This window comes from Macaca mulatta, chromosome 3, assembly GCF_049350105.2.
Source record: "Macaca mulatta isolate MMU2019108-1 chromosome 3, T2T-MMU8v2.0, whole genome shotgun sequence".
Taxonomy (NCBI): Eukaryota; Metazoa; Chordata; class Mammalia; order Primates; family Cercopithecidae; genus Macaca; species Macaca mulatta.
The window spans coordinates 190,846,473-191,385,781 of record NC_133408.1 but is presented as its reverse complement, the minus strand read 5'-3'; the positions used below and the strand labels follow the sequence as shown (position 1 = coordinate 191,385,781).

General features: G+C 48.0%; 3 protein-coding genes, 1 long non-coding RNA gene, 1 other non-coding gene and 1 pseudogene across 18 annotated transcripts; 3 read left to right on the top strand and 3 right to left on the bottom strand.

The window, feature by feature from the left end:
• Window positions 1-53,561: 53,561 nt before the first annotated feature.
• LOC114677175 (U6 spliceosomal RNA) lies at window positions 53,562-53,668 on the bottom strand. The gene has a single exon (XR_003728479.1). It is a non-coding gene; the product is annotated as a U6 spliceosomal RNA (small nuclear RNA).
• Window positions 53,669-78,547: 24,879 nt separating this feature from the next.
• On the top strand, window positions 78,548-404,877 carry PRKAG2 (protein kinase AMP-activated non-catalytic subunit gamma 2). Of its 13 annotated transcripts, none has more exons than XM_015135316.3 (16): window positions 78,548-79,406; window positions 169,571-169,642; window positions 174,663-174,942; window positions 281,301-281,518; window positions 326,303-326,372; window positions 363,080-363,183; window positions 381,746-381,827; window positions 383,263-383,321; window positions 386,168-386,213; window positions 391,053-391,107; window positions 392,428-392,554; window positions 395,396-395,561; window positions 395,892-395,929; window positions 397,036-397,182; window positions 400,353-400,446; window positions 403,777-404,877. In XM_015135316.3, exons 1-16 carry the CDS (start codon window positions 79,293-79,295, stop codon window positions 403,806-403,808), a joined length of 1,704 nt encoding a protein of 567 aa, XP_014990802.1. In that variant the 5' UTR covers window positions 78,548-79,292; the 3' UTR covers window positions 403,809-404,877. The 13 variants fall into 13 exon arrangements, with proteins under 13 accessions (XP_014990802.1, XP_014990801.1, XP_077853882.1 ...); XM_015135315.3 differs by having other exon boundaries at window positions 363,077-363,183; XM_028846491.2 differs by lacking the exon at window positions 78,548-79,406 and adding an exon at window positions 142,869-143,319.
• A 35,418-nt stretch (window positions 404,878-440,295) lies between these two features.
• Window positions 440,296-492,453, top strand: RHEB (Ras homolog, mTORC1 binding). 2 transcript variants are annotated; one of them, XM_077995186.1, is made up of 8 exons: window positions 440,296-440,446; window positions 469,469-469,540; window positions 475,731-475,798; window positions 482,751-482,833; window positions 487,506-487,562; window positions 487,680-487,727; window positions 488,485-488,566; window positions 491,952-492,453. In XM_077995186.1, exons 5-8 carry the CDS (start codon window positions 487,546-487,548, stop codon window positions 492,042-492,044), a joined length of 240 nt encoding a protein of 79 aa, XP_077851312.1. In that variant the 5' UTR covers window positions 440,296-440,446; window positions 469,469-469,540; window positions 475,731-475,798; window positions 482,751-482,833; window positions 487,506-487,545; the 3' UTR covers window positions 492,045-492,453. The 2 variants fall into 2 exon arrangements, with proteins under 2 accessions (XP_077851312.1, NP_001248111.1); NM_001261182.1 differs by lacking the exon at window positions 440,296-440,446 and adding an exon at window positions 440,610-440,712.
• On the bottom strand, window positions 457,025-458,417 carry LOC715424 (eukaryotic peptide chain release factor subunit 1 pseudogene; annotated as a pseudogene).
• A 24,669-nt stretch (window positions 492,454-517,122) lies between the features above and the next one.
• On the top strand, window positions 517,123-527,274 carry CRYGN (crystallin gamma N). Its single transcript, XM_001105093.5, is given in 5 exon segments — window positions 517,123-517,437; window positions 519,067-519,315; window positions 520,992-521,137; window positions 527,144-527,212; window positions 527,214-527,274. Coding segments are annotated over 5 exon segments (546 nt in total). The 5' UTR covers window positions 517,123-517,416.
• LOC114677069 (uncharacterized) lies at window positions 524,682-529,574 on the bottom strand. The gene is made up of 2 exons (XR_003728400.2): window positions 529,356-529,574; window positions 524,682-525,689 (listed from the first exon to the last, which is right to left on the bottom strand). It is a non-coding gene; the product is annotated as an uncharacterized LOC114677069 (long non-coding RNA).
• Window positions 529,575-539,309: the final 9,735 nt, after the last annotated feature.

Sequence of the window (539,309 nt, the reverse complement as noted above, 5' to 3'; positions counted from 1 at the left end):
GTGGTGTGATCGTGGCTCACTGCAGCCTTGACCTAGCTCACTGGCTCAAGCGATCCTCCCACCTCAGCCTCCCAAGTAATTGGGACTACAGGCGCCCACCACCACACCCAACTAGTTTTTGTATTTTTTTTTTTTTTTGTAGAGATGGCATTTTGCCATGTTACCCAGGCTGGTTTCGAACTCCCAAACTCAAGCAATTTGCCTGCCTTGGCCTCTCAAGGGATTAATCCCAAAGTGCTGGAATTACAGGCATGAGCCACTGTGCATGGCCTTGTTTTGTTTGTGAGTTGGTATCTCACTCTGTCACCCAGGCTTGAGTGCAGCTGGCATGATCATTGCTCACTGCAGCCTTGAACTCCTGGCTTCAAGTGATCCTCTGTCTTTGACCTCCCAAAGTGCTGGAGCTGTAGGCACATGCCTGCCCCCATGCTTGGCTTTGGCTTCTACAGTTTTGACCTTAGGCATGTCCCAGGAACTGGCTTGCATATACATTGTAGCTTCAGTAGGAAACCCACGCTGCTTGACAGAACCTGGTATCCAGAACAATTCCATGGCATCAAACCACCAGAACAGGACATTGTCCCCTCAAAGAGACTTGAACACACCTGCACAAAATGTCTTATGCATGGGATGCTGTGCTGCGCCACCCAGACACCGCCTTCAGGGCAGAGACACTCCTTCCAGCTGCCACGAGAAGTAGCTGCCATAGGCTCACAGCTCATGACCTAGTCAAGCCGCTTTGTCCAAGCGTCCCCCGCCCTGGGGATCTCACATTCAACGACTGGTCAATGGGTACAGCTCCCTTGTCTATCTGGGGGGACTCTGGAGAGCCCTCAGTGCGAGCTGCCTGTGGGGTGGGCAGAGTCTCTTCTGGAAATTGCATCACCATCTAGCCTCTTCCTCTGATTGAACCTACTTGTCTCCCTGCCTTGCAGTGTTTGTCCCCAGATCCGCTCCTGATAAACTTTTCCATGCAAATGTTCGTCTGAGAGTCTTTTTCCTGGGGAACTTGACCTAGTATGACGGTTGCTAATGGTCCAGGAAAATGGGCTGTAAAGAGGATTTTAGGGCTAGACCACCCTCCAGGTGGCTGGCCCTGAGCATCCCATCGCTGGTGGAAAGGTGGTGTTCTGAAAGCCCCTGGCATGCTATGGCTGATATGTGCTTGTTAAAATCTCACTGGCTGTGAATCAGGATGAAATACAGGTGGAAAGGAATGTTCTGGTTCATGCACTTGACTGAGGAACAGGGAGGAGTAATTATAAATATTACAGGATAGACGGCTATTGTCGGATGCTATGGTTGCATTTGAAAAAGGCAAGGAAGGCTGAGGGTGGTAATCACCAATTGAAAGCAAAGTATCAGAGTCAGAGGCCCTTGTTAGCATATGAAGGATCTCATTTCCTACAACCTAAGGGCGGGTAGAGCTGAGGGTCATGTTCAGGGCCTGATTATCAGGGCAGCAGAGCTCCAGGGCAGGTTGAATTCTCAAGCCTGCCTGGTCTGCTATCCAGGGAAGGAGGCAGGCTCTGACATTTGGGATGGGGATATCTGGGTAGAGACACGCCGGAGACCAGGAAGGCCCAGGTCCACAGGAATCCTCTGAACCTACAGAAATGGCCCGCTGCTCCCCAAGAAGACTAGCTCTCCTTCTCTGCTTTGCAAGGCAACACATGCCCTCCCTCAGGACCTTCCCCCCAGTACCCTCCTGGCCACCAGATCAATAAGTAGGGTCACATTACAACTTAGCCTGTGTGGGAAAGTCCTACCCTGCTAAGAGAAGAAGGAGAGTGTTCCCAAAGGAGCTGCAGAATTAGCCATCTTGAACCAGCAGGCACCCAGGGCACACATATGGGACTGAGTCCAGAGGATACGGAATAAGGGAGGGGGAATGTAAAGTTGGATTTGGGAGCATTTATTACAACAGAAATACTCCCCCAGGACACTCTGGCCAAGATCCTGGGTGCAAAATAGAGATTCATTGACTGAATAAGTAGCACTTTAGGAATGAAATATTTGATTATGCCAATTAAAAGTATCAAATATATGAAGAGAAGAAGGCAAAGTAGGGAAAATGGTGGATTAGGACACCTGAAAAGGGAATAAAACTGTTTTAATTTACTTTACCACAACTGAGTTGCCAGAGTCCACAACCGGAGTGAGAACTTTCTCAATGCCTTTTAGCCAATCAAATGGTGTTATTTCCAGGCCCACCTGGAAGGACTGGTGCTCTTTCCAGCACACACTTCCCCATTCTGAGCCCATGAAAACCCCAGACTCAGCCACATGTTGGGACTACCCACCTTTGAGCCCCCTCTCACACAGAGGGCTACCCACTTCAGATCCCTTCTTATGTCAAGAGCTGTTCTGTTGCTCGATAAAACCCTCCTCTGCCTTGCTCACTCTCCAGTGTCTGTGTAACCTCATTCTTCTTGGACACAGGACAAGGACCTGGGACCCACCAAATGGCAGGTGCAAAAGGAGCTGGAACACTATAGCCTTCCCACCTTCCATCAGTGCCAGGTGGCCACCCCACATGATGGGAAGTGGTGGTGGGGCTGGGACAGCCCAGGAGCAGTGGACTGGAGCAGGTGGGACAGAATGAGCTGTAGCACAGATGAACTGCAACACACCCCTTGCACTGTTCACCACAACAAAACGAGCCATAACACACCCCCCTCCCTGACCCCATTCACCATGCTGCAGGTGGCAGGAAGGAGAGAGAGAGCTGTAACAGTCCTTGGGGGCTCAGACCTTGGGACTCCCCAAGTGAGAGCCATAACACCCCTTGGGGCTCTGTGGTTGTTGGCATCTCTGAGTTTTCAGGCACCACCACGTTCCGCCTCATCCAGATGCTGGTGCCCAAGGTGGAAGACGGTTGTGGCACACCCAGACCAGCCATTGACTAAGCACAGAGCAGTTGCGTGTGCGGAATCTCGGTCGGTAGTGCCAGCCGAGCACAGCCTGCTGGGTCGAGTGGGCAGAGTGAGCCCAGAGGTGAGCCCAGAGCCAAGCAAGGCCCAGGAGGGGTGCTGCCAGCTGGGAAATTTCCGGCAGGCAAAGTGGCACTGAAAGAATCCTGTGTCAATAGGATTATTACTGAAAAATAAATTATTCTCTAGAAAGATTCTAATATATCAGGAAAACTTGGGGGGAATTCTATTTAGATGTGAACACTTATGAACATATCCCCAACCTCCTTAATTTTCTTATTTTACTAATATGAGTTCTTATATTATATTTTCTCTGGGACAAGCACCTCACCTCCCAACCTACCCCCTACACTCCCACAAAACACAGAAAACCCCTCCTACCGAGAGATCGATGTAAGAAGTGTGTGATTGGCCTTTGGACTTTGTGTCTTCAGAAGACAACCATGTTTAGTTATCTTCTTCAGTAAAAGATGCTGAATTCAATGCTAGAAAAGCACAGAATTTGTAAAATATATTTCAATGAGGATTCATATGTACAGCAAATAAAATTTTAAGTGCATTAAAGAGACTTAGCAGATGATTTAAAAAATCCTGTAGAGAAAAGGATGCAGCTAGTAGTCACCAACATGCCCCTGCCACACCCCAAAACCCTAGCCTAAATATGCATTTACAATCATTGAGTTTCTTTATTTTTTTCTCTTTTTTTTTTGAGACAGCGTTTTGCTCAGTTGCCCAGGTTGGAGTGCAGTGGCTCAATTACAGCTCACTGTAGCCTCAACCTCCCAGGCTCAAATGATCCTCATTTCAGCCTCCAACTGGTACTAGAGGTGAGTGCCACCATGCCTAATTTGTTTTTTTTTTTTTTTAATAGAGATGAGGTCTTGCTATGTTGCCCAGGCTGGTCTCAAACTCTTGAGCTCAAGTGATCGTTCTGCCATGGCCCCCAAAGTGCTGGGATTACAGGCGTGAGCCGCCGTGCCTGGCCAAGTTTTAAAAAAAATATGAATCTGTTGAGTCAGGAAAACATGAAAATGCTTTAGATAATATCACAACTTATTTTTCTGTAAACAATCAACACTTTTTTTCTTTTTTTTTTTTTTTCCCTCGAGACAGAGTCTCACTCTTTCCTCCAAGCTGATCTTGGACTCTTGGATTTACACAGTCCTCCCACCTTAGCCTCCCAGGAGCTGGGATTACAGATGCCAGCCGCCGTGCCCAGTTTATAATCAGCATTTTTAAACCCCTGGTTTTCCTAGGACCATCTTAATACTGATCTCCATATAAGATCTAGGACTTTATGACACTGCTAAGAGCCTTTTCTCCCTTTTTTTTTTTTCCAAATAAGTAATACGTTCACTGTATAAACATTAACAGCATAAAGACGCATATAATGAAAACTTTCCCTATTTTTCATGAACTAAAGCCATTACAACACCCAGTCCACGTTTAGGGTGGTGTAACCAGCTTGGAGGCTACTCCTCCTTTAAAAAATAAATCTTCTTAATCCTAATCCCCAGAGCTATGATCTCCTTCAAGACGCAGGGATTTGATGTACTGCTTCCGCTGATTCAAAGTGAAAGACATTCCCCCCATCTTTGTTCCCACTTCTAGCACATGGAGCTCACTTCACCTACCCTTGAGAGAATTGCATTGACTGCTTTGCAACTGATGTATTTTCCAAGCAGAGTCATAGGTGAATGAGGCAGAGGTCTGTGCTGAATGAACTGAGAGACGTAAAATTTTTTTTAGTTAGCAGGCTTTATGGTGGCTGGGTTCCAAGCAGATGCCTGGTTGTGCTGGGTTGCTGGGTCACACATTAGTACTCAAAGGGCAGTACAGCCACCTCACAAAGCCTGATGACATCACACAGGGCGTCACAGCCCCCCAGGGGCCCCTGCCTGTCAGCTCCAACCAGCAGGTGGAATCCAGGAGTTCCAAGGGCCAAGGTCCAAGGTCCTTACCCCTTAGCTGAGAATATAGGGAAAGCCTCATATTAGGTGAGGTTAGAATCCAGGGTGACTCTTTTCTTTAGGCAAGGCCTAATTTTTAGCTTTTTTGTTGTTGTTGTTGTTGTTTTGAGATGGAGTCTCACTCTGTCACCCAGGTTGGAGTGCAGTGGCACAATCTCTGCTCATTGCAAACTTCGCCTCCCGGGTTCATGCCATTCTCCTGCCTCAGCCTCCCGAGTAGCTGGGACTACAGGCGCCCGCCACCACGCCCAGCCAATTTTTTGTATTTTTAGTAGAGATGGGGTTTCACCGTGTTAGCCAGGATGATCTCGATCTCCCGACCTCGTGATTGGCCCGCCTTGGCCTCCCAAAGTGCTGGGATTACAGGCGTGAGCCACCACGCCTGGCGAATTTTTTAGCATTTTTGAAACAAACTTAAGAAAAAGAACAAGTTTTCAGAAAACATGAAGAAACTTACAGATGAGCCAAAGGGTTATTAAATTGCCTTTTAATTCTTTACATTACTCAGCATTTAGATGTCAGTACATTAATACATTTAGAACACAAATATTTCTAAAGTTTTTTACAGTACGTAACATTTAGAACACAAGTTCAGCCAAACGCTTGTGAAATTTCTTCTGAACAAATCCCAGGGGACTTGACCCTCCCGGCTTGAGGATGCTGACTCTGTTTTGCCTGAAACCAGACAAGCTCTGCTTCGGGGTCTGTGAGTGGAAGGGGGATGGGTGGGGACCTCTTGCAACCTCTCCTGGGGCAGACACAATGGGTAATAGTGACCTCCTGGGGTAGATACTGAAACTACGTCAAGTGATAACAAAACTGGCAGAAATCAGTTGGACCCAAAATGGCCAACTGGAGTTTCTGTAGAAAGAGCTTGCTGATATCACAGCCTGAATTTCCACACATGTTTCTTATTAACTGCCCCAGAATTTAATTTGCATACAGCACCCACGAGGAGGCAGGAAGAGATAACTGCACATGTCTGAGGACTTGCCAGACCTCCTCTTTCCTTCCACCAATCTCTTGCTAGTCCCAGCAACTCCTGACCTTGTTATCCACTCCGCTCAGCCTCAGTACTGAGATTACAGGCATGAGCCACCTCACCCAGCCTGGAACTTCGTTTTTTAATTGAGATACTACATATCATACAATTCAGCTTTCATCCATGTTGTGGCATTTGTCAGTATTTCATTCCCTTTTATGGCTGAATAACAAGCCATTGCTTGAAAATATCACATGTTATTTATCTGTTCATCAACTGGTGAACATTTAGCTGGTTTCCACTTTGGGGCTGTTATAAATAGTACTGCTATGAATATTCCTGTACGCGTTTTTGTGTGGACATAATCCCTCTAACCATTTTCTAACAAAATTATTTCCTTAAAGACAGCACAGCGAGACAGATTTGAGCGGGACTCCGGTCTCCTTGTTGGTCAACTTGCAGTGAAAAGCTTTTCTTTTCTCTAAAACCCAGTGTCTTAGTATTGGCTTCTAGCGCACAGGTCAGTGACCTCTTTTGCTCAGTAACAACATGATGGGCCATAATGACCTCCTGGGGCAGACAGATGGGCATCAGTGACTTCCCAGCCAAACTCATGAGCCTCCTTTCTGCAGGCTCAATGGGAAGGTCCTTCTTGCCCATTAATAATATTAATATTAAAGTAAGCTTTTATTCATAATAGCCCCAAACTGGAAACAACCCAAATATCCATCTGCAGTAGAATGGACCCACTGTGGCATATTCACAGAATGCAACGCAAACCAGCAGTGCAAAAGACCAGACTGCAGCTGCATACAACATGGATGCCTCTCACAGACATGGCGTGAGACCGAAGCAGCCCATGGGAGAGCACGATTCTATTTCTGTGAAGTTTCTGCAGAACGAGAGCTTGCTGATGTCACAGCCCAAATTCTCACAGCATGTGGAAGGGAGCAAGAAAAGGCAAAGCCACTCTAAAGTGATAGAGCAGTTTATCTGTCTCTCAGTAACCAGTAGCTCTGTTTAGGGGCCAGAACAGGGTTGCTGGTTACTGAGAGGGGGCAAGAGAGAGGCTTTTAGAGTGCCAGAATGTTCTGTGTCTTCTTGATCTGGGGGAGTGAAGGCTTCATGGAGCCTACTTGTACAAACGTGCATTGGGCTGGTCACTGAAAGTGTATATACTTCACTGTATGTATGTCATATCCTTAAAACACAAAGGAAAAAAAGTGAGTCAACACAACTTTTGGACAAATATTTTATTGCGGGAATTTTGCAACCATTAACATGGTTTGGTTGCTGTAATAAAGTAAAATCTTCCTTTCTGAGAAAGGTGCACATCTACCATGTTCAAGGACAATAGTTCAAATTGCGTTTATTTATATTCGTATTTATTTATTTGAGACAGAGGCTTGCTTTGGCCTCCCAATGTGTTGCAATTACAGGCATGATCCACTGCGCCTGAACATTTTTTTTTGAGACGGAGTCTCGCTCTGTTGCCCAGGCTGGAGTGCAATGGCAAGATCTCGGCTCACTGCAAACCCCACCTCTGGGTTCAAGCAATTCTCCTGCCTCAGCCTCCTGAGTAGCTGGGACTACAGGTGCACGCCACTGTGCTCAGCTAATTTTTGTATATTTAGTAGAGATGGTGTTTCACTATGTTGGCCAGGCTGGTCTCGAACTCCTGACCTTGTGATCCACTCCCCTCAGCCTCAGTGCTAAGATTACAGGCATAAGCCACCTCACCCGGCCTGGAACTTTATTTTTTAATTGAGATATTACATATCGCTCAATTCATCTTTCATCCATGTTGTGGCATTTGTTAGTATTTCATTCCCTTTTATGGCGGAATAACGAGCCATTGCTTGAAAATACCACATTTTATATATCTGTTCATCAACTGGTGAACATTTAGCTGGTTTCCACTTCGGGGGTGTTATAAATAGTACTGCTATGAATATTCCTGTACACGTTTTTGTGTGGACATAAGTTTTCAGTTCTCTTGAGTAGACACATAGGAGTAGAATTGCATGTGGTAACTCTATGTTTAATTTTTTGAGTAATTGCCAGGCTGTTTTATAAAGCAGCTGCACCATAGAATTTTTATTTCCAAGAGGAAAACGAGTCACAAACAGCCCTTCCTTAGGGCTTGCCCTACCGATTTCAGACTTGCCTTGCCAGCCTCTACTGTTGTGTACCAACCAACTCCTGGCAATACATTTCTTCATATGTATCTCTTGCTGGTTCTGTTTCTCAGGTTAACAAGCCCATACTCCTGCGTAACTGAACCCTTTTTAAAAATCCAGTACCTGGAAAGTTCCTGCACGCTGCTTCCCTGTCAGTGCTCATTACAATCTGGCCCCAGAAGCAAACACTATTCTAATTTTATTTACCATACATTAGTTTTACCTGCTGTAGAATTTCATGTAACCGAAAGGATATGAAATGTGGTAGGAAACCTTGCGTAAGGTTGCTTTCATTCAGCGTAATATTTTTGAGACTTACTGTTTCATGTATCAGTAGTTTACTTTTTATTGATGAGTAGATTTTTATCATTAAAATCATACCATTTGTTTCTTCATTATTTTGTTCATGAATACCTGGGTATTTTAGTTTGCTCAGGCTGCCATAACAAAGTACTACAGGCTTGGTGGTTTAACAACCAAAATTAATTTCTTTTCTTTTCTTTTCTTTTCTTTTTTTTTTTGAGACAGTCTCTCGTTCTGTCACCCAGACTGGAGTGCAATGGCGCGATCTCAGCTCACTGCACTCTGCCTTCTGGGTTCAGGCAATTCTCCTGCTTCAGCCTCCCGAGCAGCTTGGATTATAGACGTGGGCAATCTTTGTATTTTTAGTAGAGATGGGGTTTCCCCATGTTGACCAGGCTGGTCTTGAACTCTTGACCTTATGATCCGCCCACCTTGGCCTCCCAAAGTGCTGGGATTACAGGCGTGAGCCATCGCACCTGGCCTGAAATTAATTTCTCATAGTTCTGGAAGCTGTAAGTCCAAGATTAAGCTGCCAGTGGGGTTGGATTCCTCTGAGGACTCTCTCCTTGGTTGCAGTTGGCCACCTTCTTGCTGTGTCCTCACATGCTCTTTATTAGGTGTGCACACACCCATGAGGTTCTCTCTCTGGGTGTTTGTAATTTCCTCTTCTTAAAAGGGCACCAATCAGATTGCATTTAAGGCTCACTCTAACAACCTCATTTTAACTTAATTGCCTCTTTAAAGGCCCTATCTTCAAACACAGTCAGTACCATTCTAAGGTACCAAGGGTCAGGATTTCAATATATGAATTTGGGGGGATGCAGTTCAGTTGATAGCACCACACTGTTTCCAGTTTGGAGCTTTTACGAATCAAGCTGTTCTGAAATTCCCGTTCACCTTTTTATGGACCGATGTTTTTGGTTCTCTGAGTAAACACCCAGGAGTGTTAAGTCTTTTGAGAAGTGGTCAGACCTTCTACTAAAGTGGTAGTGCCATGTGTGCTCCCATTTGGCGTTGTCAGTCTTTTTAATTTTAGCTATAGACAGGCTGGATATCCGGCAGCGATAGTAACCGAATTGGCCTTGGTGAGAGGGAGACCATGTTGTTGAGTTCATGAATGGTCTCTACTTGTGTCATTTGTTGCAGGAGCATTGCACCAGCACTGGTGACCAAGGAGAGGCTCAGGTGTACATTCTCTGATGAGCATTAACTCGAGGCACTATGGTGTGCTCCATTTGTGCCACCAGCATGGGTCCATCCTCAGACTTCTTTGCCTCCGGCCTTTCCATCATACTCTTTCCAATCCCAAGACATTTCTTACTACGGCTCCAGGTGTCCTTGTACTTCAGGCCAACTCTCCCTCTCAGGTGTATAACATTTCCTATCATTTGGTGGATTGTTGCTCTGCCCACCTGACCTTAACACTCAGTGACTCTGGTAAAACCCACCTTGCAGTGGGCAGCTCTAGTCACATAGCCACTTGATATCTAATGGTCAGAAGCTCAGTCTCTATCAGGGTTCAAGCCAGGAGCTGTTTTTAGAGAGGCATATCCATGCTCTCAAACTCTAGTAAGTCTGCAGAATAGCTCTCCTATGGGTCTTGCCAGGAACCACCCGCCACCCCGCAACAGTGTCCTTATTCATCACAGGTCCCTCCAGCACCATCCCATTTGCTGGGTCATGTAGCCGGAGTGGGAGGGCAACCTGTAGCCTGGACCTGTTGTGGAGCTTTCTCCTTCTCTGAGCCTACCTGAAATTGGCAGCTTTTCAAGTTACCCCCAGAATGGGTTGGATTTGTACTCCTATGTGAAGTCTGTGCTACCTACAAAATCCACAGAGGTTCACTCTACACTGTGTCTTTTTCTTGGTAGGAGCCGCAAAGGGCAACAACTTGTCCTTTATCTTAGAATCGATATCTTGGCATGCCACAGACTATAGGACCTCTAAAAGCTTCAGTGTCAAAGCTCCTGAATCTTCATAGGGTGTATCTCCCAACTGGTGCACATGTGTCTTCCTGAGTGTCTTGCTGTGGCACCAGCTCTAATTGACGTGACATCATCAATATGGAGGAACAGCATGATTGGTGTCCTTATAAGCAGAGATCAGGACACAGACGCACACAGAGGGATGACCCTGTGAGGACACAGGGAGAAGATGGCGTCTACCAGCCATGGAGACAGGCATCAGAAGAAGCTGAACCCACGGAGGCCTTGATGTTGGATCTGCAGCCTCCAGAGCTGTGAGAGGCTAAGTTTCTGCTGTTTAAGCCCCCGTCTGAGGTCTTTATTACGGCAGCCGGGGCTGCCTGATGCACCTCTCTGTTGCAGAAACATGTCTTCTCACATGCGGCTGCTCAACAGAGCTGCATTCAAGAATGATCCTTTTGTAGAATACAAGGAACAACATGATGAGATGGGGAGGATCAGGGCTGTGGAAGAGAACGCTGGTTGTTCCTCCTACCCTAGTCTCCTCTTCTCTCCTACAAGCTGGGCATAGGTCCCCTGTTTCAGCTGGTGGTGACCATGACTGCTATCTGTTCCATGGCAGGCAGGCAGAAGCGCCCTGCACCACTGCCAGGCCTGACCCGAAAGCCTCCCCGGAGCTTCCACCCATGCTCTGCCTGGGACGATGACAATCAACACAGCATCAGAAACCACGTGTTCCAGATGGCAGAGCCACCATCGGCCTGGTTCCTGAATGACCATGTGGAGCAACCTGGAATATCCACCCTGGATAGCTAAATGAGCCAAAAATAGAGTCTTATCTAGTTGCTTCACCATATTTCAGATACTCTTGAAAAGGGCTTCAGCCTACCCCAAATACAAGAGACATGAAAGAAAAGGATAAAAATGAAAAAGAAGTGAATGGTGTAAAGTGAAATAAACAATTCAACACCGAGAACAAGCTAGATGGTCAATATTTTTCTGTGATATGAAGGACGTATGAGATGTGGATGCTGCCCAGGAATTGCTTAAGGGTTACTGGGAAGCTAGAATAACCATGTGAAGGAATTAGGGGAAGACACAAGATTAAAAGTGCTGAATTACATGGTACAGACTTGAGTTGCTGCAGCCTGGTGTCAAGGAAAGAAAACTGGGCCAATGTCAGGGGATGTAGTTGCCAGAATCAATTCATAAGCGGAAAGGATAATGTTAAAAAAAGGCATAGCATAAAGTCATGACCCAAAGCAGGTAGCTGGCGGGAGCTGAAGGGAGGAAGTTGGGAAGAGAAAGATAAAAGTTATGGAGGGCAGGGAAGGTGGGAGAGAGTAGGTGCAAGTGAACCATGGAGGTCAGTTCGGCAGTAGTGACCACAAAGCCTGGAAATTTCCTTGTAGCTAAAAGAGGATTAGGAAGAGGACACTGTACATTTTCTCTCCAATTAGTAGGCAAGCTCCATCCTAGCCAGTTCTAACTTAACAATGATGGAGAGAAACAAAGCACCCAGGAGCTTCTTTTCAGATTGAGAAGGAAAAGGAAACAGATCAAACTTCAACCTGTGAGCCAGGAAAGCTGTCTCTGGTCTTGTGTCTCCTGAGGAAGAAAAGCAACACTTTTAACAAAGGGCAGAGAAGCGGAAAAGGGGATGCAAGCTAACAGAAAGCAGGCAAAGTTCCAGGCCAATCTGGGCAACATAGCGAGATCCTGTCCCTACACAAAATAAAAACAATTAGCCAGGCATGGTGGTGTGCACCTGTAGTCTCAGCTACTCAGGAGGCTGAGATGGGAGGATGGCTTGAACCTGGGAGATCCAGGCTGCAGTGAGCTGTGTGATTGCACCTCTGCGCTCCTGCCTGGGCGACAGAGCGAGACCCTGTCAAAAAAAAAAAAAAAAAAAAAAAAAAAAAAAAAAAAAAAGAGGAAAGGAAGGAAGGGACGGAGAAAGAGAAAGCAAGCAGGAAAAAACACTTAGGAATAAAATTTGCCAGTTTTTGCAAACCATTCCACCCATTTTTGAGAGTTGTTAGCTCTTGGAGGGCAGAACCCCAGGCTTGTCTGTCTCTTGTCTTCCCACGTGAAGTGAGGCGCACAAGGAGAACCCCCATGGTGATGAGCAGAGGCTGGAGCAGTGCGCCTACAAGCCTCAGAGCACCACGCGCAGCTGGCAACACCAGGAGCTGGAAGCGGTGAGAAAGGATTTTCCACCCAGAGTCTCAGAGAAGCATAGCCCTGCTGACACCTTGGTCTCAACTCCTGGCTTCTGCAACTGAGAGAGGATACATTTCTGTTGTTTTAAGACATGTTCTATGACACGCTCCTGGCATATGACAGGTGCTAACAGGCACTCGCTAGACACATTCTCAAATAATTATAATGCTTAGAACAAGACAATAGAATTGGTAAACAATGCCAAATATGACTATCTATAGGGGAAAAAGGAAAAATCAAAGTGGGGAAGAGGGAAAAAAGGGAATTAAAAGTTACTAAAGTGGCCTTACTCTTAGTTCTGACTCCCTCCAACCACTATGGGCGCATCTATGCAAAGATTCCAGTGCATTCTGTCTGATTCTGCTCTAGCGGGAAAGGCCTGCAGACCTTCTTCTGTTCCCAAAACACTCTTCTGACTTCCAAGTTCCTTCTGACCTCCAAGTTCCTCTGTAGTCGTCAACCTTCCCAACCCATGTTCTTTTTTGTCTTAAAAACCATTCGGAAGAATCCAGTTCTCACCCACTCTGGGTACGCAGCCATTCCAGTAATCCATTGCCATCCATCATGTGGGATCTGATCATCTCAGGGTACAAGCAATATTTTCCCCAATAACTGTGTAGTAAACTTTCTCCATGGAGGTGGGCCGTTATCTCAGGAAACTCACCAACTGGGCTGTAATTGCAGAGGCTTTCGTTAGAAATTAAGGGCTTACCATCTCAAAGTGTGGGCCCGGGGCTGGGGATGTGGGACTGGGGAGGAGGGGGATCTATCCTAAGTGTCAGGCAGAGGACTTCCCTTGGCTAATATCCAGGGAAGATCATCTTATTTGATAGACCGCATGCTGATTGCTTCTATTCCAAACCAGAAAAAGCATAATGCAAATCTTTTGAGGAAGGCGGAAGATGCTGTTTTCATCTTTAAGTACCTCCTGTGTGATACCTGGTTGCACTAGCTAATGGCTCTATGTACCGAGCCCTGTGCTAGGCTATGCCAGGGACACGGGAAGAGAGTCCACAGTCCTCTTCTAGAGCTGCCTACATCTTCAAAAGGGCAAGAGACATTTTTTCAAGGCAAATTCTTTGGTTCAGTTCCCATGGATGGATTTGATCAAAAGAGGTTGGTTTCCCTAGATAATTCATACAAAAATTGTGGGGCTTTTCTTGGTAGATGTTAATCAGTGGCCTCTTGAGTGAATGGTCAGTTTTGTCTGCAGTTAATTAAAAACTAGCAAACTCTGGTTATGGGATGGAAAGAACATCTGCTGAATGAAGATACTCTAAAGATGAAAGTTAGAAAAACCCTAGGACCCCAGGTAAGTTATTGAAAATATGAAGAATTTAACGAGAAGTAGTCCATTTGGAAACTTTTGATGTTGATAGCTTTGTTCATGTGCCAAATAATCATCTTTTCAGGCAACACTGTGAGAAATCAGACAAATGAAGTAAAGTGGATGAAAGCGATATGTACATTCTTGAGGACCGTTCTCAAAATGAAATGTATTTAAAGCAAACAGGATCTCAGTTACTGGGAGCTGGTCTGGTGGGATGTGGCCAAACAGAATTCCAATGAACCCAAGAGGTCTTCTTTATGTTTGACTATTGTGTTGCTTTTGTCTGCTTTAATGAAATCTCCATGGAAGCTGGGATGACTCTCCATCCTCCACGGACATTCTTCTAAAAGAATCACATTGTCATATTTTCTTGAATCTTCTCTAGCTTTCCCTTAAAGTAATAAAACATCCAAGCTGGAAGATTCGTTGGGGACCGTGATCAGTAATTGAATCCCCCTGGTCAGTAATTCAGATATTCCTAATTATCGAATTATCAAATCTTAAAAATTAACTACATTGCCAGCGAGAATATCTCAGAACAACACTGACTGTCTTCCCAGGCCCAACCAATCCCTTTGACAAACTGATTGCCTCCGGGAAAGTCATGCCTTGAGTTAAATGAACAAAACAGGTTAAGAACAGGCCGAGCCTGGTGGCTCACACCTGTAATCCCAGCACTTTGGGAGGCCGAGGCGGGTGGATCATGAGGTCAGGAGTTCGAGATCAGCCTGGCCAACATGGTGAAACCCCATTTCTACTAAAAACACAAAAATTAGCTGGGCATGGTGGTGCACACCTGTAATCCCAGTTACTTGGGAGGCTGAGGCAGGAGAATCGTTTGAACCTGGGAGGTGGAGGTTGCAGTGAGCTGAGATTGTGCCATTGCACTCCAGCCTGGGTGACAACAGCGAAACTCTGTCTCAAAAAAAAAAAAAAAATTAATAGAAGCAGCCAGCACAGGGGCTATCGAATAACATGATCCTCTTTTTTCCCTCCTCCTCTCCTTCTTCCCCCTTTCTCCTTTTCTTTCTCTCCCTTCCTTTTTCTCTTTTCATAAACATTCCATCTAGAACCCAGTCTAGACAGGTTGCCCCGGTGTCACTACAGAATCTTCCTTCTCCATCGCCCCCTTGCCTTGCTCCTGTGTTGTACTTCCTTTTGCACGTGTGCGTGTGTGTGTGTGCGTGTGTGCATTGTACTTTCTATTCCCTGTATCTTGACTTCTACCTTTTAAGTTTACTCATTTGTTTCAGTGCAGCATCTACTCCAGAATTTTTCTAAGAAACGGGGATGGGAGGTATGGGTGCAAGAGTGACCTTATTTTACCACCTGGCAAACCCCAAATCTGAGAATGGCTACAAAATGTCGAGTTGACGTGTTATTTTTTATTTTTTATTTTTTTTTCCTGAGACAGAGTCTGGCTCTGCCACCCAGGCTGGAGTGCCGTGGCGCGATCTCGGCTCACTGCAACATCCGCCTGCCAGATTCAAGCAATTCTCCTGCCTCAGCCTCCCAAGTAGCTAGGATTACAGGTGTGTACCACCACACCTGGCTAATTTTTGTGTTTTTAGTAGAGACGGGGTTTCACTATGTTGGCCAAGCTGGTCTCGAACTCCTGACTTCAGGTGATGTGCCCACCTCAGCCTCCCAAAGTGCTGGAATTACAGGTGTGAGATAATACGTTTGGCTGTTGTGTTACTCTTTATGTAAGAACATCCATTCATTGTTAAGTTTCCTTCAAAACAACTCTTGGTTTTGTTGTAGAAATCATACACTGTGATGCCCGAAGCACCTACATTTCCCCCGAGGTCTACTTTTGCCCTGGCTCTGGGGGGTTGCAATGCGGAGATCTACCCGTTTTGCACTGCCCATGACCAGGCTTCTGTCTGTTAGTTCCCCTAATAAATCACCCCAAACTGACAAACTGGATTTGTCTGCCCGCTCCTTTGGTTTCTTGGCTCCTTCTGCATTTTAGGGATGCTTTGCACTTACGGCCCTCCCTATGGAACAGGAGGTAAGATATTTTAGATATTATAAGTCCTAAAACATCACTGACTGCCTAGGTGTAAAAGTCTTTGACTGATTTTTATTCAGTATTTGAGGGCCTTGCTCCAATAACTGCAAGTTCTTCCCTCCACTGCTTCAGACCCAGTCCTGTGTTCTGGGATCCCTGGCCCTTTGATTCTTATCTCTTTTGGGGTGCAAGGAAAAGGTACCCACTAAGCTAATTCAAATAAAGGGGCATATCTGCATGGGATGGGGAGGTAGGAGGGTTCCTGAAGATAGCCAGGAAAATTGAGGCAGGAGAATAGGGTCTAGAGGCAGGGAACCTAGGCCATTTCACGCTGACTTCTTGGAACTAGACTGAAAGGAAAACCCTAACTTTCCATGCCTAAGTAACAAAAGGACCAGGGGCTACTCCCTTTGCAAACCCCCACCTTTTTTGTGCCCCACAGATGGGAAATTGAAAGTACTTCTGATTAGTTGCTTTTTGCAACCAATCAGATGTTTGAAGGAGAGCAACTTTGTAACTTCACTTCAGCCTCCGATTGGTTGCGGGCCACCTCTTCATTGACATGGGGTGAGCATGAATGTGGCCAATGGGAAAGCTCTAAGGGGTATTTAGACCTGAGTAGTTTCTGTATCCAGAGCCCTTGAGCCACTGCTCCGACCCACTCCCCTCCTGTGGAGTGTACTTTCCTTTTCAATAAATCTCTGCTTTTGTTGATTCATTCTTTCCTTGCTTTGTTTGTACGTTTTGTCCAATTCTTTGTTCAAAATGCCAAGAACCTGGACACCCTCCACCAGTAACAAAATTGTATTAAAAATCCAAGAGCAGAGCTGAGAAACACTGAAGTGGCCCAGGACTGGTGGCCACTCTCCCAGCATCTCTGACTGTCCTCTCTGGGCCCCTGGCTTTCACCTCCCGCAGCCCCCACTGGATGCTCCAGCATGTGCCCATGCCCAGCCACCCCACACACTGCCCTGCACCCTCCTGGGCCCTCTTGCTCTGGCTCTACCTCTTATCTTTCTTCCCTTCAAACTCACTAATCTAATTTTCAATTTGTCAAACAGATTCCCAATAAAAAAGTCTTTCTGAGTCAGACGAGACAACTCCTCTGTTGCTGGCAGCCTCATCCATGGGCTGTCCTGAGCCCAGCTCCAGTATTTGGTCCAGGCTGCTCTGGCAGGGACCCAGCCATGAATGGATGCAAAGGAACGTGGTTTTCACCTGCATTCTCTGATTTCAGATGAAGCTAAGCTTCTCTTCTTGTTTGGTGGTCTCTGGCGTGTCTTCTTCTATGAATTACGTATCTAAATACCCCTTAGAGCTTTCCCATTGGCCACATTCATGCTCACCCCATGTCAACGAAGAGGTGGCCCGCAACCAATCAGAGGCTGAAGTGAAGTTACAAAGTTGCTCTCTTCTTCAAACATCTGATTGGTTGCAAAAAGCAACTAATCAGAAGTACTTTATCTTATCCCTTTTTCCAATTTCTGTCTTTTTCTTCTTGATTTGCAGGAGTTCCTTGAATTTTCTAGGCACTCATCCCTTGTCAGCTTTGGATATTCCAAGTGTGTTCTACCATTCTGTCCTCTGTCTACAGGGATACGCCAGACACACTGTGGTTCAGCCCAGACTACTGCAGTAAGGCAAATATTGCAATAAAGTGAGTCACACGGACAATTAATAACCCTGCAATGGCCTGTAAGTGTTCAAGTGAAAAGGAGAGTCGCAGGCCTCTGACTTTAAATCAAAAGGTAGAAGTAATTAAGCTAAGTGAGGGAGGCATGCTGAAAGCTGAGATAGGCCCCAAGCTAGGCGACTTGAGCCAAACAGTTACCAAATTGTGAGTGCAAAGAAAACGTTCTTGGCCAGGCACGGTGGCTCGCGCCTGTAATCCCAGCACTTTGAGAGGCCGAGGCGGGCGGATCACTTGAGGTCAGGAGTTCAAGACCAGCCTGGCCAGCATGGTGAAACTCCATCTCTACTAACAACACAAAAATTAGCCAGGCATGGTGGTGTGCACCTCTAATCCCAGCTGCTTGGGAGGCTGAGGCAGGAGAATCGCTTGAACCTGGGAGGCAGAGGTTGCAGTGAGCCGAGATCATACCACTGCCCTCCAGCCTGGGTGACAGAATGAGACTGTCTCAAAAACAAAAACAAAAACAAACAATTGAGTCAAGTTTTCAAAGTCCTTAACAGGATGGTTGAAATTCTGATGGGAAATGTGAATAGCATAAAAGCATTCTAGGCGGGGAAATGATAGGCGTAGAGGTCGGAAAAATGAGTAAGTCAGGGTCAAGGCACGTGACCCATTTTTGCTGAAGCTAAAGGTATCGAGGTATCTTAACATTACCAATGTCCTTCTCTTTTCACAGTTTAACAAAGTTAAGATCAAGGCATCAGTTATACTTTTCTTGTGTAAGAGCACATAAGACAACCTATATCCTTTACTCATGCCAAGAAAACTACCCGCTTTGCCCACTCTGCTCTTGATGCGCTGTTTAAAAAGCAGTTTCCCTTTCATAGCAACACACTTGCTTCCTCTCGACTTCCTGTAATACTTGCTAACTTTCACTTCTGGTTTGCTTTGACTCCCTATTTTGGAAGCCGTTTCGTTTTCAAGTAAAGTAGACATGAACAACTCTAAAATACAACTTATACCTCTGTATCTTAGTCAAAACAATACAAACACCCTAGCACTTTTCTTCTCTAATTCAACTAGATGTTCACTACTAGATGGCAGACTAGGCCCATTGATTTTTGCATTACTTAGCTCCCTCTCTTAAGAATAAAAGGAGAGAGAGAAGCTGGGGCCAGTGGCTCACACCTATAATCCCAGCACTTTGGGAGGCTAAGGTGGGTGGATCACTTGAGGTCAGGAGTTCGAGATCAGACTGGCCGACATGGTAAAACCCCATCTCTGCTAAAAATACAAAAATTAGCTGCACATGGTGGCACATGCCTGTAATCCAGCTACTTGGGATGCTGAGGCATGAGAATTGCTTGAACCTGGGAAGCGGAAGTTGCAGTGAGCCGAGATCATGTCACTGAACTCCAGCCTGGTAGACAGAGCAAGACTCCATCTCAAAAACAAACACACACACACACACACACACACACACACACACACACACACACACACAACAGGGAGAAATAAAAGCCAAGTGCCCAGGTCAAGTCAGGCTCTGGTCAAACCAGGGCAAGACAGACAGCTGCCCAGGGAGCTCAGGGGAAATCCCCAGCTCCTGCAGGGCTGAGCAGAGAGACCAGCTGGAGAATCCACTTCCTTTTCCCTCTTCTTGTCTTCCACCCAGCCCTTATTTCCATTTCTGCTTTGTTTCCAGGCAGGTGCACACTCCACCTTTTCTCGTTGATGTGATGGTCCCCACTCCTCTGTCATGCCAGATTTAGGTCAGCTGTTCTGAGCACACGGCAAAGCAGCTTTAGACTCCTGCACTGTCGAAAAACACTCGCTGAGCCTTAGTAATTGCAAGGAAAATGAATGAACGCTATCAAATCCTCCACTGCTATTTTCTCACACTGAAGTCTATTTTTCTTAGGTATCTAGATACCTTGAATTTCCATTTCTCTCACTCCCTTCATTTTATTATTTTTCCTTATTTATACATTAACATTAAATATACTCTTGAATAATGACTTTCATAATTAAAAACTTTAAATGGCTTATTCCTTCTTTCTTGGAATTATTTTTATTTATTTATTTATTTTGAGATGGAGTCTTGCTCTGTTGCCCAGGCTGGAGTGCAGGGGTACGATCTTTGCTCCCCACAACCTCTGCATCCCAGGTTCAAGCGATTCTCGTGCCTCAGCGTCCCAAGTAGCTGGATTACAGGCATGTGCCACCGTGTCCAGCTAATTTTTGTATTTTTAGTAGAGATGGGGTTTTGCCATGTTGGCCAGGCTGGTCTCGAACTCCTGACCTCAGGTGATCTGCCTGCCTCGGCTCCCAAAGTGCTGGGATTACAGGCATGAGCCACCGCACCCAGCCTCTTCCTTCTAATTTTCGTTCTCAGCTCTCAGCAACCTGGCTTAGAGGCTTCACTAGGAAGATGTGTCCTCCTCCATCCCAGCATTCTGCAGGTGAGTCTTTCACCATCTTTATAGCCCAGTGGTCAAATAGCAGCTCTGGGGGCAGACAGGGGAGGCTGCGTCAGTTTCACTTCTGCTCTGCAGTTCGTCATCTGTGTGGCCTTGGTTAGAGTCCAGGACCTCTCTGATTTCCTGTAAACCGGGCTTGCTAATGCTGCCCCCATAAGATTGTTGTCATTTTAAAACAGGAAAATTCATGCAATTCATGTAACCTGCTGCTTGGCACATGGCGACGTCTCAATTGATGGCGGCTACTGCTCCTTCCACCTGGCTGCCCACTAGGAGGACACAAGACAGGAAAGGAAAGAGCTCTGCTGATGGTCGGAAGGTAACACGGTACCATCCTCTGTGAGCAGTAAAGCCGAAGAAGCCAAACGTAATGAGCTCGCACTCCACTTTCAGGATATTTAGAAAAGTTCCCATGGAGAGACAAGGAGGCAAGACCAAGCATGTTCATTACAGCATTGTTTGTTACGAGGAAAAATGGAAATAACCTAAATGTCCCAGAATAAGAGAACTGGTAAATATACTGTGATATTTATACAGCCAATAGCATACAGAAGAGGAAAATGAATGAAACAGAAACACAAGGAAAAACTTCAGAAGTATAATATTGAGGGAAAGAAACCGATTGCAGAATAACACATGCAGGGTGATAGTAACCTCTTATTAAGTTTCAAACACATAAAACAGCAGTGTGGATTGTATCGGCACACATACACGTAGAGAAGTATAAACATATATATGGGAGTAATACAGATACATTCAGAACCATGATTACTTTAGGGAGAGGATATATTTAGGGACCCTCGACTGTATCTATTTTACTTTTTTAAAGGATCTGAAGTAAACGTGGGACAAAATGTTAAGATCTGATAAAGCTGGTTTGTGGGTGCATGGGTATTTTTACATTATTCTCCATATACATTTAAAAAGTCTGTAATATTCCATAATAAAAACAACTAACTAAAGGTCTTACACATTGAAACTCATAGTACTCACATAAATTAATTCCTTATAACCTGTAATATTCTTCATTGTAGCTATTAAAAATGATTGGTTTTGGCGGGGGGGCCGTGGCTCACACCTGTAATCCCAGCACTTTGGGAGGCCAAGGCAAGTGGGATGACCTTAAGTCAGGAGTTTGAGACCAGCCTGACCAACATGGTAAAACCCTGTCTCTACTGAAAATACAAAAATTAGCAGGGCGTGATGGCGGGCACCTGTAATCCCAGCTACTCAGGAGGCTGAGGAGGGAGAATCACTTGAAACCAGGAGGCAGAGATTGCAGTGAGCCGAGATCATACCACTGCACTCCAACCTGGGCAACAGAGCAAGACTCTGTTTAAAAAAAAAAAAAAAAAAAAAAAAAGATTGGTGTATTTTATTTCATAGATGATCCACAAGAGGGAGATGTAGAATAATTATGTGTAACGAGAACAGCCTCCTAGGGCTTGGCAGGAGTGCTACGGAAACCAGGTGTCATCGGACACTCCCACGGCCCTCTGGCACCAGAGGCAATGCTCCTACCCCATGTTCCCAAACCTACAGAACGACTCCTTATGGTAAAGAGGACACATCACAGGGCACAGTGACAATCTGAACCGTGTTGTTTTTTCTTGTTTTGTTTTGTTTGAGACAGAGTCTCGCTCTGTCGCCAGGCTGGAGTGCAGTGGCGCAATCTGGCCTCAGTGCAACCTCCGCCTCCCGGGTTCAAGAGATTCTCCTGCCTCAGCCTCCTGAGTAGCTGGGATTACAGGAGTGCGCCACCACACCTGGATATTTTTTGCATTTTTAGTAGAGAAGGGGTTTCACCATGTTAGCCAGGACAGTGTCGATTTCTTGAACTTGTGATCCGCCCGCCTGAGCCTCCCAAAGTCCTGGAATTACAGGTGTGAGCCACCCCACCCTGCCTGAACAGTGTTTTAAAATACACAATGTAACAAATTGTTGGCAGAGTAAGTAACACCCAGCAGCTAGAGGAAGGGAGTTGAGAGTGCAGGCAAACAGGCGCGACCCCCGGGTGTCCCTGGCACCTATGGCGGGTGCTCCCCCCACTCCTTTGGGACACTTCCTAACGCACTGTTTTTCTTGCTATTCTGTACATTTGATTCTCTAGAATTCTCAGAAAAAGGCTGCCAGCGGCCAATTCACCAGTAAAGAGCTTTTATTGCACAATCATATAATAAACATGACCTCAGAGCTGGCTTTTATCCGGGCTAATGCCCAAAGAGAGGGGACTGTGTTCTGGCCACCTTTGGAGGCTGGGCTTCCTATTGAGGATTGGGAGCCTTCTCCTAAAGACCTAATCAACCAGAAACCAGAAGTGAGTCTTAGAAAATAGCAGGCACCACCCCTGTAATGTCATCTTTGAAAGAACCAAGAAAATCTTGCCTTTCAAGGATGGAGCTCTCTCCAATGTAGCTCACAGGAAACTAAGCACTGCGTTTCAACGAAGACAGGGGTGTGTGTAAATTCTGGTTTCACCACCTACTAATTGCATGCCCTTGGGGAAGCGAATTAGCCTCATTAAGTTTATTTCCTTTCTTTGTAAAACTGGGAAAATATTACTTACACCATGTGCAAGTTGCTCTAAGAGTGAAATGGGCACTAGTAGAGTGGCACATTCCCGGATTCATTTTTAAGAAATGACGGCATACCAGATCAAGAATTTGCTCCCCTCACGCCTAGACTGCCAGCACTTCGGGAGGCCAAGGCGGGCGGATCACGAGGTCAGGAGATCGAGACCATCCTGGCTAACATGGTGAAACCCCGTCTCTACTAAAAAAAAAAAATACAAAAAATTAGCCGGGCATGGTGGCGGGCACCTGTAGTCCCAGCCACTCGGGAGACTGAGGCAGGAGAATGGCATGAACCCGGGAGGCAGAGCTTGCAGTGAACTGAGATCGCACCGCTGCACTCCAGCCTGGGTGACAGAGCGAGACTCCGTCTCAAAAAAAAAAAAAAGAATTTGCTCCATAAATGTTAGTTTGTTTTTCCTTTCCCCTAAACAAGGGAGAAAGGAATTCGTTTCGTGATTACTGTCCTGTAGAAGAGATGGTGATTCATATTGGTGCCCCAGTCACTACAATTATTTGGAGAAAGATATTTCTATGTATATATGTGTATACAAATATACAAACATATATTGTATACAAATAACACATGTATAAATACATGTTAGGTGTGTGTATGTTTATTATACTATATTCCAGTTTGTAAAAGGGATTTGCATAAGTTTAAGAAAAAAACAACAAGACAGTTAAAAATCATGCAGTCATTTAAATACTTTTATTCTCTGCTGGTGGGAGTGCCAATCAGCATAACATTTCTGAAATGCATTTTGTTATATCAAGAGTCTTAAAATGTTTATTTTGGCCACTTCTAGAAATCTATTCTAAGTAAATATTAAAAGTCAAATGAAACTATGTTTTAAAATAGTTTATTACAAACATCATTTTAACAACAAAATATGGAAACTGCCCATATGCTCAACAGTGAAGAGAAAAGGTAAATAAATAATTGGAAATGCTATAATATCCAGTGAAAAATCAGGACACAAATTGTGTATATAGTATGACTGCAACTATGTATAGCTATAGAGACACACACAAAACAGACTGGACATTATCACCTATAATTTCACCGTTTCTTTGTGTGATTCAGTACTTTCAAATTTTAGAAGGTTACTTTCATAAAAGAAAATATAAACATAATATTAAAACAACAACAAAAAATAGTTTCTGTGAGAGAGGTAAGAAAAGATCAATGCCTTCCCAGATGTTGACCCCCCCAGCCTGTTTCAGACGTCATCCTGTTTGAGCTAACTGCGGCATCTGATGCTGCGGACCATTCCTGCTTCCAGCAATCCTTTTCCTGTGATGTCTGCAGCCCTTGGCTGTGCGAGAAGAGTGCTGTGATCGATTGACAATGCCTGCCATGGGCATGGAGAGCAGGAGTGGGGCCACGTGCACTATACACTTGCCATCTTTGTTCTACGTTTCCCTTGATAATTGCCCTCATTCCCATGACATCACTTTTCATGTTCATGCCAATGATTCAAGCCTACATCCCAGCATCTTTCCCTCTCTCACCTCCTTACCCATCTATTCCACTCCATCTAGTCTTGCTATTAGGCGTCTTGAACTTCACAGGTACAAACTGAACTTTCTTCCCTTTCTCTTCCTATGCAGAACCTTCCCCCTTTTCTCTCTTCCCCCATTATGCCAGCACTCACCTGGTTTTTAAAGGTCAAAACCTTTAAAGGTAAAACTTTACATCATTCTTATCTTTTTCCATCTTTTCCTCCCAACCCACTGAGTCATGGAGCCCTAGGTGTGACCTCAGAAATGGGCTCGTATGGAGCCACCCTGGTCCAGCCTGCATCACTTCTGCATCCACCTATTCCAGCAGCTGCCAAACTGCCTTCTCCCTGTTTCTTCCCTCCTCTACTTTTGTTGCCAGGGTTATGATCTCATCATCGAAGTAGAGACTCATTTGCCTGCCTGAAGTCCTCTGTTGCCACCCTCGGCCCGCTGCTGGGTCACTTACTGTACTTCTCCCATGGCCCCTGTGCCACCTGCTCCCTTGTCCCACATTGTGGTGGCTCGCGTCCCCGGCTGGGTGCCTTTCTGCCTGCAGTGCCTCTTGTCCTCCTATCCCAGATTTAGTTCGGAGGCCTCTTCTTGGAAACACCGCCCCAGTGTCCACAGTTGGACGTCCTCTGTGTCCTGCCGGGTGTTCCCCGCAGTCCCCCGTTACCTGGGCTGGTGTCCGTGTTCCGTGTCTGGGCCCTAGTGGACTGTGGCTCCTCCAGGAGGCACCTGTGTCCCCACACCTCGGGAGCACACGGGGCTGACAGCGTGCTCCTAAAACAAAATGTTGCTGAGGTTGGGCGCATTGGCTCATGCCTGTAATCCCAGCACTTTGGGAGGCCAAGGCAGGCAGATCATGAGGTCAGGAGTTCGAGATCAGCCTGGCCAAGATGGTGAAACCCAGTCTATACTAAAAACACAAACATTAGCCAGGCGTGGTGGCACACGCCTATCATTCCAGCTAGTTGGGAGGCTGAGGCAGGAGAATCACTTGAACCTGGGAGGCGGAGGTTGCAGTGAGCCGAGATCGCGCCACTGCCCTCCAGCCTGGGTGACAGAGCAAGACTCCATCTCAAAAAACAAAAAACAAAACAACAACGACAAATGTTGCTGAGTGAATGAATGAGAACAGGGCGGGTATTTTCACCAGAACCTGAGAAAACAGTGCCTTTGTATTTGAGTATTCCATGTGTGCGATATTCCTGGTAGTTCGGAAAGACGGGAAGTAGAAGGGATGACACGGTTCCCGTTGTCTAGTCCCGTATTAGATCTTCGGGAGGAAGAACTGTTTTGGGCCTAGGGCCAGTGGTGTTTCCTCATTTGAATCCCCTCGTCCAACACCCTCGCCCCAACCTCCAGGGCCAGCCCAAGGAAGGTCACTCCGGGAAGTGTGGGTGATGATGACAGGGATAAAAACACCAGTCCTGGCTGAGTGTGGTGGCTCCTGCCTGTAATCCCTGCACTTTGGGAGACTGAGGTAGGCGGATCACTTGAGGTCAGGAGTTTGAGATCAGCCTGGCCAACACGGTGAAACCCCGCCTCCGCTAAAAATACAAAAATCAACCAGCTGTGGTGGTTCGAGCCTGTGATCCCAACTACTCTGGAGGCTGAGGCGGGAGAATCGCTTGAACCCAGGAGGCGGAAGTTGCAGTGAGCCGAGATGGTACCACTGCACTCCAGCCTGGGTGACAGAGTGAGACTCCGTCTTAAAAAACAAAACCAAAAACTAAACACTGTTCCTTGTGTTTTAGTCCCTGTCCAGAAGATCCCTGAGATCCCAGCGTCCAAACACCTCCCTCCACCTGATGGGGCCCCCGGGTAGCACAAACGCTCTCCCTGGCAGTCCTTGAAGCTTCCTGGGAGCTGCAAGGAGGTGTGGGGTGGCAGGTGGCAGGTGGCGATATCATCCCTCCCCTCTGCTATTTCCCTCCATGCCCCACCCCTCCTATAGATGACCACATTGCCCCAGCTCAGAAATGCACCTCTGGTGTAGATTTACTTATTTTTATGGCAATAGTACTTTAAATACGCAAATGCAAAGTACTTTAAGTATGTGAAAGGTTGAACTCCTTGTAGTTAACCAGGGAAACATATGTACAAACAAAACCTCAAATCCTGTAGAGCGGAATAATTTAATGTGGGGGATGATCCTCTTTGGCTGAAACACAATCTCTAAAGTTTGTTTTAATAGGGAAAAAATAATGCAGTCATAGGTCTGGTTTAATATTTAATCTGCTTTAGTATTTTTAGCTTTAGTAATAATATAGATAATGTCTTTTCATATCAGTATATTGTGCAAAATGTCATGATTAACGTAAGGGCTTTGTTAGCTGGTTTAGATTCATCACACCTTGCATTTAACCAGATTCTGCTACCAGGCAACCTGAAATGTCAATTTAAGTGAGATATCATTACACACTGTAAAACCATTGCTCACATAAAGTTAGCAATAGGGTGATGTTGTTGTCTACACTAAAAAATATCTAGTTTAATACTGCCAGGCTCAGGAATAGAAATTAAAATTGGTCATTAATCCTGGCAGAAAGAAAAAAAAAGTCTCAGTTCAGCATAGGCTGTGGAAGGAAAGCAACGAATGCTGGAAATGATGCATTTGTTCAATTCCAAGCATGGTCTGACCATAACTTGGGCTTTCTTACTGTCGTTTTCACTTTGTCTTCACGTTAAAGTATCCAAACTGCTGGGAAACCTGCGTTTGCTCAGTGACGTTAATATCATTGGACTTTACTTGCTGCAAACCTTTATGTACATGTTACGCTGCTCTTCTCTCGTTAGCTCGTGAAAGGTAAAACAGACCGTCAGTCCAACACAGTGCGTCAAAGTCTCAGCATGTGTTAATCATTTAAGAAAGTGATTTTAACTATGAAAATAGCTGTGAATTGCAAACTATGACTGCAAAAGAAGAGTTTTATCTTTATAATTATCAAATAATTTAACATGACTACAGTATGGTTTATCGTGACTCATGCATGTCAGGGGACAGTTCCACGGGCTCAGAATCAAATCTTATCCAGTGTCACTGGATGGACAGCAGTGCCCCAGCACCTTCCTGGGTGAGCCTCTGTGCCTGCCACTACTTCTGGAGGAGCCCTGGCCAAACCAGACTGGGGTCCCAGCTCCAGCTTCTCCTTATGCAGACCTTAGGTGATGGAGCAGTGGACTTCACGAATACAGGTGGAAGTGCTCTGTGAAGCAAAGGGGCAGGTGGAGCCTGTAGACCCTCTGCCTCATTCCTTCTTGCACAGGCAAGGCAAGTAGTGGGGAAGGAAGCTGGTCTCACCAAAGAGGGTCATCTTCCTAGGGGCTCACAGCTAACAAGAAACTCCCTGTTATAGGTCATGGAGCTGTGGAAACCCTAGCACTGATTTAGAAAGCAACAGAGATGTCAAAAGAAAGACACTGTTAGGTCAGTGGGTTCAGGCCTTGATCTACCTTGTACCTCCCTGACTGCCAGTGTAATATCTTAAAGTGGAGAATGAATGGAGAGCAATTCCCCTCTGGCCATGGTGCCAAGCGGAGATACAGTGATGATTCTGAGATTACTCAAGACTTTCCTGTTCAAAGTGTGTGTTCAAGGGCCAGGCACGGTGGCTCTCGCCTGTAATCCCAGCATTTTGGGAGGCCAAGGCGGGCGGATCACATGAGGTCGAGGGTTCAAGGCCAGCCTGGCCAACACGGTGAAACCCCATCTCATCTCTACTAAAAATATAAAAATTAACCAGGCGCTGTGGCAGGTACCTGTAATCCCAGCTACTCAGCTACTTGGGAGGCTGAGGCAGGAGAATCGCTTGAACCGGGGAGGTGGAGGTTGCAGTGAGTCAAGATCGCGCCACTGCACTCCAGCCTGGGTGACAGAGTGAGCCACCATCTCAAAAAAAAACCAAACCAAACCAAAACAAAACAAAACAACTCAAAAAACAAAGTACGTGTTCAAGGAATTAGTCTCAAAGGAGCATTCAACCCAGCACAGTTTTGACAAAGTCAAATAAGAGTAACTCCCATCTTGTCGTGTGCCAGGCACCACGCTGAGCACTGTAAGTCTTGGTTTATCCTCCCATTTAACAGTGTTTGGGTACCTATTGCTGTGTACACACCATCCCAAATCTCAGTGGCTGAAAAGAGCCATTCAGTTCGCCCCAGGATTCTGAAGGTTGACTAGATTCAGTGGGACATTCTTCTGTCCCACGTGGTGTCCACTGAGGCTGCGGCCACCTGGGGACTGTCCTGCACTGCTCACTTGGGTCTGGGGCCCTGGCAGGGACAGGTGGAAGGCCAGGCTGTGCTGGGATTTGGGGATGGCTGGGCCTCTCCCTCTTCTACACACCTCTCCATGTAGCGTTTTTACCTGGAGGTGGAGAAGCAGGGCAGACAGGCTTCTTCCTCAATGGTGCAGAGCTTCCCAAAGTACAAAAATAGAGGCCACCAGGTTTTCTTATGGCCTAGACTGGGAGTGGCACGGCATCATTCTGCCACTTTGTGTTGGCAAAGTGAGGCACAGGGCCAGCCCAGCTGCAGAGTGGGAAGAGCCGCACAGGGACGTGGAGCACAGCAGGGGTGGTGGTCACCCAAGGAGGCAGAGGCTCAGGAAGATGGAGTCACTTGAGTTCACGTAGCTGCTGACTGGTCTATTGCCAAGATTCACGATTCAAATTCAGGTCAGCCAAACTTCAAAACCAGATTGTTCCCTGCTGCTAAACTGATCATAACCCAGGACACACAGAAAAGAGGGGCAGAGGCTAAACCGCGTCACAAAAGCTAAGAGCCATCCTGAACCAGGGCTTGCGAGTCACGCTGAGTCAACACTTAAAATAGATTTTAGTTATGCTCAGAAAAACAGGGACAAGAAAGGAGAGGCTCCCTGCTTGGGACAGATGGTGAAATTTAACAGATGAAAAAACAGAGCTGCCGAACTCTTATTTGGCTTCTATTCTATCAAGGATCATTATCTTCAAACCATGAAGGGCAGAGCAAACATCAGTCCGAGGGAGGCTGTGTTATGCATAGACTCTGAGTCAGAAGTCCTGGGGTTTGCTCAGCTCTGCCTGGCCAGCTGCTTTAATGCAGGAAGCCCACACTCGTCCTCCAAGATGGTGTCCGGCGCTAACAGGAGAAAATAAAAACAAGCACACAGGCCATCTGAAGGTTAAACAAGACGATGTTGTGACAGTTAATGAGATAGCTCAGACCCAGCACAGAGCTACACTCAACCAATGTTCATTTTTATTGAGGAGGTCATGTGACCATCTGATTTGAACAAATTTGATTTCAGAGGGTGAAGGAAGTAATATATACAGAAGACATTGATGGATGTATGATGTGCTTTAAAGAATGCAGGAGGCTGGGTGTGGTGGCTCATGCCTGTAATCCCAGCACTTTGGGAGGCCAAGGCAGGTGGATCACTTGAAGTCAGGAGTTTGAGACTAGCCTGGCCAACATGGTGAAACCTGTCTCTACTGAAAATACAATAATTAGCTGAGCATGGTGGTGCACACCTTATAGTCCCAGCTACTTGGGAGGCTGAGGCATGAGAACTGCTTGAACCCTGGAGGTAGGCGGAGGTTGTGTTGAGCCAAGATTGTGCCACTGCGCTTCCAGCCTGGGCAACAGAGCAAGACTCTGTCTCAAAATAAAATAAAATAAAATAAAATAAAATAAAATAAAATAAAGAATGCTGGAAAACAGCAAAAGTGCAGGAAAACTAAAGACAAGCAACTGTGGTCCTGAGCTCCAAAAGAGGCAGGTGTTTCAACAAAATATAGACCAATACAATTGATTTTAATCCTGGACAAGTTTCTAGATATAAATCATGATAATAACCATACAATAAAAATCTCGCAGTCATTAAAAATCACGTTGAAAAAGCCTATTTCATGATAAGACTGTTCTCACTATAACAAGTTGTAAAATTGATGGCAGAACAATATGTATGCTATTATCTTAATTTGGATTAGAAAAACTTGTAAATGTGCCTCTCACAAAACAACGGTCCAAAGGTCCAAGGCCATCCCTTTAATCCCTCTGCAGACCGGCTTTTCCTCTTTCTTTGTTCACAGGACGTCCATCCACCGAGACTGGCTGGGCTTTCTCCAGTCTTGACCGGGCCCCTAGGAGAGGGCAGCTGGCTGGCCTCGTTGACCTTTGATCTCTACTCCAGCCCAATCGGTTATAGGCAGTTGGTGCAAACATGCGTGCTGGGCCCACCCTTGTGATTTGGGGGACAGTTCTCAGAGAAGATGAGGGGTCATGAGTTGGCCACATACCCCCAAAGGTGACCGTTATACAAAGCTGGCCACACACATGAGGGAACAACAAAAATTACCCACAATCGCACAAACCAGGTGTCTGTTCACCAGGGGTCCAGGAGGAAATAGTTGGCACCCATAATTTAGTAATTTGAGGAGAGATTAATAAAGGGATTGTTTACGAGTGTAGGGAGCCCCAGAGGATGGTGCAGAGTCCTGGAGCTGGTGACAGCAAGGCACTTCGTCTCCCCCGGCCTGAAGAGGTGAAGGGAGCAGCTCCCAGAGCCTGTAGGACCCGCCAGCAGCGGCCAGGGGACCCAGCAGCACTGAGGCCACCGCAGGGAGGGAACGGGGAGAACACATTCCCAACTTCCGTCTTCCTCCTCCCTCGGGTCAGTGGCCCAGGGGTGCCGTCCACCCATCCAAGCCCACCAGAACCCAGAGGTCAAGGTGCCCGTTGAGGCAGCTCATGCATCTGCAGACAGAAGGTATTTAGCACATCTAACGACCTTCAGCAGAATTTTGGTTTATAAAAAACCTAAGGGGTCTCAGATTTAGATTCTGTTTCCCAGCCAGCCATGTTCACAGAGCATCATATTGGGAACACCTTTTTCATGTCTCCAGAAATTAAATGGCTGATTAACATTCTTCCATGGGGTCGTGACAATGAGCCGTTCTCTTATTTAGCAGTTGGGTCATTTCCAAGTTTCACCCTGACGTCTTCAGGTTTGGTAATGGTCTGCTGTAGAACACCACGTCCTCCCTTTCCCCACAGACTTGCCACTTGGCATTGTAATTGTCTGCTGTCTGTCTGCCTCCTTCTAGACTGTCTTGCCCTTGAGTTCCTTTGTCTCTGTAGCCCAGCTCCTAACAATGCCTGGCACAGAATAGGCACTTAAGAAATATTTGCGGAACATAAGAAAATGAACGAATAACAAGACAGCAGGTGAAGGCTGGATCCTGGCCCAGGGGTGTGAATTTCTCTCATCTTTGATGTACACCCCAGGGTGCCAATGAAAGTGCCAGAATGTGCCACCCCAGCTTGGTGTTGAGGCAACAGGCTGCAAGGGAAAGAGGTCGGGCTTTGCTCCTATACTTCCCAGGTTTTCAGAGCATGTTCCCTGATATCTCAGTTCCCTCTTTGCATACCAGGGGCACGGGTTCTTACAGGTTAAGCCCCGTGTTTCTAATCCTCACAGCTCTGTCGCTATTATTCTCTTCCCTTTTTCAGTAGCATTATTACCCAAGAATATGTTGGGCAATTGTGTTGAGATAGAAAAGGGAAAAATACCAGAAAAGAAGGTCAAGCTAAGTGCTCTATTAAGAAAAGTGCAAGATTACAATGGAGAGAGACCAAAGGGCAGAGGCACCAGCAGGAGACAGGGAGCTGGAACTGTGACCAAAGACTTCCAGAACCAAGACAAATGCACGTGTCAGATTCACCTCGAATTCCTGCAGATTCTTTTTTTTTTTTTTTTTTCTGAGACCGAGTCTTGCATTGTTGCCCAGGCTGGAGTGCAGTGGCATGATCTCTGCTCACTGCAGCCTCTGCCTCCTTGGTTCAAGCGATTCTCCGGCCTCAGCCTTTTGAGTAGCTGGGACTATAGGCACCTGCCACCACGCCCGGCTAAGTTTTGTATTTTTATTAGAAACAAGGTTTCACCATGTTGGCCAGGCTGATCTCGCATTCCTGACCTCATGATCTGCCCACCTCTGCCTCCCAAATTGTTGGGATTACAGGGATTACATTACAGGTGTGAGCCACTGCGCCTGGCCGAATTCCTACAGATTTTTGATTGTTCAATATTTAACAAATCCGCTTCTTGGAGAAGTCTTGATGCACCTGAGGAAATCTTATCCAGTGACAGGATTTTCTATTTCAAGCTGAATAATCATAATAAAACAAGTGAAACTGCTTAAGAGGAAGAGTTGGCGGGGCCTCACCAATTTTCACTGCTTCTGTGATAACAATTAGTAAATTATTGGAACCTCTGTTTCTTTTATTTTTATTTATTTTTTATTTTTGGAGACAGGGCGTCACTCCAGTTGCCCAGACTAGAGTGCAGTGGCGCAATCTCGGCTCACTGCAGCCTTGACCTCCCGGACTCAGATGATTCTCCCACCTCAGTCCCTATTTCTGTTAAACTCTTCTTTCTGTTAGTGTCTAGCTCCTTCATTCCCATTTCAAGTTGAATTTCAGACTCTCTGAGGGATGGTCTATTTCCAGTCGGCCCTTCCTGAAAGTAAGTTTAGGTGTTTCCTGGGCGCCTCCTCCCAGGCAGGTCCAGAATTCCAGGCTCTGGTCCTCCTGGCTCTACGAGGCTGCCGGAAGCTCTGTGTGGCCTCTTTGCAGCTTCCCTCTTCTTGGTTTCTTGGCCTCTCACCATTGTGTGCAGGAAGGACTTAGCCAATGCCTGGGAGCCTGGACGGTGGACAGACAACAGGCCAGCTTCCCTTGCCTCAGGGATCTTGGCCCTGAAGTCCTGGCAATGAAAGTTGACTTTCTTTCCTTTGCCTTTTATTTCCTCCCATTTGGAGCTGGGGGTGGAAGTCAAGTAAGCCACATGTTTTCTTGCAGGAGAGCAGTTTCCCCCCGGAGTTCTGTGTGCCGCCTCAGCCTTACAATTCCTATTCTTCAGCTCCACCAGCCTCAGCCACCTGTTCACACCGCTGACACTAGATTTTGTTACAACCAAGCCCTGTACCACCTCTGAAACCTCAACTCCCAGCATCCGCTGCCATCGCCTTCTGTCCTCCCAACTCACTGGCTCTGCACTCCCACGTCAACCATCCCCCCAACCCAGATGAGGCTCCCCTCCCCAGCCCATGTCTTCCCACTCCTCAGCATTCCCGCTATCACCTCCTGCCTCGTCAAGCCCCAGTTTCACTCTGACTGCTGCTTCACGAATCCCCTAACCTCCCTTGCTCGTTTCTCCCCCTGACATATAGCCTCAATGATGATCAAGCCCAGCCATTTCTCACGCTACATTAGTTGCTGGACGTGGCTGGAGAAACTTCCAAATCAGTTTCGAATGGGTGCTTGACCCAGCTGCACTTCCCAGCTCTCAGTTGATGACCTCACCAAAGCTGACAGATAAAATATGTGCTATCAGGCTGGGCGCAGTGGCTCACATCTGTAGTCTCAACACTTTGGGAGGCTGAGGGGGGCGGGTCACTGGAGGTCAGAGTTCAAGACCAGCCTGGCCAACATGGTGAAACCCCATCTCTACAAAAAATACAAAAATTAGCTGGGTGTGGTGGCTTGCATCAGTAGTCCCAGCTGCTTGGCAGACTGAGGCAGCAGAATTGCTTGAACCTGGGTGGCGGAGGCTTCAGTGAGCGGAGATTGCGCCACTGCACTCCAGCCTGGGTAACAAAGCCAGACTCCATCTCAAAAAAAAAAAAAAAAGGGCTTGCCATCTTCTGGACCTCAGTCCCACCGACATCCTGCCTATGTCACCAGGGAGCTCCTTCTCTCTCTGTCCTCTACACATTGGGACCTCAACGTCCTGTACTTGGGTTTCATCTCTGTCTACACATTGGGACCTCAGCGTCCTGTACTTGGGTTTCATCTCTGTCTATACCCCATCCCTAGCTAACTGTTCAGAAATGAAGAGTGTCCTTCCAGCATTCCTGTCCACCAGAACCTGATTTGAAAATAGGGTCTTTGCACATGTAAGCAGGTTAAGATGAGGTCATTCTAGAGCTGGGTGGACCCTCATCCAGTGACTGGGTCTTTATACAGGAGGGAGATTTGGACATACATAGAGGGGAAAAGGCCATCTGATGACAGAGGCAGAGAGGAGGGACGGAACTGCAGGCTGAGAACTTCCAATGATGTAAAAGATGGACCAGAAGTTGGAAGAGGCCGGGAAAGATTCTCTTCTAGAGCTTTTGGAGAGGGCGTGCGCCTGCTGAGACCCAATCCTGGACTTCCAGCCTCCAGGATTTTGACAGCATAAGCAGTTTGTGCATCCCCCAGTTTGTGCACTCTGTTATGACAGTCACAAGAAACCAACACAGTAATCCTTTGACTTCTACCATCTCTGCACTGATGATACTGAAAATACATAACTTCACCGCTTTCCTTGTATCTGAGTTCCAGACAGGACTACAAACCATTTGCTCAGCATCATCCTTTGGATATCAAAAGGTGCCTCAAACTTACCATGGCCCAAGGAGAACTCCTGAATGCCCCTAAATCTGCCCCCTGCAAGCCTTCTCCCTGCTCAGTAAATAAAACCTATGCAATTTCTCAGGCAAAACTCATCATGTTCTCTTGTACTTTACCTCTATCATCTTTCTTTTCTTTTTTCTTTTCTTTCGTTCTTTGAGATAGGGTCTAGCTGTGTCGCCCAGGCTGGAGTATAGTCCCCCAATCACAGCTCACTGAAGTCTTGACCTCCCAGGCTCAAGGGATCCTTCCCCCCAGCTTTTCAAGTAGCTGGAACTACAGATGCATGCCATCACCGCCAGCTAATTTAGTTGTTTTTTGTAGTGACAGGGTTTCACCATGTTGTCCAGGCTGGTCTTGAACTCCTGGACTCGAATGGTTCACTTGCCTTGGCCTCCCAAAGTGCTGGGATTACAGGGGTGAGTCACCGTGCCCAGCCACTTAGAACCTCAGTGCAGGTCCCCATCAGCCCTGGCCTGGACCATCATCTCTCACCTGGACAACTTCCTGTGTCCCAGCTTCTGCTTGGACTCCTCACATACAGGGCGTCCCACATGCAGCTGCTGGGGCGGCTGTTCTGTGGAGGAAATTGGAGTGTGCCTCTCCTGACCCAGAGGTGAAAGGTACTTGCCAAAGGGCAGCGGCCCTGTGCTGCTACTTCCTGCTCTCCCCACTACCAGCCTGGCCTTCCCGCTGACTCTTGCCCGGGGTTAAGCTGGTTCTGAGGGCCCGTGTGGGAGACCACACTCCTGTCCCATTGCGGGATGAGAGACAAAGTGCAGCTCTCCTATTTAAATAAACTTCTGAGGCCGGGCGCTGTGGCTCATGCCTGTAATCCCAGCACTTTGGGAGGCTGAGGCAGACAGATTGCCTGAGGTCAGGAGTTCAAGACCAGCATGGTCAACATAGTGAAACCTCATCTCTACTAAAAATACAAAAATTAGCCAGCCATGGTGGTGCGTGCCTATAATCTCAGCTACTTTGGAGGCTAAGGCAGGAGAATCGCTTGAATCCAGGAGGCAGAGCTTGCGGTGAGCCGAGATCATGCCACTGTACTCCAGCCTGGGTGACAGAGCAAGGCTCTGTCTCAAAAAAAAAAAAAAAAAAAAGGTCCTGAAGAAGTGCTGCCAATGCGTCCCGGTGGCGAACATTCATCCAGCACCTCTTTGGACAGTAACCGCTATTCTCTTCACACTTTTATTTATTTATTTTTTAATTTTAGAGACAGCATCTCGCTCTGTCACCCAGGCTGGAGTGGCCCCAGCATAGCTCAATGCAGCCTCAACCTTTGGGGTCAAGTAATCCTCCTTCCTCAGCTTCCTGAGTAGCTGGGACCGTAGGTGCACGCGGCTATGCCCGGCTTTATCGTACTTTACAATTTACAGGTTATTTTCACATCTATTGTTTTCTTTTGAACCCACAAGCAGCATTTTATGGTATGACTCTGTTATCTCCATTGGACAGATTAGGAAACTGAGGCTCAGAGGGCGGGAAGAGCCGAAGGCAGCTGTGGTTCACTAAACCCTTGCCATGCCGGCACATCAGACGTCTCATTTCATGTTTTCACAGGAAGCCCTGTGGGTGTTTGTTCTGCTTCCAATGCTTCCCCAGGCGGTTGCTGGCTCTGTTCTTGTCTCTTCGGTCTTTTCTGAGAGGCTCTTCCAGTCGGCCACAGCTAGAGCAGCCCCTCTGCTCCACGCTTCCACACATCACCTCTGTAGCCCTATCCCTGTCTGACGGGCTCTGCATGTGTTTGCTTAAGTGAGTCTCACTCCTGCTTCTGGAATGCTTCTTGAAGACAGAGGCTCAGCTGTGTTCCCTGCAGCATGTGCACCCGCTAGTCCAGGGCCCGGGCTCTGTTAGACAGAAGGTCCTCAATTATTTATTTATTCACCAGTGAACAAGCCTCAGAGCCTGTTGTGAACAGAGGCTGTGGATCTGGGTTTACCCCTTGAATATGCAGTTCCATTTGAGGAAAAGGACAAAAACTATTTCCTTACACTGCGCTTTCCCCGGAACTTGACTTCAAGAAGTAGTGCTTTGTCTAAGAGTCTCCCAAACAAATGCAATAAAACCCCAGCAGCTGTGCACAGCCAAGGGCGTTCCTGCCATGCCTGGGGCTAGCTGTGCCCAAGCAGTGCAGCCACACCTTCTCCACCAGCACTGGGAATGGGTGTAGAACCCCAAAAGGAGAATACTTCCGTTGTGAACAGACCATCTCTTCTAGGCTGAGCAGGGTCATTATCTAGAATTTACAAGGTGCTGGCTGTTTACACAGTACTTTGTTCTATTTTACTAAGGTAGCAAGGTCTAGAGCAAACATTCACACGCAGATACAAAAGTTGAATCAGAAAACCCTGGATTTATTCCCAGGTTTGCTGCTGACTTAGGGGATTTTTCTAAAGGTCGTCTGACTTCTTGATGCCTGTAGAGTGCAACTTGCCCTTGCTTTACTACACAGAGATGCTGCAAAACGAAACGAGATGTTGGTGAAATGTCTCAGACACGTGGAATAATAGGGTGGACTTCATTCCCCAGTGCATTGTCACCTAAGATATCTGTTTCACTAAATCCACTGTGAGAAGAGGAAGCTAAAGCAACCATAATGGGCCTTCAGCCCTGGGGGGGCCCTTGTCCCCTGGTAAGTCCAGGGCTTACCTGGGTATTCCTCAAGCCTTGCGGCAGAAAAATAGGCCTTCGGGACTGTCAGGATCTTGCAACCCACCCTAGCCATGCTGTGGGGGATTTTTCAAATCTGGAGGGAAGCCCCTGTGTGTTCTCTGCTTCTGGCCAAGGCGCTAGTCCCCGTCCCAATTGTCCTTAGGTTTCTAGAAAACACAAAAGCCACAGGGGCTTACTGGCTCTCCCATCCCTCCCTGAAGCAAAAAGTGAAAAGAGAGATTGGCCAGGTGCGGTGGCTCAAGCCTGTAATCCCAGCACTTTGGGAGGCTGAGGCGGGCGGATCACAAGGTCAGGAGATTGAGACCATCCTGGCCAACATGGTGAAACCCCATCTCTACTAAAAATACAAAAATTAGCTGGGCATGGTGGCACGTGCCTGTAATCCCAGCTACTTGGGAGGCTGAGGCAGGGAGTCGGAGGTTGCGGTGAGCTGAGATTGTACCCCTGCACTCTAGCCTGGTGACAAAGTGAGACTCCATCTCAAAAAAAAAAAAAAAAAAAAAAAAAGAGATTTCCTGCTTAAGTGGGAGAAAGGAAAGTGGGAACAAGTGCTGTGGGTCCTCCCCAAAAGATACTAATATACTGCAGTCTGAATCCCCAGGACCTCAGAATGTGACCTTATTTGGAAGCAGGACCATTGCAGGTGCAATTAGTTAAGATGAGGTCAACCTGGAGTAGGTGAGCCCCTGATGCATTGGGACCAGTGTCCTTATAAGAAGATGGCCTGGCTGAGCACAGTGACTCACGCCTGCAATCCCAGTGCTTTGAGAGGCCGAGGCAGGAAGATCTCTTTCTTTTAGGAGTTTGAGACCAGCCTGAACAACATCATCAGACTCATCTCTACTGAAAACAAAAAATTGGCTGGGCATGGTGGCGCACACCTGTAGTCCCAGCTACGGGGGAGGCTGAGGCAGGATCCCTTAAGCCCTGGAGATTGAGGCTGCAGTGAGCCGTGATCAGACACACGGGGGATCCCCATGTGAAGATGGAGGATTGGAGCGATGCATCTAAGGCTGAGGAACACCAGGGGTTGCAGCAACCACCAGGAGCCAGGAAGAATTTCCTGCAGGCTTCAGAGGGAGCACGGCCCTGCAGGGAAACTAATGTAGACAGGTATTGAAAAGCACAGATTACGCCTCAAAATATTTCCCCTCACTCCACAAATCATGAAGAAAAAACCAAAAATTACTGAAGTTACTAGTTAGTTGGTTAGCAGAGAGACAGTAGATTTGGGCTTTGTTTTTTAAGGCCAAATTTAGCAGTGGGGGGCTGTATACCAATTTTAGTGACACTAATGTTAACAAGTTCCAATAACACCATTGGACCAGCTGATTCCAACTTTGAAGAAGAGGTAAAACATGAGTACAGGCCATCAGGGAATAAATGAGGATGGCTTTTCGGGACCACAGCAGGGGTATGTTTGAGGGAGTAGCAGAAATGAGGCTCGACAGGCAGCGTGAAGTGTTGAATGCTGAAGATCTTTAAAATGATTGATTGGTTTTATTCATGGGAAACTGATTTAAGTTTTAAAGCTGGGAATTGCTATAGCAAATGCAGTTATTTAACAAAATGTAGTTTAAAAAAAACAACAACAAAACAAAACCAAGGGCTCTGAAATTAGAACCAGGTCCAAATGCTGATTTCCCCACTCACTAGCTGTGTGACTGACATTAGTTCACCTCTCTGGGAATTAAGCTTTCTCAAGGCCTAAAAAGAGGCGCCGGGGGGATTCTGGGAGATGCACAGAGGTGGTAGCAGCACAGTCTTCGGATTTACTCAAATCTCCAATTAAAAACATACAGAACAACTAAATAGGAAAAAGCAAACACCCATGCACAGCATTTACAAAATAATTAGATGTCAAGTGTCCTCATCAACCCCCAAATACATGCGGGTGGGACCAATCACTAAAGCCATAAGACCTGAACAACGTTAGCACCTGCGTGGGAGAATGCAGGGGAGTAATGGGGCATCTAACCGAACAATAGGCAGCACCTGGCTGAGCTGGGCTGGTTGGTTTGAAGACTTAGGAGGGTGACTGAAACTGGGAGGTGCTTTGTCTATTCCAATAGAGAATATGAGGGTTCTGCTGCAAAACCTTCGAGGGCAGGATTGGTCCAACCTTCTAAACTCTTGAAACTGTCCCACAAGGGCCCCTGCCTGGATAGGGCCCCACACTAAGGAGAAATGTCTTGGAGTAAAATCAAGATTGAGCGGAAGAGGGAGAACAGAAGTGAAGAGAAGAGAACGTCCAGATAAAAGCAGGGAAACCACGCCAGTAAACCCAGGCAAGCAAGCTGCTACATGAAAACCACAGAAGGATCTCTGTTAAGTTAAAAAGAAAGAAGAAGCTATTCAAACCAAGCCTTCTTATAAAAGTCAGGAAAACCAACTTCATATAAAAAGTAGCAGCAGAAAAATATCAAGATTAAATCCCATATAAAGGTACTATTTAGAAAAAGAACAAGAGTAGAATAACATCCTTACAAACCGTGAGGGTGCACTGGAGTGACATGCTCACTGGGCCGATCAAAGGTGTAATGCTGCATCTCCACTGCTGCATAACAAATTGCCACAAATTTAAAACACACATTTATTATTGCGCAGTTTCTGTGGGTCAGGAGCCCAGGCACAGTTTAGCTGGGTCCTCTGCTCAGGGTCTCACAAGGCTGAGGCTGCAATTTCACTGGGGCTCAGGGCGTTTTCCAAGCTCACTGGTTATTGGAAGGATTCAGTTTGTTGTGATTATAGAACTAAGACTTTTAGCTTCTGGAGGCTGCCCACTAGTCCCTGCCACATAGCCCCTTCATGGCCCGGCAGTTTACTTCTTCAAGGCCAACAGGAGAGTGTCTCTGCTGCTTTGAATCTCTCTGACTTCTCTGTCTCTGACCGATAGGCTCTCATTAAAAGGAGTCATATGATTAGGTCAGGCTCCCTCTGACTATCTTGATTAACTTAAAGTCAGCTGATTAAGAGTCTTAATTACATCTGCAAAGTCCCCTCATTTTTGCCATATAATGTAACCTAATTCTGACAGTAATACCCCTTCATAGTCAATAGGTCCTGCCCATGCTCAAGGGAAAGGAATTATGCATGGCATGTACACAGGTGGGGGCTTATTAGAATGTACTGAAAAAGGCTAAAAGCATTAAGAAAATGACATAGATGCAAAAGAACAACATAAATTACAATTAGAAAGTGAGTTGACACATACAAAAAAGAACTAGAAAGAACCATCTTAGAAATGAAGATTAAACTAGGAGAAACACAAGAAAAATGCAACCAATAATAAGGACAATAGAAGGGAAATTTAAAAATCCAAAAAGGACAAATAGTAAGAAGATTCAAGAGTGTGACAAATAGTGAAGATAGACAAAGAAGACCCAACTCATGAATAACAAGAGTCCCTGAAGAAGAAAACCAAACCGAGAGGTCTGAACAAATACTAAAAACTGTAATTCAAAAAACTAAAGAAAACTAAAGAAAGCATTTCTGAAATAACAAAGATTGAAAACTGTATATTGAAAGAGAACACCTGAAAATATTGACCCACACAAATCAACACCAAAATATATTCTAGGAAAATTACAGGACTTTAAAGAAAAAGAAAAAATAAACTTTGAGTATCTAGATCAAAGAGAGAAACTGACTTCCAAAGAATACTAGGTTACCGTAAGGCTTTTCAACAGCAATACTTTATGCTGCAAAAGTAACAAATTTGAGTTATTCAAAGAAAGAAGATGGGAACCTGATATAGTTTGGCTCTGTGTCCCCACCCAAATCTCATCTTGAGTTGTAATCCCCATAATCCTCATGTGATGAGGGAGGAACCAGGTGGGAGGTGATTGGATCGTGGGGGCAGTTTCCCCCATGCTGTTCTCGTGATAGTGAGTGAGTTCTCACGAGATCTGAGGGTTTTATAAGGCAGTTTTCCCTGCTCTTGCTTACTCTCTCTCACCTGCCACCATATAAGATGTGCCTCTTTCCCTTCCACCAGGATTGTAAGTTTCCTGAGGCCTTTCAGCCATGTGGAACTGTGAGTTCATTAAACCTCTTTTCTTTATTAATTTATAGGAGTTTTCACGCTGCTATAAAGACACACCCAAGACTGAGTAAATGGACTAATACAGAACCTAAGATTTTATATCAAGCCAAAACCTTTTTAAGTATCATTATCAGCATGGAAGAACTCAGAAAATATTGTTCCTTTGACTTCTTTTGAAGGAATCTACTAAAGAATAAGTTTCAGACAACTAAATTTCTGCAAATATCAATAGAAGGACTGGTGATGAGAAGTATGTAGTTACTTGTAAAACCAACATGAGTGAGGATTTAAAAGAAGAGATTGTAAAATGTGATACCTGTATAATCTGATAATTATGACAAAGAATGGAGATAACATATATAAACAACATTTTAAGTGTTTTAATAATGATAATGTGGTAGTATTAGTATTGTTCTGAGAATACAGTATGTGGCATAAAGCAAATGTATAATTATGGGATATTTTAATTCTATTATCCCACATATTTTTGAGAAGTAGGATTCTCAGTGTGGGGGAAAGAAGATACAAGTGGAATATAGAAATGATTAAGTAAAAACTTTGTTTTTTCTCAATCTGAAAATAAAAATCTTCTATTAACTCGAGATATACAGATTGAGTAGATAGATATCACATCTATCTATCTATCTATCTATCTATCTATCTATCTATCTATCTCTAGGTCCTATTGGGTCTGTCTCTCAAGAGAACCCTGATGGATACAGGCATACTGATTTTTATTAACCTAATTAATTCCACTTTATTCTATTAACTTAGAGGGGTGGGTAAAGGCATCTATAAAGCACAATCAGTGCTGGGTTTCACCCTGCCTTGTGATGACTTTCCAGATATTATGGGGATTAGTTGGCCCAGTATAAGGTTAAACTTGAATTTTTCTGCATCGGAGTTTAGGTTTTGACATCGATTTGCTGATGTCAGTCTTCATGCCCATGTGACTCTTACTGGCTGAATTTGAGACAAGAAAATAAGAGAGTGGAGGTTTCCAGTAGCCCAATCCTTGCATACAATGTCTAGGTTGAGGGATAGGGCCCTAACTGCCTATGTGATTAATTTTTAAGAACTTGGAGAATACCTAGCTTTAAAAAGAACAACAACATCCTCACCTACTTATGTGGCTAGTGCCTAACTCCAGCTTAGAATTCTTCAAAGGTTTGATTCTTTTTAACAGTTTTACTCATCATTTTAGTAAGTAAATACAGTTTCCTTTCTGACCTCAGAATAGCCAACACACAGTCTTCCATCCTGGGCTAAACAGCCTGGTGCTCTTCCTTCAACCTGCAGTCCCTACAACACTGTGATTAGAAGGCAATTCAGGACAGCAGAGCAAAGGGCCAGGAACTGCTGTCTGTTGGTGAGTGTGACCACAAGGCAACTGAAAACTGGGAGGTAGAAGGCCAGAAGTGGGAAAATGATGCACTGTGGGTTTTTTGTTTTATTTAGTTAATTAACTAATTTATTTATTTATTTATTTTGAGACAGGGTGTCACTCTGTCACCCAGACTGGAGTGCAGTGACACAATCTCAGCTCACTGCAACCTCTGCCTCCCAGGGATAAGCGATTCTCCTGCCTCAGCCTCCCGAGTAGCTGGGATTACTGGTGCATGCCACTACTGCACAGCTAATTTTTGTATGTTTAGGAGATACAGGGTTTCACCATGTTGGCCAGGCTGGTCTTGAACTCCTGACCTCAAAGGATCCACCTGCCTTGGCCTCCCAAAGTGTTGGGATTATAGGCATGAGCCACTGTGCCTGGCCTAGTTTTTATTTTTTATCATAATTGCACAAAATAGTCAAGTTGGTTGAAAAGTCAAATTGAAGAGACGAACATTGGACAGAGACTTCTTATTAAGACAAATAAACAAAAAGCTGTTTGCTCCTAACGCCTTCTAAGAGCACCTACTTTAAAAACATTTTTCAAATGGGTTCTTTAGATATATACCTCCATATCACATATCTCTATGGGCTTTTCAAGGTTAAGTGGCTCTACATTTTATTACTGATCCAATTTCCAATGCTTGATATTCGATGATTTTTGAAAGAGGAAAGAACCCAGTGCCATAGTTTTGAAAGTTCTAAATATTGAGCCAAGAAATCTCCTATTGGCAAGGTACTCAACAAATATCCAGATGATGGCAGTTCATTACTCAGAGTTGTCATGGCAGGTATATTTGTTCATTTTCTGTTGCTGTAACAGAATACCTGAGGTTAGGTAATTTATTTTTAAGAAGAGATTTATTTGGCCCACGATTCTGGAGGCTGGGAAGTCCAAGACGCATGCTGCTGCTGTCTGCTCAGCTTCTGGTACTGCTCCACCTCATGGCAGAAAAGCAGAAAGGCAAATGGATGTGTGCAAAAGCAATGAAACATGAGGACAAGCCTCACTTCATAAAAATCCCATGCCCAGAGTAACTCATCCAGTCCTGTGAGAGCAAGAATTCACTCCACAAAGACACTAGACACAGCATTAATCTATTCATGACGAACATGCCCTCTTAAAGGTCCTGCTAGCTGTCAATACCAGCAACTACATGAATTTTAGGCAGGGACAAACCATAGACAAACCACAGCAGCAGGTTTGAAGGGCAGAGCTGAAATACTAGAGTCAATGTCCAGGAAATGTGTATTTTATTTTATTTTATTTTTGAGACAGAGTCTTCCTCTGTCACCCAGGCTGGAGTGCAATGGCATGATCTCCGCTCACTGCAACCTCCGTCTCCCAAGTTCAAGCGATTCTTGTGCCTCAGCCTCCTGAGTAACTGGGATTACAGGTGTGTACCACCACACCTGGCTAAATTTTTTGTGTTTTTAAGTACAGAAAGGGTTTCTCTATGTTGGCCAGGCTGGTCTCAAACCCCTGACCTCAGGTGATCTGCCTATCTTGGCCTCTCAAAGTGCTGGGATTACAGGTGTGAGCCACTGCACCTGGCCAGAAAAGTGTATTTTAAATTATTTCTTAAAATGTTGCCTTTTGCAGACTTAAAATACTCTCTGTTGGAGCATTTGTAGTGTTTGGCATGAGAATACCCCCGTAAGACAGTCTTTGAACTACTACTGCTGAGCAAAAAGGACGGCATGGAGCAAAGGGCAAAGGGCCCACCCCAAAGGTGTCTTTTATTCCTTTGACACCAATTCTTCACCTTGAAGGTTAAGACTTATGAAAAGTCAAACCCTTCTAGGACGGAGTATGGTGGTTCCCGCAGAGCTGATAATGACCCCCCAGGATCCTTTCTGCAGATCCATTTTAATGGAAGAGAAGAGCCTGAATTCCTGCCAGGAAGTCCATTTCATCTCTTTGGGCCCCCAAGATTTCCTAGTCTCTCCTTCCCTCCCAGTCCCACTTTGGAAGGGATTGGGGACACAGTGTTAGCCTATGAAAGCTGTTTAATGACAGCAGCCAGTGTTACCTTCTCAACCACAGTATTTTATATATAGAGAGAGTACTATTTATTTATTTATTTATTTATTTATTTATTTAGAGAAAGGGTCTCACTCTGACACCCAGGCTGGAGTGCAGTGGCACAGTCTCAGCTCACTGCAGCCTCCACCTCCCGGGTTCAAGCGATTCTCTTGACTCAGTCTCCCAAGTAGTTGGGATTACAGACATGTGCCACCATGCCTGGCTAATTTTTGTATTTTTAGTAGAGACAGGGTTTTGCCATGGTGGCCAGGCTGGTCTCAAACTTCTGACCTCAAGTAATTTGCCTGCCTCGGCCTCCCAAGGTACAAGGATTACAGGCATAAGCCAACATGCCTGGCCTAAATTATACATCTAATTTTAAATTGTAAGGACACTATTAGATAGTTCTATAAATTATACAGAACATCGTCATGATTTCAAATGTCACAGTGAAGCCCCGGCTGCACAGTTCTTTAGGGTTTTCTTGGCCCAATGCTTCCCACTCCCCACTTCACATCTTTTCGTGGCCCCACTGTGTAATTTGGTTGCCCCACTAAAGAAAGTCTCCTCTCCTTACACACTCTTCCTCCAAGCCATAATGCCTTTTCTCTTATATTTAGCATTCTGGAGAAACTTTAAAGGTACACATTCAAAAGTTTAGGAGTCCTCTGGGAGTGATATCGTTCACTTCTGTTCACTTTAGACAGTACTTTGGGAAGAATGGAGACTTTACACCCTTAAGTCTCCTCGCCCGAGAATGTGACTGCCCCTCCATTTATTCCAGTTTTCTTCGAGTCTCAAGCTGAAGTTTTTGTTATTTTCCACATCTAGGAGCTGCATGTTGCTCACTTATGCCTTGATTTCGTGAATCACGTATTTCTTCCCTTTAACTTTCTGGCTGATTATTGTTATTACAGTTTTAAAAAGCAAAAGTTTTGTGTATTTATTTTCCAGCCAGTCACTGTATAGAATTACCTTACTGGTTATAAGAGTTTTTCAGTAGATTTTAATTTGTTTACCGGGTAGGTGATTATATTACCAAATAGAAAATCTTGACTCCTTTTTAATATTTATGATTATTGATTTATCCAGAAATTAATGAGAATATCTCTCTTGCTTCAATGACTCTGTTGGGTATGTTTTTGATCACGTTATGGAAATAACATTTGATTACTATTTTACCATGGATTTGCTTAATTCAGGGAAGGATGCTGGTTTGGTTCGGATGAAGGCTCTGTATGAAGCCAGGTTGCACCAAGCATGCAGAACATGGAATGCTGTGCCTTAGGAAGACAAATCTGATATCCGTGTGTGAGGGGCCTGGAGGCTGAGATCAGAGATGGAGAAACCAGGCAAGTGGAGTCTCAGAGGAGAAGTTAATAGACAGCTACACAATAAGAATTCTAAGGAAAAAAAGGCTGGGCTTGGTAGCTCACACCTGTAATCCCAGCACTTTGGGAGGCTGAAGCAGGTGGATCACCTGAGGTTAGGAGTTCAAGACCAGCCTGGCCATCATGGCGAAATATTGTCTCTACTAAAAATACAAAAATTGGCTGGGCATGATGATGGACACCTGTAGTCGCAGCTACTTGGGAGGCTGAGGCAAGAGAATTGCTTGAACCTGGGAGGTGGAGGTTGCAGTGAGCCAAGGTCCAGCCTGGGTGACAGAGTCAGATTCCGTCTCAAAAAAAAAAAAAAAAAAGCAACAGAGGAGAAGGAAGAGACACCAGATGAGAGAAGGAAATAGAAGGAATATTTCCTAAACTGGAGGAAGACTTTATCTTCAACTAGAAAGGAACCACTAAGTGCTGATTTAAAAAAAAATAGTAAAGGATATCTCATCTAGACTTATCCTGGTGAAAGTTTTTAATGTTAAGGATAAAGGAAACAAAATACATGTATAATGAAAAAAAATGTGTCTACAAAGGGAAAAAGTTAGATATACGTTAGACTTTTCTACAACATGAAATGCCAAGTGGAGCAACAGCTACAGAATTTTAGGTCAACAGATTGTGATTTCCGTAATCTACGTCCAACCAAGTTACTCAGTTGCAAGTGCAGCCGAAAGACACTCTCAGATCGACGAGGACTCATAAATATCTACTCTGGAAAAGTGCTCTGCCAAAAACTCCAGGTATCACTGTGTTTATAACTGAACATTTATATAATTTTAATGTATTTTATATAAGTAATTATGTGCATGTAATAGAAGTTTTGACTGTACGTAAAGTATAAAATGAAAAGTAAAAATCTTTCTCCCTATAATACATTGATAGTCTCCCTCTCTCAGAGTTAGCCCATTTTAACAACTTTTGTTTCTCTTCTTCCAGTGATTACTTAAAAAAATTTTTTTTTCTTTCTTTCATTTATTTTTCCTACTTGTATTTTAAGTTCACGGGTACACATGTAGGCTGCGCGGGTTTGTTACATGGGTAAAAGTGTGCCATGGTGGTTTGCTGCACAAACCATCCCGTCACCTAGGTATTCAGCCCAACATTCGTTAGCTATTCTTCTCGATGATCTTCTTCCTCTCAGCCCCCGCCCTCCAACAGGCCCCAGTGTGTGTCATTCCCCCTCCACCGTGTGTCCACGTGTTCTCATCATTCAGCTCCCACTTACAAGTAAGAACATGTGATATTTGGTTTTCTCTTCCTGTGTTAGGTTGCTCAGGATAATGGCTTCTAGCTCCATCCATGTCCCTGCAAAGGACATGATCTCATTCCTTTTTATGGCTGCATAGTACTCCATGGTGTATATGTACCACATTTTCTTTATCCAGTCTATCACTGAAGGGCATTCAGGTTGGTTCCATGCCTTTGCTATTGTAAATAGTGCTGCAATGCACATACATATGCATGTATCTTTATAACAGAATGACTTATATTCCTTTGAACATACACCCAGTAATGGGATTGCTGTGTTTGTTAGCATTCCTATACACCAACAACAGGCAAACAGAGAGCCAAATCGTGAATGAACTCCCATCCACAATTACCACAAATAGAATAAAACACCTAGGAATACAGCTAACAAGGAAAGTGAAGGATCTCTTCAAAAGAAATTACAAGCCACTGCTGAAAGAAATCAGAGATGACACAAACAAATGGAAAAACATTCCATGCTCATGGATAAGAAGAATTTATATTGTGAAAATGGCCATACTGCCCAAAGCAATTTATAGATTCAATGCTGTTCCCATTAAACCACAATTGTCGTTCTTCACAGAATTAGAAAAAAACTATTTTAAAATTCATATGGAACCAAAAAAGAGCCCAAATAGCCAAGATAATTCTAAGCAAAAAGAACAAAGCTGGAGGCATCATACTACCCAACTTCAAACTATACTACAAGGCTACAGTAACCAAAACAACATGGTACTGGCACAAGAACAGACACATAGACCAATGGAACAGAACAGAGAACCCAGAAATAAGACCACACACTTAAAACCAGCAAATCTTCAACAAACCAGTGGTTACATTCTAACTATAAGTGTGTGCTAACCCTGTTTTTCTATTAATTAACTTTAGACAGTATTATTGCCAGAAATGAGGTTTCATCTATCTTCCCTCCTCTTTCTCATCCTCTGCCAAGTTTTTTAAATTATATTTTTGCTTTTGGCTCATCCATTAATTGCATCTATAATTTAAAAAATATAAAAGAAACCAAAACATCTATTCTTCATCCATGAACTAGATAGTTAAGTTGCAGGACTGAGCACTTCCCACTTCTCTCTACCTCTTCTCACCTTCCTGAGTCCCTCAGCCTCACTAATTCTCTTACAGTTAAGATTTATAGCTTCTATATCCTGTTCTGTAACTTTAAAATATTTTTATACAGTTTAATTCTAAAATATTGAAAACTAATTTTACTGGTCAGTTGCAGTTAATAGGAGCCATGGTGGCTATTTTAAACCAAAAGAGATTTACTAGAAGGAACTAGATGCTTTAAAATGTTTTCAAAGGGCTGGCAGGAAAGGCTCTAGATAGGACTTTAAGGGACAACTCCCACAGTGTCCAGCCAGGGCAGCTACCATCTCTGCCCCAACAGGAAAGTGGGGAAGTGAGGCATGCTCTGGGTTCCAGGAAGCCAGTTCAAGTGTGACACAAGAGTCAAGAAGCTGCCCCTCATGCTTCTATAGGCTCCTGAACCATGCTGCAAGAGCAACGTCCACCTCAGAAAGAAAACAGAAGCCTGATGCCCTGTCTCTAGGCATCATGGTGCTGTTAACCCTGCCACAGAAAAAACAGCAGACAACCCAGTACCTTGGTGACCACACTTGTTAGCAAAAGGAGCAGACAAAAAGAGAGTAGACAAGCACACATCCACCCCACTTCTGCCTTCCATGAAGCGCATCTGGTGGCCAAACATAAATCACAAATGCAACTCCACTGGGAGGGAGTCTGAAACTGTAGGTTTTGCTTTTTAGTCTCTGCAAAACTGGGAGACACAGTAAGAAGACAGTGGACCCCCACTGAGGGCCATTCCATCCATCCCATCCCCCATGCCAGGTATCTGCAATAAAGCCAGGGTGCACCACTGGACCCACCAGCGAGAGAACAGACACGCCTGCTGCTGCTATGCCCAGAGCTGACGCCAGTGGATTCTCTCTTCTTATGCCTTTAATTGCTCCAAATCATTCTACATTTAAGTTTGCTTCTCATTAGATCACAAGTTTCTCATAGATTTTTATTCTGGAGTTCCAGTTGACCTTTTGCATGTGTGTGTTTGACGAAATAATACTCTGCTCCTGATCATTAGGTCATTTGACTTCGTAATCATCTGTCATCTGCCTACCCAATGCATTCGTCTTGAAGTGCTCTGAATTTCTGCTCTAACTGGCATCATTGAAGCAATATTTTTTATTTATTTATTTATTTATTTTATTTTATTTTATTTTATTTTGAGACAAGTCTCACTCTGTCGCCCAGGCTGGAGTGCAATGGCACGATCTCGGCTCACTGCAACCTCCACCTCCTGGGTTCAAGTGATTCTCCTGCCTCAGCCTCCCAAGTAGCTGGGATTACAGGTGTGTGCCAGCATGCCGGCGTAGTTTCTGTATTTTTAGTAGAGACGGGGTTTCACCATATTGGCCTGGCTGGTCTTGAACTCCTGACCTTTGGTGATCCGCCCACCTCGGCCTCCCAAAGTGCTGGGATTACAGGCGTGAGCCACCGAGGACTGGGCTTGTGTATCCCTGTGTCCACCAGCCGTGCCCTAGGTGGAGGAGTATAATTTCTCAGCAGGGCAGCTCTCGCAGGCTGAGCACATGACTCTGGAGAAGATCTCGGGCATACGGCTTTTGGCTACACACTCCAAGCAGCACAAGTGAGGAAAAGGGCAGTCTCCTCTCCGGAACTCCTACCGCAGTGCTCATTCTACCTGCTCTGTCTCTAAGCTCTCTTTTCTGTTTGATCTCTTTTTATTTTTCTAGGCATTCTAAGTTCTTCAGCTGACAATCCCATATGTGTGCGTGGGAGGGGATGTGTGTGTGGGAGGGGGTGTGTGTGTGTGAATGTGTGTGTGTGTGAGTGTGTGTGGGGTGAGAGTGAGTGTGAGCCCCATGCCCGGCCAATATTTAAACATTTTAAGACTCTTGATATAATAAGATGAATTTCAGAAACATTATACTAATTGGCACTCCCATCAGCAGAAAATAAAAGTATTTAAATGACTGCACAATTTTTTAACCGTCCTGTTATTTTTTCTTAAACTGATGCAAATCTGTTTTAGAAACCAGATAACATAATAGAATATAAGTGTATGTATACAAACATACATAGACCTATACATCTATTTGTAAATATGCATATGCGTATACACATGTATGGATAAATATCTTTCTCCAAATAATCTTAATGATCTGGGCACCAACACAAATGCAAAAGGCCTTTATTGCCTCTTCTACAGAATAGGGATAAGGAAATTAACTACAAAGGACAGAAGAGTGAAGTCTGGATACCACTCTCATCACGTCATCAACGTGAACATCAGAAACGCGACACATCACGGTTGTGCCCCAGCTGTTAAGATGCAATGGAAAAAACCACCGCATCAAACAGACTCTTCTATTGTCCCCCTAAATTACTGAGGTTTCCTGGAAAGTCAGATGTCTCAGCCTCAAATCTACTATCAAACAGTTCAGTAAGAAAAAAGTGTTATTTGCATAGTACTTGAAACGTTTCTATAAGCTTGACATTGTTTCAAAATAAAACAAAAAATACAGGGTCAGAGGCACAGTGCGGGAGGAAGGGAGGGCGTCATCACCCCTGAACATCGTCAAAGGCCCTGCTCTTGGTTCCAGGCTCTGCTGTCGTCTTCGACTGTTAATAATTTTCAAAGGGACGCTGCATGTTCGTTTTGCAGGGGCCCCACCGATTATGTAACCAGTGATGGTGGCAGCTCCCCTGTCGCAAATCTCTGGCTTTCCTTTCCTTGGCACACATTTCTTTGTTGTATACGTGCAGGTGAGCATTTCTGAATCCTGACACCGGGACATCTTCCTTCCAGAGTCTGCTATGCTGGAGGATGGGCGACGGCTGCTGACTCAGATTCTTCTCCAAGCTCAACAAGCCCTCGTGGTTGGCCTAGGGAATAAGCAGAGCTTAGATAGGCCCATGTGTGAAATGTTTGGCCAGGGGTTGATCTGCCACTGGCTCCACGGATCTATCTTGGTTCAAGATGCTCCATTGATGAATATGCAGATTATGTAAATTCTTCTTGTTTTTCCAGCAGCTTAACCACTAGGTTGGAACCACGGCCAAGTTCAGTTTTTTCCTCTGGATATCAATCAGTTCTTCTACCTCAATGCCTGACATTTCTTTAGTCTTCAAGTCCTTCCTCTTCCTCTCTGTTCAGCTGAAGGAAGAATAACCATGATGGTGGTTAGGAGCTGGGGTTAAATCCAGCTCTGCCACCCACGAGCAAGTTACTTAACCTCTCTGTGCCTCAGTGTTGTCATCTGTAAAATGGGATTAATAATAACAATAGCCATTCCCCAGCTTTAACTCTTTCCCTGACTCCCCACCACTCACCTGACAAAACCCAGATCTTCGATGAGGAGTGACAGGACTTCCCTCCTCACCCCCCTGAAGCATCCAGAGCCCCTCCTGTCTCCTTCTGTGCTAGACGCTTTCTCACACTTGGCCTCATTTAGTTCTGGCCACGTATTTGCAAGGAGGTATTATCTTCTCTATTTTACAGGTGAGGAACTCGAGCTTAGGTGGCTGAGGAACTTGCTTCACACGCCACTGGCCAGTGGGAGAGCTGGAGTCAACCCAGGACCCCAATGTCCTTCCTCTTCAGCACGTGCCCTGACGTCCCCATGTGCTCCAACCCAAGCCAGATTTGCTGCGATTTCCAGAACATTCTGTGCTGTTTCGTTCCTCAGTTTGTCTATCTACTGCTCTCCTTCCCAGTGCATTCAGAAAGGGATGAGCACATACATTTGGCAAAAGCGAGGTGGGTGTGGGCGCGAGGGAACCTACGATCCATCCCCAACAAACTGGGAGGCGTACTAGCACTCTTCTTATCAATCTTCATCCTAGCAGCCATCCCCATACTCCACAAATCCAAACAACAAAGCATAATATTCCGCCCACTCAGCCAATTCCTGTTCTGACTCCTAATAACAATCTTACTAACCCTTACCTGAATTGGAAGCGAACCAGTAACTCAACCCCTTACCACTATCGGCCAAGTAGCATCCATAATATACTTCATCACAATTCTAATCCTAATACCACTGGCCTCCCTAATCGAAAACAACCTACTAACCCTAATCCCTAACCTACTCCCTAATCGAAAACAACCTACTAACTGGATTGGAAGCAGGCAGGAGGGTGGGAGCGCTGGAGTCACGGAAGCAGTGTTCTGAAGAGGGTTTTTGAGCAGGGTGGGAATGTGCCCCCGAGCCCTCCCTTTCCTGAAGGTGGAGTTCTGGCTTTCTACGTGGGATCCTGAGACCGAAGCTTGTGGTTTCAGCATTTCAGACTGAGGTTGAAAAGTGCACAGAGTGCGTCTGCCTCTGATGGAGTTAAAAGCAGCTTCGTCTGGAGTGCAGCAGTTGTCATGGCAATGCCTAATTCCCAGGGCTTGACTGGAATTGAGAGTCACTGCCCAATCATTGACGATTGGTCCGCACACTTTTCCTTTCTTCCCCTGCAAGAGATTTCCCTGGAAGACAGGCATAGCCACGAGAAGGCACTTCAGGCCGACATGATTCCTATCGCTCAATGTGAATCACTTTCTTTTCTTGACTGGGGCCAAGGGAAGTTATTTTGTTGCTAAAGGCAGCTTATGACAGGGACCTAATGATTTGCGGTATTCCCTGGACATCCCCGGAGCTCCATTTCAAACCCTAGTGCACCAAGAGTCCTGTTTCACCTGCCGACTTCCTGACCCCACCTTGCACTTGGCTTCTCCAGGGCTTGCCCCTTCCTCTCCCTGAGAGAGGAGACCTGAGGAAGCAGTGCCTAAGATTTCACAAGTCTCACCCTAGTAGTTATCCCAACCGTTATTATGATTTCACTGAACCTTACCCGTCCTTCAAGGCTCAGCTCAAGTCTCCTTGGTGAAGCACTCTCAATGGGGAATACATGCCTTCCGGCTTTCTCCATGATGCCCCACAGCTCTTGGCCTGCGCCATATTCATTCATTCATTCATTCATTCATTCATTCATTCATTCACTCACTCAACATCAATTGACCACCCACTAAGTGCCAGGCAACTGTACTGGGTTCTGGAGCCTGAACAAAACAGACGAACGTCTCTGTCCTCATGGGGCTTAAGACCTTGTATGGAGCAGACGGTAGACATGGTATATAGGTAAGGTAGGTAGTGCGTTAGAAGGTGACACATGCCAAGGAGAAAAATAAGCAAAGGCTAGGTAGGGAGTGTCAGGAAAGGGGGTTTCCATTATTTACGCATCTATTTTTTGAACACCACGAATCCGTGTGTCATCCTTGCACAGAGGCTGTGCTCATCTTCTCCGTATTGTTCCAATTGTAGTGTATGTGCGGCCACAGGGAGCACTGGGATTTCCATTTTAAAGAGGGGTCCAGGAAGGGTTCACAGAGAAGAGACCTGTGAGTGGAGAACTGCAGGGAAGGAGAAGGTGAGTCATCTGAGTGTCTAGAAAAAAGGACGTTCCAGGCAGAGAGGCCATCCAGCGCAAAGTCCCCGAGGTAGGAGGGAGCCTGGCATGTTGGAGTGACAGCTTCTGGAGTGGAGGGAAGGAGGGGCTGATTTGGGGGAGACAAGCTCAGAGAGGAGAGGAGGGCAGATCCTTAAGGCCTTGTGGGGCATTGCGGGGACACCGGCTTTTACGTGAGCAAGAAGCCTTCAGAGGGTTTCTGACAGAAGATCACTCTGTTGCTTTGAGAATAGATCACAGCAGGGGTGGGGGTGGAAGTAGAAACCTGTTGCCACCTGACAGATGATCCAGTTTGGACCAGGCTGGCACAGGTGTGGTGGTGACAAGTGGCCTCTGGCTGTGCTTTGATGGTAGGACCACCTGTTTGGTGATGGATTGGAAGTGGGCATGAAGAAGGAATGAAGTGGGTATGAGGAAAGAATGTACCGGGGCAACTCCGCCACAGCCTGAGTCCCCGAAAGGCTGGCAAGGTCATGAGAGAGGGGAAGTGGAGGGTAGGACCTGCTGGGGGTGTGGTGGGAGACCCGGCTTCCAGTCCGGATTTATGAGTCACCCAAGGGGAGAGGTCAAGGAGGTATTTGGAGATTCGGGTCTGGAGTTCATGGAGGGATCTAGTCCATGGACCTCTTGGGAGTCATCACTGACAAGGTGATCTATGAAACCACAAGATGGGATGAGTGCACCAAGCGAGTGACAAGAGGTCCCAGGATGGACCCTGGAGCCACCATCACTGGTCTGTCAGGAGGAACAAGCAGGCGAGCCAGGGATGGAGAAGGAAAAGCACAGCGCGGCGTCAGGAAGTGAGGGCAGAAAGGGCTTCAGGGAAGAGGGAGACACTACACCACTGGCACTGCTGGGAGGTGCTGGGAGGCGTGTAGGATGAGGGTCAAGGACCAGCCAGCAGATTTAGTGATAAGATGATCAGAGCCTTCCAATGGAGCATTGATAAGAAAGTCCTATTGGAGGAGGGCTAGAGAAAAATCAGGAGGCTGGGCGTGGTGGCTCACGCCTGTAATACCAGAGAGGCCACAGCAGGCAGCTCACTTGAGGCCATTAGTTCGAGACCAGCCTGGCAGACTGGCCAACATGATGAAACCCTGTCTCTCCTAAAAATACAAAAAAATTAGCCAGGCATGGTGGTGGGCACCTATAATCCCAGCTACTCTGGAGGCTGAGGCAGGAGAATCACTTGAACCCAGGCAGTGGAGGTTGCAGTGAGCTGAGATTGCGCCACTGCACTACTACCTGGGTGACAGAGCAAGACTCCATTAAAAAAAAATCAGGAAAAAAACCCCCAAGAGACTGTAAGGCTAGAGAGCACTTTGTAAGAGTGTTGTTGTAAAGGGAACAGAGAAAGGGGGCAGTACCTGGAGGGGGATGGGGGCCAGGACGGAATTTTGGGGGGTGAGAGAGGAAAGCATGTAGGGCATCACGGCTGCTGAGAAGTATCTAGGAGGGGTCCTCCCGCCTGGGGCTGCCCACCAGAACCACCTGGGAAGTCTGAAGTCTCCCAAAGCCTGGGTGAACTCCAGGCTAATGAAATAAGCATCTTTGTAGACAGGGCCTCCATCTGTATTGTTAAAAGCTCCCCTGACACAACCTGCCATGGTTGTGACATGTAGCCAAGATGAAGAACCACTGCCTTAGGGAAAAAAAGGATGGTTGGAGCAGGCAAGCACAGGAATAATTTCATGAATGGGGGAGAGGGGGTGGCGTCCAGTGAAAAGAAAAGGGCGTCTTTCAAAGGAGCTTGGATGGTTTGCCTCTGTCAGTGGGAGAGAAGCAGAGCCTGTATGTGTTGCTGCTTGGCAGGGGACATGTGCCATGGGGCCTGGAGAATGGTCCCTTCTGGTTGTCCCTTTTGTCAGAGACATAGGACCAAAGGTTACCAGCTGGCAGTGAGGGAAGGGAGGAGTTGGAGGTTGTTAGGGAAACAGGAGCATCAGAGAGCCAGGATGACATCACTCCACAAATCAACTGCATCTTAAAACTGGTAAGGCACGTTCCTTGTCAGTCGTGACCCGTGGTTGTGAAGTGTTTATAGTTAAGGAAGCAGCTTAATAATGCCTGCAAGGACAGACTCCTGTCACAACAAAATGCCCAGATGCACAGATAAAACATAACAATACATGCTTTTTTTTTTTTTTCCCTGAGATGGAGTCTCGCTCTGTCGCCCAGGCTAGAGTGCAGTTGTACGATTTCAGCTCACTGCAAGCTCCGCCTCCCGGGTTCAAGCGATTCTCATGCCTCAGCCTCCTGAGTACCTGGGATTGCAGGTGCCCGCCATCACACCTGGCTAATTTTTGTATTTTAGTAGAGACGAGATTTTGCCATGTTGGCCAGGCTGGTCTCGAACTCTTGGCCTCAAGTGATCTGCCTGCCTCGCCCTCCCAAAGTGCTGGGCATAAGCCACCACGCCCAGACCAACAATATATGTTTTTGAGATAGTTATAGTCATGCTTTGATGGACTTATGCGCTAAAATGCCAAGGATAACTTTATCTAAATCAACAAAGTAATAAACTTTTTCACGCTGTCCGCCCACCCGCACATGGACATAACTTAGCTTTTTCATAGATAAGACCCCTGTGTAAGAAGAGTTTTAAACCAAGATGGCACATTCCTCCTTGTGCTTTCTGAGGACCCCTTACTCTGTATCTGAGCAGCTTTCAATAAATTCTCTCTTCTCACCGCACGCTGAATTCTCACCTTGAATTCTTTCCTGCCCAAGACCCAGGATCCCTTTCTTGCGGTCTGGATCAGGATTCCTTTTTCAGGCAGCAAGATGGCCATCTGGGAGAGCGGGTCCTGGAGAGTCTACTGTGTCCTGGGCAACCTAGGGGCCACTTAGGCTTGGGATTAGTCATCTAAAGTGGGACGACTCTGCCTGGCTCCCCTGCGGCTCCCCTCCTGGGCAGCTGCTTTGGGGTCCACAGAGCGCTGAGGTCTCGGCGCTGCCTTTTACTGCTGTGGGATCTCTAGCACGCTGTTTCATCTCCCTGAGTCTCCATTTCTTCGTCTGTGAAGTAGCGACAACACCTGCCACCAAAAATGCATTAAAGATCAGAGGTGGATTTTTTGTTGTTACTATTTTTTCAGAGACAGGGTCTCACTATGTTCTCCAGGCTGGTCTCAAATTCCTGGGCTCAAGAGATCTGCCTGCTTTGGCCTCTCAAAGTGCTGGGATTACAGCTATAAGGACTAATGAGTTAGGGCCGGAGTGTTTGTGTTTGATGGAAAGGAGCCGTGTTCTCCCCTCTGTGAGCATTTGGGACCGGTATTTTCTATTTGTGTCCTCCAAAAAAACATGCCACTTATGTGCTGGCCACATGGAGATTACAGTCGATAAACGCCTCTCGGCTGAATAATGAACTACATAATGAGCATCTGTCTTTGTGTGAGTGATGAGACTATCAAAACCCAGACGAGGGCAAAAGCAAGGTGAACACATCAGCCTGCTTCACCAGCAATGTTTTTTCTCTAGAATCCTCGGCCATTTTGAACTGATTCTGATCTTAACTGCACAGTTATAAATAAAATGTATGATTTGTATCTCTCCTACTTAGAAGAAAAATATGTGAGATCACATACAATGCAAGGCACAGATATAATAGAGTCATTCAAACAAGGGTGAGAAACACGATTAGACAACCGAGCTGGAGGCGGCAGGAGAGACGCCCTGTGCATGCACATCGGACTTGCTGAGGTGGAGGGCGTGCATTGATCCGCCTGAAGACGGCACGCTACATCTGCAGTATCTTTGTCTAGATCAACCATGATTTGTTTTTCTGTGTTTTAGAATATGGCAGGTTTCAGGTACCGTCTAGAGCACAGCTTCATCTGGGTGGGAGGCGGTGACACTGTTTGGATATTTGTCCCCTCCAAATCTCCTGTTGGAATGTGATCCCCAGGGTTGGAGGTGGAGTCTGGTGGGAGGTGTCTGGACGGTGGGGGCGGATCCCTCCTGGGTGGCTCAGTGCCCTTTGCAAGGGAGTGAGTGTATGCTCACTCTTAGCTCCCGTGAGAACTGACTGTGAAAAGGAGCCCGCACCACCTCCCGGCTCCCTCGCTCCCTCTCCAGCCCCACCTCCCCACTCCCTCGCTCTCACTGTCGCCCTGTGAGCTCTGCACACACTAGCCTCCTTTCGCCTTTCTCCATGAGAGCAAGCAGCCTGAGGCCTCACCAGAAGCCGATGCTGGCTCCATGCTTTGGGTACAGCCTGTGGAACCGTGAGCCACATAAGCCTCTTTTCTCTCTAAGTCACTCAGCCTCAGGTGTTCTTTTATAGCAACACAGACACACTAAGACACTCCTTCCAGGTGGCCCTGGGAACAGCCCCTGAGCGTCTGGGTGTCTTCACTCTGCCACTGAAGCCCACTCATGGGGAAGTAAAGAGGGGTGCGGGCCCTTCCTACCTCTGGGCTAGTAATGAGCAGCCTCCTGGAAAAGGGGCACCCCAGCACCCCATTACCAACAGACGGGAGGAACACAGAGGCCTGCCTTCAGGGTTCCCCCAGCAAACTCAGTGGTGGGTGTGCCTGAAGTTGGGGACTGTCCCTTCCTAAGGAGTCCCAAGGACCCCTTTGCTGCATAAGGAGGCAAAGGAACCATCCAGGGAGAAGCTGCCTTGGGGCCCCCTGACTGGAGTCGTGACATCTGCTGTAGCTTCTGTGACCATAAGGATCACATGGGACCCAGACACCTGGGGCTGAGCCTCCTCACTGCTCCCCCCTCACCTCCCTCTGCCCCGGCCGGACTTTCCTCCTGCCCTGCGGCGCTCTGAAATGCCCGTCCCAGCAGGCATGACACAGCCAAGCTGATATCCTCATGAAGGAACTTGGTTCCTTCCTTCTGAGGGCTCCTGTGATTTGTGGGATATGACAGTGATCATAAGGATGCTGCCTCATGGGCCTCCTCCTTCAAGGCTTAAAATAAAGGACTGAAGCCGGGCGCAGTGGCTCATGCCTGTAATCCCGGCACTTTGGGAGGCTGAGGTGGGTGGATCACAAGGTCAGGAGTTTGAGACCGGCCTGACCAACATGGTGAGAAACCCCATTTCTACTGAAAATACAAAAATTAGCTGGGTGTGGTGATGCACACCTGTAATCCCAGCTACTTGGGAGGCTGAGGCAGGAGAATCACTTGAACCCAGGAGGCAGAGGTTGCAGTGAGCCAAGATTGTGCCACTGCACTCCATCCTGGGTGACAGAGCAAAACTCCGTCTCAAAAAAAAAGATAAAAAAATTAATAAATAAAGGACTGTGTGCCCTGGGTGCTGACTGTGTGGTTGAGGAAGCCAAGGCAGGCGCACAGTCTTGCTGGGGCTGGTGGGTGACTGGAGCCCAGAACCCGCCTGGCTTCGGGGAGAGGCTTCATGCAGAGTGTCTGTCTAGCAGAAGCCGGCTGTGTTGTGAGTAGTGGCTCGGCGTGGCTCTCTGTGGCCCTCTGACCTTGAATGAGTCATTCTTCATCTCTGGACTCAGTATCTTCCTCAATGAAAAGTGAGGGTTGGGGGGTGGGGGTGGGGATGACAGCAGAGGGTCCCCAAGGCTCCTCTGGGATCCTGTAGCAAGGAGAGTGATGCTGCACCCTCAGTTTCTAAGTCACAGGTCAGAAGGAGCCCTCCGGAGCCCTCCCAGAGGCCGGGCACACAGACACGTGGCGCCGGGAGAGCACAGCTGGGCCCGGGCAGGCTCATCACATCCCACAGCTCCCTCTAAAGCCGTTCTGCCAGCTTACACGGTGTGTCATGAGAGCCTGGTGATGCACTGGCCGTGATTGGAGATGAGCTGCTGTCTGCCTTAATTGAGCTTACGGGGACTAAATGTAGTTGCTGAAATGCTGAATGCAAATTACCTCTGATTCACATTTGGAATGGGTCCTCATGTCCCCTTTCTGTGCATAACTGTAATGTGGCAAGATCTGGAATTCTTTTTCTGGAGTTTGACGCTTTAGGGGGTTTAACTCTGGGGCTCTGCCCAGATCCCACCACTCATAGCTTTTGCTTTAGTCTGCGTGAGACCATGACTGGTCAAATGAGGTAGTCAGTCCTAAAAGACCAAATGTCCTCTGGGACCGGGAGTGAGTGTTGCACAGGTGTGGTCTGACCTGTGTCAGAACATGGACAGAGGCTGCTCTCAGATAGCTGGGTTTCTGTAGGACCTGCCCCCCTGAGGCCTGGGCGCTTCTCCGGCAGGCCCTCCAAACATGTTGAGGCCTGTTGTGTGTGCTGAGGTCTGAGGTCTGAGACTAGTTGGCTCCAAAAATAAACAATCGAGTCAGTCTTGAAAAGTTATAACAGAAACAAACCTCTCGGCAAAGAATAGGAGGAGTCGTTGCCTAAAAGCCTCTTACAGAGCAAGGCGAGAGAGGAAAATAAATGGGGCAAGGCAGTGTATAATTAAGCGTAACCTGAAGGGTGTGGCACAGCCCATGAAAGTGTTGGGCACACAGCAAGGCAAAGGAGCGGGGAGGGCAGAGGAGTGGGGAGGGCAGAGGAGCGGGGAGGACGGAGGATCAGAGAGGGTGGAGGAGTGGGGAAGACAAAGGAGCAGGAGGACGGAGGAGTGGGGAGGACAGAGGAGCAGGAGGGAGAATGAGTGGGGAGGATGGAGGAGCAGGGAGGGCAGAGGAGTGGTGAGGAGAGAGGAGCGGGGAGGAGAGAGGAGTGGGGAGGGCAGAGGAATAGGGATGATGGAGGAGCAGGGAGGGCAGAGGAGCGGGGAGAGCAGAGGAGCCAGGAGGGCAGAGGAATGGGGAGGACGGAGGAGCAGAGACGGCAGGGGATCAGGGAGGGCTTGAGCCCTTGTGGGGGCTTCCAGGTGGGGCCTGGAAGGAGACAGATGCCAGGGTGATGCGGGAGAGAAAAGAGGGTGTTCCAGGCAGGAGGGGGCCCAGACAAAGGCAGAGAGGGCAGCTAAGAAAGGCCTGGGTAACGAAGCACTACAAACCAGGTGGCTTAAAACAACAGAACTTTTTCTCATAGTTCTGGAGGCCGAAGTCTGCAGTCAATGTGTGGGCTGGGCCGCACTCCCTCCGAAGGCTCCATGGGAGGGTTCTCTCCACCTCCTCCAGCTCCTAGTGCTGCAGGCAGCCCCTGGCGTCCCTTGGCTTACAGAGCATCACTTCAATCTCCACCTCTGTCATCACACAAGCTTCTCCCCGTGGATTTCTGTCTGTGTCTGTTTTTCCTTCTTCTAAGGACTATTGGATTCGAGTTCACCCTCATTAAGTGTGACCTCCTCTTACATGATCACATCTCCAAGACCTTATTCTAAATAAGGTCGCATTCACAGGTACTGGGGGTAGGGCTTCCACATGCTTTTTTAGGGAACACAATTTAACCTATACATCAATAGAGGCCAGAGAGGCCAGCCTGCCTGACCTTCGGGGGAAGTACTGCTGAGGAGCATTGGGGAATGAGGTTGGAGGAGGATGTGAGGCATGCAGAGTTCTGGGTGGTCATCTCGAAGATGCCACCACAGCCATGGCGGTGGCCACCAGGGTCTCCTCCCTGAGAACCTGCCGCGGCGTTGGTGGGGTAGAGGTGGTGGGTGATGTAGCGTGGGGGTCACGGCTAGCCCAGGGGAGAATCACAATGCAGGCACCCGGGGATCTGGCATCCTTGACTGATGGCCCAGAACCTCCCTTGGGTCCTTCACACTCTCCCCAGCTGTCCCCAGGTGAGGACAGGGCAGGGGGGCAGCCCAGAGCCGGCCCACTCCTCCCTTTCCCAGCATCCTCTAACTGAAGAGTGTGCTTGGTGACCCCCCTGGTCTGGCCAAGACTTGCTCAGAACTGAGCTGCAGGCCAGAGTCCCTTCCTACCCAATCCTTCATTCCTACGCCTTTCCCAGGTGCCCGGCTCCCCAGAGGTCTGAATGTACTCCTGCTCTTTCTCCCTTTACCCTTCACAGGCATTACTTCCATTAAATCTCTTGCACATCTAATCCCATCTTGGCATGGCCTCGTGACTGTGCAAATAGAGTAGAAAACAGGGAGGCAAGCTGTTTGTTTGTATTAAGAGAGAGCTGAACGGAGCAATCCCTGTGATGCTAGGATTTCAGTCTGAAGCAGATCCGGTTTTTCACTGATAAGGGTCAGTCAGAGTAAAATCCACAACCAGAGAGACGGGGACAGAGACTGGAATAAAGGGAGTTCACTTTGACCTGCTGCAGGAATTTCAACAGGATTATTTACGTGCCTCTTCTATACTGGTGATTTTGCTAAACTTCTTTGCAAATATTCCACCACAAGTTTATTGAAATGGACATATTTGCTATTATTCATTTTACAAACTGGTGCTACATTTTTTTTAAAAGAAGTTCTAGGCCAGGCGCGGTGGCTCACACCTGTAATCCCAGCACTTTGGGAAGCCAAGGCGGGCAGATCACGAGGTCAGGAGGTCGAGACCATCCCGGCTAACATGGTGAAACCCCATCTCTACTAAAAATACAAAAAATTAGCTGGGCATGGTTGTGGGCACCTGTAGTCCCAGCTACTCGGGAGGCTGAGGCAGGAGAATGGCGTGAATCCAGGAGGCAGAACTTGCAGTGAGCCGAGATCGCGCCACTGCACTCCAGCCTGGGCGACAGAGCGAGACTCCATCTCAAAAAAAAAAAAAAAAGAAGTTCTAAAATATTTTGAACATTGGGAAAATCGTTCGAGTACACATGGATCTTCCCAATGGAAGATTATAATGCTGGTGTTTGTATTCTGTGACATTCTCCCCCTCACTCTCAATAAAAGTAAAATGGTAGAAGTGAACACAAGATAGGATACTTTGCAATTTCATGTAGTCCTAGGATCGACCATTCTGCTAATCTGTTTTGTCTGTTTGTTTTTAAGACGGAGTCTTGCTCTGTCCCCCAGGCTGGAGTACAGCAATGCCATCTCAGCTCACTGAAGCTTCTGCCCCTCGGGTTCAAGCGATTCTCCTCCCTCACCCTCCTGAGTAGCTGGGATCACAGGCACTCGCCACCACACCCGGCTAATTATTGTATTTTTAGTAGAGATGGGCTTTCCCCCATGTTGGCCAGGCTGATCTCGAACTCCTGACCTCAAGTGATCTGCCCATCTCATCCTCCCAAAGTGCTGGAATTACAGTCGTGAGCCACTGCACCCGGCCCATTTTGTGAACCTGAATTTTAAAATGGAAAGAGATACCAGGGTCAAAACAATGAGGAAGAGGTAAGAGCACACCAAAAGGAAAGTAGGTTTTTTTTTTCCTTACTCCTCAGCCCATACCCTCAGCCCAGAGTTATCTGGTTACAGTGCTGTGGGAATTTAACCATAAATAAATTGAATCTGAATTATGCCTGTCAAAGTAAGTGACTAACATCAGCTGATGGTTCTGAGTCTTGGCTTCTGCAGTCACTATTTTTTTTCTTGCTCAAGTAACTTGAAAAATTACTAATGGACATTGCTAATCCCAGTCATTAGTAAGCTTTAGTCAGGCTCTCTTCAACTACAAAGGGAAAAGTTCTTTTCCGATAGAGGAAGATTAATGCACTCAGGTTCCACCAGTTATTCATCTAAATCCCCAGAGTAACAAGAAGATCCAATGCCTCTGCTTTACTTGAGCCCGGAAATGACCCTGGCATCCCACAAGCACCAATTGGAGTCAGAAGGCCACCCACCCAAAGACTCGGGGTTTTATGAACCACCAAGTTTGCCATCCCCACAGACACCTAGCATGGAGGCTTTGTGATAAACCAAAGTCGTTCTCTGTTCGACACTGCTCCCATCCTGATGCTGCCCGGGGGGATCGCCCGTCAGGAGGGCAGGGCTACCTGACCTCAGTGAAGTCTGTGGGGGCTGTGGGGCAGAGGAGAGGCTGTGGCAGCTCAATAACAGGCACTCATGTTCGTTACAACTCTGCTGACACAATGTGTCTTTCCTTCTTTGCTTCTCTCCTCCCTGCCACGCTTCTTTACCTCCTCCACTTGTTCTAGAAAGAATAACCTACAAATGGATAAAAATGACAACGTGATTAAGTTAACTAAAGGTGAGAAGTTTATTCGTTAGGACTCTTGCATTGCAGGAGACAGGAATCTCATGCTGTCTTAAGGAATATACGGGAATGTTCTTGACTCACAGGGAGAAGCAGAGGAGGGACCGGTCTTAAGGACAACAGGAACCCAGGCTTTGCTGTTCCTCCCATCTCTGAGTATTGTACCCTGGCTCCCAGTCTGGCCGTCCCTGGAGCCGGGGTAGTGCCAGGCTGAAGTCTTACCGCCTTGAGATAAGAAGGGAAAGGGCTCTGTCAGTGCCAGAGTCCCAAGGAAGGCTCTGATTGGCCACCAAGGACCAAGTCTCCCGACTGGGGGTGATTATGATAGGCTGAGCCAGGGACCAGGGAGGCAGAATACTGGCGTCCCCTACGAGACCTAAATATTGTGCTGGGAGAGGTAATTTCCCCCAAAAGGAAGATACATCAATTAGTGTACGCCAGATGTGTGCATGCGTCAAGCCAGGAGCACGCACGTGCTGTGGGTGGGCCATGGCTTGGATGACCTATGTTCCAGTCAGCTCTAGGACTCACAAGATACAAACACACCAAGAGTTCAGGAGAAAGACAACTATTCTTGTTTTAAGACCAAACAGGAATTTCTCTCTAGAGATCTTAGCGTATGTCTTTTTTTTTGTTTCAAACTATCAAATCCCCAAGTTGGCTTAGCAACCATGGAGCCCTGGCCGCTGTCACAAAACGGAGTCCTCTCCAAGAGTTCCAGGTGGAAACAGCACTCTCCGTGGTGGTCTTATGTCCCTCTTCTAGGAGCCCTGACCCAAACAGCCCTGTGTCCCCTCTTCTCAGAGCCCTGACCCAAACAGCCCCGTGTCCCCTCTTCTCGGAGCCCTGACCCAAGCAGCCCCGTGTCCCCTCTTCTCGGAGCCCTGACCCAAACAGCCCCTGTGTCCCCTCTCGGAGCCCTGACCCAAACAGCCCCTGGGTCCCCTCTCCCTCCAGAGTCCCCAGTGCAAAGCCCAGCTGTGCTAAGGATCGCGCTCCTCAAATTCCATGTGATCCCTCGTCTGACTGAATAAAAGTCCCTTCTTTCTGCCTGGCCCTGAACTAGATCACATCTACGGGCCTTGAGCTCATTCTGTCACTCAGTTATCGAAAAGTCACTGGAGAAAGACTTGTATAAAATCAACAATTCCTATAACAACCAACACCCCCACCGTTACACCTCACATGGCGTAGTCTCTCTTTAGCAAAGATCTGAAGATGTTTGCAAACATGTCAATAATAGTCCAAATAACAACAAATATCACCCGCATAAAATGGAAAGGGGAAGTAGGCTGGCGTCCCCTCTCCACATTCCCCTCTTTGGGAGAAGGAGCTCGGCCCACGCAGTGTGGTGGGAGGCAGCCCTGCTCTGCTGCCCAGAGCCCCTGTGGGGCAGGGTGTTCTCCACGGCATCCCTGACAGCCGCACTCCTGTCAGGTGACAGCAGGGTGGCTCCACACGGCACCTGCAATTCTCTAGCAGGAAAGACAGATGCGAAGTGTGCGACTGCTTTTTTTCTGGTTCCCAAAATTCTTTCCAGGAGAAGGATCAGAGAAAGGGCCAGGGCAGTGGATCTCAAATGATATGCACACACGTGTGCATACACATATGCTTACGCATGCACACACGTGCTTACATACGCATGCACATGCACATACATACACACATGTGCACACACGAACACACACACGCATACATGTACACACAAGCTTGCACATGCACACACAAGCACACACACATGCACACACATGCCCTACCCCAAATTCCCCAACCACAGCCTGGGGAAGGAGCCCAGGCACCTCCCCCGGCCCTCTGAAGCAGGGCCTGAGGGCCACTCTGAGAAACTCTGCTCCTAACTCCAAGGTGCCAGGCCCCCGGCTGCCCTGGACCCGTGGGAACAGCCTTCTAGGAAACACAGTGTCCTCTGTGGTGAGGGTGGCCTCTGGGGGCCAGGTGTATTAGCTTCAGAGGGCAACAGGGCACGTGCCCAGGACATTGTGGACTTTTTGCAATTTTCCAGAAGATTCTGGAAAGCAAACCACATTGACGGTGCTACTGCTGTGTGTCTGGTATTTGCACTGACATCAAGGAAGAGACAGGAACGAATGTGCATGGAGCCTCTGCCAGCCCTGCTGCCTGCAAACACCTAGGCATCCTTCTCTACTTTGTGCTCAGTGGCTATGGGCTTGTCTGCAGTCACACCAGCAGCAAGCAGCCAGGCGGGTCTGATTCCGGAGCCCAGGCTCCTTCCTGTGCGCCTCTTTAAAGTCTCAAGGCCAGCTTACACAGAGGCAGAGCCCTGGGTGGTGTCATTAGGGAAGCAACCAAAAGGAACCGCAGCCCCGGCCCCTACTTCTTCTGCAGAGGCGGAAATTCCACCATTAGTAATTACTTTCCTGGGAGGAAAAGTATATTAGGGTTCTCCAGAAAAACAGAAGCAATAGTGTGTGTATATACGTGTGTATGTATAATGTATATACATATACTTATATATGAGTATATCGCAGCCATTCCTTAAATTTACCCACCTCCCCCCACCACACACACACACACACACACACACACACACACACACACACAGAGAGAGAGACAGAGGAGAGAGAAATTGATAAGATTGATTCACTTTAAGGAATTAGCTTGTGATTATGGGGGCTGCCAAGCCTGAAATCTGCAGGACAGGCCAGCAGGCTGGAAATTCAGGTGTCAGCTGAGGTTGTGGCTTTGAGTCAGAAGGCTGTCTGGAGGCAGAATTCCTTTTTCCCTGGGGCGTCCGAGTCTTTTCTCCCACGGCCTCCAATTGATTGGATGTGACCCACCCTGCTATAGACGATGGAGGGTGATCTGTTTTCAGTTCACTGATTTAGTTGTTCATCTCATCTAAAAAAGACCTTCACAGAAACATGTAACTGGCATTTGACCAAACAGCTGAGCGCCGCAGCCTGGCCACGCTGACATTTAACGTTAGCCATGACAGAGCCCCTAAAATCAGCATGAGGCTCCATGCTGAGCCACAACACCCTGGCTCCGACCTGCCGCTGATGGCTGCTAGCCTGGTGATCTCCAACAGGACCCCTGTGTAAGTCACTCAGCCTTTTCAAACCTTGTATTTGTGTGTGGTGGGGTAAGGATGGGGCATATAATTCTTACCGTAAGAATGAAGTGAGCTGACATCCGTGAACACACCGTGAAATGGAAAATCCTGCCCGCCTGTGTTTCTCACTCTGTGGTGGGAGTGGGTTCAGCCGGTATTTTCCTGTCTGCATGTCCATGGGGTCCTCATTCCCAGGCTCCTGTAGAGGAAGGCCCTATTGATCTGCCATCAGTAGGATGGGCATTTGACGGCTCAATCAGTGCAGATGGATTTCTGGTGACTCATCGCACAGCATATGCGCTCAATAAATATTTATTGCCGGAGTGCGGGAAGAAGAGGCAGCCACTTCTTGTACTTACCACACAAATTGGTTTACAACTCAGTTCTCCGAGTCCAGAGAGAAAGGGAGAGAGCGTCCTCAACAGACTCCTCGATGGTCTGAGGGCAAGGACCTTGGCAATCACCCCGCCTGGCAGTCTCACTTCACAGATGAAGACAGTGGAGCTCAGAGAGGCACGTGCCTGCCAAGTCTGGCATGGGATGGTCACCGGTCCAGGACCAGGGCCCAGGCCTGCCTGCTCAGCATCAATAAATAGGACAGAAATTACTGTGAAAGTCAATCTCCTCCTCCACTGCTTCACATCTTTTCCAGAATAAATGCCATATAGAAAAAAAAAAAAAAAAACGATTTAAATGTAACATGATTTTTATGTTAAAAAAAAGAGAAACCATATAAATGCAGAAGTAAATATGGGAGAGATTTAAAAAATAATTTTGAAGTAGGAAGGGCTTCTCTAAATACGACAGAAAACCCCAAATAGACTTAACAAATAAAATAATAAAATAAAACCTATAAAAAGAAAAAAATCCTGCACGGAAAAAAGGCATAATAAACAAACTCAGAAGACAAATAACTGGGAAGAAATATTTGCCACCCACTGATGAGGAGCTAATTTCTTTATATATAAAAAGTGCCCGTAAGTAGATAAGAAAATGACCCGCCACCCAATAGGAGAATAGGCAAAACTCACAAATAGACAAGGATGGAAAGGGAACTCGAAAAAGACACGCGAACGTGTAAAAAGATGTGCATTCTTACTTGTCACAAGAAAAATGCACAGTAAAAGTGCGAAATACTGTTTTCACCTAAGAGATGGGCAAATATCAAAAAGTTAGAAATAGATTTGTGTCGATGAAGGTGTAGAGAGACAAGCACGTTCATACACTGTGGGTGAGACTGCAAACGGATGAACGTCCCAAGGAGAACAAATCGCTTGTCTCTGAAACTGAATCATGTCTTCACACCTTGTTATAGCAAGTCCCTATCTAAGCATTTGTCCTTCAGCACACTTCAAAACGCGTGAAATGACATATGCATGGCATTCCAGCATTGGAAACAGCCCACATTTTCTTCAGTAGAGGACTGCACACATAAATACAATAAATACATAAACAACGATAATAAATTATGCAGTGCTGTACCTTGGGATACTAGGCAGCCATTCTCAGGAATGAAGCAGCTCTCTATAAACAGATATATACAGTCTTCAAGACTTACCGCTGAGTTGGAAGAAAAGATAGAGAACATCATCAACAGCAGGTCTCCTCTGTCGGGGGAGAGCGTCTGCATGGACCTCACCCTCCCACGCCCCTCCAGAGTCCATCTCACCTTTTCTCTCCCTTCAAACCTCCCCTCCACTGGTGGTACTGCCTCTTATTCACGGGGAAAACAGAAATTCTCAGGAAAGAGCCTCGCAAGCTGTGTCTCCCAGGCTGCATTCGACGGGGTCCCTTCCGGTCACCTGGGTGAGCTGTCCCACTTCCCACCTATTGGCGGCTGGCCACGCCACCGGTTCAGCTCCTCTCTCTTGTCTGTGAGGTTTCCCCTTCCTTTCCTGCCCCATCAACACGACTCCCTCCCCTGAATGTTACAGGGTTGTTAGCACACGAACATGTTGTAATATCCCCCATCTTTTTTTTTTTTTTTTTTTTTTTTTTTTGAGACAGGGTCTCACTCTGTCACCCAGGCTAGAGTGCAGTAGCTGGATCTTGGCTCACTGCAGCCTTGACCTCCTGAGCTCAAATGATCCGAACCTCAGCCTCCTGAGTAGCTGGGACCACATGCCTGTGCCACTACACCTGGCTAATTTTTGAATTTTTTTGTAGAGATGGGGTTTTGCCATATTGCCCAGGCTGGTCTTGAACTCCTGACCTGAGGTGATCTACCAGCCTTGGCCTCCCAAAGTGCTGGGATTGCAAGCGTGCACCATCATGCCTGGCCATATCCCCATCTTAAAAAAAAAAAAAAGCCCTCTCTTGACCCACATTTTTCCCTGCTCACCACCTCATTTCTCTGCTCCCCCATACAGCAAAGTTCCTAGAAGTAGTTCTCACTATTCACCACGTCCTTTCCTCTGGACGTCCTGAGCCAGTCCCAGCAGGCTACTGCTGTCACGCTCCTCTGCTCCTGCAAGCTAACCAGCGGCCTCCAGGCCTCCTCTTCTAACTCACTGCTTCTTCTCTCCCTTGCTCTCTGCGGGACACTTTCTCCCAATTCCCTGATGACCCCCTGACTGCTCTTTCCTGGTCCCTTCATTGGCTCTTTCTTATCTCCCCAGCCTCCAGCTATTGGAGGCTGTGAGGTACAGTCCCGACCTCTTTGCTATCTACACTCTCATCTGAGACCTTCTCTTCCCATGTCACATCTTCAAATTCCATCCCTAGGTGGGCGACTTCCACACGAGCATCTCCTGTCACCCTGACCCCTATCTCTCTGGACTCTTCACTTGGGTATTCGATGTATGTCTGAAGTTTACAGTATCCAAAAGCAAACTATTTCCCCAGCCCCTCCCTGCCCCTCCTGTCCCAGTAAGTGGGATCATTCCAGGTGCTCCCATGCTGCCCTTTCCTCCTCTCAGACACCACATCCAATCTATCAGCAAATTCTGAGCTGTCTTCAAAACATATTCAGAAACAGCAACGCCTTCTCGCCACTGCTCCTCTCCTACCCTGGCCTGAGCACTGTCACCTCCTGCCTGATGACACAATGGCCTTCTCACTGTGCTCCCTGTTCTTTCCCTGTCACTTGCACAGCCTTTTCTCTCCATGCAGCCAGGCTGCTAAGATCCTTTAAAAGCCTGAACCAGATCGTGTCATTCTTCTAGTTGATGCTCTCCAACATGATCTCATCTCACTCAGATAAAAGCCAAGGCCCTTACCGTCCAATATGTTAAGTCCTACCACTCTTTCTCTCACCAGCTTCAAACACCCCGATCTCACCCTTCTATTATGGAATCCTCTCCCCAGCGGCCCACATGGCTCACCCCACCATGTCCCTCAGAGTTCTACTCAAATATTCCGTGACTCTAGGGTCACAGTCAAGGCTGCCGGCAGATGCTGAGCCCACTGAGGGAGGGTCAGGCTAGTGGGGCGACAGCCACAGAGGCAGGAAATGCTTCCCATGATGCTGCTCAAGGCAAAATAACAGCAGAAGAAACCCGTGGCTTCTGTTGTCCTCCTACCCCTCCACCCCACTCTCCCACTCTCTTCTATTGGCCAAAGCTCGCCGGACTAGAGCTTTCACCAGTTGGTGAAAGATCCTGGGACTAGAGGCCCTGGCAGTCCATAGCCGGGCAGGTCAGGGAATGGATCTAAGAGGAGAGGCAATGGGCCACACAAAAATAGACCCCCCATGCAAATGAGCACAGCCCCATATTGGCCCATAAGTCAGTCTTTGGGGAAATGGTTACCATGACACAATTCTAGAGATGTGTCAGGAACATCTTGGTGAACAATTTGCACCAGCTTCTTAAACCTGCAAAGATAAACAATAGGGTTGAAACCAATGGTCCTACTGAGGCGGACTCTCCTTGAAGCTCCGTGAGAAACAGCTGCTCTCCTTGCATCCTAACTACAAGAATCACAGACAAATTTGCCGGCCTCAGTGTTGACCACAGTGAGCACCGGGGGCCTTTGGCAAATGCTGTGCTTTGGCAATGAACCCCACCCACTCCTTCACTGCACACAGTTATCTTTTGGATACCCAAAGAAATGTCTGCATCCATCCCTGTAAGATATTGGCAACTCCTTCAGGTCATGGGTGCATAAGCTCTACAGTGTCAGGAAAATGTTCTCTCATGCAGGTCAAAGAACAACGAACTTTGTTTTGTAATTATGCTTTATTTTTTGACCTAAAGGGTAAAAAGCTACAATGACTGGAGCTAGAAAAAGACAAGGCAAGACCTTTCGTACAATGGTGCTATCAGGAGCACGTGTTGCAATGATTTCAAAGAACCTTATGCAAGCCCATGGTACAGAGTTCTACTTGGAAACTTTCTCACTGTCCCAAGATCTTAGGCAATTCTTAGGAGTTAGATTTAGGAACATTTTACAAATTACCTTTTGTCCCACATGGCACAGGAAGTGTTGTCATAAACCACTATGTCCTTGAGAACCACCTGCATGCCTCGAGTTTTTGAACTAACCATCTTTGAGGGCTTTGGCGTGCACCAAATGGGCATTTACTGATTATGGCATAAAGTGCTAGTGAACAGGGACAGAGATAAATTCTGGAAAGGTCATGCATGAGTCTAACTCAGGGTTTGTCAGGGGCTTCTGGGAGGAACACAGCTTCTGCAGAGAGTCAGGATGATGCTGTGCCTCTCTAGCAGGGCTTGGAGGTCAGTGGGTCTCCGCCTCTGTGCACTTCTGTGCAGCTGGCGCTCTGCTCTACAAATGCTACCAAGTCCGAAGGCATAGCATGCAAATCTGTTTTTTCTGGAGTCTTGTTGAAAAGCCATGACTGGCATTCTAGAGAACAGGTCTGGCTTTCAGCTGCATATCACTGGAATGGATGGTATCAATGGTGCAGGCAAACCACAGCTTCAGACAGACCCTCACATGTAAGTGAACAGTCAGATTTGCATTGCAATATAGGACCTTTCAGGCCAATATCGTCACCAAAGTAATTTTATTTGCTTGGGAAATTATTACAATTAATTTACATGACTTAATCATGTGCCCATAGATGGGTGAGAGGTCAGAAACCAGTCAAGAGCCATATTCAGGTAATAGTAGTATTCAGATTTCCCAAGGTTAATCAGGATGTTTATTGCATGTTGAGAGCTAATAACAAAGTCAAGAACCAACACACACAGACCTTGAGTCAAATTCTGCAGCCCAGGGAGACCAAGCCTTCCACCCCAATGGGAGGTAATGCTGGATCACTAGGATAAAAGTCACATGGGACACTCTGCAAAACAATTATAAAGGCAGCTGTTGGCAGAACCAAGGACTTTATTCCCAACTAACGCGGTTTACATGACTACTACCCTTAGTCAGGAAGGGGGCATCATTGCTGGGGATTCCCTATTCTGTTATTTGTCAAACAGGCACCTCCTCACTGCACAGCACTTGTGGATACACGTGCCCTTCTTGGGGAATCTGTCATTCTGTAGAACTGCTGAGTGTGTGCTTAGATACAGAGCTGGCCAAGACACGAAGCTATTCTCTAGAGAGAAGATATGCACAGCAAATCTGTCTTTTGGGAGAACATTGCTACAGCGTTCACCTTTACCTTCATCCAAAGTACTTCTTGGATTTCACGATGAGGACTGCCTTGTGGTTGACTGGCACCATGGATGAAGAGCTACCTGGAGCACAGTCCAAGGAGGTGGCTGGCACAGGTGCCCGGAAAAATAAAAACGGACCCAGAAAGGGGCAGTCAGGAGATGTGTTGTCCCAAAGCAGTGTTCCCACTGGTCCTGGGCCCTGCCTCCACTTCTCTGCGTGGATCGATACTGATGACTCCATTTGTACCAGGGAGCAAAAGCCATCACAAGGTTACACAATCATTGCCCAAGCTTAAAGGAAATAAAAACTGGAATGTGACTCTTTGCCCTGTTTTTCACGATTAGATAACACCCCCTTAGCTTGGTATTCAATAAGTTATCAAAGTATTTACAGAGTCCTGAGCCCAGACTTTGCTGTTTAGTTTTTCTAAGAGTTGTAAAATTGAGCCGCCGTCTTCCTGCATATACAGACCATTGTTCTCTCCATTTGTGTCACAGGCAAATAGACCAAGGCAGCTAAGATGTTCTCAGTTGGTTGGTCCTTCTTAGTCGGTCCAAGGTTACCCCAAAGGCATTTCCTAAAGAGTCTTCAGTAAAGTTCTTAAAAGCGGAGGGAGCCACATTTTTTATGTTTTCCTTGAGGGCACAGCCAATTCATACTCATGGGCAGAAGTGAAATGAATGTCAGTGCAGATTCCAGTAACTAGGTTTCTGTTCCCTTCATCTGTAAAATGGATGTGATCATTCTCTTGGGGGATTTTAGTGGAAATTAGGTGAGATAGTTGATATGAAGTACCTAACATGGTGCCTGCATGTCATTGATGATCAAAAAGTTCCTTTCTTCTTTGCAATGTGGAATCCACTGTCACTCAGGTTGGGAACTCATCAGACACAGACATCCATCTCACGATCACAGAGCTTCCTTCTAACTGCAACATTCTAAGCACCCAGGGTAAACGTGGACTTCAAACCCCTGAGGACACCCCCAATTCCAAGACTTTCTAAATTGTCAATACTATATAAAGATGACTCACGGTTTCCAAAGTCATTTTCATTTATATGGAATAACAGACAAAAAAAATTTTTTTTTTTTAAAAAGCATGGGTGGGTATAAGGGAACAAGTAAGTTTGGAAAACTAGGTTAAGTGAAATTAAACAGCCAGTGTCCCCTTCATAAGCTCTAATCGAGGATTTCCTTTATGTTAACTCTCCTACTCTGGGTATTTCACTTCTCAGCGGGTTATAGGCCCTGGCCCTGGGTGCAGCATTTTAAACGATCACCTCTGAACGAAATGTTGCCTGGCTGGGGAAGAGGTGGCTCACCCTGGCGGGCCAGTGTGTTGAGCTAGAGCCCTGGGAGGTGACAGCATTCAGAAATGGGTACCCCAAGTATTTGCAAGTGATGTTGGTCTGGGATACTAGTATAGTGGGACAGCAATGACACAAACACATGTGTGGTATAAAACGTGCCAATCATATCTTTCCCCCGCATTCAATGTGCTAACATGATGTTTAAGAGCCCTTAGCACTGTCACCTAATAGAAGCTGCATGTTATTAACTCTCATGCTCACCAGTCTGGGCCAATGATGCCCCCAAAAGGAAGCCGCCTCGATGATACGCTTTGGCTGTGTCCCCACCCAAATCTCATCTCAAATCGTAGCTCCCATAATTCTCATGTGTTGTGGGAGAAATCATGGGGGCGGGTCTTTCCCAGGCTGTTCTCGTGATAGTGAATAGGTCTCGTGAGATCTGATGGTTTTATAAATGGGAGTCCCCCTGCACATGCTCTGTTTCCTGCTGTCATGTAAGATGTGACTTTGCTCCTTGCTTTTGTGAGGCCTCCCCAGCCATGTGAAACTATGAGTCAATTAAACCTCTTTCCTTTATAAATTACCCAATCTCAGGTATGTCTTTATCAGCAGCATGGGAACAGACTAATATACTAAACATGCCCCTTTCTGCAACAAGCTATCCCAAACCATCGGTAGGAAGGGCCTTGGGTGATTTTCTTTTCTTTTTTTTTTTTTTTTTTTGAGGCGGAGTCTTCACTCTGTTGCCCAGGCTGGAGTGCAGTGGCACCATCTCGGCTCACTGCAAGCTCCGCCTCCTGGGTTCGCACCATTCTCCTGCCTCAGCCTCCCGAGTAGCTGGGACTACAGGCGCCCGCCACCACGCCCGGCTAATTTTTTGTATTTTAGTAGAGACGGGGTTTCACCGTGTTAGCCAGGATGGTCTCGATTTCCTGACCTCGTGATCCGCCCGCCTCGGCCTCCCAAAGTGTAGGGATTACAGGTGTGAGCCACCGCGCCCGGCCCTTGGGTGATTTTTTATTTGTTTCTGTTTGTTTTTAATTTCCAACTTACTGTGGAATGATACCTTGTAAAATTCAATAAAAAATAAATTACTAGAGCAATACATTTAACAAAGACATACCAAATACAATCAGGACAAAAATACACGCTTCCTTAAAGAGGCCACAGAAATATTCTGAAGACCACCTCTCTTACAGATGGGGAACTAAGGGGCCTGCCCCCATGGCATAGCTGATCAGAGGCGGCTCCTCTGGCTGAAGCAAGCTAGGTGCTTTGGCCCAAGCCCTAGCCCTGACCCCAGCCCCAGATCCAGCCCCAGCCCCAGCTCCAGGCCTGGCCAAGTTCTCCTCATCCTTCCCGGAAGACGAGGGAGAGGTGAATGAGGCACTGGCCTCAGGCGCAAATTTTAAAAACTCACTCACCAAGATAAAGAATATTTAATGCAATATCTTTCTAAACATCAGAATTCTACATAAAGACAGAATCAGTAACGGTGCTGAGCCGAGCAATATCGGCACCTGAGGCAAAAGGCAGAATCAGTGACATTGTCAGAGCCTTACTTAAAGTATTGGCCTTTTGTTCAGCACAGATTTTACTGCGTTAATTTTGAGAAGGAGGTCATAGGTAGGGCATACAGAAACAGTGAATGTCAGGGGTCACTAGATGGACAACGTCGCATGGGCCCGCCACATAACACATATAACTGTGTGCACACCAACGGGAGGGGAAGGTGGGGGTTTTCAGAAAACACCTCAAATCAAAACAATTACTGTGTTTCTTCCACTCTGAGACTCCACCAGTCAGATTTGTGATCAATTTGTTAATATATCTTTAGGAGGAAAAAAATGGCAGGTAAGCTTCTTCTGACATCATTTATAAGCAACCCCCATAATTCAGAAATATTCACATATAGAACCCTGAAGGGAAAAATCCCAAATTGTTTTTTCCTCTGCTTTCACATTACGACAATCATCAACGCGGAAGGTTCATGTCACCAAATGTGTGTGCTGGGGGGTTCTCCCCACTACCAAGCAAGCAACCAGTTCTGCAGGAAACACCAGGGTGTCCTCCAACTCATTTCTGACAGTCTACCTGGAGATAGCGGCAGATCCCACAGGTTGAGGGCTCAGTCCCCAAGGCACGCCCCCCATCCCACTTCACATACCAGTTGCAAGTCCAGGCATCTGGAGCTTCTGACCGACAGGCTGGGCTCTCAACTGGGGTTCCCACAACCCCCTCTCAGGTTCATTAATTTGCTAGAGTGGTACACAGAACTCAGGGAAATGTACATTTAAAGGTTTATTATAATGCATATTACCAAGAACCCAGATGACGGGATGTACAGGGAGAACAGGCAGGGAGCTTCCAACCCCTCCCCAGGCACGCTGTTTTCCAGCAGCCTCCACGTGTCCAGGGATCCAGAAGCTCCCAAACCCAGACCTCTTGGGCTTCTTATGGAGACTTCATTGGACAGGCACAATTGACAACCATGCAGAAATGTGATCAAACAAAAAGGTATGATCTAATACTGACACAGTAAGTGTGGACACCCAACAAGGCCTGCCTATTCCGATCGTTACTGGCCTTTCCGTGCAGGATTTCTTCCTCTCAGGAATGGGGCAGGGCTCCTTCGGAACAGAGGGTCTTAAGTCCCACAGTCAGACAGATGAGGGAGGATTAGAGTCCGGCCTTGGGCTGGTGAGGTGGTGAAGAGGGGGCATGGGAAGTTCAGAGGAGAGATTGTTTCCTGGGGCCTGCTTCTGAGGCCTAAAGCACCCCAACATTATCACAATGACTGTGATGAGGACGACAGGAGTGCTGAGCCAGGAACCCCGGACAAAACCCAGTATTTATACCTTGTAATATCAGAAGCACCAAAAAAGAAAAAAAAAAAAAAAAGAAAGGCTCTTAAAATACAGTAAAATGTTTTAATTTAGGAAGCACTAAAGTCTTTGTTCCAACAAAATTAACTCAGAGAACAAATTATTTTACATATTTACACAGATCAATCAACAAAAGTACACATTATAACAATTGCTCAACACTGTCCGTCAAGAAAACATTTCGAATGAGAAGCGCCATGGCGGTTTTCTCCTTCCAGGTCACCCAGTGGAATGAGGGCCCCCGCCAGGGGCTCTTCCCAGATGTCTCTTCACTCCAGCCAGCTTCCTTCTGATGGCCCCATTTTCCTTTCAAACCAGTTCTCATCAAACCTGCATCAGGTTTACGCACCCTGGCAAATGATCATTTTGACAAGGATTAAAACTGTAAGCTAAAGAGACGACACAAATGACAATTGGGAATACTTTTGAGCGGGGACAGAGGCTAAATACTAGCCCCTCCCCTTTTCTACTTCTAACCAATATCTTGAGCATTCAGTGGGACAATACAGTCTTGCTGGGTCTCTTGAAATCCTCCAGCAAGAAGCCAGCCAGGAGAAGACCCAGGCGTCCCACACCTGTGGGGCCAGAATGGCTGCCTGGTGCTGAACCCAGACACGGTCCTCCCAGAGCATCTGCCCCTGTCAGGCTCTGTCTGGAGATTGGGGATCTTCCAGGCTGGCTTCATTCTGGACCAGAGAGCAGAGGAGAAGGAGAAAGAATATAAACCCACCCCTGTGAGCCAGGGAACCACCCAAGCTGTAAGGATTTTGTGCAAGCTGCTGGAATTGGGTTGGAAAAGCGACCCGGCAAGCAGCTGAAAGGAAGGGTGTGCACGCCTGCTTCCTAAGGGGTGATCCTTCGGGTGGGCTGATAATGCCTCCTCCCCTGAGGAGGGAGTCCTGCGAAAGCACGCACCTCAACACGAGTAAAGGCCCTATGGTGTCCCCAAAGCGACCCCTGTCGCGTTCACTCTGCGGGTAGCCTCCCTGCATTACTGATTACTCCGAGCGGCTGAGCTGACGTCAGCATTCTGGGAGCGCCAATGACCTTTGGGGTCATCACATCCTCAGAAACTAGAGCAGGAGGGGAAGCGACCCCAAGCCAGCGCTCCCCCTACTTTCCACCCAGGAGCCGAGGTTGCGCCATCCTGGGGCGCATCTGGGGACAGGGACCCACCAGCCCCCTCCCCTAACCCCTCTAGGGCCCTCGGCAGCAGGCGGTACCGGATGCCCACCAGGGGCTCTAAAGGACCTGGGCAGCACGGGGAACCCTCGCCCGGATCTTCCAGCCCTTTCCTTCTCCTTCTCCCAATTCTTTCCGCAGTCTCAGAAGCCCCACGTTTCCCGCGGCGGGGAGACACGCACTTACCGCGGATCCACTATGCAAACCTTAATGAACCTGAAAAAAGCCGGGCGGGATGGGGTGGGGTGGGGTGGGGTGGGGTGGGGTGGGGTGGGGGTGGGGGTGGGGATGGGGAGACCCTGCTCGCACCCAGCGCCGCGCACAGCTCTCTGGGCGGGTTCGAGTGCGCGCGCGGGGCGGGGCAGGACCTGCGGCTGCGGTGTTTAGCGAAGCACGTGCTGCTCCGCGCGCAGCCCCCCGAGGCCGTGGGCTTCCTGGCTGCCCGGTCTGCGGCGGGGCGGCGGCGGGGGCGTGTTTCAAGGGGTCGAGCACACACTGAGACGCCGGGAGGCGGGATGGGTCCGAAACCAGCTCGGAGCGAGTCTCGAGCGGCAGCGGCCGCAGGGGACGGGGCGCGGAGACTAGGGCGGCGTGGGGCGGCGGGGAGAGGGACGGTGGCGCTGCACGCCGCGCACTTCCTGTTCAACACGCGCCGCCTCCCACCGCCCGCGCTCCCCGAGCTTGCGTCGGTGCCAGGCCCGGCCCCTCACTGTCCCCTCGCGGTCCCCTGGGGCCGCCGCGCGGCGGGGGGCGAGAAGCGGGCGCCCTGCCCTTCTCGGCCCGCAGGGCTCCGGGCGCCCCCTCCGGCGCGCAGGGCCGCGAGCGCCGCCGCCAGAACTTCTGCCAGCGGCCGCCCGTAGCCCAATTGCGCAGAGGGCTCGCCTTGCACCTCCTCTTCCCCCGTCGCCCTCCCTTTCGCCCAGAAAGGAGGACGGACCCAGCTGCAGGCTCCGAGCTGGTTTATTCTGCGGCCGAGGATTACATTTATGCACGAACGGTCTCGCTGGCTCCAGATTCCCCACTTGGGCACAGGCTAGGAGGGTTGTTTTCCAAATTGCTGGTTTTAATTGCACCTGCCTTTCAGATTACCTCTGGGAATCTGTGGGAGGAGCCGAGAGGGTGGAAAATGTTTCTTCTCTTTGCAAAAGGAAGAAAACTTTGTCACCCAGCGGGAGACCTCAGCCACGCGTAACCCGCGAGACACCAGAACCGGGACGGGCTTTGACTGATTCTGCCTGCGAGAGTTCCGTAGGAAAGGACGCTTGAACTCGGCGCTCCGGCGGCGGCGGCGGCACGAGTGCCCTGCTCACTCTCCCTCCCCGCGGAAGTCCCCACGAGGTGGCTTCAGGGTGTAACAGAGCGCGCGGCTCCAGTCCGACGGCAGCGGCCGGGGCAGGGAAGGAGGGGACCGAACCCCCGAGGAGTTACCCAGAATCAACTTCTGGTTAGAGTTATGGGAAGCGCGGTTATGGACACCAAGAAGAAAAAAGATGTTTCCAGCCCCGGCGGGAGCGGCGGCAAGAAAAATGCCAGCCAGAAGAGGCGTTCTCTGCGCGTGCACATTCCGGTGAGTCCCAGCTCTCGGTCCCCTGCTCCCCAGCCCTCCTGTCGCTCCGGTCCCCGGCGCCGAAGCGGTTAACGCTGGACGCCCCGCGCGCGCCGTGCGTGCCCCTCCTGTCACTTCGGGCGGCTCGGGGAAAGGGTAGAGGGACAGGGCCCGAGCTGGGCTGGCGGAGCCGGGGCTCGATCTCTCTCTCTGCCCGCGTGCAGCCCGGGCTGGGGCTCCGCCTGGGGCGGGGACTAGGCGGCTGCAGACTAGAGGGGGCGCCGGGCGCGGCTGGTGGGCGGCTGGGCGTAGCCCGGTATCCAGCCGGGTGCTGGTGCGGGGGGCGGTGCGTTGTGTTGTTTTGCTGAAAAGGGACGGTGTGGACTGCGCTCCGGGGAGGTGGAGCCCGCGCTCGGCTGCCGGAGAAGGAGGGAGGGGAGGGCAGAGGAGGGGAGGGACGGTGGGTGGGGAAAGCAGCGGGGCGGGAGGTGGGGGGAGCTGTGTAGCTGCGCCTTCCAAAGCACCCCCTCCACCCCAGTCTCCCTCGGGGTGTTTCTGGGCCTGGAGCGGGGGTGTCCTCTGCAGCCGTTCCCTTCCCCCGCCCCGGGAGTGTACTTTGGGTCTCTGTGGTATCTGGGGACTCGCAGCTCCCTAACCCATGCAGGCTGCATTGAACTTCAGCCCCGGCCGCGACGGCCGCCCGGGAGGACATTGGCGACTCGGATCTATCTGAGGCTTCACTTTGTCCAGCCAGAGGGGCGGCGGGCCGGGTGGTGCTTCCTCCCTTCGGGACGGCGCCCAGGTAGCCCGCGGCCACTGTTCCTCTCCGCCGCGTAGGGGGGTCGGGTGGTGGGAGGTGTGGCGGCCCACTGGGTCACACCCTCCGCCTCAGCCAACCAAGTAAATGTTTGTGTTTGTGTACACACACACACACACACACACACACACACACACACACAGCAGAGTGCTCTGTGGAGAAAGTTATTTTGCTATCCCGGGGCAGGGTGGGAGTGCACAGTGAATGGGCTGTCTGGACCCCTCATTAAAGCTAAGCCTTCCCGACAGCGTCAGGCGCAGCTGGCATGGCCGAGGCAGGCCACTCACTTCCCACTGTGAATTCCAGGGGGGCACTGCCCCGTGTTTGCTGAACCACCCTTCTTTTGGACGCCCCGCTAAGGTCCTCCTGTGTAAATTTCGGCCCACACGTGTCTAACGCTTGGATGAAGAAGGTGGAGTCCAGGGGCGGGGTTCCAGACACCTGATGCCAAATACCCCACACGGCCCCTGGGCCAGCCCTCCCCGGCTGGGAAGCTCTGGGGCAGGAAACCTGGACCCCCGGCTGCTGTGTGGCCCCCACGGTGGTGACCCGATTATGCGGGAATAAGTGCTCTATTTGAAAATGAAACATTCTTGTTTACATCTCTCATGTAAGACATTTAAAACCGTGTTTGAATTACACGTTAGATGTTGCTGCCACAGACCTCTTAAACAGTGATCACTGGAGCTAACCGTGTAACTACCGTTTCTCCCATTTGTGAAATGCAGGAAATAATACCCGTTTTTCCTGCTTTATAGGGATATTGAAATAAAATGACTCATGGGAAACTCTTCTTTGTTGTTTTTTGTTTTTTTTGTTTTGTTTTGTTTTGAGTCAGGGTCTCACTCTGTTCCCCAGGTGGGAATGCAGTAGTGCAGTCATGGCTCCCTGCAGCCTCAGCCTCCCCAGGCTCAAGTGGTCCTCCCATCTCAGCCTCCTGAGTAACCGGGACTACAGGCATGTGCCACCACAGCCAGCTAATTTATTTAGTTTTTTTGTAAAGATGAGGTTTTACCATGTTGCCCAAAGCTGGTACACATGGGCTGGGCTGAAGCGATCCGCCCACCTTGGCCTCCCAAAGTGTTGGGATTACAGGCGTGAGCCATCACACCCGTCCCGGAAAAACTCCTGACAAATGTAAAGTGTCCTATAAATGTATGGGGAATACATATACATATACATATCCATCAGACACCTAGTTTTTAAAAAAATGTATAGAGAGTAACAAGAACATGCCATTGTCCAGTGGTTGGGCCATTTTGTGTGGCAGCCACATGGTGAGGCTGGTTCCAAATGCAGGATGTGAGTGATGTGTGGGTGTGCCCATGGGGTGGTGCCAGCGGTAATGTGAGACAAAATCCAGAAATGTGAGACAAAGGACCAGAAAAAGGATTGTGAGGCCAGGCTGTGAATGTTGAAAAACCATGTTATAGTTAGGGTCCTTAGACCACCCTTCTTCCTGCTATTGGTGACTTTGGCAGTTTTTCATAACGTTCTTGGCATGAGCCAGCCCGCCGCAAAAGTAGTATTCATTCAGTTATTCCACAGTGGCTGAGGGTGACCACGTGCCCAGGCTCTGGTTAGGGTGAGATCTGGGGAAGATCGGCCCAAGTCCTCACAGGGCTTGCAGTTGCTGGGGGCACCAGGGAGGTCCCCTCATCTGCCAAATGGTCATTACCTATTGATCGTTGTGCCAGGCTAGGTGGCAGTTATAACCTTGCTGGGAAAATGAGGCTTTCAGACAAAGGCTAGCAAATGATCCAGGGGCATACGATGACCAGTGCAGACCACACCTGCTTCTAGAGGCAGGAGTGATGACAGTGCCTGATGTGTTCAGAGAGACTGTACACCCAGAGATGGCAGGCAGGAGTCATGTAGGAGAAGTGGGGGTGATACTCTCACTAAGGAACCAGTGGGAGCACCCCACAGAATCAGGCAGGAGGGATGGCTGCTTCCGGCTGAAGAGCCACACCTCCTGGAGAAAGGATTTGAGAGCCAGGGTCATAGAAAATGGTTTGAGACCGGATCAGGCAACACCTGGACATAGGGTTGCCAGCTGTAGTAACTAAAAGTACAAAATGCCTAGTTAAATCTAGATTTCAGATACAGGATGAATCATTTTTTAGCATAGGTATGTGCCATGCAATATTTGGGATATACTAAAAACTATCCATTGTTGATGTGAAATCCCAGATTAATGGGGGTGTCCTGTATTTGATCTGGCAATGTTGCCTTGAAGGCCAGGCCCAAGGAGTGAGGACCCCCTCCTTAAGGCATGAAGAAGCTTCGGTGGACGCTGTGGATAGCCTCCTTCTGGTGCCCGGGGCCCAGCCCACCTGCAGCCTCGGTGGACAGCGTCTTACTCATGTCTCCCTCCTCACCTGAAGGAATCCTCTCAGACCCTGGCAGCTTGCTCAGCCTAGTGCGGGAACCCCTGGAAGTGCTGGGATTATGCCCTGAGGGGCAACCCCCAACCCAGGAGAGGTCTAGTTGGTGGCCAATGGCCCAGCCACCCTGCTTCTCAGTGGGAAGTTCTGACCTGGGTTCTGCAGGGTGCCTCAGGGGGATCCCTAGCAGGGTGGGGATCCACAGTGTAACTCACTCAATAATGTACCTTACTGGTCCTTGTGGCCAGTTCCTGCCTCAGCTTCCCCATTCCCTTGCCCGCACTTCCTGGGATAAACTCCTGAACCTACGTTCCTGTCTGAGTGTCTCTGTTGGGGGACTGAACTAAGAAGCCATTAAAGGTAAAGAAAACAACGCTCCGGTGCAGAGTGGAGTGATGGGAAAGGGGCTGGTGTCAAGGGAACCAACCCAAGTCCTTTGGCAAAAGCCCAGGGTAAGGGTCCGAAAGCCTGAACTGCAGTTGCAATGAGAGAATGCAGAAGGGCAGACGTGGGACGTGAGAAGGCCAACCTAGTGGACGGCAGGGGGTTGAGTTAGCAGGCGCTGATGTGGAGGTATTTGGGATAACGGGCCGGTTCTTGGGGAAATGGTGAGTCTGGTCATAGCCCAGGTGTATCTCAGCAGAGGGCAGCACGTCCATGGGGAATCATGTCTACTTCCTCACCCCAGCCTCAGAGGATTGTGGTGTCCAGGGACTGCCATTGCCAAGGACATCTTGGATTCTGAGGAGTAACTCTCATTGAAAGACACTGCGGCGCTGGCTGTCCTGTGACTGGGGTCATTTGGTGGCCTCCAGGGACCCCTGGTGCCCAAGCAGCTTGTCTCTTCATTGAATTCGAGTGAGTCGTTTTGGGGACCACAGCCTCCAGCCCATATCATAAACAGAACCGTGGCCTAGGGTGTTGGAGGCAATTACTGCGAACCTCCTCTCTCGGGCTCTGATGATCTTGAATGTCCCCACTACCCTCTTCCTGTCAACAGCCCGTCTAGGCTTTGGGACACCAGGAAGGAAGAATCCATTTTAGGGGACAGCCTAGGGCCAGTGGGTAGTGGCTGGTAGTGGAGACCTAGAACTACTAAGTAATTTATCAATTGAATTCAGTTGATGGCTGCGTACTGGGGAAGGGAACATGGCCCTTGGACCATGAAGATGTTGCCTTGCTTGGTTTCAGTCTTAGGCATTTTGTGTCACCTTTATGGGCGCAGCTACAGGGTCTTGGAGGAGGAGGGAGGAGGATGCAAAGGAGAGGAAAGGGAAGGACTGAAGGCAGATTCTATCCTGAGGCCATGCTGACCTTTAAAAGTAACAAAGGGCCGTAAAGGTCAGAGTCCTGGCCTGTTGGCACCCTGACTCGGCTCCCTGCTCTGAGCCTCCATGCCTCTTGTAAGGCATGGCTGATCATGAAGGCGATGGAATGGTTTTCGGAAATCACTCGCTGGGAGCATAGCTGTGCGTGGTATTCTGCCGAGACTTTAGTAGCAAGCATGTTCTTTCTTCTTTATGTCACTCTAAGAAAAAGCAGCTTCCCTATTAATGCTAAAGTTCATAGATCCCATAGACATGCTTTAATCAAGGCTGGCTGGCATGTTGTGCATCTCTCGAACTGTTTCAAGCCAATGACAGAGCAGGAGGCCGGTGGGGAGGGAAGACGTCAGACAGATGGACCCAAGGCAGAAGCCTTTGGGGACACTGAGGCAGGCTGGAGGAGTTCAGACGGTTGCTACTGAGTGGGGCATTTCTGTCAGAATGCACATGTCGCTGGCCCTCTGGGGAGAGGTGCTCCAGAAAGCCTGCATAGTCACTGGAGACAAACTAAAAATAGAGCCAGGGCAGCTGGGCAGTCACAACGTTTGCAGAGATGGGACTGGGCTTGGGCGGGCCTGTTGCCAGTCATGCCTCCCCCTGCTGCATGGCCTCGAGGAAAGCCACGTGCAGTGAGGAGGCCACGCACCCTCCGTGCTGGTGATGGCCTAGGACCTTTGCACCCAGCTCCTGCCCTGTAGCCTCTATCTGGCTGGATGAGCCGCTGGGAACTCTAGGATGAGGGTGGGAAGAGGAGCTGTGTCCTGCCCCGGAGCTGGAGGATGCAACCATGACTGCTTTGTGCCCCTCACACCACTGACATGCTCCAGATGGAAGCCTCGGCAAAGGGAAGGGGGATGCTGTGGGGCACAGTGGAGGCGTCAGCTTTGACCTTGGCCAGTTTGCACCATCCTGAGCAAGATTTGCTGGATTAGGGTTTAGGGCAATGTTTTGCAAAGTGTGGTTCCTGGACTAGCTTAAGTAGAAGCACCCAGTGTTTGTTTAGAATATAAAATCCTGCTTCTCAGCCCAGACTCGCTGAATCAGAATGTCTGAGGGTGGGATCCATGAGTTTGCATTTTTCTTAAGTTCTCCAGTGATTCTTGTACCTACTGGGGCTTAAAAACAATTGGGTACTATTAATAGCTTCCCTGGTGTAATACTGTTCCATTTCTTCTGCCCCCATGAGTTATTCCTCTGTCTGTCTGCCTGTCTGTCTATCTATCTATCTATCATCTGTACCTTTTCAGCCATCATTGAGAAGAGATATCCTTGACTTCTGACTATTCAACAAAGCAATTCAACATTTGGTTTCCAAATAAAGATGAATGCCCAAACCAGCCTGTAGCCAGAGCTGCCCATGTGGGCCAGCCCGTTAGGCCACACTGCAAGCTTTCTTGACTCAGCCCTTCAGTGGCTTGATGCATCTTAGATGCTCTGCCATAAGCTCCAGTAGGGCCCAGAGTATGCTATGGGGACCTTCAGTAGTCAAACTTCTCAGTGATGGGGACCTCAGACTGGCCTGTGGCTCCAGGGTTTTTGACGAAGCTTGGTTGCCGCTCTGCAGCACGCGGGGTGTGAGAGGGCTGATCAGCGAGAGGACGTCCTCAGTGGGGCACAGCACATTGGCTCAATGCCGCTTGAGCACAGCCCAGTGCTGGTCCTAGAGGGAACGGGCAGCTAAACAGTGACGCGTGATCACTTCCTCGAAGACTCTGGCACACAGAGGGCACAGGGACGCCCATGGAGCAGCTTACATGGGGGAGTAGTGCGGAACCTGCACAAACCCATGGGCCTGCAGAGTCGCATGCTCAGTGACTTGCGGGAGTCATCCTGGAGCTGCCTCATCCTCTTATCCCTACTTCACAAATGCCCAGCTCAGAAAAAGCCTGTTCATCATGACATGGTAGATGACAGGGTTAATTACATGGAGGTGAAATGTGCATCTCTGCCCTCATCTAGCCCCTGCTGCCCTATTCACGCTAGAACCTCTTTGTGGAGGGTTCCAAGATTCTTGTATAAACAAGGTTCTGCATACCGCAGAGGAGCAGCCTGCTGATGAATGCAAAGAGTTAAATCCCGGATCGTGATTTCCTACCTTGAGTACTGAATTGACATAAACAGAAGCAGCAGCCCAACCGAGTTCGTGAGTTCAATCAATATTGCATCTTTTCACACATCACCAACTTGTTAGGGTTCTCAGTGCATTACTAGTGTCTTTTCCTGCCTCTTTGAACTACCCGCCCCCGCCCCGCCCGCCAATAAACCCTAGCAGAACAATATTGCTAGTTTGCACTCAGGGTTTGCAATTTTTACTGTGCTAAACACTAGACTGGCTGAAGAAATCATTTGGAACCACTTTTTATTGGCCAACGCCTCTTCATCTACTCAGACTTCACTTATATAATTTGTAAATCCGTTTGTCTCTTCTAAAACCTTCAGGCAAATATATGTGCTCTTAAATATTCCTGTTTCTTGGCTGTTTATTTTCTTTTGCTTTCCCTGTTTTCCTATAAGAGCTGATTTTGGTGTATTCAGCTCATGGCCAGTGTCTTTCTGTTTCTAGGCACCTTTTTACATTTATGGGGGCCACTAAGGTTACCGAGTAGAGCTACAGACACTGACAGAGGAGCGGAGTGAGAATCTGGTTCACCCGTTCTCCTCCCTCCGCTCTCCCTTCAGCCAAAATGGGGCCAGTGAGCGCGATTACTGATGAAGCACCAGCTGTCTCTCGTTCCTTTCAAGACGGTGAACCAGCCCATCCTGATAACCCCACAGTTCCGTCAACGTCATTTAAAATGTGGAACGAACAAAGGCCGATGGACAGCTGAGCTGTGATGTTGAAACAGAGTCGTGACTTTGCTTGGTTCATTAACTGTGACTCGCTGTGAGATGAGCAGAGGGGCCACCTGAGAGTTAAGCTGTGTCCTTCGGGCGTAACCACAGGGAGTTCTTAGAAGCCCGCACTGTTTCTCATTGCACGGCTCGTGCGCCCAGACCGGAGGAAGGGGTTAGCTATTCACTGGCTGAGCTTCCCCGGTAGAAGAAGGTGCTTTGGTGGAACTGTATTTTAGCCTGGCCTTGGAATGGTTAATTGGAATCTCACTCATCTCTTTCTTCCACTACCTACTTTGAAAATAATTTAATCCCTGTCCTTTACTTCCTGTTGACAGGAAGCCCTCTCTGCCAACCCATGGCTGGTCACGGACCAATCGGATATCACCAGGCTTTGGGGCGTCTGCCAGGGCCTCTGTGTTTTGATATACTCTGACCTGGCAGTGAAGTTGCTGATGAATGTACGACAAAGACCAGTTTGCTCTGTAACCCCAGGCTCCCAGCGTCTTTTCCATGAGCCAGAGGCCTGGTCCTGGAGGGGGGTGCCCTGCAGCTCTGCTGGCCTTCTTCTGGGGAGCTCTTTGTAGGGGGTAACTCTGCAGTGACCTCCATTGTGCTGGGGAGGGGAAGAGGAAGGATGCAACAGCGTGAGGGGAGAATTTGAGAAAATAGGACGCAAATTCTCAACTTGTGAATAAAGAAACAGAGAGCCATGGCTAAGAACCATGTTTCCACAGGGTTAGTGCTGGGACCAGAAAGCAGTCAACTCGTTTCTGTGTACTTTCCAGGGACTGGGCTGGGTGTCAAGGACACAAAGATGAACAGTGCGATGGAATTGGATTCTCCAAAAAAATGGTCGAAGTTCCACACTCCCTACACTTCTTACCTGTGAATGAGACCTTATTTGAAAGGGGGTTTTTGCAGGTGATTAACATATAAATTAGGATGAGGCCATTAGAACGGGCCCTCGTTCACGTTCACTATGCCTGGAGTCCTTCTAAGAAGAGGGAAATTGCATCCAGAGGCACAGGCAAGAAGGCTTGTGAGGGCGGAGGCAGAAGATTGCAGAGCTGCTGCCACGAGCCGTGGAATACGGGCCGCTGAAGGGTGGAAGAGGCGAGGAAGGATCCTCCTGGAGGTTTCAGAGGGAGTGTGGCTCTCACAGCACCTTCATTTCAGACCTCTGGCCTCTAGAGCAACGAGAGAATCCGTTCCATTTTAAAGCCCCCAGTATGTGGTGCCACACTACCACAGCCCCGCAACCTCATCCAACAGCGCCCTGCCCTCGAAGCACAGCATGGCTGCAGCCTCCGCCTGATAGAGCTGTAGGGCAGGGCTTGTGCTGCGGGGCCCCACAGCATGTCCTGGAGAGGGGGCCAAGGCCCCAGGATGGGGTCCCAGCGTCCCACTGCCCACAGCGCTTGCACGGCCTGGAGAGGGGGCCAAGGCCCCAGGATGGGGTCCCAGCGTCCCACTGCCCACAGTGCTTTGATGCTCCCTTCCAAGGTCTGGGTTTTTCCTTGCGTCCCCTCCTCCCACTGCTGGAAGTTCTAGTGTGGCGGGGCTGTGAGAAAACCAACGTGACATGTCGGAGGCTGGTGTGGCAGCTCCGGGACCCGGGCCTGCTCCCTCTGTCCAGAGCACCTCCTCTTTGCCTGCTCTCCCCTCCTGGGTGGCCACCAAGACTCAGCCTCCTGGGGCCAGGGGCGAAGAGGTGTGCACGAGGGGTGGGGGTGGGAGGACAGCTCTGTCACCTGCTCAACTTCCAGAAGACAGGCAGGCAGGCTCCGTGCAGCCGTTTGTCTATTGGGCTAACGTGGAAACCATTTACCCAGCTCCACCCTGCTCACCACCTCAGCCGTGCCAGCAGCCATGGGGTGGTGGGCTTGAAGCAAACATCACCTGGTTCCCATCCTCATCTGTAGCATATGTTGTAATAAGCACCCTAGAGAGCCTTCTTCCTCCATGCAACCTGGATATGCTTGATGGGGAGTTGCATTCACGGTGCTGATGACCGATTCATATTCTTGATTGTATCAGATACCATCTGGGGTGGCACGGTTGTCATCAGATTGAGCTAATATTGCTGAAGCACTTGTTATATGCCAGATGTGTGCTTTTATATAAGCCGTCTCTCTTTATCTCTAAAGTAATATGTGAAATATTAGTATTGCTATTAGTCTTATTATCCTTACTGTAGAAATGACAGTTTGAGGTTCACAACCATTCTAGCCCAACCTGCTGAGAAAATATCTGTTGCATCTTGTTGGTTTTTTATATCTCTGCTTGGCTATGGCCCAGATGCCCAAGCAGCCAGTGCCTCCTTGGGTTAGGGGATGAGGCTGGACGGTCAGGCTGAGGCTGGGCTGTGGGCCCGAGAGGACGGTGTCTGCTGCCTCCCTGCAGTTTGTCCTGCGTGGGTCAGGTCTCCATATGCTTTACTCCGCCCCTTTCTAGATGAAGGTCATTGAAAGATATTCTTTACCCTTCTTATTTCAAAAATAAATAACCTGCCTTCTCCACTTGCATAGGTTCCATTCTCTGGTTCTTCTTTTTCAGTTTGTTGTTTTTGCTTCTTAAATAATGGATATTAGAATGAACACTACACTCGGAAGCAGGAGGCCCTGCCTGCTGCCTCTGTCACCTGTCTAGGGGCTTCTTCCCACCAAGTCATCCGGTACTGACCGCAGCCTGTTGTGTGCCAGGGTCAGGGGTCTCACTGTGACCCACATGGGCCCCTCTCTCCCCTCACAAGGCTTAACCTGGGGCACGCCGTCACCCTATCGGTTCACGTCTGCCGCTACCAAAACACCAAAATCATAGGGACTGAAAGCCACAGAATTTCTTCTTTGTCACTCTTCTCTCTGTCGGCTGGGAAGTTCTCACGGTTGGCGCTGGCTTGGCCAATATCTGGGCTCAGCTGGCAGCTGGGGCCCAGGACAGACTTGCCCGCATGCCTGTCCATCGCCCAGTCAGCTCCATGCCAGCCGAGCCACGGGGACGACTGGGCCGTGTGTCCAGCAGGCTGTCCAGGCAGCAGCAAGAGGGCCAGCCTGAAGCTCAGGGGCTCCTCAGGCCCCTTGGCCATGGCAAGTCACATGGCTGAGACTCGAGGGATGGAAAGCAAGGTCACGTGGCAAGGTCACGCTCAGGGGCCGGAAGGATTTGAGCGGAACCAGTCACTTAACCTGTCTAGATCTGTTTACATATATAATACATTCGTATATTATATAATTAATATTATATAAAATTGTTATCTAATCATATGCTACTTAAAGTATATCCTATATGTGATATGTATAATATGTAATGTACATATATACACTTTGAAAAAGAGAGCTGGAGCCTAAGTCTCCATTTGGCTCAAGCACCACGGCTGTATGGAAACTGCTTTGTCCTGGGGACAAGTGGCCTTTAAGGGGCTGTGAGTGAGGGGCATGCAGAGCAGTGATGGGGCCTGGGTCCTTCCAAAGCTGGGCTTTTGAGAGTGTTACCTGAGCCCTCCCGTTTGCGCCACTGAAGATGAGTGAGTGTCTGAGGAGATATTTCGCCCCTGGGGAGCTGCCAGCACCAGGAGAACAGACAAGCCACTCGTCTCCTCACCACCCTGCTTTGCATGTTACATGTATTTTGAGATTTCTGACATGACCTTGGGGCACAGGTAATAGAATAGTTTCAAAGACAGAGGGAAATGCTGGGCAGTGATAACAACCAGGTCTAGGGAAAGAACTGGGCCAGGTGACCTCCCCCGTAGAGTTGCAGGGTGCCTGCCAGGTGTGGAAGTGGCGCAGAGGACGCATGGTAGCCCCTGGGAGAAGAGAAACAGGAAGCTGCACCCTGGACCTCCGTATAATGAGGAAATAGCCCCAGGAGGTTAAGCGACCTGCCAAGTTGCATGGCTGGTCAGTGGCAAAGCAAGGATTGAACCCGGGCTTTTGCACTGGAGGTGTGTTAGAAGGAGAGGAATCCCATCCTGGCCGGCCAACAGCTGTGGCTATGGTCAGGGAAGGGCTTCTGGGAGCCAGCAGTGCCGTCTGCCGGCCTCGTGGCTTTCTGCCTGAGATGCCTGCTCTTCAGGCTGGAGGTCAGGAAGCCGGTTCACAGCAGTGCTTGTTTCGTGCTGTTTCAAGACAAGGGCTGTGGGCTCCAGACTCCATTCTCTATCACCTCCCTCCTCTCTCCTCTCCTCTAGATGTGGCAACATCAGTTCTCAGGAAAGGCTCAAAGCGATGTTCTGTAGGCTCCGCATGCAGGCATGGAGTTTACTACTGTGATAAAATACAGCATGAAGGCAGGTGGACATATTTGGTTCTTGGTTCCTTTTTTTTTTTTGAGACAGGGTCTTGCTCTGTAGCCCAGGCTGGAGTGCGGTGGTTCGAACACTGCTGCCTGGAACTCCTGAGCTCAAGCGATCCCCTTACCTCAGCCTGCTGAGTAGCCGGGACCACAGGTGCCACCATGCCCAGCTAATGTTTTGATTTTTCATAGAGAAGGGGCTTCATCATCTTGCCCAGGTTGCTCTTAAACTCCTGGGCTTAAGCAATTCTCCTGCTGTGGCCTTCCAAAGTGCTGAGGTTGCAGGCGTGAGCCACCGTGCTGGCCTCATATTTGGTTCTATTCCTTGTTAAATGATGGTCTACCCTCCAGTAGCCTTTGTCACCTTCACCTGAAGGTTATGCTCAGCTGGTGAGTCTGTGCCTCTAGCTTTGGCCGCTCAGTGGTGAAAGAGGGAAGCGAGCTGGACTGAGCAGAGGGGAAGGGCTGTGAAGCATTCACACCAAAGGCCTCACCTGACCCCTTGGAACATTCTGGAACTGGGATGGCCCTTCAGAGTTGTCCCAGATTGAGGCAAAGGGCTCCCACACTGTCCCTGGGAAGAGGATGTAAACTTGGTTGAGGCGGATCCCATCTGGTGAGGGCAAGTTCTCAGCCAGGCACTCAGCTGAGTACCAGCGGCTACCAGTGCTCCCTGTACCTGGGGACCTACCAGCACCCCCTGCACCCGGGAATCTAACAGTGCCCCCTGTACCCGGGGTTCTACCAGCGCCCCCTGTAGCTGGGGATCTACCAGTGCTGCCTGTACCTGGGGACCTACCAGCACCCCCTGTACCCGGGACTCTAACAGTGCCCCCTGTACCCACTTTCTACCAGCACCCCCTGTGCCCGGGGACCTACCAGTCTCCCTGCACCCGGGGACCTATCAGTGCCCCCTGCACCTGGGAACCTACTAGCGCTCCCTGCACGTGGGGGTCTACCAGTGCCCCCTGCACCCTGGGACCTACCAGCGCCCCCTGCACCCGGAGATCTACCAGTGCTCCCTGCATTCAGGGACCTACCAGTGCCACCTGCACCCAGGAGTCTATCAGTGTCCCTGCACCCAGGAGTCTATCAGTGTCCCTGCACCCAGGAGTCTATCAGTGTCCCTGCACCCAGGGACCTACCAGTGCTCCCAGTACCCAGGGACCTACCAGTGCTTCCTGCACCTGGGGATCCAGGAGCCACACCACGGCATCCACAGCATTGCGTCCCTTTCTCATAATAAAATCTCACGATTTTTCTTTCGAAGTGTCCAGCCCGTCTCCTTAATTAAACCATAAGCTCCTTTAAGGATGGCATGCATCTACACTTTGTCATGTCCCAGCCCTGAGGAAGCCACCTCTCACACAGCCGACCTGAATGTTGACAATGATGATGATGATGATGGTGAGGAAATGCAGAAGCTGAACTGACAGACGGGGAAAGGAACACAATACGGGCCATCTTTGAGAATGGAAATGCTTAGTTAACTCTACAACCCAATTTAGAAAAGTCTGAGTAGACCCGCTACTTACAAATCTTAGGGGAGCCACATATCTCAAAGAGAAAATTTTCAGACAAATCATGTCTTGTTGGTTTCAAAAAGAGGCATTGTTTTTCCATCCAATCTACTGGCCAGAATAAAAAGGGCGGATTTTAGGCACATTATTGTGCTATTTGTTTTTTTCCTTCACCTCCCACTTGGGAAAGTTACTTGGGCTTTGGCTCAGGCTGATTGACTAGTAACAGCATCCTGTGTCTGGCAGGAGGCATCTGCCGTGGCGGATGGTCCTCTACCTGGAGACCGGCCGGGCGCCTAGACCTTCATGCAATGCAGAGCCCGGGGGCCAGATGCCAGTGCCTCGGGCCTCATGTCCTTCAGGGACCTCTGTATTTCCTGGTGCCATTGGAGGAGGGAGCATCCGTCCACCGAAGGGATGGGCATGGACCTAGCTGTCCCTCATAACTAGATTCTCAGGAACAGAGTCCTGTGTGCGAGCAGGAAAATGGGATGGTTTTCATCTTGCCAACGGAAGAGTGGCTGCAGGGGAGGGAGCATGAGTTCGGGCGCCATAGGCCAAGGTCGCAACCCCAGTGCCACTGATTGCCCCCTGTGTCCTATTGGGCAGTTTACTGGCACAATCTAAGCCTCAGTTTCCTCACAGGTAAAATACAGAATATAATCCCCACCTCGCAGGATGTGGGGGAGCATGACTGAGATGGCCCCAGCTTAATATAATTTTATTCTTTTCAATTGAGGTATTTTTTTTTTTTTTGAGACAGAGTCTTATTCTGTCACCCAGGCTGGAATGCAGTGGCACCATCTTGGCTCACTGCAACCTTGGCCACCCGGGTTCAAGCAATTCTTATGTCTCAGCCTCTGCAGTAGCTGGGATTACAAGCGCGCACCACCGTGACCGGCCAATTTTTGTAGTTTTGGTAGAGATGGGGTTTTGCCATGTTGCCCAGGCTGGTCTTGAACTCCTGGCCTCAAGTACCCGCCTCAACCTCCCAAAGTGCTGGGATTACAGGCGTGAGCCACTATGCCCATCCTGCAGGTGATTCTTTAATCATAATTTGAACGAGATTTCCTTTTTAATCCCTCATAAGGCTTTGGCTGAATAACTTGCAAATTTGTTCAACAGGTCTCCTTATTCACACTGAGACAGGCCAAGGTCCTGACCCCAGAGTGAAGTCAGCTTGAGCCTCCAGGGCTGAAGGTACTGAGCCCTTAACTGAGAGTGCTTAGAAATGGCCTTGGCCTTGGGTCCACGTGCCAGGAACTTGAAGGCAAAGTCTTGGGGTGGGGCTGCTGAGAGTTGAGGTGGTGGGCAGAAATCTAACCTGGCAAGCTCTACCTGGAAGCAGAATACTGGGACTTCAGGGTCCCTGCAGTCTTGTCTGCCTCCACCTGCCTCTACCACAAGCCTATCGTGACCCCATTAGGGTCATGGCACAGAAGACAGGTGGGCAGACAAGGGGAGACAGTGTTCCCTGGGCTAGAACAGTACCCTCTAGGAGAGGCAGGGCACAGCAGGTATCCTTGGGCATCAGTTCATCAGGTTAATATGCTTTTTGTCCTCTTCTCCTTGGGGCATTTGCCGTCTAATAGGGAACTCATGGAGATTTTACACCTTGACTCCAGAAAATAAATATTATAAGGCTTTTAGAGAACACTCAGGCCCCCAAGTCATCTCCTTCTAGTCTGCAGTGGGCCTCAGGTGGGGTGGGGTGGGCTGGGGGCCATACTCTCCCTCGTGTCTTGTGGATGGTTCATTCCCAGTGAGAGATGAAACCCACACCCCATTCCACAGTTGAGGCCTTGGGCACCACAGGTGGCACCCATCAGTGCTTGTCTCTGATTGTCCATGGGTACAGGCGTGGACGCCAGGGAGGAGAGGGGATGGGGAAGGACGAGCAGTGTAGAGATGCAGGTGGCCGTGTGTGGTGTTGGAGGAGTGAGGTGTTTGCAAGAAGTTCTGGTTCTCTCTGCTGCAAAGCATGCCCAGCCTGTGGTCTTGCCTCTCTGTGGGCCTGTCCTGGTGCCCCCTTTCTGCCCTGCCTCTGGCAGGAGGGGCTCCACGGAGGCTGGAGAAGGGGCACTGGCTGGGCATATCGCAGTGGCTGGGCACATCACAGCTGCCAGTTAATGTGCTTAATGGAAGGTGGATGAAAGCGTCCGACAGGCAGATGGAGCCCCGTTAGTGACTGGAAAGGCCCCTCCAGGTCCAGCATTCCCGGCTTCTGTGATATCTGCTACAACTCCAGGTGCCCGGCCACCTCCGTCAGCTCAGCCCACAGTCCCCCCTGCAGGTGGCAGACAGGGAATCTTGGACTACCTCAGAAGATGGGCTCTCCCGTCCTACAACCCTGCGTCCCTCCAGCGGCATGGACTCAAGGGAGTCCCATGGCCTTGGATTTCCAGCTCATACCGACATGACTACTGTCTAGATGGGAGTGGGAGATGGCTGTTTATCAGATCATTCAACTGCTTGGCTCTGGACAGAGATGGAGATACATCCTCGGTGCCTTAACCTGCAGCTCTCACCTGGGACAGAAGAGGTTGGCTGGCAAGTGACTGATGAGAGCAGAAGGGGAGCTGAAGGTATCCAAGTCCACTCCGCTTCTGATAGCGCCAAGGGACAGCTCTGGCACTGTGAACTGTGGCTGGCAGCAGAGCCAGCTGGGCCTGGGCACACAGCTTCAGGCAGGTGCCGCCGGATCCCTCACCTCCACTTTCACAGCCCTCGCCACCGGGAAGTCCTTCCCTGTTCGGTCATCCCATGGCCCTTCAAGCGTGTGTCCTTAGCTGTGTCTCAGCGAACATGGAGAGATGTGCTGGGCACTGCCCTCCCTCTGAAGACCATGATTCCTGGCCAGCACCTCTGTCTTCTTTAGAGAATCACACCTTTCCACGGGGCTGGCAGTCGCGTCCCACCCTCTCCACCCACAGGCCTCATGGAGATGGTGGGAAGGTCTTGCCGCAGCTTTCCGCCTTCACCACCGTGTGCAGCAGGGGCTGGCTTGCGGGTCTCACCTCGCCCCGCCCCGTCTGACACCGTTCCCCACAGAGCGTTCTCTGGTGCCACCGCTGTGCAGCGCCCTCGAAGCACATTCACTGGGCACCACAGGATGATGTGTACAGATGTGGTGTCGGCTCTTTGCTGGAGGCCCCAGCGACCTGTTTTTCCTGAGTCTGTTCTGTGACAGACTCGAGAGACACCTGGCCAGGGTCTGGCTCCTCCTCAGGAGACACTGGACTTTCTGAGCTTTCCTTGATCTGAGAAGTTTCTGAAAACTCCCCTTGAGTCACTGAGGCCAGGGATGGGGTTGGAGCTGCTGTCGATGCCAGCCTTGCAGAGGAGCAGGAAGAGGGGTCACCGAGGGGCGAGGCAAGGCCTGGGCACCCGTCAGCTCCATCAAGACTCCTGGGGGCAGAATTTGTGTTCGTTCGTCTTTATGGTCCCTCCCAGTGCTCCACACTGTGCATTCTGCATAGTAGGTGCTTGCTGAATACCTCCTAGCTACCAGCAAAGCACCTTTGGATTGGGGGCTCAAACCAAACCCATCTCAGCACTGGAAAACGTTCAAATCACAGGAAGCCGAGAAATGGCCGAAGTGAACGATGGTGTCAACGCTTTTTCCAGCAGCGATGGCGTCAGGCATGGCCATGGTCCAGGACCATTGAGGAGGCAGGACTTCCCTTTCCCTGTGAATCTCTCTCTTCCTGTAGAGCAGGGGTGGTGTGTGTCGGGGGGCAGGTGAATAGGGGAGGGGAATAATGGGGTGTGGGAGATAGGGGTATTTAAATATCCACTGAGGCTTACCTAGTCCAATCCCTGACACGTATTTTTATGCCACCTGGATACCGAAAGTGGCACAAGGTATACACAAACAAAAATAAAAATAATCTCCATACTGCATAAAGCTCCAAGCAGCCAGTAGCTTCAGTCACCTTCCCACCAAGTGGCACAGATGGGGCTCTTGAATGAGCTGGCTGGGGACAGCGGTGGCCGGGGCTGGCAGGGTGCTGATGAGTACTGGGGAGCTCAGGATCAGCCCCTGGGGAGGGGAAGGGAGGGAAGCAGAGGGGTAGGCGTGGTGCAGGAGAGGCTGGGCTGCCCCGCAGTCTCAGCCAGGGCCTCGGCCCACCCTTCCGAGCTTTGCTGGATGGCAGCAGGGGCTGGGGACAATCATCGGTGGATGCAGCTGTCTGTGGAAGAGGCCGGGGCCTTGGGAAGGTGGCTCCTCCAGCCTGGGCTGTCCCCACAAGGGGCTGGCAGCCAAGGGGCCACAGCACCACCAGCAGTAGGGAAAGGAGTGCTTCATTCCCAAAGAGAGATGGGCGAGGCAAGTCCCAGTACCCTGTACCCCTTAGGGAGCAGCCAAAGGAGTAAAACCCACAACTCTTTGTCTGCTATGTCCCATTCTTTCCTAGGGACAGAAAATCACCATTCAGGGTTGTATTGAAGGTGTTAGAAATTGTATGCCTGCCTTCCGATGCTCTAGCGAGGTGGCACCTGGTTCAGATGACTTTCCAGGTCAGATCTGAAGGGAAAAGGAGAGCATCAGTGGCCACAGAGAGAGGGAGCGTTCTCAAGCCAGCAGGTCCTCAGCACGCGTGGGTCGCAGCTGACTTCACCCCCACACAGCCATGTGCTGGTGCTGCTGTTGTCCCCATTCTACAGATGGGAAAATCTGCACAGCAGAGGCTGTTGGCAGGAGGTGGCACGGCCGGGCATCAAGCCGGAGCCGTCTGGCGCCTGAGCCCACATGAAACCACTGTGCTGAACAGACAGATGGTGCCGGAAGGCAGCGTGCAACCCGAGAAAATGCGTGGAGAGGAGCGTGCTGTTGATTTCCAGCCATTTTTCTAGGCTGACTAGAGATGCATTTATTTATATGAAGTCTTTTTTTTTTTTTTTGGTACTTCCAGTTGCTGATGGGTCCACCTTGGGCACAGCCACCTCTCACAGGCAGACCTGGGCATCGGCCTCATTCCTCATTTGTGCAGAGCTCTGTAGGGCTCAGTGGCCTGGGAGCTGGGAGCTGGCAGGAGCAGAAAGGTCCTGAATGTCACCCAGCAAAAAGCACTGACCTTTTCCGGCTCTCATCTCCCACCCGTCTTCCGCGGGATGCTGTGCGTTCTGTGCCTGCCTCTTACACACCCTGCTGACTTTTTGTTTTGTTTTGTTTTGTTTTCAGCAGTGATGAGCTCTTGACTCATTGAAAATAGGTGGGTCTTAGGATTGTTTTTTGTTTTAATGTTGCCTGCAAAAATGACACTGGTTTATGTCTCTGGAGCCATAAAAGATACCACCTTTTACACAAAGCTGAAAGCAGGAGATTTTGGGCTGCCGTCCAGTAGTTTCTTTTGTCACTGTTTTCTGTTTCTTTCCTCCTCTGCTCCGTTTTCTCTCCGCCCTTCTTGTTGTCTTCTGCCTTCTGTCCTGTGGCTTCTCCGCCTTTATCTTGTCTCCTTAGAGCTGAGTTTCACCAGGCTTGAAACACCTGCCTTGTGATCCAGTTCTGTTCCCTGTGGCGGCCACGGTGGCTGACGAGGCGCAGGCCACCGTGCTCCGGTGGGGACGCTGTGACCGTATCCATGGGTGGTCTTGTTTTTGGATGCGGGCATTCACTGAGTTCTATTCGGTGTGGGTGCCACACTCACGTCTTTCACATGTTTTGCCATTTAACTCATCAGCAACTCTGCCTGTTCCTAGTATTCACCCGGGTTTTACAGTTGGAGAAACGGAGGCTCAGATAGAATGAGTCATTTGCCTGAGGGCCATGGCAAGGCCAATGTGTGAACCCGGTGTGGCTGCCTCCAAAATCCGTGCCCTTCCCTGCTGGACGTCTTTTTGTCTCCCTCCACATCCTAATTTGGGGCAACGAAGAAGGCAGAATACCTTCCCTAGAGCTGCTAGCCTCCCCTGGGGCCCGCCTCGGGGCCGCCCCGGCGTGCTCATGGCACCTGTGCTTGCGTCCTCGTCAGGGCGGGCCTTGGAAAGATCACCACGGGGAGCCAGGACTTTGGGGACCTGGTTTCCCTCCTGCCACACCTCTCACTGGCTGTGTGACCTTGGACAGGCTCCCTGATGTCCCTGAACCTAAGCTGCTTTGTTAGTGAAACAGCAATAAGAATACCTGCCTGCAGGTGGCCATGAGAATTAAATGATGTCCTATAAAGCGCTTGCCATGGAGCAAACTTGAGTGTGCTGTAATTTTTAAGAAATCGTCTTTCTTCATTTGTTGGAGAAACCCAAGGGCAGAATGTGTGGCTGTGTCTGGGGAGTGTGTAGGACTACGGGTTTTTGTGTCTTAACCTCGCTCCGGAGACCGCCTTACTTTATCTTCCTGTGGTTACTGTTTTCCCCCCTTTTAAGGTATTTTATCTCACTGCACTGCAAGCATCCTTTTGGAAATGGAGACAGGGTGCACATAGCATCATGGAGCTCAGCTTTCACCTAAGCCAGGACACAGACTCATCTGTGAGGTCCATATGGTCGGGAGCAGGTGTGGCTCTACCCGTCCCTGTGGTTCCTGCCGCCCAACCCCTCTGCCCGCCCCCACCCACCCACTTTTCCGCTGTGGCACAGCCCATGCCTGTCTGCCTGCAGCTTCTCTGCTTGGCAAAAACATCCCAGTGTCTGCAGTGGTGTGTGTGGAAGGTGGTGTGTGTGGAGGGTGGTGTGTGTGGAGGGTGGTGTGTGTGTAAGGTGGTGTGTGTGTAGGGTGGTGTGTGTGGAGGGTGGTGTGTGTGGAGGGTGGTGTGTGTGTAAGGTGGTGTGTGTGGAGGGTGGTGTGTGTGGAGGGTGGTGTGTGTGGAGGGTGGTGTGTGGGTAAGGTGGTGTGTGTGGAGGGTGGTGTGTGTGTAAGGTGGTGTGTGTGGAGGGTGGTGTGTTTGTAAGGTGGTGTGTGTGGAAGGTGGTGTGTGTGTAAGGTGGTGTGTGTGGAGGGTGGTGTGTGTGTAAGGTGGTGTGTGTGGAGGGTGGTGTGTGTGTAAGGTGGTGCGTGTAGAGGGCGGTGTGTGTGTAAGGTGGTGCGTGTGGAGGGTGGTGTGTGTGTAGGGTGGTGTGTGTGGAGGGTGGTGTGTATGTAAGGTGGTGTGTGTGGAGGGTGGTGTGTATGTAAGTGGTGTGTGTGTAAGGTGGTGTGTGTGGAGGGTGGTGTGTGTGGAGGGTGGTGTGTGTGGAGGGTGGTGTGTGTGTAAGGTGATGTGTGCAGAGGGTGGTGTGTGTGTAGGGTGGTGTGTGTGGAGGGTGGTGTGTGGGTAAGGTGGTGTGTGTGGAGGGTGGTGTGTGTGTAAGCTGGTGTGTGTGGAGGGTGGTGTGTTTGTAAGGTGGTGTGTGTGGAAGGTGGTGTGTGTGTAAGGTGGTGTGTGTGGAGGGTGGTGTGTGTGTAAGGTGGTGTGTGTGGAGGGTGGTGTGTGTGGAGGGTGGTGTGTGTGTAAGGTGGTGTGTGTGGAGGGTGGTGTGTGTGGAGGGTGGTGTGTGTGGAGGGTGGTGTGTGTGTAAGGTGGTGTGTGCGGAGGGTGGTGTGTGTGTAGGGTGGTGTGTGTGGAGGGTGGTGTGTGGGTAAGGTGGTGTGTGTGGAGGGTGGTGTGTGTGTAAGGTGGTGTGTGTGGAGGGTGGTGTGTTTGTAAGGTGGTGTGTGTGGAAGGTGGTGTGTGTGGAAGGTGGTGTGTGTGGAGGGTGGTGTGTGTGGAGGGTGGTGTGTGTGTAAGGAGGTGTGTGTGGAGGGTGGTGTGTGTGGAGGGTGGTGTGTGTGTAAGGTGGTGTGTGTGGAGGGTGGTGTGTGTGGAGGGTGGTGTGTGTGTAAGGTGGTGTGTGTGTAGGGTGGTGTGTGTGGAGGTTGGTGTGTGTGTAAGGTGGTGTGTGTGGAGGGTGGTGTGTGTGTAAGGTGGTGTGTGTGGAGGGTGGTGTGTGTGTAAGGTGGTGTGTGTGGAGGGTGGTGTGTGTGGAGGGTGGTGTGTGTGGAGGGTGGTGTGTGTGGAGGGCGGTGTTGTGGAGGGTGGTGCATGTAGAGGGCGGTGTGTGTGTAAGGTGGTGCGTGTGGAGGGTGGTGTGTGTGTAAGGTGGTGCGTGTGGAGGGTGGTGTGTGTGTAAGGTGGTGTGTGTGGAGGGTGGTGTGTATGTAAGGTGGTGTGTGTGGAGGGTGGTGTGTATGTAAGTGGTGTGTGTGTAAGGTGGTGTGTGTGGAGGGTGGTGTTGTGGAGGGTGGTGTGTGTGGAGGGTAGTGTGTGTGTAAGGTGGTGTGTGTGGAGGGTGGTGTGTGTGTAAGGTGGTGTGTGTGGAGGGTGGTGTGTGTGTAAGGTGGTGTGTGTGGAGGGTGGTGTGTGTGTAAGGTGGTGTGTGTGGAGGGTGGTGTGTGTGGAGGGTGGTGTGTGTGGAGGGTGGTGTTGTGGAGGGTGGTGTGTGTGGAGGGCAGTGTGTGTGTAAGGTGCGTGTGGAGGGCGGTGTGTGTGTAAGGTGGTGTGTGTGGAGGGTGGTGTGTGTGTAAGGTGGTGTGTGTGGAGGGTGGTGTGTGTGTAAGGTGGTGTGTGTGGAGGGTGGTGTGTGTGTAAGGTGGTGTGTGTGGAGGGTGGTGTGTATGTAAGGTGGTGTGTGTGGAGGGTGGTGTGTATGTAAGTGGTGTGTGTGTAAGGTGGTGTGTGTGGAGGGTGGTGTTGTGGAGGGTGGTGTGTGTGGAGGGTGGTGTGTGTGGAGGGTGGTGTGTGTGTAAGGTGGTGTGTGTGGAGGGTGGTGTGTCTGTAAGGTGGTGTGTGTGGAGGGTGGTGTGTATGTAAGTGGTGTGTGTGTAAGGTGGTGTGTGTGGAGGGTGGTGTGTGTGGAGGGTGGTGTGTGTGGAGGGTGGTGTTGTGGAGGGTGGTGTGTGTGGAGGGCGGTGTGTGTGTAAGGTGGTGCGTGTGGAGGGCGGTGTGTGTGTAAGGTGGTGTGTGGAGGGTGGTGTGTGTGTAAGGTGGTGTGTGTGGAGGGTGGTATGTAAGGTGGTGTGTGTGGAGGGTGGTGTGTATGTAAGTGGTGTGTGTGTAAGGTGGTGTGTGTGGAGGGTGGTGTTGTGGAGGGTGGTGTGTGTGGAGGGTGGTGTGTGTGGAGGTTAGTTTATGTGTAAGGTGGTGTGTGTGGAGGTTGGTGTGTGTAAGGTGGTGTGTGTGTAAGGTGGTGTGTGTGGAGGTTGGTGTGTGTGTAAGGTGGTGTGTGTGTAAGGTGGTGTGTGTGGAGGTTGGTGTGTGTGTAAGGTGGTGTGTGTGTAAGGTGGTGTGTGTGGAGGTTGGTGTGTGTGTAAGGTGGTGTGTGTGGAGGGTGGTGTGTGTGGCGGTTGGTGTGTGTGTAAGGTGGTGTGTGTGGAGGGTGGTGTGTGTGGCGGTTGGTGTGTGTGTAAGGTGGTGTGTGTAAGGTGGTGTGTGTGTAAGGTGGTGTGTGTGTAAGGTGGTGTGTGTGGAGGGTGGTGTGTGTGGAGGGTGGTGTGTGTGGAGGGTGGTGTTGTGGAGGGTGGTGTGTGTGGAGGGCGGTGTGTGTGTAAAGTGTTGCGTGTTGAGGGTGGTGTGTGTGTAAGGTGGTGTGTGGAGGGTGGTGTGTGTGTAAGGTGGTGTGTGTGGAGGGTGGTATGTAAGGTGGTGTGTGTGGAGGGTGGTGTGTATGTAAGTGGTGTGTGTGTAAGGTGGTATGTGTGGAGGGTGGTGTTGTGGAGGGTGGTGTGTGTGGAGGGTGGTGTGTGTGGAGGTTAGTTTATGTGTAAGGTGGTGTGTGTGGAGGTTGGTGTGTGTAAGGTGGTGTGTGTGTAAGGTGGTGTGTGTGGAGGTTGGTGTGTGTGTAAGGTGGTATGTGTGTAAGGTGGTGTGTGTGGAGGTTGGTGTGTGTGTAAGGTGGTGTGTGTGTAAGGTGGTGTGTGTGTAAGGTGGTGTGTGTGGAGGTTGGTGTGTGTGTAAGGTGGTGTGTGTGGAGGGTGGTGTGTGTGGCGGTTGGTGTGTGTGTAAGGTGGTGTGTGTGTAAGGTGGTGTGTGTGGAGGGTGGTGTGTGTGGCGGTTGGTGTGTGTGTAAGGTGGTGTGTGTAAGGTGGTGTGTGTGTAAGGTGGTGTGTGTGGAAGGTGGTGTGTGTGGAAGGTGGTGTGTGTGGAGGGTGGTGTGTGTGAAAGGTGGTGTGTGTGGAGGGTGGTGTGTGTGGAGGGTGGTGTGTGTGTGTAAGATGGTGTGTGTGGAGGGTGGTGTGTGTGTAAGGTGGTGTGTGTGGAGGTTAGTGTATGTGTAAGGTGGTGTGTGTGGAGGGTGGTGTGTGTGGAGGGTGGTGTGTGTGGAGGGTGGTGTGTGTGTAAGGTGGTGTGTGTGGAGGTTGGTGTGTGTGTAAGGTGGTGTGTGTGGAGGGTGGTGTGTGTGGCGGTTGGTGTGTGTGTAAGGTGGTGTGTGTGGAGGGTGGTGTGTGTGTAAGGTGGTGTGTGTGGAGGGTGGTGTGTGTGTAAGGCGGTGTGTGTGGAGGGTGGTGTGTGTGGAAGGTGGTGTGTGTGGAGGGTGGTGTGTGTGTAAGATGGTGTGTGTGGAGGGTGGTGTGTGTGGAGGGTGGTGTGTGTGGAGGGTGGTGTGTGTGTAAGGTGGTGTGTGTGGAGGTTGGTGTGTGTGTAAGGTGGTGTGTGTGTAAGGTGGTGTGTGTGGAGGTTGGTGTGTGTTTAAGGTGGTGTGTGTGTAGGGTGGTGTGTGTGTAAGGTGGTGTGTGTGGAGGGTGGTGTGTGTGTAAGGTGGTGTGTGTGGAGGGTGGTGTGTGTGGAGGGTGGTGTGTGTGGAAGGTGGTGTGTGTGGAGGGTGGTGTGTGTGGAGGGTGGTGTGTGTGTAAGGTGGTGTGTGTGGAGGGTGGTGTGTGTGGAGGGTGGTGTGTGTGGAAGGTGGTGTGTGTGGAGGGTGGTGTGTGTGGAGGGTGGTGTGTGTAAGATGGTGTGTGTGGAGGGTGGTGTGTGTGGAGGGTGGTGTGTGTGTAAGGTGGTGTGTGTGGAGGGTGGTGTGTGTGGAGGGTGGTGTGTGTGGAAGATGGTGTGTGTAAGATGGTGTGTGTAAGGTGGTGTTTGTGGAGGGTGGTGTGTGTGGAGGGTGGTGTGTGTGGAAGATGGTGGTGGAAGATGGTGTGTGTAAGGTGGTGTGTGTGGAGGTTGGTGTGTGTGGAAGGTGGTGTGTGTGTAAGGTGGTGTGTGTGGAGGGTGGTGTGTGTGGAAGGTGGTGTGTGTGGAGGGTGGTGTGTGTGTAAGGTGGTGTGTGTGGAGGGTGGTGTGTGTGGAGGGTGGTGTGTGTGGAAGGTGGTGTGTGTGTAAGGTGGTGTGTGTGGAGGGTGGTGTGTGTGGAGGGTGGTGTGTGTAAGATGGTGTGTGTGGAGGGTGGTGTGTGTGGAAGGTGGTGTGTGTGGAGGGTGGTGTGTGTGGAGGGTGGTGTGTGTGGAAGATGGTGGTGGAAGATGGTGTGTGTAAGGTGGTGTGTGTGGAGGTTGGTGTGTGTGGAAGGTGGTGTGTGTGTAAGGTGGTGTGTGTGGAGGGTGGTGTGTGTGGAAGGTGGTGTGTGTGGAGGGTGGTGTGTGTGTAAGGTGGTGTGTGTGGAGGGTGGTGTGTGTGGAGGGTGGTGTGTGTGGAAGGTGGTGTGTGTGTAAGGTGGTGTGTGTGGAGGGTGGTGTGTGTGGAGGGTGGTGTGTGTAAGATGGTGTGTGTGGAGGGTGGTGTGTGTGGAGGGTGGTGTGTGTGGAGGGTGGTGTGTGTAAGGTGGTGTGTGTAAGGTGGTGTGTGTGGAGGGTGGTGTGTGTGGAGGGTGGTGTGTGTGGAGGGTGGTGTGTGTGGAAGATGGTGTGTGTAAGATGGTGTGTGTTAGGTGGTGTGTGTGGAGGTTGGTGTGTGTGGAAGGTGGTGTGTGTGGAAGGTGGTGTGTGTGGAGGGTGGTGTGTGTGGAGGGTGGTGTGTGTGGAAGATGGTGTGTGTAAGATGGTGTGTGTAAGGTGGTGTGTGTGGAGGGTGGTGTGTGTGGAAGGTGGTGTGTGTGTAAGGTGGTGTGTGTGGAGGGTGGTGTGTGTGGAGGGTGGTGTGTGTGGAAGGTGGTGTGTGTGGAGGGTGGTGTGTGTGGAGGGTGGTGTGTGTGTGTGTAAGATGGTGTGTGTTCTTCCCCCAGCTCCAGCCCTGGAGTATGGCGCCTGCAGCCATCCTGGAGCTGGGCTCTGAGGCCATCCCTCTGCTCAGAGATGTCCTTTCTTTCGCTGAGCCCTCCTCCTGTGACTCCTCCACTGCCTCCCTCTCTTGAGGCCATTGTGTTTGAACCACAAGAGGTGCACCTAAGGACTGGGCACCCTGATTCTGTGGCCATATCATGCCCTGAGCTCAAGGACTGGGATCCAGGAAGGCTGAGCTCCAGTCCCAGCCCAATTGTACAAACTGAGGTGACGTCACTCAAGTCTGTGGCAGCGCTGTCCATAGCCATTAGCATTCCATGAGGCCCTCGAGTTTGGCGGCTGGATTCCCATTGCCTGGGCCTTGCCAGGGATGTCACAGAGCCCTATCCCCAGGCGCTCCAGATGCCTCCTTGTGCCATGATGTGTCGGGGAAAGCTGTGTCCTGGCCAGAGGCTCTCGGGGGCCAGCCTCCCACAGCAGCCCCGATGGGATGGAGGAGCCGTCCACCCTCAGGTCCCACAAGCATCCAGCTGGTCCATGTGCTGCTAAGTCCAGAAGGGTTATGTGTGCATACGTGTGTGTGCATGTGCACGTGTGTTTGTGTGTGTGTGTGTGCATGTGTGTGTGGGGAAGGGAGGTATGCATGTAGATAGAGATACACAGATACTCTGCATTTTAGAAAGTTCCAGGTTCAAGTCAAGCTCCTTGGAGGCTCATTTCTAATGTGATTTTTAGAGAAATAAACAGCCGCAGACAGGGGTGGAGACCTCTTCTCTCTGCCCGTGTTGGGCACTGCATGGTGGCACTGCAGAGCAGGGGCTGGGTGAGGTGACACGAGTGGGCTTTGCCTTTGGGCTGACGGTGAATGACCCAACCGGCCCCCATGGGTGGCCAGGCCTGACCTCAACACCCAGGTTATCCTTGCCTCTAAAATAAAGCGGGCCTGGATTCTATTCGTTGTTGGTTTTTTGGTGGGAAGCAGCATGATTTGGTAGGAGGAGCCTGGGTTTGGGGTCAGAAGGTCTTATTCTGAGCCCAAATCATCCTTTCTCAGCCCAGGTTCCTCAGCAGTGAAGAGCGGGTGATAATTTTAGGTTAAACTGTGTGGAACAGCCAATATTTGACTTTTTTTTTTTTTTTTTTGAGACGGGGTCTCACTGTGTCGCCCAGGCTGGAATGCAGTGGTGTAATCTCAGCTCACTGCGACCTCCACCTCCCGGGTTCACACATTCTCCTGCCTCAGTCTCCCGAGTAGCTGGGACTACAGGCACCTGCCACCATGCCCGGCTAATTTTTTTGTATTTTTTTTGTAGAGCTGGGGTTTCACTGTGTTAGCCAGGTTGGTCTCAATCTCCTGACCCTCATGATCCGCCCGCCTCGGCCTCCCAAAGTGCTGGGATTACAGGCGTGAGCCACATTTGACTATTTTCTAACCTCAAAAATGATAATCTTACAGAGTTCAACCTAATATCTGACCCATCAACCATATAAAATTGTCAGAATTGTCATCTGAAAAATATATACATAAATTATTTTTAAGAAACTAAGGTTTTAGAATGTAAATTATTTTTCTGACAAACCTGTCATTTTGACTTTTTTACCCTTTTCTGAAACTGACTTTCTCTTCTCTTTTCTGGAATCTTGCTGTGTCGACCCAGCTGTAGCCCCCTTCTCCTCCTCCAGGGTGCCATGCCTATGGGACAGCACACTTGTGCATCCAGTCCTTGTCGGCCTTGTCACAGTCATCGCCTACTTTTAAAAAGTTTCAGAGCAAATGTTGTAGCCTCAGCGTCTCCTGGGTCCCAAGCTCTCCGAGGGACACAGGAAAAAGTGACTTAGGGCTGAGTCCAGAGACACAAGGTTTACCCTTGAAATTCTTGGAATCCATTCAAGGCAGCCACCCCCACCTTTGGAGGGTGAAATTAAATTTAGTCCAAGCTGGAAGCGCCAGTCCTGGGGTTGCCCGCTGAGCTGCGGCCATGCCGGGTGGGTCACGTATGAAAGAGCACGTGTCCCTCCCGGGGCTGTGCAGGCTGTGAGATGGGAGAGAGGTGGGGCCCTGGGGAAGGAGGAGGAGGTCAAGATCTAAGCTGATTCTTGTGGAGTGCAGGGCTCCAGGCGGAAGCTCCGTGCACACCCCTGGCCTCCCCGGTCTCTCTGTAGGATGGGAGCACTTCCAGGTTGTTGTGTTCCTATACGACCCTCAGGCATCTGGGGTTGGGATCTCTGTGCTCCTGGGGCGGTTCTTCGTATGGTCTCAGCCTGTCCTGTGGCTTCTCAGGGCCCCACTAACGACGGGGTGCTTACCACATGCCCCTCTACAAGTCCCTGGTGCACATGAGGCTGCTGCCCTCGTAGGGTTTACATTCTTTTTTTTTTTTTTTTGAGATGGAGTCTCACTCCGTCGCCCAGGCTGGAATGCAGTGGTGCGATGTTGACTCACTGCAACCTCCACCCCCTGGGTTCAAGCAATTCTCCTGCCTCAGCCTCCCGAGTAGCTAGGATTACATGCGTGTGCTACCATGCCTGGCTAATTTTTGTATTTTCAGTAAAGACAGGGTTTTGCCATGTTGGCCAGGCTGGTCTCAAACTCCTGACCTCAGGTGATCTGCCCACCTCCCAAAGTGCTGGGATTACAGGCGTGAGTTGCTGTGCCTGGCCAGGGCTTACATTTTTGAGGATTCTGTCCCCCCTAGCCCCAGGGACCCCCGACCAATGCCTCTGTCTGAGCTGGCACCTCACACAGGGCACAGGCTTGTGTAGGAACCTGGGTTCCTGTGCGTCCGTCCTGTCACTCAGTAAGCAGCACTGTTGAGGGTTTGCTTTGAGGCAGGCATTCTTTCAGACATGGATGGAGCAGGCACAGGGCACAGGCAAGAGCTTGCCACCTGTTTTCAGTCTTGCCTCTCCCCTCACTGCCCCCTGCCCTCCAGCTGAGAGGGAGTGGAGGGAAGCCCCTCACCAGAGCAGGAAGGCCCGGCTCCCTCTCCTGTGAACTCCCCTGGAGAAGTTGAATCTGAGGAGTGTTTTAGCAGTGATGGGAGTGAGGATGTGCACATTTCATAGACGATGATGATACAGAATAAGGCGTTTTGGACGTGAGCTGTGGAGGGGGACCCATGGGGAGGGAGGCTTCCCATCCTTCCTTCCAGAAGCATCCACTTCTAAGACATTCAAGCTCACCAGCATGCAGAGTGGGGCCCCAGGAGTGCTCTCCCCTGGGTGTCAAGGGTTAGTGGTTAATGGTTTGACAGTGATAACGAAACCAAAAGCCTGTGATTTTGGCTGAACAGAGGCATATGGAAATTTCCATCTGCAGCCGACTCTGGAGAGACGAGCGTGGCCAACTTCACAAGAGCCACTCGCCCACACTGGCCATTGCGACTCCATGTCTCAGATCCCCGCACCAGCCTGGGCTGGCCAGGAGCAGCTGTTGCTGGCAGAGGTGCCCACAGCGAGGCGGGGATCGGGCAGTTTCCAGAAAAAGGGAAGCTGCTTGGCAAAAGCAGAAGTAATTTTTTTTTTTTTTTTTTGCCAGAGGCCCTAAACTGGCTGGTCTCAAACCGGGAAAACCCGTTCTTAGCAAAATGCTCAAGTGTGCTCTGATGGCAGGAAGGCTCACTCCAGTTCCGGAAAGTTGTGGTTTTGGCCTCTCCCAGCCAGAGGCACCAATGTAATGTCAGAGCCACGCTGAACTCTGGCATGGGCGCCGTTTCTTTTTTCTTTGCTTTGTATGTGTTTGTTTTGTGATATTTCCCTAACAGGTCATTAAGAAAAGTGAGATGACACTAAGGGTGTGAGTGGCTCCATCCCAGATAAAGAGGGCCAGGCACACAGACGGCGGGATCGCTGGAGGAACTTGAGAGTCCCTCAGGTCTCACCACCCATTTGCGGGTTGGGGAGCAGGGGTGCCCCTGCGGGCTGTGCTTTGGAGCTCAAGTGACGGGCCTAAGGTCACATCACGGCGGCTCATCGAGGACTTCTTATTCCGTATTGTCAGACTCGGCTTTCAGTGACACCGTCAGTGACTGTGGGGGGAGGGACTAGATCTTCAGCATCAAAGTAGACACTTAATTAAAACTCACTGAGCTAAACTGATCTGCACAACTGCAAGGCAGCGCTCAGAGCACCAGACTCTCACCTCTGACTCTTCCCTCTGGTGGAAGCCAGTGGGGCGGGTGGACCCTGGTGGGGCTCAGGGGCCATGTTCCTGGACACAGGATGATGGAGGTGGGGCAGGCGGAAGGAGTGTAGAACTTGAGGATTTTGGAATTGGTCCACCAGGGTTCTAATCCAGGCTTGGGGCTCCTTGGCTGAGTATGAACTTGGGCTGCTTTGATGAGCATGGCCAATGCCATCTCTGAACCCGGGTTTGCCCACCTCCACGATGGCAGGGCTGCTCACCAGATTAGGTGTGCTTCGAGGCAGAGCATGGGACAAGTTGCCCTTCTGCCTCCTGTTCATTTCTTCCTTTCTAAGATGAGGAAATAGCCCATTAGCTGAGCAGGGTTACTTTGGAGCTTCAACAGGCAGATTTGATCCCTCTTTCCAGAATAAACCTTCTGGACAGGCGTCTTTCCATTAAACACTCAAGCAGCGTTCTAGGTGAGGGGACTGTACCTCCCGGTTTCTTCTGGGCCCACCTGATTCACACCCACTGTCCCTATGTAATCATTTGATGTGCCCACTACGGGCAGTTGGTGCTGCATTCCCCCGCGCCCTCCTCCTGCCTCGTTCTGCAGACACTGAGCCACCTGTGTGCACGGCCCCTCGTTTTAGGGGGTGTGGGTTCTCAGCCTCCCTGGTGTGTCTCGCCGCCGTCCCCACAGCCCAGCGAAACCTCTCTGTGGCTGGCTACAGCATGCTCTGGGAAATGGCAGAAGTGCTGCAGGCTGAGCAGGGAGCAGCTTCCCCAGGTGTGAACAAGCCCAGTGTGCACAAGTGGCGTGGATTGAATTGTGTCCCTCAAAATATATATAGAGGTCCTAACCCCTAGCACCTGTAAATGTGACCTTGCGTGGATATAGCGTCTCTGGCAGATGCACTTAGTGAAGATGAGGTCATCCTAGAACAGGGTGGGCCCTAATCCAGCACAACTGCATCCTCCCAAGAAGACGGAAGACACAGGCCCGTGGGGAGCAGGCCTTTGGTCTCCTGTCCATCTAGACACAGAGACTAACAGGGACATGGAGAAACGGAGGCACAGAGATTCTTGACTATGAACTTCCCCACCATCATCCTGGTATCGCTTGGATTCCTGCAGAAGGGAAGGGCCACGTTCCAGAAAACAGAGCCTAGCTGGCTTGGCCAGACTGCCCCGCGTGGAAGGGAGCATGGGCCTGCCAGAAACTATCTCCAAAGCACGTGCATCGGACACCCCTTTCCCCAGGCAGCCTGCTTCTCAGGGCCTGCGGCCTGCCAGGCAGAGGGCGCTGCCTCTGTGTCTTCCTTTCCCCAACACAGTTAGAATTCTCGAAGTCTCCACCACGCCCCTGTATTCCAGGATCACAAAGAACTTCCTAAACAGGAACTGATTTTCGTTCAGAACACCCTGCAGGAGCCGTTGGGAGAGGAACCGTGGAGCAGTACCCAGGCCCTGGGCCTGCCTGGGCCAGCCCGTACGGCTCGGTGGCTGGCCTCCCCAACTCCCCTCACCTGCGGGCTGTGAAGATCAAATGAGATGATGTCTGCTGACGGAAGTCCAATTTAATTTTTAAAGTTATTTGTTATCCCTATTATAGTTTTCTTGTTTTTAGATAGATCAAAAGACACGCAGTAAGCTGGGCCCAGTGGCTCACACCTGTAATCCCAGCACTTTGGGAGGCCGAGGCGGGAGGATCACCTGAGGTCAGGAGTTTGAGACCAGCCTGGCCAACATGGTGAAACTCTGTCTCTACTAAGAATATAAAAATTTGCCAAGGGTGGGGGCGGGAGCCTGTGATCCCAGCTACTCAGGAGGCTGAGGCAGGAGAATCGCTTGAACACGGGAAGTGGAGGTTGCAGTGAGCCAAGATTGCGCCACTGCACTGCAGCCTGGGCAACAAGAGCAAAGCTCAGTCTCAAAAAGAAAAGAAAACAAACAACAAAAAAAGACATGCAGTATTTTCTTCATCTGTTTGTACTGCTGTAACAAAATACCTGAGACTGGGTGATTTCTAAAGAATAGAAATTTATTTCCCACAGTTCTGGAGGTTGGAAAGTCCAAGACAAGGGTGGTGCCAGCAGGTTCAGTGTCGGGCAAGGGCCTGGTCTCCGCTTCCAAGGTGGCACCTTGCACACTGTGACTTCACATGGACCAAAGGAGGCCTCACTGGTTCCTTCCAGCTCTTTTCTAGGAGTAGTAACCCATTTCTGAGGGCCCCGTCCTCATGACCTAACAACCCCCAAGCACACGTCTTAATACTGTGGCATGAAGGACTGAGTTTCAACACGAATTTTGTAGGAGGCACAAACATTCAAACCATAGCAGTATTTATCCAAGGTTTCATCTGCTCCCTTCCTGAAGGCTGAGTTCCTCAGCCTCGTCTCTGCAATCTGACTTCACAGCGCAGGAGGAAGGGGGTGGCGTGGTTTAAAAGTTGCTGGACCGTGGGCAGTGGGGTGCTGGTAAAGGTTTAACAACTGGCTCTCTAGAAGAGCAGCTCTGATTCATAGTGTTTCCTGACTGCTGTGGTGTAAATGTTCCCGCCATGGACGATTTCCACATGGCCTCAGTTAATGGAGCTGAGGAAAGACAGCCCCAATCCGCTCCGGGGAGCCCGTGTGAGCTGCCAGCTTCACCTGCCTAAATGGATGCTTCCGGGCGCCAGCCTCAGAGGTGGCCTCCTTTTCTCTAGACCTGAAACCCCAGAGGACACAAGCATTGTGTCTGGAAGAAAGAGCCGGTTAGAAGGACTCAGGTGCCCAGGCTGGGAGCAAGGGCGGGAGCAGCCCCAGCGGAGCTTGTCGGTGCTTTGCTGCATGGGTATACCAGGTGAGCTCATTGTCATGTTGGAAGGAAAAGGGCTCTGAGCCTTCAGAAGATGAGCAGCACCCCAGGACGAGTGATAGGGCTGGGAAGGCCGGGGGTACAGCCTCAGTGGGGTGCTTCACAGGGTCTCAGGCATCGAGGGCCCATGGGAAAGACAAGTTCCTAGAGAGAGGCTCGGGGACAAGAGCTCAAGGCCAGCGTCCCGTGAGGATGTGGCTTGAGAAATGGAACAGAGCTGATCATGGGAGGAAAAGTCAGCTAACGGCCACCTGCGTAATTTACTCCCAGCAGGTCCCTGTCACCCCAGCCTGCTAACCCTTGGCCAGAGGAAAATTACCGGCAGCTCAGGGACTCTCTTTGGATGCTTGGCCAAGAGGAATATTCTTAACTGTACCATCTCAACCACACGGTTAAGCTGGTATCTGCTGTGTGGACACTGCTGTGTACCCAGAATAACACTAGATTTCAGGGACCCCAGCCTAGGGCTGCAGTCTTCCCACAAAGTCTGGGTGGTTTCACTGGGAGACTCCAGAACCATTTCCCTCCCAGGCATCCTCTGTCAAGCGCGGGCTTTGCACAGGTACAAGGCTGAGAGCATTTACCTAGCAGTCCCTCACCCAGCCGCTTACCCCCATACACACTTGCATTAGTAACCGCCTTGGTGATCTTGCTGACAGCTTAAGAAGCAGATGAGGACTCAACATTTGTGTCACTAAAACACAAATCCCTTTGCAAAACTGGATCTCATTCCCATCTATGGGTGTTAGCGAACTGTCCTCCTCTTCATATATGACCAAGCTTTTTAGAACAGTCATGCAAATGTCCTAGAATTCAACTACAGAAGAATACTGTAGGACATGGCATTTATGAAGCCCTATGGCGATTATAAGAGAGGATTCATTTTACAAAGGTAACTGGAAGAATACTCACTTATCTACACATCCAAACACTCATCCACATGCACATGCATACATACCTACACATACAGACACACATGCACAAAGGGTCTTAGATGCCACCTCCCGCCAGCGTCCTAAGTTACGGTGTCCCTCAGAAACAGAGGTGGCATTGTGGGATAGGGTAGTCCCAAATTGCAGTCATTCATACCTGCACAGTTTTTATATCCAAGTGCAATTTGTAAGCTTATATTTATTTATTTTTTATTTTTAAATTTTTTTGAGAGAGTTTCTGTCACCCAGGCTGGAGTGCAGTGGGTGCAAAGCTGGCTCAGCACAAACTCTGCCTACCGGTTTCAAGATTCTCCTGCCTCAGCCTCCTGAGTAGCTGGGATTACAGGCGTGCGCCACCACACCCAGCTAATTTTTGTATTTTTAGTAGAGATGGGATTTCACTATGTTGGCCAGACTGGTCTTGAACTCCTGACCTCAAGTGATCTGCCCACCACCCAAAGTGCTGGGATTACAACCGTGAGCCATCGCGTCCGGTCTTACATTTATTTTTAAAAGAAACTTTATAAGACTAGCAGAAATGGAAAACCTCTAACATGGTTCACCATAAACTGTAAAAATAAACAGCTGGCCATCAGGGTAAATTGTGTCAGCTCACACACCGCAAGTGGGGGTGGGCACTGATCAGGCCGGGAGGTCCAGCTTCTGGAAAGTCATGTCACAGGGACTCATCTGTTGAGGAGGGCTCCCTCCAGAACCTGGTAGCCCTCACTCTGAGGACAGCACCTGTCTGTGCTCCGGGACCATCCACATGGTGTGTGTGAGAATCCAGCCCCCGGATGCAGGGAGAGGGGCTCTGAGGGAGCGGCAGACTCTGGGGCTAATAACGAGAATTATTCCTGGTGGCTGTGATGAGCTAGGGTTTGCTGTTGGTATTCGGGAAGAGCTCTGGAGCTCTGATCTCCGCGGTGGGGCCTTTCCTGCCCACCCCCCCACCAGTGTTTTGGGAAATGTGCCTCCCACTATCTGCCGCCCTCAGTATTTAGGTGACTTAGCAGCCACCTCCCCCTGTGAGGATGAGGCGTTGGGAAGAGGGGCAGGCATCTGAAAACGGCAGCCGCCACCTTTCCCTTCCCAGCGCCTCCCCCACGAGTCAGTCCTGATGCTGCCAGGGCCCAGACTTCCAAGTGGGGCCACCACCGCTTCCTCCCTCCTCAACAATAGTTAGGCCGGCGGTTCTCAAACCTGAGCAAGCTCTGGCTTCACATGGACGGCTGGGCCCCACCGCTGAGTTTTCCATTCAGTAGGTCTCAGGCGGGTTCATGAATGTGCTTTTCTAGCAAGTTCCTAGGTTGACCAGGACGCTACTCGTCCGGGAACCACTCTCTGAGGACCTCTGGGCCAGGAGTTGAAGAGAGCTGGAGCCCTCTTGCAGCTCAAGGTTCTGATCAGCTCATTAGCCCAAGATCCATTTTCTCCATTAACAACGTCTTCACCTGAGAAGGAAGTGAGTCCCATCCTGGCTAAAGCAGGCCACGACGAGGAGAAGAGGTTGTCGGGGTGAAGAGGGCCATTTTTGTCCCTGCCAGGAGAGGGATGCTGAGCAGTGATCCTGCCAGGAAAGGGAACTGTGGGGTTGAGATGTGGGGACAGCTGGGAACAGGGGCAGGTGGGGAGGGGACAGATGTCTCCCAGCACCCTTGTGTGGGACGGAGGCTGCCTGCTGCCATCCCTAGAGCTCCTCATACACTCTTTTCAGCAGCACCAAGAAGAGGAGCTGTGACGTCCCCAGGTCCCAGGGAGGCTTGCAGGGCTGGGGAGCACAGAGTTCATCTGCCAGACTCAGACCCAGGCAGTCTAGCCCAAGAGGGAATATATATATATGACAACAATTGCATGGAATGATACCAATTTATTCATCTAATAAATACTGAGCCTTTACTTTATGCTGGGCACTGTTTTAGACATGGGGCTTTAAGAGTCAACAGAACTGTCAAAAATCCCTCGCTTACGGAGGTTACATGCTGGTGACAAAATAGAGACAACAGAAAGTTAGTGTATTTCAAACTTTTGGACCATGACGCACAATAGAAATAATAGTAACTCGTGCTTGCATAGTGCTCACTGTATGCCAGGCACTGAGCTATGGTCTGTTCTCTATTTCATATCTGTTTCTATTTCATATCACCCACCTAAAATAATTTTGTGTTTCACTCATGGGGGAGGGCCTCACATTTGAGAACCACTGCTCCGATGGACACCCTCACCCAGGTAGGAAGGTTTTTACCCCATTCCTCCCCACCTCTGCCTTGCCAAACCAGCCCCTTCTTCACATCATGGGTACTCTTGCACCTCTTTGAGGGAGCCGCTCTGACTTCCAGCCCACACAGCTTCGCAGAGTGGTAGAAGCTGAGAGCTAGAGACGAGGTGTTAGGGATGAAGTCACCCAGTATGATCTTCCCATTTCACAGAAGAGTACACTGAGGCCCAGAGGGAGCACCGGCCTGCCTGGGGGCCCTAGTAGTAAGTGACCAGTCTCTGAGGGGCACTGCCACAACTTCCGAGCCACGCTCTTTCTCCATCCCTGCAGCAAAAGAGGAGAGCTTCCCAAGGTCTTCCCCAACCCTTGGGAAAGGCCTGGAGGGTGGGAGGGAACTGACTCGTGCCTTCTTCTCCACCTCCTTCTACCTGTTCCTTCTACCTCCTTCTGCCTCTCCAAACCCTGGCCAGGAGTCAGGAGGCCCAGGCTGAGGCCTTAGAATCTGAATTTTTAAAAAGCTTCTGTTCCTTGGAATTCTACAGAGTGGGGCGGCTGTGTGGCTTCCTGCCTCCTCCTCACCTTCCCTGGCTGGGTTCTGAGGACGATGGAGCCTTCTGCCATGACGTATCCATGGATGGGAGATGTGAAGAGGAAGAATTTCCATCCGATCTTAACCAAAGAGAGTGTAGGTTTTGGTCTAGATGTTTGAATTGGGTGCAGGTCTTCCTGATTTGAGTCAGCTGATTCCAAATGAATCTATTTTGTTAATTTGGTAATAAGTGGTCTCAAGTTCCAGTCTAAACTTCCTTGGGAGGCCTCACCCCAGTGGGGATAGAGATAAGGCTGTGTGATACCAGATCCCAGAACAAATACTCAAATACTCAGCTCTGGGAATAGGAATGCAAGCAGAAATCCATTTATTCCCTCCGAAAACACACCAACTAGATATTGCTTCACCTTTACTCCATAAATTAGTGGGTTTTTTGGTGATGTAATTCATGAAACTTTTGGGAAAACAACAACGAAGCCACCAGATTTGAAATTCAGAACAACAGCTGTAGCCGTGTGATGGCGCAGCCTGTCTTCAGCTTTTCAACACCACATTCCTTCGGAATGGTTGGCCCACCAGTTCCTTGCAGAAACCACAGAACTAGAATGAGGTGTCTCGTGTATATCAGCTTCAGAAAACGACAACGTGAAACATAGCCCTGCTGCTGTGTTCCGTCTGCTTTTACATGCAGCTTTGTTCCAGGTTCTAGACATGTGGACTCTTAAGTATTATCTGTGCACGCTGCATGTCTGTGTATAGTTCATATAAAAACTTGTAGGTACACTGGGGCTTGGAACACATATATTCACGCCCAGAAATCTGTGCACATAGATATATAGACACTGTGTGTTTGCATGACTAAACGTGTGGCCTGCTTGTACGTGTGTCTTTCAAATGCCTGGTATATTGGCTTGTTGGCCTGCACAGGTGTACCCAGATTCTTGAATTCAGATGGAGCCTGTTCAGCAGCATCCAAAAGTAGGGACAAGGAAGAAATGGACCTTGAAGGGAATCCTACAGTTTTCTTGTTTTCTGTCCTAAAGACACGTTCCACCTGAATTGTGAAGATCAGAGTTGCTTAACAGGGAAATTTGCAGGCAAGGTGCTTATCAATGAGCTCCATGCATTTTTCAGCAGCACATGTCACATGACTTCTGTGCTTTTTTCCTTCCCTGCCTCCACCACTGTACTCCTCAGCCTCCTCTGCTTCTCGGCAGCATCCCCATGCTACCATCGCTACTTACTATCACTACCTACCATCACTACCATCCCTACCTACCACCACTACCATCACTACCTACCATCACTACCATCACCACCTACCATCACTACCATTACTACCTACCATCACTACTCATCACTACCTACCATCGCTACCATGACTACCTACCATCACTACCCATCACTACCTACCATTGCTACTATCACTACTTACCATCACTACTATCACTACCATCCCTACCTACCGTCACTACCATCACCACCTACTATCACTACCATGACTACCTACCATCACTACCCATCACTACCTACCATCACTGCTATCACTACCTACCATCACTACCATCACTACCTACCATCACTACCATTACTACCTACCATCACTACCCATCACTTCCTACCATCACTACCATCACTACCATCACTACCTACCATCACTACCATCACTAGCTACCATCACTACCCATCACTACCTACCGTCACTACCATCCCTACCTACCATCACTACCATTACTACCTACCATCACTACCTACCACTACTAACATCACTACCATCACTACCTACCATTACTACCACCACTACTACCATCACTACGGTGGCTCATGCCTGTAATCCCAGAAGTTTGGGAGGCTGAGATGGGAGGATCGCTTAAGCCCAGCAGTCCAAGACCAGCCATGGCAACATAGGGAGACCCTGTCTCTACAAAAAATAAAAATATTAGCTTGGTGTGGTGGCAAGCACCTGTAGTCCCAGCTACTCAGGAGGCTAAGGTGGGAGAATCGCTTGAATCCAGGAAGCCAAGGGTGCAGTGAGCTGAGATCGCGCTACTGCACTCCAGGCTGGGTAACAGAGTGAGACCCTGTCTCAACCAATCAATCAATCAATTAACCGATCAATCAGTCAATCAGATGGGGTCTCACTCTGTCTCACAGGCTGGACTTGAACGCCTGGGCTCCAGTGATCCTCCTGCCACAGCCTTGCAAGTAGCTGGGACTGTAGGTGCCACTGTGCCCGGCAGCACTTTATATTCTTGAACTACCTTAACGTCCACAGTTAATGAATGAGGAACCTGACGCTCGGGTGGGCAGCTCCTCGCTCAGGTGTACACCCCTCCATCAGAAGCAGGCCGGCTTGGGGCCGGAGCCCTTGTGCACGCTGCTGGACCACTCTGGCGACTGAGGTCCGGGGGGTTCACGGTTCAGAGAACACTAAACTTCAGTCTTGGGAGGACCTCCCATTCCTACTCTTGCTCCTGAGGCAGTGAACTGACAGAAGCCACATCCGCACAGTGCGGGTCTGGGGGCCAGATGCATCTGTAGTCTCAGGACTGCAGGTTGGGGCCTCAGAACGGGTGCACAGAGGCAGGAGGCTGAGATGGGAGGATCACCTGAGGCCAGGAAGTTGAGGCTGCAGTGAGCTATGATTGCACCACCCAGCTATGAATGAGCCTGGATGACGCAGCGAGACCTCATCCAAATGAATGAATGAGTAACTAACTGGTGCATGTGAGGGCCCTTTGCAGTTGGGCTGCTGGACCCGCTGCTGCTTTCTCCACACAGGCGGCCTGGGGAAGCTCAAAGGCACCTTGGCCAGCCAGTTGCATTCTGGGCATGGAGGACCTGTCCTCCCTCAGGGCCTGTGCTGTCCAGGCACCTTTTCAAATGCCTCCCTACTGCCACCAGCTCCGGGGAGATGAATCTGTGACTCCTAACAAGTAACTTAGATGATGTCTTCTTTTGAAAGTCTACTTTTCTGATTACAAATGTAATGTAAAATGTAATGTCCTCAAGGACTGGCGCACACACTCAGGGTACAAATACAGTCACTCCTCTTTCAGTGTCCACATTCATGACTCCAGCCCCTGCTGTCTTTGTTAGGGGGATATCTGGCCTCCCTCTTGAGCCATGTCCCCAATTGTCCAAGAACCCCTGGGGCACAGGTGCGACCTCCCAGGGAGCCACCCTGCTCAGCTTCCTCTGCTGTGGCTCCTGAGCCACACGATGTCCCTGGGGAAGGCAGGCCCTGGATGGACCACTCCCCAAGCTCAGTGACATTGCAGGTGTGACCAGTTGGAGCTCAGCACCCTTGGGCTATGGACAGAGCTAGAGCCTGGAGCACCAGATCCCAAGTCAGGACCAGGTGTCCCTGGCATTCCTTCCCTAGTGGTTACCAAGGCCCGAGGCAGCGTCTCTCTGACACCCTCGTTCCCTGCTGAAGGAATTCTCGTGGGTGAAGCATTATGTAAATCATCAGACCGGATTTAAATACATGAGTAAGGTGTGGAGAAAGCGTTGGAACTGTAGACACTACTATTCTCATTCTAAACAGGCATTGAGTACAAGGTTGCTGATTGAAAAAATAACAGACTCATGTACAATCATCCTTCTCCAGGTGGGGAAACTGAGGCCCAAAGAGGTCAGGGTTAGGGCTGCACGGCAAGGGCTGCGGACGGCTTCTGAGCTGCAAACCAGCACGAGAGTTCCGACCACAGTGCCTGGCCACGCTGCCCGGCCCCAGTATCACTTGGCTTCCTCCTTCTACTTTCCTTCCTTCTGCAGGCCAGTCTGCAGTTGGCTGATGTCTGAGAATATCACGACTTTCCTGATTCTTAACAGAAACGAACTGGTTTTCTAGGTAGCTTCTGGTGCAGCGAGCCCTGGTTGGGGTGGGGCTGGGGGCAGTTAAAGCCCAATGTGCTCCTGCCAAGCAGTTCAGGAAATGGCCCAGCTGAGATGTCGTGCAGCTGCCAGTCTGCAGAGCTGGCTTCAGAGGAAGCTGTCCCTTTTTTCTTTTCTTTTTTTTTTTTTTTCTGAGATGGAGTCTCACTCTGTTGCCCAGCCTGGAGTGCAATGGCTCAATCTCTGCTAACTACAGCCTCTACCTTCCGGGTTCAAGCGATTCTTCTGTGTAAGCCTCTTGAGTAGCTGGGATTATAGGCATGAGCCAACACACCCAGCTAATTTTTGTATTTTTAGTAGAGATGGGGTTTCGCCATGTTGGCCAGGCTGGTTTCTAACTCCTGACCTCAAGTGATCTGCCTGTCTCAGCCGCCCAAAGTGTTGGGATTAGCGGTGTGAGCCACTGTGCCTGGCCTTCTTTACGTGCTTTCTTTTTTTTTTTTTTGAAACAGGGTCTTGCTTTATCACCCCAGCTGGAGTGCAGTGGAGCAAACACAGCTCACTGCAGCCTCGACTTCCCCGGCTCCAGCGATCCTCCCACCTCAGCCTCCTGAGTAGCTGAGACCACAGGCATGCACCATCACACCTGGCTAATTGTTGTGTTTTTTGTAGAGACAGGTTTTACCATGTTGCCCAGGGTGATCTCCAACTCCTGGGCTCAAGCAATCTTCCTGCTTCAGCCTCCCAAAGTGCTGGGATTACAGACGTGAGCCACTGCACTCGGCCTGCCCCTTGTCTTGGTGGTCTTGTATCCAGTAAGTCAGGTGAGATGTGTCCGGGATACCCATCTGCTGGAGACCAGGATGCTGAGGGGACTGAGCAAGGCTGTGGGGCCGAGCCTGGCAGGGTCAAGGGTGTCCAAGTCCAGGGACACCAGGCCCTTGATGGAGTCACGCAGCGCCACGGCCCGGCTGACCTCGGCTGAGTGTTGCGGCAGTGGGAGCCGGCCTCCTCTTCCTCTTCTGGCTCTGAGGCTACTGTGTTTCCTTCGTTGCTTCTAGAAATAAAGGCACCACTGTGGAGGGAGAGGGAACAGAGATTAAATGTGGGCCCAGCCTCTCCTGTCCTTTCCAGCCCTGCCTCTGCTGGTGCCTGTTCCTAAGGCCCAGGCGTGGCCTCCTCCGGGGTCCTGTGCGCGTTCCCAAGGCCCAGGTGTGGCCTGCTCCAGTGTCCTGTCTGGCCAGCACTGCCCGCAGGAGTGGCTGTCTGCTCAGATCCCGGCTTTACCCGAGGAGAAGCTGAAGCTGCTGTGGGTTTTGTTCCAGGGGGCGGGAACTCTGGATTAGCTGTGGGAAGTAATTCCTCCCTAAGACAGGCCCACTTGGTAGGGGAGCTTCTGAAGGTGCTGGTATAAAGGGAAGTCAGCCAGAAACAGTGATTAATAGATCACTAGCATCTTAAGGGGGAAATTATAACGGTGTTAGGGCTTAAGAGCCCCTGAGAAAAGCGCCTCATGTGTGGCATTCAGAAATCTCTAAGCCGCTCCCCTGCTCCCTGCAGTCCCCCTTGCGGCTGCCTGATTGCCCCTTTCCCAGCTCAGCTTCTAATCTTTAAAAAGGTATTTAAGGTTTATATCAACTATGACTATACCAATATCAACCATTTCTCTACGTCTGTGTGAAGCACTCCCTGGGAGCGCTGAGGGTTGGATGGAGGGAGGGTTGCCTGGGTTCACCCCCAGCCGCCATCCCTGTAGACCAGCACTGCCTCTTTCTTTCCCTCTTCTTTCCCCTTTATATCTTCCTGCCCACTTTCCCCCTTTCCCTCCCTCATAATTGACCCCAATGTGGAATTGAGGGCCATTTCAAAATATTTCTGATATTCTTTGAAGAAAATAAACTTTATCTGTTTAATGAAAAATACCAGATCTCACCAATTTGCCTTCTCCTGTAATGATCGGGGTGGGGGGGGGGGGCTGTGGAGCCCCGAAGGGCACTCTGCCCTGGCTGTGATTGGCAGTGGCAGGAGGCCACACTTTCTGGGATCCAGTCCGTCTCCCCACTGCTCCCGCATGGTGATGTCTTCCAGAGATGTGAGGACAGCCGTGCACGGCGTGGTGTAGCTTTGTTTTCCCCACAGCGCCCAGGGCAGGGCTGAGCTGGAGGTAACCAGGGTTCAAACTGAATTTAAACAAATAGCCTCAAATAAACATTGGCAGTCAGGCAGGGACCGTGCCTGGCGGGTCCCCACAAGCTGGCTGGGCCGGGCCCTTTTGTGTCTGGAGTGCCCACTCTGTTCTGTTTCTGCTGTTGTGGGCGATCCAAGAACTGAATATTCTGAGCAGCTTCTTAGTCCTAAGTGAATTTGTCACAGGACCTTACTACCTAAAGCCAGAGAACCTGCCAGGAGGAGAGGGCAGGGGACCCTAGGGGCTAGGTCCTACCTCACGGTTCTCCAGCCCAGGAGCTGTGGCCTGAGGACCCTGGAGGACCCGCTTACACGCCCTCCTGCTCCCCGCCAGGGCTGCACCCAGACAGGAGGCCAGAGGCACAGCTGGGACAGCCTGGAGACTGCTCCAGCCTCCACCCCCGTCGGAGGGGATTCACAGTGGGAAGGGGGCCAAGTTCTGATCCCCTGGAGGCAGAGGAGCCAGTGATGGGTCCGGCTTCCATTTTCTTTTGTCGTTGTTGTTGTTTTGTTTCTTGTTTTGGTGACTGAGTGAAGGGATTTGACCCTGGTTCTCCCAGCTTGAGCAGGAGCATCACTGCAGAGGTCAGGAAGCTGCCTGGACCAGCTGGCCTGGGGGAGCCACCACCCCATTCTCTCGCCCCTCTTGAGAATCCAGCCTGTGGCCCCAGATGTGTCAGCCTGCAGTCAGTCTCAGGCTGGTGCTGGGGGCGGCAGAAAGGGGGTCCCGACCCAGCCCCTGCTCCCCCGAGTCTCTCAGGTTCGTGGGGAAGAGATGAGAGACACAACATAAAAGAGAAATCATGCTATAGGGGAAGGAATGATCCAAAGACACAGCCGAAGACAAAACTCAGGATATGGGAAGTGGTCGTGGATGTTCATTTTAACCAGATCTCACTGGTTTAAAACCAAAAAATGTCGGGGTGAGTTAGACCCAGCATGTGCACTGGGTCCTGCAAGTCCCCTAAATTAGATGCATTCACAGGGAGCTCAGACAGACGCGCTGGTCCATGGAGCAATCAATGCCTGTGGCTCGGCCTCGTCACAGTCCCCACCTCAGATACCTCCCTAAGCTGCACCCCACTCTTGAATATGGAAAGGCTGCCCTTTGTGGGACAGATGCACTTTCATCATGGTGAGCAGCCAGAAATCTGCCATCACAGTGGGCCCTTCCTCCTGGCATCACCAGGCCACCCACGAGAGCCCCCAGGGTGTCCAGCCCAGACCAATGGAAGCCCAGGGTGGGGCTGGGGCGCTGGGCAGCTCTGTCCTGCAACAGGACCTGGGTCAGTCTTCTTGTGTATCTGTCCATACAGCAACCTCTCCTTATCTGGCAAGTGATGACAACTTAAAACCACAACGAGAGTGGTTCCTAAGGGCAAGCTTACACCTTTAGAAAGGCTCCCAGGCTTAGGCCAGGGAGGATGCTGTTAGATGCCTCGGAAGGGTAAGCAGGCAGACAGAGAAGAGCAATTTTCGAAAACTTTCTAAGGGCGTCGAGTGTGGTGGTTAATGCCTGTAATCCCAGGACTTTGGAAGGCCGAGGTGGGAGGATCACTTGAGCCAAGGAATTCGAGACCAGCCTGGGCAACATAGGGAGACCTATCTCTACAAAAAACAAAAAACAAAAAAAACCTGGAGGATCGCTGGAGCCCGGGAGGTCGAGGCTGCAGTGAGCCAAGAGCATGGCACTCCAGCCTGGAAAACAGAGCAAGACCCTGACCCTGAAAACAAACGAACATAAAGCCTTTCTAAGGGCACACTGTTCGGAGTTGAATTGTATGTCTCCCAAAAGATGTGTCCAAATCCGAGCCCTCTGTACCTGTGAATGTGACCTCATTTGGAAACAGGGTCGTTTCTGATGTGATGAGTTTTGATGAGGCCACACTGGAGCAGGCTGGCCCATTTCCATATGATTGGTGTCCGCCTATGAGGGGGATTCTGCACACACGTGCCTAGGGAAACCTCCGGTGAGGATGAAGGTGGAGATTGGGGTGATGCTTCTACAAGCCAGGAAACCTCAAAGATGGCCGGCAGCCACCCGTAGCTGGGAGAGAGGCCTGGACAGATTCTCCCTGTCAGCCTCAGAGAGACCCAGTCCTGCCGAGATCTTGATCTCGGACTTCCGGGCTCCGGAACCGGGAGATGGTGCGTTTCTGTTGTTTGAAGCCTCCCAGGAGACTCACCCACAGCGATGGAGAGGGGCCGCACTGCGCCATAGCCCTCCACGCTGTTCCTGGGCTGGGAGCTTCAACCTCTCTGCACCTCATCAGATGCTTTCTGGGGTCCCTTCCGACCCCAGATGGTCCACATTCCAGCAAGTAGGGGTAGTGCTGGTGCTTCTCCTCCCACCATGTCGAGATGGGATGTTCAGCCCGGAAGACTCTCACCTGAGGGTGTGCTGTGCCTGCAACAGGGACGCCCATGCCTTTCTTTTAAGCAGAAACACACATCAAACACGGTGATGTACTGATTGGTTGACAAAAACGTGGCTAGAGGCTCCCAGGAAGCCAACCGTGCACCTCCCCTGAAAACAATGGCTCAGCATTTGCCAACTCAGTGTGCCCGACGACTTTGTGGAGCAGAACCGCCTGGGATAACGGGAATCGCCTGTACCTGGTTACAGGACTTAATTTACCAAAAATTGTGGCTCAGGTCATCTTGGGTGTACTTTCTCATTGTCCTAGAAGTGGGAGTCAGTTTAAGACAAATCATGATCATGAGATTCTGTGACTTGAGCTGACACCTTGTTTGAATTTGACCTTAAGTTTTCAGGGTCAGCCCTGTTGGGGGCTGCTGGGCAGAAACATTGCTCTTTCCAAGGTGCATTTAACTGCTGTCGGGGAATGATCCACCTGCTGCCATTTTCTCTCTCTGTTTTTTTTTTCCTCCAGAAACTGGCAGTAAGGTGAGTATTTGGCAAAGGTAACTTTTTAAGTAGATTTGCTATTCTCTTATCCCTGCCTGGCCCCCACCGTGGGCGAGGCCTTCTCCTGGAGGAAGGAGAGATGGACGGTGAGGTGGAAACGCTGGCTGTGGCCTCGGGCTCCCAGCAGGGGCCGTGTGCTTGTGTGCCAGTGCACTGGCACCCCACAGAACGCACTCCCCGCCATCTGGGGAAGGCACAGCAGGGAGGCTGTGAACCTTTTCCTCATTAAGGACTTTTTATGCCAGCTGGATTCTGGGCTTGCCTCGTGCCAACCTCCCCTTTGCCCCTTTCTGAATGTGTCAATCACAGGGGAAGTGTTATTTCTCCAAACTATCCCCCACCCCCACAACAACTGAAAAGCCCACAGGAGTTAGAAGGACCCTGGCTGGTGCTGGGGGCGGAGCGGGGTGGGGACCAGAGGGGTTTCCGGAGCGTCCATCAGCTTAGGAGCTGAGACGGACACTCCCGCCACCCTGCCGTGGCTCCCCTCTCCACAGCAGAGCACAGGTGAGGGCAGCAGCCACAGGGCTCTCACCCGCACCATCCCTGCAGACTTCCCAGGGCCTTCCCTGCCGCTTCCACCCTCTCCTCTCCAGGCCCTCCTCCCCTCAGCAGCTGAAACGGCCTTTGAGCATCATTCGTCACACCCTGTCCTGCCCCTGGGATGAGAACCCTTCTTGCTGCACACCCCCAAGCCCTGCCTCAGGGCCTCTGCACTGACTACCCTCTTGCCCGGGGTGCTCTGTCCCAGCTTCCAAGTGGTCAATTCCCCTTTTCAGGTCCACCCCACAGATCTCCGTGAGGCCCTCCCTGACCATCTAATCAAAAGACTCACATGCGCTCTGTTGCACCGATCACACCTGATTCTCTTAACAGTTCTTACCGGAATGAAATTAGCTTTTTATTTTGACACGCGCCTCTCCACTGGAATGCCAGCTTCGTGACGGACACTCTGTCTTTCTGTTCCTGAATCTTCCAGGGCTGATGTGCCATAAACGAGTGAGTGCCAGCGACCTCAGACACCTGATCTGCCCACCTCCTCCAAGATGCCCCCCACTTTTCAGGAGACGGCGTGGGTGTCCTGGGAGAAATACCAGGCTAGTCCGGAGCGGGTCCTGCAATGTGGGGTCAGGGCATGGGGCCTCCCTGGAAACGGCCACCGTCCTAACTGCTCGCCTGGGATAGGGGTCTCTGGGAGGCTGCCCATTTATTATCTAGAGACGAGGGAGGGAAGGTCTGAGGACTGGCCTCAGAGATGGGCTCTGAGGTTTTGTCCGCTCAGTCCCAGGTAGCACCTGAGAGCGGGCCCTTCAGGAGTGGACGAGATTTCTGCGTACCCTTGCAGGCACGGGGGGCTCACGCTGTGGAAGGGACCTAGGGTGGGCTGTGCTGGGAGCCCCCCAGAGATGTGTCAGTGCCCTGCGGACCAGCCCCAAGGGAAGGGTGGAGCACCCCTAGGCTCCTTCCTCTGAGGGCGTGTTCAGCCATCCTGACCCTCCTCCCTTTCTCACAGACCTAACCTCTGACAGCCCCTGCTCCAAGCCTCCCACAGTGGGCAGGTGTCTATGGAGGGTCTGCTGGCTGCCTGGGAAGGTACTGTGAACACTGTCGAGAACTCAGAGCTTCTGCTTCGCCCCCAAGAAGCAGGTCTCCTTGGTGTGGACTGGTGTCCACAAACTCAGTGGGGAAAGGAGTGTCAGATTTATTCCCTTCCTCCTCCCTTCCTTCCCTCCTCTTCCTCCCTCTAATCGGTCACTAACGTCCACCTTATTGGGTTGAGGGGAAATTCACTTCCAAGCATTCTGAGAGGGACCTTCCTCCCCTTCCCCCAGGCCTCAGGAGAGTCTGGGTTCCAGCCATCTGGTGGCCCCTGTACTCTTCTAGTCCAGACTCCTGAGATTCCTCCATCTTGGAGGTTTCCGGCGGCAGCCAGGCCTGAGTTTGAGATTCTTTGCCGAGTGGAGGCCCCAGTGTGTGAGTTTGTTCTGGTGGATGCAGCAGCCAGCCCGCTCTGAGATCTGGCCCCTCTCTCCCATCTCGGTTCTGGGGAAGTGTCCTCTGCTCCCCACTCCCTCACCTCCCTAGCGGCCTCTGATCCTGCCAGGATGCCCCAACCTTGGTGCAAGCAGGCCAGTGACACAGCACCTGCCTGGGACACAGCACCTGTTGGGCACACAGAACTCCCTCCAGGGGGCAAGGCCAGGACCCGAGACCAGCTTGGAGGAGGGGCAGGGCATGCAGGGGGGCAAAATACAAATGAATATCACAACACGTTTTCCTGCCACATCAGTGAAACGAGGGCACGTGTTTGCCTAAACCTGCTATAAGGATCGGCCCAGAACTCCACTGACCATAGTCATTAACTCTAAGGTGTGATGACCAGAAACCACTTTAATGGACCACCTCTTGGGAGAATTAAGTGAGGGAAACTCCTTCACCTAAAAGAAAGGATTTTTAGTGACACTGGATGACTCCAAGTCACTCCAAGTGAGAGAGCACAACACGTGTAGAATAAATAGTGGAAGAAGGGACCATGCTCCTCCCTCTCATCACAACCACCCCGCCCCCCATTCCTAAGAAGCATAAAAGAGGGAAGTTCGGCCAGAGGGAGTGTTCCAGAACAGCCCCAGCTGCGCACCATCCCGCAGGAGGCCTCAGGCCAGGCCCTGGTTCCTCTTCCTCTCCACCCCGGGGCTCTGTGCTGCCCCTGATGAGTCCCATCGAGGAAGGGCTGGGAAGGCCCAGATTTCTGGAAGCTTCTCTGAGAGATCTTCTCAGATGACACTGTAGGGGCCTTTCAGGGCTCAGAGTTTCCGTCCCCCGGTCCTTCCAGCTCCGTGTGTTACCTCAAAGTTGAGTGAGATGCTGACGGATGCCAGGTGCAGCCTGCTTAGACTCAGGGCTCGGCTCACTTCTCTCCTTGGCCTCCCTCTTTTCGGCCTTCTCCCTGCACCTCAGGGCGCCCTGGAGAGGAGAGAGGTGCACCCTGGGTCACTTGGCCTTTCCGTGGCCCACACAGCACAGTGCGGGTGGCGGAACATGGCTCTGGCCCGTGCAGGTGGCGGGAATGGTGGCTCCCGGTCAGCCTGTGGACAGATGGGGTCCTCTCAGCCTGGGCCGGGTACAGGGTTTCAAGCCTGAGAATGGCGAATGGCAAACTGCTGAACTTCTATCAGTGACCTCAAGTGTCCCCTCGTGAGCATGGTTAAAAAAAAACCAGGCGGAACAGTCTTCAACATTTGAACAGAAGGCATTCCGTTCGATTTATCCGTCTAGAATGAAATCCTCAATAACCTTGGATTCTGTAACTCAGCGTGGTTCTGTCCAGGCCCCTCACCAGCTGACATCACTAATGACCAATGGAGGCAGGCTCATTGTCAGATGGCCTCAGGGGGGGTGTCTGCGCCTGGGTCTCCCCAGGAACGCTGGGAGCTGCACAGGCTGTGCATGGGGCCACCGTCCCCCTCCAGGACTCTCCTGCCTGGCTTCCTCCCGTCAACCCTGTCCTCTCATGCCCTCCCCACCTGCAGTGTCCCCAGGAAGGAATGACATGATATTCAGTCTTTTATGACTTATTTCACATAACGAAATGTTTTTAAGGTTCATCCATGTTGTACCATGTATCAGTCCTTTTTATGGGCTGGATAATATTCCATTGTATGTATATGCCATGTTGTGTTCATTCATCAGTTAAAGGAAATCTGGGTTGTTTCCACCTTTTGGCTGTTATGAATAATGCTGCTATAAACATTTGTGTACAAATTTCTGTAAGGAAATATGTTTTTGTTTCTCTTGAGAATATACCTAGGAGTGGAGTTGCTGGGTTGTATCGTGGCTTTATGTTTAACTTTTGAGGCACTGCCAGGCAGTTTTCCAAACTGGCAGCACTGTTTTACATTCCCACCAGCAATTCCCAGGATTATGAGGACTGCAATTTCTTAGTATCCTTGTCAACACTTGTAATTGTCTCTCTTATGTTCTAGCTGTCCTAGTGGGTGTGAACTGGTTTCTCATTGTGGTTTTGATGTTCATTTCCCTGATAACTAATGTTGAGCTTATCTTCATATACGTATGAGTCATTTGTGAATCTTTCTTGGAGAAATGACTTTCAGATCCTTTTCCTGTTTTTAAATTGGGTTGTCTTTTTACTATTGAGTTGAACGGTTCTTTATGTATTGTGAATACAAGTTCCTATCAGATATATGATTTGAAAATATTTTCTCCCATTCTTTGGGTTGTCTTTCCATCTTCTTGATGGTATGCTTTGAAGCGTAAAAGTTTTTATTTTGATGAGGTCCAGTTGCTTTTGTTTTTTCTTTTGTTACCTGTGCTTTCGGTATTCCATTTAAGAATCCTTCTAACACATTGAGAACACATCAAATAAACACAAGTATCAGCAATTATTTCTTATTATTCTGTTTTGGTTTTTAGAGACAAGGTCTTTCTTTGTTGCCCCATCTGGAGTACATTGGTGTGAATGTAGCTCACTGCAGCCTCAAACTCCTGAGCTTAAGTGACCCTTCCACCTCAGCCTCCTGGGTAGCCACCATGCTCCACTGACTTTTAAAGTTTTTTTTTTTGTAAAGACAGGGTCTCTCTGTGTTGTCCAGGCTGGTCTCAAACTCCTGAGCTCAAGCAATCCTCCCGCCTTGGCCTCCCAAAGTGCTGAGAGTTACAGGCATGAGCCACCATGCCAGGCCCAAGTATTGGCAGTTTTATATTGATATCGTGGTGAGTCAAAGGCCCTTAAAAGAAGGGAAGAAGAGATGAGGCAAGGCCACGGTCAGTTTGTAGGCTTCTAAGACTATGAAAATTCCTTCCTTTCTCTCCTAAGTTTGCCTTGCTAGCCTTTATAGCAGTGTCACCTCTGTGAGATGGCTTTTAGGGTCATTCTTTTTCTTCATGCATTAAACTATTCATTCTCTTTCAACAAATATTTGCTGAGCATGCACTGTTTGTCAGGAACTGTGCAGAGACGAATACAACATCGACCTGAATTCGAGGAGAGTCCTCCCCTCACCCCTTGGTGGGCTAGGATTTGATATACATCACAGGACTCTCTCAAAACCCCCAGAATGCCACTCTGTCCAGGGACCCATCTCCAGGCTCTGTGGGAAGGAGAGGTAGCTCTTCCTCACAAAAGCGTGGAGACCCCTGGACAAGGAGCTGCACTCATTCCAGGGCCAGCCTGGGGTCGGGGCTGCCCTGGGTAGCAGGTGTTTGCTATGTGCTTGCTGAATGAATGGGTGACCCGGCACACCTGTATCCACTTGGGACTCCTCCTTTGTTCCAAGGGGAGCTCACACCCCAGCCTCACGTTGACCTGAGTAATCACCCTGGGAGTTTTCCTGGACTGGGTGGAAAGGGAAAGAAAGCATCGTGATGGGGAACCCGTGGCATCTGCTGCAAAGCTGGAACCCAGGGAAGCCCCCACATCCATTGTTACAATCTCAGGAAGAACAGCACCAAGACGGAGGCCACATGGTCCTCCTGGGGCTGTCCTTGGAGGTACACAGGCTCTGGCATTGGAAGTCATGCCACGACAGGCTATAGCAAGGCAGTTTTTTGTTTGTTTGTTTGTTTTACCTAAGGCCACCTCAAGAAATTCTTACTGGAATATGTGTTTGGAAAAGCTGTGCCTCTACCCAGGACCTTTTCCTGGTAAAAAGCATATTTTCTCTTTATGTAAAATAAACATCCTGCAACCCATTGTGTTTTCCTTTCTCTAGGTCTACCTACCTATTTTGGCTGCACGTTAGAATCACCTGAGGGGCATTTAACAAACCCCAGTTCCAGCTGGGTGCAGTGGCCCACGCCTGTAATCTCAGCATTTTGGGATGCCGAGGTGGGCGGATCCCTTGAGGTCAGGAGTTTGAGACCAGCCTGGCCAACATGGTGAAACCCCGTCTCTACTAAAAATACAAAAATTAGCTGGGTGTGGTGGCAGGCACCTGTAATCCTGGCTACTCGGGAGGCTGAGGCAGGAGAATCACTTGAGCCTGGGAGGCAGAGGTTGCAGTGAGCTGAGATCGCACCACTGCACTCCAGCCTGGGCAACAGAGTGAGACCCTGTCTCAAAAATAAAGGAATGAATAAATAAATAAAAATAAATAAAAATCCCAGTTCCCACTGGACCCCAGATGGATTAAATGAGAAACTCCAAGACCAGGCATTGGAGTTTTTGTGGTGGTTGTTTTGAACTCCAGGGGTGGTTTCCGTGTGCATCCAAGGGTTGAGAGCCAGTGGTCTGCAGGAAGTCTGGACCCAAATATATGACTTAGCTGTAGTGTTCCCTCCTACACAGCTGTGTTCTCTGGTTCCAGCCTTCCATGTTGAATTTTTTCCAAACCTGATTTCCACTGGCCTATGGAAAGGTGGCCTTTTTTTTTTCAATACAGCCTTTCCTGACCACAGCCTCTGCTGTGATGTGTGTGTGCAACACAGAAACACATTCTGTTGGGTGGATAAATAAGTGAATAGAGCAATTAGGAAGCAGGAGAGAAAATGGAATTGCAATGGTGTTTTATTTAACTCAAAAGTGGTATTTTGTGAAAAACAAGTTTGATCAGTGGAAGGGAAAAAATAGAGAATGTTGGAAGAGGGTTCCGAATATTTGAGGATGTATCACCTCTAATATTTGTTTAATCTCCCGTTAGAACATTTATTTTCACTTATAGTCATTACTTCTCCTTGATAGCATACAAATCCCTAGCTCTTTTCTTATTAATGATTAGGGTACATTTTCACCTCATAAAGGAAAGAGGGAGGAAGGGAAGGTGAGAGGGAATTTCCTCCTTATGAAGAGCTGGAAATGGAAAGAGGAAATGGGTGAAATTAATGGAACTGAGCCAGGTGCGGTGGCTCACATCTGTAATCCCAGCACTTTGGAGGCCAAGGCGGGTGGATCACCTAAGGTCAGGAGTTCGAGACCAGCCTGGCCAACATGGTGAAACCCTGTCTCTACTAAAAATACAAAAAAATTAGCCGGGCCTGGTGGTCAGTGCCTGTAATCCCAGCTACTCAGGAGGCTGAGGTGGGAGAATCACTTGAACCTAGGAGGTGGAGCTTGCAGTGGGCGCAGATCACACCACTGCACTCCAGCCTGGGTGACAGAGCAAGACTCAGTCAAAAAAAAAACGTGGAACTGGGTGGAAGTCAGGAGAGACAGAGAAAGAAGGAATGGATGGGTGGGGTGTTTAGGGCAGGGCGGTGGTAGGTGCACCGCTGTGCACACCAACTGGGGGAAAGGTACTCTACCTGTTAGGGTGAGCTGCTCCAGTTCTCTGGGATGGAGGGGCTTCTTCGGATGTGGGACTTCCTGTTTTAAACTCCCACGGTCCTGGGCAAACCGAGACTAGTTGGTCACCCTGACTCTGGCCAAGGACCTACTGGCTGCTTGCTTGCTGATGTTTGTTTGGAGGCGTCTGGGGCCAGGAAAGGGAGTGAAGGAGCCTTAGGCTGGGATGGGAAGCTTGACCTGGCTCTGAGCCACACAACTTTATGCTCTGGTGTCTGTAATGTGGACATTTGTGCTCAGGAAAGGGCTTGCTGAACAAACGCCCAGCTCAGGGGGTGGGACATGAAAGGAGACGTGGGCCTGAGGAGCGTCCCAGAGACAAACAGGGCAGGAAGTTCTCTGTTCTAACATGAAAGGGGAAAAAACAGACTTCAAATGTATTCTTCCCACTGTGCTGGGAGTTACCTGGAGGGCGGAGACCCTGTGCTTCATCTGGTACCCCTGTCACCTAGGGTGCCCGGTGCATGGGGAGCGGCCAGTGCGTGTTAAATCTGGGCCAGAGGAAGCACGCGTTTGGTGTCTGGCTCTGTGTCAGGGTCGGGAGTATTTATTATACAAAAAGACTGCCATCCTCACATTATTTTAAGGTATCGTTGAGGGTACGAATCATACATTTGAAGTCTTTATAATCAGAGAATAATATAAAGTGAATTTGATGAAGAAAAACAAAGCATCACGTCCTATTTGGATTTAGGACTTCACTCTCAAAGGCCCTAATTCGAATTTGATTCAAATAGCAATGCCAGGGCAAAGAAGCCAAGTAGATGACCTTCTGTGTTTTTTGAGACAGAGTCTGGCTCTGTCACCCGGGTTGGAGTGGCAGTGGCACAATCTTGGCTCACTGCAACCTCCACCTCCTGGATTCAAGTCATTCTCCTGCCTCAGCCTCCTGAGTAGCTGAGATTACAAGTATATGCCACCACACCTGGCTAATTTTTTTGTATTTTTAGTAGAGATGGAGTTTCACCACGTTGGCCAGGCTGGTCTTGGACTCCTGACCTCAAGTGATCCGCCCGCCTCAGCCTCCCGAAGTACTGGGATTACAGGCATGAGCCACCACGCCCCGCCTAGATGACCTTCTTAAGCGCTGTAAGTTACACTGAGTTTATTTAGGATTAGGGAATAGACTCAGAAGAAAGAGAGAAAAGGAGGTGGGAGAAAGATCACACACGAGTGTCGGCTGAGTTCCTCTAGGGTAGTGGGTGGCCCCACATCCTCAGCAGCAAGCCGGGACCGAAGTGCATTTCTCGCTACTGCTGTACATGCATTGCCAACAGCTGTGGCTCTGCTTTGTGTCCTGTTAATTTTGGGAACCCAGGCTGAAGGAGCGGTTCCTGTCTGGGTCCTTGCTGTGAGAGGGACAGAGGAGAGGTGTCAGACACGGGACAGCTCCAAAAGCTTCCACTGGGAAGTGGCACACATCACTTCTGGGAAACGCAAGGCACACGGCCAAGTGTGATGGGGGTAGTGGGGGTAATAACCCTCCTAGAGGGAGGGACTCCACACAGAGGCTACTAAGATCTCATTACAGTCTCATCACGATTTAAAGGATCTGTCCATACCATTCACCACGGCTTAGGAGTTCCAGCAACTATCTGCACTACCTTCCACCAACCTTGATGTTAATACAAGCAGCATAATCCAATCACTCGTGTATCTTCTTAGAATGGGGATGTCTGGAACCAGGCAGGATGACAGGAAGTGGGGAAAAGCCAAGGGGAGCAAAACGCAGGCTGAATCGGGATCTTTGACCTGAACCAGTTACGAAGCTTCTAGCTAAGAAGCTTTCCAAGTCATAGAATATTATGAATATTCCGGACCAAGGGCAGTTTACAGCATGCCCTTGGGTCCCCGAAGTCCAAGGGATTGCTTCCCGATTTACTTGAAATCAAAAGCTGATTCCTTCTTAAAGGGAAAGCTCAGATTTCCGACTTCACAGTTCCCTTCTCAGAGGCTCCTTGGGTTCTGCCTCCGTAAGTTATACCAAGAATAACTGGGGGCCTCCCACGTGCCATTTTCCCTCTGTGCCTGTTTCCCCATCTTTACAGCGAGGTGGGTGGGTGCTATCAGTGGTTCTTACTTAGCAGAATATTTCAATCACCCAGTTCTCAGCCCCAGACATTTTGACTCAGTAGTTCTTAATTGGGATCTAGTTTTTGAAAACGCTCCAGAGATTCTAATGTTCTCTCTAGGTAGATGAATTATTTAGCCAGGTATGGACTTTACCACCTTTCCAGCCCCCATCCACCAGGAATGACTCTGGGCCCCACGTCCCTGGGCACAGCCCTGGTAAAGGATCATAGGATCAGGCTATGGAGGGCTCCAGAAACAGATGGAGGGTGTCATCTCTTCCCACCTCCCTCCCTAGCCTCTGATGTGGAGTTTGACGTTTTAATCAGAGATGAGGCCCCCAGATGGCCCAGTAGGCCAGGGCTGGTTAGGCAGAGGGTGAGCGAGGTTCCATCTCCTTGGGGTCTACTTTCTTGTCCCTGGACTGACTTGGGAGAGGGGTCTGCACCCACCACGGTGTCTGGCCCATGTGACCACTCACAAATGGGGCCAAATTCAACAGCCCCTATTTCCAAATAAGGTCACATTCTGAGCTTCTGGGGGTGAAGACTCCAATGTCTTTTTTGCGGGTGCAAGCACTTTAACCCGTAACAGCAGAGCACAATGCATACTGAGATGTTTCTTTTAAAATCATTAAAACGTTTAAGAAGTTTCAGCTTAAGTTTTAGTGTTTATTCAAGTTTTGGGGAAAAAAAATGTTGATACAAAATCCCTGTAGCCAACAAAACTGGATACACATTTTTCCTGTTCTTCCTGAGTTTCACAGAGAGTGTCCCCAGGCGGCTGTGGGGAGAGGGGCCACGCCTGGCAGAGTCCGGCTGCGGCCTGGCCCGTGCTGCTGTGACAAGCCAGGGGTCAGGGAGCAGGTTCTGCAGCTGAGCTTGAGTTTTCCACTGTGGGGTGGGGTGGGATAGGGTGGGGTCTGAAAACCAGGTCGCTGGGAGGAATTCTAGGAGCCCTAGATTTTCAAGTGATAGAGCCGGGCTTGGCGGCCACTCAGCTTCCCCAAGCTGATTAGTTAGTTGCTGGAGGTTGTTTTCTTGTTTGTTTCAGTTTTGAATCAGGGCTGAACATTCTGTGTTGTGGACTCATTGGGCACCCATTCCCCAGTAGCCTTTTGTGGGGAAGGGGGGAGTGAGACGTGGGGTTGTGGAGGCGGGTCCCTGTCACCTGACCCAGGGTGCAGGTGGCATCCACATGGGTCTACGCCCCTGATCCTGACCCCACACAGCCAAGGCTATTGCACTGAGTGTGTCTGTCGGAGCTTGGGAAGATGCTGTCCATCTTCCACCACCGGAAGCAGCACCATCTCACAGGCCAGCTGCCCCAGGTGCCCAAGCCTGGGCAGCGGGGCCGGCTCACCCTTCCTCTCAGCCTTCCCCTTGCCCCCTGGCCCTCAGCTTTTCACAGTCTCAGCTGTACAGCCCAGCCCCAAGGGAGCCCCTGGACCTGGGCCACCCGTGTGCTCTGAGCCTTGTCCCGAGACTGGCTCAGCGCCTCCTCAGGGCCGCGGCTGCCTTTTGCTCCTTTTCACTCCCACAGCGCCTTCACCCAGGCAGCGCTGGGTACGTGGTGCTCAGTCAGTTGATTAAAGCAGGCCTTGGGGACAGTAAAGTCACCCCCGGCCTTCACCCTGGCCTGCTGTCCTCCTGACGCCACCTCATTCCTGGGCTTGAGGCTTCCTGGGGTGGTGGCAGCTGCGCTCTGGCCCCAGTCTTGGCCAGAACATCATCCCACCCCGGGGGGGCTACAGGTGTCTGTTTCTGGAACATTCTATTATTTACTTTCTGCCGTTTCCTACCTTGCCTTAAGGTTCAGAGTCTCTGTATCTCTCCCCAGTGGCAGTTGTCATGGGTGAGTTCCTTAAATGGGCTTCTCTGACACCTGAGTCACATGGCACTGGAACGCACTGAGGTGCCTCCCAGATCCTTGGCTCCCAACAGCTCCCAGGCCCTGTTTGCCTCCATAAAACTCAGCATACAGATGTGCACATGTGTGCGTGTGTGTATGTGTATGCATGTGCATACATACGGATTTAATCCTCAGTAACTGTGGGGTGGGCATAATTATTAACCCCACTTTACAGGTGGGGAAACTGAGGCATAGAGAGGCTAAATAACTTAGCCAAGGTCCCAGCACTGGCAAAGCAAAGCTGGAATTTGAACCTGTAGAGAAAGAGCATCCACTTCAAAGGGCGAGTGGAGGCATTTTCTCCTTCATGGCATGCTCGGGACAAGGAATCCAATGTGTCTTAGGGAGGACTTCTTAGGGGCATCGTTATAAAGGGCAACTTGTGGAAAAAAATTGGTTTTGTGCACCAGTGTGGTTTCTGTTGATTTCAATTAAATTGGGGAGCCTTGTGCATGCTAAACGACAGCTTGGCCTTCTACCACCTGGGCAGCCCGGGGCCTTCTGCTCAGCAGTGCCATTGAAGCTGTTTTAGGTCACAGACGTTCAGCCTCGGAGCACCTGCCTGAGACTAGCCGGGCTTGTGCTACAGCCTGTCGGCCTTCTGCCAGTGCCAAGCCTGGGCCCATTCCTGGTTCCCAGCTTAAAAGAAAGATCGAGTTGCCATGAGCCTTCCAGAACCTTCTAGAGCTTTCCAGAGCCTTGGCAGTGTGTCTAGGGAACAAAGGAGGAGGAGGCTCTAGGACCTTACAAAATGCAAGGACCCTTCAGTGCCTCTGATTTTTACCTGATCTTGCTTATCTTAGCCTCAGTCTTACTCCTTTCATGAAGTTCTTTTTTAAGACTTTCTTCCAAAGTAGCTCCTTCCTTCTGGAAACTTCTATGGTGGTGGCTGCTGTCCATGCCACACACGATGCTGTGTGGACTCTCAGCCTGCTTGTTCCCTGTCTCCACAGCTTTCCTTCTGGCCAGGACTGAGGTCCGTGAGGTTGGAGGCTCTTCCACTTTTCTTGGGTCCTAGCAATGCAGCATGAGGCAGGTACCTGGCTTGGGGGGGGGTCCTCAAAATATCCATTGACCTGGAGAGGGGGTGCCTAGAGACAGAGTGGGAGTGGCGATAGGTCACTGAGAGCTGTTAGGGCAGGGTGGGCCTCAGGGTTAGGAGAGAAGCCCGGCTTATTGTTGTTTAAAAAATGGAAGAGGAGGCCAGGCGCGGTGGCTCATGCCTGTAATCCCAGCACTTTGGGAGGCCGAGGTGGGTGGATCACGAGGTCAGAAGATCGAGACCATCCTGGCTAACATGGTGGAACCCCATCTCTACAAAAAATACAAAAAATTAGCCGGGCGTGGTGGCAGGTGCCTGTGGTCCCAGTTACTCGGGAAGCCGAGGCGGGAGAATGGTGTGAACCTGGGAGGTGGAGCTTGCAGTGAGCCAAGATGGCGCCACTGCAGCCACTGCACTCCAGCCTGGGTGACAGAGTGAGACTCTGTCTCAGGAAAAAAAAAAAAAAAAAATGGAAGAAGAAAGAAAATGGGGCTTCCCAAGTGCCAAGTGCTTTCTGTTGAAGGTGGTGGTTGTCTCCAGACAGTGGCTCCTGCTTATCAGGTCTGAGGAGCTCTTCCCTTGACTGGCTGTTGACCCTGTGGGAGATGCGAAGTTGGAGACCACAGAGTGGTGTTCCGAGTAGAGTGTCTCCTGCAGGAGCCACAGGGGCCAGGCCCCAAGCATCAAAATGATGGAAGTCAAAGGAGCCCACGGCAGTGGGTGTGGGGGAGTCATCGTGATGGGGGTAGGAGCGAGGTCAGAGAAGTCCTTGGAAGGAGTGAAGCTCTGACAGCTGCTTAAGCCTGTCCCTGTTGAATTTACGCTAAGCTCATCAGCACTCCTTTTGGCATGCACCATTTTTTAGAAAAAGGTTCCAGCTGCCAGCATGGACGGCGAGTCCTTCCTCCTCTCACTTCTGCTCCCTGCACACATCGGGCTTGTTCAGACTGGAGTTAGACAAGTCACTGTGGGGTCACGGGACAAAGTCTCAGCTGGTTTCCCAGTGGATAGGCCTATCTCTTCCTTATCACGTGCTGGCATAAAATCAGGAGCACCTGGTCTTAGCCTTGGCCCTCTAAGGACACAGCCGTGTAACCTTGGGCACATCACTTAAACTGATTGGTCACATATGACTTAGCATTTATAGACCTGCTGGCTTATTGGGTACAGGTGGGTCCCTGATTGGGCAGGTGACACGCTCCGAACCCAAGTCAGCCACCCCAGGAGCTGTGTGCACACTCAGTACACATGGCTCTTCTTTGGACAGAGGGCTCTGGGGCCCCGTCCCACATTTGAGGCTCAGGGGACCCTGTGACCTGGGAGCAGTTTTCACCCATAAGGCTCCAGGCAGTAGCCCAAGTATCTCAAGACCTTCAGGTGGTCAGAACTTGGCCTTGAAAGATAGAGAAACTGTTATCCTTTGCGGGGGCTGGTTTGTTTTTGTTTCCACTCCATTAAAATCAGGACACAAGGTCTTAATGACTCCAAATGTCTTTGCAATCCTGCAGTTTTAGAACTACTAGTTCTACCTGGATGGAGGTACTCAGGGAGGGGCAGGGTGGCGAACTATTCTCAGCTAATCTAATCTCAGCTCAGCCGCTCAGCAAACATCTGGTTACTTTGGTAAATATTGGCGGTCTCTAGCAACTGGAGGTGGGTGAGGCTGTGTGTCCCCCTGACAGCCTTGGGACTGGTGGTCAATGACAACAAAAGGAAATCCTAGAGCAGGGTTTGCCAAATCCCTACAGGCGATTTTAGGCGGCAGGTCCAACCTGTTCTTGTAGCTCAGAGGAAGTCCCAATGCTGCCCTCTGGCAGCTGCACCCTAAGCAGGGCCCAGAGGTGTTAGGATGGGCAGGACGAGTCGAGCTAATAGCAGATGCAGCAGCTGGGTCCTTGGAGGTGGAGGATGCAAACCAACAGCGTCCAGGTCACCAGGGCTGCAGCTGGGTGGGCTGTGGGCCGGCCAGATTCTCTGTCTCTTCATCCAAGGGGGCTGCAGCCTGTGCCGTCCTCCTGACTCACTCTGCACACCCCTCATTTTGCCAGGGAGCTGATTAGCAAGCCCTCTGCTGTGGATTTCAACAAGGATGTTCACGGTGCAGAGCGGCCCTCTTTGGCACGTTGGTTCCCAGTCGGGGTATTTCAGAAGCAACCACAGGACCTGGCATATTGTAGAGTTCATGAGTGCAGGGCACTGGCCTCAAGCTGTCGTAGGAATGGGGTTCCGAAGTAAAATGCCACACTGTCTACATCCCACCAGGCCCAGTCAATCTCAAATGCTGGCCCCAGCCAGTGCCATTTCATGCCCCGAATCCCCAGCTGCTGGTCCTAAGTGAAATAAAAGTGTGGTCAATGAGGCTGGGCCTTGAGCCCAGGGTGTTCCCTCTTCTTTCAACTGCCCGGGCCTCTGGCTTTCCCCTGCACAGATCTTGCAGGACGGTGAGGGCAGGGACAACATTGGCACGTAAAAGGGGGGTAGAATATGGGCTTTATTGGTCAGTGTCTCTGCCCAGGGCAGTTGCCATCCATCCTTTTACAGATACTCCCTCTGCAAGTTACCCTGCTGGCGTGGTGCCGAGATTGGCTGTGGACACAGGGTTCTGGGGTCCTGTTGCCACTAGGCCTGCAGCAGTATAGTCCTGCACAGCAGTGCCTCGTCTCAGGGACGTGAGCTTGGCATGCAGCATTTGACTTTTAGGTGAAGGGCTAAGGGCGGCATGGGATTTGGCAAGGATTTGTGCTAGATTTCTGGGATGCTGAGAAATCTAACCCAGGACTGTTATTTGGGGGTTCGGGGGTGGGGCTGGGAGACACGCCTTTTACACATGTGTGCTCACGTATGTCTAGTTTTTTAGGCCACTTACACAGCTCAGGCAGTACCATGCGTCGTTTGAGATTTTCCTGTCACATTTGCCATTTGTAATTCTTTGAAGTCATGGTTTTGACTTGTTATATAATATCATAAGGCCCCAGTGTCCGGCTCTATCAGAACATACTTGACAATATCCCATTTCTGCACACTCAGAGGGTACCTGATCCTTTCCGTGTTGCTGCAGACTTTGTTCATTTCGGATGTTATAGGCTGGACCTATAAAGGGGGACTTTCAGCTTGCGATGTGTGAGCGTCTTCCTCTTATTTTTCATTATGCAAGTAATAAACAAGCATGGGCCACAGAAAAACTAGATGATAAACATAAACAAAAATGAATAAAGGGACAGTGGCCCTGTAGGACGTGCTGTACAGAGCCAGGCTGGGGAGGGGAACATAACTGTGATCGAATCCTGGCTTTGCAACTTGTATGTTCTGTAACCTTTGTGACTTCACTTCTCTGGGCCTCAGTAGACAGCATTTTGTGCAGGTTGAGATAGGATATGTAAAATACTCAGCACTCAGAATACACTCAAAGAATGAGTTCCGGGAGAGGGGCCTGGTAACAACCTACAGGTGCCAGGGAGGGGCTTTTAGGGGTAGGGCTGGGCTTTCTAGGGATGCCAAGCTCTAGGGTCAGGAGGGTGCCCCCATGGGGAGCCTAGGGACCATGAGGCCTGATAGCCTTGGGAAGCTTGGGGGCGTGGAAGGATGACCGTGGGCCAGGCTCCTGTGGGCCTGGCAGCCCATGCTGAAGAAGTGGGGTTTGCTCTGTAGATGGCTTGGAGCCGGTGAAGGTTTTCTGGCTCTGTTTTGTTATTGCTTTGTCTGGTGAGGGTGTGAAGAGTAATGCCTGAAAAATGGAGTTTAGGAGGATGAATTAGAGCGGTGAGTCAGAGGGGATGTGCCTCAGGAAGGCATTTCCTTTCCACTTCTGGTTCTTACACCAGCCCGGTGCACCAAAATGGTCTTCAGGCTTTGCTAAGTATCTGTGATCTACTGGGCTCTGTTGTACAAGACAGCTGACTCTGCCCTCCAGGGAGAGTAGGTGGAAAGCTCAGAGCCACCTGCATGCAGAGTGCAGTGGAGGTTCTGGAAGCAAGGAGAAATGCAGGTGAAGACAGTGGCCGTGTTTGCGGAGGGCAGCTTGCAAGCGGCAACGGAGTTGTTTATGTTCCTTAATCTCTAATGGATGATCCCAGTCCCTGAGACGTGGAATTGCTGCTGTGAGAACTGCAGCGTCATCACACCCCATAAGTCACTCTCAGATGCTTGTCTCCAAGTGCAGCAAACCTCTGAATCCTTTGGATGACAGTGCCCATTTCCCTGACATTTCCAGCTTTTCCAAGCAAAACCAATTAGGCTTTTTTTCCTCAGGCTTGTATGTATGCTTTGGAATAAAGCACACAGAAAATAAAACGCCCAGCTCACCCAGCAAGGCTAGTTCCAGAACCAGCAGGAGAAAATACTGAGATTGGCCGGATCTCTGGTCAACCACTTGCATGGGTGCCCAGGGTGCCCATGGGGCTGGCTGCAGGCTGCAGGCTGCAGGCGGTTTGGCCCTTCAGTCTTCGCCAAATGGCGCCAGCTTTCTGCTAAACCTCAGGTTTATGCTAGCACTGCCCTCTGGTTCCAGAATAATCCCGCACATCCCAAGTTGATGCTTTTTTCTGTCCTGATGCTTGTTCATCCATGATCCCAACAGCAGCCCTGGGAGGTGTGCGGAATAAGCGTTTCCACTCAGCTTGGTTTTTCAGAGGAAGAACTGAGGTTCAGAGAAATGACTGAGCCAGGACTTGGACTTGGTTTGTTGACAGAGTATCAGCGCCCTGGTCTAAAAGAGACCTGAGGAACATCACATAACACATGGCTCATTCTACAGACAAATAAAGAGTTTCTGCTTAAAATGGCCTGCTCAGGTAGGTGAGGCCAGAGCTCAGGCTTGTGAGTTCCTGGAGCTATCTGGCCATGGCGCTCCAGGTCTGTGATTTGTCAGGTCTCCGCGTGGACAGCTGGATGGACCATGACTGCCTGGTACCCTCCTGGGCTGAAAGTGACCTTAAGAAAGCTTCAGACTTCCAACCCTTAGAGAAGCCCCCCAAGTCCCAGCTCACTGAGCTGCCTTTTTGTCCATGAGTCTTAGTGGATGGCCATGCAACGTCCTTCTGTCCCCTCTCGGAAGCCTTCCTGCGTATATCATCCACATTAATCTTTTTCCACCTTGTGCTGCCATCACCCTTACCTGAATAACACATTTGCCTTTGAGTCATAGGCTCGTGGAAGAAACCTCCTTGTCTTGAATACCTGCAGGAACAGGTCACTCGATATCTTTGGAAGCAATTCCTCCACTGCTGAGAAGTTCAAGTCTTGAGCAAGTTTTATTTAATGAGGGACATGGTGGGGTTCTGAAATGGGGACCCTCATTTTCTCCTAACAATTCAAGTTCATTTTCTGCCCCACCAGCTTGTACATCCTTAGAGCCTGTTTTCAGGTCACCTGGGATTTGTTGTAATCAGGTACAGGAAGACATGCAGACTCAGGAATGAGTGTCACAAAGGAAGGAACTGATGATACTCACAGATCCCTGGAAGCAGGAGGCTTGGCACACCACTGCCGCGTGGGGAAGCACAGGGGTTGGGCAGGAGGCAGAGGGCGCAAGAGGGAGATGCGGGCAAGAGCCTTTATTGTGGTTTCTGTGAAGAATTTTAGGGGACTGTGGGTACAGGGGCTGTCCCTAGCTGTCTGGTACCTGCCCTGGGGTGATTAGGGTAGTGGGTGGTGGCCCAGGGTGTGAGAGCCCCCAGGAGGAGGCGAGGAGGGGGTCTGTGTGGTTTGGCTTGCATAGCAAAAGCAAGCTCACAGGTGAGTTTCTTACTATCTCCCGGAATTGCCCAGCCGTGGGAGGGCAGTTCCTCCAGGATCAGCAAGGTGCCAGGTATCAAAGCATCAGAATACAGAAAATCAGAGACATGGCTGATACAGGCAGAAACCATGTTGTCTCCTGGATGATGTTTGTAGGCCGTCTGGTTGGAGTTGGAGGAATGAATTGTACATGGGGACTTCACTGGCAGGGCCTTTTGGAAAGCCTCACCCATCCTTCTGGCCAGAGGGGAAAAAAAACCCTCATTCTTTATACTCCGAGGACAGGAATCCCCAGGGAGTTCAGATTTCTGAAGCCTTTGCCTGAAGTTAGATGGGAACAGTGCAGGGGTTGTGCTGGCCAGAGGACCTGGAGCCCAGAGCTGTCCACTGCTGCATCATTGGCCTCTGTTCCTGCCTCCCTCCATCCTGCTGCCTGTCTTTTTAAAAGCTCTGGTCCAGCCCTCCCTCCTGCTGGCTTGCCGTGTGGTAAGGAGTTTCCTCCCCAGCAGCCCCTGACACAGGTGGGAATGACAGTCTGCTGCAGTCCCATCAATGAGGGAATCAGCCCGAGCTCTGCCTGCATTTTGAGCAGCAAACCAGCTCCAGCCACCAAGACCGTTGCCTGTGCTGTCTTAGGCCAGCCCATGCTGTCTGCCAGCCGCTTGTTGCGCTGCCTTGGGGACTGGGAACACACCCAGCCCCAGTCCCCATCTGTTGCAGACATGCAGTGGCAGCAGCTCGGAGCACAGCCGAACCCTAGAAATTGCCTGTGCTGAAGGGGCTGGGAAACCCCTTCTCTGATGGGCCTTTCGAGTGAAGCAGCAGGATTTGTCAGAGCTGGGAGTGCCGCTCGTCCCTGCCACTCGCATCCTGCCATCCAGCAGCTTACAAGCCTGCACTGCTTATTAGCATCTGGAAGAGACGACCTCCAGGACCCCTTGGGGCTGAGTAAGCAGACCTTCGGGAGCTGGCTTTCTAAATGTGTGGTGATTGTGCATCCCTGGGTGTGTGGTTTTCCCCTCACGATGCTTTGTCTCCTTGGTGTGCAAGACTGATGCTGAATTGTCGCTTTGTTCTCCAGGAGCCTCTTATTAAATCAGATACCACAAGGCTGAACAAAATGTTCCTTCTCTCCACGGGAGCTGTATGTTTTCTCCTTACGTAACTTTTTCTGGGTGATTTAAAGAGCATCACTAGTGAAGGTGGCGCGTGTGTGGGCGTGTTCAGCTCCATTCCTCTCTGAGTCTGTCTCTCCTCCCCTGCCAGGCTGCCAGGCTGAGCAGAGCTGCTGCACACACTGGGTCCTGGGCACGGGGTCTCCTCCCTGCCTTCCCACCCTGGCTTGAATTCCCCTTACTGGAGCTGAAATCTTAGCGAAGTTGTCATTCTTTGCCAGGCCTTGCCTTTCCTGAGTCATCACTTATTACATTTGGCCCAAACGGAAAAGACTGGGGATGATGTGGGGGCTTTGGGGATGGCCCACCGTTTTCTGGGGACTCTCTTGACCCCATGCACATTGAAGGGTATCTTGGCCTCCTGCAGATCGTGGAGCCCAACAGCTTACTTGTTGCTTGCTGAAGTTGTGAGGAATCCAATGAAAAAGCAGATGGGAGGGGAGTGGGGGAGAGAGGAAGGGAAGGAAGAGAAGATGGTAGATGGCCTCCTCAATGACTGAACCGTGGGCTGTCTGCACTGTCTGGTGGAGAGGAGGAGGGAGAGGCTGGGAACCAGAAACCCTAACTGTTGAGTGAATTTGCAGCAACAAGTAGAGCTGCAGGCTGGAAAGTGCTAGATTTGGAGCTCACCCAGTGTCCCTCTTCTCGCCCTCCACTGACATTGATGCATGGCACTTTGAGTAAGCCATGTCCTCTTTTTTTTTTTCATTCCTTACAATCGCCTTCCATAAGCCAGAGGCTGGCTGTCTGCTTCAAGTCTGTGATTCAGGGTCCTTGAGTCCTGGTGATTGGGAGTGACCTAGGGGTCACTCGACCCTCCTCCTGGGGGGAGGCTTGATTCTGTGCATCTGAATTTTCAACCCAGGTGGAGAGCAAAGGTGATAGTAAACAATTGAAGAAGCCTGGGCTAGCAGGGAATCCAGCGTTGACAGCGTTACGGATTGTAGGTGCTGGAAGATGGGGAGAGGCCTAGGGATACAACCAGGATGCAGGCAGGAGGCCCCAAAACATAAATTGAGAATTCGGGGACTGCTAGGTGTGATAGGTGAGAATAAATGAGAGGGGGAAGCTCCCTGGGATGCAGTCAGAGTGAGCCGGCACCTTGGGGCTCCACACACACCCTGGGCAGGCTCCAGTTCACCAGAGAGGCCTCACAGTAGGCCTCTTAGGTCTGGGGGCTTCTCACCTTCCAACTGCTTCCCCAACTTGCATGGAAACTTCCAAGGACTAGAGAAATCTCAGGTGGTTTTTTTTTTTTTTTTTTTTTTTCCAGCCCAGCAGTAGTAGACCTTGAGAGGCACACACTTATAAAGAGGAAACTGAGGGTTCAATGGTTAAATTCAGTGAACATAATTGAAAATCTAAAATATTTAATCTTTGCCTAAAGTCACAAAGGGATTCAGCTGGAAAGAGAAGCCAGGTGTCCTGCGGTCCAGCCTGGTCTTTTGAAGTGGGGTGGGTGGTGGAGGGGAATGGAGGCTGGTGGACTGAGGTTGGGTGGACCCAGTCCCTAAGCCTGGTCTTTGTGTTTGTTATCCCAGCTCTGGCTTCTCTTCAGGTCTTGTCCCAGGGTGAAATAAAACATCAACACTCTAGCAAAACAAACTCTTGAGTCCTGTGTCCGAGGCATTGGCCTTTCCAACAAGAGGAAGATGCTTGACCTCCTCACTTGATAGTGTTGGATAACCAGGGGTCACTGGGACTACGGGTTCTAATTTTGTGTTATTCTTTCAGCTCAGCTGGTAACTAATGGAATCCATCTTGGATTTATCCAACTCCCTCACAGTGCTCTTTCAAACTATTGATCTTTTTCTTCCTTTAAAAGTATTCAGGTCCTGGCCAGGCACGGTGGCTCACGCCTATAATTCCAGCACTTTGGGAGGACGAGGCAGGTGGATCACAAGGTCAGGAGATCAAGACCATCCTGGCTAACACAGTGAAACCCTGTCTCTACTACAAATACAAAAAAATTATCCGGGCGTGGTGGCAGGCACCTGTAGTCCCAGCTACTCGGGAGGCTAGGCAGGAGAATGGCGTGAACCCGGGAAGCGGAGCTTGTAGTGAGCCAAGATTGCGCCACTGCACTCCAGCCTGGGCAACCGAGCGAGACTCCGTCTCAAAAAAAAAAAGAAAAAGTATTCAGGTCCCTCCTCCCACGAGATGCCCCAGAGACCAGTCTCACCACACCCCCTTCTAACAAACCCCCTTACCTCCTCTCAGACTCAGCCTGGGCCTAACAAAGGTGAATACCTGTACTTTTATGCATTACTTTGTATTAAGTTGTGTTCAGTTCTTGTCGGTAGATTGAAATGATGAATCCTAATGCAGTCAGGTAGGGGTCTTATTTTCTTAGAAGGATCTGTCTCCACGTTACCTCTTGCACTGCTGTTAGCTGTCTGTATTGCGTATTTTGGTAAATATTTATTGATTGATTAGCCATCTGGCACCATGTGTGGCAATTTCATGAATGTTAATTATTATAATTTTCATGATGATCCTGGGAAATTTCCCTTTTATACAAGGAAATTGAGACTCCATGAATTTGAATAATGTACTGACATTGCATAACCAGTAAATGGCAAACTGGAGCTCAAACTCAGGCCCTCAGACAACTCCAGAGTTGTCCCTCCGACTGCACTTATGAGCCACATGGTACATTGTCTGGTAGTGAAAACTTGCCTTTAGCTCTTGTTGGGGGCTGGTGACTTAGCAGGAAACCTAGGTTGGACCCGCAGGCAAATGGCTCGTTCAAGGCTCGATACCTTCCGTCCCTTCCTAGTGGGCAGACTTGTCCTGAGGCCTTAGCAGCCCAGCACCAGTGGGACAGGGCACTGACCTGTCATCAGCCCTGCACACCTGTCAGCTCTGCACACCTGTCAGCTCTCTGCACTTTCCAGCCAAGCCTTTCATCAGCCTGAACCAAACATCCTTCCCACGAGTGTGAGTTAAGACCCTGGAGTCCTAAAAGGGTTTAATGTGAGACTGCAAAGCTCTAGCCTCAATTACTGAAATTTGAGTTAAGAGAAAAATAGAATGGAATCAAAAGCACCTGATGCCCAAGAACTGGGGGTGTTCCTTCTTCACTCCAGAGTCCTTGGCCCCAAGAACTGGGGGGTGTTCCTTCTTCACCCCAGAGGCCTCGTGGCGTGGGCCTGGCAGAGCATTCTGCTGTTCATCCCCTGGCTACCATGGGCAAATCATTTCCTTCTCCTGAGCCTGATTTTTCTTCTAAAAATGGAGACAGTACCTGCCTCACAGGACTAGGGGGCAGCTGCCAGCACATAATAGATGCTTAATAAATAGGAGGTCCTATTTATTCAGGTGAGCCTTCAGCTGTGGCCTGTCCTGGCAGGACCCAGCAGAACACCTTCCAAAGCAGTGGGAGCAACTGAGTTTTTGGTGGAATTCTCCAGGTCTTAGCACTTTGATTATTCATCAGGTGACCGGGGCCAGAGGGCTCTGGGTTCCGCAGGGTCCCTGTAGTTCCCTTGCTGCTCCAATCCCATCTGTCCTAGCTGGTGGTTCTGCCCCACCTGTCACACATGGACAGGGTCTGCCCTCTCCGCCGCCTGGGGTCCCATGGTGGTTCTGCTACTGCCACCTTCTGCAGGTCACTGGGCATGTCCGTATGGTCTTCCTCGATCATACATCTCCTCCTCGGTACCCCATGCACCTCTGCCTCTGTGTTCTGACACAGGGGAGGTAGGGAGAGAGCAGAAGAAAAGCAAAGCCAGACTTAGGTGTTTGTTTTGGTTTTATTTTGTGGGTAAGGTATGTGGTGGCATTTTATTGTTTAATGTCTGCTTTTAGGGAGTCTGCCATCTGCCTGGTGATAATGGCTGCAGCTCCTGAGTCACCAGTGAGCTAGAGCCTGGCTGTGCAGATTCCAGTAAATAAGATAACAGACGCTCGGCGGGGCTGCGGGGACAGAGCCAGCCCATGGGCTACAGGCGCTGCCAGGAATTGCCCCACTACTGTGTTGTGGGGGTGGCAACTTTAGGGGGTTCCAGGCAGCCCAGGGTGGGCCCTCTGGGCGGAGTGGAGGGCTGTGGAGTTGGGGGCCCCGGTTCTTCCCAACTTGGCTTTCCTTTCCTTTTTGGTCATGGGCTCTTAGAGTCTGGGGGCTCCTAGGACAGGATGTTGCTGGTGCTCAGAGACAGAACCAGCTGCAGAATCAGGAGCTGAGGACAACGAGACGCAGCACCAAGCCTCTGAAACTGTGTGGGCTTTTCTTTTCTCACAACCCAAACAGCTGATGTTTTCGACCTTAAATGAAGACGTTCTTGCTTTGCAAGCTGCATTGGCCAAGTCACATTCAGAATCATGTTTTAACTGGGGATGGAATTGCAGCTGACAAATGTGAGCATTTGGGGGTGCTCTAAGGCTTTTCTAGAAGGTCTAGGGTCCACTTGCGTGTTGTCAGAAGGGAGAACTGGGGTGGCTTGTGTTAGAGAAAAAGTGGGAAAGAAACAAAATATTATCTTCGCTTGGTGTAAAGAGAGTGCACAAGACTCCAGGTAACCTGGGGCCAGTGAGCAGCATCTTCCGTGGACCGTGGTAGGTGTGGGGCTCTTTCTCGGGGCCCGTTGCTGTGGCTCGTACTCTGCCTGTGGCTCCGGGATGGCTGACCTGGAGGCTGTGGCACTCTCCCGAAACCGTAGCCATCAGATGGTTAGATCCTGCCCTCCCGTTCCATTCATCAAAGCAGGGAAATGTGCAGAGACACTTAGAAATATTTTCACCAATAAGCATCCGAAGGGTGATTACTACTTATCCAAACAAATAGGTAAGAACGATAACCTTTAACTGCTATTCCCCAAATTCCCCAAGGTTTTCTAGCACCTAAGGCCTTCCCTCCACAACTCTGGCAGGAAATAGGTAGCTCTTCAAAGGTGAGCTTTCTGGATAACGGAGCTTCCCCCTAATAAACGGTGCTTGATTTGGGTTCAGCCCGGTGAGCGCTGCCACGTCAGAGTCGAGTGAGCTGGCGGGGAACCTGGAGTATCCTTGGAGTGGGTGTTTGTGTCTGAAGAGCAAGCAGGAATGACATGTTTTTAACAGAAGACCAATGTGAAGGCAACGTTCCTGTGCTGAGAAGACCGGTGGGAGGACCCTGCAGCGAGGGCCTGCCAGAGCCCCTCGAAGCTCGCCAGGTGGAATGGCCACCACGACCCTGGAATGAGGCCCGTTCTGACACCTGCTGTGGAATGCGAGAGTTTCTGGATGATCCCTGCTGCTGATGCTGCACCCATCTCGGGGTAGGGGTGTGAGGGAAGGGGCTAGGCTGGCCTAGGGATTCACCTGTTTTGAAAGCAGAATTGTTCAGATTCAAGAAGCCCACTCGCCCCTCTTGGGATTTGCCCTTAATGTTAGGCCAAGACCCAAGCCAGGCATTTATGCAGGATGGCCAATCCTGGCTGGGAGCCAGCTGCAGGCATCTGCCACCACCCCCTTCCTCTGAGTCACCCCACACTCATATGCGCAAGGCGTAGAGCCCCGAGACGTGCTCGCTGGCATCTTCCAATACAAACTCCACGGGGAAGACTGGAAGGAAGGGTGGCCCTGGAGTGGAGGAGGGGGAGCACGGGAGAGAGTTGTGCTCCCAGCAGGCCTGGGTCTGGGCCTGGGCGTGAGGAGCTTTATGTGCCCCACTGGGGCGTTAGGATAGCCAAGGCTTAGGATAGCCTTGGATGCTGGCCCAGGCCCCTCGGGGGTCTCACAGGCTGCAGGACTTGCAGCTGCTCCTCCCTGACTGCCTGGAGGCCGAGCCTCAGGCCGCGCGGCCATCTGTCGTGGTTCGCCTCCGAGGAGAGTCTTGGGAAGGGGGCGCTTTCTGAGGCTTCTTTTTTTTTTTTTTTCCTGTTCACCTTCCTTCTCGAAGCCCGACTTGATCTATGAAAACCATCTCCCCTACTTTCTCCTGCGTGGGGAGAAAAGATGCCCAGGGCCCCTCGTGTTTCTCCAAATTCCCCGCAACCTGCACTAGACTCCCTTGTTACAGTACACATTCCTGGGTCTTGCCCACCTGCTGCATGCGCGTCACCAGGCACTCAGCCGTGCCTTGTGTGCACTTCAGACCGGCTTTGCAGGAGGGAGGCCTCCTGTTTCCCTGCTGTTCTTTTATCTGAAGAGCAAGATCATGGGCCTTCTTGCCTACAGTCCAATTGGTCATTGAGTCTAGCAGTTTCCCACCAAATCAGTTTCACCCATGAAGAGAGATAAGTAAATCCTTGTGCAATTAAAAAAAAAAAAAAAAAAAAAGACTCTAAAGAGCATGATGATCCCAACGATCCCAAATGCCGGGGCACTGCGGTTCAGCCAGCTACGCCTTGTCTGGAATACTGTCAACAAACTAGAGTCCTGCCAGATGCACTTGACAATGAAATCAACCTGAGCATCATCCAATCTCTGGTGCTGGACTCAGTTGCCACCACTTTGACAAAGTCTGGAGTGCAGTGAGTGAGGACACTAGGTGATGGATGGGGAGTCCAGCCCACTGTGGCCAGGGTTCCTCACATTTAAATATCCGCTGTCTTCTTGCTGCAGGGCGGTCCCTGTACTTACTTGGGCAGAGGGAAGGGCATAGTTTGTAGGGAGGGGTTAGGAAATTATGGCTTCAGCCCCTTCCCTCCTCCAGGCCCTTCCCTCATGTCCTGGGTCCCCACTACAGGCTTCCGCCGACTTTTCTTCGCCAAGTGATTTTTCTGTTTGGCCATCGTCTCCGCCGCATCCAGATTTATCTCTTCTCTCCCCTAGGCCTTTTGGGTCTTCTTCGGAGAGTAGCTAATCCAATAACCCGCCAAGTCAGAGAAGGGTTTGGATGCACAAGTCTCTCTCTTAGCTTCCTTTGAAATGCTGCCTTGACCCAAGTGAGGGGCCCAGGAATAGGCAGTGGAAACGGTTGTGTAGGTTTGGGACATCACACCCTGCTAGGACTTACCTGTTGGAGAAACTGGGCTTTTGGTGGCGAACAAATCATTCTTCCTACCTCTGTGGCAACTGTGCATCTAAGCTGGGTTCTGGAAGGCGCAGTGCTGGCCATTTCAGATCACAGGTTGGGAAGAAGGGGCACTGTGCCCGATCTGATAGGTGTAACACGCCATGGTGCTTTGGCACCAAGAAGCCAATTGAAACTGGAGAGTTTTAGAGAATAAAGTATGACTATCACCCACAGCACAGCTGCTTCCTGAAAATTCCGCTCCCACTGCATGAAAAAGCACATGGAGTATTCCAGGATTCTTAATATAGGCATTTTCCCACATTCTGTAGATTGCCTGTTTTTCTTTCCCTACCCCATGGGTCTGCTGGTAGTTGACTGGCCACTTTTTGGTCAGCTTTATTGAGGTATAATTTACATATAATGCCCCTCGATTGACAGTATACAATTAGGTGCATTGTCGTAAATGTGCACAGTCATGTGACCACTGCCTGCCACAGTGTGATCTGGAACATTTCCGCCGCTCCAGAAGGTCCCTCTGACCCTTTACAGCCTCTGCCCTCCCCCACCTCCACCTTAAGACTTGAGGGTGGGTCCATGTCTTACGTTTGTATATCCCATGTCCAGCACAATTCCAAACCCAGTGTGGATACAAGTGATGTTTAAATGAGTACATTAGGAGCCCTGGCTTTTTGTTTTGTTTTTTCCAAGGCTGGAGTGCAAGGGTGCGATCTCAGCTCACTTCAACCTCCATCTCCCAGGTTCAAGCGATTCTCGGGCTTCAACCTCCTGAGTAGCTGGGACTACAGCATGCACCACCATGCCCGGCTTACTTTTTGTAGTTTTAGTAGAGATGGGGTTTCACCATGTTGCCCAGGCTGGTCTCGAACTCCTGAGCTCAGGTGATCCACCTGCCTCAGACTCAAAGTCCTCGGGTTACAGGTGTGAGCCACTGTCCCCAGCCAGCTCTGGCATATTTTAGAAATCCTCCCAAGACTCCTTCTGTCTCCTTCCATTGATCCTAAGTTTTGAAAGATTGTCCACCCAGGCATTTGTTAATTAGTAATTTCTTCATTTAGTCACTCACTCCTGCCTTCCTGATCAGCATGAGATAATCAGCGTGACCGAAGTTGATAACATTCCAGCTGAAAGCAGAGGCTTGCTGTTCTCGATTGCCTATGCAGTCACGGGTGAAGTGTGCAATTTCCTTTCCACTCCTTGAGTGCCTCTGAGCGCTGCGAGAGCCTCCATTGTTGCTTTCGGTTATCTCTCACCCTAGACCAGAAATCGCCAGCCTTCATCACTGGCCTCTGCCTTTTTCTTTTTTTCTTTTAATAATAAATGAGGAAGTTAGCCCTTGAGCAATTTAGGAGCTCACCCGAGAGCACCCCAAAAGGCCTGAAGTTTACAGGGATTTTTCTCTGTCCCGAACTGTTTCTTGTTGTTGTAGTTGTTGAGATGGAGTCTCGCTCTGTCGCCAGGGCTGGAGTGCAGTGGCGCGATCTCGGCTCACTGCAACCTCCACCCCCTGGATTCAAGCGATTCTCCTGCCTCAGACTCCCGAGTAACTGGGACTACAGGCGGCCACCACCACGCCCAGCTAATTTTTGTATTTTTAGTAGAGACAGGGTTGGCCAGGCGGGTCTAGAACTCCTGACCTCAGGTGATCAGCCCGCCTCGGCCTCCCAAAGTGCTTGGACTACAGGCAAGAGCCACTGTGCCCGGCCTGTCCCAAACTGTCACCAAGGATTTGATGTGTCCCTTCATTCTGCCTTCCTGAGCTTCCTTTCACTTGTACATTGGGGAAGGATCTTGGCAAACTAGTAAGGTGGAACCTGCCTCTTTCCTCTCATGAAATCTCTGAGAAGGAAGACGCTGGTATCCCTGGGTTCAGTCATTATAGCATATTGCCCCTAAACTCAGCGAAGTATTTTAAAGTGATCACTCATGTTTTCCAGATGAGTCCCAGGCATCACAGCCGTGTCTTTGTTAACTCATATGTGTTTCTATACTTCTATATGTTAACTCATTTTCCAGTAGGAACACTCCCATGATTCCCAGTTTTTAGATTAAAAAACAGAGAAATGAAGTAACTTTCCTAGGGTTACATAGTCACAAGATTACCTGTTGCTACATAGCAAACCACCCCAAAACTTAAAAATATGATTTGAAATCATCTTTCATGGATTTAGGGGTCATCTGGCTCAGCTGAGTTCTCACTGGGGGTTTCTCCTATTTGAAAAGTCAGGTGGCGGCTGAGCCCGGCTCATCCTAGAGGCTCCTTCACTCTCACATTGGGCCCCTGGGCTGGCTGCGCAGCTCTTCCTCCATCCGTGCGGCCTCTCCACGTGGCTGGCTTGAGCTTCCTGATAACATGGTGGTCTTGGTGCAGATTCCTAACGTGGCAGCTGGTTTTACCCATGGCAGACATTACAAGAGATCCAGGAGGAACTGCGAGGTTCCTTCTCACCTAACCCAGAAGTCAGGTGGTGTGGTTTCTGCTGCATTTCTGTTGAGCACAGCTGCCCAAACTCAAGGATGGAAGAACAGATTTACCCACTCAACAGGAGACAGCATATGTATGCAGGGAGGGAGCACATTCCTAGTGGCTGTCCTGAGGACCACTCACGCCATGGAGCCCCTGTGCCCGCCATGCCTTGAGCCGCTTCCGCAACGGCTTTCAGACTTTGACAGAGAGCCACGCGAGGAACTTCACATCATGACCTGTTGGATATTCACATCCCAGAAAACTCCTGGAGCTCTAGTTTTGTTCCATGAACAGCAGCCGCAGCAAAACCTGTGTGTCCTCAGTGGATTTTATGACCTATGTCCTACTTGCAGTTTGAGAAGCAGTTCACATGATGCTACCTCAAGTGCCAACTCTGTGCTGCGATGGAACACCACAGACTAAAGAAAACAAATGTAGGGCCGGGCGCGGTGGCTCAAGCCTGTAATCCCAGCACTTTGGGAGGCCGAGACGGGCGGATCATGAGGTCAGGAGATCGAGACCATCCTGGTTAATACGGTGAAACCCCGTCTCTACTAAAAAGTACAAAAAACTAGCCGGGCGAGGTGGCGGGCGCCTGTAGTCCCAGCTACTTGGGAGGCTGGGGCAGGAGAATGGTGTGAACCCGGGAGGCGGAGCTTGCAGTGAGCTGAGATCTGGCCACTGCACTCCAGCCTGGGTGACAGAGCGAGAATCCGTCTCAAAAAAATAAAAACAAACAAAAAAAAAGAAAACAAATGTCAATTTGGGTTACACAGATGCCACTTCTCACCAACCCAGCAAAAGCCCAGCCCAGTGTTCAATGTTCATTCCTTTCTCTAGGCTGGGCACGCAGATAGCCTGGGGAGAACTGCCCTACTGTGATCTCTTGACTCTGCCCTTTCAGCCTTGAAAATAGGGCAGTGCAGAGTAAGAGGGGGCCAGGTGGGCCGTGGGGAGTATCCCCCAGGTAGCTTCGGTTTCCCTCCACCTGTGGAGTTCCCCTTTCTTCTTCATGGATCTTTCCAAAGGCTGTCTCCCATATTTGTTTGAAAACAGGTCTTTGGGAAATGTTGGCACCCTTGGCCATCTGGAAGGTCAGAGTCCACTCACTTTGGGTACAAAGACCTGGGACGTGGCAGCCTCGTGTTGCACAAGCAGGGGGAGGTGTCCCTGGGCCTCATGAGTGCAAAGGGCAGAGGTTCACGATCCAGGGGGCTTCCGGGATCCGCTGGTGAGAACCAAGAGTGAAACCAGAAGCTCTGGCAATGCCGGGGATAAACTACACAAAGGGGATGGTCCTCTGCCTCTAGGGATGTCCTACAGGACCTGACCCAGAATCTTCTGCACTTTCTCCATGAGAAAGAAAGGTCCCAAACCCTTCTGACAGATGTAGGTGACACACGCGGAGGCCACACTCAGGGAGGGGTTTCTTCCTGCCTCTCAGCAGCCACCAGGCCCTGCAGAGGGGCCTGGGCTGCACGGGGACTGCATCCTGCACACAGGACACGAGTCAGGGGCACCTCAGTGACCAGGCCCTGCTCACGGAGGGGTCCAAACTCTGTCCTAAGAGATGATGACTTTTAACCCCATTCCTAGGACATGAGATGCAGGCTTTTTGCTTTTTCTTTTTTGGAAGAACAAAGCCGCAAACAACCCCCTGTTTTTTGTACCTGACTCCCCGCTGGCGCCGCAGCTGATCTGGAAGTCTCTCCTCTGGTGACTTTGGCCTCACATCTCAGCAGTTTTCTTCCCTCGCCTCCTTATGTAACAAGCCCCTCTAAAACAGAATGAGTTTCTTGGCAACAAAACACCAAAAATAAGAAAACCTAGCAAATTCCCTTGTTTAGGTTCATTAGCGCCATGGTTTGCAGCCTCGAGTCCCCAACCAAGAAACTCAAGCTTTTCTGCACCACGTGGTCTCCCCAAAGAACCAGCTGCCCAGCGAGCCCTGTGAGGGGTCCTCTAGCCCCACACATTCTGAGGCCACCTGGTACCTGCAGCTGGTCCCTGGCCTCCATCTGGAGACCTCTGTACTTGGTCGTCATTGTCCCAGCCTGCGGGGCCAAGGGCCTGGGCCTGAGAGATGGGGACCTGGGTTCTCAGACCCTTCTCCCAGCTTCCTTGCTGCCCAGCCCCAGCAAGGCGTTTCATCTCTGAGTGTCTCTAATCTCATTTATCTTCTTGGTCTGAGCGCTGAGCCTCAGACCGGATCCCACCGATCTTCTGACCCTGAGCCTGGGAGCATGGCGTGCACCTTCCTCTGTGTTCTGGAAGGACCTGAAGCCATGGACACGGGAGGAATTGACCTCTCCAGCTCCCGTTTCCTGGTGAACCTATGACCTTCAGCATCTCCGAGGAGCGGGGTGGGCGGTCCAGGCCTGGCGTGATGGGCAGTTGTTTGGCAGATGAAATTGAGGCCATCTCTGGCCATTTGCTGCTATTGCTTTTTAAAAATTTAGTGGATTTTACTTCTGAGCAGTTTTAGGTTTACAGAACAATGGAGCAGAAAGTACAGAGGGTGCCCATCTGCCCCTCCCTGACCCTGCAGCCCCCATGCCAATTTACCCTGTTGTTCGTGTCTTGCATTACGGTGGCATGTCTGTTACCATTGAGCTTCTATTGACACCTTCCTGTTAATCGAAGTCCATAGTCGACCTTAGGGCTCACTCTTGGTGTTGTACGTTCTGTGGGTTTTGACAAACGTGTGATGTTGTGTGTGTGATGTTGTGTGTCCACTATTACACTCTCATGCAGAGCAGTTTCATCGCCCTAGAAATCCCCTGTGCGCCACCTGCCCATCCCTCCCTCCCTCACCCAAGCCCCGGCTGCCATCACTTCCTTCGGCATTCGTCCTGCGCTGTCCTGGAACTGCTCATGCCCTGGAGTCTGAACACAGGCTGTACCCACCAGGTGGCAGTGACCAGCGCAGCCCTGGCGCCCACCTGGATGTGTTCGAAGGAGTGTCGTTGCAGTGCCAGAAGGAGGGACAGCCTGGAACAGAATCTGTGTTGGGAAGGCCTTGGAGGAGCTGGAGGGGTAGGGTCTAGACACCTCCTGTCTCAGAGGAGGAAACTGATGACCAGAGATGGGAGGTGACTTTCAAATGACACAGCTGGTTAGGCAGAAATCTATATCCAGGCCTGCCTCGCTGAGAGGGTAGAGGTTCAATTTATCTTTTTAAACAAGAGTTAAACTTACAAAAAGACCAAAAAGCAAAATTGTTAAAGAGTTAGCAGCATGGCTGGTTCTAGTGTCGTCAGCCCGTCTGTGAGGGATTCTGGCTGGTGTGAGGTTCTGGAGGGCCAGCGTACCTGCCAGGCATCTTCACATCCCACCTGGGAGCTGCCTGCAGAGTGGCCCTGGTGGTGTGGCCTGGAATGGGGAGTGGCAGACACCTTCTCCCGGCCTGGCTGGTCTCCACGCATCTGCTGCTGGCTAGATGCTGGCCAGCGGCACCTGGAGCCCCTGTGTGCAGAGTGTCCGCGCCCGTCAGGCTGGAGGACATGACAGGTTCCATGGCTCCTGGGGAGTTCCTGGAGCAGCTGCTGCCTGCATGGCTGAGATCACAGGCTGAAGGGCTCTGGGGAAGTAACAGATTCACACACAGTGAATGACACCAGAAAGGGATTTGGAGCATGGGCTTTGTCCTGTCGCTGGAGACAAGATGCAAAAGTGCCCACAGAACCCAAGTCAGAGCATGGCTTTGTAGAATTATAACATTTGCTATGTGCCCAGTATAGCCAGGCCCATGTGAGGGATGGCAAGCCCGTCGCAATCTTGTAAGAGTTGCTGTTACCGGCTTATGTAGTGGAAACATAAACTAGAAAGAAGCAGCTAGAAGAGCATGACGTAATCAAAAGAGACCTTGGTTAGAAGTTGCAAGACCAGGATTTGGTTCTGGCTGAGTCACAGCTCTACCATGTGGTTTTGAGTAACTTGCTTGAATCTCTGGACATCTGTTGCCCCACCTGTAACACAAGGGCCTTGGAGAATTTCTGAGACCACTTCCATCCTAACACCCCGTGACTGCCCAGTTCTCTGGGTTTAGGTGCTAGAGGTGAGGGCATCCGCAGCAGGCCTGGGCCAGTGGGGAACAGAAGCTGACAGGCACTGCTCGGCAGGCGGCTGGGGCGGGTGGTTGTCCCCAAAGGTATAATTGCTTTTCTGGGTCTGAGGTGGCCTGGGGACAAGGCCAAGCTGCCCTGCAGGTCACAGGGCCAGGGGAGGTACAGATGCGGGGGGGGTGAGAGGTGAGGAGGGAGGGAATCACCACATCCTTGTGGTAATAAAGAGATGTCATGTTCTGTGTTCTTAACTCCATGAATATTTCTGGGCACAAAGTATGGAGAGGGGCCAGAGGGCTTCAGCCAGGAGAGGAGGACAGATGGTACCCATTGTTCCACACTTCTGGTGACACCTTGGGGACAGAAGGTCAGCTCCTCTCTGTTCCCTGAAATCTACCTGCACAATTTCAAAGCTCATCTAACGCAGAATTTTTCAGACTTTTTCACCCACAACACAATAGGAAGTACATTTTATTCCGGCCCTGTACAGCGGCTCATGCCTGTAATCCCAGCACTCTGGTAGGCCAAGGCGGGTCTATCCCTTGAGCCCAGGAGTTCAAGACCAGCCTGGACAACATGGGAAAACTCCATCTCTACTAAAAATAGAAAAATGAGCCGGGCATGGTAGTGCACACCCGTAATCCCAGCTACTTGGGAGGTTGAGGCATGAGAATCGCTTGAATCTGGGAGGCGGAGGTTGAAGTGAGCCAAGATTGCACTACTACACACCAGCCTGGGTGACAGAGTGAGACTCTGTCTCAACAAAAAAACAAACAAACAGGCCAGGTGTGGTGGCTCACGCCTCTAATCCCAACACTTTGGGAGGCCAAAGTAGGTGGATCATGAGGTCAGGAATTTGAGACCAGCCTGGCCAACATGGTGAAACCCCATCTCTACTAAAAAATACAAAAATTAGCCAGGCATGGTGGTGCACACCTGTAATCTCAGCTACTCAGGAGGCTGAGGCAGGAGAATCACTTGAACCCAGGAGATGGAGGTTGCAGCGAGCCGAGATCGCGCCACTGCACTCCAGCCTGGGTGACAGAGTAAGACTCTGTCTCGGGGAAAAAAAAACAAACAAAAGGTACATTTTATTCTATGTGTGTGTGGATCATTGAGACACAGGCTTCATGCAACCACAAGATGCATTCTTATTGTAATTCAGTTTTTGGTGGTTGTGCAATCCACTAAATTGATTTCATAATCCACTAACAAGTTGGGACTGTCAGTGTGAAGAGCCGTGGCCAGATGCTTCGGGAGTGGCCAGCTCACCCCGGGATGGAAGTGAGGAGACACATGAAAGCTCCTCTATTCACCACGCTCAGCGTGGGAAGCCCTGGCTTGCTTTTTAAGTCCGTGGTATTTCCTCCTTCCTCTGAACTCCCTGTACCTTTTGATCTATAATGTGCCTGGCACGGAGCAGGTGGGTGAAACAAGACAGAGTGGAAGGAATCCTTGGGTCCCCGTAGAAAGTGTTGGGGAAGAATCTTTTGATATATGGCTCTGTAAATATGGACAGTTGAGATTCTGAAAGCACTGACGTGGAAGCCTTTGCAGGCCTCAGCTCTGGGCCGAATCCCAAAGCCACATCTTGGGTAGCTATTTGGGAGCAGAAATGAGGTCCCTGAGCCCTCGTTCAGAGGTGTCCTCTCTCACACAAGGTCCTCCTACGTGGAGGAGGGTGTGTCTCCAAGCCAGCCAGCAGCTCTGTGACCTTACAAAAATGTCCCCGGGGTGCCCAATTTTACTGTAGTTCACGGTGTCCCTCCTGCAGTTTGTCTTCAAGCATTAACCAAAACTGCTGGATGTGTACCCAGCGGGCAGCACCAGGCGGCAGTGGAGGGTAGGGGGTGGCAGGAAGCTGACTGTGGGGGAAGCCTCAGATCTGACCAGGGCCATTGGGCCTATGCGGCAGAGGTCAGGCCGGGGCCAGCTCACTTTCACCTCGTGGCTGGTTTTTTTCCTCTCTGAAGTCTGGGCGGCCGACGACTGGAGGGTGTGGCTGCAGCTGGCGGCCGGACAGGGTGTGGGGCCTCGGGGCCTCTCCCTTGGGTCGTTAGTGCCCATGGAGGACTCTATGCTGGTATTAGCTGGTGGTTTGGCATTTTATCTGTAAGCCAATAAAACCTCCCCAGAACCCCAGAGCTGGCCTCTTCACACCCTGTCTTAATAGCATCATAATGTCAGAGCTGAAGACAGCCCTAGAAGTGAAGGGCTGTCCCTCCGTACAGGGGCTGGAGGTGGCGCATGAGGACATCATTCCCTTATCCCGAGGTCTTGGTGTTTACTGGCCCCTGGGCCATCCTCAGTCATTTACGCCCCAGCTTATGACCACTCTCCCAGTGTCAGCTCTGCAAGGGGGAAGGACAGAGGCTCATGGAATCCAGCCCTGGGAGGAGCTGGTGACTCAGGGGTGAATGAGACACGGTCCTTGCCGAACTCCAACTGGGTGTGGAAGGAGACAGGCCCTCAGTGACAGGGTGACAAGATGCCGTGACAGATACTTGTGTGACCGTTACCCAGCTTGCAAAGGCAAGAGGATTGCCCCACTCTGCTGCCAAGGCTCAGAGATGAGGCTAGAAGGCGATCGTGGTGCTTTTCTAAACCTGTGATTGCCCTTCACGTACTGCGAATGTTCTCTGACAGTCAAAGCAGGGCATTTGGCTATTTCCTCTGGTTCTCCAAGCACTGCCAGGATGATGGCCCTTCACATCGGTCTTTGTCCTCTCATCCAGCTGGGGCCATTGGGTGTCTCACTGGGGCCTGGGCAAAGTGAAGGCTTCATAGTGTGGACAGAGAGCCATAGTGTGGACGGAGAGACCACCTAATGACTGAGTGGACCCCATCCATCTATGCAGGGAAGGCTAAGAGCTTCCAAACAGTGGCCTGCTTTTACCCTGGACTCTCCCCATGTCTGTCCCCACCAGCTGGGGTGAGGAGGCCTGGGGCTCTGTGTTAGGCAGGGTCTCCAGAGAAAGAGAACCAAGAGGAGAGATCCAAGCATATAGATCTCCTATTTTTCTTAATATACATATATATTATATATATATATAATTACATATATATAATTACATATATTATATATATTAAGAAAAATATGTATATTAAGGAGGTATAATCACATATTAACTATATCTAATGTATATAACATGATTAATATATACATAGTATTGTTTTTTATATATATATGTATATATGTGAGATTTGTTGGAAGGAATTGGCTCATGCGTTGATTGGAACTGAAAAGTCCCGAATCCACTGGGCAGATGGTCTAGAAGCTCAGGCGGTCGATGCTGCAGTCATGAAGCAGAATTTCCCGTTCCGGAACCCTCTGTTTTCCCTCTTCAGGCCTGCTGCGGATTGGGGGAGGCCCACCCACATCATTCAGCATGATCTGCTTCACTTCAAGTCACTGATTGTAGATATTAACCACGTCTGCAAATACGCCCACGGCAGCCACCTGACTGGTGTTTGATTGAATCAGTGGGTGCTATGGCCTCACCAGGCTGACACGTCAAATTAGCCGTTACCAACTCCACAATGGGATGTGGTCAGTAGAGCCCAGCGCTCCCTGTCCCATAACATCCCCTCCCCTGTGCCCTGGCTGAGGCGTAGGGTGCCACCTGTGGAGACCACAGCTACTCCGGATGGAGGCGGCAACCTGCAGCCCAGGCCACAGCCTTGGAAGGGAGCTGGGAGGCTGCCTGCTGCTGGTCCCCAGGGAGGCGGCTGCATGGACCATGCAAACACGCCCCACACCTGCATGTCCTGGGGCCTCCTGGGTACTTGCCTCCTTCCTCATGAACTGTGAGCTGACCCAGACTCCTGTAGCCTCCACCCAACCTGCGCCTCTAGGTAGTGCCCCTGCCCCCCACTCTCCCTCCTTCTGGGGGATCTCAGACAGGCTGGAAGAAGACAAGCGTGTGTGGTTAGCAGAGGCTGGACTCAACCTGGCCTGGGAGCAGCTGCCTGTAAGAGCCTGCCCTGGGGCCCTGAACTAGGAAGGGGCTCTCAGGAATCCCACAGCACAAGCCCTGAGGTCAGGACGTTTAGGATGGCCACCCCCAGCTGGTCAGAAGAGGCACTGCTGGCCGCTGCAGAGCATCCTCCACCACAACGTGAGGAGGCCATTGGGGTCCCTCCAAGCTTCCGTGGAGCTCTGGTCAAGTAAAGGCTGCCCTGGGTGGGCAGGGAAAACCTCGGCGGCCCTTTGCACAAGGAGAGAGCCGGAGACTCCGGCAGCAGCCACGCTGTGATCCTCTTTAGAACTGCCGTGCACAAGTGATGAATCATCTTGGCTTTCACCTTGGGAAAGGGATAAAGACAGCTCTCTAATTATAAGGGGGCAGCCAGTGTCTTTGCAGAAGCCTCTGAAACCCGATCTCAGGCCTTGGGTGAGTGTGAGCAACTGCCCTGGCTTCCGCGGGGAGCCACACGAGGGGCCTGGCTGCCCCGGTGATGATGCCTTTGTCGCTCCCCACGGCCTTCATCATCAGGCCCCAGTGTGCCCTCGGCCAGCGGCCCTTGCCATCCCCAGTGCCATGGGGGCTCACACTGCGGGAACGGCCTTTGATCACATCCTCTGGTCTGGTTTCCCACCAGCCCATGATAAGAAGGATGATGGCCTCATTTTACACACTGGAAAGTGGAGGCTCCTGGATTTTCAAGGGCGCACTCCATATAGGACGTGAATGCAGAACTGTGGGGAGGATCGAGGTCTCCTGGGCACTCCGGGCCAGGGATTCTGCAGCTATTTGGTTTTGAGCAAAAGGAGTTTCATGTCTGGTGCTGATATGGAGCTAGGGAAGCCCCAGGTGGCCTCGGGCCAGATGAGGAACTGGGAATACGGTGGAGCAGGGGACTTACTCAAAGCCAGGGAAGGCTCAGGTTGCCAGACCGGGGTCCTTGGCCTTGGGGGGCGGGGAGGGGGAGCCCCGAGGTGGCTGTGGGAACTAGGACCACCAGGTGAAGGAGCCGGGGAGGAAGGGTGGCCGCGGGAGTGAAAAACAGTTGGATTTTTCTTTTGACATCAGGAAGTTGCTTAGGCTGCAGTGAGAAACTCTGTGTCCTCTGTGGAAAGTAAATGGCTCTGGAACTTCTCGGAGAGTGGAGCTTAGGCCTTCCCGGATTTGGCCACTGTCCCTCCCCTGCTGCCTGGTTCCAGTGATTCAATATTTGTTCCTTATTTTTCTGAGAGTGGTTATATAACACGAATGTTTTTCAAAGGCTCCAATTGACCTGGCTCTGGTCACCTCCTGCCACCCATCAGTACCAAGAATTGCCCGTTTGGTTTTGGGGATTGCGCAAGGCCGGCCTGTCCGGAGACGCCTCCCCTGTGCCTCCCAGCAGAGGGGCCTGCCAAGGCCATCACCACTTGTGGCGAGCTCCAGGCCACAGTCACCACTCAGCCATGGTCAGCCTATGGGCCACTCCCCGGGCAGTGACTGAGGGCAGGCAAGGTGGGCAGGACAGGGTCCAGGTGGGAACTACGGGCCTCGGGCCTGTAGCTGGAGATGCCACATGCAGTTGTCCCAGGGTCACTAAGCATCTGATAGAACCCACCTAGCACTCGATCCCACAGCCCAGGCCCTTAGGATTGAGGGAGCTGAACAATCAGTTGAGAAACCTTAAGGGTTAGAACCTAAGAGGCATATCAAGACACATGTGAAGATGGAAAGGCAGAAATGCCGCTGGGTCCTGGCCATTCACCTAGATAGCGTTGTGAAGGCAGCAGAGGAAGTTCCTTCCTTCCCTCGCAGTGCAGGCCCCAAGACTCCACCCAAAGGCCCTGTGGCTCTGAGAGCAGTGGACAGTCTTTCTTTGGTCGTTTGAGAGTAGGAGGAAATTATTTTAATGATGAAGATAGGAGATGAGAATGTGCATCTTATTCTGAATCTAGTGGGGTTCCTTTACAATGTTCCCGATCTCACCTATTGTTGCCCAGTTCGGCGGGTAAAAACAGAGAACGTGTGAGCTAAAAGGCGTCTTCACAGGTTCTCTAGTTCAACCCTCTCATTTGACAGATGAAAAGCTGAAGTCCAGACATGCCCAAGATGCCCCAGATCGCAGATCACAGAGCTGGGGCTCCGGCTCAGCCCCCGGCTCCCTCCCCGCTGCAGGCTGTGTTCTCGCGGGCCTGAGGGACACGGGGGCTTGAATATGCTCAGGGAGGGGCCCTGGCCTCGGCGGACGCACGGCCCAGCAGCTCCAGATGGTGCTCTCTGTGCTGGGGTTCACTCAGCGGGAGCGGAGAATGCAAACCATCCTCAATGTGTTGCTTCCTCGGTCGGAATCAAACAGGAATGTTGTATCATGATCCTGATATTTTAAACCTCAAGTTGACCCTGAGGTGGGGGCCATTGTGGGCCCCTGCCACTGGCAGCCTTTCTATTTGTCCTGTATTTGCACTCTTGTCTGTCTTCTTTCTGGGGTATCCCAGCTGCTTCAACAAAGGAGTTCTGTAAGACAAAACATCAGAAACGCTGGAAGGTCGGAACTGCATCTGATCGATACACACTTAGCACCTGCTGTCAGGGCTAAGATGTGAGTAAAACCATCCCCATCCTTCAAGAATACACAAATTAGTTGATTGCAAACATAGAAAGTCTATTATCCTATGGGGAAATATTGGGATAAGTAGGGGACCGGGGGCAGGAAGAGCTGTATATGACTCCAAAATGTGGATAGTGCAAGAACGCGAGTGATTGCATTTGGTGGTGGGATTTTTTAGACTTTCCTGTTCCTTGCAACACCAGCATGAGTTACTTTTAGTTAAGAAGAACTTGGAAGAGAAAGTTAGTATGGTAAGCTGTCTGGGGAATGAATCACAGGACTATACAAATCCTTATGTATCCTTCCTTCCTTCCCCTGAGGTCGCACTGTGCCAAGGATACTTGTTTTAGGAAGAAAAGCTCTCTTTTTATAGCCTCTGATACCAAATTGTTTTTCTGTTACTGGAACCGAGCCACTCCAGGGAGGTGGTGGAGTTTCATAGAAAGAGTTCTGAGCTGGGAGTAGGTGGACCTGGTTACAGGACATGCCTTCTACTGTCTGATTCTCTGGCACTGGGCAAATGACTTAACCTCTCTGACCCTCAGTATCTTCATCTGTAGTCGGGGATGATACCACTTTTCTTTCCCACTTGTATGGGTTGCTGTAAGGACCAAATGAGGCAACAGTTCGGAGATTTCAGAAGGACATACTAATGTCAGATTAATGATGGCTCTGTTGTTAATACCTCACTTTTTTTGTGATAGACTTTTGGTTTTTGCCTGGATTTCTAAGGTGGTGAGATGGATAAATGAGTTGCTTTTAAGGTCAGCTTACATCTCAGGAATTCTCTAGATTTGGGGCTTTTCTCTTTGGTCCTGATGCTTTCCTGACAGGTGACTTTATCAGTCCAAATCCTGAAAATTCACTTTTTTATCTCCAACACATGTGGTCAAAGTCTAACTGACATTTTGTGCAGCAGATGAAAATCAGAGTGCTAAAGCTGTCTCTTGGCAGAAATCAGGACTTCAGCATCTCTTGGTACCTCAGCGTTGTCCCCTAAATATCCTCCCAGTCCTGTGAGGGCCTGAGTGGCTGGCGGACAGGAAGAGGAAGTGAAGGACTGGAATGGGAGTGGAGACCGGTAGTGGGGAAGGCCCAAAGCTCTGGCAGGAGTTTTAAATTTAGAAATCACGGGAATGGGGCAAATCCAGGAGCTTGGGCCTCTGGCGTGTCACCTAAGAGGCCAGGTCCTAAGTATTCTACACGCCAAGACTCTAGTTGCCGTAGTTGCAGTTAGAGATTTTCCCACACCGGCCCCAAGGTGCGTGATGTTTCCTGGTGAGCTCTGGAGATGAGAGCCAAGATTAGAATACTGGGACTTGCTGGGAGGTGGGATTGGGGGTGGGGAGCCTTCCAGCAAACCCCGCCATCTGTGCCAGGGGACTTCCCTGTCGGGCTGCATGACCAGGCAGGCACACACACCTGAGTCCAGCAGCCTCACAGCAGGCCACAATGTTGGACCTGACTTGATGCTTTCATACTCACTCCGGCCCGAGACACCTGCCTGGGACCTGCCTCCGCCACTCCGGGCAGCCGCCTGGGGCCCGTGGGCAGCTTGAGCTAGCAGCAAGCCCTGCATCCTGCCCTCAGCTCTTTTAAACCATCTTGACGTGAGTCCCTTTGAACCTCCTCAGCCTCAGTTGTTAGAGAAGGATGCTGCTTAGGGTTGCATGAGGAGCAAGCGAGGATTTGTGAAAAAGCTTCTGCATGTGGAAACTGCTGTTGCTGAACGAATGTTAGAGGGTAATGAGAATTTGAAACCAGAGAGGAATGTGCTCATTAAAATGGGCGATAAGAGACCCACCCTGGTCCCTCGTCACTTCCTAGTGAATTGCAACTGCGTGTGGCCTGATCGTTCACTGGCCCGGCGGCACAGACTCTGTGGCCCCCATGCTTGCTGCAGGCGCAAGAGGGTGCTTAGTCGAGGAATTAATTCAAACACGTCTGGAACCTGCTGCTTGAATAGAGAGGTGGGTAGATTTCCTCTTGCCAGTGATGGATTCAAAGTCTAGTTAGAGAAATAAACTGATAGATGAGGATAATACGGGGTTATGAGTCCGGTAATAAAGGTGTGTCTGAAGTACTGTGGGACACAGTCTAGAATAATAAGAGATAATTAATTCTGTCTGAGGGTGACTCTCAGCAAGAGAGTGTATTTGAATTGGGCTTTGCAGGACACATAGGAGTTTACTTTGTGAGCCAGGATTTGGGGGCACGGGGCAGGAAGAGCAAGAGAAAGGAAAGACAGCTCGGAGGAAGGAAAGGGTTAGGGGTGTTTGGTGAATGGCACCAGGGTGGTTCCTGCATTGCTATGGGCTGGGCTCCATGCTGGGGGCTGGGGATGGGACCCTGGAGCTATCCCTGAATGGCTGAAGTGAAGCGGGAGCGGTTCACAGGACGGGTGGATGGTAGTCATGAACAGAAGTGTCTGAGGAGTTAAGACAGCATTCCAGGTGGGATGTCCATGGATACATAGCTGTGTTTGGAAAATGACAAACCCTCTGCCTGGGCTGTTGCTGAAAGGAGGAGACAGGAACAGAGAACATCAGAAATAAGGCTGCAGAGGTCAGCTCATCTGTGGGGCTTGGGTTGCAGTCTGCAGGGCTGGCTGGGAGCTCCTGACTGTGTTTGAGACTCCCGAGACTCCTTCATGGGAGGCACACGGCTCTTCATCTGGGCTATGGTGGAATTTCCAAATGCCCTCGCTGTACCGAGGCCAGTGCATGCTCCCCATGCTCCCCAGGTGATCTCAATGTGCAGCCAGGGCTGAGAACTTTGGAGATAAACACCACCAGAAAGGCTGAGTCTGGAATCTGCACACCTGAGATCTCACCAGCATGTCTCAGTCAGCCAGGCCTGGAAGCCATTGCCGAGGTGACAGTAGAGTCTAAGGCTGGGGCCTTAGCAGGGGACTGACGTGATGGGGCTCACCCTTTCAGGGGTCGCTCTTTAAGCAGAGATTTGGAGCACAGATCCGAACGAGTAAGGCTGAACAATTTGTACAATAATTAGGTGGCCCAAGAGGGAACTGGGTGAGAGTGGGTATAGGCCTGGACCCCCGCCGGGGCAAGGACATGGAGAGAAGGGAATGGGTTAAAAAAAAAAAAAAAAAAAAAAAAAAGGTTAAGTACAGCGAACACTACAGAAGGAAATGAAAGATGGAAATGAACACAAATAGATGAAAACACATCCTATGTTCATGGATTGGGAGGCAATATTGTTAAGAGGTCAAGACTCCCCAAAGTGGTCTATAGATTCAGTGCAATCCCTATCAATTTTCCCAAAAATAGAATAATTAGTCTATCCTAAAATTCACGTGGAATCTTAAGGGACCCTATCTAGGCAAAATAATCTTGAAAAAAAGAAGAACAAAGTTGGAGGTCTCACATTTCCCAATTTTAAACTTACTGTAAGGCCACAATAATCAAAACAGTGTGATACTACCAAAAAAACAGGCACGTAGACCAATGGAAGGGAACAGAGAGCCCAGAAATAAACCCTCAGAGATATAGTCAAATGACTTTCCATAGTCACGCCAAGACTATTCAATGGGGAAAGGACCATCTTTTCAACAAGTAGTGCCAAGAAAACTGGATATCTACATGCAAAAGAATGAAATTGGACCCTTATGTTTATACCATATACAAAAATTTGCATAGATCAAAGACCTAAATATAAGAGCTAAAACCATAAAATATAAAACTCTTAGAAGAAAACATAGGAGAAAACCTTCATGACACTTAATTTGGCAGTGATTTCTTGAATACAACACCAAAAGCACAGGCAACAAAAGGAAAATTAGATAAATCAAAGACTTCTGTACATCAAAGGACACAGCAGAGTAAAACAGCGACCCACAGAATGGGGGAAAATATTTGTAAGTCATGTGTCTGACAAGGGGTTAATAACCAGAATATATAAAGAATTCCTACAAGTCAACCATAATCAACCCAATTAAAAAATGGGCAAAGAAGTTAAATAGACATTTCTCCAAACAAGACAGACAAATAGCCTGAATAGACATTTCTCCAAAGATGATAGACAAATGGCCTGAATAGACATTTCTCCAAAGATGATAGACAAATGGCCTGAATAGACATTTCTCCAAAGATGATATACAAATGGCCAATAAGCAGATGAAAAGATGTTCAACTTCACTAGTTATCCAAGAAATGCAAATCAAAACCATAATGAGATATGAACTCACACCCACTTAAGATGGCTATCAGAAAACAAAGACCAAAGATAACAAGTGTTGGTGAGGGTGTGGAGAAATTGAAACCCTGTGTACTGTGGGTGGGAAAGTAAAATGGGGTAGCTCTTGCAGAAAACAGTTGAATGGCTCCTCAAAAAATTAACAGTAGGATGACCTGATGTCCAGCAGTTTCACTTCTGGGGATAAATGAAAACAATTGAAAGCAAGGTCCTGAAGAGATATTTTTACACCTGTTATATTGGTTTGCTAGGCTGCCATAGCAAAGCACTACAGATTAGGTGGGGTGGCTTAAACAACAGACATGTGTTTTCTCATGATTCTGGAGGCTAGAAGTCTAAGATCAAAGTGTCAGCAGGGTTGGTTTTTCTGGGGCCCCTCTCTTTGGGTTGGTGGCTGTCTTCTCCCTGTGTTTCCATGTGTGGTTTCTGTCTTGTAGGTGCCTGTGTCCTAATCTCTTACTGGAAGGACACCAGTCATATTGGACTAGGACCCACCTTAATGACCTCATTTTAAATTAATTGCCTCTTTAAAGACCTTATCCCCAAATACAGTCACATTCTGAGGTCCTGGGGATCAGGACTTCAACATATGGAGTTTTTTGGTGGGAAGGGAGACACTAATTCATACCATAACACTCATACTCATAGCAGTGTCATTCACAATAGACAAAAGGTAGAAGCAACCCAAATGTCCATCAACTGATGAATGCATAAGCAGAATGTAGTCTACTCATACAATGGAACATTATTCAGCCTTCGAAAGGAAGGGAACTGTGGCACACACTACCACATGGAGGAGCCTTGAAGACATTATGCTAAGTGGAATCAGACAGTCACAAAAGGACATATACTGTCTGATTCTACTTATATGAGGTACCTAGAGTGGTCGGATTCAAAGACATAGGAATTATCTCTTTGCACTGGGGGGAGGAGGATGGGGAGTTAGTGTTTGATGGGGACAGCGTTTTGGTTTGGGAAGGTGGAAAGGTTCTAGAGATGATGGTGGTGACGACTACGCAGCAATGTGAATGTTCTTCCTGCCACCAAACCGCACACTTAAAATGACTGAGACGGCAAATATTATGTTATGTGTATTTTACCACAACTAAAAACTTTAAAATAAAAAAGAAAGGTTAGGGATGCAGCTCTGCTCGATTTGAGGATGGCTGGGCGGGTTTCTGCCTGGTGTGGAGGCGTTCACAAGGCAAGATTCAAGAGGAAGAAGGGGCAGGGCTGTTTCAGACGCAATGAGTGTGTGGGGAGCTACTTTCCCCCAATCTGTTTTAGACTCTGTTTTGGCCACGATGTCATTAGACTCTGCAGATAGTTTTGCCTCAGCCGCCACCCCAGTGTCACCCTCCCCATCCCTGTCCCATCATCTTCCCAGGCAGACACATGGCCCTGGACCCATGTTCCGTGCTGTGGGGTAAAATCATGTCCGTCAGCAGAACAGTCTGAGATGGGGCTCTCCTCCCTCCACCCTTTCTGCCTGCCTGTCTCCTTTAGTCCCAGCCATTTCTTCTTTCTTCCTCCCTGGGGTGATAGGAGGTCATGGCTGCTACTGGAAGTTTGACTGCACATTCTGGAAGCAAATGTGCATGGTGGTGAGGGGCTTTGGGGGCTGGGTGTGGCTAACACATCCACGTCCCTTTATGGTGGATTTGGAGGATAAGGACTCGGGAAGGTAGAGGTGACACCCACAGAGTTCCGTGCAGCCCCTGGGTCCGAGGGCCACTGTCACTGACCACGTGCTCTCTGTCCACCCTAGGACCTGAGCTCCTTTGCCATGCCGCTCCTGGACGGAGACCTGGAGGGTTCCGGAAAGCATTCCTCTCGAAAGGTAAGGCCTCCTTTCCGGAAGTTGCTCACAGCTCACTTGAGGTGCCACGGAGGCAGGCAGAGCCTGAGACCACGTCCACCTGTGTGTTCACCCACACGCCCACCTGCCTGCCCGCTTGCATGCCTGGCCGTAGCCGAGCCCATCCTGGGACAGCTCACCTACCATGGCCAAGCCTGGCATATTAGCCAGGCTGTCCAACTGGAGAGCCTCCTGGGCTTCACTCCTTTTTCTTCTCCTCGCATGGCACTGACTGTGGCCCACTAGACCCCCCTAATGTGGGCAGAGGCAGTGGAGGAAGATGAGCAATGAGCTAAGCCCAGTGGAAGGTATCGGTCCCTGCAGACCATCTGTGGTCTTTGGGCTGAACTCGACTGGCAGGACTTTGCCCTGCTGTCCACCAGCACCCACCCCCAGTGCTGGGCTCTCTCCTTCCACCTCGTGTTGCACCCTCTCTACACGCCTTTTTCTCTCCTTCCACGTTTCCTTTCCTCTCTTTAGCTCCTCGCTGTCCCTCCCCTACTGGTGAATTTCCCTCCCATTAGGAAACCAGTGTCTCAAGGAGGTTGTTGACTGTGTAGGGTCAGGTGGCCAAGAAAGAGTGTGGGGTGGGGTGGGGGCTCCGGAGAGGGAGGCACAGCATCAGGTGAAGGTCGAGGTGGCCATGGCAGGACACAGAGGTCCGGGCTTCTTGCAGGTTTCTCCTGCAGCCAGGAAGTAAGGGTGGGCGGGGGCCTGGTAGGGGACACGCTTCCTGGCATTCTGCCACCCACAGACCCCTCCGGCAGGTGACAGCGGACAGAGCTAGTGATCTGGGGGCTGCGTGCAGGGTCTAGGCATGGGTTCTGGGTGCCGGCCAGCCTGGGATGAGGGCAGGAGTTCCCATGCTGGAAAAAGCAAATCTCCTCTTTAATCATTTGAATTACACACAACTGAATCAAATTGGTGTTGGCCTGTAGGGCTGCCCTGCCCTGTCCTCAACAAGCAACCTTATTAGCAGCTCTTATGACCCATCCAGCAAAGACTGTCAGGGAATGGCCTTGAGCTTCTGGGCCAGCAGAGAGTGGAGTGGCAGGAAGGGGCCACCAAGCCCAAGCCCTGTGCAAGGCTGCAGGACCGGCCCCACAGGCGCCGGGTCATCTTCCTCCTGTTTGACTCTGCAAAACCCTGCTTTCCAGTGAAAACCTTGCATGGAAGATCTGAGACTGCGGAAGAGACATACAGGCCACAGCCTGGCCCTGGCCCCAGCTTCCTCTCCAGCAGCTACATGACAAATGGCCCCATAGGCAGAGCTCTGCTCCACAGACGCCTGAGTGCCTGCTCTCCATTAGCTCTGTGGAGCCAGGCACACACTTGGGAGTCTCGTCAATACCCGAGGAATCATCCGGTTGCATTCACCAACATATCATTTAGCTATAGCTTGCCCAAGAGCAAGGGCTGAGGCCCTGTCCCTGGTGGCTTCAGCCGGCGCCTGTTATCTGCACCGCCACACAGCCCACCCCAGCAGGCCTGTCCCTCCGCCTGGCTTTCCCACCGTCCGGGAGTGTGAGCTGGCCCCCGAGGCTCCTGGTGAGAGGGGTCAGGCAGGGCCCAGCATCCACCATGCTTCGGCTATTTTCCAGGGACAGGACTAGCAGGGCTGCTTCCTAGGGCTCCCTCCTCAGCCCTGATCACTGGGCACCTGACTCCACTGGCCTGGATTCAGAATACAGAATGGAACCCCATTGAGGATAATCCTGGGATCCCCCTTGCCCATCATACATGGTTAAACTGGCCTTTCGTGACTGGTTCTCCAGGAGCCCATGGCTCAACTTCCCCCATGACCCCCACCCTCATGGTGGCCCAAGTGAATGGCCCTCTGTCTCTGTGCTTCACACCCCTTCTCCTCTGTCTCTGCGCTTCACACCCCTTCTCCTCTGTCTCTGGGCTTCACACCCCTTCTCCTCTGTCTCTGGGCTTCACACCCCTTCTCCTCTGTCTCTGGGCTTCACACCCCTTCTCCTCTGTCTCTGGGCACTGGACGCCTCCCCGGCCCTGTCATCGCCTCTCTGAAGCCCAGCTAGCTGTCAGGGCCTCCTCTGCGTTGGGGCCTCTGTTGAGGGGCAGGTTTCAGCTCTGGGTCCTTTATCCATCTGCATGGTGCTTATGGTGCTTCGGCCTTGCAGGCACTCTGCAGGCTCTCCTGGGGCCCCACTCCCCTGTGTGTCTCTGTTTCCCTGTAGGAGTGGACGTTTGCATTGTCTCGGCCCTCTGCCCCAGCCCCCCAGCAAGCTCGCTCTGCGGTACACAGAGCACATCCATGCACCGAGTCCGGGCTCACCTTTCCAGCAGCTCCAAAATCCCGCCCCTCCCTCCGGTCCTCCCATGTGACCTCGGCTCCTCTTCTGGTTCGTACCCTCCAGGCTGCTGTCATGATTGTCACAGCCCTGGGAACGAAGCTTAGAGAACCAAGTTGTTGTCCACATTGCGGGAAACTGAGCTGTGACCAAACCCGGGCCTCTGCCCAGGACCAGCTTGTTGTATCACCCTGTGATAGGACCACCCTGGTCCCTGTGTGTGTTGTTCCTACTGGCTTCTCTCAGCCCCCACCCCACCCTAGACCTGCACACACAGCACCCACCTCTTGAAGAAGAACCTCTTTTTTTTTTTTTTTGAGACAAGGTCTTGCTGTGTACCCAGGCTGGCTGGAGTGCAGTGGTGTCACCTTGCTCACTGCAGCCTCCACCTCCACCTCCTGGGCTCAAGTGATCCTCCCACCTCAGCCGCCTGAGTAGCTGGGACTACAGGCCACCACACCTGGCTAATTTTTGTAGCGACAGGGTTTTGCCATGTTGCCCAGGCTGGTCTCGAACTCCTGAGTTGAGGTGATCCACCCACCTTGGCCTCCGAAAGTGCTGGGATTACAGGTGTGAGCCACCACCCCCCACCTGAAGAATCTCTTGTTTGTAAATTTATTCTCAGGATTTGTCCTGATTCCCATAGTTAGGTGGAATGATGGCTAAATGGAATACTCTATAAACAGAGAATCTAAATGCTTTTCATAGTAAATGGTCACAAAAAAAATCAGCTGGGCGTGGTGGTGACACTTGTAATTCCAGCTACTCAGGAGGCTGAGGCAGGAGGATTGCTTGAGCCCGGGAGGTGGAGGTTGCAGTGAGCTGAGATTGCGCCACTGCACTGCAGCCTGAGCAACAGAGGGACACCCTCTCTCAAAAACAAAAACAAAAAAAAAAGAACTACACAAAAAAATTTAAATTCAAATTTCTTTATAGCCAGGAGAGTTTGAGTTACAAGGTCCTACAGAACCACACTCTTCCTGCCAGGCCCACTCACGAAGGTGTCCGCCCCAGACCGAGCCCTGCACCTCCACGTGGCGGCGCTGGCTCTTTCGGCTGGAGAGGCCACGCAGCGAGGCTGTGCTGCGCAGGTCCACGCCACGGGCATCCTGTCCTCCCGGGGCCGCGGGCTCGGGGCTTGGGCCGCCCTCTAGTGGCGGAAGAACGTCCCCAGGCTGCGGTCCGGACAGCGCACCGCGAGGTGGGACAGAGAGACCCTGAAGTGGCACCGAGGCTGCCTGTGGGGTGTCCTGTGCTCCGTTTTCAGCGCGGCCGCCGGAATGCAGCATTTCCCACATCTGCCCTGGTCCTGGCACCCCGTGAGCCCTGCGGACGAGTTACTCGCCCTTCTTGCTTCTGAACTGGGTCATCTCTGAGGTCCTTTCCACTCCGTGTAGCTTGCAAGTTTCCCAAGTGGTAGGGCAAGAGCTGTTTACCACGCCCGTGTGCTTCCCGGCCTCACGTGGCTTCATCTGACGTTCAAGCAGCCCTCGAGGTGAAGGCATGACCGTCCTCATTTTATAGTTGAGGGAGCTGAGGCTTCGTGAGACCAAGTAACATGCCCAGGTTGGCTCAGCAGGTGGCAGAGCTGGGGCCAAATACAGGCACCCAGAGGGAGGGCACGAGCTCCTCCACGCACCCAGCAAGAACATGGCTGCCGGCACGTGGGATGTTTCTCAAAGTCTACTGTGAGCTGTGTGCCTTGGCTTAAAGTTATGGAGTCTGATAATTTTTTAAGCCATGACTAGAATTTTAAATCCTCGGTGAAGTGAGTCTCAGAGGTGTTGGGCTTTGTTAACTTTCTTTCTTTCTTTCTTTCTTTTTTTTGAATGGAGTCTCGCTTTGTTGCCCAGGCTGGAGTGCAATGGTACCATCTTGGCTCACTGCAAACTCTGCCTCTCGGGTTCAAGAGATTCTCCTGCCTCAGCCTCCCAAGTAGCTGGGATTACAGGCGCCCACCACCAAACCCAGCTAATTTTTTTTTTTTTTTTTTTTTTTGTATTTTTAGTAGAGACGAGGTTTCACCATGTTGGCCAGACTGGTTTCAAACTCCTGACCTCAGGTGATCCACCGCCTCGGCCTCCCAAAATGCTGGGATTACAGGCGTGAGCCACCGTACCTGGCCAGCTTTGTTAACTTTTCTCCTGACTTCTGTCAGCAACCTCAGTCTTTCAAATGCTGAAGCAGCTTAGAGGTGAAAAAGTCGTCTTCTCCTAGGACTGAGGTCTCAGGATGGAGTTCTAGGCCCGCTCTGTTCTGGAACATAGGGATCTCATAGGCAGGGAAGAGAACTGCGGTCCTCTGTGGTCAGACCTTGGACGGACGTGAGGTCTTGAGAGGTGAAGGCAGGCAGGCCCGTAATAAAGGAGGGAGATGTTCATTTTGAGCTCTGCTTCTCTTCCTCCCCTCGACCTCCTGGAAGCCCCTTCTAAGGAGTGGGACAGGATGGTTAGTGGACCTCCAGGATGTGGTGCTGCCAGCCTGTGAGGGGTTGTCCTTGGGGCAGGTGCTACCTGCAGACCGTTCAGTGGCCGCCTCTGTGGAAGAGCTTAGGGCTGTTTCTCGGGGAGGGTACTATGGGGGGCCTGCGTGGTGAGAGGGGACAATGATGAGAAGTTCCATACAGGGCAGGAGGCAGTGTGTCCGGAGCGTGGAGTGACTGCATCCATTCGTCTGTTTTTCTGCAGGTGGACAGCCCCTTCGGCCCGGGCAGCCCCTCCAAAGGGTTCTTCTCCAGAGGCCCCCAGCCCCGGCCCTCCAGCCCCATGTCTGCACCCGTGAGGCCCAAGACCAGCCCCGGCTCTCCGAAAACCGTGTTCCCGTTCTCCTACCAGGAGTCCCCGCCGCGCTCCCCTCGACGCATGAGCTTCAGCGGGATCTTCCGCTCCTCCTCCAAAGAGTCTTCCCCCAACTCCAACCCTGCTACCTCGCCCGGGGGCATCAGGTTTTTCTCCCGCTCCAGAAAAAGTAAGACCTTGATGCTATTGTTTCAGGTGGGTGCTGGGATGCTGGGGGCCTGTTCTGCAGCCAAACATCCATGGTGGCTCCGAAGCTGCCGGGTGGCTGTGAGCGGCTTGGTGCTGAGTACCTGTGTCTCTTTCTCCCCACCGGCTCCCCACTAAACAAATCTCTCTCCAGAACATCAGTTTCCACCTGTCACTTTCTTCCTATGCCAGTCTATCAAAGCATAATCCTTCTGGTCCGGCGTGGTTGTTGGGTTAACTGTAAATACCCCGATACTCACAGTACGGCTTGTATGGACAATCAGATGGCACTCTTGCCTCCAGCCTTCTCTGGAGACTGCAGGCATGGAGCCAAGCTTAGGCCCTCACCCGGGGCCATGAGACCAGACTGTTTTGGTCAGCCCAGTATGGCTCCCGTTCTCTGTGGTTTGGCATTTGGGGGTTTGACTACACCTGTTTCTGGCAAATCCTGACTTTTTCTGTTTGGGGCTCTGGGCAGCAGGGAATGGAAGCTAGGAGGGATTTGCTGGAGAAACGGAAGAAGGAAATGTGAGTGTTTAAGAAATAGTTCCGTAGGCTCATGAGTATTTGTGATCTAAGGATAAGGTATTTTCACTCGAGCGCCGTCGATGATAATGTGAAATATACCACGAACTGTAAAGTTTATGGCGTTTACTTTCTCCTTTCCTTTGTCTGTTCTTTCCAATTCTTTCTACTGACTTAGAACATTTGTATTGGGGAAGATAGTGATGTGGAAAACAAATTTGCCTTTGGGCAGCAAGAGGGGAATTTCAGTGTTTCTGACTTCAAACTCTTTGGTCAGGCAGTGTTGGCCGTAGGACGAGAAGCCAGGTCTCTGTCTGCCTCGCTTCTTCATCCACCACCTCGGAGGCGGAGGGGTTTGCGCGTCGTATTGTGTGTGAGTGGAGCAGATCTATCTCTTGGACAGATTTTGTACTTTGTCTTTCTACGTAAAACAAAGGAAGGTGCTCCTGCCTGTGGACTGTGTGTGTGTTCTGGGGGGCAGGTCCTGACCGTTCTCTGCACACACCCCTCAAGGCTGTGGGGTTGTCACAATTTCCTTTAAGTTTGTGCACTTTAGCCCTAGGATGCCCCTTTCTTCCCCCATCTCCCTGTATAAACATCATCTAGGGATGAGGCCTCAAATGCTGCACGGAGGAAGGAGATCAGGCCTGGCCTGATGGGAAAGCTGGGTGAGAGTTCCACGTCACACAGGCGGGACTTGTCGAAGAGGAGGAGGATGGGTCCACAGTTTGCCTTGTTGGGGAACTTGAGATGTTGTGTAGATTGAAAGTGCTGGAATTGGTGGATGAAAAGACAGAATTCCTGCCTTCAAGGGCTCCTAGTCAGGGGCAAGCAGGCTTTAGAAGAAAGGATGAGATCGTCTCCCTGGTGAGGCCTGTGCTGAGTTAGGACAGGGCAGGCTCGCTGAGCAGGGCAGACAGCAGCACAGGGAACCTGATGATTGGAAGGGTGCCCAGAGGAGTGTCGGAGCTGTGAGCTGGCTCCCATGGGAAGGGCCATCACCCTCTGCCTCTCTCTACATTGTTCTCCTGCACAGAGCCCTCCACGGGGGTGGGAGGAGAGGGCGAGAGGGAGGAGTGGGGAGAGAAGGAGGAGGGGCCCCTGCAGGCGGAGGGTCCGTTTTGGGAGCCCAGCAGTGGCACCAGGAGGTGCAGGAGAAGTTATCTGGTCCCCAGGGCCTAGGCTGCAGCTCAGTACAGCATTCAGTGGGAGGTTTGGTGCTGCCCACTGTCCAGCCTGGGAAATGGCCTGTTCTTTTAGAAACTGAGTCCAGAAAGATCTCCTCTTGAAACCATATCAATTTCTTAAAGTATTCCTCCTTTTCACTATCTTTCATTGTTATTTATGTTTAGATTTTCATCCTCTTTCAAATGTTTTCTTCCAGTAACTGACAGAATTGCAGACAGATAGGTAATCAAAGCTAGAAGGGACTGTAAGGAAACCATTTATGGGGAAAGCAAGCATATGCATATAATAATTTGAACACAGCATATATGGGGTATATGTGTGTTTGTATGTGTATGTGTTGGATTTGTATAGATGTATGTGTGTATGTATGTGCATATATGTATGTAGGTACACACACATACCTTTTTATTTTTTTAAAGGACATGCATTGGACTGCTAGCAGCAGCTTCTTTTTTTTTTTTTTTTTTTTTTTTTTGAGAGGGAGTCTCGCTCTGTCGCCCAGGCTGGAGTGTAGTGGCCGGATCTCAGCTCACTGCAAGCTCCGCCTCCCGGGTTTACGCCATTCTCCTGCCTCAGCCTCCCGAGTAGCTGGGACTACAGGCGCCCGCCACCTCGCCCGGCTAGTTTTTTGTATTTTTTAGTAGAGACGGGGTTTCACCGTGTTAGCCAGGATGGTCTCGATCTCCTGACCTCGTGATCCGCCCGTCTCGGCCTCCCAAAGTGCTGGGATTACAGGCTTGAGCCACTGCGCCCGGCCTACCTTTTTATTTTTTTAAAGGACGTGCATTGGACTGCTAGCAGCAGCTTCTTTTTTTTTTTTTTTTTTTTTTTTTTTTTGAGACGGAGTCTCGCTCTGTCGCCCAGGCTGGAGTGTAGTGGCCGGATCTCAGCTCACTGCAAGCTCCGCCTCCCGGGTTTACGCCATTCTCCTGCCTCAGCCTCCCGAGTAGCTGGGACTACAGGCGCCCGCCACCTCGCCTGGCTAGTTTTTTGTATTTTTTAGTAGAGACGGGGTTTCACCGTGTTAGCCAGGATGGTCTCGATCTCCTGACCTCGTGATCCGCCTGTCTCGGCCTCCCAAAGTGCTGGGATTACAGGCTTGAGCCACCGCGCCCGGCCTAGCAGCAGCTTCTAAGTGAAGAATTAAGAGTGGATGGGTGGAAGGAAAATGTTGCTTTATCTGACATTCCAATTTTTTGAGACTATCTTCACTTATTGGTAGTAAAAATGAATACATCCTGAAAAAAAAAAGTCAAGCTCCTAGACCTAAGCTTTGGGCCAGTGGCAAGATGTGGAACAGAAGTTGTGGGTGTTGGTAGCAGCAGGAGAAAGAGAGCCACCGGGAATGCCTGGGGACAGCCAAGGCCCCGTGCTCAGGCTGAAGGGCTGGCTAGGGAAAGCTGAGATGTAGCAGGGCTTGGAGAAGGCATGGGGAGAACCTGCAGATGGCTGAGTGTGGAGGTTCGGGGTGGGAGGTGATGTTGCTGCATTTTGCATTGCTGTAAAGGAATACCTGAGGCTGGGTCATTTATAAAGAGAAGAGGTTTATTTGGCTCATGGTTCTGCAGGCTGCACAGAAGCATGGTGCCAACATCTGCCTCTGGGGAGGGCGCAGCCATCCGATGGGAGCCTCATGCCCACTGCACAGATAAAACCAATTCACTGAGACCATGGTGTTGTAGTAAAGTGTTTAATTAACATGAGGCCAGCCACATGGGAAATGGAGCCATCACTCAGGTCAGTCTCCCCAAAGGCTCAGAGCTTACGGTTTTTTTGGGCAATGTGATGGGCAGGGGGCTAGGGAGTGGGTGCTGCTGATTGGTGGGGGACGAGATCATAGTGGTGTAGAAACAGTCCTTCGGCACTGAGTCAGCCTCTAGGTGAGGGCCACAGGGTCAGTTGAGTCATGAGTCATGGGTCTGGGTGGGGTCCATTGGTTGCCAGAATTCAAGTCTAAAAAATTATCTCAAAAGACTAATCTTAAGTTTTAAATAGTGATGTTATCAACAGGAGCAACTAGGGATGTCACAAGTCTTGTGACCTCTGGCCCCATGACCCCAGAGCAGTAAGAGATCATAGAAACTGCACCTGCATGTCCGCAGAGTTCAGGCCCCTCCCATAATCCTAATCTGTGGTCTTTCATTCATCTCACGAAGCTGGTTTTTGGTCCCTGAGCAAGGAGGGAGTTGGTTTCAGGCAGGTACTATTATCATCCTTGCTTTCAAATTAAACTATCAACTAAATTATCCCTGGGTTAGCTTGGCCTCCGCCCAGGTAATGAGCAAAGCCAGCCAGCCTATGAGGCTGGATGCAGGATGAAGTGAGCCAGGCTGGACCTTCTCCTGCTGTCATGGTCTCTGCAAAGGTGTTTGCAAGGGCTTCAGGCTGCTTCCACTCATGGAGGAAGGCAAAGGAAAGCCGGGGTGTACAGAGCTCACACGCGAGAGAGGGAGCAAGAGAGAGGGGAGAGGTACTGGAGTCTTTAAAACACCCAGCTAAGAGAGCAGGACTCACTGCTGCAGGGAGGCAACCCAGCCATTCATGAGGCATCTGCCCCCAAGACCCAAACACCACCCACCAGGCCCCACCTCCAACACGGGGGATCCAATTTCAACCTGAGATGAGGGGACAAACACTCAACCTCTATCAGAGGTGATCCGAGACTCCCAGCACCTCTGGATCTGAGCGGGTCCCAGCAGACCCTGTGCTCACAGCGAGGGAATGCAGGCATGGGCCTGGGGCGGACTCTGCCGATGTCCGCATGGGGTGCTGCAGCAGTGAAGAGCTAGACCTTGGGGCCCAAGCTGAACCTGGCCATGGCCCCTTCCATCGGGGCCTGTGGTCTGCACAGGAGGATGTTCCCCAGACTCCCCTCCACACTTTCCTTAAAGTCAGGGGCCGAGACAGGCAGGTGGAGTCAGAGAGTGAGCCCCCAAACCCATCTCCCATACTGCAGGAGCTCCAGCTGCAGGCTGAGGAATGTGGGGGTTGTACCTTCAAGAGGCCTCACCCCGGCAGTGTCCAGCAGCCAAGGGGTCCTGGGGATGAGGGTGAGGCTCAGAAGCAGAGACGGTGAGGCCCCTGATCCTCCTCAGCCATGCACATGAAGGCCTCACTGCTGGGTGGGGGCCCACAGTCCACTCATAGCTTCACACCCCTGTGCCCCCAATCCACGTGCTGGGGTATATGAGCCCCTCAGCTACCTCTCATTCCAGAAACCTAAAACTGCTGCTTCCTCACCGAGGGGGCCTGCACTGCCATTTGCACCTCCCTCCAGGCCTGAGTGCAGTCTATGAGCTCAGTGAGCCTGCGAATTGCTTTTTCCGATGGCAGAAGTGCAGACAGCTGCAAAGGGAGCGGGACCTGGGGCTGCCTGCTGGGGCCCGTATGCACCCAGGGCCTGGGCCCTCCCTTGGGATGCAGGGAGTCAGGCACTGCAGCTCTTTCTTGTTGGTGGACGTGGTGGGACGTTGGGCATGGAAGATGGGCCTTACTCTTAACTCCCTTCAGCTGCCTTTTTCTGTTGAATATTTCCAAGGCCCTTCAGTGTCCTTGGCTAGAAAATCCCAGGTTCACCGTTCTCCAGGTGCACCGTGGAGAAGGTAGAGCCTGTTACAGCCCAGTTTTGCTGTCGGGATAGACAGCCAAGGGCTGGGCTCAGGAAGGCTATGGCATGGCTCTGAGCCGCTCACAAGGGCAAGGATTGATTAGGTTGGGGTGAGGGCATGCTTCTTCAGAGAAGACCCGTGGGATGGGGAGTTCAGAACAGAGCAAGCCTGGCCCCAGGGCATTGCTCACGTTAGTGCCCTTGAGAATCATCGAACCCAGCTCCTTGGCTTTCCCCGAAAGAAGCCATCCCTCCCCCAGTCCTATGGCTGATGAGGCACGAAGCTCCAGGTCTCTGTGCTGTGGTGGTACGTGACTGGGAGGTCACCCTGAGCTCCTTCCAGATGGCCCTTCAGTTGTGCTTGGCATGAGGCTGGCCTGGAGGAGGCAAAATCTGTCTGCTTTCCTCCGTACTTGAAAATCCATTCCTGGATCAAGGTTCCCAGACTATAGATTGCTCCCCCACTGCCCCAGAACTAACTTCATGAAATTGAGCCTGAGAGTAATGCCATCCACCCATCTGGAGGGTCTCAGGAAGAAACAGCCCCATGAAAGCCACTGTGTCCACTGGGGGATGTCGTGAAGACTTCGTTCGTTACACAGGGCCCCTGGGAGGAACTTACTGTCTGGTCTTGGTACCAAGAATAGCTGAACTTCTGATCAACGGGACTGCTTTTGTCTCTAGCAGACATTAATCGTGTAATAGCACAGTTTCCTCTGTCTGCACTGGTTGCTAGAAGCCTTTGAACCAAATCTGGGCAAAAGGCATTAGGAATGCATTTCCAGCCTTTCTGAATCCAGTTTCGGTCCCTTTTCTTTTATATTCACACGACTACTTTTTAATAAGCAGACAATGTATTGGAAGGATTTGGAGTCATTTATGGAATTCATAAAAGAGCTGAACCCTCAGGACTCAGAAACGGAAGGAACCAGACTGGCCCTGAGGCCTCAGCAGCAAGAATTCATGGATCTTTACAAGAGATCTAGAGAAGTCCTAGTCTGTGTGTCTCTCCATTTACTGTCCTAAGTGCCTTGTCACAGGATATCTGATTAGCCCAGTTAGGATCCCGGAATCAATCAGGGTCAGGTGGGGGTTAGGGGGTAGGATTACACAGGAGAAACAGAATGACCAGGAACCGGGAGGCAGGGCAGGAAGTTCCAGGATAAGAGTTCCAGCTGGCAACCGAAAGGGGACTGTGGCACTCTGCCCTCCTTGGCCAGCATGTGTGCATGCATGCAAGGATGCCCTCATCACACGTGGCCCAGTGAGCCTACATACAATTGTGTGAACTGTTTCCCCAATGGAGGGCGATGCAGCCTCACATCCAGCCTTGACATTAAGGAGGATGTGGTTATGACCCCCTGTTTTCTGAGTCTTCAGTCTCAAGGTAATGCCCACTTCTCCTCAAGTTCTGTTTGCATCTCATCTTTCTGTCCTATAATTTATGGCCTACAGGACAAACGTAGAATCTAAAGTTTTGACAGGCTCCTTAGGTGATACTGATATACACCAGAGCTTGATCAACACTGTTTTCTTTCTTTCTTTTTCTTTCTTTTTTTTTTTTTTTTTGAGATGGAGTCTCACTCTGTCACCCAGGCTGGAGTGCAATGGCGAGATCTCGGCTCACTGCAACCTCCGCCTCCAAGGTTCAAGCGATTTCTCATGCCTCAGCCTCCTGAGTAGCTGGGATGACAGGCTCCCACCACCACGCCTGGCTAATTTTTGTATTTTTAGTAGAGACAGGGTTTTGCCATGTTAGCCAGGCTGGTCTCAAACTCCTCACATCAAGTGATCTGTCGGCCTCAGCCTCCCAAAGTGCTGGGATTACAGGCATGAACCGCTGTGCCTGGCCGATAAACACTGTTTTCTATTATTAAGGGGAAAGAAAGCAGGAAGATGGAAATTATGATCACTATCATTTCAGAAGGAAAAATGAAAAAGGAAAAAGAGATAATTCAATCTTCAGATACTATAAGACAGGAGGGAGGGGGAACACAGATGGAGACCACAGTTCTGGATTCCACAGCTAGTCTTGGGACCAGCAAGTACCTAGGTTGGCTGGTGTTTTTTGACCAGGGAAGAGAACCAGACCTTTCTTCTGGAAGGATCTTACCTCTTGGAGGCGCCTGTATGGAGTTGCCATAGTCTTTCACTAACATTTGCCTCTGGACAGAGGAACAGTAGCGTGAGAATTCGTGGTGTGGCTGGCATTCTCATCATACTCCTTCTAGCACCGTGGAGTATCAAACCTACTTCGCTTTGATGATCAAACACCCCAACCAAAACAATGCCCCACTTTTCCATCTCTCCCTCTAATGCAGCGCTCAGCAAATGACAGCCCCAGGACAAAATCTGGCCTGCCACCTCTTTTTGTAAACAAAGCTGTCATGGAGACACAGTCATGCCCATCTGTGTGTTCCTCTCCTGCCGCTTCCACACTTCAACAGCAGAACCGAGCAGGTGCAACAGAGACCCCATGGCCTGCAAAGCCTGAAATGTTTACCTGGCTGACCTTGTGCCACAAGAATTCTTAAGTGGCTGGGTGGCTGCAGGAGCTTCCAAAACAGTGAATCTTTAGCTTCAAAAGATTTTGCAAGTTGGTTTAGGGTGCTCTTGCCTTTGAAGATGAGGGAAGGAAAGTGCATGTCTGTGTGTTCATGAACTGCAAATAATAAGATTAAAGTCTTTTAAAAAGCAAAAAGAATCTCACATAGTCAGCATGGCATGACCTCCAGAATGGTTTAATTTCACATGTTGCTAAATTTTGCTCCTTATAAAAATCTGTGTGTGTTCTAAGTGCATTGTATATAATTCTTTCAATCTTCGTAGCAACTCTTGTGTTTGTACAATGTTTCCCAAACTAGAAACTGAGGCACGGAGGGCTTAAGTTGTTGAACAAAGGCCTCACAGCTACCAAGTGGTAAAGCCAAAATGTGAAGTCAGGTGGTTGAACTCCCAAGTCCGCTTTTAGTCCAGGGGCTGAGACTCTGCTTTAATGGAATAGATCTTAGGGATCTATAAACCACTAATGGGATAACCAGCTAGCCATTTATGAAAAAAATAGATAAAAGTGGCTCCTTGGTCATTTCCCTAACCTTCCCTCCCTCCCTTCCTTCCTTTCTCTCTCTCTCTCTCTCTTTCTGTCTCTTTCTCTCTCTCTTTCTCTCTCTTTCTTTCTCTTTCTCTCTTTCTTTCTCTCTCTCTCTTTCTTTCTTTCTCTCCCTTTCTTTCTTTCTTTCTCTTTCTCTCTTTCTCTCTTTCTCTCTTTCTCTCTCTCTTTCTCTCTTTCTCTCTTTCTCTCTTTCTCTCTTTCTCTCTTTCTCTCTTTCTCTCTTTCTTTCTTTCTTTCTTTCTTTCTTTCATTTAGAGACAGGGTCTCCGTCATCCAGGCCAGAGCACAGTGGCAGAATCACTGCAGAGCCTCAACTTCCCAGGCTCAAGCGATCCTCCCACCCTTCGCCCACAATAGGTGGGACCGCAGATGCACACCACCATGCCTGGTTAATTTTTTAACTTTTTGTAGAAATTGAGTCTTAGTGTATTGCCCAGGCTAGTGTCGAGCTCCTGTACTCAAGCGGCCCTCCCACCTCAGCCTCCCAAAGTGCTGGAATTACAGGTGTGAGCCACCACACCTGGCTCTTGGTCACACCAAGATAATTTCCGTGTGGAACTAAACTTTAAATGTTTTAAGTAATGTACCTCCAAAACGTTTGAATATCTAAATCTTGAGATGTCAGACCTTTCTAGAAGGGGCAAAAAATATGTTTACGTTTGTGATATAAATATCCACAGCCTTTCTTGCCTTCTCTCGAAGTTTGCAGGCTTGATTCTCAGAGCTTTGCTATATTGATGAGGTAGAGGAGAACTGGATGCATTCCTGTTAGAAAAAATGAAGAACTGTCTAAGAGAGAAATGCATAACTGGGGTCCAGGTGAGTGAAGGGAAGATTCTAGAAGGTGAGTTTTGGTTGGAGAAGATTTTGGAGAGTTTTAGAGCATCATACCAGAGATTGAAGCCCAGTTCTTGTGCTGTGTAGGATGGTGGAAGAGGGATAGAAGAGATGACCCACTGAAAGGGGCATTATGTGTGTTGGGAATATAAGCCCACTGCTGGCTCCCAGGCAGCCTCTCCAGACACCTCTTCAGATTTCCTGAAAGGACTCATCTTAGTAGAAAGGCCTTCCTTTGACACCCTGGATAAAGTAGTAGCAATCTCCTTGCAGGCATCTACACTACTGATTCCCCATAGGATATACTGTCTATTTACTGGTTCACTTGCCTGTCTCTCCCCATCAGAGTGTAAACTGTCTGAGGACAGAGATTCTGTTTTATTCAAAGCTTTCTTAGGGTCTAGAATGGCGCCCGAAGGCACTGAGCAAGTTGTTTGAAATTAATTCACCAATAACTGAATTTGTTTTTCAATGCTTTCTAAAATGTGGGCTGATGCTTCTGAATACAAGATGATGGCTATACTGACCAGGGATTTCAGTGGGTCATGTGTAAGCCTGACCAGGTTCAGAAACTGTGAAGGGACAGAAGTAATATCATTGATAACATCAAGATGACCACTTCCATACAGCCTCCCACTCCAAATGGAAAATGAAACAAAACAACAATATAAATGTGAAAAACACGTGCTAGACCAGAAGTAAATGATGAATTGACGCAGGACTAACATCCCTAATGTACAAGGATATTTACATACCAGTGAAACAAATGACTCAATGTCCTGAGTCTTAGAATCAAAAGTTTTAACAGGCTCCTCAGGTGATACTGATATACACCCTGGAGCTTGAGACTTCTAGGAAAGATGGCATTGTATGTATTGCGTGCGTATGAAATGATTCCTCCCACAGTTGTTCAGGTACAGCAAAAGAACATGGAGCTCTCTGGCTTTGCAACACAGTGCAGGAGGGAGGGAGGAAGTGGAATAATCCCTAAGCACCCACCTCCCATTCCACCACCAGCTTCACTCCAATTTAATGGCGCTGAGTTTGGGACGTGGGGATTTTGAAAGCATCAGCAGACTTGGGAAAGACAAGAAATGTGGTGCTGGTAGAAGTGATATAATGTTTTCTTTTAAAATGCCAAAAATGTAAAGCGGACATTGAAATTTTACCTAAAGGAAAAGCGTAAAGAATAACATAGCTGCAATGAAGATAGGGTAAAAATCATGCATGTAAAGAGATTATTCTGTGTTCTTACAGTGGTAGAAATCAGGCAGATCTTAGAGCCTGAATTAAGGAACAGAGGAGGGCTGGTTATTTTTGTAAACAACCTATACATTTTGGGCAGGTAGTTCGATCATGCTTTGGCATAATTTCCACGTGCAGCATGGTCAATGTGTGACGTCTTAAGCCCACAGTGCTGCTTGAATCTTAGGGAGCCTGTGGTTGATTTAGAAAATGGTCAACACAAGACTCAACTGTGGCTGGAACCCCTACTTCTCAGCCTCTGCAGCACTTAGTGCTCAAGTTGGGGACGGGGCGTGGGGCATGGTGATTTGTTCACTGGGTTCTCCAGGAGGGAGGCTACTTTCTATCTCACCCCCCTACAGCTCCAGGTAGAACTCTTGAAACCCAAGAGACAGGGCTGCTCTGAGACTGGTTGATGTGTTTTCAATACGTGTGCTATTTGTAGGTCACTCCCCAAGAATCAAGCTCCCCAGAAAACCTGCGAGACCTCAGAGCCCTCACTCCTCCCAGCACACCTTGCTCAGTGACCAGCAAAGTGTCAATTGAAGAATGGTGAGGTTCCTACATTTGAAAAGGATCGCTTCTTAAAAAAGGCTGCAGCCAGCAGGTGGCCATTCTGACAGGCTGGGAAGCATAGCCTCCAGCCAAACACTGGAAACAGGCACTTCGAGAGTGGAAGACAGAGATTGATGCTGAACAGGGTGGCCAAATATACATATTCAACAGGTTATAGGAGGAGCTATGAATATTCAGAAAGAGGAAGCATAGACATGCATAACTGGCTAATGGGTGTGCAGCACCCACTCCACTCTGGGGTGGAGACTTAACCTTTAAATGTATTACAGTAGGCCCTATATGTCAGAGGGTAAAGCCGAGGATGCGAAGACCGTCTGTGTGCAGGCTCCATCAACTGGTCAGAGCCACCCCATGGTCAGGGGTCTCTTATCAGGAAGGAATGCTGGTTGGTTGTGTCGAGCCTGCAAAAGGAAGGGGCAGCATTAGACAGCTGGCTGATCTTAGGAATGGAGCAAATCTTTCCAAAGGGCTGGTTTCCATTTAACCCTTGGGGAAGGAAGGCTAATGGTGGTTAGCAAGGGAGGGGGTATAATGAGGCACATCTGACCTCTCATCCCATTATGGCCGGGAATTCAGTTTTAAGGTTTCTCTGGGGTCCCCGTGGCCAAGAGGGGGTTCTTTCAGTTGGTTGGGGGCTTAGGATTTTAGCTTTATTTCTCAAAAGGTACTGAACTTGGCCTCTGTGGTCCCTAGCAGTGGACACACGCACTCTGGGGCCAGCAGGTTAGGTGCCCACTCTGTGGGGTGGGCATGTGCCCTCTGCTGTGTCAGCCCAGCACCCCAGCCCCGCAAGCAGTGCCACCTGCCCACCTTGTATTTCCACCACACCTCCCCAGATGCAGCTGCAGCATCCTTGCCTTCATGGCCCACAGGTTAGTTTCAGGGGCTGCCATACAGGCACCACAGGCTACATGGCCTAAGCTACCCGGATTCCTATTCCCACAATTCTGGAGGCTGGAAGTTGGAATCCAGGGTGTCGGCAAGGCCATGCTCCCTCTGAAGGCTCTGGGAGGACTCTGTTCCAGGCCTCCCTCCTAGCTTCTGGCAGTTGCCCACAAACCCTGGGGTTCCTTGGCTCGTAGATGCATAACTTCAGCTTCTACCTTTATCATCCCGTGGCCTTCCCTGTGTGTCTGTCTCTTCTCCTTTTCTTAAAGTGACAGCAGTCAAAGGAGATTAAGAGCCCACCCTACTCCACTGCGACCTCAACTTAAGTGACTGCATCTGCAATGACTCTGTTTCCAAATAAGGTCACCTTCTGAGGTTCTGGAAAGGAAATGAATTGGTGGGGGCACTATCTAACCTGGCGCAATCCACAACCATGGTGTCAACTGCATCCAAAGTTCCTGGGCCATTTTCTTTGATGTTTACTTTCACTTGTCTTCTCTTCTTTGCTTGACCGAGGCTTGTTCTCAGCTTTTCTGCCTGAGTTAGTTTCTTCTTGTGACTCTTAAATGCAGCAAAACACTGTGGAAAGCTGCCTGCCCAGCACAGCTGACACAGCCCTTTGGTAAAACCAGATAGGGTTATTGCTCCCTGCACTGGGGGAATACCCTCCATGGAGTTTGGAGCATCTCAGGGGGACAGGAAGACCACAGTGCATTAGAACTCCAAGTCTGTTGAGGTCTTTCAAGTGGGGATTGGATTGGGAGTGGGTAAGAATCATGACAGAGTGGCCCAGGATGGGAGGAAGGAGCAAGGCTGTTTCTTCTGGCACAGGCTGTCCTTTTCCAATTGACTCCTGGCACCACCTGCAGCCTTCTTGGTCTGTTTGGAAAAAAATCTTGAAAACTGGCCAGGTGCAGTGGCTCACGCCTATTATCTCAGCATTTTAGGAGGCTGAGGTGGGCAGATCACTTGAGCCCAGGAGTTCAAGACCAGCCTGGCCAACATGGCGAAACTCTGTCTCTACTAAAAATATAAAAATTAGCCAGGTATGGTGGCATGTGCCTGTAATCCCAGCTACGAAGGGACGCTGAGGTGGGAGGATCACTTGAATTCAGGAGACAGAGGCTGCAGTGATACTGCAGTCCAGCCTGGGCAATAGAGAGACTCTATCAAAAAAAAAAGAGAGAGAGAGAGAAAGAGAGAGAGAAAGAGAGGAAAGAAAGGAAAGAAAGAAAAGAAAGAAAGAAAGAAGAAAAGAAAAGAAAAGAAAAGAAAAGAGGAAAGGAAAAGGAAAGAAAAGAAAAGAAAAGAAAGAAAGGGAAGAGAGATCTTGAAGACCAAGGGTTCTAAGCTTTATTGATGAAGACTTACTTCTGATTTATTTAAGCTTTGCCATTGCTAATGGGGTTTTGGTGGGGTCATTGTAGGCCGTATTCTCCTTACCTCAAGAATATCCTAAAATATGGGCAGGAAGCTTGGCCTCTTGAATGATGACAAGGGGCTGGATGACACAGCCTAGAAGTATGGGGGAGTTTAGCTCTCCACAGAGTAATACTTGACCAGTAGGAACTATGGCTTTAAGGAAGCTGGGCAGAAACCTCCTTCTCCTTGATGATGGCTGTGGATCCCCCCAGATATAGTTCCTTTCTTGAGCCCTCCTGGAGTAGTCCCATGGGACAAGTGAACACACTTTCTGAGCTCCCCTGCTCTTTATTCTGATTGTTTTATTATTTGCAGCTTATCATGCATCAGCAGCCAGCATGACAACTCATTTCATTGCTGCTTCTCCTGCCCTACCTCACCCTGATCTTAATCCTTGCCTCAGGCTCTGCTTCTAGAGGAAAATGGCTGAGAGAAAAAGGAGGCTGTGGAGAAATGAGAATCTCTGGGCAGCAACACTTAATTGTGGGTCCATAATCAGAATAAGAAGGAACCAGAGCTTCAGCCAGTTCTTCCTTTGAGCAGATCTAAGAAACATTTGGTTTCAAAAAAGTCAGTGAGTAATGACTCACGTCACAAAGTGACTTGCCACAGGATTTAACAATTAGCTGGTACTCTTTGAGCCTCACTCATATGCACTGATATCTAAGTGAATGTGGATGACTACAAATCATGACACGTGTATTCATTTGCCAGGGCCACTATAACAGCACCACAAACCGCATGCATTAAACAACAGAAGTTGGCCGGGCATGGTGGCTCATGCCTGTAATCCCAAAACTTTGGGAGGCCAAGGCAGGCAAATCACTTGAGGTCAGGAGTTTGAGGCCAGCCTGGCCAACATGGTGAAACCCCATCTCTACTAACAATACAAAAACTAGCTGCACGTGGTGGCAGGTGCCTGTAGTCCCAGCTACTCGGGAGGCTGAGGCAGGAGAATCGCTTGAACACAGGAAGCAGAGATTGCAGCAAGCTGAGATCAGGCCACTGCACTCCAGCCTGGGTGACAGAGTGAGACTCCATCTTTAAAAAACAAAACAAAACAAAACGGAAGTTTATATCTCAAGAGGCTGGAAGCCTGGAATCAGGGTGTGGGGAGGGCTGGCTCCTTCTGAGGCTGTGAGGGGGTCTGTTCCACGCCTCTGTTCTTTCTCCTGGTCTGTGCTGGTCATCATTGCCATTCCTTGGCTTGGAGGCACAGCATCCAGTCTCTGCCTTCATCTCCACAGAGGTTTTTCCGTGCACATATCTCTGTGTTCAAATTTCCCCTTTTTCTAAGGAGACTATCCCTGTTGGACTACGGGACCCTCTGACTCCAGTATAACCCTCATCTCAACTAACTACATCTTCAATGACCCTACTTTCACATAAGGTCACATTTGGAGGTGCTATGAGTTAGGATTTCAACATGTGACTTTTGGAGGGACACGATTCAACCCATGACAAGGAATGGATATGTCCTGCCTGCTCCACGATCGATGTGCTGAATGGAACATGGAACAACACAGGCGGTAGGTATGGACAGAGTTGGAGAAAGATGAGTTTGTGGTAGGCCAGACTGGCTAGGAAAGGTGTTGTGATAAATAAAGACACTTTAGCTGGGCCTTGAAGGATAAATGAGAGGGAGCCTTCCACACAGTACCAGACCCCACTGTCTTCAGGTGTCCGTGGACTTGGAATCCTCTGATGTCTTTAAACATACTAGTGCCTGGGAATAGGTCATCGCTAGTTCCTCTTTCTAAAGTGGCCCGAGCCAGTGTTCCGAATCAGAGTGATAGCTGGTCTCAGCACTCTGCTTTTACTCTCTCCTGGGACTTATCCACGATCCGGGCTCCTCGCCTTTGGTTTCCTCCTTTTCAGTGAGATGAACATGTCTCTTGTTACCGAGTACAAGTTGTTAAGTGAACTGTGTTTGAGCCTCACTTCCCACTAACCTCCCACCTACCATTGTTAACTCCAAAATGTCCCCTTTTGACAAGACTCTTCCTGTAAGTTTCTCCCCCACCTCACTTCTTCCCCCTCCCCACCATCATGTAAAGGAAATGGATTTTGATAAATGGGCTTAATTGCTGTAAGAGAAGTTGGAAGAACAGAGGTTTCAGATCTGCAGCCCAGCTAAGTCCTTGTGCAGCGCATATGTGAGAAGTTACAGTGACACTTCTGTGTCCTTTGGGAGACTTTGGCATGGGTTGAGTGTGCTTTTTGGTCCGTTGTGTTCCTGTTCACACAGTGTCACAGATGAAGGAGATGAATTGAGTCTGAAATTGCTGTTTATTACAGTTCCTGGAGATGCTATAATACCTGAGTAGGATCTGCATACAATAGCTACTCGAAACCATTATCAAATGAATCGTCTGTCAATGTTAGGGAGGTCCCCAGTCCAGACACATGATGCCATCGTCAGCATCAAGTTAGTGGGTCAGGAGTGCCAGGGGTCACACAGGAATGAAAATCAAGTTATCAGGCCAGGGCTAATTGGGGAATTAGGCAAGATGAAGAATTTATTTTAGGTGCAATTAGGTAGAGTTTTAAAATACACTGTAGGATTTCATTTAACCCTACAGTAACTGTTATGGGTTGTACTATGTTCCCGGCAAAAATGGTTGGTTTGTGGAAGTCCTGACCTCCAGGACCTCAGAATGTGACCTGACTTGGAAATAGGGTCATGGCAGGTGTAATTATTTAAGATGAGGTCATTCATGTGGGCCCCCAGTCCAGAATGACTGGTGTCAAATGAAGACGGACACCCAGGGAGCTGGTGGAGCTGAGATGGGGATGCCGTGGTGCCTGTGATCCCTGGAGCTGCAGGGCAGGAAGGGCTCCACCAGGTTTCAGATGGTGATATGGTTTGGCTTCTTGTTACTACCCAAATCTCCTGTTGAATTGTAATCCCCACATGTTGGAGGAGAGGCCTGGTGGGAGGTGATTGAATCATAGGGGCAGACTTCCCCCTTGCTATTCTTGTGATAGTGAATGAGTTCTCACAAGATCTGGTTGTTGAAAAGTGTGTAGCACTTCCCCTTCACTCTCTCCTTCCTGACGCCATGTAAGACGTGCCTGCTTCCTCTTCGCCTTCTGCCATGATTGTAAGTTTCCTGAGGCCTCCCCAGCCATGCTTCCTGTACAGCCTGCAGAACCGTGAGTCAATTAAACCTCTTTTCTTCACAAATTACCCAGTTTCAGGTAGTTCCTTCTAGCAGTGTGAGAACGGACTAATACAGATGGACTGCGGGCCCACACACACCTTGACTTAGGCTCCCAGCCTCCAGAGCTGTGAAGGGATAAATCCCATTGCTTAAGCCCCCCCGGCCGTAGACAGCAGTCAGAGAACAGACACAGCAAATGTCTGGGAAAGCATAGCAGACAGGATGCTCGGCCTTTCAGCCATGATCTTCTCTTGTTTTCAGTGAAGCAGAAGGCAGGTGTGTTACCTTGGTGTCCCCACTCCAGCCTCCCCATGCTTCACAGATGGGGAAGGAGTCCCTGTCTGTCCCCAACCTTGAGGCCTTGCCTCTACCTGCTGGCCCTGCCCCCACATCCTGGGGCTAAGCCCTGACCATCCTGGCACCGCCTCCACCTCCTGGCTCTGCCCCTGACCCACTTGCTCCTGGGAGCATGGTTGGGTGAGAGGGAGGGCAGTGTCAATGGGTCATGAGGTCTCCGGACTGCTGGTGGGACTCATGAACTAAGGAGTTGACAGCACCCATGTAGCCATCGCAGTCCTGGGATGTCTCTAGGCACCTCCCTGCTCTCCCTGGGTCATCTGACAGGTGGAGAGCTCTTGGCACTGGGGGGTGAATGGTCAGAAAGTACTGGGTGGTGGTAACAGGTCCTTAGGCCCTCAGCCCAGGTGTCAGCAAATCGGAGCTGGAGTTGAGTGCTCGTTAGCTTAAAGGACAAAGCAAAATGAAAAAGCACCCAGGGAAGGGCGCCACTCTGGGTCTCTGGACAGCTTTTCTCCCTCCTAGAGTGCTGGTCTTTCCATCACTCTCCTGGGCTGGGCCGTGCTCTAGCTTTGGCCCAGGGCAGTGGCCTGAAGTGTCCTCTGTGGCCATTAAAGCTGTGATTGCAGATTTGTCAAGCGGCTGCTGCACAGATGTTTCCATCACCACTTTTACTATGTCATTCCCTTGCTGGAGACGTTAGAAAACTCGAACTGCTTGCCAGATCAGAGCCAGCCTCACCCCCCAATTCAGACCCCGTCCACCTGCGCAGACACTGCCTCCCTCCTCTGCCAGGCTCTCTGCCCGTCCCAGCCCTGTCTAACTTGGTTTTAACTTTATTTGTGCCCCTCTCCACCTGGAGTGTGCCTTTGTCCCTTTTAGACACCAACTCCTGTAGAGACGCACAAGGAGGAAAGCAATGAGGCTGCATGTTCTGTCCAGAGCTTGTGGGTTTCCAGCCTGCAAGCCCCAAAGGGAGCGTGGGCTCAGAGCACTGTCAGCTGCAGATGGGTGTTAGAGCTCATCAGGTGACACAGGCAGCAGCTATAGCCCTGGACGGCATCAGCCAGACCGGGCACGGCAGCTGGAGACAGACAGCTGGGTATGGCTGGCACAAGAGGGAGGGCAGAGGCCCAGGTCCATGAAAGAGGCCAAGGAGGCATGTGGGTCACAGAGGCCCAGAAGAGTCCCTCAAGAGAGGGGATGATCAGCCCTGGAGGTTCGACCAGGCTTTGGACTTGGCAGGTCATTGGTGATTTCCAAGAGAGCAGCTTCAGCAGCCAGGAAGGGAAAGAAAGCGCGTGGGGCAGTGGCTGAGGAGCCAGCAAACTTCTTTCAAGACCCTGGGGTCAGACGTGCAGGTGGATGCATCTGTGCCAGGAGCTTGGTGCTTGTACAAGAGCCAGGAGCTCCTCTGCCTCTCCCAGCCCACCCCTGCGGTCAGGGTGGGACCACATGATGGAGTTTCACCAAAGGGAGAGGACAGTTGTCACTTCCCACCCAAGACATCAAGAGCAACCTGTGCCCTCGACTCTGTGACTCTGTGCCAGGATGGCTGGAGGTGGAGACACAGGTGAGGAGGGAGCGGGACAGCGGGAGACCTGCCTTGGCTGCGTCTGACTGTGCATGGCCTTTTTAGGTCAAACAGCCAAGATTCCGGGGCTTAGTTCTTACTGTGGCACTTCCAAGCCCATCTGACAATTAAGGCGAGCTGGTAGCGAGGGGATGGATTCACGTTAATGGACGTTTTCAGTTGGTTCATTGTAAGATGGGAGAACCACATGCAAACTGAGAGGGGAGGAGCCGGTAGAGGGAGCAGGGACAGAGCTGTCACGACTCGGGAGCCCTGCCCATCTCTAGTGCTGGCTTTTGTCCCGCTCAGGCTGCTGGCTCATTTGCTTTAGGGGATGCCTCCCGTTTGTCTCCATGGTACTGATGAGGCTGCTTGTCCTCCCAGACCTGCCCTTACCCCAGCCAGCCATCAGTCAGGGAGCCGCGCTTTGGGCATGCGTCTGAATGTGCCGTCTGCTCTGTAAAGGATGCTTCTTAGGGTTACAGATGGACCTCTCTTGTGTCCCCCACCCCTCAGTGTTTAGCAGTGAGCTTCAGTGGGGTTTGAGTCCAATTCTGAACACATGGCAATCCTGCAAGGCAGCTGCTCGTCCTGGCAGAAGGCAAGTGGCTTGTTCTACAGCACACAGCTCAGGGGTGCTGGTCGATGTGTGTGGGCTAGTCTGCCCCAACAGGATGCTTGGCATAGTTTGCCTCTTTTCCACCAAACCCCTGTATTTTGCTCCCATGAATAGCTGACCTGCCCATGCCAGCCTCCCTAGCCCCTGTCCTCACTGAACTGACACTGTCTCTCAGTGGTGGCTCCCTTAGAGGCTCCCAGTGGGCCACAGCTGGGCTTCTTGTGCCTGCTCCTTAAGCTTACATATACATTGTATATGTAAGAATTGACAACAATGTGTGAGCACGTGTGTCAATGCTGTGAGATAGCCAAGGCTCCTTCCTTCATTGGGCGCATTCTTGCAACATTTGCCTGCCTACTGCAGAAAGTCACTCTCCACCCTGGAGATGCGTGTGGGGGAAGCTGCTGCCCTCGGCTACCACACGGGGCCTTCCTCTCGTCTTCTCCCCACCTGTCCTGGACCCTTTCTACCCCTAAGTCTATCACATTTGTCCGTGTGCACAGTTTCTTCCTCTCTGAGGTGCGCAGCAGACTGTGCTAACCCGTCGGACAGTGGCTGCCTCTTGTTTCTTCATAGCAGAACCTGGTTTTACTCAGGGCCTGGCCCCAGGCCATGAGCTGTAGTTGGTCTAGTTCAGTCGAAAGTATCCCTTTCCCACATGCCAGTGAATGGGAGAAGTCGGCTAGGGTTTTAAGAAAAACGTGCCTCCCCTAACAACAACAAAAAAGACACACGAGGATAAATTTCCTTTTCTTCCTTTGTGGTGTGGGGACATGGTTTCTAGGGCCACGAGGACAAAGGCCAAGGCACAAGGTGGCTGAGTAGAAAGTTGGGCAGGTGATTCTCCACGCAGTTGGCAGCGCTGATGTCATTGCCTGATGGGTCCTCCCACCTGTTGCACAGGGAAACTCAATCCACTGAGACCATAGCATCGCAGCAAAGAAAGAGTTAACTGACATGAGTTCGGCCATGCCATGCAGGAGACAGTTATCTGTCAAATCAAGTCAGTCTACCTGAAGGCTCGGAGGTTAGCAGTTTTCATGGATAGTTTGGTGGGCAGGGACTAGGGAATAGGTGCTGCTGATTGGTTGGGGATGCCTTCAGAGGGGTGTGGAAAATGACACTGACTCCGCCTCTGGGTGGGGCCACAGGACCGGTTGGGTGGTGAGTCAGGAGTCCAGCTGAGGTCAACTGGTTGCCAGAAAAGCAAAAGTCTGGAAAGACATCTCAAAAGGCCAATCTTAGGTTCTCCAATAGTGATGTTATCTACAGGAGTAATTGGGGAAATTACAAATCTTGTGACCTCGGGACAATGGCTGCTTATCATTTAACGACACCTACATCGTAGCAGAATTTAGGCCCCTCTCATAATCCTAACCTTGTGGCTTCTCATTAGTTTTGCAATGGTGTTTTAGTTTGGGGAAGGGCTAGTATCATCCTGGCTTTAAGGTTAAACTATAAACTAAATTTCTCCCAAAATTAGCTTGGCCTGTGTGTGCCCAGGAGTGGGACACTTGGAGGTCAGAAGCAATATGGAATCAGCTATGTCAGATTTCTCTTAACAGTGATAACTTTGCAAAGGCAGTTTCACTAAGCTGACCTGCTTTGCAACTGCCTACCTACTAACTGGTCATTATTGTAGGTGATAAGCATCCTTGTGGTTTAGCCTCCTTCCAGTTATTTTTTTCTGTACCTGCCATTAAGCCATCCTAACTTTATCCTGACACATCTCCTTGCCCCAGGCGAGCTGTGGACAAGGTGTGCTGTTTGGCTGAAGGCAATCATGGCCAAGCTGGCAGAGCTAGTCTGGAATCTTCCAGACAGAGGGCTGGAAGAGGGGTGGAGCATGGGAGCACAGATAGACTTTAACTGCCCCCATGTTGTCAAGGAAAGGAAAGCAGAGTGAGAGACTGGGTAGTGGGGTGGGTGCTGCTTTGGATAGAATGGCGAGGGAAGTCTTCTGTGGTAAGGAGACCACAGTGGAGCCAGAGAGAGAGCCACTCAGAGGTCTGGGGCAGAGGAAATGCTAAGTGCGTGTTAGCAAAAGCCTCATGCTGTAGGGCAGTCCCCAGCTTTTAAAAAACTCTCTCACCCAGGCGCAGTAGCTTATGCCTGTAATCCCAGCACTTCGGGAGGCTGAGGTGGGCGGATCACCTGAGGTCATGAGTTCGAGGTCATGGCCAACGTGGTGAAACCCCATCTCTACTAAAATTACAAAAATTAGCTGGACATGGTGGTGTGCATCTGTAATCCCAGCTACTCGGGAGGCTGAGGCAGGAGAATGGCTTGAACTTGGGCAGCAGAGGTTGCAGTGAGCCAAGATCCTGCCATTGCACTTTAGCCTGGGAACAGAGCAAGACTCTGTTCCAAAACAAACAAACAAACAAAAAACACCCAACTTCGTCTCGAAGAAGTAAGCAAGCAAGCAAGCAAGCTGATGGAGACAGGCTTCTTGGAGACCCAGCTGCTCAGGTCTGAGCTCTGCCTGCTGTGTATTCACTTCTAGGTTCTCTCTGGCACGCCTCCCATCTCAGCTTCCTTTTTTAAAAAAAGGAAAGGCTAATTTTTGATAAATTCCCACATAATCTGCAATGAACGGAGAAGCTCTGTAGGAATGACCTGATGCTACCCCACCACAGTCAACATCTTGGGACAGCCGCTCAACCTGGAACCCCGTACTAGAAGGAAGAACGTGGATGTTCAGTCTCTCCCTCATTCAAGACAATGTGGACTCAATATTGGACGCCTTTTCACCTTTATTTTCTGAATGTTTGTTTACATCTGATTTCACCTGTAGAAAAAGTCTGGGTGAGAGAGTAGGTCTGGGTTCCCTTGGCCCTGGGAACAACTGGCCAGGCTGAGCACATCTCTGGTTTTTCTGGCTTTGTGACAGAGTGACCACTAGGGGGTGACATAGCCTCACATGCTGAGTCTGATACTGAGAGCAGGTTGCTCCTGCCTGGGGGAAAGCAGCAGGGGTCGTTCCTGCCTGGGTTTTTTCCAGCGTGTGAACCTTCACATGTGCCTCCCAGACAGAAGAAAGCTGGTGTTAGGAGGAGACAATGATACCTGCCTGCCCAGGCCTTTCAAAGGGGAGTTGTCTGGCACAGAGGACATTCACCTGCACCACGTTATGTGAGAACCTGCTAAGTGCTGGGAGCTGGGGATGCAGCAGTGAATGAGCCCATCCCTGCCCTCGTGGGGATTCCATTCTAGGGACAATCGGTACCATATGTGGAAAAGTGTTATATGTCCCAAGTGCCAGGAGGAAAAACAGTCAAAGGAGAGGGGCTGCAGGGGTGCTGCTCTATGTGGTCAAGTCAGCAACGTCTCTGGCATGGAGACGTTTGGCCAGTGGTGATACAGCCAGGGAGAGGACCGGTGAGGGCCATGGCGTGCCTGGCGGCGGGACCCGTAGTGCAAATGTCCGGAGACGGGAGCAGCCTCTGAGCTTGCAGGGAGCTGGTCAGTGTGGCCAGAACCAAGTGGGGAGGGAACAGGTGCAGGAGTGAGGTCAGGGAGTGGGGCGGGGCCTTGCAGGAGAGGTCAGGATTCCAGGTTTTAATTGAGCGATACAGAAGCCGTCAGATGTCGATCGGATGCAATGCAGAGAGATGTCTGGCAACTGTGCAGGAAACAGATGGTAGAGACAGAGCTGGGGTGAACAGCGAGGGGTGTCTGCAGTGGATCTGGAGATACATTAGTGTGGTCTCCCGCCTCCTCAGCGACCTCCTTCAAGTCCTGCCCGCTCCAGAAAGCCTTACTGGATTCTGTTTGCCTTGAGCAATCTGCCAGAGCCCTGAAATATAGCTGTTATTTTAAGTCTCTTTGCAGTCTGTGTTCTCTCGTGATAACTTCCTATTGCCTTCTTGTCTCTTTAAAAATCACATACTGAGCTTTTCATGCACTTGCCTCTTATTTTCCCAAGCTCTTCCAGTTCGTACCTCCTCATCCCCCCAGGACCAGTCAGTGCCTTCGGGGTTTGGTACCTTCGGGGTACATTGATGGTCACCCAACGTGGAAAGAACGCCATATCTCTGGGGACTTTGGATCTCCCTGCTCTGTTTTCCTGTCTGTGGGCTCCCAGCTCCTAGAGCTCAACATGCCCTTATCCTTTTCCCTCCTCCCTCAGATGGAAACGGTTCTGGCAAAGATATTTAAGATGGACATTACAGAACTTAAAGGTGACATATTTCAGGGGTAGTCGACACATTTATCTCATAACTCAGAAAGAATTCCTAGCATCAAAACCAGATGCCACAGATTCTCTTTTTGTAAGCGACTGTCTTCCCAGAACCCTAAAATCATGCAGTGGTGGCTTTTAGGGAGTGAGACAAGGTGGCCTTTGGCCAGCTGGCCCCCACGGAGCAAGAAATGGCATCTTGTCTGATGGGGGCAGCAGGGCACACCCAGTAACTGCTACTGACGGAATCAGCCCTGCTGGACATTGGGACATTTTCTCTCTCCTACTAGAAAAAAAAGAGTTGAAAATCACTGACCTAGACAGCCACTTACTTTGATTACACTGAAGGCTACTCTATGTGATGACCGTGGTGTCTGGTAGGGACAAGCACAAAGCAAAAGGCGGAGAATATACTCCGACAGCCGGGGAGTTTGCCACTGCCCAGGGAAGGTTTGTAGCACTGAGCTGGTAAAGCAGGGCCACAGGGCTTCATCGCAGCAGTGGTTTGAAAATGTTTTGACTGCAGCCCACAGTAACAAATCCATCTGATGTCATAATCCAGCACGTACAACACATCAACAAAAACCCCATTTTTTTACTAAACAGTATTGACCCCCGACTATGTGTTTTCTTTTCAATTCTATTGTTTCAGCTGCTTTATCTGACCCACACAGTTGATTTCATGATGGGTGGTGGGGGCAGTGGTTGCGGTTTGGAAAACACCACCCTAGATGGTCAGAGAACAGCAGAATGCGTCTGGAATGCCTTTGAGGCGAGTCTGGTTTGGGGGGTTCTTGAGGCACAGAGAATCCACTGGATGGAAGTCAGTGCTGGGTTTCTGCCAGAGATGAGGAATGGTACATGTTCCCCCTGTCCGTTTCCAAGACCAGCTCACAACTATGACCGAGGTCATGTGTATTTTGAACATCCAAAGAAATTTAATTTTCTCTGTTCGTGGTTGAATCCAAATCTCCCATTCCACATGGCTGACCCCCAGCCTGGGGCGGGCGCTGTATCTCATTCTGCTACATCTGGGGATCTTTTCCAGAGGGTCTGTGCTGAGAGCTGTTTGAAATTCGAATGAGTCTTTCAGAGAAGTTTATTTAACTTGTAAAACTTCGGGTCCTTTCACACCATTTCCGTGTTGGATCACACACAGCTCTTCCTTTATATCCCAGCAACTTGAGTTTATTTTTCAAATAAAAGTCTGTTTTCCTGTAAAATGCCAAAGGTTTTGTGCTCTGTGTGGAGGAATGAGCCCAAGCTTTTAAGACTTTAATCTAGAGCCTCTGAGTCTTGCATTTCCATGCCACGGGCTCCCGAGGCTGAGGAGCACCCTGCTCCAGCTTTCCCTACAGAACAAATGCCAGGCAGTGGTTCAGCGGGCATCAATAGGGCCATTGTCCCTAAATACAGAGCAAGACCAAAAACCAGGGGGTCAGACTCGAGTAATTTTAGAACTCCAGAATTTAGACCTGAAGCTTGCTGCTGATTACTCTGCAGAATTGCAGCACTGACCCCTTCCGAATCGTCTCCTGCAGATGGCCCTCGCTCAGCTGTCAGCCCGGGTCCTACCTGGAATAGGGCTACTCTACATACTAAAAGCAGATGGAGTTTAATACAAGGACGTCACAGTTCTGATTATGTGGCTGCGTGGTTATAAAGGTGAGGAAAGAGCTGAGACTCCAGACTAGAGTTTGGGAAGCGACCCAGCTATGAGTAAGGAAAATCCTTTCCCACCCCAGGTGGGAGAAGGGAAGAGGGCAACGCCGGGAGCCCTGGCGGGGCTGGAACCAGGAGCTGCAGTTGGTCTGTCTGGCAGGAACGGGAGCCAAAGGGACTGTAGCTAAGGTCAGATGTTGCCCAAGGTGTCTCCCTGTCCCCTGCCCAGTGGGAGCCTGGACATGTGGCAGCAGGGGTCAAAGGTCAGCCCCTGCATCTAGGCAGAGTAGGGGTGAGGATTGAGCATGAGAGCAGCGCAGGGTACCCGCTCGCCTGGAGGCACCACTGAGTCATTGCGTGTGCCTGAGCCATGTGCTGAGCTGGGTGCCTGAGATGCACCCACAAATCCATCTAGGGTCCCTCCCAGCATCGCAAGGACAGGAAACCTTTGGTGCCTCGGAGGCAGAGAGGTTCCTGGGGGAGCTCTGGCGGCTCCGACGTTAAAAGGAACCCACACTTCCTTCATTGCAGTCACACATGTGATGTGTGCTCCTGGGGCATTGCTCGCGTGCCCCACACATGAGTCATTTTACTCCTCATTTTCAGAGAGGCCACGGGGGCCTGTGGGACTCTACTTAAGCTGCAGAGGTGAGACCTGCTTTGGGGGCAGAGGGGCCTGTGGCTGCTGGCATCACTGCTGGTCCAGGAGGAGAGGCCTGAGAAGAGGAAGAGACCGATGGGGGATGGGAGAGGAGGCGGGAGAGGGCAGTGGAAGTGTTTGTGTTTGCACATGAGTAGAGACACTGAGGACTTTTCTCCACTTCCACCGGGGAGGGCCCTGCAGCCTCCTGGAGGAACCTCGTGGTGTGCACAGGTGATTTATATCATTAATACCAAAGAACACGAGCGACTGCTAAACTGAGTTGCTTTAGGCATGGCTGTGAAGCTGGGGAGGCGCGTGAGGGGCCGTGGCCCTCGTGGGAGCCCCATTGCTGCCTTGGAAATGACTCTGCCCAGCAAGGAGAGGGGTCTCTTCAAACAGGAATTGACAAATGTTTCCTGTAAAAAGCCAGATGGTAAATGTCTTAGACTTCGAAGGCCACGTGGTCTCTTTTGCAACTACGAAGCCATAGACAAAGTATAAACTAATGGTGCAGCTGTGTCCCAATAAGTATTTATAAAAGCAGGTGGCCAGCAGGATTGGGCCATTGGGTAGTAATTTGCCAACTCCTGTTTTTAAAACATAAATCTGATCATGTCATCTGCTGTTCAACCCCTTGACGCCTCCCCAGCACGTTTAAATTAAGTCTCCAAACCCCACCACACATGGCCTCTGAGGTCCTCTGAGGTAACCCTGGGCTGGCTCTGACTTCATTTGGTGCACACCCACCCCCCATCTTCCTCTGCTCAGGCTCCCTTAGATGCTCAGCATGTCCCCAGGCCCTCTGCCTGAAACACCCTGAGATGCTCAGCATGTCCCCAGGCCCTCTGCCTGAAACACCCTGAGATGCTCAGCATGTCCCCAGGCCCTCTGCTCAAAACACCCTGGAGCCAGAACACCCTTGAGGCTGTGCTGTGCCTCCCAGATTCCCGATTCCTTCAAGAATGAGGAACTCACTCCCAGCTGTGGGTGTGACAGACAGCCCTCCCTCAGCTAAGGAGCGCCACATCGCCAGCCTTCAGCCCCTCCCAGAGACAGTCTGTGCCCAATAACCGGCCGATGTATGGACATAAAGGACCAGCCCCCGACCCCCGCTCAGGACAGCTCTAAAGGGGCATCCGAACGCCAGAACTCTCTGTCGGGACTTCACGGGGTCTCCATCGCTCCTCTGTCGGGCCCGAGAGCACTCCCTGATGTACATCCAACGTGCTCATTTCCATCCCAGAGCCTGCTTCTCAGGGAGCCTGCAGCGACCCTGCCTGCAGATGGACACAGGTGGGGTCCCTTCCTTAGGTCTCTGCTCCATCGTCCCAATAACACAGTGGCCTTCGGAAGGAAGGGAGGCAGGGGAACTGAGGGGACCCCGAAGGTAGGGCCTGGAGAGGTGCTGGGGAGTGAGGTACTCGAAGGTAGGGCCTGGAGAGGTGCTGGGGAGTGAGGTACTCGAAGGTAGGGCCTGGAGAGGTGCTGGGGAGTGAGGTGCAGCAGAGGAGGGGCAGGTGGGCGGGAGAACAGGGACCATATGAAGCCAGAGCCCAGCCTCCCTCAGGGCTGCGCCCTGTGAGTTGTACAAAGGGCCCTGGGTCTGTCCGAAAATGTTGCCATGATCCAGAATTACTGTGAGCTTTACCCTTTACCCGACAAAAAGATTGACTCTGGCTTGCCCAAGGCTGCCCCTAAGCCCCAGTGCTGGCCCAGCTAATGCAGGCACCCTGGTCCCCCTTTCACTGGCCCCCGCTGGAGCCTTCCGGACCAGGGCAGCTGATGAGGTCTGAATACTGGGGCCGAGCAGACTCTGGAAAAACGTGACTCATCTTGCCTGCCCACAAAGAAAGGAAAAGTATGTGTGGCATCCAAGTTTCCTGAAAAGTTCAGCCAACACATTGCAGAGTTATGTGGCCTGGCACCCTGTGTGGTCCCTGGGGACAGCGCCCTCTGGCGCCAGCCTGGCAGATGTCCCCCACTAGGGCTGGCCTGCACATCCTGTGTCCAGGCCATTATTATGATTTGGGAGAAGCCAAGGAAAAATTCCCAGAAGAATCTCCTTGCCCTCAGCGAGTCAGAGAGTCCTGTAGTTCCCTCAGGGCCTGCTTCAGTGATGCTCCCACCTTGGGAGACAGTAAAAGGCAGCGCTAACACGTGCTGTCACTTAACACTGTAAGTAAGAGTGGTAGTAAGTAAGACCCGTAAGTAAGGCCCACTGTAGCTCTTTTTCTTTTTTCGAGACAGGGTCTTGCTCTGTCTCTCAGGCTAGAGTGCAGTGGTGCGATCACAGTTCACTGCGGCTCAAGCGATCCTCCCACCCCAACCTCCTGAGTAGCTGTGACTACAGGTGTGCACCATCATGCCCAGCTAATTTTTACATTTTTTGTAAAGACGGGGTTTTGCCGTGTTGCCCAGGCTGGTCTCAAACTCCTGGGCTTAAGCGATTCTCCTGCCTTGGCCTCATAGGCACAAGCCACTGTGCTCAGCCTGTATTTCTTAATTCCTTTTTTAAAATAAGACTTTAGGGCTGGGCGAGGTGGCTCATGCTTGTAATTCCAGCACTTTGGGAGACCAAGGTAGGTGGATCACTTGCGCCCAGGAGTTCGAGACCAACCTGGGCAACATGGTGAGACTCTGTCTCTAACAACAACAAAAAAAATCATTAAATAATAAATAACATTTTATTTTGACAATTTCAAACATAAAGTCACAAAAATAATACAAAGAGTTCTCATATCCTCTTCACCCAGATTGCCCGATGTTAGCATTTCAGCAGATCTGCCCGTATCTCATTTCTTATGATCTCTCACTGTGTGTTTATATGAACTCTGAACCCCTGAGAGGAATTTGCAGACATCATATCCCTTTACCCCTAAATATTTCAGTGGATATTTCATAAAAACAGGGTCATTCTCCTAACCACAGTATAATTGTCAAAATCAGGAAATTAGCGCTAATATCATGCTATCAGCTAAGCTGCAGGCTTCATTCACGTTTTGCACCTTGTCTTTGGGGCGTCATTTCTTGGAAGAGGGGATCCCCAGCCACACGTTTTGTTTCGTTGTCCTTTCTCTTCAGTCCCTTCATTGGGAACAGCTCCTCAGTCCTGTCTCATCTGTCACGACCTGAGCCTTTTTCAGGGGGACACAGGCCAGTTCTTGTGTCGCCTGCCCTTGGCTTTGCGTTTTCCTGACATTTCCTCACCATCAGAGCCAGCCTGCACCCTCAGGAGGGCGTCCATCTGTCCATGTGCTGCCCTGGGCTTCCGCATCTCAGCCCGGGCACCTGATACGGCCGCGACACCTTCCCGGTGAAGTGGGTGCCAGTCACCTGGTGAAGGGGGTGTCTGCCGCTATAAAGTTCTCTACTTGAATAAAGTACTTCCCCCTTGTCACCAGTCAGGGTTTCAGGGGAAGCTGCTTTGGGATTGTGTAAATATCTTCTTTCTCCTCAGACTTTCACTTGCTAGTTTTAGGATCGATCCATATTTCTTGCCTGAATTGTTACTATAGTAATTACAGTACTATAATTAGTATAGTAATTACCAAAAAGTGATTATCTAAATTTATCATGAATTCTACATTGACTAGTGGAGCTCCTGAGAACCTGCTTTCAGGGACAGAGAATGGCCATGTCCTCTGTTTGTGAAATGCTTTGCAGCTTACAGGATATTTTTGCTATTCTATCTCATTTAATCACCTTGAAACCCTGTAAAATGGTCTCTCTTATGGGAGAAATGTGGAAGAATAAACTAGCTCAGAATTGCATGCCAGTGGGTGAACTGATGTTGCTTTAGGGTTCTATGTTTGACCTAGGTGTTTTAAACCTTTCTACCTGTCACCTTGTTTTCAAATATATTTCACTGTAAGAAGAAACAGATCTGAGGCAAACTTCAGCTCAGCCCCCCTCATAATCTAAGCTAGGGGTTTCCTCATGAGTGACATGCAGGAGCAGGTGGATTGCTCTGTGACCGGCCCAAGTCCGGACACTGGAAATCCTGCCCCGTCGCCTGGAAGTCAGAGACCACAGATCAAACTGGCTTTCTGCTGAGCCCGGGAGTTAACCGGGTCCTTCTCCAAGGCTTCGGTGCATTCCCAGCTCACTTCAGCATTTGTAAGAGCATTGAATAACTTAAAGAGAATTAAACAGAAAACCCAAATGGCTGGCCTGTAGAGTTTCCGAATCTGGTTTTCAGAAACCGTTGCCTGGTGGCCCCCGTTGAGCCAAGGGCTCAGCTTCTGGGCCATGGAGCAGCTGGAATCAGGGCAGGTTCTTGCTGGTGGAGCCTTCAGAGCTCTTGGCCTGGTGTGCTCTTGGATGCTGAGCAACTGCAGGGATGCCAGGCACCGTGAGAAGGGACTGCAAAGGGCCCCACCGAGCCCTCATGGGGGAATGTGATGCCCCTTCAAGATTTTAAGGAGATCCAGGGATTTCTTACTTTTTGGGTGCTGCATTTCGGCATGCTAAAAATAATTATTGCGATTGTTTTTCGCCTTTTTAGTACTTATCTGTGTTTTTAAAATCAAGATACCCTGTTGTCTCTGCCAGTTCTCAGTGGTGTTAGATGTCGCTGGTGTGAGTGGAGCTGTGTGAGCTGAGGTGCTTTGTCTCTGCCAAAACAATCACCCTCTTGTCACTCAGAGACTCAGGCTCCAGTTCCTGTGGTCACCACGAGGCTGTGCGTGACCATGAGTGTGTCGGGCTGACGTGGAACAGAGGCATGGGGGCCTGAGTCAGGACGGAGGGTGCTCCACAGAGGTGCCGGCTCATAAACACCTCCTGGGGCAGGGACGGGGAGGCCCCAGAGAGGCGATGTGGCGATCTCAGAGTCAAGTGCAGCAGTGACCTTTAGAACTTTCCATGAAATATGACACAGTATTTTGCAACCAGCAGGAGAGCTCTAGCAAATATGTGCTAACGCGTGTTGCTGCTCCCCGGCCTGGAGGGGACCCGTGCCCTCTTACATAATGAGATGTGGTTTGGAATGCAGCCGTGCAGGGGACTGCGTGCTTTTCAGGTACTGCCTCGTGATCCACAAAGGTTCAGGAGGAGCCGGAAGTGTTTGAGTGGTGCGTCCTCACCTGCTTCTGCAGTGGTCTACCCAAAAAGTCACCCTCTTGTCACTCAGAGACTCAGGCTCCAGTTCCTGTGGTCACCAGGAGGCTGTGAGTGACCATGAGTGTGTCGGAGCAGGGGCAGCCTGGCTCCTGATGCCCCCCGGATGAGGAACCAGCAGAGCCAGCATCAACCCCCACAATCCCACAGGCTGCCCGCGGATACTGGGCAAATCGTTGAGCACCTCTGAACTCTTGGGTTTTAAAAAATTTTAGTTCTTGAGCTGAATAATCGTGGCTGGCCTCCCTACCATACAGCACGGTTGAGAAGAATGTAGGAAACCACTGTGGGCAAAGTCTCCAGCTCTGTACAACTGCAGGGTGCGGGTGACTAGGGTTCCCGCTGCCCTGCTCTGCTGGCAGATCTCTCGGTCGGCCGCGCTGATTCTGTCTGTGCGGTGCTCCCAGGCCTCAGCAGCCCTGCCCTGGGAAGCGCCAGTCTCATGAATGAGTGGAGGCGTGTGGAGGGAGGGTGGTTACACCGAGTCTCAGTGACTCTTCTCTCATCTGGGTCCCCAGTGACGACTTCAAGGAAACTATTTGCAGCTTCACATAACATGCAAAGTGGCTTCGATGAGAAGGAAAGCTTGGGGTCTTTTTGAAAATTTGGTTTTGATATAATTGGAAGTCCAGAGATAGGGTGAGCTTCAAGGGGCTTGATCCTGTCGTTATTCGTGGGCTGCCTGGAGGAGGAGGCAGTTTGGCCTGATGAGGCCCTCGGCTCTCAGACACCCACTGCAGGGGTGGGGTGGGGAACAAGTGGAGGCTGGGCGCCAACCATGGTGTCTGCAACAGAGACCCAGAGTCCCATTCACCAGGTGACAAGGCTGGGGTGGGGCTCCAACCTGCAGCCTGGACTAGCACCAGGTTAGTGGGACAACATGTGCCACATGTCCTAGCACTTCTCCCATGCCATTGGAATGTGGCCCCCGGGGCACCGGTGGAGAACCTCCAGCAATTAAAGGGTTTACTCACATGTTTTGGGTCACCAGAGTTTGGGGGTGGGGGTTACATATCAGAGCCACAGGAGCGCCGTCACGTCTCTCTCGTGGAAGGGTGGACACCTTCGCGCCATTTATCCTAATGCACAGGAAGCAGGGGTGACCACGCTCCATCTGCGAGCCCATCTGCAATTCCCCTGACTTCTCCTTCCTCACCTCTCTCGCCCCCAGCTCCGCTGTGTAGTGCACAGTCTGGCTGTGGAATGTTTTGCAGCATCCAGATGGGGGTGCTGGTGCACCTGGTAGAATCCAAGTATTAGAGTGAACGGGACCCAGTGCCATGGCCTCCTGCAGCCCAGCCCTGGCTGGCCAAGCTTGAAGCCCTGCCGAGGGCAGGGGAACAGTCAGCACAAACTCCCTGGCTCCAGAACAGCCGCCAAAGTGTCCCCCAGGAACACGACATGCTGCTCCCAGGGCTGCCGAGCGTGGAGCAGCAGCTGGCTTGCTGTTCCCTGGCCCACCGTGCTGCTCCTGAGTCACCTGGAGGAACTCAGTAAGCGCTCCTTTCCTTTCTTCTGTGGGTGAGATCCCTGCCATGGGGGAGCTTTCAGTCTCACTGGAGAGAAAATTAAACCAAAAGCCAGAAAACAATGAAGCACACTAACAGTGTGAAACGCCTCGTGGTGGTGTTCTTCCACACTGTTTTATTTTTCGAGTTGTCAAAGGTAGGTTTGTAGTCAGAAATCTAAAGAACAGCCACCAGAAGACACATGTAAAGAACATGTGTTGAATGAGCTGAGCTCTGATGTCACCCCTTCCCAGATCTTACAAACCTAGTGTTGGAATGGTGACCTGGAAGCCTTGGCCACACAGCACGGGGCATTGCTAAGAGATAAAGGCATCTGGCACCCCAGTTACCTGGTCCCGTGCCAGGCTTTGGGTTGCAGCACCAACCAGGGGTGTGAGTTTTAAACTGTGATCCAAAAAGGCCCTGGCCCTTTTAAAATACATTAGAAAATACGGTTCCTATTTGGGAGCCATTCGTTCCTTCCTTTTTCAGCCCCTCCCTTCAAAAAAGAATTCTGAGTGTGGAAAGCATTCTGTCAGAACGAACTCTGAGCGGAGTCACAGGTGTGGCAGCGAGTTTCCCCTGTATTCATGTGGGACCAGCGGCTGGCGGAAACAGAAGAGGGGGTTTGGTGTCCCTGTCCACCTGTGAGTGGTCAACTTTCCCCCGCCCACATGTGCCAAAGAACGGGTCCTTAGCCCCTGCCCTGCAATGGGAAGGCGCCACCTCTCCCAGCCCATCAGCGTTCATCACTAATCATGGGATCCAAAGCTTTGTCCCTCATGTGAGGAATTTCAGGCCTGTGTGAGTCAAACAGAAAGACCCCAGCAGTGAGGAGCTTTTCGTGCCCCACCTCTGTGCTCGGCCACCTCGAAGTGGCCTCGGGGAGGAAGCGGCCGGCTTTGTGCTTCCAGAGCATGGTGCACCCACGTGGCAGGTCACCTGACTCGTCCAGTCTGTGTTACGAGATGGCTTTAATGCAAATAAGGACTTTTTTTTTTTTTTTTCCGAGATGAAATCTCGCTCTGTTGCACAGGCTGGATGGAGTGCAGTGGCACAATCTCCGTTCACTGCAACCTCCGCCTCCCAGGTTCAAGTGATTCTCCTGCCTCAGCTTCTCGAGTAGCTGGGACTACAGGTGCCCACCACCACACCCAGCTAATTTTTGCATTTTTGGTAAAGACAGGGTTTCACCGTGTTGGCCAGGATTGTCTCGATCTCTCGACCTCTTGATCCACCCGGCTCGGCCTCCCAAAGTGCTGGGATTACAGGCATGCGCTGTAGTCAGGATTTTTAAACATGCTGCTTCTTTTGCCTTTTAATTTCCCAGCCTGAAATCAAAACTCAGGATGTAGAAAGAAATTATTTTCCAAATCCCTTCAGTCCGCAGTGGTCCTTGGGAGTCCTGTGGGATTCAGGGTAGGGTGTTCAATGGCTGACGAATTTTCCCGTGCACATCGATGAGAAAGTATGGAATAGTAGAAGGATGTGAATTTGGGAATCAAGGGTCCACATGAGGGGCAAGTCCATCTTCTGTCCACTTGCCAGGTGTGCCATCCTGGTCAGACTAGTTCTCTGACCCTCAGTTATTCGTTTTTCAATGAAATGTTGTTAATTATGCCTGCCCTGCTCATGTGTGGGAAGAATGAAATAAAATAATAACTGTAAGGTGACCAGCACCCCAGCTGGCATATGCTAGGCATTCAGTAAATGGGAGTTATTATGTTAGTAATAAAATATGGTTCTTAGAGGACAGGAATGTCTGAATTATTTGTAGTACCCCATCCCTTCAATCAACAACTGTCCTGTACACTTGCTAGAGGTTTAATAACTACCTGTTGAATGAATGACCATTTAAACTCAAGCACAGAACCATCAGGCCTGCCTAAGTTGCTGGTTATTTTCCACACAAATTTAAATACATTTACCTTCAGTCACTAAACTTTGAAATGTTCTTTTTTTTGTTTTGTTTGTTTTTGTTTTTGTTTTTGTTTTGAGACAGAGTTTTGCTCTTGTTGCCCAGGCTGGAGTGCAATGGCGTGATCTCGGCTCACCACAACCTCCGCCTCCTGTTTCAAGCGATTCTCCTGCCTCAGCCTCCTTAATAGCTGGGATTACAGGCACGCGCCACCATGCCCAGCTAATTTTGTATTTTTAGTAGAGGCAGGGTTTCACCATGTTGGTCAGGCTGGTCTTGAACTCCTAACCTCAGGTGATCTGCCTGCCTCGGCCTCCCAAAGTGCTGGGATTATAGGTGTGAGCCACCGCAACCGGCCTTGAAATGTTCTTTCTGTCCGTTGTATTATATAGTGTAAGAATAGTACACTGGCTTAAACAAAACCTTTTCATTTGCCTTTTAATCAAATCTGCCTCTTTCTTATTGGGATACTTGTTCAGGTCTTTTCATAAAGATGTTTTGCTTTGTTTTATTTTATTTTATTTTATTTTATTTTGTTTTATTTTTTGAGACAGGGTCTCACTCTGTCACCCAGGCTGATGTGCAGTGGCAGGATCATGGCTCACTAGAGCCTCGACCTCCTGGGCTCAAGCAGTCCTCCCGCCTCAGCCTCCCAAAGTGCTGGGATTACAGGTGTGAGCCACCACACTGGGTGTTATTTTATTTTTAGCTTGAGAAAACAATTTTTGTTAGAAGCTGATTTTTTAAAAAGAAAAGAAAAAGACATCTACACATGAAACTCCTAAACTTACCTACTTCCAGAATTTAATCACAGTACGTTTGGGCTACTGTATTTAACAACAGAAATCATCCAACAGTGTACCGAGGACCCAGCTGGCGGTAGATTTTGTGGCTTGTTTCTGAAGGCTGGGGTCCCCCACTCCAGGCATTGATTTGGCCTGGCCTGGGTTCTCCCCTCTTCTTCACACCCTCCAACCCCGAAGGCCCATCTCAAGGTCCCTTTCTCCAGGCAGGGCCACACGGGCCCTCTCCTCTCCTTCCTTTGTGCTGGCGACACTTGCAGCCACAGCTCACATACTCACAGCTTTTGCATGCAGTTAGCATTGTTTATCTTTGTCTCCAGCTCATTTGCAAAGTCACTGAGAGCAAGACCTATTTTGTGTGTTCATTCATGCATCCGTGCTACAAATACCTGATCCCCATATCTATCTATCAGTCCCAGCAGGACAAAGGAGGCACACTGAACTTTTTGGATCGTTGGAGGAGAATTGAATAAAGACACTACTTTCAAAGGTGTGGGCAGGCTGCCAGGAACCCCCAGGGCTGGTGTAGTAACTCAGGTTCATATCAGCAGGGCTGCTGCCAGTGCTGTGCCCGAACGATGAAGGAGCTGGTCCCTGACCCAAGACAGAAGGCTGGGGGAGGGTTTCTTTGAGAGGAGCTGAATTCTTCCCTTGGGAGATGACACAGTGAGGCCAGAGTGACTCTGCAGGGATGTAGGGGGCTATGACAGCCTCAGCTCCTCCCTCCTTCTGGCATCTGCTGTGCCCACTGTTGGCTGCAGCTAACCAGCAGCCTGGGAGGAGCCTGGCCGTGAAGCCCCTCCAGTTGGCTCCACCAGGGAGCAGGGGCAGCTGGAGGGACTGCAGGGGTTCAGGGTGACTGTCCAGTGCCTCCCAAAGTAGATGCCTTGCTGGAGGCTTGGGAGATCCCCACGATGGGTGAGGCCTGGGCCCCTACCTTTTTGGGGTTCCCAGTCTTCTCTGTGGCAAGGGCCACATTCACATATAGAGTAGAAGAGCTAAAATCTTTCAAAGGAGGGAAAAGTCCCTTCTTTGGGGAGTGATGAGGGAGGCTTCACTTGGGGGAAGGCACGGTCTCTGAATTGGGCTGTAAGGGTTTCACAGGGTTTCAGCAGGCAGAGCTAAAAACCACGGGCTTAGGAGGCAGGGCAAATGGTGTAAACGAAAGCAGGTAGGTTAGAAAATTCCAGCCAGGTGTGGTGGCTCACACCTGTAATCCCAGCACTTCGGGAGGCCGAGGCAGGTGGATCACTTGAGGCCAGGAGTTTGAGACCAGGCTGGGCAACATGGCAAAACCCCATCTCCACAAAAAATACAAAAATTACCTGGGCGTGGTGGTGTGCACCTGTAGTCCCAGCCACTTGTGAGGCTGAGGTGGGAGGATCACTTGAACCCAGAAGGCAGAGGCTGCAGATTGTGCCATTGCACTCCAGCCTGGGCAACAAGAGCAAAATTCTGTCTCAATATAAATGAATGAATGAATGAATGAATAAAGGCTGGGTCATGCCTTGTAGGACTTCCTGACCTTACAACATTCAGCACAGCACCAAGTAGACAGTTGTCACTCAGTCCATTTGGTAGAAATTGCACGAGAAAAGTTGAGACCATAGTTTCTTGATCTGCTAAGCAATGGTATGACTATGAGGTCACTCTAGACAGAGATGGGCCAGGTGCCCTAGGCGGGGAAGGACAGACCCACACATCTTGACAGAATGGGTCAGGTCCAATCACGTGAGCAGTTGCTCTACCAGTCAATCAATGGCATCTGAAGTGCTAGAAGCAGCTCCAGCCACACAGAAGCCACGCCAGGGCCGACCAGGCTTCTTGGGAGCTGGAGTGTGTCCCCTGTGGATGGAGGCCCCATGGCAGTGGCAGATCTGGGCATCTCTGGCTTCTGTGGATGGAGGCCCCATGGCAGTGGCAGATCTGGGCATCTCTGGCTTCTGTGGATGGAGGCCCCATGGCAGTGGCAGATCTGGGACACATCTGGTTTCTGTGAATGCTGGGCCTGTGGAAGTGGCAGATCTGGGGCGCCTCTGGCTTCTGTGGATGGTGGCCCCATGGGAGTGGCAGATCTGGGATGTGTCTGGTTTCTGTGGATTGTGGCCCCATGGGAGTGGCAGATCTGGGATGTGTCTGGTTTCTGTGGATTGTGGCCCCATGGGAGTGGCAGATCTGGGACATGTCTGACTTCTGTGGATGCTGCCCTGTGGGAATGGCAGATCTGGAGCATCTTTGGCCCCTGTGGGTGGAGGCCCCGTGGGAGTGGCAGATCTGGGATGTCCCTGGCTTCTGTGGATGCTAACCCTGTGGGAATGGCATACCTGAGGCGTCTCTGGCTTCTGTGGATGGAAGCCCCATGGGAGTGGCAGATCTGGGGTGGGAGCTGAGATTCCAGGGGTTCATCTCACAGGGTAGAATCGAAGACTTCCCTTGGTCTCCCTCCTGCTGTCCTAGCCTGGAGCCATCGTTATCTCATCAGGCATCTGCAGTGACTGGGCCAACAACTCCAGTGGCACTGAGCCCTGCAAGTGAAAGAGGCGAGAGAAAAGGCATGAAAAGCAGCCAGACCCAAGTTGGGAGGCTGGACCCGTGGTTCCTGGGGAGGCCTGGGCTCCAGTGGCAAGTGGCTGGGGTGCTTCCACCGCACACCCCATCCCCTCGTTTTCGGACGAACCGTAGATAATAACAATTCCACTGAAGCAACTGATGGCGTTGCAGTTTTGGGAGGTTATCCCACCCTAATGGGCGGCCAGGAGAACCCAGGCTACTAATCTTTAGCTCGGGGGTTATTTAACTGGTCTGACATAGTCTCCTCCTCATGTGCATAGTCATTTGAGAAGAATCAATTACTGTGAGAGGTTCAGACTGTTGGAACTTGGCTAAATCTCTCTTTCTCTCTTTTTTTTTTTTAATAGAGATGTGGGTTTCATTATGTTGCCCCGGCTGGTTTTGAACTCCTAGGCTCAAGCCATCCTCCCACCTCAGCCTCCCAAAGTGCTGAGATTACAGGCGTGAGCCACTGTGCGTGGTCCTAGACTAAATCCTAAAACGACCTGGTCTTGTCTTAGTTCACTAAGGGGGAAACTGAGGTTCAGAAATGGGAAGTAACTTTTTGATGGTCACAAAGCTGGTTAGTAGCAAAGCAGATAACTTTAGTGAGGCTATCAGCCAAAAAGTCGAGGATTTTTTTTTTCTATCTTGTGCTTCCAAAATTTGTTTTATTTAGTTGCAAAATATATACAAATTATAAATGTTTTAGGTTTTATTTGATCAGCGGTTTGGCTTAGGAGTCAAGGAGATTGAAAACGCCAGTCCTGGTTCTACCACTGACCACAGGATCTTGGGGGAGTCACCTCCCTGTCCTGAGCCTGTTTCCCCATCTGTCATAGAAGGGAGTTGGACTAGATCGCTCTAAAATCTCTTCCAGCTCTGTCAGGCTGCAATTCTCAGCAAGTCCAGAGCTCAAATTACACATTTGCTGAAGACCTTCCGTTAAATTCCAGTCGGGCAGCCGTATCCCCTCCTTGAAGACGGCGCTGCTACTTTCATTGAGTGGAACCGAGTCAAAGTAGATTCAGCAATTTCCAGCCCAGGGACTTGTGTGGCTTCTCCACCCAGCAGCAGCCGGAGCCTTCTGACCCCGTGGGGCCCTGGAACCCATGAATCAAAATAGTTGTGTGATGTCATGTCACAATGGGAATGTGCTCCGGCCAATTGGTGCCAAGAATTGTCTGCCCAGGGTGGTTTCCTTTTACAGTCTGTTTAAAGAGACATCATGCACGGCTGCACATGACTTGCAGGCTTGTGCCTCCTTTGCCTATCTGGTCTTCCCTCCTTTTTTTTAATTTTAAGGAGAAAAAAAAAAAAAAAGCCCTGGAGAGTATCAGTGAGCAGCTGACCTTAACTACATCAACAAATCCCCTGCGAAGTTCTGTTTGCGCTTCCGGCAGCTTCTTGCTACTTAAGGACAGCCGAGCTGACGCTCCAGCTGCTGTGGCCGGAGGTGCAGCCCCGTCAGGACGGCTCCACTCCCTGGCGCCTCACAGACTCTGGGGCTGCGGTGAGGTCGCCCTGAAGACCCCCTGGTGAGGACGCTTGGACCCGGGTTGTCACCTGAGCACAGGCTGCCACTGTGAGCTTTTGGGGTGCCCCGTGCCTGTCGGGCTGATGCTCCTCGGGCTCCCTGCCACCTGGGGCTGACACCGGTTCTGTGGGTCCTGATATGTTCACCTGTCGCCACTCCTGTGGCCACGGCTACCCATGAGGCGCTTTGGGAGTCTCAGGAGCAACAAGAAACACAAGGACCAAAATCGAAGCACGGAGAGGCGCCAGTCGGAGCCCCATGGCCTTTTCGGTAGGACTCTGCCCATTCCCGAGCCCCTGGTGGTCTGTCCTTGGGAGGGAACCCCACGGCGTGTGTGCACACCCTCCTAAACAGTAGCTGTTTCCAGCCACTCCCTTCCAACGGGGGTATAACGTCAGGCAGTGGTTAGAGGAATACGTGGGAAGTGTTTCCTTGCTCTTGGCGGTGCTGCTGTGGGGAGCCGCCTGACAATACTCCTTCTGAAGCTGTTTCCTTTCTTGCCCCACCTGGCTCCGGGAGGCTAGTGATAGATTGGATTTTCATTCATTTATGCAAAAACTGTGGCTTGGGGAAAGTAAGAGTGGATTGGCACTGTTGTTTTCAGCTGTTAAAAATGAAACGTGCATGTTTAGAGGAATCTGTTGGAGGTCAGGAAGAAAGAGGTCTTCCCAGGTTCTGTAGCGGGGTAATCTGACAGATCGTGGGCTAATGTGGGAGGGGAAACACCTGCCTAATTTGCGTCCCATGGGGAGAAGCTTGCATTGTGGTCTCCCTGGTCTCTGGCAACTTCTGCAGCTCCTTCATGTGCAGGGGGTTGGGGTCCGGGCAAATGGAACAAGTGGTGAAGCATCTGTGGTTCAGTATTTCCAAGGACCTGCAGACTTGGAGTGGGTTTTGCCCTTGTCTGTCTGCAGCCGCACAGGTCAATTCCAAAGTTTTCTTAGCTCCACACCTGGTTAAGACCTGCCCACTCAAAATTAGATGGCAGATTTCATTTATTAAGAATCAGAGAGGCCGGGCGCGTTGACTCACGCCTGTAATCCCAGCACTTTGGGAGACCAAGGCAGGCGGATCACCTGAGGTCAGGAGTTTGAGATCAGCCTGGCCAAGATGGTGAAACCTGTCTCTACCAAAACTACAAAAAATTAACTGGGCATGGTGGCGTGCACCTATAGTCCCAGCTACTTGGGAGACTGAGACAGGAGAATTGCTTGAACCCAGGAGGTAGAGGTTGCAGTGAGCCCAGGTCACACCACTGCACTTCAGCCTGGGCAACAGAGCAAGACTCGGCCTCAAAAAAAAAAAAAAAAAAATCAGATTTAGTCTGGGCCTATAATCCCAGGACTTCGGGAGGCCAAGGAGGAAGAATCACTTGAACCCAGGAGTTTGAGACAAGCCTGGGCAACATAGTGAGACCTTGTCTCTACAAAAAAATTAAAAAATTAGCCGAGCATGGTGGCATATGCCTGTAGTCCCAGCTACTCAGGAGGCTGAGATGGGAGGCTGCCTTGAGCTCAGGAGGTCGAGGCTGCAGTGAGTTGTGATTGGGCCACTATACTCCAACCTGGGTGACAAAACTAGACCCTGTCTAAACAAAAACAAAGAAATCAGAGTCAGCCCATTTCTGGTGTTACTGCTTGCATGGCATAGGTTATTTCTGAAGAGCCTGCTGCAAGATGGAACAGCAGAACCAGCGCTGTCATTTATCGGCTCAGTTTCACCAGGGCTGGGGAGACACAACCCAGGGGATGAGTAAAGATGAGGCTCGGGGGTACATGAAGCCGTGTCCCCTGACTGGAATGTGATGTGTTAAGTGGAAAAATATTGTCACTCTGTGTAACAGGGAGGTGACTTTGGCATAACTTCTGAACTGTAAATGAAAACTGGAAGAGCAGAAAAAGAAAAAGATAAATCTAAAATCCGCCTGTATTTCTTGCTACATCCTCTTCAGCCAGCACTCCTGGAAGGCTCTGCAGGCTCAGAGTGTGCTGAGTCCTTGGGGGAGAGCAGGTCAAAGAGACAGCAGTTCTTGAACCCAGAGGGTGTTCAGTCTTGTGAAGAAGAAAGTCCCATAAAGAGAACTAGAGAGCAGCGTCTAATCGAGTAGAGTCCCAGCTACTCGGGAGGCTAAGGCGGGGGGATCACATGTAGGTGAGGCTAGGCGAGGCACGGGGGCTCAAGCCTGCATTCCCAGCACTTTGGGAGGTTGAGGTGGGAGGATTGCTTGAGCCTAGGAGTTCGAAACCAGCCTGGGCAACGTCATGAGACCCCTCTCTACAAAAAAAAATAAAAAATTAGCCAGGCATGGTGGTGCACACCCATGGCCCCAGCTACTCAGAAAGCTGAAGTGGGAAGATCGCTTGAGCCTGGGATGTGGAGGCTACAGTGATTTCTAACCATATCACTGCACTCCAGCCTGGGAGTCAGAGCAAGACCCTCAAAAAAAAAAAAAAAAAAAAAGTGACTGTGCACAGAAATAGGATGCCCAGCCCTGAGCAGGGAGAGGAGGGATGGAATCCTAGACGGGAGGCTCGTTGACATGGTCTAAAAAGATGACTCTTATTTAAGTAATAAAGTAATAAACACTTATATACTGTAGAATTAAACCAGAACCTGTTATTAACTAAAAATCGGGTTTTGCTAATGGGGAAGGACAGGCCCGTTATTAAGAGCCTATCATGTGCCAGACAGTGGCTACCCCACTTGTGTTTAACGGTTGGCTGTCATCCTGTCTCCTACGCTTCTGAGATCAAAAACAAGATTTGCACTCAACCAAGTTTTGTAAGAGCCTGGATGCAGATGCCAGCTCTGACCACAGGGTTGAGAAAATCGGAGGTCCCTCCAGAGCCTTCCTCTGGGATTTGGGAAGCAGCTAGAGGCCACAGCCCCTGCTCAGGCTGAGGCTCCTCTTAGGCAGCAGGAGCCCAGGGACCTGGGTTAATAGTATGTCTGACTTGGGTTAGTGTCCCAGTGAGAAGAGCCAAGAGCTAGGCTGGGTGGGAGGCGGGAGCCCTGTACCCGGCAGACAGTGTTGGGTGTGGATACACTGAGTGAGGAAAAACAGTCCAAGAGTGTTGACCAAACCCTCCCTCCCAAGCCTGTGCCTGTCTAAACCTTACGCATTTCTCAAGACCCAGCTGAACGATCACTGTCTAGAAAACCACCCTGAGGGCCGGGCGCGGTGGCTCACAACTGTAATCCCAGCACTCTGGGAGGCCGAGGCAGGTGGATCACCTGAGGTCAGGAGTTTGAGATCAACCTGGTCAACATGATGAAACCTTGTCTCTACTGAAAATACAAAAATTGGCTGGGCGTGTTGGCAGGTGCCTGTAATCCCAGCTACTCGGGAGACTGAGACAGGAGAATTGCTGAAATCCGGGAGGCGGAGGTTGCAGTGAGCTGAGATTGTGCCATTTGCACTCCAGCCCAGGGGATAACAGTGAGACTCCGTCTCAAAAAAAAAAAAAAAAAAGGAAAAAAAAAAACCACCCTGGCTGCCTTTTCTGTGATCTCCTGGCTGCTCGTGGACAGGGGCGATGTCTCAGGAGCTCGGTCTGTAGCTCTAACCCGAGGCCTCGTAGTATCACAGCTTCTCCATAAAAACCCCTGGCTCTGCCATGGCTGGAAAATGGTCCAGCCCAGGGTCACTCCCTGTTCTCCAGGAAGGATTGCTTCAGGGTTTTGTGTTTTAAATTCCCTCTCAGCAACGCCCTCTCCTTCACACAGTTATTCCTGGAGCTAAAAGAATCTCAGGGCTGGGTTCGGTGGCTCGTGCCTGTCATCCCAGCACTTTGGGAGGCAGAGGTGCATGGATCGCTTGAGCCCAGGAGTTTGGGACCAGCCTGGACAATGTGGCAAAACCCCGTCTCTACAAAAAATACAACTAGCCAGGCGTGGTGGTGCATGTCAGTAGCCCCAGCTAATTGGAAGGCTGAGTTGGGAGGATTGCTTAAGCCTGTGGAGGTCAAGGTTGCAGTGAGCAGTGATCATGCCACTGCACTCCAGCCTGGGTGACAGAACTAGACCCTGTCTCAAAAAAAAAAAAAAAAAAAAAAAAAAAAGCCAGGTGCTGTGGCTCTTGCCTGTGATCCCAACACTTTAGTAGGCTGACGCAGGTAGAGGAGTGCTTGAGCCCAGGAGTTTGAGACCAACTTGGGCAACATGGCAAAACCCCTTCTCTACAAAAAAATAGTTAGTTGGGTGTGGTGGTGCGCACCTGCAGTCCCAGCTACTGGGGAGGCTGAGGTGGGAGGATCACTTGAGCCCACAAGGCAGAGGTTGAAGTGAGCCAAGATTGCACCACTGCACTCCAGCCTGGAAGACAGAGCGAGACACTGTCTCAAAAAACAAACAAAAATCTTAGATGAGACCTCTTCTCCCTGAGAAAGCTTCTGCGAGGGGCATGAAATCCCTGTCTTTGACTTCTCCTCCCTCCTCTCCACAGGACACCACCTAGGCAGTCAGCACAGGTCCCCCCCATCCACTGGGTTTCCTCTGTGGCTGGGTCTTATCCAGGAACCGCAGGCTCCTCTGCCTTAACTCAGCATGGAGCTGCTCCCCCGGCGACAAGGTGCACCCTGTTTCATCTGTGGGCTTCCCCACGGTTCCCCAGGTCAAGAGATATACATCCACACACACATGTCATGTACCTGTGCGCACACACACACACACAGCTCTCCCCACAACCATCAAATCAAGGCCCGCAGCCCCAGAGTCACCAGGTCCATTCGTAATTGCTGTAGATGGCATTTCCACTGGAAAGCCCGTGGCGCTCGCTGGAAATGTTCACCCGCCAGCCTTGTGACAGCGCCCTGGAAGCTCTGACTCAGGAGCACTCAGCCCCTACCCCTCTCTGGCTGCAGAGCCAGGCAGGGAGCCGTGTCTGGCACAGAAGGGAAGCTCCTCACTCCAGCTTTCAGGCTCCAGGCGATAGACAAGTGACGAGCTTGGCTAAGCCTTTCTTTCGGCCTCTTTGGCAAAGAGAAATCCAGATTATGTCGACAAAGGGTGTGTGGCAACAATAATAAAAATGTAGAAGGAAGATTAGGAAAGGATTATGCTAATCAGATCAAAGAGCAATAACTGTAGTAGCACTTTCACCCTCTGCAATTATAGGACAGTAATTAAATAAAAACCATTGAGCGTCTTAATGGCTCCTTTCTGCGGGCCAGCACTGGAGCCAGGAGTGCAAGGAGTGCGTCAGGAAGCTGGTGTTTCATCCTTGGGTGCCCAGGGTCCCGGTAAGACTGGAGACCACGTCCTCTGAGGACGCTTGGACCTTATACCCACCTCCCCTTCCCTGAGCCCACGCCACATGCCTATGCAATGGCTTCCTGGCCAGAACGCCAGCATCCTTCCTGACCCAGAACACTCAGGTGACCCAATACCATGTGCCATGGCTCTCCCACCCTTGGCTGAGTATGGCCCTGCGGGGACCACCTCGTGCTCTTCATCTCAGCAGAGGACAGGGCTGAGAAGCCTGTGGTTTATCATGCCCCCATCCAGCCCCCCGCTCCTCCTCACCCCTCATAGTCCTCACACTGCCTCTGGTGCCCATCTGCTGACCTGGCTGCTGGTATCTTGATTGTTTTTGCCCTGAAATATCCCAATATATGTTTGTCTTTTTCCAATAGAAATTTTCTTTTTGTTTTACTTTTTAAATTTATTTTTGAAAAGAGAGTTTCCCTGTGTTGCGCAGGGTGGTCTCGAACTGCAGGGCTCAAGCGATCCTCCACATTGGCCTCCCAAAGTGCTAGGATGACAGGTGTGAGCCACCACACCTGGCCAGAAATTTTCAAAAGAATACAGAAGTAGGGAGAATAGTATAAAAGCATCCATCTTCCAGGGTTAGCAATGCGTCCTCAGGGCCTTTGTGCCAGCTGCTGTTTCCATACTAGGGGCAGCAGTGAGTGAGAGACGCGGGTGCCCTCAGGAGCACACGGCTGGTGAGGGTGGGCAGATGAATGAGAGGATTTTAACTGTGGTCAGATGTACATAACACCAACTACCATCTTCGCCATTTCACGTGCATTCCCATTATTGTGTAGGCATTACCACCTGCCATTTCTTCCATCACCCACAGCTGAAACTGTCTCCTCTAAGCCCTAACTCCCGACTCCCCTGGCCCCAGCCCCTGGCAAGCACCATTCTACTTTGTACGAATATGATAACTCCAGGGACCTCATAGAAATAGAGTCACAGAGTGTTTGTCCTTTTGAGTCTGCTTTGTTTTGATGGGCAAATGTGTTTTCACTGTCAGGTCAGGTGGTGGTGATGCCGTGGAGGCAGGGTGAGGGATCAGTTCACTGGGTGACGGGGAGAGGGCTGTGTGGATGCCTCTGCTCAGACCCTTCTGAGAGCTGGAGAGGCCAGGCCCCAGGAGGGAGCCTGCGGTGTGTTCTAGGGACTCTGAGAGGCCTGCGGGGCTGGATGGCAGGAGGCAGAGCCACAGGAGCCTGTCTCTGGCAGGTAGGAGATGAGGCTGAGGCCGGGCACAGCAGCCAGTGTATGCCCCTCTTGTGGATCATGGGAGGGCTCTGGATCACACCTGCTTGAGATGAAGGCCCTCTGGGGTCTTGAGCATGGATAGGCTGAGGACTGGGCCTGCCCAAGGCACAGTGGAGCGAGGACAGAGCTGGGGCTGAGCCTGTCCCTCCCCCAACCCCTTTGGCTCCAAGGCCCTGCCCTAGCCCACACCCACCTCTCCTTTTGCCAGTTCCTACCCAAAACCGTCCAGCCCTGGTGCCCGTTGTTCTGCTCTCCTGGGGTGTAGCATCCTTGTTTGTGAGGATGGGTCTCTGGGGGATTTCGGACACTGTAGCCAGTGAGTAGAGAGGCATTTGGGATGATGAGGCAGTGTTCACACAATCTGAGGACGTTCCACTCCCAGCTGTGGATTCCGTGAGGCCCGCCTGCCACCCCCTGTCCGCCCCACTCTCATCCATGCCTGAAAAAGCTCATCACCCATCTGCCTGTTCTCCCTACGTCACCGTCACCAAGCGCTGCTTGGAGGAACCCTGGACAAGTGGCCCAGCTCTCCTGGAGGTGCTGCTCCCCGAGGACTCCCGGAGTCACTCAGCAGGTCAGGCAGCTGTCACCTCACAGGGTGGCAGGGGAGCAAAGCAGCTCTGGTGCGTGTCCTTGGATGTCACAGTCAAGTGCCCCTTTCCCTTTTCTGCCCCCATCCCAGTCACCCAGAGCTGCTGCTCTGTGTCAGGAAGACTAAAGCCCCATAAACAGGTGGGCATCGCCTGTGCACAGGGCTGGGCGCTGGTGGGGCGTCAGCGAGGTACGTGCTGTCACAGGCGCACTCCTCAGGGCTGTGCAAGGTGAGCTGTCGTGACAGTGGCGTGGCTCTGGGAGCAGCCGCCCAGTGGAGAGCCCAGGTTCTGAGCAGAGAAGCCGGACACTGGACAAACGATTCCAGGACTGCAGCGTCTGAAAGTATCCGAAGACGAAAGGGGGAGATTTCAGAGCCTGAAGGGGTAAATAATGAAACAGGGAGAAAGGAGATTCAAAAGGGGGTATATTTTTAAAATCGTGACTCTGGACGGTGACAGAGAAACCCCCACGGCTTGGTGACCTGGGTTGGGGCCGCAGCCTGGTTGGGTGCTGGCCAGCCCCTGTTGCTCTGTCACCCCCATCCTATGAGACAGGACCTCGCTCAGGGCATGTGCATGGGTCCAGGGAGCCTCGGCACCCGAGGATGGTCACTCAGGCTTCCAACTTCCAGATGAAAATGAGCACTTAGTACATTCAGAGAGCAAGATGAATTCTGCCCTGCGGTAATAATTTGTCTTTTAGTGATTGAGAAGAAAAAAATAGGCAAAGTCCAAGTGCTCTCAGCATAAATCAACGTGAATGTTCCCTGAGGGCAAGGCAGTCTCTGGTGCTTCTGTGTGTTCTCGGCCCAGACCCTGGGGACTGCTGGCCTCCGGGTGTCTCCTGACGGTGGTGCTGGTTGGGGTGCAAGCCCCCAGGAGGTGGCGTCTCCCTTCCTGGTCAGGCCCCTGGTCAAACACTCTGCTGGGCCTGGAGGGATCCAGGGAGGACGGCCCCCGGAGCCGAGCAGCACAGTGGCCTCTGGAAAGCAGGCTGCTGGGGGAGTGTCCGGGCATCCGCCCCAGGGCCCCAAGGCTAAGAGCACTGCTGCAGGAGGAAGAAGGTGGGGCTCAAAGCAGACCCAGGAGGAAGTTTTGATGACTCACGTCCCTAAGATGCTTGACTGGGCCCCACTTTTGGCTGGAAGAGATAACAAATCAGCTAATGCTAGTGAGTTCATCAATGAACAGCAAATGAGTGATTACACGACTGGGGCTCAGCTTCATGTATTTTCAGCCTTTCCGTAACTTTTGTGTCCATCATGCAAATAATGTCTGGTTCCTCCCTTCCAGACGTTTCCTGCTTTGTGCAGGAGACAAGCCTGAAACAGCCAGAGAACAATACCCCTGACGGCTGAATTCTAAGCTTTGGGCTCCTAGTGGCGTAGTGTTGACTGTGTCTCCGTAGCCAGCACCCGGGAAAGGGAGGCTCTGGGAAGCCGTGTCAGCAGGGCAGGCTCCATCCAGGGTTTCCAGAAATCCTCTGGTAGATTTAAATGCATGTTTTCCTTGAAGCACTTATGTTGACAAGCAATTTCTTTTTTTTTTTTTTTTAAATTGAGACGGAGTCTCACTCTGTCACCTGGGCTGGAGTGCAATGGCGCGATCTCGGTTCACTGCAACCTCCGCCTCCCAGGTTCCAGTGATTCTCCTGCTTCAACCTCCCGAGTAGCTGGGATTACAAGCGTGTGCCACCACGCCCAGCTAATTTTTGTATTTTTAGTAGAGACGGGGTTTCACCATGTTGGCCAGGCTGGTTTCAAATGCCTGACCTCAAGTGATCTGCCCACCTTGGCCTCCCAAAGTGCTGGGATTACAAGCGTGAGCCCCCGCGCCATGCCTGACAAGTAGTTTATTGAGTGAGTGAGTGAGTGAGTATGTTGTGTGTATTAGAACATGTTAATGTCTGCTAGTTCAGAGCAAAGGAAAAGGTAGCTGCCTGGTATGGACAATGGGGAGATGTGTTCTCAAACAGAGGTTTTATTATTCAGGTATGGCAAGGCCAGCAGATCAGGAGACAGCTGCCATGAAAAAGATAGCTTGTTACTCACAGTTCCCAAGGGCCACACCATGGCAGGGGAGGGGACTGGGAAATCAGCAGGGTCCGTCGGGAGGCAGAGGAGTGAGGCGAAGAGTGCGGCCAGAGTCTTTGCTGCGGCGTCTGAAGGGACCACAAGGCAGAGTATGCAGGCTTAGAACTGGCGAGTGTGGATCATTTTGGTGGGCTCTGGGCGTGGGGACCGTCTCGAGTTATCTGGTCCCGGGCCCTGGGATGATTACACAGGGAGCATTGCCTCCTGGCTGTAAGAGCTAGATAGGCGAGTGGCAGCATGGGCTCTGGGTTGGTTGGTTTGCACATCAAAGATGGGCTCTCAGTGAGCCCCTTGCCATCTCTAAGAACTGACCGACGCTGGGAGCACCCATTGCTCTCCAGTCAGCAGGGCTCCAAGGTGCCAGAGCACCAAGAATGCAGAAAATAAGGAAACAGAGTTTATGCAAGATGGCGCTCCCTACGGTCACTTGTTCTCTTCACCTTTCGTTTCTGAGTGTTTGGGGCTCCGGCTGGCTAGGGAGTCCACATTCCTCTGAGCCAAGCCGAGTCTCCAGGGAGGTCCTGCCTCACGGCAGGGAGGGCCTAGGGAGTGGGGCTGGCGTCCCTAAGCCCAGATGCTCTGGACTCTCCTCTGGGCCTCACAGCCCCAGCAGCTCAGCCTTCTCCTCCAGGGACGACCTAAAGGGCCGTCTGCTCCTGGCAGGGCTGCCTCAGGTCCTCGCCCACCCAGCTCCAGGCTGCAGAAAATGCCAGTGCGAGTGGCAGCAGCAGGCTTGTGGGTGCCTCTGTCTCCCATTTGCCACTAATGCTGCTTCATGGAACCCGGAGTCCGCTCTGACAGTGGCTGGAGGATGGGTCAGGGGTCGGGACGGGGGTGGAGGCATTCTGAAAACTACCCTGCTACCGTGGGTACAAACATAACCCAGTGCTGCCTAGAGTCTGGGACGCGCCTAATGGTGGCCTTCTCTCTGGATGAGAGTGACAGGAAGGCGAGGCCAGGCTGAACACAGGGCCCACTGAGGATGGGGCGCCACCCTGTGAACCTGGCAAGGTGCAGAAGAGACGTTGTGATGCCAAGGATCCTTCCAGCGGGCTCTCATTAACCACCCGACTCCAGCTTGGTTTCGAGCCCTCAGCCCTGCCTGGAGTTTCAGTTCTGTGCTCTCCTCCCTGGTTCTCATCCTGGTTCCACACCATATTCCCAGCACCTAGATCCATATCCAGGGTAGGTGCCTGATAGAACAAGTCTTGCTTCCCCTCTGTCCCTGAACAGGAATAGAGGGTGCACCGTGCAGGCAGCAGGGGGACGCGCAAGCCCCAAGGCCAGTCGAGGTCTGGGCAAGAGCAGGCCCTGAGGAGCGAAGCGGCCATGGCAGGAGGGAGGGGACGGAGTAGTGGGAACACAGCCCTGGGGACATTCCTGCAGCAGGGCGGCCTGGTAGGTGGGGACCACTTAAAGGAGTTGCCCAGACAGCACGGGTGTGTCCTCGGCAGGTGCCTATCCAGTCACACCCCTCACCCAGGGTGTCCCCGCTCCCGACTCTCCTATGGAAATGAGTCTGGGCTTGTAAGTGTGGGCTCAGCCTGAAGGGCAGGGGCTGGTTAAGGGCAGCAGATGAAGGGCAAAGTGGGTTTTCTCGGTGACATCGGGCCCACAGCTGCCCTTCCAGGGTTCCTGGGCCCAGCATGGTCCCTGCTCCACCTCCACATTGCTTTGTGCTAAGTGCTGGGGCCGAGATTCCAGCAGCCCCCTCTCAGGAGAGCCACTGCTCAGGTCATGTGGCTGAGAGGGGTCCCTTCCAGCTCTGCCACCGGCCTAAGAAGGTCATAAAGGAGGATGGGGCCGAGTGTGCTTTCCCCTGGCCTGAAGGCCCTTCCTGCTGCCCTCCTCCTCCAAGTCCACCACCTGTCCCGGTGTTTCCAGACTCTCCTGGGCACTCCAGTGCCTGCCACTGTGCCAGCCATGTTTGCGGTTAAATGATAACTTGCATCAGGTCTGTCTAATGGGGGCGCCTCGTTAAACTCCTCAGGTGTGGAGACTGTCTCATTCTTCCCTCTGCCTGTGCCATATTGCTATTTGTTATCCACATTCGTGTTCCCTGTCTTCTTCAATAGCAAGACCCCAGGTTTCATTGTGTGTTGTGTGGCAGTGCATGTGGCCCAGTGGCCATGGGACTTGAGTATTCAGTGAGCTTTTGAGACTTATGGGAAAGCTCTTAAAAGAGGAGAGAGGTGAGTCCCTCCTTGTCACTTTTTTTCCCCTTGTCTTGGATGTAGATGTGATGGTTGGAGCTCCAGCAGCCACCTTGGACCTTAGAGTAACTGCCAAGAAGAGAAGGCACATGCCGAGGTTAGTGGAGAAAAAAATAGGTGCCTGGGTTACCACTGTGAAGTTTCCATTGTGGTCCTGGACTGCCTACCTATCAGGTGTCTTTTATGTGAAAGAAAAAGAAGTATCTTTCTTCCTTAAGCTGTTTTACTTTTGGATTCTCCTGTTAAATGCAGACAAACTTTATCCTAACTGATACAGCCTAGCACAGAACTTGATCTGTACTAGGCACTTAATAATTACTTGGTGACTGAACCACTGAGTGAGGTGGGGTGAAGTGGGGTTGGGGTGTTGAGCTTCTCCCCATGTGTAGTCTTGGCTCCTTTAGACTGAGGATGATGAGGTGCGGGGTGAGGGATGCCAGGACTGGGATGAGGCTGGTCTCTGAGGTCACCCCCAGGGAGCTTTGTCCCCTTCCATGTGACCTAGAGCTGTGTGTTCACTGTACTGCAAGCAGACTCACTTTCAGAAAACTCTGATATTCCAAATTTAGACTAAAATAAAATTAGACCGGTTGATGCCTTAGTGTATCTATTAGTCAGTTCTTACGTTGCTATAAAGAAATACCCGAGACTGGGTAGTTTATAAAGGAAAGAGGTTTAATTGACTCACAGTTCTGCATGACTGGGGAGACCTCAGGAAACTTAGAATCATGGAGCAAGGGGAAGAGGCACGTCTTACATGGTGGCTGGCAAGAGAGAAGACCCTATGTGTAGGAGGAACCGTCAAATACTTATAAAACCGTCAGATTTTGTGAGAACTCACTCATTATCACGAGAATAGCATGGGAGAAACCTCCCCCATGATCCAATCACCTCCCACCAGGTCCCGCCCTTGACACGTGGGGATTGTGGGGATTACAATTCAAGATGAGATTTGGGTGCGGACACAGAGCCAGACCATATCAGTGTACAAACAGATCATTTTCTTGAAATTGCCATATCCCTCTCTGGGGACTTTTAAATCACTTAGTTTGAGAAGCGTTCACCCATGGAGACGTGAGTGTGCCGTTTCAGCTGCAGGTGCGTGGTGAACTTCAGACTGGCTTTTTGGGTACCTGTGTCTAGCTGGGAAGTAGGCCATGAAGGACAGGCTCCTTATCAACCTGGTGCCTTTGTGACACGTATCTGACTGCATGCATACCATCGGATAAGCCAAACGCCTACAGAATACTCAGTCTGGTAAATGTATTTATTATGCTTGTGTGTCAGGCTGGCTCTGCAAATGAAGCGAAGACCTACAGGACATGGCTCATAGCAGCTTGTAGTTTAGCTGGGGGTTAAGGAACACCTGGCTAAAGAGAAGGCCCCAGCAATAGCTGTTGATGTGACGTGCTCTGGGGCTCCGTGAGATGGGGATGACGTCTCTGCTGGGCCCTGTGGGTAAGGCTGAATGGGTAGAGACCTGGGAGGAGAGCAGTCAAAGAAAAGTCCAGAAAGAGAAGACAAGGCCAGGCTCTAGAAACCCTTGATTGCCAGGCTGGGGAAGGGGTCTGAGCAGGGGTGGAGTGTCAGGAGATTGTGGTGTGGGAGGGCTACAGGCTTTGCCATGTGTGGACCAAGGGTGGTCTTTCCTGTGAGCAGTTGTCTTCCAGAGATTCTGTGTCACTTTTCCTTCACTGTCCCTGAGAGAGGGAGCCTGGAGCAGCCCTCCCTGTACCTCCTGCCATTTGGTGATGGCCGCCCCATCCCTGTGGGCTGGCGTGACTCCAGCCCAGGCCACATGTGGGGAGCTGCGTTTCGTGCCTTGAGAGACAGACGTGAGGGGGAAGAGGCTATGCAGCAGCCAGGCCAGGACTGGGGGCTACATGGAGTCCATCATTTAGGGATGCAGAGGAAGGAAGGCCATTTGGGGAAGGGAGGCTGAGACCAGAATGTGGCCAGGGCTGTGAGTGCTGGCCTGGGTCAACGCCATCGTCAGCCGCTGATGATGATACCACATGGCGCAGCTTCTACTATGTTTTTACCTTTGATAACTCTGTTAAGGCAGGTAAAGTAGGTGGTGGAGGTGGTGCTCCCCTCTTACACATGGGGAAACTGAGGCCCAGAGAGGCCAAGATGTGTCCGTGACACCTGGCAGCAGCAGATGGGCAGAAGAGGAGGAGCCCCTCAGCCCACGTCCCGGCCGCGGTGCCCATGGGTGACGGTCACTCTTTCCTATGGGGCTTCCCGTGAGGCAGGCCCCTCTCCTGCAGCAGCAGCAGGACATACGCCCTCTGCCACATTCCTCACCCACACTCCAGCGGCTGCCCCGGGCTGCCCTGCGCCTCCCAGGGGATACAGGGCCCGAAGGCCCCTCCGCCCTCCCTGCTTCTCGCTCCTGGGCCTGGCCAGCCCTGGTTTTGGTCACAGGATAGCTAAGGCTGATGGAAAGGGAGTGGCTGCAGTCTGGGGTGGCCTCTGAGCAGCTGTGGCCAGTGACCCTGAGGAGGGATGTCCAGCTGGCAGCACAGAAAAAAGCAAACCCCTGTGTCTCCAGGTGGGCACCCGTGGGCCAGGCATCCCCGAGGTGTGCCAGCCTGGAGGGTGATCAGCCTCAGCTTCCGAGCCTTCCAGAGTCCCCGTCCAGGGGCACCCCAGCTCTGGTCTCCTGCTACCCCAGCCTGCCTTCCTCTACCACGGGCCTCCTGTGGCTGCTGGTGGCTCGCCTGGGGTCCCCCCCATCCCAATGGCTGGGTGCTTCTGCCTCTGTACTCATTATAGCCTGGAGGGGCATAGGGTCCTGCCTCCTCCTGGAGGTCCCAGTCTCCCACAGGCAGGTCTGCCTTAAAGCCCACCAACACCAAATACCTTTAAGTGTTTTTTTTTTTTTTTTTTTTTGAGACAGAGTTTCACTCTTGCTGCCCAGGCTGGCGTGCAATGACACAATCTTGGCTCACTGTAACCTCTGCCTCCTGGGTTCAAGCGATTCTCCTACCTCAGCTTCCTGAGTATCTGGGATTATAGGTGTGTGCCACCATGCCCAGCTAATTTTGTATTTTTAGTAGCAATGGGATTTCACCATGTTGGTCAGACTGGTTTTGAACTCCTGATCTCAGGTGATCCGCCCACCTCAGCCTCCCAAAGTGCTGGGATTGTAGGCATGAGCCACCACACCCGGCCAGTATCACCTTTTTGATACTTGACTAACAATGCCATCCTAACTTCTAAAAATGTTTGAGGCAAAGTTTGCTGAAGTATAAGCATATGGAGAAGACCACAGATCATAGATGATGAATTTGCACAAACTGAACACACTCATGTAGCCAGCACCCCAGAAGCTCCGCACACTCTCTCCCAGCTACTTCCCCTCAAGATTGGCATTGTGTGGTTTTGAATTTACATGATCTTTTTTATTTGTCTGGCTTCTTTCACTTGCACTTTGTGAGATGCAGCCGTGCCTGTGCGCGGTGTGGAAGTTCATCAACTCCATTTCATTGCTGCAGGACCCTCCACTGTCTGCACAGACCACGACTCCTGCATCCATCCGGTGGTTAATGGACTCCGTGGTTTCCAGTCGGGGCTGTGACAGAGTGCTGTCAAGCACACTCTTGTGCGTTGGCATGCCTTTCTGTTGGACTTGTACTAAGATTGCTGGTAGTAGGGTATGCATGCACGCAGCCATAGTAAATAATGTGGCATCAGCTCTGTGTGTGTGTGTGTGTCCTGCCTCCCTGGTGATTCTGTAAGCAGGTGCTGTGTCTTCACTTCCCCAGGCTTCCTAACCTGGTGTCCTGCATGCCAGCCCTCTTCTGCCACCATCTGGCTCTGCACACATACAGGTGCTTTGCCTCACCTGGTAGTTGAGGCTCAGCATGCATTTCTGCTGAAGCCCTCGGTTCCTCTGATGGGCAGTGCCAAGCGCCCCATATCCTGAGCTGCTTCCCCACTAGCAGGACTTAGATGCTGCCTATGAAGGACACACCATGAAGATAGCAGGTGGGACCCCCATGGAGAGGGAGTTCTGTCTCTGAGGCTGCCTCCTTCCTCGGGCTCAGCCTTGGGATTTATTCATGGGAACTGTAGCAGGACCTGGTTTGTAACCACCAGCTGTCGCTATAGCAACTCCTTATACCAGCCTCTACACTAAAAATAGATCACCTTCATCCCTAGGATAGAAAAAATCAAAGAAAATCAAAGTGGGGGAGGGCCCAACCTGCTCAGCCGCCCGCATTTCGAGGTACAGTGACATAGCTCCTCCCGGCCTCTTTCTCCCACCAGTGGCAGAAAGGGCACAGCAGGGTGCAGACCAGCCCCTGTGCAGCCTCGGGGGCCCGGGGCACTGAGGTCTTCCCCACGCTTCAAGCCTTGTCTGTCTGCTCCTGGCTGGTATGAACTGTGTATACAATTGAATACAAATTATAAATAATTGTAGTTTTGCCTAGGTTTTGTTTGATTTCTTGATATTAGCTCTTCTGTGGAATGGTAAATGGCCACCACACCCAGCCCGGCTTTTTTTTCCCCCCCCCCCCCACTGTGGTAAATATGCATAACATAAAATTTACCAACGTACCCATCTTTAAGTATAGAGCTCAGTAGCGTTAAGTACCCTCCCATGGCTGGACAGCCATCCATCCATCCCCAGAACCCTTTTCATCCTGCAACACTCAAACTCTGGCCCATCAACCCTGCCTCCTCATGCTCCTCCCCAGCCCCTGGAGGCCACCCTTCTACTTCCTGTCTCTATGCCTTCGATGACTCCAGGGGCCTCTCGTCAGCGGAATCAGACAGTATTTGTCTGTTTGTGAGCGGTCTATTTCCCTCAAGCATCGTGTCCGCACGGATGTGCTTCGTGTGTGTGGCGGGTGGCAGGATCCCTTCCTTTTGAAGGCTAATATTCTGCATGCACGTGGACCACATTTTGTTCATCTGTCGATGGACGTGTGGGTTGCTTCCCGCCTGCTCTTCATATCATTGCGCTCGGCAGGGAGACCGCAGGCCCTTTGAGGCAGGGTGGCCCTCGCTCCTGTTGGCCCGTGAAGGGGCAGGAGTACTCAGGTCAGGCGCGGTGAAGGGGGTCGATGCATCCGCAGGCCAGGGTTGGGAGGCCTCCCCTGAGCTCACGGCCACGGTGGCAGCCCCCTTGGGCACTGAGGAGGAGCTGGGACGCAGTGAGCAGCCCCGCTGCACCTCGAGTCCCCACTGTCGGAGTTTCTGAAGGTAGAAGTCCAGGCTCAGGGGGTGCTTTCTGGTCCCGGTGCCACCCTCTGTTCCACTTTCGCTCGCAAGGGCTCTGCAAGTTGGCAGTTGGAGCCCGAGCAGGAGGGAGCGCGGCGCAGACAGCAGTACTTGTGGGGTGGGCAGGCCGTCACTCTGGCTAGGGAGTGTGCAAGCTCTAGAACCCCAGCACAGCCTGCGCAGGGGCCGAGAGCACAGGGTCCTTTGGAAAGAGGGAAGCAAGGGTGCCCAAGAAGACTGGGAAGTGCCTGGGAGGGAGTGCCTGGGAGGGCAACGTCGGGACCTGGAGACAGAAGTGAGCCAGCACCATCTCTACCCTCCAAGGGCCCACGCAGGAGTTCCCATCCTAGGGTTCTGAGCAGCATGGCCTGTGGGAACCTTCCTGCCTTGGCAAGTCACCAGTCACCCCCTTCCTCAGGAGGGGAGAACAGGAGCAGGTGCAACCTCTGAGGGACAACAGGGCCGACAGACTCACTGTGGAGACGCCCATCCTTGGGCTTGCTGAGAGGATGACAAAGGGACTGGGAGCTGGAAGGGCCCTGCAGTCTGTCCGGCTGTGTCTGTGAAAGGGCCTTGTATGCAAAGCGAACCCCAAATGCAGAAAGAGCCCAGAAACCAAAGAACAAGATAAGACAAATTCATGTATGTTGTTACAGGGTGATTTTTTGGGGGGAACTTGCAGAAGTGTGGTCTTGGGCAACCACAAGACAGATAGGTCCCCACCATCACCCCCCAGACCCAGGGCTTCTATACATAGGGCAAGGGTATGGTGCTCCAGAGGGAAGGTGTAGGAATATGCCTAAGGGCAGGATTTACCGCGGAGTTTATCAAGGTTGATTTGCCCTGAGGGCAGGATTTATGGCAAGTACCTGCTCTTACACAGGAACAATAGATCAGCTGGAACCGGGGTTGATCAGAAACCAAGGTGGAGGATTCACCCCAAGATGGAGCTGCTTCAGGCTCCACGGATCGGTTGGCTGAAACATGGACCCAAAGGTGGCCCATGTTGAATGGAGCTGAAACACCAGAACCGCCTGGGTCTGCTGCAGGGGGAGGCATCATGGCTTAGGGAGACTGGAGAGGAGTTGCCATTTGAGATCAACTCACCCACCACTCACACGCCTTTCACCAAGACTCTGCTGAGGGAGCCCAGTGCCCTGGAAGAGCTCCTTGTAGGTTGGAAATCGCAGGGGGACCTACTGCCACTGACCAGGGATCCTAAATGAAGTGGAAGTATCTGGGTCCCAGCATGGCAGGGGCCAAGTGGAAACAATCACCAAAGGCAAGGCAGGTGTGGCCCATCGGCGAAAGCAGAGGCCAAGCAGCCATCAAGAGCGTCAGAATGGACTCCTCGGGGTGGGTCATGTGACCTAGGGCCTGGGCCAGTTCACCACCATGTTCTTAGAAGTGAAATCGATGGGATGCCTACTACATTCTAACTTGACCTGTATAAGCAGAAGAGTAGGCCAAGTGAACAAAAGTCTAGCTCGAATGCATCATGGTCCTTCAATCAATTCTTAGGCTTGAGCCAGTTTCCAGACCCAGAACTCTTTGAGTGGAAGGGAGGCTGGGTACCCTTGAAGAAGGACTCTACCACACTACCAAAATGTATACTGTTAACCTCTCCCATTCTTCCCCAAAGGGACTTATGGCTTTTACCAGGGCAACTGGGCATTAGGGAAAGGGTATTGGAGACGACAGAACACCGATTCTAAACTGACATTTAGCCAAGGAGACGCACAACGTTACTGTGGTCCACCCATCAGAGCCAGGGCCGTGGACACAGAAAGAGACAGTGACTAGCACAGAATTTCTCCAGTTCCTCCTCCGTGGAGGGGAGGAGTGGGCAGGCTGCGGGGCGTGTCTTTCCGTGTTCCACTTTTTGGGAGGTGGAGACCTAGGAAAAGAAGAACCAAGGATGTGGTTGTGGGGCTGGGGTGCTCAGAAGCGGGGAGCAGCTGGAGGATTAACAGGCCCCTGGGGCAGGGAGGAATGTCCTTTAATCGGGACCTGCCGGGCCTGTGCCTGTCTAATCAGTTTTGCTGTGTGTTAGTAGCACGTCCATAATAAGAAGTGCCTGTGACAGCCAGGACTGGGAATCGGTGTTGAGCTGTTGGCCGACGGTGGGGAGGCGGCAGCGCACACGCTCGGCTTCCCTTGCACACGAACCTTGCAGAGCATGGGGCTGCGTGTCCGCGTGTCCCCACCGGAGTCTCATGGCATTTCTGGTTATAGACAGGATCCTACCCCCGCCACTGGCCTGCTTAAAGTCTAGCATTCCTTTATCAAAGCCGGGCCCCTGGGGAGGGAGCGGGGGTAAGTGATGATAGTCCTTTTGCTGGAAGTTTTGATGCCGAGAGTAGGAGAGGAAAGGATGCCAATGGCAGGGCATCCTTGGCTGAAAGATGGCTGCTTTCACCTATCCTAATGTTTGTAAACCGATTTCCCCTTTTCCTAAGGCGAGGTTGGCAGGCAGTGCCATGTCAAGCAGATAGCAAACTAACGCTCCCCTGACCACAGCTCGTCAGGAGGAAGGGTGCTAGAAAAACCAGACTGCAATGGACTGAACCCCTTTTATAAGATAGCAAAGTCTTGGTCACATCTGAGTCTACACCTGCATTGTAAAGAGTGTCTCCGGGGGTAAATGAGAGAGCCAGCTAATGAGAAATACGGGTTACAGGCTCACTGTGCTGTGGGCACTAGGCCTCCTGTAGGAGCTATGCCAGGAAGTATTCGACAACATCCATCATATTCACATGCAGGAGACAATAGCCAGCTCACCCACAAGACAGAATGCCACAGCCACACTTGAGGAATTCTGCAAGGTGATTGTGTGGGAAGGAGTAGTCAGGGTGGGCTGCATGGAGGAGGTGGCCTTGAACTGGGCCTCGAGGGAGTAGCAGGGTTGGGATAGGCAGATAAGGGGAAAGAATCTAGGACATGGAGTATGTGTAGTGTTTGTACAGAGTCGCCATGGGAACTAGGGGACATGGGTCAGAGAGGAATGGTAAGGCCAGATAACGTCTATGAAAGCAAACGTAATTGGCTGGTACATGCTCGATGGGACATTGGCCTGACACTGTGAATACCAGAGGCCAAAACGTCTGTCTGCTCCAGACAAACTAAATCTCTACTCAGATTTTAGAGGGACCTGCCCTGCTGCTCCCTGGTTAACAGAGTAGAATGTCCTTGACTGCCCCAGAGGGTCCTAGCGCGTGTCCCCCACTGTCACAGGAGCAGGCCTGGAGGGGGACATTAGGTGACCGTGGGGCAGAGGGGCAGCACGCTTCCTGTGGGAGGTGGCTGGTCACCCTCGGTTCTGCATGAGAGGCCTTGAAAGGAGGACGTGCTCTGGGGGAGCCAGGCCCTCAGGCACCCAAGCTGGGCCCCATAGCGCTGTGCTGGCCTTGGCCCCGGCCCTGGCCCTGTCTTCAGCCCTTTCCTGCTGGCCTTGGAGCTCCAGTTGTAAACAGAAGGCAGCTCCACAGTGACCAAGGAGATGGCAGAGGAAGCAGGAAGGGGCATTTTCGAGATGCAGAGAGGGGAGAAGGGCCGCCACTTCAGGATGCAGGATGGGTGGCTGCAGGGATGGGACCACAGAAAAGTTGAGTGCTGGGTGGCTGCTTCTGGCTACAGGGTTCTGGCTCCTGTGCCCAGGTAGGTGGCCAGGCTGCCCTATCCAGCCCTCTGACATCCTCTATCCTTGTGTCCCCCTCTGCCCTCTCTGTCCCCTCCATCCCCTCTGTCCCCTTCATCATCCTCCACCCTGCTCTGTCCTCTTTCATCCCCCTCTGTTCTTCATTCTCCTCCATTCCTTCCATCCCCTCTGCCTGCTCCATCTCCTTCTGTTCCTTCTGCACTTATTACCCCGTCCACCCCGTCCACCCTGTCCACCCCCCTCCATCCCCCTCCACCCCCCTCCATCCCCCTCCACCCCCCTCCATCCCCCTCCATCCCCCTCCACCCCCCTCCATCCCCCTCCAGCCCCCTCCATCCCCTTCCATCTCCCTCCATCTCCCATTCTTGCCCCCCACCACCACCTTCTGTCCCCATCCATCCCCTCTGGCCCCCTCTATCCCCTTCCATTCTCCTCCATCCCCTTCTGTCCCCCTCTATCCCCTCCAAACCCTCCAATGCCCTCTCTCCCCTCAATCCCTTATCCCCCTCCATCCCCTTCCATCCCTCTGCCTGCTTTATCCCCTCCATTCTCTCTGTCTTCCTTCATCCCCTTCTGTCCCCCTCCATCCCCTCTGTCCCCCTCCATCCCCTCTGTCCCCTTCATCCCCCTCCATCCCCTCCACTATCTCTGTCCTCCTTCATCCCCCTCTGTCCCCATCCATCCCTCTGTCCCACTCCATCCTCTCTGTCCTCCTTCATCCCCCTCTGTCCCCCTCTGCCATTTCTGCTCATCTGGATGGACTCTAGAGCCCTGAATGCATTTTCTAGAGCTTGACAGTGCTTTGTTTTCAAAACAGAGGCTGTCAGTGCTTGACTTCAGGGTGTCAAGGTCTGTTCTGAGTTATCTATTTTAAGAAAATTGTTTTCCACAAATAGCAGTAAGGACGCAGTCTGTGTTACACCCACAGAGATTTAATTGCCTATAGACCGACCTCCTGAGCTAGCAGCCTCCGCCCGTTCTGGAAAGGGCCATGGTCTCGCTGTATTAGGTAGACTGTCCTATCTAGAGTGCTTTTGGGGCTGGAAGTAACAGAAACTGGAATGTGAACTGGCTTGAACAACAACACTTGTCCCAGACCAGCAAGTCCGTGTTCTTTCTCTCTCTGTCCATCTGGGCTTCCACTACCTCTCCTCGTGGTCACAAACGGCTGTCTGCAGCCGCTGGAGGAGTTTGTAGATTTATGATCAGGTGGGAGAGAAAGAAGAAAGGGCATTTCCCCCACTGTGGAATGAGGGTCCTTCCCTGATTCTGATTGGACTATCTTGGAAGGGCTCGCCCCTGGGCCAGTGCTAGCACCCAGGCCTCACCCTGACTTAAGCACATCCCCTGGGGGTGCTCACAGACCTGGAGGAGCCCAGGACTGGGCCAGAGCTGCCCCTGGGCTGGACCTGGGCAGAGCAAGCACAGCCGATCAGAAGAGTTCCATAGGAATGCGCAGATCGAGTGTGGCGGCCCCAGTGAAATAGCAGGACTACCTCAGTAGGCACAGGGACCAGGGAAGGCATTACTTGGAGCCCCGACTTACAGGCTGCCTGGCAGACTCGGGGAGGGGCAGGCTCCAGTTTCTTGTTGGGATCAGATCAGGGCGCCAGGACCACACAGGCTCTGGGAAGCCAGGTGGGAGCGACAGCTCCCATCGCAAGACAGTGGTGCTGTGGGCGGGACCCAGGTAGGAATGCAGGTCCCTTGAGAGGCAGGCACCAGGACAGGACTCAACACACACCAGACTCATTGGGGGAGCTGCCTGGGAAGGGTGAGGACAGGAGGCAGAAGACAGGGAGCATCTTCTTTCTGACCCCTGCGGCCACAGTGGCAGGGAAGATTGGACAGTGAGAGTCTCAGGGTGGCCCAGCACCCGGCGCCTAGGCATTGGCTGGGAGCAGCCCAGGGCGGGGGCTGAGGGTGCTGGCGGGTTTGGGTGGGTTGGGAGCATGGTCTCTGTGTGAAGGGGGAAGCAGAAGTTGTAGCCCAGCTCCCCCAGCAGGAGGCCTGAGCGGTGGTTTCTGTGACCACCTCCTTCATAAAGTCCCACTTGCCCGAGAACTTGTATGAGAAGTTGGGCCAGGGCTGAGCGTGCCGGGGCTGGGAAGCGTGTTGCAGAGACCAGGAGTGGGGCAGGACCTCTCTCCCCTCTGCCATGGGGCTTTCTGTCTGCACCTCCACTGCTTCCACCGCTGAGCTGGCTGCAAGATACATCTCATCTCCCGGAGCAACGCTCAGGGAACAGGGTGGCACGCATCTCCTTTGGTCCCCTCCATTTCCCTGAGTTTGGGGCCTTGTACTTATCAGGGGCTTAATGAATGTTTGTGGGTGGGTTGGAAAGTCTGAGCGTGTAGAGAACAGGAATCATCCGAGTCTGAGAAACCACTTGGCAAGATGCAGGCTGGCACCTCAGGAACACAGGGAAACAGGCAGCCCTTTAGGTCTCAAAGGCCGATGCTGAAGAGAGACATGAAGCCAGCTCTTGAACAGAAGGGCCATGGGAGGTGGGCAGACCTGCCTTCTGATTTGATGGACAAGAACGAGAGAATCCCATTGAGCAGTCACCTTTGGACTCTGTGGAAGGGGTGCCTCCCGTGAGGTATTCTTAGCTATGGGTCCAGAGATTCATTCTGGCTAGTTGTGGATCCCAAAAATGTGTTAAAAGCACTGAGTAGCTCACAAAGTCCCTAGGATGCAAAAAACCTGTTTTGTTTTGTTTTGTTTTGTGTCCTGGGGACTTTGTGAGCTACTCAGTACTTTTATTGGGGACTTTGGTGGGTTTCCGAGAGGAGCCCACTGTGACTTCCAGAGTGGGGACACAGAGGCCCATGTGGCACTGGGCACAGCCACCATGACCTGCATGCAGCTGGAGGACTTGTGCCATGCTATGGACCAGAGTGTGTCCCCCAAATTCATATGTCGAAGCCCTGACCCTCGATGTGGCTTATTTGGAGATAGGGCTTTGAGGAGGTAATTAAGGGTAAAAAGTCATAAGGGTGGGGCTATAATCTGATAGGACTGTGGCTTTATAACAAGAGGAAGAGATCTACCCCCCTCCACCCACCACCATGGGAAGGTGGCCATCTGTAAGTCAGGAAGAGAGTCCTTACCAGAAACCAACCATGCTGGCACCCTGACCTTGGGCTTTCCAGCCCCCAGAACCATGAGAAAATCAACTTCTGTTGTGTGAGCCACCCCATCTATGTGCCCTGTTCTGCCAGCCCAAGATGACTAAGCCCACTCTGGAAGCCAGGACCTCCTGCCTGGCATCTGCTTCCAAGTAGCAGAAGCTGAGTCTGGCCCAGGACAACCCTCACATCAGAGCTCCCTCCCCCCCACTCCCAAGGCCAGACATAGGGAAGGTGTAAAAAGACGCTGCGTGGGCAGAAAGGATGACAAGCATTCACCCACGCAGAGACAGCGAATTTGAGGCAGGTCCCCAGCAAGGTCAAGGCCAGCTCCTTTCTCAGGAGGGGATTCTTCCCTGGTGGGTCACCGAGGCTCATGATGGCTCATCAGCTTTAGAGGCTCAAAAAACCCACAATTTTCAGCACACCAAGAACAGATGTATTACTTGGTTCACTGAAACTTAGATCCAGTTTTTTCATCCCAGTTGGCAGGCATAGTGGGCAAATATGTGGGTGGGCGTGGCTACCCATGCATGCCAAGGCCTCCCCATCCTGTTGGCAGGGCCACACGGGAGCCAGACCAGAGCTGCCGCGTGGTCACTGTATCAGCCGGTGAGTCTGGGGCCGGGGCAGCCCTTCTCTTAAAAGGCATCTGGAGCCTCCTGTTTTCTGCCCTTGGGTCACCACCTTTCTGCCATTCTCTTCACCTGGCATTTCTCCAAAAAGTTCCTGCATATGAAATTCAAGTCAAATGTTATTCTTGCCTCCCTGCAAATGACCCCAGTCACCTTGAGTGGAGTTCTAGGTGTTTCCAAATTCTTTAACCATGTAATTACAGTCTCTTGGGTAACTCTCATCAATGACTGATTGCATCCTCTTTTTATGTGATTTTACAGCTTTATGAAGGCAACCTCTTTCCTTCTTCTTTTTATTTTATTTTTTTGACATGGGGTCTTGGTCTGTTGCCCAGGCTGGAGTGCAATGTCACGATCTCGGCTCACTGCAACCTCCACCTCCCAGGCTTAAGCAAATCTCCTGCCTCAGCCTCCCGAGTAGCTGGGATTACAGGCATGCATGACCACACTCGACTAATTTTTGTATTTTTAGTAGAGACAGGGTTTCACCATGTTGGCCAGGCTGGTCTCGAACTCCTGACCTCAGGTGATCCACCTGCCTCGGCCTCCCAAAGTCCTGCGATTACAGGCCTGAGCCACGGCACCTGGCGTGCCTCTTTCCTTCTTTTGTTACCTCAAATTCTTGTGGAGCAAGTCACCGCTGCTCCCCTTCCTGCCAACACTCATTTCCCTAAAATGCTCTGGAAGCTGAAGGTGTGGGGTGTGTACCCGTCTCTGCTCCATGCGGGCTTGGGGGCGGGAGCAGCTGCGTGGCTCTGGCCTACGTGCTTTCTGCAGGACTCTGTGTTTCAGACGCTGTTTCCTTAGAGGAATTCAAAACACTGACTGCTAATTTCACTAGTCTCTGTTCTTTGCAGAATGAATTTATATGAAGTCCCATTCTTAGGTTGATTATGTTTAAGCCTCAGTTTCCACATCTACAGAATGGGGAAACAATGTCCCGCACCCTCCTTCCTAAGAGATTATTATGCATCTGTTAAGTGCAAGGCTGGGCGGGGTTCTGTGCGTGTCGAGTATGGGAACGAGTGTGTAACTGGCTGGCTGCCCTTTGAGCCCGGAGCAGTGAGGCCAGGACTTGTGGATCCAAGCCCTGCCTGGACAAGGTGGGCTTGCTCTGTTAGGAGTCCACACACGGACCCCTGCCCAGCTCCTGCTTCTTTAACAGATGCCCAGGGTCACAACGGGGGCTTGAATACAAAGCGTTTTCACCTGACGGAGGTCTCTATCCATTCAGTTGGCAAACATTTGCCTGACGTGTCATAATCAACACTTTCACACTCAGCCTCCTCTAATCTCTGGGTTTTCTTAAAGGCCAAGGGCACCTCAGGTTCGGCACCACATCTGACCCACAGGGCTGACATCAGCCTGTGAGCTTCCTGATTTCTGTATAGTCGTGAATTTTTAAACTTCTTAAACTTGTATTAAGCAAATCTCCGGCGCATATCAAAGCGAAAAGAGCGTACTGAAGCCCTGTGTGTCCTCCGCTCAACCCCACAACTACACACTCAAGGGCAATCAAGCTCCATCCCTGCACACACCCACCTCCCCTGCCCCTTGGATTATTTTGAAGCAAATCCAAGACATATCATTTCATCTATAAATATATGAAAGTGCCTCTCGAAAATCCTTCCTGGAATCCTAAGATGCCGTGAGATAGGCCCGCCACCCCGTGAGCGAGGAGAGTGGAGGAGACCCACACCGAGGCTCCCACCCCGCCCTCTCTCCTGCCTTTGCCTTTCGCCTTGAGCACCTGTTTTCTGTGGTCTCGGCTTTCCTGTTCGTTGCCTCCCTGGCATGATCTTTAATTCTTCAGCTTTCCCCCTAGTTTTCTCTTCCACTCAATCCTCTTCCCTTTCTAGATCACAACTCAAATTGGAAGTTTAAAAGACATTTGCTTTTGGCCAGGCGCAGTGGCTCACACTTGTAATCCCAGCACTTTGGGAGGCCAAGGCAGGTGGATCACCTGAGGTCAGGAGTTTGAGACCAGCCTGACCAACATAGTGAAACCCTGTCTCTACTAAAAATATAAAAAATTAGCTGGGTGTGTTGGCATGTGCCTGTAGTCCCAGCAACTTGGGAGGCTGAGACAGGAGAATTGCTTGAACCTGGGAAGTAGAGGTTGCAGTGAGCTGAGATTGTACCACTGTACTCCAGCCTGGGCAACAGACAGGAACTCTGTCTTAAAAAAAAAAAAAAAAAAAAAGGCCGGGCGCGGTGGCTCAAGCCTGTAATCCCAGCACTCTGGGAGGCCGAGGCGGGCGGATCACGAGGTCAGGAGATCGAGACCATCCTGGCTAACACGGTGAAACCCCGTCTCTACTAAAAAAAAAAAATACAAAAAAAAAAAAAAACTAGCCGGGCGAGGTGGCGGGCGCCTGTAGTCCCAGCTATTCGGGAGGCTGAGGCAGGAGAATGGCGTAAACCCGGGAGGCGGAGCTTGCAGTGAGCTGAGATCCGGCCACTGCACTCCAGCCCGGGCGACAGAGTGAGACTCCGTCTCAAAAAAAAAAAAAAAAAAAAAAATGCTTCTAGGCCAGGTGTGGTGACTTATGCCTGTAATCCCAGCACTTTGGGAGACTGAGGTGGGTGGCTCATCTGAGGTCAGGAGTTCAAGACCAGCCTGGCCAACATGGTGAAACCTTGTCTTTACTAAAAATACAAAAATTAGTTGGGCATGGTGGCAGGCACCTGTAATCCCACCTACTTGGGAGGCTGAGGCAGGAGAATCACTTGAACCTAGGAGACGGAGGTTGCAGTGAGCCGGGATCACGCCAGTGCACTCCAGCCTGGGCAACAAGAGCAAAACTCCATCTCAAAGAAAAAAAATTGCTTTTAATTGGGTAGAATTTAACATCACTTATTCTTATTTATTTTTTATTTATTATTTTTTTGAGACAGAGTCTCGTTCTGTCGCCCAGGCTGGAGTGCAGTGGCACGATCTTGGCTCACTGCAACCTCCACCTCCCGGGTTCAAGCGATTCTCCTGCCTCAACCTCCCAAGTAGCTGGTATTACAGGTGTGTGCCACCACACCCGGCTGATTTTTGTATTTTTAATAGAGATGAGGTTTCGCCATGTTGTCCAGGCGGGTCTCAAACTCATGACCTCAGGCGATCCACTTGCCTCAGCCTCCCAAAGTGCTGGGATTACAGGCGTGAGCTACTGCGCCCAGCCCACTTATTCTTAATTTTAGATGTAGAGGTTTAACAACGTATTTCACTTTTCTTTTTTTTTTTTTTCTTTTTTTTTTTGAGACGGAGTCTTGCTCTGTCGCCCAGGCTGGAGTGCAGTGACGCGATCTTGGCTCACTGCAAGCTCCGCTCCTGGGTTCACACCATTCTCCTGCCTCAGCCTCCCGAGTAGCTGGGACTACAGGTGCCCGCCACTACACCCGGCTAGTTTTTTGTATTTTTAGTAGAGCTGGGGTTTCACCATGTTAGCCAGGATGGTCTCGATCTCCTCACCTCGTGATCCGCCCGTCTCGGCCTCCCAAAGTGCTGGGATTACAGGCATGAGCCACCGCGCCCGGCTATTTCACTTTTCTTTAAAATGAAAGTAAACTTGCTTTTTACTTGTGTGGCCCCTAGAGTAGTTTTTTCCTCTGTTGGTCAGTGGCCCTAAACAGATACACGGAGGGCATGGCCACCAGGGAGAGGCAGCTGAGTGGAGATGGGAGGACGGCAGGGCACAGATAGGAGGATGGCGGGGTGCGGATGGGAGGACCGCGGGGTGCGGATGGGAGGACTGCAGGGTGCAGATGGGAGGGCAGCGGCACGTGGATGGGAGGATGGCGGGGTGTGGATGGGAGGACGACTGGGCGCAGATGGGAGGACGGTGGCGTGTGGGTGGTAGGACGGCTCTTCCGGAAGCCCTGCCACCTCCTCCCCTTGGCACAAATTTTCCTCAAGGCTTAGGAGTCAAATGTGAGTTAGGCTGGTGAGTGGCTGCATAAGATGTTTAATGAGCGCTGACTCTGTGCTAGGTATTCTTCTCATGAGATCTTGTTTATTCCGCATGACAACCACGTAAAGCCCATGTTCCAATGGAGACACCTGTTCAGCTACCCAGCTAGTAAGTGGCAGGGCTGGGACCCCAGCCCAAGTTATCTAACCCCTACCAGTGTGACCAGTCCCCCACAGTTGACTGTGAGACTCCTTTGGGGAAATGTGCTGATTCTTGGACTTGAACCCCCAAATTGTGATATATTTGATCCGGGGTGGGATCCAGGAAATTTGCATTTTTCATAAGACTTGTAAGTGATTTTGATGCATACGTCGTGGTAGCTTCATTTAAACACTGGGGTCAGGTGTGGTGGCTAATGCCTGTAATCCTGGCACTTTGGGAGGCCAAGGTGGAAAGTTCACTTCAGGCCAGAAGTTCAAGGCCAGGTTAGGCGACATAGACCCCTTCTCTATGAAACATTTAAAAGTTAACTGGGTGCAGTGGCATGCACCTGTAATCCCAGTTACTCAGGAAGCTGAGGCAAGAGGGTCATTGAGCCTCCTGAGGTTGTAGTGAGCTGTGATCACACCACTGCACTCCAGCCTGGGCAACAGAGTGAGACTTTGTCTCAAAAAGAAAAAAAAAAAAACATTAAAGCAAAACCAAACACCATCCTCATGAGTTAATAGTAGTTGAAATGGCATGCTAGAGAAATGGAGTTCATTATTCTGTCTGCTTTCATGTATGTGTTTAAATTTTTCCATACTAAAAAAGTAAAAAAAAAAAAATCTGCATTACATATATGTGTGAGCTGTGGTACCGTATCCTTTTTAAAAACTGCTGATTCACAGCCTGGCTTGCAAGCCGGGATGTGTCCTACAACATCAGAATTAAACAAAAGGGTCTGCTTTTGTTGGGGGGAAAGATACCAGAGCAGAAGAAAACAAAGTCCACAATTCTTGCCATTCCCAGAAGACAGTGTGAGGGGTGTAGATCTGCAAACTGCATATCCATTTGCTAAGATGTCAGGCTCAGAATTCCTTCTTCCATGACCCCCGTCTCCCTGGGAGTTCTGCCCTTGAGTCTTCCTTCTCTGTTCACCATTTCCCATCTCTCTGCCTCGATTTGACAGTGCCATACAGGAGAAATGGGAACTGCTTCAGCTCCGAGGAAGGGCCATCCACTGGGCATTGGTAGGGAAGCAGAGAGAACGCCCCAACCCAGCTCACGCCCCTCTGCTCTTGGCACGTTCCAAGCACACAGGGCTCTCCATGACAATCCTGTCTTTGCTTTGCATGCTGGGAAAGTGCTGAAAATATCCTGCACCCAAATGAGTGATGGAAAACGGAATGAATTTGCATGGCCAGAGCATTTTCCCCTCTCAAGCATCACGCTGTGTGTAAATCTCCAGGAGGCCTCAGAGCCTCTCCCAGGAAAGACAGAGATGGAGGCTGGAGAGGGCTGTGGTGTGTTCCACACCCTCCCTCAGCACAGTGTGGCCCCAGGTGACTGAATGTGGCCATGGGGCACACTCGTTTTGGTTACTCTGCATGCACTCCCTTTTTTGGCAACAGGAGCCTGATTGTGCCTGGGTCCCTCCTGGACCTGAAGCCCAGGAGCTGGTGGTGTCCGAGGTCAGACCAGCGGGCACCTCCCATCCCTGGGCTTGGCTCTGGCCAGGTGTCAGCTCATCAGGGCCAACAAGAGCAGATTTGTTTTGTTACATCAGTGGAGGAGGGGACTTTCCCTTTCACAGTGGGCCAGAGCAAGGCCCCCTCAGGGCTGTCCCTGTGGTTACCATTAGCAGCCTCGTGGAGCCTGAGTGTGGAGTCACTGCCAGGGAGTGGAAGAGAGGGACCCACTCTCCCGCAGTGGCCACCCCATCTGATTCTCACTCCAGGCCATGCAGGATGTCCAGGCTTTGGGTGCCAGGCCCCTTCCTACTGAGCCAGCAACGTGTCCCTCCCGGGAGAGTGAGCCTGAGCCCATCCCATTGTTCACACTACCCAGAGCTGTCGGAGTGTCGGGCGGAGGCCGGGGGCCAGGAGGGCACGTGAGGGTGGGGGCCACACTGAGCCGCCCGGTCATGTTACACCACGTGATGCACACGCTGCAGAGGAAGGCCCGGAGTCCCTGGTGGCACCTGACATTCTGCCACCACTGCCTCCAGGCAGTCACACCCTGACACGGGATCTGTACAGCTCCTCCGTCACCTGCGACACAGCCCAGCTACCTGGGGCGTCTGGGAAACCCAGAGGAGGGTGGCTTCCGGGTGATGGTGCCAAACCCAGTCGGTGGCAGGCCACCAACACTGGACCTGTGTCCCCATGTCTAGAGTTAGCACCAGGCTGTGGCTAGGAGGAGTCCTGGGGTCCAAAGATTTCTAGATTGTAGAACTCGCATCTGAGTTGAGACAGGTTAGCGGCTCTTAGGAACCTGCATCCGAGTTTAATCTTCTCACAGTGACCCTAATAAGCAGTTTAAACACTTCTGTGATGGACAGCCTGTTCTCTTCCTCATTCATTCAACACATTTGATAAGTATCTACAGGTTGCTTAACTTTCCTGTGCCTCAGTTTTACCTTCCATAAAATGGGGATAACATTGCTGTCCTCCTTGGTGGATGGGGATTAAAGGAAGCAATAGATTTAAAGTGTTGAAATATATTAACCTATTTGAATATTAACTCTTTGACTATTTTCTGAAGTGCATACACTAAAGTGCTTAGTGATCACTGGTACTGTTATGCCCATTACTGTTACTACTAAGCCTAGCACTGTTAGTGCTCTAAGCCTAGCACTGTTGGTGCTCTAAGCCTAGCACTCTTAGTACTCTAAGCCTAGTACTCTTAGCACTGTAGGCCTAGCACCCTCAGTACTGTAGCCTAGCACTATTAGTACTCTCAGTCTAGCACCCTCAGTACTCTAGCCTACCACTATTAGTACTCTCAGCCTAGCACCCTCAGTACTCTAACCCTAGCCCTGTTAGTGCTCTAAGCCTAGCACTCAGTACTCTCAGCCTAGTACTCTTAGAACTTTAAGCCTAGCACCATCAGTACTCTAGCACTATTAGTACTCTCAGCCTAGCACTGTTGATACTCTAGGCCGAGCACTGTTGGTACTCTAAGCCTAGCACTCTCAGTACTCTAAGCCTAGCACTCTTAGTACTCTAACTCTAGCATGTTAGTACTCTTTTCCTAGCACTCGCAGTACTCTAGGCCTAGTACTGCTGGTATGCCTAGCACTGTTAGTACTTTGTAAGCCTAGCACTCTTAGTACTCTGGACCCAGCACTGCTGGCACTCTCTGCCTACCACTATGAGTGCTCTGTGCCAAGCAATATTCTAGATTCTGCTGACACAGAGGTACAGAGGACAAAGTCCCTGGCTTCGTGGAGCCTATTTGCTTGTAGGGGCAGGCAGAGTATGTTAGACGTCATGACATCTCCATGTGTGTATCTGGGCGGGTAATGACAAGTGGACAGAGAAAAACGAAGCTGAATGAGCATGTGGCGAATAGGGGTGTGTGAGTGGTGCCCTCTTAGATGGCATGCTTCGGGAGGCCTCACTTTGGTGGCTGAGCCCTGGGAGAGATGCAAGAGCAGGGAGAAGGCAGGGGTCCCGGGGAGGGGAGAACAGCACATGCACGGGCCCTGAAGGGGCTGCCCCTTGAGTCTTCCTCTAAATGCGATGGGGTCACTGCAGAGCTTCAAGCAGGGGAGTGACGGGATCTTCTCTTCCCACGAAGGTTTATGTGGCCTCGGTGTGGCAGCGCAGCAGAGGGGAGGGGAGTCTGTTGTGGTGGGGACACTGGTGGGTGACCACGTGGTGTGCTACCTCGGGGTGGGGGGCGAGAGCGAAGCCTGAGGCAGCCGGCGGACAGGGGTGCCATGCACTGAGATGGAGACAGGCTGGGCAGGGCGCGGGTGGCAGAAAGTCCCGGACCTAGAGTTCTGGTTTCGATCCTGATGTAAGAGGTGCCTCCTGAGTCTCCACCTGCCTCTGCCATCTCTCCACTGGTGCATCCAAGCCTCAGCTCAGGGCAGAGGCAGCGCCCAACGACGGGCCCTTCTGCTGAGGTAGCTGCTCCGACTGGGAACTGAGCTGAAGACACCAGTGCAGTTTCTATTCGCTGGGCTCCGGTCATCCTTCTAGACTCGAGAGTGCTCTGTGGGGCTCTATTGTAAATGCTTTTCCTCCTGAAAGCCCTCTGGAAAGCAAAGTGGCCATTGAGTCCCCCAGGCACACAGTATCACACATCACTCAGTGTCACACAGTATCACATGTCAGTGTCACTGTCACATCACTCAATGTCAGTCTCACATCGTCATTGTCACTCAGTGTCACATATCACAGCATCACACATCACTAAGTGTCAGTGTTACACATATCACTTCACTCAGTGTCACAGTGTAAGAAACATCCAATATCACAATGTCGTGCACTTCACTCAGTGTCACACAATGTCACACATGTCATTCAATGTCACATATCACATGTCACTGACAGTCACATGTGTCAGTGTCACACATGTCATTCAGTATCACATGTCACTGTCATATCAGTGTTACAGAATGTCACACATATCAAAGTCACTCAATGTCACAGTGTCACACAGGTCACTCAGTGTCAATCTCATGTCACCAACACATAATGTCACAGAATGCCACATCACTCAGTGTCATCACTCAACATCACCAAGTGTCACACAGTCACAAATAGCACTCAATATCACATACATCACTCAATGTCACTGTCATATAGTATCATACATCAGTGTCACACATTCCATATCATGTCACAACATCACTCAATGTCACGCATCGTCACAGTGTCAATGTCACACATTGTCACAGTGTCAATGTCCTACAGTACCATACATCCCTCATCGTCACACAGTGTCACACATTGTCACACCTCGATGTCACACAAAGTGTCACAACACTGTCACAATGTCATTCAGTTCATATATCATTCAGTGTCACAGTGTCAATGTCATATAGTTCATACATTGTTCATTGTCACAATGTCACATACCATCATAAATGCCACACATATCACTCAATATCATGTGTCACTCAGTGTCACACACGTCACTCAATGTCATGCAATGTGACAGTGTCACACAGTGTCACCATTACCCATCACACAATGTCATGGTTTCTGGCCCCTTTGCTTCTGGTATTCTCACAGGACTGGGTAGCTGGTCTGCTGGGCTCCGATGGGAGCAGTGGTGTGCACTGAAGGCTTCCTTTCGGCTCTGTCCATGGGTGCCCTGAGCTGAACCTGTGCTGGGGTTTAGTGTCAGGTGGCAGCACCAGGCTGTTGGCTCACATGGAACTTAAAAGGCCCTGCATCACCAAGGGCACTCTGGAAAGGCAGCTGCTAGCCACCGCGCTTACCCAGTGACTTTGCTGTGCTCAAGTTCCCTATGAATTGCTGGACATTTTACCTTTGTCATCTCCTCTAGTCACTGCCCACATTACATGGCTAACATGGGGTACAAGAGGAAAGCCCTCCATGTGGACAGTGTATCCTCCCTTGCCGGGCCCCAACAGGTGTACCATGAGGACCCTCCGGCTCCAAATACCCTTTACCTGGCTGGCTCGGTGGCTGAAAATCCATCATTACAAATGCACTCCTTTGCTAAACAGAGAAGGCTGAAGAGTGAAAACCATCTTTACACTGCGTAGAGGATACTGGGTACATTTACGGTTTTTATTTTTTGTTGCTTCTACTGTCTTCAATGGCTGGCAGGTGACAGGTTGGCATGGGTTGAGGGGCCACACCGTGCCTCACTGGACGATCGTTCTGAGGGTGAGGCCTGACACTAGGAGTTATTAGAGTCCCGAGTTCACTAAGGTGGCCTCTTGGAGTCTAGTAAACCAAAAAAGAAAAGAGAATAAGATCCATCAGAATTTCCTTTCACAATACCTCACAGTAGCTGGCTGCATGGAGAGTTTGAGGTGAGAAGCAATTTGAGGTTTGGAGCCTGACAAGCCTGGGTTCAGGTCCAGGTCAGCCAAATGATGCTGGGCAAGTCCCTTCATCTCTTCCTACTTCCATTTCCCCAGCTTTCAACGGGGACAGCACCACCTCTGTGGACGGTGGAGGCCAGTTCACACCCAGTGGTCATGTCCGGGCGCCTTTGCAGGTGGACCGTCTGCTCATTTTCTCTGCGCGTCCTCCCCCGCCCCATCTGGGTTGGGCCGAGAGTTCTCTGGGTAAATGTCCACCGCATTCGCTACTGGGCTTTCCTGCCTTGGGGCTGGTGCTGGCTCGCGCCTGGGCTTTCTTTGGCCCTGGTGGCCCTGGGGGGAGTTGAGCACATCACAGGCTCTGTGGCTATTCTGAGCCCCCTACTGACGCAGGCCCAGCTCCCTGGCTGGCCGGTTTTATTTGGTTCTTGACCAGCCACTCAATTATTTTTGTGTGCTTTGTTTGCCACTGCAGGAGTGGCGAGGACCCAGTCCTCTCTCAGGGCTCCTTCCGGAGATGAGGTGGTGACATCAGATGGCTGCACTTGGCTTGGAGAACTGAGTCACCTTTGGGAGCACCCCACCAGAGAGGAGAGAGGTTGACGGGTGCGAGCCAGAGAGCCTCTGGCCTTCAAATTCCCGTTCATCTCCCCCAGAGCCAACAGTGTCACCCTCCCGAGCTTTGGAGAGCTCTGGAAGCTGAAATGCAGGCTCGCGGGCAGGAAGAAACATTTCTAGGAATATCACTGAATGGTTATTATATAGTGGCTTCTCCGACCACCATTTAGTAGGAGGGACCTGCTGGGAATTTGCAGCCACACCTCAGCTACCCTGCTCCATGCTCCATTTTGGGGAATGTCCTATCAGGGACTTGCCTTATCGGGGTCCCCTGCTCATCTGTTGAATGAATGGGACACTGCTCTTCATTCTCCTGCCGCCAGGCTGCCATCCAGCCTGGACAATGGCGGCTCAAGTTTGGGCAGCGTTGGAGGGAGGAGGACTAGGTTTCATGACATGGTCCAGTTGCTATCCAGGTGCTTGGACTTGTCCTCTGACCAGGTGCTAAATGTCCTGGGGACTTGTGGTCCCCTGTGAGTATTTCCTTCTGAAACTGAGACAGTGCTGAGTTCAGTAAGCCCGGGGCACCCAGGATGCAGCCAAGGGGGAAGGCCTCCTCTGCATGACCGCAGGCAGGTCCCAACATTTGAGGCTGATGCAGCGCTGGGCCAGAGGCACCCCCTTCCCTCACGGTAGATGCCTTTGGAGGGCGTATTTGAGTGCCCTACTCCGTCTTTCCCTGGTCAGGCCAGGTGGCTCCAATTGGACTGAGATGCGTGGGGAACCACTGTGGCCTCTGGCTCAGGTTGGAGAAGCAGAAGCCATTGCCGGAACATACTCTAGACACAGCCTGTGTTGAGCATTTGCTGAAGCTGCTGTTACTGCCACAGCTAACGCCTAGTCTGGGAGGCAGCCAAAATGGGTCTGCATCTTTCCTTCGAATACATTCCTTGGAAGAAAGTCAGAAGATTTCAGCTTGAAATTCTATAAAAACCATCATTTGCATTTCCAGTGCACACCTGCTCGAAGCGGGAGGCAGGTCAGGGTGCTGGTTGCTCGCACTCTGGCCTCCGGCAAGAAGCTTGGTGGTGGGAGATCTCGGTGTCTTCCTGGGACTTAATCTTTACAGCAAGGTGCTGTCCCAGGCGGGGAGACAGTCCTGACCCTTTCAGGCCCCTTGTTTCACGGTCTGGGAGATGAGTGGAGTTGGATGTCTTGGAGAATCTGACTTGTTAAAGGCAGGGCGAGGCAGGAGCCTGACCTCCAGGTCCCGGGCTATGAGTGGGTCTCTCTGCAGCCTCGATTGCAGCTAGTCATTACCACCTATGAGGAAAGATTAATTTCTCCTTTGGTGCCACAGGGCAAAGAGGCAGGAGGAGACAGCAGCCAGGAGCTCGGATCCAGAGCCAGACTTCAAGGCTTGGCTGGAGCTCTGACTGACACTAGCCAGCTGTGTGGCCTTGGGCATGTCCCAGGGTCTTCTCTGTGCTGCAAATCTGCTGTGCTGAGTCACACTGAAGTTGTGTTAGTAGCTGGCACCTAACCTTTTACTCCAGGAAGCATTTTCAACATGCTTTGCAGGGTACAACGTGGTTTCACATACCTGTCATTTCATCTTAACCCTGACCAGCAGGACTTGAGAGACCCAGGCTCCCGGCTTGAAATTCTACCCTCAACAACAGTGAACTTGGGAGTTGCAGGTGCAGAGATAGGGGGTGGGGGGTTGTGAAATCATAAAACATGTAGGAATGTCAAATAAAACACAGCGGGTGAGATGAGGTCGGCTAAGAAGGGCCACTGTAGAACTGACCCTGTCCATGAGACTTCTACAGGGAAGTGCCACCAACCTGCAGAGGGCAGTGTGAGGAGGAGTCAAGGCTCTTACTCTAGGAGGGGACCCCAGAGCCTGGAGAGTTAAGCAGGGAGACTGAAATTTGAATAGCAGACCACCCTCCAACCGAACTCCCTGCTCTAGGAGGATCTTAGTGAGCTGATCTTGGACACATAGAATTGTTTTCTTTATGGGCCCTTGGGAAAACTGTGCTTACCTCTTATGTCTCTTTCTCTCTGAAAAGACGTAGCCCCCCCGCCATCTGTCTCCCTAAGGAGTGTCTGTCCCAGACAGTCCACTGTCCCCTCGCCCAGCTGTGTGTGACAGACAGATGCTTGTGGCCAGATGCCGGTTGCTGTTCGGCATAGCGGGGTGATCCTGCTTGGGACCTAGTGCTCGCCAGCCAACTTTCCCGGCTGGATTAATTTCCAATCCATGTACATCTGTGTGTGTGTTTTACAACCTGATTGAGAAAAGGGAAAAAAACACCATAATCCCTCATTTCCTTGGTGTTGCTCAAGAGGAAGTGGGCTTATCGGTAGGAATGAAAAGGGAACCTGATGTTCTCAGCCAACTCTGAGACCAGAGGGATTTCCAGAGCAGCTTGATAACCTGAACATTTTATCCTGTACGTTTCAGACACCAGGCCTCTGTTCAGAGCCGCTGGAAGTATATAACTCAGTTGCATTTACATTTTATCAGAAGGTTGAAAAATTCTCATTAACCTGCTAATCGTCAAAAATGTGTTCAGCATTTGGCTGGTAATTTCGGTGGTATCTCTGATAGAAGATAGCATCTGACACACCAAAGAAACCTCATTTCATTCATGGCTCTTTTATTCCCGTTGCTGAGGCTACCAGGGGCAGGACTTCTAAGCGCTAACATTTTGGGGACGTGCTCTGTCCACTAAATCATAGGCTTTGGGGTGGTTACACTTGGGTTCAAAACCTGGTGCACCGCTGAGCAGCCTTGCTCTTCCTGTGCCTCTCTTGGCAATACTCACTCTCTTTCTCTAAGCCGTGGCACCCCGGGAGGCAGAGAGTTGTAAATCCCTAACCGGTAGGCGCTGTGTGGATTACAGCAGATATGCAGGCCCAGCACTGTGTAGATGTTCCACAAATGCTCAAACTTGGGCCCCTCCCTTCTCCTCATCTCTCTATAATGCCTTCTGTGCTGAATAAATACATCAACTAAAAGCAAGCAGCAATTCTGGGGGACATATGTATAGAATGTTCATACAGCATCATTTATGATAGCCCCAAAGTGGACGCTCCCCAGGTGCCCATCAGCAGTCGAAATGGTAAACACATGGTGGTAAATTTGCATAATGGAACATCCTGCAGCAATAAGGAGAAACGGTCTACAGTCACACGCAGCAGTGTGGCTGCATCTCACAACCAACACTGAGCAAGAGAAGCCTGAAGCAAAAGAAAAAATGTGTGGCTCCGGGTCACAAAATACACAGCCAGGCAAAACGTGTGATGTTGGAATCATGACAATTAGTTAGAAAGAATGAGTAAGACCTACTATTTGATGGCACAGTAGGCTGACTATAGTGAATAATAACTTAATTGTATATTTTAAAATAACTTAAAAAGTGTAATTGGATTGTTTATAACTCAAAGGATAAATGCTTGAAGGGATGGATCCACCATTCCCCATGACGAGCTTATTTCACATTGCATGCCTGTTTCACAACAGCTCATGTACCCCACAAAAATATACACCTACTATGTACCCACCTTTTTTTTTTTTTTTTTTTTTTTTGAGACAGTCTTGGTCTGTCACCCAGGCTGGAGTGCAGTGGTGCGATCTCGGCTCACTGCAACCTCCGCCTCCTGGATTCAAGCGATTCTCCTGCCTCAGCTGCCTGAGTAGCTGGGATTACAGGCACCTGCCACCACGCCTGGCTAATATATATATATATATATATATATATTTTTTTTTTTTTTTTTTTTTTTTTTTTTTTTTGAGACGGAGTCTCGCTCTGTCGCCCAGGCTGGAGTGCAGTGGCGCGATCTCGGCTCACTGCAAGCTCCGCCTCCCGGGTTCACGCCATTCTCCTGCCTCAGCCTCCCGAGTAGCTGGGACTACAGGCGCCCACAACCGCGCCCGGCTAATTTTTTGTATTTTTAGTAGAGACGGGGTTTCACCATGGTCTCGATCTCCTGACCTTGTGATCTGCCCGCCTCGGCCTCCCAAAGTGCTGGGATTACAGGCGTGAGCCACCGCGCCCGGCCTATTTTTTTTTTTTTAGTAGAGATGGGGTCTCACCATATTGTCAGGCTGGTCTCAAACTCCTGACCTTGTGATCCGCTCACCTCGGCCTCCCAAAGTGCTGGGACTACAGGCATAAGCCACCACACCCAGCCAAAAAAAAATTTTGTAAATAGAAAAAGAATTATGATGATTATCTGAGGAGGCAGGTGGTACCCAGCAGGGAGATTGAAGGGGGCTGCCGTGGGGGGAGTGACCTTCCTTTCCTTCTCTGGGTGCTGGCTGCATGGATGCATGAACTTTGTGCAGATGTCAAGCTGTACTCTCTCAATGTGTGCACTTTTCTATATTATGCTCCAGTAAAACATTTTTTAAAGCCCAAGCAGCCAGATGATGTGGGAGAAGTTCCTTGAGTTATTTTCATCAGTGAGACACCCGCGGGGCTTGATGGAGCCCTGCAGTGCTCCAGCCACAGCAGAGAGCAGAATCGCTGCTATCTGGGCAGAAGACACTGCAGGGGAAACACCCGTTTGTTTGCTCATTGGTAAAATAAACTGAAGACACACTGAAAAGCAGCCGGAGGAGCTCTGAAAACAGATTTCCTTTCTGAGAGCAGCTGCAGTCCTTTGCAGGGCGCCATTCATTGTGACGGAAAAGGGGAGCTTTTCCTCTTTCCTTCTTTGCCTCGCGTGCACTAATGAGTGAGTCAAAGAAGGCGTCGTGGCCTTGAAGAAAGATGAGCGATTTGAGCAGCAGGCAGTGTGAGAGGCTGAAGGGCTAACAGAGGTATCTTCTGCCAGCTGTTCCCTTTTCTCTCTGGACAGGCAGGTTAGGGACCCCAGCATAGAGGCTGGGTCCCTGGAGAGATGAGCAGAGGTGAGTACATGGACGGGTGCTCAGAGGCAAAATTGTGCCTTTGGCGGTTTGACATTCACTTTACTTGCTCCACTTCTCAGAACCGGAAGACGAGAGGTGTCACCCCCAGCTTCTGGCATTCCAGACCTACGGTCCTGAACTTGGACCCTTCCCAGGAGACCTTTAGCCTCTGGTCCTTGCCCTCCTTGCCATCACCTCATCCCCTCAACCAAAACTTTGCTATTCTCGGGGCTGTGCCCCCCAGGCCTTCACTCTGATCATTAATTCATGCTAGAGTCTTATTATCCAGTAACGGGACTTGGTGTTTCTCCTGAGAGTATTTTAACTTGGGACTATGAATGCCTCCATCCTAAGGAATACATTGTCAGCTGGTGAGTGTGAAACTTCAAAGCTGCATTTGTCTGTGCACAGCGCGGACCCGGCAGTGCCCCGATGGGCTTCCTGGCAGATGGGGAGAGGAGATAGGCCTGCACCAAGGGGAAGGAAGGCAAGCCGGTGGGCAGGGACCTGGAGAGACTGCTGTGGGGGCTCCCTCTGTGGATGGGACTCACGGGATCAGTGTGGACCTGCATCCCTGCCCGTCTGCTGTTGGCATGGATGAAAGCTCCGGCCTGAATGTCTAGGTGGACTTTCTCATGTCAGGGAGGAGAGTCAGCATGTGCCTGCTGATGTCCTTTTGATGATGAAGCCTCCTCTCTCTTTCGGGGGACTGGCATTAGGGACATAAAGGATGTGGAAGATGCAACTGGGCTACCCCAGCAACTTTTTCTGAAAATTAAACTTTTAAGCTTTGCTTCTTTCTTAGAAAGCATTCTGCAGAACGCCACCCTCCCATCGAACTCCCTGCACAGGGGGAAGTGTTCTTATCCGTGCTGTCCATCTTGGTAACCACTAGCCACATCTGGCTGTTGAGCGTTGGAAATATGGACAGTGCAGTTGGGTTCACACCCGGGGCTACCGTACATAACAGAGCACCACACACTGGGTTTCTTCAAACAGCAGAAACTGACTCTCCTTCACAGTTCTGCGGGCCAGACGGCTGAAGTAAGGTGTGGGAAGGTTGGTTCCTACTGCAGGCCCCGAAGGAGAACCTGCTCGCCGCCTGTCTCCTGGCCTCTGGCAGTTCTCAACAATCCGTATTCTTTGGCTTAAAGATGCGCCACTCCAATCTCAGCTTCCATCTCCCTGTGTATTTGTGTCCACGTTTCCTCCTCCTCATAAGGACACCAGCCACTGGATGAGGACGCACTCTAGTATGACCTCATCTCAACTTGACTGTATCTGCAATGATCCTATGTCTAAGGTCACGTGCACAGGTACTGGGGTGAGGGTTTCAGTGTATATTTTTGGGGAGACACATTTCAACCCATAATAGCAACTAAGGAGCTGAACTTTAATTTTATAAATAAATAGCTATATGAGGCCAGTGGCTGCCTCTTGGACAGCACAGCTAGAGACTGGAGGGAGAAGGCGGCTAATTTAGTGTTTCTGTTCAGACCCTCCCCTGGCCCAGTGACTTGGGCCCCGTGTCAAGGTCAGGTGCCTGCTCCAATGGGGCTTCCCTGGGCGACAGCCCCTGAGGAGTGGGAGGTGGAAAGGGGTGGACTCTCACACCTGACAGCTGAGGGGAGGAGAGGATAGGCGTCTGCTGGGTGCTCGTGTGTGTAGCACATTACATGACTCAGTTGGCACATCGAGGCTGTGTAATGCTCCGTGGCCTTGCCTGTGTGGAAACCCGGGGCATCCTGTGTGATCCCTGCTCAGATTTCCCAGGCAGGCTGGATGGGTTCTCCATGGATGTTTGGCCTCTAAATGGGCAGGCCAAGCACTGAGGATTATTTGGGGCTCAGCACAAGGCCGGATTCCCCCTGCATGGAGGGGATGGGTGTGGGAGGTCAAGGGAACCATGGCCTGGCCACATAGGGGAAGTGTGGAAGCTACTGTCAGCTTCTCCAGGGCCTGGGACGCATGGCCGAGATAGCCCCAGTCTTCACTCAGAACTCAGATGATCTCCTACAGCAGGTGGCTCTCAGGGTGTGGGTCCCAGACCGGCAGGCCTGGCATTACCTGAAACCTTGTCCGAAAAGCAAATTTCTGGACCTCTATCCCAGTTCCCAAATCTGAGTCTCTGGGGGTGGGACCCAGAAATCCACAGATTCACAAGCTGCCTTGAAAAGGTGGTCCTGATTCTTGCTAAAATTCAGAACTCCTGGCCTAGAGCCACATTTCTCATCCTGACATGTCTGTCGGTCACTGAAGAGTCTTGTCAAAGGGCAGATTCAGGCTCCATAGGTATGGGGTGGAGGCCTGGAGGTCTGCATGTCTAACAAACAGGCTGCTGGTCCTCAGACCATACTCCAAGGAGCCAGGGTCTACAAACCTGAGCTTCACAAGGGCTGGGGCTCTTCTCTGTCACGTTGACTGTCCCCAGCACCCAGAACAGGGCCCAGCGTATAATACGCCTCTTTCTTTTCTAGTCTCTCAACTTAAAACACTGGGGTGCTGCAGAAGGAGCTGCTAAATGTCACCTCCTATTTCCCTTGTTAGGGAGGAAACATCATTTTGCAATGATGCAATGACTTATTCAAAGACCTGTTTCCTATGGAATGACAAGCCAAAAACCACGTTGCCAAAAACTCCATCACCAGGTTTCAGTGCAACCATTTCATTAATTTCATATGCAGCAAAATGTTGGCCGGTACACAAGGCTCCTATTGAGGCTGTTTCTGCAATGTGGGAGCACTCATTTGTGGCCACCTGTGGCAGCAGACCACTGCCCCTCTACTCCCTTCTTCCTCCCCTATGTCCCCCAGTTTATCTTAGTCCTAGTCCTTCTTAAAGACCAGCCTATTTCAAGAACCTCCCCACTGCCTCCTCTGAGGGCCTAAGCACTTTGCTGTGTCCCAGCCTCCTCGTCCTGCTTTCACTGATTGATGAAAGGCTTGATGTGTCCTCCATCAGACGCTTCCTGCACTGTCTTAATGGCTCATGTAGTTCTTTCTGGCCCCTAGGCTGGGTTCTGTTACCCCAAGCCCAGGTCCTGTGTATTCCACTTCCATTTCCTCCCTGTACAGCCGGTGCCCAGTAAATACTTCTCATCTCATTGATTCACTGATTTATTTCAAAGTAAAAGTAGTCTGAAAAGGCCCTTTGCCATTTCTTAATCATAAAAATAAACATCTCCAACAGGAAGGAGGGGCCTCCTGTGCTGGCCTTCATGATAAAGTTGCTGAGATGATCTTAGCCCCAGAAGTGAATCCACGGCTCCGGGGCCACCTTAGCGCCTCTTTCTCAGCAGGGGGCTGAGATGTAACTGGACTGTAACCACACGGGCATCTGGCCAGCAGTCAGCATCTCCCCGAGATCTGCTGGGACTGGGCCCGCAGGCAGCCTCACCCCAGGGAGGGAGGCAATGTTCGTGGGAGATTTTCAGAAATATTCTTCATTTGGTTCCTCAAGAGTCTCCAGCTACAGTGCAGTTTAGCTTTCACAGCCTACATCCCAGGTGTCAAGGAGACACAGCTTAGGGCACTGAGGGGCACTCCCCGGAGTTTGCAGACCGGCTCTGCAGACTTGCGGGTCATTTCCTGTACCCTCTCCTGAAACCCTGCCAAGGCCCATTTGAGCCTGTCAGTCATTTATACTGTAGCGAGAGGTGACCTGATTTCAGGACCTTCTTGCAGAGGTGGGTTTCCCTAGGGTTCCACACTGCATCTCGGGGTGGCTTGGAGCGGGCCAAAGGGCCAAGTCCTTGCATCTGGATAGGTCTCCAAGGGGCTGATGCTGGTATCCGTTGCACCCATTCTCCTGCCTGTAATGTGGATTCTCTCAGAAGCAGAGCTGGTGACAAGGGTCAGGGCGTTGGTTTGGGAGATTGTGTTAGTCCTTTTGTGTCACTATAAATATCTGAGTTTGGGCAATTTATGAAGAAAAGAGGTTGATTTCAGTTCACAGTTCTGCAGGCTGTAGGAGAAGCATGGTGCTAGCGTCAGCTCCTGGTGAGGCCTCAGGAAGCTTCCAGTCATGGCAGAAGGCAAAGTGGGGAGCTGGGGTGTCACATGGTGAGATGGCAAGAGACAGGGAGGAGGTGCCTGTTTCCTTCAAACAACCAGGCCTCGTGTGAACTCATAGAGCGAGAACTCATTCACTACCACGAGGACAGCACCACGACATTCACGCCCATGACCCAGACATCTCCCGCCAGGCCCACCTTCAACTCGGGGGTCACGTTTCAACAGAGATTCGGAGGGGACAAAACACCTAAACCATACTAGCGATGACCCCAGGAAGCGCGAGCGAGGGGGTGGGGATGGGACAGTGAAGGGAAAAAAACAGGTAGAGGCTCAGAGGGACCAGTGGGGACAGCTGAGGCCTCACAAGGGACCTGGTGAAGTACTGGCTGAATGTGCCCCCAGGGGCATTTGTCTGCCCAGGTGGCCCTGTGGGGACCAAACCCCTAGTTCCCCAAGCTGGCAGCACTCCTCCTGAGGGAGCTCCTGGCCACCAAAGGAAACTCTCATGCAGGGTTGAGTGGGTGGGAAGCCGCAGTGCCCATGGGAACTGCCCCCCAGCTGCAGGCGAACTCAGAAGTGAGACCTAGGGACAGGGCATCGACAGTGCCTGCTTCCCAGGGGGTTGGCAGAGAGGAAAACAGCACAAAAATGCGCCTCCCTCTGCCATGTCTCCTGAACGCACATGCGCGCCCACGGCTGTGGGGACCACACAAGAGGCCTCGGTACCTGCACACCTCAAAGCTTGGGTTCGCTTTGACCCGTTACCCCCGTCCTTCTTTATCCCGGCAGCCTTGAGCCATTGGTGGATGAGGTCGGAAGGGAGGTGGAGAGAGGCTCGATTTCTGTGGCATTTTCTGGGCTCTGATGTCTGTTCCTGGCACCTGCCTCCTCCCTGTGTCCACACTCCCTGCACCCAGCGCACCTCTGTGTCCCAGCCGTGCCCATCCTGTGTGCCCCCCACAGCCAAGGGGTTATGTCAGACCCTTGCTCACCTGTCCCCGTCCAAAGTGGATTGGAGAGACCCTGTCATATGTGGACCCCATGAGGGTTGGGCATCATTGTGTACCCAGCTCTCCAAGCCAAGAACCAGGGGCTCCTGGGCTTCCCTTCTCCCATGACCCTCACTTCCAGCGGGTCCTTTCTGGTCCAAGGCCCTGCAGAGTTCAGGCTCCTCCTGCTGTCCCCCAGGTGGCGGCAGAGCCTCCTCGGAGGGTCCTGGGCCCGGCCCCCCCTTTACACCCCCGGAGAGTGATGGTGCCTTGCTGGGCACCCAGCGTGCCCACTTGCAGCGCCCCCTGATGCTCGGACACAGGTCCACCACTTCTCCCTGCCTGTCGGGACCCAGAGAGCAGGCCTGGTGGGCCGCAGCTGGTGCCCATTCTGCCCTGACCACCCCAGGGTGTGCAGCTCCCTACGTGCCACCAATTCCCCAGCAACTGCTCTTCCTCTGCCAGTTATCACGTGTCCTTAGGGAACTGGCTCTGGCTCTCTCCCCAGGGATGCTCCCGCCCAAGGCCCCTCCCAGGCTACACACCCCTCCCCATGCCAGGCATCTCCATCCCGCTGACTCAGACTGGCCACCTGCCTGCCTCTCCCTGGGCCTGCATCTGGGGGCAGGGTCCACTTTTTCTGCCTGGCTCTCAGGCAATCTGTGGCAGGTGAACAGGGCCTGAGCCTGCAGGTGGCAGCGCCCCATCCTGAGGAGCGGCCTTCCGTCTGCTCACAAGAGCTGCTGCTCCCAGCTCCACAGGGCCCCTCCCAGCCAGAGGAGACACTCCGGGCTGCTCCCCTCTCTCCAGCTCTTTTTCCCTTCAGCTGCCCCTTTTCAGGCCTCTCCTCCCGGGTGTGATCATTTTTATCTGACTTGAGAAGAGAGGAGAGGTTTGCCCTGACCCTGCCCTCCTGTGGATCTGAAACCTGCTTTTCAGACAGGGGTTTAAAATCCCAGACGCTCTGCTTTTGAAAGTTTGATGATGGTGGATGGAAGGTTGAGGGGGGATTCCTGAAACCTCTTGTAACTGGGGGTGATTTCCTCTTAGCCGTAGGATATTTAGGCAAGGAAAGAGGTCCTTGTTCTCAGTCAAAGGAGAGATGATGGCATCAGGGCTGAGGCGCCGGCAGGCCTGGGCCCACAGAGACGACCTGGCTCTGTTCCTGAGAAGCCCTCACTTCCTCACCTGCCCCAGGCCACCAGAGCAGATGCTTTTCCACATCCACAGCAGGGTCCTGTGGCGTCGCGCTGCCCCGGAGCCCCGCTGGGGAACCCCATACTCTCCCGATGCTACCAGTTGCCGTTGGAGCTGGGAGCAGCCCAGCCCGCTGCACGATGGCCGTGAGAAGGCCCTGGGCACGCCACGTTTCCCTCTGAAAGTGCTGTGAGCTGCCGCTGAAGCTTGCCAGCATCATGCGCTGAATTTTAAAGAATAGGGAGGAGGAGGAGGTATTTGGGGGGGGTGGTGAAATAGAATAAAGGCCGGCTGAGCTCCTGGCAGGGGCTGCAGAGAAGGCACCAATAGGAGGCTAAGCCACTGGGCTTTCGGGGATGTGTTGGCGATTCTAGCTGGCAACATCAAACCTTATGCCGGCATCAGGCCCGCCCCCTTGGACCCCTGAAGAGCTGGTGTCGTGTAAACACAGGGTGGGGTCTGCTTCCTCCACCCGGATGAACACCAGAGTGTTCTTGCTGTGCTAAGGTTTGGAGGATGCAGCGCCTACGGTTTCCGCCATCTACAGAGAATTCAGACCACCAGGATTAGTTCAAAGGTCTGTAGGCCAGGGACAGCTAAGAACAAGGCCAGTGCCTAGCCTTACAGCTTCTGCTCAGACCACAAAGAAGAGAGCCCGCTTTAAGCACACCTTGGAAGCAACGCCACCCTGCTGCCCAGGGGAGGTGGCCCATTCAAGAGTTCCTATTTGATATGTCCATTGCACTGGTGGCTGAACTGAGGCTCTGCTCATAAGTGAGCAACTCTGGTTAGTGATAGTGCTAAAATGTGTTCCTGAAGTCCTTGCAAAATCAGTCGAAAGAGGGCAGGGATGGTGTGTGCTACCTGTGTGCTCCCAGCCCCCAGCACAATGCCGGCACTCAGGGCACCCACACGAGAATGTTTGCATGTGCAAGTGCACAGAAAGGCCATCACAAATGCCTGCTTCCGGCTGGGCTTATCCTCTCTGGACTCTCTCGAAAGAATGCACATGAGGGCATTTGGCCTTATCCCCCTGCAGGAAGTGGATGGGTGTTTACCAAATAGCTTTCTTCAGAAGGAAGACAGAAGAGTCCCAAAGATCAAGGCGACAGGCGGTGTGATTTTATGGTCATGTTGGAGGAAACAGGTTTGAGCCATGACTTAGAGAAACAGGTGACTGTTGCTTTAATTTACACAACACAGTGTCATCAGACTCTGCCGGGCTGCAGGCTCTGTGCCCAGAGACACACCCCCAACCCCCCTGTTATGTCACTGGGCAGCCCCGCCAGGCATCATGTAAATGTCACATTACCCTTGGCAGGACTCCTCCAACAGCGCATCGGAAACTTGGCTGCAGGAGGGCAGGAATGTCTGGCGTAGTCCCGGGCTCCCTCCCTGCCCGGGCCTGCTGACCCAAGTCCTGTGACCGTGGCCCAGAAGGAAGGGACCGGCATGGGCACAGACTGACGGATTCTGACCCAGAGGGACTGGGGCATCCCCAGGAAACGTATGGGCACAGTGTTTGCATCGGATGTCCTTACTCCTTGCTCTGGCCCTCGGCGTTGGGGGCACATGGGGACACCGGGCCATGCAGACGGCAACCATAGTTGCTGTCACCACAGGAAAGGGAAGCTGCAGACCTAGGAGGGGCAGCGATCTCCTGGGAGAAACAGAGCAATAGCAAAGCGATGGCAAAGCCGGGAGGGAATTGTAAGAGAAAGCCCTCCGTGCTGTGTGTATATGTGGTGCAATAGTATTCAGCCTTCAAAAGGAAGGAGATTCTGACAGGTGCTACCTTGTGGATGAACCTTGAGGGCATTGTGCTGAGTGAGAGAATACAGTCATGAAGGGACAGATGGTGCCGGGTTTTACTCATATGAAGTCCCTAGAGTGGCCAGATTCCCAGATACAGGAAGTAGAAGATGGTTGCCAGGGGTTGCAGGTAGGGAGAAATGAGTTATTTTTTATGAGGACGGAGTTTCAGTTTTGAAATATGAAACAGTTCTGGAGACGGTGGTGGTGGCGGCTGCACAGCAGTGTGGTTAATGCCACTGAACTGTGCACTTAAATATGGTGAGGATGGTCAATTTTAGGTTGTGTGCATTTTAACAAAATCAAAAATGTTTAAAAAGAGTGGACTGTTTAGATCAACAAATTGACTAACTCGGCGTCTTCGTCTGTTCAGACTGCCATAACTATACCACAGGCTGGGTGGCTTATAAAGAACAGAAATTGGGCCGGGCACGGTGGCTCAAGCCTGTAATCCCAGCACTTTGGGAGGCCGAGACGGGCGGATCACGAGGTCAGGAGATCGAGACCATCCTGGCTAACAGGGTGAAACCCTGTCTCTATTCACCCTGTCTCTACTAAAAATACAAAAAATTAGCTGGGCGAGGTGGCGGGCGCCTGTAGTCCCAGCTACTTGGGAGGCTGAGGCAGGAGAATGGCGTAAACCTGGGAGGCGGAGCTTGCAGTGAGCTGAGATAGCGCCACTGCACTCCAGCCTGGGCGACAGAGCGAGACTCCGTCTCAAAAAAAAAAAAAAAAAAAAAAACAGAAATTGTGGCCGGGAACTGTGGCTCATGCCTGTAATCCCAACACTTTGGGAGGCCGAGGCAGGCAGATCACTTGAGGTCAGGAGTTCAAGACCAGACTGACCAATGTGGCAAAACCCTGTCTCTACAAAAAATAGAAAAAATTAGCTGGGTGTGGTGGCAAGCAACTATAATCCCAGCTACTCAGGAAGTTGAGGCAGGAGAATTGCTTGAACCTGGGGGTCACAGGTTGCAGTGAGCCAAGATCGCAGCCTGGGCAACAGAGCGAGACTGTCTCAAAACAAAAAAAGAATATAAAGTTCTTTCTTACAGTTCTGGAGGCTGGAGTCCAAGACCAAGGTGCCAGTGGATTCTGTGTCTGCTGAGGACTCGCTTCAGCTCCTCCTGGCTGCGTCCTCACATGGTGGAAGGAGGAGGGGTCTCTCTGGGGTCCCTCTTGTAAGGGCATGGGGCTCTACCCTCCTCACCTCCCAAGGCCCAGCCCCCAACACCATCACCTTGCAGGTAGAATTCCACATAAGGACTCGGCAGGGACCCACACGTTCAGACCGCAGCCTTCAGAAAGTTTTACTAACATATTTCTTGGTTATTCGTAAGTATTTTTATACTCAGTATATAGATTTCTTTAAAACACAACTTTTAAAGCTAAAAATAAAGCAAGCTCTCAAGTTGCGGCCACTGCATAGAACCCTCTTGTGGGCCTGGCGTGGCCGCTGATGGCCCGGGGAGGTGATGGGACTGGAGGAGGGACGGGTGGGGCATGGTCAGGCCTGCAAATGCCTCTCTGGGATGAGCAGCCTCCTGGTGAGGGCTTCGCCCTCTCACTTTTCCCTGGAACCCCTCGTGTGCCCCTCAGAGGGCCTTGGGTCTCCTTATGGCTGCCTTGGGCCTCCTGTGCTACGGGTCTTAGGCCTGCCCTGGGCAGCAGGACATCATCAGGCTTTCTGCCTGCTCGGACCTGTGCCAAGAGCCCCTGTAGAGAAGACTCATTGACTTGTCCACAGCTTTCAAGGATATGCAGAGATACACCAGAGACCCCTGTCCTCGGGAGCACTGGGTGACTGAGTCCGGTGGAAGGTGAGGGTGGATGAGCCTCCAGCCAGGGCCTCACAGAGGAGGAATGGGATCTCCATTTCTGCTCCCAGCCTAACCTTTCAGCTCTCTCCTGCCCCCTCCCCTTTTCCCAACAGCAGGGGAAGGCGGGGCACAGGCTGTCTGAGCACAGCTGTCTCCAGGAGGGGAGGAGGTGTCAGGGTGACAGGCCCCGGGCTGCCTGAGCCTCTGAGACCTCACTCCTTCCCCCTTGCCCTCCCCCGCCCCCTGGTAGTGGCTCCATTCTGTCACCTTCAGGAGATGACCTTTGGGCCAGAGGGAGAGGGATTTCAGCTGCTATTTTTATGTGAGCAGGTCTTGGGACCCAGGGCGGAGGCAAGGTTTCCACCATCACGCTGAGGCGTCTCCATCCGAGTCCTGCCTGTCCCTCCTTCAAGGCCCATCTTTGCAGAGACGACTGCCCGAACTCATGTTAGAGCCCTGTTTTAAAAGTCAGGACTATTTAGCTATAAGTTACATAGAGTAAAACTCACCCTTTAAAAAAAAAGTGCAGTTCTGAGAGTTTTGAGAAACGTCTGCGGTTGTGTAATCAGCACCACCGTCAAGACAAAACAATTCCAACACCCAAAGAAATTTCCACATCCCCTTTTATAGTCCATTTCTCCCCTCATCCTCAGCAAACACGGACTTTTTTTTCTGTCCGCTATAATTTTGCTTTTCCAGAATGTTGTATAAATGGAAATATGTAGTATGTATATATTTGGACCTGGCTTCTTTCACTTAGAAAAATGCGTTTGAGATTAATTCATTGTGTTGCATATATTAAGAGTTCTTTCCTTTTTATTACTGAGTAGTAGTATATTGTATAGATGCACCAGTTTTTTTGTTTTTCTTTTTTTTTTTGTTTTTTGAGACGATCTCAGTTTGTCACCCAGGCTGTAGTGCAGTGGCACAGTCGTGGCTCACTGCAGCCTCGAACTCCCAGACTTAAGTAATCCTCCCACCGCAGCCTCCCAAGCAGCTGGGACAACAGGAATGTGCCACTGCACCCAGTCAACTTTTTTATTTTTTGTAGAGATGGGGTCCCACTATGTTGCCTAGGCTGGTCTTGAACTCCTGGCCTCAAGCGATCCTCCTGCTTCCACCTCCCAAAGTGCTGTACCAGTTTATTAATTCACCCATTGAAGGATGTTTGAGTTGTCTCCAGTTTGGGGCAACTATGAATAAAGCCACTGAAAATATTTGCGTTCAGGATTTTCTGTGAACAAGGTTTCATATCTTCTAAGAGTGGCGTGGCTAGGTTGCATGGTAAATGTATGTTTAACTACGGAAGAAACTGTCAAACCGTTTTCCAAAATGGCTATACTAGTTTGTATTTCCACCAGTGACATATGAGAGTTCCTGTTGTTCCAAATCCTTGTCAGCCTTAGTATTGTCAGGTTTTTGTAGCTGTTAGTTGGTCTAATAGTGATGTTTCATTGTAGTTTTAATTTATATATCCCTAAAGATTAATGATGGTGAACGTCATATCGTTATTTGTCATCTGTATGTCTTCTTTGCTGAAGTCTCTGTTTAAATCTTCTACTTTTTTTCTTTTTACTGAGAATTTTTTTTTTCTTGTTGCTGAGTTTTGAGAGTTGTTTATATACTCTGCTACAGGTCCTTTATCATAGATGTGTTTTGCAATATGGTCAGCCTTCCATTATCTGCAGGTTTCACCTCCTCAGCTTCAACCAACCGCAGATCAAAAATATTCAGGGGAAATAATAATAAAAATAATAATACAACAATAAAAATACAGATGAAAAACCAGCACAGCATAATAATTATTTGCATGGCATTTCCGTTATATTGGGTATTATAAGTAATCCGGAGATAATTTAAAGCATACAGGAGGGTGTGTATAGGTCCTATGCACTCATTACACCATTTTCTATCGGGGACCTGAGCATCCTAGGCTTTGGTGCCTGAGAAGGGTTCTGGAATCAATTCCCTGCAGACACAGAGGGATAATTGTGTTTTCCCTCTGCCGTGTTTCTTGTTTCATTTTCCTAACGGTATATTTTAAAGAACTTAAGATTTAAAGTTAGATTTGTCTACTTGTTGAGCACTATGCACAAAGCAAGCTCCGCAAATCTTTCTTGAGCTGGGACAGTGCGCCAGGCCCTATGGGATAGCGCTAAGTGAGACTCACGGCCATTCACGCTTAGTGGAAGGATCGAGATGCATCAAGAAACAACCGAGCACACCATCATTTGATAACGTTGGAATGTGCTAAGTGCATGAAAAGGAGGAATGATTCACTCTAGGAACCAGTGAGGGCTTCACAGACAATGAGCTTAGGTGACAATAGATGTGGAAGCTGTGGAGTGAATCAGAAGATAAGTGGAAAAAACCCGGCTCCCCTAAGCACCGTGTTCAGATATCATTTTTCATGCACTGATTCTAGAAACCTGACACCAAAGAGAAAAATACATGGAGGCAACATGTATGATGTGGTACAACTGAATCCGGGAACCCTGGCCCTGTTCTTCCCTCCCAGCCTCACACCTTCCTAATGGCTGCTCCTCTCTTGGGTCCTTTGTGGAGTGTCCAGCCTGCCTTCTGCAGATTGACCAAGAATAACAAAGCAGGAATCTTCCAGGGAAGAGCGATGTGTAGAAAGGGGAGGCAGGGCGTCTTGCAAGTTTGTCAAGTAGATGAGGTATCTGGAAGCGGGCGGGGGGTTTTCCAGACCCTCAGATTATGCAAACGGGGGGCTGAGTTCTCCCTCCGCAGCGAGCTCCCCCAGTGGTGGTGACTGTGCGTCAGACACAGGAAGTCTTAGGAATTCCCAGCTCACCAGCAAGAGGGCCCCCTTCCCACCTCCCTCGGGGTGAGTGGCTACCTCTCTATTAAAAACACGGGCAGCAATTCAGGTGTGATGCTGTCGTTTTCTATCACGGCCCTGAACTCCCAGAATTGTTGTTGCTCTCGAGGGGCAGAGATAAACCCTAGGTTTGAGATTCCAGATTGTCTTTGAAAGGATGCAACCAATACATTTGTTTCCACCACGAGACGCTTAATTCCCTTTCATCTGCAGCTTTCCTTCCTCTTCTCTTCCTCCTCCATGGAGAATCGTACCGATTAATCACTGGAGGCAGACAACCCCTAGAGCTCACGATCCCTGCCTTCGTGATGTGAATGAGGAGAGCTCAGAGCTGGGAACGGCACCATGGAAACGAGCTCTGGGGCAGAGGCGGCAGTCTGGACACCGTCCCAGCCTCCCCAACCCGTCTCACTGGCACCTGACACCCAGAGGGCCTGCCGGGGTGGCGTCAGATGATGTGTTGAGTCAACAGAGCCCCAGGAGAGCCCTGGTTGGAGTCCCATGGCAGCCGGCTGCAGCCAGCACCCCAGGAAGGGAGTGTCTGCCACCGGCTGCAGCCGCCACCTGGCCTCCTGGGAGACCTGGCAGGAAGGGGAAAGCCAGGCAGGAACCACACTCACAGATGGTCTCCCCATCCCAGCCTCTGCCGCCTTCTCCTGCTTTGCTGAACATGGCTCTCCTAAGTGGAGGTTTGCGAATGTGCTTCTGTGGCCCACAGCCCATCGTGCCAGGTGGAACAATGCATTCTTGTCTCCCCTGAGAGCTGTACACCTGGAAATGGCCTAGGATACACTTCCAGGAGGGGACGGTGGCTCAAAGTCCTCCCTGCCTCACCCACAGCCCTTCTCACCTGTGCCGCATCCAGAGCAGTGAGCCTGGGTGATCTGAGGGGGCCCCCCAGGGTGAGGATAAACAGCTCAGGAATGGGACCATTGTGGGGGGCCACTGGAGCCCCCCAGGAGGGGATCTGTTCATGAGCAGTGAGCCGCCGCCACCAAGGGTTTAGAGCAGACTAAAAGAGCTGAATTGTAGAAAGCACAGGAAAAAACTCCAGGTGCTATTACAGATTTTAAAAAGTATTATGCTCTAGAAGCTTTAGTGTGACAGGGTCCCAGCAAGGCGTGATCTTGATTTGGTTATCACACTGATTTTCCACTTCATTTTCAGCCACATTTTCTCCTATTCAGGGTTCCTCAGAGACTTCTGAGTTCAGAGGTTCAGGGTGCAAAATAGGCATAGCTCCTCTCAGACACTGGAACAGGGAGGCAGGCCACCCTAGAGGAGACGGGAACCACGAAAACGTTTTCAGACCCCTCGGAATACAGATTCCTAAAACCTGACTTTTGGGGAGTTGGAAGTGCCCCGAAGTGGTTTGAGAGACAGAGAAATCATTACCCTTGCTTCATTTATCAGATTTATCAGATGATCAAAGTGTCCTGGGATTCAAGAAAGTTGAAGAACTACTTCTTCCTCAGTTTTAGAAAGTTTCCTCAAGAGCTAGAATAATAAACAATTTGTCAACAACCAGAAATTTCAAGAGGGACTGGAAACAGTCCGAAGCAAGCAGTGTCCAAATCCCAGGCACAGTGCGGGAGCCCGCTGCGGAGTTCCCTGGCCAGCACAGGGCAGGGACATTGCAGGTGGAAGTTCTGATGATGGGGGCCTCCCTGGAAGAGGCATGCTTCCAGGGCCTTGCAGCCACCGGACCCTCCCCACACCCCATCTCATCGGGGTAAATTCCAAGTTTACCCTCACATCAGATCTGCTGTTTTACATCATAGCGATACCCGTGTATACTGGCTTTACCAGAACAGTTGGCATGAACAGGCATCTCAAAGAGATCAAGGTTAGAATGACCTTTCTGAAATCTTGAACTCTAGTCCTGATCTAAGAACATGTTCAGGCAGGACGGGCCACCAGGGGGGCTCCTGCCCAGGAATATTCTGGCCCCATCCTGCAGCCAGTGCCAGGAAGCCTTTCCCCTGCTCACTGGGCACCTTGGCATCAGCTGAGAGTGTGAAAGTCCCCCAGGTCTCTTATTGAATTGGTGTCCTTCCTTATTTCCTTCTAGGAGATGAGAGTCACCATGCTGACTCAGCAAGGACCCCAGGGATGGCCTCATTTCCTCCTCCTCCTCCCTCCCCTTCCAAATCCGAAGTGTCAAGTCTTGGCCTTGCACTACCCACTCCACCCTGTACACCCTTGGCACCTGGCCAAGCGAGCCCCGCTGGGGAGGAGGGCGGACACACCTCTGACCTCAGGCACCCACCTCGCCTGGTGCGACCGTGGGCTTCTTCCTGTTGCCCACACAAACGGTCTTCTCCCCAACATTCTGCAGGGATGAGGTCACCATCGGAAACCTCCTGGAATGGAGCAAGCACCCTGGGCTGCGGCCTGAAGACCTGAGTCATGGCCACGGACCTGCTTCTGGGCTGGGGGGTAGATCCTCGTCTTCACACTGTACCTCTCAGAGCCTGCACTTCCTCCACCGAAAATGAGGTTCTGAGACCTTTGTCCCCCAAGGTCATGCCCATTCTTGCCACCTATGATTCTCGTGCTGGGGCCCGTCCCAGTTCTGTCACATTCAGCAGGGTTCATCTCCACAGCACCAAACAATACCTGTTGCTTTTGTGATTCCACACATACTGATACTTAGAGGGACTGAGGCTGCTAACATTTCCCTTTCACTGACAAATTCTTAGCGAATTGTTTTTCCGAAACCGCTGTGTACAGGAAAAGTTCTGTTGCAGAGTTTCTCTCTCTCACAAAGCAGCAGAGGGGTCTCCCCTGGGCCTCCCCAGGACTGCTTTCTAGTGCAACATCAAGACGCACATCTGCTGTTGTCTTTTGCTCAAGCGAAGTGTCTAGGGTTGCGTTTTGGGTCCATGATGTAGAACTCTGAGCTCCAGGCAAGCATGAAGAAGGAACAGGGCAGACAGCAGAAGCTGGGACCACATTGTCAGAGTTGGGACTGATCTAAAATTAGCCCCTGTGAGATTCTCGTTTCCTTCCCCTCCACCACCATTTCTGTTTTGTTTTGTTAGTTCCCGTGGAAATACCCACATGCTAGAGCCAACTATTTAATAACTAGGTGCAGAATGTTATTGGGTATACAAAGCCCCATAAAACTGGATATTTTCTGGATTCCTTTTAGGAGAATAAGAACCTTGAAAAAATTCCTAAAAGTTTTTTTTTTAAATAGAAATAATTTTTCACCTTCCACATTACCATGATGCTTTGACTCCAAGATCACTCAGATATTTTCCCACATATTTTGAATAGTTTCAATGACAAAAGATCATAAAACAGATTCTTAGAGCCTAGAACCGAAATCTGCAGCCTGAAACCTTACTCCGGATTAAAATACAAATTGAGAGTGGGCTCAGCCAGGGCCAGGGCCAGGGCCAGGGCCATTAAGCTATAAAGGGGCCAGAGTCCAGAAACTCCCCCTGAGAAAGGGGATCCTGAAGGGCAGGGCTGGAGTGGGGTGGGGAGGACACCAGGCGGGTGTGAAACTTGTCTTTTAGGAACATTCAGAGCAAGATCTCAAAGCAGCTGGCTGGAAAGGAGCAGCAGAGCTCAGGAGAGCTGGCCTGGCCGGCGGCTGCATAGACACCTGGTACCCGGGTGCATCATTCCAGGGCGTTTCTGCATGAAGCTGGCCTTGGCTGCAGGGAGAGACCAAGCAGGGGACTGGGGACTTGGAAGGAAGGGAATTTGCTCTTCCATAGAAGGGAGCCGTGAGACAGAGGATGGAGGCACTGGCACCGCATGACCATAAACAATGGGAACTAAAAATTACTGTAGAAGTTTCCTATCTATGAAATAGGGAGTTGGATTAAATGAATGGTTCCAAAACGTGTCTGACCACCCGCATCACTTGGGGAATGTCAGACAGCACATCCCCAGGCTCCTCCTGGCCCCATCGCTCAGGATCTTCAGGCCTATGGGCACATGTGTTCTTAATGCTCCCGGGTGACTTTCGGCCCAGCCAGGTTTGGGAAGTGCGGCCTGAGAAGCATCCCAACTGTCCCTGTGGCTCAGATGCTCTACTCAGCATGTCGGGTTAGACTCGGTGGGAACTGTGGACTGCCCAGACAATGGTTTAGAGCAAAACCATCCCACAGGGAATGAGGGCACTAACAGATACAGAAACCTAGCATCTTCGATTAAGCCAGCTGTTCAAGACATTTGCAAAAAGTGAAAATGCCACCCCTTTTTTGTTTCGGTTTTTTGTTTTTTTGTTTTTGTTTTTGTTTTTGTTTTTGTTTTGAGACGGAGTCTCGCTCTGTCGCCCAGGCTGAAGTGCAGTGGCCGGATCTCAGCTCACTGCAAGCTCCGCCTCCCGGGTTCACGCCATTCTCTTGCCTCAGCCTCCCGAGTAGCTGGGACTACAGGTGCCCGCCACCACGTCCAGCTAGTTTTTTGTATTTTTTAGTAGAGACGGGGTTTCACCGTGTTAGCCAGGATGGTCTCAATCTCCTGATCTCATGATCCGCCCGTCTCAGCCTCCCAAAGTGCTAGGATTACAGGCTTGAGCCACCGCACCCGGCTGTTTTGTTTTAAAAAATATAGATTGGTGAGAAGTTACTTTTAAAAAAATGAGGATCCCAAACAGCTTTTGTTTCTGTGGGTCATATGAATCAATATTCACCGTATTAGGATTTTTTTTTTTTTTAGAGACAGGGTCTTTCTGTCACCCAGATTGGAGTCCAGTGGTGCAGTCATGGCACATTGTAGCCTCAGCCTCTCAGGCTTAAGCAGTCCTCCCTTCTCAGCCTCCTGAGTAGCTGGGGCCAAGGGCACATGCCACCATGCCCAGCTAATGTTTTATTTTTTTGCAGAAATGGGGGTCTCACTTTGTTGCCCAGGCTGATCTTGAACTCCTGGGGTCCCAGCTCCTCCCTTCTCGGCCTCCCAAAATGTTGGGATTACAAGCCTAAGCCACCAAACCCAGCCTATGTTAGAAATTAAAACTGAGAAAATTTCAAACATTAATTCGTTTATAAATGACAACCATAAACATATTACATGTTAACCTATTTTTCAAGAGCGTAAAGGGGTACTGAAGCTGAGGTGTTTGTCTACCGCAGCGGTTCTCAAAGAGAAGCTGAGCATGGGGTAGGGGTGCTGGTGGCGCGGCCCTGAGGACAGGCTACTTTCAGAGAAGTGCTGGGCAGTTGGGGCCGTAGGAAGTAGGATAGTTCAGGTTGAATGGATCACTCTGGAATGCATCCACCAACACAGAGGGTGGAGAATGGTAGAATGGTCTTGAAGATGACCTCACCACAGCCACCTTGGGCTTGGGGGAAAGAGCAGAAATGGCTGAAGGCCCAGGCAGGCCTGCTCTGTGTAGGGTATTCCTGCCTCTGTGCAAACGGAACAGCAGCCTGCAGTGGGTTACAGAGGAAGTGGACTCCTGGGCCTAAGTGGTACTGTGATGTGATACCTAATGCCACCCCAGGCCAGGCGCTGTTCAGCGAACTGACGTGTGGCACCTGGAGCTTGTCTTGGTGGTGTCCAGCTTTTTCAAATTTCTTGCATCTCCAGGTGATGAGAAACCAGGGACTGGCCTCCACGCCCTCAGAAACAGCTTTCAGAGTGCATCATGGCCAGCTGTGGCTGGGGGCGCTGGGATGGCTATGGCCAGAACTGCCTGAAGGAGACCCCAACTTGTCAGAGAGGGCTCGACTGGGATTTCTCACCTCCACACTGCGCCTGTGTGGAGGGGCCGCAGGGTGGAGTTGGCCAGGGGTGAGCTGCAGCTTGAACTTTAGGTGTGTTACACTCCTGTCCCCCAGGCAAGGCAGAAGCTAGAGCCAGCTCTGAGCATCCGACAAGCAGGGTCTTCTCCCAGAGACATCACCTGCTATCAATGGCAGCTGCCCATACTGAATACGGGCCCTATCGTTCATTGTCCCAGGGTGCTTTGCTTGTTACCTCTTACTCATCACACAAATCCCACGGGCAGCTCATGTGTTCAAAGAATGAACCAAACCTCTGAGCTGCCGACCCTGAGGCCGCATCGCTGGCAAGTGGTGACTTAGGGTCCAGCCCAGGTTTCTGGCCCCAGAGCTCAGCTCCTTCCACAGTGCTGGTCAGTCCTTGTCCTGGTTTGGGAGTGGAGGCTGGAAACTGTATCACTGGGGGCAGGAAACAAGGGTATGCAGCTGAGGTTCTGAAGGGGCTTTTCCCAGGGGTGTGGGCGGGGTTTCAGGAGTCATTACCGCCCAGGCCTGGAGGGACCAGGGGAAGAGGAGTCGCTGGAGTCAAGGCAGGCAGGAGGGGGCAGCTGGGGCCCTGAGAATACTGCCCCTCTCTTCCCCGGCTCCCCGAGGCTCCTGCAGGTGCCTGCGCTGCCCAGAGCCATTCTGGAGTGAGAGGGCCCAGCACTCAGCTCCCGCGGCCCTGGAGGGTGGGGCTCTGGAAGGAGGGGTAGGAGAAGGTAAAACCTGCAGGAGATGGGGGCCATGCAGGGAGAAGGTGCAGGAGCCAGGCCGGAGGGCACCTGAGAAAGGGCCAAAACACTGAAGCAGTGGATTTGCTCCTGGAGAAAAGAGAGTCCTAAGCAGACATCAGAGGCTGGGTTCTGGGTCACCTGCCTGGCCTGAACTTGCGCCACCCAGGGTCTCCGCCTGCCTGCTGGTCGCATCGCTCTGTGTGCTACAGCTACCCAGCACAGGGACTCCTGTCCCTCTCGGGCTGTGACACTTCCGCTGGGCACCTCCCTGGGCCACCGTTCCCCCTCACGATGCTCGCCATCCTCCCTCCAAGGTAGAGAACGACACCCGGCTCCTCATCTCTGATGAGTGGAGGGAGATTTCAAACCCTGTATAAGCAAAGCCTCCCTCCAGTGTCAATGGAAAGGCTGCTCTTCTCACTTTGCCTCTTGAAACAACAGTCAGCAGATTATTTCCTTCTTGTCATTCCAGACCTTATGCGTGTAAAAGGCAAGAATGAGGCTCCAGCTCATTGCATGTATGCAGTGCAGGGGCCGGATTGCACCAGATAGGCATCTGGTCTACCTGGTTTATTTTTACCAAGGCAAGGGGTGGATTTGTCCCAGAGCCCATGGCTACTTGGCGGTAAAACCAGGTCTAGAGCTTGGGGCTTCTGAGGGCCAGGCCTCGGTTTCCACGCCGCACAGCTGTTCCACGGCCAGCAGGGCTCAGTTCCCTTCGGGGGCACCTCTGTTCTCCTCCTCCTCTCCAGCGCCTGCCAGCAGGGCCAGGCCCTGTGAAGTCACCAGCCCACGGCTCCCCAGTGTCTGGAGCCCCTTTCGTGGTGTTCTGTGTGGCTGCCAGGAGCAGTTTCTTTCCCCTCACTGGGCCTGTTCACTGGGCCTGGCTACCGCCCTGGGAGAATCAAAGGCATTGTTCGCCGCAGAGGCTGGCGGTGTCCTAAACAAAGCCCTGAAGGAGCAGGAGAAAGGGGGAGATGTCTTCTCAGAAGGAACAGAAAGGGGGCAGCTGTCTGTCCTTTGGCCAGAGCCTTCTTGGGTGACAGTTGCCATGGCCCAGTCCTGCCTGGGGCCTTAAGAGAGGCCCCTGGGCTGGGGCAGATCTGTGTCCTCCTCCACCATCGGGGCCCAGCTCTTTCCTGGGGTTTCTGAGCCACCTTCCCACCCCCACCCTCAGGCTCTCTTCTCTTCCCTGAGCTCCCCCTGCTTTCTTGGTTCTCAGCTTTATTGCATGGTGGTGGTGGGGTTGCTTTTTTGTTTTCATCCCCATTTCCCCCGCCCCAGACCACAGGGACTTGCTCTAATCCATCTTCACACCCCCTTCCTCAACACCCCCAGCAAGCTTGGCCCACGGCAGCTGTCCGGGAGCTGTTCATTTCCTGATCAGACCCAAGGTTGAGTTCCCCAGTTGACCCTATGATTGAGAAATAAATTGGTCTATTTAAAAGTAATGGGGGGCCAGGCATGGCAGTTCACACCTATATTCCCAGCACTTCGGGGGGCTGAGGCAGGAGGCGACTTGATACCAGGAGTTCAAGACCAACCTGGGCAACATAGACCCCCATCTGTACAAAAATAAGAAATAAAAAACTTAGCTGGTGTAATGGTATTTGTCTGGAGTCCCGGCTACTCAGGAGGCCGAGGTGGCACCTCTTCTTTCCCTGTGCAGTCACCCAGTGTCATCCAAGCTCTCCTTCCTGTTGGCCGGTGAAGCGCCACTTCTGGGAGAGTAACTCCTACAGCTGAAATGTAATTTTAAGTCTTCATGTTCTTTCTCTTGGTGATACCCCAGTTTGATTGTGGCAGAAAGTGTCTGGGTTTTACAGTCAGGACAGTGGAGCTGAGGTGTGGCCCCTGCCGTGTATTCGCTAAAGGACCGTGGATAAGTAACTGAACTTTCTCCAGCCACCAGTTTCTTCATCTGTGAGGGGCAGATGGAGCCAGAGTGTGTAAGCCCTCTGTAAACAGGGTGGCATTGTGCAAAAAAATAAAAAAATAAAAAAGCATCGATGCTGCAAGATTCTACCCCCTCTTAAAAACATTTCAGGTATCAGTCAACAGAGCATATGTTTGGTTCCAGGAAGATTCACTCCCTGTGCCCCCAAACTACACACACATCCCTAATGCACACACTGTGAGTCTTAGCATTTCACCTATCTGTTCCCCTAAAAGCTTCCCTTCCCCCTCTGTGGTCCAGAGTGTCACCTGTTTTCCCCACAGGAGTCACCAGCTCTGGAAGGAACAGGAAGGAGCAGTAAGGCCAGGTGGAAAGATGGGAGCAGCTTCTGAACTTGGAAAGATTGTAATAATAGAGGATCATTCAGCCCCACCAGAAATGAGGTGTTCCCACCCCCAGATGAACAGTCCGCCTTCCCATCTCCTCGCCCCTACAGGTTCACTCCTGCATCACGCCACCTCTCTCACCTCCGTTGGGACTGGGTTAGGATCATTCCAGTACTCACATGGGGGCGGGGGGCTTGGTCACAGTTCCATTCTCTTTAAACTATTTACTCGAAAGATGAACATTCTGTACCCAAAGAACTAGCAAGGAGTTTTCATGGTCTGTGAATATCCCTTGCACAACAGTGACTAAGCTTCATCCCTGAAGAATGTTGGAAGTGGAAATGCTTCTCAAAGAGAGAGAGGAAGGGAGGGGGGAGCTCAGGAAGGCACAGCCATGGACCTGGTTCTAGCGGGAGACAGGACAGAGGTCCTGGTCCTGGTCCTCGTGGGAGACACCCCTGCACAGAGCTGGGGGCCGCGTTGGGGCAGTCAGGGCAGGAGGCAGGTCAGTGCTTAAATACGGCCTTCGCCAGCCTCTTGGCTCAAAAGCAAAACAGTGGCTGAAAAGAAGTCATTTTCTGAATGGATAATCCATTCCCATGATAGAAAGTTTGAAAAATCAAAAAGGGGATATGATGAAAGCCCTCCCTGCCAGTTGTTCCCTTCCCTGGAGACAGCCAGCGCTTCCAGATCCTGCCAGAGATAGTCTAGGCAAAATCAGACAGGCAGAATATAGATATTCTCTTTCCTTTTTTTGAAACTACAAATGGTATCATTTGATACAGATGGCTCTGCAGTTGGCTTTCTTCACTTACCGCTGCATCCTGGAGATGAAAGGAACGAGGATCCCTGTCATGTTCCGACAGGGATGGCGGCTGCCCGTGCCTACAGTGGGCCATGATTTATCTAACCTCTTCTTGAGGAGCCTCTGCGTCTCCAGGCTCTGCTTTTAAAAGCACCATGGTAATGAATAAGCTGTACACTCGACACTTAGCAATTACACAAATAAGTCTATGGAAGAAAGCCCCAGAAATGGAATTACTGGGTCCAGGAACATGGGCACTTGTGGTTTTGATAGGTGTTGCCAAGATAGGTACCACAGAGTACCTGTTTCCTCTGGGCCTTTGCCCAGTGCCTGCATGGGTGCTGTTTGGGCTCATTTTGTTGTGTTGTGTTGTGTTGTGTTTTGTGAGACAGGGTCTTGCTGTGTCACCCAGGCTGGGGTGCAGTGGTGCTATCCTAGCTCACTGCAGCCTTGAACTCCTGGGCTCAAGTGATCCTGTCGTGTAACTGAGACTACAGGCATATGTCACCACATCTGGCCAATTTTGTTTTTAATAGGGACAGTCTTGCCATGTTGCCCTAGATGGTCTCAAACTCCTGGGCTCAAGCGATCCTTCTCCCTCAGTCCCCCAAAGTGCTGGGACTGCAGACATGAGCCACGGCACCTGGCCAGGGCTAGTTGTGATCACGCCCTGCTCAGGGACGGACATAGGTCCTTTTCAGCATTGTCCATGGAGGAGGCGTTAGAGCTCTCTGTGGCTGGCCCCTTCCTTTACACACCAAGACCCCAGCCCCCCAGAGGGGTTTGCCTACAGGGCTGTTGCAGGTCATGAGGATGTGGGGGGTGGCACAGGGTTTTGAACCTAAAATGCCCCCCACTACATCCTGTTCAGCTCTGCCCCATCAGGTCCCCACACATGCCTATGGGAAATGGGGGCACAGCCCTTGGGAAGCGTCACCGAAGGGGCCCTGTGTCCAGTGGGGGAAGGGGCTGGGAGAGGAGGATGAGAACATTCCCTCTTGACTCTCAGGAGAGGAAATAGCCTGTCCTAGGTGCATTGTGGGACCCGGACAGGCCCCTGCTGGGGACTCTGTCACTGCAGGAACCACTGAAGGATGTGGCTGTGGAGTCTAAGGCCCCAGGCAGTGCCCCACACTACACCCAAAATAGCACACAAGGCTTCCTTGCTCTGCCCCTGCAGATTCCCCTGAGAGGCCCCAGGCAGGCCTCCCCAAGCCCCGGCTACTGTCTCCATTTCTCAGTGCCAAGCAGCTGGAGCCTGGCCCTGAGAAGGGTCTGGATGGTCCGGCAGCCCCTTCGTGGTCCTGCCTGCTGACACACCCCCATCTCTGAAGAGCTGCTAAACCACATCAGGACCTTCCCACTCTTCCTCTTCCCTCTCCTTCCTTCCCGCCCCACCTCAAAGCAGGGCTTTCTTCTCAAGACCTTCTGGGAAAAAGATTCTTTTTTCTTTTCCTTTTTCCTTTTTTTTTTTTTTTTTTTTTTTGAGACAGTCTCACTCTGTCACCCAGGCTGGAATGGAATGCAGTGGTGCAATCTCGGCTCACTGCAACCTCCGCCTCCTGGGTTCAAGCGATTCTCCTGCCTCAGCCTCTGGAGTGGCTGAGACTACAGTCACGCGCCACAATGCCTGCCTAATATTTGTAGTTTTAGTAGAGATTGGGGTTTTGCCATGTTGGTCAGGCTGGTCTTGAACTCCTAACCTCAGGTGATCCACCTGGCTCAGCCTCCCAAATGCTGAGATTATAGGCATGAGCCACTGCACCTGGCCTCTGTTTTTCAAAAGAGTTTGGGGCTTTCTTGTGAGGGCCTTTTACATTTTAAGTTTCGGGTCCTAACCATCTCCTGCTTCCTCTCGAGTGCCAGCCCGGGGCTTCCAGAGGGCTTTCCACTCACACTGCTCAGTCTCCTGACGGGACTCCCTGGAAAAGGGGGCTCCTTCTCTAATAGGTAACTTCCTAAACCTCCCCCTGACACACAAAACAAAACATGCGGCCCGCTCTCCACAGAGGGAGAGCAGCTCACCCTGACCGGAGCCGGCCTCTCACTGTTCTTCCTGTTCCTTGCCTGGTGGCAGCAGGCATTTGCCAGACCCCTTGGCTCAGGACAGCACTGGGTGCCATGGGGCCCAGAGAGCGTGGCAGGACCCCCGTCCCCAAGACAGACGGTAGATCTTGGTGGGGAGAGGGAACTTACATACTTTTATGTTTGGTTTGAACGTTAAACAGTTTGTCATTAAGTGGTAACCTACAGGACAGTGGAAAGGCTCTGTGAGTTCGGTGACATGAGGGACAGGAGGACAGGTCCTTCCCCATGAGGATGGCGCAGGAGGGGCACAAGTGGGTCTGGAAGCTGTGAGGAGGAGGAACCCAGCAGAGGTGCCTGGGGAGGGCGAACCAGGCCTGCAGCTCTATAGGTGACCCAGCCTCGTCCAGATAGAAGCAGTGACTGGTGGCTCTTGGGCCTTATAAAAGGAAAACTTCTGCCGAATTACATTTAAAGGAGTTTAATTGAGCAATGAACGATTCGCAAATCGAGCAGCCTTCTGAGCCAGAGGAGACTCAGAGACCCCAGCTCAGCCATGTGGTGGAAGAAGATTTATGGACAGAAAAAGGAAAGTGACCACAGAAAACGGGAGTAAGGCACAGAAACAGCTGGATTGGTTACAGCTCAGCGTCTGTCTTATTTGAACACAGTTGGAGCAGTTGGCTACATGTGATTGCCAAAACTCAGTGACTGGCACACGTGTAGGCTACCGTCTGTTTACACCTCCACCTGTTACAGTTCCAGGCTAAATGTCATCTAACAGGCCATGTCCACTGGCATCTTTGGTTTGACTTGCATAATTCAAAATTTATTTTAAAATTTTTTCTACCTGTAAGATGTAAGATATCAGATGATGAGTGCGGCGGCTCACTTGAGGTCAGGAGTTCAAGAGCAGCCTGGCCAACATGGTCAAACCCCAGGTCTACTAAAAATATTTTTAAAAAATTAACCAGGCCTGGTGGCAGGTGCCTGTGATCCCAGCTATGCGGGATGCTGAGGCAGGAGAATCACTTGAACCCGGGAGGCAGAGGTTGCAGTGAGCTGAGATCACACCACTGCACTCCAGCCTAGGAGACAAGAGTGAAAACTCTGTCTCAAAAAAAAAAAAAAAAAAAAAAAAAAAAAGATTTGCGATATCAGACCCAAAGCCAGATTCTGCTTCTCTGAGAACACAATCCATGATTGTACCAGTCTCCTCAGGCTGTTATAACAAAGTACCACCTACTGAGTGGCTTAAAACAACTAAAATTTAGCCCCGTCCTGAAGGCCAGAAGTTCAAAATCAAGGTGTTGGCAGCACCACACTCCCTCCGAAACTTGTAGGGGAGGATCCTCTTTCCCTCGCCCTGGCTTCTGGGGTTGCCAGCAATCCCTAGCGCGCCTTGGCTGCCGCGGCGTTGCTCCGATCTCTGCCTCTGCCAGCACAAGGCCTTCCCTCTGTGTATCAGTTTCTGTGTCTCTTCTCTTCTTATAAGGACACAGTCATGTTGCATTAGGGCCCACCCTAGTCCAGCAAAATCTCGTCTAGACTTGGTTGATCTGAAAAGACCCTGTTTCCAAATAGGGTCACATTCACAGGTCACATTCTGCCTGTGCAATGTGCCATGATTTATTTAACCTCCTCTTGATGGGCCTCTGCATCCCCAGCTCTGCTTTCAAAAGCACCGTGGTAATGAATAAGGCATACACTCACCACTTAGCAATGACATAAATAAGTCCATAGAAGAAATAGACTTGTTTCTATCAGCTAGAAATAAGTTGAAGTGGACAACGTTTAACTCCCAGAAGATTCATGTCTCCAGTCTTCCTTCAGGCCTCCACTAGCACCATTGCCCCTCCCAGTATTTGCTCCCTCCCTTTTCCTGACCATCTAAATCTGTTTCACTTTTTAGACCCCATCCTAGTCCCACCCTTTCTCTGAAGTCTTCTTGGGTATTTATCTTCGCAGTGAGGTCTTGCTGCTGGGAACTTACAGTGGTGATGTTCATGTTGCACGTTTTGGTAGGAATAGCACTTCCATCCCCTCCCCCTCCCCCTCCCTTCCCCTTCCTCCTCCCCTTCCCCTGCTCCCACCCCTCCCCCCTCCCCTCCTCCTCCCCTGCTCCCACCCCTCCCCCCCTCCCCTGCTCCCACCCCTCCCCCTTCCCTCCCCTGCTCCCACCCCTCCCCCTTCCCTCCCCTGCTCCCACCCCTCCCCCTCCCCTCCCCTGCTCCCACCCCTCCCTGTTCTCCTCCTCTGCTTCACCCCTCCCCTCCCCTCCCCTCCCCTCCCCTGCTCCCACCTCTCCCCCTCCCCTCCTCCCACCTCTCTCCCTCTCCTCCTCCTACCTCTCCCCCCTCCTCCCCTTCCCTTTCCCCCTCCCCTCCCTTCTCCTCCTCTTCCCCCCCTTCTCCTCCTCTTTCCCCCTCCCTTCTCCTCCCCTTCCCCCCTCCCCTGCTTCCTCCCCCTCCCCTGCTTCCTCCCCCTCCCCATTCCCTTCCCCCTCCCCATTCCCTTCCCCTTCCCCATTCCCTTCCCCCTCCCCATTCCCTTCCCCCTCCCCATTCCCTTCCCCCTCCCCATTCCCTTCCCCTCCCCATTCCCTTCCTCCTCCCCCTTCCCTTCTCCCTCCCCCTTCTCAGGTACATGGTCCCGTGGCTTCTGCAGCATTGGCTGGCATCTCTGCCACACACTTTCTGAACTTTCCCATGTTTTACCTCAATAAATATGGCACCACTGTGTTTGCTCTTGGCACCATGCTGGGGAAGGAAGGAGAGGAGATCAAACGATATTTGGCTGAATGGAGGACAATAGCATCTGGAGGGTGTGTGTAAAAATTCACCAGAAAACTCGGGACTGTGTGAGCACCCCCTTCCCAACGAGGGGATGCTGCCCACAACCGAGGGTGGATAGTGAGGCGTTTCTAGACACACCAATTCTAAGAGACTAGAAATCGGTTTTTAAAGCTTTTCCTCAACATTCAGAATAATTTGGCTTCTTGCCATTTGAGGTTTTGGGCACCAGGAATGGTGAGAGCCTACCTCTGCCATGGCCGGACCTCTGACCACCTCTGATGTCCCTTCCTGGAGGCCAGACCTCTGACTGCCCCCAATGTCCCTTCCTGGAGGCCAGATCTCTGATTGCCCCTGGCCTCCCTTCCTGGAGGCTAGATCGCTAACTGCCCCCAATGTCCCTTTCTGGAGGCCGGACCTCTAACTGGCTCTGACGTCCCTTCCTGGAGGCTGGACCACTGACCGCCCCTGATGTCCCTTCCTGGAGGCCAGACCTCTGACCGCCTCCGACATCCCTTACTGGAGGCCGGACCTCTGACCACCCCCGATGTCCCTTCCTGGAGGCCGGACCTCTGACCACCCCCGATGTCCCTTCCTGGAGGCCGGACCTCTGACCACCCCCGATGTCCCTTCCTGGAGGCCGGACCTCTAACTGTCCCCAATGTCCCTTCCTGGAGGCCGGACCTCTGACCGCCCCCGATGTCCCTTCCTGGAGGCCGGACCTCTAACTGTCCCCAATGTCCCTTCCTGGAGGCCGGACCTCTGACCGCCCCCGATGTCCCTTCCTGGAGGCTGGACCTCTGACCGCCCTTGGCGTCCCTTCCTGGAGGCCGGACCTCTGACCACCCTTGGTGTTTCTTCTGCAGCCTCCGGCCTCTCCTCCTCTCCGTCAACACCCACCCAAGTGACCAAGCAGCACACATTTCCCCTGGAATCCTATAAGCACGAGCCTGAACGGTTAGAGAATCGCATCTATGCCTCGTCTTCCCCTCCGGACACAGGGCAGAGGTTCTGCCCGTCTTCCTTCCAGAGCCCGACCAGGCCTCCACTGGCATCACCGACACACTATGCTCCCTCCAAAGCCGTAAGTCTGGGCCCTTCTGTGGGTGGGGCTGCCGGGTGGCAGACGGAGGGCAGAGCAGTTATCGCCCCCAGCCGCGCAGTCTGTCTGCAGCTGAGGCCAAGGCTGTGTGCTCCCGACGTCTTCAGGATATTGTATCATAAATCACAGGCTGAGGGAGAAATGGTGAGGGCACAATAGCAAATGGAAATAAAAAATAGCTGGGTGTGATGGCTCACACCTGTAGTCCCAGCACTTTGGGAGGCCGAGATAGGCAGATCACTTGAAGCCAGGAGTTCGAGACCAGCCTGGCCAGCATGGCAAAACCCTGTCTCTACTGAAACTGCAAAAATTAGCTGGGTGTGGTGGCGTGCACCTGTATCTCAACTACTCGGGAGGCTGAGGCACCAGAATTGCTTGAACCTGGGAGGCAGACACTGCAGTGAGCTGAGATGGCGACACCACACTCTAGCCCCTGTGTAATGGAGCAGACTCTATCTCAAAAAAAAAAGAGAGAAAGAAACAAAATGAAAAATGATAACATCTGGGACATGACCTGGAGGAGGTTTTTTCCCCCTCGGCTTCTTAAAAATCATTCATTGAAAGTTTTGTTTGAATTTACCTTGATTGGGATACTTTAGTATTTGTAAAATGTCACAGGAAAAGCAAAAAAAAAAAAAGTAAAACAAACAGAAGTGTTATTCTAGAGGTTTAAGATTTCGAGTCTGACATCATCAGACTTAGGATGCGCTCTTAGGAAGGGGAGCATTTCACAGAGGAGTGGGATAGAGCAACAGACCCGTGTAGCCTCCTGCACTTCCTGAGACCGAGGCAGCGAATCTCCACGGCTTCACTAAGCACTTAAGCACTGTCCATTTCAACACAATGGGCCCTACCGAGACCCCAGCTGTCACTGCTGGTTTAAATAGCACAGGTACCCAGTGTTATTCCAGTGCCCAGCAACAATGTGAGAGCCACATCCCTGAGTCAACCTGTATGGCTGGAACCACTCCATTCAGTTGCCACATTAGCTTCCTGGAGGATGACATAGTGCCACACACTGGATGGCTTCAAACAATAGAAATTTACTGTCTCACTGGTCCTGGAGGCCAAAAGTCCAAAGTCAAGGTGTTGGCAGGGCTACACTCCCTTCAAAGCCTCTAGGGAGGGTCCTTCCTTGCCTTCTCCAGCTTCAGCTTGTGACAGTGTTACTCCAGTCTCTGTCCCGTTCTCACATCGCCATCTTCCCTTTGTCTTTCTTTGCATCCAAATTTCCTTTTTATAAGAACACAAGGCCGGGCATGGTGGCTCACATCTGTAATCCCAGCACTTTGGAAGGCCAAGGTGGGTGGATCACTTGAGGTCAGGAGTTCGAGACCAGCCTGGCCAGCATGGTGAAACCCTCTCTCTACTAAAAATACAAAAGATTAGCTTGGCGTGGTGGTGGGCACCTGTAATCCCAGCTACTTGGGGGGCTGAGGCATGAGAACCGCTGGAACCCGGAGGCAGAGGTTGCAATGAGCTGAGATTGCACCACTGCACTCCAGCCTGAGTGACAGAGCGAGACACTGTCTCAAAAACAAACAAACAAACAAAACGACACACACACAAGCTACACTGGATGAGCCTGCACCCCTATCATCTTATCCTGATTATATCTGCAAAGACCCTGTTTCCAAAAGCCACCACATTCACAGGTACTGGGACTTAGAACTTCAACATCTCTTTTTAGGAGACACGGTTCAATCTGTAACAACTGTTATCTTTTAGAAGAAGATGTGTTGCCGTGCTGAGAACATACCATTCCTATTCTTCTTGTTCATTCAGTTATTTTATTAAACGCAGGTGTAGCAAAGTATTGTTTTAGGTGCCAAAGGTTAAACTGCAAGGTATTGTTCCTGCCTTCTAGAGCTTACAATCTGATTGGGAACTGAACAGTACTGGGGCGAAACAGCTCAGTAAAGGGGGAAAGCAGTTTGGCCGGGATAACAAGTGGCACAGTCGGCCCTACAGGAGGGAGAAACGGGAAAACTGCTGGTCGGATAAGGGCGATGACAGCTTCAAGGCATGTCACCAGCTGGGCTGAGCCTGGAGTACTGTCAGGATTTACATTAAGGGAGAGGGAAGGGAGAACCTTCTAGAAAAGAAAATTAGGCTTTGTCTAGAGATCAATGATTAGAATAACCCCATTCAAGAAGAGACAGTGGTTTGACGAGAAAACTACGATTTATTTGAGATCATTTGAAGTGATGGTGACAGATGCAGGGCTCTTCCATGAGTCCCTGATGTTTCATGGCAGCAGCTTTGTGCTGGGGACAAGCCCAGAGCCTTCCCAGTTGAAAGAAAAGAGAATCCAGGGAGTGCTCTGGGTTTGCCGTCAGCTTCCTCCCCTGGAGTGTAACAGAAAAGTGATGTTCTTAACTCTTTATAACCCAACTGTTTATACCTCACACAACCATGCAGCCCTCGGTCAAGGCCAGCAAGTATAGGTCCTTCCAGGCTTGCCACGGTGGTCAGAGAGGGAGTGTCCTGGGGTCAGAGGGGGAGTGAGTGTGCTCAGCTGTGTCCCATACTCAGAGGCTGACCCAGAGCACGTGCCCTGGGCCAAGCACGCGGCTGGCAGCAGGAGTGTGCAGTCGAGTGAGATTTCAACAACAATCCAAATGTCGTGAATGGGTAAACAAATGTGGTGTATACAGATGATGGAAGAGTACCCAACCTTACAAAGGGAGGAAGTTCCGACACAGGCAGTGACAGGGAGGGGCCCTGAGGACCTCGTGCTGAGTGAAATCAGCCAGGCACAAAAGGACACGTACTGCATAATGCCACTTATGGGAGTCCCTAGAGTCATCCAAACAGAGACAGAAGGTAGAATGGTGGGTGCCAGGGGCTGCGGGGAGGGGAAAAGATGAGTTAGTGTTTTACGGAGACAGAGTTTCAGTTTGGAAAAGTGAAAAAGTTCTGGAAATGAACGGTGGTGATGGCTGCACAACACTATGAATGTATCTACTGCCACTGAACACTTGAAAATAGTTCAAATGGTGGCCAGGCACGGTGGCTCACACCTGTAATCCCAGCACTTCGGGAGGCCGAAGCGGGTGGATCACGAAGTCAGGAGATCGAGACCATCCTGGCTAATACGGTGAAACCCTGTCTCTACTAAAAATACAAAAAATTACTTAGGCATGATGGCAGACACCTGTAATCCCAGCTACTTGGGAGGCTGAGGCAGTAGAATCACTTGAACCTGTGAGGCAGAACTTGCAGTGAGCTGAGATCGCGCCACCGCACCACTGCACTCCAGCCTGGGTGACAGAGCGAGACTCCTCAAAAAAGATAAAAAATAGTTCAAATGGTAACTTTTATGTATATTTACCACCATAAAAGGAATGATCTGGTCAAGAGTCCAATTTTTATGTCATTTGAGCTTCTGAAAATCAGGCTGATGGCCCAAGGCTCCCCACTTAAATTTTGAAAGAATGTGTTTCAAGGAGTGGAAGAGAATGTCCCCTTTGGTTACCTGATGGTAAGCAAGCCCCTCACCCCACTTGTAAGTTTCAGCCCTCAGGCCTGCAAGGGCTGCCTTTGCCTGTACGGTTCACAACCTCTGTGGCCACAGTTTGGCTCAAGCCCTTTCTGCTTCCAGCGTCCTGGCAGCAGGTTAACCTGATTACTCGGCAAAGACTCCGCTTCCAAATAAGGTTGCAGTCACAGGTACCAGCACTTAGAACCTCAACCTCTTTTCAGAGGACACAATTCAACCCAAAACAGTTGTTGTCTTTTGGGAGAAGATGTGTTTGGCATGCAGAGAACATATCATTATGTTCTGGCAGCAGGGTGAGTGGTAGTTTCAAGTTCATAGAAATTTGCTCCTTTATAATTGGATTTTATTGAGTATCTTTAATTTATGTGGTACGTTCCTTAGGAGCTTGGCTGATTCTGTTAATTTGGCTACCAGGATAATATCTGTGGAGGAATGTGAGTTACTTAAAGACTTTTGATGGTCTGAAAATATTTAGATATAATTTATCTCTGCCTTTTGTAATAAAAAGATACTTTCTGTAAACATGGACAATGAAGATCATTTTTATAAAATCTGTTCCCATGAATTTCATTCTAAAATAAGAAAAGGAATGGAGAAAATTAGTCTTTAAAAGACAGCACTCTTTTTCTCTTCTTTTTCTTTTTCTTTTCTTTTCTTTTTTTTTTTTGAGAGAGTCTCCCTCTGTCACCCAGGCTGGAGTATCTTGCCATGATCTCAGCTCACTGCAACCTCTGCCTCCTGGGTTCAAGTGATTCTCCTGCCTCAGCCTCTCAAGTAGCTGGGGCTACAGGCATGTGCCACCACACCCAGCTAATTTTTATATTTTTAGTAGAGACGGAGTTTTGCCATGTTGGCCAGGCTGGTCTCGAACTCTTGACCTCAGGTGAATCTGCCCACCTTGGCCTCCCAAAGTTGCTGGGATTACAGGCGTGAGCCACCACGTCTGGCCAACAGCACTCATTTTATCATGTATTTATTCAGCAAATACCTATTAAGCAACTTATGGGCCTAAAACTGTGCTAGCATGGGTAACAGGATGACAAATCTGTGAGCCGTGCTGATGGGAAAAGGTCAATGTATGTTTTACTTACCACTTGATTAACAGCTCCGTGCGTTATGCATAGGAAGGCATCAGTGAATAGCTACTAATTGAACAAAGGAAGGAACTTTCGTTTCTTTGGGAAGAACAGACAGTTAATTCATTACAATGGAGTGTGATAGAACCCGTTCCGTTACTGTGGGAGGAAACCCCATCCTGTCTTGGTGAGTGGAAGAGCTGATCCCAGAGGAAGTCAAACTTGTTTTCAGCAGGGAAGAGCAATAATCAGCTCTGCATTTCAGGATGATCCCCTAACTGGGTATGGAAATTAGATTGGATGTGGTTAGAACAAGAGCCCAGACGAGATGCAGTGCGAAATAATCTAGGCCTGGGTAGCAGCTGAAGGTAGAAAGAAATGGAATTGTGTCTAAAAGTAGAGGGCTATTGTGGAGGTAAAATGGAAAGGAATTTGGAAGGTAGTGGTTGATTAATTGAAGGGGAAGCAGACGAATCAAGGGTGATTCCAAAGGTTTTGCCATGGGAAAGTGGATGGATGATAGTTCCAGCTGTGGGGGTATGGAACAAAGGAGGAAGAGGAGCAGGGTGTATATGTGAGTGCATGTGTGTGGGTGTGTGTGGGCATGCATGCAGGTGTGTGTGCGTGCAGGTGTGGGTGTGGGCATGCATGCAGGTGTGTGTGTATGCAGGTATGTGGGTATGTGTGGGCATGCATGCAGGTATGTGTGCGTGCAGGTATGTGGGTGTGTGTGGGCATGCATGCAGGTGTGTGTGTGTGCAGGTGTGGGTGTGTGTGGGCATGCATGCAGGTGTGTGTGCATGCAGGTATGTGGGTGTGTGTGGGCATGCATGCAGGTGTGTGTGCATGCAGGTATGTGGGTGTGTGTGGGCATGCATGCAGGTGTGTGTGCGTGCAGGTATGTGGGTGTGTGTGGGCATGCATGCAGGTGTGTGTGCGTGCAGGTGTGGGTGTGTGTGGGCATGCATGCAGGTGTGTGTGCATGCAGGTGTGTGTTCAGGTGGTGGTAGTCCAATAAGGTGCCTGCAGCACATTTAAGTGGAGGCGCCCAAAGGGTAAGTGGATATTGAGTCTGGAGCTGGAACTTCAATTTGAAAATCATTCAAATGTAAGTGGCAATTGGTGCTATAATAGTAGGTGAAATAATTCATAGAAATGTATGGTGAAAAGAGAACCAGAAAACATGTGGACATCTAAGGGACAATCGAAAGAAACGGATTCTGACTTCCCTGGAAAGTAGGCAGAAATCCAAGTGAACAGAGCATCACAGGAGCAAAGGGAAAGTGTGTCATCGTGTTTCGCGTACTAAGAGCGGTCAGTGACATCAAATGCAGCCAACTCGTTGTGTAACATAAGGACTGAGGTCGTTGTGACTGCGGCAAGGATACTTTCAGTGGCAGGGTTGACAGCAGAAGCCATAGAGTGTGGGCTGATGATTAAGGGATAAAAAAGTGGGGATCTCTAGTGTAGATAGCTCAAGTATCCTGATGCGAGGGAGAGGACGGGGGCTGTAGCTAGAAGAATGGAGGTGATGGCATCTTCCTACAAAGAGGAATAGACTCAAACTCCACTGGGGAATGAGTGAGTGGAGGGAAAAATTAAAGATAGGAGGGAAAAGAAAGTGTCATGCCTGGTCTTACAAAGGGAAGGAGTGCGTTTCCTCATAGGTGGTGGGAGCACATCAAGCACTTGCGATGGAGATGTTTGTCTTGGACCAATGGAAGAGTCATCTTCTATTGGTTTGAAAACTTCTACTGCAAAGGTGTTAGGATAATCAGTGCTTTTCCAGTTTCCTTCCATAGCAGTCACTCCCATGCTCCCCATCTTTTTCTCCTAGGAATTCACTTTTGATTTATTGGAAGCAGAGCCTAAGCTGGGGTTTCAGGAGCAAGTTTGTTTGTTTATTAAGGGAGTGCTCTCAAAAGGAACCTGTAAGAGGGTGAGAGGAAGAAGAAGCTGAGCAAAGATGTGGTTTCAGATGAGATCCACTCTCAGCCTGATGAGAGGAGAGGAGATTGGTGCTATAAATTGCACCAGAATTTGCCCTACCTTGAGGCAAGACAGCTAGATTTTGTGCCTTCATACAAGACAGCCTTTTGTGATAGGATGTCCCAGGACAAGGGAGATGCCCCTCCAGCTGAGATGGCTTCTGTCACCCAAGAACAATCCTGCTAAAAACGTTGTAGGTGTGAGCCATCAGCAGCAGCTTCTGCAACAGCTAGGTGTACCAGAGCCCATTAAAATGAATCCAGGACATCTCCTATAGTCTGGATTCTCCATGCTCTTCTTTTGCCAGCTGTTTCATGTATCCAGCAGATTTGAGTACTATCTTGGTCTGTTTAATGTTGCTGTAACAATATACCTAAGGCTAGGTAATTTATAAAGAAAAGAGGTTTAATTGACTCATGATTCTGGGGGCTGGAAAGCTCAAGATGGAACAGCTGCATCTGATGAAGGCCTCATGCCTCTTCCACTCATGGAAAGCAGAAGGGGAGTAGACATCTGCAAAGAGATCACCTGGCAAGAGAGAGAAACTGAGGAAGACAGGTACTTTTTTAACAACCTGCTCTCAAGGGAACTAATCCATTCCTGTGAGAGTGAGAACTCACCCCTGCAGGAGGGTATTAATCTGTTCATGAGGGATTTGCCCCCTTGGCCCAAATACCTCCCCCTAGGCCCCACCTCTCAACACTGCCACATTGGGGTATCAAATTGCAACGTGGGTTTTGATGGGAACAAACCACATCCAAACCATAGCTGGTACTACATCAGGTTTTCTATTGCTGCATAGCAATAACCTCCCCAAAACTTAACCACCATTTACTTAACTCACAAATCTGTGGGTCAGCAATTTGGGTGGGCATTCTTCTGGTCTTGACTGTGCTTATTCATATGACATCTTTGGTCACTTACCAGGTTTCTTGGGGACTGGCTGGACCAGAGTGACCTCAGCAGGAACAGCTAGCTTGTCTCAATTCCACATGGTCTCTCTTCCAGCAGACTAGTCCCAGCTCGTTCAAATGTCCATGACAGGGTTCCAGGAGAGACAGAAGCATATGTAAGGTCCCTTGAGGCCTAGGCTCAGGGCAGGCACATGGTAGTTTCTCCTATCTAAGGCAGAATCTGTTTCCTCCTCCCCAGATCTGGGTTGGCCTTATGATTTGCTTTGGCCAACAAAATGAAGCAGAAGTGGCAGTCACATCACAGAGGGAGTGGATACAGGAAGAAATGGAGGATTGGGCACCTCTGTCTCTACCAAGACAATCTGCCTTATCACTTGGTTTCAACAGCTGGGTCTGCAGTTGAACACATGATGTACTAGATAGAATCTGGAGGTTCATTTGGCTATAATTAGATGGTTGACAGCTCTGAGAAGAATCTTCCTGTAAAGTAGATTGTTGCAGTTTGCATCCCCTGAGATACAGACTCTAGGAAGAGATTGGTGTGCAGGATGTTTATCAGGAAGTGTTCTCAGGATTGACACCTGTGGGAGAAGGGAAGGCAGAAAGATTGGGTGGAGGGTGAGGTTGTGATGCAATGTGGTGTCAACAAAGGCATCAGCTAACCCACAGGGAGGGCTAAGCAGGGGCAGCTCATCAGAGTTGTGTCAGGTTGGTGCAAAGAAACTAGACCTTTATACTCTGACACCAGCCAGTCAGTAGATGACAGCTGTCCTGGGCAGGGAGCTGACCTTGGGCAAGGCAACTCTCTTCAGCCAAGGTCATTTCTAGCTAATAGTTGAAGGTTGTCAGTTGGAAGGACTCTCAACAGCTGGGGAAATACCCTTCATTTCTGAAAGGGGATCTGGGCAGTGCTCCATGGAAAATACATGGAATTTTTCTCCCCTTCATTTTTAAATTTATGATACCAAAATCTTGACAGGAGAAAATAAGGGCTGTCCTATTTCTCTTTTTATTATATATTTAATATATAACTAAACTAAAGGGAAGGCTGCAGGATGGTTGGTTAGGACTGAATGAAGAAGTTTCATTAGACCCAGGCAGGGAGGAACTAAGGCCCCTTGCCAACAGCCATCACTAGCTTGCCAGCGATGGGAGAGCATTCCATGGAAGTGGATCATTCAGCCCCAATCGAGCCTTCAGATTAGGCAGCCCCACCCATACCCAACTGAGAGACCTCATGAAAGACCATGAACCAGGACTGTCCAACTGAACTGGTCATGAATTCCTGAACCATGGAAACCGTAAGAGATACTATATTAGTTTGTTGCCTCCCAGCAGAGGTACTATATGTAGGTTACCTGTGATTTATTCTAGTGAACATCCCAACTCTACAACACCAATATTTGAGCCCCGGCCTCATCCAAGTGAAGACAGGGTTGCCTCTATAGGGTGGAAAAATTTAAGATGAATCCTAAAGTGACCATCGTCATGATTAAGGGATGCAGGTTTTATCTTGAGAACTCTATCAACCAAGAGAGCGAGATAATACACAACTGGACATCTCCATTTTTCACTCTACGCTTACATCCCTGTGACCAAAACGATGCTAATCCAAGGCCATGCGACCTGTGGATCTGTAGGAGTAGATATTTCATCTGTTAGTTTCACTGCCCAGTGAGTGAAGCGGCAGGATGCACCCCCTCAATGGCTTGAGCTCCAGGGTTCTGCTGCAACAGGATGCACCCTCTTGCTGAGGAGACTCACAAGGACAGGAATGATCTCAACTGTCTCTGAGTGCTCAGTGCCTAGGACAATGCCAGGCAGATAATAAGCTGTTAGGAAATGACTGCTGAACAAGTGAGTCCCCTCATGGGTGGGAGATGACAGAGGCAGGGTGTTTACCACATTAAAATGATCCAACATCTTTTCTTTGGAGCTTGGCTACCCTGGGGAACAGAATGAATAAGAATCCCAAAGAACCCAGCCACTGCTCAGAAAAAAAGGGCGGCTTAAACAACGGAAGTTGATGTGTCACAGTTCTGGAGGCTGGAAGTCCAAGATCAAGGTGTTGGCAGGTTCGGTTTCTCCTGAGGCCCCTCTCCTTGGCTTACAGAGGCATCACTGTGCTCTCATGTGGCCATTTCTCTGTGTGCACTCATCCTTGGTGTCTCCTCCCCTTCTTATAAGGACACAAGTCCTATTGGACTAGGGCCAACCCTATGGCCTCACTTAAACTTAATTACCTCTTTAAAGGCTCTGTCTGCAAATACAGTCACATTGGAGGTTAGGGATCCAGCATATGAATTTTGAGATAACACATAAATTCAGTCCATAACAGATAATAAATTATTGTTGTCTCAAGCCACTGAGTTTTGGGTGAATTGTTGCGGATCAGGAGATAACTAATACTTGTTTCATCCGGTATGAGGGGAGGTAGCATAACTCAGTGAATTGAGCCATGGATAATAAACTCAAGAGCTTTGGGTTGTTTTTAAAAATGGACTGTCTTTTGCCATTCAGTGAATCTCCAAGACCCCTAGTTCTCCTATTATGAAAATTTGGGAGAAGATCACTGACCACTCTTTCAAGGTTGTTATGTGAAATAATTACCTTTTCTTTCAAAGATAGGCACTTTAAAAATCTATAAATATCTCAAATCCCTTGACATAAAGGAACAGTTAAAGATTTTATGTGTACCACTTTGTTCTTATATTCCTGTCTGCCATTTTAAATAGCAAGTGACAACCTCATAAGGTCTTGATGTTAAAGCTATCTGCCCAGAAATGGTAAACTAGCAGCTCCATAGTCTGTGACTCACAACAGATTAGATACTTTAAAAATAGTTTGGAAAAATTTCACATTGGGTCAAGGAGTAGGAGCTACAGAGAGAACTGATTCTCAGTGGGATTGGTTATCACGAGAGCTGGCGCTTAGACAAGTGCTGCCTGTGTGCTGAAGAGACAGGCAGAGAGCGTCTATTCTCCCAGCTGTCAAAAAAATATTATAATTGGCATTCTTCCTATGTTCCTGCACTGTTGGAATCATGACTCAATGAACAGAAAGAAGGCAGAGAGAGAGACACACACGACTGGGAGCGTGGCCCTTTTTTCTGAGCAGTGGCTGGGTTCTTTGGGATTCTTATTCATTCTGTTCCCCAGGGTAGCCAAGCTCCAAAGAAAAGATGTTGGATCATTTTAATGTGGTAAACACCCTGCCTCTGTCATCTCCCACCCATGAGGGGACTCACTTGTTCAGCAGTCATTTCCTAACAGCTTATTATCTGCCTGGCGTTGTCCTAGGCACTGAGCACTCAGAGACAGTTGAGATCATTCCTGTCCTTGAGAGTCTCCCCAGCAAGAAGAGGGTACATCCTGTTGCAGCAGAACCCTGGAGCTAAAACCATTGAGGGGGTGCATCCTGCCGCTTCACTCACTGGGCAGCGAAACTAACAGATGAAATATCTACTCCTACAGATCCACAGGTCGCATGGCCTTGGATTAGCATCGTTTTGGTCACAGGGATGTAAGTGTAGAGTGAAAAATGGAGATGTCCAGTAGTGTATTATCTCGCTCTCTTGGTTGATAGAGTTCTCAAGATAAAATCTGCATCCCTTAATCATGACGATGGCCACTTTAGGATTCATCTTGAATTTTTCCACCCTAGAGAGGCAACCCTGCCTTCACCTGGATGAGGCTGGGGCTCAAATGTTGGTGTTGTAGAGTTGGGATATTCACTAGAGTGAATCACAGGTAACCTACATATAGCACATCTACTGGGAGGCAGAGTGCACCGTGATTATCTTTTTCCCTAACTTGGGCTGGCAATGTCGATAAAGGACATAGCCTAGGTATGCAGTAGATGTTAAATATGTGTATTTCTTGTTTAAGAAACCATCATGATAAAACTGTCACCAATTTCAAAGCCAGGGGCAGAAGCCAGTTGCAGAGGGTTGCAAAGTGAGTGTGAGATAACAAAGTATGGGTGGAGGATGTGGACAGCTTTATCAAGAAGCTTGGTGTGAAGAGGAGATGTGAGTGAGGGCTTGGCTGGAGGAGGAGGGGGACCCAGGGAGGGCACTCTTTTAAAAGATGAGAGTGACTCGGCATGTTCCTGTGCTGATGGGAAGTTCCTGAACCTTGGATCCTACTGCACCCGGGCCTCTGTTAAATGGGAATATCGGGTTTATCTCACAGGGTTGCTGTGAGGCTCAAATGAGACAATCGTGTAAAGTTACTCCCCCAAAGGCTCAACAGCTAGCAAACGCTAAAGCCAAGATTTGAACCAAGGCAGCTGGGCTCCAGAACCCATGTTCTCAGCATGGTTGTCTATCACCTCTGGAGAGGTCCGAGATTCTCAGCTGATCCAAGGTTGACGCAGCATCTTAGCTCATATACCTGATTAGGGGGTTGGCACATGGTGTCTCATGGGCCAAGTCTGGCCCACCACCTGGTTTTGTGATTAAAGTATTACTGGCACACAGCCGCGTGCATTCATTTATGTATTGTCCATGCCATTTTAATGCTGCAACGGCAGAGTGAGTTACTGCAACAGAGACTGTATGGCTTATAAAGCCGAAATATTTCTATCTGGGCTTTTTTCAGAAAGTTTGCCAATCTGTGACTAATCTGTGCCAGGGCTTCTCTTTATACTGCTAGCCGATTGCTTTTTGGAACATCCAATGCAAAGGGGCAGATTGAGTCATCCCCAGAAAGGCAAGGGACAAGCAGTGGTGCTTTGCCTCACTAAAGATGTGGAGTGCATTCCACTGGAAAGGGCAGTGGAATTAGTCATTGGTCTTGCCCTTAATGAGGACCAGAAACCAGACTGGCCACTAAGCTGGCAAAGTGGGCCAGACATGGTGGCTCACGCCTGTAATCCCAGCAGTCTGGGAGGCCAAGGTGGGCAGATCATTTGAGTCCAGGGGTTCAAGACCAGCCTCAGCATGGCCAAACCCCATCTCTATTAAAAATACAAAAAATTAGCTGGGCTGGTGGTGCACACCTGTAGTCCCAGCTACTTGGGAGGCTGAGGTGGGAGAATCATCTGAGCCTGGAAGGTCGAGGCTGCAGTGAGCCATGATTGTGCCTGGGCGACAGGACTGAGACCCTGTTTGAAAGACAAAAACAACAGCAACAAAAAATGTTGGCAAAGTGGTAAATAATCCAGCAGAGTTAGGACTTGAAGATTATACTCCTCACCCTCAGAGCATTATAAAATTATACACTCTGCTTTTGGGCTGATTGAGGAGATTTGGAGTAACATAAGGTTAAGGTGGAAGGGTCTTTGTTCTTCCCCTTAACCTCCTTGAGTAAGGAAGGGCTACACATTTAAAGCGGCACAGACGAACATCATAAACTTACCCTTGCCTCTCTTGCCATGGTTTCCAGAGGAGTGACTTGTTCAAACTTGTGTCGTCTTTTTTTGTTTTGTTTTGTTTTTTAAATTTTAGCAGAGACCAGGGTTTTGCCATGTTGGCCAGGCTGGTCTCGAACTCCTGACCTCAGGTGATCCACCCACCTCAGCCTCCCAAAGATTCCCAAAGTAATCCCAAATCCAAAGGGATTACAGGCATGAGCCACTGTGCCCAGCCCAGACTTGTGTTTTATGTGTTTGTTTGTTGGTTTGTTTTTAGAGATAGACTCTCCCTCTGTCACTCATCCTGGAGAACAATCATAGCTCACTGCAGCCTCAAACTCCTGGGCTCAAATTATCCTGAGTAGCCTCTTGAGTAGCTGGGATTACCAGCACACACCACCATGCCCGACTACGGTTTCTTATGTTGTTGAAGAGGTAGGTTCTCCCTATGTTGCCCAGGCTGGTCTTGAACTTCTGGGCTTAAGCCATCCTCCTTCCTTGGCCTCCCAAAGTGCTGGAAGCCACCACGCCCAGCATCAGACTTGCATTTTATGGAATGATTACTCCAGTAACAGGCTAGAGGCTCAAATTTATGGGGAAAAGACTAAACCAGAAAACCAGTAAAGTGCTGCAGTAGCCCAGTGAGAGGTGACAAAAGGCTGAATTAAAGTCACAGGAGTGGAGATTTAGAGGAAGGGATTCATTATAAAAGTACAGCCTGGATATGTGGTGTGTGGGAAGAGGACTCTAGGGGGACTCTCCAATTTCTGGCATGAAAGGAAGGATGACAGTGTCATTAAATTAGAAAAACACTGAAAGGAGTAGAGCTGGGATGAAACTTAAGTTCCATTTGGGGCACATTTTCTTTCATTCCTTTGGGACATCAAATAGAAATGGCACGGACGTGGGTTTAGAAGTCTGGTGTGGAGAAGTCGAGGTTAGAAAAATGATTCTCTTCGTCCATTTTATTTGCCATGCGTTAAATCAACCAAATCAAGACTGAACACTTTCTACCTATATAACTGCCAGTGTGGGGAAGAAAACAAATGTCGTTTAATTCTAATAAGAGACACTTCTTTACCAATAGGGTTGTGTGAAAATGCATTTGGGGGGCTGAACATTAAATGGTGGAAAAATTACTGTACCTATTTATGCATCCTAGACGGGCTTGTCTTGATTTGCATTTAGATGAGAATTCCTTCAGCTCAGAACCCGGACTGTCCCCTGACTCATAAGCACTTAGAAAAGCATTAACTTTGCTGGCGAGGTATCCTTGGTATGACTGTGACACAAAACCTAATACCAGTGTTCCCTTAATGACTCAGGAGAAAGTAGCCATTGAAATGGTGGAAAAGTTTAGAACAAGCTTCCTTTGCCATCTCTCTGAGAAGGAACGCATGCCCTGTTAATAAATGACCGCCCAGCCTCTCTCACCGTGCTTGAGTAAACCTGTTTTGAAGGGTTGTGTATTTTTTCCACTCTTTTGGAGGCTTTGTGCCGGACTCTAAAGCATTGTTATTCTGAGTCCTGAGTAAGAATGTCAGCTGCTCATCATGGCATGATTACAGACAGAGGTATATTTTATGTTTTAAAAAATGGAAATTGAAACAGGTGGTGCAATAAAAAGCTTTCCAAGGAACTACACAGATGAAATTCTAATATGATTTCTACAGCTCTGCCCATGATTTCCTCTTCACATGCTGAATCAAAAGCCCTTTGGGAGGCCAAAGGGGTGGATCATAAGAGGTCAGGAGTTCAAGACCAGCCTGTCCAATATGGTGAAACCCCGTCTCTACCAAAAACACAAAAATTAGCCAGGTGTGGTGGCGCGCGCCTGTAGTCCCAGCTACTCGGGAGGCTGAGGCAGGAGAATTGCTTGAACCCAGGAGGCAGAGGTTGCAGTGAGCCAAGATTGCACCACTGCACTCCAGCCTGAGCGACAGAGCAAGACTCCATCTCAAAAAAAAAAAAAAAAAAAAAAAAGACAGTGAGAAAAGCCTATGGCTAGTTCTTTCACGAATTGGTCAGGCTATTCAGTTATGATGGTTTGGTCTGACTAAGCCATTACTTACTTTGCATTTGATTTTTCAAATCACAAACGTCTAGAGAAGTATTTGGTTCTGTCTTAAAAACAACATTCCTCTAAGATGAAGAAGTTCTGGAGGTTGGTTACACCACAGTGTGAGCATATTTAATACTACTGACTGTCTACTGGAAAACGGTTAAGATGGCAAATTATGCTAGGTGTATTACACCACAACTCAAACTTTTTCAAAATGGCATTCCTCTGATTATAAAAGGAAAAACATGCCGGGCGCGGTGGCTCACGCCTGTAATCCCAGCACTTTGGGAGGCCGAGGCGGGCGGATCACAAGGTCAGGAGATCGAGACCACGGTGAAACCCCGGCTAATACAAAAAAAATTAGCCGGGCGTGGTTGTGGGCGCCTGTAGTCCCAGCTACTCGGGAGGCCGAGGCAGGAGAATGGCGTGAACCCGGGAGGTGGAGCTTGCAGTGAGCCGAGATCGCGCCACTGCACTCCAGCCTGGGCGACAGAGCGAGACTCCGTCTCAAAAATAAATAAATAAATAAAAATAAAATAAAATTAAAAAAAGTATAAAAGGAAAAACACAAAAAAGAAAATTAAAACTTCCTGGAATTGCGTCACTTTGAGACAAATGGATAAATTCCAGTGTCACATTTTTGCCCAACTTTTGTTGTTCCTTTATACACAAATAGAGAAATGGACAGATAACAGATGTAGACCCTGCTAGAGACTGTTTAGCAACTTAGCTTTTCACTTAATAGTATAATCAGGTCCCTGTCTTCAATTTACATGGTTTCATTCTTGGAGGAATGTCATTTTTTAAAGTCTTATTTTCATAAAATCTAGTAGGCAACACAGTATAAGTGTTGCTCCATACAATTCAAATTATAAAGCAAACTACTGGGTCTAATATAGTAAACAACAAATGTTACATATAGCCTGGAGAGCATTTATTGTATACCAAAACCATTGGACAGAGATTGTATTGCTATTTGGATAAAAATCGTGCAATTTCAGTGGAATGGTTCACTATGAATCAAATTCTTTTAAGAAACTAAGTATATAGTACTTCAGTACCAGGCAGGCCGTAAAAGTTTCTGAGTTATTTGCCTGCCCAAGACTCAGCTGCCAGTTTGAGAAGCTGGGAGATTGAAAGAAAGGAGATTTTCCTTCTTAAGATCTGTCCACGTTCCTGGACTTGAATCTGCCCTTTCACTTTTATTATGTCTAACAATTAAAGATTAATTTGGGGAATCTCTGAATACCAGTCTATGTGTTCACTACTCAGATCTTATAATACTAGCATTGGGATGTGGTATTAATATGGTTTATTCTTTTCCAGAATGTAGGAATGAATTGTGGAAATAATTTTTTTTGAGACACGGTCTCACTCTGTCACCCAGGCTGGAGTACAGTGGCATGATCATAGCTCACTGTAACCTCGAACTCCCAGCCTCAAGCAGTCCTCCTGCCTCGGCCTCCCAAGTAGCTGAGAATACTGGCATGCACTACCATGCCTGGCAGAGAAATAATTTTTCATGAGCCAAGGGTGATATGTTTGGACACAGCTAGTGGGAAAATACATACTTAATTCATTCAGATTTTTTTCTAGTATAGCCTCCAAGAGGATGTCTATAATAGCACTCCGTGCTGAAATAATCACAGACATTATCTTCAAACTAAAGCCTTTGTCTTAGCTTAAGAATATGTGATCCTTTCTGTTCCCAGGACACATGTCTATAGATGGGACTGTGTTTACAGCTTGCCTGCCTACTTATTCAATCTCACAAATGACCAATTAAAGAAAAATTCTATTTCACACCAGGCATTAACTGTATATTGCATTTAGTCTACAAAATAGTTTCACACGCATCTGTCTGCCCGGTCACCATGTACGAACCTTTGTGTTAAGACATCTGTGTGGTGTGAGAAGAAAAGCTTCAAAGTCAACACAAATACTGATCCATGCCCTTTTATAAGGTGGTAAAAGCACATGCAAAGGGCTTTTAGAACCAGTAGACTCAGAACATCATGAGCATTTACCCTGTTAACCTGACTTAAATGGGAGTGGTATACATGCCATGGATTCCCCTGAACAAAGCAAAGTCGATTTTCTATTTTTCTGAGAAACAGAAGCAGGAGGCCGAAAGAGCAGTAGAACAGGAATCTATGGCCTGGATAAAACAAACACAAATAATTTTTTTTAAGTCTGTGCAAAACAAAATCATAAAGACACAGCTTTTTAAATAATCCACCTAGATCAAATGTCAGAAGATGGAATTGTATTTACAAATATATTTCACTGAGTGGCTTGGGTGCATAGAAAAAGATCAAATTTTATTTCTGTTCAAACAGCACTGTCACAAGTTACTCTGAATCATGGTTGATTGCTCAGGCATCAGATCCCCTCACTTCTCAAGAAAGTCAGCAAAATCTTCCCGCAGCTCAACACGGTACCAGCAGTACTGTCCCCATCCATTATATTTCATTCCCTTCCCTCCAATCTTACTGAATTACATTCTGAGTTGACTCAGCAGATCATCGTCATCGGTAATTAGGAAATTCTTTGCCTCATTTCCAGCTTAGTCCTTTAATATAAATGGGCACCAGTCAAATAATAGAAACTGGCTTTTCATTTGTCTACACCAGAAATAACCTGATAGAACGCATATAATGTGTTCTGCTAGATGCTTAGTGATAGAGCTGTAGGTTATTTTAAAATCATCTTATAACATGTTCTTCATTAATGTGCTTGGGATAAGCCTATTTTGTACTGTTTCGGCGTGTGTTCGCACCCCAATACTGAATTAGATCAGGCATATCTGGTGGCAAATAATTTTTGAAAATGTCATTTTCAGCCTTAAAATACTTTTCAATGGACTTGGCAAATGCATAGAACAACTCTTGCTTTATAGGTGCTCTGGGATCTGTGGAATACATTTTTCCATCTGTTTTGTTTTGTTTTGACAGTCTCGCTCTATCACCCAGGCTGGAGTGCAATGGCGCAATCTTGGCTTACTGCAACCTCTGCCTCCCAGGCTCAAGCGATTCTTTTGCCTCAGCCTCCCAAGTAGCTGAGATTACAGGCATGCGCCACCACGCCCAGCTAATTTTGTATTTTTAGTAGAGATGGGGTTTCACCATGTTGGCCAGGCTGGTCTCAAACTCCTGATCTCGTGATCCGCCTGCCTCGGCCTGCCAAAGTGCTGGGATTACAGGCATGAGCCACCGCGCCCGGCCCCATTGTTCTTATTTATTTATTTTTATTTATTTATTTATTTTGAGACGGACTCTTGTTCTGTCGCCAGGCTGGAGTACAGTGGCGCAATCTCGGCTCACTGCAATCTGTGCCTCCTGGGTTCAAGCGCTTCTGCTGCCTCAGCCTCCAGAGTAGCTGGGACTACAGGCACCACTGCCTGGTTAATTTTTGTATTTTTAGTAGAGACGGGGTTTCACCATGTTGACCAGGCTGGTCTCAAACTCTTCACCTCAGGTGATCCACCTTCCTTGGCCTCCCAAAGTGTTGGGATTACAGGTGTGAGTCACTGAGCCTAGCCTCCATCATTCTTTAAACACAATATTGTTTATGTGTCTTACTTTACAAATAAATACAAGCATTTGACACATTTGACTTCTCAAAGTAGATGGAGCTTCTTTTCTGTCTCATCCTCACAGCCCAATGCAGTTAGTCTCTTCTGTCTGGTATATAGACTATGAAGGTAGGGGCCTGGATTCAAACCCACTTGTTGGTGCTTGTTATGGGCCAGCCATATACAAGTTCAGTTCATTCTCACAACAGTCCTATAAAGGAGATGTTATTACGTCCATTTTGCAAGTTAAGAACTAAGGTTTAGAAAAATGAAATCTACTGGAGATTGTATGTAGTAAATGATAGAGATAGGATTCAAATTGAGACCTACCTCTGGAATCCACATTCTTTTCACTTTACCAAATGGCACCCTCCACCCCCAAACCAAGAAAAGCATTTATTGCCTGCCACCTAGCCTGAGCCAAGACCTATACCAGGCACACAGTAGACATTGGCACGAGGTTCAGAGACTGACACACAGAACAGTCCAGCAGTGAGTCATTGGCATAGCTGGGACTCAGAGCCAGAACTGTTGAGAGAGGAAAGGTACAAGCTTTGGGCCCAACCTACGTCTTCTTCCACAGGCACTGTTTGCTTTCTTCATTTTATATACGCTCTGGTCACATGATTTGACTTTGAGAACATTCTTCAAAATCTTAATTAAAATCAGTTAACAGCTGATGAATACCCTCCCACACCTTTTTTTTTTTTTTTTTTTTTTTTGAGACAGAGTCTCGCTGTGTCACCCAGGCTGGAATGCAGTGGCGCAATCTCAGCTCACTGCAACTTCTGCCTCCCAGGTTCAAGCCATCCTCCTGTCTCAGCCTCCTGAGTAACTGAGATTCTAGGCATGTGCCACCATGCCCAGCTAATTTTTGTATTTTTAATAGAGACGGGCTTTCACCATGTTGGCCAGGCTGGTCTCGAACTCCTGACCTCAAGTGATCCACCTGCTTTGGCCTCCGAAAGTGCTGGAATTACAGGCTTGAGCCACCGAGCCTGGCCTAAATATGCTTTTGAGATTTTACCTTTGCACTTTTGAATTCCATGATGTTACTTGAATCAAACTACTGATCCAATATAATCAAGTTACCTTTCATTCTCAAATCAGGAAACAACAACATCAAAAGAGGAAACACACTTTTTATTTATTTACACATGCTACCTAAGACATTGGCATCCCTCTACCTACATCCTAACAAATGGATTCAGTCCTTCAAAGGCTTATGTTTAGCTAAATGTGTTGTTGGATTAAGATATTTGCATATGGAATAAATCCTCAGGTTGGTTGTTGTTGTTGTTTTGAGATGCAGTCTTGCTGTTGCCCAGGCTTGAGGGCAGTGGCGCGGTCTTGGTTCACCGTAACCTCCACCTCCTGGATTCAAGCGATTCTTCTGCTTCAGCCTCCCGAGTAGCTGGGATTACAGCTGCACATGGTGGTGGGCAACCTCCTCAACCTCCCAAAGTGCGGGGATCACAGGCATGAACCACCATGCCCGGCCAAATTCTGGGTTTTCTTATTGTCATGAAGCGTAGTTTGTATTGTCATCCTTTTAAATTTTTCAGTTATTTCCAGTTTTTCTTGACTCATTAGATAACAGATTTATAGTTATCAATGGTCATGATAAATGATTATGTACTTATAATTTTTAAAACTTAACTACAATAAAGCACAATATAGTGCTACTCAGGTTTCAGGTTTAAAAAAATTAGACTGAGTTTTTGTTTACTGATAAAAATTCCAGGGTTTCAAACAGCTGTATTGCTGTTAATGAAATTTATAAATTAAGTTTGCCTGTTTGACTTTTACCATGTTACAGAGAAATAACTAAATGAATTTTCACCAGATTTGGGTAGTACGTTCGAGATGGGCTGACTCAAAGTGTAGGCTATGTGGGGTGTGGCAATAATTTACTGAGCTCTTACTAAGTGCTGGCACTCTTATAAGTGCTTTCTGTGTAATTAACTCGCATATTCCTTACTGCTCTATGAGGTAGGTGTTGCTACGATCCCATTTTACAGATGAGGAAACTGAGGCATGGGCAGCTTCATGGATGTTTCACAGCACACAGGGCCCTGTGTTTAGATGAGTCCCATCCTTGATTTAGTGCTCTATTGTCATAGTCTTGAAATTCCCAATTTTTGAACAAGGGACCTCTCATTTTCTTTTTGCTCTGGACCTGGCAAATTATGTAGCCAGTCCTGGAGCAATTTAATAAATTGCTCAAGCCAGGGTTAAGCCCAAGTAGTATGTCCAGAATCCACACTCCTTACCATTGCTGAACTACCCTTGGAAACTGAGTTTTAGTCCCAGAGAGGCTGCCAAGCTACCATGCGGCTGTGGGCTTCTTGCCCAGGGTGCTACTTCACACACAGGTGATCCTGCGTGGGCTGTGTTAGGGTCCAGCAGCAGAGAGATTAAGGAGGACTCACGATTCTTAAGGGTGATCGGCTCATATCTAATAGGCTATTTTGAAGAGGAAAATGGAAAAAGCAATGCCTCACAGAGTACTTTTGGGCCGAATACCTTTGAATGGCAGTGCAGGGCTGTCTGTCCGGAGATGGCACACTCTTTCATTTCTCTGATTTGATGTCCTTCGAGGATACAAAACGTTGCTGTTTCTTTCTGAAAGAATACCCAAGAAATAACAAACAAGTAAAAAAAATACAAATATAATGACTTGTTCACATATTTCCTGAGTAATACTTGTAGCTTGAGTCCCTCTTCTCAGGTTAAATTTGGGAATATTTCATTTTCAAGAGTGAGTTCAACAACAACAACATATCCCAGCCGGACATGGTGGCTCATGCCTGTAATCCCAGCAGTTTGAGAGGCCAAGGTGGGAGGATTACTTGAGGCCAGCATTTCAAGGCCAGCCTGGACAACATGGTGAAACCCTGTCTATACTAAAAATACAAAAATTAGCCGGGCGTGGTGGCACACGCCTGTAGTCCCAGCTACTTGGGAAGCTGGGGCATGAGACTAGCTGGAATCCAGGAGGTGGAGGTTACAGTGAGCTGAGATCACACCACTGCACCCCAGCCTGGGCCATAGAGCAAGACTCTGTCTCAAAAAAAAAAAAAAAAAAAATCCAGCATATCCTGAGATACTTTGACATTTCTCCTCCTCCTCTACTTTGTCTCCATTTACTGTCTCTGGCACTTTCTCCAGTATCAGACTGAGCATAGTAAAATCACAGGAGAAAAATGACAAAAAGGAAGGTTAATTATAGTACACTATATGGTTTGGCTCAGGTGTCAGTAGTAGTTGCATAGTCGTAATAAGTTGAAACCCTGAATATTGACATAGCAAAAGAAGTCATAACTGTATGGACAGTGGGAGGAAGGGTTTGGGGGCAAGGTGCATTTGAGAGTGGTAATCTTGATTGGCATAGGGAAAAAAATAGAAATGACTAACATCAGCGAGCCGTATGAGTTAAGCAGGAGAAGCTAGCAATGCTGTGATTGTGTCTGGGGTGCAAGAAGACTGCAGCACAGAAGGCAGGCTGGGGGATGGCTTGCTGCAAGCTCCGCCCTCATCCTTCACCATGGGACATCCTGTAGACATATTTCTTTGAAGGCAAAGTTAAATGGAAGAAAGGCTTTCCTGGTTGGCGTATCCATGATCAGCCGATGAACACTGTATGACTATTTCAAAATGATGGGTTTGTCTGTCCAGCAACAGATAAAGAAAACCCCAGTATCTATAAAACACAAAGAAATTATCCTCATTTTGAAAACATCATGATTTAAAACATCTAAAATAATTATAATTTTTTTTTTTTTTTTTGAGACAAAGTCTCTGTTGCCCAGGCTGGAGCGCAGTGGCCGGATCTCAGCTCACTGCAAGCTCCGCCTCCCGGGTTCCCGCCATTCTCCTGCCTCAGCCTCCCGAGTAGCTGGGACTACAGGCGCCCGCCACCTCGCCCGGCTAGTTTTTTGTATTTTTTAGTAGAGACGGGGTTTCACCGGGTTAGCCAGGATGGTCTCGATCTCCTGACCTCGTGATCCGCCCGTCTCGGCCTCCCAAAGTGCTGGGATTACAGGCTTGAGCCACAGCGCCCGGCCCGATAATTTTTAAACAAGTGAAATTATATTGCATATAAGGGTATTTATCAACTTAAGTAGGGTTCAGTCTCTTTTGAGGAATAGAAATTTGACAGATTTCTGTCATTATGAGTACATGAAAGGATTGGGCTTATCTGCAGTGAGACATGTACCAAGTCTCTATGATTTTTGTTTGTTTGTTTTGAGATGGAGTCTCGCTCTGTCACTTACACTGGAGTGCAGTGACACAACCTCAGCTCACTGCAACCTCCAGCTCCAGGGTTCAAGTGATTCTCCTGCCTCAGCCTCCCGAGTAGCTGGGATTACAGGCACCCATGACCATGCCTGGCTAATTTTTGTATTTTTAGTAGCGACTCGGTTTCACCATGTTGGTCAACCTGATCTCAAACTCCTAACCTCAGGTGATCCGCCCGCCTCAGACTCACAAAGTGCTGGAATTAGAGGCATGAGCCACCGCACCCAGCCCCAAGTCTATAAGATGTTAAAAAGAATTTTCAACCCATTCCTGTTTGCTTCTCTGTTGCATTCCAACCCATGATTCAGATTCTGGTAGTCTGAGGTTATCCAGGTTGTCGTATCGGTGGGTGGGAATAACTAAATTATGTACATTTTGTTAATTACCCAGAACTCATAAGGACAAATTTTTTTCCTGTTTTCGATCTAAAGGGGACGGAAGCTATATTAATCAGCACTAGAATAGTCTAAAACCCCTTGCACTTTAAGATATGTATGTGGTAAAGTATTTAGGCAAAAAAGCTAATTTTTTTTTTAAACGAGCAAATTTAATGATAATTTTTTCACATTGAAAACACTACTAATGATGTGGTTGAGATAAAGGGAACAGGACCTCTTGGTTTATAAAAGGTAGTAGAAATTTGGATTATAGCTGTGCTGGGCTCTACTGTGATGATTAAAATTAAAGTTTTTTCTGTTAATAATCAAAGTGAGATTTCCATTTTAATAAAAGTGGAAAGAAGTGCCTACCTAACACAATTCTAGGGCAGTACATTCAGAGAAAAGGAGGCAAGGGATATTTCCTTTAACTTTTATTAGCACCTGAGTTATTTCTGAGCTTGAGGTCTTGCTGTATGGCAGTTCAGTCGTTATCAAATCAGTTGGTTTCAGGACCCCTGTGTACTCATAATTATTGAGACCTCAACAAGCCAGGTGTGGTGGCTCACACCTGTAATCCTAACACTCTGGAAGGCTGAGGCGGGTGGATCACTTGAGCCCAGGAGTCCAGGACCAGCCTGGACAACGCAGTGAAACCCCATCTCTACAAAAAAAAATTAGCCAGGTGTGGTGGCTCACATCTGTAGTCCCAGCCACTCGTGAGGAGGACCACTTGAGCCTGGGGATGTAGAGGTTTCAGTGAGCCCTGATCATGCCCTTGTACTCTAGCCTGGGTGACCCCATCTCAAAAAAGACCCAGTGGGATTTTGGGGGGTATGGATTCCATCTACTAATATTTACCATATTATGTGCCTGCTTTGACAGCACATATACTAAAATTGGAATGATACAGAGAAGATTAGCAAAACAAAAAAAAATTACCATATTATAAATTAAAACTGTTTTTAAATATTATTGTGAAAAGATCAATAATAAACTCATTACATATTAGCATAAATATATCTTTATGAAAACGAACTCTTTTTTCATTGCTACAAAGCTTTTGAATGTCTAGGGTAGAAGAATTCGGTGGGATTCTCAGATCTGCTTCGGCACCCAGTCTGTTGCCATATGTTGTTTTGGTTGAAGTACATGAAGAAAATCAAGCCTCAAGCAGATAGGCAGTTGGACAAAAAGAGGAGTGTTTTGGTTACCTCTTCAGATAATTGTGGATAGCCTTCTTGACAAGCAGTAGGGTTTTTTAAATATTTAACTGCTAAATAACAATCGTATATAATTATAGGGTACACTGTGATGCTATGATATGTGTCTACAATGCAGAATGATTAAACCAAGCTAATTAACGTATCTGTCACCTCACATACCTATCATTTCTTTGTGGTGAGAACTCTTAAAATCTACACTTAGCAGTTTTTATTATTAACTGTAGTCACAGTGTTGTGCAATCCAAGAGAACTTACTTCTCCCATGAAACTGAAACTTTGTACACTTTGGCCAACCTCCCACCTTTCCCCATCCACCCCCACCCCCAGTCTCTGGAACCTCCATTCTACTCGCTGCCTTTATGAGTTTCACTGTTTATAATATATAAGTGAGCTCATGCAGTATTTGTCTTTCTGTGCTTGGCTTATTTCACTTAGCATGATGTCATCTGTGACAACATGGATGAACCCAGAGGACAAGTGGTAGTTCCTTGAAGGTTAGCAGCAATGTGAAATCTGACACCATATCAATGAACTTTTAGGAGCCTAGTTACTAGAGTCTGTTATGTTAGAATCTGTCCATCTATCCTGCATTTTGGGTTTTTTGTTTGTTTGTTTTTAGGTGGAGTCTTGCTCAGTTGCCTAGGCTGGAATGCAGTGGCGCAATCTCAGCTCACTGCAACCACCACCTCCCAGGTTCAAGAGATTCTCCCACCTCAGCCTCCCGAGTAGCTGGGATTACATGCACCCGCCACCAAGCCCAGCTAATTTTTGTGTTTTTAGTAGAGATGGGGTTTCACTATGTTGGCCAGGCTGGTCTCGAACTCCTGACCTCAAGTGATCCGCCCACCTTGGCCTCCCATAGTACTGGGATTACAGGCGTGAACCACCATGCCCAGCCCTATCTTGTGTTTCGAATGGATCTTTCACCCGTGCATGATTTTGTAATACCATGCGTTAGTCATTTGGAAAATATTGGATCACTGACTAATGCAGATCTTCCAAATAGGAACACATTTTATTACACGATAACTACAAAGCATTTCTTAATAGCACCACTCATCTCCCCAGAGAAATCTCTAAGTATGGGGAAATTGTCAGGCTTATTGTGGCAGACACAAGGTTTCCAAAATTCTAATTTTTGCTTGAAAACTCAAACTTTGACAACAAATATGTCAGTTGTTTTCCTTGCAGTGACAGGCTCCGTTTATTCATTTTGGAAAAAACTGTCTACCAAATACCCAGGTCCAAATAACTACAATTTTTCAGGGTTTTAAAAGCAGCTCAGTTGCACACGTTTTCCTCATGAACATCATCATAGTTTGCAATGGGAATGTTTTATGTGCACCTCTCATTTCAGCACACAGAGTATTAAAAAGACACATACTCAAGAGCTGAGATTTAATAAAATGAATAAAATGTATGGCATCATCAAAGACCTTCTTAAGTGACACTGGCCTTCTCCCCTGGAGTAGGAGGCTGTCACAATTTGCCACTGCCTTGATGTGAATTAAGGCACCAGAATTTGCCACGGTGCTGACATTGATGGGGAAAAGCAGTGGTGGGTAAAAAGCAAATGACGCCTTAGTGTTGGCACAAGAAATTTCCAGCTGTAGACTCCCTGAAAAGGTTTCATGGACCTCAGGAGTCCTCTGGCCAGTTTTCAAACTGCTAGTGTAGCGTGTCAGCGTATGTCACTGTTGTCAAGCATTACTGTCATCCACAGATCTTTAGGAACACAGAGACAGGAACTGCTGAATTTGGTAGGATTTATGATCATAACCCCTCCCCCTGCTCTGGTTCCAGTCTTAACATGCAAACCATTCCCTGGAGTTAAAGTTTGCTTAATTGCCCACTTCTCAGCAGAAAAGTCCTTAACCATTACTATTTTTCTTCTAAACTATTTTTTTTTTGAGACTGGGTCTCGCTGTCACCAGGCCCACTTCTCAGCAGGAAAATAGTCAACCATTACCATTTTTCTTTTAAACTTTTATTTTTTTTAAAGACAGGGTCTTACTCTGTCACTCAGGCTAGAGTGCAGTGATGTAATCACGGCTCACTGCAGCCTCCACCTCCCAGGCAATCCTCCCGCCTCAGGCTCCTGAGTAGCTGGGACTACAGGCGTGTGCCACCATGTCTGGCTAATTTTTTTTTTTTTTATTTTTGCTGTTTAAAAAAAGAAATACCAAGTAGTCATTATGCTTTGCCACTCCCATATGGGGATGTGTGTTGGGGGGGCACACGTCCTCCATATATGTAGAATTAAATACCTACATGTACCTTTAAAAAGCGCTGTATGAGTCCATTCTCTCGTGGCTATAAATACCTGAGACAGGGTAATGGATAAAGAAAAGAGGTTTAATTGGCTCACAGTTCCACAGGCTGTACAGGAAGCATGATGCTGGTATCTGCTTGGCTTCTCTGGAGGCTTCAGGAAACTTATAATCATGGCAGAAGGTGAAGGGGCCACACATACCTCATGTGGCGGGAGTAGGAGCAAGAAGGAGGGGAGGTGCTGCATGCTTTTGAGCAACCAGCTCTCATGAAAACTCACTCACTATCATAAGGACAGCGCTGAGGGGATGGTGCTAAACCATTCATGAGAAACTGCCCCCATGATCCAATCACCTACCAGCCCCACATCCAACAATGGAGATTACAATTGGGTGTGAGATTTGGGTAGGGACACAGATCCAAACCATATCAAGCACAACCAACATGACAAAAGTTGGTACACACTAATTTTTCATCATATTACTTGCAACTTAAAAATGCAGTCTTGGCCAGGCACGGTGGCTCACACCTATAATCCCAGCACTTTGGAAGGCCAAGGTGGGCAGATCACTTGAGATCAGGAGTTCGAGACCAGCCTGGACAACATGGTGAAACTCCGTCTCTGCTAAAAATACAAAAATTAGCCAGGTGTGGTGGTAGGCGCCTGTAATCCCAGCTACTCAGGAGGCTGAGGTGGGAGAATCATTTGAATCTGGGAGGTGGAGGTTGCAGTGAGCCAAGATCATACCATTGCACCCTTATCTGGGCAACAGAATGAGACTCTGTCTCAAAATAAAATAAAATAAAATAAAAATAAAAGTAAAATAAAGTAAAATAAAATAAAATAAATGGTTTAAATCATTCCTTCCCTCAGGCCTAACTTAGTACAGATGCTGGCTACTTGCTCTTCGGGTGAAGGGAAATTTGAGCACATTTAGTGACAAGAACATTCCTTTAACTCATATCCCATATGAATGACTACATCTTTCAGGCAAGGGGCATCAGAAGAGATGCGCTCTATTTCTTTATTATCTAGTCTCTGATCATAAAAAGGAAAAAAAAGAAATCCTGGCCCTCTACTCACATACCTGATTTTTCCCCCTTTCTTTCTGTTTTGTTGTTTTTGTTTGTTTGTTTGTTTGTTTTAAGAGATAGGGGTCTCATTATGTTGCCCTGGGTTAAAACTCCTGGGTTCCAGCCATCCTCCTGCCTCAGCCTCCCATGTAGCTGGGACTACACACACGGACCATTGCACCCAGCCCTCTATTACATTTCATTTTAAGGTAAACTATTATTTTACAGTACTCGACTCGAATTGATTTCATGACCATGAGTGGGTCACAGTTTACAGTTTTAAAAACACTGGTTGAGATTTTCTTTTTTTTTTTTTTTTTTGAGACAGAGTCTTGCTCTGTCACCCAGGCTGGAGTGCAGTGGCGTGGTCTCGGCTCTCTGCAAGCTCCGCCTCCCAGGTTCACGCCATTCTCCTGCCTCAGCCTCCCGAGTAGCTGGGACTACAGGTGCCCACCACCTCGCCCGGCTAATTTTTTGTATTCTTTTTAGTAGAGACGGGGTTTCACCGTGTTAGCCGGGATGGTCTCAATCTCCTGACCTCATGATCCACCCGTCTCAGCCTCCCAAAGTGCTGGGATTACAGGCTTGAGCCATGGTTGAGATTTTCATTCCCTAAAGCCTGGTTTCTCATTCCAATTGCAGCAAATGTCTTTTTGTTGCAGTTACTAGGGTTGCTTGTTAAATCGATGTCTCTTCCCTTTTACCGGCCCCTCCTAGCAATGTCTCCGCACTTTTCCCAGGTGCCCCCAGCCCTTCGTGCTGACCCTGCTGGTTCTCACACACCAGTTTTCCCAAAGCAGGGGGCATGAGGACCACGGTGGGATGCAAGATGCTTTCAGGCAGTATAAGGATGAATGTTTTCATAGCGATGTTTTTGTATATCATGGAAAAATATATCTAGAACCTCAAAACCTATGATTTCATGGAATTGTTGCCTAAGGGAAGACTTGGGGGTTTTTAAAAGTCAATTTAAATAACTGTGTAGGTTGTATGGGGATATGATAGAATGACAACTGCCCAAAGTTTGGGAGGCTTAGCTGATGAATCAAAAACCTCTGTCATTCTTCCTCAGCATGATCCACACCACCCACCCCTCCTCTCCGCCAAATGACGCTGGAAGCTACTCTAGTTACACACCAAAGGTACTTTTTTTGGACAGCCAAGTAATATCTGAAGTGTAACAGATTTATTGCAGCATTCCTCCTTTATTCTTACCTCACACAGGCCCATTCCATCTCTGTTCCCTGACATTCCCAATCTCTTTCGTATTTACTTTCTAATCCACAAAGTTGAAGCTGTTCTTATCTCTGCAGTACCTCTGACCTGCTGCCTTAATTTTTACATTCACTGTAACGACGTCTTCAATATCCCCACTGACTCCAGGCTCTCCCGCAGCCAACCCTCTCTACTGTATGCAGATAGTACGATTTTTTTATATTGCCAAAAACGATTTGAGAATATCTACATTCACTTCTTACATGCAATCCTATGAAATCCAATTCCATTCCTTTCACTCCCAGTGGTCTCCTCCAATCTTTCCTTCACTTCTCTACAAGAATGCTCTCCACTCTCAGATACAGGCCATCGGCACATCCTCACCTTCAGGCTCTTCCTCTGCCACAGCCGCCACCCAAATGCCCACCTTTCCTTACTCCCTTCAAAATCTGCCTCTGCACATTTCTATAGGAAGCCTTCCTCTCAAGATTTCCTCAGCATTGGTGCCCACTATGCAGTTGCTATAATTTTTTATTATTTATATTACTTTGTAATTTTTTACAGTGTGATATCTGCAGAAATCTGGTTTCCCCAGTTATAACTGTCACCTAATTAGAATATAATCTTCTGAGGGCAGAGCCTGTATCTCCTTGCATACCCAAATGTTACCTAGGATGTTTCTGGCTGCAAAGCAGCAGAGAACTCCAACTCAAACTGGCTTAAAGGATAAGGACATCTATTGCATCATCTATACAGGTACAGAAGCAGGCTAGGCCCCAGGCAAGGTGAGACACAGCCCTGCTCAATGCTGTTACCTAGGACGCACAATCTTCTCTCTGTCTGCAATGGCTTCATCGGAAGACTGTTTCTCAATAGCAGTCGGGGCTGCGTGCTTGCTTGTGGCAAGAACAGGGAATGGAGGGGGCTGTGCACACATGCATGTGGGACCTGGCTGTCTCCAACCCTGAGTCCTCCCTGGTAGCCCAGGGTAGCTCAAGAGAGCTTGTCACTATCATGAAAGCGTATATGCTGCAACAGCATTTGGGTTATTCTAGGAAGGAAGGTAGAGGAAGAGTAATGGATGCCGAATAGGCAGCCATGAGTACCCACTCCAACTGGCTCCAGTGTGCACACGTCAAATGGTAGATACCACTACTGAGGTTACACAAGCGAGCCGACAGCGGCAAATATCCATCTATCCATGTGTAATATGACATAGGTAATCTGTGATATTACATATATGTGTAACATATAGTACATATTTTATATGTATGAGCTGAGGAATAACTGAAATGATACATTTAGATAAGAATCAGAGTTATGTATAATACACTAAACACATAGCTAAAATTATACAGTATCGGGGAACTGCAAAATAATTTAAGAGGCACTAGATGATGTGATTACTTATGCAGAAAAATCCTAAGAAATCTACAAAACAACCACTAGAACTTACAAGTGAATTTAGCAAGGTCACAGGATACAAGGTTAATGTATAAATCAACTGTATCTTTATATGCTAACAGCAAACAATTGGGAAATGAAATTTTATAAGCAATTTCATTTATGGGAGCGTCAAAAAATAAATAGGAATAAATTTCACAAAAGATATCTAAGACCTCTATGGTGAAAACTACAAAAGATTGCTGAGAGAAATCAAAGGGCTAAACAAATGGAAAGATATTCCATGGTCGTGGATTGGAACACTTAATACTGTTGTCATTTCTTGCCAAATTGATCCGTAGATCAAATGCAGCCCCAGCCAAGATTTCAGTAGATTTTGTTTTAAATTCTGTAATGTATATAGAAACATAAGGAACTTAACGGACTCACAGCCATTTCTTAAATGAAGAACAAAGTTGGAGAATGTCCACTACCTGATTTTAAGGCCTATTATAGAGCTACAGTAATTAAAACAGTGTGGTCATGATGAAAGTATAGATATAAATCAATGAACAAAACAGAGAATCCAGAAATAGATCCCCACATATGGTCAATTGATTTTAAATAAAGGTACCAAGGGAATCCAATGAGGCAGTAAAATCTTTTCAACAAGCAATGTGGAACAATTGGATTTCAGTGTGGAAAATATGAACCTCAATCCTTGCCACATATCATAACTTAAAAATTAAATCAAAATGGATCCTAGGCCTAATGTAAAAGGAAAATGTAAAACTTCTAGAAGGAAACATTTGAGACAATCCTCACAACCTTGAAAGGAGAGGAGGCGAAGATTTCTTAGATAGGACACAAAAAGCATGAGTCATAAAATGATAAATGGGATCTTTTCAAAATTAAAAACTTTTGCTCTTTGAAAGACATGATTAGGAATATGAAAAGGCAAGCCACAGAAGGGGAGAAAATATTCACTATTCACAGTACATGTATCTGACAAAGGACTTACATCCTAAATGCATTTTTTAAAACCCATTGTATTATCCAGTTGTGTAACAGATTACCACAAACTTACTGGCTGAAATCATGCATTGATTATCTCATAGTTTCTGTGGGTCAGAAGTTCAGGCACAGCTTAGTTGAGTCCTCCGCTTCAGGCTCTTTTGTGAAGCTTGCAATCAAGATGTTGGCCAGGACCAGGGTCTCATCTGAAGGCTCAGCTGGTGAAGGATCCATTTCCAAGCTCATGTAGTTAATGGCAGGGTTCAGTTCCTTTGCAAGCTGTTGGACTGAGAGTCTTAGTTCATCGACATGGGCCTCTCCTGCATGGCAGCTTGCTTCACCAAAGCCAGCAAGAGAGTGATCTGCTAGAAAGACAAGCCACAGTCTTATGTATATAGACAGAAGCTTAATAATGGAAGTGGTGTCCCATCACCTGTGCTGAATTCTGTTGGCTAGAAGTAAGTCACTAGGTCCTGCTCACACTCAAGAAGAGGGATACACAAGTACGTGAATACCAGGAGGTGGGGATCATTCATTGGGGGCCATCTCAGAGTCTGCTTGCCATATTCATACAACTCAATAAGAACAAAAGCTCTAATAAATACACAAAAGATGTCTACAGTCACTTCACAAAAGAAAACACATGAATTACCAATAAACACAAAAATATATCATTGTCCTCAAGGAAATGTACATTAAACCCATAGCAAGAAACCTATACACCCACTGGAATGAATAAAATGACAAAAAATGTTAAAAGACCATACCAAGCGTTGATGAGGACATGGAGCAACTGGAACTCTTGACCACTGTGGGCAGAAATGTAAAATGGTACAGCCAGTCTGCGAAAGGGGCGGTTTGTCATGTTAAACACACACCTACCAAATGACTCAGCCATTCTACTCCTTGGTATTTGCCCAAGAGAAATGAAAGTATATTCCTACAAAGATTTGACCACAAATGATCATAGCTTTATTCCCAATGGTCAAAAAGTGAAACTATCCCACATGTCCATCAACAGGTGAATGAATAGACAAAATGGGGTCTATCCATAGAATGGGATGCTACTTAGCAATAGAAATGAACAAACTGCTGGTATACTGAGTGACATGAATCTCAAAATCATTATGCTAAGTGAAATAATCCCGGAACGAAAGCACATATACTGTATGATTCCATATACACAAAATTCTAGGAAATATTTATAGTGATATAGTGATAAAAAGTAGATGAGTGGTTGCCTGGAAGAAGGGATGAAGCACAAAGGAGCATAAGCAAACTTTTGGAGTGATAAAAAATGTTTTTTTCTCTACATTTTATTTTTTAATTTTTCTCTTTAATATTTACTTTTTAAATTTTATTTTCCATAAGTTATTGGGATACAGGTGGTATTTGGTTACATGAGTAAGTTCTTTAGTGGAGATTTGTGAGATCCTGGTGCATCCATCACCTGAGCAGTATACTCTGCACCATATTTGTAATCTTTTATCCCTCGCCCCTCTTCCACTCTTCCCTCCAAGTCTCCACAGTCTATTGTATCATTCTTATGCCTTTGCGTCTTCATAGCTTAGCTTCCCACATATCAGTGAGAACATACAATGTTTGCTTTTTCATTCTTGAGTTACTTCACTTAGAAGAATAATCTCCAGTCTCATCCAGATCATTGCAAATGCTGTTAATTTATTGCTTTTTATGACTGAATAGTATTCCATCGTATACATATACTGGTGATTTCATCCTAGCTCATCAAATTGTACACTTGGAATAGAAATCATTTATTATAGGTAAATTGCACCACAATAAAAAGGGACACTACAAGTCATTCTTTAAAGGATTTACATTATAAGGTACGAAGATCCTGCTTCTCCATTTCCTTGGCTCTGTGTCCGCAGTTCACTCTAATCCACCATAAGTAGCTACGTAACACTGGATAGTAAATGAAGACCACAGAAGTCTCCAGAATGTAGAAGATGTGGTGGAGGCATTAGGGGGTCCCTTTAATTTCAGCTGGAATATTGTACTTCCTTTTGATCACAGTATGTAGAGCAGAACCGAAGTGGAAGTATTCTGTCTCAATCATGTTTGTAATTTTTCATCAATTTAGGAATAGAGCTTCCACCCAATATGGGATTTAAAGGGGCTGAAAAACAGTTAACAGTGATCTGTTCTGGAAAGGGTTAATGAATAATAGATCAGTTGCAGGGGAGGGAGCAGAGAATAGAGAGAGTGCCTTGTGACACTATATAATTCTGTGTGTTGCATTCTAATATAGATACAACATATTTCAAAGTTTGTGACTTGGCTGTATTAAGAATTGAAAGGTTAGGTGAACTTGGTGAGCAATACTTATTTTTTTATTTGCGAAGTATTATAAGACAATACTAAGAGTTATCAACCTACAAGAGAATATAAGTATTCACCTCCCAATAAGTCATGTTAAACACAAAGCTAATAATAAAATATTTTGATTGGCAAAAAAAAATGGATTTATTTGCGAAAGGCAAGAGATGTATACATTTCAGACTGTAACTAATGAATTTGAAGGGTAGCAAGCCAATGATGCTGATTCTCCATGTTTGTCGAGCTCCTTCTTTATATCTTCTATGCCAGTTTCTAGGCATGCCAGGACATGTTCGTTCAACAGTTATTTTATTAACCAACTACCCTGGTTCCTGGCACATAGCCCATATTAAGTAAGTATTTGCTGAATGAATGACTGTCTTCAAAAGCTTACCATTGTCTCCTATTTTGGAAATTCGAAGATAATTTAACATAGAGAATCCAGACAAAGGACTTTTTAGGTTAATCAATTTTCTTCACCTTTTGTTTAATAACACTTCCTTTGAAACATGTTTCCAGCTGACTTGAGCTGTACAAAGTGGTTGCCACTCTCTCTGAAAAGATACTGGGGAATAAATTATCTTTAAAGAAAATCTTAAATAAATGTTAGGGAGGAACTAATTTTTATAGCATCTGAAACTGTTATTTAGAAAGATATCAAAATGAACAAAACCTTTTCTCCAAATATATTGATTAAAAACAATCAACAGAATTAATACACTTCTTTCTGGGGAGTGGGGTGGTCTCACTTTGTTGCCTAGGCCGGAGGGCAGTGGCGTGATCACAGCTCACTGCAGCCTTGAACTCCTGGACTCAAGCAGTCCTCCCACCTCAGTTTCCTATGTAGCTAGCTGGGACTACAGGCATGAGCCACTATGCCCAGCTACATTTTGTTTTGTTTTGTTTTTTGTTTGTTTTTTTGAGATGGAGTCTCAGTCTGTTGCCCAGACTGGAGTTCAGTGGCGATCTCGGCTCACTGCAAGCTCCGCCTCCTGGGTTGACGCCATTCTCCTGCCTCAGCCTCCTGAGTAGCTGGGACTATAGGTGCCTGCCACCACATCTGGCTAATTGTGTGTGGGTGTGTGTATTTTTAGTAGAGACGATGTTTCACCATGTTAGCCAGGATGGTCTCAATCTTCTGACCTCGTGATCCACCCGCCTTGGCCTCCTAAAGTGCTGGGATTACAGACGTGAGCCACTGCGCCCAAACCCCCCCGCCTCTTTTTTTAAAGATGGGGCCTCCCTGTATTGCCCAGGCTGGTCTCAAACTCCTGGGCTCAAGTGATCCTCCCACCTCAACCTCCCAATGTGCTAGGATTACAGACATGAGCTGTAATCTGGCCAAGAATTAATGCTTATAGTGTTGAATATATATTTGAGATTTTTTTCGAATTTCTACACTACTTTTAAAAATCAATTGTCTTCCCTTAACAGAAACTAAAGTTGGCCAGGTGACGTCACTCATGCCTATAATCCCAGTGCTTTGGGAGCCTGAGGCAAGAGGATCGCTTGAGCCCTGGAGTTTGAGAGCAGCTTGGGCAACACTAGCCGGGTATAGGGGCACGTGCCTGCACTCCCAGTTACTTGGGAGGCTGAGATGGGAAAATCACTTGAGCCCAGGAGTTCAAGATTCCAGTGAGCTATGATTGCCCCACTGCACTCCAGCCTAGATGACAGAGCAAGACCCAGTCTCTCAAAAAAGAAAGAAAGGGCCGGGTCTGGTGGCTCACGCCTGTAATCCCAGCACTTTGGGAGGCTGAGGTGGGTGGATCACTTGAGGTCAACAGTTTGAGACCAGCCTGGCCAACGTGGTGAAACCTCGTTTCTACTAAAATACAAAAAATTAGCTGGGTGTGGTGGTGCGTGCCTGTAGTGACAGCTACTTGGGAGGCTGAGGCAGGGGAATCGCTTGAATCAGGGAGGCAGAGATTACAGTGAGCCACGATCGTGCCACTGCACTCCAGCCTGACAACAGAGGGAGACTCCATCTAAAAAAAAAAAAAAAAAGAGAGAGAGAAAAGAAAGAAGGAAACAAGGAAATTGAAATTGTAGGGTGGTGGCAAGAGCTGGCAAATCTCTCAGCCAGTATCCATGCCAGGATCTCATAGTGCCAGCGAACTTTGGTCCTCAGATAGAATCTATTACAATAAAAACTGTCCTGCCATCATTTCTTAGCACAGTCACTTTTTTTCCTTCAAAATGTTAATTCCAACACTACACGGAAAGTGACTATAATGATTTCCAAACAGGAATGAGGTCCAAGGGAAGCATGAGTAAATTGAGTGAAATAACTTCTAAACCCATTTATGCTACTAAACTCAACTGTTTCCCTACCAAGTTTTAATGGATGTCTGAATGAACAATTCATTTCACTCAAATATTTTTTGAGTGCCTACTATGTGTCACACACAGGCAATACAAAGATGATGAGTCATTCTTTCCTTTCAGAGAGCAATGTGGGACTTAAGAGGAAACATAAAAGTAAATCCCAAGCCAGTGTGTTAAGTGCCATATGGAAGCATGTGGGTTCAGAGAAGTAATTAACCAGGCAAGTTGTGAGAAAAGGTCGTGAATCAGGGAAGGAAGGAAGCGGAGGGAGGGAGGAAAAGAAGAGTGAAAGAAAAGAATCAGGAAAGGCGTTCAGGGAAAGATTGAGCTGAATCTTTAAAAATAGTAAGAGCTAGCCAAGGAATGGAGGAAGTAACAGGGGGAGGCCAGAATGCTCAGAAACCCTTACAGCAGTGAGTGTATGGTCTATTCCAGGACAATGCCTTAAGGTTCAGGTGTGGGGTACACAGAGGGACATGGCAAGAGAAGGTGAATAAATAATCAGGCCCTTCCCCCCAGCTCAGGAGTTTGCCAAGAAAATCCTAAAGATTGCTGAGAGCCGTTGAGTGGTTCTAAGTGAGAGAAAAATAAGTCTGTTTTGTTTTTGGTTTTTTTTGAGACAGAGTCTCACTCTGTCACCCAGGCAAGAGTGCAGTGGCATGATCTCAGTTTACTGCAACCTCCACCTCCCCAGGTTCGAACAATTCTTGTGTCTCAGCCTCCCGAGTAGCTGGAATTATAGGTGCATGCCCCACACCCGGCTAATTTTTTTTTTTTTTTTTTTTGTAGAGACAGAGACGTGGTTTCACCATGTTGCCCAGGCTGGTCTTGAACTCCTGATCTCAGGTGATCCACCCGCCTTGGCGTCCCAAAGTGCTGGGATTATACGTGTGAGCCACCATGCCTGGCCAAGACTGCAGTTTTAAAAGGTCACTCTATCAGTCAAGGTTCTTCAGAGAGACAGAGCCAACAGGTGATAGATGATAGGTATGTAGGTAGCTAGATAGATAATAGATGATTGATAGATTGATTGATTGATTGATTGTTAGGTGAGGGGGGATTTACTGGGGGAATTGCCTCATGCAGTTATGGAGGCTGAGAAGTCCCACGGCAGGCCATCTCCAAGCTGGAGTCCCTGGGATGCAGGTAATGGTAGCATGGCTCAGTCCAAGTCTGAAAGCCTCAGAACCAGAGAAGCCAGTGGTGTAATTCTCAGTCCAAGGCCAAAGGCCTGAGAACCAGGAGGCTGCTGCTGTTAAGTCCCAGTGTCAAGACAGGAGAGCCTGGAGTTCTGATGCCCAAGAGCAGGAAGAGGAAAGTGTCCCAGCTCCAGGAGAAAGAGCAAGGAAATCCTCTGTCACCTTTATTGTTCTCTCTAGGCCCCCAGCTAATTAGATGGTGCCTGCCCACACTGGGGGCAGATCTTCCCCACTCAGTCCACTGACCCACATGCCAGTCTCTGGAAACTCCTGCACAGACACACCCAGAAATAATGCTTTACCAGTTCTCTAGGGGTTCCTTAATCCAGTAAAGATGACTGGATTCAAAGTTAACTATCATAGGCACTCTGGCTACACAGAAGCAAATAGACTGGAAAGGGGGCAAGACTGGAGGAGCCAAAGCTGCCCCGCTGGCCAAGCCTGAGAAAATGGAAGCCTGAACCAGGGTAGGTGTAGTGGGGAGAGAGACAAGTGGATTGCCTTAAAAGAAACCAAGACGACAAGATGAGAGGACTGGGGCACAGTTTTAGATAAACTGCATCTGCGTTGGTGTAGAAAACTCCAATGGAGATGGAGCAGGAGGCAGTGTGGAGCTCAGGAGAGCGCTGGGCTGGGACTGAGACCTGGACGTGCCAGGCACAGTGGTGGGTTGGAGGTGCTTGGAGAATGCCCAGTGGGAATGGGAGCAGAGTGCACGTGCAGCTCCTGTCCAACATCCAGGGGGTTTCACGTCCTTCTTTTCCCTTTGGAGGACGCCCTTGCAGAGCAGAGTGGAGCTCAAGGAAGACAGCAGGATGCACAGAAACTGAGAGTTTTGTATGCTAAATTATTCAGGAGCTCCTTACCCAATATTTGAGGCTGATTTATTTCTTGCAGGAGCTATTTAAGACTTCTTTTTAAGAGGCAGAGCAAACTCATATCCGACCTCTGTGCATAAAGGAGTGCTTTTTTGGCAGTCGTTTTATGATTAAGTTTTCAGGCTGAAGTTTTCCCTTCTGATAGTCATTCAAAATACAGTGTTTTGCTGCACCTGGGCACAACTATGTGAGACACACCTTAATAATTTAGATTTTTCTTTTCTTTTCTTTTTTTTCTTTTTTTTTTTGAGACAGAGTCTCACTCTGTCACCAGGCTGGAGTGCAGTGGCGCGATCTCAGCTCACTGCAAGCTCTGCCTCCCGGGTTCAAGTGATTCTCCTGCCTCAGGCTCCTGAGTAGCTGGGACTACAGGTGCGTGCAACCACGCCCCGCTAATTTTTGTATTTTTAGCAGAGACAGGGTTTCACCATGTTAGCCAGGATGGTCTCGATCTCCTGACCTTGTGATCTGCCCGCCTCGGCCTCCCAAAGTGCTGGGATTACAGGCATGAGCCACCGCGCCCAGCCAATGATTTAGCAATTTTTACCAACCAAGAAGTCACACTTGTGGTGGCTCCGTGTTTCTCATTCTCTCAATAAAGTCCAACTTGGGTCCCTCTGTTCCCTCCCACCACACTAAAGTCCAGTAACCTCAGACTGGCTGATGTTATACAAATAGAAATGTTCCCTGTGGTGGAACTGCGCCAGGCTGTTAGCAGGACCCAGTGCCTCCCTGCCATGGTAGGCCCATTTTGTTCTCCCTGGAGAGATCGGTCTGGATTATCAGGAGGGTTTGGGTGGTGGATTTGGTCTGTTTTTGCTACATCAAACATCCCTGATGCTGATGGCTCGAGACATGAGTTGGTGTCACAAGTGCAAGCCCCTTCTCTCTGCTTGCATGACATTGCCCACGCCCTTCCCCTCCCTTCGCCTCTTCTCCCGGCTTTCCCTGCCTGCCTGAAATAGCTAAAATTAAGTCTGGCATAAGTCTGTTAAGACTTTAAGAAAACATTGCCATAAAAGGGCAACTGACGACCACCAGCTTCAAGTTCTGTGTGCTGACAAATCCATCTGTCTTTTGACTCTGCACGTTAATGTACATACCTAAAAAGTAAAAGCCGTCAAATTCCTGAAATTGACTTAGTGTGCTATAAAAAAAAAAAAATCTCATGACTTTTTCTGTTCTTCTATGACTAGCCTCCTTTCTAAGGAAGAAAACATGAGATGTCTTACTAAGTGAAAAACCTGTGGAAATAAATTCAATCCCACTAGCACATTATATATAAACGTTTTTATTTTAGGCTACTCCTGTACACCCATTATCAAGTGGAATTGCATAAAACATTAATTGTTTCAATTTCTACTCTCTACCAACCTCTTAGTGATGGTTTATAGGTCTTTTCAGTCTGTGAACCACTTTTGCAGTCCTCCTGGCATACTGCCACTTGCTGCCCATTTCTGCCTCCCAAAAAACAACCCATCACGATTACAGGTGAAATTGATGGTGCTTATCAGAAACACCGGTAAGAATTTTTTAAAATTATACTAAAATTATTGCAAGAAACAAAAGCATAGACTTAAAAATAGAACAAGAGATACTTCCTGTGTGCCACCAAACTTTTTAAAAATTAAACTTTTTACTCTGAGATAACTGTATATTCACATATAGTTGTAAGAAATAATGCAGAGAGGTCCTGTGTACCCTTTACCTAGTTCCCCGCAGTGGTAACATCTTGCAGAACTAAACAGTACAGGAGAAACTGGAACCCTCATACATTACTGGTAAAAATGTAAAATGGTGCAGCCACCTTGGAAAACAGTTCAGCAGGTCCTCAAAATATTAAATGTAGAGAGGCTGGGTGTGGTGGCTCACGCCTGTAATCCCAGCACTTTAGGAGGCTGAGGCGGGTGGATTACTTGAGGTCATGAGTTTCAGACCAGCCTGGCCAACATGGTGAAACCCCATATCTACTAAAAATACAAAAATTAGCTAAGCATGGTTGTGCGCACCTGTAGTTCCACCTACTCAGGAGGCTGAGTCAGGAGAATCACTTGAACCCAGGAGACAGAGGTTGCAGTGAGCTGAGATTGCGCCACTGCACTCCAGTCTGGGCGACAGAATGAGACTCCGTTTCAAAAATAAATTTAAAAAAAATATATATGTTAAACATAGAGTTACCCTGTGGCCCAGCAATTCCACTCCTGTGTATGTGAAATGAAACACGTGTCCACACAAACACTTGCACAGGAATGTCCATAGGAGCATTTTCACCATAGCCAAAAAGTGGAAACCACCTGAGTGCCCATCAGCTGACAAAAGGATAAACAACGTGTGTGTCCACACAACAGAGTATCTTTCAGCAGTAAACAGAAATCAAGTGCTGATCCGTGTTACAATGTGAACGGGCCCTGACATTAAGCAGAAGCTGGTCACAAAAGACCACCTATTGTATGATCCCATTGATGAGAAATGCCCAGCATTGGCAAATCCATAGAGACAGGAAATGGTTGCCTAGGGATGGGTGTCGGGGTTGAGCAGGTAATGGGAAGTGACTGCTAATGGGTACAAGCTGTCTCTTTGGGATGATGAAAATGTAAACTTAGATAGTTGCACAATTATGAATATTCTGAAAATCATTGGACTGTACACTTTAAATGGTGAGTTATTTTATGGTATGTGAATTATATTTCAATAAAGACTCTTTGGCCAGGCACAGTGGCTCACGCCTGTAATCCCAGCACTTTGGGAGGCTGAGGCAGGTGGATCACTTGAGGTCAGGAGATCAAGACCACCCTGGCTAACACAGTGAAACCCCATCTCTACTAAAAAAAAAAATACAAAAAATTAGCTGGGCGTGGTGGTGGGCACCTGTAGTCCAAGCTACTCAGGAGGCTGAGACAGGAGAATGGCATGAACCTGGGAGGCAGAGCTGGCAGTGAGCCAACATTGCACCACTGCACTCCAGCCTGGGCAACAGAGCAAGACTCCGTCTCCAAAAAAAAAAAAAAAAAAAAGATTTTTGTTGTCATTTCCTCCATAGAATTAAATCAGCTTGGCCTGGCTCATAGGGAAAAATACAGGGTGATATCACAAGCAGGAGATTGACATTGATACAGTCAAGATGTAGAACAGTTCAGTCACCACAAAGATCTCTTACAGCCATAGGCACCTCTGGCCCCCTACCCCAGCCCCTGATCTGCGGCATCCACTAATCTGTTCCTCCATTTTGACCATTTTATTTCTAGACTATAATATAAATGGAATCATACAGTATGTGACCTTTTAGGATTGGCTTTTTCCCCCTCAGCATAATTCCCTGGAGATCTATCCAAGTTGTTGTATGTGTCAATAGTTGCTTCCTTTTTCTTGCTGAGTAGTATTTTATGGTATAGATGGACCTACCACAGCCTGCTTCACCATTCATCCATTGGACGACATCTGTTATTTCCAGTTCGCACTGTTGCAAATAAAGCTGCTATGAACATTCATGTACAAGTTTTTGTGTAAATGTAAATTTTCATTTCCCTGGGATAAATGCCCAAGAGTACAACTGATGTGTTATATGGTAGTTGCATGGTTAGTTTTATAAAAAACTGCCAAATTGTTTTTAAGAGTGGTGGTTTTCGACTGGTCACAGTGGCTCACGCCTATAATCCCAGCACTTTGGGAGGCCAAGGCAGGCAGATCACCTGAGGTCAGGAGTTCAAGACCAGCCTGACCAATATGGTGAAACCTCATCTCTACTAAAAATACAAAAATTAGCTGATCTGTGCTGAGGCAGGAAAATTGCTTGAACCTGGGAGGCGGAGGTTGCAGTGAGCTGAGATCATTCCACTGTGCTCCAGCCTGGGCCACAGAGGTAGACCCTGTCTCAAAAAAAAAAAAGCAATGGTTCCATTTTGCATTCCCACCAGCAGTGTAGAAGTGATCCCATCTCTCCACATCCTCACCAGCATTTGGTGTTGTTACTGTTAAGATTTTAGCCATTTTAACAGTTGTGTAGTGGTATCTCATTGTGGTTTTAATTTACATTTATATAATGATCAATGACTTTGAACATCTTTTCATACACTAATTTGCCATCTGTGTATCTTTTTTGGTGAAATAGCTCTGTGTCATTTGCCTATGTTCTAATTTGATTATTTTCTCCTTTTTCTGTTTAATATTGATAGTATTTATGTATTCCAGACATTTTAATTTTATTTTTGCTATTTATTGGAGAGCAGGGCTAACCCATAGGCAGTGTGCTAGTAATTTATTGGCTATGTGGATCGCAAGTATTTTCTCCTACTGTGTAGCTTTTCTTTTCATCCTCTTAACAGGGTCTTTCACAGAGCAAAAATTCTAAATTTTAATGAGGTCCATTTATCAGTTTTTCCTTTTATGGACTGTGTTTTTGGTGTCAAGTCTAACTTTTGCCTAGCCCCAGTTCCCAAAGATTTTCTCCAAAAAGTTTCATAGTTTTAAGTTCACAATCTAATGTGAACTCATTTTTGTGTAAAACGCAAGGCTTAGGTTGAGGTTTGTTTTTGTATTTTTACCTTTTGATATCCAATTACTCCAGTTCTATTGCCTTTACACCTCCATCAAAAATTGGTTTGCCATGTTTGCATGGGTCTATTTCTGGGTTTTCTATTTATTTCTATTGATTATTAAATCTATTCTTCTGCCAATACCATTGTCTTGATTGCTGTATCTATATAGTTTGCTTTAATATTGAGCTATTTCAAGATTAAAGCATTCTACTGTAGTCCCAGCTATTCGGGAGGCGGAGGCCGGAGAATAGCGTGAACCCAGGAGGCAGAGCTTGCAGTGAGCTGAGGTCGCGCCACTGCACTCCAGCCTGGGTGACAGAGCAAGACTCCATCTCAAAAAAATAATAAATAAAGAATTCTAGAGCTTGCGCCTTTCCATATATATTTTAGAATAAGCTTATTTATGTTAAAAGGAAAAAAAAACGAATTTGGTAGCAATTGCATTAAACCAAAAGATTAATCTGGGGGAGAACTGTCATTTTTACTATGTTAGGGCTTCCAACTCAGGAATGTCTCTCCATTTATTAGCTCTTCTCTCATTACATTTTGTGATTTTCAGCATACAGCTACTATACATGGTTTCTTGAGTTTATGCCTAAGTATTAATTTTCTTTGAAGTGATTGTATTAATAAGTGATATTGTTTTAAATATTTTTCCATGTGTTCATTGTTGGTTTGTAGAAATGTGATTGATTTTTCTGTGTTGATCCTGTATGCTATGATCTTACCAAACTCACTAGTTCCAGGAGACTGTTTTCTCTTTTTCTTTTGTAGATTCTTTGGGATTTTGTATGTAGATAACTTATGTTATCTGCATAGGTGTTTTTCTTCCTTTCCAATCTGTATGCGTTTTCTTTCCTTTTCTTGCCTTATTGCAGGGCCTAGTACTTCTAGAACCATGTTGAATAGGGTTAGTGAGAGCAGACACCTTGGCCTGGTTTCTGAACCTCGTAGGGAAAGCAGTCTTTCACTAGGAAGTATGATGTCTGCTGTAGCTTTTTACCATGAAACATCTTAGCTTTGTTTTCTTTCTCTCTCCCCACCCCTTTTCTTATTTAAAGGGGTTTAAGATTTAGGGATTGGCGCAAGTAAGATGACAAAGCAAAACGAGAGGCATTTTCAGGACTTCCTCTTTCAGGCCCGGCTTGCAAGAGCGCTAGGGCCAAGCTCCGTTCAGCCCTAATCGGTGCTGGAGCTAATCGCATTCGCGGCTCCAGTGCACTCTGCAGGGATGGGCCGTGGGGCCAGGGACCTCGGTCCCCTCTGGGCCTGTCCTGCCCTTCCAGGCAGCTAGTGGCTGCTGGCCGCGCCGCCTGCCAACCTGAGTTGGCCATAGTAGAGACTCAGATACCCAGCTCCTGAGCGGCCAGGGCCAGATTCAGCGTGTGTACGCTTTTGGCAGCGGTTCCCCAACCGAGAAGACACTCGGCTCGAAGAGAGGACGCGAATTAAGAGTTCCATGTTGGCGGAAAAAAAAAATGGATAGCGACAAAGTGCATCTACAATACGTGCAGCCAACGGAACGATTTTTGTTAAGGGGGCCAGGGATGGGCAGTTATATCTAAAATTTGGAAAGGGAAGAGGAAAGCGAGAAAGGCTTCCCTAGCTGGCGCCCCGGGGCGTTCTGCAGCCTCCAGCCCCTCTCCCCGCCCCCGCGCCGCAGAGCCCACACCTGCGCAGGTGGAGCCTGCGCGGCCGCCGGTGCTGGGAAGGTGAGCGGCACTGGGGGGCGTGGGAGCGGGGGGGCGGGCCGCGGGCCTCTCCCAGTGGCCGCGCGGAGGGGAGGACGCTGGCCGCGTCCGGAAGGGGGCGCCCCGGGCCCAGGCGCGACCGCCCTCGGGCTCCCGGGTCCCTTCCCACGCTTCCTCCCGGGCGGGCCGTACCAAGGCGCGGGGGGGAGCGGCGTGTCCCACTCGCGGAGGGGCACGCGGGCCGCGGCCGCGCCACCTGCGGCGGCGGCGGCGGCGGCCTCGGGCGGGTGGGGGCCGCGCGCCCGCTCCGCCCCCGGCCCCCGCCGCCCGCGTCCCCCGCCAGGCCCCTCCTCCCGGCGGCGCGGCAGAGCCAGGCCCGAGAGCTCGGCCGGCCGCGAGCCCGCCGGCCGGGGACGAGCGCCGCAGCTCATGCTGATCGCTGTCCTCCTCCTCCCCCTCAGGCGGCGCTGGCGGCGGCCCCGGGACCCGCGGAAGCCGGCATGCTGGAGAAGCTGGAGTTCGAGGACGAAGGTGAGTGCGCCCCGCCCGCCGCCGGCCCGGCGCTCCCACGGCCCGGCCGCCCGAGGACCTGGACCCCCGGGGACCCCGCGCCCCGTCTCCGGCGCAGCCCCACGGCGAGTTGCGTCCTGCGGAAGCCCGGAGGCCGGGGCAGGGACCAGGGCGGGGAGGCGGGCGCCGGCGAGCTCGGGCTGCGGGGTACCGGGCGTCCGCGGAGGGGACGCGAGCCGGGCTCCCAGAGCGCAGCCCGCAGCCAGGCATCCGCACGGATGGGCGGCCCTTTTGTCCTTACTCGCAGAACTCGAATTAGAGCAAGGTGTCAGGGAGCGCTAATTGTTTGTGCTTGTCACCATGCACTCGGAGGCAACCCCGAATCATACCCACAGTCCAGACCCTTAATCGTAGACTGGTGCCCTTATCTGTGCCTGTGAAGATACCACCGGCAGGGTGTGTCTTCTTTTTTAATGGGGAAAGTTAAATAGGAAAACCTGAAGAGGCTTATTGAATCGGTGTTGAGTTCAGGCGACCCTCTCACTCCGTCATTTCTGTCGCCTCTCCTCTCGGTTGTTTTTTCCCCTCTCCTGTCTTCTTGTGTCTTACAGGTAAATAACTTGGATCTTATCTTGAGGCTGTCAACATTTGAAAGGCACGAGGTCGTTCTTTGGCAAAATTAATATTTAAAATGGAATGTGACGAGCTTTCACCAGGATCTTATTTTGAAGCTGTTAACATTTGAAGGGGATGAGCTTGCTCTTATGCAAAATTAATATGTAAAATGAAATGTGATGAGCTCAAAGTCGGGAAAGAACTTTATATAAGATGCTTGACAATTCGAGGACTTGAAAAGGCCTTCTTCACACTGTCTTGTGTGCTTCCATTATTTATTTAGCAACTTCTCTTTTTTCCGGGAGTATGGATAGAATAAAGCTCTCGAGACAAAGAATGTGCCATGTGGATGCTGTCCCTTGTGCCAACTTTACTTTAATACCTCTGTTCATTCACAGTCAGGCAATTACTTAAATAAGCCTGCACAGCCAGCATGGACGTGTTAACCCAATAGAATTAGCCGGGTGCCTGTTATCTTTTAGATTCACTGCAGCATTTCACAAACACGTTAGCTGGAAGAGAATACGTTCATAGTCATTGTCATTAAAAGTGTTTGTCCATATTTATTGGTAACAAATGATGCATTTCAGAATTTTACCGGACTTAATTTGCATTTCATCCTACAGAAAAATAATCCAGGGTCTTCATTCGAACCCATCTCACTATTCCTCACTTTTATTATATTGCAGGCCAAATCTTGGCCACTGTCCACAGGGTGGAATGGTGTGCCCGTTCCATGAGACTTTGAATGTCTAAATCACCAGGGTTTTGTCTCTTGTGTTAGTAAGAATGACAATCTTTTACATTTACAATTTTTGCATGTTAACAGGGAGGCAAGAAGAGACTAGAGAGCAGCTTCTGTTCGAGAGGAACCGCTACTACTTATTTAGCTGTGTGACCTTGGACAAGTTACTTAACCTCTCTGTGCCTTGGTTTTCTCATATCTAAAATAGAGCTAATATCAGGGTTTTGAGGATTAAATGAGACAATCCGTATCATGGCATTTAAAAACAGTGTAAACCCATAGTGAGTACTTCATAAATGTTAGTTACTATTATTGCTTAAGTGCCATTAAGCTTGTACTGAATTCATGAGCTTTTTAAGACTTTTAGTAATGAATCTCAACACAAGAGATTCTTCTCAACACAGATTTGGTGTCCTGTCCCTTTTCTTCTTCTTACTTGAGATTTATTGATTTAATTATGCATTTCTCTAAGCAGATATATACTCTTTTTTTTTCTTTTGCATTGTGTCTGCCAATGTAATGAATGTAAAGTATTAAACCTAAGCATCTAAGAAAGGAATTTCCCCTCTTCATCCATCTATTTTTATCTGTATTGCTGTCTGTCATTCTTTTGAAGCACACTGAATCCCACGAATAACCCTGTCAAACTTTTCTAGATTCTTAAGGAGGCAGAATGTTAAACAGTGACTTCGAAGCTGAGCTGAGCTGGAAGAAAGAACAGTGTTGGCGTGGTAGTCCAAATGCCGCTTTGTTTCTTTTGAACTTTAAATCGCTTATTCATCCAGAATACAGGAAAATTGAGTATCAAGCAGAATCTCACACTTATTTAGCAGGGACAAAAGTCCCAACAGTAAGATATTACACCTCTAAATATCTTACATAATAGAGAGCCCTTGATGAGATCCTCATTTCATCTTTCAGCATCCGTCATACCCCATTAATGTCTTCATGTATGCATTGAGGTCTGGAGGCATTGCTTCAACCAAGATAGATTCGCTGTACGCAGAAACACATGATTATTCATAGTTTCGTTAACAAGATTTTTCTGTTTCCTAATAAGTTATAACTGATATTGTATTTGTTAGAAACATCTTGGAAGCACTGGTGAGGTTAGGAAGAAAGATTGAGTTCCACCCTACCTAGTTGGGTCGTCTTTGGCCTGGGTTATGACGGGAGCTGCCATCCCTTTTTTGCTGTCAACTCTTCTTACCACAAGAGCGACGTTGTAAGTAAGCGTGGGTTTGATGACCTCACTGCTCTATGGGAAAGTCTTGACCAAGTTCCTCTGTCTGTATATCCGTTAAGTGCAGACTTCTCTTACTCCGCAGGCTCAGTGGCCCTCCCTCTCTGTGCATAAGAATAGCCAGAGATCTCTTTAAAAGGCCGATTCCAGTTCTCTAGGTCTGGGTGGGACATGCCTAACACGGGCTGCTGCTGCTGCGGGTTCACAGACCCCTCTTGGAATAACAGGACATGGGCTGGCCAACTTTTTCTGTAAAGAGCCAGATAGTAAATATTTTAGCCTTTGTGGGTGTTATGGTCTCAGTTTCTGTCGCAACCACTCAATTTACCCTTGTAGTAAGAAAGCAGAAAGCAGCTAACACAATCCAATGGGCAGGGCTGGGCTCCAGTAAAACTTCTTTACCAAAATCCAGATTTGGCCCTCATAGTGTGCCGGCCCCCTGCTCTGTGTTTCCCTCACTGTGTCTGTGCCTTAGGAGGTGGCACGTGATTAGGGCTGCGTGCTTTCCGTGCCACACCGATCTTAGTAAGACTTCAAGGCGCAGCTCAAGTCTTATCTGGTCTCCGAGGCCTTCCCTGAATAACTTCTGTACTTCTCTGGCATTCACCTTTCTCTCCCCTGTGCCTATAGCAAGTTCTCAGCAGTGCTTCAGATATCAATGATTTCATTAAGTGTTTGTAGTTACTTTGTGGGGATATTGGGGGAGGAAATGATTCTGTGCATGAGAAGCCTTGCCCATAGTAATCCCCCCTCCCTTTTTTTTTGCTCCCTCCCTCCCTCAGGGTCTCACTCTTACCTGGGGTGAAGTACAGTGATGCGATCTCAGTTCACTGCAGCCTCAACCTCCTGGGTTCAAGTAGTGCTTCCGCCTCCCAAGTAGCTGGGACTTCAGGCTCATGCCACCATGCCTGGCTAATTTTTGTACTTTAGTAGAGATGGAGTTTCACTATGATGGCCAAGCTGGTCTCAAACTCCTGGGCTCAACTGATCTGGCCACTGCAGCCTCCCAAACTACTGGGACCTACAGGCATGAGCCATGGTGCCCAGCCAGCAATCCCTTTCTGTGTTTGCTTTTTACGTTTGTGATTGTTACACCGACCACATCTTCGCTGTGTTTGTGTTTATCTGTATTAACTGCTTTGAACTAACTTACTGACCAGGACCAAGCACAGGGTACTTTGTAAGCACCTAAACACAACTCACAAATGCTTTTTGAAGTAGGTAATTATTCAGCAGTTTTATCCATGATTAATAAACCTGCTCTACTCTGGCACCACTTCACGAAGTCTGCAGCCTCTTTAGAGCTGTCTGCATTCTCTCCCAGCTGCCGTAGGAGTTGGGCTATTTCAAGTTTTTGATAACTTGCTGTGGCAGTTTTACCTGCTTCTTAGCAGAGAGTGTCTTACCAGACTGACTGTGTCTCCTCTTCCTCCTCATTTGCCGCTTATTTCATCCCAGTTCAGCCATTCTGTCTTATTCTTCTTCACTTGCAAAGATTTTCCAAAGTAGAATCCAGGCTGGACGTGGTGGCTTACCATTGTAATCACAGCACTTTGGGAGACAGAGGCAGGAAGATTGCTTAAGGCCGGGGGTTCAAGACCACCCTGGGCAACATGATGAGACCCCGTCTGTATAAAAAATTTTAAAAATTAGCTAGGCATGGTGGTGCACACCTGGGGTTCCAGCTACTCAGGAGGCTGAGGTGGGAAGATCACCTGAGCGCTTATGGTTGCACCACTGTACTTCAGCCTGGAGTAATTTTTGTGTCTCAGACAACAACAACAATGAAGTAGAATCCTCTTTCCAGAACTTGCCTCAATCTTGCCTTTTTGGTTTTTTTTTTGACACAGTCTCGCTGTGTTGCCCAGGCTGGAGTGCAGTGGTACAATCTTGGTTCACTGCAACCTCCACCTCTCAGGCTCAAGTAATTCTCATGCCTCAGCCTCCTGAGTAGCTAGGATTACAAGCATGCGCCACCATGCCTGACTAAGTTTTGTGTTTTTAGTAGAGATGGGGTTTCACCATGGTGCCCAGGCTGGTCTTGAACTCCTGGCCTCAAGTGATCTGCCTGCCTCAGCCTCCCAAAGTGCTGGAATTATAGAGGTGTGCCACTGCACCCAGCCAGTCTTGCTTGTTTCTAGCAAAACTGGTCAACCTCACCTATAGTGATCAAAATAGGTAAAAGCAGGGGCCACGTTTCGTAGGAGGGGAAGAAAGCATTGTTTTTCAGTGAGGCCCAGGATTCAGGCCCAGATCTGTGATGAAGTGCCTGTATTTCCTCAGACAACCCGTGAGGTCTCGGGGCTTTGTTTTGTTGTTGCTGCTGTCATTAAGAGCTTTCTCTGTAAACCCAGGGGGCCGGTACTCGCTGATCTTTTGCTTTTCTCTCTAGCTCCAAAATCAGACCTCAAAGCAACCAATAATCACTCTTTATAAATAAACAAAACAAAAACGTGTGTTCACTCAAAACTCATTCACTCTCAGCTGGAGTGCACAACACCCTGAGTAAGTGGAGATCGGTTCTTGTTGGGAGACAAAACCATTGCAGCTGTTACAGTGGGTTTTGGCCACCCGAAGGGCCACGGTACCTGAATAAATACACTGTATATCTGTGCTATTAAAATGTCGTGGGGCTAGTACAGTTAGGGGGAGAATGTGTAAAAAAGACTCGGGGCGGGGAGCATAGTGAAAACAAGGCTTAGAAGCTGCTGGAACTTGCTTAAGGGAGAATTGCCTGTCTGTGTATTTGTGGTCATCTATTGAATTATTGCCTTGTCTCTTGGCTCTCACAGCCAAGAGTCAGCTTGCAAGTTTCTTGACTCTGCTGCGGGGCACTGACCTCTGCTGGTGGAGATACCAAAGTGGCAGGTGTGTGGGCTCAGCCTGGTACTTGCTGATCATTACTTATGACACGAGAAGGCTCAGGTGATTATCTGCTTTCCAAACTCTACCCTTCCCTGCTGAGTTCACACACTCCTCGTAGATAAGAGACTTATTGTCTCTGGATTATGAGTAGGTACAATTGTATGACATCCCTGTAATTAAAGTTGTTCCTCTGGAGCTGGCCCCGTATGTAACATATTGCCCTATTCCGTAGGGTCTCGGTACACATTTCAGTATCTCTGCAGTCAGGGTGTGACTTCACATTTGGTGGTGTCTCCAACTTGGTGAGGTAGGATAGTTGTCTTGGAGTAGATAGAGGTTTTGTTGCCAGAAGATCCCTGACTAGTTTAAGCAGTGGACGGTGCCGGGAGGATTCGGGGGTATCTGTAAGTGGGACTGGTCACCAGGCTTCGCAGGTAACTGGAACCAGCTGGAAAGTCATCAGGGCCCAGGGCATTGAGCACCTCTGGCCATTGCTTTAGGGCCACAAAACCTCCCATCTCAGAACTTTCTCTGCTTCCTGGTGAATGTGTTGAAGAATGGCCTCTTGCCCCTACTGCTGTTCAGCTCGAACCCCACAGCCAGCTGAGCTGAGTCCTTACCCATGCTTCGGACCCCTGTGATATAACTCACAGCCCATGCAGTTCCCTTTCCTCCTGCAGCGCAGGGTATGGACCCCTCGCTGCCCTGTCCAAGGCCCGCATCTCATCCTGTGCCCTCACCCTGGAGGTTGTGCTCTCCTTCAGGGCTCAGATTCCCCTGACACTGATCTTTCTGTGCCCATCTCCTTCCCTCCCCTTCCTTCTTCGGTTTGTTTTCTTTCTTTTTAACCAGGCTGATTCCATAAATGCCCGCATCCTCCCAGCTGTTCTAACAGGAAAGCTGTTTGACTCCAGGTCCAAGAGAACAGCTCCTCGCTGCTGCTCCTGGCTTGTTCACCTCTCTCCCTCACTCCCAGTCAGTGTCATCTTCCTATGAACCATTCTAGCAGCCGAGCTCTCCCAGCGCCTGCTCTGCCCCCTCCAATTAATTTGCCATGCTGCTGTTGGAGATATTTCCTTCAAACATATTTCTAATCCCGTCACTTTCATTTCTAAAGCCTCCGGTACTTTTCCTTCGCCTGTAGGAGTCCGCACTTCCCGGCACGCCCTCCTTGCCCCCCCCTTCTCCCTCCCCAGCCTCACCTGGTGCCTCTGTCCTTGCATTTCCCTCCAGCTACTCTGGCCTTTGTCAGCTTCCTCAAACTGCCTTGCTTCTCCAGGCCTGCCGGACTTTACAGACAGCTCCTGCTCTCTGGATCGTTCCTCCCTCTCTTTTGGCCACCTGCTTGTTTTCTCCAAGTCTCAGGTTAGATGCCACTTCCTCAGGGAAGCCTTCCCAGAAGCCCCGATGAGGACTTCCCATGCTGTCTCATGATCCCTCACAATTGATAGGTGCTGTTGGGGGGACACACTTCTTTGTATTTCCCAGTAGTCCCTCCTATTTCTTTGCCATTACATGGTAAACTCTGTGACGATGGAGACTGAAAACTTAGTATTTGCCCGGTCTTGAGGCTACCGGGATGAGTGAAACTTGGTTTTCAGTAAACATTTGTCACACAAATGAACGTAGGTATTTCGGAGCTTATACTTTTACTCTGGCACCTAGGCTTGCCATACTTCAGGTGGTTAATGTTATTTCTTACAAAGACATGAGGCATTTCTATTTGAGGCATTGGAGAAATGAGAGAAAATGCATTTGCTGTGTTGACGGTGCACGAATCAAAGAGCAGTGAGGGCGGAGCAACAGAGGAAGTGAAATGACTGAGTGAACCCCGGAGGTGTGAAAGGCTTCTCCGCCATACGGTGACGTCAGGGCTTGTGACGTTCGCAGTTGAGTAACTCGAAGGCAGTAGCAAGTGGGTAGAGTGGGACGGCTCGCCTGCGGAATCTGGCATCCGAGGAAAGCGCCTTGACACCTTCCTTTCATGGCCGTGATTACACTTGTGCTAAGGTTAGGGGAAACAGAGTCACGTTCATCTCTGATATGAAAAGGGAAGAGCGATTTTGGGGAAGGGAACTCGTCTGGGAACCTTCTGGCTAAATTTTAGTCACTTTTTAATCTGTTTTGTATGCTGCCTTGGCCGGGTGCTGTGGCTCACCCTGTAATCCCAGCACTTTGGGAGGCCAAGGTGGATGGATCTTTTGAGTCCAGGAGTTCGAGATTGGCCTCAGCAACATGGTGAAACCCTGTCTCTATAAAAATAAATAAATAATACAAAAAATTAGCCAGGCATGGAAGGTGGGAAGATCACCTGAGTCCAGGAGGTTGAGGCTGCGCTGAACCATAATGACATCACTGCATTCTAGCTGGGGCAACAGAGCGAGACCTTGTCTCAAAAAATACATACACACACACACACACACACACACACACACACACGCTGCCTTCTGTCCCACTTGGAGCTGTTTCCCACGTATCTGAATTTATATAACATCAATGAGTATTCTGAATATCATGCTAACTGATTCATTTTATTTTAGGTTGTACTTTGGTCATTTGTAACTAACAGGAAGTTGCTAGCAATAAATTGTTATTTTATGAATCCTTTTCCACATTTTCTTGGAAGTGGAATGTTTCATTGTTCCATCAAGACCTCCTCCCCAGTACACACATGCGCATTCTAACACACTTCTTTATCCCCTTTCCTTGACTCTCATTCTTCACATTGATTTCTCTAGCTTTGAAGCTTATACATACGATGTACCCCCCCTTTTTCAATGCATGTGTAATTAGAGCCATAGCAATTCAGAGCATGAGTCGGATTCACCTTAGAGTCTCCTTTCTTCTACTTAATGACTGTGAAACCTTTAGTAAGTTACTTAAAGCTTTGGTTTCTTCATGTGTAACTTGGACATAATAGTACCTGGCCAGGAGGATTATATATGGATTAAATAACATGGGCATGACATCCACTAGAGCAGGGGTCCCCAACCCCCTAGCCACAGACCACTACTGTTAGGAACCGGCCCACACAGCAGGTGGGCAGCAGACGAGCGAGCATCACCTCCTGAGCTCGGCCTCCTGTCAGATCAGCAGCAGCATTAGATTAGGAGCGCGAACCCTATTGGGAACTGCACAAGCAAGGGATCTAGGCTGCACACTTTTTATGAGCTTTTCTTTTCTTTTTCTTTCTTTTTTTTTTTTTTTTTTTTTTTTGAGGCAGAGTCTTGCTTTGTCGCCCAGGCTGGAGTGCAGTGGCGAAATCTTGGTTCACTGCAACCTCCACCTCCCAGGTTCCAGCAATTCTCCTACCTCAGCCTCCCAAGTAGCTGGGATTACAGGCACTTGCCACCATGCCCAACTAATTTTTGTATTTTTGTAGAGACGGGGTTTTACCATGTTGGCCAGGCTGGTCTCGAACTCCTGACCTCGTGATCTGCCCACCTCAGCCTCCCAAAGTGCTGGGATTATAGGCGTGAGCCACAGTGCCCGGCCTTCCTTACGAGACTCTCACTCATGCCAAATGATCTGAGGTGGAACAATTTCATCCCGAAACCATCCCCCCCACTCCCCCATCCACGGAAAAATTGACTTCCACGAAACCGGTCCCTGCCAAAAAGATTGGGGACCGCTGCAGTAGAGGGCCTGGGATGTAGTACAGTCTCCATCAGCAGTAACTATGATGATGACTAGGAAGACAAGAAGAAACCGAGCAAAAATTTTAAGCGATTCCAGCGATTCTGTTCCTCTGCACTGTCAGACTTTGCCCCGTGTGAACACAGGTGTGTATGCCACAGACAGTTGGCAGCTTTTGCGATTGGATGTTTGTGCTTATCCCTATTCCTGAGAAATGCCCTTAGGGAAGATGATGTGTCACCATTTTACAAATGAAGAAATTCAGGCTCAAGGGTATTAATTTGCTCAAACTCACAAGAAAGGCTGTAACAGTTCTGATCTAGGGTTGGTCTAGATGCTTCTGTCTGTCTTCTCCATTGCCTCCCATTTGAACTCGGAGTACCTTGGGTAGTCTCCCTTGGTGAACACTGGCTTCCTACCTGACATCTATTGGTGACTTATTGTAATGGCTCTGCCAATGGTTTTTTCGTGTTTTGATTTGCAGTAGTAATTCTTGTCAGTGCTGTCACACAGTGTAAAAACAATGGCACGCCATGGTAGAAACCGCCAGAGGACGCACAACAGAAAGATCCGTTATATTGCAAAATCGCAAAGGTGCACACATTTATGGACATATGTGTAATCTCTGCGGAACTCCAGTGTTTCATTACGAGTTAGGATAGCCTTTTGTCAGAGCCTCAAACTTCAGGACTCTTGTGGGGACTTGGATGAATTGCCCACCTTGGATTCCTCAGAATAAATTCACCGAATTGCTCTGCCACTCTTGTGACTCGGTGGTTTGCTAAATACATTCACTTACCTCTTTTCCCTCCTGAAGTCTGCTGAAATGACATAGATCAATGAAATCGATTACAAAGGTAGTCATTCTTAATACAAACAAAAACTTAGGTTTTGGAGAAGTCAATAAAGTGGATAAACCTTTGTCAAGTCTGTTCAGGAAAAAAATGGGTGAAAATGCAAAGCTTTAGAAAGAAGAGAAGCTTCTTAACTATAAATGCAGAGATCTTTAAAAGTAATGTTGATCAAAGCACACTGGCCAGGCATGGTGGTTCACGCTTGTAATCCCAGCACTTTGAGAGGCCGAAGTGGGAGGATCCCTTGAGCCCAGCAGTTCAAGACCAGCCTGGGCACCATGGGAAAACCCCACCTCGACCAAAAAAAAAAATATGAAAACTATCCGGGTGTCCTGATGCACGCCTGTGGTCCCAGCTACTTGGGACGCTGAGGTGGGAGGATAGCTTGAGCCCAGGAGGTAGAGGTGGCAGTGAGCCAAGACCACACCACTGCACTCCAGCCTGGGCAACAGAGATGGTACACTTTAAATTGGCGAGCGCTATGAATGTGAATTATATGTCAAACTATTTTTGTAGGTTTTGTGTATGTGTGTGTGTGTATGTGTCTGTCTGTCGCCCAGGCTGTCTCCAACTCCTGAGCTCAAGCCATCCTTCCACATCAGCCTCCCAAAGTGCTAGGATTACAGGCATGAGCTATTGCACCCAGCCCCAATAAAGCTGTTTTTTAAATAAGGTAATTGAAAGGTCTTATTCTTCTTCTGCTACAGAAAAGCATGCTATTCTATTCAGCCTGTTTATGGATGAATTCTGTAAATCTTTTCAGGAACAGTTAATGCCTTATTTAAATTTTTTTTTTTTTTTTTTTTGAGACGGAGTCTCACGCTGTTGCCCAGGCTGGAGTGCAGTGGCGCGATCTCGGCTCACTGCAAGCTCCGCCTCCCGGGTTCCCGCCATTCTCCTGCCTCAGCCTCCTGAGTAGCTGGGACTACAGGCGCCCGCCACCGCGCCCGGCTAATTTTTTGTATTTTTAGTAGAGACGGGGTTTCACTGTGGTCTCGATCTCCTGACCTTGTGATCCGCCCGCCTCGGCCTCCCAAAGTGCTGGGATTACAGGCTTGAGCCACCGCGCCCGGCTTAAATTATTTTAGAACAGGGAAATATGGAAAGCTTCCCAGGTCCTTCTGTAAGGCTAGCTTGATCCTGAAATCAAAGCCAGAAGAAGATAGCACACGAAGAAGAAAACAGGTGATCAGTCTTAGATTTAAAATGTGGACAAAGCTCCTAAACAAACACTAGCTATGCAGTATTAAAAGTCTAATATATTGTGGTCAAGTAAGGCTTACCTTAGAAATACAAGTATTCTTCTGTAGATTAAGAAACCTAGGCTGGGCGAGGTTGCTCATGCCGGTAATCCCAGGCCTTTGGGAGGCCAAGGTGGGCAGCTCAGGTAATCCCAGCCCTTTGGGAGGTCAAGATGGGCGGATCAGGTAATCCCAGGCTTTGGGAGGCCAAGGTGGGTGAATCACTTAAGCCCAGGAGTTTGAGACCAACCTGGGCAACATGGCAAAACCCCGTCTTTAATTTTTTTTAATTAAAAAATAATTTTTAAAAAATCTATTAAGGAGCTGGATGTGGTGGCTAACACCTGTAATCCTAGCACTTTGGGAGGCCAAGGTGAAAGGATTGCTTGAAGCCAGGAATTCAAGACCAGCCTGAACAACATAGTAAGACTCCCATCTCTACAAACAATAAAAAAAAATTCGCCAGGTATGGTAGCAGATGCCTGCAGTCCCAGCCACTCAGGAGTCTGAGGCAGGAGGATTGTTTGAGCCCGGCAGTTTGAGATGGCAGTGAGCAATGATCATGCCACTGCACTCTAGCCTGGGCGACAGAGTGAGACCTTGTCTCAAAAAAAAAAAAAAAAAAAAAACCAAAGACATCTATTAAGAAATCTAGTCCCAGCTTCTTGGGAGGCCGTGGTAGGAGGATCTCTTGAGTTTGAGGCCAGCCTGGGCATTATAATGTGACCCTATCTCTAAAGAAAGAGAGAGAAAGAAAAAGAATAAATTGCTTAAGGAATTAATGTCGTTGATAAAGGAGAGAAACTGGTAGTAATCTCAGTAGATACTGAAGTAGCAATTAATAAAATTCAACATATGTTCCTTTTTAAAAATCCTTAATAAACCAGGGATATGAGGAAACTTCTTTAAGTTGCTAAAGGTATACCTGCTGACAGCCAGCAGGGGCAGCAGCTGTCTAATTCCTGGTGCAGGTGGAGTCTCCCAGATTCAGGGAACCGGAAATGTTTAGGTTTTCTAATTTTTTTTTTTTTTTTGAGACAGAGTCTCGCTCTGTCACCCAGGCTAGCGTACAGTGGCGCAATCTCGGCTCACTGCAACCTCTGCCTCCTCCTGGGTTCAAGTGATTCTCCTGTCTCAGCCTCCCGAATAGCTGGGATTACAGGCATGTGCCACCACACCCAGCTAATTTTTGTATTTTTAGTAGAGATGGGGTTTTGCCATGTTGGCCAGGTTGGTCTTGAACTCCTGACCTCAGCTGATCTGCCCACCGTGGTCCCCCAAAGTGCTAGGATTACAGGCGTAAGCCACAGCGTCTAGCATGTTTTCTGATTTTTTGCAGATTTTGGAATATTTGCATACACGTAATGAGATACCTTGGGGATGAGGACTCAATTTTACACACGAAATTCATGTTTCATATATACCTTATATACATAGTCTGAAGGTTATTTTATACAATTCTTTAATAACTTTGTGCCTGAAACAAAGTTGGTGTAGATTGAACCATCAGAAAGCAAAGGTGCCACTGTCTCAGCCACCCCTGTGGGCAGTCTGGCATCACCGTGGTTCCTGACTCTGAATTTATATGCTACTGGTAACCGTGGTTCCTGACTCTGAATTTATATGCTACTGGTAACCGTGGTTCCTGACTCTGAATTTATATGCTACTGGTAACCGTGGTTCCTGACTCTGAATTTATATGCTACTGGTAACCGTGGTTCCTGACTCTGAATTTATATGCTACTGGTAACCGTGGTTCCTGACTCTGAATTTATATGCTACTGGTAACCGTGGTTCCTGACTCTGAATTTATATGCTACTGGTAACCGTGGTTCCTGACTCTGAATTTATATGCTACTGGTAACCGTGGTTCCTGACTCTGAATTTATATGCTACTGGTAACCGTGGTTCCTGACTCTGAATTTATATGCTACTGGTAACCGTGGTTCCTGACTCTGAATTTATATGCTACTGGTAAATACAGCGAATAACCGACATGTTGAGGGTAACTTATGGCATCATGTTGGTGCTCGGAACGTTTTGCGTTTTGGAACATTTGGGATTTTACGTTTTTGGATTATGGATGCTCCACTGTACCTGCCAAGGTGATTCTCACTCTCCTGGCCTGGCTGGTGCTTGCTGCTTCATCCCTGTGAGCTCTCCTTGGCCATCACCATTGCTCCAGCTTCATCACTGGGTTCTCTTCCCTGAGAAAGGAATCATTGGCTGTAGTAGGTGCTTTAATTATGTATTAGTAGTTCCTAGAATTCTATGCAAAGCCGTTTTAAAACTCTGACGGGAGCCACATACAATTTCAAGGTCATTGCTTTGTCCTTGACTTTCCTTTGGCATTGATGGCAACTCACTTTGAACTAATTGGGCAAACTCTGCCTTGATCCTGCCTATGCTTTTTCTTCTTTCCTAATAACTCTTCTACTGCCCCCTTATTTAGAAGAGTGTGTGCATTTTCTTGCCCATGTACACATTTGCCCACACACACAAAACCAAATGCAAAAAGCATGGAAAGGGGAAAAATACTAACAGACTTCATTTACTCTGCTACCTTATAATTGTAAATCCTGTAAAATTATGTTTAAGATTTGCCTTTGTTTCTGTTCATGTTTCTAGGCACTTTAGAAAAACTTATGGACTTTTACTTTATTTTTTGAGATGGAGTCTCGCTCTGTTGCCCAGGCTGGAGTGCAATGGTGCGATCTCAGCTCACTGCAACCTCTACCTCCTGGGTTCAAGCAATTCTTCTGCCTCAGCCTCCCAAGTAGCTGGAATTACAGGTGCCCACCACCATGCCTGGCTAATTTTTGTATTTTTAGTAGAGATGGGGTTTCACCATGTTGACCAGGCTGGTTTCAAACTCCCGACCTCAAATGACCCACCTGTTTCGGCCTCCCAAAGTGCTGGGATTACAAGCATGAGCCACCATACTTCGCCTATTTTACTTTTATTTTATTCTATTTTTATTTATTTTGAGACAGAGTCTTGCTCTTATCACCCAGGCTAGAGTGCAGTGGCATGGTCTCGGCTCACTGCAACCTCCACCTCCTGGGTTCAAGCAATTCTCCTGCTTCAGGCTCCTGAGTAGCTGGGATTACAGGCATCTACCACTATGCCCGGCTAATTTTTGTACTTTTAGTAGAGATGGGGTTTCGCCATGTTGGCCAGGCTGGTCTCGAACTCCTGACCTCAAGTGATCTGCCTACCTCAGCCTCCCAAAGTGCTAGAATTACAGGTGTGAGCCACCGTGCCCGGCCTTATTTTTTTTTTAATAGAGATGAGGTTTAACTGTGTTGCCTAGGCTGGTCTTGAACTCCTGAGCTCAAGTGATCCTCCCACCTTGGCCTCCCAAAGTGCTAAGATTACAGCCATGAGCCAACACACCCAGCCAACTTATAAGTTTAATTTTTTCTTTTCCATATACTTCTGACTTTCATATTCCTCTTCTTTGCTTATTTCTTACTCAGATATTTTTAAGTTTTCTAAAAAGAGAAAATACTATATGAATATAGTAAACTTGTATTTCTAAATGCAGAATAAAGTACAAAGATACATTTTAACATTGATAATTTTTTTGGAATTACAGTGAAATTCAGCATATTAAAATTGTGAATAAGGAATTGGGTTTTTTTTTTGTTTTTTTTTGTTTGTTTGTTTGGGGAGTTTTTAAGTGAAGTTTGGGACAGTGTGTAAATTTTGTTTTAAAATGCATTTTATTCTTATACACTTAGTCTTTAAGACAAATTTTGAATCTTTTACTATGACCTGTGATTAATGAATATGTGGGGTTTTTTTCTGTTAACATGATTCTTTTAAAAAAACTCAACGCTATTAACAATAACAACAAAAATATCCTAATATTACATAACATCAAAGAATGTCCTTGCATAAGATGATATTTTTTGTTTCAAAATTGTATTATGAAAATTTCTAAACTTATGAAGTGGTAGAGAGAATGGTTCAATGCATTCCAAATAGCCACCGTCCACCTTCAACACATCAATTCTTGGGACAGCCTTGTTTCATCAACACCCTCACCCACATCCCCACACTCGAATTATTTGCAGGTGAATCCCAGGTCCAGTGATGCCTTGGTGCTTCACGAAGCAGTGTGCCTGCCTGCCCGCCCTCCCTCGCTCTTGTTGCCAGGCTGGAATGCAATGGCGTGATCTTGGCTCACTGCACCCTCCGCCTCCGGGTTCAAGCGATTCTCCTACTTCAGCCTCCCCGAGTAGCTGGAATTACAGGCACCTGCCACCACGCCCAGCTAATTTTGTATTTGTTTAGTAGAGACATGGTTTCTCCACATTGGTCAGGCTGGTCTTGTACTCCTGACCTCAGGTGATCTGCCCGCCTCGGCCTCCCAAAGTGCTGGGATTAGAGGCGTGAACCATCACGCCCAGCCTAGTAGTGTGCATTTCTAAAGGCCCTTGGTGGTCTGGTCCTGAGTAACATTCCTGTCGCATCTCCAGCCACATCCCATGAGTGCTAGACTGCAGCTGTTTCAGACTAAGATACAGCTACATCATTCTTCAAACATGCCATGCTCTTTGGGACCTCTGTCTTTGTATATGCTATTGCATCTTCCTAGAATGTTTCTTCTTCTCTTCTCTCGCAAGCACTTCCTTTCAGGATCCAGCTCACATCCCCTTGGCCGTGAAGGCTTCTCTGGCTCCTCCTGTGTGTGTTCCTGTAGCACTTTGCAGTACTTCACCCGCAGTGCTTATCACACTGCACAGTCCAAACACTCCTGCAGGGCGGGGACCAGCCTGCCACGGGGCAGTATTTGGGGTGTCTCCTGGGTCCTGCAGAAGCAACCTGCCTTCTTCAAGGGTCTGTGGATTCTCTCAGCTTTCCTGGTCTATTCCTGCGGTAGTTCTGGACCAAAAGTTCACAGGGCAAGTTTCCACACACTGCTCTGTCCATCCGAGTGGGAGCTGCAATCCAGTCCTGCTTCCTATCCACTATTTTCCCTTGAATATGTGTATTAAAATACAATAGTGGTCGTGATAAAAGAGGTGGGGGTTTAACTTGTCAGGTGTATGAGTGTGTGTGCATGTGTGTATGTGTGTCTGTGTTCATGTGTGTGTGTGTGTGCTCCTGTCTGCATGTGTGTGTGCCTGTCTGCGTGTGTGTGTGTGCATGTGTGTTTGTGCCTGTCTGTGTGCGTGTGTGTGTACATGTGTGCATGCATGTGCACCTGCTTCCTCCCGACCTCGTTGCCTGCGCTGGCCAAGCGAGCTTCTCTCTTATGGTAGCGGGACTGCAGCTCCAAAAGCCCACCCTGAGGAGAAGCCACTGAGCCCTGCAAGGCACACATACATTCCGCCTGGTCTTCACACCCCGACCACCCACAGCACTGTTAAAGTGAACCCTCTGACCAGTGGCAAAATCTGCTTGCCAAGGAGGACGTCAGTAATTGACTGAGTCAGGGCCCCACAACTACAGGAGCTGGTGTGAGTGAGCAGTTACTCTCCTCTGTACACAGAGGCTCTGATCATGCTCTGTGTTTATCCTGCTGGTGTGCGAGTGGTAGACGGGGGCATTTGGCTTGCAACAGGCAGAGTTCCCAGTGGTGTTGAAGGTACAGCAACATCATTAGAGAATCAAGGGTTTTGATTTGCATTTCTCTAATGAGCAGTAGTGTTGAGGTTTTTTTCATATTCTTGTTAGCCATGTGTATGTCCTCTTTTGAAAAATGTCCATTCATGTCCTTTGCCCACTTTTTAATTGGGTTGTTTGATTTTTTTCTTGTCAATTTATTTAAGTTCCTTATTGATCCTGGATATTGGACCTTTGCTGGATGCATCCTTTGTAAATATTTTCTCCCATTCTGTAGGTTGCCTCTTCACTCTGTTGATAGTTTATTTGCCATGCAGAAGCTCTTAAGTTTACTTAGATCCCACTTGTCAACTTTTGCTTTTGTTGCAATTGTTTTTGGCATCTTCGTCATGAAATCTGTGCCCATTTGTATGTCCAGAATGGTATTTCCTAGGTCGTCTTCCAGGTTATCATAATTTTCAGTTTTACATTTAAGTCTTTAATCCTACCATTTGACCTAGCAATCCCATTACTGGGCGGATGCCCAAAGGAATACAAATTGTTCTACCATAAAGGCACATGCATGTGTATGTTCACTGTAGCACTATTCACAATAGTAAAGACATGGAATCAAACTAAATGCCCATCAGTGGTGGATTGGATAAAGAAAATGTGGTAAATATGCACCATGGAATACTATATAGGCATAAAAAAAAGAATGAGATCATGCCCTTTCCAGGAACATGGGTGGAGCTGGAAGCCATTGTCTTTAGCAAACTAATACAGGAAAAAAAAAACAGCTCCTTTCTCAGGGTCCTCTCTGGATCCACACAGCTCCTCTCTGGGGGTTCCCTCTGGATCCACATGACCCCTTTGAGGCATCTTTTGTTCCAATGTAAAGGTGAGGAGACTGGGGCTGAGAGCCCAGTGCCAAGCGGTCGGTGGTCGGCAAGGAGATTGTGGAAAAGCCATTGTGATTAGTGCCAAGCGGTTGCTGGTGATGGGGGATCAGAGGGCCCAGGTGGAGTTCCATGCCACAGCGCTGAACTGGATCGGTCCTGGCAAAGTGGGCTCAGGGCCGCAGATCATCACTGCAAGCTGTTTGCTCTGAAAGAAAGGCAGTGGAGTGGAGTGAACCGCCACAAGGTCAAGTGGAGATGGGGAGAGAGAGCAGGAAGCAAGCTGGTGAGGGGCAGAGGTGAAAGAGAGCACGCAGGGATGGGACGGAGAGTCACGATGGAGGGAGCAGGGTCTCAGAGTCGTCCACTGACTGCTCTGCCTCTTTTCTCCTCTAACCCAGTGTCCACGCAGCCCTAATTTTTTTAGCCTCCTGTGTGAGCCCCTGCGTGGCTCCTGGTCACCTCCAGGATAAAGTACAGAGCACATGCCAAGCGCCCACATAACTGACCCCACGGCCTCCCTGCCGCCCTGCTGCTGCAACCCTATCACCGTGGCGTGCCAGCCCCTGCCCCCGTGTCCCCTGCCAGCTCCTAAGGACACCCTCAGATCTGAGGGGCTCAGGCCTCTGCCTGGAATCCCTTTTCCTGCCTTCAAGATGCAGCTAGAGACAGTGTCACCTCCCCTGAGAGGCCGTGTTGGGGTGCTGGCCAGAGCGCTCAGCAGAGCTGTGGGAACGGGGCGCCTCCTGGTCGGCTCCAGTGAGACCAGAGAGTTGGTCACTGGAGTGGGGGTGTCTGAGTTGGAGGTAAGGTGGATCACCTGAGGTCAGGAGTTCAAGACCAGCCTGACCAACATGGCAAAACCCCGTCTCTACCAAAAATACGAGACTTAGCCAGGAATGGTGGTGTGCGCCTGTAATCCCAGCTACTCAGGAGGCTGAGGCAGGAGAATCGCTTGAACCTGGGAGATAGAGGTTGCAGTGAGCCGAGATCATGCCACTGCACTCCAGCCTGGGCAACAGAGCGAGACTCCATCTCAAAAAACAAACAAACAAGCAAAAAATGCTTGGGGCTGCTGCCGGGCATGGTGGTTCACGCCTGTAAGCACTTTGGGGGGCCAAGCTGGGCAGATCACCTGAGGTCAGAAGTTCAAGACCAGCCTAGCCAACATGGTGAAACCCCATCGCTACTAAAAATACAAAAATTAGCCGGGCGTGGTGGCAGGTGCCTGTAATCCCAGCTGCTCGGGAGGCTGAGTCAGGAGAATCGCTTGATCCCGGAAGCCAGAGGTTGCAATGAGCTGAGATCCCGCTACTGTACTCTAGCCTGGGTGGCAGACCAAGACTCCGTCTCAAAAAAATAAAAGATAAAATAAAAACCAAAATGTTTGGGACCGGGAATGTTTCAGATTTCGTTTTTTTTCAGATTTTTAAGTATTTGCATCACACATACCAGTCGAGCATTCCTAATCCAAAAATCCAAAATCTGAAATGCTCTGATGAGCTTTTCCCATGAGTGTTGTATTGATGCTCAAAACATTGCGGATTTTGGAGCATTTCAGATTTCAGGCTTTCAGATTTGGGATGCTCAACCTGTATATATCACTGTTGTTATTTTTAGAAAACGTGTTCATGCCTCTTATTGCTATTTCAAATAATAATTTCTGAAAACAAAGTTTAAATTATTTCAGGCGTTATTGTAGAAGATACCGCATCAACCCCAACTGTCTTTCTTCCATCTGCCGAGTCTTAGAGCGCCCCAGGTCGCTCCTGTTTGCCCCCAGGTCCCATTTTCACCCTACCTCACCCGTCTTTCTCACCAGGGAGGCTGAGCATAGGACACATCGACTGGGCCTCCGTCCTCTGGGGTCCTGCTGAGCTTAGCCAGTGGGGAGCCCCCAGAGGGGGCAGGCGGTTACTCCTGCGGCTCCCTCATCCTGGGAGGCTGCCTCTACCTGGCTGGACTCCTCGAACGACGGTCGCTGCCCCACCCAAGGGGACTGACTCTACCTGATTCTCTCCTTCTGGGTTTTGTAACTGTTCCTCACTCCAGGTCTAGGGCTGGTAACAGCTTCAGGCTACTGCACTATTTCTTGGGGTTCCCTGTGCACCTCTGCCTTTGGGAATGGTCCCATAGACAGTCACTTGCTGAGCATCATCTTAGAAATGGGGCTGCACACCATGAAGTTGAGCAGGCAGAGGTGGGTATGCTGGTCAGACCCCTGGACTGGTGACAACTGCCGGGCAGTGCACAGAGCTGGAGTGATGGGGGTCAGAACCAGACCATGGCAGCAGCCCCTGCGCCTGCTGATGGGACAGAACAGGTGGAAGCAGGGGGGTCCCCAGGTTGCTTCACAGTGAGCAGCGGTGGCAGTGTCCTGCCTAGGGAGGGCTCTGTGCTTGGGGTCTCTGGCTTTGTCCCCTACCTGTGTAGGTCAGTGGGGGAGAGGCACACTCCAGGTCTCTGCAGTGTGATTTTAGAGTTGACAAGCCTTATACCTAAAAGCTCTCTTCCGTTTCACAAATACAGATAAGGATTAAAGTAGGAACACCCTGCAAGAAGGGACTCTGCTAGCTGACGCTCACTCTGCAGCGCACGCAGCGGCTCCCAAACCTGAGGGCAGGTTCAGCAGAGGATGGGCATCCTGGGGAGAGGCGTGCTGAGTGTGTTACTCCTCTCTCCTCTTTCTCTTTGCACATAAGTCCAAAGTCAAAAGCACTGCATTTAATTCATCTCCTTTAGTGCTGCTGGTGTCGCTGTCCTCCCACAAAAGGGAGCACAGAAAGTGCTGAAGGGAGTAAAACATTGGTGCTGACAGAGACTCACTCTGTCATCCAGGCTGGAGTGCGGTGGCATGACCTCGGCTCACTGCGTCCTTCGCCTCCCAGGTTCAAGACATTCTCAAGACTCAGCCTCTCAAGTAACTGGGATCACAGGTGTGCACCCACACGCCCAGCTGATTTTTGTATTTGAGCTGAGGTTTCGTGTTGGCCAGTCTGGTCTCAAACTCCTGACTTCAAGTGATCTGCCCACCTCGTCCTCCCAAAGTGCTGGGATTATAGGTATGGGCCACCGTGCCTGGCCCAAGATTGATTTTTGCCATCTTAATGTCATCTGAGATGATGAGTGTGAGATCTAGACCACCCCACGTAAGTGCGCCAGTGTCTCTTCTTAGAAAGCTGTTGTGTTGCCAGCCTTCCCTGCAGTTCCCACCGCTTGTCCTCGTGGGATGGGGTGGGCTTCACTCTGCGGGATCCATGCCTCACTCATGGATCAGATCGTTCCTTTTTCTGTCTGTGCTCAGTAACCTGGCCTCCATCTCTGTACCATTTAATTGATATTGCAGTTTCCTTATCACCTACTGATTTATTTAGCTTGAATCACCAAGTCCCTAGAAGACTGATGGTTACAAAATTAAGCATGAAGCTGAGGAATAGATCCTGGAACAGGGCGGCCTCTGACAAGCACTGCACTGCCCTGGATCTGAGCACCTTTGAAACTGCAGCAAGCATTGCTTAGTAATGAAGGTGGTTCTGTGGACAAAATCTTTGCATCATGGTATAGAATACAAAGAGGAAGATGCTGAGGGGTGTAACCATTGATCAGCACTCCCCTGCCCTCAGTGGGTGGGTTCCCGATGAGGAAACTCCTCCTTGGCATTCTGACCCCAGTGTGCTCTGCTCCCACCCTGCAGGCATCTCTTCTCTGTTCCTTCTTTTGACTTAAAAGCAGAGAATATTAAAAAATGACTTATTTAGGTCCCTGTGGCCATTTTCACAACTTTGAATTGAAAATATTGGCTGGGCGTGGTGGCTCACGCCTGTAATCCCAGCATTTTGGGAGGCCAAGGTGGGCGGATCACCTGAGGTCAGAGGTTCAAGACCAGCCTGGCCAACATGGTGAAACCCCATCTCTACCAAAAAAATACAAAAATTAGCCAGGCGTGGTGGTGGGTACCTAAAATCCCAGCTACTCTGGAGGCTGAGGCAGGAGAATCATTTGAACCTGGGAGATGGAGGTTGCAGTGAGCCAAGATCAAGCCACTGCACTGCAGCCTGGGCAACAGAGCAAGACTCCATCTCAAAAAAAAAAAAAAAAAAAGAAAAGAAAAAAAATATTTGTAATGTGCTAACTAAGGTTTTGTTTTTTGTTTTTGAGATGGAGTCTTTCTCTGTCACCCAGGCTGGAGTGCAGTGGTGCGATATCGGCTCACTGCAAGCTCCACCTCCTGGGTTCAAGCGATTCTCCTGCCTCAGCCTCCCGAGTAGCTGGGACTACAGGTGCGCGCCACCAGTCCCAGCTAATTTTTGTATTTTCAGTTGAGACGGGGTTTCACCATGTTGGTCAGGATGGTCTTGATCTCTTGACCTCGTGATGCGCTTGCCTTGGTCTCCCAAAGTGCTGGGATTACAGGCATAAGCCACCACGCCCAGCCCACACTAAGATGTCTGTCTGTTTATTTGTTTATTTGTTTGTTTGGAGACAGGGTCTCACTCTGTCGCCCAGGCTGGAGTGCAGCGGTGCAATCTCAGCTCACTGCAAGCTCCACCTCCCAGGTTCACGCCATTCTCCCGTCTCAGCCTCCTGAGTAGCTGGGACTACAGGTGTCCGCCACCACGCCCGGCTGATTTTGTTTTTGTATTTTTAGTAGAGACAGGGTTTCATCGTGTTAGCCAGGATGGTCTCGATCTCCTGACCTCGTGATCCGCCCGCTTCAGCCTCCCAAAGTGCTGGGATTACAGACGTGACCCACACTAAGGTTTTTATAGTCTGGAGATTGAGCAGCAGTCCCCGTGTATGTTGACGTTTTAAAAAGTGGAGCAGGAGATAAAGGTGGCGCTGGCAGCCTCCGGGGTAGAGCGAGCTACACAGGTGATAGGACTAGGTCAGCAAGTTCGGGCTGCTCATGACAGGAGAGGTGTGTCTGCAGTCAGTCACCCAGATTGTGTGGCGAGGGAGCCCCGAATGGTGGGCACGGAACCACTAAGCATGGACTGTTTTCTTAGGTCTTTTTTTCTTCTCACATTAGAAGCTTCCCTTTCTAGTTGAGGCCAACCCCTTCTGAAATTGGAGTAACCATTCCCAGGAGTGATGGGATGAGCCTCCTTTTGGACTAAACAAGAGTTACAGGACTGGACCAAAAGAAATGTGGAACTTGAGGGTGGGAGGTGAGTCCTTAAGCTCTGCTTCTCAGGGCGTCCAGTTCCCTCACTGTGTGGGTGTTTCCGGTATCAGTGGGGAGAGAACCTGGGACGGGCAGATTGATGGTAACTGTCTGGTTAGTAGTGGATTCTTTTGGCAGTTGTTATCTTTATAAATAGGACACCTTGAAATCCATTTTGAGTCATTGTCTCATCTACTGTCCTGCGCTTAGTTTGATTAAGGTGTATAAGTAAAACGAATTTCATACTGGTATCTGTCTGTTAAATTATCCTTTAGTATTTTTGCCTGACTGATAAACGATTAGTGATAGTCTGTCTTGTCCATTTTCATAGAATTAAGGCCAAGAAGACTGAAGAATTACATCGTCTTACAACACATTTTTTTTTTTTACAAATTCTTTCAAAATTAAAATTCTATGTAAATGGGTTTCAGAAGAAGTAATTGGTGACTGTAGTGCTTATCTCTGAAACATACTTGTCCAGTTGTTTGCTGTATTTGCAGGTGTTTTTAAAATGTGTATGGTTGAATGAACATTTGAAGGTCTTCTACAATCTTACTCAACTGCATTTTTTTGTCTATTTAATAGAGTTAGAAAATAGCTTCAATATAAAATATACTTGCGAACATTTTAAAGCTTTATTTAGATCAATGCTGTTTCACTTAAAAACAAATATTGCAGTGGTGTGTGACTATAGTCCCAGCTATGTGGGAGGCTGAGGTGGGAGAATCCCGTGAGCCGAGGAGTTTGAGGCCAGCCGGGGCAACATAGTGTGCGACCCCATCTTGAAAAGAAAAAAAAAAAAAGAAAGAGAAAAAAATCACGAGGCACTTCCATAGGTGCATTATTTCTCTTAAAAAAAAAAAAAAAAAAAAGTCTAATCCTTTAATCTTATAAAGGTATATAAAGTTTTTTTTTGTTTTGTGTTTTTACTGGTTATTAAATCTAGATTCACCAGTGTTCTTTTAAACCCATGTGCTTCATTGGCTGACGTTTCCTCTCTGAGGACAGGAACGTAATATAGTTGTCTCAGATCCATACTTGCCTCTCTCGAATTTGATCTGTGCATCTTTCAGTGACTTACAAGGTACCAGGCGTTACTCATGCCTAATATCTACAAGGAACCCTCCAGGGGCCTGGGATTATAGAGAAGAGCAAGGGACATCCACTGCCCCCAGGAGCGCATGTCTAAGGGAAGAACAGACCTGTAACTTCAGTAGAAGGTGTGTGTGACTCACAAAGCATTAAGGCATGTCAAAACTGGAGCAGTTAATTCCAACCTGAGGGGCTCAAACGGAAGGTTTTATGGGAGGAAGTAGCCTTTGAACTGAACTTTGAAGGCCTATTAGTTTCCCAGGCTGCCACAACTTGGTGGCTTAGACAACAGAAGTTTATTTCCTTCTAGTCTGGAGGCCAGAATTCTGTAAGTCATCAGCAGGGGTGGTTCCTTCCAGAGGTTGAGGGAGAATTCACCCCACGCTGCCCTCAGCTCCTGCTGTTGCCAGCAGTCCTTGGCATCCTTGGCTCACCGCTGCGTCGCCCCAGCCTCCACCTGTCTTCACGTGGCCCTCCCCTTTGTGCCTCTCTGCATCTTCTCTCTCTCTTATAAGGACACTTGTCACTGGATTTAGGGCCCACCCTAATCCAGGATAACCTCATCTCCAGATCCTCACCTTAGTTACACCTGCAGAGACCCTTATTGCACATAAGGTCTCATTCTGACATTTCCAGTGGACCTGTCTTTCTGTGGGGGCCACTGTTCAGCCCTCTGCAGAAAGGCAAGCAGGATGGCAGGAGACCATGGGAGAACAGGGAAGGCACTGTTGAGGAAGAAAGAATACTGTGTGCAGAGGCACAGAACAGAAGCATGGGGAACGCATTCTCAAAATTGGATTTCCCACAGTTCAAACCCTTCCTTTGAAAAGGATGTGTTGAAATGATCCTAGAGTATGAGATTCCTAGGGGATGTGATAGGAGATGAGGCTAGAAAGGTAGGTTAGAGTTCGATTTCTAGAACCTTGAATGATACAGGGTATATTGTGTAGGTAGGAAGGACATGTCAGAAGTTCCCCAGCAGCCAGGTATGGTGACTCATGCTTATAACCACAGTGCTTTGGAAGGCTGAGGCTTGAGGCCAAAAGTGCAAGACCAGCCTGGATGACATAGTGAGACCCCATCACCACAAAAAAAATACAGAATAAAAACGTTAGCCAGATGTAATGGCACGCATCTGTAGTCTCAGCTACTGGGATTGGTTGAGCCCAAGAGTTCAAGGCTGCAGTGAGCCATGATCGCACCACTGCACTCCATCCTGGGTGGCAGAGTGAGACTCTGTCTCAAAAAAACCACGGTACTGAGCAAGCGTATTATGTAATCAGATTTGTTTTTAATAGGAGAAATACTTCCAATGTTTCAATTTAGTGTTTATAATTGCTTGCATTTAAACTTAGATGTTGCATTTGTAAAAGTTTGTTATTAACCTTTATGAATTAAACACTTTAATATAAACTTGCTACTTATTGATATTATTCTTTAGCAACGCCCTTGCATAATAATGTTGGGTTGGCATCTATTTAAAGAGTAGTAAGATTTAAAGTCAGTCCGCAAACAGGTTTCTTCCTTTTGTAGAGCAGTAACTCAAGTCCCAGTGTGATACTCTGTAATTATGCTTCTATCCTATAACACTGAAAATATCAAAAGCAAGAAGGGAGCATTGTGTTAATATCTTAACCCCAGTTAGCTTTTGAATATGGAGTTGGAACTTCTTGCCCTCTCAGGAATTTTGATAATATATTTTATTTTATTTATTTATTTTTTGAGACAGTCTTGCTCTGTTGCACAGACTAGAGTGCAGTGGTAGTATCTCGGCTCACTGCAGCCCCCGCCTCCCGGGTTCCAGCCATTCTCCTGCCTCAGCCTCCCAGGTAGCTGGGATTACAGGCACACGTCACCATGCCTGGCTAACTTTTGTATTTTTAATAGAGATGGGGATTCACCATGTTGGCCAGGCTGGTCTTGAATTCCTGACCTCAGGTGATCCACCCAGCTCAGCCTCCCAAAATGCTGGGATTACAGGCGTGAGCCACAGCACCCGGCCAAGGAATTTTGATAATATATTTTAAACAGCCTGTTGTTGAATAATTTGGGTGGGTTTTGTTGTTGTTGTTGTGTAACTCCAAATTACACTCATTTTCACTCTGTTTCAATATATTTCTTCCTCCAAGTACAATGTGAGACTTCACCATAATGTAACTAACACAGATGGTGCCACCTATAATCGTAAAGTTTATACTAAAAGTAGAAAAGCGACTTTAAAAAGGAACATTTTATATTTTACTTTCTTTTCCTAACTTAAAAAGCTTATACTTTTGTTGTGATTGATGTTGTTTTATTACATTAGTAATAATCTGTCCTTACTCCCACTAAACAAAAATTTTATTATAATTTGTAGGTGGCTTACGCCTGTAATCCCAGCAGTTTGGGAAGCCAAGGCAGGTGGATCACTTGAGCCTGGGAGTTTGAGACCAGCTTGGGCAACATAGTGAGACTTCATCTCTATTTAAAATTAATTATTATTTTTCTTTTTCTGAGGCAGAGTACTGTTCTGTCCCCCAGGCTGGAGTGTAGTGGCACGATCTCAGCTTACTGCAACCTCCACATCCTGGGTTTGAAGCAATTTTTTTTTTTTTTTTTTTTTTTTTGAGACAGAGTCTCGCTTTGTCGCCAGGCTGGAGTGCAGTGGCATGATCTCAGCTCACTGTAACCTCACAACCTCCGCCTCCAGGGTTCAAGCGATTCTCCTGCCTCAGCTTCCCGAGTAGCTGGGATTACAGGTGTGTGCTACCATGCCCGGCTAATTTTTGTATTTTTAGTAGAGAGAGGGTTTCACCATGTTGGCCAGGATGGTTTCAATCTCATGACCTTGTGATCCACCCACCTTGGCCTCCCAAAGTGCTGGGATTACAGGCGTGAGCCACTGCGCCTGGCCTGAAGCAATTCTTGTGCCTCAGCCTGCCAAATAGCTGGGATTACAGGCGTGCGCCACTATGCCCAGCTAATTTTTGTATTTTTAGTAGAGACAGGGTTTCGCCATGTTGCCCAAGATGGTCTCAAACTCCTGGCTTCTCAAGCAGGCCACCCACCTTGGCCTCCCAAAGTGCTGGGATTACAGGCGTGAGCCACTGCACCCAGTCATAAAATTTAATTTTAAAACATCTTTTTAAAGAAATTTTATTATAAATTTTATTTTTATTTGTTTTTTAAATTAGTTTTAACTAGTTTTAGACATTCAAAGAGGATTTATTACAATTTAAATATTTAACATTTTACAGCTGGGTGTGGTGGCTCACACCTGTAATCCCAGCACTTTGGGAGGCTGAGGCAGGCAGATCACTTGAGGTCAGGAGTTTGAGACCAGCCTGGCCAACATGGTGAAAGCCTGTCTCTACTAAAAATACAAAGATTAGCCAGGCTTGGTTTCCCACGCCTATAATCCCAGCTATTCGGGAGGCTAAGGAACAAGAATTGCTTGAACCCGGGAGATAGAGGTTGCAATGAGCTGAGATTGTGCCACTGCACTCCAGCCTGGGTGACAGAGCGAGACCCTGTCTCCAAAATAAATAAATTAATGAATGAATTTTACTTTAGTCAAGTGCTTTATATTTTTAAAAAATGTTGTAGATCCTTCCCCAAACCTGGAACCCAGTTACAGAGGTTCTAATCTTGAGAAAAGCATGAGACCTCTTCCAGCCAATGGGCATCCTCCAAAGTGCCTGATCAGAACTTCAGAGCTTCCAAGGCCATCACAACAAGGAGAGTCTGAGAAACCGTGGCAGCCAGGAGGAGCCCAAGGAGATGCTCCCAACCATCATGTGGAATCCTGAACAGGATCCTGGGACAGACACAGGACATTAAGGAAAAATTAAGGAAATCTGAATAATGTGGAGACTTCTGTTAATACATTGTTGGTTTTATTTTGTGTCTGTGTGTGTGACAGAGTCTTGCTCTGTCACCCAGGCTGGAGGGCAGTGGCACAGTCACAGCTCACTGCAGCCTTAGCCTCCTGGCTCAAGAGACCCTCCCACTTCAGCCTCCTGAGTAGGCTGGGGCCATAGGTGTGCACCACCACACCTGGCTAATTTTTTTTATGTTTTGTAGAAATGGGGTCTCACTGTGTTGCCCAGGCTGGTCTCAAACTCCTAGCCTCAAGGACTCCTCCTGCCTCGGCCTCCCAAAGTGTTGGAATTACAGGTGGGAGCCACTGTGCCTGGACACATTCATTATTATTTTCTTGGTTGGTTAACTGTAACTGCTGTACCATGCTAATGCAAGATGTTGATGATGGGGGAACACAATTCCAGCTGCTCTGGAGGCTGTGTGCATGCAGGACAGGCACAAGAGCCCAGCTCTCCACACCTCCTTGGATGACGGAGGAAGCCCACGCAGGAAGCCCCAAGCCGCACTCCCACAGCTCCCCAGCCAACTAGGGGGCTGCCTGTGTGTGAAGGCAGTGCTGGAGGACCTGCTAGAAAGTCCAAGCCACAGCAGGCTTGGAAACTGTCTTAACTAGGAGATGGCTCCACAAGCCACCCACAGGTCTGTCAGCCACAGGTGGGTGCCTAACTGGCTGGGGCACAGCCTCTGACCACTCCTAACCTAGGATTGGATTATAACTCAGAGTTTGAAATAAATATCCATGAATCTACACTGACATGAATAAATGATCAGATAAATGAATAAATAACTCTCCTGTACATAATTATTTTAAACAAGGAGGTAGCGCGTAACTCCTGGCCATTAAGTGAGGGGTCCTAGTGACCTTAAAAAGGTTACTGTACATAAAGGAGAGAAAGAGTACCTCTACTTGGAGAAACCTGACAAATATGACTTCACTCAGGTGATTAAGGTGATGAGTAATGTTGATTTTAGATACCCTAGATAGGATGGGATGAGAAGGCATGTGTACCCTCAATATGATGATGAGGATGGAGTGTGTCCCTCCCTGTGATGATGAGGAAGGAGCGTGTGCCTCCGCGTGTGATGAGGTCGGACGTGTCCCTCCGCGTGTGATGCGGCCGGAGCGTGTCCCTTCCTGCGTGACGAGGTGGGAGCGTGTCCGTGCGTGAGGAGGTCGGAGCGTGTCCCTTCCTGCGTGATGAGGTGGGAGCGTGTCCCTCCGTGTGTGAGGAGGTCGGAGCGTGTCCCTCCTTGCGTGATGAGCTCGGAGCGTGTCCCTTCCTGCGTGGTGAGGACGGAGCGTGTGTCGAGAATGGAGCGTGTCCCTCCGCGTGTGAAGAGGATGGAGCGTGTTCCTCTACGTGTGAAGAGGATGGAGCGTGTTCCTCTACGTGATGATGAGAACGAAACTGCGTAACCCAAAGATTGGGGAAAACCCTGTGTTAGTTCTCACACTGCTTTAAATGGACTACCTGAGACTGGGTGGATAATTTGTGAAGGAAAGAGGTTTAATTGACTCCCAGTTCTGCATGGCTAGAGGGGCCTCAGGAAACTTGCAATCATGGCGGAACGGAAGAGGCATGTCTTTCGTGGAGCAGGCAACAGAGAGCAAGGGCCTAGAAAACGGCCTTATAAAGCCCTCAGATCTGAAAACTCAGGCACTATCACAAGAACAGCATGGAGGAAACTGCCCTCGTGATCCAATCACCTCCCATTAGGTCCTGCCCTTGGCACGTGGGGATTATGGGAACTACAATTCAAAATGAGATTTGGTTGGGGACACAAAGCCAAACCGTATCAATAATGTAAGATGATAAACTTGGAGGAGCCTGATATGGAGTATATAGGAACTGTTACAGCTTTGCAACTTTTTTGTAAATCTGGAACATATATTTATTCAAAATACAATGTGAATTGAAATAATTGAGAAATCAATACATTAAAATGATATACTAAAAATATAACACTAAACTTAAATTTTCAAAAATTCTGTAAGTTTGAACATTCCTGCCCTATTTTATTTTCCATTTTAATTTCACATATTCATATAGTAATAACATGTATAATATGTCTATAATATGTGTACCTCTTTTATGAAAATTCTTGATTTAATTAATGAACAAAATATCTTCAGAGGTTTCCTTTCTGGGAGATAGTTTGTTACATTTTACTATACTTAGCGTCCCTCTTGATTTCTTGCTTTTGAATTTTAGGATGATAGATTTGGCAGGCAATTTGTAACTTAAATACTGGTTGAATGTATGCTTGACTGCCGTGATCTTTGGTTTTTGTATTGCACGAATCCCGCACTCAGTAGGCGTGAGGAGACTGCGCATGCGGCTGCGTGAGGCGCGTCATCCTTAGCGGCGATGGCGGACCCAGACCAGAGCTGTCTGCGCCGCTCTGATGAGAGCTTGCTGTTTCAGGCTTTTCGTTAGCAGGGCCCTCACTGTCTAGTCTATCAGTGTTTTGAGAAATATGGGAATCATCCGTCCATCCGTTCCCTCCCTGACAGCCGCTGCTATTCATTCACGAACGCCGAGCTTGTCCTTGGTAGTGCTGGTGGCAGTGTGATGACAGTCAGTGTCCCCTCCATTGGTTTGCAGTGTCTGTGAGGACAAGGGTTGTGGTTGTTGTCTTCCCTGTGGCATCCCCGCCTCTCGCACAGTGGATGCCGCGGGTGCCTCACCAGAATCCTCCTGTCACACCCAAGTTCTCATATTTCAACATCTGTGCCCCAGGACATTCTTTGGCAACTGGGCTTGTGGGTAGAAATGCCAGGGGTCATGTCCCAGGAATTACCTGGAACCCAGGCAGGGCAGGAGGGGTCCTCCCCTGAGACAGCTCTGAGGTCTGTACAGCCTCGGAGCATCCTCCCTCGTAGCTTCACTCCAGGGTCATGAAGGTGTAGCCTGTTTACTGGGCACCCTTTCTTTTGAGTTTTTCTCCCCTAACTTTCCCTGGTCTTGGGATCAGCTTTGGGAGGAATGTAAACTAAGACAATATGCAATAAATATTTATAGACTGAATTAATTTATGGATTACTTGAGTAAGATACTGATCATTCAAATAAATTATCACCCAGGAAGGAAAAAATATTAGAAATACACAGTCACTGTTAACGAGATAGAAGGCGATAACTGATGAGACAGAAGCACGATGCCATTAGCGTTCAGGGGAAGAAGTCATTTTAGATTTCCTTACTCTTTCCAGGTCAGGGCTGGTGACCCACCTGTGTGATCTCAGGTGATCCAGTGCTCACCCTGGGCTGATGCATAAGCTTTGAGGGTGGAGAACCGGTCATTGTGTCCCCCTGTGAGTAACCCCAGGACAGGACCCAGGACACAGGTCCTCCCCAGGTGCGCTCAGATGAGTGCACCACTGAGTCAGGAAAGTGAGCTTAATAAGGAGCTACTGGAGGCTGGGACAGAGCTTCAAATCCCGCTTGGGTCACTTCTTCACCATCTGATTTGGGCCTTGTGACACAGCTTGTCCTAGCCTCAGTTTCCTCAGAGGTAAAATAAAAAACATGAAGCCGTATTCCTTTAGGTTGTTACATCAGTTAAGTGAGGTGATTTATTGTGGTACCTGGTCCATAATGAGCACTCAGATGTTCACTTCTTTTGTGAGAAAAGATGTCAGTTGAGGCTGGGTTGAAATTGAACAAGGAAAAGTCAAGGAGGAGGATGTTTAAGGTAACATGAGTGAACAAGGGAGAGGTCAAAGGCTACAGGAGACTGAGAGGGAGCCCGTTTGCCTAGACATGAAACCAGGAGGTGGGAAATAAGGCTGCGGAGAAGCCAGATGTGGAGATTCATAAACAAAACACGGAGGCATCTGGACTTTATTCCACATCAGGAGGGAGGCATTTGAGAGGGAAATATGCAGGAGGCAGTTGCAGTGACAAAACTCTGCATTATAAATTGTGATATCCCAAAGAGAGGTCCGAATGAAAATAGACTTGGGAGTGGTCCACATCATTTGTCATGAAATTGGCAAACCAGCTGCATGGATGTCCACAGTAGGAAATACACAGAATTGTAGGGCTCCTTTCCACAGCCAAGGAGCTTGGGTAGTATCACTTGTTTAGCACTTGTTTTGCTAATTAGCTCATACACTACAATTTCTTCTTCTCAGATATTTCCCAAGTAGTTCAGATCTTCCTAAAATGCACAGATCGGTGTGGGCTGAATGGAGCTGTCAAGGATGTCTCTTGCAGATGGTATAATTTGAACTGACCCGTGAAGATAGGGAAGGATTTCGGCAGAACAGGGAAAGCGGTCGTGGCAGGCCGAGGGAAGGAGGGGGATCAGCTTGGCTAAGAACACAGCTTTGGAATCCAGAGGCTTCAAGTTCAAATTCAGGTTCCATGACTCACCAGTCATATCCTTGGGCCAAGGTCTAAAGAAGGAGTTCACTGGGCCACAAAGAGATGGAGAAAGTATTTCAGACAGAGGATGCAGTAGTGTCAGGCCTTATGGAAGAGATAGCAGAGCACTGATGGAGGACTAGAAAAAAAAATAGGGGTTGGAGAAAATACAAAGTGGTAGTGTTTAGTACAAGAGGCAGGGAGGTTGGGGCCAGGCCTCCCAGGTCTTATAGGTCAGGGGTCCCCAATCCTGGGGCCATGAACCAGTACTCTTCCCTGGCCTGTTAGGAAATGGGCTGCACAGCCGGAGGCGAGGCGTGGGTGAGCCAGCATTATGGCCTGAGCTGTGCATCCTCTCAGATCAGGGACAGCTTTAGTGTCTCATAGGAGCCTAAACCCGGTTGCGAACTGTTCCCATGAGGGATCTAGGTTGTGTGCTCCTGATGAGAATCTGGTGCCTGATGATCTGAGGTGGAACAGTTTCATCCTGAAACCACCCACTACCAACCCCCGTGGAAAAATTGTCTTCCACAAAACCAGTCCTAAGGACTGCTGTTGTAGGTGACTTAAGGGGTTTTGCCTTTATTCTAAAGCAGCTGGATTAGATTATATTTGCATCTGGCAAAATCTTCCTGGATGCAGTGTGGACAGCTGTGAAGATACGGGGGCAGAAGGATTGATGAGGAAGTTAGGATATCTAGGGGGGTGGCCATGGAGGCCGAGAAATGAGTGGATTGGAGGGATCTGGGGTGCAAAATCAAGGGATCGTGATAAATTGGTTAGGGTGACAAGAGGACAATGGCAAGGATGACTCCTACATTTCCATGATCGGTTGGACAGTGTTGCCTTTTCCTTATCAGCGTGCTATCAACCCCACAACACACTGTCATTATTTTTGTTTAAATTGTCTGTTAGGGCCAGGTGCGGTGCCTCAAGCCTGTAATCCCAGCACTTTGGGAGGCCAAGCCATACAGACCACCTGAGGTCAGGAGTTCAAGACCAGCCTGGCCAACACGGTGAAACCCCATATCTACTAAAAATACAAATATTAGCCAGGCGTGGTGGCACGCACCTGTAATCCCAGCTACTCAGGAGGCTGAGGCAGGAGAATCGCTTGAACCTTGGAGGCGGAGGTTGCAGTCAGCCAAGATTGAGCCACTGCACTCCAGCTTAGGTGACAAGAGCTAAACTCCATCTTAAAAAAAATAAAAATAAAAAATAAATTGCCAATTAACTTTTAGAGAGATTTAAATAATTTTTGAAAGCATTTATATATTTGTCCACATCGTTACCATTTTCAGTGCTCTGTGTTCCCTGTGTAGGTCCATGTTTCCATACAGCATTTATGTAATTAATACCTTTAAAATTTTTTAAAATTTCTGTCTGCTAACAATGAGTTAGTAGATACAAATATAGTAGCCTTTTTTTCTATTTGCATTTGCTTTATTGTACTTTTTTCATTTTTTTTAATTTTTTGTTGACACATAGTTGTACATATTTATGGGATACAGTTTGATGTTTTAATATATGTATATATTGTGTACTGATAAAATCAGGATAATTAGTGTATCTGTCACCTAAAACATGTATCATTTGTGGCAGGAACATTCAAAATCCTCCCTTCTAGCTATTTTGAAATATACAATACGTTATTGTTAACTATAGTCACCACACTGTGCAATAGAACACCAGAATGCATTCCTCCTGTCTGACTGTAACTGACCAACCTCTCTTACCACCACCCTGTTCCCTCCCCAGCCTCTGGTAACCACTCTCTACTTTCTACTCCTGTGAGATCAACTTGTTTAGATTCCACAGATGAATGAGATGGTATTTGCCTTTCCATGCCTGGTTTATTTCATGTAGCACAGTGTCCTCTAGGTTCATCCTGTGGTCACAGATGTCAGGATTTCATTCTTTTTTATGCTTGAATAGTACTCTGTTGTGCGTGGGTACCACATTTCTTTATCCGTTCATCTTTTGGCGACACTTAGGTGGATTCCATGTCTTGACTGTTGTAAATAGTGCTGCACTCAACATGGCAGTGCAGATGTGTCATTAACACTCTGATTTCATTTCCTTTGGGTATGCCCAGTAGTGGGATTGCTGGATCATGGGGTAATTCTATTTTTATTTTTTTGAGGAACCTCTGTACTGTTTTCTATAATAGCTATACTAATTTATATTTCATTCCCACCAATAGTTCAAAAAAAAAGTGGGGGGGGGCTTCCTTTTCTCCATATCCTCAGCAACACTCATCTTTTGTTTGTTTTGTTTATTATAGCCATTCTAACTGGAGTGAGGTGATATCTCATTGTGGTTTTGATTTGCATTTCTCCAGTGACTAGCGATGGTGGACATTTTTTCATATACCCATTGACCATTTCTATGTCTTCTTTGAGAAATGTGTATTCAGTTCTTTTGCCCATTTTTTAATCAGATTATTTGGTTTTTTGTTGTTGTTGTTGTTGTTGTTTTCCTGCTGTTGAGTTGTTTGAATTCCTAATCTATTTTGGATATTAACTCTTTATCAGATGTATAGTTTGCCAATATCTTCTCTCATTCTGTAGGTTGTCTCTTCACTCTGTTGATTATTTCCTTTGCAGGATAGAAGCTTTTTAGTTTGATATAATCCCATTTATTCATTTTTGCTTTTGTTCCATGTGCTTTTGAAGTTTTATCCATAAAATATTTGCCCAGACCAAAGTCATGAAGCATTTCCCCTGTTTTCTTCTAGTAGTTTCATAGTTTGGGTCATAGATTTTTCAATCTTTAATCTATTTTCCGTTGATTTTTGTATCTGATGAGAGACAGGAGTCCAGCTTCATTTTTCTGCATGTGGATATCTAAGTTTCCCAGCACCATTTATGGAAGAGACCACGCTTTGCCCAGCGTGTATTCTTGGAACCTTTGTCAAAAATCATTTGACTGTAATGTGTGGATTTATTTCTGGGCTTTCTGATTCTCTTTGTCTGTGTGTCTGTTTTTATGCCAGCATCATGCTGTTTTGGTTATTGTAGCTTTGTAGTATATTTCGAAGTCAGGTAGTGTAATATCTTCACCTTTGTTCTTTTTGCTCAAAATTCTTTTGGCTATTTGGGGTCTTTTGTGGTTCTATACAAATATTAGGATTTTTTTTTCTTGTCCTGAGAAGAATTGGTATTTTGATAGGCATTGTGTTGAATCTGTAGATCATAGTGGGTAGTATGGTCATTTTAACAATATTCTTCCAATCCATGAACACAAGATATCTTCCCATTTATTTGTGTCTTCTTCAATTCTTCCTTTATTTTTTGACAGTCTCACTTTGTAACCCAAGTTGGAGTATAGTGCCGCAATCTCAGCTCACTACAACCTCTGCCTCCCAGATTCAAGCAATTCTCGTGCCTCAGCCTCCTGAGAAGCTGGGATTACAGGCCCGTGCCACCATGCCCAGCTAATATTTGTATTTTTAGTAGAAACAGGGTTTCTCCATGTTGGCCAGGCTGGTCTCAAACTCCTGATCTCAGGTGATCTGCCCACCTCAGCCTCCCAAAGTGCTACGATTACAGGCATGTGCCACCACACCTGGCCTGCTTCAGTTCTTTCATTGGTGTTTTATAGTTTTCACTGTAGAGATCTTTCACCTCCTGGGTTAAATTAAATCCTGAGTATTTTGGTTTTTTGTAGCTATTATAAATGGGATTTTTTAAAATTTCTATTTCAGATAGTTGTCTATTAGTGTATAGAAATGCTACTGATTTTTTATGTTGAGTTTATATCTCGTAACTTTACCAAATTTATTAGTTTTGACAGTTTCTTGATGGAGTCATTAGGGTTTTCCATATATAAGATTATGTCATCTGCAAACAGGGACAGTTTAACTTCCTTGTTTCCATATTTGGATGCCTTTTATTTCTTTGCCTTGCCTGACTGCTCTGACAAGGACTTCCAGTACTACGTTGAACAGAGTAGCAAGAGCAGGCATTCTTGTCTTGTTCCTGGTCTTTTTTTTTCCCCCTTTATTTTTATTTTTATTTTATTTTATTATTTTTGTAGAAACTGGGTCTTGCTATGCCACCCAGGCTGGTCTCGAACTCCTGGGCTCAAGCGACCCTTCCACCTCAGCCTCCCAAAGTTCTGGGATTACAGGTGTGAGCCACCGCACCCGGCCTTGTTCCAGATCTTGAAGGGAAAGCTTCCAACTTTTCCCCATTCGATTAGCTTTGTCTTTGTTTTATTAACCCCGTATTTAATTCTGTGACCCTGCTAAACTCATTCTTTTTAAATCTAGGAACTTTTTCTAGATTCTTTGGTTTTTCCTATATAGAAAATCATACAGTGTGCAAGTAAAGACAGTTTTGCTTTTTCCTTTTCAACGTGTATGCCTTTCATTTTTTTCTCTTGCCTTATTGCCCCATCTGGGACCTCCAGTACAGTGTTCATAGAATTAGTGAGAGTGAGCATCCTTGCCTGGCCCTTGAGTCATACTGGGAAAACATTTCGTATTTTACCATGAAGTCTGTTAGTGATAGGTTTATGTATATGCTTTTCATCCGATTGAGGGTGTTGTTTATTGTTACTGATGTTTTGCCTTTTTTTCTTATAGCAGAAGACTCAGAAAGTGGTGTTTACATGCGATTCATGAGGTCACACAAGTGTTATGACATCGTTCCAACCAGTTCAAAGCTTGTCGTCTTTGATACTACATTACAAGTAAGTGTACTCAGTTTTCATGAATTTTTTGTTTCACTTTTGGATGGCTACTGCTTTATGCAGTCATTTAAAACCAGCAATGCCAGCAAACGTTTATTGAGTCCTTTGCACTATCAGGCACTGTGCAGAGGTTTTATCTGAATTCTTAACATGTGCTATTACTGTCTTCTTCCTGAAGACAGGGAAGCTCAAATTATAGAGTTTAAGAACTTAAGTCAGGAAGCTTTGGCCAGGTGCAATGGCTCACGCCTGTAATCCCAGCACTTTGGGAGGCCAAGGCTGGCAGATTACCTGAGGGTCGGAAGTTGGAGACCAGCCTGGCTAACGTGATGAAACCCCATCTCTACTAAAAATACAAAATTAACCGGGTGCGGTGGTGCATGCCTCTAGTCCCAGCTACTCAGGACCCTGAGGCAGGAGAATCGCTTGAACCCAGGAGGCAGAGGTTGCAGTGAGCCGAGATTATGCCACTGCACTCCAGCCTGACAACAGAGCGAGACTCCATCTCAAAAAAAAAAAAAAAAACAGAAAGAAAGCAAGCTAGGACCTAATCCACAGAGCTAGTACAAGATGGGGTTTTGAACACAGGGCTGTCTAATGTGTGTTAGAACCTAAGCTGTTCATTATTAAACTGTAGAGCCTCACTCAGTATATCCTCATGGTCTTTAAGTTATTTAGTTGAACATATGATACATAAACTTGAGATAATAATGGTGAAAAAGAAGACAATCACTAAAATGGGCAATCTCTTGAGAGAAGAACCTTACCAATCTCTTTTCACAGAACATTTGAATCTTAACATTTTGGTATTAAAATTATGCTTGTTGCAACTTACTTTATATCAATGTAACTTATAATCACATACGAACAGTCCTAAATATTATACTCAATACAGTGATCAAACTACATTCTATGTAATCAAATGTGTGTCTACCCACATATCTGTGCATATACATTTAGTGTATTGTTTCTATATAAATATTTTCCAAGTAGGATTGTCCTCAGTCGAGTTCCTCAGAAGTAAATGCTAAACCAAGAGTTCACGGGCAAGTGGTTTATGAAGGATGCACTCCCAGGAGGAAGCATGAAGGGATCAGAGGAAGAGCAGGGCAGGGGAAGACACCCAGCCAGGGCCCTGCAAGGGTGGCCTCAGCCTGAGCCCTCGGGAGCTCCGGCTGAAAGGTGCCCTGGAGCGTGTCCAACCCCTCCCATAGCCCTGCCTTAGGTGATCCTCCCAGGCTCTTCCTGCTCCACCAGACCCTTTAGACCTCCCCAGGAACCCCCAGGTGTGGCCTGCTTCTGCTCCCACGCCCCACACCTGCCATGCGTCCTCAGAGGGCTCCCCGGGTTCTTGGAGCACCTTACCTGTATTCTGTGCCTGCCACCCAGGACTTACAGGATGACCAAAAATGATGTTGCTTTCGTTTAATTTCATTTTCCAATTGTTTCTTGTTAACATATGGAAATACAATTGATTTTTGCAAATTGGCTTTATATCCTTTGTCTTTGCTGAGTTCACTTTGGACCAGGTGACCTTCAGAGCCACTTTTAAAACCCTAAGATTCTCTGATTATTTGACACAAAGAGGAAAGCATGCAAATACAATCTTATAGTAGGGAAAATGGTAGGCAGTCGTTTTAAGAGATGCCGTCTCGAGAACTGTGACCACGTGTTTCAATAACAAAATAACAAGAAGTTCTGAATTCCCAAGATAAAGGAACTACTGGCTCAGCCTATTTCAGCCTCACCCCCATCCCCCAGGAGGTTTACTTTGTAAAATACCAGATCTTCTGACCACCGGCATTTCTACCAACATAAAAATAAGTGACAGTAGGCCGGGCACAGTGGCTCACACCTGTAATCCCAGCACTTTGGGAGGCCGAGGCGGGCAGAGCACTTGAGGTTAGGAGTTCAAGATCACCCTGGCCAACATGGTGAAACCCCATCTCTACTAAGAATACAAAAATTAAAATTATTAGCTGGGTGTGGTGGCAGGCACCTGTAGTCCCAGCTACTCAGGAGGCTGAGGCAGGAGGATCGCTTCAACCCAGGAGGTGGAGGCTACAGTGAGCCGAGATCGTGCCACGGCACTCCAGCCTGGATGACAGAGTGAGACTCCAACAAAGCAAGACTCTCAAAAAATGACAGTAACAAGTAACAGCTGGTTTGACTTTTACCCAGCTTTCCACGTATTACTCATTTTGGCTAAACCCTAAAGAAAATCGAATGAGTAATACATGAAAAATGCGATACCTTATGGATGTCCAAGATCACCGATCCAGTAAATATCACTTCCCTAATTAACAGGAGCTGTGAGCATCATCTCCGGGAAGCCGTTTATCCTGTGAGGCTCTGAGTTTGAGAGGAGCTGAGATGCATTACCATGGAAATAGGGGGAGAAAGTTGTTTGGCATTGGTTAAGTCAGAGTAAAAGTTGTATTTGCAAGGGGGTGATTTGAGTATTTTCTAGACACAGGCTGCAGTAATAGTTATTGACACACCCTCGAGAGCTAAGAAAGCAAACAGAAAATAGCCGTGTACCCAAAACAACCTAAGAGATTAAATAAATCCTTGCATAGGAATATAACAGAATACTGCATACTGGAGAAAATGTTTGTCAAGAGTATATTCATTTATTAGGAAAAAAAAAAGTAAGCTGCAGAACAGTACTCAAAATGACCACGTTACTCTGAGGGTACAACATCCTCAGAGCCATAACTGCTCTGGGGACCAAGGCGAGCCACTTGCAGGGAAGCTGAAAGAGTGTGTGCAGACAGGAGTAGAACAGAGCCCACGAGAGGAGAGCAGAATGGGAGGGTGTGCCGCCAGAATGAGGGGGGACGAGCAGTCTCGGGCTTGGCTTTTCTGTTTCCATCTTCAGTCTCTTGAGAGGCCGACTGGACTCCCTGCGGTTTGGTTCCATGAGATTCCCCTGGTTTAATACTGGAATCACCCTGGGGATCCGTGTAGATATGTCCTGGCCATCTCAGTCCTGATAAAGTGGAAATCAGATGTCCAGCTGGGAGGTCTGCCTGCTGGGAGATGTAATCCCCACTGTCCTCAAGAGCCACACTCTGCAGTGCCAGCAGCGGCCAGCCCAGCAGGAGAAGCACCTGTAAACCAAGCCCAGCTTTTTCTCCGTCAGTCAGTGGCTCATAAGGAGCTCCCCCGAGTCTGGGTGTGGATCGAAGTAGGGGAGGCACCAGTGGCAGAGCAGCTGCATCATGTACCCGTGCAGCGTCCGTGTGCTTCACAGGCCTGGGCAAGCCCCGTCTCTGCCTGGCGAGAGAGGGTTGCTGTGCACACTCAGCATTCGGCCTGGAGGGCCTGGTAGTTCCTTGTTTGCGATGGGGAGCTCAGGTTGCATGGTCTCCGCGTCTCATGGCTAGCTTGTTCAGTCTCTGCAAGGGCCTGGCGCAATCAGCCAGAACTGTTTCCCAGCGAAAGTCATCTGTAGGAGAAGATATGGTTGTTTTGGAGTTAATCTTCCCTCAAAACCCTCAATGTCTACTCTGTAAATTTCCTTTTGGTGGAGGCTTCCTACAGCATCCCTGATATCAACCTTGCTGGATCCTAAGGCTACACAGAAGAGCAACCTGGACTTGCCACATGCCTGATCTTGCCCCAGGCCTCTCTGAAAACAGCTTTTAGTGTCACTCAGTACCTGTGTCAGAGTAGCACAACACACATGTGGTGCACGTTGCCTCCAAAACACCTGCCTGGTGGTTGTAGTGGCAGGTGAAGTGTGGAATGACAACTTGAAGCTCTCATTGGAGGGGTGTCTCCAGTGTTTCAGGCCATTCTGGGGTGTGAGACCGCTGGTTCTTTGGGGTCTGTCCCTCACGCTGTGCCCTGCACATATCTCACAGAGGCACCTAGAGCTCTGCTACTTCCTGCCTGTCCAGTCCAGCCCACACTGCCATCAGCGCATGGGCCAGTGTGGCAATGTGCAGTGTGAAGATGGCCAGCTTCTCTGCAGACCATAATAAGGTACAGAGCGGGGGTGCTGCAGCCTTGAGACACGTGGGTGAAAGTGTCCTGTTGCCAGGTAAAGCAGACTCTGTCTGGGGGTCCTTGTAGATTGGTATAGAGAAAGGAGTATGTGCCCAGGCAGGGGCTGTAGGTCCCCCAAGATACTACATTGGGAACAGCTGCTGCAGTGACAAGTTCACTTTTCCGATTGAAGGGGTCCCTCACCTGTATGTTCCTCAGGGGCTCCAGGAGGAGTATCCTCTGGGTATGGAATGTGCAAGTGGCACGTGACAAATCCGTGCCAGTGCCCCTGTCTCCCTTAGCCTGTGGATTCCTTCTGTATAGTTCACTGTGCCACAGAAGCCTGGCATCTCAGCCTTATTAAACACGGACTCAGCAGTGCCCTGCACTTCGGGCAGTCAACCAAGTGAGCAGTTAGAGCCACTGCCGGCTACGTTTGCAAAATGTTAACGGACAATTACTGGTGAGACCGCTCAGAGCAATCAGTCCCACCAAACGAGTGTTAAATTTCTCGTCTTTGTCCTGACTTACTAGCACCGTTCCCTTCCTGGGTTTCTGCAACTGTGAAATGGCAAGATCTCACAGTTTGTTTGGCGTATAAGTGGTTTCGTCCCCTGCTGCATGCAGAAACCTGTCCCTAGTTACAGGTCAAGGGGCGGCAATGGCCGGCTGGGGTTTTCTTTGGGAGGGTGAGAGGCCTGCGCTAGGCGTCTGCCCCATCCTGTCACTAGGCTTTCGAGTAAAGAAAGGTGATTCTCAGACACTGGAGAGCCAGCCGTTCCCACTGCCATGGGAGGCTCGGAGGAACTCCCGGATCTGGAATATCACCTTCATCTGAGTCCAGTCAGACGTCCCTCTGTCCGGTGCCGGGGTCCCGCTCCTTCCAGATCCATGCCCGGCTTTCCCATCAAACCCAGAGATGCCGCCAATTCTGCCTGTGCATCCACACCCCGCAGAGTTATGCTTTGTGTTTGGTTTTGGAAACAGCCCTGTAGCTATGAGAAATAGATTCTCTGGGGACTACCATAGAGGCTGTTGGGTTCTCTGTCTGTAAGTGCAGGTCCCGTACCCGGGCTTGTGGTTTTCTCAGAGGCCCCAGCATACTCACAGGAGGCTCTCACACTGAGTCCTTTGGTCCTGGCTTCTGTGTCAGTGGCCAGTACAGTGGCCATGTGGGCCCTGGCACCCAGATGTCACCACAGTCACAGATGATGACTTGTTTAGTCACAGTGCCATGGCCTGCCCTGGATTACAGGAATCTGATGTCCCACTGACAAAGAGCTCAACACTGTGTTAAACCCACTGATGGGAAACCAATTCCAAGTCCTCTGTTTCTAGGAACCAGTCTTGGCCGTTTCTTTTCTTTCTTCTTCTTTTTTTTTTTTTTTTTTTTTTTTTAAGATAGGGTCTCACTCTGTCACCCAGGCTGAAGTACAGTGGTATGATCTTGGCTCACTGCAACCTCCGCCTCCCAGGTTCAAGCAATTCTTGTGCCTCAACCACCCAAGTAGCTGGGATTTCAGGCGCCCGCCACCACACCTGGCTAATTTTTTGTATTTTTAGTAGAGGTGGTGGGTTTTCACCATGTTGGACAGGCTGTCCTCAAACTCCTGGCTTCTTGACCTGTCTGCCTCCGCCTCCCAAAGTGCTGGGACTACAGTTTTGAGCCACCGTGCCTGGCCATGGTGCCAGTTTCTTGATCAGTCAAGGTTCAGTCAGGAGACAGAAGCCACACCAGTTATTTAAACAGAAAAAGAACATAAGCAAATGTTAACTGGATCTAAGTTAACTTGTAACTGAAAGGATAAATAAAGACCTCTAAGGCAGTGTTCTCAAAGTCTGGTTCCCAGACCAGTAGCTCAGCATCAACTGGAACTTATAAAAACACAGCTCATTGGACCCAATCTCAGACCCGAATCTGAAATGGGGAGATGAGGCTCAGTGACCCACATTTTACCATGATGCTGAGTCTGATGTACTCTACAGTGTCATGGAGGAGAGGGCATCCTGGCATGTGCCTTCTAGCTGGTGCTTATGTCTCTGAGTGGGGGGCTTGAGGAAGCTCATTTCGCACAAAATGGGAAAACAACAAACTGTATTCAGCTGCTGCTCCTACAGTGCCCAGGTAAGGCATTGCCTGGGTGGAACTCACGGGAGCTGCAGGCAGACAGGAACCCTGCTGGCCGCTGACGGGAGGAGCAAGCTTCCTCCTGCTCCGGCTTTGAATCCCTCCCTAGACTCCTTTATTGTCAGAGCCTGAAATAGAGCCAGCTGGCAACACTGAAACAGGGCCTACAAAGTCCCAGCATCACGGAGCCAAGTTAGAGGGGTGGACATGGAGCCAAGAGACAGTAACTTAATGACTGGCACAGTAGAAAGGGGGGACATCCCATTCCCTTCCAGACAAGCCCAGGAATTCAGAGAAAGATAGGTATCAGTTAGTGTATTAGCCCGTTTTCATGCTGCCAATAAAGACATACCTGAGACTGGGTAATTTATAAAGGAAAAGAGGTTTAATGGACTCACAGTTCCATGTGACTGGGGAGGCCTCACAATCAAGGTGGAAGGCAAGAAGCAAGTCATGTCTTACATGGATGGCAGCAAGCAGAGAGAGCGAGCTTGTGCAGGGGAACTCCTCTTTCTAAAACCATCAGATTGCTGGGTGTGGTGTCTCATACCTGTAATCCCAGCACTCTGGGAGGCCAAGGTGGGTGGATCACTTGAGACCAGGAGTTTGAGACCAGCCTGACCAACACGGCAAAACCCTGTCTCTACTAAAAATATGAAAATTAGCTGGGCTTGATGGTGGGTACCTGTGGTCCCAGCTATTCGGGAGGCTGAGGTAGGAGAATTGCTTGAACCCAGAAGGCAGAGGTTTCAGTGAGCCAAGATTGTACCACTGCACACCAGCCTGGGTGACAGAGCAAGAATCTGTCTTTAAAAAAAAAAAAAATTCAGATCTTTTGAGACTTGCTATCGTGGGAACAGCACGGGAAAGACTTTCCCCATGATTCAGTTACCTCCCACTGGGTCCCTCCCACCACACGTGGGAATTATGGGAGCTTCAATTCAAGATGAGATTTGGGTGGGGACACGGCCAAACCACATCAGTTAGTGATTCCAAAAGATGACACCTCAAGAATTATGAGAGGCCCAAAAATAAATAAAATTTCATAATGAAATTCTCACACCCTAGGATTGGTGGGGGAAGCATTAGGAACGATCTAGGCTTTTCCTCACAGTGGCAATGTGACTTCTTTTAGTAACACTCTACAAATGATAGCTTTATTTTTTTTAACAAATGTTTTATAAGAGTTGTAGATTTACAGAAACATGGCAAAGCTAGTACAGAGAGTTTGCATATACCCCACATCCAGTTTAATTTTGACATCTTGCGTTAGTGTGGGTCTATATTTGTCCCAGTTAATGAACCAGTGTTGATACATGATTATTTGCTAAAGTCCATGCTTTCTTCAGATTTCCTTAGTTTTTACATAATGCCATTTCTGTTGGAGGATCCCATCTAGGTTACCCCATCACGTCTCATCATCATGCCTCCTTAGGTGAGACAGCGTCTCAGACAGACGCTCCCTGTGTTTGACACCTTGACGGTTTTGAGGTGTTTCGGTCAGGTATTTTCTAGAATGCCCTCTATTGAGATTTGCATGATTTATCATGATTAGACTGGGAATGTGGCTTTGGAGGAGGAAGGCCAGAGACAGGTAAAGTGCCCTTTTCATCACACCATCTCCAGGGTGCTTACTGCCTGCGGGACTTACCACTCTCCATTACCTGGCTGAGGTGTGCCAGGAATTTCCACCATGAGATTCTTCTTCTTTCTCCTTTCTATGCCGTAGTCCCAAGAAGGAAGTCACCACCTACAGCCCACACTTAGCCAGTGGGGAGCGACGCTTCACCTCTGTGAGAGCTGAGCAGCTACGTGAGTTCGTTGAGATTTTTCTGCAAGGGAGATTTGTCTCTTCTCCATCTATTTATTTATTCAGTCATTTATTCCAGTATGGATTTATGGATATTTATTTTATTCTTTGGGTTATAATCCAGAACAACTTCATTTTGTTGCTTACATTATTCCAGGCATTGTGATTTTGAATAATGCCAATAAAAACCAAGCAAGTATTCAAATAAGTGGCTGTTTACCAAGCACTTTTTTTTTTTTTTTTTTTTTTGAGACAGACTCTCGCTCTGTCGCCCAGGCTGGAGTGCAATGGCACAATCTCGGCTCACTTGAAGCAGTTCTCCCCACCTCAGCCTCCTGAGTAGCTGGGATTACAGGCAGGCACCTAGCTAATTTTTGTATTTTTAGTAAAGGCTTGGTTTCACCATGTTGGCCAGACTGGTCTCAAACTCCTGACCTCAAGTGATCCACCCACCTCAAAGAATGAGTAGAGAATATAGAATGCAGAGCACATGATCAAAAGTAAAGTAAAAGGAGAGCTTGAATAGGAGGGAGCTGCCCAGGACAATCCTAGTTTAGTGTTAAAATTAAGAGACACAAAGGGAAGGGGCGCTTGATTATTTTAAAAGCAAGAAGGAAAGAGAAGTCCCAGCCCTATTGTTCCAGGCTGATGCTGCTGATGTCAACAAAGAGAAAACAGAACTGTTCAGCTTAAATTATACTTTGTTCATTATCAAGGAAAATGATCTTCAAAGTGGAAGAGGTAAAGTAATAGTGATTCGAGGAAACTAAAGCCCATAATAGTTGTGGAGAGCACCTGTCAGCACAAACCCTGTCTCATTTCTGATTCAGATGAATCACATTCTAGCATCAAAGGGAACTTACAAAGGAGATTCCTAATGTTCGTGGTATTAGAGGAACTGCGGAGAAGAGATCTGATTTCGGAGGCCAGAGTTGAAAGAGCAGATAGATTTCTCAAAAAGCAGAGGCTGGGGAATGTAGTATCAATCCCAGCTGAGATATATGAATGAATGCAATCTGTCATGAATTGACCAAAACAAAATTTACAGGAGATTCACCTGCCTTTCTTTTGTGGCTGTTGCATAGATGGCCATGCCACAACAGGCACATCTGGATTCCAGCTAGACTAGGCTGGCAGAGCCTGGCACGAGGTCCCAGAGGATGAGACGCAGAGCTGCAGCTTGGCAGCCAAGTGAACAATTAATGTTTAAATCTCAATCAACCTGGAGTAAGGTTTCTAATTGTGTTGGATGCCTCTCGTGTGCCATTTCCAAATCCATTCACATCACCTCATAGTCCAGTGCTCCCTACTCTGTGCAGGGGCAGTGGGACGGCCCTCAGCCCAGGACCATGCCATGTGCCCCAGCTTCCTCCGCCAGGGGAGGACGGGAGCCAGCAGCTACATGCAGTCCTAGGAAGATCTCGCTGGCATCAGCATCAGTGGGCCCCGTGGCGGCGGCTCAGGAACGCGTCCTGCACTGACTCACCCACCCACCCGTCTCCTTCCTCCCTTCCTGTACTTCTGCTCCCTGGCATCACATTCCCAAATACACTCTGCCTTCTGGGGAGCCCCAGCTGAGAAACTGGGGGTACGCCAGAGCTTTCTTGTGCCCCACGCTCTTCAGCTTTGGAACGATGACTTGAATATTGATTTTGTTGATGGCATCATCTAATTTACAGATGACTTGAAACCAGGTGGGATAGCTGATAGTAATGGAAATGCAGAAAGATTCCTCAGTATGCAAAATTATACATAGGATCACTTGATATGGCATCAAGGACAGAAGAAATGAGAGCATGTGAATATTCTAGAAAAGATGAAAACTGGCTGAGAACCAGGGAGGGAAAATGGCAGCCCCTGCCACGCATGGGCTGGGGCTCGGGAATGTGCTGTGACTAGTGACTGAGAATTTTTCAAAGCAGTATTAATAACATCTGTCAAGTGGTACCAAAAAACTGACAATAAAGACATAGTCTCCTGCTCCTGTGCCTTACTTACTCTTGTCATATTCCACAGAAACAACCTGTTGAGCCGTTGAACCAAACACACTGAGTCCATAAAACCTCCCAAGAAAAGATGCGTGGGAATGTATTACTTGAAATTTTATATATCACTTATGTTCAACCTGTAGACCGCTACATCTAGAATTCCATAACAGAAATCATTTTTAAGAATTTGGAAGGTACTAATATCATTCCATTCCTTCTAGCTACCAGTGCTGATAAAAAGAAATCTGTTGTTTTTTTAAAATCCCCAACCTTTATATGTGATTTTATTTTTCCCCCTTGAAGCTTTTGTGGCTCTCGCTTTCTACCTGGTACCCTAAGATTCCATCATCATGTGTCTTGTGGTCAGTTCATGGTGCCAGGCAGGTGACTTCCTGCTGGAACCTGACACTCTTAGTATCCAGGTCTCTAGTCCTTGCATTGTTTCTTTTTTAAATTTTTTATTTATTTATTTTAGAGTTAGGGTTTCACTGTGTTACCCAGGCTGGAGTATGGTAGTGCAGTCACAGCCCACTGCAGCCACCAGTTCCTGGGCTCAAGCGATCCTCCTGCCACAGCCTCCCAAGTAGCTGAGACTACAGGCGTGCACCACCACATTCAGTTAATTTTTTTATTTTTTGTAGAAGCCGGGTTTCGCTATGTTGCCCTGATGGGTCTTGAACCCCTAGGCTCAAGCGATCCTCAGCACTGCGGCCTCCCAAAGCCACCGTGCCTAGCCTTCCTTACATTCTTTCCTCAATTGTTTTCTTCCCAGTGCTTGCTTTTCTCTGGAACTTCAGTGAGCAGCTCTGAGACCCCCTGAGTTGATCTTTAATACTCTTTTCCCATCGTTTTTTCCATTTCTTTCTGTTCCACTTTTTGGAAGATTTTTTTTCCCCTAACTGTTCTAGTGAGATCTGTATGAAACTGGGACTTGTGTGACTTCAGCATTCAGGGCCCTGTCAGATGGCTGCCCATTCATTCATAATTAAGAGTGACCGCTAACAGTTGGCATGGACACACCAAGTTCACACGTGGGCTTCTTGCTTGGTGGGCTTCACTGAAGAGCAGTAGCCAGCCGTCTTTTTCACTGGAGGCCACATGTTCCTATCTGTGTGTTTTCTTTCTGGAGCAGTTCATTTCCTCCAGAAAACAGTCCTTCCATGATGATGGTGGACAGCTGTTCCTCTGAAGTTGAAGGAGTACTGGGGCATGGAGGGGCACAGAAGATGAGTTCAGGGAGGAAGGAGTCATGCAGCTGGCAAGGGAGGCCTGGGCCTGGACGGAGAAGAGTCTCGAGGACCATATTTCAGAAGCTGGACCCTTCTTGATGCAGTAGATATCAGCATTAATTTTAAAAGCTTCACAATCAATTACTGAAAATCAGCGTGAAGCTGTGTAGAAAGCAGTGAGGCATCAGAGGAACCAGCTTCCCATTCTGGGAACACAGATGTGCACCTTGGTAGAGACTGCCAGAGTCTCTTAGAGCAGCTCGGGCCTGCCCACTATTCTAAAAACTTACCTCTCTATGAAAATTTTATTTCCCATCTTTTCTTATCTAATTATCACATTTGCTTGTTTGAAAATCCTATTAAAATGTAAATTTTAAAATTAATCATAGTTCGAGCAAATTGCATATCAGTTAAAAGGAAAGAAATTTTCAAAGGTACTCGAGACCCCTGACAGGATTTTTCCTGCAAATTAGAACCAGATTGTATTAGTCCTCTTTGTATCCTGTTTATTAGTTAATTGGAACACCCTGTGCCATCTGTAATTATGGAGAATTTTCCAAGTGTAATTTTAAATTGCTTTATAAACAGCTCCATGCATGTGTTCTTAAAGCCAAGTTTTAGAAGATTTCATTATTGCGAAGATGGTCGGCAAAACCACAAAAGTGTCAGGCCCCTCACGAGCTCGCCCAGGACACTGCTTTTTAATGCATTGTATGAGTGTCTTGTACATTTGGAATATTATATGAGGTCTTTGAAGGATGGAACTGAGACTTCCTCCGTGACCTGCAGACAGGTCAATGGTGTATGTGGGTGAAATTAAAAGAATAAATCTTTCATCCCAGCACTTTGGGAGGCCGAAGCAGGAGGATCACTTGAGGCCTAGAGTTTGAGACCAACCTGGGCACATGGCAAGACCCCATATCTACAAAAAGATTTAAAAATTAGCCAAGCATGGTGGCATGTGCCTGTGAGCCCAGCTACTCAGGAGGCTGAGGCAGAAGGATCACTTGAGCCTATGAGGTTGAGGCTGCAGTGAGCCATGATCATACCACTATACTCGAGCCTGGGCAACAGAGTAAGACCCTGTCTCCAAAATGAAAAAAAATAAATAAATTTCTGTTGGCTTCTGGTTTGGTCAGTATAGGGTGGAAATTTTAAGCATTTGTTCTTCTTGGCTGTTAATGCTGAGTACTATACTGAATATCTTCAAATACTAATCCATTCAATCCACACGCTACACCTGTGAGGAAATATCCATTAGCCCCATTTTATAACAGAATGTTGAGGCTCACAGAGAGTTAAGTGACTGAGTGGACACCACCCAGCTGGCGGGCGAAGGGGCCTGTGGGAAAGCCTTGGTGCTTGAGGCCATCAGGAAAATGAAGTGAGCTGCTGTGCATGTGATTTCAGTTTGAGAAATGAAGCAGTGTCCGTGTTCTGTAGAGATACGCATTTTATGTGGAAAACAAGAAGCTGAAGTCCAGTAGGTGTAGCACCTTAGCTCGTTGACAAGCAGCGGGATGGCGTCTTAATTCACTCCATGTACTTCCGTGAGCCCTGGTTGTTTTACCTTCTGTTGCAGAAGAGATACCACTTTTCACATTAAATTCTTAACATTCTCTTTGCCCGTGAACTACTGCTTCACTGGGACTTTTCTCTCTATAAACCTTGCCATTGGGCTGGGTGAAGTGGCTTGCCTCTGGAATCCCAGCACTTTGGTAGGCAGAAGCAGGAGGATCACTTGAGTTCACGACCCGCCTAGGCAACATAGCGGGACCCTGTCTCTACAAAAAATAACAAAATAAAAAGCTGGCTGTGGTGGTGTGTACCTGTGGTCTCAGCTACTCAGGAGGCTGAGGCGGGAGAATCACTTGAATCCAGGAGGTTGAGACTGCATTGAGCCATGTTCCTGCCACTGCGCTCCAGCCTGGGCAACAGAGCGAGACCCTGTCGTTCATACATACATACATCGATCTGTCTGTTGGACCGATACTGTCTGAAATTAATTCCTCCCTCCATCCCTCCTTGCCATTGACCATGCAGCATCAGTGTCTTTCATCTCAGAATTAACTTGGTTCAGCATGCGTGATCAGTTTCTAACATCCGTATTATTACCCCGTATAGTTTCCATACATGTATTTGCCACCTTAAGAATTGGTGTTATGCAGTTATTTCCTGTTTGTGTTGTTCACAGTGGCCTCACTGTAAACAGTAACTGCAGCATTTGGGGGACTAAACGTTTTCGTAGCAGATTAGTCTGAGAATTTATCATAGGGAAGCAGGATTTTTTTTCTGAGTCTGAAGTAACAGTCATCATATTTGAGTGTTAAAATTAAACCCCTGCTTTTGTTGGTGTCATTCTTTTAAGCTTGAGGTGTGATGAGGCTCACTGTAGTGTAAAAGTGTCCATTAAAATCTGTTGGATCTACATGTGATCATTTGTACAAGGTGTAAACATTAAATATCAAAATATTCACAAACTAAGCTAATAACAATATTTATTCTTGGATTTTTTAAATTACTACATCATTTGACCAGAGATTTTTGATTGTAGATGTCCACTGTGCTCAGTCATTTATGTCTTGAAGCTGGATACAATAGTCTCTTCCAGAAGCTTCTAGAAATGTGTCCACTAAAGGAAGGCCTCTTGTTTGGCTCTCACATGGTCTCTTCTATGGTTTAGATCCATTGGACTCCTCCGCCCTTATTAGAGAAAGGCAGTCCTTAATAGGATCCCAGGACTTAGGTCACATACAAGGTTCATTTACTTTCTATATTAACAATTGCAATTAAACCATACAATAAATGCCTAGAATAGCATTTAATTACTGTTTAGTCCATTTTCATTTCATGCAATTACTGCTATAGGTAGGTTTGTCTACCATTTTGCTATGTGTTTTTTATGTTTTCTATTGACTTGTTCTTTTATTCCTTCTTCGCTCGATTTAACAAACTATGTTTAACCCATTTTTCTCCTCTGCTAGCTTTTTAGTTATACATTCTTTTTTCATTTTTGTGGGTACATCGTATGTATATACTTAAGGGGTGCATGAAATAATTTGATACAGGCATACAATGTGTAATAATCACATCAGGATAAATGGGGTGTCCATAACCTCAAGCATTTATCATTTATTTACATTACATACATCCCAATTATTGGTTATTTTTAAATGTACAATAAATAATTGTTGACTGTAGTCACCCTGTTGTACCATCAAATGCTAGATCGTATTCATGCTGACTATAATTTTTTATCCACGAACTGTCCCTACTTCCTGCCCCCCCACACACCCCTACTACCCTTCCCAGCCTGTGGTAATCATCATTCTACTCTCTATCTCCATGAGCTCAGTTTTAATTTTTAGCTCCCACAAATGAAGGAGAACATGTGAACTTAGTTATACATTCTTTTGTTAATCTTTCAGAGGCTATCTTACAGATTACGTAGCATCTTTGGCTTACTACTCTCCATCTTTTAATAATAATTTACCATCTCCCAAACAATGCAAAAAAAGTATACAGAAGTTAAACCCTCTCCTACCGTATGTGCTATTGTTGTATATTTTGCTTCTATATAAGTTATGAATCCCACAGGATATCATTACTCTGGCTTTACACAGTATTGATTTATGTTTACCTACATCTCTGCCCTCTCCTGTGCTCTTTGTTCCCTCCTACAGTTCTGTGCAGGTCTAGAATCTTTCCTTCAGTGCAAAGGACTCCCTTAAGTATTTCTTTTTATTTTTTTGAGACGGAGTCTTACTCTGTCACCCAGGCTGGAGTGCAGTGGCATGGCCTCCGCTCATTGCAACCTCCACCTCCTGGGTTGAAGCGATTCTCCTGCCTCAGCCTCCCGAGTAGCTGGGATTACAGGCGCTCACTACCACACCTGACTAATTTTTGTATTTTTGGTATAGACAGGGTTTTTTCACCTGTTGGTCAGTCTGGTCTTGAACTCCTGACCTCAAGTGATCCACCCGCCTCAGCCTCCCAAAGTGCTGGGATTACAGGCATGAGCCACTGCGCCTGGCCTCCCTTAAGTATTTCTTAATGCTGGTTGGTTGGTGACAATTTTCTCTGCTTTTGTTTATCCGAGAAATCTTATTTTGCAAATCCTTTCTGAAGGATGTGTTCACTGGATGTATGCTCTAACCTAGCTTGGCAGGTTTTTTCTTTTAGCATCTTAAAGTTTTCTTTCTGTTGTCTTCTGACCTTCACAGTTTCTGCTGGAAAGTCAACCGTCAGCCTGATTGTTACCCTTTTGAAAGTCAATGTGTCTTTTTCCCTCTGGCTGACTTTCCCTTTACCTTTGGTTTTTAGCATCTTGTCTATGACATGCTTAGTTATGGTTTTCTTTGTGTTTATCTTACCTGGGATTTGTTTGATTCTTCTTGATAAATTTCAGCTTCTTGTTGAAATTCACCTGTGTGAAGATGATGTGGGAAAAGCCCTCAGAAAAATTGCAGAATGAATGTGGTGCTCAGTTCATAGCCTTCTTTTCTTTCAAGAATTGTGGCTCCCAGAATCCTCCCTGTGTTGATGCCCTCCAGAGCCTTCAAATAGTGTTTCCTGGCTTTTGTACAACTTGTATAGTTGTTTTCAACTATTTCATTATGCCAAACTCGGAACTTTCTGGAATAGCTTTTCAATACCTATGGCTACTTAGGGTTTCATGAATGATCCTCATGAATGGTTTTTAACATTTATTTTCTCTGCTAAATCTGTCATTTTGAAGGAAACGGTAAGCAATTTGTGCTTTTAAAAGATGCCCCTGGCCAGGCGCAGTGGCTCATGCCTGTAATTCTAACACTTTGGGAGGTCGAGGCAGGAGGATCACTTAAGCCCAGGAGTGTGAGACCAGTCTGGGCAACATAGCAAGATCCTGCCTTTACAAGAAAAAATTATCTGGACATGATGGCATGTGCCTGCGGTCCCAGCTTCTTGGAAGGCTGAGGTGGGAGAATTACTTGAGCCCGGCAGGGGCAGGTGGGGGCAGGGTGCAGTGAGACTACAGTGAGCCAAGGTCACACCACTATACTCCAGCCTGGGTGACAAAGTGAGACCCCGTCCCCAAAAAAAAAAATATAAATAAAACATAAAAGGTGCCCCCATTCCCATTCTATTCCAACCAGTTTAGCAAACTTACTAGATATTCAGTGTGTTTTAAAGTCTATTTACATGCGACTTCTCCACTATATTCTTCTGTAATATATTCTAGGACCACGATCAGAGATGCCCAGGGTACAAATAGCAAACCATTCAAATGGGCACACCTTTCCTGGATGCCATTTAGTTACAGAAACAGTGTATATTTGTGCCTTTTTGATAAAGGTGTGATTCAGAAACAGTTGATGAGTTTCTGGATGCCGCTCAGTTACTGTTGCTCTCCCATATCACTGGGTTGGCTCTACTCATTTCCCCATCTTCGTTCTCTTGTAGTTCATTTGACTAATATATACAATCCCTGCTATATTCAGGACTCAGTGCTGGATGGATTAAAATAAATGCATGAAATAATCGATGAGCTCCCCTGATGCACCAGTAGTCCTTATATTCTTGTGTAGGTGAACTAGATACATCATGAGTAGTTCCATATAAGGCAAAGTGTATCACAATAAGGGAATAAATAGGTACTAAGTTATTAGTCCTAAAGTAATCTGCCCTAGGTTCCTGCAATTGTTTTCATTATTAAGTTAACAAAGGTTTTGTTTGTTTTGTTTGTTTGTTTGTTTGTTTGAGACAGAGTCTCACTCTGTCACTCAGGCTGGAGTGCAGTGGCGTGATCTCGGTTCACTACAGCCACCACCTCCCAGGTTCAAGTGATTCTTGTGCCTTAGCTTCCCGAGTAGCTGGAATTACAGGTGTGCACCACCATGCCCAGCTAATTTTTGTATTTTTAGTGGACATGAGGTTTCACCATGTTGGCCAGGCTGGTCTCAAATTCCTGGCCTCAGGTGATCTGCCCATCTCAGGTGGCTTCCCAAAGTGCTAGGATTATAGGCGTGGGCCACCATGCCTGGCCAACAAGAGTTTTTTTTAAGTAGTGAGTGAGAAGAGAATAATTTACTTTTAGTTAAAAAAAAAACTATACCATATTGTAGTGTAACACTTTTTTTAAAGAAACATTTTACCATCCCAGCTTCTTAATATATCAGTTTAATTTTTTTTGCCCATTTCTCATTGTTTCCATTTAAACACGTATTTTTATAAGTATCATAATGTATAATTTTACAGTTACATTTTTATTGTCATTGACCTTTCTTGATATAGTTATGAAAACATCATAATTATGTTAATTATTTGATTTTTTTTCTCATTGGTATGCTAGTACTTGGTAAGTTTTCTTTTGTTTGGGAGGTGGATTTTTTTTCAGTTTTCAAGGTTAGAAGTAATGTCACATGGAACATTGTTGATTCAGGAATCCTACTCCTAAAATAATTCAAAGAGAAAAAGCTGTTGCTCAAGCAATATGAATACTTTTGTGATTCTTGACACAAGCTGTGTTAGAAAAAATATTTTCTCAATGTTTGGTGCTACCAGTGGTTTTATAATAGCCCTTGTATTAGGAGCTACGGCTTTAAAATATTGGCTTATTTAGCATCTACAAATGATACTTTGTTTTAATTTGCATTTCTTGGGTTATTAATAAGGTTGGACATTTTCCCTGTACTTATTTGCTGTCTGAATTTACAGGATCATTTTCAGCACTGAGCTGAAAATTAATTAAAATTTTTATTTCAGGTAATTTGATACAATTTCAGTGTTTTCAGATGAATTAATAACCGTATATAAGAGATATTAGACCCTGAAGTTTAATTCTTTTGTATGGTTTTAATTATATAAAGTATCTATGCAGACAAGAGTCTTCAGATACAATAAGAAAAATATAGAAGTTAATTGCATTATTTCAGTTTCAAAAATAATTTCTAATCCCTGTATGCCTTTAGGTGTAATGTTAATAAATTCCGTTATTTTTAGCTTATCAAACTTACAAAACTTACTGTGGAAGATAACTGGTAAGACTTGGTCAAATGTGTTCGTTAAGGGTATTTTTCTGGCCAGGTGCGGTGGCTCACGCCTGTAATCCCAACACTTTGGGAGGCCGAGGTGGGTGGATTACTTGAGGTCATGAGTTCGAGACGAGCCTGGCCAACATGGTGAAACCCTGTTTCTACCAAAAATACAAAAGTTAGCCAGGCATGGTGGTGCATGCCTGTAATCCCAGCTACTCGGGAGCCTGAAGTGAGAGATTTGATTAAACTCGGGAAGCAGAGGTTACTGTGAGCCAAGATCGTGCCACTGTACTCCAGCCTGGGCAACAGCGTGAAACCTTGTCTAAAAAAAAAAAAAACAAACATATTTTTCTTCCTGGACTTTGAAAGTGTGTTTTGTTTCTCCTCTTCTTCTTCAGGTTAAAAAGGCCTTCTTTGCTTTGGTAGCCAACGGTGTCCGAGCAGCACCACTGTGGGAGAGTAAAAAACAAAGTTTTGTAGGTAAGCAGTGTGGGCCTGAGGAAAACCGAAAATGGAAACCTTGAAAGCAGAAAGCCTGAAGTATTTTAATAGATGCCAGTTTGGAATTCAACCTAGTAAACATGTTTCCAAGTTAAAGAACCTTCTTGCTGGCAGGGTGCAGTGGCTCATGCCTATAATCTCAGCACTTTGGGGGGCCAAGGCAGGGAGATCGCTTGAGCCCAGCAGTTCGAGGCCAGCCTGGGCAACATAGCAAGACCTCACCTCTACAAAAACATACAAAAATTAGCTACTCAGGAGGCCAAGGTGGGAGGATCACTTGAGCCCAGGAGATCGAGGCCATGATCACTGCACTGTACTCCAGCCTGGGTGACAGAACGAGACCCTGTCAAAAAGACAACAACAACAACAAACACACACACGCACACACACACACACAAATCCTTGCTTTTACATACTGAGTAAGAAGGTGGAACTGCTAGTAAGGTCCAAACACTGTTGTCCTGTTTTTCTTTGCTTCCTCATTGAGAATACACACTGTTGTAACTTTTATGGAGCTTTTGTTGTTGTTGAATTTCTTTTAATTTAGCAACTTTTTGGCTCTCTGAAGAGCTTATATGTCTTTACCAGCCCAGTGAACAAACCCCACGTAGGACACCACAGTCAGATGTGAGCCAGCCGCCCCACTTTGGGCCGCACATGGCATACAGCATCCCTGGGCCTCACACTCATCTCGCTGGTGCACACCTTTGTGGCAGGGCAAATTAGATGCTGTAAACATGACTGATGTCTCTGCCAGACCATTGTTATACTGTTAAAACTGTTGTGTAACTTACAGCTATCTAAATGCCATCGTTACTTACCTTATGAATCACAGCAGACAATGCCATTGTCTCTCTTAGTATTCTTCACATGATTTTGAAATGATTGTTACGCCTGCTTCTAGGTTTTAATTTCATCAGGGAAGAAGTTCATGTCTTTTTCATCCCTGTCATCCTAGTGTCTAGCACATCAAAAGCACTCAATACACGGCAACTGTTTGTTAAAACCATTGTGTTTAGAATGCTTCTTGGGAAACAATCCAAGTGTCCAGAATTGTCACGTTTCTCAAGCTTATGGAATACTTTATCTTAAAGTATTTAAAATTATTTGCATGTAACTGCAATTCTTTTTTCAAATTTGTATCAGTTAATAAGTTTTCTCTCATTGATTTCCAAATTCTGTGGTTAGTTCCATAGTACTTACTGTCAGGTTTAATTTCAGCTAAATTTGTATATCCAATTTGGTATGCACAATTAACACATCAATAGTTTTAAATAATATATTAAACTCTGCTTGATATCTTCAAAATGTATTTTATAAGCTCTTCTAGTATATATTCTAAGCTCACTTGTCATTTGGAATTTTTTAAAATGTTTTCATAGCTTTGTTTTTAACATATAATTCTTTGTTCCAGGAATGCTAACAATTACAGATTTCATAAATATACTACATAGATACTATAAATCGCCTATGGTAAGTGGCACCAGTTCCTATGTCAGTAGTTGGGCTGTACATATCTATGTATGTGTATAGGTATATGTGTGTATTTTAAGATTTTTAATGTTTTCAGGTTTTTCTTTTTTGGTATGGAGTGCTGGTGGTGGTTGATTTTCCAAATATATATAACGTGCAGGGAACTTAAGTATAAAACTATCTTTACCGTAAGTCGTATATATGAAACTCAAAGAAGGGATTCTCAGGAAAAATAAAAGGAAATAGATTCTTTATTCAGCTTTCAGAATTCCTCGGCTTAGCAGAATTCTATTTGTTAGCTAGACGTTCTGTACGTTTTGCTTATCTCTTCAGGCCTGTTGATGTGGTAGAGCTTAATTCAGTTATCCCAGCAATTGCAGAACAAGAATTCTATGTACTTTGTGATTTTAAAGAAGAAAAAATGAGTCATTAAAATGAAATTCAGTTTTGACATTTTCCTGCTAATTAGGAAAAGACAGCTACTGGCTAATTTTAGTAGCAGAACTCTCTGGTCCCTGGTACAGTGGTTCTGGAAGAGCGTAGCTTCAAAACCACTTTTGTCCTTCATCTAACTTTGTGGTGTCTGAGATTCGGCCTGCTTGGTTTTGTGTTTTTAGTTTCTGTTTGTTTGTTCATGAGGGTGGGAGGAAGGACAGAATTGCATACTCTATTTAACTGGTCCTATTTGGGGTACTTAAAAGGTATAAGTTAATTCAATTAATACTGCTTTATGCATAATGCTCAATATTATCCAATAATTAAATTCTTACATAAAATACAAAAATGAGTTTCTTCATAAAACATATTCTTGCCAGGCGCAGTGGCTCATGCCTATAATCCCAACACTTTGGGAGGCCGAGGCCAGTGGATCACTTGAGGTCAGGAGTTTGAGATCAACCTGGCCAACATAGTGAAACCCTGTCTCTACTAAAAATATAAAAATTAGCTGGGTGTGGCAGCGGGCACCTGTAATCCCAGCTATTCAGGAGGCTGAGGCACAAGAATCAGTTGAACCCTGGAGATGGAGGTTGCAGCGAGCCAAGATCATGCCACTGCACTCCAGCCTGGATGACAGAGTGAGACTACGTCTCCGAAAAACAAAACAAAACAAAAAACCCCATACTCTTAGGAAGTTTTACTGAAGGTTTTGTAAATATCTTGTATTTATTTCCCATGAAATCTATTATTTCTTAAATATTACCAATGCAAATGAATACTGGCTTTCCTTATAATGGTCATACCTCTGCTTTTGAACTAGCAAAATCAGCACAAGTATGATTTTTGAATAGATAGATTTCTTTTCTTTTTTTTTTTTTTTTTGAGACGGAGTCTCGCTTTGTCGCCCAGGCTGGAGTGCAGTGGCACGATCTCAGCTCACTGCAAGCTCCGCCTCCCGGGTTCACGCCATTCTCCTGCCTCAGCCTCCGAGTAGCTGGGACTACAGGCGCGCACCACCACACCCGGCTAATTTTTTGTATTTTTAGTAGAGACGGGGTTTCACCGTGTTAGCCAGGATGGTCTCAATCTCCTGACCTCATGATCTGCCCACCTCAGCCTCCCAAAGTGCTGGGATTACAGGCGTGAGCCACCGCGCCTGGCCGAATAGATAGATTTCTATGACATGCAGCAAATCCCATATAAGAAATCTCAGCAGTAGATTATGATATCAAAATCACAAAAAAAGCAGTTATATCTAAATATGCAGCCCGAAGTTTTTCTAATATCTGTAGATACAGGCCAGGCACGGCTCACGCCTATAGTCCCAGTACTTTGGGAAGCCAAGAAGGGTAGATCACTTGAGCCTAGGAGTTTGAGACCAGTGGGGCAACATGGTGAAACCCTATCTCCACAAAAAAAAAAAAAAAAAATACACACACACACACAAAAATTAGCCAGGCATGGTGGTGTGCATCTGTAGTCCAAGCTACTCAGGAGGCTGAGTTGAGAGGATTACTTAAGCCTGGGAGGTTGAGACTGCAGTGAGTCATGATCACACTTGTGTACTCCAGCCCGGGTGACAGAGTGAGACTGGGTGACAGAGTGAGACTTTGTCTCAAAAAAAAAGGCCGGGCATGGTGGCTCACAGCTGTAATCCCAGCACTCTGGGAGGCTGAGACCGGCGGATCACGAGGTCAGGAGATCGAGACCATCCTGGCTAACACAGTGAAACCCCATCTCTACTAAAAATACAAAAATTAGCTGGGCGTGGTGGTGGGTGCCTGTAGTCCCAGCTACTTGGGAGGCTGCGGCAGGAGAATGGCGTGAACCCGGGAGGCAGAGCTTGCAGTGAGTGGAGATCGTGCCACTGCACTCCAGCCTGGGTGACAGAGCAAGACTCCGTCTCAAAAAAAAACAAAAAACAAAAAACTTGCAGATACATTTTTTCCTCTATATCTCACCTCATTTTCTTTCTTTCTTTCTTTCTTTTTTTTTTTTTTTGAGAGAGAGAGTCTCATTCTGTTGCCCAGGCTGAAATGCAGTGGTGCCATCTCGGCTCACTGCAACCTCTGCCTCCTGGGTTCAAGCAATTCTCCTGCCTCAGCCTCCCGAGTAGCTGGGACTCCAGGCACCCACCACTATGCCTGGCTAATTTTTGTATTTTTAGTACAGATGAGGTCTCACCATATTGACCAGGCTGGTCTCAAACTCCTGACCTCAGGTGATCTGCCCACCTTGGTCTCCCAAAGTGCTGAGATTACAGGCATCAGCAACCGTACCTGGCCACCTCATTTTCTAATTGTAAATAGAAAATGCTATTATGAAAGCTATGTTTTGTTTCATTTTCCAAATATTTTTTCTATGTCGTATATATATATATATAAAAATAAGAATTCTTTTATTTGCAGGTACAGATTTATGAATTAGAGGAACATAAAATTGAAACCTGGAGGGGTAAGCACTGTTGGACTTTTAAAATCTTTTAGTATCAGGAAAGCTATGCTTAGTATGAAAAGTGTGTTTTAATTTTGCAGATCCTTTTCTCTCTGCTCCATAAAATGTTTTTTTTTTTGAACATTTAAAAGTTGTTTTAATGATAATTTAAAAATTTAAAAAGTAAAAGATTTTACCTAAAAAAGACAAAGGTGCCCTGATGGAATGGGGGTATGAGAAAGAGTTGAGACTGTTAAGTTATGGAGAAAAGAACAAAATGAACAAAGACCAAGGAGTAACACTCTTTAAGCATTTTCAAACCAGAGGACATGGTTAAACTGAGCCATGAAAAACACGATTTCTCCTGGTTTTCTACATTTAGTTAATCTAATGTACTTTGTATTCAGTTGCTGTTAAATTATAGTACAAAAAAGTAAAATGGTATGAATTTGATTTATTAATAAAACTTCCTTTTTTTTATTTTTTGTTGGAGACAGAGTTTCGCTCTTGTCGCCCAGGCTGGAGGGCAGTCGCATGATCTCGGCTCACTGCAACCTCCTCCTCCTGAGTTCAGGTGATTCTCCTACCTCACACTCCAAGTGGCTGGGATTACAGGTGTTTGCCACCATGCCTGGCTAATATTTGTATTTTTAGTAGAGATGGTGTTTCACCATGTTGGCCAGGCTGGTCTTGAACTCCTGACCTCAGGTGACCCACCTGCCTCAGCCTTCTAAAGCGCTGCGATTACAGGCATGTGCCACCTGGCCATAATACAACTTCTTTGATGTGCTGACATTATTCTCCATTGAGAATCATAATTGTAGCAGGAAAGACTGCAGTGTGTGTGGTCATACATACTTTATATATATACACACACACACACACACTTTAAGTTCTAGGGTACATGTGCACAACGTGCGGGTTTGTTACATATGTATACATGTGCCACGTTGGTGTGCTGCACCCACTAATTTGTCATTTACATTAGGTATATCTTCTAATGTTATCCCTCCCCCCCTCCCCTCCCCCCGCCCCACAATGGGCCCTGGTGTGTGATGTTCCCCTTCCTGTGTCCAAGTGTTCTCATTGTTCAGTTCCCACCTATGAGTGAGAACGTGCGGTGTTTGGTTTTTTATCCTTGCGATAGTTTGCTGAGAATGATGGTTTCCAGCTTCATCCACGTCCCTACAAAAAACATGAACTCATCCTTTTTTTATGGCTGCATAGTATTCCATGATGTATATGTGCCACATTTTCTTAATCCAGTCTATCATTGATGGACATTTGGGTTGATTCCAAGTCTTTGCTATTGTGAATAGTGCCACAATAAACATACGTGTGCATGTGTCTTTATAGCAGCATGATTTATAATCCTTTGGGCATATACCCAGTAATGGGATGGCTGGGTCAAATGGCATTTCTAGTTCTAGATCTTTGAGGAATCGCCACACTGTCTTCCACAATGGTTGAACTAGTTTACAGTCCCACCAGCAGTGTAAAAGTGTTCCTGTTTCTCCACATCCTCTCCAGCACCTGTTGTTTCCTGACTTTTTAATGATCGCCATTCTAACCGGCATGAGATGGTATCTCATTGTGGTTTTGATTTGCATTTTTCTAATGGCCAGTGAAAGAGGACACAAACAAATGGAAGAACATTCCATGCTCATGGATAGGAAGAATCAATATTGTGAAAATGGCCATACTGCCCAAGGTAATTTATAGATTCAGTGCCATCCCCATCAAGCTACCAATGACTTTCTTCACAGAATTGGAAAAAACTACTTTAAAGTTCATATGGAACCAAAAAAGAGCCCACATTGCCAAGTCAATCCTAAGCCAAAAGAACAAAGCTGGAGCCATCATGCTACCTGACTTCAAACTATACCACAAGGCTACAGTAACCAAAACAGCATGGTACTGGTACCAAAACAGAGCTATAGACCAACATAACAGAACAGAGCCCTCAGAAATAATACCACATGTCTACAACCATCTGATCTTTGACTAACCTGACAAAAACAAGAAATGGGGAAAGAGTTCCCTATTTAATAAATGGTGCTGGGAAAACTGGCTAGTCATATGTAGAAAGCTGAAACTGGATCCCTTCCTTACACCTTATACAAAAATTAATTCAAGATGAATTAAAGACTTAAATGTTAGACCTAAAACCATAAAAACCCTAGAAGAAAACCTAGGCAATACCATTCAGGACATAGGCATGTGCAAGGACTTCATGTCTAAAACACCAAAAGCAATGGCAACAAAAGCCAAAATTGACAAATGGGATCTAATTAAACTAAAGAGCTTCTGGACAGCAAAAGAAACTACCATCAGAGTGAACAGGCAACCTACAGAATGGGAAAAAATTTTTGCAATCTACTCATCTGACAAAGAGCTAATATCCAGAATCTACAAAGAACTCAAACAAATTTACCAGAAAAAAACAACCACTTCAAAAAGTGGGCGAAGGATACAGACAGACACTTCTCAAAAGAAGACATTTATGCAGCCAACAGACACATGAAAAAATGCTCATCATAAAATGTTATTTAAAACATTCTCTTTATTTCTATCTTAATTTTGATAGTATGCTACTGTACTAAAGCTGAACAATATAAGTATTGTCCATTCTGTTTATAGACATGTATAGGACACCTACAGCAGGCAGGGCCTTATCCTAGGGCCAGGAATGTGAAGATGAATGAGCTAACCAAGCTCCACCCCGCTGTCCACAGTGGGGCCACCGTTCTCTACTAAGTCCAACCCTCAGAGATTTGCCTTGGTATTAAGAAGTGCATCAGAGGCATGCCTAACTTGAACCAAAGCAAGCATCTGTTCTTATTTAAACCTAATAATTGTTTCTTTACAAATTATGGAGAAACTTAGGACAAATGAACCTCAAACTAGATGGCTTGGAGCAAATAGCATGGAAGTAATTTGAAGACCATGTTCTTTTCTTTGTCACATTGACATTCACCCTATAAAATCATGATACTCTTTTCTGCCATGGAACCATTTCTTAAATTCACATTTCATGATTGTGAAGGTGGTGGTCTCACGGAGACTTGTCATAGTGGGTTGGTGGAGAGGACCGGGGGTGGGAATCACGGCAGACCCAGTCTGCAGGGTGCTGAAGGAAACACTGGTAGAAATGGAGGGACCAACTAAAGGAAAATTTTGAATTCAAAATTGAAGAGTTTGGTTCTATGTTTCCCATAATATGCTTGATAGGAGAAGCAAGCTTTGTAACTGGCTGTGAAATCAGAACACATCTTGGAGTTCTCTTACACCCCAGGGGCCCTTTCAAATCCATGTGATTTAGAAGTTTCACTGAGTGATGGATTTGGTTTATTACGGCTTTGTCAAACCAAGCTAAACAAATTTGTCATGGGATCTGTACGGCCTGTTGTACAGAGATTGTATAACACCAAGATAGATACTTATCCAGTTCTACTGTACAAGTACTGTTAGACCAAGGTTTAAGTATATTTACATTTTGACATTACATGGTATTTGATAGTAATAATAATGCCAAAATATTCTTAAACACCTTCTGTATAGAAACCTTGGTAAAGCAAGGCCGGGAGTGGTGGCTCACACCTGTAATCCCAGCACTTTGGGAGGCCAAGGCAGGTGGATCACTTGAGGTCAGGAGTTCAATACCAGCCTGACCAACATGGTGAAACCCCGTCTCTACTAAAAATACAAAATTAGGGCCGGATGCAGTAGCTCCACCTGTAATCCCAGCACTCTGGGAAGCCGAGAGGGGTGGATCACCTGAGGTCAGGAGTTCGAGACCAGCCTAGCCAACATGGTGAAACCCTGTCTCTACTGAAAATACAAAAAAGTAGCCAGGCATGGTGGCAAACACCTGTAATCCCAGCTACTTGGGAGGTTGAGGGAGGAGACTTGCTTGGGCCTGGGAGGCTTAGGCTTGGGCCTGGGAGGCAGTGAACCAAGATGATGCCACTGCACTCCAGCCTGGGTGACAGAGCAAAACTCCTTCTCAAAAAAAAAAAAAAAAAAAAGCTGGGCACAGTACCTTATGCCTGTAATCCCAGCACTTTGGGAGGCTGAAGTAGGTGGATCACTTGAGGTCGGGAGTGCGAGACCAGCCTCGCCAACATCGTGAAACCCCATCTCTACTAAAAATACAAAAAAAATTAGCCAGGTGTAGTGACATGCACCTTTAGTCCCGGCTACTTGGGTGGCTGAGGTGGGAGAATCGCTTGAATCTGGGAGGCAGAGATTGCAGTGAACCCAGATCATGCCACTGCACTCCAGCCTGAGCGACAGAGTGAGACTCTGTCTCAGAAAAAAAAAAGAAACTTTGGAAAAGCAAATTAATTGCAGTTGATATCTTTAGAAAAAAAGTTTTTATATGCTGGAAAGATGCCCACAATGCAGTAGGTTTTGAGCATTAATTTGGTATAATACTTAAGAATATTTAAAGAACAAAGTTTGTTATAACTGATTTTATCTTATAACTTATGGAAATTAATTTTTTTAATTTCATAATTGCTTCATTTCTTGAGAGTAATATGAACCTGATAGCATTCTAGTGACCTCTGCTGGTATTGCTCTTTTATCAGATTTCTTTTTTTCCTGATTTTATAAACACCTACTGTCAAATTGGTTTTTAATATTTAATTTTTCTTCAAATGCAACATCCTGAAAACAGTTTGGAAGTTGTTTAAAATAGCCATAACTGTAATTAATGCAGGGGTTTTAGGCAAATTAAATTTCTTTTTGAGTTTTTAATCCTTCTATTAACTGTAAACTGAAGGGTATTTGAATTTATGTAATAACTGCAAACAGCAAATGTGTTACTAACTGCATATTTTCTTTCTATAAATACAGAGCTTTATTTACAAGAAACATTTAAGCCTTTAGTGAATATATCTCCAGATGCAAGGTAAACTTTTTTTTTCCTTTGAAAACATTCATTCAGATGTATGTGTTTTATCACCATGATAGAAAGAAACAAATAAACATGTTCTTTATTCTAAACAGTTCCCATGGCCTCCTTAATTCCAACTACACTGTATGCATTCAGTAAACCTAGTAGCACTAGAAAAATCACAGCCATTGTGTTGCTAAGGATTGATAATGGGCTAGTAATAGGGTCATACTAAACCATCATGAAGATCTCGGCCAATCTGGGGGGTGTGTTGAAATTGCAGATTCTTGGGCTTTTACCCCTGACCTGCTCAATCAGGATAGGGCCTGGGAATATGCATTTAAACAACTCCTGTGGCAATTCAGCTCCACACTAGTGTTTAAACATCAGTGTATGTGAGATGTCGGTTCAGATGTGGTCAGAACGTGAGCTGCCTTCTATGTAGTCGTCTGGGCCATCCTTTTTTATCCAGCCTTCTGGTTTGGCTGTGATACATTTCCACATTTGTATAAAAGCATCTTTCAAACTCAAATCCTGTACAGAGAAAGATTAAAGCATTTATTTTCACTTTATTTACAAGTCCTAACAAAAAGATGTAACAACCTTCTTACTGGCAGTCCCAGGAGAGGCACCAAGTAGAACAGAAGTGTTGGCCCTACAATATCTACTAGCCAGGCCGGCCCAGGGTAGAGCCAGTTTGCCCACTCACCAATGCAGGGGGCTTGCTGCTACAGCCTTTGCTCTCTTGCTAATATGATGCATCTGTTTGCTTTTCTAAGGATTTAGGTTATATTATCTTTCAAATAAAATCACTAAATACACTAAAAAAAAAACTCCTCTTCCTGGCTGGGCGCAAGGGCTCATGCCTGTAATCCCAGCACTATGGGAGGCCGTGGTCGGTGGATTGCTTGGGCTCAGGAGTTCGAGAGCAGCCTGTGCAACACGGCAAAACCCCATGTCTACAAAAAATAAAGGTGGTGCATGCCAGTAGTCCCAGCTACTCAAGAGGCTGAGGTGGGAGGATCACCTGAACCCGGGAGGTCAAGGCTGCAGTCAGCCATGACAGCAGGCAACAGAGCAAGACCCTATCTCAAAAAAACAAACCAAAAAAAAATCTCCTCTTCTAGAGATTTGTAGCTTGCACTTGTATTTGAGATATGTTAACATAGATTGTGAAAAATGAAAAATTTGGTGAGATCTCTAATTTAAAACTCTTCCAAAACACTGTAATTATTGTAATAATAAAAACACTGGAAGTGCTTTAAGGCAGGGGTAGTCCAAATGTTCTGATTTTTCTTGAAAGCCTCCTAACAACTCTAACGACTTTTCCCACAGCCTCTTCGATGCTGTATACTCCTTGATCAAAAATAAAATCCACAGATTGCCAGTTATTGACCCTATCAGTGGGAATGCACTTTATATACTCACCCACAAAAGAATCCTCAAGTTCCTCCAGCTTTTTGTAAGTTGTTTTTAGCGTTTCTAAAGACATAATTGCATTTACTTATTAAATAATGTACTTCAAGTAAATTGGCTCCTGTTACCCTCAATAGAAGAAATTGTTAGTTTTGAGATCTCCCTTTCTAAACTTCAGTTTCTCAACTTACTACTATCTGAATTGTACTTTCTTAAAGTTGATTCCAATTTAAAAGCAATGTCCTTTTAGTGCAAGTATCAAAATAACTTTAAAAACAAAACTCGGCATTCTCTCATTAAATTAAAACATTTATCACCAACATAGGGGAAAGAAGGCAATCTGCAAGTCAGTCTAATTAAGGACTGTTGTACAAGATAAATTGAACTAATATCTAGAGTAAAAATTGCTTTATGTTGCTTTTATTGGTGTCACAGTTTTAGAAACATGTTCCAAAAAAAAAATACTGTCCTCAAGATTATCTTATTATAAACTGCAGCAGTGATAGAAAAACCCAAAACAAATAAAATTTTGACACAAGAATACCATGTTGGCCCAAATAAGGCCTGTATTACCTGCAGGGTTTCTCAGCTACTTGAAATGAGCTGCCTCCATAGTCATCCAGAACTTTGAGCGTGTTTGGTTGGAAATATTAAAAGAGACTCAGGAAGAACAGAGAGTTTATAAGAGGGTTTTTTATGTTTTCCTTTTAATTACATGTATGGAATTTGAGGTTATAAGTAATCAGTCAGATAGAACCAGTAGAAGGTCTTAGGGGTTCTGAAGAGGTAATTTGAAGAGTTGTTTTTTAAAGAATGTAACAGATATTAAAAATGTACTTCAAATTAGCTTTCCCATTTTCCTCCCCATGGCTTCACCTAAGGACCTAAAGTAGCGTTCCGGTGCAGCGTGAAGGAGCGAAGCTCCTGCCCTGGAGGCAGCTGGAGGGCCCCTTTTGCTTACAGAAGCACAGAGGGCTTAGTGATTGAGAGAAATACCTTGTCAATCAACCCAGTCTTATATTTTAATCATTTACATATATAAATAACTTTTATTTAACCATGCTATGCTAAGAAATAAGGTAGGGAAGAATAATTTACGAAAAACTAAAGTTTGAAGTTTAATAAAGGCAATCATCTAGGAATAAAGGATTAGGGATGCATCCACATTATCATACTGTACATCTGGGAATGCAGCCGCTTTAGTAGTTGAAGTTTCATAGGAACAGAGGGAGCATGGAGTGGGAAGGATGTATTCAGGGCCCCCATGTGCCAGGCCTGCAGCTCACTTAATCCTTGGAGTCATTTTTAAATAATATTAATCATGAGAGCTGATTACTGTATGTCCAGCACTGTTCTAAGTACTTTACATAATCTCATCCTTGCTGCTACCCTAGCAGGTAGGTATTTTTATTAATCCTATTTTATAGGGATGCAGCTAAGAGAGGTTAAGTAGCTTTGCCAAGGTTGCGTGGCTGGGGAGCGGTAGAGCCAGCATCCCTGTCGAGCGTTCCTCACTCCTGACGCTTTCCTCCATGCAGGGGCCGTGGGAGGGAGGCGTTTGCACACCTTGCATCCACAGGACACCTGGCTTGGAAACCTGCCCCAAGTTACGTGGATATTGAGTGGTAGATTTCAAACCCGGGAGTCTCTCCGACTCCCAAGCCCAAACTATTTCTGCTAGTGTGCTGTTGCACAAGAGGGAGTCAAAGCATGAGCTCATTCTTTCGCAGAGCTGCTTTAGATTTTTATCTTCTATAGAAAGGAGAGGAAGTTGCCCCTGCCCAGCACTGCCTCATATTTGGGCCAATATGGTAATTAGAATCATGCTGCCAGAATATTCAGCTAACTAAAGGTTTCCAGATAAAAATAGAGAACTTAAAGAAATTTCAGAGCCTGTTTTTTACTGAATTATGAGATCATTTTCTGAGAAAAAAAAAAAAAAAAGGAGCATTTCCCTTCAAGACATTTGAAAATTAGCCTAAGCATATAGTATGCAACAGGGAATTAGCTATATTGAGATGGACTAGATGACCTAATAGGTCTTTCTTTTTTTTCTCTAAATTTCTAGGAGTCTCATGATTTGAATGTTGATGAACTCTTTGACTTGAACATTTTGTTTCTTCTAATTGTTCATCTTTTCCTGATAATTATAAGGTACACCAGGAGGATGGAATCAACTATACCCTTTATAAAAGGTGGATTTTTGAAACCGTAGACCTTATTTTGTTATACTCAAACATGACCCTAGACTTTTCTCTCCTGCCATATCCCTCCTCCTTTAAAACAGCCCCGGAAAAGAAAAGTTAATTTTTAAAGATTCTTTTAATTCTGTTCAGCTGGCTGCTTTGTTCCTAGTAGACAAAAATTGGAGCTCTCCAAGGAGAATTCAGGATGTAGAGGCGGGTGGCGTGAGGACTAGCTTAGCAGTGGCTCAGACAGCTGCTGTCAAATGCTTTGGGTTTGGAAATGTGTGGGTTCTTAATAAATATTACTTAATCCTGACAGCAGGACCAGAAATTTAACATGAACAATTAAGAATAAAGGATTCAATTCTTGGTGGCTTACAGGTCTTAATATCCCAAATAGACCTGTTCCTCCCTGGTTCTATGCACGTTTTTAGTGAGTGAAGGGGAGATGAAAAAATGTTACAGTGTTAATGCTTTGCAAGAGTTTGTGATTGGTTAAATATAAGCATAGACATACAGACTGGTTCAAACAAAAGATATAGTTCTTTGTAATTTCTCATGTGAATTCAGGCATCCAGGTAGACTGTTAGAAAAAACGAACTTTAATTTGTTGAACATACTTTTTCATTCACATCTGGACATTTGAACATGAAAAGGGTGTGTTCTGGGTCTAGAACATTTGCGCTTATCTTCCTGTTTAGATGTCTGATATGCCAAAGCCTGCCTTCATGAAGCAGAACCTGGATGAGCTTGGAATAGGAACGTACCACAACATTGCCTTCATACATCCAGACACTCCCATCATTAAAGCCTTGAACATATTTGTGGAAAGACGAATATCAGCTCTGCCTGTTGTGGATGAGTCAGGTTTGTGTGTTTGGTGCTGACAGTCAGACAGAAATAATTGTTTATCTCAGGGTGCAATTATTGTGAGATGACCTGGCACAGGAGATACGTGGGGAAAATGAAAACTTGGATATGGTGAATAAATTCAGCACCAAAGGGCACAAAGGGTCATACAAATGTTTAATTGGTTTATTTTCATATGTCCATTAAAATATGATTTTATATCTAAGTTTCCATTTAAAAATAGACAAGGTTATTAGCGTTTAACTTTTAGTAATTATGTCATTAAAACTGATTTTAAATGAGTTTCTTTTTTAAGACATTTTTCTAACATGTATTTTTCATTTTTAGGAAAAGTTGTAGATATTTATTCCAAATTTGATGTAATTGTAAGTATTTTAATTTTGTTCGATCTGTCACCTAGAATGCATTTTAAACATTCATGTAATATGTTTTTATGTGTTTCTCTTGTTTTTTAATTTAATAATTTCTAACCTTTTGGGGTGTGAGGATATTATCAGAATTTTATAGACCTTCTATAGTAATTGTACTTTTAATATGCATTGGTTTAGCAATTAGTTATACATTAGCAACATTTTATAATTCCTCGTCTTTACAATACATGAATATTTTATGCACTGCCACAGCATGTGTATGTATTTTCAATGTTCTTGTTTCCCAGGAGGAGGCCTGATTTATTCGCCTCTAGGCGTATGTGTAGTGCACACGTGGACTCATGGCTCCTTTGTCGGGCACATCCCATTGCTTACTGATGGGAGCCACTGTTCTAAAGAAAAGGGGACTGACACTTTATAGCCGCAAATGTGCACGCCATTTTTTGCCACAATGCTGACCCCGCATTGAACATTCTTTTGTAGCTGTCTCAAACCCTTTGCTTCACACTATTCTGTTATGTTAAACATAATAGTCACCGAGAAATATGCTGATGGGCATTTTGGTTGAGTGGGACCCACTAAAATGAATGAGAGCCCCATGCAGCCGTTTGGATCCATGGGGCTCATCAAGCCTGTTCTTCCTCCACGGTTGCTTGATCCCCCTGGGCCCTCCAAATTCTTCCCAGCAGAAACCTTGTTTCCCAGGGAGCTCGTTGAGAAGGTCCATTGCTGCAGCACTCACCACGCTTTACAGGTGTCAGCCCACCTTGCCAGAGATTTTATCCATGCATGGTAGAGAGCATTAGAGGGTAAAAACGGGGGGCAATCTTTGGCAGGATATGCTATCAAAGTTTAACAATGTTGCTTCATAAGGAAGGTAGACCTCGTAACATGATTATCTTTAATTGTGATTGTTACGTTGATGAAATAACAGTACCAATGGTATGTTGTAAGCCAGAACGAACGTCTGATGTATGCAGGTACTAAATTCAGATAAGCATTAAAGTTTTTAGAAATCAGGCTGTCTTAAGCTCACTAATTTTGGTCATTGAAGTGAACTGAAATGAAAGGATATAATTTATTCTCTTGCTTCATTACAGAATCTTGCTGCTGAGAAAACATACAATAACCTAGATATCACAGTGACCCAGGCCCTTCAGCACCGTTCACAGTATTTTGAAGGTGTTGTAAAGTGCAATAAGCTGGAAATACTGGAGACCATTGTGGACAGAATAGTGAGAGCTGAGGTGAGACGGCTTTCCCAGTCCTGCTCCCCCGAAGGCCACTGCAACAAGTCCCCAGTAGTGAATGGTGCCTCCGGAAGCCTGACTCTCAGGAAGGGCCCAGCGAGGGAGCCTCCAAGTTCAGTCGGATGGGATTCTCTCCTGTCCCAGAACCTGGCACACTATTGGCACATAGGCAATCTCTAAAGATTTGTTGAATTGAATTGAAAAGTCATGATATCATAGCTAAATCAAATAAACTGGTAAGATACATTCATAGTTTAAACTATATATGTTTGACAGCCTGGACAACATAAGAAGACCTTGTCTCTACTAAAAATAAAAATAAATTAGCCGGGCATGGTGGCTTGGACCTGTAGTCATAGCTAATAGAGAAGCTGAGGAAGGAGGATCACTTGAATCCAAGAGCTTGAGATTTCAGCGAGCTGTGGTGGTGCCACTGCACTCCAGTCTTGGCAACAGAGCCAGACCCTGTCTCTAAATAGATCTGTGTATCTATATCTATAGATACATTTTGTTTTGAGAAAACAAAAGTTGTCCCGGAAGCTTTAAGTTCCATTTGAGTATTTATGAATTCAAAATCTAAAGTGCAAAATGTACATTTTAACAAAGTGAATGATAAATCAATAAAACTTTTTTCTCTCTTCCCACCAGTATCTCTTTTTCCTCAATTAGATAAATAGCAAATAATGTAGTAACTCCCAGGTTCCTGCACCTCAGCAGTCCGATTTCCTTAGACTTTAATGCTTATAGGATTTTAAAATATACTTTGTGTAACACCCTAAATAAAAGACTCCGTCTAAAAAAAAATTCCTTCACAAGATGACTCCTCACAGAAGGACCAAAAAAATAAGTTTTTAGCTTTAATGTAGCTAGGAGAAGGGTGTACAGTATCAGTGATGATTCCATTTATTTATATGACATAAATAGAGCACTAACTTTTAGGTACCTCCAACAAGGGACATACATAAGTTTGACTCAGCAGCAGATGACAAGAAAATATTTGGGAAGTCATTTCAGTCTGAAAGAACTACTTGATTCTCTGGGCGAGATGGTTTCCCTTGAGAGATTCTCTGAGTGAGATGGTTTCCCTTCAGAGTTCAAGAGATAACTGTTTAATATCCACTATTGAATGTAACCAATAAAATGTGTTCAGTGTAGAAGACAAATGTGAACTATCATTTTAATGTGTGATTATAGTTAGCAAATAATTGTGCTATGTTATATCACAGGATTACTGATGAACCTAAAAGCTTTTTTAGAGAAATGTTTAAAAGAAATTTATGTTGACTGCCATATGAAAGATGACCAAGACATTATTATTATTATTTACCTAAAGCAAGCTATGACAGAAACATCACCAACATAGTATTATTTGAGACAAAATATAAAAACTGGATTTCCCCCTCTTCCTATCTCCTTTCTATGTCCCTGTTTTCTACCGGGGTATCGCTGTTCAATACAGAGAGGGTCTCCCAGGGCACAGCTGGCACAGAGCTGCCTTGGCCCAAGTTCTGAAGCCCCTTTTTTTTTTTTTTTGAGATGAAGTCTCACTCTGTTGCCCAGGCTGGAGTACAATGGTGCAATCTTGGCTCACTGCAACCTCCACCTCCCAGGTTCAAGCGATTCTCCTGCCTCAGCCTCCTGAGTAGCTGGGATTACAGGCATGCACTACCACGCCCGGCTAATTTTTGTATGTTGGTCAAGCTGGTCTCGAGCACCTGATCTTGTGATCTGCTCACCTCAGCCTCCCAAAGTTCTGGGATTGACTGGCGTGAGCCACCACGGCCGGCCCGAGTTCCAAAGTCTTTTTTTTTTTTTTTTTTTTTAAGACACAGTCTCACTCTGTTGCCCAAGCTGGAGTGCAATGGCATGATCTCAGCTCACTGCAACCTCCACCCCCCAGGTTCAAGCAATTCTCCTGCCTTAACCTCCTGAGTAGCTGGGATTGCAGGCATGCACCACCATGCCCGGCTAATTTTTTTGTATTTTTAGTAGAGACTGGGTTTCGCCATGTTTGGCTGCTCTTGAACACCTGATCTTGTGATCCACCCACCTCAGCCTCCCAAAGTGCTGTGATTACAGGCATGAGCTACCGCGCCCAGCCGTTCTGAAGTTTTTAAGAGAATAGCGACACTGCTCCCTTCCTGCAGATGAAATGCCTGTTACAGAAACACCACAAAACACTCTGCAGTCACTCATTAGAGATTTCAGAGTAGAGAACTAGAGATGAACGCAATCTATCCCACTTCATTATAGCTCATTTATCCTCTTGAATGCGATTCTTAACATATGAACTTCACAGAGAAAAGACACTGCAGAAAATAAAACCCTTGTAAGAGCCACGACCCTGTTTCTTCATTTCCGTCATCATCTGGACTTCCTTCCCATGTATTAATAAGACAAGTACCTGATAGTTATTAGAAACTGACATACAGCTTTTAGAAATTAAAACTGTTAAGTTTAAGAGCATGTTATAGCTACGTTGTGCTTCGTGTTTTGAGGTGTATCTTTTCTATATTAATATTTTGAAAATTGAAAACTCAGCAGGGCATAGCTAGCTCTTTTTTCTTAAAAGTAATCAAGCAAATCTGCTTGAATTAGAGACAAATCAGTATCATTAGAGACAGTAGATAGATAGTTTTCCCCTCTTTCCTTCTCCGGCCTGTGTCCCTGTTTTCCACCAGGGCTGTGACTCTTCAGTACGCAGTGGGTCTTCCAGGTAATCAGACAGTAATACATTGAATGTTAGAGCCCAGGGTCGTCGTTTGGGTCTGTCTGCTGCTACTTTCCCTCATTTATTCATTTATGGGATGTGTGTGTGTGTGTGTGTGTGTGTGTGTGTGTGTGTGTTGCTTTTTTCTTTTTTTGAGACAGGGTTTCACTCTGTCACCCAGGCTGGAGTGCAGTGGTGTGATCTTGGCCCACTGCGCCCTCCACTTCCTGGGCTCAAGCAATCCTCCCACCTCAGCCTCCCAAGTAACTGGGACCACAGGTGTGCACCAGCAGACCCAGCTGCTGTCTCATTTTTTTAAAGATGATGTCTCACTATATTCCCCAGGCTGGAGGGATGTGTTTATCGTATAAAAACATGACATGATATTTTTTCCTAATGTCCATTTTAAACCTTTTTTAAATGTTAATTTTCACGTGTCCTGCTTTTCTCTTGGCAGGTCCATCGGCTGGTGGTGGTAAATGAAGCAGATAGTATCGTGGGTATTATTTCCCTGTCGGATATTCTGCAAGCCCTGATCCTCACACCAGCAGGTAAAATGCTGGTTTCTGACTTTGCCATTGGCATCTAGGAAGGGTGGGGGGCAGAACAGGAAGTGCAGCATTTAAACCATCATTTCTCCACCACCCACCTACAGATCAAGGCTTTGACTATATTACTTTGTAAACCGTTTTCGTTTTCTTTTCAGTTGAGAAGTTTAAGTGTTCTGCGTGAGTGAGGAAAGTGTATAGAATGTATTCTAAGTTAAGAGCATCCTATCAAGGTCCAGTGGCCCCTAAATGACTTGGGAGTCATTGCCATGTTCATCATAACCTTTTCCACTGAAAAGACCTCTTCAGTTGTGCTTTGTGGGAGAACTAGTGAAACATAAGAAACATAGAGGGAATGTCATTGGCTTCTACTGATACCTTCATCTTTCCTTAAAGAGAAAAAATAAAATAAAAACCTTGTATTTTTTAGTAGATAAAACAGAATACTTACACAAACTTTTATTCATTAATATTGCACAGAAATTATATTCACTTTCAAGTAGAGTGTGGTTAAACTCATTTTCTGACAGATTGACTTTGAGCAAGCCCCCAGGGTCGCAGACAGCGAGGAGCAGAGAGAGGAGGAGAGGGCTTTGGACAAGAGGAGCTGGCCGTCCTCTCATTTCACACACTCAGTAGTAAGAGGTGGGCTTCAGAGTTCTTAAAACCCCAGCCCTCCCTTCCCTCTTCCTCCTCTTCCCATCCCTGCGCCTCCCCAGCCCAGTCAAATATGAACAACCCAGCCTTTGTCAGGGCCACATCGACCCAATGTGGGAGCAAACAGCATGCCCTTTGAACTCTAAGAATCAAATATTAAATGGTGTGTGTACTACAGTATTGATTTCTCTTTAGTTCAGAAATTTCAGCTAAGACTAGTTTCTACAGTCTGTAACCCAAAAATACCTACCCTAAAGGAATCTTCACCACCTGCAACAAACATGTCTCATTCGCTAAATGAGAACACCAAGAGAAATTCCAGTATGGCAGTGATTTTTCAGAGGTGGTCCTCAGGCCAGGCATCATCACCGCCACCTGGAATTTATTAGGAAATGTCCACGTTGGGGCCCCGCCCCGAATCCACTGAATCAGAAACTCTAGAAATGGGGCCTGGTGCAGTCACTTGCAAACTTCAAGTGTTTGAAAGACCTGAATCTCACAATAGTCTTTATAATCATGAAATATTAAGAACTAAACGCATGTCAACGTCATAAAACTGGAAATAATCCAAATATCTTTGAAAAGAAGAATGGATAAATTGTGTCACATTCATTCGATGGAATACGACACAGCATTGAAAACGAACAGTGCAGCTGTGGAGGAATCTCACAGGCAACACTGAAGAGAGGGAACCCGACTCACCCAGACCATCGTATTAAATTCATGTAAATTTCCAAGCTGGCGTAACTGCACAGCACATTCGTGCTCACTAGAAAAAGTCCTCTTTGGGCAGATTTATCCCCACAGGTATTATAGCTTAGCACCTTCAGAAAAAGCCCATTTCCAGCCCTGGACCAAGGGACACAGTCTGCCCAGCAGGGTCAGGCTGAATGTCAGCTCTTGGCTGTCTCTTTGGACATTACAAAAAGAGTAAACAAGTCAAGTGATTCATCCTCTCTGTTTCTTGAGATCTCAAACCATAAGAATGAGACGGTTGTACTGGATGAGTTCAAATTTCCATCCAGATTTGGTATTTCAAAAATTCTAAGTCATTGCAATGCCCCTCCCATCCGTGCTGGCTCAGGGAGGAATCTATTTCCAGCTGGAATTTGGAATGTATGTTACCATAGAAATTGTGCCGTGAAGATGGGGGTAGCTGGATTGGAATTCCTTATGATGCAGCGTATACAACACGATTCGTTGAGGAAAATATTCCACATTACTAATAACTGGATTGCACGTGAACTTTTGGAGTGGGACGCCTGCATCTGATCAACAGTCGCTGACGTGCTTCCGTGTGCGGCGGACAGCCGACTACAAGCAGTGAACGAGGAGGCCCCCACTGTGAGGCCAAGTCCCAGCCGTCCCACCCGAGCACTGTCTGAACGTAAGCAAGTCAGTTCACCTCCTTCAGCCTCAATTTCTTCAGTGGAGAAGGAGTGGGCTGATACAGGCCAGTCTCCCTCCTAGGATGCTATGAGAAAAGCTGAAAGCCGTGCATGAAAGCCATGTGTGTGCGATGAGGCGCGGTGCCCAGGACCAGCACTGTTAGGTGGTTGTCCGTGGAATAGTCAGTAAGAGGCAGTTTGATGAAGCGTCTGCTGTTACTTGATTGAAAGGTACTAGGGTGACTCTCTTCACTAGGCAATGGCCACCGTTCCCCATAGGGATACTGGTTCAACACAATAACATTTTCTCTTTTTCAGAAAGTTTTTAGCAATAGTTCATTGTCAAACTTAGACTGCCTGAATGAACCTGTGTGTGCGTGCATCCGGTGCGTGGGCAGTCTGATGCTAGGAGCTACAATATTTTAGCCACATATTCTAATAGATTGCCAATGTCTTTCAGGGGTCTAGCATCTGGTGAAAAAATAGGAGAGAAACTCCTGTGATGAGAAAAATAGTAGCTCTCCTGCCAATCCACTGTGGAATGTCCTAGCCAGATACTTGTTAGGTGCCATTATCCTTAGGAATACCATAAAGCTTTTATTTTATTTTATTTTATTTTATTTATTTTATTTTATTTCATTTCATTTATTTTTTTACTTTGAGACGGAGTTTCACTCGTCACCCAGGCTGGAGTGCAATGGTGTGGTCTCGGCTCACTGCAACCTCTGCCTCCAGATTCAAGCAATTCTCCTGCCTCAGCCTCTCAAGTAGCTGGGATTACAGGTGCCCACCACTACGCCTAGCTAATTTTTGTCTTTTTAGTAGAGACAGGGTTTCACCATGTTGGCCAGACTGGTCTTGAACTCCTGACCTCAGGTGATCCGCCTGCCTTGGCCTCCCAAAGTGCTGGGATTATAGGTGTGAGCCACCGCGCCTGGCCTAAGCTTTTTTAAACACATATTTTTAAGTGTGCACAACTGAAATACTTCACACCTTCACTAAAACATACCTACATATTTCTTAGTAAATTTTTTTAGGAGTGGAACTCTTTTTTTTCCAAATTAAATCTAACATATTTAGAATGACAAGATGTTACATGGATCCAAGCTGCAGGAACGATTGGGTGGGAGATGGGAGCTTGGGCCACCTGCTCCTTCCCACGTTGCCCTCCTCCGAAGCCTCTGGATCATCCTCCTAAGGCACTGCCAGGCACAGGTAGAAACCCCTGGGGGAGAGAACCCTGCTGTTACCATGAGCTTTGAAACTTTCGTCTTCCATCCACTGACAGGTGCCAAACAAAAGGAGACGGAAACAGAGTGACCGCCGTGAATGTAGACGCCCTAGGAGGAGAACTTGAACAAAGTTTCTGGGTCACGTTTTGCCTCATGAACACTGGCTGCAAGTGGTTAAGAATGTATATCAGGGTTTAATGATGGGTATTTCTTCCAGTGATGTTGGAATTAAGCTTAAAAAAGAAAGATTTTATGTGCTTGAAGATTCAGGCTTGCATTAAAAGACTGTTTTCAGACCTTTGTCTGACGGATTTTAAATGCTGTATGTCATTAAAGTGCACTGTGTCCTGAAGTTTTCATTATTTTTCATTTCAAAGAGTTCACTGGTATGGAACAGGTGATGCGACATAAGGTGAGTGCACGGCATGTTCAGATCACAGTGCCTTATGTCCGAATACAGCAATATGTCACCTCCGCAGCCGGGGCGCACGCGTGCGAAGCCACACCGAGCTTGAATGTGGAAGTCTTTGAACCTTTTACCAAATCAGTTTGTTTTCATTAGATTTGTCAAAAAGTTGTCATTTGAATATAACGAATGACTTTAAAACTGTAATGACACTTTTACACGTGTTTCGTTCCGGGCTACCGTGTCAACAAGGCTGCTTTACAACAGCTTTATTTAGTTTTACTTTCATGCCATTTTTTTACACATCTTTTGGTGGGGTAAACTTCACCACACCCATGAATAAACTCTCAGTTATTTTGAAATGGCAAATTTCTCATTATTTAAGTTTGGATCTGGAAAGGACATGACTTCTGAAACAGCCGCTGCTGGGTTTTCAAAGCTGAGGTCTCAAACGTGTAGGAGACGTTGCCGTCAGGCGGGAGCCAAGTGCCGGGAAGATGTCTATTTTTTTTCTTGTGTATTAAAATGTAAAATCATGATGTTTGTATGACTGCCGATGCGATTGTGTTTGTAAATTTTATTGTGGCATATACAGTATTGTCATACAGTTGAAGAGAAACAATGTTTCCTAATGTAAGTGCTCTGAAAATGTTGACACTGTATATATATATATGAGGATAGTTTGGGTTTTTTTTGTTTTTGGGTTTTTTTTTTCAGATTGAAAAATTAAAATAAATCCTACTATCTACCATTTTGTTAAAGAAGTTATTTAAAATGCCTTGTATTTCAGCACCTATCAATTAAAATTCTACGTGCAGTTTTCCACTTAGCTATTTCTCCCCAAATAAAGAAGTACGTGAATTTCATCTCTTTTCCGTTATCAGGAAAAAGAGTCAGGGTTTAATTCGTAAACTATCTGTCTCCACTGTTAAGTGTGAATATATTATTATTTTATTTTATTTTATTTTATTTTTTTGAGACAGAGTCTTGCCCTGTTGCCCAGGCTGGAGTGCAGTGGCACGATCTTGGCTCACTGCAACCTCTGCCTCCCAGGTTCAAGTGATTCTCCTGCCTTAGCCTCCCAAGTAGCTGGGATCACAGGTGTGTACCACCACGCCCAGCTAATTTTTTTTTTAATTGTATTTTTAGTAGAAATGGGGTTTCACCATGTTGTCCAGGCTGATCTCAAACTTCTGACTTCAGGCGATCCACCCGTCTCAGCCTCCCAGAGTGCTGGGATTACAGACATGAGCCACCGCACCCAGCCGAGTATGAATATGTTTAATTTAAAATTGCCACACAGGTTTTTTGCATGTGTGCTAAGTTGTCAGTTTTTTCATTTCCTAGTAGGCCAAATATGAGAGAGACAGCAAATGTGTATGTTTTCCCCATAGAAACAATAGTGGTTGTGATTTAAGCTAATGGTAATATTTGGGAGAAAGGAAAAAGTCACAAAGTTGCCAAAACAACACAATTTTGAAACTCAAAGAATTTATCAATCTGTTCCTTGTTTGTGTGCCCAACACATGAGTGTGTGTGCAGACTACATATCTACATACAGGTGATGTGGCACGTACACAGGTACAGTCATGGGCCGTGTACAGATGCTTCAGTCGGACAGACTGCATATGCTACAGTGGCCCCACAAGATTAAAATACCATCTTTTTACTGTACCTTTTCTATGTTTAGATGCACAAATACCATTGTGTTACAATTGTCTACAGTAGCATGCTGTACAGTTTGGTAGCCTGGGAGCCATAGGCCATACCATATAACCCAGGCGTGTAGTGAGCTGCACCATCTAGGTTTGTGCAAGTACACTCCATGATGTTCACACAAAGATGAAATCACCTAGGCCGGGCGCAGTGGCTCACGCCCGTAATCCCAGCACTTTGGGAGGCCGAGGCAGGTGGATCACCTGAGGTCAGGAATTTGAGACCAGCCTGGCCAACGTGGTGAAACCCCGTCTCTACTAAAAATACAAAAATTAGCCAGGCGTGGTGGCGGACACCTGTAATCCCAGCTACTTGGGAGGCTGAGGCAGGAGAATCACTTGAACATGGGAGGCGGAGGTTGCAATGAGCTAAGATCGCATCACTGCACTCCAGCCTGGGCGACCAAGCTAGACTTCGTCTAAAAAAAAATGAAATCACCTAACAACACATTTCTCAGTGCATTTCCATGGGTAAGCAACACATGACTGTAGGTAACTACGTGTATAGTTACATAGATGATGTGGCATATATCTAGATGTGTAGGTGACATGGCATGGTTTTGCTTTAGAAAAGGGTTTTGGGCCACATAGGTCCTTGCGATTCCTATTCCCGCAAGGCTTGTTCAGCAGAGCTTGGTCTCCCTCAAGCGAGCTTGTTCCGGGCTCCTGAGTGGTGCAGAGGCACCAGGCACAGCATGGCTCACCACAGGCCTCTTGCTGGGGCTTGGCCTTGAAGAATTCTCTTCCTTTTGTCAGACTACAACTAAGAAAGGCCTGTACCCTCTTCCAATGAAGGGCTGGCATTTGTTCCTCGCAAATGGGGAAGACCTGGCTGTGGTGAGCGTGCTGTTCCTGCTCGGTGCCTTTGTAGGAATGAGGGAAAGTGGCCCTGAAAGAGGCCAAGCCTAGTTAAAGGCAACACATTGGTAAATATGTATTGGAGAGATTTGAAGGGAATACGTTTTAAGTAGTTCTAGATAGAGAAACCCTTGCTGGCTGACCCCCAGGTGTCTGCCCTGACCTTGTCATGGTGAGGCTCGCAGGGACCCCGTGGGCACTGGCTCCCTGTGCTGTCCCAACCCCGCCCTGAGGCGGAGCTGAGAGCACTTGAGAGGATTGTCCTGAATGTCACCTGGGTGGTGGATAAGGGCAGGTGCATGTCACAAATCAAGGATGTTGGTTCTGTTTCGCATTCTAATCTCTAAGAAGAGTTTATAATGTAAATGTATTGAACTGATAGAATTTCTTAGGACATTTCTTAGGAGGGTTTAGTCTTCTAAACTCAGGGAAGCAGACAGTCCTCACGGTCAGGGGAGATTCTGGTCAGGGGGGCATTTGGCAATGTGGAAACATCTTCGGTTGTCACAACTCGGGGTGGAGAGAGGGGGCTGCGATGGGCCAGGCCCTGCTCCTCTGCCCACGCCTGGGCCCCCTAGCTCGCTCATTCAAGCCACCGCCTGGGCCTGGCAGGCATTGGAGGGCGAAAGGCTTTGGATGGGAGCTGTCCCTGGCACACAGCGGCGGGCTCTCAGCCGGGCTGATGCCGCACTCCGAGCAGCTTCCTTCCTTCCCTGCTGTCCCTCTCCTCACCTGTGCCCTTTGGGCCACTGGGGAAGAAGCGGCCAGAGCCAGCCCTGCGCTTGTGGCCGACTTGTCTGAGCTGCAGAGAACATAGGAGACACGGAAGCGATGCTCCCCCAGGGGCCTCACTCACCCGCCAGGCAAGGGGAGAGGGTGGCAGGGGAGGAGCTCTCACCTCTGTCTACAGCCCTGCCGCCGGGCACCTCACTCCTGTTTCCAACACAGCCTCCTTCACCTCTGCTCCTCCACACACAAAGCAGAAAAGCTAGGAACCTCCTCGTTTTCTGTGCATTTTTAAATCCTCCTCCCCACCCCTTTGAAAAGACCTCTAAGAGGGCAGCATTTCCAACAACTTTGAATGCATTTGAGTTGTAAGCCCTAAGAGGTGTCCCTTCCAAATTATGGCCACTATGCCTGGCTGCATTTTTAAACCAAAATTGAATCACTTCAGTGCTGGGAAACCCTGACTGCTGGAGAATCCAGCCTTATCTACTGAGCTGGGAGATGGAGGCCCTCACCGGCCTCTGCCCACTCTGATACACTCCCCTGCACTCCAGAAGGGTCCCCAGCTTCCACACCTGCCTGCCTGCGCCCTGTCTCCAGATTCTCCATCTAGAACAATTCTGTTCATCTCTCAAGGCCTGAATCAAATACGACTTCTGCTGTGACCCTCCCCAGCAAACAGAGGCCCCCTCCCTCTATGCTGCACGAGACCCGCCACACACGCACAGCTGTGTTTATTGTAAGTCACTGTCCCTTCCCTACCCTCACTCCCTCCTGGCCAGTGGAGAGCAGTGGTTGAAAGCAGCTGGCGTCTGGAGTCAAAGGAGGGTTTGCTACCCAGCACAGCTGTCACTGCCAGAAAGCTGTTGTGCAATCCCTTACCTTGCTTAGACTGGTTTTTCTCACCTGGCAAGTTGTTTATAGGCAACAGCACTTTGCAGCTCTAAAGGACCATATAAATGTTAGTAGCAGTTGTTGACACGGTGGTCCCCTGAGTCCTTTGAGGAGGGTGACCTGTTCATCTCGATGCTCTGAGCTCTGGCAAGGATCCGGCATGTGGCAGGTGCTCGACTGATGTCTGTTCAGAGTCTGGACAGTGGCTGGTGAAGGCCAGCACATCTACATGGATTTTGGCGCTGGTGCAATGTCCCCGTCGCACAAAGCTTTTCCCTCTAGATTGCCAGTTGACTTGATAAAGTTAGAGAGATGCCACATAATCTGCAGCGTTACAGACAAATCCAGAGGTGGCCAAGTGCACAGACCAACTGTGCACAAAGAACACGATGTAGCCGTGTGTGGAGGGAGCCCCCCTTGCCTTTTAGGAGAAGGGAGCAAAGTGTCCCAGTGCCTGCTCAGAAAGAAAAGCAAGGCCGGCTCCAGGAGCCAGAAGTACAAAAGACTGCGCCTCACCTGCACGGAGGGAGACATCTGATGGGCTCATTCCTGAGCCTCTTGAAATCCAAACCTGCGATTCCATGATGTTTTGAGAATTTCCATGTACCATCTCTGGCCCTTGTCTTACTTTTGCCAGATGAAACAATTTCCAGAAACTTTTTTAAAGTACTATTTTAGGGGCCAGATGCTGTGACTCATACTGCTAATCCCAGCAGTTTGGGAGACCAAGGGAGGAGGATCACTTGAAGCTAGGAGTTCAAGACCAGCCTGGGCAACACAGTGAGACCCCCGTCTCTACAAAAAATAAAAAAATAACTGGTGTAGTGATGTGTGCCTGTGGTCCCAACCACACCGGAGTCTAAGGTGGGAGGATCAATTGAGCCCAAGAAGATCAGTGCTGCAGTGAGCCGAGACGGTGCCACTACACTCCAGTCTGGGTGACAGAGCAAGGTCCTGTCTGTTTAAAAAAAAAAACAGTAGGCCGGTCGCAGTGGCTCACGCCTGTAATTCCAACACTTTGGGAGGCTGAGGCAGGCAATCATTTGAGGTCAGGAGTTAGCCAGGTGTGGTGGCACACACCTGTAATCCCAGCTACTAGGGAGGCTGAGGCTGATGCAGGAGAATCATTTGAACCTGGGAGGCGGAGGTTGCAGTGAGTCGAGATCTTGCCACTGCACTCCAGCCTGGATTACAGAGCAAGACTCTGTCTTTAAATAAATACATAATTTAATTTAATTTAAAAATACTGCTTTAGGACCAGCCCCTGGAATAAGTTCTAATCAGAAGTGTCCAGTGGAAAGAGGGGGAGGTGGTACCCCTGGTTTGGAGGAGTCTCTCAAAAACAGGCACCAACAAACTGGCCTGCAATGAGGGGGCTCTCATGAGGCTCACAGTCCACATCATCTCATGACTTTTTAGAACTTCACAAAAGAGGCCGGGCGCGGTGGCTCACGCCTGTAATCCCAGCACTTTGGGAGGCCGAGGCAGGTGGATCACGAGGTCAGGAGATCGAGACCATCCTGGCTAATATGGTGAAACCCCGTCTCTACTAAAAATACAAAAAAATTAGCCGGGTGTAATGGCAGATGCCTGTAGTCCCAGCTACTCAGGAGGCTGAGGCAGGAGAATGGCGTGAACCCAGGAGGCAGAGCTTGCAGTGAGCCGAGATTGCACCACTGCACTCCAGCCTAGGCGACAGAGTGAGACTCTGTCTCAAAAAAAAAAAAAAAAAAAAGACACAAAAGAGATGTTTCATCCCCAATCCCTCTGGGCTCCAATACTGATTTCTTTAACAACTGTTACACTGTGCCCACAGAGTGCCCTGCTCCACACCAGGCACTGTTCTGGGGGCTTAGGACTCATCTAGGAGGCAGTAAACTCATGCTCGGGGGCTTGCATTCTAGTGTGGGGGAAGAAAGGAAAAAGAAAAAAATATTATAAAGCAGAGCAATGTAAGAAGGATCTGGAAGCTTTGCTACAGCTGTTTCCTCTCCCTGGAATATTTTCTCCAGATACCAGCTGGGCCAGCTCCCCTGCCTCCTTCAAGTCCTGCTGAAACCTCACCCTCATGATGAGGCCTGCTTAGACCACACAGACTGTTAATAATTACTACTAAACTGCCAATAACAATAATGCAAAGAAAAATAAGGGGAGGAGACCTGCCAGCCACCAAGTGCTTCTTCCTGCCAGGCACTCAGCCACGTGCTTTCTACACATAATCTTTTTAAATCTTCACACAATATCATGAGGTAGTCTTTATTATCCCAGAAATGTTAACTAATTTGGCAAAGATCATACCATGCCAAATTTGAGGCCTTTGAAACAGTCTAATACCAAATCCTATTGCTCATTTTTTGGTTGGGGTGTGTGTGTGTGTGTGAGTGTGTGTGTGTTTATGTTTTTTGTGGTTTTTTTTGGAAACAAGCTCGCTGTCACCCAGGCTGGAGTACACTGGTGGAGTCACAGCTCACTGCAGACTTGACCTCCTGGGCTTAAGTGATCCTCCCAGCCCAGCCTCCTGAGTAGCGGGGACTACAGGCATGTGCCACCACGCCCAGCTAATTTAATGTGTGGTTTTTTCTTCTTTGTAGAGATGTGGTCTCCCTATGTTGCCCAAGCTGGTCTCAAATTCCTGGGCTCAAGCAATCCTCCCGCCTTGGCCTCCCAAAGTGCTGGGACTACAGGCGTGAGCTACTGCACCTGGCCATAGCCTGTGCTCTTAATCCCAGTTCCAAATGGCTGCTGGGAGCTAAACTGTGTCCCTCCCAAAATATATAATGTCACTGTCACCCCTGGTTACTTATGCATGTGACCTTATTGGAAATTGTGTCTTTGTAAATATAATCAAGTTAAGATGAAGCCGTTAGGGTGGGCTTTAATCCACTATGACCAATGTCCTTATAAAAAGAGGGCAATTTGGACACAGATGCTGTTTTAGTCCATTCTGTGCTGCTATAACAGAAAACCACAGAGTGCGTCATTTATAAACAAGAGAAGTTTATTTGGCTCATGGTTCTACAGGCTGGGAAGTCCAAAATCAAGGGGCGATATCTGGTGAGGGCCTTCTTGCTGAGTCACAGCATGGCCAATGGCATCACAAGGCAAGAGGGAGCCCACACTTGCTTTTTTTTTGAGATGGAGTCTGACTCTGTCGCCCAGGCTGGAGTACAGTGGCGTGATCTTGGCTCACTGCAACATCTGCCTCCCGGGTTCAAGAAATTCTCCTGCCTCAGCCTCCTGAGTAGCTGGGATTATAGGTGCCTACCATCACCCCCAGCTAATTTTTTTGTATTTTTAGTAGGGACAGCATTTTGCCATGTTGGCCAGGCTGGTCTCGAACTCCTGACCTCAGGTGATTCACCCACCTCGGCCCCCCAGAGTGCTAGGATTATAGGCCTGAGCCACTACACCTGCCCCAAACTTGCTTTTATAACAAACCCACTATCACCATAAAGACATTAATCCGTTCCATTCTTCCCCTTAAATGTCCTACCTCTCAGTGCTGTTACACTGGGGATTAGGCTTCTGACTCATGAACTTTAGGGGGCACATTGAGTCACAGCAGATCCACAAAGAGAACAGCATGTGACATTGCAGGCAGAGGTTGGAGTGACACATGCACAAACTGAGGAACACCAAGGATTGGCATAACCCCGAAAGCTAAGGAAGCGTGGAACAGATTCTCCCTAGAGCCTTCAGAGGGAGCGTGGCCCTGCAACACTTTGATTTCAGCTTCTGGCCTCCAAAACTGTAAGAGAATATATGTCCCTTGTTTTAAGCTAGCCAGTTTGTGACACTTTGCTATGGCAGCCCCAGGAAGTTAATACAAATGCCTCTCTTTGCACCCTATTTTACTGATTTTTTTTTTCTGCAATACGAGTTTTGACATTTTTACCCTTTTTCACCATTAGGTGAGATCAAAGCCTCAATCTTAATAACAGAGAGACTAGACCTAGGAAGCATAAAGGGCACCCAAGGCAGCAACTTAGGAGTCCGTCTCCTCCCAGAGGGAACCCTGAGGGAGGTAAGAGATTCCTAGTTGGGAGCAGAATGTGTCACTTTGAGTGTGTCCATCTTAAATGCTTCATCAAGAAGACAAGGGGATGCAAGTCAAGCTAAAAGAGCAACAGGACAGGAAAGGACAGAGGCCCTTGTTCCCTCCCGAAACATTTCTTATGTTTGCCTTTTGGGCTGACTGCTAAAGCGGGGGGCAGCCAATCTCTAGGTGCATCCTAGAGGTCAGTGGATGTGCAGTCGCCATGATGAGCACGGGCTGCTCCTGATCCTCCCCCTCTATACCTGTAGCCTTGAAACTGGTTCTTCACTTCTCTGGATCTCAATTTCCAGATCTGTAAAATGGGAATAACAGCATCTTCTTGTGAAGGCATTTGGGAGGCTTAAGTGAAATAATGTAAGTAAAACACTTGGCACATAAAAACACTTATGTTCAGTGAGATCATGTAAATAAAACAGATGGACAAGCAGCAAAAGCAAAAGTAGACAAGTGGACTGCATCAAAATACAAAGCCTCTGCACAGCCAAGGACACAATCAACAGAGATGTTCACTGCCACTCCCCAAGCTGGATGTGGCCTTGCTCCTGGGAGATGCGATGCAACAGCATCGGTCTGCGCTGCTTTCCCACAGCAGATTCCTCCCGTATGCCTTCTATTTAATGTTTTTAAAGGAAGAAAGAAAGACCTCAGATCAAACAGTGGTCAAACCTATCCTGTCTTCTTACAAAAAAAAAAAAAAATCAAACTTGAATCAGATCAAGCCACTTAGGTCTAACTATTCGTGTACAGGAAATGCAGACAGAGGAACCCAAGCAATGAGCCCACAATGGGCAGAATCCACAAAACCCATATTCCTCAACCGATACACGTAAGAAAACAAAGTGGGGGGGCAGGGGGAATGAATGCAACTACATAGGCCAAATTCAATGTGGAGACCCTTTTTAAAAATGATTTCATAATTGAGAGAGTTGAATAGCGACTGAGTAGTTGGCAACACTGAGGCATTCCAGGATTTCTTTAGGTAGGATAATGGTATTATGGATACGGTTTTGTCCTTTTAAAACATGAGTCCCCCCTCCTCAGTCCTTAGCTGGACACAGTGGCTCACACCTGTAATCCCAGTACTTTGGAAGGACAAGACAGGAGGATCGCTTGAGTCCAGGAGTTCGAGACCAGCCTGGACAACAGTGAACCCTCATCTCTACAAATAAATCAAAGAATTAGCCAGGGCGTGGTGGCATGCCCCTGTAGTCCCAGCTATGCAGGAGGCTGAGGTGGAAGGATCCCTTGAGCCCAGGAGGACGAGGCTGCAGTGAGCTGAGATCATGCCATTGCACTCCAGCCCGAGCAACAGAGTGAGACCCTGTCTCAAAAAAAAAAAAAAAAAAAGTTCTCATCTGCTAGAGACATACACTGCAACATTTATCCGTGAACTAATATAATGTTTGGGATTTGCTTTAGAATCATTCAGAGGAATAGAGGTGGGAGAATGGCCTGGGGGACAGATGTAACAAGACTGGCCAGGCATTGATTAGTGTGACAGAGTTAAGTGCTGACTATGTGTTTGAAATGTTCCATAATAAAAAGTTGTTCCCAAATGATTATAAAATTTTTTTAGAAAAGTAAACCATTTTCTTTCCTTTCAAAGTAACTGTATCTTAATTGAGACATATTAAAATTAAAATGTATCTGATATGGCTGAGAGTTAAAAACAGACACTTGAGATTTTTCAAATGGCAACAGAGATTCATTTCCTGGTACTTTAAAATGCATTCATTAGAAATAGGGCATGCTACTATTATTAGCGCATTGAAAGGAAACTCACTTAAAGTAATCATATCATAGATTTCAGGCATCTTAGCACAACATATAGTGATGAATACTTTTGATGTGTTCATAATACTTCCCCCCATAAAGTCCTATTTATGCTATAAATTAGTTGACCCAAATGCTTTTTTTAAAAAATACAGTGTTTTTTAGGAAGTGTAAACACTTTTTAAAAAAGAAAACAGGGTGCACTTTCTTCTCTTGTTTGCAAAGTATCTTAGAGAACAAATGCTCCTTCCTCTGTTTGTGAAATTAAATGATCGTCTGAGGATCCGGGGAGCACATGTTGTTGGAAAGTGAAATGACAGGCAGGGTGGCAGCCTCGCACCCCTGCCTGTCCACCGTTAATTTCAAGTGTGTGATCATCGCAGGAAAGAACGCGCTGATCTTGAGGGCAAACTGCTCCTTCTCCAGCCCCCTTGCTCAAGTCCCAAAGGAGACAGCCAACCCACAACCCCTCCTTCTCTGAACACTCGCTGGCTTCCCTCCCTTCCTTCTACTTCAGATTCCAATGTTTGTGGCCAACATCATCAACTGCCGTGTGCTCCTCTTCACCTGAAAAGCCCCTATCCCTAGATGACCTCACCAATCACTTTTTCATTTGCTTAGTGTTCCATTCGTGTTCTATCACTAATTCATCCCCCAGAACTCTTAGAAGAAAACATAAGGAAAAAGCTCCTTGACCTTGGTCTTGGCAATGATTTCTTGGATATGACACCAAAAGCACAACCACAAGAGCAAAAATATACAAATGGGATTACAACAAACGAAAAAGCTTCTGCACATCAGAGGACGCAACCAACAGAGTGAAGAGGCAACGATACAATACAAGAAAATATTTGTAAGCCATACATCCGATAAAGGGTTAATAACAAAATATATAAGGAACTCCTACAACTCAATGGCAAAAAAAATAACAACCTGATTCAAAAATGGGCTGAGGACTTGAATAGACATTTCTCCAAAGAAGATATACAAAAGGCCCAGCATCACTAACCACGAGAGAAATGCAAGTCAAAGCCACAATGAGGTATCACCCCACTACTGTTAGGATGGCTGTTGTCAAGACCTAAGGCAACAAGAGTTGGCAAGAGCGTGGGGGGAAAGGGAACCCTGTACACTGTTGGTGGAAAAGCAAAATGGCGCAGCTGCTATGGAAATTTTTTAGAAACCTGTTCGCCTCCTCACAGTGAGTTGCACCTCAGGTACTTTGTGTTTCCGTTCTTCTCAGAGACCTCCCTCCTGCACCTTCCCATCCTCCTGCTTCCATCTGGATGAATGACTTTTCTAGACCTGCTGCCCAGCCAGAGGCTGGCCAGTTTGATTAGTTCTTTCTGAAAACAACATTTTGCCGTCAGGTGCGGTGGCTCACGCCTGTGATCCCAGCACTTGGGAAGGCCGAGGTGGGCAGATCATTCGAGACCAGCCCTGCCAACAGGGTGAAACCCCATCTCTACTAAAAATACAAAAATTAGCCGGGCGTGGTGGTGGGCGCCTGTAATCCCAGCTATTCGGGAGGCCGAGGTAGGAGAAGTGCTTGAGCCCCAGAGGTGGAGGTTGCACTGAGCCAAGATGGTGCCGCTGCACTCCAGCCTGGGAGAAGAGTGAGACTCTTACTCAAAACAAAAATAAAAACAAAAGCAACACTTTTCCCTATGGATATTTAACTTATGTTTTCTGTGTCTTCGGTTTCTGCTCTTTCTTTTCTCTCCTTTCTGCTTTCCTTGAGTTTATCCTTTGTCCTAATCTTTTGCTGCTGTTGTTTTGAGACAGGGTCTCACTCTGTCGCCCAGGCTGACGTGCAGTGGCACGATCACAGCTCACTGCAGCCTCAACTACCCAGGCTCAGGTGATCTTCCTGCCTCGGCCTCCTGCGTGGCTGAGACTTCAGGCGCATGCCACCACGCCCAGCTAATTTTTTGTAGAGACGGGGTTTTGCCATGTTGCCCCAGGCTGGTCTCAAACTCCTGAGCTCAAGCCATCTGCCCTCCTCAGCCTCCCAAAGTACTGGGACCACAGGCATGAGCCGACGTGCCCAGTCCTAACTTATAAAATAGGTTACGAAGCTGTTTAACGTTCAGTCTTTTTTCCCTCTAAAGTAAGCATTTAAGCTTAAAATTTTCCCTTTTATGGCATCTCATAAATTTTGACTCATAGTGCTCATTTGTAGCATTTTTCTTATTCAGTTCTAAATATTTTCTAATTTTCTTTCTGATTTTTCGACCCATGAATTATGTAGATGTGAACTTCCTGTTTTCCAGAAGTATAGAGTTCTCTTTTCTATGTTTTTGTTATGGACTTCTAACTCATTTGCATTGTGGTCACAGAACATGATCGATGTGAGAAACTGTTGGAAATGTGTCGAGACTTGCTTTCTGACCCATTGCAGGGCCAATTTTCATAAGTGGTTTATATATGCTTGGAAAGAACGTGTATTCTCCGTTTGTTGAGTGCAATGTTCTATAGGCGTGTGTTAACAAGTTTGGTGACTTTGTTATCAAATCTTCCCTATCCTTACTGATTTTCAAAAACTACTTAATCTACCAATTACTGAGAGAAGAGTATTAAAAGTTCCCACATGATTTCTACTTGTCTTTTCAGTTCTGTTGAGTTTTGCTTAACTTATTTTGCATAAATAGAATTAGCTTAATCATCATATACTGCTTTGGTTATTTAAAGTTCTTTTGGGCTGGGTGTGTTGGTTCACACCTATAACCCCAGCGTATTGGGAGGCCGAGGCGGGTGGATCACCTGAGGTCAGGAGCTCGAGACCAGCCTGGCCAACATGGTGAGACCTCCGTCTCTTCTAAAAACATAGATTAGCTGGGTCTGGTGGCACGCACCTGCAGTCCAAGCTACTGGGAAGGCTGGGGTAGGAGGATCACTTGAACCCAGAGGTGGAGGTTGCAGCGAGCCGAGATTGCACCACTGCACTCTAGCCTGGGCAACAGAGCGAGACCCTGTCTCAAAAATAAAAGAAAATAATAAAATGAAGTTCTTTTCTTTCCAGTTAACAATGCATGCTGGAGAGGGAGTTTTAAGAGACAGCAGTGGAAAAGAATTATGTTCTGATAACTGTTTTTAATAAGTAGTTTTTAGATGAGTTGCAGTGGCTCACTGCTGTAATCCCAGCATTTTGGAAGGCCAAGGTGGGAGGATTGCTTGAGGCCAGGAGGTTGAGGCTACAGTGAGCTATGGGTGTGCCACTGCACTCTCGCCGGGGTGACACAGTGAGACCCTCTGTTAAAAAAAAAAAAAAAAAAGTGGTTGTCATAGACATATACATTATTTCTTTTCAATGTCCTCTTTATTTTGCTTTCATGAAACTCTTGTTCAAAACTGAGATTTATTGGCAACAGTCCAGGGATGGAAGAGGGGAGTCCATGAAAAGTGCTCTTCTCACCACCCTTCTCTGCCTCGCTTCTGAATTCTGAACTTCCCGACTCAACACCACACTTGTAAGTGTGCAGGCTGCAGCCTGAAGGTAAATGTGAATGAGAAGGAAGAGCATAGGAAGCATTAGGGCTTGTGATGTTCCCGTGAAGCATTAAAGGAGTGCTCCCTGATGTGGTGTCCCAGTGCTTGATGCACCAGGAACAATGAGACCTAGTAGGACTTAGGACTGGCGAGGGGTCTACCTTTCTGTTCTGAGGTAGGAAAAGAGCCACAGCAAACTCAGGTGCATTCCAGGCAGACCCATCTAGGAAAGGGCATGTCCATGTCAGTTGAAAACCTGGAAATTGATTCTCTTTCCATTGCCTGTTCCTGTGTAGCTCTTGGACAGTTTGTTGTTGTTGTTGTGGTTGTTGTTTTTGAGACAGAGTCTTGCTCTGTCGCCCAGACTGGAATGCAGTGGTGTGATCTCGGCTCTCTGCAACCTCTGCCTCCTGGGTTCAAGCGATTCTCCTGCCTCAGCCTCCTGAGTAGCTGGGACTACAAGCATGCACCACCACGCCTGGCTAACTTTTGTATTTTTAGTAGAGATGGGTTTTGCCATGTTGGGCAGGCTGGTGTCAAACTCCTGACCTCAACTGATTCTCCTGCCTCGGCCTCCCAGGGTGCTGGGATTACGGGGTGAGTCACTGCACCCAGCCTCTTGGACAGCTTTTCATACTCCTGGGGCACTGTGTTCCTCTTTGAAGACCTTGAATTCTTTAAATGTGTCCTGATGCCACAGGAGACTAGAATCCATCTGTGCCTCTTCTGAGTACATCTCCTGGACTCTAGCCCTGCATGTAACCATACAGAAGACTGAACGAGGTGCCAAGAGCTTCCTCCTAGGAAATCCAGATTCAACTGACCATTTCTCAGAGATCATCTGAATCAAATTGGAAAATATCTGCCGACCTCACTGGGCATCACAATCTAATAAAGCGGAAAGTCAGCCCTCCCTCAGCTCATGAGCTCACTCTGCTTCCAGGGGAAGTATTGACCAGTATCAGGTTCAAGTTACACCTAGCAAGCAGTTTCTAGAAATAGCCTTTGTAAGGAAAGGTACAGTGCTGCTTTCCTATTGGGGAAATATGTACCAAGTGGGTCTTAGGCAACATGTGTAGGGATGCTCTTTAATTTAATCCCCAGCCTTCAGCATGGGGACAAAACATGAGGAGAGGGCATGGTGGAAGTCCTAGGAACAGGACTGCGGGGAGGAGAGGTACCGTGTCCTTCCTGTCTCCAGGCTGTGGCTTCTCATTTGGCTGGGTCTGGGGAGGCCGAGAAGCTGCCAGCAGGGGAGGAGCTCAGCCAGAGGCCTCTCTAAGCCACGTGGTGTCCCTGTCTGGGGCGGTTTGACCCGCAGGAGAGGAATGGAGGGAATGAACACAGCAATTTCATTAATGTCTCTAAGAATAGAATTAGTGTAAGTTGTCATTTGAGTTAGTTAAATGTTAGTGAGAAAGGTATAAAAATGGACTGCTTTTACTTTTCAAACATGTTTTATGACATTTATCATATTATATGATTATCTGGTTTAATTTAAAAAATGATATTTATACCAAAATAACAATTGGCATGTAGCTCTAACAATAGGAAGCACAAAAGTGGTTGTCAGGGTGCGTGCTCTGGAGCCAGTGAGCCTGCCTTCCGATCTCCACGTGACGGGGAGCGACTGGGCAGGCCAGCAGCCCTAAACCTCAGGTTTTTGCTTGTTAAATGGAGACACTAAATCATACCTATCCTCTTAGAGTCAGTGTGAGGGTTAGTCGAGGTCATGCATAGAAAGCACTTGAATCCAAGTAAAAGCTCCATAGATTGCTATTATTGTTGGAGTAGCTTATATAGTATTCCATTATATGGAATACTACACAGACATTCAAAATTGATGCATATTTGCCAAACAGATGGCATTAAATGGTATGGACAGTATGATTTCATTTTTGTCGGCTCTAAATACATAGAAATGTGATTAGAAAAAGTCTAGAAGTACATTATACCAAAGTTTTAATAGGAGTTTCCTCTGGATCATAGATTTTCAAGAGATTTTTAAATATGATTTCTTTTATGCATTTTATTACACCTGCATACAAAATAATAATTTTTTGACCAGGCATGGTGGCTCACGCCTGTAATCCCAGCACTTTGGGAGGCTGAGGCTGGTGGATCACTTGAGGTCAGGAGTTCAAGACCAGCCTGGCCAACATAGTGAAATCCTGTCTCTACTAAAAAAACATAAAATAAAATAAAAAAATAAGCCAGGCATGGTGGTGCACATCTGTAATCCCAGCTACTCAGGAGGCTGAGGCAGGAGAATCGCTTGATCCTGGGAGGTGGAGGTTGCAGTGAGCCGAGATTGCACCGCTACACTCGAGCCTGGAGGGCAGAGCAAGAATTCATCTCAAAATAATAATAATAATAATAATAGTAACAATAACTTTACCAGTGAGTGCCTTAAGAAAAAACCTGACTCTTCGGGAAGCTTTGGTTGCATGGATCTACTGGTAACCGAGAGTAGTCTTTGTTGTCTCTGCTAATACTTTACCCTATTTGAAGCAAAATTATTTAAATGCAAAAAGAGGTTTCAAGAGTAAAAAAGCCACAAAACTAAAAAGATGAAATGTTGGCCATTGTTATAATCAACAATCCTTGTTTAATGGAAATTTATTTACACAATCCCAAGATTTTTTTTTTTGCTTTTTTGGAGAGACATGTTTTCCCTATGTTGCCCAGGCTGGTCTCAAACTCCTGACCTCAAGCAATCCTTCCATTTCAGCCTCCCAAAGCACTGGGATTACAGGTGTGAACCACTGTGCCCAGTTTATACAATCTCAAATTGTAAAAGAACAGCAGTTCCCCCTTATCCACGGGAAATGTGTTCCAAGACCCCCAGTGGATGCCTGAAACCATGAGTAGTACTGAACCCTATATAGACTATGTTTTTCTTTTTTTTTTTTTTTTTTTGAGACGGAGTCTCGCTCTGTCGCGTAGGCTGGAGTGCAGTGACCGGATCTCGGCTCACTGCAAGCTCCGCCTCCCGGGTTTACACCATTCTCCTGCCTCAGCCTCCCGAGTAGCTGGGACTGCAGGCGCCCGCCACCTCGCCCGGCTAGTTTTTTTTTTTTTGTACTTTTTAGTAGAGACGGGGTTTCACCGTGTTCGCCAGGATGGTCTTGATCTCCTGACCTCGTGATCCGCCCATCTCGGCCTCCCAAAGTGCTGGGATTACAGGCTTGAGCCACCGCGCCCGGCCGACTATGTTTTTCTTATGTGATAACTGGGATGGCTGCCAAGTCACTAAAGGGCAGGTAGTGTGCACAGTGCGGGTACCTGGAGAAAGGGATATCTGATTCACATCTGGGCTGGACAAAGCAGGATGGAGCAAGATTTCATCACGCGACTCAGGGACGGCACGCAACTTAAAACTTACGAATTGTTTCTGGAATTTTTCTTTTAATATTTTTGGACCAGGGTCACCCATGGGTAACCGAAACCACAGAGAGCAAAACTGCGGTTAAGGGAGGACTACTGTAATAATTTACCACAAATTCTAAGACAAGTCAGGCGCAGTGACTCACGCCTGTAACCCCAGCACTTTAGGAAGCTGAGGCAGGAGAATCGCTTGAGCCCAAGAATTCAAGACCAGCCTGGGCAACATAGTGAGACCTTGTCTCTACTGAAAATAAAACCATTAGGCAGGTGTGGTGGCCCACACCAGTAGTTCCATCTACTCGGGAAGCTGAGGCAGGAGGATCCCTTGAGCCTAGGAGTTTGGTCACAGTGAGCTATGATTGTGCCACTGCACTCCGGCCTGGGTGACAGAGCAAGACCCTGTTTCAGAAATAAATACATAAATACTTTCTAAGACATATCCTTCGATTTCATAGAATTGAATTATCTACTCCCTAATATTTCTCTTGGTTGCATTACTAGCTGGCCTACCCTTCTCTCCCTTTGCATGTATTCTGGCTGAATACCGACATGCAAAGACCAGCACTTGGCCGAACTCACTCAGAGATTCTGAGAGCCCCTAGTGAGAACGAGTCAGTTTGATAAACGAAGGCTTTGCTTGGTATCCTGGCTCCCTAGAAAAAGCTATAGTCTGGTTACCTTAGTGACAGGGTTGTACTGAAAAGAAACAGAGAACGGTCAGGCAGCTGCACAGCCAGCCTCTCGCACACAAATGTGCTTAGAACAGGAACCCTGTTGGGGATACAGCCCTGCTCTGCTGCTCTTTCTGCCATCACCCCAAGAGCAATAGTGGGCGGTGGTTGCTCCCCATCATCCCACTCCTCCGTGATCCCGGCATCCATGGTTGCTCTCTCTGCTTCGTGGCTTCTGCTGCCTTGTGGCTCCAGTCTCCCTGGGTGTCCTTCAGCCTCCATCCTGCTTCTGACTGCAGACTCTCGCATCTTATAGTCAAACATCCTCTGGCTGAGCGAGCCAATCACCACACAGAATAGATGGCTCTTTTGAACAGAGCTCTGAGTCGGCCACAGGCCAGCTTAGAAACTGGCTGCCCTGGGGTCAGGTGCCCCTCTCTGACCCAATCAGCTGTGGACCAGGATCTCAGAGTCACATTGCACAGAACATGACAATCTGCAGCAGGAAAACCCCAGAGGGACCCTTAGGGCACAAAAAGCCTTCTAAAATTTCCCCAGAAAAAAAAAAAAAAAGCCGTATAACTAACCAGCAAGCACGGTGCTTGATCTCAGTACCACCGGAAATAAAACTAGCAATACAGACACAGTATGCTAATGTCATGGCCTATCTGTATCTTACATCAGCTGGCAAGTTACTAATGAACTTCTGTATCTCAGCAAACACTAAGATAAAGCTACACTCCCAAATAAGGATTGGATATTTCATTTAAGAATTTATGTACTGCTGAGCTCAGTTCTCTGAGATAATCCATTCTTCCATCAGGGCATGAAGCTTATTTTCAAAAGTGTCCTGCTTGAATATTTTTACTGTTTAATATGTGGCATACTGAATGGCAAATTTTCTTGAGCTATAGACAGTTGGCTAATTTTATGCTTGCAGTAATCTTAACATTTGTAATCCTCATGGAAATTAACAGCTAAAATTTCTTATTCATCAATTAAAGATGGCCTTTTTTTCTTGTAGTTTATCTGGGCACATCACTTTTTTTTTTTTTTTAATATTCAACTCATTTTGTGAGTTCCCTGTTTGACCCTGACCCTGGTTGTGCTGACATCTGACTAACAATAGAGACTTTAAACCAAGCCTGGCTCTGCACAGTGCACCAGGAGACTTTTGTATGAGACGCTGAAGGCAGACTGCTTTCTTCCTCCAGCCAAGAGCTGCCTCTAATGCTTTTCATTGGTTCCTCTCCAGCTGGCTGTTCTCTCTTCTCTTAACAACTCAAGTTCTTTTTTCTTCTGGGGTTACCTCTTTAAGGTCAAGTAGTAAAGACGCTGCCCAACTTCAGAGGTGCTGGGATTGGAACCCTTTTAATTCAGGGAAGCATTTGATATTCCTTTCATGTTTGTATTGTGTTTGGTTTGCTTTAATGATTTATGTAGCTAATCTTTCCTCCATCAAAATCAAAGGAAAGTTGGTCTTTGCTGGGAAACGAAAACTTGAACAAAAACCACATTAAAGAACAAGTAACAAGAAAGGAACTACTGTTATGAAAGAATTCAGGGGAAAGTAAATATCATAGAATAATTTGAAGACAATTTGAAAGGAAACGTCATATTCAGTGTCATATCACATACTGTATGTCACACTGAGGACAGAATCAAATGCTAAATCCAGTCCCAAAAGAGACGGAGACCAGGCAAGGGATGGGAGAAGACTGCAGGCAGAACGCCCGTCCCTGTGGGTGCGTGCCCTCTGTCTCAGAGTGGCCCTGAGGCATGGCAAAGTGGAGTGTCTTGCCCAAGGCTATGCAGATCTAAATGGCAGAGCAGGAATTCAAACCCAGGGGTTCTGGTTCTAAACTGAAGTCACTTCCTTGGTGAGATGCCATTTCTGGAATAAAACGGGCATATCCGTCAGCTTTTCTTTTCTCCTAGTGATTTAAGGCACAAACCTCTCTTGCTAAAGTCTGAGAGACTGAGCCAATTGTGTATCTTGTCCTTGTGGTGAATACCATCCCCCTTCCAAATTAGGCAAAGCAGCAAGATTGGCAGTTAGTCATCAAATGTGCAAAAACCTTTTATAAAAAGATAGGGTTCTGGCTGGGTGCAGTGGCTCACACCTGTAATGCCAACACTTTGGGAGGCCAAGCTAGGCGGATTGCTTGAGCCCAGGAGTTCAAGACCAGTCTGGGCAACACAGCAAAACCACGTCTCTACAAAATATTTTTAAATTAACAGGGCATGGTGGTGTGTGCCTGTAGTCTCAGCTAATGGGGGGCAGGTGCTGAGGCAGGAGGATTGCTTGAGCCTGGGAGGTTGAGGCTGCAGCAAACCATGATTATACCACTGCACTCCAGCCTGGGTGACAGGGCAAGACCCTGCCTTAGAAAAAAAAAAAGATAGGGTTCTGAAGAGATGTTGTTCCTCTTCTGAAATGTTTTATACATTCAGGCATGTTTACCCCACCTTGCCATTTTTCCAGGGACAATTACCTACTTATCAATCCAGTGAGTATCAGGATCAGATGGACCAGTACAAGCGTCACACCATGAGAAAAGAACAAGGTCAGAAACACCAACTTCTGAGACGGATATGACCATATTTGCAAAGAAATGGAAGTTCATGTTTAAGACTATTTTAGCCTCTTTGGGCGCTATAACAAAGTACCATGACTGGGTAGCTTATCAACCACAGAAATGTATTTCTCACAGTTCTGGAGGCTAGAAGTCCAGAGTGCCAGCTTGGTCAGTTCTGATGAGGGCCCTCTTCTGGGTTGCAGATGGCCGATTTCTCCTTGTATCCTCACATGGTGGAAAGCAGGTGAGTTAGCTCTCAGGCCTTAAGGGCACTAATCCCATTCATGAGGCTCCACCCTCATGACCTAATCACCTCCCAAAGGGCCCACCTTCAAATACCATCACACTGATGATTCAATTTCAACATATGAATTTGGGGGGACACATTCAGTCCATAATAAAGACCAAAGACATAGTATGTGTTTTTATGACCATTTGACTATACTCAGTGTTAAAGTGTAACTTAGCTCTATGTTACATCCACATATGAAGTCCATTACCTTTTCAAAGAAAAACTTTTTCTTTCTTTCCTTCTTTCTCTTTCTTTCCTTTCTCTTTTCTTTTTCTCTTTTGTTCTTTCTCTTCTTTCTCTTCTTTCCTCTCTTTTCTTTCTTTCTTTCTTTTTCTTTCTTTCTTTCTCTCTTTCTCTCTCTTTCTTTCTCTTTCTTCTCTCTCTCGCTCTCTTTCATACAGGGTCTCGCTCTGTCACCTAGGTTAGAGTGCAGTGGTGAGATAGTAGCTCACTACAGCCTCAACCTCCTGGGTTCAAGCGATCCTCCTTCTCCTGCCTAAGCCTCCCAAGTAGATAGGATTATAGGTGTGCCACCACTCCCGATGTATTAGGCTGCTTTCACACTGCTATAAAGAACTACCTGGCCAGGCACGGGGCTCATGCCTGTAATCCCAACACTTTGGGAGGCCGAGGTGGGCAGATCATGAGGTCAGGAGTTCAAGACCAGCCTGGTCAATATGGTGAAACTTCATCTCTACTAAAAATACAAAAAAATGAGCTGGACATGGTGGCATATGCCTGTGATCCCAGCTACTCGGGAGGCTGATGCAGGAGAATCACTTGAACCCAGGAAGTGGAGGTTGCAGTGAGCCGAGATTGTGCCATTGCATTCCAGCCTAGGCGGGCGACAGAGTGAGACTCCATCTTAAAAAAACAAAACAAAACAAAACAAAAAAACTACCTGAGACTGAGTAGTTTATAAAGAAAAGATATTTAATTGAGTCACAGTTCTACAAGGGTGGGGAGGCCTCAGGAAACTTACAACCATGGCAAAGGCTAAAGGGAAGTAAAGTACGTCTCACATGATGGCAGAAGGGGTAGTGGGGGAAGTGTCAAACACCTTTAAACCATCAGATCTCATGAGAACTCACTCACTAACACAAGAACAGCATGGGGAAAACTGCTCCCATGATCCAGTCACCTCCCATCAGGTCCCCTCTTCGACACATGGGGATTATAATTCGAGATGAGATTTGTGTGGAGACACAGAGCCAAACCATATCACCTGGCTAATTTTTCATGTTTATTGTAGAGATGGGGTCTCCCTATGTTACCCAGGCTGGTCTCGAACAACTGGGCTCAAGTGATCTGCCTGCCTCAGCCTCCGAAATTGCTGGGATTGCAGGCACGAGCTACTACACTCAGCCGCCAATTGAATTTCTATATATTAACAACAAGCAATCAAATACTGAAAAAAAAAGTAAATCCAATTTATAATAGCATCAAAATATGAAATATTTAGGGATAAATCTGTCTATACATATAAACCTATACACTGAAAAGTACTAAATATTGCTGAGAGAAATTAAAGAAGAACTAAATAGAGTGATATACCTCATTCATGGGTCAGAAGACTGAATAGTGTTAAAATGTAAATCCTCCCAAAATTAATTTATAGATTCAAAACAATGCCAATCAAAATCCCAGCAGGCTTTTGTTTTTAATAGAAAGTGACAGGCAGATTCCAAAATTCATATGAAAATGTAAAGGACCAGTTGGACACGGTGGCTCACGCCTGAAATCCCAGCACTTTGGAAGGACGAGGCAGGTGGATCACCTGACATCAGGAGTTCGAGACCAGCCTGGCCAACATGGTGAAACACCATCTCTACTAAAAATGCAACAAACTAGCTGCACGTGGTGGTGGGAGCCTGTAGTCCCAACTACTCGGGAGGCTGAGGCAGGAGAATCGTTTGAACCTGGCAGGCGGAGGTTGCAGTGAGCCGAGACACACCATTGCACTCCAGCCTGGGCAACAAGAGCGAAACTCCATCTCAAACAAAACAGAACAAAACAAAACAAAACAAAAAAAACCCAGTCTCGGGTATTTCTTCATAGCAGGGTGAGAACAGATTAACACAGTAAGTTGCTACCAGGAGTGGTGAGGTGCTATAAGGATACCTGAATATGTGGAAAAGACTTTGGAACTGGGTAACAGGCAGAGGCTGGGATAGTTTGGAGGGCTCAGAAGAAGATAGAAAGATGTGGGAACCTTCAGAACTTCCTAGAGACTTGTTGAATGGTTTTGACCAAAATGCTGATAATGATATGGACAATGAAGTCCAGGCTAAGGTGGTCTCAGATGGAGATGAGGAACTTCTTGGGAACTGGAGCAAAAGTCACTCTTGCTATGCTTTAGCAAAGAGACTAGCAGATTTGTGCCTGTGCCCCTAGAGATCTGTGGAACTTCGAACTTGAGAGAGATGATTTAGGCTATCTGGCAGAAGAAATTTCTTTTTTTTTTTTCTGTCACCCAGGATGGAGTGCAGTGGCACAATCTGCAACCTCCACCTCCTGGGTTCAAGCCATTCTCCTGCCTCAGCCTCCCAAGTAGCTGGGACTACAGGCGCTCGCCACCATGCCCAGCTAGTTTTTGTATTTTCAGTACACACAGGGTTTCACTAATGTTAGTCAGGCTGGTCTCGAACTCCTAACCTCAAGAGAGCCATCCATCTCAGCCTCCCAAAGTGTTGGGATTACAAGCATGAGCCACCGCACCCCGCCAAGAAGAAATTTCTAAGTGGCAAAGCATTCAAGAAGAAGCAGAGCATAAACATTTGGAAAAGTTGCAGCCTGACGATGTGATAGAAAAGAAAAACTCATTTTCTGGGGAGAAATTCAAGCCCACTGCAGAAATTTGCATAATGAGGAGTCAAATGTTAATCACCAAGATAATGGGGAAAATGTCTCCAGAGCATGTCAGAGACTTTCAAGGCAGTCCCTCTCATCACAGGCCCAGTGGTCTAAGAGGGAAAAATAGTTAACGTAGGCTGGGCCCAGAGTGCCCTGCTGTGTGCAGCCTCAAGACATGGTGCCCTACATCCCTGCTGGTTCAGCTCCAGCCATGCTAAGAGGGGCAAAGGTACAGCTCAGACCATTGCTTCAGAGGGTACAAGCCCCAATTCTGCTTGGCTTCCACATGGTATTGAGCCTGTGGGTGCACAGAAGTCAAGAATTAAGGTTTGGGAACCCCTGCCTAGATTTCAGAGGATGTATGGAAATGCCTGGATGTTCTGGCAGAAGTTTGCTGCAGGGGCAGGACCCTCATGGAGAAACTCTGCCAGGTCAACGCAGAAGGGAAATGTGGGGTCAGAGCCCCCACACTGAGTCTCCACTGGGGCACTGCGTAGTGGAACTGTGGGAAGAGGGCCACCATCCTCCAGACCTCAGAATGGTAGATCCACTGACAGCTTGCACCATGCACCTGGAAAAGCCACAGACACTCAACGCCAGCCCGTGAAAGCAGCTGGGAGGAGGCTGTACCCTGCAAAGCCACAGGGGCAAAGCTGCCCAAGGCCGTGGGAATCCATCTCTTACATCAGCATGACCTGGATGTGAGACATGGAGTCAAAGAAGATCACTTTAGAACTTTAAGGTTTAATAAGTTTAATGACTGCTCTCTTGTATTTTGGATTTGCATGGGGCCTGCAGCCCATTTGTTTTTGCCAATTTCTCCCATTTGGAATGGGTGTATTTACCCAATGCCTGTAACCCTATTGTATCTACGAAGTAACTAACTTGATATTGATTTTACAGGCTCCTAGGCAGAAGGGACTTGCCTTGTCTCAGATAACACTTTGGACTTGGACTTTTGGGTTAATGCTGGAATGGTTAAGATTGTGGGGGACTGTTGGAAGGGTATGATTGTGTTTTGAAATGTGAGGACATGAAATTTGGGAGGGGCCAGAGTCTGAATGACATGGTTCAGCTCTGTGTCCCCACCCAAATCTCACCTGCCCATAATGCCCCACGTGTCAAGGATGGAACCAGGTGGAGGTAACTGAATCATGGGGGCAGTTTCCCCCATGCTGTTCTCATGATAATGAATGAGTCTCATGATATGTGATGATTTTATTAATATAAGGGTCTGGCATTTCCCCGGCTTGCACTCATTCTCTCTCCTGCCACCCTGTAAAGAGATGCCTTCTGCCATGATTGGGAGTTTCCTGAGGCCTCCCTATCCATGCAGAACTGAGAGTCACTTAAACTTCTTTTCTTTATAAATTACCCAGTCTCGGGTATTTCTTCATAGCAGCATGAGAATGGACTAATACACCTGGTCTAATTTCAAGATTTATTATAAAACTACAGTAATCAACACAGTGTAGTCTTGATATAAAGACAGACAAATAAATCAATGAGACACAAGAGAGCCCAGAAACATACCCATACATACATGGGCAACCGAATTTTGACAAAGGTGCTAAAGCAATTCAGTGGAGAAATCAGAGTCTTTTCAACAAATGGTGGTGGGACAATTAGATATTCATATACAAAAAAAAAGAACTTTGATCCATACTTTCACCACATACAAATACTAACTCAGAATAAACCTCAACAATTGTCAGAAAATACAGAATTCAGAATTTCCACAACATATCATTCATAATGTCCACTATGCAATAAAAATTACTAGATATGTATAGTAAAGAGAAAAGCCATTCAATAAAAGCAGACCTATGATGATTCAGACATTACAATGAGCAGATAAGGGCTTTAACTATGTTATAAAATCTATAGAAAAAATGGGTATATTGGATGTAGATGTGAGAATTTCAGGAGAGATATGAAAACTATTAATATAAAAGAAAACCAAATGGAAATCCCAGAATTGAAAAATACATTATCCTAATTTTTTAAACGTTATTGAACTTTTAAACATTGAGAAAAAGTATTGAGGAAATAAATGAACGAGGCTCAGTGGCTGGTGGAATGCTATCAAACTATCTAACATACATGAATTGGAGTCCCCAGATAAGAAGAGAGAATATAAGCAGAAAAACACACTTGAAGAAATACTGACTGGGAAGTTTTCTAAATTGTATTAAAAACCCCAGTAACTTACAAACTTAGAAGGCCAGTAAACCTCAAACAGCATAAAAGCAAAGAAAACTACACCCAGTCACATTATGGTCAGATTGCTGAACACTGAAGATAAGGAGAAAACCTTAAAACCAGTCAGAGTGGGAAGAAACACATTAAGGGAACAACAATAAGATGATAGCTGATTTCTCACTAGGAAAAACGGAGGCCAGAAGAAAACAGAACATCTTAAATTAAAAATTAGCCAGGCATGGTGGTGTGCACCTGTAGTCCCAGCTATTCTGGAAGCTGAGGTGGGAGGGTTGCTTGAGCTGGAGAGGTCAAGGCTGCAGTGAGCCATGACTGCACCACTGCACCTCAGCCTGGGCAACACAGCAAGATGCCATCTCAAAAAAAAAAGTAGGCCAGGCGCAGTGGTTCACGCCTGTAATCCCAGCACTTTGGGAGGCCGAGGCAGGCGAATCACAAGGTCAGGAGATCAAGACCATCCTGGTTAACACGGTGAAACCCCGTCTCTACTAAAAATACAAAAAAATTAGCCAGGCGTGGTGGCGGGCACCTGTAGTCCCAGCTACTCGGGAGGCTGAGGCAGGAGAATGGTGTGAACCCAGGAGGCAGAGCTTGCAGTGAGCCGAGATCGCGCCACTGCACTCCAGCCTGGGCGACAGAGCGAGACTCCGTCTCAAAAAAAATTTAAAAAATTAAAAATAAAATAAAAATAAAAAGTAAACACACACAGACACACACAGATACTGTCTACCTACAATTCTATATCCAGCAAAACCCCTAACATAAAGAAATGATAAATGCATAAGGTTATGGATACCCCAACTGCCCTGATTTGATCATTACACACTGTATGCCTGCACCAAAACATCACATGTACCCCATAAATATATACAACCATAATAATTAAAATTTCAAAAAGTTTAAAAAGTTTAAAAGTGAAGAGGAATAAAAGGGTAGCATGAGGAAGATTTTGTGGTGATGGAGCAGTACTGTGTCTTTTTTTTTTTTGAGACAGGCTCTGCAACCTCTGCCTCTCAGGCTCAAGCAATCTTCCCACCTCAGCCTCCACAGTAGCTGAGACTACAGGCGTGCACCACTATCTCCAGCAAAATTTTCATATTTTTTGTAGAGATGGGGTTTCACTATGTTTCCCAGGCTGGTCTCGAACTTCTGGACTCAAGCAATCTGACTGCCTCAGCCTCCCAAAGTGCTGGGATTACAGGCATGAGCCACTGTGCCCAGCTAGAACAGCTCTGTATCTTGGTTGTGGTTTTGGTTACACAAATCTACACATGTAATAAAATTGAACAGAACTACATATACATATGCACACAAGTGAGTACGTGTAAAACTGGTGAAGTCTGAGTAAGATCAGTTTCAATCTCGGTTTTGAAATTGTACTGTATGTATGTAAGATGTTACCATTGGGAATGGTTCACAGGACCTTTCTATAATATTTTTGAAACTACCTATTAATCTATAATCTTTAAAACAAAAAGTTAAAGAAATGAAATAAAGACACTTGCAGATAAATAAATGCTGAACTTGTTTCCAGGAAACTACAAGACTAAGGGAAACGTCAGGCAGAAGGTAAAAGGGGTACAGAAGGCATAACTCCCTGTTCTTTATGTGAGGGCTGTGGAAGACTTCCTGCCCAAGAGGACGCTATGGAAAAAGAGAAGAAAAGAGTATATTTACAGTGGAGAAATCTGACAAACACTACCTCAGCCAGATGATCAAGGTTACTATCAACAGTAATACGGTGTGTTGACAGCGTACCCTTGAGACGGTGTGATGAAAATGGAACTTCACCTCTGTGATCTTCCCCCTCCCAGAAAATATTCTCATCCTGGTCTAGACCTAAAAAAAACATCAAGGCCAGGCGCGGTGACTCCCGCCTGTAATCCCAGCACTTTGGGAGGCCGAGGCAGGTGGATCACGAGGTCAGGAGATCGAGACCATCCTGGCTAACACGGTGAAACCCCGTCTCTACTAAAAATACAAAAAATTAGCCAGGCGTGGTGGCGGGCGCCTGCAGTCCCAGTTACTCGGGAGGCTGAGGCAGGAGAATGGTGTGAAGCCAGGAGGCGGAGCTCGCGGTGAGCCGAGATCACCCGCCGCTGCACTCCAGCCTGGGCGACAGAGCCAGACTCCGTCTCAAAAAAAAAAAAAAAAAAAAAAAAAAAAAAAAAAAAAAAAAAAAAAAAAAAAAAAAAAAGTCTGAGTCAAGAGGAGCCTGAGGCAGGACCATTAAATGTAAAGGGGTGTTCTGGATGGGATCCTGGGCAGATAAAGGAAATCGGGGAAGATGGAGAAGATATGAATAATGAATGAACTTTAGTGAACAATAACCTCAGTATTGGTTAATTAATTATAGCGAATGTACCGCACTAACAAAAGGTGTTAATAATGGGTGAAACTGGATGCACTGTATATAAGAACTCTGTGTACTAGCTTTGCAATTTTTCCGTATACCTATCTAAAAGTGTTCCAAAAAATAAAATTTATTAAAAATAACAAAGAAACTTAAACGACATAGCAAACAGTTGCAATATATAGATCTTATTTGGATCCTGAATTGAACAAACAAATTGTAAAGAAAACTATGAAACCTGGGCAGGCGTAGTGGCTCACACCTGTAATCCCAGCACTCTGGGAGGCCAAGGTGGGCAGATTACCTGAGGTCAGGACTTTGAGACCAGCCTGGCAAACATGGTGAAACCTCATCTCTACTAAAAATACAAAAATAAGCTGTGCATGGTGGCGGACGCCCGTAGTCCCAGCTACTTGGGAGGCTGAGGCACGAGAATTGCTTGAACCTGGGCGGGTGAGGTTGCAGTGAGCCTAGATCGTGCCACTGCACTCCAGCCTGGGTGACCCAGCGAGACTCCGTCTCAATTAAAAAAGAAAAGAAAAGAAAACCGTGAAATGTTAGGAGAAATTTGGTGTGGCAGCTCACGCCTGTAATCTCAGCACTCTGGGAGGCTGAGGTGGGAGGATGGCTTGTGTCCAGGAGTTCAAGACCAGCCTGGGCAACATAATGAGACCCCCATCTCTATTTATGTTAAAAATATTATTAAAAGGCTGGGAGTGGTGGCTCATGCCTGTAATCCCAGCACTTTGGGGGGCTGAGGAGGGTGGATCACGAGGTCAGGAGATCGAGACAATGCTGGCTAATAACAGTGAAACCCCATCTCTACTAAAAATACAAAAAATTAGCCGGGCGTGGTGGCACGCACCTGTAGTCCTAAGTACTCAGGAGGCTGAGGCAGGAGAATCACTTGAACCCGGGAGGCAGAGGTTGCAGTGAGCTGAGATGGTGCCTCTGCACTCCAGCCTGGGTGAGAGAGCAAGACTCCATCTCAATAAATAAATAAATAAATAATAATATTTTAAAAAACACATTAGGAGAAATGTGAATAGTTTGGATATTTGATGGTATTTAGGGATTCCTTAGCTGGTCTTGGTGGCCCATGCCTGTAATCCCCGAACTTTCAGAGGCTGAGCAGGGAGGATTGCTTGAGGTCAGGAGTTTGAGACCAGCCTGGACAACATAGTGAGACCTTATCTCTACTAAAAATAAAATACATTTTTCTAAAAAAAGAAAAAAAAGTCCAGTGTGCCGTCCATGGTGAAAAAGAAAAAAAAAAAGCATTCCTTACCTGGTTTTGTTTTCCATGTAAACATGGATATTATGGTTTAAAGTCATCTTTAAGAAAATACTGAAATATTTATGAATGAAATGTAATATTTAGGATTTGCTTCAAAACAATCTATGGCATGGGTATGGTGGCTCACACCTGTAATCCCAGCACTCTGGGAGGCCAAGGTGGGTGGATCACTTGAGGCCAGGAGTTCGAGACCAGCCTGGCCAACATGGTGAAACCCCATCTCTACTAAAAATACAAAAATTAGCTGGGCATGGTGGCACGTGGCTGTAATCCCAGCTATTTGGGAGGCTGAGGCAAGAGAATCACTTGAACCTGAAAAGCGGAGGTTGCAGTGAGCCAAGCTCATGCCACTGCCCTCCAGCCTAGGCAACAAAGTAAGACTCTGTCTCCAAAATAAAAATAAAAATTAAAAAATTTAAAAAAATAAAAAAGAATCCATGTGTGGATGGGGAAATGGGTAGGGTACAAATGAAGAAGAAACAGGATTGTCGGCCAGGTGCAGTGCCTTGTGCCTGTAATCCCAGCGCTTTGGGAGGCTGAGGCAGATGAATCACTTAAGGTGAGGAGTTCAAGACCAGTCTGGCCAACATAGTGAAACCCCATCTCTACTAAAAACACAAAAAATTAGCTAGGTGCAGTGGCACATGCCTGTAATTCCAGCTACCTGAGAGGCTGAGGCAGAAGAATCACTTGAACCTGGGAGGCAGAGGTTGCAGTGAGCCAAGATCGCACCACTGCACTCCAGCCTGGGCGACAGAGCGAGACTCCATCTCAAAAAAAAAAAAAAAAAATCAACCAACTAACCAAAACAAACAAACAAACAGGATTGTCTGTGATTCAGTAAAGATTGAAGCAGGTGATGGGTGCAGCAGCTTATTGCACTAATATGGTTTTGATATGCATTTTTTTTAAAGAAAGGCGGCAGTAAAATATGTATATCATGTCTGTCTTCATGTTTTGGAGGCTTAGTTTTTAAATATCTTGCTATTTGTAAGAGACACTATATCATTAGCAAGTATCTCAAAGTGTAGCTACACTTAGTCATCAGAAATAGTGGATGTGAATTCATATTTTAAATGCTCTTGTCATATTTCACTTTTTTGGTGATTTTCTTGTCAGATATGATTAGACCATCATGTTTACCTTTAATGTAGCTACAAAGAGCTCACACAGGAAGAGGTGGCAGCTCTGCCATTTTTCTTAGTATATGCTTATGTTGCATATTTATTCTCGTTAATTCATGGTCTCTTTGAAGGTAATCTTTTAGGCCAATGGCTGTTTTGTGAGGTTTGGTTTAATTTAGCATAAATTAAATAATGTATTCTGTAGTTCCTCATAACCAAGCATGTGACAAGCAATATATTATAAAATTCTCAACACTAAACACTCAAGGCAATGGTGCTAATGCCTCTCTGTTGTGATACATGTACCACTCATCACATGCCACCATCCCCCACACAGACAGAGTGAGAGTGCTGTGGTCAGTCCATATATTACATATTAGCAAAGCTCAATTTTTTTTTTTTTTTTTGAGACGGAGTCTCGTTCTGTCACCCAGGCTGGAGTGCAGTGGCCGGATCTCAGCTCACTGCAAGCTCCGCCTCCCGGGTTTACACCATTCTCCTGCCTCAGCCTCCCGAGTAGCTGGGACTACAGGCGCCCGCCACCGCGCCCGGCTAATTTTTTTTTTTTTTTTTTTTGTATTTTTTAGTAGAGACGGGGTTTCACTGGGTTAGCCAGGATGGTCTCCATCTCCTGACCTCATGATCCACCCGTCTTGGCCTCCCAAAGTAGCAAAGCTCAATTTTTTTGTTTTTAAAGAAAAATGTTTAAGATAGAAGTTCTTTTCTTCCTGCACCACAATGGAAGAAACTCTCTGGAGCCCAATATGCTGAATAAGACAACTCTTCACATAGGAGGATGACCAATAATGAATATGTCCCTCAAATGTTAATTATTATTATTATTATTTTTTTTTTTTTTTTTTTGAGGCGGAGTCTCACCCTGTTGCCCAGGCTGGAGTGCAGTGGCGCGATCTCGGCTCACTGCAAGCTCCGCCTCCCGGGTTCCCGCCATTCTCCTGCCTCAGCCTCCTGAGTAGCTGGGACTACAGGCGCCCGCCACCGCGCCCGGCTAATTTTTTGTATTTTTAGTAGAGACGGGGTTTCACTGTGGTCTCGATCTCCTGACCTTGTGATCCGCCCGCCTCGGCCTCCCAAAGTGCTGGGATTACAGGCTTCAGCCACCGCGCCCGGCCTCAAATGTTAATTATTAACATATCTCTCAGTGGCTTACTAACCCTGTGACTAAATCCACATCTAAGACGATCACATGTAATCCAAGCTGTGCAGGCACAAGCCATCACCTGTTTTATTGCAAGGAAGGGGCCTCCTGGCTCTTCCTGCGTGTCTCCCAGGTGCCTCTGCACAGGTTCTTAGGAACAGGTCCCATGTGTGTGCTCTGCACCAACCACTTTGCCTGGCCACTGCTACCGGCAACCTCAGGAGACTGCTGGGCTTGGCAGCCCGCTGCTGGTGAAGGCTCCTACTAGGAGCATCCTGGTCTTGGGGCTGGGAGAAGCCAACTTCATTCATAGCCCAGCAGAAACCAGATTTGAACTTTTAATGAAACTTTCTTGAAAATTTGAGGATAATGTGTTAGTTTCCTGTAGCTGCCATAACAAAGTGCCACAAACTTGGAGGCTTAAAACAAGATAAATTTGTTCACAGTTCTGGAAGCCAGAAGCCTGAAATCAAAGTGTCAGAAGGGCCCTGCTTTCTCGGAAGGCACTAGGAAAGGACATTTCCTCGCCTCTTCCAGGTTCGGGTAGCCCCAGGAGTTCCTTAGCTTAAGGCAACATCACTCCAGTCTCCGCCTTGGTCTTCACGTTGACCATCCCTTGCGTGTCTATGTCTCCTCTTATGAGGACACTAGTCATACTGGATTGGCCCAGCCTACTCCAATATGATCTCATCTCAACTAGTGACATCTGCAATGGCCTATTTCCAAATAAGGTCACATTCTGAAAGGGCAGGACTTCAACATATCTTTTGGCGGGGAACACAATTCAACCTGTAACAGTTGAGAACAATTTACAACTACTGTATAACCCCAGATCTGTCCTCAGAGTTCTCTGCTGAGCCGACCCTCTCTCAAACATGGCCTCCCTCCATGGACTCAGGGCTGGCTTACTCCACTTTCCCCCTTCTGAGAGCACTCCATGCAACTCCATACCTCAGGATTCAGACTAGACTGATCCCCTATGTCATTGAGGGAGGGCAGGATTTTCCTTCCTCCCAGTGAAATTCAGGGGATTCACCTTTCCCAGGATGGCTTTCATCCTACAATGCTGAAGACAGGACAGTCAACTCCCCACCAAGGAAACCCCTCTCCCATCCACAAAGGTTCTGCCCCTTTGACTTCAGTAAGATGACCACACAATAGAAGAACCTTAGCACGCAGGTTTGATTTTGAATGATACCGATGTGAGACATAACAGTTCAGTCTGCTTTGGCTTATGCCAAGATCAAAAGGAGTCTGGTTCTTCTCCATTCTTCCCTCATCAAATATTTTTAAAAACCAAACCACAAAACTCCTTAATGTCTACTTTCATTGGGGTCACCATTTTCCATGTAAAAGAATGTCCTTTTGGTAAAAACAATCATAGCAGTGGTTTTTTACTCTGATCTTAGTGTAACTCAATGGTGGGGGGAAAAAGTTTTGTATGTTATCTCTGGGACGTAAAAAAAACATGTTGGAACTAGAAATCAGATATTGGGCTTGGAAATGCTCATAGAAAGTTAATACAAACCCTGTATCAGACGTCCAAATTTCAAAGAACTTCCATAGCCACCAGCCGTCAGAGGTGTAGGTCAGCAGAGACCCTTCTGGACAATCTACATGCTTAGCATGAGCTCCTCACTCAAGGGATGATGGGAATTAACAGAACTGATGATGTTCTCTTTCTGGAAACTTAACGGAAGACACATGGTTCTTAGTTCACAGGGAAAGGGAACAGAAGTGGAAGTACACACAGAGGAGGCAGCAGGCTTAGGCCTCGAGGAGCAGTCCCGAACAAGCAGGGCCTGCTGAGGAGAAGCTGACTGGTGGCAGCAGACCTTCCTGCTGCTGCAAAGTCAAAGGTGACCGAGTTAGCCACCAATAAGGGAGCTACTTTGAATACAAAAGCAAGTCCATTTCTTCCGACCCTGTTCCTGTCTGGTTGCAGTCAAGTATTTCCATGTGAATTCAGACTGAGTCCCTACTATTTTAGCTAATCTGAGCCATTTCTTTTTTTCTTTTCTTTTTTTTTTTTAAGACAAGGTCTCCCTTTGTCACCCAGACTGAAGTGCTGTGGCGCCATCTCAGCTCACTGCAGCCTCGACCTCCTGGGCTCAAGTGATCCCGCCACCTCAGCCCTCCAAGTAGCTGGGACTACAGGCACGCGCCACCACGTCCGGCTAATTTTTTTGTATTTTTTATAGAAACAGCTTTTCTCCATGTTCCCCAGGCTGGCTAAGTCATTGTTTAAACGAAACAAATTCTCCCCACTCTGGAATAAAAGAATCTTCTAAACCTCTGGATCCTACATTAAAGGGCTTGAAGATAGCAACTGGAACTTTTTTTTTTTTTTTTTTTTTTTTTTTTTAAGACAGAGTCTCGCTGTTTCACCCAGGCTGGAGTGCAGTGGCGCTATCTTGGTTCACTGCAACCTCCGCCTACCAGTTTCAAGCAATTCTGCTGCCTCAGCCTCCCGAGTAGCTGGGATTACAGGTGCCCACCTAATTTTTGTATTTTAGTAGAGACAGGGCTCTACTAAATTTTGCATGCCTGGCTAATTTTTGTATTTTTAGTAGAGACGGGGTTTCACCATGTTGGCCAGGCTGGTCTCAAACTCCTGACCTCGTGATCCACCTGCCTCGACCTCCCAAAGTGCTGGGATTACAGGCGTGAGCCACCGAGCCCGGCCTGGAAAACTTCTTGAATGAGTTTGTCCTTTACGACTGTGCTTCACATCTGGATTACCAATATTCTCAGGCTAGAGTGGTGCTTTCAAACTTTTTGAAGCAGCCCATGGTAAGAAACTTTACAATGAGGCCGGTGCAGTGGCTCACACCTGTAATCTCAGCACTTTGGGAGGCCGAGGTAGGCAGGTCATGAGGTCAAGAGGTCAAGACCATTCTGGCCAACATGGTGAAACCCCGTCTCTATTAAAAATACAAAAATTAGCTGGGCGTGGTGGTGTGCGCCTGTAGTCCCAGCTACTCGGGAGGCTGAGGCAGGAGAATTGCCTGAACACGGGAGGTGGAGGTTGCAGTAAGCCGAGATCACGCCACTGCACTCCAGACTGGCGACAGAGCGAGACTTCGTCTCAAAAAAAGAAAAAAAGGAAACTTTACAATGAATCCCAACATACAATAATACATATATAGCATATCTATAAATATATATACCGACGCATGCACTTACACACACTTACCCTTACTCGTTTTTTTAACTCACCACTGTATTAATGAGGACACATACTTACCCTTACTATTCATAATGCAGTTTTCTATTCTGTTCTATTTTTTTTTAAAAAAGGTGAAACTAAACTGATTTGATAATGCAAGGAGTTTAGTAGCATCTGTTCAAAAACACTGTGGTGAGGATATCCGAATCCACAGGATAAAAACGACACATTTTACAGGAGAGTACAATTTAAGACCTTTAGTTTTAAAACACTTAAAATAACTGTAGCGTAAACCTCAACATTTCATGAAAACATAGAACTTCCAGACATTGATCACTTCCGGCTGGCTGCCTGGGGTTTCCATCTGTAGATCCCCAAGGACAAGAATGCACACCCCAGCCCCTATCGGATGCTTCCGTGGGAAAGCTGGAGGGAGTCGCTCTTGGGCTGGGTGTTCCAATTCGACTCCAGTCACCTCTAAACCTTCCTACGCTGGAATACAAGGCCTGCTACTCAGTTTCCCTGGGCTTCATTCCTCCCTACCGATCACTGGGAAAGGGCGAAGGGCCATGCCCGGCCTCTGCAGGTCCCCACTGCCAAACAGCCTCGGCAGAATAGGGGCGGGTTCCCCGGCGCGGCGGAGCCTCTGCTAACTCGGCAAGTGCCAAGCCCACCAGCAGCCACCACTCCGGGCCTGCCTGGAGGCTCGTCCCTCAACGGCACCTGCGTTCCCGGCCCGGATTCTCTTCCCGCGCCCCTCTGCACTGCACCCCTGGGAAGGCTGTGCCCACACCGCGGCCCGAGGCGTTCCTGGCACCCGGCTCCGGCCTGCCCGCCGCACCAGCCGCCCTGGCGCTGGCGGAGAACCGGCTTCCCGCCCCGGCGTTGTTCCAGGATGTGCGCCGAGCTCCGCGCGAAGCGAAGCAGACACCAGAACTGACGAGGCTCGCCCTGTTTTTAATGAAATTCCTAACACTTTGAATTAACGCAGACTCCATGCTTCCCACAGTCCTTCGGCCGTGGGTGACGCTTAGTCACCACTACATCCTCAAACCCAGACACGAACGCTAACGCAGCTCAAGGGGAATTTTCAAAAAAGCCCCGAGGGAGGAGCTAGCCCAACCACCGCCCGCCCCGGCCACGAGCCTCGCGCCCTTCACGGGCTCAGCGGGCGCGAACCCGCCAACCGCTCAGCTTATCACCAATCACCGCACCTCCCACCTATTGCCCCGCCCTGCGCTCCGTTCCGGCCAATCACCGGGGAGCCACCGTTTGTCTCTCCGCCTCTCCCGCCCGCCCCCAACCGGTTGGAAGTTTGAAGCCTTCAAACCTCGCCGGCGCCCAACCGCGCTGTAGCAGCGCGGTGTATTTTTAGCTCCTGGGTGGCCAGCCCCGCCTCCTCCGCCCCGCCTCCTTGCCTCCCCCAATGGGAGATGGAGTTTCTGACACGTCATCGCGCGGCTGTGCAGGTGCCGTCCAATCGGCGCTCGGGGAGAATGGCGTAATTAAAAAGCGGCGGAAGAAGGTGGGAGGGTCATGACGCAGCGAGTTTCAGTCGTGACTTTTCTGGGGGCATCGCGGCGTCCCCTTTTTTTGCCTTTAAAGTAAAACGTCGCCCCGACGCACCCCCGCGTATTTCGAGGGGGCGGAGGCGGCGGGCCACGGCGCGAGGAGGGGCGGTGCTGACGCCGGCCGGTCACGTGGGTGTGTTGTGGGGGGAGGGGCGCCGCCGCGCGGTCGGTTCCGGGCGGTTGGGAGCGCGCGAGCGAGCGAGCGAGCGAGCTAGAGGCAGCCGCGCCCGCCGCCGCCCCTGCTCTGTATGCCGCTCTCCCCCGGCGCGGCCGCCGCCGATCGCAGCAGCAGGAGCCGCCGCCGCCGCGGTTGATGTGGTTGGGCCGGGGCTGAGGAGGCCGCCAAGATGCCGCAGTCCAAGTCCCGGAAGATCGCGATCCTGGGCTACCGGTCTGTGGGTGAGTGGCCGGTGGTCGCGCGGCCTCCTCGCGCCGCCGGGGCCTCGCCTGGAAGCCGGGTCGCTGCCGGGCCTGCGAAGTTTGGAGCCGGCGCGGCCATGTGGCGGGGCGGGCGGGGGCCGCGCGTTTCGTAACCACCATTTTGAGCGGAGGTGGTGGCGGTCGGGGCGGCGTCCGCACCGGTCGAGGAGCTGCGGTAGCCGGGCGCCCTCCGCGGGCCGGGCGGGCAGGTGGCGGCCGGGCGGAGGGCGTGGGAGGCGCGGGGCGGGGGCCGCCGGCCGCCGAGGAGTCCGGGGCTCGTCTGGGGAAATGAGGCGGCGCCAGGGAGCCGCGCTAGAGGCTCCCGCGAGGAAGGAGTCACACCTGCCTCCCCGCCTTCGCCGCGGGCGCGCGTGACCGGGGCTGGCGGTCTCCCCCACCCCGCCCCCGATGCAAGGAAAAGAAAGTCCGTGGGATTTTAACAAAGGAAGCAGCACCTCGGCTTCATTCCATCTGTGGTGAAGTTTACCCTTGTAAAGAAAACTAGGGACTTAGAGAACGTTTGGTCTCTGGACGCAAGTTTTGTACATAGGAAACCTAGGCGAGCCCCCAAAAGAGGCCCCTCTGGAGGCCCTGGAGATGCTGCTGGCGGCCCGGGTAGGAAGGCAGAGAAAAAGGAATGTCTGATCTCTCAGTGGCCTATATTTCTTCGGGAAGGAATAAGGTCAGGTACTTGCAACCACGCTGTTGAAGTAATTCCGAAGTCTTTTTGTTTTCTTTTTCTTCCCCCAAAAGGTTGACGTACATTTGAAACGGTTCCTAGCGTCGCCTTACTGCTGAATAAGGTGGCTTAGGGTCGGGTTGGGGGGCGGACGGGGTGTCACAGAACAAGCGGTTTTCTGGCCTGTGAGAAACCGGAGCGATCGAACTTAGACACGCTTCAGGGTGAGGCTGTATTGTCTGCCGACATCCGGAAGCCTGGAGAAATTACGTTCATCTTTTCGGGCTGTTTTGAAGTAACTGTCTATAGAAGACGTGCGCCGGGCCACATTTGGGGGGATGGGGAGGTGAAAGCGAGGGTTCAAAGGCTCCGGTGATTGCGGAACGGGGTGACAGCATGTGTCGTGGGAAGCTTGTACCTGCCAGCCGCTCGCGGGATGCACTCCCCAACTGCGCTTTCCACCGCCGGTGCCAGGGTCTGTGCTCTTTGACCAAGATCAGCCACTGCATGCTTACTCATCCTTTTACTACCTCTCCGTCGAGAGCTGGAGGAAGTCAAGGGCTGAGAGAAGCTTGGCTAGAGATGCGGGGTGCCCAGAGTCGTAGGGGGAACTCTTGTGCGATGCGGTGCTGCAGCCAGGAAGTAACCACGAATCAAATGGAGGGGTTCAAAGTCACTAACTGTTCAAATATCTACATGGAACCTGGGATCCAACCTTTATTGGCAGCCTGAATCCATGCTCTTGTCTCTGTTCTCTTGATTTCCTCCTCTGCATTTTGAGGAGTTGGGAGCGCGAGGTGTCCTGGCTCTTGGGTGAGCCCTCCCTAGTCAGTCAAGTAAGTACTTATTGCCAACTATTTGAAAATAGCCCCTGAATAATCACATTATGGTCAAGTACCTCGGCTACTTGATTTCAACCCAAGAGAATGACCTAAAGATCCTGACTGATTTACCCTTTTAAAATGTTGAAATGGTAGCTCTAGTCTTTGGTAAGCAGGGCTAGTTTTATCACTTTTTGGTGGGTTTTTTTTGGTTGTTTTTTTGTTTTTTTGTGTTTTTTTTGCTAAAGAAGTTCCTTGTGTCCAGTTGAAATCCATTCTGTTTTATCTTCCCCTCTATTCAGCTTCCTCCTGAGGACGGAGATGTGACAGGACACCCCTTAGCCGTCTCTTCACAAGCATTATTTTAAAGTGCTGCTTGTTAAATACTGTGCTAACTTAGTCTTCGGTGGGTTACAGGGTCACTTTTAGTCCCTATTTTGTGTCTTCAGTATTTCATATTTCTGCAACCTACCCCACTTCTCCATACTTATTTTCAAGCGTAGTCATATTAAACGATTTTGGAGAGGTTAAGTTGCTCCCAATCTTGTATTTGATTTTTTTTTTTTTTTTTGAGACAGAGTTTGGCTCTTGCCACCCAGGCTGGAGTGCAATGGCGCGATCTTGGCTCACTGCATCCTCCACGTCCAGGGCTCAAGCGATTCTCCTGCCTCAGCCTCCAGAGTAGCTGGCACTACAGGCATGCACCACTACACCCGGCTGATTTTGTATTTTTAGTAGAGACAGGTTTCACCACATGGCCAACCCTCAGGCTGGTCTCAAACACCTGACCTCAGGTGGTCCTCCCACCTTGGCCTCCCAAAGTGCTGGGATTATAGGCGTGAACCACCACACCCAGCCCCATTTGATTTTAAAGTGTATTATGAGCCGGGATATTTTGTAGTTTGTGGGGTCTTTTGCAGGGGAAGGAGATTAGGTTTTGCCAGCAGGTTTCGTCTAGTAAGCCACCCTTTTGAGGATTACTCAGCATGCTCACTTCTGGGAGCTTGCAAATGGTGCTATACCAGAGAAATCTGAGCACATGTGTTTCTAGATTGTGGTCTTTTGTGATGCTGAGCTGTTTTCTCCTATATTCTGGGGGTAGAGCCATAGAAAAAGGCTCCACATCTTTCTTAGAATGTTCTCTTAAGTACATTAAACCAGTTTGACTAGTAGGATACTTGTCATTGTGACTTTGTCATGCCACAAACTTTATTTTTAAAGTTGTCTTCAGCTAAAACAACAAAATGCTATGTTTGTTTTACTAGTTGGCTTTCTCTTTTTTTTTTTTTTTTTTTTTTTTGGAGACAGAGTCTCATTCTGTTACCCAGGCTGGAGCGCAGTGGTGCGATCTCGGCTCACTGCAACCTCTGCCACCTGGGTTCAACCAAGTCTCCTACCTCAGCCTCCCAAGTAGCTGGGATAACAGGCGCCTGCCACCCCGCCCAACTAAGTTTTGTATTTTTATTAGAGACTCGGTTTCACCATCTTGGCCAGGCTGGTCTTGAACTCCTGACCTCGTGATCCACCTGCCTCGGCCTCCCAAAGTGCTGGGATTACAGGTGTGAGCCACCATGCCCAGCCCTCTACTTGGCTTTCAGGTTTTTGTCAGAACTACCAATAGGGAAAATATAATTTTCAGGTAATCTATACAATTCTCCCTCCCAATCTCCTGTACTTTTCCTGTTCTTTACAATGTTAAAGCTTTTAAGGACATGTCACCTGTAACTCTGGGAGTCTGGCTTTCAGGGAGTGCTTTGTATTAACTGTTCCTGTGGTGGCCAAAAGTACCAGCTCCCTGACATTCCGTTGTCTCTACCACAGCAGAGTAGTCCCGCAATAGGAAGTAACTAAACTTAAGTTAAAATGGTAGTGTTACGTAAACTATCTTCAGTCTGGTACGTGTTTCACTGGGATTTTACCTGTACAGAGAGCTTTGGTAACCTAGTTTATCATTAGACCGTAATCAAAAGCTGGTTGTCATATATAAGCCTCTTACATACGGTTAATAAGAGGGGTGGGATCACAGGCATGTGAAAGATCATAGGGGGAAAATGAAACAGCTTTGTGGTTTGGAAGAAGGCAATTCAGCAAAAGTACTCAAATTATTACTTTGTCAAAATGTTTTGGGTAGTATTTAGAGTCTCCATGAGGAAAGATGTCATTAAATATTTGGTTGTTCCTAGCAGATTCTGACGTACTGTTTATTTTTTAAGTTAACCTATCATTTGATGACACTTTTTATTGAAAAATTGAAAGGCAAAACAATATTTGCTATGTATGAAATCTACCAGTATGTGAAATTGTATATTCAGGTGCTTAATATTCTGATGTTGTATACTTGTGGGTGGGGGTAGTCCTGAAGTGGCCACTTTGTATTGAAACTTGAAATTACTGTTTTTCAGTCTTACTCATTGTTCTGCACAAGAGCATAATCCGAATTCAGATTTCTGATTATGACTTTCTAGTGCCAAATGTTATTTTGCTGTCCCTATGGGTTATATCTCTCTGTACTTCATCACCCCAAAAAGAAACTGTACTCATTAGCAGTCACTCTCCATCTTGCTTCCCTATCAGCCCCTGGCAACCACTAATCTTTTTGTTTCTATGAATTTACTTACTCTGGACATTTCATATAAATGAGAACATACATATGTGGTCTTTTGGGTCTGGCATCTTTTACTTAGTATAATGTTTTCAGGTTTTGTCCGTGTTGTAGCATGTGTTGCCGCTTCCTGTTTAGTGCTGACTAATATTCCATCATGTGAGCATACCACATTTTTTCTATGCATTTGTCAATTGGATATGTGGGTGGTTTCTCTCTCTTTTTTTTTTTTTTTGGCTATTATATTTTATTTATTTACTTTTCTGAGGCAGGGTCTTGCTCTGTTGCCCAGGCTAAAGTGCAGTGGAGCTATCATGGCTCACTGCAGCCTCAACCTCCTGGACTCAAATGATCCTCCCACCTCAGCCTCCCGAGTAGCTAGGACTGCAGGTGTGTGACATCACACCCAGCTAGTTTTTTAATTTTTTTGTAGAGGTGGGAACCTTGCTCTGTTGCCCAAGCTGGTCTTGAACTCTTGACCTCAAGCAGTCCTCTCGCCTCAGTCTCCCAGTGTTGGGATTACAGGTGTGAGCCACCACTTGGAGCTCTACTTTCTGGCTACTAGGAATAATAATGCTTTGAACATTCCTGTACAAGCTTTTATGTAGACATATCTTTTCATTTCTCTTGGGTACATTCCTAGGAGTGGAATTGCTGGGTCGTTATGGTTAACTCCGTGCTAAATGTTTTGGAGAACTGTCAAATTGTTTTCCAAAACAGCTGTACGATTTTATATTCCCATAAGCAGTGTATGAGGGTTTAATTTTCTCCACATTCTCATCAACACTTGTTACTGTCTTTTTCATTTTAGCCATCCTAGTGGGTGTGAAGTAGTATCATAGGTTTTGCAAATAATTTCTTCTGTCTGTGGGTTGTCCTTTTACCTTCTCAATGGTGTCCTTTGAAGCAAAAAGTTTTTAATTTGAAGGCCGATATATCTATTTTTCTCCTGTCACTTATGTTTTTGGTGTCACATCTTAGAAGCCATTGCCTAATCCAAGGTCATGTAGATTTACTACTACATTTTCTTTTAGATGTTTTATTCTGTTAACTCTTAACATTAGATCTGTGATCTATTTGTAGTTAATATTTGTATATGATGCCAGAACTTTATTCTTTTGCATGTGGATATCAAATTGCACCAGCTTCTTTTGTTAAAATAATGTTCTTTCTTCATTGAATTCCCTTGTCCAAAATGAAGTGACCATAAATACAAGGACTCACTCATTCCATTGATCTGTATGTCTGTCCTTACGCCAGTACCACACGATCTTGATTACTGTAGTTTTGTAGCTGGTTTTTAAATAGGGGCATATGAGTCCTCTAACTTTATTATTTCTGAAGATGTTTTTGGCTATTCTCAGTTCCTTGCATTTTCACATTGAATTTTAGAACTAGATTGCCAGTTTCTGCCACAAAAGCAACTGCAATTTTGATAGGGTGTTTCACAGTTTTGCAGGTATCTTTTAATGTCTTAACAGCTGGATTCTCATATCTGCTCCTGAATTCATTCCCTTAACGTTATTTTAATGAAGTAAGGAGTACTTGAATAGCTTTTTCAGGTAGCTGAATATTCTTTGATACCAAAACTTCATAAGTGATAGTTTGGAAGAATAGTTACACTGTGCAATCTGAAATCATATTGATGAATTTGCCCAACTCCACAGGTCTGTTTTATACTTGGAATGGATCTTCTACCATACCTGGTTTTGTAGCATCATTGGTCATTTGGAAAATATTTGTTCATCGTTACACAGATCTTCCACATGTTGACACATTTTAATATACAAGCATGTTTAAAAATCACATTTGTTAATATCACCACCAATCTCTGCAGAGTCTTAAGTTTTAGAACACTGTTCACTATAAGCAGTGCAAGTTTTCCAACATTCTAATTTCCTCCTTGAGTTCAAATAATTTTCTTGGCAGCATGCTACTAGTTTTTACTTGAATTGACTGTTCTGTTTCTTTCATTTTCAAGAAAATGTCTGCCAGCTATTCACATTTGCAATAATGATAATTTGTCATCATTCTTGCAAGTAACAAAGGCATTCCATGATAAAAGTGGCCAGTTCAGATCACTTCTCAAATGATTGCACAAGTGCTTTTTTTGGAAACAACCATCATACTTCAGTATGTTACAGAGGTGCTTTATGCGTGCATCTCATTTTGTCATGCAGAATATTCAAAAGACATGTACCAAAGGGTCAACATTTAATATAATTTTACTGCTTTTTTAAGGACATCGTTAAGTGGAAACAGCTCTTTTCCCACTGTGAACATATGGCAGTAAAGAATACAGTGACTTACCACTCAGTTTGTAACTACTGTTTTTGATTCATGCCAAGGGGTGCCAAGCTAGCCGTTTTCCCCAACATTGCTTTTGCACCTTTAGTACAACTGGGAACTTTGTAGAAAAGGCAAATGATAACTTAATATTGCTATGAAAATCGTTTTGACCTCATGAGCCCCCGAAAAGATTTTGGTAAACCCCTTGGAAGTCCACAGACCACCCTTTGAGAACCATTCAATTGTTGTAAGCTAGGATCTTGCTCACTGCTGTGCAAAATTGAATTGAGAGTGACTGCATCCTCGACGCTGTTCACAGCGATGTGGTTCCCACAGTCTTACAAGAGCCTCCTAGGAGAGGCCCTGTAGCATTGTGAGAGACAAAGATGGCAAGGCAGGAAAGAACTTGGCATGGTTGAGAATGGAAGGAAGCACGAGGGAGGCCAGAGAACATCAGGAGAGTTATGATATCTGTGTGCCTGTTGGTTTGGTTTCTGATTGTGGTGCATTTTTGGATGAGTTGTGTTTGGACCTGGTGATGGTGAGGCTCCCAGAGAGTAGTGAAAATTGCAAAGAGTGGCAGGATACCAGAGACCCATATACTAATAATATAGTTTTTAAATACAAGTATCAGGATGAAGTGGGGGAGGAGTACACAAGTAAAAATAGCAACTTTATCCCAGAATGAGACACTGCCACCTCTCCCTGTGATTGTGGAAGTCAGAAACACGCAATGCTTTTCTTGGGTGAAGATTCAGAATAACAAGTTCACAATAACAACTGTAATAGTTGTTACAAATGGCTGGATTGTTCTTAGTCACTTGAATAAATCAGAACTGAGCGTGCACATGATTGTGCAAGTGAGAGCATTGTGAAATCTTTAGGGATCATACTTGAAGGAACCTTCATTCTTAGTTCTAGTTTATTATGAAGTACCAAATGAAATCTTAACATTGAGAGAGTACTCAACGATCTGTCTTCTTCACACTGCTAACTGTGAGAATGCAAACTGCTGAGTCCTTTTAACGTGAATTGCTTGATTGATTTTTAAATATAATTGGCCGGGCGCGGTGGCTCTCGCCTGTAATCTCAGCACTTGGGGAGGCCGAGGCAAGTGGATCACCTGAGGTCAGGAGTTCGAGACCAGCCTGGCCAACATGGTGAAACCCAGTCTCTACTAAAAATACAAAAATTAGCTGGGTGTGGTGGCGGGTGCGTGTAATCCGAGCTACTATGGAGGCTGAGGCAGGAGAATCACTTGAACCCGGGAGCGGGAGGTTACAGTGAGTCGAGATCACGCCATTGCACTCCAGGCTGGGCGACAGAGCAAGACTGTGTCTCAAAAAAAAAGAAAGAAAAGAAAGAAATCTAACATTTTAAAAGTCCTGGAATACTACTTTAGTATTTTAATTTTCTTCAATATATGTTAGGCTTCTGGTTACAAAAAAAGGAGTTCCCTGTAGGATTGGAGCTTTAAATCTAAACTGGTATTAGTTTAGAACAGGAAGTGCTAGAAAAGCCTTTACGTTGTGCTCTTATGGGCAAGTTAAGAAAGCAGGGCAGCCGGGCGCGGTGGCTCACGCCTGTAATCCCAGCACTTTGGGAGGCCGAGGCGGGCGGATCACAAGGTCAGGAGATCGAGACCACGGTGAAACCCCGTCTCTACTAAAAATACAAAAAATTAGCCGGGCGCGGTTGTGGGCGCCTGTAGTCCCAGCTACTCAGGAGGCTGAGGCAGGAGAATGGCGTGAACCCGGGAGGCGGAGCTTGCAGTGAGCTGAGATCGCGCCACTGCACTCCAGCCTGGGCGACAGAGCGAGACTCCGTCTCAAAAAAAAAAAAAAAAAAAAAAAAAAAGAAAGAAAGCAGGGCAATTTAAAGATACTGATACAATTCACTGCAAAGTGTCGTGCTTACTTGGTTTGTGTCTTACCTATAGTAGAGTTGAGTCTTCCTCTTCCCCATTTCTCTTCTTGTTGTGCTTACATGTTTGCAGAAGGACTCTTCATGGACATTTGAAAGTGAAGTTGGTGTTTTAGCAAGATACATAATCCCACCCTTTGCAGAATTGAGAGTTGAATGTTAATAACTGCCTGATGGCATAGTACATCATTTGTAAATGGGTATGCAAATGTGGGCTTTTACAGTTAATACAGTTTTATGAGATGAAATGCTTTTCTAAGACTCCTATGTCTTAGATATAAGTATGTCTGGCTATTTTGCTAGCTTTATTTTTATTTTATTTTTTATTTTTTGAGACGGAGTCTCACTCTGTCACCCAGGCTGCAGTGCATTGGCGCAATCTCGGCTCACTGCAGCTTCAACCTTCCAGCTTCAAGGATCCTCTCGCCTCAGCCTCCCGAGTAGCTGGGACTATGGATGTGTGCCACCATGCCCTGGCTATTTTTTTATTTTTTTGTAGAGATAAGGTCTCACTTGTTGCCTAGGCTGGTCTCAAAGTCCTGGACTCAAGTGATCCACCCACCTCCGCCTCCCAGAGTTCTGGAATTACAGGCATGAGCCGCTGCACCTGTATTTTGCTGGCTTTAAAATCTCAGTCACATTTGGCGTTTGTTTGAAAGAGAACAGTTGGGCCAGGCCCCCAAAGATTGAATCACTGCATCTGTTGGTTGAAGAGGACGGTTTGTGAGTGTTATGTGTTACTCAACTAGGTGTTCATTAAGCATTTGAATAAATGGTCTACTTAGTACCAGTCACAAAAGCTAGGACAGTTAATAATCCTTGCCCTCAAGAAGCTTCGATCTAGTTGAGGAGCCACAGGAACCTTTTCCTGCTACTGAGAAGAATAATTGTTGGTGCTTTTGAAGCATTTACTGTTACGGGGTACAATCTTAATGCACATGTATTAGTAGCCTTTAAACTCGGGTAGGTACAGTTGTTACACCTATTTTGCAGATAAGGAAACTGAAGTACAAAAAGTTTATGTGACATGCCCAATGTCAAACTGTTGTTAAGTGACAAAGCCAGTGTTTGAACTCAAGCAGTGGCTCCAGAGCAGGCAGTCTTTAACCAGCTACGACACGATTGTTATTTAAATACAGTTGGGATAAGTGCTTGAGAGAAATAATGAAAGGCAGGGCTAACTTGAGCATCAGGTGGGGGTGGGGGTGGTGGGAGAATTGTCTTTAAAGGAAAGGCAGTGTGGCTTACTGAGTGAATGAGAAGGGTGAGGTGTGAGTAAGAGAGGTGTGAGAGAGGCCCAGATTCATGTGTTTGCCAACTGTCCATCAAGAACAGCTTTGTCTGCTCTGTGAAAAGTTTTAGACTTTTCTCTAGAAACTGGGAAGTGACTGAAGGGTTTTAAGCAACAAATAAGATGATAATCTATACCAGGGGCTTGCAGACTCGTTCTGTAAAAGGCCAGATAGTAAATATCTCAAGCTTTGCAGGCCATGTAGCCTCTGTTGCAGCTATGCCTTTGTAGGACGGAAGCAGCTGCAGACAATACATTGACGAGTGGGTGTGGCTGTGTGCCAGTAAAACTTTATTTATGGATATAACACTTAAACTTCATCTGATTTTCAGTATCATGAAATACTGTTTCTTTTTCCAACCACTTAAAGATGAAAAAACCATTTTTAGCTTATAGACTGTACAAAACCAAAACAGGCTGTAGGCCAAATTTGGCCCCTGGTCTGAAGTGTGCTGATCCTGGCTTCCATCCCTCCTGCTGTTCTGTGAAGTGGGTGGGGGTGGTAAGAGAGTAGAAATGGGAAGACCAGCCAAGGCACAGAGTAGATGAGATGAAGAGGACACACGTCGGAGATTTCCTTAGAGGGAGAATGGACAAGATCAATGTGGGAGCTGTGAAGTAGCCTTCAGATTTCTCATGCGAGTGCCTGAGTAGGTCATGTTGCCATTGGGTAAGATCAGAAATGATGGAACAGGAGCAAGTTTAAGGGGCGGACTAGGTTCATTTACCCACCTGCCAGATGCACACGCTTGCCTTGCTTTCTGGCCACGGAGGCCCTAGCAACCACCCACACGGGGCACAGTTCCCATGGTCCAGAAGACAGGTGGCTGTGCCTACAACTAGGGTTCTGAGGGTTTGCTGCCCCTGGGTCCTTGTGTCACCCAAGGATTTGACCAAGCATACCCTCACACCGCAGGATTATTGCCCCAGAGACAAAAGAGGTTGCTGGACCCAGTTGGCCCCACACACTCACGCTGCCCACTCAGGCAGGCAGTGTCTTACTACAAGGATGTTTGTCATTCCTGCTTGCGGGGAGGGGGAGTTGGGCTCTTTCTCTAGATCTTTTCATTCTGCATAACAGTGCTACAAAAATGTGTGAATATGTTTTATAATAATAAATTGCTTTCTTACTCGAACCATGTTTCTGTATGAGCAGTGTCCTAAAAAATTGAGCTGTACACAAAATGAGCCTACCTTCCGTTTTTTTTAGACTTCTGTGGAAGTATTTCTGGAGCACAAATTTAGGGAGCTAAATTTATACAAATAATATGATCCTTTTCCCTTAAACAAGGGTACAGAGCAGCATTGTCCAATGGAAACATAATCTGGCCTGGTGCAGTGGCTCACGCCTAAAATCCCAGCACTTTGGGACCCGAGGTGGGAAGATCTCTTGAGCTCAGGAGCTCCAGAACAGCGTGGGCAACATGGCGAAACCCTGTCTGTACAAAAGTGGGAGGCTGAGGTCTCAAAAAAAAAAAAAAAAAAAAAAATGTAATTTTAGATTTTTCCAGTAGCCATATTAAGTAAAAAGAAATAGGTGAAATTAATATACTTAATTTAGCTCAGTATGTCCAAAATGTTACTTCAACATGTGATGGATATTGTTGATATTTGTATATTTTGTCATACTTATACTGTGAGGCATCTCAATCAGAACTGAGCACATTTCAGGTACTTACTGTCCATGTATGGCTACTGGCTGCCATGTATATTGGGCAGCCCAGATATTGTGAGGAGTGAATTGGTGTTGATAATGAGGTCAGTGCAGATTTTAAGAACTTTTGAAGAAATTATCTTTCTAAAACATGAATGATTTTAACCATTCAGGCTGACAGATGAGTATACTCTATTTCATATCTCATTTTCCTCATACTCTGTTATTACTAGTTTTGATCATTCTTAAATTTCATGTTCTTTAATATCTTAAGAATTAGAGAATTTTTGTCTTTGCTTTTCTCTATCTCTTTCCCACCCTCACCTGTGTCCCGGATCTTCTCTCCAGATTGGCCACAATTCTAGGAAAACTCATTCTTCATTGTTGTTAAACATTTAATTTCCTGCAGTTTATCAGGGCTATTATTACTGCCTTCCACCTCAGCTTTATCTTTAAACCATCCTTTAGAGATGAATATCCTATTTTTAAAGTCTTCAGGGAAACAGTTTTATGGCCTTTCTGGTTAGCACTTTATTTTCCTTTAGTTTAGTAATCCTATTAATAAAATTCTTCATCTATGAAACTTAGTCCTTCATGTTATATAATTAAACATATTTCTTATTTTCCTCAGTGGTATATATCTGGTAGCGTTATAATTGGCAATAGGATTACCTGTAAGTATTTGAAAGGGTAATTTTATGAACTAGTTTTACTTTTTCTGCCTTGTCTTTGTCATAATAATAATAATTGCAGTTTAATTTTTTCCTTTTTTAAAAATCTCCCAGCATCTGTTTTTAAAGTTGGGGAAGAGGTGTGAGAAAAAACAACATGATGTCAACCCTGCTTAGCTCACAGGAACAAGCGAGATAATTCATGTGAGAATGTCCTGTAAACTCTAAGTGTCTCACTTTTTAGGTTCTGTTCAATAATTAAGATGTGTATGTTCTGCATCACACACTGTCATCCGACTGTATATGACGTTCATGTGGGGATTGGTATTCCCACTAGAATCGTAAACACTTTTTCAAAACACTTCCTTAGTGACACTAATATATATATATGTGTGTGTAATATACATAGACACACGCCGCAACACAGCACATATCACCCCTCCCTCTCGAAAAAGCAACAACCACCAATCCTACATAGGGGGATCTACACATTTCTTACTAGAGTGGGTGCATACGATTGTTAAGCATATGATTGGCATTGTGTGTCATATAAGGAACACATAGAAACCTTTATGCGGTTCATTATTATTCCAGCCTTTTAACAATGGTGATTCAGGTTTCATTCCATTTATAACCCAGGTGAGTCTGCAGTCTTTTTCTGCCTTTTACAAACCAAGTCTGCTTTTCTGGTGTCTGTTCTATTGTTAGTCCCCAACGAGGCACTCTCCTGATATTCCTATGCTTGCCCTGGGACTGTCTTGAGCCTGCAGAATGCAGCAAAGATGGTGATGTGCCAGTTCCATGCTTTAAGCCCTAAGAAGTTGGCAGCTTCTGCTTTTGTGTTCTTGGGAGCCTCAAGTGACATGCAGTGGATGTTAGGAGGAGACACAAAGAAAGGGAGAATGCCCCGCCTTCCCAGCTGTGTAGCACCACCAGCCCACCAGATAAAGGCAGCCCAAAGAGTAAACTAAAAGTGAGCCCAGCTTTGACTGTAGAACCATGAGCACATGAAATGGGTGGTGTCAGTCAGTCAGCTGTGGGGTGGTTCGTACTACAGCTGTGGGTAACTGTGAAACAGTAATTTTCTGCTTTAGGGGCATATGTATGTGTTTGTTATTTTTGTTGTGTTATTTTGAGGCTTTAGTTGAAATAAACTGTATGTCATCTTTCAGGTTAATTTATTAGATATAATTCTGAAAATACTTTTTTTAATCCTAAGCAGATTATTTCTGCCTAGGAGCAGTTACTAATAGTATTACTAATATTAATAATAATGAGATTTGCTGAGCACTTACTACATGCCAGATGTTTGTTAGATATTTTCATTTAATCCTCACAAAGCACCTTATAGGATAGGTGCTATTATTACGTCCATTTACAGATAAGGAAAAGCACTCAGGAAAACTGCCCAAAGTCACATAGCTAATAACTACCATCTCATACTGTTTAGTAAAAAGTAGTAAATGGGCTGGGCATGGTGACACACACCTCTAATCCCAGTGCTTTGAGAGACCAAGGTTGGAGGATCATTTGAGACCAGCAGTTTTGAATACAGTGAGCTATGATCCTGCCACTGTACTCCAGCCTGGGCAACAGATCAAAACCCTGTCTCAAAAAAAAAAAAAAAAAAAAAGTAAATGCATTATCTTTTTTAAAAAAAAAACAAAACTCTTTTTTTCCTAAATCAAGTTTATTGAGGTGTAATTTGCATATTGTAAAATACCCATTTTAAGTGTAGAGTTGGATGAGTTTTGACAGATTTATGCACCTATGTAACCTCCGCCTTTATCAAAATATGAAACATTCCATCATCCCCACAAGTTCCCTCATGTCCCTCACACCCTACCCCGGCTCCCCGGGAAGCACTGATCTGCTCTCAATCATTCTGGGTTAGTTTCTTACCCTAAAATTTCACATAAATTGAATCATACAATATATACTCATTTTTGTATGTCAGTTAGCATAATGTTTTTGAGATTCATCCATGGTGTTGCATGTATAATTTCTTTTTATTGCAGAGTAGTGTTCTGTTGAGTGGATATACCTTAATTTGTTTATCTGATCACCTATTGGTGGATATTTGGGCTATCCCAGTATTTCACTATTAAGAATAAAGCTATTATGAGCATTTTGAGTAAATGTCTTTGTGGACACACAGTCATTTCTCTTTGGTAAATACCTAGGAGTGGGATTGCTGTGTCACATATGTGTTAAGTGTATACTTCAGGAGAAACTACCAAACTGTTTTTCCAAAACATTTTGACCATTTTATGCTTCCACTAGCAGCAGATGAGAGCTTTGGTTGCTCTGCCCATCCTCCCTGATACTTGGTATTGGCGGCCTTTCTAACTTTCTGGCCATTCTCAGATAGTAGGTTGTGGTTTTATTTGAATTTTCCCACTAAGAATGTTGAACGTCTTTTCATATACCTACTGGAAATTTGGATATCTTGGTTTGTGAAGTGTCTGTTCAAGTCTTTTGCCTAGATTATCAGGTTCTTCTTACTGAATTATATATTCTGAATAAAAGTCCTTTTTTAGATGTATATATAATGTTTTCTCCTAGTGTGACTTTTTTGTTGTTCCTGTGTTTCAGAGAACAGAAGAAGTTTGTAAGTTTGATGAAACTCGGTTCATCGTTTTTTTGGTTTTTTGTTTATTTGTATCATGTCAGGAATCTGTCTACCTGAAGATCATAAAGTTGTTTTTTTTTTTGTTTTCACCTTTAAGCTCTATTGGACTTGAGATAAAGTTTTTTTTGTGTGTTTGTTTTTTGTTTCCATGTTTTCTTCTAGAATTTTTCTAGTTTTAGCTTTTATGTTTAGGTCTCTGATCCATTTCTAGTTAGTTTTTATGTATGAGGTAAGGGTGAAGATTAAAAGAAAACAAAAAACAAAAAAACTTGAGGTCCCACACCTGTAAAAAGAAAGGAAAAATAAAATTTACAACTTTGAGAAAATTTCTTCTTTTTCATGTAGCATTCAACAGGTTTTGGCAAGTCTGCAGTCATCTACATCCACAGTCAGGCTGTAGAACAATCCATCAATCCAGAAAGCGTCCTGTGCCTGTTTCTAGTTAGCCCTTTGTGTTTTCTGTCCTATAGTTTTGTCTTTATCAGAATGCCCAATAAATGGAACCATATATTATGCAGCTTTTTGCGTCTGGCTACTTAGCACAACACATTTGAGATTTATTCATGTGTACACATACCATTATTTAATTCCTTTATATTGCTTAGTAGGACAGTTGACCCTTAATCAACACAGTTTGAACTGCATAGGTCTACTTATAGGCAGGGTTTTTTTTCCTCAACCAAATGCAGATGGAAAATACAGTATTCCATGGATGCAAAGCCCACATGTATGGAGGGCTGACTTTTCACATATGCAGGTTCTGCAGGGTGAAAAGCAGGGCTTCATCGCACTTGGATTTTGGTATACTCGAGCATCCTGGAACCAGTCCCCCTTGTATACCAAGGGATGCCTGTATCCCTTTGGGTGAATTTTTTCCCCCCACTTAAATTGCATGTTTTATTTCCTCCAATCCCAGCGATAGCACAGAAGCCCCAACATATCCAACCCAAACTGGTTTCGAGTACGTTAAGGTTATAGGGACTCTTGTCAGAACGTTGATACAAAGGACTCCCAAGCGCCGGGCACAAATGTGTCAGCAAACAGATGGAAGTAAACAGTGCACTGGCCCTAATGCTTCATGAGTCACTTTGATTTTGCAATGCAGTTTGCATCCTTGAAACTGCCAGTCTGGAGGAAGACAGGGTAGCGTGAGGGAGTGAAGTTGAAATTGCCTCCTATTAGCTCATCCTTTCAACATTAAATAGGCCAAGAGAGAAATGATTCCAGCATTTCACCACATATATTTCTTATGCAGTCTAAGGTGGGAATGCCATTTAAATGGGTCACTGCAAAATGCAGCAATTTAATTTTTCTGCAATCAAAATAAACCAGTATGATCTCACTTCATATAACTTTTGAAGGTTTACAGCAGTTAAAGTATTTTTACTTCTATATATGAAGGTTAAAAATTATTTTTTTTTTCATAAAGTACAAGAGCAACCAATTTCACCATCAAGTAAAGGTAAAAACTGGGATTCTTTTTTAAATTAGTCCAAAGTGGCATTTAGGAACTTAGTTGTAGGCTGCTGCGCTGACACCACGACAAACCAAAGTGTAGCATTGGGTCTGGTTTTGTGTCGGTTGTCTTTTCAATAACCAGTGCTCATGGATAAAGTTCTGGAAATGTTCCAGTTATAAGGCAGGGATCTGTTTGGATTCCACCATGGGTATGTTCCTTGGGTTGGATGCTGGAGGGTGAGGCACATTTTGCCGGACCTATGTCAACTACCTAGTAATCATCAAGGTCAAAAAATTCATTGTCTCCTCCTTGGTATTCCATTCCCTGGAAGTCTACTCCGTACCGCGGGATACCTCCAATTCCACCAGATCCTTTCACAAACCAAGACCCTTCTTGCGTTTTATCTGTGACAATTTCCAATGTCGCTCCACATTTTTTATAGTTGTTAGCAAACCATTCCAACAGGGGCGTGCTCTCGATAAGTTCATGTTCCTGTCCAGTCTCTTTGTCTGTGAAATGAGATTTATCCTTTTCTTGGTCTGGAGTTAGAGAATTTTCTCTTCTGTACCTTGGCAATGAAGAACATAATGTCATTATATCCAGATTTTCATGGACCATTAGAATTTCTACAGCTCCCATTTCCAAAGCCTTTAGTGTATCTTCAACCCCAAAACAGTACTTGGGCGTGTCCTGGGTGATTTCATCAAAGTATCGTTCTATTGATTTCTTCTCTTGAATGAATTTCACTTTGGAGAGGACTTCAGTAGATAACTTAGTAGCCTGGTTGAATCCATTTTCACCACCGTAGGATATAACAACTAATTTTAAAACTTTCTATTGTAACCTCTGATCAAACACACCAGATTGATTTAGTTCAAAGTCAGCGGATCCAGCTAAAACTAGACCAGCCACATTCACTTTGTCCCCAGAAATAAACAGCTGCACAGCAGTCTCCGCTACTTTCTGAACATAGTTATGTCGCTTTTCCATTTTTAAACGGGCAAACGCAAGCCTAACTATCCTCCTCTACTGTGTTTCTCTGGGAGATCCACAGTGAATTTGTGCAGGACTTCTCTTAATGTTTCCTTGGAGTGTGCCAAAAAGTGCACACTTCCATCTATTACAACGAATCCAAACTTGCTATAGTCTGAAAGTAGTGCTGTAAGAGCCCCAGCATGGAATTTGTTGTCACACAAATACAATGACGTATTAATTTTGTTTGAAAGATTCAAAGTCAATGTTGACTTTCTTTTTTTTCCTTTCCTTCTTCCGTTACAGTTGTTCCACAGTAAACAACCAGACCATCTGGAGGTACTTTGTTATACAGTTTGAGCCTTTGTTGTATAGATGTAATGGCTCCCAGGACTCAATGGTGGTTTACTCCTGCCATTAATTAATGTTAGATGCATTTCCAAACTCATCTGCTAACATTGTTGCCACTGGTGAAATCTGGTCTTTGGGAGGAATGATCAATGATATCATGCTGGTGCCATTGCTGCAGGCCGCCTCCAAGCTCTTTTTTTTTTTTTTTTTTTTTTTTTTTTGAGACGGTTGTGTTGCCCAGGCTAGAGTGCAGTGGCATGATCTCGTCTCACTGCCACTCCGCCTCCCGGGTTCAGGAGATTCTTCTGCCTCAGCCTCCAGAGTAGCTGAGGCTACAGGCGCGTGCCACCACGCCCAGCTAATTTTTGTATTTTTAGTAGAGACGGGGTTTCACCATATTGGCCAGATGGGTCTTGAACTGCTGACCTCAGGTGATCCGCAGGCCTGCCTCGGCCCCTGAAAGTGCTGGGATTGCAGGCGTGAGCCACCACGCCCAGCCCGCCTCTGAGCTCTTAATGAGCTTCTTGATCTTCCATATCTCCACCTTCCTGTCCACAGCACTGGGGTCGTCCACCATCTTCTCATCTCCTTCTCCCTAAGGGCCCAGTCCTGGGCAGCAGCAGCTGGTAGGACGCCGGCTCCCTCTCACCAGGGAGCTGCATATGTTGCAGTGCGCTTACATGGTGCCCGTGATATCACTTCTTCCACCGGGGCAGAGTGCAAGGCTGTGGGGTGGGTTTAACATAATTTAGGACATTTGGTTTGTTTCAACTTCAGGGCAATTATTAGTAAAGCCAGTATAAACATGCAAATACAGGTTTTTGTATTGACCATAAATTTTCGTTTGTCTTCCATAAATACCTAGGAATGAGATTGCTGAGTCATATGGTAAGTGTAGGTTAAGCTTTTCAGAAGCTGCTGAACTTGCCAAATTGCACTATTTTGCATTCCCACAGGCAGTGGGTGAGCGTATAGGTTGATCCACGTCCTAGCAAGCACTGGGATGGCCAGTATTTTTTATTTTAGCCATTTTAATTAGGTGTGTAGATCTCATTGTAATTTTTAATTTACATTTCCCTAATGGATAATGATGTTAAAAGCATCTTTAATATGCTTTGCCACTTGCATATTTTCTTTGTTAAAGTGTTCATATCTTTTGCTCAGTTTCTTCATTGGATTGTTTCTTGTTGTTGAGTCGTGAGGGTTAGGCATACTCTACTTGTGGGTCCTTTGCACATATTTTCTCCCAGTCTGTGGCCTGTCTTTTCATTCGCTTAACAAGGCTCTTAGTAGAGTTTTTAATTTTGATCAAGTCCAAGATGTTATTTTTTTCTTTTACAGATTGTACTTTGAATTTTATACCTAAGAATCTTCACCCAACTCAAGTTTGCAAAGATTTTTTTCCAATGCTTCTCCTAGAAGTTTCATAGCTTTTACATTTAGGTCTATGATCTTTTTGATTTTGGAGACAGGGTCTTGTTCCGTCACCCAGACTGGAGTGCAGTGGCACAATCACAGCTTGCTGCAGCCTCAACCTGACAGGCTCAAATGATCCTTCCACGTCATCCTCCCTGGTAGCTGGTACCACAGGAGCACACCACCACACCTGGCTCATTTTTTGATTTTCTGTAGAGGTGAGATTTCGCTATGTTACCCAGGCAGGTCTTGAATCCTGGGCTCAAGCAATATGATCAATTTTGGATCCTATACATTTTTATAGGATACAAGCCAAGCTTCTCTCTCTTCTGTTTTTATTTTAAAATTTTTTTGTAGAGGCTGGTCTTGCTGTGTTGCCCAGGCTTGTCTCAAACTCCTGACCTCAAGCTGTCTTCTCACCTCGGCTCCAAAGTGTGGGGATTACAGCCATGAGCTACTGCCGCAGCCTCTTTTATTTTTTCTGATATTGACATCCAGTTGTTTCAGCACCATTTGTTGGAAAAGACCGTTCTTTGTTGAAAATCAATTGATCATACATATGTATGGCTCTATTTTGGGAGTGTGCATTTTCTTCCATTAATCTGTGTTTGTCCTTAGGCCAGTACCACACTGTCTTAATTACTTTAGACTCCTAGTAAGTCTTGAAATCAGATACATACTTTGTTTCTTCTTAAGATTTTTTTATTTTTTTCTAAGAGATTTTTCCCTTTTTTTTTTTTTTTTGTTGGTTTGTAATAAGTACCTATATTGAAGTGGACTAAAAAAAAGTCCAGTTTTTATTTCTAGTCCATTTTTCAGAATCGCATTCTCATCTTCCTAGTGTTTCATCTTCTCATATCACTCTTCTGACTGGAAAACCCCTAGTGGCTTTTGAAAGAAAATCTTAAGCATGTTTTTTTAAAGACATTTTCAGGCCAGGCACAGTGGTTTCGCACCCATAATCTCAGCACTTTGGGAGGACAGAATGGGTGGACCGCTTGAGCCCAGGTGTTCAAGACCAGCATGGCAGCATGGTGAGACCCTATCTCTACAAAAAAAAACTCAGTGGGCCTGATAGGGACACCCCTGTATTCCCAGCTACTTGGGAGGCTAAGACAAGAGGATACCTTCAGCCCAGAAGTTGGAGGCTGCAGTGAGCTCTGATTGCACTGCTGCACTCCAGCCTGGGCAACCGAGGGGAGACCCTGTCTCCAAACAAAAGACATTTCTAAGGTGGAGGAGGGTAATATTTGATTTTCACAATTAGTAGTACCTTTCTCCCTGTTGAGACTACAGGTTCCTTTTAGGTTTCAATCAGGTATTTTATACGGACTCTTCCACAATTACACGTGGAGTAGGACTTAAGTTGGTGTTTGTGAATTCAAGGTGTTGATCATAATTTGGGAAAAGCTTGATTGACTATGGGATTGTGGTACAGAATTGAATAACTGTTTACTGAATATGTATGTGATGGGTACCAGGTACTGTGCTTTATATCTGTGATTTCATTTAATAATTATGATGCAGAGAGATTTTGCAGCCCAGAGCGCTTAACTTCAATGTCTTGACACAGTTAGGATTCACACCACGATCTTGAGTTTAAATCCTAAACCTTTACCCACTGTCTTCTTTCTTTTCTTTCCCCCCGCCTCCCTCCCTCCCTCTCTCCCTCTCTTCCTTCCTTCTTTCCTTCCCTCTCTCCCTCCCTTTTTACTCTTGTCGCCCAGGCTGGAGTGCAGTGGCACAATCTCGGCTCACTGCAACCTCCACCTCCCAGGTTCAAGTGATTCTTGTGCCTCAGCCTCCCCAGTAGTTGGGATTACAGTTCTTGTGCCTCAGCCTCCCCAGTAGTTGGGATTACAGGCTCGTGCCACTATGCCCAGCTAATTTTTTGTATTTTTAGTAGAGACGAGGTTTCGCCAGCTGGCCTCGAACTCCTGAGCTCAGGCAATCCGCCCACCTTGGCCTCCCAAAGTGCTGGGATTATAGGCGTGAGCCACTGTGTCTGGCCTATTGTGTTTATTTTTAATATGTTTCTCCCCATTAGAATTTATATACTGAGGAAGGGGTTCCCATGCTTAGAATTGTGCCTTGTACTTAGTAGCTGTTTAACAGATAGATACTTGAGTAAATGAATGAATTAATCTGTAGTCAGAACTTTGAAAACTTGGGATTCAGAATGGAATGGAATGGAATATTGCCATGCTTGGAACTGTAAAAATACAGCTGTTAGGAGGTAGAACTGAGAGAAGGGACAATTGGAGAGTTAATCTTCTTGTTCTACAAAAGGGATTCTGTTTGTAACTGATGAAACTAGGTAGAGGTTTAAGTAAATGTATAACCAAGCTGGAGGGAAGAAACCTAATAGCTGTTCTGCGGGAATGTCATCATTTAGTCAATAGGGAGGTAGACATCCAGAAGTCACAGCTTGCCGCTTGCCTCTGGCCAGTAGCTTTTCAATTGTATCTTTTTAAGAGAGGGTCTCACTCTGTCACCCAGCCTGGAGCGCAGCCTCGACCTCCAGGCCTCAGGTGGTCCTCCCAAGTACCTGGGAGCATAGGCGTGCACTACCATGCCCTGCTAATTTTTTCATTTTTTTTTTTTTTATAGAGACGGGGGGTCTCACTGTGTTGCCCAGGCTGGTCTTGAATTCCTAGGCCCAAGCAATCTGCCAGCCTCAGCCCAGCCTCCAAAACTGCTGAGATTACAATTACTGTATCCATTCAATTCAGTGGTATTCACTGAGTTCTATTCTGCAGGTTTCATTGATGTTTGATTTCTTTCATTGATGTTTCTCCTAAAGTTGGAGAGCTGCTTCTCTTCCTTAATTGCCTCCAGTACTTTAACCTCTATTTGTCTGACCTTTTCCTTGAAGGCTCCTCAAGCCAGGACCTACACACCTTTTGTCAGGGGTGTTTAATTAGAGTTCTACAGGGCGCACAGGTGTATCCCCATGGGCACATTTAATTTAGGGTGAGTAAAATGGAGCTGTAAGTGGCTGAGATCGTTTTCTGTAAGGTGCATTCATCTTCATGGTCGAGTGTGTGGCACCCAACGACTGCAGCATCCAGCAAGAGTTCCCTGTAACGCTGAGAGCAAAGGGGAGCCTAATCAATATGCCCCCTTGGATTTTTAAATCTATTTAAATATTTCAGAGATACCATTATAACAAGCCACATGGAATGAGGTAAACCAAAAATGTGTTTATAAGGAGGAAGGTTCAGAGGAGACGAGGAGGGAGTGTGGGATCTAGAGAACAAGGGGATAGAACAACTTTTGTGGAAGGGGAGGGTGGCTAACTCTTCCTCCAGTGAAAACGTCAGACTGTGTAAGGCAGACAGGGCTACGTGCCCAGCTCAGGGGCTCCAGTCACTGTGTTTGATGCGTATGCACCAAGGCTAGGACACTGGGTGAGTAGAGGATAGCAGCAATTGGGACATTGAGAGTGCCTTCCTCATAGCTCAGAAGTCATAGCATATCCTCAGTGCCTGGCCCATAGTAGGTGTCCTTTAAGTGATTATGAACTGAGTTGCTGGTAGGAGCTGGAGAATTAGGGAACACCCTGGAGACGATAGGTGATAATAGATGAACTTGTTGCATGAGGGCAGTGGCTCCTAAACATCAGAACTGCACAACTGAATCACCTAGGGGGCTTGTTCATACTTCCATTCTGGAGTTGCCCATCCAGTAGGTTTGAGTGGGGCTCAATAATTTCTTACAGGTTACCATGTAGTAGTAAGCTGCTGGGCCCACACTTTGAGAAAGAATTACTACTGTTGGAGGCAAGGAAGAAGCCACTCGGGATTCTAAAGCAATGGGATGTGGAGGGATAGACCTTAGCTTGCTAAGGGTCACCAACCCACATGGTTTTGAAATTTTCTGTAGCTGAGCTCAACAGGCTTACAAAGGCAATTGATTAGATTAAGATCATAGAGGTTTGTGGCCGGGTGTCGTGGCTCATGCCTGTAATCCCAGCACTTTGGGAGGCTGAGGCGGGCAGATCACGAGGCCAGGAGATCGAGACCATCCTGGCTAACACGGTGAAACCCCGTCTCTACTAAAAATGCAAAAAAAAAAAAAATTAGCTGGGTGTGGTGGCGGGTGCCTGTAGTCTCAGCTACTTGGGAGGCTGAGGCAGGGGAATGGTGTGAACCTGGGAGGCGGAGCTTGCAGTAAGCCAAGATTGCGCCACTGCACTCCAGCCTCGGTGACAGAGCGAGACTCCATCTCAAAAAAATAAAAAATCAGATTCGTTAAAGGGCCCTATAGAAGGGAAATTGGAGACTTCTTAGAACAGCGCAGTGGACGATTTGTCTTGGGGCTTATACTGTGTAGGGAAGAAAGAAACCTGGTGGAGATTGGAGATTCAAGGTCATAGTTTAGTATATTTCTAACATTTTTGTCTGCAGCCACCTTAGTAAGAAACACATTTTACACTGTGACCCAGTAATAAATGTGTGTATAACTGAGATAGAAGGTTCATAACACCTTTCTTGTTTGTAGTCCATGCTGGCATTCCTATTTCTTAAAAAAATAGTGTGGGTCATGGCACAGTGTATTGACTTCATGACTAGTTAGGCCACACCACTGATTTGAAAACATTGCTTGTAGAGATGGTTTGGATTAGATGATGAGAATCAGAAAGGGAGACCACTGGGGAATACATGGTCCTGTGTATTGATTGATAGGTGGGAGGAAGGGCAGATGCCAGAGGAACAGCAGTCTGGGTGGTGACCAGGCACTTCTTGGTATGCTCAGGAGCTGGGTTGCTGAAGTGGCATGGAGAGGATTACTGGTGCAAAGGCCATGGGCTTTCAGGCTAAGCTGTTAGCTTGTGTCCATGGTCATCAAAGCCCCTTAAAGTTATGTTATGAATTTGAGGTGATGAAAGCAGCCCTGGAATGGGTTGGGTCCTAGATACATTACATTGGTTCTAATGGACTCCCCTTTCTGCAGAATGCCTTGATAGACTAGTTAATAGATTGAAAATCTGGTCTTCCCCATCATATCCCAATGAACAAGCAATGTATAAACTGTTTGGGAAAATGCTGGGCTTGTAGGGAGTCGGTGGGAGGGGGGACAGACCGTGGCTGGAGGGCAGTGGTACCCTCACGCACACAGCCTCAACCCTTGGACTCAAGCGATCCTCCTACATCACTTTCTTGAGTAACTGAGACTTCACCACACTCAGCTAATTTTTATATTTTTTTGTAGAGATACGGTTTTACCATGTTGTTCAGACTGGTCTCAAACTCTTGGGGTCAAACATTCCACCCGCCTCGGCCTCCCAAAGTGTTGGGATTACAGGCATGAGCCCCCACACCTGGCTAAAAAGTTAGTTTTTAGGAGAATAATCATGATAACAAAGTCAATATTAATCTGAAAACTTAAAATAATTCTGTAAGCAGTGCCTGTTTTGCAATAATCACGAGGTATAAGGTTGAGTCAACACCCCTGAAAGTACATACAGCTTCTGTAGTGAAAATACCAGGTGAAAAATTCACTGTACCATTTTATCATTGGAAAAAAAATAATATGATGCTATTCCCCGATAAACGCTTAGAATAATTTTTTTAAATAATTTTTATTTTTAAAAACTAAGGTGGGTTTTGGTTTGGAGGAAGAATATTTGACAGTTAATTGTGGGAATTGAGATACTGCCTTTTAAAGCATTTGTAGTAATTTATGTCATTACATGAGTGGTTTGTGTTTGAGGATAAACACATGTCTGAGTATGGGCTACTTTTCCATTTATTTGGGATCACTCCTACGTAGTTTTCATGTAACATTTTTCCAAAGAGTTGATCTGGAGTGTGAGATTGTCTTCAGCAAAGAACAGTGTTTCCAGACCTGAATTTGCTAAGGACAAAAGCCAAAGTAAATATATGAAGTTATTGAGAGAAAAAGGTTAAAGATGATCACAGTAGAGATCACAAATGCCTTTTTATGGCTGCAAGCAGACTACATGAAAATCCTAACCAAAAGATGTGAACTACGTCTCCAGAAGACACTCCTTAAAGCCAGAAATTATAACTAGAACTGAGAACACTTGAAAATGAGCGATGGGGTTTATTTATGAAGATTCATTAGCATTTAATGCTGACTTGTCAAGATTTCAACACTAATTATCTAATAATAGCACTTTCAATGGAAATGGCAGAAAACAGCATGTTAGCAAACATAACCTTCCTATCCCTTCTGGATTATTTAAATAATTAATGACCTCACCCTAGCGGGAGAGCCCCAGGGAGGAGAGACCCAAGGGAAATGTCATTTTTCTTCAGTGCCACTTCTGCTAATGAACAATACCTTTCTCCCAGGGCCAGTCTGAGAATCCAGTTTTCACCCTGGAGAAATAAGTTTTAAATTCTGGTATCCCAATTTACTATTCGTGAAAACAACAGTTGGCTGTCAACCTGCGATGTGATTTTGGTTAGACTACATTGTCTGTTACCAGAATGATTACTTAGTTTTTAACCGAAATGTTAATTTAGCCTGTCAAATAGTATATGCCCATTGTGATACAAATGAGGAGCTCTTCTCTCACTACATGTTTGCACTTGATCTCATGCTGTCTTGCTTAATGTGTGTAACTTTCTTTTCTGTTCAAATGTGGCTTCCTAAATTTCACAGGAAACTCCTGAAACTCTGCTCCCCATCCCTTCACTCCCGCAAGTCAGGTTGTTGAGACTTGACCAGTGCCAGTTCAGAGGACTGTCTGATCCAGGGGCTTCCGGTTGCCCAGTGCTTAGGGAGCTTATCCCATGTATGATACTTAGCTCCTCTTTCACTGTTTTTAGTCCAGTTCTACTACACAAAATGTTGCAAAAGTCTTTTAAATTCTATTATTTCCTTTTTTCTTTGTAACTCTTGCCCATATCTTTAGGGAGAAAATGATCTGCTTTCTTTCCTTTCCATTTGTAAGCAAAACAAAAACCCCACAAACCCTTATCCCACCCACATAAGGGTATAAAAAGCCCACCAGAGTCCTTAGAAGTACCCTGCAAAAGCTCTTAAGAAGTTTTTTGTCTTCTTTCTTTCTAATTAAGTTTCATTTCTTTAAGCAGTAGCATTCAGTGTAAATAACAATTTTTTTACTCCTAATTTTTCAGTTTCAATAACGTAAGAGAGGAGTTTTCCCCTTGCTGTTTTTATTACCTGAAGTAGTTCTGCTATATTTTGAGTTAAATTCTCCTTTACAGGCTAGCATATATAACATGGTTTATTTTCAACACAATTCAATTTAAATTTGTGGAATTCTTGAACTATTGTATTCCTATATCACAGGCAGGCCTGTGATTGGGTACCAATAAATACTAGTTGAATTGTTTCTTAATTTCTGATGAACTGTGTTTTCTACTTCATTTGTATAAAATTGAGATCTTTTGTAGTATCTGAATGGCTAAGAGTGACATTTGGAGGTCTACGCTTTAATTTCATTCATTTGTTCAGAAATCTCAATGTTTACAGTGTGTCAGCTGGCCCTGTGCTGGCTTCAGTAGAGTGTTCACTCAATGAAGATAATTTCAAATAACTTAATAAAGCAGTAGCTATGAGAATGACTTTTAAGGCATGGGTACTACCTTAGGGTGGTCTTGAAGGTTTCTCTGTGGAACTAACATTTGAGCTCAGATCAGAATGACAAAGATGAGTCATATATTCAGAGATGGGGGGATGGGCGTTGCTAGAATAAAGGGGCCAAGGCAGGCAGGAACTCCAGGAGCAGAAGGGATGTGACTGGAGCCTCAGGACGGGTTGTTGGGGGCTGTTGGCAGAAAAGGTCAGAGTGGTAGCCAGAGCAGGGATGGCCTGGTATTTGTGGGCCATGGCTAGAAGTTGGGAATTGATTCTAATTGCAATGAGGATTGGAAGCAGAGAAGTAGCATTTAATTTTCAAATGCTCATGTAAGTTGCTTTGTAGAGAATAGTTTCAGGTTTTAGTAATTCTAGAGACATTTCAAACTGTATATTGGGCCGCTGATAAGGAGTAAATAGGTCTGCCAACTTGTGGCCTTTCCTTCCCAGCAACCCCTACTTTTTTTATTTTAATAAGACAGTCTCACTGGTGCCCAGACTGGAGTGCAGTGGCGCCATCTCGGCTCACTACAACGCCCGCCTCCTGGTTCAAGCTGTCTTCCTGCCTCAGCCTCCTGAGTAGCTGGGATTGCGGGTGCCCATCCCCATGTTTGGCTAACTTTTTTTGTATTTTTAGTAGAGACAGGGCCAACCATGTTGGCCAGGCTGGTCTCGAACTCCTGACCTCAGGTGATCCACCCGCCTCAGCCTCCCAAAGTACTGGAATTACAGGCATGAGCCACCACACCCGGCCAGCAACCACTACTGTTAAGCCAACTTTTTAACAATTTAAATTTTGAGGAATGCCTTTGGTGTGAAAACGTTGTGCAACTATACCTATCCATAGTTTGGAGGAGAAACAAGCGGAAATTAAACCCAAAAGTGTAAGATGGGTGTTACCGTGCCTCTCCTTCACTCTCACTGCACGTCCTGTTCTGGTGGAGTTAAGGACACCAGGCATATACAGCATGTGTGTAATAATGTTCCGAGGATGTGAGAGAGAAGGAAGGGTTTGGAGGTGAAATTGGGGAGGGACCACTTCCTCATTCCTGGTGATAAAGTCATCTGAACTATGCCTCTCATGCGGTTTCTTCACAGGGCACATACCCTGTTCTGAAGTCCTCCAGTAGACATTTTAGGTAACAGAAGAGTGAGAAGCTCTAGTTGTTGATTATTAACATACAAGTTCAATTATTGGCGATTTTGTGAAATCCATACATTTCTTAATTGTCTAGATACTGCTAGGCCTTTCATACTGAATGAGATAGGATTTCTAGCTTCAAAGGAGTTTTGTTTTTTTTTTTTTTTTTTTTTTTTTTTTTTTTTGAGACGGAGTCTCGCTCTGTCGCCCAGGCTGGAGTGCAGTGGCCGGATCTCAGCTCACTCAAGCTCCGCCTCCCGGGTTCACGCCATTCTCCTGCCTCAGCCTCCCGAGTAGCTGGGACTACAGGCGCCTGCCACCTCGCCCGGCTAGTTTTTTGTATTTTTAGTAGAGACGGGGTTTCACCGTGTTAGCCAGGATGGTCTCGATCTCCTGACCTCGTGATCTGCCCGTCTCGGCCTCCCAAAGTGCTGGGATTACAGGCTTGAGCCACCGCGCCCGGCCCTTCAAAGGAGTTTTTAAGATAAAGACTTATGTTACATATTTTCAGATTACTCTTATTATTATTTTTTTTTGAGACGGGGTCTTGCTCTGTTGCCCAGGCTAGAGTGCAGTGGTGTGATCTTGGCCCACTGCAGCCTCTGCCTTCTGGGTTCAAGCGATTCTCTTATCTCAGCCTTCCAAGTAGCTGGGATTACAGGCACCCACCACCACACTCAGCTAATTTTTGTTATTCTTAGTAGAGACGGGGTTTCACCATGTTGGCCAGGCTGGTCTCAAACTCCTGACCTCAGGTGATCCAACTGCCTCAGCCTCCCAAAGTACTGGGATTACAGGCATGAGCCATGGCACCTGGCCGTATTACTCTTTTTAAAAGCTGTACTTGGTAACACTTCTAATGGTCATATATGAAAGAATACAACGAAACTAATCATTTTAATTTTCATATTAACATTAAATAGCAGGATTCCAAGGATACTAGAGGAAATTTAGCTTACTTTAAACCTTTTAGTTTACCTTTAACAGAATATCTGATGTGCTTGTTGGTCAGTAATATTTGTTAATGTCACAGACAAGTTTACTTGGTAATAGCTTAATTGCATAATATCCTCATATAAAGCAAATTAATGAAATTTATTTCATTTTTTGAAATTGCCCAAATGCTAATTAAAGGAATGTTTTTTGACCCTAATACCTTCAGCTTCTTCATCTATTAGTGGTTTTTTAATGAAACAGCAAAATTAAAAATTTTTACCTTTATATGCCAACACACACTAAGCTCTTGTTCTCCTTTATAGGGAAATCCTCATTGACGATTCAATTTGTTGAAGGCCAATTTGTGGACTCCTACGATCCAACCATAGAAAACAGTAAGTATTGTTTTCAAGTACTTAAAAACTGAGAAGCCTTCTTTTGTGTAAAATAGCCATTGTGTATTCATGGAGGCTTTGAGTGCAGAAGGTAAATTCTGTATGTCTCCCGATTGGGGTCAAAGAAAACTTGCAAAAGATTTACCTACTTTACCCTGAAAGATTTTTTCCTTCCATGTCTGCATGCCTTGCCATCTAGAAATTGTTAAATCAAGTCAGTAGGAATCTGGCCCATTACTGGAATCTTCGTATTCCAGAATCTGCTCAAAAACAGGAGTGGAGAACACAGTCTTTTCCCCCACACCCCCTTCCTCCCAGCCATTGCAGTTTCCAGGGATTCCAAGCTTGAAAGAATGAAAAACACTCCAGATCGCTGTTCCTTATTCTTACAGAAGCCATACTCCCGCCCCCATTTCTCTATATCCTTCTTTCCAGCCCTAAAGATTTGAAAGAGAAATGAACTATTCTGGGATTGGTTAGAGCAGTTGCAGCATTAAAAAGAAGTTGGCTCAAAAAGCCTGTTGACATTTTAGGCCATGTGCAGAAAAAAGTAGGGAAGAGAGAACCAGCTATGACCTTTACTTTGTTCAATTTTAATCCGTGGTTTCAGCATATTCCTGATAGATTCTAGGACCATGAGACAATTTTTTTTTTTTTTTTTTTAAAGAGACATGGGTCTCACAGTGTTACCCAGGCTGAGCTCAATATCCTGGACTCAAATGATCCTGTTACCTCAGCCTCCCAAGTAGCTGGAACTACAGGCATATGACACTGTGCCCAGCTTTGAGACAGATCTTGATTCTAGGGATCGCTAAGGAGAATCTGAAACAGGGAAGCTGGTCTTTTCAGGCTTAGAACCACAGGTGGTCCCTGGAACTAGTTTTCTCAGATTCTTGAGACCAGGACTTACCTAGGATTTGTCACCAGGAACATGTAGATTTAAACATGGGGATTCATCAACACCTGGTTGGCATATTATGCATGAGGTAGATTTCACCTGCCAGAGGTTTGCAAGAGAAGAGAATCACTTGAATGCTTTGGCTTAAAGTAAGGAGCTTGGAAGACAACCACCTGCAGGCCAGAAAGGCCCATTGCCCATTGTCTGTCTTTGTATGGACCAAGAGCTAAGAAAGGTTTTTACATTTAAGCATAATATATAAAAGTCTAAAGAAGAATAATGTCTGATGTGAAAATGATATGAAATTCCAATGTTAACGTCTGTAAAGTTTTATTGATACACAGCCATGCTTGTTCCTTTACATGTTGTCCTTTACATTGTGTACAATGGCAGAGTTGTTGAATAGTTACAGCAGGGACCAGGTGGCCTACAAAGCCTAAAATATTTACTAGTACTATCTGGCCCTTTACAGAAAAAGTTTCCTCACCCCTTACTTAAAATATTTGGCTGTCCTTTGTGTGTCAGTGTACTGGTAGCAGAGAAGGAAACCTATTGGTTGATAGACTAACTCTGGGAATATTTTTGAAAGTAACCTTTCAAGGTGTTATATATGAAAGTAACCTCTGGGTATCCGCAGGGAGGAGTCCTGATTACATCCTATGATTTGTCTAGCTAGTCATTATATCATAGTAAGCAAGTGTGAAGAGCAGATTAATGTGAGTGCTAGATGAACAAGCTCGGTTTTCTGTCCACTGGAATAAGAACATAAGGAAATCATCATCTCAGACTTTAATATTTGCTATACATAGCAATTTAGGATTTTAGATCCTTGAAATAATAAGGTTCATTTTGGAATTGTATTAATAGAACAATAGAAGATTGTTTTCTTCGTAAGCTCTGCCTCTAAAAGTGGATAATTGTATATGTATCCTCATACCATTTCATACTGAACTGGAATTAGCTGGGCATGATGGAGTGTGCCTGTAGTCTCAGCTGAGACAGGTGGATCACTTGAACCCAGGAGTTTGAGGCTGCAGTGATCTGTAATCACGCCACTGCACTCCAGCCTGGGTAGCAGTGCAAGATGTGGTCTCAAAAATAGAAATTGAGTTGGAAGGAAAGTCATGGAGTTGTGTATCATGGAGCTGTACATACATACATTATCTTAGTAATGGATCAGAAGAAAGTCCAACTTATGTAACTTGATGTTATCTCAGAAACAGAGTAATATGACCCTACTTTTTTGAGGCTATCAGCATCATCTTTGGTCATATTTTAAATTTTTCTTATCTTACAGTTCAATAATGAAGACTTTTCTTCACCTCAAAAATGAATTCAGAGTACTTGTTAAAGTCTGTAGGCAAGAGCAGAAATAAATATGAATATGTATCCATTAAAAGTTCGTGAGGCATATTCAGACATTATATTCCACTTACTACACTTTTGATAACCTAACACAGGGCAGGAGCCCTTAGTCCACCATTTCTTCCACTATTTGGTAGAAAAACATTCGTTGTTCAGTGATAACAATGAATTGGAAAGAAAAGAAAAGGTTATCATGAACTTGTTACCAGCAAGATAAATAAGTGGGTGGTTTTATGATTTTAAAAAACTGTAGATCTGGAAATAATTTAGTAGTTATTTTACGCTTTATAATATTAGAACAAGCTGTTATAGCAAGCACTCAGAGGTGACACATTTCAGTGAAGTGTCATGGTGAGAGCAAAAATTCTGGGACTGTGTCATCTTTAACAGTAGGGGTGTAGGAGAACAGTATCAGTAAAACTACATATTTTCTAGTTTGGGGAAATTTTAAAGCAGAAGTACTACTTATGCAAATATACTTCATTATCTACTGCAGTGTTAATCTAACAACTCAATACAAACTAAATTGATAGGATTAAATTAAGCTAGTGGTAGTTTATAATTAAAAAGCAAGCATAGCAGCAATTTCCAACTTCTGCCATCTCCAGGTAGCACTGTTGGTGAATGATAAGCGCCTTGCCTTCCTCTCAGGAAGTTGGGAGATTGCAGTTAGGTGTTGCAGAATTCTCAAGGCACTGCGTCCTGGGTGTGGACTTCTCAGTAGGGTATGAAAGAAGAGTCCTCACCACACTTTAGTAACACAAATCTTGCTTTGTGAACACCAAATTTTAGAAACCTCTATGACCTTGGTTAGTAGCATTTACTAGTAAATAGCTATTAGTCTACTTAGGAGAATTTCAGGGGTTTAGGTTGGAAAGGGATTCTCTGGTAATTCAAAGAGGCAGAGAGAAGGGGGCTCAAGGAAAGTGATGTCAGAAGAAAGCCAGCTTTCCATTTTGACATGAGGTTAAAATGAGAGAGAGTAGAATTATTTCCTAGTCTATCCTATCTCTTATTATACCTCCCTTTTTTCTATAGTAACAAAAACTGGCAGTTTTCCTATGACAGCAAGATGGAAGGTCTTCTTTTTCATTTTACTGCTACAAGTAGGACAAGTTACATTCTTTTTACATGCAAAGATAGATGCCAATGTTTATTAGTTGTTTTTTCTTTTATACACTATATACAATGACATCTCCTACCCTTTTTGTCTTACCTCACTGGTGAGCCAGTACTTTCACAGTCTTCTTGGCCGAATCTTCTGCATTTTTTTGACTTGGCAACACGGGGTGCCCTGATTCAGGCCTTTCCTCTGCACTTGCTCTCAAGTGATCTTCCCCTCTCTTTAATTTGCTATTGACTCACCAGTGTGTATTCTCAACCCCAACCTCTCCCCCCAGCTCTGAGTTTTATTTTATAATTTATTTTATTTTACATGACAAGGTCTTTCACTCTGTCCTTCAGGCAGGAGTGCAGTGGCATGATTATAGCTATGGTAACATTGAATTCCTGGACTTAAAATGATCTTGCCTCAGCCTTGCAGGTAGCTAAGACTACAGGCGTGAACCACCACGCTGGAGCAGGTTTTCCTTTTTTGTGGAGATTGGGTCTCACTATGTTGCCTAGGGTGGTCTTGAACTCTAGGCCTGAAGTAGTCCTCCTGCCTGGGCCTCCCAAAGTGGGATTACAGGCATAAGCCACTACATCCTGGGCTTTTTTATTTAACTGCCTGCATTTCCCCTTGGTATTTAATAAGCATCCCAAACCATCCCTAAAACCCAACTCTCAATTCCCTTCCTCTCCCATCCCTAGTATTTTTCCCCTAGTCTTTCCTGTATCTGTAAGTGGCATCTTAAAAAAGTCATCCTGATTCTTCATTTTCTTACATCCCACCTCCAGTCAATTAGAAAATCCTTTTGGTTCTGCCTCTGAAATACTTCCAGAATATCTGCATCTCTAATCCAGGCCAGTGTCACCTATAGATTGTGATAGTCTATACAGTCATGACACTGGTCACTATATCATGGGCTCCTGCCTAATATCTCTGGGACCATTTTTGTTATATACAGTGTAGCCAGAGTGATCTTTCCTTGGTTTCTCCTCACATTCAGAGTAAAAATCCCAAGTTCTGTAGGACCTTCTGCCTCCTGTCCATCCTAGTTAGCTGCCTACCATTCTCCCTCAGCTTTAGTTGCATTGACTTTTTTGCTTTTTTCACTTGCTGTTTAACCTCTGCCTGGATGTTCCACTCCCAGGGAAGATACCCGACAGGGTGGGAGGGTACATGTGTGTCTGTATCTTCTTTCCTTCCCTGGGATCTAAGCTCACAGAGTGTCAGAGACTACAGCATCCCAAGCACCCACAACAGTGCTACTGGTGATAATACACACTCAAGAAATTGTTCTTGAATGAATGAATGAATGAATGATGTTTCCTTTCAGTAACCTTGTCATCATAATTATACTTGATAACCACAGTTACTTAGTTCTAATTGAAAGTCACTGGTTTTATTGCTCACCAATGTTTCTTACATACTTCTCATCAAATCTGAAATACACTTCAATTTATCTGACTAAAGGTTTTCACACAGCTCTATAGTGACTGCACTCTGGCTGACAAGGACTGAAAGCTCCAGGGGTGCAGGATGCATCCCAAGCAGAGAGGATACGGTGTAAAAACAAATCTGAGTTCTTTCTTAGAATTGATGAAATAGGTTATATTGGGTATCCCCTCAGCTTGAAATATTCCGATTCAGTTTCCATCTGATTTAACTGTTTCCTAAAAGTGATAACTTCCAGAAAAAGTATAAGCATAATATAGTGTGGCCATTGATTTCATCATGTGGTCTGTAATCTTTACTCACCTGACTTTTGGCACCCCTGCTTGTATTAGAAAAGTGTGACGCTAATATGATTCTCTGTGTGATTGCTTGTCTTTCGGCCATCTTTTCTTTCCCTGTGGAACTCATATAATTCAGATAAGATCTCCAGTCAATCCTCTTTATTACTTAGAGTTTTCTCGCGTAATTTCCATTTGTCTGTGTCAGCTTTGCCTTTCTGCTGTGGGCAAAGTGGGACCTCTCTCAGTTGTATGAGGGATAGATTCTGCAGCCTGGCTCTGGTCATATAGGATGGCCAGTCAGGAGATTGGAGGACTCATCGTGAGTCAGGACAGCTGGGGCGGGTATGCAAGAGAAATCTGTTCCACTTCCTTGTCAGGGTTCCAGGTGGTTATTTTTACATTGTTTCTGTTAGTAGTTCTTTCCTCTTTTGTCTATATTTGCTTGAAGTCGGTCTCCCTCAAATTCTGAATTGACTTTTCCGGAAGTTATTCAAGTCTGATTTTCTTTCCTCCCTTGTCAGGGAAAAGAAGTTGTGACAAATTGCTTGGATCTTTAAGCTTAAGTGGGAAGGATGGCTTCAACATAGAACATCTGTTTCATTGCTGTTTTATCCGTCAGTAAAACTGTTACTTTTTTTATGTACTAAAAGTTCTTAGCACTTCAACTAATATTAGCTCTTTGTGCTCTGATGCCAGACTTCCTATAAATTAATGGAAAATTTCTGTGGTTTTGGTTTATTCTAGAGCTCAGACTTTATGCAGTATATTTCACTTTTTCACAAGAGGAAGGATTTGCCCCAGAGCATTGAAATTACTATTATAGGATTGAATCGTTGCGTACTTTGTCTCTTTGAAAAAGAATCAAGGTTTACCAAGCTTGATTTTAGCCAGCCACCGTGTTTCCTAGCTAAATAATGGAAGCAGGGGAGAATCTTTACAAGTCAGGGAGTTGTTCTTTTTTGTTTCATGGGGCCTTTCTCTGACACTGCTAGGGACTCTGTGCTTAATTGGTTGTCATTGTTCAAACTTTAAGTGGTTTAGAGTTAATTTTTAAAAACTAATGTTTAATTCCCTTTTTCCCTGTAGCTTTTACAAAGTTGATCACAGTAAATGGACAAGAATATCATCTTCAACTTGTAGACACAGCTGGGCAAGTAAGTGACCTCTGGTATCTCAGAATCTTATACAGCATATCTGACAGTCCTGGTCCTAGCACTGCTTTTTGAAAGTACCAGCTATGCCAAGAAAACCCCTCGTGTTGTGTGCAGACAGCCCTGACTCCCAATGGTTTGGCTTGCAGTGGCTCAACTTAACAATTTCTCATCTTTATGATGGGTCTGTTGAGGTATTTGATACATTTTCAACTCATGATATTTTTGGTTTATAGTAGGTTTATTGGGATGTAACCCCATCATAAGTCAAGGAGCGTACATAACTAAATGTTAATATGCTGTGTACTTGGTCTTTTCTAAGACATTTCTGGCAGTTTTCTTTTAATAACTTGTTTTTCTGCTTTAAAATTACTTTAAATATACTAACATTGTAAGGGTTAATACTTATTACAGGTTAGTGGTTTTCTGTTTTCTAAACTTTATATTAGAGAGTCATATGAGTTGCTTTCTTTCTCTTTGTGATATGTGTTCTCCTACATTAGGGCAAAAGTACATCTTTTCTAGAGGAAAGGCATAAGAGGGGCATAGGGTAGAAATTAGCTGATTTAATCTTATGAGGACCTGGGCCATAAAATACCAGTTTGATTAGAGTCTAGGCTCTGGTTTGAGTGTTGGGTTTAGTTTACGTAGTAGAGTCTCTGGGTGGGTGGATTTGAGAGTGATTACTAGGTTAGGGAGTTTCAATTTATTTGATAGACAGTAGGTAATGGCCAAAAGTCAAATAATCCCCCCAGAAAGGATATTCACATGTTGTTTAATGTAGCAGGGATGTGTGGAATTGGATCACCAGGGGAATTGACTGGAAGCAAGGGGGAAAGGAGTACATGGAACAAAGAAAAGCCCTTTTGACAGCTTAGCTGCCCCATTACCATGACATCCAGGCCTGCTTTTACTAGAAACCATTCTATTAGACTGAATTTACCCTTCTTCACTGGAGGGTAAGGAATGTAAAGAAGCTGGGATTTCAGCTCCTAACTCCTGCCCTTGCAACTTTTTTTTTTTTTTTTTTTTTTTGAGACGGAGCCTTGCTCTGTCACCAAGGCTGGAAGGCAGTGGCGCTATCCCACTACAACCTGTGCCTCCTGAGTTAAAGCAATTCTCCTGCCTCAGCCTCCCAAGTAGCTGGGATTACAGGCACGCCACCACACCCGGCTAATTTTTATATTTTTAGTAGAGACGGGGTTTCGCCATGTTGGCCTGGCTGGTCTCAAACTCCTGACCTCAGGTGATTCGCCTGCCTTGGCCTACGAAAGTGCTAGGATGACAGGCGGGAGCCACCATGCCTGGTCCACCCTTGCAACTTAAAGGATAAGAGTAGCAGAAGGGTGAGTGTAGTGTGATCTGGTCTGCCGTGTTAAATGGGGGCTTTTTTCCTGGAATCTGGGGAAATTGGAGTAGACCCAGAATAGTATGACCTGTCCTGTGGGTTTGGAATGAATTCCGTCTGCTTTGCGTTTTGAAGTGAACATAGAAGGAAAGTGTGACGCCTTAGCGAAGCAAGAAGATAGCTATATTGAGTGATGTTAGCATTGGAGGAACCCTGAGGTTTCCATTTTGGAAGCTTGGAAGAAAATAAATGTGTTTGGCTCTTTGAGCTTGTACACAGAGCTATAGCATGTGCCTCCTTCACTCACCCTACACACTCCCGGCTGGCGGTGGATGTGATGTGCTTTAGCAGTCAGATTCTTGATGCTTTCATTAGAACAGAGCCATCCTAGACTTTCACTCCCTGATACCTGTCCTCTTGACAGAAGAACAGGAGTTGGGGCTTATATGGACCAGGGGAGCAGTGTAAGTCTCTGTTGGGGGGGCGGGGCATGGCACAGATGACAAGGCTCATTAGACATTAGTTGGGAAGGGAAGAGCCGCTTGAGTGTTGTGTTGTTGGGTTTCATATTTTTCTTTTATAGTTAAGCTGACTATATAATTTATTGCCTAAACCAAGACACTTTTAGAGTTGTGGGCTGGGGGTGCTAATAATAATTACGTTGGGCAACAGTGTAACTTAGAGTATCCTGGGCAAAGAAATACAGCTGTTCAGTTTATTGTGGGACTCTGACACTATCAAGACTTCAGTTTGCTTTTGTATCCTTATTTAGAATCTTCTTTAAGCTCCTGAAAACTGGTGATGAGAATGTAAATTGATAAATCACTTTCATATAATGTTACTCTGGAAACACGTTTTGTATCAGGCAATTCAGGGAACCAGTTTCATAACTGTTTGGAGTGTGGGCCCTGGAGTCACACTTGCCTGGATTTGAATCTTGGCTTTTGTTGCTAACCCAGTAACCTTAAGGAAGCTAATGAGGGCTGGGCATGGTGGCTCATGCCTTTAATATCAACACTGTGGGAGGTGGAAGGATCACTTGAGCCTAGGAGTTTGAGGTTGCAGTGAGCTGTGATAGCACCACTGCAGTCCAGCCTAGGCAACAGAGCGAGATCCCATCTCTTTAAATTAAAGGGTGAAGAAGTCTTTCTGTGTCTCAGAGCTTTATCTATAAATAGTGATAACTGGAATTGTGGAGAATTGTCACAGTGGGGTTGAAGCGGATGTGCTCTTTCTCTGTAGACCTTTAGTGCTACTGAGGCAAGTGTGACACCAGCATATTAACTGTGCTGACAGGCTGCGTGGTGGAAGTGCACGTGTTCTTAATACTTGGAGAGCTGTCTTTGAAAAGATTTCTCTAAAGAATAAATTTCTTTATATTGACTACTTATCAAATTGGAATATGTGTTCCTCTGAGGTACTGTTTTGCCCTAGAACATAAATGTACACTCAGGTATCAAACAATTTAAAATATTTTAGTGATGTAATAATACAAATAGTGAAACCAAAAGCACCAGTGTTTAGGAAGAGTATATGAGATAAGACAAGAGCAGTGATCATATTAGCAGCCCTGTTGTCTTGCCCCTTTGGGTTCTATTACAACTGGGTAAGAGTAATTGGAGAATTTTTGCACAAAATATATCCAAATTTGGCTACTTTAAATCATTTGTACTCATTGCAACTAGTAGTTCTTGAAGGTTATATTTACAGTTGATGGACAATAAATTAAAGATGTGTCTTTATTTACAGCTCAGGACAGTGAAGCACAGGCATGTCCTGCCGTAGTTTCACCCTTCATTCTGTTGAAAACTGGATGAGAACAAAACTCAGATGTTTACTGCTCCAAGAGCTGCTTTATAAATTAAATGCATATGGGGCTAGTTCTGGGATTAAGACTAGTAGTAGTAGGGTAAGATGATTAAGAGGCAAATTATTTTAAAAGTACTCTGTAGTAAATTTGTTCACTAGCTGCTTCCACATTTCAGGAATGAAATTGCATGCAGTGAATTGCTGCATAGCGGTATTTGTTAGCAAGTTCTATTTACTACTTAGTGGTTTATGTCAGTACATCCATACCAGTATGCTTTAATAGTGGTTTAATTGCCGACCTAGGAATGATGATGAACATAGTTAAATACAGATTGATTATTTTTAGACTGCATGAAATATTTTGGTTTTGCCCAATATTAGGGTGAGAGCGTGTACCCTAAATGAATTTTGGGGTAAGAATGTGAAGTATCAAAAAAAAAAGTAGCCTCTTCTGTGTTATTATCTATTTATGCCTAGTGTTCCGTTATTGGAACACTAAGCTTATGGAAGTTATTTATATCCTACTGATCAAGGTCACCAAGGTCTGATTTTTCATTTAAAAAAAAAAAGTGCAACCTCCAGCATAAATTGGTTAATAACTTAGATTCACGCCTGTAATCCGAGCACCTTGGGAGGCCAGGGCGGGTGGATCACTTTCGGTCAGGAGTTTGAAACCAGCCTGACCAACATGGTGAAACTCTGTCTCTACTAAAACTACAAAATTAGCCAGACGTGGTGGCACATGCCTGTAATCCCAGCTACTTGGGAGGCCGAGGCAGGAGAATTGCTTGAACCCAGGAGGCAGAGGTTGCAGTGACCCGAGATTGCACCATTGCACTCCAGCCTGGGCAACAAGAGCAAAACTCCGTCTCAATAAATAAATAAATAAATAAATAATAATAATAATTAAAATTGATTCAATGACAATCCATCTTATAATGTAACCAAATTTGCTATTTTGAAAATTAAGTTTAATTTTTAAAAAATAGGTGTAATGCACATAGTACAAAAATAAATAGTGCAAAAATGTGTAAATAGTAAAACTTAAGACGTTCCTACCCTAGGTATCTAACCCCCAACCCCCGCCAGCAACCCCATTTACCGGTTTCTAGTATATGCCTCTAGGATACTTGATACATGAATATGCAAATATAGTTTTAAGCTTGGTTTTGTTTTTGTTTTTTTTTTTCCTTTTTACACAAAGAGTAATACATCTCCATCTTGGAGATTATTCCATATCAATACCTATGGCCTCTCTTTTCCCCAAGGCCGCATAATATCCAGTTGTTGGGATATATATTGTAAGTTAACTGCTGATCAACAGTTAGACTGTTGCCCATCTTGCTACCATCAGCAATCCCTTAACGAACGTCCCAGACGTTGTTTTACACATAGGGTAGTGATGCACATAGGAAAACTTCCTGGATGTGGGCTATCATAGGGTTACAGTTCATGTTCTTGCCAGCAGTGAATGAGAGTGTCTGTTTCCCTACACCTTCAACAGCACTGTGTGTTAACCAAACGTTTTGGTACTTGCCAATCTGATAGGTAAAAAATAGCATCCTAGTGTACTTTTAATAATGCACTTTTCTTCTTAGGAGGGGCTTTGATTTTTTCCTGTGTTGGAAGATGTTTGTATTTTTTTTTCCCCTATGAATTATCCTGTCTGTGTACTTTGCCATTTTTTTTCTATTGGGTGGTTAGTCTTTGCGTGTTGATGTGAGATTCCCCCTCAATATGTGAAGAAAATTAGCATTTTGTATATGATCTGAGATGCACAGTTTTGTTTTCAGTTTGTTTTATTTATGGTTTTTGTTAGAGAGGTTTGCAACCATGAAGAACTTTTTCATTTATTAATCTTTTTTTAACTGGTAATATGTTTTAAGTTCTCGCATCTATTGTGCCCATCGTTTTTATCTTTAAATCTTTGCTTCGTCTGGAATATGTTTTTGCCGAGGTGTGAATTGGAGATCCAGCTTAGCCATTCATCCCCAGGTGTCCCTCTACGCTCAGTTGAGGGTTACTTTTGGTCCTCACTGATTGAAATGCCAATATTATCAGGTACCTCATTCTCATATCTATCAGGTCTTTCTAGATTTTTCAGTCTGTTCTATTTGTGAGCCAGTACAGTATTATTTTATGAGAGCTTTATGGTTTCTACTCACCTGCCCTCCCAATTTCTACTATATTGCTATTATTCTTTCTCAGAAAGTAGACTTTAAAGGCCAGACACAGTGGCTCACACCTGTAATCCTTTGGGAGGCCGAGGCAAGCGGATCACCTGAGGTCAGGGATTCGAGACCAGCCTGGCCAACATGGTGAAATCCCGTCTCTACTGAAAATGCAAAAATGAGCCAGGTGTGGTGGTGTAGCCTGTAGTCCCAGCTACTCAGGAGGCTGAAGCAGGAGAATCGCTTGAACCTGAGAGATGGAGGTTGCAGTGAGCTGAGACTGCCATTGCACTCCAGCCTGGGCAACAAGAGCAAAACTACGTCTCAAAAAAAAAAAAAATTCAGAATTATATCAGCTAGAGGCTCTTTCCTCCATTATGTCTTCTAACTGGTAGTTTTTCACTCAGTGCTTCTTAGACATAACTACTTTTTTCTATGTTTCCACATTTTCCCTTTAGGGAAAACAGAATTTTAACTTTGAACCTACTCTCGCTGAGCTAGTGATTAAAATCATTTGGGATTTTGTTTTTAATCTTATTTATTATATCAAAGAATTTATAGTAAAACTTAATTTTATTTTTCTTTTTTCTTTTTTTTTTCTTTAAAGAACTTTACCACAGGGCAGTAATTCTGGGCTGTCGTAAACAGTGGTTATAACCATACTGTAACTTTACAAAAATAATAGACTGCTGCTTAATCTGCTGGTACCATGATGTGATTTTTCCGTAATAGTGCTTGGGACATGTATTATGTTGACAATTTAGTTTCACCTAAGAATGAAATGTTTGTACCAGACAGTAGCGTGTACTGTTGAAAACTGCACTGACATCAGAACTTTCTGTATGCTTTAATATGTATATAAAGCAAGGTTTCATAATGTTGCTTTATAAAACTAAGGACTACTATGCTGTTGCATAATAGGTACCTTTCTCTTTAATTCCTAGAGTTGCTCAGTAAGTAACTCTCTTGGTCCCCAAAAGTCTGAATACCTCAATTGAATCTGGTGTTTTGATCCTCTTTTGTCTTTCTCTCTCTCTCTCTCTCTCTCTCTCTCTCTCTCTCTCTCTCTCTCTGTCTTTCTCTCTTTCTCTCTCCCCATCCCTGCCTCCCTCCCTTCCTTCCCCTCCCCCCCACCCCCAGATGCTATTGGCACCCCTCTAGCAACCTGTAGATTGAAGCTCAGGTCACTGTGACTGACATGCAGAGAATAAATTAAATAATAGGACAGTTTCAAGTATAAAAATACAGATTTATGGAATAAATCAGGATGTATAAATGTCCTGAGGTCTAGAAGATTCTGGACTTAGTCATGCTCATCCCTTGTTTTGAGATCACAGAGCCAATCATCTTTATGTTCCATCCATCCTCTTCTGCCAGGAGTTACGGAGGTCATCAGACTTTCCCCTAAAGTTCTAGAACAGCTAGTCATTTTTAAATATTGGCTTGAACCACATTATCACCTCCAAGCCATTCTTAAAGCTTCAGTGTGTAGGCTGTTTCTGGCATAATATTGTAATCCACTCTGTGTCTACTTTGATTTCTTCAGGTAATACATGAAAAACTTTGGGTAAAGGTTGTTTGTGATGCTATATGAAGACTACTCAAATATAATTTTTTTTTTCCACAGGATGAATATTCTATCTTTCCTCAGACCTACTCCATAGATATTAATGGCTATATTCTTGTGTATTCTGTTACATCAATCAAAAGGTAAGGCTCCTGCTGCCTGCTTGAGTTTATTTGCTACTCGTAGATAGCATTGATCCTTTTAAAGGACTATGCTGGAATTATTAATAGTGACAATTAGAATTAGTAGGCTACATGTTTTTTAGTGATTTTCTTGTGGAGCAACTGGGTTGTTGGGGGAAAACATGGCCCACTAAATGTTCTGTTAGTTGCATCAATAGGTTAAAAGGCTCTTTCTTACCTCGAGCTGCCTGGAAAAATAGTGGTTCAGCATGATCTAAGCTTTTCTGCTAATTGAAATGGGAAATGCCTAAATTGATTTTACTTTGTGTGTGTTTTTACTATCTTAAGGTGAAATAGACTTTCTAATAAAATGTTGAGGGTTTGGGTTTGTTCAATATCTTATCCTTTGAATTTATGAAATAAGACCTTTTGGTAATAGAGTCTCTCTTTACTACATAAAAACAGAGCCATTATTTGTATAAATAAGAATGGATGTCGGTTCCTTTAGCTACATATTTCATGTCGTCTCTTACCGGGGGATGGCGTGTGTTATCAGGAGGAGCAGTGGTCTGTGTCTGTTAACAGAACAGCTGGCTGTATACAGCAGCGGAGCTCTGGGCATTGGTGACAGCTTATGTTTGAAGACTTTATGAAAATATCAGCGCCAGTGGAGGGCGTTTGGTGGCTACCTAGCATCTATTGAGTGTGTGTGACACATTAGGGAGTTTGTTATGCTCTTTGCCTACATATGATACATTACCTATTTCATCATTACCTTAAACAATCCTTCATCAGAGATGTTTTATATCCCACTTTACATAGAAAGAAACTGAGTGACAGAGCTAAAGCAACTTGCCCAGGGCTACATAATGACGTTGCTGGGATTCATAGCCATCTCTCCAGTTCCACAGTCAAGGCTGACACTGTCCAATAGAACTTACTGCGGTGATAGAAGTGTTTGCTGTTTGTTCCGCAGGTGGCTGTTTAAATTAACTAAAAATGAAAAATTCATACTCCCTCGGTTACAGTAGCCGCATTTCAGGTGCTCAGTAGCCACGTGTGGCTGGAGGCCACCATGTTGGCCGGTGTCTGGGTTCCTTACCCCCACATACTCCACTGCCAGTGAAAATTCAGTCTGCAGCTCTGTGAGTGTGTTGTTTAACATTTTTCTCCATGGCAGAGAAACATATTTAGGGTGTTGAGTTCTAGCTATGAAATGTTTGAGTACCATTCTCGGCCATTCTTATAAACAGACCCCATACTGTCAGTCCCTGAGAAAGTTTACACCTGAATCAAAACCAAGTACCAAAATTATGTGTTCCTTAAGGAAAATTGGGAAACTGTGAAAAATAGAAAGTGGGGGTAATCATTCTTGATCTCATTACCTAAGCATAGATACTGGGAATATCTTGGTATATGTTTTTTCTGGTCTTTGTTTTAGTCTGCATGGATTGTTTTAACATCCTTTTATTTGCTCTCTGAATGCTGTTTTATGGTTTATATTTTCCATGTTTTTATATTTTTACTTACTATGTAATATATATTTTTCCATATTACCAAGTGTTTGAAATAGTAAATAGCTTTATAATATTTCATATTCAACAATAGATGGCTATCTCTCTTCCTGTTTTCATGTATTCATATTCTTGTCACTAAAAGCAATGCTTAGATTGGATTTTATGCTTAAAACTACAGTGTACATAGTATTTGGAAACACTGTTTTCTTACTGACTTACACGAGCACTTTAAATAGTAAAAATATTGGCCGTTTTTCTACAAAGATTTTCTTAATTTCAGTTGTATATTTTTTAAATGTACTTACTGTATATATAACTCATGTTAAGCTCTCGTTTGCTCGATAAATTCTAAGATTTTCCATTTCAGTGCCTGCCATGTGTAAGGCCTTGTCCAGAACAAATTTAATGTACCATTAATCTAATGAATGTTGGAAGTTCATGTTTGTTTATGAATCACCATTTTTACTAATTTACTTGAAAAACATGATTCAAAAAATGTTTTGTTGTTGGTAAGTATAATTTTATTCTAGCTAATTTTTAGAAAATAATGTTGGTGTTTTTTACCAACATTACAAATTGTTACTTTGAGGCATCAAAATAGTAGGTAGAAAATTTTCTTAGTGCGTCCACTGATTTTTTTAAATCTCCTTTGGTGGGCACAAATTAGATGACATTATAGAATCAAGTTGAAAACATAGCACGTATCACTGGGGAAATTGAAAAATAAGTTGATCTGGATTAAAAATATGAAAATGTGCTTACCAAGGACCTTGTGTATTGGAGAAAACATTGGCCTAGTGCGAAGCAGAGGACAAAAACCTTGATACTGTGTCCTCTCAGTGGCACTGTTGCAAGTTTTGACCAAGTTTCTCCTTACTAAAATGGGTGTGTTTTGTTTTGTTATATGCCTTTTGCCTTAGTAGCTCGTAGTTTAATGAGCATTCTCAAATCTCAAACATGAGTGTGAGAAGAGTGGTGTTTTGTTTTTTAGAAACCTATATGCTGAATACACAAATATTTATGAATATACAAGAAATATGTCAGTAAAACTTTCTGAATCAACCAGTTTGATTCAGAAAATCAGTGATCTCAAGGAATTTAGCCACTTAGAACAGTACACATCTACGATCTCACAGATTTGTGGATCAGGAATTTGGGCGTGTCCTAGCTGTGTCCTCTACTTCAGTCTCTTGCAGCCGCAGGGTGAGTGTCAGCAGGGGCTGCAGTCCCATCTGACTTCAAAAGGGACATCCCGTCACCTTTGCCATATTCTGTTCATTAGATGCACGTCGTTATGTCCATGCAGGGAGATGACACACAGTGTGGCCCCTAGGAGAGCATGAGCTCTGGGAGCTGGCTCCAAGCTGCCTGCCACACAGTCCCAGTTCTTTCAGCCGTTTCTCACGTGACAGGGTACTGTATTTTTGCCCAAGTGGCGACACTTTTAAATGTAGGCAAATATAGCATGCGGAGGAAAACGTGGTTCTGTAATGTAACCGCAGGTCCTTAGGACACCCATATCCCATTGTTGACCCACAGCGAGCTTGTAGGGGGGTTAAATTTCATTTTTGTTTTTATCAAAGTGACAGCACATGTGGTTTAAAATAGCACAGTGTGTAATTCATTCAACAAGCTAACTTGCTCCGAAGCTTGTGATGCAACCATGAACAGAGCAGACAAATCCCTGCCCTTGTGGAACTTATTTCTGGTGTGGGAGACAAACAGTAAAACGACACACATGTGAGATAGGATGTCTGTGACCATGCTGCCAAGAAAAATGAAGTACAGAAGGGGTAAGAAATAGACAGGGAATTTGTAATTTAGGATAAACAGAAGAGGTGTAAGAAGTGACATTTGAGACTGGGCACGGTGGCTCACGCCTGTAATCCCACACTTTGGGAGGCCAAGGCAGGCGGATCACGAGGTCAGAAGTTTGAGACCAGCCTGGCCAACATGGTGAAACCCTGTCTCTACTAAAAATACAAAAATTAGCTGGGCGTGGTGGCGGGCACCTGTAGTCCCAGCTGCTCAGGAGGCTGAGGCAGGAGAATTACTTGAATCCAGGAGGCGGAGGTTGCAGTGACCTGAGTTTCGTGCCACTACACTCCAACCTGGGTGACAGAGCAAGACTCCATCTCAAAAAAAAAGAAAAAAAAAGTGACATTTGAGGAAAGACTTGAAGCAAGGGATCCCTAGGGAAGGAACATACCAGGCACACGGGGAGTGACTTCAGAGGCTCTGGCGGTGTTAAAGGAATGTCAGGAGGCCAGTGCAGCTCAGACAAAACAGAAGAGGGGGCAGACGGGAATGGAGGCAGAAGTCAGGGTTTGAGAGTAACTGGGGCCGAGTAGAGATGGCCGCCTATCAGAGGACGTTGGGCGAGACATTGTCCATCTGCTGCAGCCGAGTCCTCTGGTTGCTGTGCTGAGCAGGGGTGGCAGGGAAGGGTTGGGGCTGTAGCTGTGATGCAGGCAGTCTTGGGCCAGGAATTTCACACCTCGGTGGCAGCTGTGGCGGGGAGTGAGAAGCCATCAGATTCTAGGTAGGATTTGAACGTAGAGCCAGAGATGTGCTGGCAAATGTTCGCATGGGTTTTTTGGGGGAGGGTGGGAAATGGTTTGTGGCTGTTTGTCAGCATTCAATGGTATAAATAATCCTACTATGGCAGATTTCGAGTGATCATTGTGACATCTCAGATGCCCTTCCCAGTGAGAGCCACCTTCAACCTAGAGTCATCGGCTTATTGATCTGATTGAAAGCCAAGAGAGATTGGCATCACCCAGAGAATGTATGTACCTAGGAAAGAAAACAGGAACAGGCTGAGTGCACTAGGGCACTCTAGGAAAAGCTGTTCAAGTTGTAATGTAAACAGTTGGTTCTTTGCTGAGTAAGTTGGGTGATTAAAAATTGCATTTATGTGGTTTGTCAGCCCAGTGGTAGGCTTTCCATTTGAATGCCTTACCTGTTTCACTTTGAATATCCTCAGTCAGGGTTACTGAGTGTCAGATGTGTGCACATGTGAATGGATTGCTAGGAAAAAACAAGACTTCTTTGTGTTCAGTTTATGTTAAAATGGTGAGTCCGTGACATTTTGCATTTTCCAGCTGTCAACATAACATACCTTTAAAAACTTCAACATTAAAATGAATGTCTAATTTATACTTTTTGTTTTATAGTTTTGAAGTGATTAAAGTTATCCATGGGAAATTATTGGATATGGTGGGGAAAGTACAGTAAGTAGTACCATTTTATCTGTTTGTTAGAGAAACTTCTTATAATAGTATCTTCTGAGCAGTACAATCTGGCACTGACTATTTTGTTTTGTTTTATTTTGTTTTTCTTTTAAATAGAATACCTATTATGTTGGTTGGGAATAAGAAAGACCTGCATATGGAAAGGTATGTAGCTTTTAAATCATTAGTAATTTCTAAAGTCAAGTCTAAGATGATTTAGTCACTGTAGTGTCATTTTAATTATTGTTCTGATATCAAGAATATTTTTAGCTGTGGCATTTCTTATCTGTTCAGAGATGTTATGGTCGTGTGCAGCAGAAGCAAAAGTGCAATAGAAATCTCACATTCCTCTAGAAAAGAGAGAGCAAACTTTATAGAAAACTACCTTTAGGTTATCTACCACCTTGCATAGAGCAAATTCTAAAAAGACGTAGTGCTCATTGATGCAGCAAGTGGTTTTTGAGTACCAGGGTTTGGGATTACAGTGGGGAGCAAAGGAGGCAGATGTCCCCTGCCCAGGCAGCTTCATGTCAGAGAGTAAGAGACTCTACAGCCTGCACGCAAGAGAATTGAGCTTTCAGGCCCTTTCACAATTTCCCCTGGCCTTGGGTGCTTAAAACCTAGCTGTAAAATAGTCAATTGTTACAGATACGGGAGTACTGGAAAATAGGATCATGTTCTCTGAGCTGGAAGGTTTGCTGGAGCAGGGATAATCCCGTAAGGCAATGTCTATTCTGTTCCCCAGCTCAGGCGTAATTGAAACACTCCTGTGTTACATTCTCGATGCTAATGTTAGGCCAGGGCATGGTTCTGCTTCATGAGAAAGAAATTGACCAAAATGGAGCCTGTTTCAAAATCAATTATAGATATTTTATATAATGAAGAGCAAAGTACTTTAACCAGAATTTTATTTGTCCTTTAGGGTGATCAGTTATGAAGAAGGGAAAGCTTTGGCAGAATCTTGGAATGCAGCTTTTTTGGAATCTTCTGCTAAAGAAAATCAGGTAACAGATTCTATAAACCTCGTTTTGCATTGCGTTCTCATCAGTCACAGGGATGTGTTCCTTGCAGTTGGCATTTGACCTCTGTCTTGATCACTCCTGTGTAACATTTGGCCTTCCAGAACATTTGTAATACCAAGCTTTGTGTTGCTTTAGGAAGATACTACTTAGGTGTTTATAAATTCAGTCAATATTCTACTTACAGTGGAACCTAGGATATTTGTAGGATAAACATAAACTATTAGTAAGGGAAATACTACCTTTTGTAAACATGTATTTTTGTTTTGTATTAATAACTGATACAGAAATAAGTCCATGCAGCAAAAAAAAAAAAAAAAAGAATTATATCATTAGCACTAATTTTTAACTGTACCTACCCCCTGGCTTTTTTTTCTGTTAGATGAAACCGGGTCAGACGTATGTGTTAATTTTTAACATAGAAATGATTAAGAACCATCTTTTAAGCATTTAGTACCAATTTCACCCTGTAGATGTACCTTTAAAGGCATGTTCTGGGAAGTATGTAGATTCTGCTTCAGGAGGCTTCACAATCCTGTATGAACCTTTTTCTTCCATTGCTTTAATTTAGACCCCCGGCACCAAACTTGTCTCCCGCCCCCAGTGCATTTTTCATCTATATGTTCCTCTTTGCTGCCCTTAACTTTCTAAAGACATACATCTGATGGTACCGTCCTCTACTCAAACTGTCAGTGAACTGCCCTTTCTCCGTAGAACCTTCGCCTGGTCCTGAGTGCAGTCAGTGATTTGTTCTTTTCTAGTTTCTTCTCTCACCACATTCTTGTACTTTCAATCACATCAAACTGCTCCATTCCTTAAATACATCATCTCCTGTCCACCCCACTTTCAAAATGTCTCACCTTTCCTCATGCTCCCCTCTGGTTTAAAATAACCCTTCTCTAAGTATCTACTTATATCATGTGGGGTTTTATATTTTGAATGTGTTTTCAACATGTGGCAGTGTTTGATCCTCAGGTAAGATGACTCGGTTTTCATTTCTCTGAGGAAACTCTAGTGTAGTAAGGTGGTGCCTCCTCCCTGGGAGGGCCGGGAACCAGCAGCCTTGGCACTCTTCCTTCCCTGCTCCGCCCCTCTCACCATGAGAGAGGTTCATAGTCCTCAAGGCTCCACCTAGATTTCACCTTCTTGTTGACCCCCTCTGGATCCATCCAGCTGAAAGAAATTGTGGTTTCTTCTCTTAGCCCCCTTAATTTATTCTGAGATCTGAGTCGGTATCATTTACATAAATATCCTTCATAACGTTCAGCACGGTGTGTTAGTATCTAGTGGGTTATCCGTCAGCCCAAGTATCCCGTATTAGTCAAATTGGCTTCATCCTGTGTTGGGATTATGGAGGGATAGTGAATCCGTGTGATTATGTCCTCTTATGTGTGGATGAAAAAAATGAATAAACAGATCTGTGTAATTGGTTCCCAAGTTCCAGATAGCAAGGGATTTATTGAAGTCAGCTCAGTTTCTGAGTATAGGCAGAATTCAAATAAGAATTGAGATAGTTAAGAGATACCTGTATTTTAAAAATTGAATTAAATCAGTCATCTATTGAGTGCCTACAGACTGTATCCCTCAGATCATGTAGTTGAACCGCCTCATTTTAGAAGTGAGGAAATTAAGTTTCAGAGAGGTTAAATGACTTCTAAGATCACCCACTACCTTACGTGGTGTAAGAACTAAGACTGAATTGTAAATCTCATCCACATCTAGTCCTTTTTTCTCTACACACTGCTTCCTGTCAATCAGGTGATCCGAAGCCGGTGACCTAGATTAGACAAGCGGGGTGGGACCTGGGGTTGGCTTCGGTTAACTAGGAGGACAGACACCTCATTCATAGCAATAGGACAGAAGGCTGAGGATGGGAGCCCACATTCAAGTGGGTGGGTCAGCTTGGTGGACGGAGGATGTGGAGTTCTTTCATGAATGTGGCTTCTGTTTTCCAGTGAAGTGTGTAAAACAAGGTTTTCAGCTGAGCATGAGGATGGGGAACATTTGAGGAGAAGAGACAAGGCATGAATCCTTTCTCTGGGGAGTGCCCAGCCCCAGGGATGCAATTGGGTGGCTAGGCAGCACCAAGCGTCTGTCCCAGGTTCCTGGTCATGGGTGTGAGGTCAGTAGTCAGCGGTGTGTGTTTTCCCTGGGCAACGTTTACTGTGTGGCCGCGGGCACCATGCCGGTGACAGTTGGTAGGGAAGGGAGTTGAAGTACAGTGGCGCCATGGTGGCCTGCAGAGTCTGAGCTGACCGAGAGGGAAAGGAACAGCAAGAAATAGTTAAGGATCATGGGAGATGTAATAATAGGGTCAACAAATCAGGCCCCTGTGGGGCTGAGAATTGTTGCTTCAGGATAGCTAGAGAAAAAGAGCTGGGAAGGTGGTTTGGTGGGACACTGGCAGTTGGTGTGTTGTCATTTCGTGGGATACTGGAAATCACTGGAGTGATGGGGGAGGGGGATTCTTGGTGATTAGGAGAACTGGGCACTTCCCGTGCGGCTTCTGAGAACAGGGGCAGGTTTTCATGACCACAGGACTGCATTTATTAAAGGACAGGGTCGGGGAGTCACGGTGGCTCAGGCCTGTTGTGGTGCATAAGGAGGCGAGGCTAGGCGTTCGAGGTCAGCCTGGGCAACATAGAAACCTCCAATCTGTATAACAACAACAAAAAAAAGACAGGATCTGACAGTTCTTCTCTCCCCTCAGTGTAAGAAGAGTTCCTGCCACAAGTGGCCATGATTCCTCTTTGTGGTGAAGGACTGGTGGAGTTGACCCTGGGCTGAGGCTAAGGGCAGGAAGACGGGCAGCAGAGGAGAGGCCAAGAGATAGGGAGGGCAGTTTGTGGATTGAAATGGCCAAGAATTATGCCGCAGAGGTGTTGGAGGCTGGCATCATGGCATCTCAGGAGCACGGAGGGTGCCTCCCCCACTCGAGGCCTCTTGGAGTCAAGGATGTGAGAGGCAAGGGCTGCTAGGAGAGTGTGTCCCATGGCACTGGAGGGAAGATAGCGCCAGAAGTGAAGAGGGACTCTGAGGTCCAGAGGACACTGGGGTGGGGGTCGTGGGGTGGAGTGGGACAGGAGATAGTGGTGAGTCCAGGAGTGAGGACTCTTTGGGCCTCTCCTGGTGCCTGAAGAAAACAGGGTCAGCAGCACAATGGGAGGCTGGTTATGGTCTGGGTCAGGAGGGGTGGACAGTGAGTGGCCTTACTGGGCGTCGGGGGCCCTGAAGTTCTGGGGCTCACCAGAACCCCTCCTCCTCCACCAGCAGGAGGGCCAGGCAAGTGGCACGCCCTCCTCAGTCCGGGAAGTAGTCTCGGAGTTCAGCTTCACACTGACACTGTGATTGGGTTTCTTTCTCCCTCCAGACTGCTGTTGATGTTTTTAGAAGGATAATTTTGGAGGCAGAAAAAATGGATGGGGCAGCTTCACAAGGCAAGTCTTCATGCTCGGTGATGTGATTCTGCTGCGAAGCCCGAGGACACTGGGAATATATTCTACCTGAAGAAGCAAACTGCCCGTTCTCCTTGAAGATCAACTATGCTTCTTTTTTCTTCTGTTAACCTGAAAGATATCATTTGGGTCAGAGCTCCCCTCCCTTCAGATTATGTTAACTCTGAGTCTGTCCAAATGAGTTCACTTCCATTTTCAAATTTTAAGCAATCATATTTTCAATTTATATATTGTATTTCTTAATATTATGACCAAGAATTTTATCGGCATTAATTTTTCAGTGTAGTTTGTTGTTTAAAATAATGTAATCATCAAAATGATGCATATTGTTACACTACTATTAACTAGGCTTCAATATATCAGTGTTTATTTCATTGTGTTAATGTATACTTGTAAATAAAATAGCTGCAAACCTCAGTCCTTTGTGCTACTTGATGTGGCTTTCAAAGAAGAGAAGCCTTGTCCTGAGTTTCTTACTTGGCTTCAGGAAGGCCCCAGGTTGGATTCCAGAAACCAGTGACGATGTGGCCACAGGAGGAGGTGTGCTGACATGGCTGCTGACCATGGACTCCCTGCGCAGTGACGGGCAGGTGTTGAGGCTGGGTTACAGCTGATTGAAGCTGAGTGGCTCTGGCGGGGGTCTGTGAGGGGAATTCCTCCCCAGTGATCACATTCTCTCCTTCCATCCTTAGATCCCCAAACCTTGGCTGAAATGCTCCGTGGTCGGGAGCCTGGTCAAGGAGGAGGAGCTGCTGAGAGGCATTGTTCACCCTTGCTCACAGCTTAGCTTGATGTCTGTGTCAGACAGGAGACGATTGGGAAAACAGCCCTGCCTGTCACTCTCCTAGAACACCCCGCAGTTTAGTGATCTGTGTCCGTCTCGGGAGCCTCCTTCAGACCCGGACGACGGGCCTCCCTCTCTCCAAGGAGCAACTATAAAGGAGAAGAGGGATTTCATTTGCCTGGTGGCTGTTACCTTGTCTGTAAGTCAAACTTGGAGCTGAGCAGTGCTTTTTAAATGATTCCCTTTTGCAGCTGAAATTTCACAGGGCTATTTCTAATACGTAAGCAAATGTTACCATTGACTTTATTAACAAAATATAGTTTTGCTTTGCAGTTGATTGTTAATGAAAAATTATGTTCTTAAAACACATGTCATTAATTTGGATCTTTTAAATATTTTTGCCTCATTTGTCATTTCAGGATGAAATTTTTGCCTTAGAAGACCTCCACCAAACACCTTTTTAAAGACAGGGTCTTGCTGTGTCACCCAGACTAGAGTGCAGATCATAGCCTCAAACTCTTGGGCTCAAGCTCAGGTGATCTTCCTGAGTAGCTGGGATTACAGGCCTGAGCCATTATGCCTGGCCAAATAATCACCTTCTAAATAAAAATAAATTTTAACAACACGGTATTGTTATTACCTGGGTTATTCTTAGGACTAAAAATGTGTGAACACTAAGCAGAAAATGGGGACCTAGTTCATCCAGTTATGTCTATGTAAATGGAACTTAAAACCGCATATTGTACTAGAAACTGAAGTTCAACTCAACTCTCCTGGGGTGGTCCTTTAAGGACTGGACCTTCTGATTGGAGGGAGCATATTATCATTTCTGTATGTGGTGTAGTGCACACATTCCTTCAGATACGCCCTGAGTACCTGCCATGTAGCAGACACTGTTCTGCGTGCCATGAACACAGCAGAGAAACCCGCACCCGTGTGCCGCGTAAATCCTGCACTAAATCTTGGAGATGCCACACAGGGTAGGCCCCAGTCCAGCTGCCCACGGCAGCAATCTCAAGAAGACAGTTGATTCCTTTACTTGATAGTTTGAGCATTAGTGTTTTTGTTTTTTTTTGTTTTTGTTTTTTTTTGAGATGGAGTTTCGCTTTTATTTCCCAGGCTGGAGTGCAATGACGACACAATCTTGGCTCGCTGCAACCTCTGCCTCCCAGGTTCAGGCAGTTCTGTCTCAGCATCCCAAGTAGCTGGGATTAAAGGCGCATGCCACCATGCCCAGCTAATTTTTGTATTTTTAGTAGAGACGGGGTTTCATAATATTGCTCAGGCTGGTCCTGAACTCCTGACCTCAGGTGATCTGCCCACGTTGGTCTCCCAAACTGCTGGGATTACAGGCGTGAGGCACTGCGCCTGGCCAGAGCATTAGTCTTACAATCGGTGATAAAACATTGTCACTGGGCATGATGCATGTGTCTGCAGTCCTGGCTACTTGGAAGGCTGAGGTGGGAGATTGCTGGAGCCCACCCATTCTGGGCTATAGTATGCAGTGCTAATCCTGTGTGTACACTGAGTTCGGCATCAGTATGGTGACCTGGGAGCTAGGGACCACCAGGTTGCCTAAGGAAGGGTGAACCCGTCCAACCTGGAAACAGCAGTCAGAACTCCTGTGCTGATTAGCAGTGGGAGCATGGCTGTAAGTAGCCACTGCCCTCCAGCCTAGCAACACAGCCAGACCTGTCTCTTAAAATAAAATTGTGTTGTATGGGCCGGGCGCGGTGGCTCAAGCCTGTAATCCCAGCACTTTGGAAGGCCGAGGCGGGTGGATCACGAGGTCAGGAGATCGAGACCATCCTGGCGAACACGGTGAAACCCCGTCTCTACTAAAAAAATACAAAAAACTAGCCGGGTGAGTTGGCGGGCGCCTGTAATCCCAGTTACTCGGGAGGCTGAGGCAGGAGAATGGCGTAAACCCGGGAGGCGGAGCTTGCAGTGAGCCGAGATCGCGCCACTGCACTCCAGCCTGGGTGACAGCGCGAGACTCCTTCTCAGAAAAAAAAAAAATTGTGTTGTATGTAATCCCAGCACTTTGGGAGGCCGAGATGGGCGGATCACGAGATCAGGAGATTGAGACCATCCTGGCTAACACGGTGAAACCCCGTCTCTACTAAAAAATACAAAAAAAAAAAAACTAGCCGGGCGAGGTGGCGGGCGCCTGTAGTCCCAGCTACTCAGGAGGCTGAGGCAGGAGAATGGCGTAAACCCGGGAGGCGGAGCTTGCAGTGAGCCGAGATCGCGCCACTGCACTCCAGCCTGGGTGACAGAGCGAGACTCTGTCTCAAAAAAAAAAAAAAAAAATGTGTTGTAAAAGGTAATGCTTTTCTTTGTGGTACATAAGTGTAGTCTTAGATTTATTGAAATACAGGAAGTGCAACTGTAAAACTATATCCAAAATATTTTGCAGTTCAGAATTTTAAAATACAAATTATAAATCACATTACAAATTAAAATTAATGTGATAGAATTTTGCTAAAACTAAATTGTCCATCTTCTCTGGACATCTCTCCCCAGTGGTTCACCGGAGATGCTCTTGCCTGAATGGCTTCTCACATGCTTGTCACCAAATCTAATAGGCAGTTTCTGGTTGCTTTCTTGACCTCTCTGTAGCATTCCACACAGTTCACCGCCATCTCCCCTGTGTCATTACCCCACCATCTCCTAGTCGGCCTGCCAGCTCTGCTGGTACATCAGTCTCCTTGGCTGTTTTGTATCAAACTTCTCAGCAGGCCTTTTTTCCTGCCCACACCCTCTGCGTTGACATTCTTCAAGCATAGCTTTAACGCTGTGTAGCCAGAAGAGTCCAAAATGTCTCCCACCTTGACCTCTTGGGGCTCCAGGCTGATCTTGACAGACTCTTCTACTTAGCTGTTTTGTAGGCATCTCAGGTTGACTATGTCCAAAAATCAAGAACCGAATTCTTGATTTTCCTTGGAAACCTGGTCCTCCCTTGGACTTAGTGTTTCACGAAATGACACCATTATTCACTGGGTCCATATGAAAACTAGCAATCTGGGAGCTGTTCTTTATCCATTCCCTCATACTCCTCGTCCAGTCCATCAACAAATCCTAAGGGCCTTGCCTTCAAAAATCTACCTTGTATTTTGTCCATTTTTGTCTCCACTGTGTCTTGGTCTGCAATGGCACACCCTCTAAGCCCCTACACCCCAGCCAAAGCCAGCTTGTAAAAATAGTATCATGTAGTTCCTTTGCTTAAAATCCTTCCGTGATGATTGTGCCAAATCTGTGTGTCCCAGCCTCAAGACAGCATGACCTTGCTGCTGCTTAGCTCAACCCTGTCTGGTCAGTGGCCTTGGTCAGTTTCCAGAGCCAGAAAGCTCTCTTAGCCATGGCGGTTTCCGGGGCTCTTCCCTTTGCCTTGGACACCCCTTCCTGAGACTTCTCAGCCTTCAGAGCTCAACATTCTCTCTTCTCAGGGGCTTCTAGGATGGCCTGAAGCACCCCTCTATTTGAATCTATCCAAGCACTCTCGTCTTACATGGTACAGCATGTGTCATAACTGATCATCACTTTTGTTCCTTGTATTGTGTATGTTGTGTATTACTCAACTAGATTTGGCTGGAGTGGAGACAGTGTCTGTCTCAAACATCTTGGATTCCAAGCTCTTCCTAGCACAGAGCCTACAAAATACTTTCTACTGTGCCATTTTAATTTCCTTGTGGTTTCTGTGTGTGTAAGTTATGAGCAGTTGCCCTGGGAATTACAGTTAACATCTTAATTTATTATAATACTCTAGTTAAGATTCATACCAACTTAATTTCAATAGCGTACAAAAGCTTAGCTCTAGTTCCTCTCTCATTTGTGCTATTGTCATGCAAATGACAGCTATATATTATATGCCCATCAGCACAGGCTTACAATTTGCTTATGAAGTTGCCTTTTAAATCAAATAGAGAAAAGAAGTTGCAATAAGAAAATACATTGATACTGTCTTTTCTACATGCTTATGTGGTTGCCTTTACAGGTGCCCATTATTACGCCTCATTTGGATTCAAGTTACTGTCTAGTGTCCTTTTCTTTCAGCCTGAAAGACTCCTTTGGTATATTTTATAGAGCAGGTCTGCTAGCAATGGGTTATCTTGGGTTTTGTTTATCTGGGAATGTCTTCTTTATTTTTCAAGGATAGTCTTGTTGGGTATAAAAGTTGGGGGGAGAGTTTTGCTGTCAGCACTTCTACTCATCCAACTTATTCGGGTATTTCCTGAGCAGCACTCAGCCCTGAGCCTGCAGGCTCTTGTGTAACCCCAGAAACAATGGCTTCTCAGGCCCCCTGTGGGCGTCTCATTTTCCAGTTTTTGTTAGCTTGTTTGCCCCAGTGTCAACCAAAATTGCTGCTGATTGTTTTGACAAACAATCCCTGTTTTGACAAGCAATCCCTGACACCCCAGGGAGAAAGTGCTGGGTGAGCCAAGCTCAGAGTCAGGTCACAGGCTAGCCTTGCAGGTAGGACCACCAGACCAGGCAAATGAGGTTACTGAGCTCCAACCTCAACTTGACCCTTCCTGTGGCTGCTAAGCTGCTGGGTTTTATGGGGATTGCTGCACAAGGCTACCAGGGAGCTTGGGGGCAGAGGATTGGAGGGCTGTGAGAATAGGGCAAGTAAAAATGCCACAATGCTTGCTGCTCTGAGATTCGGCCAGTTTCCTTCAACACTGCCTGGATTATGAGCCTTTAGTTAATTTCCGGAGCTCTGGAAATGTTTATTTATTTGGACAGTTTTTGCCAGTGTTCTCATTGTGTTCCTGGGGTCTGATGGTGTTGCTGCTGAATGAATGAGCAGAGGAGCCTTTGTAGGGCACCACCTGGGCAGGTTCTTTTGAGTTTAACCTGCACCTGTTGCTGCGTGGTTAAAATTCCCCACCATGTATACAGTGCATTGTGCTGCCATTTGACCTGTCATTATTGAGTCCATCTGTCACCAGCTCCTAACAAGGAAGGGCTGCTCCTGCTCAGTGCCCTCTGCCATTGCTAATGCAAACAGACTGAGATCACAGCTGTACCCACAGGTCTGGAAGTCATTCAAATGCCCCAGAATGTGCCACTGCCTCATAGCGATGCTTGTAGAGGTCTGGGCTCTCAAGGAAACATCTGTAGTGCCTGCGGGCTGCTGCCCCAGTCTGAGAGGTGTGCACACTGCTGCCTTGCCCCTGTGCCAGAGCCGCCTCAGCAGAGCCTGAGGTTCCAGGAGGTGTGTGTGCTTGCAGAAGCCTCTGGATGCTGTGGTTACTCTGTTTGCCCACGCTGCCTAGCAATCCTTGAACCAGGATGCCTTCAAAGCATTCCTTGGGAGTTTCCAGAACCATTCCACCTCCTTACCCTCCCCCAAGAAGGGAACATTTTATATTAAGAAAAACAGAAACAGAATTTTCATGTTGCCCATCCTCCCTACCTCAATGACTTCCTAGAGGGCAACAGAATGGCTAGGTGAGAGCTGCTGTGGGGTTAGAACTGGAAAGAATCAGATCTAATTTAACATCCTTGTTTTCAGAGCATGGAACTCGAGGTCCAGAGAGGTCAAGGGGCAGCTAGTCTCCAGATCCCCTACTTAGTCCGTGTTTCCACCACACCACATTGGGACAAAGCCCATGAGCCACATGTCCACAGGGAACCCCAATCAGAGCTTCACCCCTAGTCAGGGACAAAGACTTGGAACATTCCAGTCCTGGCCCCCTCTGCAGCTAATATGAACCTTTGGGCAACTCCTTTATATTTTGTGATCTTACTTCTTTTATTTGTAAAGCTTCCCTTCACCAGGGATTGTTGTCACAGTCAAGAGTATGAAAACCCTGGATGTTTCCAAAGTGCTACAGAAGCACCAAGCCACAGTCCTGAGGATGGGTGTGTTCACCCCAGACTGCCAGCTGGAACTCTCACCTGGTGTCAGGGTCCCCGCGAGTTTCTGCAGCTTCATGAGCACCCATGGTTGTGTATCTGCAGCAGCAGTCGGTGCTGTGGGTGGTTCCGGAATCCTGCAGTGCTGCCATCTTATTCCTGGTCTACACATCCAAAGAAGCAATACGGAACATCACGACTTACCCCAGCAAACGAGTTTACCAAATCCGAGAAAAAATATTTCATTCCAGTCTGGCCCAAGGCATCAAGAATAGTATGATCTACTCAGAACTACCAACACGGTCACTCAAGGATTGCAGGCCCGCCCTCGTTCTCATGACCAGCATGCTGAAGGTTGGTTGTGTGGTGTCACTATGGGTCCCCAGAGCTCAGTCTCACACCTGCCCAGCCAGACCCTGTGGCAGCACAGCAGATTGTGTCATGGCCAGGGAGGCTGCTGACATGCCCAGTCAGCTTCTGAGCAGTGGGACGTCAGCTCCTCATCTCTGAAGAAGAGGGTCGCCTGGGAGACGGCTCCGAAGGTCCCCCCAGCTCCCACATCTGCCACAATCTAGGAAACAGTCTTGCATTAGTAGTTTCACAAGAAATAGCACAGGATTCGGAAAATACTGTGGCCTCGGCAGCCAACACCTTTCACCCAGTTCCTCCTACTGCCCAAGAAAGTCCCGGGCAGAGCTATGCCTCCTGATTTATTCCCTACAAGAACACAGCAGCCAGCTGGCAGGCTCCCACGGGGAGAGAACCTCTGCCTGCACCGCGTGGCTGCTGCCTGGCGTTCTGTATGTCCCTCCACTCCCCTCCTGCGCCTGCCATCATCAGACCAGCAAGGAATTCAAGCACATCAGCACAGGACTCTGCAACTGCTTGACAGGGCGCGGTTGGCGAGGGTGATATGTGCTGAACTTTACCCTAAAAGGCTCAAGCAGGAGGACAGCAGGGAGTTACAACTGGAGCAGTGAAAGGTCACATTCCTTAGCTCTGACGTCGGGATTTTTATTATCCCATAACAGAAATCGTTCCGAGGCGCAACCTTTTCTGTGTCTGGGTCATTGTGTAAAGTTGTAGAATGGCAGTAACAGCTCTAAGCCAGCGCAGCCGCCTGGCTCGGCAGTTACCACACATTTGCGTGTATCAGAGTGACCTGGATGGCTCGCTGACGCAGGCTAGCCTCCCCCGCACAGTCCCTGATTGCGGAGACCCCATCGGGTGCAGGACGTCTGCATTTCTCCCAAGTCCCAGGGAGGCTGCTGCTGCTGCTGCAGGCTCAGGGACTGCATTTTGAGAAGCACTGGCTTGGACAATAATGGCACAGGCTCTTATTGTCCGAATTAGGAGGGAGCATGGGCCGGAGTGACAGGACTGTGGGATCGCAGAGGTGGCCAGGCCACTAACCGCCCCCTGGGGACTGGGACTGGGGGGTTGTGGGTTGAATTGTGTCCCCACAAAAGGCATGTTGAAGTCTTCATTCCCAGTACCTGTGAATGTGACTCTTCAGAAATAGGGTCATTACCAATGAAGCAAGTTAAAGTGAGGACATACTGGATTAGGTCAGACCCTAAACCAATGGCTGGTGTCCTTAGAACAGTGGTCCCTGACCTTTTTGGCACCAGGGACTAGTTTTGTGGAAGACAATTTTTCCACGGACTGGAGTTGAGGGGATGGTTTCAGGATGAAACTGTTCCATCTTAGATCATGAGGCATTAGATTCTCATACGGAGCACGCAACCTAGGTCCCTCGCGTGCACGGTCCATAATAGGCTTCGTGCTCCCATGAGAATCTGAAGCCACCACTGATGTGACAGGAGGCGGAGCTCAGGTGGTAATGCTTGCTTGCCCCCTGCTCACCTCCTGCTGTATGGCCCAGTTCCTAATAGGCCACAGACCAGGCCAGTCCATGGCCTGGGGGTTGGGACCCCTGCCTTATAAGAAAAATAAATTTGGACACAGGCAGAGACTGGAACACCAAGGACTGCCAGCACTACCAGGAGCCAGGAGAGGCCTGGAGCAGGTTCTCCTCTGAGCCTCCAAGAAGAAACCAACCCCCCGACACCTCAATTTCAGACTTCCGGCCCCCAGAACAAGAGAATACGTCTCTATCGTTGTAAGACACCCAGTTTGGGTTACTTTGTTATGGCAGCCCCAGGAGGCAAAAACAGAGGGTTCCTTCAATGTGTGGCTTGCAGTTGTTTCTTGTTTTTGTGTGTGTGTGAGACACACAGAGTTTCGCTCTTGTCGCCCAGGCTGGAGTGCAGTGGCGCAATCTCAGCTCACTGCAACCTCGCCTCCTGTGTTCAAGCGAGTCTCCTGCCTCAGCCTCCTGAGTAAGTGGGATTACAGGTGCCCGCCGCCACGCCCAGCTAATTTGTATTTTTAGTAGAGACAGGGTTTCACCATGTTGGCCAGGCTGGTCTTGAACTCCTGACCTCAAGTAATCCTCCCACCTCAGTCTCCCAAAGTGCTGGGATTACAGGCGTGAGCCACTGCGCCTGGCCTGTACTCGTTTTAATCATTCAACTCTAAATATTTTCTAAAATCTCTCATGATTCCTCTTTAAACCATAAATTACTTAGGAGTGCATTTTAAGTTTCCAAAATACAGTGTTTGAGGACTATCTTTTTTTGTTGTTGTTGTTGTTGTTGTTGTTGTTGTTGAGACAGAGTCTCGCTTTGTCGCCCAGACTGGAGTGCAGTGGCCGGATCTCAGCTCACTGCAAGCTCCGCCTCCCAGGTTCACGCCATTCTCCTGCCTCAGCCTCCCAACTAGCTGGGACTACAGGCGTCCACCACCTCGCCCGGCTAGTTTTTTTTGTATTTTTTTAGTAGAGACGGGGTTTCACCGTGTTAGCCAGGATGGTCTCGATCTCCTGACCTTGTGATCCGCCCGTCTCGGCCTCCCAAAGTGCTGGGATTACAGGCTTGAGCCACCGCGCCTGGCCGAGGACTATCTTTTTATTGTTATTTTCTAATTCAGTTACTTTGCAATCAGAGTCCATGTGTCCTTGGAACAAAGGAATGGTCTCAATTCATTGCATGCAGTTTTATATTTATCTGTTGGGTCAAGATTGTTAATTTTGTTGTTCAGATCTTCAATGTTCTTGCTAAGCATTTGCCTGTTTGATCTTTCTTTCTCTTTTCTTTTTTCCTTTCTTTCTTCCTTTTCTTTCTTCTTTCTTCTCTTTCTGTCTTTCTCTCCTTCTCTCCTACTTTCGTTCTCTCTTTCTTCCTTTCATTCCGTTTTAGAGACAGGATCTTGCTCTGTCACCCAGGCTGGATCACAGTGACACCATCACAGCTCACTGCAGCTTTGAACTGCTGGCTTCAAGGGATCCTCCGGCCTTGGCTTTCCAAAGCAATGAGATTACAGGCATGAGTCATCACACCTGACCTTTGATATGTTTCTGATATTTGAAAAAAAAAAATTCTGGGCTGTACACGGTGGCTCACACCTGTAAGCCCAGCACTTTGGGAGGCCAAGGCGGGAGAATCACTTGAGTTCAGGAGTTTGAGACCAGGCTGGTCGACATGGTGAAACTCCATCTCTACTAAAAATACAAAAATTAGCTGAGTGTGATGGCACATGCCTGTAGTCCCTGCTACTTGGGAGGCTGAGGCAAGAGAATCACTTGAACCCGGGAGGCGGAGGTTGCATTGAACCAAGATCATGCCACTGCACTCCAGCCTGGGCGACAGAGTGAGATTGCCTCAAAAAAAAAAAAAAAAAAAAAAAAAAAAAAAAAAAAGATTCTGCCATCAGGACTGTGGATGGCTAATTTTTCCTTGTAGTTATATTGGTTTTGCTAAAATTGTGAGGCTGACCTCCCAGGCAAAAAGAAACCATGGTAAGCTCTTTGGTCCTTCCTTTCAATATTATGTAGCATCCCTATCTATCCTGATTTATGCTTTTTACCTTAAATTCCGTTTTTTCCATTATGAATATTGATACAATGGCAGTCTCTTGTACATTGACATTTATGTGTGACAATTTTTTCAGCTTTTCTGTGTGATCCAGTTTTATGTATTTTTGTAAGCTGTATATATAGGTGACTGATTTTTTGAGTCCAGTCTCACCATCATCTTTATGTTTTAATGGATAAATGAAATCTATTCCCACTTATCGTGATTACTGACATGTTAGTGCTTGATGTCTAACATCTTATTTTGTGTTTTATTTATCGTCTTTTTCACTTTATTTTTTCCTGTATTCTGGTTAACAAGGTTTCTGTATTCCTTTTTTTCCCCCTGAATGTTTGGAATTCAATTCTTCTTGTGATTTCCCTCAATTTTTAACATTTGTACTTAACTGCACATTTTTAAAAGAAACTGGCTGGGCATGGTGGCTCACATCGGTAATCCCAGCACTTTGGGAGGCTAAGGCGGGCAGATCACCTGAAGTCAGGAGTTCCATACCAGCCTGGCCAACATGGTGAAACCCGGTATCTACTAAAAATACAGAAATTAGCCAGGTATGGTGGTGCATGCCTGTAGTCCTAGCTACTCAGGAGGCTGAGGCGGGAGAATCACTTAAATCTGGGAGGTAGAGATTGCAGTGAGCTGAGATCGCGCCACTTCACTCCAGCCTGGGCAACAGACATAGACTCCATCTAAAAAACAAAAAAGAAAGCAGAGTTATCTAATATTTCTTTTACTCTTGAAGCAAAGAAGAGCTGTCTCCCCACAAGTTGATATTACAATCTATAGTTTTAACTTTCCTTTTTCTAAGAACACATTTGAAAGACTGTAACTAGTTAGTAAACTTACCAACACATCTTATTGCTAACTGCACTATTGTCTCTGAGATCCTGTACCGTCCATCTGAGTTCTCTCCTCTTCATGTTGAAGTGTGTCTTTCAGTTCCTCATTTAGTGATAGCCTCTGTGTGGTAAACACTCTCAGTCTCTGCTTTTCTGAAATGATTTTGCTTAATAAGAGTTTATCAGAGGTTCTGGAAAAGATATTTGTACACCTATGTCCCTGACAGCATTATCTACAATAGTGAAAATGTGTCCACCTACAGTTGATTGGATAAGCAATATATACGTACAATGAAATATTACTCAGCCTTGAAAAGGAAGGACATTCTGACATATGCTACCACATGGAGGACCTCACTGAGGACATTGTGCTAAGTGGAATAAGCCAGTCACAAATGGGCAAATATTGCATGATTCCACTTACATGAGGCCCCTAAAGTGGTCAAATTCCTAGAGACAGAAAGTAGAATGAAAGTTGCTGGCGCAGGAGGGGCAAATGGGAATTAGTGTTTAATAGGGACAGAGTTTTCGTTTTACAAGATGAAAAGAGGTAAAAAGACAGATAACAGCGATGGATGTACAACAGGATGAATGTGTTTACTGCCACCGAAATGTATGTTTCAAAATACTTTAAACTGTTATGTGTATTTCACTACAATTAACAATTTAAAAAAGGAGAACGATCGTTCTGCAAGACATGAAGTTCAAATTTGGTCGTCATCTTTCCTTAGTGCTTTGAATTATTTTCTCTATTTTCCTTCAAGGTGTGTTGCTGCTGTTGAGAAGTCTGCTGTTGATTTGGAGGCAATCCAGCTCTCTCTCACTGACATGTTTGGAGACTTTCTCCTTAACCATGAGGTTCTGAAGTTTCATCATAAAGTGTCTGGATGTGTAGTTACAGCATTTGTATTTATCTTGTTTACTACCCAGAGAGTACACTCAATCAGGGGATGCAAGATTATCTTCAATTCTTCAAAGTCCTCAGCCATTATTGCCTCCAATAAGGTTTCTCTGCTGTTTGTATTATGCTTTTCTGGAGCACCCTTTTTTGTGTGTGACAGGGTCTTGCTCTGTCACCCAGGCTGGAGTGCAGTGGCACGATCATCATTCACTGTAGCCTCAACCTCCCAAGCTCAAGCGATCCTCCCACCTCAGCCTCCCAAGTAGCTGGGACTACAGGCATGTGCAGCCACACCCAGTTAATGTTTTTATTTTTTTGTAGAGATGGGATCTTGCTATGTTGCCTAGGCTGGTCTCAAACTCTTAGCCTCAATGATCCTCTTGCCTTGGCCTCCCAAACTGCTGGAATTACAGGCGTGAGCCACTGCACCCAGCCTGAAACATTCTTTAGACATATGTGGGAACTATCAATCTTTCAGTCATGTCATTTAACTTTGCAGCATAGTTTGATTTTTTTTCTCTATACATTGCTTTCTGGAGGAATTTCTCAGAGCCATCTATGAATTCCCTAAATTCCTCAGTTGGGCCCAGTCTAGAGTTTGTCCCATAAAATTTTTATTTCAATTACTTTATATTTTTTAATTCCAAAATTTCTAAATGATTCTTTTTCATACTTGACTTATTTTATTTCTTTCTGATTTTGCTTCATTATTCCTTTTTCTCTTTTTTCTTCTTCTTCTTTTTTTTTTTTTTAGACATGGTCTCCTGCTGTCGCCCAGGCTGGAGTGCAATGGTGCAATCTCAGTTCACTGCAACCTCCACCTCCTGGGCTCAAGTCACTGCAAACTCCACCTCCCCCTTGAAAGTCCTCAGCCATTATTGCCTCAAGTAAGGCTTCTCTGCTGTTTGTATTATGCTTTTCTGGAACACCCTTTTTTTCTGTGACAGGGTCTTGCTCTGTCACCCAGGCTGGAGTGCAGTGGCACGATTATCGTTCACTGTAGCCTCAACCTCCTTAGGTAATAATGGCTGAGGACTTTGAAGGAACAAGTGATCCTCCTTCCTCAGCCCCCACGAGTAGCTGGGACTACAGGCACACGCCACCATACCTGGCTAATTTTTGTATTTTTTGTAAAGGCAGGGTTTTGCCATATTGCCCAGGTTGGTCTCGAACTCCTGAGCTCAAGCTATCGGTCCACCTCAGCCTCCCAAAGTGCTGGGATTCCAGGTGTGAGCCCCGCCCCCGCCTTTCTTGTCCTTTTTAGATGACAAAAAACATCTTTTTTTTTTTTTTTTTTGCTTTGCTTATCTCTCTGAACTCCTCAAATTCTTGTCTTAAAGTCTTGTCAGATCATGCTATACATGTATTCACTCTTTTTTTTTTTTTTTTTTAAACTGAGACTCACTCTGTTGCCCAGGCTGGAGTGCAGTGGCACGATCTTGGCTCACTGCAACCTCTGCCTCCTGGGTTCAAGCGATTCTCCTGCCTCAGTCTCCCAAGTAGCTGGGATTACAAGCGCACGCGACCATGCCTATTTTTTAATAGTTTTTGGTAAAGACATGTATCTTTACATGTCTTTTTACAAATACATTTTACATTATAAATACTTTACAAAGTATTTGGTAAATACTTTTTGGTTTCACCATGTTGGCCAGGCTGGTCTCAAACTCCTGACCTCAAGTAATCTGCCTGCCTCGGCCTCCCAAAGTACTGAGATTACTGTATTCACTCACTTTAAGTGTAAACTTTGATGACTTTTGACAAATGTATCCACCTGTATGACCACCACTGCAATCAAAATATAGAACATTTCCATCACCCCAAAAAGTTCCCTTGTGCTAAAATCACCATCTCTGCCACCACCAGCTTTGGACCAGGGGGCCACTGATGTACTGTTTGTCACCAGAGTCCTGTATCTTGTTCAGAGTCTCATACACATAGAGCCATCTAGCATACAGGCTTTTGTGTCTGGCTCCCTAGGCTCAGTGGATGTTTCTGGGATTTATTCAGGCCATTCGTGTGTATCGGGAGTTTGTTCCTTTTTACCGCTGAGTGGTATTCAGTTGTATGGATGAGCTATGATGTAGTTATCTTTCAACTGTTGGTGGACACCTGGGCTGCGTCCAGGCTGGGGTTGTGATGAATAAAACTGCTATAACGTGCAAGGCTGGGGGTCTATGTGTTTACTTCTGTTAGGTAAACACCAAGAGTGGAATTATCAGTTAACATGGTAAGCGTATCTTGACTTTATAAAAAACTAAAGTAACTGTACCATTTCACACGCCCCCCAGCAGTGAGAGTCCCACTTGCTCAGCACCCTCATCGACACTTGTGATGTCTCATTGTGCTTTTAATTTGCACTTTGAGGGGTAGCTTTTAAAGGATGGGCATCTTTTCAGCCTTTGAGTCATTCAATCAGGATATGTTGATGACTTAGGTGAGGAAGAAGGAATTGAAGTGAGATCTAAAATAAGAACATGAGGCCGGGCGCGATGGCTCACACCTGTAATCCCAGTACTGTGGGAGGCTGAGGGGGGCAAATCACGACATCAGGAGTTCGAGACCAGTTTGGCCAACATGGTGAAACCCCGTCTCCATAATAATACAAAAATTAGCCGGGTGTGGTGGTGCACACCTGTAGTCCCAGCTACTCAGGAGCCTGAGGCAGGAGAATTGCTTAAACCTGGGAGGCAGTGACCTGAAATTGTGCCACTGCACTCCAGCCTGGGCAACAGAGTGAGACTCTGTCTCAAATAAAATTAAAATAAAATAAAATAAAATAAAGTAAGAACATGAATACATAAAGCTGGTGTGCTTTTAAAACCTCACAAAGGTGAGGAAATGTGTGCGTTATAATTCTCTGTAGAAGTTAAGGGCACCGATTCTGGATTCAAATCCCATCTTCACTGCCTGCTTGCTGTGTGACCCTGCGATCTTGTGCAAGTTACTCATGCAGGCTGGGCCTCACTCCCCACAACTCTTAAGATGACAGAACCCACCTCCTGAGATTGTTGAGAGAATTAAATGACTTGATATATGTTAAGCTTTAGTTGGTGCTGGCTGTAGTGGGCACTATGAGAATTCGAATTTATTATAATTCTAAGCAGATGTGGTGGCACCCGCCTGTAGTCCCAGCTACTCGGGAGGCTGAGGCAGGAGGATCGCTTCGGTCCAGAAATTCAAGACCAGCCTGGGCAACATAAGGGGAGCCCATCTCTAAAATGTAATGGTAAGAGTAATTCTAAATCCTCCCGCGGCCGCCCTGGGGTGCGTGGTGATTGTGCCCACCACGAGGGGTCAGGCTTCAGCAACTTTCATTTACTCGAACCTCGCTGGCTTTCCGGGTGGGAGACCGGGGGACTGTCTTATGGGGGCGCAGACGTCCCGCCTTTCCTTCCCTGCCCGAATCCGATGACCCCCAAGCACTACAGCCCCCTCCCCGACGCCGGCTGGAAATGGGGCGGAGCCAGGGGCTCCGGGCTGGCCGGGCGACCCCTGCAGAGGCCCAGGTCCAGCTCACTCGCGGACTAACTCCCTCGGAAGGGAAGGGACCCCCCAGGCTCTTTACACCCCCTTCCTTGCTGTCTGCCGGCGGCCACGACGCCAGGGCCCGGGCTCGGTCCTCAGCAGCTGGCGAGCCTCCCGGAACCGCCCCGCACCCCCGCCGAGCCCCGCGGGGGCCCTCGGCCGGTGCTGCAGCGTGGGGGTGCTGGCCTTCGCGCATTCGTTCCCTTGTTCATGCACTCGTTCATGCACTCGTTCATGCACTCTTTCGCGCACTCATCAGTGCCCTCCGGCACAGACCGGACGCAGGAGGCGGAGAGAGGAACCCGCAGCCCGGTGCGGAAGCGCGGAGCCCAGACGGGAGCCGCTGGCCGGCGACCACAAACTGCGCTTCACTAAGGGAGCGGAGCGTCAGGCAGAGCGGGCATCGCTGCCCCAGACAGCCCTGGCCCGCGGACAGAGTCTAGTCTGCCCAGCTCTCGCCCATGCCAGAGCTTTGGTATGCAAAGTGTTTCCAATTTTTTTGTTCGTTTATAAATAGCTTTAAGAAATATATGTATTTCTTAAAGATATAAATATATATAGAGAGAGACAGAGTCTCGCCTTGTCGTCGCCCAGGCTGGAGTGCAGTGGCACGATCTGCAACCTCCGCAGCTCACTGCAACCTCCGCCTTCCGGGTTCAAGCAATTCTCCTGCCTCAGCCTCCCAAGTAGCTGGGATTACAGGTGCCTGCCACCATGCCCAGCTAAATTTTGTATTTTTAGTAGAGACAGGGTTTCACCATGTTGGCCAGGCTGGTTTCAAACTCCTGACCTCAGGTGTTCTACCCGCCTCGGCCTCTCAAAGTGCTGGGATTATAGACGTGAGATATGTAAAATTTAAGTAGAGACAAGGTCTCACCCTGCTTCCCAGGCTGGTCTCGAACTCCTGGGGTCAAGCGATCCTCCTGCCTCGGCCTTCCAAAGTGCTATGATTACAGGTGTGAGCCAGCACGCCCAGCCGGTTTGTAAACATCTTTTGAGGGCCTCCTCCTTGGTGTCCACAGCTCTAGCGCTGAGCGCCTCGCCCACATAGATGGGATGGTATGCGCTGGCAAGAGAGGTTGGGGAGTGGGGCTGGGGGGAGGCGGGGCAGAGGGACCAGGTCCTTGAGCTCTGGGAAGCTCAGCTCAGGTGTTAGGACCGCAACCCAGGATGGGTACGACATCTCAGGAGGCCTGATCTCAGGGTCCTGCATGTCCTGGACCCTGCTTCACTTGAAGGGACATGGGAAGCCATTGAGCAATTTTAGGTAGGATCAGATTATAGGTGTTAAGTGAGTATTCACATTAGAGCACCTAGGAGCCCCCCTATTTGTAATGTCTTATTTTTGTTGTTGTTGTTGTTGTTGTTTGTTTTTGTTTGTTTGTTTTTTGAGACAGGATCTTTCTCTGTTGCCCAGACTGGAGGGCAGTGGTGTAATCTTGGCTCACTGAAGCCTCAACCTCCTGGGCTCAAGCATTCCACCTCAGCCTCCCTAGTAGCTAAGACCACAGGCATGTGCCACCATGCCCGGCTAATTTTTTAATTTTTTTGTAGAGACAGGGTCTTGCGTTGTCACCCAGGCTAATCTCAAACTCCTGGGCTCAAGCAATCTTTCCTCCTTGGCCTCCTAAAGTGCTGGGATTACAGGCATGAACCACCTTGCCTGGCACTGTAATGTCTTATTTCTTAAACTGGAAGGTAGACTCGCTGCCTAAAATGACTCATAACATATATATAGGGAGAAGAGCCGCTGGCAGTGGGTGGAGAACAGTCTGGAGGCACCCAGAGCAGACAGACTGGGATGCTGAGAGGCTCCCGCAGCAGTTCCACTGGTGCTGATGGTGGCTGGAACTGGGGATGGGCATGGAGAGGGAAGTAGGGAAGGGGACAGAACCTGGGGGTCTTACACAGTGGTATCACATACAGCCTCAGTTTGGAGGGGAGTCCTGAGTCCTGTCTCTCAAACGCTACCCAGGATGGCCTCTCCCAAGCCTCAGGACCACTCTGCTCCCAAGAGCATTAGGATGACGCTGGAGGCAGGGGGCCACTGGGAAAGTGCCTCCCCACAACCTGTCACACACACCTAGAGCTCCAGAGTGAAGGGCTGGAAGGGCCTCATTACCCACTCACATGACTTTGTATTGAATTAGGGCAGGTTTGGGAGTAGCCACAAACTGGGAAATAGTCTAAAATGAACCCACACAACAGGGAATAGACAACAGGTTAATACACCCACAGCAAAGGAACAGACAGCGATTCACACACACACACACACACACACACACACACACACACACAGAGCAAAAGAATAGATAGCAAGTTAAAACACACACACAGCCAGACGTGGTGCCTCATACCTGTAATGCCAGCACTTTAGGAGGCCAAGGCAGGAGGATCCCTTGAGGCCAGGAACTCGGGACCAGCATGGGCAACATAGTGAGACCTTGTCTCCACAAAAAATTTTAAAAACCTAACCGGCTGTGGGCATGTGCCCTTAGTCCCAGCTACAAGGGAGGCTGAGGCAGGAGGATGCCTTAGCCCAGTTGTTTGGGGCTGCATTGAGCTATGATCGTGGCACTGCACTCTGGCCTGGGTGAGAGTGAAACTCTGTTTCTAAAACAAACGCATGCACACACACACGCACACACACATGAGATCAACAAGGAAAGACTCAGAAAAAAAAAATGAGCAAAGCATATGAACAAGCAATTTACAAAAGATCCAATTCAAATGAATGTTGTACATTTGAACTGATGTTGAGCAACTGACCTTGGATCTACCAAGGGTGGATCTCATCTGTATCTCAGTGGGGTCACTGGAGGACCTCTGTGGCATCTAGTGGCTTGAAGGTGAACTCATGCTTCAACCCAGCAATTTCACCCAGAGGCATGGACCTCAAAGAAGGCAGTATTGGTCCCAGGGTGCGGTTGGAATTTTGTAGGGTGTTTCTATTTGTCAGAATGCTGGAGGACGGGTGGGCAGGCCCCACGTTGCTGGATATCCCATAACATCCAAGGAGACACTGTCCCACAATTTCCCCTAGAAATGCCTAGTATTTTTTGCATGGTTTTAATATATACTGAAGATTTCCTAGTATGCTATTTACTAGATCTATAGATGGAAGATTTTACTTAGTTTTTGTTTTTTTTTTTTTGAGACAGAGTCTCGCCTGTTGCCCGGGCTAGAGTGCAGTGGCCGAATCTCAGCTCACTGCAAGCTCCGCCTCCGGGTTTACGCCATTCTCCTGCCTCAGCCTCCCGAGTAGCTGGGACTACAGGCGCCAGCCTTTACTTAGTTTTCTGAGAAATTCTACTGAGCTTTGTTCATTCACCATTTCAGAAACTCTTGTCACTTAAAAAAAAAAAGAAAACAAATTGCAGAAGGCTACATATAATGTAGCCACACTAAAATGTTTCTATTATTTACAGGTACACACGAAGAAGGTAAAAAGATGAAAACACACAAAGACATAATCAACACAAAAATCAGGACAGTATCTTATCCTTATGGGGAAGGAAGGCTTCAACTCTATGTATAATGATTTCTTATTTTAAGGAAAAATATTGATCTGACATAAACATGGCAAAATGCTAAGATTTGACAAACTTTGTATGGTGGTGTTATTGTTCCTTATATTATTTCGTATTCTTCTCTGTGCTCTAAATTACCCAAAAACGGGAGAGACAAGAGGCAGAGAAGGGAGGCAGGCAAACAGGTGATTTATTATTAAAACTGTTAGTCTCCATGCTGTAAAACTCTCCAATGCTGAGCAGCTACTGAGTTCTAAGGCTACATGTTATTGAGATTTTATTTTTTTAAGCCATGACAGCATTCTTAGCTCTGTGTCTTCTGTACTATCACCATATTTATTCTCAGTCCATTCCCCTAGAATTTTGTCCCCAACTAGCAGCTGTATAGTTACTCAAGATCTCACCTATCTCAAGGTACATTTTAACAGTGCTCTACCAAAGATGACTCAAAAAAATGACTCTAAGAAATGACTCTGATGTTGAGGTTTGCATATTTTGCAGCTATTTTGGGCAGAGGTTCTATCTGGGCACAAATAGGTAATATGAATCTTAGCAGACTCCTCCTCTGGTAACTGAATTATAATACAATCCCAGGTGAGAACTGAGATATTGCATTAGAAATAGGGAATGGATGTGAAATTTGCAAAAATCTTATTCATCTACCCATTTTTAACAATTTGAGTGGGGCTTTTAGCTAGGCATTTTTTCATCTATGTTTATCAGAAAACACCCCAAATAACTGCTTCCGTTTTGGATTCTGTTCTCATCACCTTTTTGGGTTGTCCGTGTGCTCTGGCTCTGCTGTGATGAGGGCAAACACAAATTAAAAATATGAAGTTTAGCTGGGCGCGATGGCTCACGCCTGTAATCCCAGCACTTTGGGTGGCCGAGGCGGGCGGATCACGAGGTCAGGAGATGGAGACCATCCTGGCTAACACGGTGAAACCCTGTCTCTACTAAAAAAATACAAAAAATTAGCCAGGCGTGGTGGCGGGTGCCTGTAGTCCCAGCTACTCGGGAGGCTGAGGCAAGAGAATGGCGTTAACCTGGGAGGTGGAGCTTGCAGTGAACCAAGATTGTGCCACTGCACTCCAGCCTGGGCGACAGAGCCAGATTCCGTCTCAAAAAAAAAAAAAGTTTGGAAGTTTGGCTGGGCACGGTGGCTCACACCTGTAATCCCAGCACTTTGGGAGGCCAAGGCAGGCAGATCACTTGAGGTCAGGTGTTCAAGACCAGCCTGGCCAATGTGGTGAAGCCCTGTTTCTACTAAAAATACAAAAATTGGCCAGGTGTGGTGGCTCACGCCTGTAATCCTAGCACTTTGGGAGGCCAAGGCAGACGGATTGCCTGAGCTCAGGAGTTCAAGACCAGCTTGAGCAACACAGTGAAATCCCATCTCTACTAAAATAAAAAAAATTAGCTGGGCATGGCAGCGTGTGCCTGTAGTCCCAGCTACTCGGGAGGCTGAGGTAGGAGAATTGCTTGAACCCGGGAGGTGGAGGTTACAGTGAGTTGAGATCATACCACTTCACTCCAGCCTGGGCAACAGAACAAGACTCTACCTCCAAAAAAAAAAAAAAAAAAATTAGCTGGGCATGGTGGCACATACCTGTAGCCCCAGCTACTGGGGAGGCTGAGGCAGGAGAATTGCTTGAACCTGGGAGGCAGAGATTGCAGCGAGCCAAAATTGCATCACTGCACTCCTGCCTGGAGGACAGAGCAAGACTCCATCTCAAAAAAAAAAAAAAAAAAAAAAAAAAAAAAAAAAAAAAGCTCTTAAAACAATGAGACACCACTACACACCTATTTGAATGGCTAAAATCCAAAATTTGATACCACCAAATGCTGACGAGGATGTGGAGCAACAGGAACTCTCATTCATTGCTGGTGGGAATGAAAAATGAAACAGTCACTTTGAAAGACTGTTTGACGGTTTCTTTTTATTTGATTTGATTTTGAATTTTTTAGAGACAGGGTCTTGCTATGTTGTCCAAGCTGGTCTTGAACTCCTGACCTCAAGTGATCCTCCTGCCTTCGCCTCCTGAGTAGCTGGGATTATAGGTACAAGCCTCTGCACCTGGCTGTTATTTATTTTCAGTTTGTTGCAAAACAAAACATACCCTTAACATATGATCCAGCAATCCCACTCTTTAGTGTATAGTGAAAGGAGCACACAAAAATCTACACATGGATGTTTATAGAAGCTTTCCTCATAATTGCCAAAACTTGCAAGCAACCAAAATGTCCTTCCATTGATGAATAGATAACTAAACTGTGGTACTTCCAGACAATGGAACATGATTCAGCAGTAAAAAGAAATGAGTGACTAGGCCAGAAAAAGATATGAGGGAATTTTAAATGCATATTACTAAGTGAAAGAAACGAATCTGAAAAAGCTACTTACTGTCTTAGTCCGTTTTATGCTGCTATAACAGAATACCACAGACTGGGTAATTTACAATGAACACAAATGTATTGGCTCACAGTTCTGGAAGTTGAGAAGTCTAACATCATGGTGCTGGCATTTTTCAAGGGTCTTCTTGCTGCATCACCCCATGGGAGAAGGGCAAAGAGAGGGTGAGAGGGAGAGCAAAAGATAGATCTTGTAGCCCTTTATAGTCAGCATTAATCCATTAATGAGGGTGAGGCCCTCATGACCTAAACACTTCCCATGAGACCCCATCTTTTAACATTGTTGCATTGGGGATTAAGTTTCCAACACATGTGTTTTGGGGGACCCATTCAAACTGTAGTAGCCACATACTATAAGATTCCAAATACATGACATCCTGGAAAAGGCAAAACTGTGAAGATAGTAAAAAGATCAGTGGTTGCCAGGAGTTAAGGGGGAGAGAGGAATAAACAGATGGAGCACAGGGGCCTTTTTTTTTTTTTTTTTTTTTTTGAGACGGAGTTTAACTCTGTTGTCCAGGCTGGAGTGCAGTGGTGTAATCTTGGCTCAATAAAGCCTCCACCTTCCAGGTTCAAGCAATTCTCACAGACTCAGCCTCCCGAGTAGCTAGGATTACAGGCGCCTGCCATCACGCCTGGCTAGTTTTGTACTTTTAGTAGAGACAGGGTTTTGCCACGTTGACCAGACTGGTCTCAAACTCCTGACCTTAGGTGATCCACCTGCCTTGGCCTCCCAAAGTGCTGGGGTTACAGGTGTGAGCCACCGCGCCCAGCCCGCCCAGGAGACTTTTAAGGCGGTGAGAATACTCTATGTGGTGCTCTAATGGTGGAACCATGACATTACACTGTAGGGGCAGCAAAGTTCTACCTCCATTCTCTTAGGGTCCTGGCTGGGCCTGAGAAATAAATTGAAATAAGACAGATTAACAGGAGAAAAGCATACAAACTTATTTAATACAAGTTTTATGTGGCATGGGATCCCTTTTAAGGAGATGAAGACCTAAAGAAAAAGTTAAGAGTCAAACACTTATATACTGAATGGGACAAAGAGTAGTAAGCTGTGAGAAATCAACCACATTATGTGGGGAGACTTTACAAATGTGTTATTCTAACAAAGCCTATGCGGCATTCTCTCAACTTCTCATCCTGTGTCCCGGTGTATAACATAGGTTCATCAGTTGTGACAATCGTACCACTCTAATGGAGGCGTTGATAGTGGAGGAGGCTCTGTGCGTCTGTGTGTGTGTGTGTCTGTGTGTGTGTGTATGGAGGGGCAGGGGGTATATGGGAAATCCCTGTACCTTTTGCTGAATACAGCTTGAACCTAATGCTGCTCTAAAAAATAAAATCTTTTTTAAGGCTTACTTTTCCCTGTTGAAAATAAGGGACGAGGCTTCCCTTTCCTCCCTTTTCTTGCAGAATTTCCTTCTCTGTCATTTTCAAATGTGTGTAAATCTTTTTTTTTTTTTTTTTTTTTTGAGATGGAGTCTCACTCTGTCGCCCAGGCTGGAGTGCAGTGGCGCGATCTCGGCTCACTGCAAGCTCCGCCTCCGGGTTCACGCCATTCTCCTGCCTCAGCCTCCCGAGTAGCTGGGACTACAGGTGCCCGCCACCACGCCCGGCTAACTTTTTTGTATTTTTTTTTTTAGTAGAGACGGGGTTTCACCGTGTTAGCCAGGATGGTCTCGATCTCCTGACCTCGTGATCCACCCGTCTCGGCCTCCCAAAGTGCTGGGATTACAGGCTTGAGCCACCGCGCCCGGCCTGTGTGTAAATCTTTTTAATGGCTACACAAGCCAGTTGCCAGTCTAATATCTCAGTCGTGCTTCCTCTGGGAGCCAGGACCACCTCTTTGAGTCTTGACATCAAGCAGTAAATGCCGCCACCCTCCCCGTTTCCTGAGAAGCCTGACTTCAGCTGTCACCTGCCTCCAAATCGCAAAACCCACCTCCAGTCATAGCGATAGAGAAAATCAGCAATTTTGTCCTGAAAACATGAATGCAATGGGTTGCGTCTGCTTGGCTGCAGAAGAGTGAGATCTCTCTCCATCTTTGCGATCTCTCAGGGGGAGAGATCGTGATGCAGCTCACATTCCAGTTTAAAGTTTATTCAGTAATAAAATTGTTTTCTTTTTCTACTACCTTCGTGGAGAAGTTTTCTGGGTTGGCAGGAGATTTTGTTTTTAATTTTATGTCCCCACCAGGGCCCACGTCCAGAGACAAACATTGGAATGTGTGGCTTGGCAAGTAAGGTCGCCAGTGGAGGCAGCCTGCTGGGCGGCGTCCCTGGGGAAGACTGTCCCCGGGTTCAAGGGTGACATGCAGGTTCTGGTTCATGCCCTGTCTACTTTTGAAAACCTCCCAAAGCAGAGGCACGGTCACCCCTCTGCCCCAAGAATCACATAACCTCCTCTTCCTGGGCCTCAGTGTCTCATTTGTGAAATGGTCATAAAAATACACTCTACTGTTTGAGGGAAGAGCAGCCCAAACTGTTCCCCAAAGCTCCTCCCTTCTCTCCGGCAGAACCCGCTGTGGAGCACCTACCTACCCCCCGCTCCTTTGATCTCACAGCCCTGTCCCCCACACCCCCAGCCATCTGAGTCATGGGTCCTGTGTGCCCAGCTCATCTCCCCAGCCGTCTGGGGCTACACATCCTGTGGGCTCCGTTCGCTCTGCTCACGCCACAATCTCTGAGCCTCTGCTTTCTGCCAAGTGCTTCGTCCAGGGCTCTGGGGAACTCTCCCTCCGCGGTGGGACTCCTTTGTGCAGTAAACTGATCCTGGGCGTCCAGGGTGCTATGGTTGGTGCAGCAGAGAGGCAAGGGGCAGAGCACTGTGCCCCCAGCTCAGGGCAGCGCGGGTCACCTGGGCACCCTAGGCAGGATCTTCAAGGAGAGAGGGACCCAGGGAGGGAGAGTGCCAAGGAGGGAGGCAGGCAGGAAGAGAGCGGGAGGAGAGGCAGGCCTGACCTGGCCTGGCATTTTGGGAAAAGGGGGAGGGCGTGCATCAGGGGCTGGGTGAGTAGGAGCAGGAGGTCTAAGGTGGGGACCTGGGAGCTCAGACCAGAGCAGCCGGGGGAGGGGCGGTCAAGCGCTGTCTGTCTGTCCGGGAAGCTTGGGTTGCATCCTCCCGGAGACAAGTTGGCACCAAGGTGAGACTGCGTGCAGCCAGGTGAGAAAGGGGAGTGGACTGGGAAGCTCGGAACAGGTCTTGGGAGGGAGGGAGATGGGCCTGAGGGCTGAGGGGCAGCGCCAGGGAAGAAAGGGCTGGAGAAACACCCCCACTCCTCCCTTCACCACTCCAAGGCAGGACAGGGGCAGCCGCGGGCTGGGCGGGAGGGCTCAGGGAGGAAGGAGGCCCGGGAGCTAAACGTGGAGAGCACACGGAGACCCCGGGCAGGGCGGGCTGCATTCGCGGTGGCACAGGGTGGCCGCGGCGGGTCTCAGCAGCCTCGTGGCCCCTCGGGCTTAGCACGCCCGACAGCACTAACGCGCCGGGGCCGGCCCAGCAAATCTTTTGTCCGGGGTGGCGCTGAGCCAGCAGGGAGCTGCCCGGTATAAACCGGGACCCGCGGATGGGGCGGGGCGCACCATGGCGCAGCGCTCGGGAAAGGTGAGTGAGTCCCTTAACCCCAAGGAAACCGGGCAGGGCCCCACCTTCGCCCCCTGTGCGAGGGGATTCAGGAGGGTGCACACTGTTGCTGGATGACAAACCCAAGGGAAGCTGGTTTAATTTCTTAATAAAACGGGGTCGGCCTGGGGCCTCTCTAGTGTGGGTGGATAGGAAGGTCTCCATCTCCACTCCTGCCTTCCGGGGTTCCAACCCCTGGCCTCGCAGTCAGGAGCAGGGAGGGTGGTCAGACGCCCTGGGGCTTCCTCGGGGTGGGGGAGGCTTGGCTTGTCCCACAGCCCTCGGCCCCACTGCTGCAGCTTCTTTGCCCAAGGCTGGTCTGTGTGGCTTGTCCTTCCTCAGGGTCTCTTCAGGGACACTCAGGGCTGGTTTTCTGAAAAATGTTGAGATTTGAGGGAGCCCCGAATCCCTTTGGTGCCCAGGTCTCCCCGAAAGCCTCAGGGGCCCTCTACCAGCCCTGCCTGGTGCAGGAAGGATGGGAGACGTGGCTCTCCCTCCCTCTCTCCAGTGCCCCTAGCCTAGCCACTGCCATGAAGCCTCTGGTCTCCAGGGCCACATTCCAGAGTGTCTGGGGGTGACTGTGTTGCTGTATCAGTCCGCATGGGCCAGGTGATGCTTCAGTAACAAAGGCCCCAGTAACTCTGGGGTGCAGAACACCAGGGTGTCCGCCTCCTTTCTGGTGAAAGCATGTGGCCACGCCTGACTCCAAGGGGCCTGGAAAGGCATTTCTCACGTTCTTTTGAGCGAACTGGAGACACTGGTGAGGCGCAAACGGCCATAGTGATGGGGGGCATCACCGCGCTCTGACAGGCCTGTTGTAGGGCCGCAGTTCTTGAAACCCAAAGCGTTAGGGAATGGTTGGGGTTTTAGGTTCCACAGTAGGAAAGACGTTGGGGGTTGTTATTGCTTCCCTTTGTTTTGTTTTGGGACAAGGACAACCTGTGGGTGCCACGTAGCTACAGGACACGATGTCTGAACTCCCACCAGGGTGATGGAGCTCCAGATCTCATACGTGCCTGCTACCCGAAGGAGTGGCCTACAAAACACAGAGGGACAGGGTGGCACTTATAAGCCCTCTTTTGAGAACATTAATCCCGAGCCAGGCCCTGACGCGGCTTCGGCCAATTCAGCCTCTCCAGTGAAGGAGGCCCAATCCCAGGAACCTTTGTGCAAAATATATGTTGGGTTACCACGAGAGGGTTGTGGGTGCAGTTTCTTCTTTTGAAAACACCTCCTTTAATGTTATTATCGGCTTTATGTTTTAAGAATTAAAAAATGAGTTTAAAAATGCAGTGGAAGTTGACAAGAGCCCATTTTGAAATGGGCACCTAGACAAAGGGGAAGCCCCTGTCCCCAGACCGCTGTTGAAACTTGTCTGCTCCACTGTGACCTCCTAAGGGTAGGAAGGAACAGGAGCTGTGTATGGCATCAGTCTGCCAACTATTCCTGCTTTTGCCCAATTGGCAAATAATGTTACTGTGTGCAGCAGGAGTGGGCTTTGGCGGGCCTGGGAGTAGGGGTTCCGTCGAGGGTGCTGGGACCCAGACGCCAGCCTCCAACACTGAAGGAGAGAAGCCCCTGACCCTCAGCTCTGTAACCTGCCCTTTCTAGATCACTCTCTATGAGGGCAAGCACTTCACGGGGAGGAAGCTGGAGGTCTTTGGGGACTGTGACAACTTCCAGGACCGGGGCTTTATGAATCGAGTGAACTCCATCCGCGTGGAGAGCGGAGCCTGGGTCTGCTTCGATCACCCTGACTTCCGGGGCCAGCAGTTCATCTTGGAGCACGGCGACTACCCGGACTTCTTCCGCTGGAACAGCCACAGTGACCACATGGGCTCCTGTCGGCCTGTAGGAATGGTGAGTGGGCCTGTCCACCGAGGGTTGAGTCTTCCTGCCGGAGGGACCGAGGGTCAGCCCTGGCAGACAGTGGCAAGGAATTGGGGAGCGTGGGCCTCCCAGCTTTAAAGTCTGTAAGACTGAGGGAGCTATACCCAGAGCCACCTGCTGGCATGAGGTGAGTAGGTGGGGGGCCGAGTTGCTGGGAACCGAGCGGGAGTGGCCCTGAGTTTTCATACAGGTATCAGGAAACCACTTTAAGTTTTGGATCCAAAAATCTAGCTGCATTGTCCATTTAAAATGCTGTTGAAATCGTCCAAATTTAGATTTCCAGCCAGATAAGGGACACTCAGCCAATGGGAGGCTGATTTGGGCCTAGAGTGGCCACTGGTGCAGGTGGTCTTGTAGCACATTCTGGAGCCTTCCATGCTGCGGTCTTGGAGTGGCTGATGGAGGAAGCTGAAGAATCACCCGCCAGTCAGGGGAAAATTGGGGGGCAGGTCCCTTGGAATTACACAGGTAGCTGCCACCCAAGAGGTGTATGCAGGGAGGGCAGACGAGGGGCATGGCTCCCCCGTGGCGAAGGACTGTTTCTGTCCAGCTGCTCCTAGGGTGGGATTTAAGCAAGGCCGTTCCCCCAGGTCATGAGTACTCGCTGACCTGCTGTGAGCTCTGGGAGCTTCAGGTGGGAAGGGGAGGATTCCTGAGCCTGGGGGTATGCATGTCTCATCACAGAGAGTCTGGGCTTATGTCTGCCGAGGACCCTCCCCTGATGCCTGGGCCGGGCGGTTCTGGTGAACGTCTGAGGAACCCCAGGGAGGGGGCCTCTGTGTGGGGCCCCCTCTCTTTTCTGTATCAGTTGCAAAATCAGCTGGGCTTTGGCATCTCAAATTGTAAGAATGCTTTCTTAGTATTTCTTCCAGGCTGTGGTACAATTGGCAAAAAAGAAATTTAAATGGTTGGCCCTGGACCCTGCATAATGCTATTTATATGAAAAATATCCTTGGTATCTTGAGAACTGCTGTTCTCCTAAGAGCTATCCTGGGGCCAGCTGTGACGCAGACCAGGCCCTGCCGGCTTCTGAGCCAGGCAGGGGCTGGCCCTCCTCTGTCTTTTGGAAATGCGGGAATCATATAGGGAGACGTGCTGAGCCTAGGGGACGATGATGTCAAGGCCAGCAGGAGTTTCAGCACACGAGATCTGGTATTTGTTTTAGATTTTTGGCTTTATGTTTTACTAAAAGGTTCTATTACAGTTTTAAAACGTTATCATTTGAAGGCTTGCCTGTGGGCTGCGGCCCTGGAGTGAAGTCAGAAACGGGAGTGTGTTGGTGTGACCGGGGCAGAAGTTCCCCAGGCTGAGCACCCAGAGGGAGCCCCGAGACCCCAGCCCTGGTCTGAGCCTGAGCGCTGGCCTCTGGTCAGTTTGGCTGTCTTTGGACCTCAGATTTTCTAGTTGTAGAAAGAGGTGCTTAGACCAGCTCAGTGGCTTGAAACAGTTTTAGAGTAATAGAACCCTTTCTTCCAACCACATCTCATGTGGAAGAACAAACAGAAGTGCGGGGTTGAAGTATGTGGGATGGGGGTGCCCAGTGCCCTGGGTGCCTCCTAATTCCTTCCTGCCCGGGGCTTCAGTTTCTGGGAGAGGGGAATTCACAGCAGGCTCCTTCTTTCCTTCTTTTTCGCTTGGTCTTGGAGCACGGGGAACATTTCCGCCTGGAAATCTTCGAGGGTTGCAACTTCACGGGCCAGTGCCTGGAGTTCCTGGAGGACTGCCCCTTCCTGCAGAGTGGGGGCTGGGCCAAGAACTGCATCAACGCCATCAAGGTGTACGGGGACGGAGCGTGAGTACAGGCCAGCCACGTGGCCGCACCCCGAGGCCCAGCTAGGCCCTTCAGCACCAGGCGTGCGAGGCTGCCCGCCATGCAGGGCTGGTGGGTGGGGTGGGAATGAGACCTGCAGCAGGGGGCAGCGTGTCCCTGGCCCCACAGGCCCTCTCTTTTCCTCAGCTGCCTCACCTGCCCCAGTCAAGCAGCAGGGAGCTTCCCCTATGGCCCAGAAGGGCCTCAGAGAGGGACCCTGGGCCCCAGAGGCATCCTGAGACCTTCCCTATAGGGCATCGGTCCAGGAACAGAGGTAGGAGAGGACCTTGAAAGCTGCACAGTTCTCTGCGATTGATCTGATGCAGGAGACCGCCTTTGGTTTTCTTGAGCCGGGGGACACCTGCTTACCAAAGGATCCCCCAGGGCCTTATGGGCTGGAAAGCCACAGCGGGCTCACCTGCTCGGAGAAGGGTGGACCAGCCCACCCTGCCCAGCGCCTACCCAGCAAAGCTGACCCCTGAACCGGGCCTCTCTGCAAACCCCCAGCACCCTGGCCTCTGGGGGAAGACGGACTTCAGGGTGGCTCACTTCTGGACAGAGAGTAGCCAGGGGGATTGTGCCCAGGCCCAGACGGGTTTGTCTGCCCCACACTTGGGTTTCCTCCTGGTCAACCAAGGGCAGCCTTCGTGCCCCCTCCTGCCCTCCCACATACTCCCCTTTTGCAACTACCCTCTGAGCACCTTCAAGTTGGCCATCTATTTTCATTGTCCAGCCCACACCTCTGCGTCAGGTAGATATTATTGCCCCCGTTCTACAAAGGGCAAGCTGAGACTCAGAAGGCTGACGGCCCAGCCGTCCCATGGGAGTGGCACAGCTGAGACTACAGCCAAGCCTGTGTCTGTCCCTGTTCCACAGCTGGCCGCTTTCCCAGGCCTCAGTTCCCTCCCCTCAGGCCAAGAGCCCCTCACACAGGTTCCAGCTGGCTGTGCATGGTTCTGGCTCCTATCAAAGCAATTGAAGAACAATTTGCCTTCTATACTCCAGAGGTTCAAGGCCAGGGAGCTCTGGAGAGGATGCAGGGGGCAGAGGGACTGCAGGGAGACAGAGACTGAGCCAAGGCAGAGCTGGACACAGGTGGCACCCCATGTCCGTGGGCTCCAACTGCACAGTGAAACTATCCCCCCACAATTGTGTCTATGCTGAATATGTACATTATTCCCTGAAAGATACCGTACAGCTATTTACATAGCATTTACGTTGGATTCGGTATCATAAGTAATCTGGAGATGATTTCAAGTCCAGTAAGTCCTCACTTAACATTGGGGATAGGTTCTTGGAGACTGTGACTTTAAATGAAATGATGTATGGCAGGTCCTCGAATATGTTGTCTTGTTCAATGTGGGTTCATTATAAGATTGATGAGGGGAGAAATGGCTTTGTTATATATCGCGTGCTGAAAGCCACGGTTCCCAAATACCTACTGATGGGGTTAAGCGAGGACTTACTATATATGGGAGGATACGCATGGGTTATATGCAAATACAATGCCATTTTATATCTGGAACTTGAGCATCCTTGGATTTTGACATCCAAGGGAAGTCCTGGAACCAGTTCCCAGGGATAGGAGGGACTGTGTACATCCCACCTTTCCCTGGTGGCCTGATAGTGGCGGAAATCTGCTGTTTCTGTCACTCTAGCTAGCTCCAGGATTCCATTTTACAAAATTGCATTTTGCTCTAAATTGGTGGCACCTGGAGCCCAGGGGTGGCATTCCAAAACAAGAATTTGCCCTGGAAAACTTGCTGGCTAAATTGTGTCTTGTAAGGCTCAAGTCACACCTTTGCATGGAGGATGTCCTGAGGCCAGAGACACAATCCCCCCGCCCACCCCAGCACTCAGGCACTCAGGGGCTTGTTGAGAAGGAAGGTGGAGAAGGTGGAGATGAACATTTCTCTGACTGAGGAGCACACAGTCCATCTCCTTCAATCCCCACCGTCCCTGCAAGGAGCCAGCCGTCAGTCCCCCAGGTGGGGGCCCAGGTGCTCAGCCTTTGCCGCCTAAGACTCTAACTCTTACACAAATGTAAGCCCTTGTCAAGGAGGTAACGCCCCCGGGTCCCCTGGATCCGGAGGGGACACTGCTAGGAGGCCTTTCCTGGGGTCTGGAGAGTGGGCGAGGCAGGGCCCCTTCACCACCTCCCACTGCCAAGACCCCTTCCCTCTGGGTCCCACATCAGCCCAGGCATGACCCGTCCCCTCAGATCCATGTCCTGGTGGGCTTTCGGAGGAAAATGTGCTGGCATTCTGCCCCCAACCACCCCCACCTGGGGAAGGGCACGGTGCTCATGTGGGCAGGACAGGCCCCTGCCCCTTCCCCTTTCTGCCTCCTCCCAGTAGCCACAGCCAGGACAGGGGACAGGAGGATGGGCAGTTCCCTGCCCCCTCCTTTTGGGGGTGTCCATGTGAGCACCCTCATGTGGCCCAGGACATGGCTTAGGGTATTTCTTGCCCACCACAGGGTAGGAAAGGACCAGCTGACTCCCTGAGGTGCCTCTGAGGTCCCAGCTATGGCATAGGTGTGGGGTCAGAAAGCTCTAGGTGTGAAGGAGCATGGACGTGGGGGGCCATGAGGGTGGGGTCCAGGCTGGACCAGGCCTGCCCTGAGTCCCCCAGCAGGTGCTCCAGGCTGGCTCACACCCTCTGCCTCTCTCTGTTCCTTCCTGGCGCCAACCCTCGAGGCAGCAGACTGTGCCAGGCACCAAGTGTGACAAGCCTCGCTCGTCTCAGAGATGGTGAGGGAAGGACAGGGTCGGGCCAGCCCCTGCTCCGAGCTGTCCTGAGGCGTCTTCCTTGTATCACATGCCCCTTCCCAGGCAGAGGCCACTCCCCTGGACCTCCAGTCCCTTCCTCCTGGTCCCCCATTCCCTCCCCACCACACCTTCCTGCTTTTCTGGGCCGGGCCCACAGCTTCCTGGGTGACGGAGGGCTGTGTTCTCTCCTGCCCCCACCAGCCCCAAGTCCTCCAGGCTCCGTAAAGACTTGTCCTGACTGTTTCTGCTCTCTGGATTGTTGGTGGCTGCCCCGGAGGTGTGCAGAAGGGGAGGAGGAGAGGAAGGGGCCCCACTTGGGACTCCCTGACCCTCCTCTGTGCCCTGCAGGCTCCTCTGTGCAACTGTACCCCCACAGCCCATTTCCTCTGCAGGGGAGGCCCCATGAGGGCAGGAGGGGGCAGGAACCATGTCATGTGACCATGGCACCTCTGGTACCTGACACGGTGTTGGGCACACATGTGGGAACCCACTGGCATTCACTGAATGAATGGTGCCCTCTGTGCCAGGCCCCCCATCAGGTGCTGGGGGCACTGTCTGTGCAAGGTGGTCCTTATCAGGGAACAGGAGTGCGTGGGTGTGCAGTGATGGCGGGAGTGCATCCTTGCCAAGGACGGTTGAAATGCAGTGGCGCGATCTCGGCTCACTGCAACCTCCGCCTCCCTGGTTCAAGCAATTCTCTTGCCTCAGTCTCCTGAGTAGCTGGGATTACAGGCATGCACCACCACGCCCAGCTAATTTTTGTATTTTTAGTAGACACGGGGTTTCACCACATTGGCCAGGCTGCTCTCGAACTCCTGACCACAAGAAATCTGCCTGCCTCGGCCTCCCAAAGTTCTGGGATTACAGGCATGAGCCACCACACCCGGCCAGGACTGGTCAGTTTTAAAATGTGGACGTTACTAGGCCTGTCCCCACAGGTGTCACACCCCTGCACGGACCCCACACGGCACTGAGGAAGGAAATAAAAGCCAAGGTGGGCACCGTGGGTGCCTTCGTGTAGCCCAGAGTGAAGGGGCCGCTCGGCCGGGAGGGGTTGCTGGGTGGCCAGGCTGTGCAAGCTCTTCTGTCTGGAGTCCAGGGGGGCTTCCCGGCAGCCCCTGATTCCCACTCCTGGCCTCCAGGTGGGTCCTGTACGAGGAGCCCAACTACCGCGGCCGCATGTACGTGGTGGAGAGGGGCGACTTCCGCAGCTTCTCCGACTGGGAGGCCCACAGCGCGCGGGTGCAGTCGCTCCGCAGGGTGGTCAACTTCTTCTAGCCGAGCCCTCCCACCAGGATGGCCAGGCACAGCTCTGGGGACAGGGGCAGCCCCTTGCGGTCCCACCCAGACCTCGGGACCTTGGGCAATAAAAGTCCTAAAAGCCAACAGGCGGCTTCTGAGTGCTCTCTTGGCAATGGGCGTCCCAGCCCTGGGAGGAGCCAGACGATCCAGGGCGCTTTCCCAGACTCCCGGGGACCCCCTGGGCCAGAGAGGGGAGAGTAGTGGGGAGAGGTGATGAGAAGCAATGGGGGGAGGGAAGGGCCGGAACCCAGGCTGGTGCAGGGCTCCCCAGGCTCATTTGGGGCTCTGCCTCTCTGTGACTCAGCAAGGTGAGGCTGCCAGGCCACGTGGCCAAAGGCCTGACCCCGGGTCTCTGTGTCTGATCTCTGGGTTTTATCCTCATGGCTAATCTTGGCCTCGGAGTTTCTAGGGGAAGGATGTTCCCTCTGGAAGGTTGGTTTGCACCCAGGGCAGACCTCTCTCCTGCGAAAGAGAAAAAATTAGTGGTGGTGAGTGTCGGGGTAGGGGTTTAGCTTGAACAGGTGGGCTCTGTGGGAATGGAGGGGCTTTCAGGGAGAAAGGGAAATGGGGCGTGTCTGCTGCAGCTGTAGCCCCTGGAGCAGTGGGGCCGGCAGACCCAGAACCGGCGGCCTTGGCTCGGGTCTTCACCTCGTGCAGCCACAAGCGCCCGCCTGCAGAATTCCTCCAGGTCTGGGCCCTCTCCAGAACACTGGGTCCTCCTGTTGGGGTGGGCTTGAATCTCGAGGGGACACCCCACCCCTGGGGGACAGAAGGGAGGGAGAAGCCTGTCCTGGAAGGAGATACTCAGCCCAGGCAGTGGGATTCCTGAGCATAAGAGGGTCCACGTCCCCAAAAGTATCCCCCTACTGCCTCCCCACCCACGCCTACGCTTCCAACTCACGGGGGAGAGAGGAAAGGACCCTCGAGGGGGAACTCTGGTCCCTGGGGGTGGCCCAGGTAACTCCCTGCTGCCAGCAGCCCCCCAGGAGAGTCCTGAATGGAGGCTGCCTGTGAGGAAACCATAGCCCACTCCAGAAGGAGGCAACAGATGGAGTGCTCTGGGCTTCTGAGGAGAACGCAGGGGCTCTGGACCCGAGGTCCCTGAGCACGGGGCTCCTGGACATGGAGACCCCAAAGATGTTCACACGGCCTGTGCCTGGACCGAGGCCTGGCTGGATGAGGGATCGGGGGTGGGCCAGGTGCATGGGTTGGATCACCCATGTGCCCACAGCGTTCTGGTCAGGGACCTGGCTCCTGGTCCAACCTCTAATCCCCCACAGAGATCCCAGAGGCCCCCCCACCAGCTGGCTCCCAACTGGCTTCTCAGTTCCCGGGTCCTCCTCACCACACATCTTGCTCCGGTTTTCTGAGTAGGCGGAGGGGTTTGGACTGGGGATCAGCCCCTCTAGGCCGGGAGCCCTGGGTTACTATTGGAATTGAACTGAGACACGCTGACAGGCCTGGAGGGTGATGGATGCATGGCAGGGAGCTCAGGGAGGGAACACAGGTTCCCAAAGGAAAAACAAAATCTCAGGGCCCGATTCTGCCGCAGAGTGTGGTGACCTGAGTGTGGTGGGCCAGGGGATGGCTGTCCCGTTCCTGGGTGTCCTCCAACCCCTCCCCATCCCTCACTGAGAGAGCAATGGAAAAAGAGTCACGATGAGTCACCCAATTCACCCAAGACAATGCCCCACCAAGAACGTGGCAAAGACGGAGGGACCATGACCGCTGTGGGAGCCCCGTAGGCTGTCCCATGACAGCTGAGGCCAAATGAAGATATGAAACCACTAGGCAACCGTCCCCTCCGCCCAGGAAAGGGGAGGGGCTCCCTGCTGCCATGTGGTAGATGGGTCCACAAAGGCCTGCTCTGTACCCCTAATGCCCCGGCCCCTCCTCCTTTCACCTGCAAACCACAGAGCATGGAGCCCTAGCAGCTTCGGAGCCGAGGACTTCCAGGCAAGCAGCTCTCTTCAATCAGATCAAGGACGAAGAGGCCACCACAAGACCAGCAACAACCCAGCCACCTGTCCTGACTGCAAAGCTCTGAGCCTGGAACCGATCGACATGGAAATGCACCTGCACCGTTTCTGAGCCGAGAGAGTGTTTGCTTAAAATCATGCCCTCAGTTTTCATTTCTCTGCCAGTTTGTTAGGGAGGTGGAGCCTTCTGTGTGGCATATCTGCCAGCGGGAGGCCCTCGCCACCCATGGCAAGGGCCCTGTCTTTTCTGAAACAGCCGTCCAACCCTCCACAGACTCCTTGGGCCTTGGCACCCTGCTGCCCTCAGGCCTCCACAATCTTGCACCTGTTAGCCCACGGCTGATGATGGTGATGATGTTGATGGATATTTGTGGAGCACTGACTTCATGCCAGGCTCTGTAGTAGCTGGAATCTGTGTAATTTTACTTATCACGTACAATAATGCCAAGATGATGATACACTTATCACCACTGTACAGACGAGGAGAGCTAGACACAGACGGGTTAAGCAGCTTGCCCAGGGTCACACAGCAGTCAGGACTAAGACCCAGGTCTGGCTGGCTGATTGATCCTTTTTGTTCCTAAACACTCCTCTATACTGCACCACACATTTGCATATTTAGATATATTTTTGTCATGAATTTGGTGCAAACCCAAAGCCTCTCCAGGCCTCAGACCTTATTCTGTGAAATGAGTGCAATCATGTCTGTTGTGCCAACTGTATACCCTTGTAAAAGCCAAAGGCGTGACCTGTGAGCAGGTGCCATATGAGGGCTGGTTAGCGGTAGGTGACCCAGCAGGTGACGGGGTGGGGAAGCAGGCAGGGGAGTGGCGTCATAGGAGAGAGGGTAACTTGGCTCCAAACTCCAACCTGATTCCTACTCCATCACTCACTAGGATATGACATTGGAGAAGCCACTGCTGTGTGTCTCAGTGTCCTCAGACATACAGCAGTGGTAATCATTCCGTCCCCTCATAGGCAATTAATGCCTGGGGAATGAAATGAGAACCACAGGCCCCACCGGTTCAGTCTAGGTCCTTGGGAGTCACGGGAAAAACCAGGCCTAGCAGTCCTTCCCATGAGTTCCAGAGGCTTCCCCTGAACTCCTCCTCTCCTCCCCAGCACCAAGGCATAGCAGCACCTCATTAACTGGTGATTTAATGCTTCTCGAATGGGCTTTGTGCTCCTGGGTGACCTCCTCCTCACCCCAGCCCCCTGCTCCCTAATCTGTCAGCAAATCTGCTTTTTGTCTGAAAGAGGAAAAACAAGATTCCCACCAAAGTGCTTGTGGGCAGCTTGTAATTTATCTGAAGTCTGTCCAGGGGTCGATGGACCGAGGGTGAGAGGCCCTCAGAGCCACACATGCTTCACATATTTCTGCCTCCCTCTGTGGTTTGGAAAGCTGGGACTTTCACAGAGCCATCCACTCATGTCCTCAGCCCTGGGTCCCCCTGCCCTGCCGGCCCCCTGCACTGTTTATCAGGTCCAGTCTGACCACAGGAAAAACATTCCCTTTGAATCCTCCCAGCCACCCCATCCCCCGAGCCAAGAAGTTCCTCCCACCAACCAAGGGCTGGTCCAAGAAGTGTCTGTTGGCCCCTTCCTCTTCCTGGGCCTCCATCCCGTGCCCCGAGGTGGCCAGCGGGCTACCGCCTTCTTGGCTGGAGGCTTCTTGGCTTGCCTCTTCATGCCACTGGGTGCCTTCAGAGCAGGTCTGTCCTGCCTGTGTTCCCCCCAGGAAGCCACAACAGATCTTCAATCAAAGCCTGTTGGATGAGTTTGAGCCCACCCAGGGATGTCAAAAAAAAAAAAAAAAAAAAAAAAAAGACGAACAAACAAAAAGCTTGTCGAATGAAACAGATTTAAAGATTTAGCTCCAGAGTTTCAGTTTGTGAAGATGACAGAGTTCTGGAGACAGACAGATGGTGCTGACGGCTGCACAACTGTGTGTGTGCACTTAATGCCACTCAACCACACACTTCAAATGGTTAGCATGATAAACTGTATGTGTATTTTGCCATAATCAAAAAATATTAACTCCTTGTTGCTCAGGTGCTCAGGACTGTGGGAGGCAATGTGGGAATGAAGGTCCTCCCTGGATCCCAGGGAACCCTGCGGGTCTCCTGTGCGACCATGCCCCACCCCCTACCTGAAGAAGCTGTCACCTGCTTGTTGATGGAGTGGGTCCCATCAGCTTGGCAGGGCTCTTGGCTGTGGCTGCTGGGGAGGCTGAGATGCAGGAGGAGGAGGTCCTTGTCCTTCAGCAGAGCCCCCTGGAGCGTCACTGTGGTTGCCTGGGACTAACCCTGCCTTCCGGACCCCTAGACCTTAGTAGCCCGGGTCTGGGGACAGCAGGAAGGAGTGACTTGGGCAGCCTTCCCTGAGCAGGGAGCATTTGTGTAAACAGGCTCCTGGCTTCTTGCCTGTGGCCAGCCCACTTTGGAATCGTAATTTAAAAGGATCCTGTAGAGCCCAGCTGGCATGGGCTGTGCATGGAGGGGTGGCAGCCCTGGAGCCAGCCTGTGGGTCTGCAGCGCCTTGCTGGGGCTGGGGGGCAGGCTGGGCAGGTCAGTGCTGGTAACCCTAGTCCTGGTCCCTGCCTGTCCTGGGACCCCCAGGACGGCCCTCCCTGGGTAGGGGCAGGGGCAGGGGCAGAGGGTAGGGCTGTGCTGAGGGCGAGCATTCTCAACCTGAAGAGGGCTCAGCGATGTGTAGGACTGCTCTGGCTAGGGGACTGACCAGGTTATAAGGACCCTCTCCACGCACCCTGTCTGGCCCCCAACACCAGGGCGGGAGTTCTCACCAGCTGGGCTGGATCGTTCCGCAGGCTGAGATGGTCGTGCCCTGAGTTCCATTCCCATAGCGGTAGAGTGTTCAGTTCTAGATGCCAGGCACAGGGAGCGGGGCGGCGTGTCCCCCGCACAGTGTACCCAGCCTAACTCCCAGCCCCGGCATTCCTAAACTGCACAGACAGTCATGCGGGCAGTAGAAATGGGCGCTCCCACCCAGTGGGGCTGCTGGATGGAAGTCCCTTCGTGGGGCTGGTAATGGCAGAGGTGGTGTCACCTCTGCACACAGAGGGGATGCTCAAGTGCTGCTTTACCCCTGGGGGAAGGGAGCCCAAGGCCAGGGGAGGAGCCCATTGTGATAAAAACGCAGACACAAAAAGTACGGGAGGAAATCGTTGAGGCAGAGGGGACTTAGAAAAAGGTTGTAGAAAAAAGCTAGGCATCCATAATATTCTTCCTGGCACAAGTCCTGTGCTCTCTGCTAGAGAGGAACTCCTAATAGGGCCAAAGCAAGCAGGGAAACAGGATCAACTCCATCATTTGCTCAGTCCCAAAGATGAAAGGAAGTGAGTTTTCCGGAAGAAGCCCAGCAATTCCTGGGACCCAGGCCAGAGAGAAGTTTCTTCCACGGGTCTCCTGGCCCCATGCCGATCACTCACAAGCTGCACCCTCAATGTTAGCCCTCCTGCAGGGAAATTAATAGGTTTCCTAGGATTTTCTCTAATAGCATCCCATAGGATTCGGTGGATGGCACTGTGCCAAAGTCAACTTTTTGTGGGGGAGGAGATTTTAACATTTCTGGTTTACATGTGAGTGTGTTGCTACTTTTAAGTGAACCTAATTGGGTCATGAAAACGGGGTCTGGCAGCGATTGGTTATCAGTAGATACCAATACCAACAGCATTTTCTCGGGTAATTACTGGGACCTAAACTGTGTGCTAGCCCGTATTTTACATATAACAAGGTGGGTATATTATTTTCTCTCTTTTACAATAGAAGAAATAGACCTAAAAGGATGATTGTAACTTGCCCAAATGTGTGCCATAAATAGCCAAAGAGGCCAAGTGCCCCAGGCCGTCTGACCCCCGAGCCCACGCCCAACTCCCTCTGCACATCACCCCCCTGTGGCAACGGCTTCCCTATCGTTTTGACTGAGACTCACATGTAGGTCATTAGATACAAAACTAACACAGCTGTGTCACAAACAGTCCTGACTTTCACTCTTTAGTTGAGCATCAATGTTTTCTATTTTATTTTACTTTAAAAGAATGCTGGTCAGAGACCCACGAAACTGATTTCACAACCTCCTAGTAGGTCACAGTTCTCCAGTTTGAAAAATACTACACTGCCTGGTGTAAACAAATGAAGATTTAAGGAGCCACAGCCTTCGCTGTGGATTAGCTCTTCCAATCCCAGTTCCCTCCTCCCTCCCTTGCCTGCCTTCACTAAAGCATCTGGAAAAGCCAAGTGCTCTTTTCTCTGCCTTCCAGGCCATGGGACACAGCTCTGGTCACCGAGATGAAAGCTGACAGAAGGACTTCAGAAAAAGCTTTGGCTTTCTGGATAAAAAGCCCCTTTCCCCTGGCTTCCTGCCTTGAATAAAGATGTGATGCCAGGAATTCAGGCAGCCTTCTTGTAATCATGAGAGAAAAGCAAAGAGAATCAGGGAAAGGCTGGCTCCAAGCTCACTGAGCTGCTAAATCAGCATCCACAGCCACCCTTCTTGTCATGTAAGAGAAGTGAACCCCTATTTGTTTCACCACACTTAGGTTTTCTATTATTTGCAGCTGAAAACATTCCTAACTGATAACATCATAACCAAAAACCCCAAAACCTCCAGCAGGTAGTTCCTCCTGTGTTAAGCCGTGTGCTTCATTGTCTGGTGAGCAATAAAGGCGCTTGCACTTGGAAATACTAAAATAGATTTTAAAAAATCAATCTATTAAATAGTTCATCTATTTAAGGTCATAGTTTGTTTTTTCCCAATTAGAGGCACTGCCTGCCCTGTGACATATGTTCAATGGCCGCGGTATCCTGACCGTGGCTAATTTTTGTATTTTTAGTAGCGATGGGGCTTCACCACGTTGGCCAGGCTGATCTCGAACTCCTGACCTCAAGTGATCTGCCTGCCTCCGCTTCCCAAAGTGCTGGGATTACGGGTGTGAGCCGCCACGCCTGGCCTATTTGTTTCTATCATGGGGCAAACCCAAATTCTTTGGAAGAGAGTTTTGTGGGATGTGGAAATGGTAAACAAATGCACAGGAATGCCACATTCAGTGTGGGGTCTTTAGGAAGAGATACATGAAAGGTTTCCAGAAGAGAAGGCAACATGATTCACGCTGGAAACTGCAGGGCTGTGGTTGTTTAGATTAGAGAGAAGGGACCGGGTGCCTGGCTGCTGTAATAACAAGTCTCTGTTAATTTCCAAGTTCATCCTTGTCTTCATTTATGTTTGATGCTAACCTGTCAGGTGAGCAGGACAAGTCTTGTTGCTCCTGGTTAATGAAAAAGGAATCGAGACCCTGAGAGGAGGAGGGGTTTGCCTGTGTTTACATCCTAGGTCTCAATGGAGCAGTCCAGTCCTCTTCCCAGAACTCCTGCTGGCCTTTCTACCCAGAATCACTGCCTTTAGGCAATGACCCTTCCCCGACCCTGCCTTGGTTCTGGTGTGTGTGCCTCACCCTCAATGCCCCGCCACATGTGGACTGGGCCAATCAGAGGCACTCCTGGGAATTTGAATCTTACGCAGAGACACAGAGGAACCCAAGGTGGTTGGAGGCTGGTGCCAAGTCTGTTTCTGTTACCTGCACACCAAAAACCCTAACTGACAGAACTTTCTACTAGACAGAAGGTTGAAGGCCACAGGCCAACAGAAAAATGTGGGATATTTGGAATTAGTTATTGGGATCTAGATGAGTAGAGAGTAGTTAAACTGCCATTTACTTTCTGGTGTGGACGGCATTATGCGTTGACACCGTAACATATATGTTGAAGTCCTAACCCCCAGCACCTCAGAATGGGACTGTCTTGCAATGTACTTAGTTAAGTTAGGATGAGGTCTGTCTGAGTCTGCTGAAACTATCATAACAAAATACCAGAAACTGGATGGCTTAAACACAGAAATGCATTTCCTCATAGCTCTGAAGATCGGGAAGTCCAAGTTGAGGGTGCTGGCCAACTTGGTTCCCGGTGAGGGGCCCCCTTCCTAACTTGCAGTTGGCTACTTTTTCACTGTGTCCTCACATGGCAGAAAGAGCACAAGATCTCTCTCTTCTTTTTATGAGATTAGGTCTCCACCCTTATGATCTCATTTGAGTTTAATTAGCTGATAAAGCCGTATGTTCAAATACAGTCACTTTGGGGCTTGAGCTTGGATACATCAATTTTGGGGAGTTCACATCAAGATCCTACTAGAGTAGGGTGGGCCCCTGATCCATCATGACTGGTGTCCTCATAAAAAGGGGAAATTTAATTAGCCGGGCGTGGTGACAGGCGCCTGCAATCCCAGCTACTCGGGAGGCTAAGGCAGCAGAATCGCTTGAACCCGGGAGGCGGAGGTTGTAGTGAGCCGAGATCGTCATTGCCTTTCAGCCTGGGTGACAGAGCAAGACTGTCTCCAAAAAAAAAAAAAAAAAAGGGAAATTTAGACACAGACACACAGGCAGGGAGACCACCATGTGAAGTTAAAGGCAGAGACCCAGGTGATGCTCCTGTGAGCCAAGGAACCCCAGAGACGGCCAGCAAACCACCAGAAGCTGGGAGGGAGGCCTGGAACAGATTCCTCGAAGCCTCGGAGGGACCCAACCATGCTGACACCTTCATTTATCTCAGACGTCCAGTGTCCAGAACTATAAAACAGCACATTTCTGTTGTTTGAGCCATTCAATTTGTGGTACTTTGTTATGACAGCCCTAAGAAATGAATACAGATGGGGAGAGCTGCCCATGGTACAGACGGGCCACATGCCTAGTCAGGCCAGCCTCTGTGGCCAGCTGGAACCAGGTGTGCACTGAGGCAGGGTTTTGAGGGTTGTACAGTTGCTGTTGTGACATAATTTTAAAAGAATGCAGAATGCAGCTGACATGTAGTTGCCTCTGACAGCACTGGATATTTGGATGCACATCAAGATTAAATCCTACAAAGCTCATCTCAAGGTGGAGAGCAGAACTCAAGGCTTTTCTGTGACCAGGCTAAAATCTCACTAGAGACAGAGTTTGGAAACAAACCTGTAGGTTGCTAAATGAAAACGTTAGTTGTCTGCATGAACTTCCCAGAGATTTGATGTGAAATTTAAAGCAATAACACAAAAAGGATGAGACACCAACCATTGGAACAGGGATATTTGGGAGTATTTGGAAAACCAGGAGAACCTCCAGATCCCCCGAGTCCTTTAAAACACCCCCTACTAGGTTCCTTTTACCTGAGAAAGATGTTCCTCTTTTGAAGGGGAGAATTAAGAGTTCCCTTCACAGCCCACTGCATAGCGTTGCTTGCCCCATAACAGGAGTTCAGCTTGTATGGGTTAGACTAGAGGGAGAAGTGCAGAGAGACCCAGAGAAACTGCCCGAGGTCACTCATCCACATTGCCAGAAGTCTGGAGAATGTTTGTGGGAATGGATTTTGAGGGTTCTTGGCCAAAGAAGGAAGAACTGGATTCTGGCTTGCACCAAGGGTATTGATAAGACAATTCTGTATTCTGTGTACTGGCTTAGGGGATGCTGTCCATATCCTAACAACCTGCTGATGCAAAGTTGACGGTGTTGAAACGACGCAGAAAGGCTAGGAACCCTTGGCATTAGAGAGAGACTGGTTCTGAGCTGTGGGAGACAAGATGCTGAAATGGATACATTTGTGTGTTTCCACCCCACCCACCCCTCAGGATGGACCTCAGGACGGAATCAGGTGACTCCACCAGCCTCAGTCTTGCCACAAAGTGTCAACTGCCATGGAATGTTAACGGGAGGGACAGTGATGGAAGGGGTGATCCCCGATCTCTGAGGGGTGGGAGAATTGCTGGGAGCTGGGGGTTTTCACTCTGGAAGTGCACTGGATAGGGCTAAGTGGAGCCTGGATATCAGGGAGTCGTCTTATCTTCCAAAATCTCAGGTCATGGATGATTGATAGGGATCCCCCAAATTATGTCGGTAATCAATCCACTCATGTCCGCCTTTTTTTGCAGACTCAGGAAGGTTGCAAGAGGCCCAAGTAGAGCCAGCATGCTAGAGAACCATGGCCTGTTATGAAATTCCCAGACCCGGATCAGCTCACAGACCTGGCACCCTTTGAATGGGAAGGCTAGGCATCCTTGAAGAGGGCAGCTGCTATAATATCACATGTGCATTGTGACTTTTTTTTTTTTTTTGAGATGGAGTCTCACTCTGTTGCCCAGGTTGGAATGCAGTGGCACAATCTTGGCTCACTGCAATCTCCACCTCTTGGGTTCAGGTGATTCTCCTGCTGCAGCCTCCCAAGTAGCTGGGACTACAGGCACGTGCCACTGTGCTGGCTAATTTTTGAATTTTTAGTAGAGATAGGGTTTCACCATGTTGGCCAGGCTGGTTTTGAACTTCTGACTTCCTGTGATCTACCTGCCTCAGCCTCCCAAATGCTGGGATTACAGGTGTGGGCCACCATGCCCGGCCTTTCTGTGACTTTTTAACTTTAAAAACTCTAACCCTTGAGCCAGATGTGGTACTTGGCACCTGCCGTCCCAGCTACTTGAAAAGCTGTGGTGGGAGGATTGTTTGAGCCCAAGAGTCCGAGGCTGCAATGAGCTATGATCATACCACTGCACTCCAACCAGGGTGACAGAGCAAGACCCCTTCTCTTAAAAAAGAAAAGGTAGGGTATTTAAGTCTTCTGTCCTTGGAATTAAACTTGGTGCAAAAGCACACTGGGAAAAAGCAGGCTGGAGCCAAGTCCACTTGCAGCAACATTGTGGAGACAATTCCACAAGGCCGGGCTGCCGAGCTCCCTGGCATCTCCCTAGTGCTTATCCTTCAAATCTGGATATTTATCTCTATCTTCTGTTGCTCTCTTTTCAATAAATCAATTTTTTTTTTTTTTGCTTAAACTCACTAAACTAATTTATTTCACCGCAACCAAAGAATCTGGATGGTTCCCACTTTCTCCCTTTTTCGCTCCCAGCAGCATAAAGGCAGTTGTGGAGTGGGTGGCCCCACTGGCCTTGGCTCCCACTAGGCACTGAACTCACACAAAATACCCTTTGTAGGATTAGCAACCCCAGCACTCCTGAAGCTGGGCTTCAGAATCCACACAAAGAATAAGCAAAGGCATCATTTTGTGGGCAGTTAGAAATCCTATGGAGTGAGTGGAAACAGACATTCCTGCATGGGGCTCCCTCCTCATCCCTCCCAGTCACACACACACTCTAACTAGGATGCCTAAATGTGGCAGATAAGAACAAAATCCCCTTTCAAGACATGTGGTGCCTGCATGCAGAAGATCTGAGATCTCCATCTGGGCTGGGAGAACTGTGCCAGGTGCCAAGGGTGATTTGCTTGTCTCAGTCCTCAGAAATGCACTGAGAATGGAGGAAGTGGTCGAGGAAGGGTCTTCCAAGTCCTTTGGATTTTCTCCTTAGCATCTGGTATCTCCCAGGCCTGAGGCTGGAAGGATTTGTGATATTTTTCCCATTCTATGGGTTGATTTTTCACTTTCTTGATCATGTACTTCGAAGCACAAGAGCTTTTCATTTTGATGAAGTCTGATTTTTTTTTTCCTTTTTGCTTATTCTCTGGGTGTACCTAAGAAATCATTGCCTAATCCAAGATTAAGAAAACTTACACCTATGTTTTATTCTAAAAGCATTAGAGCTTTAGCTCTTACATTTAGGTCTTTGATTCATTTTCAGTTAATTTTTCTATATGGTATGAGTTAGAGGCCCAAATGTATTCTGCATATGGCTATCCAGTGGTCCTAGGACCATTTTTTGTAAAGATTACTCTTTCCCCTGTTGAATGGTCCATACGTGTCTGGGCTCTCAATTCTATTCTATTAATCTATATGTCTATCTTTATGCCATATATTGATTGATTTTTGGATGTCAAACCAACCTTGAATTCCTGGGATAAACCTCGGTTATCATGTTTTATGGTTTTTATACATTCTTGAACTCAATTGCTAAAATTTTTAAAAGAATTTTTGCATCTACGCTCATGATAAATATTGATGTATAATTTTCTTATTTTTATTTATTTTTTTGAGACAGGGTTTTGCTCTGTCCCCCAAGCTGGAATGCAGTAGTGTGATCACAGCTCACTGCAGCCTTAACCTCCCAGGCTCAAGTATCCTCCCACCTCAGCCTCCCCAGCAGCTGAAACTACAGGAACATGCCACCATGCCCAGCTGATTGTTTAAAATGTTAGTGCAGCTGAGGTCTTGCTATGTTGCTCAGGCTGGTCTCAAATTCCTGAACTCAAGTGATCTTCCTGCCCTGGCCTCCCAAAGTGGTGGGATTACAGGCATGAGCCACAGTGTCCAGCCTGTACTTTTCTTTTCAAACAATGTCTCTGATTTTGGTATCAGGGTAATACCAGCCTCATGGAATAAATTGAGAAGTGTCCCACCTCTTCAGTTTTCTGGGAAATTTTGTGGAGAATTGGTATTATTTCTTCTTTAAATGTTTGATGCAATTCCCCAGTAAAGCCATCTAGACCTTGAATTTTCTTTGTGGAACATTTTATCCAGATATTCTATTTTTAAAATAAATAAAAATAGATATAGAGCTATTTTGATTACATACTATTCTTGATGCAACTTTGGTAGTTTGTGCATTTTATGTTTTTGTGATGGGGTACAATGAGTTTCTTGGATCTATGGACTTATTCATCAAATTTGGAAACTTTTCAGTCATTATTTCATCAAATATTTTTTCTGTTATCTTCTTTTTCTCCTCTTCTACAAGGACTCTAATTACATATATTTAGGGTACCTGTCCCACAGATCATTGATTTTTTTTCATTTTTAAATTCCTTTTTCTTTCTGTTTTTCATTTTGGATAGTTTCTTCTGCTATGTCTTTAAGTTTACTAATATTTTCTTCTGTATCATTTAATCTGCTATTAATCCCACCCAGTGTTGTTTAATTCCAGATACTGCTTTCATCTCTAGATGTTCAATTTTGAATTTTTTTATATCTTCCATGTTTCAACATAACTTTTTGAACATATGGAATACAGTACAATAACTGAATAACTATCTTTTTTTTTTTTTTGAGCAGAGTCTCGCTCTGTCGCCCAGACTGGAGTGCAGTGGTGCAATCTCGGCTGACTGAAAGCTCCGCCTCCTGGTTTCACGCCATTCTCCTGCCTCAGCCTCCCGAGTAGCTGGGACTACAGGCACCTGCCACCACGCCCGGCTAATTTTTTGTATTTTTAGTAGAGACGGGGTTTCACTGTGTTAGCCAGGATGGTCTCGATCTCCTGACCTCGTGATCTGCCCTCCTCAGCCTCCCAAAGTGCTGGGATTACAGACGTGAGCCACTGCGCCTGGCCCTGTTTTTTTTTGTTTTTTGTTTTTTTTTTCAAGATGGAGTCTGGCTCTCTCTCCAGGCTGGAGTGCAGTGGTGTGATCTTAGCTCATTGCAACCTCCACCTCCCAGGTTCAAGCGATTCTCCTGCTTCAGACTCCTGAGTAGCTGGGACTACAGCCGCCCGCCACCACGCCTGGCTAATTTTTGTATTATTAGGAGAGACGGGGTTTCACCATTTTGGCCAGGCTGGTCTCGAACTCCTGACCTCATGATCTGCCAACTCCGGCCTCCCAAAGTGATGGGATTACAGGTGTGAGCCACTGTGCCTGGCCAATAACTGTCCCTTTGAAAAATTGTTTTCAACTTTTATTTTGGGTTCATGGGCACATGTGCAGGTTTGTTAACATAGGTAAACTCGTGTCATGAGGACTTGTTGTACAGATTATTTCATCACCCAAGTACTAAGCCAGGTACCCAACAGTTATTTTTTTCTGATCCTCTCCCTCCTCCCACCCTCTACCCTCAAGTAGGCCCCAGTGTCTGTTATTCCCCTGTTTGTGTCCATATGTTCTTTTTCTTTCTTTCTCTTTCTTTTTTTTCTTTTCTTTTTTTTTTTTTTTTTTTTGAGATGGAGTCCCACTCTGTTCAAGGATGGAGTGCAGTGGCACGATCTCAGCTCACTGCAGTCTCCGCCTCCCGGGTTCAAGTGATTCTCCTGCCTCAGCCTCCCAAGTAGCTGGGATTACAGGTGCATGCCACTACAACCAGCTATTTTTTGCACTTTTAGTAGAGACAGGGTTTCACCATGTTGGCCAGGCTGG

Bases quoted from the DNA above. Each gene is read 5' to 3' on its own strand.
- PRKAG2 (XM_015135315.3), top strand. From the start codon at position 79,293: ATGGGAAGCGCGGTTATGGACACCAAGAAGAAAAAAGATGTTTCCAGC. The intron at 395,562-395,891 runs GTTTGTGTGTTT...TTTCATTTTTAG, and splicing joins GCCTGTTGTGGATGAGTCAG to GAAAAGTTGTAGATATTTAT. The intron at 397,183-400,352 runs GTGAGACGGCTT...TTCTCTTGGCAG, and splicing joins ACAGAATAGTGAGAGCTGAG to GTCCATCGGCTGGTGGTGGT.
- RHEB (NM_001261182.1), top strand. From the start codon at position 440,661: ATGCCGCAGTCCAAGTCCCGGAAGATCGCGATCCTGGGCTACCGGTCT. The intron at 475,799-482,750 runs GTAAGTGACCTC...TTTTTTCCACAG, and splicing joins TTGTAGACACAGCTGGGCAA to GATGAATATTCTATCTTTCC. The intron at 488,567-491,951 runs GTAACAGATTCT...TTCTCCCTCCAG, and splicing joins CTTCTGCTAAAGAAAATCAG to ACTGCTGTTGATGTTTTTAG.